We start from the raw sequence: 505,304 nt of genomic DNA on the forward strand, positions 1-505,304 counted from the left end.
TATATGTTCAAGCCCAAAAGGGATGTCCCCAAGCAAAACCTGAAGCCCATGAATTGTCTCATGCATCAGAAGTTAATGAGAAGAGATTTAATTTTCTGGTGGAAGGAGATGAACCAGTGATGAATCCATAGGAAGACAACAAAGAAACAAGAGACTTTTACCATTTAAAAGGTCAAAGGAAAAAGTGAGAAAGAAAATGTATTCATACTATCTGACGTAGCACATCTCTGGATAAGATTCATATGCTATAAAATGGTAAACGCTTATGTCATAAAACAGTAGACATTGAATTTTGATTTATCCTAATTCATTAAATAGTTATATTGGGCAAGGGGAATTATGTTTTTAACATATGTAAGAACTCTTCATGCTGATTTTTTCAGAGAAGAAAGAAACGATAAATAGTCAAAATCTGAAAAATGAAAACACTGTATGAGTAGCTAATTTAGAAATATAGATTTTTCAACCAGAAAATTAAAGAAGTTTTTTTGGAACCAGAGTCAAGAGTGGGGATGGTAGCTTTTCATTATAAGGCTTGGAGTATTATTTGAGAGATGTGCATATACATACACACACACGCACACACACGGGAGCCTGAATTTGTATTCCAAAGGGATCCTCTAACTCTACAAAGAATTTGTAAAAAAGATTCACTTTATAACAGTAGAACATATTTTGAAAACTACAGACTTCAAGCATTAAAAAAGCTGTCATCATCCAGGTGGAAAGATGAATGGGGCATCACTTTCCAACCCACATGATGATAAGCATTTTACATACACTACTCTTGAGTTTTCTCACAGCAACTCATAAGGAAGATGGTATTATCTATCTCCATTTTGCAGATGAGGAAATTGGTGACAGCATATTGCTAAAATTTTCATATAAGTTCTCAATAGATATTGTTTTATGTTAAAATTGTTTATTGAATTTTCTTTTCATTAATAAAATGATATGTGTCACTCTTACAAATAAGCAAAGGCTGTGTAAAAACAATTTAGCAAAACGACAGTTTTCTTTTGATATAATTAAATATAACAATCACTTTATTATTTCTCTGCTCTCTGTCTCACATCTACGAAGATAATTCCTATCCTAAAGGCTTACTAGAAATCTCTACTAAAAATCAAGAATCAGGGAATACCCATATTATGCAAGGTTCCTGAATACATGCAAAAAAGCCATTATAACAAATTTTTGTACAAAAATCTTAGATCATTCATGAACTGATAACAACACAAATCATGATTAGGCAAGGTATTTCTGTAGAATGACAAATATTTAAACTTTAGACATTTAGAAAGGTATGTCATTACAATAACTAATGTGTATAAGAAGAATTTTTTCAAACTCACTAAGTGCCAGGAAATCATTTGACAAAATGCACTGCAATATTATTCACAATAGCCAAGAGATGGAAACTACCTAATTGTGCATCCGTGGGTGAAAGGATGAAGAAAATCTGGGGCATCTATTCAATGGAATATTATTCAGCCTTAAAAAGGAAGGAAATCCTGTATTCAGAATTGCTTGCCTGGATCATTTCAGTAGCCATGTGCTTTCTTCCTTAGTACCCTCTGATCCATTTGCCAACCAGGAACCAGGGTGATCCTCACAATGTAAGCTCCACGACCTCTAATGGATCCCTAAAAGAGATTTTGGAAGTGGACTGCCTGGGTACCAGCTGTGTGACCTTGGTTAATTATATAACCTCTAATATTCCTCATCCATACAATAGAGGTTAATAGTATTGTCTCCATGGCATTATTGTGAGTATTAAATGAGTGAATACATGTCAGATGCCTAGAATGTGCCTGGAATATGATAAGGCATCATGAAAAATTTAACTGTAATTATAACCAAATTAAATATTGTGATGGCCTATTAATTAAGTTGAACCATATGAAATTTCTAATATTCAACCATTTTGACCCATTATTATTGTTGAATAAATGATAAAACTCAGTCTAGGCAGGTTGTGTAGAGTCAAAAAGGATTGGATAAATGAAAATATTATTAGAAAAAATAAGCTGAAGTAGATTGCTTTGCAATTTACAAAGCAGTTTCTCATACTTTGTTTCATTTAATCTCTATAGAATGCTTTTCAGGGTATTATTAGCACTGTCTCTGAAGGAGTAACTGACTTTCCCCAAAACACACTACATTAAATAACACAATTAGAGTGGAAACATCATTTCAAGTATAAATCCCATATGATATTTTGTTTCCCCTTCATAATATCATCGGTCCTCTCAAGAAAGTGATGAAATAATGCTGATTCATAGGAACTTAGTCTTAAAGAGACATACTCTCAGATGATAAACACTATGTCTTTAAAACAGGGGTGTTGCGAGAAGAAACTTGGGACCAATGTTTTCTGGGGTTCCAAGTCCATGATTAGACTTCTGGTAAACAGTCAAAGAAGGGAAAGGGTGAAAAATAGTCCAGAATGAAAAAAGTTTGACATATATGTAACTTTCTTGATCACCTCAAGTTTCTCTTTTTCTTTATGTTCTGTGTCACCCTACTAGAATATAAAAGCTCTTAGGGTAGATGACTGCTATCGTGCAGCAAGTGGTAGGCGCTGAGTAAATATTTATTAAAGGAATGAAAGTGGCCTTGAATACATCTGCTCTTTACTCACCAGAGAACAGCCCCATAGCAGGCAAATGGCATCATTAACAAAATTTTAAAAATCATATCCTTATTAGCTCATAACCATGGATACAAGGCTCCCATTTATTTCATACTTTCCAAGTACTTCAGCATTCTGCTATATTAGGGAGTGTTTCCACAGCCTTGCTGTAAAATAAAGCAAGACTTTTTGGCCCATTGATTGCTGTTTCCAGCAGGGCCCATCTCTATACTTACCTCTAAACAATGAACTATAGATTTGTTATCCCAATGAACAGCGATTTGGTATGGAAACTATTTTATCAGTGTCATGTGAAAGTAAACATTTGATATGTCTTTAAGGGTTGATATGGATAATAATGTTGATGCAGAAGAAGACAAGTGAAAATTCTCTCTGGTCTTTGTCAAGTACATCTGGGTGAAGGGTATCTTTTTGTCACTGGATTTCAGAACTCAAAAAGACTCGTCCAACTCTTCATGTTACTGGTGAAGAAACTGAGGTCTAAAGAGGTTGAGAGATTTGACCAAAACTAATCCCTGGGACTAGAGAAAGATCCTCTGATTCTCAGCTGGCCTCATTGTCATAAGATCTCCAGCTCCAAACAACCAAGAGAAGCAAGTCTGTTGATTTCCAGGCAGAAATGATTCCCCTTCACGTTTTTACTTTTTCTCCCTTAGATGCCTGCTCTGCCCTGACAAGGAATTTATCTGATGTTTACGCTAAACTTAAGAAGAGGAAAATGCTCCTGGCAAACACTTGTGATTCAGTGTGGCACTGGCGAGCACAGTCATGAAAAAGTGAGAATCAAAAAAATAAGAGGTAAATAATATTAGAGAAGAAGAGAAAATCTATTATTTTAGTGGGACATAACTTATAAAGTTTAGAACTGGTAAATAAGTGCAGTAATGTATAAGGAAGCTAGATTCATATATGAAATATCAAAAATACTGTTACATGAGCAAGAATTAGTTTAAACATGTAAATAATTATTCCATTCATAAGAGCAATGAATTATTTAAGATGAGTAGTGAAAATAATTGGAACTACACGTTAGTTATATGAAGAAGATTATAAAGAGATACAAAGCCTGTAAAAACTCTGATTAAATGGAGAGATATACTATACTTGTGATTGAAAACAGTGTTTCAAAGATATAAGTTTTCAAACATTATTCAGCTTCCATATGCTTCAAATCAACTTTAAAATGATGTAGTGTTTGTTTTATAGACTAAAAGATATCCATTTGTAAAATAAAACGCTGGAACTTCAACTAACATTATTCACAAGTAAATCATTCCAAATGGATTATAAGGGCTAAAATTAAAAGTAAAAATCCCCCACGTATAATAGTAGTGGATGACAGTATAGAAGAATATCCATAATCTTTAAATTAGTGAAGATATTCTTAATATATATGCTTAAAGATGTCTGGTTGAAAAGAGGAAGGAGAAAAAGTAAAATGGAACGTGATATGGTCTCTGATTTTCTTTCAGAGACTTAATCTAGAGACAAATATTCCAGTCTACGATATTGGATAAAGAAATAGAAATCTGTGACAATTACACAAATACTGAGATGACATATATAAATGGTAGCATAATGTATCAGTTAGTTTCTGCTGTATAACAAACCATCCTAAAATTTGATGGCTTCAAATAAGAATAGTTGATTTTTTCTCAAGATTCTGTGGGTTAACTGGGCAGTTATTTTGATCTGGACCTATTGGTGGCTCAGCTAGGATTGGCTGTTCTAGGACGGCCTTACTCACATACCTGATTGTTGACTTGAAGTCACCTGGAGTAATGGAGATGTGCAGTCTATCTAGACTCATTTACATATTGATGGCCTCAGGCTTCCCAAGGGCAGCCAGAGAAGGACAAATACCAACAATGAGCAAGTGTTTTTCAAGCCTTTGCTTATGTCATTTGCTAATGTCCCATTGGCCAAAGCAAGTTACAAGGCCAAGTTTACCCAGAGTCAACGTGGGATGCTACGACCAAAGAGACAGTGGGAGAGGGCTAATGTGTGGCCATTTTCACAATCTTTCACACATAATTTTAGAGGAGAATTAGTATGAATGTTTGTGTATTTGTTCATTTGAATGCCCGAGGAAAATTGTACAAAGCCAAAAGTAACGTAAAGCAAAAAATTAAGTGGAGATGTGAGGTAAGTTTTGTTGGTACTTAAAGTGGGTCTGCACAAATGTGGTAGTTTATTTTTCAAGTGTAGGCAAGTTCTTATGACCTATGAAAATAACTTACATTTTGATTATTTTCTCGCTGAGTGTGTTTTACTCGTTAACACATTTGATGTGTTTCTCTCTGGCCTTAGCAAAATAACGTAGCACTTGGGAGCAAATATGCAGCCTAATAGCCCCACACTGGAGGCCAAGATGGAGCAGACATCCACGGCCACCATGACCTTGCCCGTGGTGCTGTGGTAGACGGAGAGGAAGGTGACCCAGACACTGCACAACACCAGCATGCTGAACGTCAGGAACTTGGCTTCATTAAAGGTGTCAGGCAGGTTCCGGGCCAGGAAAGCCACAGTGAAGCTGCCCAGGGCCAAGGAGCCCAGGTATCCCAGGACACAGTAGAGTGCAGTGACCGAGCCCTTGTTGTGCACTACAAAGATGTGGCAGTGTTCAGAGTGTGCATCTGTGTCAATGAAGGGAGGAGAGGTTCCCAGCCAGATTCCACAGAGACTCAGCTGGATAAAGGAGCAGATGGGAATGATGAAGTTAGGTTCCTCTGACACCAACCACTGCCTCATCCTTCTCCTTGGTGCAGTGACCTTGAAGGCCACAGCCACAGTCATAGTTTTGGCCAAGACACTGGAAACAGCCACAGTAAATACAACTTCAAATGTGATTTGTTGAAGAATGCAGGTGGCTGTGTTGGGACGACCAATGAAGAGTAAGGAGCAGAGGAAGCAGAGGGTGAGGGAGATGAGCAGGATGTAGCTGCGAGTCCGATTATTGGCCTTGACTATGGGAGTGTCTTGGTGCTTCACAAAGACCCCCAGGACCACAGCTGTGAGGACAGTAAAGCACAGAGCTGTGCAGGCCAAGGCCATCCCCTAGGGGTCCTCATAAGCCAGAAAGGTCACAGCTTTTTCGAGGCAGCAATCTCACCCTCTGTTGGCATACTGATGATCTGGACACTTCACGCACTGATCCATGTCTGGGGAGAGATGCAAAGTGTCCTCAGCCCAGGTTCAGTCATTCTCTCTCATTCGCATGCCCCCAAAGAACGCATTGGGTAAGTTTAGCCAATTGTATTCCTTTGTTGCTCCAGGCACCAAATAACAGAATACTCTGCAGAGAACCATTCCCAGTTAATACTGCCCATCTTCTTTCTGGTTAAGTAAACAAAGCTATTATCCTTCTCAATATTTATCTTGCATATTCATGAAAGCACTTTTTTCTCAGCAGAAAACCTAATGTCCTCCCTGTCTCTCTGAGCTATACCGCTGTAAGCTATGGCTTAGATTTACTCATTCAATGAGCAAGCAGTTATTGGAAAACCTCCATGAGCCAGATAATATGCTACATTCTAGGGAAACAGAGATGACCAAGTCATAGACCTCACTCCTCGGGAGTTTCAAAATGAGACCATTTCTACCATTTAAAATGTTCTCCAAAACATTTCATCTTGATTTCACTTCCACCACTTCTGTTAAGATTTCAGTCACTTCTCTCCTATGTTATCATAAGATCTTATTACTCTGGTTCCCTGCCCTTGTCCTTTATCACAAGTGATACTTCTACATGTAAGTGGGATCATGTTTATCCTCCATTAAAAAATCCGACAAACTCTTAGGAAGACCAAAAAGACTGTATAACCTTGGTCTTGCCTACCTCTACTACCTCTGCTCTGATTTTTAAGATTCCCAAATCTTCATGTGGTTCTGAAAGTGTTCCGTGCCCACTCATCCCTGCAGGTATCAATATATGCTTTTTCCTTCTACAGGGGCATTGCTCCTTCCTCTTTACGTCCCTTTAAATTCTCTCACTTTTCACGTTTAGAACTACAATCTGCCTCATAACCTTTTCTGTGGATGGTGTGCGTTAGGGTTGGCGAGTCATTGTCTTGTCCATGAAAACAACCAATTTACCCAACATGGTTTATTGAAAAGACTTTCATTTTCCCACTCCTCCTCAGTGTTTCCTTGTAAATCAGACGTCTATACGTGAGTCTTTATATGAACAGCTTGTATCTGAACTTACCATTTGGTTCCGTTGATTTTCTTGTTTATCGTCTTGATGAACCTCCTCTACTGTGATGCTGTAATACTTGATGTCAGGTAGAGTAAGTCCTCCCACTCTATTCTTTGTCTTCAAGATTTTCTTAGCTAAATTTTTCCTTTATCATTTCCATAAGAATTGTATCAATTGTAATTTCCACAGAATGGGTCATCATTTTAGCTGCAATTTTGTGGAAGCTGTAGATTAATTTGGACAGTTTTGATATCTGTAGAATTTTGAGTCTGTTCAGTCACGAATTTGATTTATCCCTCCACTTCTTTCAGTCTTCCTCCATTTTTCTAAATGCTGTTCTATAAATTTATGGACAGAAATCTTTTGAAAATCTCATTAAATTTATTTCTAGGTACTTCATACTTTAAGATGTTGTAAATGTCATTTTTTAAAATTTAAATTTTGAATGCTTATGACGGGTAGCTGGAAGCAAAACTTTCTATATTAACCTTGTATTCAGCCACCAATAAACTCAGTTAATACATTAATTTATATGGTTTTGCATTTATACCATAATATCATCTGAAGATAACATTGAAGGAAGTAAAAATTATATTAAAAATTAAAAAGTTACTACCTTAGAGACAGGCACCTCCACGCCATAAGGATTCCTGGTATAAGGGGGAACGTTTATCGATCCTGACTGACTCTATTCATGAAAGACCCACCCTAAACTGTTCGGGGAAGAATTGAGAACAAGAGAGTGCTCCAGAGGGATAAGTTTGGGAGGGTCGGGGTGGAGGGGGTCCAGATGGGGACGCGTGTGTGTAACCTGATAATCGCTTCGCGCCATAGCAATTCGCGCCATAAAATGTAACTGATTAAATGTTTTAAATTAGCCAATCATGTAAGACTGCGCCAACCTTTTCCCACTTTGTGCTCCCAAACCCTATATAAGAATTTGCCCTTTAAGGTCCGGGGTCGACTCCTCTGTCTCCTGCGAGAGATACGTGTCGACCCGGAGCTCCGCTTAATAAACCTCTTGCGTTTGCATCAAGCTCGGTCTTCTGTGTCTGTGGGTCCGCGCCTTCCTGAGACTGGAGTTGAGGTTTCCTTTTTGGGATCCTACAACATCAATTTTACTTCTTCCTTTGAAGTAAATTATTCCTTTTATTTCTTTTCCTGCCAATATTGTATCAGGCAAGACCTCCAGCATAACGGCTTATAGAGGCAGTGATGTTGAACATTCTTCTCTTATCCTTGCTTTCAACAGTGCACCATAAAGTTCCATTCTGTGAATACTGTGTATGGGAGTAAGAGAGTTTCCTTTTGTTCCTGATTTGGTAAGTGTTGTTTCTGTTGTTGTTGTTTGTTTTAAAATATGAATAGGTGTTTAATTTTACTAGTTTTTCTTACAGTTATTGAGATTATTATTTCTCTTTTTTCAGAGATTAGTGTGCTGAATTACATTGCATGAATCTAATTTGGTCATGATATGTCGTTCTTATAGCTAGATATAGCTAGATTGGGAACCTATATTTGATTTGATTTTTTTTTTTTTAGGATAAATGAATTTAATCCAAGAAAGAGAGTGGCCTGTAATTTCCTTTCCTGCAATGATTTTGTTAGATTTTGGTACCAATGTTAATCTAGTCTCTCAAAGTGAGTCAAAAAGTTTTCAGTTTTTCCTATTCTCTGGAAGAGTTTGAGTAGATGTATATTATTTTTTTCTTGAATATTTGGGCAGATTCATCAGCTTTGTACCAAATAAATAGCTTACAATAAAATTTTGTAGAAATGTTTTAAAGGATGGTCTCAATTTCTGTAATAGGTGTGGCAATATTCAGATTTTTCATTTTTTCTTGAGGCAGTTTGGTAACTTTTATTTGCCTAGAAATTTGTGAATTTCCTCTAAATTTTCATTGTATCAACATGATGTTATTTATGTTTTCTTCATGTTAAAAATTTTCCATATGATCTGCACAGATCACTCCCTTTTCAACCTTGGTATTATTTTGTTGCAATTTTTCTCTTTTTTTGAACACTAGTACTAGGATTTTATTGAGCATATTTGTCATTTATTAGAATCTAATTTAGTTTTATTTATCTTTTTGATGTTTGTCTTTTATTTTGTTAACACTTCCTCTAATATTTATCATTTTGTGTTTTCTCTTTTCCTTGTGCTTACTTTTCTGCTCTTTTTCTAGTTTATGATGAATGCTTAGAACTTAGAAATTCAACCTTTCTTTCTTTAAATATATACAATAATATATAAATATATATAATCTAAGATTATACATTTCTCTTTAAGGATAGATTTAACTCCACCCCATAAGATTTGATGAATAGTATTTTTAATTGGAAATGCATTCTAATTTCCATCATAGTTTACTCATTAATCATCAGTTGTTTACAAGTATATATATTAATCTCCAAGCATATAGGAATTGAAGTTAGTGGACGTAGTGTTCTTTAGATGTGCATATGGAACATATACCCAAACTTACCACACGCCAAATGTGCACGTGGAAGCTTTATCCAAATTGACGATATGCCAGACTATATCATCAATCTCAGTACATTTCAAAAAAAATTGAAATTATACAAAAGATGTTGTGAAATTAAGCTTCATATTAATCACAAAAATAAAATTAGATAATGCCAATATTGAGGGGATTCCAGCATCGCACCATTTAATATCATAAATCTGAGTAATTCCAAGATGTTAATTATTGTATGAAATATCTTCAGTGTTGGTTTTCTGTCCCTCTTCTATTTCATGACCCAACTCCCGAACCCACATTGTCTGTGTTCTAGTCATGTTGAACCTTTTCTCAGCTCCCTAGAATATTAAACGCAGGGCTAATTTGCCAGTTTCTGCCATTTCTAAGAATTCCACCAAGAATTTAATCCGCTTTCATTAGTCTGATATAATACTAATGCTACTGCCTCTGTGAAGAAGTCCATGACGCTTCCCTCCCCACAAACATATATACTATCACTTATTTCATCCCATGGGTCTCTGCATACCTATATTGCAGCCCTATGTCACCACCTTGAATTTGCATCACTGCATGTTGTCTCCCCTACTCACCTGTGAACTCGAGGAGATCAGAAACCAAGCTGTACCATAAGCTCACTGTACACCATGGAAATACTTACTTCTTAAATCAAACACAACCTTTCTGTGCTCCTGCTCTGTGCCAAGAACAGCACCAGACACTGGAAAAATAAGGATTTGTTCAATGTGATCTAAATGTAGCTTTAAAGAAGATGAAAAGTAAGGACTTACAATACCATGTGTTAGATTCCATGAGAGAGATTTAAGTTAGTTACTGTGGAGTGGTCATAAAGGGTTTCCTTGAGATCATAATGCCTGCAATGATGTTAAAATGAGACAAGCAAGCTAGTTCAAGGTAGAGAGAGAGGGTATCATTTTGGGAGGAAATATTATTGGCTATAAAAGTTAAATTACTAAATGGAGGAAGGCAACATTTTGACCCTGCTGTCCTCGTCAGAGCTTTTTCCTTTCTTTGGGAGAACGGTGCATACAAAAGAGAGGTGGAGAGCCAGCCCTGATAGCCTAGTGGTGAAAGTTCAGTGCTCACCACTTCGGTGGCCCATGTTGGTTTCCCGGTCATGGAACCACACCATCTCTCTGTGAATTGCCATGCTGTGGTGGTGGCTCACATAGAAGAACTAGAATGATTTACAACTAGGATATAAAACTATGTACTACGGTTTTGGGGACAATAATAAAAGAGGAAGATTGGCAACAGATGTTAGATAGCTCAGGACAAATGTTTCCCTTCAAAAAAAAAAGTAGAAGTGGAGAATGTCGCTGCAAGGCATATACTCACCTATTCCATTGGAAATCACATTCTCTGGGCTGGGAATGCAAGCAAAACAACAGGCAGCCTTGCTCTCTTGAGGGCTCTTCCTGAATCCCGGACTGCAACTCTCACTGCATACAGAGTGTGGAGTCTGGAGAAAATCAGATAACACTTGGTAACAGCTGTGACTTTTAATTTTCAAGTAACTAGAGTGTTTTAGAGTATTGGGCCTTAACAAACTTAATCTTGAAATATCTAAATCCAATTCATTGGTTGGACACCATGCTTATCATATGATATAAAGCACTGGTACACCACAGAAATACTGTGGGTTTGTTTCCAGAGCACCGCAATAAATCAAATATTGCAATAAAGTGAGTCACACCAATTTTTTGATTTCCTAGTGCATAAAGAAGTTATGTCTGCACTATACTGTAATGTACTAAGTGTGCAATAACATTATCTCTAGAAAACATGTACATAACTTAATTTTTTTAAAAAAATTATTCCTGAAAATTACTAACCACCTTCTGAACCTTCAGCAACTTGCAATCTTTTGCTTATGAAGGTCTTGCTTCCATCTTGGATTGTTGGTAAATGAAAAAATTACTTCAGTTGGAAGTGAATTGTTAAATTCCCATATGTGGTCCTTTATGAAGCTCTGAGGGGACACAAAACCCCAATAAGATTTTGGTTATTCATGTGTGGTTAAGTAATTGTGATTGGGTTCAACCCACCTCAGTAATTCCTGTGTCCTACTTTATCACCTCCTCAGATAAAGACAATTCTTGACCACGTGGAGCATGTTGGGAATATTCTCCTACTTTCACCTTAAGTCCAAGACCTTCGGGAAAATTCCAAAAGTTGAGAATGGTTTACTTTGAATCTGATTTTCCTTCATCAGCCAAATTCACTGAGTCACCAACAGGATTGTTAAATTCTATGTTCCTCAGAAAGGGGTGCAGCTAAAAGAGACACATCATCCTGTGGTGAAGTGGGCCCGGGTGTTAAAGAGAAAAACCCTGAATTGGAGACAGCCTTTCATTGTCTGTAATCCTTGCTTCATAATGTACCTTTATTACAAGTATCCAAAGAAGTAAAGCAAATGATATCATACGGAGAACTAAAATATAATGTTTCTAAAATATTAGTTAGTTTCAAGAGAAAATGCCTAAAGACAAGAATATCAAGATGATCAATGGTGATAGGATTCAGACAAATCTCGAGTACAAAGTCCAATCTAGCCACCCTCATGCACTCTCTGAATTTTCCCAGACCATCAATCTGCAAAATGATGTTAGCAATACCTAAAGTTGTTGCAGAATTAAATAAGATCATTTATGTAAAGTATTCACTATGATGTTCAGCACCAGATAGACACATAAAGGGCAAGTTCTCTTCTTGTCATTGAGGAGCTTCATGGGAGAAGACAGGATATTCCCTATTGAAACGTTAGGCAGGCAAGATGTTGGGATCCTTTGTAAAACAAAGCATTGATATTGACTCATAGCTCACTTCCTCGTTGCCACTAGAACCTTCTTGTAGATGATTTACTACCCAGGACTAGATATACCTCCTAGAGAGTGAAACAAGTACAGAAACTCTTGTGCTTTTCTTGGAGAAAAAATCCTAACTGCTTGGTTTGAGCACCTGTGGAACCATAAGAAAGTCATTTTTACGAGTGTACGTTCTGTTAAGTTGAAGAGACTTTACCTGCCAGGGACAAAACACCAGACCTTCCCACTTCGCATTGACTGCATTTCTGCATGTTGAAGAAGCATCTTGTGAAGGTTCCAGGCCACAGCATACACAGCATTTTACATACTGTAACTCAATTCACTCATGCTTGTGTCAAAAAATCTGCCAAAGCAGCCATCCTAAGGAGGCATTAGGTGGACAATTCTCCAGTGTTTTTCAGTAAGACTCAGAAGTCGTGCAAGGAATAAAGGGAAACCACAACATAGTGAGGTAAATGTCTTCTGGATATTTGGAAGGGTTAACTGTCTGGATAAAATTTTCAAAGCCAGGAACCTCACTACGGTGGTGTGAAAAAATGATAGTCCCATGGAATAAGTCAAGGATGAAATCTCTCTCACTGTGGATAAAATCCCACTCTGATGTCGTGACCCAGACTTTCCATATCACTAAATACTCCCAAGTAGAAAAGCTCAAGGTTATGAGAGAGTTGGCATCACCAGAAATGATAACCACATTCCCTTCTGTTTCCTCTACTTGGAAATTGTATGGCCATGTCCTTGAGTAATATGACTTTTCAGTCACAGGAATCTTTTCCACAAAGGCTGCACAGATTCCATTCCTGTCCATCTCTCCTCTCAAGTCTGAGAGAAACACAACACCTTTCTTGTCTTCTGAGATGACCAGCCCTATCCAACTCCAATTGAAATGAAGCAGCAAAGAGTCCATGCCAATGGTTAGAGATGTGTCCCTGGGGGCCATCTAATAGAGAGATGGACACTGCTCATCATCATTCAGGGTCAGCTCAAAAGGACCATAGGCAAGCTAAAACGAAAAGACAATTGGAAGCAATATGAGGAAGGGGATTGGCAAAAATCACGCTCTCAGTCCTGAAGGCTGTTCAGCAACACCTGGAGTGGTAGAAGGGGACACTTGCTCATTTCATTTTCTAATCATTTTCCACTCCCTGAAAGCTTTCTATAAAATAAGATCAGTCAGAGTTCCAGGAAACTGCTTTATCTCCTTCCCCCTCAAACTTCTCTCTACTCTAAATAAAGGAAATGTCATACTTCATCGAGGTCCTGTACACGGATCCTTTGAGATCATATCCTTTGAGAGATGCACAAACCCAGTCTCCTCCTTTCTTCCTTTTTAGGCCCCTGAGAATGGCACCAAAGGAGACGTGGTTTCATCTCTCCCCATCCCACCCAGTCTTACTTGTGGAAATTTGTACAGTTCCAGCAGTGTTCCAATCTGGGCAGAAATTGCCCAGGTGGTTCCTGTAAGGACCGCTAGAGACTTACTCTCTCTCCTGCAGTCGTAATTAGGGATGTCCTTGCCCAACCCTGAGAGCCAAATCAGGGAACTCTCCAATGTCCTCCTTTCACTGGGCAGGGCATTATAGAGATCAAATCCCAGAGACATGTTGGGCAAGATATGAGGGTTCCTGTTGATTTCCTCAATGGCAAAAACCAAGGACAGAACATACTGGTAGTTCTTGTACTGAAACCTGCATAGACGGATGAGGATCCTTAGGGAAAATACTCAAAATGATTTCCTTCAAATGCAATACAATGACTTTATTAAAATGAATTTGCTATTGACTCGAATGTCTGTGGCAACAGATGACACTCTTGAAGCCTTAGAATTTGTAACTAAAGAAAATAACATGACTCCAGCTGTGGAACGTCCTTACTGAATTCCACACTCATGAAAGAAACTGGTTAAATACACAGAAGAAAGTACAATGAATGGAAAAACAGATCACATTCAGAGTAGACTTGTAAATGGCTCTTTGGCTCAGGATCCAAAATGCTTGCTAATATGAGCACACCATTAAATCCTTCCTAGAAGAGCAACAATATTAGCATGAGATTGGAGAAAGCCCTGAGGAGGAAGAATAATTGTAACTGGAAGATACGTGACAAGCATAGACGCATGACATGTGCATGTTGAGAATGGTGCAACAGAAGGCTATCAATCAAATTGCCTAAACCTCTGTCCCCTCAAACCTGTGCGTCTGCCACCATCAAAACCAGGAAACTAAGGTGAACTTCAGAGATCCAATGAAGGAGGAATCATCAACAGGCAGGAACAATTGAAAGAATCAAGAAGGACTGAAGGGACTAGAAACACTTAGGAATCTAAGAGAGAGAACACTGTCAAGTTTAAAAAGCTTCTCATCCATTTCTTATTTTAAAAATATAAAATTAAAATTAATCATTAACGTCTTTAACAGTACCTATTCCTGATAGCCCATATTGTCTTCATCTTTTCTACAGACATTCTAAACACAAATAACACCTAGGCCAAAGAAAATTCTCTGCATTTCTATTGCCTGGGATTTGTAATAGCATCAAGAATAAAATAGAGCAGTCACTTGTACTTATTTCAAGTGTTCTATTATTTGAGGATTGATTAGTACCCTAGTTCATGCTCACTGCTTGTTAATGCTCCCCATGTCCCTGTGAAGAATAGGTGTTCTTCACTTGTTGGGTATAGGGTTCAATGTGTATCCATTAAATCAAACTTGCTATTTGTTTTTCAAATACTCTATTATTAGATATATGTTATTCTTTGTCTCAGAGGAAAGTTGAAATTCTCCACTATATATATGATGATATATTATGTCTACCTCTCCTCCTCCTCTGCCTCCTTCTCCTGTACTTCCTCCTCCTCCTCCTCCTTCTCCAACTTTTTCTTCTTGTCTTCTTCTTCTTCTCCTTCTCCTCCTCTTCCTTCTCCTCCTTCCTTTCCTAGTTGAGGCTATATTATCTTCACATGACATCATGTGTAGTGTAACGACTATATCTTCATGATAAGTTGAATTTATATACCAGTGGGGATTAACCACTTAATTCCTAATGATGCTTTTTTCCTCATCTGTTTTATCTCATATTATTATAGCTACCCTGGGTTGATTTTTGATTGATATTTTCCTAGCTTATCTTTATATCTTCTATTCTGTTTTGAATTTCTAGTTTTCCATGTTTTTTAGTTTTCATAAGTCTTGTAAACAAGATACAGCTAAATTTATCATTGTCGCATCAAATTTAACAATCTGTATTTAACTGGAGAATTTATTCCATTTACATTTGTTGTGATTATTTATATCCTTCTTTTGCTCCCACTATCTATATGTTTTCCTTCTATTTTTTCCACAAGTTTTATTATGTTATTTCCCTTTAAAATTTATTGATTTATACTTGTTTTCCATATTTTATTGTATCTCCTCTATTTGGGTGACAGTTATATTCTTTACTTCTATTTTACCACCAGCCCACATTGCCTGAAGTGGATATAGCTTCTCATTTCCTGAGAAATTTATAGACCCTCTAACTTTCAGTTTTACTCTCATGACTCACTTGTTTTTGTTGTACAGTACTTTATTTCTCCTTTTTCTTTACTCTCTCTCATCATCTCCATATCTAATTTATCTTTCATGTTTTTTACTTCCTTGTCTTTCTATGCTGCATTCTATTTCCTTCAGAATTCAAATTTGGTTTTATATTCTCTCTTCTGTTGTAGAACCCATCTATGAAGTTTTAAAACTCAACAGTTATGTATTTTTCGTCTCTTAAAGTTCTATAAGGCCCTTTGCCATATATGTCAGATCATTTCTAGAGTCTCCTGTTTGATTTTGTTATTCCATTTTTTGTTGTTCCATTTTTTATACACAGTTATTTTATATCTTGAAGTTGGTAAGTCTAATAGTGAAGGTTTTAGTGTTTAAATCTATTGTTTTATTTTTAATTTTCTTATGTCTTATGACTCTTATCGACAATGGCATGTATTCCTTATTTGTTTGGAGAACTTTGATTATGAGCTCATTTTTGTCTGATTTTAATGTGTACAGAATGTAAGGCTTTAGTTTAGATTCTTTCCTCCAGAGAAGAATGTCACTGGTTTCTGCTCACAGTCATGTGAGATGACCCCAAGTTAAGTGCCTTTTTTGTGTGACTCACAACTAATCTGTGACTCCCAGATTCATTCCCTCAAGTCACTGGTGACTCAAAGACAAATCCTTTCATTAGAGGATCATACTGGCCTTTGACCACTGGGTGAATCCAAATTTGTCTAGTGCTTACAATTTCCTTCTTCTGTCCTTTGAGACTTGGCTTACATCATGTGAACTCAAGAATGCAATAACATTATATTTTATGGAAGATAGTGTCATGTGGAGGGAAACCCCTTTGAGGTATCTAGTCCTCCATACTCCTAGTATTTCATTCTTTTGGATACTTCTTTGCATTTCTTTCTTTTAATAAAAATTCTTTCTTTAACTTGAAAAGAAAATAAATTTTAAAATCACACGTGTGAGCTTGGGGGTATAGAAATAATTTACATGCTATTCAACAAAATAAGTTTAAGATATAGAAAATTTTACAGAAATGTATGTATGGATTAGGTACATTTAACTGAAACTAAGAACCTCTATTTAGAACATATTTAATCAAATTTTAGGAGAAGAATCATTGAGATGCACACTCCAGGAACATTCTGTTTCTGTGAGGTGCACACATACTACACATATACCTGATCGTCATGTGAGAAGCCATGATATGGCCAACTTCAGTTCAACTTAGTTCAGGTGTGATATAATCAATTAAACTTGAAGAAGGGAGAGTGTCCAGAATGTCCAGAAGCCCCATGTGTTTCCAATGTTAGAGCATTAAATACTGAGAACAAAGAAGAATGGTGCAGGTGTTGTATCAGTAAATTGCAATGTCTAAAGAGCAGAGAACAGCATCCACATTAAACTTATTGCAGATGGTGTCACATTTCTGAAAACAAAGCACCCCTTTCAGAGGAAAAATGAAGAACGTTTTTGTGTCAGTTGGGGCCTCCAAATGCTGAGGTAGAGTTAGGAGTACAAGAAGATTATTGTGGCATAACACCTGTGAGGAATCAAAGGATTGGGTAGGGACAGCCCACAGACTCAGATACGGATTTTGCTGCCTCTGAAATGAAAAAAAAAATAAGGAATGTTAGGCAGAGGAGCTTTGAATCACAATGCAGAGATGCTAGTCTCCACCGGAGACCTACTGAATCAGAATGTTTGGGGTGGGGTACAGCAAATCTTCTGTGTTTTAACAAGCCTTCCAGATAATTCAGATCCATAATCAAGTTTGAGGTTGACGGGTTTCAAAAAAAAGCACCGTACCAAAGAAGTGAACACTGAAAAATTAAAACAATTGTCTCGGTACTTTGTGTTAATGTGATTTTTAAAAAATGCAAAACACAAACTACTTTAAAGAATGTGCATAAAATTTAAAACCATCTTGAACCAAGAGCTTAATCTATACCTAGAGACAGTGGATTTGGAGAAAAAGAAAAGAAGTAAAATACTAATTAATTTTTCATCTAACATTGAGGTTGCAGTGAGGCAAGACTTCAGATTCTGGGTTCTTCTTATTTCTCAAATTAAAAATATTGTGAAATAGGGGCCACCCTGGTGGCATATTGGTTAAGTTTGCACGCTCTGCTTTGGTGGTCTAGGGTTCGTGGCTTCGGATCCTGGGTGCGAACCTCTGCACCGCTCATCAACCATGCTGTGGTGGTGTCCCATATAAAGTAGAGGAAGATGGTCATGGATGTTAGCCCAGGGCCAATTTTCCTCAGCAGAAAAAAAAATTCTAAAATAGAATGTGAAAAAGATGTATATATCCAACATGGTGGAGAAAAGGTTAATAAGGAAAATTACTTTAAATGGAGCAAAACAAGGAAAAAAGAAAAAAAGCAAAGTACAAAATTTAAAAATAGAACCACAGAGATAATGCTACATATAGCAGTTATACTATACTGAAGTTACTTAAATCACTTTTTCAATATTGAATGTTACTCTACATTCCACGAAGACAAAGGAAACTAACACTGAACATAGATGCTGAAAGAAAGGAGATTGTCAGTGATATTCCATACACGTGCTCACAAAAGTAAAGCCACAACTAATATGAAACTTTTATATATGAATGTGTATAATGGTACACATATCTGAAGGCAAAATATTTAGGGACTAAAAGGTGGTTAGCAGTCAAAATGTATATGTTCAATTATAGTATCATATATTTTAAAAAGGATTTTAAAAATATGAAGTAAAGTGAACCTAACTGCAACCAAAGTAAGAGTATTCAATTAACTTCTCAGTATTTGTCCAAAAAAAGTCAATATAGGAATCATATATATTGTTAATCTTGATTTATCATTAAATATGTTTGGAGCATACACACACACGTGTCTGCATATAAATATCAAACATCCTACTCCAAAGCAAAGAAAGCATATTATTATAAAATTAGGTCCTATCCTTGTCCAGCAAGCAATTTCGACATAGCAATCAATTCCTGAAGCCGCCAGAAGAGAGATAGATGGCCAACCACAGAAATTCGGACTCAGTAGCGCATCAGAGGAACGGGCAGATTTGAAATCCAGTTCCTTAACCAACTTGAACGCAAAAATGCTCATTAACTGCCAACATATCTTAAACAAATCAGACAATTTATAAGCCAATAAGCACTCTCATGCATAACTGTTTGGTCAAACAGGAAATCAAACCAATGATTAGAAAGGAGTGGTGATGTTTTGTAATTGATATTTGAGTGGTGAACACGATGTAATCTATGCAGAAATAGAAGCATAATGATATACACCTAAAATTTATACAAGGTTATAAACCAATGTTACTGCAATACACAAAAATTAAAAATAAATAAATAAATAAATGAAGGAGTAGCAAGGAGCCCAGGAGACAGAGGAGAGAGAAAGGAAGAAGAGAAGAAAACTGTCTGTTCTGAGAGAAAAAATCTGGGCAAGAGAGGGGGAGAGGGGAATTCCCTCATCCAAACCTGTATGGGGAGAGAGAGGGGGAGGAAGGGGGAGAGAGAATCCCCCACTTACCGTTCCCTGTAGGTTCATAGGGTGGTCAAATCCTTAAAAAGACAGGTTGTCTGGAGAAAATCAGACCCAGCTGAAGAACATGAGTCCATGGAAGAAACCAGGGAAACTGAGTCTCTCACCACAATGGCAGAGAATCTCATCTTGCATCCTCTCCTGCACTAATGACAAAGGTGGATGTCGTGGCTGGGCTTGTGGGATGGGAGAAGGGATGAAGACGATTGTCATGCAGAGACACATGTAAAGGTTGGTCCGACCAGTTAGCAGTAGCCAGCGGTGGAGGAAGCTACTCAGAGGTCAGGGTTCTGTCGCTCTCTCCCTCTCCCTCGGGGACCTGAGGAGAGTAAGGTGGCGCACCCTGCCCAACTCGCCTACCTCTCCCATGTGCCCTTCTTTTTCTGTCCTTTCAGGGAGCCCTGCAGGCTTGGATTCAAACCCCCACAGCCCCTCACAGGCCTAGGGCGCATGCGCGAACGCCAGGGCCTAGGGTTGGCCTCGGGGGTCCTCAGCGAAGGCACTGCCCTCCCCCCAGCCTCTGACCGGCTGGCGCCACCCAGCTGCAGCTGTTCCATCGCCGCCCTTCTGGCCTTGGCTTCAGCTGTTGTCTCCCTCCCCTCCCCCACTCCCACTCAGCTTGAAGCCTGCTTCTCTAACTTGGAAGCATTGATCTGGCCCTGATGGCCACAGGCGTACCGGGCTTGAAGCTCAAGGCTCTGCCCGGGCCAGCTGCTTCGTCCAGGGGCTCATTTCTTCCTGGAAAGACAAAGCCACGGCCTCACCCCACGCCTGCACTTTGCGTCTGCAGCCAGGCCAGGTGTAGGAAAGGCTCTGTAGAGTCAGAAGCGTTGAGACAGGCAGATGGCACTGCAAGGCTAGGTAGCCAGGGCGGAGCTGGGCAAGCCCTTCGGGTGACAGGGCCCAGCCTCCTCCCTGGAGTCGGGAAGTCCTGGCCTTCCTAGTGCCCAGGCCATGGTTCCAGGGAGAAATATGCCATGGAGTGCATGCGTGAGGCACTCAGCGTGAGGTCGCAGGTTCAGGCCCAGGGCCACTGCAAGCAGGGCTCAGCTTGCCTGCTTTCTCCAAAGGAGGCTGGCCAACCAGCCGAAACTGGCACCTGGGCCAGGCCCCTTCCAAGTGGACGAGTTCTGGAGGACATAGCCCTGGGGATGGCTGCCAAGTCTCCTGGGGTGTGTGCTGGCCTCCAGTCAGAGGAGGAAGCAGCCTTTCAAGCGGTGTGCCAGACCTGAGATCTGGAGTCCTCCCACATCCGGGTCTCTGTCCTGCCCAGGCTTCCCGAGGGAGGACGATGGTCGTGGCAGTGGCGAGTGGGGTGGGGCTGGCGCCGAGCCTGCCCTTGGATGCCCCGGGAGAGGGCACCGGGTCATGGGCTGCCCCTGGCCAGGTCTGAGGGACCGACCCAGCTCGGGGCTGTCGGGGCCAGAGAGAGACTCCCTCTCTGCCCTTTCCCTTCAGGTTCTGTTGGCTTGCCAAATCCTTAACAAGACAGGTTGGCTGGAGAAAATCAGACCCAGCTGAAGAACATGTGTCCATGAGAGAAACCTGGGAAAATGAGTCTCTCCACCCAGGGCAGAGATTCTCATCTTGCATCCTCTCCTGAGCTAATGACAAAGGTGGAAGTCTTGGGTGGGCCTGGGGGATGGGAGAGGGGAAGAAGGCCATTGTCATGCAGAGGGACACGTAAAGGCTTGCCGCAACCGTTTCCCATACACTGGGGTCAGTTCCGGAAGTGAGGTCACGGAGCTGACAAGGAACCGACCTCTCTGTGGTGGGGCTGGCCCTGGGGTGTCCTTGAGGTTGGGTGGTGGAAGTGGGATGGCGTGTGAGTTGACACCAGCCAACAGTGGAGACAGCGACTCAGACGTCACGGGTCTCTCTCTGTCTCTCTCTGTCTCTCTCTCTCTGTCTCTCTCTGTCTCTCTCTCTCTCTGTCTCTCTCTCTCTCTCTCCCTCAAGGACCTGAGGAGAGTAACGTGCTGCGCCCTGCCCACCTCGCCTACCTCTTCCATGGGACCTTTCTCTGGCTGCTCCAGGAGCCCTGCGGGCTTGGGTTCAACCCCCCACTCTCCCGCACAGGCCAAGGGCGCATTCGCAACCACTGGGGCCTAGGTCTGGCCTCGGGTGTCCTCAGTGAAGGCCCCGCCCTCCCACCAGGCTCTGACTTGCTGGCGCCACCCAGCTGCATCTGTTGCATCGTCCCCCTTCTGCACTTGGCTTCAGCTGTTGTCTGCCTCTTCTCCCCCACTCCCACTCAGCTTGCAGGCCGCTTCCCTTCCTTGGAACCATTATTTTTGTCCTGATGGCCACCGGCTTACTGGGTTTCAAGGTCAAGACTCTCCCTGTGCCAGCTGCTTCATCCCGGGGCTCATTTCTTCCTGAAAAGACAAAGCCATGTCCTCACCCCTGCCCTTCACTTTGCGACTGCTGCCAGTCCAGGTGTAGGAAACGCTTTGTGGAGTCTGAAGAGCTGTAACCGGCGTATGGCACCCCAGGGTTAGGGATCCTGGGCCAAACTGGGAAAGTCCTTCCCGCAACAGATCCCTGCCTCATCTCTGAAGTCAGTAAGGCCTAGCCTTCCTAATGTCCAGGCCACGGTCTGGCGAGAAATCCGCCATGGAAGACAGGCGTGAAGCCCTCTGCTTGAGGGCACATGTGCCATGCCAGGGCGGCTGGAAGGCTGCCACAGATCGCCTGCTTTTTTCAAAGGAGGCTGGCCTATTCGCTCATCCTCCTGCTCCAGGCCCATTTCGTTCTGGACCAGTTCCGAAGGAACGAGCCTTGGTGCCTGCCGCCAAGTTTTTTTGGGTGTGTTCTTGCCCCTGTCAGAGGAGGAAGCCACTTGGCAACTGCTCTGCCACACCTCGGGTGTTTTAGCCTCCCTCAGCCGGGTCCCTGCCATGCCCATGCCTGCCTCCATGGAGGGACTACTAAGGTCTTGGCAGTTGCCAGTGGAGATAGTCGTTAGACACTTAATTTTGGGTTGTAGTAAAAGAGCATAACATAAGAGCATTGAGCTTGATCTCTGCCATTTATGAGCTGTGTAAATTGGATGAGTTTTCTAGCCACTGTACCCAGTCTCTTCATCTATATAATTGTGAAAAGACCAACATCTACTACGTCGGGATATTTTGAGGATTATGTGTGTTAATATATGTTCAAGCACAGAATTAACATTCAGAGTGTAGTGCCTGGCTCAGTAGAAGTGTTTGCTGCTGTTATTATAATTATCATTATTTCATGTTCTTCACTTCCTCGTGAGTTCCCTGTAAAACCAACCATGGTCCATGGTGTCAAAAGTTTTATTCCAGGTTCCTGCTTAATGGCCTGCAGAGGGAGCCTTGGGCTCATAACCTCCTATTTTTATCCCAGTCCCTAGAGGGATGCATTTACCTCTTTCTTCTTTGCACTGAGGCACTGAATGGGGTCCAACACTTAACTCTGCATGTCCTCCTTTTAATATCCCATGCTATTGAAACACTGTTTAGTGTTTACTTGGTGGAATATACTCCCTGACATGAACAACGCACAGGAGATAGGATTTAGGAAACATTGTTATACTGATAGATAATAAGCAGGTGTACAGATAGTAGAATTATCAATTTCATAGAGAATTCCTTTAACAGTTGTTCATATCTTGTGTTTTACATCATTTATTAGGGTAATATTTTCATCTTTACTTTTCCTTGTGTCTCTATCTTTCTCAATTTTTCCAAGAGATATATTTATATTATCTTCTAAAATTTTAGGGAAAGTTAAGAAAGTTATGATACATTTGAAGTTATTGATTTTGTATATTGGAGGACAACTAGATTGCAAATGAATTCGTGATAATTAGAGTTTTATTTTGGTAAAAGATGGTAGTTGGAATTGACGCCAGGATGTTTGTAACCTAGTTTTTATATCATTATTTGATGTAGTATCTAAAATGCCAGAACTGGTAATTTTAAATATAATAACTTGTCTCATTTTAAAATATGTGTTCTTGGAGAGAGTGACTGAGGTAAGTAGACAATAATTTACTGTAGTGACTTGTTTTTCTCCAATTAATCTGTTATAAACCCAGCAGCCATATAGCATTCTTTTGTCCAAATGACCTGATGGCACTTTCTTGACTTTTCTTGCTGTGACTCTAGCAATCTAGGGTCACACCACCCTCTCGCTCCTAGTCATGCTTTCAGTTGTAAGAGTAACATTGTCAGTAATATGGTGACAAATTTGCACACAGTCTACTATTTACTAAAATATATATATCAATTGCAAACTTTGGTAACGTAATTTTAAGGAATGAACAATTTGCAGTGCACTTAGCTGATTGCTACACATTATTGTGTACTGACATCATGGTTAAAACCATTATTTGCAACATGTGGCCCCATTCAATCATATTTTAAAGGAAAGGGTTCAATGACTTTTTTCTTTTTGAAGAAAGACTGGCATTTCCATCTTAGAAAATTGAGAACTTCTTTTTAGCCCTTTTTCTTGTCTTCAGCTCTTCTTTATCTTGGTTACTAATGCACATGTCCAGTTACTTCAGAATCATGGTGCTATCGCCTCTGCCTTTTTCATGGCTCTAACATTAATTTTTCCATAATCCATTCTGTGAAAAGGGTTTATCTCCACCTTCATATATTGAGGAAGGAACCAACCCTCCTTTATGTGAACTTGGAAAGAAAGGCCAAGGTGATGCCTCGGTGCCCCTCCCCAGCAGTGAGCTGCAGATGGGCTGCAGATTCCTGTGAATCTTTTGCTCACCTCCTGGTTCCCTACATACTTGGCATTGTCTGCACGGAGAAGTCTATAGAAGCTGGATGAAGGATAAGACTGGCTAGAAAGGACATCAGCAAGCAGTGTACTACAAAAGTTGTTGGCAGAAACATTAATAAGGAAAATACCTTTCCATTTATCTTGTTTTCTCTTTATCTTCTCTCTCTTCATTTTCCTTTACTTATATGGTATAATCCCTATCCACCCCCCATAGTGTTTTTTTTTTTCCTCAAAGCCCCAGTACATTGCTATATATCTTAGTTGTAGGTCAACCTATGGTGGTTCTTTTGCCTGGAGTCCCATGGCATTTTATTCATATCTCTTTCAATCAAATTATTTCTATAGAGTAATTTATCTGTTTATACATATCTGTCTTCCTTGCAGACCCCCAATATTTCAAGACCTTTGGGCACATAATATATACTTAAGTATTTGAGTGAATCAATGAAGATCTCTTGTTGAATAAAATCTAAATAAATACAATACCTACTCAGCACATGAATTCAAGCATTTGAGAGAGAGTTTTGTGTCTGCTGAAGCAGGCTGTGGACCAATTTAGGGGTTCAGTGCCAAGGTTACTCAATAGTTTGAGACAAAATGAAAGAGATAATTAACTTTATTTTTAAAATTCATGGAGAACTGGAGCAGGATATCTAGGTATGAATCAGCACTTGATCATTCTTGTTGCATCTTTGGAAAATCCAGTTCTTTATTTTTCTATGAAAATGTGACAGGCTAAGAGGGAGAACAGAGGACTGGTTTTTAGAAAGGCAATTTTGTCACAGAAAATCCTGGAGGAAAATATATGGAAGGAGAGCTGGTAGAAACATGGCAGAAACTTTTTGCGTAGAAACCCTAAAACTTGAGTTTACATGCTGGCTGAAAGATATGTAACCCAACATTTCTCCAATATAGATTAGAGCAGATTTTAAATATCTAGGTATACAAAAGGAATACAAAGGGAACATAGATCAAACTGAAAGGAGTTTAGGATAGAACAAAGAAATGAAGCTAAAGTAAACCAGCACACTAAAATGTGTTTCAGAAGGACCTGCAGTTTTTAAAGGTAGTTGGAAATTTATCACTCAGGTTTAAAGTAGAAAGGGAAAGGGGAACAATTCTCTATCATTTCATGTCCATGAGATTAAAGTTACAGTCTGTCAGAGAAGCAAAACTTGTATGGACTCTAATGTCCAAAAAAGTGTTTTGAATCGTGCCTAATGAAAGAGAGTCTGTGTCATGTAATGCAAATACAGTATCATCAACTCATTTCCAAGTTTATTACAAACACTTTAGCACTAGTTTAATTGAGGTAATGCAGAATTCTATTAGGGGCCAAGGAAGAGGCTGATAGTATTCTCTCTTTCAGCTTCTCACTTGACCAAGGGAGAAAATGTTCTTGAACAGATTGACCACTTCTCCTAAAGACAGTGCTCATTTTCAATTTTTCTTTTTATAAACTCATCCTGCATTTCCCCTTACATATGCAAGCTAAAGCGTGTGTGTAGACATCCTTCATTGGCAATGAGGAGCAGATCCATACTATTAAATAATCAAATAAGCAGAACATACGGTTGGTGCCTTTTAGGAAAATTACAGGCTTAAGCCCACCTTCATTGGTGGGAGGACATGGCATACCCAAATTAAAATATCTCCCATTTATTATGCAGCTAATCATGTCATGCTATTTAAATGAAACTTAATGAATACTTCTTCTATAAAATTGATTATATTTTAGTCAAACTGATGTATAGTTTCATATAAGTGCATTTTTACTTAAAATGTAAAACTCTTTAGAGTCTGCTTCATTCAGTTTTAGAGGCATATTTTGTATATTTTGGTGTGATTTTATTTATTATACTTCATAGCAGAGAGGCACATCCTACTCTTTTTCTTGCTGTCCTCTCTCTACAAGATAAAACTCATCCAAGTTTATTTTGCTTCATAAGGTATAGGCTTACTTTGTGATGAAAAACAGATCATTTCTGAAACATATTTGGAACTGTAGGGAGCCCAGAATTTTAGACTATGCTCAGAATGTTGTGAGGTGACTTCAAAAAAGATGGAACATTTAAAGTTTACCAGGAAAGTTTTCTGCTACTTTGCTTAACAGTAGTTTTTATCTTTTTTAAACAGTTTAGTTTGTTAATTCTTTGGAAGGATGAGTGAAGGAGTTGGCAGGTTTAAATGTACACTTGATAGAGCTCTCTCTGGGTTACTCTTTCAAAACAACCATCCCAGTTGATGAATATTTAATGGGGACTCTGTCAGTCCCAGAGCTGAGAGAGGCAGTTCTCAAAGCTCCAGCAGGTCCTTGGAGAGGAGAGCGTTGGTAACCAGTGCTGTCCGAGTTTAGATGAGGCATTGTCTTTCTCAGGATGTTAGAACTGAGTGGAGTTCTCAGATGCAGCCCAGTGACTCTAGACCTGAGCCCTGCTCAGAAGCCAGTTGACTTGTCATTCGCTCTGAGCCTGGTGTCTTCCCTCTGCTCATGTCCCTTTCTGCCATTTCTCATGCTTCTCCTGACTCTCTCTCTTTCCTATACATTCTTTCTTCTTTTTTCTCTTTTTCTTAGTTTTACTCTCTATTATATTCCTTCTCCTTATTTTTTAATTCAAAAGTAATTAAAGGCATGAGTGTTAGTCACTGTACATATTAAATATATTGAAAAGTATTCATGTTCTCATAACACAGAATTATAACTGGAAGATAAACTAGATGTTTTTGGTACTTATGGTTAAAGATATATTTTATTTAGTTTTGTTTTCCAATTGAGGAAATGAGAAAATTTATTTTTTAATATATTGACTATCTTCTTCCTTTCCAACTTAGAATCTCAATCTGCTATTTTGGAAACTCTGAAAAATATGTTCAGATGCTGTTCAACAGGTAAGAAAATCTTGTTAGGATGTCAAATCCTTTTCTCTCTTATTTATCATAAAATTGTGACAGACTCTCATTTACCTTCCTGTCTGCCCATCTGACTAGGCCACCTTGTTTCTCTAAGCCTGCAGGGGAATCCAGTCAGGTGGAAGGGGATGTTTTCTTCCACTTACACTTTGCAGAGAAAATCAGCCTTGAAGTGGAACTGAGGACATGCTTTTCAGAAGCTGCATCATTCTCTACCCAGCCAGAGCATTGTGCCTGACAACAGCTGGGTCCAGCAGAAAACTGGACACTCTAGGAGATGTCATGTGGAGATGTGCCTGGCTGGACTAATAGTCACATGGACATGAGTTTTAAAAAAATCTCTCAGAGCTTTTCCAAAATCCAATAATATTCTTAAGTTGCTGTAGTAGATGAAACATTAGTTAGTGTCTTTTTAATTTCAACAGAAGCTTTTTTTTTTGTTACTAAAGAAGCCAAATTTCATGTCTTTTTTCTTGTCACCAAAGTGGACTTACTATTAAAAACAAGAAACCTTCAAGAAAGGAAACACTCATATGGAATAGAAATTGTGGGTAGCAATTGCTACTTTTTTATATAAAATCATCTGTTCTATTTATTTACACTTTCTCCCAACTGTGCTTTTGAAAATACCTTAGTATTAGAAATTACCAGTAAGAAGAGGATGTGCTCCCTTGAGTGTGGTCCAGTAGAAGTCAGGTGACTCAGACCTGAGTTCTAGGCCCAGGTCTGTTTCTGGTTAGTGTGTGACAACGTACTTAGGCTCTCTGGAATGTAGTATTCATTTCTGTAAAATTAAAGAATTTGATGATTTTTGAGAACTTTCCCAAATATTAAATGACTTCTCTTTTAAAAAGCAGAAAGATCCTTCTCAAACTTACAAATTATCAAAAATTTTTTGTGACCTTTCACTTACCAAGAACAATTGATGTCCCTTCAATTGTATTGATTGAAAATAAAGATCATAAAAGTATATATTTGGTAATCTAATAAATGAATTAGCATAAAAATGAGCCAGGAATAATTCCTGATCAATCAAGATAGTACATTATGAAAGTATTACTGTTTGTTACAGTATACAAAATTATGACTGTAAAATAGTATCTTTTTGCTGTCTGTAAGTTTATATTGTTACTCATATATCACCATTAACCCTATTATGTTTTACAAGTAATAAAATGTCTTGAAAGGAAAAAACAATAAAGCAACAGCCCTGAATTACACATGAAAGTTGTGCTCCCCCTGGAAGGAAAATGAGGATACAAAATTGGTCGAGTACTTCATTTTGTAATCCACTGGTGACTTTCAAAAATATAGCTATTATTGTAAGAGTAAAGATATTCTTAAGAATAGTACCACAAAACTGTTTTTCCAGCTTCTTTTTGTCAGAGCTGAGACCTACATCAGTCTGGGGCACTTGAAGAGGCATGGGGGACTCAGCTGAGGGTGGTTTAATTACTGTGAGATAATTAGCCAATAACAAATAAGACAGAGAAAGATTAAAAAGAGGTGAAGGGAAATAAAGTTGGAAATAATTAAGAAAAATGGTGCCTTCAAAATATCCTCTTATTATTTTTATAGCTTTTTATTTATTTTACTTTTTTTTTTGAGGCATGACTAGGATAGTATGTTAGATTTTTCTAAACCCTTATCTCCAGGGCATATATTACTGAGTTCTTCGTTATAAATGATAATGCCAAAGAAAACCTGGACAAAAGTATTCTGTACTATCCACAAGGACAAAACATGTACAACATTGCTCTATATATTAAGAGTCGAGCTGTAATAGTCAAGATATATATTCATGTGTGTAAAATTATAATGATTTTCTAATTTTCTCGGGCTGTGAACCGTGGTAAAATATACAGGAATCAGCAGGAAACCTGAAAAACCAGGTGATTTAAAACACCTAATATTACAGCTGGACCATCCAAGAGTGAAATCAATTTAAATTTCACACCTTCTCCTTTCCTCGTAGCCAGTGATTTGTCTGGAAGACAGAAAACACATAAATTTAATTGAGAGTTAACAGTATTTGGAGGCAGTTGAGGTTAAGCACTCAACAATGATGTCCTTTACTTCAGGAGCCATGGACTTTTTGTCATACGTTTACTTTATACACGGGTTCTCTTCTTAGATTATTTCTGTCTGTTTCTTAGAAGAGAGACAGGGCAGGAGAATTAACTATCAATCTACTGTGCGCCAGTTCCTTTACTGTATTCCCTTATGCAATTCTTACAGTAATCCTTTAAAGTAACTGTTATAATTCATAGTTGATAAAGAAAACCATGTTTACAAAATTGATCAAGGGTAAGAGGGAAGATCTGAACATAAGTCTGTTGGGCTTATGCCTCATATTCTCTCCACTGTGATAAAAATGGTGCTTCAACATGGGTACTCACCATCTGGCTATTTAATACCGGATCCTGCAAACAACATTGGATGAGATGAGATGAGAAGTTATTTCCAAAGATATTCTATTATATTTAAACTGTACTATTTATGAGTCAGATGTCAAGACATGCTTTAGAGGCATAGAGAGCAACTGATTAGTTCACCTACACATTATTAGTGTTTACTATAACTTTCGTGTGCCACATCGTGTCAACTTTGTGTCAACTTTACCAACTTTAGTGCTTCACTGTTCTTTTTGAAAAAACTCAGAATGTCACTTTTCGTGTCAAACACCTTGCTGTTTTCTTCTTATTCACTAGATGACAGTTCTGTATCTCTGTAAATTACCACTGCAGCAGGAAACAAGAGGTCTTAAGCCAGTTTGCTCTGCACAAATGATGGACATAGGAGGACTTCTGCTCCATCAAGGCTGCCTGTGTTATTCCATGGCTGTAACGGGGATGTCCAGGACTGCTTAGTCAGAGGCACGAAGCAGAGTCAGAAAGCATCCTCTAAATTCTTCTTCAGATGTGAGTTCAGGCATCTGTCCTCTCACCTGAGCACACTGGAGTTTATTGACTGTGTTCTGACTCTTACTCTCTCCCTGTAGTTAATAAGTCTGTGAGCTCCATACCCCTAGAAAAAACATATGACACATAAAGCCTTTTCTCAACTAAACGGAGTTGAGAGCTATGGTGTTGCCCGAGATTCTGATGCTTAAAGAAAATACAGCTGGTGCTCACGTGGAGGGAAAGAGCGTCAGCCACTCCCGGAGGGCTTTTACTGATGCTCCCATGGAATGAGCAAGTTTAAAGTAAAACCACATTGCTTAAACCTCACTAACTGATTGTTTTATTTTCAAGTAATATGCTCTGAAATCTGCTATGTCTAAAAAACCATTTCAGGCCGGCCCCATGGCTTAGCGGTTAAGTGCACGCGCTCTGCTGCTGGCAGCCCGGGGTTCAGATCCCGGGATCGCACTGACGCACCGCTTCTCCGGCCATGCTGAGGCCGCGTCCCATGTACAGCAACTAGAAGGATGTGCACCTATGACAGACAACTATCTACTGGGGCTTTGGGGGAAAAATAAATAAATATCTTTAAAAAAAATCAATAAAAAAATAAAAAAACATTTCATAAAGCTTAACCTTCTGTTTTTTATTCTCTGGTATTTGAAATTATTATTAAGACTGTAAATCCTTTAACATTCTACAATATACAAATAGGCAAATATCAATTATATTCTCTAAAATGGTTTGCTCCCATGTTAAAGATTAATATGTGGTAGTAAAACTGGTTACCATCCAGTTTTTAACTCATTTTTTGCTTTTGAAATTACATATAAAATTTGTGTTTTGAAGTATTTTCCTAAAACTCAACAACTTTCTGATATAAATCAACTAGATGGAAGGTAACTAAAATGAAATTTGATCTTTAAAACTCGAGCTTTGTGTAAGAATTGATAATATCAGGCAGTTGAAAGTTGGGTCTCTCCACATTATGATATTTATTAATTGTGAATAGCCACATCTATTACAAAGCGCTGAAAAATAAAAAGAAATTGAACAATATCAACACTCTCTTTCCCCACATGTTGTACAGTTTATATGCAAATAAATTCTCAAAGGTCAGAAAAATGTTTATGATTTCAGATAACTGTTAAAATACTATCTCATTCCAGTTTTAACCTCATTTGAAATGGACTGAAAACTCTTCTCTTTGGATTTTGCTCTGATCAGTGCCCCCAGGTCCCCTCAATGCCTCATTTGATTGTAAACTTATCTGAGGAATTGAATATTCTTTTCCATTTGTTCTCTTTAAGGTATCTGTGATAGTGCTTTTTATGCAACGACCACTTGGTACAATTTATTATTAGTTTCAGAAATATGCTTATTTAGGAACAAATCAAGAAAACAAATGTGAGGAATGTGGGGTCACCTAGCTAATGGTGTTCGAGGGATTCCTCATGTGAGTCTTGGCATAGAAACGTTCAAAGGGTAAAGCAGCATTGGTCAGATAAAAAGTGTGGGGTGAACATAATTCTGAAGGAATAATGATGGAGACATAAAAACAAGAAACACCTTGAATTGCGTTGGAAGTTATTAGACACATCAAAGAGCTGGGAAAAAACATTGTTCACTGTAAGTTCTTTCTAAACTCTAAGGCAAAAAGTAACATGAATTTACATGGTAATTATAAACCACAAAACAACAATTCAAAAGACAAGTAAATAACTAAAGTAGAAACCAGAGTGAGAAAAATAGAGGTTAAAGGAGAGATGGAAAGAGATGGTTGGGGTCAGAAAATATGGCTTAGTCATCCTTGAGGTCTCCCTCAGACTCTGATCATTCCTAGTGCTCAGTAAACACTTTGACCCCATGAGCCTGGGGAGGAGCAAAGTGACACGTGGTTGGGAGGGGAGATAATGCAAAGATACCCTTGTGGAGGCACTGACATTGAAAATCAGTTACATTTTGCAAAGGTGTTTACCATAATATATTAAGGATTATTCTGGAAAGATAAGGATTTTTCTGGAATGTACGTTTTCATTTTATGGAAACTCCAACAAGGCCAGTGAAAGATTTAGACATTTCAGCTTTAGAAATAAAGAGAGGGGCCATCCCCGTGGTGCAGCAGTTAAGTGAACACACTCCGGTGTGGTGGCCTCAGGTTCACAGGTTCGGATCCCGGGCACGCACAGACACACCGCTTGTCAAGCCATGTTGTGGTGGCATCCCATATAAAGTAGAGGAAGATGGGCACAGTTGTTAGCCCAGGTCTAATCTTCCTCAGCAAAAAGAGGAGGATTGGCATCAAAAGTTACCTCAGGGCTGATCTTCCTCACACAAAAAAAGAAAGAAACAAAGCCAGAATGGGAAATTTTTTCTGTCAGTTTTACAATGAAAACCAGTTAGCATTTGGAAATCACTTGCATTTTGAGATGAGAATGTGAAGAAAGAATTAGATGTCACATGTTGTTTTTCCTTTTCTCTGAGGCAGTAAGGCTTGCAGGGGGAATGAAATTCCATCTTTGCTCTATTGAGTTTGAGAAGGTGTAAAATTCATTTGTGCTGGGCAACACTGTTGACCTGTGGAGAAAAACAAATGGTTTAAGCAGCTGATCTAAAGGAATAACTGAGCTCATAAAAGTTCTTAGCTTACAAATGTTGTTTCTACTTTGCTCAACTTTACTGGACATCCATTGACCTATATGTGTAAGGTATTTGTGGTAGGTATTGAAGGAAATACAAAGAATTATAGGGTTCCAAGCTCCTCCACATACATGACATGGTTTGCAAGATGTAATTTGATTCTGCCAAGGTATTTAGTGTATGTTGCATTACAGAACCTAAAAAAAATGGCAATGTTATTGAGAAATTGTAATGAAAGACAGCTTTTTAGGAGAGATGGACTAGATCAAGTCCTCAAAGGGACCACTTTTGGGCAGGTGGAGGGAAGAAAGAGTGAGGATTTCAGATGGGGGAAGAGAGGAAAGGTACAGAAGTGGAAAGAAACATGGCATTTGGGCATGGGGATGGGGAGGCCATGACAGGGACAGTCTTCCCGTGACTGAGAGGCAGCTCAGTTTCCTCCTGCAGGAGCCCAGCACTGCTTGCCACCTCCTGGCCTCCTCCACCTGCAGACCCCACGCCTGAGCCAAGGCCTATCTTATCTGGATCACTGCCTAGTCTCCCAACAGGTCCCTTTACTTTCAGTCTTAATTTCTTCTAATCTTTCCTCCACCTTGCCTGCAGAGTTACATTCTAGAATCCAAATTTGCTTAAATCTGATATCTGCTTCGACTCCTTCAATGACTGTTCAGAGTAGCCTAGAGAACATTCAGACTCCTGAGCTGGACACGCAGGCTTTCCCTTGCTGTCCTCATCTTTACCCTCATCACCCACTCTGTCCTACATGTTTGCTTTGTTCCAGCCTTAAAAATACCACCCATTTTCGGAAAGATTTAGCATCCTTTATATCTGTCTTTTTATATGTGCTTCTTCTGTCCTCCTACCCAGTTTTTTAATCAACTTAATTCCTATTTCTTAATCTAAACTCATGTCAAATGCTCCTTTCTCTTGGAGACTTTTCCTGAGAGGTCTCCACCTAGAGACCCATTTTGATGTCCCCACTCTGGGACCATATACTTATCTACTTTTCCATAACTGTTGTTTTATTCATGTCTCATAGACAGCGAGCTCCTTAAAGCTGAGACTATCCTTCTTCTTGATAAATAAATGACCAGCAATAGGATACATTGGAGCATATGAGAAAGCCATTTGGTGTAAAACTAAGTGGGCCTGAAATTGTTTTTTTCCCCCAAAAGGGGCCTGTAGCCTCTGTTCATCCATTGTATATCTGCCCTAAGCAATTAACATGTCCCAAAGACAAAAGCAATGCCCTTAAGTTGTAAATGCAACTTCCCCCACATTGGCATTTCCTTAAGTATAATCATTTCTCCCTAGGCTAGAATTTGATTGCTGCACTCATCCTGTGACCACCCAACTCCAGACAACAGCCACGCCCATGGAGACAGCAGACCTGATACCCACTGTGTCCATCAATGGAGGTGCTGACAGGTCAAGGTTGCGGCTATTGTAAAAGGGACATTGCAATCACATGTGGTACATGCTCTTTGATGGTATATAACCACGCTGTACACCCCACTTCTTTGGAGTGCTCCATTTCTTTGTGAAAGGACTCTCCCGGGCTATATGGTCCTCAAATGTTGGCTCATAGTAAACTCACCCCAAGTTGGTTTTATAGATTTTTTATGGATTATTTGCGTCGACATTCTATTTGTTCCTCCAGTGTCTGAACACAGTACCTGACACCTTGGGGGCACTCAGAAAATGTTTGATGAGTGAATAAGTATGTGGGAGACCACACTGGCTGGAGCAGAAGGGGCATTTTGGGGAGTGGTAGAAAATTCACTCACGTTCCTACCATAGTGGTTGAAGCTGTGGGCTTTGGACCAGTTTGTCTCGGCACTAATCCCAGTTATCCCGCTTTTAACTGGAGAAGCTGTGCAAAGTATTTAGTCTCTGTGCCTTAGTTTCCTCATCTATAAAATGGGGCTTCTGAGAACTCCTGTCTCATAGGGTTTTAGTGAGATTGAAATGCATTAACTTATGTAAAGTGTTTAGAAGAGCTCCTGGTGCATAGTAGGCACTAACATGTTAGCTGTGGGGTTATCATTATTGCTCTTATATCTGAACAATACTCTGGTTTTGAAAAGATGTTTTCATAATATAGTTGATCCTCATTAATTGTGGATTCCGTGTCTGCACACTTGCCTACTAGCTAAAATGTACTGGCAGCCCCCAAATCAACACTCACAGGGTTTCATGTCCATTTGCAGATAAGCGCAAAGTGGTGAAAATTTTGATTCACTCGAAGTGCACGTTCCCAGTTGAGGGGAACAAGGTGACGCTCTGCCCTGTTGTTTCAGCCCATGCTGTAAACAAGTGTCCTTCTTGCAGTCTATTTAGTGCCTCATTTATTATCTTTTTGTGCCTTGTGTTGGTGACTCGGCTGTTTAATATGTCCCCCATGTGTAGTGCTGCAGTGCTGCCTGGTGTTCCTCAGGGCAAGAGGCTGTGACGTGTCTTTACAGAGAAAGTATTTGTGTTTGACAAGCTTCTTTCAGACACGAGGTACAGTGCTGTTAGTCTAAGTTCAATGTTAATATATCAACAATATATATTAAATAAGGTGACTTTAAAGAGAAACACACAGAGAAAAAGGTTATGTATTGATCAGTTGAAGAAAATGTGATTAATGTTTGCAGGAACCTAACCCTGCATTTCCTGTAGGAGCAGTGGGTCATATTCACTGATTCAGTGTTCACAGTGACTTTGTAGAATGTCACACTGTGCATAACGAGAACTGACTGTATCTTATGTAATCTTCACATACTCCTTTATAACAGGCAGGGTAGGGAACAGGGTGTCCACATTCTACGGGCTATTACAGACCTTATGAACCAAGTAGAGAATTTAAAAAGTCTTGTGTTCAGCATAAGAGCCATGAGTTTTTGAGCAAAGAAGATCTATGATAAACTGATGTTTAAGGAAAAATTACCTGGCAAGAGACTGTAGTTTTGAGACTAAGAGGGAGAACTGAGCCAGAAAGAAGGACCAGTTCTTAAACTCTCCAAGTATTCCCATTGCTTGGTGAGGAGATTCGGAACTAAGGTGCTGATGTGATAAAGGAAAAGTAGCAGCCAAGGGATAAAATAATGGATTTGGTAACCATATATAGGGTGTAAGTTAGGCTGTGGTTCTCAAAGTGGGGTCCCTGGACCAGCAGCATCAGCATCACCTGGGAACTGGGAAGAAACGCAAATTGTCAGGTGCTGCTGCAGACCTGCAGAACTGGAAATTCTGGAGTGGGGCCTGGCAATCTGGGTTTCAACAAGGCCTCCAGGTGCTTCTGGTGCCCATCAAGTTTAAGAGCCAATGAAATAGAAAAATGATCCCAACACGTCACCATGCTCAGGTAAGCCACAGGGCAGGGAGGTGGTATTTGTTTGGAGGATAAGACACATTTTAAATTTTAGGAAAAAGTAATTCAGTGTCTGTTTCATCATGAGGATTCCAGAGATGCCATTTTATCTCTCTGCATGTGAAGCTCTTTTTTCCACAATATGTTCTCCTTTAGAGAGCCCTTGGTAAGTTATTTACCAATTACCGCATGTTCTGAGAGTCCCTTATTTCTTGAAATCCCCTTTCAGACGTCAAAATATACTTTATTTTTGTGCACAATCTCCTCTATTTAAAATCTGGAATTCTCTTCCTATAGGATCATGTATCGCACATGCAGCCTTACTGTCAATTTGGAATGCCATTGGTTTCTTCCAAAAGCTTAGAATGTTTTAGAATTTAGAACCTGATGAATAGAGAATTTATATGCTTCTGTGTAGGTTTCATATTTTTCAGATGTCCAGAGGTATCCCAACTTGCCAGTAATGTGGCCTTAAGATTTAGCAGAACTTGAAAATCTGAATATAGTAGAAAATGAATTCCATCTGTAATGTTAACATTTACAAAATAAATGATCACATTGTTAACGTAGCAATAAACACTTTCTATATTCTAGGCTCTGAATGTATCTTGCTTACACAGTAAACCTGATAAAGTTTCAAAGATGATCCAATTAACTTTTCAGCAAAAGCTTTGCTTGAGTGTATCTTGGCTTCCTTTTTGACAGTTTTAGCCTTAAAGTCACAGTAATGTTTTCTTTTTCTGGGAATCAGATAATTTTCTATTTGGTGAACACTTTAATTTTTAATGGTCACCTGTATTTTGTGATATGCACGTGTTCAAATAATCTATAAGAACTAACCATTACCACCCACATATAAGATTATACAGGAATGGAAGAGTTTTGGCTGACTTACTGTATATAATTGTTGAGCCAAAGCAGATGGTAGACTCTACCACATACAATGATTTAGGGGTTTGAAGCAGTATCTTTAAATACAAATAATCTCAAAAATGCTAATATGTAAAGTATATTACTTACAGTGTTAACTAACCAAAATAGTTAAATTTGTTATCTTTCCTCCCTTTATAAGGATGCACCCATTATATGGATTCTGTACAAATCTGCAAAGATCACTTTTTTCCTTTTCAAAATTTATTTATTTTAATTTTTAATAGTGAGAACTTTAGTGTTGGGTAAATTGCTGCACAATTACTGGAAATGCTGAGAGTCTTTTGAAAAAGTGTAGAAGTCTAAAGATAATGAAAAGTACATTTCTCCAATGTCAAGTCCTTTGAGCTTCTGTCTAGTTGTACTTTGAAGAGATGGAAGATTAAGTACCAGCACAAGACACAAGGGAACAGGCTGCCAACTTGAGGGTTTCCCATGGACAACAGAGTGCCTGGCAGACACATGGAGGTTGAATCTGGGCTTCCTCCATGGCTGGGCCCTGAGAGGAGGATTTTGCTTAAATGATCAGAGAATAGACCACCTTTTTTCTTGTTAATAAGTAATACTTACCATGTAAATTTCTTTATAAATCTCTGAATAAAATAAAATTATAACCAGTATAGAAATGAACTCTTACTGACATGCCCCACAGCCTTCTTTAGAGAGCTCAACAGAAAATGTCTGAGCTGACTGTGAATTGGTCTTCTCTGAAAGCCAGCCAGCCCTTCATTGATAGCCCTGGATAAGGAAGGCCAGATACAACTCTTTGAAGATGTTGAGCTGAAATCAGAACCAAAAATCCTACCTCCAGTTGGCTCCTCTGTGAGAATGGATGGCCGGCCTTATTTCACAGGCTGGGCAGTTAAGGTTTCAGATGAGCTTAATTGCTCTGTTACACAGGGATGGAAAAGGAGGAATGTGACATTGATTCAGTGCTCAGATTTTGCAGGTAAAGATAGGGTCAGAGAAGGGAATAAAGATTTCAGCAAATTGGTTTTTTGTTCTCTACAGTGGAAGTAATTTAAGAAACAGATAGTCTCTCACTCCAACTTCTCTTCCCAGTTATCTATCTGTAATATCGCTGTAAAAATTCTTTCTTTAAAGATTTCAGTCTTGGGCCAGTCCCGTGGCTTAGTGGTTAAGTGCGTGCGGTCCGCTATTGACGGCCCGGGTTCGGATCCCAGGTGCACACGGATGCACTGCTTCTCCGGCCATGCTGAGGCCGTGTCCCACATGCAGCAACTAGAAGGATGTGCAAATATGACATACAACTATCTATTGGGGCTTTGAGGAAAAAAAGGAAGAAGATTGGCAATAGATCTTAACTCAGAGCCAGTCTTCCTCAGCAAAAAGAGGAGGATTAGCACAGATGTTAGCTCAAGGCTGATCTTCCTGACACACACACGCACACACAAATTTCAGTCTTTTTTCTTTGCAGTCTGTTTTTTATCATCTTTATGAGTGCTTTGATTTCACCATCTTCTTGGCACCACAACGGTAGCCATTGAGATGTTATTATAGATTCAGTTTTGAAATTTTATCATCTTATCTCTATTTCCTCTGCCATTTCTCAGTTTTAGTTCTTATTGCATCTTATGCTTGAAAATATTTGAAGCTTATAGTGTGTATCAGTTCTTATTTTCTCAACTTTTTATTATCTAAGTGACCTCAACTATCGCTTTCTTAAAAAAAGAAGTGAAATACATAACAGAACAATACACTGTAATAAATTGACCAATTATAAAATTAAGTTCAACCTGAAATCCCTCCCCACTTAACAGAGACCATTTTTCATAATTCATCATGCTTTAGTTTGGGCAGGGTCAGTTTATCAATGATTTTTGGATGTTTTAAACCACACGAGATGAATACAATATGGTAAAATTGTTAATCTTGCAGAAGTTGTAGAATTTCCTGATGGTTAGAGAAGTTGATGGTGGAGAACCTGAATCATATGAAAAGTAGTTGATTAATTAGCACCTGACAGAGTTTGTTAATTTGTTAAAGATGATGATAAGACATACATGTTGAAAAGATAACTTTGCATATCAGAACATTGTCAGAGACCACTGGGAAAATTCATAATGTTCTCAAATACTACAAAAAATGACCATTTTTTCATAAAAGATGTCATACGTGATGGCACCGAATACTTATGTCAGAAAATTTGCAATGAAGAAAATTAACATTTGAGTCATTTTAATTCTAACAATTTGTTCATGCTTACTATTAGGTTAAAAACAATTTTTAGAAATAAAGTGATAAATGATGTACTTGCTTAATTTTTAATTATTTTAGGAAAAGACTTTTCCACATTTAAAAAAATGTTTATTTGTATTTATTTTATGCTGAATTTATTCCTAGGTCCAAAGACTTTTTTTAAATTAACTAACACCAATTCTTTTCAAACTCTTTAAAAAAGTTGAAGAGGATAGAATACTTCTAAAGTCATCCTATGGGGTTAGTACTACCCTGATATCAAAGCCAAAGACACTAAGAGAAAGGAAAACTACAGGTGAATACCTTTCATGAATATTGATACAAAAATCCTCAATAAAATAGTAACAAAGCAAATTCAGCAGCATATTAAAAGGATTATACATCATTTTTAAGTGGGATTTATTCCTGGAATACAAGGATGTTTCAATATATGAAAAGGAATCAATGTAATTAACCACATTAACAGAATGAAGGAAAAAAAGTGATCATCTCAATGGATGCAGAAAAGGCGTTTGACAAAACTAAACATGCTTTCATGTTAAAAACACTAAAAAACCCTCAGAGTAAAGGGAAGCTACTTCAACATAGTAAAAGCCATATACAGAAATCCACAGAGAACATCGTATTCAAGGATGAAAGACTGAAATCTTTTTATCTAAGATCAGGAGAAAGGTAAGAAGGCCCACTTTCACCACTTCTATTCAACATGGTATTAGAAGTTCTAGCCAAAGCAATTAGATAAGAAAAAGAAAGAAATAGCATTCAAATTGGAAAGGAAGAAGTAATATTATATTAGTTTACACATAATATTTTATATGTTGAAACCCCTAAAAATTCCACAAAAAAATTTTAGAACTAATAAATTATGCTAAGTAGTGGGACACAAAATTAACCTGCAAAAATTAGTTGTTCTCCTATACATTAATAACAAGTAATCTGAAAAAGAAATTTAAAAACTTTACATTTTTATTTACAATAGCATCAAAAAGAGTAAAATACTTAAGAATCAACTTACTCATGGAGGTAAAAATTCCAATGATTTTTTTGCAAAAATAGAAAAATCTATCCTAAAATTCCTATGGACTCCCAAGGGACCCTGAATAGCCATAACAATATAGAAAAAGAAGAACAAAGTTAGAGAACACACACTTCCTGATTTCAAAACTTACTACAAAGTAATCAAAACAGTGTGGTACTGGCATAAATACACACAATATACTTATGAAATATTATAGAGAGCCCTGAAATAAACCTTTGCATATATAGTCAAATGATTTTTGACAAGGGTGCAAAGATCATTCATTGGAGAAAGGATAAGTTTTTCAACAAACGGTGCTGGAAAACTGGATACCCACATACAATAGAATGATGTTGGACCCTTACCTTACACCATATACAAAAATTAACTCAAAATGGATCCAAGATATAAATGTTAGAGTTGAAGCTATAAAATCCTTAGAAGAAAACACAAGGTAAAAGCTGCATGTCATTGGGTCCAAATGCCATTGCCAACAATGATTTCTTTACTATGACACCAAAGACATAAGCAACAAAAAAAATAACAAATTGCACTTCATCAAAATGAAACGTTTTCTGTATCACAAGATACTAGCAACAGAGTAAAAAGGCAATGGTTGAAAAGATTTGCAAATCACATATCTGATAAAGGGTTAATATCTAGCATATATAAAGAACTCCTACAACTCAACAATAAAAAAACAACCCAATTTAAAAATGCACAAAGGACTTGAATAGACATTTCTCCAAACAAAATATAAAATGGCCAGTAAACACATGAAAAGATGTTCAACATCACTAACTATCAGGAAAATGCAAAATAAAACCACAATGAGATACATGTTCACACCCATTAGCATAGTTACTATCACAAAATCAGAAAATAACAAGTGTTGGCAAGGATGTTGAGAAATTAGACCGCTTGTGCAATGAAGGTGCGAACATAAAATTGGAAAACAGTATGGCAGTTCCTTCAAAAATTAAAACTAGAATTCACCACATGATCTAGCAATTCCACTTATGGGTTCTGAAATAATAGAAAATACATTTATCAGTCTCTGCCTCCAGTTCCTGGCACAAAGCTCATAAAACTTTGTAATTTCCTAAATGATAAGAACACTAGGAGCAACTCTTATTCTAATATTTGTCTTTGACACCATCCCTGACACAGAGACCCTAAAACCCTTGTAATTTCCTTTTTTTTTTTTTTTAGGAAGATCAGCCCTGAGCTAACATCCGTGATAATCCTCCTCTTTTTGCTGAGGAAGACCGGCTCTGAGCTAACATCTATTGCCAATCCTCCTCCTTTTTTCTCCCCAAAGCCACAGTAGATAGTTGTATGTCATACTTGCAGATCATTCTAGTTGCTGTATGTGGGATGTGGCCTTAGCATGGCCGGAGAAGCGGTGCATCATTGCACGCCCGGGATCCGAACCTGGGCCGCCAGTAGCGGAGCATGTGCACTTAACTGCTAAGCCACGGGGCTGACCTCCTTGTAATTTTCTAATTGATAAGAACACTAGGAGAAGCTTTTGTTCTATTGAGGCAACTCTGGATGGGCTTCTGGATGGCTCCTGGATGGGGGCTGGTCACCAGGAAGACCAAGCCCTGATTAGAAGATTCGAATTTTTAGCCCTACCCCTTATCTTGCAGAGAGGGGAGGGGGGCTGGAAACTGAGTTAATAATTAATCATGCTTACGTGACAGAGTCTCCATTAAAATCCCAATAGAAGGAGGTTCAGAGAGCTTCCAGGTTGGCAATGACAAGGAGTGCTTGGAGAGTGGTGCACTTGGATATGGCATGAAAGCTCTGTGCCCCTTCTCACATACCTTTCCCTATGCACCACTTCCATTGGCTGTTCTTGAGTCATATCCTCTTATAATAAACTGGTGATGTAGTAAATGTTTCTCTGAGTTTTGTGAGCCACTCTAGTAAATTAATCAAACCCAATGAGGAGGTTGTGGGAACCTCTGGTTTATAGCCAGTCAGTCAGAAGTACAGGTAACAGCCTGGGCTTGTAACTGGCATCTGAAGTTGAGGTGAGGTAGGGTGGGTGTGCAGTCTTATAGGACTAAGCCCTCAACCTGTGGAGTCTGATGTATCTCTGGGTTGACAGCATCAAATTGAGTTGAATTATCTGACGACTAGCTGGCATTCCAAGAATTGCTTGTTGGAGGTGTGGGGAACCCTCCCACGTGTGAAAAAATGAATCTCAGAAAACCATTTATGGGCATACACCCAAAGTGATTGAATGCAGAGGTATAAAGACATAAATAAACACCCGTGTTCTTAACAGCATTATTCAAAATAGCCAGAAGCTGGAAGCAAACCAGGTGTCCATCAACAGATGAAATAACAAAAAAAATGTGGTGTATACACAGAGTGGAATACCATTCACCCTTAAAAAGGAAGAAATTCTGACACATTTTATGACAAGGAGGAATCTTGAGGACTTTATGCTAAGTGAAATAAAGCCATCCACAAAAGGAAAAATACTGTATGATTCCACTCATATAAGGTACTTAAAGTACTCAAATTAATAGGAATAGAAAGGAGAATGGTGTTTCCCAAGGGCAAGAGGGAAGGATAACAGGGAGTTGTTGCTTAATGAGCACAGAGTTTCAGTGCAAGGTGAAAATAGTTCTGTGGATGGTTGGAGGTTATGGCTACACAACAATGTGAATGTACTGCATGTCACTGAACTGTACACTTAAAAATGGTTAAAATGGTCAATTTTAGGTTATGCATATTTTATGACCATTTAAAAAAATTAATTATTTTCAACAAATGAACAAACACTAACTACATGCAATAACATAGATGAATATCACAACCAAAATGCTGCATAAAAGAAATTATATTCAAAAGGCTATAGATTTTTTAATTCCATTTATATAAAATCTAAAAAAGAAACAAAACCAAGGTCTGGCTTCCAGTAATGGTGGAGTGGATTGTTGAACTAACACTCTCACATATAACAATGATAAAATCTGAATACATATTATATGTATTTATATAGAATCATGTATTTATATGTAATATACATATAATAAATGTGTATATGTGTGTATGTATAAATGTCTTCCGAAAGCAAGCAGAACTGACAGGGAGCCTTCCCTTAAATGATGGGAATTGTACCAGGAGGTATTTGCAAGCTTGAGTCTTTTGCCTCAAAGCATTCCAAAATCTGTACATGGCCGAGACAGGGGAAAAACTACAGTCTTACTTGTAAAGTTAGAGGATGTATTTTGGGGCTGACAGAGTAGCTGGAAAGTTAAGGGAGAAATTCTGGAAGGGAGGGAGACACACAGAGGAAAATCTCAAAATATGTACGTAAGTCTCCCCCCCACACACACCAAATTGGCAGATCTTTGAACAACACACATGCAGGGTAGACCCCAGAGGGCTTAGTGTAAAAACAGCAATTGGTAGATGAAAGAACTGAATGAGGATTTCAGCTATGCTCACGGTAAAGGAGAGAAGATTGGAGTTTCAGTCCAGCCAAGTTAACTCCCTGCTAGAAAAATAACAACACTCTTCAAAGGAATACAATAGAATCCAGAGTCTCTATAACTATCATTCATGGTTTCCAGTACACAGTTTAATTTTTTTTTTATTTATTTTTCCCCCAAAGCCCCAGTAGATAGTTGTGTGTTATAGCTGCACGTCCTTCTAGTTGCTGTATGTGGGACGTGGCCTCAGCATGGCCGGAGAAGCAGTGACTCGGTGCGCGCCCGGGATCTGAACCCAGGCCGCCAGTAGCAGAGCATGCACACTTAACTGCTAAGCCATGGGGCCGGCCCTCCAGTACACAGTTTAAAAAATCATGAGATTTGAAGAGATGGGAAAATGTAATCCATATATGACCAAAAGCAGGGAGGAGAAACTCTCCCCATGGTGTTGCAATTAGCTGACAAGGATAAGACAGCAGCTATTATAAAGATGATCATGGTGGTATGAAAAATATTCTCATAATGAATGAACATATCTGGAAACTCAGCAGAGAAGTGGAAATTACAAAAAAGAGCCAAATAGGAAGATTAAATAAAAAAATACTTTTGAGTTTACATGTACATTAGAAACAGTAGAAGAGGGCAGGCCTTGGGGCTTAGCAGTTAAGTGTGCGGGCTCCACTGCTGGCGGCCCCAGGTTCGGATCTTGGGCTCGCACGGATGCACTGCTTCTCTGGCCATACTGAGGCTGCGTTCCACATACAGCAACTAGAAGGATGTGCAGCTATGACATAGAACTATCTACTGGGGCTTTGGGGCAAAAAATAAATAAGTAAATAAAATTAAAAATAAAAAGGAACAGTAGAAGAAACATGAAGATAGAGCAATAGAAATTATCCAGTCTGAACAAAAGAATGTAAAAATTTTGAAGAAAAATGAAGAGAGCCTTACCTGTGAGATGATTGAGTCCCCAGCAGAGAGGGGAGAGACAGAAAAATTAAATGAGGCAGAAAGACAAATCAATAAGTAATAGCATAAAACTTCCAAAATTTGGTAGAAAATCTAAAATTTTAGATCCAAGGAAGTCAGCAAACCCAGAAAATAAAATACAAAATAAAACCATACCTGGGCACATGATAGTCAAGCTGCTAAAATCCAAAGATAAAAACAAAATCTTGAAAGCAGTCAGGGAAATACATATATACAGGGGAAGACATTACATACAGGGAGAAATAATGTCATTGATGGATGATATATTATCAAAAACAAAAGAGACAAATCAACAACAAAATGACATCATTCAAGTGCAGAAACAAAACCCAAAAGTCAACACGAGATTCTATATTTAGCAGATCTCACTTTCAAAAAGGAGGCAGAAGCCACAATAATATTCCGCACACCCATTAGGTGGCTGAAATAAAAAATAAAATTGCAAATATCAAGTCCTGGTGAGGACAAGGAGCAACTAGAACTGGGAATGCAACATGATAGTTGCATTCGGATAACGATTTAGCAGGTTCTTATAAAGTTAAACATACACTTATTATATGACTCAGATATCCCACTCCTAGGGATTTACTCAAGCAAATTGAAAACTAATGTTTAAACAAAATCTTTGGGTGAATATCCATAACCATGTTATTCATAATTGCCACAAGCTGAAAATAAACTAAATGTCCTTCATCAGGTGAATGGAGAAAGAAATTGTGGTGAATTGGGACATTAGAATACTACTTGGCAATAAAAAGGATAAACTCTTGATTCACACAACAACATGGATGAATCTTGGCTGCATTTCTCTAAGTGAAGGAAGCCCGATTCAAAAGGCTGTACAGTATGTGGTTTCATTTGTATGACTTTCTAGAAAAGTCAGCATTACAGAGATGAAAAATGATCAGTGGTTGCCAAGGGATGGAATGGGGGAAGGGGTTGATTACACAGGGACAGTATGAGAGAATTTTGGGGAGTGAAAAAAATAGCTCTGTATGCTACTGTGGAGGTGGATACATGACCATAAAGTTGTCAAAACCCACAGAACTGTACACTACAAAGAGTGAATTTTACTCTGCAAATTTTAAAAATCAATCAGGATGCTGGGGAACTCAGATGAAATGCAGTGACAAATGAATCTCACTGTATTACAAGCATGTGACATAGCCACACATAATGGGTGGGGATGAAAGGTCCTGACCTAAGTTACATTGGAAGACAGTGTTTTGATGGGATACTGTAAAACTAAAGTAATGTACACAAACACTCTACTCTAGGTGGTAAGTTTGTTTTTCATAAGGGTATGGATTAGCAATTCTGAAACTAGTTGACACATTAGGAAATATATTGTAGCTAACTGGAGTTAAATTTCTCACTGTTGGTCAAAGAAGTTAAAAATAAACAAAAGGAGAATGCTAGAATAAACTCTGTGGTGCTGGATAGGAGTTGGAAGTATCAGTATGAATCCATGTCACTTCTAATATATCTATCCAGATAGATGGATAGATTGATAGATGAATAGATAGATGTGTATACCTGTGTTTATATTCCTACATACATTTCCAGGCTCTGCTGAGAGGGTCCAGAAGCACTGACACCCTAGTATCAATGAGCACACTTAGCTCCCAGATCTTGGTTTCTAAATATCATTCTCCAATAAAAAGAACCAGGTTTTCTTGGAGAAATGGCTAATTCTAGGGTGGAGATGGAAAATACAATATGAACCTGGACCATCTTGTAGTGTCAGAAGTAGGAAAGTGCTTTAAATAAAACACAGCAAATGATGAGATGTGTCAAAAGGAATCAATCTGAAAGACTTCTCAATGGCTCAAGCTGGAAAACTGTGAGCAACATAATAAATAATGGTAGCATTGGATTATTACACAGAGAATAAAATAAATATCCATGAGTCTATACTGACATAAAATAGATTAAATAAGAAAGGAAGAAAGAAAGAGGAATAAAAAAGAATAAGAGAAAGAAAGGAAGAAGGACGGGAGAAGGAGGGAGGGAACCTTCCTCACAGAATTCCAAATAATAAATGTGGCTGGATAGCATGAAATAGAGAATCACCACTAGAACACCACAGTAATAATTATTGTGGGTAAGGCTGACTGATGAATGCAAAAACTGTGGGTGAAATTAAAAAAAAAGAATACATTTGCAGAGCCTCAAATCATCTGCCTCAAAATATATAACTTTTTAATGTTAATTACTTTAAAAGACCTAGGACTATTGAAAGCAAAAATTATAACACTGTATTGTGGGATTTATAACATGAGAAGATGTACAATTTATGATAACAATAGCACAAAGGACAGACAGAGGTAAATGGAACTGTTCTGTAGCAAGTCTTCCATATTTTACATTGATTAAACTGGTGAACTATTAAGTCTAGGTAGGCTGTGATATGTTAAAGATGCATATTGTAATCTGGACCAACCACTAAAAAATGCAAAGGTGTGTCACTTAAATGCTAATAAAGGAATTAAACAGCATACCAAAAAACGTTTGTACAAGACTGTTCACAGGAGATGACCTGCACGTCCCCAGGAGGAGATGAGCCCACTGCGGCGCATCCACAGAGCAGAACGCCCTCAGCCGTGCCGAGGAGCAAACGCTGACACACACATGCTGGGAGAGACTCATCAACCTCGTGCCGAGGGAAGCAAGCTGGACAGAAAACAATACACGTGGGATGATTTCAGCCAAGATGAACCTATGCTGAAAAAACCAGAACAGCGGTTGCCTCGGGGGAAGGATGAAATTGCCTAGGAAGGAACAGGAAGGGGTTTTCTGGGGGTGATGGAAATATCCTGTTCTTAAAGGGGTGAAGGTTATATGGGCATGTTTATTTGCCAAAAATGTAAGGTTGAGATTTGTGTCTTTCAGTCTGCGTAATTCTTACCCCCCCCGACACACACAAAGGACTAAAAGAAAAATAAAGTGATGTGGGAGTGGGATGGAGTGTGGAAGAAACAAAAATGGCAGATGATTAGTAGTTGTTGAAGCTGGGTGACGAGGCTACTATGCTGTTTTGTTTATTTTGTATGTTGTTTAAATTGTTCTGTAATAAAACACTTGTATAAGAAGACAAACTCGATATATAGTGTTCGCTGGTAAGATGTCAGCTACCTTTGGGGAGGAAGGAGGGAGAAAGGGATTGTCGGGGCCTGAGTGAAGCTGGTGCTAGTTCTTGGTCACACAAGTGTGTTCACTTTGTAATAATTCTTTGAGGTTTACATGGATGACTTCTGCGTATATTTCTATACGCATGTTATACATCAATAAACATTTTAAATCCGGCATATTTGTAAAAAGATCCTAACTCAATATCTCAGAATAACAGCAGTGTTTTGTTTTAAAGTGGAATACGTTCACTCATGATATCATCAGATGGATTTTAATACTCCCAAGTATCTAGTAATGCCCTCACCCTTGAGTGGCCCCCCTGGGTGGTTCCATTTTTGCCTCAATTTGGCAAGTGGCATGGCTTTGAGTTTTTATGATGGGTATGGGCCCTTAAGGTGGGTGGGTTCCAAGGGGAGGATCTCTGCAGCGACCCTGATCACGAGGTCCAGAGGGAGGAACATGGCAGGCTGGATGGATGGAAGGGATGGTAGGACAGATGGCCTTGAAAAGGCAAATTCCAGGATCCCATGCACCTGGTATTTCCATTTTAGATATTGAATTTACATTTCAAATACTGGCCAGGGAGCTTCCACCAGGGCTGCAAGCAACCTCAGCAATAGCCAGGCTGGTGAGCCCCACCCCTACCTGAGTACTGGCCTCAAAGGATGCAGCCCAACCACACTGCACAACTCTGGGGGATTGGCAAGGCATGGAGAGATGACATTGTATAGAGAAGAGGCGGCGTAGAAGGTGGGTTGTAGAAGCAGAGGGGCGTGGGCCAGGGGTGGAGGGACAGGTGGGAGTGGGGTCCCCTTGCTGTGTATGCTTGGTGCTTTTGTCTCTTAACCATTCCCTGCTGGGAGCTTGCAGGACAGCAGGACTACAACTCCCAAGATGCTCTGGGCACGGGGCGGTGTGTAGCCCTGGGGGGAGGAGCAGGGCTGTGAAGGCTTGCCTGAGGGCCAAACCGCCATTGACTCAGGACTCTGGTCCTGCACCCGCTCCAACTGGACTGAGTCCCGGAGGGATGTGACGGGACGAGAGGGACCAGGGAGTTAGGAGGGTGTGGCAGCTGCATGGGCAGCTGCGGGCCTGCAGTGTGCAACTGCTTTTGTCCAAAATTGAAGCTGAACTCATGCCTCTTCCCCACCGCCTCCCTCCGTTGCTTGATTCCTCCTCCCCCCTGTGTGCCTGTGGGTCTTTCCACAGCCTCCTACCTAGTCCAAGGCCAGGTGCTTCTCTAAAGTGCTTATGGGAACTGGTTTGACATCCCAGAAACTTTCCACTTTGCCTGCTGCCCTCTGCCTTCTCCAGCCAAAGTGCCATCATTTCATCAGCTTTTGGGAGACATTCGCCCTTGTGGCCCCTCTTGCAAGCCCAACTGAAGAGTTTGCAGGGTGGTAACATTGGCTGTTGCTTGCCTTTTTCGCAGATGTGGAAGTTGAGGCATCTGTGAGGTTACTCACTGGTTTCCCCACAATCCACTAAGAGCAGAGGAGAACAAATCAATTCCCAGGCAAGTATCTAGTAGACCGTTTTCACCAACCCATTCCAGTGCAGAGGCCTCCGAAACAACATCCTTAAGATGAGAATAGCTTAAGTATTTTGCCCTTTAGATTGATCACCTAATCTCAGCTCAGGCCTGAGTGGCCAGTCTCTCAGGGACATGGGTGGTGATTCTGATCCCTCAGGAAGAGACCGGTGGTCCAGCTTTGCGAGAGGGATGTTCGTGGTAGACAGCACCTGGGCAGCATTTGAAACCCGTCAGCTTTAACATCTCTGTTTTGGATTCAGGCAAGTTTCCCAGATAAACACACCTTGGGATAGTCAGATGTACCGTATTCTTTAAAAATTGATTACATCAGTGAAAAGAACAGAACATAAAATATCCTGCTCATTTGCAAAAGATAAAATGCAAGCAAGACTTTCTTGTTAATTTTTTTCTGCTCATTCTCTTGGCTGTACTGTACGCTTGAATGCAGAAACAAAAAACTTGAATTGCCGTATTCTCTTTTCCTGAGATTAGTAAATTAACTTAAAAGTCTTATTGAAACCTGTGGAGGAATGATCAGCGGTTTTTCTGATTTATGTCATCCTTACAAGTCTGGGCGTTGATTTAAATGAAAACAAGTCCTTGTTTATATCAAACACCCCAATAGGTTACATTTCCGATTCCTGAATGTGTAATATTATCAAAACAACTGGAAAAGCTGGTCATCGAAACTAGACCCTGTCACTTTGTCAAGAATTTGCCTCTTTATGAATTAATGACACATGAATTCTTCAACATTTTTGTAAAGAAAGGATGAGAATCTCTGCAGTGTCTCTGAATGTGGCAAGACGGGGAATTCTCGTTAGACCGCAACCTCGGGTTCTTCTCTCGTGTTCAACAGGCCCGGGTGGTAGTCCGTGTGGTCAGGTGCAGCACCGCTCCCCAGCCCCCAGTGTTCCATCCTACTCTGGCCTGTGACCTCTTCAGGGGGTTCTGATGACACTCGTCCACAAGTGTTGGAAGGAGACATTGTAACATGAGGATATTCCTCATCTTGAAACAAGAATTAATTGAGAGGAAAGTCTCTGGGTCTGTGTGCTCCGATGCACTGCTGTTGGGGTGTGGCTGCAGTGACCACTGTGCTCCCAGCAGTCCCCACAATGGCTGCCTCAGACATTTGATCTTCTGGTGCAACCACAGCAGCTGTTGACAGAGCTGGGCGCTCACCATGGTTAAGTGTCTTCCATCAATTTTGTGGCTCTGACCCTCCTCTGATCAGCCCCTTTCCATTCCTAACTGCTGCATTGATTGCTTTGTAGTTGTTTCCTAGGAGCCACTGTGTGTAACTGGATTTCACAGTGTCTTTAGGGACCCACCTTCACTACACGAGTCACTGTACAACAGCCACTTATCCTGGTGTAGCCCATGTTCGTCCTCTAAAGTGGAGCTGTGAAGAACCTGCTTACTCGGAGCTCCTCTCATTCTCATGCTGCTGGGGCTGCTTATGAAGCTGGGCATCTCGTCTTTGGTCTCATCACATTATTCTTTTCATCGATTATTCTGAAGTCGGATACGACTTTGTTAATAATGTGACACTGGCTGTCACAGGCACTTCTATGTATCTTCCCCAAGAGCTCTGTGAAGTATGCCTGTGATTCCCATTTTACAGGGGGGACACTGAGGCTCAGAGAGGTCGAGTAGCTTCCTTCACACAGTTTCTTGGTGCATTTTGAGTCTCCGCCTGGAACTCCGCCTCTCAGGTGTGTGCACTTAGCTGGTGTTCCACTTTGTCCCTCTCTGCCAGCCTCACCAAAGGCACACGGTCCATCCTGAGTCCATTGTCTGCTAGTTGGCAGTCACCCTGCACAAACAGGCCCTGGATGGGGAGTGGACTAGCAGGGCGTGGTCGTCCGGCCTACCCTGGGCAGATTCTAGGTTTATTGCAAGAGCTGGAGCAGTGGAAAATACTGACCATCACTCACCTGCAAGGTTTCTTATGTAGAAATACTCCACTGACTTTTTAGAGGTGTCATGTCTTTTTGTCTTCATTGCTCCTCTGGGCTTTCTCCTACAGTCCGTGCTGTGCAGTAACATACAGTACAGAGACTGGTGAACATCATACTGTTGCCCTGCACCAAACGGTCACATCATTCATTTTTCTAATTATGAAAGAATTACATAGTTTGTAAAAAAAGGCAAATTACACAGATCTATGTAGAGTAAAGTGAAACCTTCCCCTTCCATCCCCTTCCCTGCACACTCACTCCCCTACTCAGAAGGAACTATTGTTAAGAGGTGGCAGCTTATTCTTCTGGACATTTCCTATGAATTTATAAATACACATAAAGATTTTTTTAACATAAATAAATTACATAACTACATCGTTTTGCAGCTTGCTGTTTCCCAAAACATATATCATAGATGTCTCTCCTTATCAGTGCACGTCCCTCTAACTTAGCTTTTTAGAAGTTTTAGAGCTACTCCAAAGAACAGGAATACCACGATCTGTTTATTTCTTCTTTGATAGAGATGGGGTTATTTCCAGTTTCACTATTATACATAATGCTGCAGTAAGATCCTTGTATGGAATTTATTACACTGCTATTCAACTGCTCATTTTGCTTTGTTCCCTTTTAGTCAGAGACTATGATATATTTTTAACAATTTTATGGGAATTATTTTATATGGAAATTAATTTTATCTCTGAATCAAGACATTTATGGGGAAACTGGACTTCAAGGTCATCCATCTCAGTATTGTGGAGAAAAATCATGAAACTTAGAAGATATTATGCTAGCTGCATCACATTCTAACAAGTCACGTTAACAATTTAAAGTTGAATGTTTGGGCTGGCCCGGTGGCGCAAGCGGTTAAGTGCGCGTGCTCCGCTGCGGCGGCCCGGGGTTCGCGGCGGCCCCAGGTTCGCGGGTTCGGATCCCGGGCACTCACCGACGCACTGCTTGTCAAGCCATGCTGTGGCGACGTCCCATATAAATTGGAGGAAGATGGGCATGGATGTTAGCCCACGGCCAGTCTTCCTCGGCAAAAAGAGGAGGATTGGCAGATGTTAGCTCAGGGCCGATCTTCCTCACAAAGCAAAAATAAAAAACAAAATAAATAAAATTGAATGTTAGTATAGCCTCTACAGTCTTTGTTCAGAAGAAGGATGACATTTTCTTGTCTTGAAAACTTCTGACTCCAGGGGCTCTCAGTTGGGCTTCAGAGAGGATAAGATGTTGGTGTTGTATCTGTTTCTTTTCAGCTGTAGGCTGCATCTTCTAAAGATCATAGAATTGAACATGGTCCAATCTATATATATGATTTGGGTCAAAAATTCAAAGTAATGAACCCAAGATAGGAATCTATAACTTTGGTTCATTTTTAAAGTTTTTTATTTATTTATTTATTTTTTCCCCAAAATCCCCAGTAGATAGTTGTATGTTATAGCTGCACATCCTTCTAGTTGCTGTATGTGGGACGCGACCTCAGCACGGCCGGAGAAGCGGTGCGTCGGTGCGCACCCGGGATCCGAATCCGGGCTGCCAGCAGTGGAGTGCGCGCACTTAACTGCTAAGCCACTGGGCCGGCCCTATAACTTTGGTTCTTAATGAAGAATTTCCTTTGATATCCTCAAGTCTCTGTGATTACTAGTAAAAACTCACCTGTGGATGAAGAGATGTGGTTCTGCTGGCAATGTCTGGCTTGAACATCTATAGTTAAGGCTGCCACATCCCTAGGTAGATTAGACTTGACCTCTCCATGACCTCTGCCCTTGTTCTTTGACGTGGGAAAAATAAGAATTTAAAAAAACTGTTGTTACTAGCACTGAATGCTAGAAATGCCCATTAAAGAGTGAGTTTGATTTGGTAAACCAAAGGGAGTATAAGCAGAAGAAAATCTTTAATATCTATGAAATTTCAAGAAGTTCTAAATTTTTTAAATGTAACTCTATTTTTGCAACAATGCAAAATGTATATATATGAATGAAATATCCCTCTGTCCATTTCTTAACTTGTTTCCATTGATTTGATGGATTTATCCTCTAATCAGGATTCCAAGTGTGAAAGAACATCTTGGTATTTCAAAGAAAAGAAGCCATTGATATTTGATTTGCTTTTAGCTCGGCATCCTACAGCTTTGAGGAATAAATTATCATGTAATGATACAATGATTCTGAAATCTAATTGTTAATTAGAGGAGTGTAAGGGATGATTGAATGGTGGTTCATCCCCATGGTCAGGGGTATTGTACACATGGACATGTAAACACGAATCAGGAAGCTGCTTCAGCCCCGTGACATCGCTGAGAACCACAGTGCAGGAGGATCTAGGGGCACAGCCCTTTGCCTCGATCTCCTGGGTTACATGTAGATCCAGAGGTCTTGACAGTGGCTTCAGAGCAGCTAACTTTTGTCTATTTCTCCCCTTCCTTCTCTCCAGCTTATCTCAAACAGTCCTGACTACCATGTTTTAAAGTAAGGCCAATTATAGTTATTTACATGAGCTTCTTGTTCATTATTGAAGAGTAATAATCAGGCATAACATTAAATATCATTTAATCTACCTAAATAAATTTGTTGTACCTTTTAATTGATTAGAACACTAAAGTTGGTTCAGAGTTTGATATTCACCAAGTGCGTTAATCTGCTTACAACTGCCATGTGCCTCACTCCTCTTAGAAGTGTATCATTGGCCCATCACAAGATTTTAATGACTCAAATCATCGTAAATTAAGATAATGCACTCTCTTTTTGATGACCGGGAAGCACATGGGTCCATTTTGGAAATATGCCCATCTGTCTTTTCTCCCCATGGGAAGTTTCTTGTCACTAGGTCTCCAGGTGGCTTGCACAAGCCCTAGGTCTGTAATAGCTTGGTGCCTCTCCTTCTACTTGGGGTAGAAATAAAAGAGGTCAGAGAGACTTATTAAAGTTTTGGTTGCATGAAGTCTTCTATGAAGACCATCCATACATATTGTTCTGGATAGCTCTCTGTTCCTAAGACTACTAGTTATTTTAAGGGCTTGTCAGAAACCGTGAAAGATCTGATGTTTTACCTTACCTGCAAACCAATAAGTTAGCCTACAATGGTCTTACAGGTGCTGGCAAAAGTCAAGAGACCCATGCGTCAGAGACAAAGGACTTAATGACACAACAATAGCGGTGGCCAGAGTATCAGCATTTGCACCAGTTCAATAAATCTCACTTCCTACAGGGTGATACACAGTGGGCCAGGTGACATGCAGAGAGATGCAAGATCTCAGAGCCTAAGGAACTCAAATCTTTGATAATGGGCAGGATGTCTGCTAACCTTTGCCCTGGGGGCGGGGGGTGTTATTTTTATTATACTGGGCAGTAAGCAAGGCTGCCCTTTGCTCCAGAGGAGGCCACTATTTCTATCTTCCAAGGCTGACAGCTCTACACACATCCTTGAAAAGACAGCCTGGTTTTACTGGCTTTCAAAGATAAGCTTGAATGAGACTTGATCATCATTCAGTTCTTCTGTTTCCTGTATTGAGATTGTGCAAATATGTTCTTTTCTCTGTAAAGTTCACTAACTTTATTCATACATAAGAGATGCTTTTGGTTTTATTTATTAAGTTGAAATTTTCTTATTAGAGAAAATGATGAAACTATTATGGGTTGGATGTGAAAGTATGTTTTTTCAGGAAAAATGTGAAAGTAGATCGGTGCTCGCAGAACTTTGCCACAAGGAGCTGATAACAACTTAAATGATTTTAATTTGAATACTGTTTTGTACAACTTTCTTCCATCTTACATCATCCTCTCAGCTTCCTGTAATTCCCATATTGGAATGGGGCAGTTTCAGGGATTCACTGAACTCATATACAGTATTCAAATGGTTTTGTCTGTCGTGGTTTTTTAATTGAGATAAAGTTGACATACAACATTAAATTAGTTTCAGCGGTACGACATAATGATTCAATGTTTGTATATATGTTGAAATGATCACCACAATAAGTCCAGTTAACATCCGTCCCCATATAGAGTTACAAATTTTTTCTCTTGTGATGAGGACATGGCATATTTCAAGGTGCAGAAGAATCAACGATGATGTCATACTTTTCCATATACAGCTTGATGAATTTGGACTTAAGCATACACCCTTGAGACTGTCACCACCATCAAGGCCACAAACATATCCATCATCTCCCAAAGTTTTCTCTCACCTCCTTTATTACTATTATTCTGTTGTAAGAACTCTTAATATCTACTCTATTAGCAAATGTAACGTATACAATACAGTTTTGTTAGCTGTAGGCACTATGTCGTATCCTAGATTTCCAGAACTTATTTATCTTGATAACTGAAACTTTGTATCTTTGAACATCAGCTCCCCATTTCTCCATCTCCCCAGCCCCTGGCAACCACCATTCTAACCTCTGCTTGTGTGAGTTTGACTATTTTAGCTTCCACAAATAAGGGAATATTTGTCTTTCTCTGTCTGCCTTATTTCACTTAGCACAATGTCTTTTAGGTGCATTCATGTTATCAAATATAGCAACAATTCCTTCTTTTTTCAATGTTGAAGAATATGCCATTTCTTTATCCCTTCATCCATCAGTGACGTTTAGGTTACTTCCGTATCTTGGCTATTGTGAATTTGCTGCAATGAACATTAGAGGGCAGATATCTCTTTGAGACCCTGATTTCAATTCCTGTGGGTGTCTACCAGAAGTGGGATTGCTGGATCATAAGCTAGTTTTCACTTTTGGAGGAAATTCCATACTGTTTTCCATAATGGCTGTACTAGTTTACATTCCCACGAGGGTTCCTTTTCTCCACATCCTCACCAACATTTGTCATCTTTAGTTTTTTTGATAATCGCCATCATAACAGGTGTGAAATGATAGCTCATTGTGGTTTTGATTTGCATTCCCTGATTTGTGATGCTGAACAACTTTTCATACACCTTCTGGCCACCTGTATGTCTTCACTGGAAAAATTTTACTCTGGTCCCTTGCCCATTCTTTAAATTGATTTGTCTTTTTGTTTTTGAGCCAAACAAAAAAAGAGAACAAAATTTCCAGGCATTATGGGTGCTTCCCAGTTGATGCAGATGGCTTTGTATTTACAGTGGTACAAAAAGATCGTGTTTCGTGCTTTTTCTTCAGCTTGTCATAAGACCAGCAGTAGCTGTGGCACGGCAGATAATCGGGATCTTCTGGGTTTGGAGGTTTACAAAATAAATGAGTGGTAAGGAATTTTTTATTTTTCCAAGGAAATGATTGTGATCATAGTCCATGGAATCCAGGATTGATAGGTGTAGGAGGAAATTAAGGTGAGAATCGTTGATCTGGCATTACTACTGATCTTGAGGGACAGGTACCTACTGTATGAATGTTTGAATAAAAATATTAGAGATCAGGCATCTGTGATGGGTGAATATGTTTTCTGAGTTATTTACTTTTGAACATAACCATTTGGATTATGTGAACATCTAGGATATGGGAGTAAGTTGTTAACGGGGTGGTTGATAACGTCACTATTGATTTAACCTCTATGAACACAAAGTGGTCAATGGATTAAGCAAATGAGTAGACAGAAAACACAGAAATGGTAAGATTTGGGATTTAGTAAAGGACTGGGGGCCGACTGTCCTGAGAGGGAATGCCAGGACCTGTGCGGTTGAGAGTGACAAGGAAAAGAAGAGAATAGACTAACACTCAAACAAGGAGGGCGTGTTAACAGGATGGAGGGGGAAATGATCTGGAGGAGCCTTGAGTTTTGACCTTGAGCTTTCTGTTCTTGATGCAAGTCTGCCTGATGACATCCCAGGACACAGGTCAGATCTATCCCGAGTGCGTAGAGGGAGGGTGGAAGTACAAAACAGCCAGGATAATTGTCCTAAAAAGGCAGGCCTCTTTTATCATTTGACCCAGTTTCATGGTTTGTTTTTATAGGGTAAGAGGAAAAGAAGGATGATAAGTCACGTCTTCACAGAAGAAGCAGCGTAACTTGGGAAACAGTCCAAACCAAAGCCTGGTTTAAGCATTTCCATTCTTTTGAGGTTGTCCAGTGACATATTCAAGAGGCCAGTTACTAGAATCCCATCCCATCCTGGCAATTTCTGGTCTCTGAGAGGACAACTTGGACCAGCCCCACCAGATCTGCTGGCCCGAGAGACCGCAAGGACTCCAGGCCTGCAGCAGTGCATGACAACACGTAAGTCCTTTCAATCTTGCCAAAACGTTGTAAAAACGTGCACCTAGTCACACAGGTGAATCCCTGCCAGGTGTGCTCGCAGGTGGTCTGCATTCCAGGTCCCATTCCCACTCCTGCTGGTCTTCAGATTTGGCAGAGATGATTCCAGGAACTGATCTGTGCATTCCACAGCTCCACTGTGGAGGTATCAGGAAGGAGGAAAGGGCAGTGAAGAGCACAGGAGCGAGACTGGTGATAGCACTGATGGCGGACACACTTGCTAGCAAGGCAGAGAAAGTGAGGGTCTAAGAAGGCCATCCTGACAGCAGATGAAATGGAGCAGGCACCTCAGTGAGGTCTCTTGGCAGCGTCCCTAATGTTTCCTTGCTTTGAGCTCTTGAAACTTTAAAATATATTGATACTTTTCTTTTATTAAACTCTGCTTCGAGACATAGAAAATATAGACAACAGTTTCTTTCTGAGGTGAGAGGTTGAGTTTCAGGGGAGGAGAGAAAGATCTTCCTTTTTCATGCTGTTCTCTCATTTTCCTTTACTATGTATATTATTTATTTGTACTTTAAAGTCAGCAGCGAATTATCAATGTCACGGGATGATTCAGTTTTTCCCCTCACAGTCACAGTAAAACCTACTAAAAATGGATTATTCTTTTTGTATAATATTCCAATAGACTCCAAAATATTATTTCAAACGCACTTTTGTGTCTATGTTCTCAAATTAGATATTTACTTCTTGGTCTCCATTTTTCTGTTCTCTGTTGCATGCTAGTTCAGAGTTGCATCTAAGGAAATACCAGATTTCCCTCAGTTTTTTAGATCCATATGTGTTGGAAATTTGATTCATGGAGATGAACATGGCAGTTGGGGGATCGTGCGATTATCAAAAGAGATCTTTCCAGCATCAATAATGCGGAAAGAACCCACTGCTTGTTGGGATTTAATTGTCTATTTGAGGGATCAAGCTTTCACCTTTGGCTCTTCTCTTTCTCTTTGGAGGGAAAGTACAGCCTTCCCAGTCTTTCCGTTACCAAATCACTTTCCTGGGTGGCTGTGCCATGTCAGGAAGGGCTTGGGATGCTGGGAACCAGGATTCATTTTCAGCTTCTGGTTGTCCTGAGAAGGCTTCCCTGGCAGAGTGCAGCCTGTGTGTCTGGGTGACACTTGCAGCCATCAGAAATGAGGGGATAACTCACAAATGCCAAGCGATTCATCTGGTCCTTGTCTTACAGGGTGTTCCCAAGGGATGAGGTTCAAAATGCCACTTGGTAACCATTTGAAAGCTTCTAGTCATGGGGTGGGTTCTCTGTGCGAGCTCAGAGCAGTGTCTGTTCACCACCAGATGGGAAGCATTTCAGTATTTTAATTGGTAAGGCTGTGTTCATGCACGTCCATGGACCATCAGTTCAGTGGCATTCCCTGCTGTAGCCCCCCACACCTCTGTCGTGCGTCATCTTTGAAAGCTCCAAACAGTGTTCACACCCCAGCAGGTGGTGGTAATGTAACCACAGCACAGGACTGGGGACAAAAACACAAAAACCCAGGGGCAACACAGTTTATGGGCTCAGGCCCAATTGCCCCATTTGGACGAGTTGGTAACACCAACACTTAGTGTGTAAACTGGAGGATTGTCCAAGACCATGGACCTCAGAATGACACGGGCTCAGAAGTCACCTTGGACAGCAAGGGACAGTGTGAGGTCACTCACTGACCAGGATTATGGTCCCTTATACTGGCAAAGTAGAGCTCACCCGGGATCCATCGAGGGAGGAGGCTTGGGGCCTTCTGGGGAATTTCTGCCCTAAAGGGAATTGCATAAGGAAGGCAGGGGTGCTGAAAATCCTAGTTCACAGGGAGCAGTCATGTTTATGGAACGAGACCCAGCAGTAGCCTTAAAAGCTGCGTCACAAATCTTTCCGCCTGGATACAAAACAAGCAGGAGAAGGAATTCAGAGTCCTGGACAAGCAGGATTCAAATCCAGGTCAGGGGTGAACAGGGAGCCCCTAGAGGGGCCTCAGGAGCGAGGTCTTGCCTGCCTTTAGTCCATTTGCAAATGAGCTCCCTTGGGCCTTGTCCTCTCAACGTGAAAGTTTTGATCTTTTTACATTGTTTTCATCACTTAGAGCTGATGCAATTCCAGAGATTGAACTAGAAAACTACAAGTTCCTAAAATTTAGTCAAAAGAAATCTCAAAAAGAGAAGCAGAAAACATTCCCTGTTCCTCAAGAATGGAGAAAGGCAGCCCCTGCCTGTGGCACGACGTTGTCCTGGGTAGTGCTGTTTTAAAGACACCCACATTTCAGTGGTTGTTGCTCTGCCTGTGAAAGTACCTTCCACCTTAAAATCCCAAGAGAAAGGGCGGGGGCCATGTCTGCTCCTGGAGGAGCTGAATGATACTGAAATGAACTGATCTTTGGAATTATGGGGACTTGGGAGTGTCCCCACTAACCAGGGAAGGGGCTGGCCCTTCTCCCTTCGCCCACAGACAATAAGCTGACGAGCCAGAAGAGTTCGTGATTCAAGGAGAAATGTGAGATTCAGTGTCTCACTCACATGCCTACAGAAAGTGACAGAACCACACCACAACTCCCAGCTCTAAAGGGAACAGGACTTTAATATAATATTCAAATTGGCATTTATTATTTACAACAAATAACTACTGTCCCTCCCCAATGGGTGAATAGGTGCTGGGGTAGAGACATCAGGGAGCTGGGGTGGGGTCGTCCCCTCTCTCTTGGGTTTCAGGGGACCTCAGAGATCAGCTTACAATGCTCCCCTTCCCGTCAGGTGGGAGGAGCTGGCCCAGTGCATTGAAAGCCTCTCAGCTGTGTCCCCGCTGCTGAAAATGGGGCTGTGATCGGCCACTGGTACAGGGCTCGGTGTTGGGACCTGGGGACTGAGTAGAAGAGTCGGGTTACCCTGGGGGGCCTCCCTCAGAATCATGGCCCCCACCCTGTCCCCACTGCACTGAGTGCTCCAGACTCTGTGCTCAGTGCTGTCAGCCACCAGTACCCCATTTGTCCCTGCCACGCAAGAGATCATTTGGTATCACCTATTTCACAGAGGAGGAAATGGAGTCTCAGGAAGCTGAAGAGAGTCACCCCAGTCACAGGACTGCTCAGTAGTGGAGCTGGGATCCCAGTGCCAGCTGTCCAACTCCCAAAGGGCACGTTTAGCCCGAAGCTTTACTGAACCCCTGGGAGTCAGTCACCACGGCCCAGACACTCACTCACCCCTGACCTTAATGATGGCGGGTTCTTCTTATCCTTGAGTATTCTGCTGGCCAACTAGGTCTGGGGGGTCCAGCTGGCAGGACAGGCTGTAGCTCCAGGACAGAAAGGCACCTGTGAGCCTACCAGGAGACACACCTCAGGTGTCCCCCCACTGCCTGCCCAGCAGCTGGAGTCTAGGAGTCCCAGAGGTCGCCATGCAATAAGACCTGGGGCTGAGTGGGGGGCCACGGAGACAGGCTCTCTGGACTGGCCAACAGGGAGCGTCCACCCCTGCCCTCACCCAACTCCTGCCCGGCCTCACCTATCATTCTCGTTGAGCAGCTCCATGTCCTAGAACCAGGCCCCAAATCGCTCCTCGGGCTCTAGGTTGTAATTCTTTGCGGCCACCTGGAGCAGAAGGATCGCCCTCATGACTGGGTATTCCTGGGACCAGAGGGAAGGAGAGGATGCAGATAGGGCCTGGGTGGGGGATGCTTCATGGACCTTGTGGGTGGTGAGGAGTGGGGCAGGGGACCATCCTGGGAGCCCTCCTTCCCTCCAGTTCCATCCAGGCTCTACCTGTTCACAAAATGGGAATAATCAACCCCTCCTCCAGGAAGTTTTCCTTGATGCCATCCTCCTCTCAACCCACCCGCCAATTGGTTGGGTCTCCCACTTCTCTGTTATCAAACTCTTCCACAAAATGTAAGATACAGGGGGTGGAGCCAGGGACTGTTCTGCCCAGAGGGTCTCTGATTTCCTCCTCCTTCCCCTCCCCTGCAGGGAGTGCGGCAGCTGTTCACTTCAGTCCTCTTCTCAGGTTGATCTCATTCCCCTGGAAGACAGAGAGCCAGAGTCCATCAGACAGAGCCCTCTAGCCTGACTAGAGCCCTAGGCCCACCGCTTCTCATGTTGCACTATTGCCAGGTCCCCAGAGGGGGCCGGGCATGCACAGAAAACAGGACTTGGACCTAGGCCGGGATCTGGGCTCCAGAGAAGCAGGACATGGGGGAGAGGCTAAGGGACCTGGCAGCACAACCCTCTCTGATGACAGACTTGGAGGCTGAGGCCTCAGGCAGAGGGGACTGCTCAGCCACCTATGTGCTGCCTGACTTGGAGGGGTCTGACATCTCTCTCCCTCCATGGGCAGCGTGGGAGGGAGAGGCTGCGTTCAGCTCAGATAAAACCTCAAGCAGCTGTGCCGTCAGGCAGCTCTGAGCTTCCCCAGCCTGAGGAACCGGAATGGGTGTCTCAGGTGGAGCCTCTGTTCACTCATCCCTAAGATGGGCCTGATGCCCCAGCTCCCAGGGGTGGCTGAGAGGCTCTTATGACAGGAGATGTGCCAAGTGCTGAGAGCTCAGAGCTCAGTTCGGGGGCTCCCCATCCCAAGGCTCAGGATCCTGGTCCTCCCTGCCTGGTCCTCAGGTGCGCCCATCTCGAGATTATCACCCATCAACAGGTGCAGCATCAGCAGGTGACCAAGGAAAGTGCCAAGATACGGGACGACACTTTGTGACATCGGGGTGTGGGTGGGATGAGTCCTTGCTCTCAAGTCGGCCCCCTGCAGACCCTCCCCTGAAAAGTCCTCACCCTCAGCCTCCTGGCCCACCTCAGGGTTCCCACGGGAAGCAGCCAAGACCCTTAGCAGCCTCCCCTCAACTCCTCCTCCTTTCACAGCCCAAGAAAACCACACTCCTCCTCCTCACTTCCCAGGGCCGGCTTCTGGCAAATCACAGGGTGTGCGGTCCCTGGTCCTCCCCACAACAAACCCATCCTGCACCAGCTCTTCCAGGCCCTCCTCCCGGTCACTTCTACTGAGGGATTCAGGCAATGTGGCACCAAGAGGAAGGGGCCTCCTCTCTTGATTTGAGGGCCTCCAGCTGGGAGGATAGAGCCCCTCCCCCACAGGCACACTCACCTGCTGCTGCTGCTGCTTCTCCTGCACTCTCTGGGGGCTGATCTGTGGGGGGGCAAACGTGGAGGGCCTCTGCTGCCAGGGTCGATGTGAGTGTCAGTAAGGCCATAGTCCCCTCACCCCATTTCTCTCCAACACCACTGTCCTCTGACCGTGGACATCTGACTCCAGGCATCTGGTACCAATAGCACTCCATCCTCCAAGATGTTGTGATCCTAGAACAAGCCAAGCTCCAACTCTCACTCTGGGTGTGAGCTTGGGCTTTGGGCCAGGCCTCCCCGAGCCTGTTTCCTCATCTGGAAGGTGTGAGAATTCCAGCTACCTCACAGGTTCTCCTGAGGACTCAGTGTCACATGACACTGTTCTCACCCTCACCTTTCCAGGTGGATCAGGCAGAAAGCTCCCACAGTCCTTTCTTCCCTCTTACCTAATCACCCCCCTGTGTGGCCTGCAACTGAGGCTCAACTTGGGGAGGACTGGCCCCCAAGTTCACTCTCAGCTTTCAAGGTTCAGTTTGGACTGAGAGCCTGAGTTTCTTTCTGTCTGTTGGCCTGGGCAATCTCGTGCTTCTCTCCTCTCTAGGAGTCCACATTGGGCAGCCCAAAAACACTGGTATTTGATTCCTCAGTTACAGGGATTCGACAGAGTGAGAGAGAGAGAGAGAGAGGCAGAGATGGAACATGAAAGAGGGAGTAAGAGGAAGTGAGAGACTTTTTTAGTTAAAATTTAGACAAGACATCCCATCACTTTGGCTGTTATTATGTTAAGAAGCCAGTTACTAACTACTTAGTGGTTCCACTGGGATGGCTATACCATGGGTGGGGCTTACTGGGTACCACTGTGGAGATTGCCCACCTCGTAGGCGAAGATGAGACACTTGGGTCACATTCTCCATTAAACAGGGAGCAATTGAATGGTTTTATGCCACAGGATGGCAGTATCTAAATTTCCATTAGTTTCAACCCCCTCATGATGCTGACCTGGAAATGAGGCCAAGTTGGAAGCAACTGTTCCAATATCACATTGCTAGAACCCAGACCTGTTTTGAGTGGTGTTCTGTGCTACCTGTCACCCCTTCTTGTTATTCTTCCATCTCTAAATTTGTGCCTTACGTACATGTGACACCAGCCCACAGGGGTAATAGATATTATGTCATATACACCGGGTGACATCCCTAGGAAGTAGATTCTAGCCTGATCCCCATGGTGCAGGTTTAGAGACTGAGGAGGACCTGAGAGGTACAGGGACTTTCTCAGGATGAAGAACTGGTAAGAAAAAGGAGGTCTGCATTCGTCTCTGTCTCCTCAAAGCTAAGACCCGACTTAGGTTTCCAGGGAGCTGTGGCTAGGGCTGTGTAGGCTCCTTGTGTACAGTTCAGGAGATGACATGGGGGAGGAAGGTTAGCAGCCAGGGCACAGGGGGCAGCTCTGGACAAGTCTGATTGAGGGAAGGGGCCCAGGTAAAGGAATCTTGAAAAATGACCTCACTTCCTTGGTCATAAACCTCAACAGATCTTAGAACTCTGGTAACCAGGCACTCACAGCCCCCCATCCAGCTCACTTGACTGGAGACAGTCAACAGGCAAAAATATTTTGTTGTTGTATCCCAACTTTTGGAGGATCTAGGCTCAAAAAAAACCCAGAAAGAGAAACTTTTTGGTCGTTGCCGACGTTGGCTCAGCCCTCATCCCCGACGCCTCTGGACATCTGGCAGGAGGCAGTGAAGGGTAACACGGGGCAGCCCAGGAAAGGCTAGTGCAGGCCAGGACACAACTGTGATCCCACCTGATCAGCCCCACACCCCTTACACTTCATCGTGTGTGTGTGTGTCTGTGTGTGTTTGTGTGGAGGGGAGAAGGCAGGGTATGAGGAGTAGGCCATTCTTGGGCAGGAGCTGGTTGTTAGGTGTCGGAAGCATGGTGGGCCTGTCATGTTCATAGCCCAGGTCATGGCTGGCAGCATGAGAAGGTGAGCTCCTCTACTCTTAAGTTACTGAGCCATAGAGGTTTCATCTCTTTTCCTGCCTGACCACAGTTCTTTGCAGGGATGTCCCTCTGTGCCTGAACTGAGGAGCAGACTTTCTCTTGGGGGTTGACCCCAGTGGCAGTGTGCAGGCAGCCCCTGATTCCTTCTGGCCCAGCTCCAGAGCAGTCATTGCAGAACTCCAATCAGAAGGTCATCGAGGAGCTGCCCAATGGTTTCAATTTCACCAACTCACTAGGCAAGGGGAAGGTGCCTGAGGCCACAAACACCATCCAGTGCTGCTCTGAGATGAGAGCAGGAGCAGAGGGTCTCCACACTCAGGACCTTGAGATAACCAGGTTGGAGCAGAACTAGGGCATGACCAGACTGGGGCTGTCCCTTTTTCAAGCTAAAGGGGATGTACATGCAGGTAACCTTGCCTGGTTCGGAGCTGAGCTACCATGACCCTCTTACCTTTGCCTGGTGTGAGCTTCTGGAGGTCACTGAGGCAGAGGCAGAGGGTAAGGGGGACTGCAGGCTGCATATTCCTGGAAGGGAAGTGGGATCTTTCCTGTGTTTAGAGGGACACATGGACAGTCAGCTATGTGGGTGAATCTTTCTCTTTATCCCACTGTAGCGCCAGCTGCAGAGCTCTAGCCAGTGGCAGAAGCAGAGCAGTGGGCAGTGGTGGAGGTAGAGCTGGCTACAGCTCCGTTGACATCACCCCTTCTAGCGTTGGAGCCAGCGTCCCCTCCATCAGCAGTGTTGGAGCTGGAGAAAGGGCCAACATCGGCTCCAGCAGGAGTGGGAGCTGCTGAGCTGGAGTCACCTGGACCATCATTTCTAGTGGGAAGTCTGTCTCCACCTGTGGCTGTTAAGGAGCGTGAGAAGAAGCCCAACCTCACGGCCTTCTCTCCTAAGCAGGTGGTAGAGCGGTTGACCGTGATGGATGCGGTGAGCAGCTGGGCTCTCAGGGCGGGGTGGAACAGGCCTTCCCTCTGCCATCGTTGTCCCAGACCTGATCCAGACTCCCATGATCTGGGCCCAAATCCGAGCTCCACCCCTTACCAACCATATGACCTGGGCAAGTTCCGGAACCCCCAAGCCTTTGCTGTCCACCTGCAGATCGTAGATGTGGACACTAACAGGACCTGCTGCACAGAGTGGCTGTGCCAGCTCCATGAGGTAGAAGAGATGGAAAGCTGGACAGGGCCTGGCCCATCAGTGGTGGAGGGGAACTCACTGTGTGCAGCCAGGTCTACGGTGGCCCTGCCGTCTCCTCAGGAGGCTCAACAGCCTCAGGACTTGACACCTGATGTGTGCTTCACTACAAGGGAGACAGACAAGGCCAGTGGTTGTAGCTGCCATGGGGGAATGTGCATCAGAATGGGGAGTGGGATCAGAGAGGAGATCAAGGTGGTGGAAGATGCCTCCTTGACATGAGCAGAGTTGAGCCACCATCTGGAGGTTGGAGTTAGCCAGGATGGGCTGGGTGCAAATGCCCCTCTCCCTTCCCTGCCGGGATTGGGTCCTGGGTCATCCTGTGCTGGGCACCCTCGGTGGACAGAGAAGAAAACCCAGGGACTCTCACAAGGCTCAGGCCACATCCTGAGCTTCCTGAGCTCCAGCTCTAAACTGTGACACCTGTGTCGGACTTTAGGGGCTGTGGACACAAAGGTGGCCTGTGGCAGGGCTGGATGACATTCCCCCTGTTCCCCAGGAGCTCTTCTGGAAGGTGGTGCCCTCTCAGTGCCTGGGATCCACCTGGCACAAGAAGAACAAGCCTGGCAGTGAGCACTAGACACCCACCATCCAGGCCACCATCGACCAGTTCAGAAGGGTGGCCAGCCTCGTCATCACCACCTGCCTCAGGGACGTGAGCATGACAGCCCAGGACAGGGCGAGGGTGGTAGATCACTGGGTCCAGGTGGCCCAGGCGTGCCGTGGGAGGCCCAGTGGAGCCCCTCTCTGGAGATTTGGGAACTGCCTCTCCACCTTTATCAGCTCCCAGGATTGCAGTGTGTGGTCTAAGCTCCTGCAAGTCCCCAGGCCCTTCCTGCCAGGGGCCCACTGACCTTGACTCCAGGTCCCAGTGGGAGGATGCTCACTTCCTACCTGTCTAATTCCCTGGGTTGAGCTAAACTCCTCCTCCTTGTGAGTGTTACTCTCTGAGTCCTAAATGTCCTTCTGGGGCTCCCTGAGCATCTGCCTCATCCAGGAGGGGATATTTAAATAGAAGGGACTGAAACTAGAGCAAGCGGGGCTCCAGTGCCCAACCTCACACCTCATTCTTTTCCCTTCCCCAAGAGTGCGAGATCTGGAAGAACTTCTCCTCGCCCTGCACTGTCATCTCTGCTCTGCAGAAAACTTCCACAAGCCACCTGAAGAACACATCGGGGGAAGTTTCCCCGTGGGTAAGCCTCTCTCCATAGGAGGACCAGGATGGATGGGGGATCTCCTGTATGTCTGCCATTGGCACCTCAGTCAGTTGGGAACTCCTGGGAGGCAGAAAATGCTGGGGACAGGGCCTGGGCATCGGCAGTTGGTCTCTAAGTCTCCTGGTGTCCTTAGTGAACCAGTTCTGCTTCAGGACTCAGTTTCCCTAAATGTCAGGTACTGGGTTGAGCCACATTGGAGATTTTCAAGTGTTTATAGCAACAGAACTCTATGGTCAGTTGAAACTCATAGTGGTCAAAACAGAGCTGCTCTGTAGAGCTGGGGAGTGGAGACCCCAGTGACCAACAGGAGAGTCCCCTCCCAGTCCCATGAGACCTTAGCGCTCAGAGGAGCCCAGTGAGAACACTCCTCCAGGCAGGTTGAATCTCTTGGGTTGTCAAAGAAAAGGGATTTGCACTCAGACTCCTCACATTATCCCTAAATTTATCCTTCCCTCTTTCCCCTCCCCTCGGGTAAAGCTCTGAAAAACTTAAGGAGCTCTATAGCCAAGACGAGTCCTTGAGCAGAGAACTGATGACCAAGATAGAGTGGAGGCTGTGGGTCTGGAAAGAGAGGAGAGGAGTGCGTGGCAGGGGGACTGAGTGGGCTGTGGTTTTGATAGTTTCTCACTTGAACTTTCTCTGAAACATTCCCATCTATCTTGTCCAGGTTGACAAGCAGAGGGATCTGTTCAGCCCATGGGCAGCAGGGTGCCATTTTTGGGCAGGAGGCCCCGGTCATGGGACACAGTGGTGTTGGCTGGGCTGTTCCAGGAGGAGTTGCCGAGCTGGTGCCATCAGCAGGTCTCTGGCTTCCGTGCTCGTCTATCCTGCTGGATGTAGCTTCTTCCAGGCTGTTGCGGTGGGTTTAGCCCTCAGCCTAAACCTGTCCTCAGGAAGCCAGGCCCCTGCTGCTCCTTCTGTGTTCACCACGTCTGCGAAGACGTGACTATCATCCTTCTTATCATCTTTCTTTTCCTCTTACCCTAGATAAACCAATCATGAAAGTGGGTCAAATGATAAAGGAAGCCTGCCTTTTTAGGACAATTATCCTGGCTGTTTTGTACTTCTACCCTCCCTCGATCCCCTGGGGATAGATCTGACCTGTGTCCCAGGATGTCATCAGGCAGATTTGCATCAAGAACAGAAAGCTCAAGGTCAAAACTCAAAGCTGCTCCAGATAATTTCTCCCCCTCCATCCTGTTAACACCCCCTCCTTGTTTGAGTGTGATTCTATTCTCTTCTTGTCCTTGTCACTCTCAACCGCACAAGTCCTGGCACTCCCCCTCAGGACAGTCAGTCCCCAGTCCTTTACTAAATCCCAATTTTTACCATTTCTGTGTTTTCTGTCTACTCATTTGCTTAATCCATTGACCACTTGGTGTTCATAGAGGTTAAATCAATAGTGATATTATCAACCACCCCCTGCTAACAACTTACTCCCATATCCCAGATGTTCACATAATCCAAGTGGTTGTGTTCAAAAGTAAATAATTCAGAAAACATAGTCACGCACCACAAATTCCTGATCTCTAATATTTTTATTCAAACACTCATGCAGTAAATACCTGTCCCTCAAGATCAGAAGTAATGCCAGATCACCATTCCTGACCTTAATTTTCTCCTCCACCTATCTAATCCTGGATTCCATGGACAATGATCACAATAACTTCCTTGGAAAAATAAAAAAATCCTTACCACCCATTTATTTTGTAAACCTCCAAACCCAGAAGATCCCGATTATCTGCCATGCTGCAGCTACTGCGGGTCTTATAACAAGCCGAAGAAAAAACACGAAACATGATCTTTTGGTACCACTGTAAACACAAAACCATCTGCATCAACTGGGAAGCATCCATAATGCCTGGAAATTTTGTTCTCCTTTTTTTGTGTTGGCTCAATAACAAAAAGACAAATCAATTTATAAAATGGGCAAGGGACCACAATAGACTTTTTCCAATGAAGACATACAAGTGGCCAATAGGTCTATGAAAAGGTGTTTGGCATCGCTAATCATCAGGGAATACGAATCAAAACCACAATGAGCTATCACTTCACACCTGTTAAGATGGCGATTATCAGAAAAACTAAAAATGACGAATATTGGTGAAGATGTAAATAAAAGGAACCCTTATGGGAATGTAAACTAGTACAGCCATTATGAAAAACAGTATGGAGGTTCCTCCAAAAAAGAAAACTAGCATATGATCCAGCAATCCCACTTCTGGTATATACACACAGGAATTGAAATCAGGGTCTCAAAAAGATACCTGTACTCTAATGTTCCTTGCAGCTAATTCACAATAGCGAAGATATGGAAGTAACCTAAACGTCGCTGATGATGAATGGATAAAGAAATGGAATATTCTTCAACTTTGAAAAAAGAAGGAATTCCTGCCATTTTTGACAACATGAGGGACCTAGAAGATATTATGCTAAGTGAAATAAGGTAGACAGAGAAAGACAAATACTTATATGTGGAATCTAAAATTGTGAAATTCATACAAGCAGAGGTTAGAATGGTGGTTGACAGGGGCTGGGGAGATGGAGAAATGGGGAGCTGATTGTCAAAGGATACAAAGTTTCAGTTATCAAGATAAATAAGTTCTGGAGATGTAGGATGTGGCGTAGTGCCTTCAGCTAACAAAACTCTATTGCATACGTCACATTTGCTACCAGAGTAGATACTAAGAGTTCTTACCACAGAATGATAGTAATAAATGAGGTGAGAGAAAACTTTGGAAGGTGATGGATATGTTTGTGGCCTTGATGGTGGTGACAGTCTCAAGGGTGTATACTTATGTCCAAATTCATCAAGCTGTATATAGAAAAGTATGACACCATCGTTGAGTCTTCTGCACCTTGAAATATGCCATGTCCTCATCACAAGACAAAAACATTTGTAACTATGTATGGGGACGGATGTTAACTGGACTTATTGTGGTGATCGTTTCAATATATACTCAAACATTGAATCATTACGTTGTACCCCTGAAACTGATATAATATTGTATGTCAACTTTACCTCAATAAAAAAAACACAACAAACAAAACCATTTGAATATTGTAAATGAGTTCAGTGAATCCCTGAAAGTGCCCCATTCCCATATGAGTGTTACAGGAAGCAGAGAGGATGAAGTAAATGGAAGAAAGATGTACAAAACACTATTCAAATTAAAATAATTTAAGTTGCTATCAGCTCCTTGTGGCAAAGTTCTGTGAGCACTGATCTTCTTTCCCATTTTTCCTGGAAAAGCATACTTTCAGATCCAACCCATAACAGTATCATCATTTCCTCTAATAAGACAATTTCAACTTAATAAATAAAACCAAAAACATCCCTTATTTATGAATAAAGTTAATGAACTTTACAGAGAAAAGAGCATATTTGCACAATCTCAATAAAGGAAACAGAAGAACTGAATGATGATCAAGTCTCATTCAAGTTTATCTTTGAAAGCCAGTAAGACCAGGTTATCTTTTCAAGGATGTGTGTAGAGCTGGGAGGCTTGGAAGATAGAAATAGTGGCCTCCTTTGGAGCAATGGGTAGGCTTGCTTACTGCCCAGTATAATAAAAATAACACCCCCCCAGGGCAAAGGTTAGCAGACATCCTGCCCGTTATCAAAGATTTGAATTACTTAGGCTCTGAGATCTTGCAACCCTCTGCATGTCACCTGGCCCACTGTGTATCACCCTGTAGGAAGTGGGATTTAGTGAACCAGTGCCAATGCTGATACTCTGGCCACTGCTGTTGCTGTGTCATTAAGTCCTTTGTCTCTGACCCATGGGTCTCGTGTCTTTTGCCAGCATCTGTAAAACCATTGTAGGCTAACTTATTAGCTTGCAGGAAAGGTAAAATATCAGACCTTTCACAGTTCCCGACAAGCCCTTTAAGTAACTAGTAGTCTTAGCAACAGAGAGCTATCCAGAACAATATGCATGGATGGTCTTCATAGAAGACTTCATGCAACCAAAACTTGAATAAGTCTCTCTGATCTCTTTTATTTCTACCCCAAGTAGAAGGAGAGGCACCAAGCTATTACAGACCTAGGGCTTGTGCAAACCACCTGGAGACCTAGTAACCAGCAACTTCCCATGGGCAGCAAAGACAGATGGGCATATTTCCAAAATGGACCCATATGTCTCCCTATCATCCAAAAGACAGTACATTATCTTAATTTATGATGATTTGAGTCATTAAAATCTTGTGATGGGCCAAAGATACACTTCTACGAGGAGTCAGGCACATAGCAGTTGTAAGCAGATTAACACACTTGGTGAATATCAAACGCTCAACTAAACGTAGTGTTCTAATCAATTATAAGGTACAACAAATTTAATTAGGTCAATTAAATGATATTTGATGGTATCCTTGATTATCACTCTCTAATAATAAACAAGAATCTCACATAGATAACTATAATTGGTCTTACTTTAAAATATGGTAGTCAGGAGTGTTTGAGGTAAACTGGAGATAAGGAAGGGGAGAAATAGATAAAAGTTAGCTTCTCTGAAGCCACTGTCAAGACACCTGGATCTACATGTAACCCAGGAGATCGAGGCAGACGGCTTTGTGCCTAGATCCCCCTGCACTGTGGTTCTCAGTGATGTCACGGTGCTGAAGCAGCTTCCTGAATCGTGTTTACATGTCCATGTGTACAATACCCTTGACCATGGTGATGAACCACCATTCGATCATCTCTTACACCCCTCTAATTAACAATTAGATTTCAAAATCATTGTATCATTACATGATCATTTATTCCTCAAACCTTTGGGATGCCGAACTAAAGGAAAATTAAATCTCAATGGTTTCTTTTTTTTGAAGGACCAAGATGTCCTTTCACACTTGGAATCCGGGTTTGAAGATAAATCCATCAAATCAATGGAAATAACTTAAGAAATGGACAGAGGGATACGTCATTCATATATACACAGTTTGCAGTGTGGCAAAAACAGAGTTATATTTTTAAAAATTAGAATTTTTTGAAATTTTATAGATATTAATGACTTTGTTCTGCTTATACTCCTTTTGGTTTACCAAACCAAACTCACTCTTTAATGGGCGTTTCTAGCATTGAGTGCTAATAACAGCAGCTTTTTTAAATTCTTATTTTTCCCAGGTCAAAGACCAAGGGCAGAGGTCATCAAGAGGTCAAGTCTAACCTACCTACAGATGTGGCAGGCTTAACTATGGATGTTCAAGCCAGACATTGTCAGCAGAACCACATCTCTTCACCCATAGGTGAGTTTTTACTAGTAATCACAGAGACTTAAGGATATTAAAGGAAATTCTTTATTAAGAACAAAAGATACAGAGTCCTATGTTGAGTTCATTACTTTGAATTTTTGAACCAAATCACATATATCGATTGGACCATGATCAATTCTATGATCTTTAGAAGACGCAGCCTACAGCTGAAGAGAAATGGATACAACACCAATATCTTACCCTCTCTGAAACCCAACTGAGAGCTCTTGGAGTCAGAAGTTTTCTAGACAAGAAAAAGTCATCGTTCATCTGAACAGAGAAAGTAGAGGCTATTCAAAGATTCAACTCACATTGTTAACACGACTTGTTAGAATGTGATGGAGCAAGCATAATACCTTCTAAGTTTCATTATTTTTCTCCAGAATACTGAGATGGATGACCTTGAAGTCCAGCTTCCGCATAAATGTCGTTATTCAGTGATAAAATTAATTTCCCTATAAAATAATTCCCGTAAAAGTGTTAAAAATATATCATAGTCTCTGACTAAAAGGAAACAAAGCATATTGAGCAGTTGAAAGCAGTGTAATAAATTCCATACAAGGATCTTATAGCAGCATTATGTATAATAGTGAAACTGGATGTAATCCCTTTGCTATCAAAGAAGATATAAACAGATCATGGTATTCCTATTCTTTGGAATACCTCTAAAACTTCTAAAAAGGTAAGTTAGAGTGATGTGCACTGATAAGGAGAGAGGTCTATGATATATGGTTTAGGAAACAGCAAATTGCAAACGATGTAGTTATGTAATTTATGTTTAAAAAAAATTTTGTGTATTTATAAATTCATAAGAAATTTCCAGAAGAATAAGCCACAACCTCTTAACAATAGTTTCTTCTGAGTAGGAGAGTGAGTTTGCAGGGAAGGGGATGAAAAGGGAATGTTTCACTTTACTCTACATAGATCAGTGCAATTTGACTTTTTTACAGTGTGTATTTGTTTCATAATTAGAAAAATGAGTGATGTGACCATTTGGTGCATGGCAACAGTATTATGTTCACCAGTCTCTGTACTCTATGTTACTGCACAGCCTGGACTGTAGGAGAATGCCCAGAGGAGCAATGAAGACAAAGAAGACATGACACCTGCAAAAAGTCAGTGGAGTATTTCTACATAACAAACCTTCCAGGTGAGTGACGGTCAGTATCTTCCACTGCTCCAGCTCTCGCCATGAACCTAGTACCTGCCCAGAGTAAGCCGGAGGACCACGCCCCGCTAGTCCAATCCCTGCCCGGAGACTGTTTGTGCAGGGTGACTGCCATCAAGCAGACAATGGACTCAGGATGGGGCGTGTGCCTTTGGGGAGACTGGCAGAGAGGCATAAAGTGGAACACCACCTAAGTGCACTCACCTGAGAAGCGGAGCTCCAGGTGGAGACACAAAATATACCGAGAAATTGTGTGACGTGAAGGAAGCTACTCCATCTCTCTGAGCTTCAGTGTCCCCCCCTGTAAAATGGGGATCACAGGACTACTTCACAGAGCTGTTGGGGAAGTTACATAAAAGTTCCTGTGACAGCAAGTGTCCACATTATTAACAAAGTCATATCCGACTTCAAAATAATCGATGAAAAGAATAATGGCAATGAGACCAAAGACGGTATGCTCAACTTCATAAGCAGCCCCAGCAGCATGAGAATGAGAGAGGGTACTAGTAAGCAGGGTTCTTCACAGCTCCACTGGAGATGATGAACACGGGCTACACCAGGATAAGTCACTGTTGTACAGTGACTCGTGTAGTGAAGATGGGTCTCTAAAGACACTGTGAAATCCAGTTACGCACAGTGGCTCCTAGGAAACAACTACAAAGCAATCAACTCAGCAGATAGGAATGGGAAGGGGGTGAGCATAGAAGGGTCAGAGCCACAAAATCTGACGGAAGACACTGAACCACGAGCGCTCAGCTCTGTCAACAGCTGCTGTGGTTGTACCAGGAGATCAAATGTCTGAGACAGCCATTGTGGGGACTGCTGGGAGCACAGTGGTCACTGAAGCCACACCCCAACAGCAGTTGCATCGGAGCACACAGAACCCGAGACTTTCCTCTCCATTAATCCTTGTTTTAAGATGATGAATATCCTCATGTTACAATGTCTCCTTCCAACCCTTGTGGATGAGTGTCATCAGAACCCCCTGAAGAGGTCACAGGCCAGAGTAGGATGGAACACTGGGGGCTGGGGGAGCGGCGCTGCACCTGACCACACGGACTATCACCCGGGTCTATTGAACACGAGAGAAGAACTCGAGGATGTGGTCTAAGGAGAATTCCCCGTCTTGCCACATTCAGAGACACTGCAGAGTTTCTCGTCTGTTCTTTACAAAAATGTTAAAGAATTCGAGTCATTAATTCATAAAGAGGTAAATTCTTCACATAGTGACAGGGTCCAGTTTCCATGACAAGCTTTTTCAGTTGTTTTGATGACATCCCACATTCAGGAATCGGAAATGTAACCTATTGGGGTGTGTAATATAAACAAGGACTTTTTTTCATGTAGATCAACACCCAGGTTTTTAGGGAGGACATGAATCATGAAAGCTGCTAACCATTCCTCCACAGGTTTCAATAAGACTTTTAAGTTAATTTACCAATCTCAGGAAAAGATAACTTGGCAATTCAAATTTTTTGTTTCTGCATTCAAGCGTATAGTACAGCCAAGAGAATGAGGAGAAAAAAATTAACAAGAAGGTCTTGCTTGCATTTCATCTTTTGCAAATAATCAGGATATTTTATGCTCTGTTCCTTTCACTACTCTAATCAATTTTTAAAGAATACGGTACATTTGACTACTCCTGGGCATGTTTATCCTGGAAACTTGCCAGAATCCAAAGCAGAGATGTTAAAGCTGACGGGTTTCAAATGCTGCCCAGGTGCTGTCTACCATGAACACGCCTCTCCCAAAGCTGGACCACCGGTCTCTTCCTGAAGGATCAGAGTCATCACTCATGTCCCTGAGAGACTGGCCACTCAGGCCTGAGCTGAGATTAGGTGATCAATCTAAAGGGCAAAATGCTTAAGCTATTCTCATTTTAAGGATGCTGTTTTGGAGGCCTCTGCACTGGAATGGGTTAGTGAAAACGGCTTACTAGATACTTGCCTGGGAATTGTGTTGTTCCCCTCTGCTCTTAGCAGATCCTGGGGAAACCAATGATTAACCCCGAGGATGCCTCAACTTCCACACCTGTGAAAAAGGCAAGCAACAGCCAATGTTACCACCCTGCAAACTCTTAAGTTGTGCTTGCAAGAGGGGCCACAAGGGCGAATGTCTCCCAAAAGCTGATGAAATGATGGCGCTTTGGCTGGAGATGGCAGAGGGCAGCAGGCAAACTGGAAAATTTCTGGGATGTCAAACCAGTTCCCATAAGCACTTTAGAGAAGCACCTGGCCTTGGACTAGGTAGGAGGCTGTGGAAAGACCCACAGGCATGCAGGTGGGAGGAGGAATCAAGCAACGGAGGGAGGTGGTGGGGAAGAGGCGCCAGTCCAGCTTCAATTTTGGACAAAAGCAGTTGCACGTTGCAGGCCCGCGGCTGCCCATGCAGCCGCCACACCCTCCTAACTCCCTGGTCCCTCTCGTCCCGTCACATTCCCTCCGGGACTCAGTCCAGTTGGAGCGGGTGCAGGGCCAGAGTCCTGATTCAATGGGGGTTTGGCCCTCGGCCAAGCTCACATTGCCCTGTTCCTCCCCCCAGAGCTAGGCACGGCCTCGTGCCCAGAGCCTCCTGGGAGTTCTAGTCCTGCATCCCTACGGGTTGCCAGCTGGGAGCGGTTAAGAGAGAAAAGCTCCCAGCATGCACAGCTCGTGGCCCCAACTCGTGCCTTGTCTCTCGGGCCCTGGGCTCCACGCCTCTGATTCTCCATCCAACCCTCTTCTCTATACCACGCCCATTCTCCATGCCCTGCCCACCTCCCAGAGTATGCGCAGTGTGGTTGGGCTGCATCCCTTGAGGCCGGGACTCAGGTAGGGGTGGGGCTCACCAGCCTGGCTATTGCTGAGGTTGCTTGCAGCCCTGGTGGAAGCCCCCTGGCCAGTATTTGAAATGTGAATTCAATATCTAAAATGGAAATATCGGGTGCCTGGGATCCTGGAATTTGCCTTTTCAAGGCCACTGTCCTACCATCCCCCCATCCCTCCAGGCTGCCATGATCCTCACTCTGGACCCGTGGTCAGGGTCGCTGCAGAGATCCTCCCTTTGGACCCAATCTGCCTGAAGGGCCCATACCTTGGTCAGGAGTCTTAGAAGGACTGCCCTGAGCCATGTCATAAAAAGGAGAAAACATCACATTGGACAGCCCCAATTCCTGCATTATACAGACAGGAAACTCAGGCGCACTGGTAAGTGACCCCTAAGCCACTTCAGGGGACCACACACATGTCCCTTTTCCCACGCTGCACACAGGCTGGTTCACTGGACTTCCTTATCCCAGTGTGGACCTCTTGGCCTCGTTAACATAGGCAACAACACCGAAACTTCCCTTTGGTCCTTCCTACAATGTTAGGCAAGTTTGTGCAGGAAGGTAATATGCAATTTCTGCTCTACTATAGGGCTGGCTCCTTGGGAACTAGTTTCAATATCCTTGTTTAAATATACCCTCAGAATCACAAAATAATTTGTTGCTGTGGGGGGTTATGGTGATAATTCTCTGAAGTCGTTTTTCCATTTAGCTTTTCTGATTGACTCCAAATACTACAGCACCACACACTTCTTAGACTGGTGGATGCACAGCTCCACTTCTTTGCAGGGAGGACGCACAACAGCAGAATATCTGTGGCCTGACTTTCTGGAGCATCGGTATTACTACAAGATTTGGAAGAAGAAATGTTAGGTCATTTCCAAGGTAAGGAATTAAAAACTTAACACTAAGATGAGGTGAGAAAGTCATATGCCATTAATAATTGTCAGTAATCTGTGCCTGAAATGTCAGACTTTCTCTGAGAAAGAACTCTGAGACCCTATTTCCCATTGTTTTAAATAGGAAAAATTAGAAGGCATAGCAAAGCTATCGAAAAACTCTACCAATTTCCTAAGTCACAATATGGCACCTAGACAGAAGTTACGAACCTCATGAGCTCCTCATTTTGTTCCTCATCCAACCCAGTCTCACAGGTCTTCAGTGCATGCTGTGAACACGGCACTGTGCTAGGTGTCGAGGCCTTGGTGAGCATCGTGGTGGGGGTGGACCTTGCTGGAGAAAGATGGCATCATAAAAACTCAAATCCATGCCACTTACAAAACTGAGGCAAAAATGGAAAGACCCAGGAGCCACGCAGGGATGAGGGCATTAATAGATACTTGGGAGTATTAAAATCCATCTAATGGTGTCATGAGTGAATGTGTTCCACTTTAAAACAAAACACTGCTGTTATTCTAAGATATTGACTTAGTATCTTTGTGCAAATATGCAGGATTTAAAATGTTTATTGATGTATAACATGCGTACAGAAATATATGCAGAAGTCATCCACGTAAATCTCAAAGAATTATTACAAAGTGAACACACTTGTGTGACCAAGAACTAGCACCAGCTTTACTCAGGCCCCGACAATCCCTTTCTCCCTATTTCCTCCCCAAAGGTAACTGATATCTTACCAGTGAACACTGTATATCGAGTTTGTCTTCTTATACAAGTGTTTTATTACAGAACAATTTAAACAATATACAAAATAAGCAAAATAGCATAGTAGGCCCATCACCCAGCTTCAACAACTAATAATCATCTGCTATTTTTGTTTCTTCCACACTCCATCCCATTCCCACCTCACTTTATTATTCTTTTAAGCCTTTGTGCGTGTGTGGTGAGTAAGATGTATGCACACTGAAAGGCACAAATCTCAACCGTACAGTTTTGGCAAATAAACATGCCCATATAACTTTCATCCCTTTAAGAATAGGATAGTTCCATCACCCCCAGAAAACTCCTTCCTGTTCCTTCCCAGACAATTTTTTCCTTCCCCCGATGCAACCCCTGTTCTGGTTTTTTCAGCATAGGTTCATCTTGGCTGAAATCATCCCATGTGTGTTGGTTTCTGTCCAGCTTTCCTCCCTCAGCACGACGTTGATGAGTCTCTCTCAGCATGTGTGTGTCAGCGTTTGCTCCTTGGCACGGCTGAGGACGTTCTGCTCTGTGGATGCCCCAAAGTGTGCTCATCTTGCTCCTGGGGACGTGCAGGTCATCTCCTGTGAACAGTCTTGTACAAACGTTTTTTGGTATGGTGTTTAATTCCTTTATTAGCATTTAAGTGACACACCTTTGGATTTTTACTGATTGGTCCAGATTACAATATGCATCTTTAACATATCACAGCCTACCTAGACTTAATAGTTCACCAGTTTAATCAACGTAAAATATGGAAGACTTGCTACAGAACGGTTCCGTCTACCTCTGTCTGTCCTTTGTGCTATTGTTGTCATAAATTTTACATCTACCCATGTTATAAATCCCACAATACAGTGTTATAATTCTTGCTTTAAATAGTCATAGGTATTTTAAAGAAATAAGAGAAATAAGTTAAGTGTTTGGAAGGAAATGCTTTGAGACTCTGCAATTGTACTGTTTCTTCTTTAAGTTTCCTCCACAGTTTTTGCATTCATCAGTCAATCTTTCCAACAGTAATTATTACTGTAGCGTTCTAGTGGCGATTTTCAATTTCATGCTATCTAGCGCATTTATTATTTGGAACTCTGTGAAGAAGATTCCCCACCCTCCCTCTCCTTTCCTTCTTCCTTTCTTTCTCTCTTTCTCTCATTCTTTTTTTTCCCTTTTTTCTTTCTTCCTTCCCTTCCTTTCTTATTTAATCTTTTTTATATCAGTATAGCCTCGTGGATATTTATTTTAGTCTCTGGGTAATAATCCAATGCTACCATTATTTATTTTGTTGCTCACAGTTTTCCAGCTTGAGTCATTGGGAAGTCTTTTAGACTGATTCATTTTGACACGTCCCATCATTTTCTGTGTGTGTGTGTGTGTGTGTGTGTGTGTGTGTTTTAAAGCACTTTCCTACTTTCTGGCACTACAAGATGATCCAGGCTCATTTTGTATTTTCTATCTCCAGCCCTAGAATTAGCCATTTCTCCAAGAAAACCTGGTTCTTTTTATTGGAGAATGATATTTAGAAAACAAGATCTGGGAGCTAGATGTGCTCATTAATATTAGAGTGTCACTGCTTCTAGTCCCTCTCAGCAGAGCTTGGAAATGTATGTATGAATATAAACTCAAGTATATGCATCTGTCTATCGATCTATCAATCTATCTATCTTTTTTGATAGATATATTAAAAGAGACATGGATTCATACTGATACTTCCAACTCCAAGCCAACACCACTGGGTTTATTCTAGCATTCTCCTTTTGTTTATTTGTAACTTCTTTCACCAACAGTGAGAAACCTAACTCCAGTTAGCTACAATATGTTTACTGTGTCAACTAGTTTCAGAATTGCTAATCCATACCCTTATGAAAAACAAATTTACCACCTAGAGTACAGTGTTTATGTCCAGTACTTTAGTTTTACAGTATCCCGTCAAAACACTGTCTTCCAAAGTAACTTAGGTCAGGACGTTTCATCCCCACTCCTTCTGTATGGTTATGTCACATGCTTGTAATACAGTGAGATTCATTTGTCACTGCATTCCATCTGGGTTCCCCAGCATCCTGATTGATTTTTAAAATTTGCAGAGTAAAATTCACTCTTTGCTGTGTACAGTTCTATGGGTTTTGACTTTATGGTCATGCATACATGTTCACAGTACCATACAGAGCTGTGTTTTTCACTCCCAAAGTTCTCTCATGCTATCCCTTTGTATTCAACCCCTTCCCCTACTCCATCCCTTGGCAACCACTGATCATTTTCCATCCCTGTAATTCTGCCTTTTCTAGAAAGTCATATAAATGGAATCATATTCTATACAGCCTTTTGAATCTGGCTTCCTTCACTTAGAGAAATGCAGCCAAGATTCATCCATGTTGTTGTGTGAATCAAGAGTTTATCCTGGGACCGACCCATGGCTTAGCGGTTGAGTGCGTGTGCTCCCCTACTGGCGGCCCAGGTTCAGATCCATGGTGCGCACTGACACATCGCTTCTCAGGCCATGCTGAGGTCGTGTTCCACATACATCAACTAGAAGGGTGTGCAAATATGACATACAACTATCTACTGGGGCTTTGGGGGGAAAAAGGAGGAGGATTGGCACTGGATGTTAGCTCAGGGCTTATCTTCCTCACACACACAAAAAAGAGTTTATCCTTTTTATTGCCAAGTAGTATTATAAAGTACCAATGCAACACAGTTTCTTTCTCCATTCACCTGATGAAGGACATTTAGTTTATTTCCAGCTTTTGGCAATTATGAATAAAATGGCTATAAAGATTCCCACAAAGATTTTTGTTTAAACATTAGTTTTCAATTTTCTTCAGTAAATACCTAGGAGTGGGATATCTGAGTCATATAATAAGTGTATGTTTAGCTTTATAAGAACCTGCTCAACTGTTTTCTGAATGCAACTATCATGTTGCATTCCCAGTTCTAATTGCTCCTAGTCCTCACCAGCACGTCGTATTTGCAATTTTATTTTTTATTTCAGCCATTTAATAGGCGTGCAGTATCTTATTATGGCTTCTACTTCCTTTTTGAAAGTGAGTTCTGCTAAATATAGAATTTTGTGTTGACTTTTGGGTTTTCTTTCTGCACTTGAATGATGTCATTTTGTTGTTGAGTTGTCTCTTTTGTTTTTGATAGTACATCATCCATCATTCACAGTATTTCTCCCTGTATGTAATGTCTTCCATTGTATGTGTGTATTTCCCTGATGCTTTTAAGAATTTCTTTTTATCTTTGGATTTTAGTAGCTTGACTATCGTGTACCTAAGTATGCTTTTCTTTTATATTTTATTTTGTGGGTTTGCTGAATTTCTGGGATCTAAAATTTTAGATTTTCCAACAAATTTTGGAAGTTTTATGCTATTACTTATTGATTTGCCTTTCTGCCTCGTTTAATTTTTCTGTCTCTCTCCTCTCTGCTTGGGACTCAATCATCTCACAGGTCATAAGGCTCTCTTCATTTTTCTTCAAAATTTTTACATTCTTTTCTTCAGACTGGATAATTTCTATTGCTGTATCTCCATGTTTTTTCTACTATTTCTAATCTAACGGTAAACTCAAAAGTATTTTTTTTATTTCATCTTCCTATTTGGTTCTTTTGTGTAATTTCCACTTCTCTGCTGAGTTCCCACATCTGTTCATTCATTATGGGAATATTTTTCTTTACCACCATGATCATCTTTATAATAACTGCTTTCGTATTCTTGACTGCTAATTAGAACACATTGGGGAGAGTTTCTACTGCCTGCTTTTGGTCACATATGGATTACATTTTCCTATTTTGTCAAATCTCGTGCTTCTTTTAAATTGTGTACTGGAAATCATGAAAGATAGGTATAGAGGCTCCGGATTCTATTGTATTCCTTGGAAGAGTTTTGTTATTTTTCTAGCAGGGAATCAACTTGGCTAGACTGAAATTCCAATCCTATCTCATTTACAGTGGGCATAACTGAAATCCTAGTTTAGTTCTTTCATCTTCCAACTGCTGTTTTTACACTAGGCCTTCTGGGGCCTACCCTGCATGTGTGTTGTTCAAAGATCTGCCAATTTGGAGTGTGTGGGGGAGAGACTTACATATATATTTTGCGATTTTCCTCTTTGTGGCTCCCTCCCTTCCAGAATTTCTCCCCTAACTTTCCAGCTACTCTGCCAGCCCAAAAATACATCCTCTAACATGACAAGTAAGACTGTAGTTTTTCCCCTGTCTAGGCCATGTGCAGATTTTGGAATGCTTTGAGGCAAAAGACTCAAGCTTGCAAATATCTCCTGGTGCAATTCCCATCATTTAAAGGAAGATTCCCTCTCAGTTCTGCTTGCTTTTGAAGTGATTTATACATACACACAAATGCACATTTATTTTATGTGTATTACATATAGCCACACGAGTCTGTATAAATATATATAATATTTTGTGCAGATTTTATCATTGTTATCTGTGAGAGTGTTAGTTCAACAGGCTACTCCACCATTATTAGAAGCCAGACCTCGGTTTTGTTTCTTTCTTGGATTTTATATAAATGGAATTATAAAATATATAGTCTTTTGAATATAATTTCTTTTATGCAGCATTATGGTTGTGATATTCATCCATGCTATTGCATGTAGCTAGTGTTTGTTCATTTGTTGATAATAATTAATTTTTTAATGGTCATAAAATATGCATAACATAAAATTTTAACCATTTTTAAGTGTACAGTTCAGTGTCATTCAATACATTCACATAGTTGTGTAGCCATAACCTCCAACCTTCCACAGAACTGTTTTCACCTTGCACTGAAACTTTGTGCCCATTAAGCAACAACTCCCTATTATCCCTCCCTCTTGCCCCTGGGAACCACCATTCTCCTTTCTATTCCTATGAATTTGAGTACTCTAATTACCTTATATGAGTGGAATCATACAGTATTTTTCCTTTTGTGACTGGCTTTATTTCACTTAGCATAAAGTCCTCAAGGTTCATCCATGTCATAGCATGTGTCAGAATTCCTTCCTTTTTAAGGGCGAAGAGTATTCCACTATGTGTATACACCACATTTTTTTGTCAGTTCGTCCATTGATGGACACCTGGCTTGATTCCAGCTTCTGGCTATTTTGAATAATGCTGTTAAGAACACGGGTGTACATATATGTCTTTATACCTCTGCGTTCAGTTCTTTTGCGTGTATACCCATAAATGGTGTTCTCAGATTCACTTTTTCACATGTAGGAGGGTTCCCCACACCTCCAACAAGCAATTCTTGGAATGCCAGCTGGTCGCCAGATAATTCAACTCAATTTGATGCTGACAACCCAGAGATACATCAGATTCCACAGGTTGATGGCTCCGTCCTATAAGTCTGCACACCCACCCAACCTCACCTCAACTTCAGATGCCAGTTACAAGCCCAGGCTGTTACCTATACTTCTGACTTACTGGCTAAAAACCAGAGGTTCCCACAACCTTCTCCTTGGGTTTGATTAATTTGCTAGAGTGGCTCACAAAACTCAGAGAAACATTTACTAGGTCACCAGTTTATTATAAGAGGATATAATTCAAGAACAGCCTGTTGGAAGTGGTGCATAGGGAAAGGTATGGAGACGGTACACAGAGCTTTCATGCCATCTCCAGGTACACCAGTCTCCAAGCAGTCCTTGTCATTGCCAACCTGGAAGCTCTCTGAACCGCCTTCTCTTGGGATTTTTATGGAGGCTCTCTCACATAGGCATGATCAATTATTAACTCAATTTCCAGCTCCTCTCCTCTCTCTGGAGGATAAGGGGTAGGGCTAAAAATTCCAAGCTTCTAATCAGGGCTTGGTCTTTCTGGTGACCAGCCCCCATCCAGGAGCCATCCAGGAGCCCACCCAGAGTTGCCTCAATAGAACAAAAGATTCTCCTAGTGTTCTTATCACTGGGGAAATTACAAAGGTTTTAGGAGCTCTGTGCCAAGAACTGGACACAGAGGCTGATGAATATGATTTTCATTATTTCAGAACCCATAAGTGGAATTTCTAGATCATATAGTAATTCTATTTTTAATTTTTGAAGGAACTGCCACACAGTTTTCCACAGTTTTATATTCTCACACTCAGAGCACAAGGGTTCCAATTTCTCAACATCCTTGCCAACACTTGTTATGTTCTGATTTTGTGATAGTAACTATCCTAATGGGTGTGAAAAGGTATCTCATTGTGGTTTTATTTCACATTTTCCTGATACTTAGTGATGTTGAGCATCTTTTCATGTGTTTCCTGTTCATTTTATATCTTCTTTGGAGAAATGTCTATTCAAGTATTTTGTGCATTTTTAAATTGAGTTTTTTTTTATTGTTGAGTTGTAGATGTTCTTTATTTATTCTAGATATTAATCCCTTATCAGATTTGTGATTTGCAAATATTTTCAACCTTTCCATGGTTTGCCTTTTTACTCTGTTGATAGTATCTTGTGATACAGAAATCTTTTTCATTTTGATGAAGTACAATTTGTTATTTTTTTTGTTACTTATGTCTTTGGTGTCATATTAAAGAAATCATTGTTACAATGGCATTTGGACCCAATGACACACAGCTTTTACCATGTGTTTTCTTCTAAGGGTTTTATAGCTTCAACTCTAACATTTATATCTTTGATCCATTTTGAGTTAATTTTTGTATATGGTGTAAAGTAATGGTCCAACCTCATTCTTTTGCATGTGGGTATCCAGTTTTCCCAACAACATTTGTTGAAAAACTGATCTTTTCTCCTTTGAATGATCTTTGTACCTTTGTCAAAAATCATTGGACCATATACGCAAAGTTTTATTTCTGGGATCTCTGTGCTATTTCATTAGTATAGTGTGTGTATTTACGCCAATACCACACTGTTTTGATTACTTTATAGTAAGTTTTGAAATCAAGAAGTGTGAGTTCTCTAACTTTGTTCTTCTTTTTCTAGATTGTTTTGGTTATTCAGGGTCCCTTGAGAGTCCATATGAATTTTAGGATAGATTTTTCTAATTTTGCAAAACCATCACTGGAATTTTTACCTCTTTGAGTAAGTTGATTCTTAAGTATTTTACTCTTTTTGATGCTATTGTCAATAAAAATGTAAAGTTTTTAAATTTCTTTTTCAGATTACTTATTATTAATGTATAGAAGAACAACTAGTTTTTGCATGTTGATTTTGTGTCCCACTACTCTGCAGAATTTTCTAGTTCTAACAAATTTTTGGTGGAATTTTTAGGGGTTTCAGCATATAAGATACTATTTGTAAACAAATATAATATTACTTCTTCCTTTCCAATTTGGATGCTATTTCTTTCTTTTTCTTGCCTACTTGCCTTGGCTAGATCTTCTAATACCATGTTGAATAGAAGTGGTGAAAATGGGCCTTCTTGCCTTGTTCCTGATTTTAGAGAAAAAGCTTTCATTCCTTCACCCTTGAATATGATGTTCTCTGTGGATTTCTATATATGGCTTTTATTATGTTGAAGTAGTTTCCTTTTACTCTGAGGGGTTTTTTAGTGGTTTTAGCATGAAAGCATATTTAGTTTTGCCAAACGCTTTTTCTGCATCCATTGAGATGATCATGTGTTTTTTTCCTTCATTCTGTTAATATGGTTTATTACATTGATTCATTTTCATATATTGAAACATCCTTTATTCCAGGAATAAATCCCACTGAAAAATGCTATATAATCCTTTTAATATGCTGATTAATTTAGTTTATTACTATTTTATGGAGGATTTTTATATCAATATTCATCAAAGATATTGACCTATAGTTTTCTTTTCTCTGAGTGTCTTTGGCTTTGATATCAGGGTAGTGTTAATCCCATAGGATGACTTTAGGGGTATTCTCTCCTCTTCAACTTTTTGAAAGAGTTTGAAAAGAATTGGTGTTAGTTAATTAAAAAAAAAGTCTTTGGCCCAGGAATAAATTCAGCATAAAATAAATACAAATAAATATTTTTTAAAAATATGAAAAAGTTTTCTTACTAAAAAAAATTAAAAATTAAGCAAGTACATCACTTATCACTTTCTTTCTTTTTTTTTAAGATTTATTTATTTATTTATTTATTTTTCCCCCAAAACCCCAGTAGATAGTTGTATGTCGCAGTTGCACATCCTTCTAGTTGCTGCATGTGGGACGCGGCCCCAGCGTGGCCAGAGAAGCGGTGCGTCGGTTCACGCCCGGGATCCGAACCCGGGCCACCAGCATCGGAGCGCGCGCACTTAACCGCTAAGCCACCGGGCCGGCCCTCACTTTATTTCTAAAAAGTTTTTTAACCTACTAGTAAGCATGAACAAATTGTTAGAATTAAAATGACTGAAGTGTTAATTTTCTTCATTGCAAATTTTCTGACAGAAGTATATGATGCCGTCATGTATCACATCTTTTATGAAAAAATCATCATTTTTTTGTAGTATTTGAAAATATTATGAATTTTCCCAGTGGCCTCTGACAATACTCTGATATGCAAAGTTATCTTTTCAACATGTATGTCTCATCATCATCCTTACCAAATTAACAAACTCAGGTGCTAATTAATCAACTACTTTTCATATGATTCAGGTTCTCCACCACCAACTCCCCTAAGCATCAGGAAATTCTACAACTTCTGCAAGATTAACAATTTTACCTTATATTGTATTCATCTCATGTGGTTTAAAACATCCAAAAATCATTGATAAACTGACCCTGCCCAGACAAAAGCATTGTGAATTATAAAAGATGGTCTCTGTTAAGTGAGGAGGGATTTCAGGTTGAACTTAATATTATGAGTGGTCAATTTATTACAGTGTATTGTTCTGTTATGTATTTCACTTCTTTTCTAAAAAAAAGTGATAGTTGAGGGCACTTAGATAAAAATTTGAGAAAATAAGGAACTGTTACACACTGTAAGCTTCAAATGTTTTCAAGCATAAGATAAAATAAGAACTAAAACTATGAAATGACAGAGGAAATAGAGATAAGGGGATGAAATTGCAAAACTGAATCTATAATAATATCTCAATGGCTAATGTTGTGGTGCCAGAAAGGTGGTGAAGTCAAAGAATTCGTGAAGATGATAATAAACACACTACAAAGAAAAGAGATTGAAATTTTCATAGAGAGAATTTTTACAGTGATATGACAGAGAACAGGGAAGAGAAGTTGGAGTGAGAGACTATCTGCTTCTTAAATTATTTCCACTGTTGAGAACAAAAATCCAATTTGCTGAAATCTTTATTCCCCTCTATGACCCTATCTTTACCTGCAAAGTCTCAGCATTGAATCGATGTCACAGTCCAGCTTTTCCATCCCTAGGGAACAGAGCAATTTATCTCATCTGAAACCTCAATTGCTCAGGCTGTGAAACAAGGCCGGCCATCCATTCTCACAGAGGAGCCAACTGGAGGTAGGATTTTTGGTTCTGAATTCAGCTAAACATCTTCAAAGAATTGTATCTGGCCTTCCTTATCCAGGGCTATCAGTGAAGTGCTGGCTGGCTTTCAGAGAAGAACAATTCACAGTCAGCGGAGATATTTTCTGTTGAGCTCTCTAGAGAAGGCTGTGGGGCTTGTCAGTAAGAGTTAATTTATATGCGGGTTATAAATTTTTATTTTATTCAAAGATTTATAAAGAAATTTACATGGTAAGTATTATTATCAACATAAAACGTTGTCTATTCTCTGGTCATTTAAGTAAAATTTTCCTCTCAGGGTCCACCCATGGACAAAGCCCAGATTTAATCTCCAAGAGTCAGCCAGGCACTCTGTGGTCCATGGGAAGCCCTCAAGTTTGCAGCCTGTTTCCTTGTGTGCTGTGCTGGTGTTTAATCTTCCATCTCTTCCGGGTACAACTAGACAGATGCTTATCAAATCATCAAGGGACTTGACATTCGAAAAATGTACTTTTCATTATCTTTAGACTTCTGCACTTTTCAAAAAGACTCTCAGAATTTCCAGTAATTGTGCAGCAGTTTACCCAACACTAAGGTTCTCACTATTAAAAGTTAAAACAAATAAATTTTGAAAAGGAAAAAGTGATCTTTGCAATTTTGTACAGAATCTATATAATGGGTGCATCCTTATAAATGGAGGTGATGGTGCTCAGGGCAAGCTACCCCAGGAGGCACCACTCTGGTATGCAGGTTATTTCGAGCTGAAGACAATAAGGACTCAGAGAACTCAGGAAGAATATTTGAGTTTCCCCTCCCAAACTGCCTAAAGAATTTAAAACAAAAGATCTGTTTCAGGAAGGAGTTATTATCATGATGGCTGTAAAGATAATGTAGGATAGAGGTTACAACAGGAAAGGCACCAAGCCCCTTTTATCAAAAACTCTATCTCTCCCTGACCACATTATCTATAGATGACCCTGAGAGGAGTTGTCAGGCAAACATTTGCATTTCTATCTCCATGTGAGTTGTCTTCTTGCCCTCTGAGGTCCCAGACCACTACCCATCCCCAACACCTTCATCGTCTTTAGCTACAATACTTAAGCGGGCAGCTTAGACAGAGGGACGAGTTGCTCATTTCTGAGTTTCTCCCATGTATACATGTTATTAAACTTGGTTTTATTTTCTCCTGCTAACCTGTCCTGTTAATTATTTGGCCAGCCATAAGAACCTTAAGAAAAGAGCAGAGGCAGATTCTCTCTCTCCCCCAACAGTTTTTGTGCCCAACGTGGGGCTACACTGGCTGGCAAGTTGCGTTCTCTGGCTGGAAGAACTGCCTTCTCCCTGGATTACTTCAGATGATGAGATACGGGAACGCCTGACGAAAGTCGGCAAAATATAAGACTTCTTACCACGTCAGCCTCCCAGAATCTCTACCTGTGGAGTCCGGTGGAAGGAAGTGGTGAGAATTTTTTTCTCTTTCTAAGTTTAGATTGGCAGGAGAAAATATTTGGGAAACGAGTTTCTTGTGCTTTTAGTGACGCTGGTACATTTGGTAGAGTACTCTTGGTTTTGATCTTGATCCCTTTTCCTCCCAGAGATAGTCTCTGTTTTTCTCTTTTGTCTTTGTCTTTTGTATCGTGTGTCATAAGAAGGAAATAACATAGGGTAGGACGCAGGCATAGACCCTATAAGCCTAATGTCCGGGCCGGCCCCACAGACTGGTGAGTTTGTGGGTCTCACCAGACTGGCGTCTATTTAGACAAACTTTGCTGTGGGTTAATATGCACACGAAGTGAAGGCAATTGCCAAGGGCATCTTGGAAGCCAAAAAGGCCACAAATTTGGTGGGCACGGGTCGAGCGGTTAAGAGCCATTAGGGCAGTCACCACTTTCAGGAAACTCCCGTGACAGGATAAGTTGGTTCACGGAACGGGGTAGATGACACAGGTCCCCCGTCAACTGCAAGAAAATGTCCATGCAATGACGAGGTACTCTGTAAAGCACACAGTCCCCAACCCCGTGACACCTCCCCTCCTAGGTATTATTCTGGCTCCAACAGACCTAAGGCGTGGCTAAAGCTGTCATTGTGCACATAAGAAAAAAACCGGATGAGGTTTTTCCTTCTGTCTTGTTCTGTGTCCTGAGACAACTTGGCTTTGTGCCAAGTGAGAATATCCTCCTTGGTCTCCACCATATGGAAGGTGCATTTACTGCGGTGCCCCTTGGTGGCCAGTCGAGTAGACTGGGGTTCTGAACTGTCTCTTTGCCTGGCTGTGCCAAGCTCTCAGGGGAGTTGGTCATAAAGGGCCCAGTCCATAAGGGCTTTTGTCGTCTTAACCTTCGTTGCTTGTTAGTGCTGGAAAAATCCCATACCAGTATCACCTGCCCGATGTCACAGATTAGTGTAGCGGGTCTGTGACTGGAGGCGTTCCACACTATTGTGGGAGACCGGAGACACCGTTTTCACTACACCATCCTTACCGCCTGTGCAACGAAGGTCTTTACTTTCTCTGAATATCTTTGGGAGTGAATTCTGTGGATCATGGGGGCTACATCATCTGCGCCCTCACCAGGGACGCCTCTTGCGTCCACGGTAAAGATTTATTCTAAGCGTGGAAAGGTACCTCTGGGTCTTTCTTAAAAAGTCTTATTGGATCGAGTCACTATTGGAATAAATATACAAATGAAGATCCTACTGGTCAATGGCCAGATGACGGATTCTTTGAATTGGGAAAACTTCTAAATTGGGGGAAAAAAATATGTTTTGAGAGCTCTCACACAATTGTTTAATTGGTACCTAAAAAAGGGCCAGAAAAAGGAAGGGAAAAATTTAAATAGCCTTAAGAGCTTGACTCAGGTTACAATTGAATTGAGAACATGTAAAAGTGTAAGTGTTGATAAGATTATAAAGGTTGGAATGTTTGAGCTAATTTTATATAAAGAGGTTACATCAACTTTGCCTGAGTATACTTTAAAATGTCTGACTGGGAATTCTTCCCTTGTCCAAAATCAGAAGACCCAGACCTATTAATAAAAATCTTAATGATAACTATGGTTAAAGGTATAAGAGGTGATGAAATTTACATGAAGTTTTGTACAAAAAACTGATGTTATTTCTATTACAGAACTGGTTAACAAAAATAGTAATTTAAATGATGGCTAATTTTATCTAATGTCTTATGAAGTCTTATAGACAATCTAAATAATTATTGGGAACAAGTAACTAAATAGTTGTGAAAAAGATGAATGTTGGGTGAACTTTAAACAATAATTATGTGTTATGGTGGTTACAGCTTCCAAACTCTTTTTGGTGACATAAAACTTTAGAGTTTTGCTAAATTTTGTGATAAAGATTCACTGAGTATTATCATTTCCAAATAAGATAAGATATTAGACATTGATTGCTAAACTTACGTTTGTCTACTTTTGACTTTTCATTACAGGAAAACTAAAAGGGGTTTTGGGTCTATTGGTAAACGTGTGTTTTATTAAAAGATTGTACTATAAAGGAACATATTTCTAGAAGTTATGAAGTCTTTATAAATTTTCCAAGCTACAAGATCCTAATGTAAAAGAAAGTTTATAATTGTTTACTTAGTTTTTACTTACAAATTGGGGTTTCTAAGAGTTAAAATTTCTAATTAGTATATGTGATTGAAGCTACTAAATATTAAGAAAATTATGTCTGTGTACAAGGAAAGTTCGATGTATAAAGAAGGAACAAAGAATGCAGATATTTTATTTGATTGATTAAGAAAGATAAATTTGTCTTCAAGAACTAGGAGGGAAAAGAAAGACATGGGATAAATTCTGAATGTAAAAAGAAAGTTATAGGTTTGTGGAAGAGGAATTCTGGAAAAGCAGTTTTTGTATGGTCAAGTTGGCTAAGACTGAAATGAATTTAATTAAGTAAATGAGTTTTAATATCAGAAGGAAGCTGGTACAAAATTATAATTTGGTCTTCTTTCTCTTAAAAGGATAATTTTCTTGAACTTGATAAAGAGGTTATAAAAGATTTTTCTTTACCTTTGGGTAAGTCTACCTAAAAGACAGAAAAAAAAAAATCTGTTAAAATGATTTCCTGCGTTCAAAAGACTGAGGTCTCTCTATTAAAGTTTTTGGACTGTCAATGCTCTCTTTGCTTTAACGTTTTCTATTTTTGACAAACTCCCCAAAATTCATATAAATAAAGTCTTTTTTTTACTTTTTTTCTTTGAGAATTTTCAAAGGGCCCTGGAACTTCTCAAAGAAATTTGCTTTCTTCCTACAAAGGGAAAGATACTAAATTTATTAGGCTTATTCCGTATGTTAAATTACATGGAAAGCATTGTCAGACAAGTGATGGTAAGTCTGCTTAGGTGCTGTTATGTGGGCAAATGTTATTGACATAGGTGTTTTAAAATTGTATAACATTACTGAAATTCTGATCTGTCCTGATTATCAGTCATAATTCTGGTTATTATTATTTTAAAGTGTTGTATGTCACAAAATTAACCAAATTTCTCTGTCAATTGCCATTTTGAGGTCTTGTTTACAGACTTATTTCTTTGCTCTAATGCTCTTGCAAAATGTTTCAACTTCAGAAAAATTCATGGAAAGGACTCTGACATTTACACTGGAGTACAGGTTTCTGACAAACTTTCTGATAATAAAACTGAACTTGGTAAGAAATTACAGAAAGCTGATGGAAAGACTGATAACTTCATGAAGCTGCTCACAAAAAGATTGGGATCAAGAATGGATTACACAGGACTGAATAAACTGATAAGGATGATTATAATTTTTATTATTTTTCATTTGAAGTATTGCTGAATTTTTAATGTTTTGTTTTTTTAGATTTAAGGAAAACTTTTTCTCTTTTCTCCTGAGCTAGCTATGACTTATAACAATTTGGTAAATAATATTTTTGTAAGTAAAATTGAAATATTTATCTTTCTCTCTATCTGATCCCTCGAATTTGGAAACTCTTAGTGAGTATTGTTGTTTTCATGGCAATATAGTTATTTGCATAAGTTCAATAAGAATCTCTTCTCCTTATAACAGGACACAATTGGAAACACTGGTTCTATTACCAAGGCTGTGACTGGAACATCATATTTGCGATATAACCATACAGCTTTTGAGGAATGAAGATTGGACTTTATGGAATAAAGCCACGTGGAAACATTGCCCTGGTACCTTATGTTCCAAGCAGCACTTACCAGGATAAGTAAAGAATGTCACTTATCTGCCAAGCACAAGGAACCTCGAAATATTTTGGGGGAACCTCGGAAGAGAGGAGTTCACCCAAATCTGTAGGTATTACAGGCAAAGTCTGGTAACAAAATTTTGGCTTGGCTTTCCTGGCCTGGAGAGGCCTTTAAAGTTCAATCTGAGATTCCTTATAAAAAGTTCCAGCAAAGCAGATTTAAAAGAGCCTATGTGATCAATTGCCATTCTTGCTGTACTTATGTAAATAATTGGGCCAACTCTATTGGAACTAGACTTATTTTGCAAACTACTTAGTTTTAATTTGTCTTTCTTTGATAAAAATGAGGGTGATTTTAGAAAGAAAAATTATATTTCTGTAAAAACTATAGTGTAGATTTGCGGATATTAGATCCTGGTTTTGTTAATTGTCTTTTAAGGTTTTTGTTTTATATTGTTGACTTGATTGGATCCTGATTTCTTCTAGTCTCCTAAAATATCTGGCTACAGATGTCCAAACTAACGTTTTTTATTTTTTCCATCATTTTCATTTGGAATCACTGAAAACTGAACCTGCCCTTTTTCCTGAAGCCTTACAAACTGAAGCTGATGGACTTGCTATAAACTTAAGAGATTACCCGATGACATCATCAGAGACATTTTAAACTGCAAAAGCTGCTTTGACGCTGACATCTAAAAATCTTATCTGGCTGTCCTCTAAACTCAGAAACTGCTTTACAACTTGCTCCAACCATTAACCTTGTTTTTCTTTCGTTTACATAGAAATGCTTCCATTAAATACTTGATTGCTTGCTTCCACGATATAGGTGTAACCTTGAGAGCCCACCTGCATCACCACCTTCTAAAATGTACTTAATTGAACTATCTATTATCAGGACTAAGAAATGTGCTCAGTGAGATGAAACAATCTACCAACTCAGCTTCTGGACTATGAAACGTCTTTAATTTTCAAAAGGACTGTGAAACTTCTAGGAAAGTTTCAGAGGAGGGAACTGATGGTGCTCAGGGCAAGTTACCCCAGGAGGCACAACTCTGGTATGCAGATTATTTTGAGCTGAAGACAATAAGGACTCAGAGAGCTCAGGAAGAATATTTGAGTTTCCCCTCCCAGACTACCTAAAGAATTTAAAACAAAAGATCTGTTTCAGGAAGGAGTTATTATCATGATGGCTGTAAAGATAATGTAGGATAGCGGTTACAAAAGGAAAGGCACCAAGCCCCTTATATCAAAAACTTTATCTCTCCCTCCACATTATCTATAGATGACCCTGAGAGGAGTTGTCAGGCAAACATTTGCATTTCTATCTCCATGTGAGTTGCCTCTTGCCCTCTGAGGTCCCAGACCACTACCCACCCCCAACACGTTCCTCGCCTTTAACTGCAATACTTAAGCAGGCAGCTTAGACAGAGGGATGAGTTGCTCATTTCTGAGTTTCTCCCATGTATACATGTTATTAAACTTATTATTTTCTCCTGCTAACTTGTCTTGTTAATTATTTGGCCAGCCATAAGAACCTTAAGGGAAAGGGCAGAGGGAGATTCTCCCTCTTCCCCCAACAACAAGATTATCTGATTCCCAGAAAAAGAAAACATTACTATAATATTAAGGCTACAACTGTCAAAATGAAGCCAATATACACTCAAGTCAAGCTTTTGCTCAAAAGTTAATTGGCTCCTCTTTGAAACTTTATCATGTTTATTATATAAGCATAATATAGAGCCTAAAATATAGAAAGTGCTTATTGGTAAGTTAACATTCTGATCATTTTTTTTGTAAATGTTAGTGTGAGAGATGTAATTCGTTTTCTACTATATTCAGATTTTCAAGTTCTGCAAAACCTAAAGCCACATTACTGGCAAGTTGGGATACCTCTAGACATCTGAAAAATATGAATCCTAAACAGAAGCATATAAATTCTCTATTCATCAGGTTCTAAGTTCTAAAACATTCTAAGGTTTTGGAACAAATCAATGGCATTCCAAATTTACAGTAAGGCTATGTTGGGGAAGAGGGAGAATCTCCCTCTGCCCTTTCCCTTAAGGTTCTTATGGCTGGCCAAATAATCAACAAGACAGGTTAGCAGGAGAAAATGATACCAAGTTTAATAACATGTATACATGGGAGAAGCTCAGAAATGAGCAACTCGTCCCTCTGTCTAAGCTGCTTGCTTAAGTATTGCAGCTAAAGGCGAAGGAACGTGTTGGGGGTGGGTAGTGGCCTGGGACTTCAGAGGGCAGAAGGACAATTCTTTTTAGGGTCATCTATTGATAATTTGGTCAGGGAGAGATAGAGTATTTTGATAAAAGGGGCTTGGTGCCCCTCCCATTGCAACATCTATTTACATTATCTTTATAGCCATCATGATAGAAGATCTGTTCCAGGAAGGAGCCACCATGTCAAATTCTTTAGGCAGTTAGTGGGGGACGTTTTTCAGGGTGGCCAAATCTTGATCTCCCACAGTCCGGCCTTTGAAACTAAAAGTTTCACAGTCCTTTTGAAACTTAAAGAAGTTTCATAGTCCAGATGCTGAGTTGGTAGATTGTTTCATCTCACTGAACACATTTCTTAGTCCTGATAATAGATCAGTTCAATTAAGTTCCTTTTGGAAGGTGGTGATGCAGGTGGGCTCTCAAGGTTACGCCTATATTGTGGAAGCAAGCAATCAAGTATTTAATAGAAGCATTTCTATGTAAACAAAAGAAAAACAAGGTTAATGGTTGGAGCAAGTTGTAAAGCAGTTTTTGAGTTCAGAGGACAGCCAGTGAAGAAGAATTTTAGATGTCAGCGTCAAAGCATCTTTTGCAGTTTAAAATGTCTCTGATGATGTCATCAAGTAATCTCTTAAGTTTGTATCAAGTCCATCAGCTTCAGTTTGTAAGGCTTCAGGAAAAAGGGCAGGTTCAGTTTTCAGTGATTTCAAATGAAAATGATGGAAACAATCAAAAACATTAGTTTGGACGCCTGTAGCCAGATATTTCAGGAGACTAGAAGAAATCAGGATCCAGTCCAGTCAACAGATATAAAACAAAAACCTCAAAAGACAACAAAACTAGGATCTAATATCCGCAAATTTATACTGAAATAGTTTTTACTGAAATATAATTTTTTTCTCTAAAATCACCCTCATTTTTATCAAAGATAGCCAAATTAAAACTAACTAGTTTGTAAAATAAGTCTAGTTCCAATAGAGTTGGCTCAATTATTTACATAAGTACAGCAAGAATAGCAGTTGATCACATAGGCTCTTTTAAATCTGCTTTGCTGGAACTTTTTATAAGGAATCTCACATTGAACTTTAAAGGTCTCTCGAGGCCAGGAAAGCCAAGCCAAGGATTTTGTCATCAGACTTTGCCTGCAATACCTATAGATTTGGGTGAACTCCTCTATTCCGAGGTTTCCCCAAAATATTTTAAGGTTCCTTGTACCTGCCAGATATGTGACATTCTTTACTTATCCTGGTAAGTGCTGCTTGGAACGTAAGGTACCAGGCCAATATTTCCACCTGGCTTTATTCCATAAAGTCCAATCTTCACTCCTCAAAAGCTGTATGGTTATATGGCAAATATGATGTTCCAGTCACAACCTTGGTAATATAACCAGTGTTTCCAATTGTGTCCTGTTATAAGGAGAAGAGATTCTTAGTGAACTTATGCAAATAACTATATTGCCATGAAAACAACAATACTCACTTACTAAGAGTTTCCAAATCCTGGAGGGATCAGGTAGAGAGAAAAAGATAAATATTTCCATTTTACTTACAAAAGTATCATTTACCAAATTGCTATAAGTCATAGCTATCTCGGGAGAAAAGAGAAAAAGTTTTCCTTAAATCTGAAAAAGCAAAACATTAAAAATTCAGCAATACTTCAAATGAAAAATCATAAAAATTATAAGCATCCTTATCAGTTTATTCAGTCCTGTGTAATCCATTCTTGATCCCACTCTTTTTGTTAGTGGCTTTATGAAGTCATCAGTTTCTCCATCGGATTTCTGTAATTTTTTTACCAAGTTCAGTTTTATGATCAGAAAGTTTGTCAGAAACCTGCACTCCAGTGTAAATGTCAGAGTCCTTTCCATGAATTTTTCTGAAGTCGAAACATTTTGCAAAAGCATTAGAGCAAAGAAATAAGTCTGTAAACAACAAGACCTCAAAATGGCAATTGACAAGGAAATTTGGTTAATTTTGTGACATACAACACTTTAAAATAATAATAACCAGAATTATGACTGATAACCAGGACAGATCAGAATTTCAGTAATGTTATACAATTTTAAAACACCTATGTCAATAACATTTGCCCACATAATAGCACCTAAGCAGGCTTATCATCACTGGTCTGACAATGCTTTCCATGTAATTGAACATATTGAATAAGCCTAATAAGTTTAGTATCTTTCCCCTTATAGGAAGAGAGCAAATTTCTTTGAGAAGTTCCAGGGCCCTTTGAAAATTCTCAAAGAAATAAAAGTTAAAAAAAAGACTTTAAGGTATGAATTTTGGGGGAGCTTGTCAAAAATATAAACAATCAAAGTAAACAGAGCATTAACAGTCCAAAAGCCTTAATAGAGAGACCTCAGTCTTTTGAACGTAGGAAATTATTTTAACAGTTTTTTTTTTTCTGTCTTTTAGGTAGACTTACTCAAAGGTAAAGAAAAATCTTTTGTAACCTCTTTATCAAGTTTAAGCAAATTATCCTTTTAAGAGACAGAAGATCAAATTTTAATTTTGCACCAGCTTATTTCTGCTATTAAAACTCATTTACTTAATTAAATTCATTTCAATCTTAGCCAACTTGACCATGCAAATCTCCTTTTCCAGAATTCCTCTTCCACAAACCTTCTATAACTTTCCTTTTACATTCAGAATTTGTCCCATGTCTTTCTTTTCCCTTCTAGTACTTGAGGACAAATTTATCTTTCTTAATCAACCAAACAAAATATTTCCATTCTTTGTACCTTTATACATCTTACTTTCCTTGTACACAGACATATTTTTCTTAATTTTCAATCACATATACTAATTAGAAATTTTAACCTTTAGAAACCTTAATTTGTGAGTAAAAACTAAGTAAACCATTATAAACTTTCTTTTACATTAGTATCTTGTGGCTTGGAAAATTTATAAACACTTCATAACTTCTAGAAATATGTTACTTTATAGTACAATCTTTTAATAAAACACATGTTTATCAATAGACCCAAAACACCTTTTAGTTTTCCTGTAATGGAAAGCCAAAAGTAGACAAATGTACATTTAGCAATCAATGTCTAATATCTTATCTTATTTGGAAATGATGATACTCAGAGAATTTTTATCATAAAATTCAGCAAAACTCTAAAGTTTTAGGTCACCAAAAAGAGTTTGGAAGTTGTAACCACCATAACACATAATTATTGTTTAAAGTTCGTCCAACAATCATCTTTTTCACAACTATTTAGTTACTTATTCCCAATAACTATTTAGATTGCCTATAAGACTTCATAAGACATTAGATAAAATTAGCCATCATTTAAATTACTATTTTTGTTAACCAGTTCTGTAATAGAAATAACATCAGTTTTTTTCTTACAAAATTTCATGTAAATTTCGTCACCTCTTATACCTTTAAACATAATTATCATTAAGATTTTTATCAATAGGTCTTGGTCTTCTAATTTTGGACAAGAGAAGCATTCCCAGTCAGACATTTTAAAACATACTCAGGCAAAGTTGATGTAACCTCTTTATATAAAATTAGCTCAAACATTCTAACCTTTATAATCTTATCAACACTTACACTTTTACATGTTCTCAATTCAATTGTAACCTGAGTCAAGGTCTTAAGACTAGTTAAATTTTTCCCTTCCTTTTTCTGGCCTTAATTCTTAGGTACCAATTAAGCAATTATGTGAGAGCTCTCAAAACATTTTTTTTCCCCAATTTAGAAGTTTTTCTAATTCAAAGGATTCGTCGTCTGGCCATTGACGAGTAGGATCTTCATTTGTATATTTATTCTAATAGTGACTCGAACCAATAAGCCTTTTTAAGGAAAGACCCGGAGGTAACTTTCCACGCTTAGAATAAATCTTTCCCATGGACGCAAGAGGCGTCCCTGGTGAGGGCGCAGATGATGTAGCCCCCATGATCCACATAATTCACTCCCAAAGACATTCAGACTCCCCTGAGAGCTTGGCACAGCCGGACAGAGACAGTTCGGAACCCCAGTCTACTCGACTGGCCACCAAGGTGCACCCCGGTAAATGCACCTTCCGTATGGTGGAGACCAAGGAGCATATTCTCACTGGTCACAAAGCCAAGTATTCTCAGGACACAGAACAAGACAGAAGGAAAAACCTCATCCGGTTTTTTTTCTTTTTTCTTATGTGCACAATGACAGCTTTAGCCACGCCTTAGATCTCTTGGAGCCAGAATAATGCCTAGCGGGGGAGGTGCCGCGGGGTTGGGGACTGTGTGCTTTACAGAGTACCTCGTCGTTGCACGGACATTTTCTTGCAGTTGGCGGGGGACCTGTGTCATCTACCCCGTTCCGTGACCCAACTTATCCTGACACGGGAGTCTTCTGAAAGTGGCGAGCGCCCTAATGGCTCTTAACTGCTCGACCCGCGCCCACTTAAATTTGCGGCCTTTTTGGCTTCCAAGATGCCCTTGGCAATGACCTTCACTTCATGTGCATAATAACCCACAGCAACGTTTGTAGACGCCGGTCTGGTGAGACCCGCAAACTCACCAGTCTGTGGGGCCGGCCCGGACAGCAGGCTTATAGGGCCTATGCCGGCGTCCTACCCTATGGTATTTCCTTCTTATGACAAAAGACACAGACAAAAGAGAAAAACAGAGACTACCTCTGGGAGGAAAAGGGATCAAGATCAAAACCAAGAGTACTCTACCAAATTTAAACCAAGAGTCACTAAAAGCCCAAGAAACTAGTTTCCCAAATATTTTCTCCTGCCAATCTAAATTTAGAAAGAGAAAAAAAATTCTCACCACTTCCTTCCACCGGACTCCGCAGATAGAGATTCCGGGAGGCTGACGTGGTAAGAAGTCTTACCTTTTGCCGGCTTTCGTCAGGCGTTCCCGTATCTCACCATCTGCAGCAGTCCAGGGAGAAGGCAGGTCTTCCAGCCAGAAAAGGCAACTTGCCAGCCAGTGTGGTCTCCTGGCGACTACGCCAAAACTGTTGGGGAAGAGGGAGAATCTCCCTCTGCCCTTTCCCTTAAGGATATTCTGGCTGGCCAAATAATCAACAAGACAGGTTAGCAGGAGAAAATACTACCAAGTTTAATAACATATATACATGGGAGAAGCTCAGAAATGAGCAACTCGTCCCTCTGTCTAAGCTGCTTGCTTAAGTATTGCAGCTAAAGGCGAAGGAACGTGTTGGGGGTGGGTAGTGGCCTGGGACTTCAGAGGGCAGAAGGACAATTCTTTTTAGGGTCATCTATTGATAATTTGGTCAGGGAGAGATAGAGTATTTTGATAAAAGGGGCTTGGTGCCCCTCCCATTGCAACATCTATTTTACATTATCTTCATAGCCATCATGATAGAAGATCTGTTCCAGGAAGGAGCCACCATGTCAAATTCTTTAGGCAGTTAGTGGGGGAGGTCAAAGGTCTTTCAGAGAAAACAATCAAGGTAAAGAGATATATTTCAGGGTGGCCAAATCTTGATCTCCCACAGCTACATGTGCCACACAGGATCCTACAGGAAGAGAAATCCAGATTTTAAATAGAGGAGATTATGCACAAAAATAAAGTACGTTTTCAAGTCCGAAAGGGGATTTCAAGAAAGAAGAGACTCTCAGAACATGTGGGAAGTGGTAAATAACTTATCAAGGGCTCTCTAAAGGAGAACATATTGTGGACAAAAGAGCTTCACACCAGAGAGCTAAAATGGCATCTCTGGAATCCTTACGATGAAATAGATGCTGAACTACTATTTCCTGAAACTTAAAATGCACCTTGGGCCTGCCCCGTGGCTTATCAGTTAAGTGCACATGCTCCGCTACCTGCGGCCCGGGTTCGGATCCCGGGCGCGCACCGACGCACGGCTTCTCCGAGCATGCTGAGGCCGCATCCCACATACAGCAACTAGAAGGATGTGCAACTATGACATACAACTATCTACTGGGGCTTTGGGGGAAAATAAAAGGAGGAGGATTGGCAGTGGATGTTAGCTCAGAGCTGGTCTTCCACAGCAAAATGAGGGGGATTAGCATGGATGTTAGCTCAGGGCTGATCGTCCTCACAAAAAAAAATAAAAATAAAATGCATCTTATCCTCCAAACAAATACCACCTCCTGCCTTGGAGCTTACCTGGACATAGTGATGTGTTGGAATCGTTTTTCTAATTCATTGGTTCTTTTTTTTTTTGAAGATTTTATGTATTTATTTTTCCCCCCAAAGCCCCAGTAGATAGTTGTGTGTCGTAGCTGCACATCCTTCTAGTTGCTGTATGTGGGACTTGGCCACAGCATGGCAGGAGAAGCGGTGCCTTGGTGCGCACCCAGGATCCGAACCTGATCCACCAGCAGCAGAGCGTGCGCACTTAACCGCCAAGCCATGGGGCCGGCCCCTAATTCATTGGTTCTTAAACTTGATGGGCACCAGAAGCACCTGGAGGCCTTGTTGAAACCCAGATTGCCAGGCCCCACCCCAGAATTGCCAGTTCAGCAGGTCTGCAGCAGCACCTGACAATTTGCATTTCAGCCCAGTTCCCAGGTGATGCTGATGCTGCTGGTCCAAGGACTCCACTTTGAGAACCACAGCCTGATTTACACCCTATATATGGTTACCAAATCCATTATTTTATCCTTTGGCTGCTACTTTTCCTTTATCATATCAGCACCTTAGCTCCGAATCTCCTCACCTAGCAATGGGAATACGTGGAGAGTTTAACAGCTGGTTCTCCTTTCCAGATCAGTTCTCCCTCTTCCTCTCAATACTACATTCTCTTGCCAGGTAACTGTTCCTTAAACATCAGTGCATCATAGATCTTCCTCGCTCAAAAACTCATGACTCTTGTGCTGAACACAAGACATTTTAAATTCTCCACTTGGTTCACAAGGTCTTTAATAGCCTTACTTTAATAGTAAAATGTGGACACCCTGTTCCGTACCCTGCCTGCTATAAAGGAGTATGTGAGGATTACATAAGATACAGTCAGTTCTCTTTCTGCACAGTGTGACATTCTATAAGGTCATTGTGTACACTGAATCGGTGAATATGACCCACTGCTCCTACGGGAAATGCAGTGTTAGGTTTCTGTAAGCCTTAGTCACATTTTCTTCAACTCATCACTACATTACCTTGTTCTCTGTGTGTTCTCTTTAAAGTCACCTTATTTAATATATATTGTTGATATATTAACATTGAACTCACACCAACAGCGCTGTAACTCGTGTCTGATAGTAGCTTGTCGAACACACATACTTTCTCAGTAAAGGCACGTCACAGCCTCTTGCCCTGAGGAACACCAGGCAGCATTGCAGCACTACACATGGGGGACATATTAAATGGCAAGGTCACCAACATAATGCACAAAAAGATAAGAAATGAGGCACTAAATAGACTGCAAGAAGGACACTTGTTTACAATGTGGGCTGAAACAAGAGGGCAGAGCAGCACCTTGTTCACCCTCAGCTGGGAACGTGCACGTCGAGCGAATCAAATTTCTCACCACTTTGTGCATATCTGCAAATGGACATGAAAGCCCTGAGAGTGTTCATTTGGGGGCTGCCAGTACATTTTAGCTAGTGGGCAAGTGTGCAAACACGGAATCCACAAATAATGAGGATCAACTATATTATGAAAGCATCTTTTCAAAACCAGAATATTGCTTATATATAAGAGCAATAATGATAACATAACAGCTAACATTTAAGTGCCTACTATGTGCCAGGAGCTCTTCTAAGTACTTTACATAAGTTAATGCATGTAAATCTCACTAAAACGCTACAAGACAGGAGTTTTCAGTAGCCCCTTTTGATAGATGAGGAAACTAAGGTTCAGAGAGTAAATATTTCCACAGGTTCTCCAGTTAAAAGTGGAATAACTGGGATTGATGCCCAGACAAACTAGTCCAAAGCCCACAGCCTCAACCACTATGGTAGGAATGTGAGCGAATTTTCTACCACTCCCTAAAAAGCCCCTTCTGATCCAGCCTGTGTGGTCTCACACATACTTATTCACTCATCAAACATTTTCTGAGTGCACCAAAGGTGTCAGGTATGGTGTTTAGATACTGGAGGGACAAATAGAATATCGTCACAAATAATCCATAACAAACCAATAAATCAAAATTGGGGTGCGTTTATTATGAGCCAAGCTTTGAGGATCATATAGCCCAGGAGAGTCCTTTCACAAAGAAATGGAGCACTGCAAAGATGTGGGGTGTATAGTGTGGTTATATACCATCAAAGAGCATGTACCACATGTGATTGCAATGTCCCTTTTACAATAGCCACGACATTGACCTGATGGCACGTGGATTGATGGACACTGTGGGTATCAGGTGTGCTGTCTCCATGGGCGTGGCTGTTGTCTCAAGTTTGGTGGTCACGGAATGAGCGCAGCAATCAAATCCTAGCCTATGGAGAAATGCTTATCCTTAAGGAAATGCTAATGTGGGGAAAGTTGCATTTACACCTTAAGGGCATTGCTTTTGTCTTTGGGACACGTTAATTGCTTAAAGCGGATATACAATGGATGAACAGAGGCTACAGGCCCCTTTTGGGGAAAAGAAAAAAAAAACAAGGTCAGGCCCAATTAGTTTTACACCAAATGGCTTCCTCATATGCTCCAATGTATCCTGTTGCTGGCCATTTATTCATCAAGAAGAAGGATCGTCTCAGATTTAAGGAGCTCACTGTCTATGAGACAAGAATAAAACAACAGTTATGGAAAAGGAAATAAGTACAGGGTCCCAGAGTGGGGACATCAAAATGGGTCTCTAGATGGAGACCTCTCAGGAAATGTCTCCAAGAGGAAGGAACATTTGATATGAGTTTAGATCAAGAAATAGGAATTAAGTTGATTAATAAAGGGGGTAGGAGTGCAGAAGAAACACATATAAAAAGACAGATATAAAGGACGCTAAAGCTTTCAGAAAATGGGGGTATTTTTAAGGCTGGAACAAAGCGAACATGTAGGACACAGTGGGTGATGAGGCTAAAGATGACGACAGCAAGAGAAAGCCTGCGTGTCCAGCTCAGGAGTCTGAATGTTCTCTCGGATGCTCTGAGCAGTCATTGAAGGAGTCTAAGCAGATATCAGATTTAAGCAAATTTGGATTCTAGAAGGTAACTCTGGAGGCATTGTGAAGGAAAGATTAGAAGAAATTAAGACTGAAGGAAAGGGACCTGTTGGAAGACTAGGCAGCGATCCAGATAAGATAGGTCTTGGCCGGCCCGGTGGCACAAGCTGTTAAGCATGCGTGGTCCAATGCGGTGGCCCGGGCTTCACCGGTTAGGATCTCGGGTGCACACCAAAGCAGCGCTTGGCAGGCCATTCTGTGGCAGCATCCCATACAAAGTGGAGGAAGGTGGGCATGGATGTTAGCCCAGGGCCAGTCTTCCTCAGCAAAAAAAGAGGAGGATTGGCAGATGTTAGCACAGGGCTGATCTCCTCACACACACAAAAAAGATAGGCCTTGGCTCAACCACGGAGTCTGCAGGTGGAGGAGGCCAGGAGGTGGGAAGCAGTGCTGGGTTCCTGCAGGAGGAAACTGAGCTGCCTCTCAGTCACGGGAAGACTGTGCCTGTCATGGCCTCCCCACTCCCATGCCCAAATGCCATGTTCCTTTCTACTTCAGTACCTTTCCTCTCTTCTCCCATCTGAAATCCTCACTCTTTCTTCCCTCCACCTACTCAAAAGTGGTCCCTTTGAGGACTTGATCTAGTCTACCTCTCCTAAGAAGCTGTCCTTAATTACAATTTCTCGATAACATTCTCATTTTTTTTTAAGGTTCTGTAATACAACATACACTAAATACCTTGGCAGAATCAAATTATATCTTGCAAACAATTTCATGTATGTGGAGGAGCTTGGAACCGTATAATTCTTTATATTTCCTTCGATACCTACCACAAATACCTTGCACATAGAGGTGAATGGATGTCCAGTAAAGTTAAATAGAGTGGAAGTACACTTTATAAGCTAAAAACTTTTATGAGTTCAGTTATTCCTTTAGATCAGCTGCTTGAACCATTTGTTTTTCTCCACAGGTCAACAGTGTTGCCCAGCACAAATGAATTTTACACCTTCTCAAACTCAATAGAGCAAAGATGGAACTTCATTCCCCTTGCAAGCCTTACTGCCCCAGAGAAAAGCAACAACATGTGACGTCTAATTCTTTCTTCACATTCTCATCTCAAATTGTAACTGTTTCCCAGTTGCTAATTGGTTTTCAATATTAAAACTGACAAAAAAGTTTCTCATTATTTCTTTCTTTCTTTTTTTTGTGTTATGAGAAAGATCAAACCTGAGCTAACTTACAATGCCAATCCTCCTCTTTTTCCCGAGGAAGATTGGTCCTGGGCTAACAATTGTGCCCATCTTCCTCCACATTATATGGGATGCCGCCACAACACGGCTCGACAAGCGGTGCATTGGTGTGTGCCCGGGATCCAAACCTCTGAACCCGGGGCTGCCGTAGCGGAGCGTGCTCACTTAACTGCTGCACCACCGGGCTGGCCCCTCTCTCTATTTCTAAAGCTAAAATGTCTAAATCTTTCTCTGGGCTAGTTGGAGTTTCCATAAAATGAAAATGTACATTCCAGAAAAATCCTTAACTTTCCAGAATAATCTTGAATATGGTAAACACCTTGGCAAAAATGTCACTGATTTTCAATGTCAGTGCCTCCACAAGGGTATCCTTGCATTGTCTCCCCTCCCAACCACCTCTCACTTTGGCCCTCCCCAGGCTCATGGGGTCAAACTCTGTACTGAGCGCTAGGAATGATCAGAGTCTGAGGGAGACTTCAAGGATGACTAAGCCATGGTTTCTGACCCCAACCATCACTCTCCATCTCTGCTTTAACCTCTATTTTTCTTACTCTGGTTTCTACTTTAGTTGTTTACTTGTCTTGTGAATTGTTGTTTTGTGGTTTATAATTATCATGTAAATTCATATTACTTGTTGCCTTAGAGTTTAGAAAGAACTTACATTAAACAATGTTTTTTCCCAGCCCTTTGTTGTGTCTAACACCTTTCAATGAAATTCAAGTGGCTTCTTGTTTTTACGTCTCCATCATTATTTAGAATTATGTTCACCCCACACTTTTGAACTGACTAATGCTGCTTTATTCTTTAAACTATTCTATGACAAGACTCACGTGAGGAATCCCTGAAGCACCATCAGCTAGGCATCCCCACATTCCTCACATCTGTTTCCTTGATTTGTTCCTAACTAAAGATGTTTCTGAAACTAATACTGAATTGTACCAAGTGGTCATTGCATAAAAAGCACTATCACAGATACCTTAAAGAGAAGAAATGGAAAAGAATATTCAATTCCTCAGATAAGTTTGCAATCAAATGAGGCATTGAGGGGACCAGAGGGCACTGATCAGAGCAGGAATCTAAGAGAAGAGTTTTAAGTCAATTTCAAATGAGGTTAAAACTGGAATGAGATAGTATTTTATCAGTTATCTGAAATCATAGGCATTTTTCTGACCTATGAGAATTTATTTGCATATAAACTGTACGTGTGGGGTAAGAGAGTGCTGATATTGTTTGATTTCTTTTTATTATTCACCACTTTGTAATAGATGTGGATATTCACAATTAATAAATATCATAACGTGGAGAGACCCAATTGCCTCTTGTTATCAATTCTTACACAAAGCTAAAGTTTTAAAGATCAAACTTCATTCTAGGTACCTTGCAACTAGTCTAGGAAAATACTTCAAAACACAAATTTTATATGTAATTTCAAAAGCAAAAAATGAGTTAAAAATTGGGTGGTAACCAGTTTTGCTGCTATATATTAAACTTTAACATGGGAGCAGACATTTTTACAGAATATAATTGATATTTGCCTATTTATATATTGTAGAATGTTAAAGGATTTACAGTTTTAATAGTATTTCAAATACCAGAGAATAAAAAACAGAACTGTTTCAGTTTTATGAAATAGCTTTTTAGACATAGCAGATTTTCAGAGCATATTACTTGAAAATAAAATAATCAGTTAGTGAGGTTTAAGCCATGTGGTTTTATTTTGAAATTGCTCATTCCATAGGAGCATCAGTAAAAGCCCTCCAGGAGTAACTGATGCTCTTTCCTTCCGCCTGAGCACCAGCTGTATTTTCTTTAAGCATCAGACTCTCGGGCAACACCATAGCCCTCAACTCTGTTTAGTTGAGAAAAGTCTTTATGAGTCATATGTTTTTTCTAGGGGTATGGAGCTCCCAGACTTATTAAGTACAGGGAGAGAGTAAGAGTCTGAACACATTCAATAAACTCCAATGTGCTCAGGTGAGAAGACAGGTGCCTGAACTCACATCTGAAGAAGAACTTAAGAGGATGCTTTCTGACTCTGCTTCGTGCCTCTGACTAAGCAGTCCTGGACATCCCCGTTACAGGCACGGAATAACACAGGCAGTCTTGATGGAGCAGAAGTCCTCCTATGTCCATCATTTGTGCAGAGCAAACTGGCTTAAGATCTCTCATTTCCTGCTGCAGTGGTAATTTACAGAGATACAGAACTGCCATCTAGTGACTAAGAGAGCAGCAAAGTGCTTTACATGAAAAGTGAAATTCTGAGTTTTATAAAACAGAACAGTGAAGCACTAAAGTTGGTAAAGTTGATACAATGTGGCACACGAAAGTTATAGTAAACCTGAAAAATGTGTAGGTGAACTAATCAGTTGCTTTCTATGCCTCTAAATCATGTCTTGACATCCTACTCATAAATAGTAGAGTTTAAATATAATAGAATAACTTTGGAAACAAACTTCTCATCTCATCTCATCCAATGCTGTTGGCAGGAGCCGGTATTAAATAGCCAGATGGTGAGAACCCATGTTGAAGCACCATTTTTATCACAGTGGAGAGAATATGAGGCATAACCCAACGGACTGATGTTCACATCTTCCCTCTTACCCTTGATCAGTTTTGTAAACATGGTTTTCTTTATCAGTTAAATATGAATTATAACAGTTACTTTAAAGGATTACTGTAAGAATTGCATAAGGGAATACAGTAAAGGAACTGGCGCACAGTAGATTGATAGTTAATTCTCCTGCCCTGTCTCTCTTCTAAGAAACATACAGAAATAATCTAAGAATAGAACCCATGTATAAAGTAAACTTATGACAAACAGTCAATGGCTCCTGAAGTAAGGGACATCATTGTTGAGTGCTTAACCTCAACTGCCTCCAAATACTGTTAACTCTCAATTAATTTTATGTGTTTTCTGTCTTCCAGACACTTCACTGGCTACAAGGAAAGGAGAAGTGTGAAATTGAAATTAATTTCACCCTTGAATGGCCTAGCTGTAACAACAGGTGTTTTAAATCACCTAGTTCTTCAGGTTTTCTGCTTATTATTATATATTTTAACATGGTTCACAGCCAGAGAAAATAAGAAAATCATTATAATTTTACACACATGAATATATGTCTTGACTATTACAGCTGGACTCTTAATATATAGAGCAATGTTGTACATGTTTTGTGCTTGTTGATAGTACAGAATACTTTTGTCCAGGCTTTCTTTGGCATTATCATAAATAATGAAGATCTCAGTAATATAAGCCCAGGAGAAAAGGGTTTATAAAAATCTAACATACTATCCTAGTCATGCCTCAAAAAAAAAAAAGCTATAAAAATAATGAGAGGATATTTTGAAGGCACTATTTTTCTTAATTATTTCCAACTTTATTTCCCTTTACCTCTTTTTAATCTTTCTCCGTCTTATTCGCTATTGGCTAATCATCTCACAGTAATTAAATCACCCTCAGCTGAGTCCACCATGCCTCTTCAAGTGCCCCAGCCTAATGTCTGTCTCAGCTCTGACAAAAAGTAGCTGGGAAAACCTGTTTTGTGGCACTATTCTTAAGAATATCTTTACTCTTGGGCTGGCCCCGTGGCTTAGTGGTTAAGTGTGCACACTCTGCTGCTGGCGGCCCGGGTTTGGATCCCAGGCATGCACTGACATGCCAGTTCTCTGGCCATGCTGACACCGCGTCCCAAATACAGCAACTAGAAGGATGTGCAACTATGACATACAACTATCTACTGGGGCTTTGCGGGAAAAATAAATAAATAAATAAAATTATTAAAAAAAAAAGAACATCTTTACTCTTACAATAATAGCTATATGTTTGAAAGGCACCAGTGGATTACAAAATGAAGTACTTGACCAATGTTGTATCCTCATTTTCCCTCCAGGGAGAACACAACATTCCTGTGTAATGCAGGGCTGCTGCTTTATTGTTCTCTCCTTTCAAGACATTTTATTACTTGTAAAACATAATAGGATTAATGGTGATATATGAGTAACAATATAAACTTACAGACAGCAAAAAGATACTATTTCAGTGTCATCATTTTATGTACTGTAACAAACAGTAATATTTTCATAGTGTAATATCTTGATTGATCATAAATTTTTTCCTGGCTCATTTTTATGCTAATTCATTTATTAGATTACCAAATTTATACTTTTATGATCTTTATTTTCAATCAATATAATTGAAGGGACATCAGTTGTTCTTGGTAAGTGAAAGTTCAGAAAAAATTTTTGATAATGTATAAGTTTGAGAAGGATCTTTTTGCTTTTTAAAAGAGAAGTCAGGCCTGGCCCTGTGGCTTAGTGGTTAACTGAGCACGCTCCGCTGCTGGAGGCCCGGGTTCGGATCCCGGGCACGCACCGACGCACCACTTCTCCGGCCATGCTGAGGCAGTGTCCCACATACATCAAGGATGTGCAGCTATGACATACAACTATCTACTGGAGCTTTGGGGGGAAAATAAATAAATAAAATTATAAAAAATATAAAAGAGAAGTCATTTAATATTTAGAAAAGTTCTCAAAAATCATCAAACACTTTAATTTTACAGAAAGGAATACTACGTTCCAGAGAGCCTAAGTACGTTGTCACACACTAACCAGAAACAGACATGGGCCTAGAACTCAGGTCTGAGTCACCTGACTTCTACTGGACCACACTCAAGGGAGCACACCCTCTTCTTACTGGTAATTTCTAATACTAAGTTATTTTCAAAAGCACAGTTGAGAGAAATTGTAAATAAATAAAACATGATTTTATATAAAAAAGTAGCAATTGCGACCCACAATTTCTATTCCATATGAGTGTTTCCTTTCTTGTAGGTTTCTTGTTTTTAATACCAAGTCCATTTTGGTAACAAGAAAAAAGACATAATGTTTAGTTTCTTTAGTAACATACAAAAAGCTTCTGTGGAAATTAAAAAGACACTAACTAATGTCTCGTCTACTAAAGCAACTTAAGAATATTATTTGATTTTGGGAAAGCTCTGAGAGATTTTTTTAAAAATCATATCCACGTGACTATTAGTCCAGCCAGGCACATCTCCACATGACATCTCCTAGAGTGCCCAGTTTTCTGCTGGATCCAGCTATTGTCAGGCCCTATGCTCTGGCTGAGTAGAGAATGATGCCGCTTCTGAAAAACATGTACTCAGTTCCACTTCAAGGCTGATTGATGGAGACACTAGGAAAGGAAAAGATGAAAATATTACCCTAATCAATGATGTAAAACACAAGCTATGAGCAACCGTTAAAAGAATTCTCTACGAAATTGATCAATTCTACTATCGCTACACCGGGCTATTTCCTATCAGTAATTTGACACATAAACAAATAGAATAGTGTATTTAATGATATGAATTCTTTTAGTTGTGTGCTTTTCCTTTTAAAACTACATATGCTTATATGTGTTTGCTTTATTTTCAGGTGGTGTCACCGTGTCAAGGCCTCGCGGGCAGGTGGGGCCTTCACTGAGGATCCCCAAGGCCCCCCCTAGGCCCGCTGGCTGTGCACGTGCCCTTGGCCTCATGGGTTAAACCCAAGGCCACAGGGCTCCCATAGCGAGCGGCCAGAGAAAGAAGGGCCCATGAGAGAGGTAGGCGAGGGGCGCGGGCTCTGCCAACTTCCTCTTCTCAGGTCCCTGAGAGAGAGAGACAGAGAGAGAGAGAGAGAATGAGAGAGCGAGAGAGATCCCTGACCTCTGCATTGCTGCCTCCACCGCTGGTGCCATGTCACACACCATCCCCCTTCCCCCAGCATCCCCATGCTACCCCTGGGAAGGCACCACCACTGGGAGGCCTGTTCCTGGTCACCTCCCTGTCATCCCTTCAGGACCAGAGCCCAGTGCAGGGGAGTTGGTTCAGACAAACATTTACATGTCCCTCTCCATGAGAATTGTCTTCTCCAGTCTCACATCCCAAACCCCACCCCCAACATCCTCCTTTGTCTTATCTGAAGATAGTATTTAAGAGGAGCATCTCTGCCATTTTTTTGAGAGACTCCATTTCTCATGTGTCTCCCATGTATATGATGGTGCTCAGGGCAAGCTGCCCCAGGAAGCACCACTCTGGTATGCGGATTATTTCGAGCTGAAGACAATAAGGACTCAGAGAGCTCAGGAAAAATATTTGAGTTTCCCCTCCCAAACTGCCTAAAGAATTTAAAACCAAAAAAAATCTGTTTTAGGAAGGAGTTATTATCATGACTGCTATAAAAGATAATTTAGGATAGAGGTTACAATAGAAAAGGCACCAACAAGCCCATCTTATCCGGAGTCCTGTCTCTCTGGCCACATTCTTTGGATGGCCCTGCAGGAGTTGCCAGACAATCATTTAAATTTATAAGGGAAATCTCCATTTGTAAAGGTATCTCCCTCTCTGTTTGGAGAAGAGAGGGGGGGTGAGCTCATTTCTAGTAACTTATCAATGTGGAAGATGAGGCCTTGGGGCTGTATAATAAACCTTACTCTTGTTTACTGTGCTTTAGTGGTAATCTCCTGTAATTGACTCCCCCACCCCCAAAATCCTCCTTTGTCATTGGCTGAAAATGATATTTAAGACGAGAATTTCTGCTATTGTGTTGAGAAACGCAGTGTCCCTGCTTTCTCCCATGTATACATGTTATTAAACTTGGTATTATTTTCTCCTGCTAACCTGTCTTGTTGATTATTTGGCCAGCCAGAAGAACCTTAAGGGAAAGGGCAGAGGGAGATTCTCCCTCTTCCCCCGACAGTTTTGGCGAGCCAGCCAGGAGAACCTTAAGGGAAAGGGCAGAGGGAGATTCTCCCTCTTCCCCCGACATATACATGTTATGAGCCCAATTTAATCAAGCATGGATTCTTTTACTTGCCTATTTGCATCAGGAACATAATTACTAGCTAGAGAATTAATTAGAGAATATTCATGGTGAATGAAAGATGTCATTTCTAATAACATAATGGAATTCCTTGAGGCTTTATTCTGGGGATATGTGTAGGATTAAGTCAGGACACACTGTGAGAGTGATAAACAAGTTCTATATATTTTTCTTCTTCAAGACCAGGAATTTCAGCCACAGTTCATACCCATCTACTTTGCAACAATGAAAAACAAACAATGACCTTGAATATTTTGCCCTCAGATTCATTAGTCTTTAAAGTATTAATTGAACAATTTAAATCTAGATGAGTGAAAGACTATGGAGACTTCTAGAATGTCACGTTAGGTCCTTTAGAAGTGAAGAATTGTTTTTATAAAACATTTCTATTCCTTCTTATACCTTGACAATAATGTTACTCTGAATCTGTTTTAAAGAGGATAATGGCAGATTTACTTTAATTTGCACCCTTTTTAAAGTACATTTACCTAATATTTCTCAGTCTCTTGAAAACTTTTATCTTTAGCTCAACATTCATTTAAATCACCAGACCTATTTGATGAAGCCGACATGAACATTTACTCGAAAACTCCACAGAAAATTACTAATTTAACCTGTACTCTGGACGATCCATTGTAAAACTCAAACTGGATTTGCCAGGCCCCTCAAAACGGCTCATAACTCTGTACATTTATCTGGGCAGATACTATCTGAAGGTAATTGTTCTTCCCAAATGCTTTCTTAAATTCAATCAGCAATACTTCCAAAGTCTTAATGAAAATGTGGCCAATTTGGTGAAATCCAAGTGACTTTTTTGTTTTTGCATGCCAATGAGATTAAGAAAATACGTGTTTTAATTATTGTTATTGATTTTAAAAATCAGAGATGAAGAAAACAAACTTCTTTGTCCAAAGACATTTCTGCAAATGAAATCGTCTGAAAAACTGACAGCTAGCCCCCTGTTTTAACCACTAAACCATAAGAAATGTAATACCGTGGGCAAACACTTGAGAGTTGTCACCTGCAGGAGTCCCCAGCACTGTTGCCCCATCAGGGCCATGAATCAGGGGAAGGAGCCAGTGGAGGGGAGTCAGCTGGGCCCTCAGCATCCTTCCTTCCTTGGTCAGAACCCGGTCCCAGCTGCTCCCTGTATCATCTTCTGGGGAAGCAGAGAATTCTTCTGGAGACACAACACATTGGGTGTTAAGGATGTCATTGTTCTTTTATAAACAGATGTTAGATCGTGTAACGGGCTTCTCAGCACAGGAGAAGCCACCTCAAGGGAAGGCAGAACTTCTCCGGGAGCTGAAGGTCATCCAGGGAGAGCAGAGTCAAGGGCTGCACAGCGTCAGCCGGCTCCTGCTCTCCATCTCATGGACACCTCGGTCCCCAATCCCCGACACCCCTCCCAGTGCCCCCCACAAGGGTTCCCATTGTATCCTCAGAGTCCCGAGCAAGCGCAGGACCGGTGCTCAGAGTGGCAGAGGGGCCGCCGAGCTGGAGAGCCCCGGGGCGCATGCACTGGGGGCGGAGTCCCTGATGCGGAAGCGGTGGCCACTGGAGTTTGTGTGAGGGGCTCGGGCAGTTTCTGGATCCTTCCTCCAGGATTTTCAGCGCGGGGAGCTCTCCTTTCTGCAGTGTGGAGGAGCGCTGGGCAGGAGCGGCGCTGAGGTAGGCAGTGGGCAGCGGGCTCGGCGTGGAGATCTCCGCCGCGTATGGCGGGAGCGCGGTGTCCGGGGCGGCGGATGGGACCGGGGGCCGGGGCTGCTGGCGGGCTGCTCCAGGCGGGGGAGCCCAACCTCTGTCCCTTGGAGGAGCAGAAGAGCGCCGCTTGGCCAGCCTGTCCCTGTGCCTTGGCGGGGCCCCACCTCAGCGGGGTCACACCCATCCGTGGTGCAGGGGGCGGCAGGGAGTCGCCTGCCCTGTGCGCCCGCCCTTGAGTTCGTGCCCCCCGGGACCCCGTCTAGGCCAGGTCGCGACATCTCTGGGTGAACGCTTTCCTTCGGAAGAGGGCCTGTGGTCAGCGCTCCTCTGCCTGACTCCGCTCAGGCTATTGGGCTCCTCATTGCCTTCATTAAACAAATGAACGGTTTCTACATCCTTGGGACCACCTTTATTGAAAAGCCTGATCGCATTCATGGTTTCTGATAATTGACTCTATATTTGCAAGGGGAACTTTGAAGCCTGTGAATTGTTGTAAACTGCATTTAATGAAAGGAGCTTTAAACAATCTTTGGTGCAAATTGTGTAGCTTCCTAATACTAACTCACCTTCTGTTAACATAGACTGATGACTGATCAATTGATGATTGACATAATGTGTATGGAATTTTGGTTTCAGTTGAAAAGATTTTCTTGGCAGTCGGTGCTAAAATTAAAATCGGATAAAGAGGAGGATTTTGGAAGTTGTATGTAGTGTCTGTTTTGTCTCCGTACTCATTTAGAATTGTAAGAATTTAGATTTGGAAAGCCCATAGAACAAGAAGTTTGAAATTTTGATTTGACTGACAAGGGGAAAGGTCAAAAGGTCAAATACGGTAGGATGTCATTTATATAATATTCTAGAAAAGATAAACCATAGGGAAAGACAACAGATCATTAGTTGTCATTAGTTTTCATATTTAGTTAATCATTTAGTTCAATAGTTTAATCATTAGTTTTAATATTTCTTATTAAAAAATACATTTTAATGATAGCATCCTAATTATGCTTTTGGGTGATACCAGAAGTTGATAACCTATTAAATTCTGCACTAGGAAGAAATGACATGTTGGTTATTGGCGTCTTTGAAGTGTAAGTATTGGCGGTAATGAAACTTTTAAATGAGCTTTTTTGGATTCTGAACTACTGATTTTTTTACTAGATCCTGTTGGACGTGGCATGTTACAAGTTTCAAAAGGCTCTTTAAATTATTGTAGCAGGCTGAAGCTATTAAATTATAATGTAAGCTCTTTATAGATGAAACAGGCAAAAATACAAAAAGCCATTCATCAATTTATCTTTGTTAAAAAATCAAGTAAATCTTACCATACACATGAATGACTTTTGGCTAGACAGACCTGAACTTGACAAGATGGACTCATTGGTATGGGGAACTTCTTTTGGAATGTTAAAATGGGAGAGGATATATAAATTTTACCTGAGGGTGACCCAAGTCGATATGGCAGGTTTAGTTGCTTTTACACTCTTTCTGAGTTATGATCTTGATTAAAAACCTGGTCATAGACATTCCAAGACATTTGGACCATTTTATGTATCAATATAATAAGATGTTTTATTTCTCTGATACTTTCTGATTTCAGGGTGTCTGGGAAAAACAGTTTCTCAACATAGGTACTTTGGAATATAATTTTTGATTGTTGACTTATTGAATCATAGAATTGTTGAGTTGCAAATAATTTTAGTGGTTTAGAGCCTAACCTCTTCAATTTCCAGGAAATGGAACGTGAGGTTTCTTGAGTCCACAGTCAGACTGCTACTTTAGTGGCAGAGTTGGAACTAAATGCTCAGATGCTTGTCTCCAGATTCCTAGTACAGTGCTCTCTGTGCTGCGTACTATTAAGTAGACAAATCAATGAGTTACCTTCTCATATCATATACATAACCAGCAGGGTCGATTATTTCCCATATGCATTTCTTTCCTTTCTTTTTTAAGTAACTACTAACCACAATTAATTTATTCCCCTGCCATGTTTAATGACCATCCTTGTGTGCGTCTCCTCGAGCACACGTGTGAACTCCCTAGAATGGACACCTGCCTGTGATTGGATTGTTGGGCCAGAGGCTGATGTGCATCAGCCTCTTGATGAGCTGCAGCCAAATCATCCTCTGAAGTTTTAACAATTTCCATTCCCTCCAACAGTGTTTGAGTCATCCTTGCCCTGGGAATGGTCAGATTGGCATTGTCAGATTTTTAAATTTTTGCCAATCTGATGGGTGAGGAATGAAGTATTTGTTTTCCTCTTTTGACAAACGCATAGAGCTGTGCAACTACCAAAATTGAGATACAGAACAGTTCCAGCACCCAGAACTCCCTTGAGCTGCTCTTTTCTAGTCAACTCTTCCCCCAACCTTAACCCCTGGTGGCTAATGATCTGTTGTCTTTCTCTATGGTTTGTCTTTTCTGGAATATCATATAAATGGAATCCTACAGTATTTGGCCTTTTGAGTCTGGATTCTTTCATTTAGCATGATACATTTATTTGAGTGTTCATCCATGTTGTTGACTGTATCAGCAGTTCCTTCTGTTTTATTGCTGAATGTAGTATCCATTGTATGAATTTACCACAGTTTATCCATCCACCAGTTGAAGGACATTTGAGTTATTTTCAGTTTTGTCTTTTTTGACTATGAATAAAGCTGCTATAAATCTTTATGATTTGAGAAGGCAAACAAGTTTTTGCATGAACATGTCTTCTTCTCCTGCGTAAGCACATAGAAGTGGAATTGCTGGGTCATATGGTATGTGCATGTTTAACTTTATTTTAAAAACTCTTTGTGGTAGCAAAGTCATGGCCCACAAAGATGTCCTAATCCCTGAACCTGGGAATACATTGGTTTACTTGGCAAAGGTGAATTAAATTTGCAGACGGAATTAAGGTTACTGATCAACTGACTTTAAAATAGGGAGAGGATCCTGGATTATCCAGGTGGGCCCAGTGCATCACAAAGGCCCTTAAAAGGGAAAGAGAAGCAGTAGAGTAGAAAAAGATACAAGGGAAGCAGGGCCAGAGAGATGCCGAGTTCTTGTTTTGAGGGTGGAGGAGGGGGGCATAGGCTAAGGAATGTGGTGGTCTCTAGAAGCTTGAAAAGGCTAGGAAATGGATTAAGCTTTAAAGTCCCCCCAAAAGAACCTAGCTCTGCCAACACCTTGATTATAGCCCAAAGAGACCCGTGTCAGACTGCTAACCTACAGTACTGTAAAACAATAAATCTGAGTTCATTTAAGCCATGAAATTTGTGCTAATTTGTTACAGCAGCATAATAAACTCCACTTTAAAACTGTTTTCCAAAGAGGCTGAACCACTTTGTGTTGCCACCAGCAATGTAAGGGTGTTCCAGTTACTTTCCATCCTCATTAACACTTGGTATGCTCAACCTCTTTAATTCTAGTCATTCCAGTATGTACATAGCAGGATCTCAATGTGGTTTTTATGTGCCTTTTTCTCATGATTAACGACCTTGAGCATCTTTTCATGTGCTTATTTGCCATCTGCGTATCTTCTTTGGTGAAGTGTCCAAATCTGTGACCATTTTAAACTTGAATTTTCTTATTGCCGAGTTTTGAGAGTTCTTTATAGTCCTGTCAGATATGTGATTTGCAAAGGTCTTCTCCCAGTCTGTGGTTTGCCTTCTCCAGCCTCCCACGAGTGTCTTTGTAACGTCCGTGTAACATAACTCGAGAGGTTTCACATGACCTTATCTTCCTTCATTGGGAAACAGAGTGAAGTTGGAGCACTTGAGTCCAATCAGACCTTGATCAGAGTTGGGTCTGGGTCTCAGTTTTAGTAAACCCAGGCCTTCCACTTTCCCCCTGTTCCTGTTTGCGGTGCTCCCCTCCCCCGCACAGGGGTCTGGTCCTAAGTCTGGTAGATCTGTCTCCTCAGGTTTGGGAGCCCACAGAAAACTTAGCTACGCCCGTCAGACATCTCAGCGTAGCTCTCCAGCCTCCTACCTTACATTGTTCACAATATGGCAAATTCCCAAAAGGTCACACTAGCAGTATGTTTGACTTAGGCCACTTCCACCACTTCTGGAGGTTTCGCTTTGCTTTGTGGAAGCTTTTGGCCTATTTCCCCAGATTCCTGTGTGGCACCAAAACTTAACACAGGTGCTGTGAGGAAGAGCAGTTGTGTGTCTGAGAGCCTTCAGGTTTCCTCTGCCACACCAAACTAGAAGTTTGGCTAGTTTCTCTTTTCCCTAGCCGAGGCTCTGACTGAGCAAGCCAGAGTCTCGGCAAGCACCTAGAATCAGAAAATGCCTGCAGGGGAAAGAAAGATAAAAATCCCTGCTCACATAAAAGAGTTTTCTTCTTTCTGGAATTTTAGTTGGTTGGTTCTGAAGTTCTCTGATGCTCTAAAAATATATTTATAATTTATCTGGCTTTGTCCAGTTTTGCAGCAAGAGTGTTTTCCTGTCCTAGTCTCCTCTAAACCAGAAGTTCCCTTGTCATTAGTTTTTAACTCCATCAGTTATACCCTGTCAATATTATTATTGTTTGGTAAAGTCATGTTTCCAATGATTTATTCAGACGTTTACCCTTTTTTATCCTCACGATCCATTTTTACATCTTAGCATTTCTTCTTCTATCAATTTCTTTTTAAAGTACATTCTTTTTCACTTTTTAAATTTTTTCTTTGAGGAAGATTAGCCCTGGGCTAACATCTTTTCCTATCTTCTGCTATTTTGCATGTGGGTCACCACCACGGCATGGCTGATGAGTGCTGTAGGTCCACACCTGAGATCCAAACCCATGAACCCAGGCAACCAAAGCGGTGCGTGGTGAACTTAAACCAATACACCAGGTGGCTGGCTCCCTTAAAGTACATTCCTTCGACGTTCCTTAATGAGCATTTGTTGCTGGTAATACTCTTAGTAAATGTTTGCATGAAAATATCTTTAATTCACCCCAGTTCTTGAGATATGGTTTGATTGGGTATACACTGAAAGTGATCGTCTCTCTGTACCCTGAAGAATTAATCCAACTCTCTCTTGTCTTCCCTTGTTAAGACACGTATCATGGGTCTAAATGTAAGTCTCTATAAGTGTTCTGTCCCTCTGCGGGGCTTTGAATATCTTCTTTTGTATTTGGTGTTCTTTGGTTTCCCTGGATGGATCTGACTCTAGATTTATTTTTTTTAATTCTGCTTGAGATGTATTCAGCTGCCTGAAGCTAGAGTAGAAGAATTTTATCAATTCTGGAAATTTCTGTTATTATGTCTGAATATTCCTTTAAATCATATACATATGTATATTTTTTAATTCAAATATATATGCACATACTTATTTATACACATTCAATATATATTCATTAAATATATATTTATATTATTTAACTCAATGTATTATATTATTCAATATAATGATTTATGTTATTCAAAAAATACATATATTATTCATATATATAGTTTCCTTTACTTGACCAAACTCAAGCCAGGCTCCTTTGAGCCCTCTTCTTCACTAGGCCTTGATCTTGGCCTATAATAACTACAGCCTCTCAGCACAAATGGTTTCACCCCACACACACACACTAAAGAATTAAACACTGACATAGTTTCTAACAGCTCAAATCCACATCCCTACGATGACCCCTGCCCCCTTATAGTGCCTGCCTGAGAAATCTCAAGGCAGCCAAAAGAATTGACTGTTTGTTCTGGCCAACACTCGATCATTGGCCCCTGACATCCCTTTCTTAGAGCATTTACCCAAAAGTGCTTACAACTGTGAATCTTTCCTCTGTCTTTTTGAGTTGTGTATGTGTCTCCTATAACTGCATTTCTCAAGGTTCTGAGAGCCATTCCTTGAGAGGAGGACAGGGTGTCTGTCTCCCAGACTCTGTGAGAGGAGAGAAGTTAAACTTTGATCATTTCCAACTAGCAGACACAACTGGCCAGATCACACTGCACTGACCAACACTCTGTAGCTGTTCCCTCCCTGACTCTACTGAGCCCCTGCTCACCCCTCTGCCTGCTCCCTCATTCTCCCTTTCAAATGCCCCGTCACCTCTGTACAAATCAAATTGAATTCAGCCCTGTTCCCTCTTCCCTACTGCTGTGGTATATTACTGATTAAAATCTGTTTTGATCTTTTTAACTAGATTCTGGCTTTGTGTATACTCTACATTTAACACACATCCTCATAATCTCATGCATATGCATATATATGCATATACCAACACAACCATGGGCCCTCCAGGACCAGTTCAGCTGACCCCATCTTATCAACAGAGTAGTTCCGCATTTTCTTTCAGGAACTGACACCCCTCGTCCAGTTCAGGCCAGTTGAGACCACCAACCCATCAACCGGGCCTGCGCAAATGCTTGGTAAGTGACCTTTTTGACATCGAGCTAAAAGCTCCATCCTCAGATCATGGTAACACTGCCAATTTGTGAACACACATCTGATGAAGAGCCATGAAGCTTGACTTTGCTTGCGCAGATCATCAATTACCTCACTTCTCCTTACTTCCAATCATCTGCCTCCACACATCAGACCACCCTGCCCTTCATCCCATAAATTGTAACCCAAGCCCTGAATCAGGGAGACAGATCTGAGACAGACACGTGCCCCATCTCCTTGCAGATCAATCTCACAAAATAAAGCTACAATTCTTTCCCCAAAAGCTAATGCCAGAATAATTACCTTTTTTAATGTAGATTGGGCAAGAGAACCTCAATATTGTGCGGTAACATCAATACATATATATATACTTAATGGATGTTTTATCTTCTTTTTCTTTTTCTTTGCTGAGGAGGATTCACCCTGAGCTAATATCTGTTGCCAATCTTCTTCTTTTTCAAAGGAAGATTCACCCTGAGCTAACCTCTGTGCCAACCTTCCTCTATTTTGTATGTGGGTTGCCACCACAGCCTGGCCCACTGATGAGTGGTGTAGGTCCATGCCCAGGAACTGAACCTGGGCCGCTGAAGTGGAGTTCTCTGAATTTAACCACTAGGCCATGGGTCTGGCCCATCTCTAACTGTTTTGAAGATGTTACTAGAGATGTAATTGAAGTTTCACTATGATCTCTGGGTTTCCTTGCTGCTCCTTTAGTCCCTCACTTCAGTGTATGTGTTTCTTGCTCCATCTTTCATGCTAGAGGAATTCCTCAAATATCTAGTGGTCCGTGCTTACCCATTCGTATTTCTGTGATGAGGAGGAAACAGCTGAGTATGATCTCTGTGGGCCTGATGGGGCCTGTGTCTGTCTGGACTCAGTGTTTCTTCAGGGGTGTAGAGTGTTGACATAAACAAGCAAACAATGTTGGTACCCACACTGATCTCTAACAACATACTTATTCCACACATTCCCACAATGACAGACATCCTCTGAACACTTGGAAATGCTGACAACACACACACACACACACACACACACACACACACTATTTGCAAATGACCAGCAGCATTCAGCCTGTAAACTGCACCTGATAATGCACACTGATAATCAGAACATACACACAAACTCACACACATACAGACCACTCACTGTCTCAGAGCCCACAGTGACTTGAACTCTAAACACACACAGACATCAACAAAACACACATTCACATAGATGCTATAATAGCCATGCACCCTGTGACCATACAGAATTGCTGAACACACACACATCCACACAACAAGGAACGTGGCCATGCACGTGTGGGCTTGATCAGGGGTTTTTTCACACCTCAGCATCAACATGGACACCCTGGGGCGAGAGGGAGAGGCAGAGGGAACAGGGAGAACATGGGGGGAGCAGACAGGAGGCACTTGCATAAAGCAAATATGATACCTGCAAAGCTGGTTGCTAAATGACATATGACTCAAGGGTATGAGGAGCCAAGAGGGTCTGAAATGGTACAAAGGAGGTGACTGATACAAACCCATCACAAGATATTGAAATGTAAGGGACAGTGATATTTTAAAAGGCACTGAGGAGAGTTCATCAAAGCTTAGGTATAATTCCAGACAATGAGTGACATGGAATTCTGGCCAAAGAACAGCCATTATTGCTGTTAAAATTCCTATTTAAATGTTTCTTATAAAATTATACTCATTGAAAAATGACAAATATTCATTGGTTTAAAACATTTAAAACATTTCAGGATAAAATTACTGCAGGTTCCACTTTTATTGAGTAGCTTTCCTTGGGCAGCTATAAAAGCTGGATAAAGCACACAGAACAGCTGCTTGAAGGGTCAGAGAACATGCCGTGCAGGCAGGACTTGGGGGTCTATAATCTCTGAGATGAGGGAAGCACAAGATTGTGAGCACCAGCTCCATGCAGCTTCTCCCCTAAGGCATTTGCTATTTCAACAGTGAGAGAAGAGAGTCTGAGTAGAAAGAGGAGGAAAAATGAAATGAAATTTGGTTCCAGCAAAGTCCAGTAACTTCTGCTTCCAGTCAGATGTGGTAAAGGCAGAGCAACAATTAAACATTGATTTAATAAATACAGTGTGTTTGAAAACACCAAAGGGATGTGGAAGAAACAGGACTAGATGAAATAAAATTTCAAAAAGTTAAGAGCCTTTTTAGGTGAGATTGCCAGACATACCCTCACCCGGGGGAATTTGCGTAATCTGGACTGTGGTAATCAGACTTGTGTTAGCAGAAGACAATAGTAAGTATAATCTGTCATATTGATCTATGTTAGCTTTTTAATAGCACAAGTTTTGTTTCCCTGTTAAATTTTATTGCCTCCACTAGAGGACTCTGTGAAGGGAAGGACATTGTATCATTTGCCACGTGATCTCCAGAACATTCTTCAGTTGGGGCTGTATGACTACTATAGATATTTGTTAATTGTTGGTTTCATGAATGCTATGGACTGAATGTCTATGTAACCCAATTTCATACGTTAAAATCCTAACCCCTGACGCGATGGTATTTGAAAGTGGAGCCTTTGGGAGTTAATTAGGTTAGGTGAGGCCATGAGTGTGAAGCCCCCATGATGGGATTAGTGCCCTTATAAGGAGATGGAGGGCCAGAACTCTCTCTGCCAGATGAGGGTAGAGCAACAAGCTGTCCTTCTGCAAAACAGGAAAACAGGTCTCACCAAAAACAAATCAGCTGGAACCTAGATCTTGAACATCCCAGTCTTGAGAACTCTAAGGAATGCATTTCTGTTGTTAAAAGTGCCCAGTCTAGGGACAGCCCAGTGGCGCAGTGGCTAAGTGTGTGTGCTCCACTTTGGCGGCCTGAGGGTTTGCAGGATCGGATCCCGGGTGCACACTGACGCACCGCTTGTCAAGCCGTGCTGTGGCAGCGTCCCATATAAAAAGTAGAGGAAGATGGGCACAGATGTTAACCCAGGGCCAATCTTCCTCAGCAAAGATGAGGAGGATTGGCATCAGATCTTAGCTCAGGGCTGATCTTCCTCACACACACACACACACACACACACACACACAAACCCAAAAGTGCCCAGTCTAGGGGCCTGCCCCACCACCTAGTAGTTAAGTTTAGTGAGCTCCTCTCTGGTAGTCTGGGTTCGGTTCCTGGACACAGACCTACGCCACTCATCAGCAGCCATGCTGTGCGGGTGACCCACATACAAAATAGAGGAAGACTGGCATGGATGTTAGCTCATGATGACTCTTCCTCAGCAAAAATATAAATAAAGAACCCAGTCTATGGTATTTCTGTTACAGCATCCCATACTGACTAGGACACTGAGTGTGTGAATAACTTCATCTAGATCGATGATCCTTCTTCCACATGACACATTATGCCAATGATTCCTAATTTGGTGTGAGTCAAATGTCCCTTAAGGATCATAAAGACGTTAGGGACCTTCTCCGTAGTTATGTACATATTGATACGCATGAAAACGTTGCATCAAGTGCTTTATTGACGCCTTAGTCTCACACCTCATCCCATTAGCCTTCAACGAACCTCAGTGTTACAGCCAGTGCTTTGGGAAATAGAGGAAAGTCCCTGGACGGAAGAGGGGCTGGTGTCCATCGTGCAGCTCCTGTCCTCTGCCCAGCCAGCTCCAGCGCAGGGTCAATTTATAAGATGGGCTTTCCTCCAGGCAGCTCTGTCTTTCTCCCAGCCTGTTCTCATATAGGATGATCTCACCAAGAGCAATGAGTGGAAATTGGAAGGGAAGAGCTACAGAAGGCATCTGCCAGGGGAAATTCTTTGTGGTTACATGATCTAGAATATGGATACCCGGCTGCTCTAAGGGATCCTGAAAATGGAACCCTTCCCATGTCTGCAATATCCCTCTATGTCCTCTTTCCCCACCATCTCTCTGTTCTTGGTGGCAAAATTCCCTTGGCAACGACAATATAAAAATGCAAATAGGGAATGGTCCATTTCCAGTCTCAGAATTCTGTGCAATTTTACTGCCTATCTCCAGTCTCCCAGGACTAACGCCCTTTTTACTCTTTTAAGATTAGATCACATTTTAATCTCCTTGAATCAGAGTTTTCTCTCATCCTTGGTATGTATATACATTTTCTAACACAGAATATTGAAAACATTATTTTTGGCCCTACAATTTCCAGATTAATTCATAACTATTTTCTGATGGATGCATGCCTTTGTAATTATGTTTATAACTCCATTAACTATAGAAATTGACTACATGCTGAGTAGTAATGTACTAATACAGGAAAATGGCCCATTTTTATTCATCATAAAGTTTCATGTTTTCATCAAGACAAATACACGAATACTTAATTATTCAGCAAAAACTCTTACTGTGTACATGTAAGCAATAATAAATCTATTGGAGTTGGTTTACCTTGTCGATTATTCCTTGTTTCTGAATTGTCCCTTCAGCATTTCCGTGAACATTTTAGAATCCTGCATCCTTATCCTACCATTTTAAATACTAGGTCATTGACAAAAGTCCACATGACTTATCCAGTTGTGTGCTAGTGTGTCCTTTGTAGGGTGTCTTTCCGGGTACGTTTTCCAATGTGAACTCCAGCTGATGGCCTTGTGACACTGACGTAAATACTGGTGTCTCCACATATCATGGGGCCAGTGGTGTGTGGTCCTTTACGGAGTCATATATAACCTAATACTTTTCATTCAATCAGTGTAAACAATGCTATGGAAAGTAGATTGGGGACAATTAATAAAAGAAGATTGATTATGAACATGCTGTTAGGGAGAAAAATTGAACCTCTGGCTATAAAGGTTTATGTTTATGCAATTAATCAGCCACCCTAACAAACCCCGTTCATAGGAAGGGCTATATACATATATATATTAGATTAAGATTATATCATCCATTAGTTTGAATGTGCTTTTGTAAAGTATGCCTCGTTTCTCTTGCCCTTTCATACTGGGAGAAATACGGAATAGATAGAAAATGACTGGCTTACTCTGGTCCTAACTCAGATCACATAGGGCTTGAATCGTTGAATAAATGAGCCATTAACGGCGGCTACACCACTGGGATTTCCTGATCTAACATCGGTTATACACCCTATTGTGGATATGGACTCTAGAATAGGATTGTGCTGTTATCCTCAGGGTAACTTGTTCTGTTGATCAATATTTTGGATCAATAAGTGATAAAATATTTTGACTAGCTGGTCTAGATTTTAATCACTCGGTGGTTATTTTCTCCCCTGAGGTCACCCCAACCAAAATTCTTAGTCCATTTAAGTTTTGTTATCCCTTGATTTGGCTTACCTTTGCTTTTTTTTAATTAATTGAAGCTCCATAGGGTCTTCTCGCCTTATTTTGTCATTCCCACCTCTTCAGGGAAAGGTCAATTTCACTGTTTAAATGTAAGAGAGAGTAAAACCCTCGAGTGGCCCTTCATACAAGTTCTCATTTAGACAACAAATAATGATGTTGCCTTTGTAAGGTCTGGTCACCGCGGCTTTTACACCGTGTCACTGAGCAAGCAGTGCCTGTAACACCAGAAATGCCAGAGGAGATGTTTTTTCTAAACAGGTGTGGGCTGTGTTTGCCGATTTTCTTTTACTTTTTAAAGCTTTCCTTGAATGCCTACCTGTGTTGGGTTAACAATTAATATGATAAATAATTATTGGGTTGAATTTATTTTATTGCTAACTTTTGGTGATTATGTGTTCTGATATCAGATTATGCAAGGAGAAACAAGTCTTATTCCTCATAGTAACAGTACTACTTTTATGAATTAATAGATTAATGCAGTATTAGATTAGGAGTTAGTTTCTGTGACTGAAATTAAGTATATTGTCAAACCCGAAAGCTTTCTTAATTGGTGGCTGAATTTAGGCCAACGAGGGTATTGTTTGTACTCCCTCTCTAAGGAAGGTTGTATCCTGTATCTAAAAGGCTGTACCTCTTTAGGGCTGGGTCTGGAGGAGGCAGGAGGCTGGACAAGTGTGGAGCTGGCTCTGGCCCAGAGGGATGAGCAAGAGACACAGGGCACCTGCTGCCACACACGGCCGCAGCAGACATCACTCATCAGTCACGACATGCTTGGCTGCAGAGCCAAGAGAGCCCCCAGTCCTCAACAAGGTGCACTCCGAAGCCACTCCCGGGCAGAGCAGGGGACTGTGATGAACCCATTTGCAGTCCCTGCTCCCCTAAGACGTGCTGCAGGCCTCCTCTCCCCACTTACCTCAGCAGCTCCTCACTGTCCTCGGGACTCAGGCCTTCAAGGCCCGCCAGCAGGCTGCTCCAACACTTCTCCTTCCTTATCATCGTCTCCCCTCTCTGCTCCCACTCTAGTTCCAGGGCAAGTTACTTGTGGCTCCTGAGTGCTGCTACTTGGCCTGGAAGGCCCTTCCTTCACCCCATCCACCCTGTGCACTCCTACTTACGCTTCAAGACTCGACTCCAGTGATGCCTCCTCAGGAAGCCCTCCCTGATGCTCCATCTTCCCAGGCATGCTCTGGGCCACCACTCTGCCTCCTGCCCACGTCCATCACTGCCAGGAACCTTGCTGGGCCCTTGTCTGGTCTCCACGTCCAGCCTAGCCCCTAAGGGGGGGAGGAAATGCTTAGGCTCAGGCAGTGGAGCAGACTCCTGGACCGTGGTGACACTCTCCACCCAAGGAGAGGTCATTCATTGACCCACTTCCAGCTTGGGCCCAATGCAGCTCAGGGGGAGCCAGGACACAGGGAGGCTGGCTCTGGGCTCCACAGGTCACAGGGTCAGCCTAGAGAAAGGGCACAAGGGGCCACACAAAGGGCCTCAGGACAGAACTCCAAGTCAACAATACCCTTGCCAAGGGCAGCAGGGGCCAAAGGCAGCTGCACAGGCCGCAGGAGGTTCTGGTGAGCTTTTCATCTGCTCAGAGAGGCCCAGGGCTGGATAGAAGGAACTCAGGAGGCCCGTCTGAGGTGGAGGCCACCTCGGGGGCATGTAAGCAGAAGCTGAGCTTCCCACAGTAAGTGGAATCTGAAGAGGTGACCCTCAGACCCCTGGCAGCTCTAACGTCTCCGAGTTGGAAGTCAGTCCCCTCAGTCACAGCCTCTAGCTGCCCCCTCATAGGGCTGTGCCTCTCAAACACAGCTCCCAAGGTGAGTGGAGGCTGAAGGTGAATCAAACTTCCTACCCGTGAGAACCTCTGTGATCCCGGCCTCCCACAAGGGGCCAAGGATGATGAGCAAGGGACAGAGGGACTGACCCACACGACTTCCCCACGGATTCTGAACATGCTTGTGATTCACGGGGCCAATTAGTATCTGTCCTCATCTCCACTCCTCTTTCCCCAAAAGGACATGTCAGTGTTTACTATGACATCCACAGACACATCAAGGGCATCTGGGAAGAGTCACGTGTACATCTGGAGAGAAAGGAACCGTGAAAACCAGTAATATCTGCATCCATGTGTGCAGATACTGACATCCACATACAGCTGTCACATTCCTCCAGCAGCCCTGGAATACTCCGCAATCACGCTGACAGGTTTTGGCACATGGGAGCCAAACCAACAGGTGCTGTCCCCGAATGCCACCACTGCTGGGGCCTACCTTGAGATTGGGGGGAGCCTGGGTGCCATGCCCCATCTCATAAAATTCTGGCTGTTGTCCAGGAGGGTCTCACAGCCTTTGAGGATCATGCACTCCATGGCTATGTTTTCCTGGATGCTCTCTGTCTCATTTACTTCATTGTTCATTATCCTGTGGGGACAGAAAATAAGCATTCAAGCAAAGCTTTAAAAAAATAAAAGAAACTCGGCAAACCCACACCTGTTTACCTAAAGCATCTCCTCTGGCATTTCTGGTGTTACAGGCACTGCTTGCCCAGTGACACGGTGTAAAGGCTGCGGTGACCAGACCTTGCAAAGGCTGCCAGGCCTTCTTCCTACATCTGGCCAGAGGCCCGGCATTCTTTTCTCCCTGAGAGGTGGGGGCAGCCTGTCTCAGGCTTATTTTCTGTCCCCACAGGATAATGAACAATGAAGTAACTGAGACAGAGAGCATCCAAGAAAACATAGCCATGGAGTGCATGATCCTCAAAGGCTGTGAGACCCTCCTGGACACCAGCCAGAATTTTGTGAGATGGGGCATGACACCCTGCCACCCCCAATCACAAGGTAGGCCCCAGCAGTGGTGGCATTCGGGGACAGCACCTGTTGGTTTGGCTCCCATGTGCCAAAACCTGTCAGCGTGATTGCGGAGTATTCCAGGGCTGCTGGAGGAATGTGACAGCTGTATGTGGATGTCAGTATCTGCACACATGGATGCAGATATTACTGGTTTTCACGGTTCCTTTCTCTCCAGATGTACACGTGACTCTTCCCAGATGCCCTTGATGTGTCTGTGGATATCATAGTAAACACTGACATGTCCTTTTGGGGAGAGAGGAGTGGAGATGAGGACAGATACTTAGTGGCCCCGTGAATCACAAGCATGTTCAGACTCCATGGGGAAGTCGTGTGGGTCAGTCCCTCTGTCCCTTGCTCATCATCCTTGGCCCCTTGTGGGAGGCTGGGATCACAGAGGTTCTCACCGGTAGGAAGTTTGATTCACCCTCAGCCTCCACTTGCCTTGGGAGCTGTGTTTGAGAGGCACAGCCCTGTGAGCGGGCAGCTAGAGGCTGTGACTGAGGGGACTGACTTCCAACTCGGAGACGTTAGAGCTGCCAGGGGTCTGAGGGTCACCTCTTCAGATTCCACTTGCTGTGGGAAGCTCAGCTTCTGCTTACATGCCCCCGAGGTGGCTTACATCTCAGACGGGTCTCCTGAGTTCCTTCTATCCAGCCCTGAGACCCTCTGAGCAGATGAAAAGTTCGCCAGCACCTCCTGCCGGCCTGTGCTGGTGCCTTTAGCCCCTGCTGCCCTTGGCAAGGGTATTGTTGACTTGGGGTCCTCTCCTGAGCCACTTTGTGTGGCCCCTTGTGCCCTTTCTCTAGGCTGACCCTGTGACGTGCTGGGCCCTGAGCCAGCCTCCCTGTGTCCTGGCTCCTCTTGAGCTGCATTGGGCCCAAGCTGGAAGTGGGCCAAAAATGACCTCTTCTTGGGTGGGCAGTGTCACCACGGTCTAGGAGTCTGCTCCATTGCCCTGAGTCTAAGCATTTCCTCCCCTTGAGGGGCTAGGCTGGACGTCGAGACCAGACAAGTGGTCCCAGCAAGGTTCCCGGCAGTGATGGACGTGGGCAGGAGGCAGAGTGGTGGCCCAGAGCATGCCTGGGAAGATGGAGCATCAGGGAGTTCTTCCCGAGGAGGCATCACTGGAGTCGAGTCTTGAAGGGTAAGTAGGAGTGCACAAGGTAGATGGGGTGAAGGAAGGGCCTTCCAGGACAAGTAGCAGCACTCAGGAGCCACAAGTAACTTGCCCTGGAACTAGAGTGGGAGCAGAGAGGGGAGACGATGATAAGGAAGGAGAAGTGCTGGAGCAGCCTGCTGGCGGGCCTTGAAGTCCTGAGTCCCGAGGACAGTGAGGAGCTGCTGAGGTAAGTGGGGAGAGGAGGCCTGCAGCACGTCTTAGGGGAGCAGGGATTGCAAATGGGTTCATCACAGTCCCCTGTTCTGCCGGGGAGTGGCTTCGGAGTGCACCTTGTTGAGGACTGGGGTCTCTCTTGGCTCTGCAGCCAAGCATGTCGTGACTGATGAGTGATGTCTGCTGCGGCCGTGTGTGGCAGCAGGTGCCCTGTGTCTCTTGCTCATCCCTCTGGGCCAGAGCCAGCTCCACACTTGTCCAGCCTCCTGCCTCCTCCAGACCCAGCCCTAAAGAGGTACAGCCTTTTAGATACAGGATACAACCTTCCTTAGAGAGGGAGTACAAACAATACCCTAGTTGGCCTAAATTCAGCCACCAATTAAGAAAGTCTTCAGGTTCGACAGTATACTTATCTTGATTTTAGTCACAGAAACTAACTCCTAATCTAATACTGCATTAATCTATTAATTCATAAAAGTAGTACTGTTACTATGAGGAATAAGACTTGTTTCTCCTTGCATAATCTGATATCAGGACACATAATCACCAAGAGTTAGCAATAAAATAATTTCAACCCAATAATTATTTATTACATTCATTCTTAACCCAACACACGTAGGCATTCAAGCAAAGCTTTAAAAAAATAAAAGAAACTCGGCAAACCCACACCTGTTTACCTAAAGCATCTCCTCTGGCATTTCTGGTGTTACAGGCACTGCTTGCCCAGTGACACGGTGTAAAGGCTGCGGTGACCAGACCTTGCAAAGGCCACATCATCATTTGTTGTCTAAATGAGAACTTGTATGAAGGGCCACTCGAGGGTTTTACTCTCTCTTATATTTAAACTGTGAAATTGACCTTTCCCTGAAGAGGTGGGAATGACAAAATAAGGCGAGAAGACCCTATGGAGCTTCAATGAATTAAAAAAATAAACCAAGGTAAGCCAAATCAAGGGATAACAAAACTTAAATGGACTAACAATTTTGGTTGGGGTGACCTCAGAGAAGACAATAACCTCTGAGTGATTAAAATCTAGACCAGCTAGTCAAAATAGTTTATCACTTATTGATCCAAAATATTGATCAACAGAACATGTTACCCTCGGGGTAACAGCACATCCTATTCTACACTCCGTATCCACAATAGGGTGTATGTCTGTGATGTTGGATCAGGAAATCCCAGTGGTGTAGCTGCCATTAATTGCTCATTTGTTGAACGATTCAAACCCTACATGATCTGAGTTCATACCAGAGTAATCCAGTCAGTTTCTATCTATTCCATATTTCTCCCAGTACGAAAGGGTAAGAGAAACAAGGCATACTTTACAAAAGCACATTCAAACTAATAGATGATATAATCTTAATCTAATATATATATATATATATATAGACCTGCCTGTAAACGGGGTTTGTTAGAGTGGTTGATTAATTGCATAAAAAGTAAACCATTATACCCAGAGGTTAAATTTTTCTCCCTAACACCATGTTCATAATCAATCTTTTATTAATTGTCATCAATCTACTTTCCATAGCATTCCTTACACTAATTGAATGAAAAGTATTAGGTTATATGACTCTGTAAAGGACCTGTCTTGACGTGAGTACAGCCATGTTTGGCCGCTCCATCGACCTATAGCCACCAGCACACAAAGAAATACAAAGCTGCTTTCTGTGTGGTGGGAACTGGCCTTTTCCCGAGAACTGGCCTTTTTCCCACAGAGAGAGTTGAAAGTTGTAACATTTCAAGGCTCTTGGGGCATCGTAGCGCGGGATGGACTGGCCATCTGTGCCGGGCTAAGATGATAACCAAAGAGAACAATGCATGTACACAACTACTGGGCTGGGACATTAGCCAAGGGGCTCAGTGCACATACGCCACTGATAACCATTTTGTGTATGGGAACACTGGATGCTTGCTCTGTAAACTCTGTAACTGCTTATATAAACTGCTGGAAACTGAGACCTGGTAAGAGTTCCACCTGTGGAAGGGACACCTTGCCCAGGACGTGTGATCCTTGCCCAGCCACGTCGATTGACAGGGCTTTCCCGGCAGTGGGGTGTGGATGTTATGAGTAATTGATTTGATGTGAAGTAATAGATTTGATATTAAGTAATTGATTTGATGTCTTCTCTTTTCGGTCAACTTGGTGTTTCTCTTTCCGGTTGATTTGTGTCATTTCTCTTCAGCCGATGTGGATGTTTTCCCTTTCCACTGGGGCTGATGTTTTTTCCCTCTTAATATTTGACCTATTCGGATCTGTTTGCAGACTATCGCCTTTACTATCCTCTATATAATAAAATATACCTTCAGTCCATTTGTTTGGAGTGGAAAGTGTCTTTTACATCTCTGATCGAATCCCCAAACCTCTCATAACAGACCACACATCATTGGCCCCATGATTTGTGGAGACACCAGTATTTATATCAGTGTCACAAGGCCTTCAGCTGGAGTTCACATTGGAAAATGTACCCGGGAAGACACCCTACGGAGGACCCATTAGCACACAACTGAATAAGTAATGTGGACTTTTGTCGATGACCATGTGAAAACGTACCTAGGAAGACACCCTACAAAGGATCCACTAACACACAACTGAACGAGTAATGTGGACTTTTGTCGATGATCTAGTATTTAAAATGGTAGGATAGGGCCGGCCTCGTAGCTGAGCGGTTAAGCGCGCACAATCCGTTGCTGGCGGCCCGGGTTTGGATCCCAGGCGCGCACCGACACACCACTTCTCCGGCCATGCTGAGGCAGCTTCCCACATACAGCAACTAGAAGGATATACAGCTATGACATACAACGATCTACTAGGGCTTTGGGGGAAAAAATAAATTAATAAAAATTATAACATATAGGGCCGGCCCCGTGGCTTAGCGGTTAAGTGCACGCGTTCTGCTGCGGGCGGCCCAGGTTCGGATCCCGGGTGTGCACTGATGCACTGCTTCTCCGGCCTGGCCACGTCCCACATATAGCAACTAGAAGGTTGTGCAGCTATGACATACAACTATCTATTGGGGCTTTGGGGGGGAAAATTTATTAAAAAAAAAAAATTTATAAAAAAAAAACTATAACAAAGAAAATAAAATGGTAGGATAAAGATGCAGAATTCTAAAGTGTTCATGGAAATGCTGAATGCACAATTCAGAAACAAGGAATAATCGACAAGGTAAAACAACTCCAATAGATTTATAATTGCTTACATGTACATAGTAAAAGTTTTTGTTGAACAATTAAGTATTCATGTATTTGTTTTGATGAAAACATGAAACTTTATGTTGAATAAAAATGGGCCATTTTCCTGTATTAGTACATTACTACTCAGCATTTAGTCAATTTCTATAGTTAATGGAGTTATAAACATAATTACAAAGGCATGCATCCATCAGAAAATAACTATGAGTGAATCTGGAGATTGTAGGGCCAAAAATAATGTTTTCAATATTATGTATTAGAACATGTATATACATAACAAGGATGAGAGAAAACTCTGATTAAAGGAGATTAAAATGTAATCTAATCTTAAAAGAATAAAAAGAGTGTCAGTCCTGGGAGACTGGGGATAGGCAGTAAAATTTCACAGAATTCTGAGACTGGAAATGGGCCATTCCCTACTTTCATTCTTTTATTGTCATTGCCAAGGAAATTTGGCCACCAAGAACAGAGAGATGGAGGGGAAAGAGGACATGGAAGGATATTGCAGACATGGGAATGGTTCCATTTTCAGGACACCTTAGAGCAGCCAGGTGTCCATATCCTAGGTCATGTAACCACAAAGAATTTCCCCTGGCAGATGCTTTCTGTAGCTCTTCTCTCCAAATTTCCACTCATTCCTCCTGGTGAGATCATCCTAAATGAGAACATGTTGGCAGAAAGACAGAGCTGCCTGGAGAAAAGCCTATCTTGTAAATTAACACTGCTCTAGAGCTGGCTGGGCAGAGGACAGGAGCTACACGATGGATACTGACCCTTTTCAGTCCAGGGACTTTCCTTTATTGCCCTTTGGGGAATACACTGACTGTAAAACTGAGGTTCACCGAAAGCCAATGGGATCAGGTGTGAGACTAAGGTGTCAATAAAGCACTTGACGCAACATGTTTTCATGTGTATCAATATGTGCATAACTAGGGAGAAGGGCCTTAATCTCTTTATGATCCTTAAGGGAAATTTGACTCACACCGATTTAGGAATCATCGGCAGTAACGTGTCATGTAGAAGAAGGATCGTCAATCTAAATGAACTTATTCACACACTCAGTGTCCTAGTCAGTATGGGATGCTGTAACAAAAATATCATAGACGGGGTACTTTATTTATTTATATTTTTGCTGAGGAAGAGTCACCATGAGCTAACATCCATGCCAGTCTTCCTCTTTTTTGTATATGGGTCACCCCCACAGCATGGCTGCTGATGAGTGGTATAGGTCTGTGTCCATGAACCAAACTCATGCTACCAAAGAGAAGCTCATTGAACTTAAACACTAGGCCATGGGGCAGGCCCCTAGACTGGGCATTTTTGGGTTTTGTGTGTGTGTGTGTGTGAGGAAGATCAGCCCTGAGATAACATCTGATGCCAATCCTCCTCTTTTTTGCTGAGGAAGATTGGCCCTGGGCTAACATCTGTGCCCACCTTCCTCTACTTTTTATATGGGATGCTGCCACAGCATGGTTTGAGAAGCGGTGCATTGGTGCATGCCTGGGATCTGAACCTGTGAACCCTGGAGCCACTGAAGCGGAGCACCCACATTTAGCCACTGCACCAGCGGGCCATGCCTAGACTGGGCACTCTTAACAACAAAAGTGCATTCCTCACAGTTCTGAAGACCGGCTTGTTCAAGATCTAGGTTCAAGCTGATTTGCTTTTGGTGAGAGCTCTCTTCCTGTTTTGCAGAAGGACAGCTTCTTGCTCTACCCTCATTTGGCAGAGAGAGCTCTGGCACTCCATCTCCTTGTAAGGTCACTAATTCCATCATGGGGGCTTCACACTTATGACCTCATCTAAGCTAATTAACACCCAAAGGCCCCAATTCCAAATACCCTCAGGTCGGGGATTAGGATTTTACCGTATGAAATTGGATTACATAGACATTCAGTCTATAGCATTCATGAAATCAACAATTAAATATTTATAGAAGTCATACAGCCCCAACTGAAGAATGTTCTGAAGATCATGTGGCAAATGATACAATGTCTTTCCTTTCATAGAGTCTTCTAGTGGAGGGAGTAAAAATTAACAACAGCCAAACAAAACTTGTGATATTTAAAAGCTAACATAGATCAATTATGACAGACTGTACTTACAATTGTCTTCTGGTAAGACAGGTCTGATTATCAGAGTCCAGATTAAGCAAATTCTCCCGGGTGAGCTCATGTGTGGCAATCTTACCTAAAAAGGCTTTTTCCCTTTTGAAATTTTCTTTCATCTAGTCCTGTTTGCTTCCACATCCCTTTGGTGTTTTCAAACACGCAGTATTTATTAAATCAATGTTTAATTGTTGCTCTGCCTTTACCACACATGACTAGAAGCAGAAGTTACTGGACTTGGCTGGAACCAAATTTCAGTTCATTTTTCCTCCTCATTCTGCTCACTCTCTTCTCTCACTGTTGAAATAGCAAATGCCTTAGAGGAGAAGCCACGTGGAGATGGTGCTCACAATCTTGTGCTTCCCTAGTCTCAGAGATTGTAGACCCTCAAGTCTTGTCTGCACAGGATGTTCTACAACCCTTCAAACAGCTGTTCTGTGTGCTTTGTCCAACTATTCTAGCTGCCCAAGAAAAGCTACTTAGTAAAAGTGGAACCTGAAGTAACTTTATCCTGAAATGTTTTAAATATTTTAAACCAATGAATATTTGTCATTTTTCAAGGAGTATTTCTATAATTTTATAAGAAACATTTAAATAGGAATTTTAACAGCAATAATGGCTGTTCTTTGGCCAGAATTCCATGTCATTCATTGTTTGGAATTATATCTAAGCTTTGATACACTCTCTTCAGTGCTTTTTAAAATATCACTGTTCCTTACTTTTAAATATCTTGTGATAGGTTTGTATCAGTCACCTCCTTTGTACCATTTCAGATCCTCTTGTGTCCTCATACCCTTGAGTCATATGTCATTTAGCAACCAGCTTTACAGGTATCATATTTGCTTTATGCAAGTGTCTCCTGACTGCTCCCCACATGTTCTCTCTGTGCCCTCTGCCTCTCCCTCTCGCCCCGGGGTGTCCATGTTGATGCTGAGGTGTGAAAACCCCCTTGATCAAGCCCAGATGTGCACGGCCACGTCCCTTATTGTGTGGATGTCTGTGTGTTCAGCAATTCTGTATGGTCACAGGGTGCATGGCTATTACGGCTTCTATGTGAAGGTGTGTTTTGTTGACGTGTGTGTGTTTAGAGAGTTCAAGTCACTGTGGGCTCTGAGACAGTGAGTGGTCTGTATGTGTGTGTGTGTTTGTGTGTATGTTCTGAGTATCAGTGTGCATTATCATGTGTAGTTTACAGTCTAAATGCTGCTGGTCATTTGCAAATAGTGTGTATATGTGTGTGGGTGTGTGTTGTCAGCATTTCCATGTGTTCAGAGGATGTCTGTCATTGTGGGAATGTGTAGAATAAGTATGTTGTTAGAGATCAGTGTGGGCACCAACACTGTTTGCCTGTTACTAGTTCAACTCTCAACACCCCTGAAGAAACATTGAGTCCAGACATTCACAGGCCCCATCAGGCCCACAGAGATCTTACTCAGCTGTTTTCTTCCCATCACAGAAATATGAACAGGTAGCCAAGGACCACTTGATATTTGAGGAATTCCTCTAGCATGAAAGATATAGCAAGAAACACATACACTGAAGTGAGGGACTAAAGAAACAGCAAGGAAATCCAGAGATCATAGTGAAACTTCAATTGCATATCTAGTAACATCTTCAAAACAATTAGACATGGGCTGGTCCCATGGCCTATTGGTTAAGTTTAGAAAACTCCACTTCAGTGGTCCAGGTGCAGTTCTTGGGCGTGGAGCTACACCACTCACCAGTGGTCACGCTGTGGTGGCGACCGGCATACAAAATAGAGGAAGGTTGACACAGGTGTTAGCTCAGGGTGAATCTTCCTCAGCAAAAAGATTGGCAACAGATGTTAGCTCAGGGTGACTCCTCTTAAGCAAAGAGGACAAAAAAAAATAAAACAACCAGTAAGTGTATATACATGTATTGATGTTACTGCACAATATTGGGGTCCTCTTGTCCAATGCACATTAAAAAAGCCAATTATTCTGGCATCAGCTTTTGGGAAATGAAGTGTAACTTTATTTTGTGAGATTGATCTGCAAGGAGACGGGGGCATGTGTCTGTCTCAGATCTGTCTCCCTGATCCAGGTCTTGGGGCACAATTTATGGGATGAAGGGCAGGGTGTTCTGACGTGTGGAGGTACATGATTGGAAGTAAGGAGAAGTGAGGTAATTGATGATCTTCGCAAGCAAAGTCAAGCTTTGCAGCTCTTCATCAGATGTGTGTTCAAAAATTGGCAGTGTTACCATGATCGGAGAATGGAGTTTTTAGCTCCTTGATGTCATAAAGGTCACATATAAAGCATTTGTGAACTCCCAGTTGATAAGTTGGTGGTCCCAACTGGTCTGAACTGGAAGAGGGGTCTCAGTTCCTGAAAGAAAACTCTTAACTACTCTGTTCATAAGATGGGGTCAGTTGAACTGGTCCTGGAGGGCCCATGGTTACGTTTGTACATGCGTATCTATGCATATGCATGAGATTATCTGTATGCGTGTTAAATGTGGAGTATACACAAAGCCAGACTCTAGTTAAAGTGGTCAGGACAGATTTTAATCAGGCATATACCACTGCAATAGGGAAGTAGGAACAGGATGAACTGAACTCAATTTGATTTGTACAGATGTGACTGGGCATTTGAAAGGGAGAATGAGGGAGCAGGCAGAGGGGTGAGCAGGGGCTCAGTAGAGTCAGGGAGGGAACAGCTACAGAGTGTTGGTCAGTGCAGTGTGATCTGGCCAGTTGTGTCTGCTAGTTGGAAATAATCAAAGTTTCACTTCTCTCCTCTCACAGCATCTGGGAGACAGGCACCCTGTCCTCATCTCAAGGAATGGCTCTCAGGACCTTGAGAAATGCACTCCTGAGTTATGGCAGACACACCTACAACTCTAAAGGACAGAGGAAAGATTCACAGTTCTAAGCACTTTTGGGTAAATGCTCTAAGAAAGGGATGTCAGGGGACAATGATCAAGTGTTGGCCAGAACAAATAGTCAATTCTTTTGGCTGCCTTGAGCTTTCTCAGGCAGGCACTTTAAGGGGACAGGGGTCATCCTAAGGATGTTGATTTGAGCTGTTAGAAACTGTGGAAGTGTTTAAGTCTTATAATATGTGTGGAGGTGTGAAACCATTTGTGCTGAGAGACTGTAGTTATTATAGGCCAAGTTATTATAGGCTCAAAGGAGACTGGTTTGAGTTTGGTCAAGTACAGGAAACTATATATATAAATAATACTCGTATATTTTTTCAATAATAAAAATCACTATATTGAATAATATATATTGAATTAAATAATATAAATATATATTTAATGAATATATATTGAATGTGTATATGTATATATATTTGAATTAAATAATATAAATATATATATATATGATTTAAAGGAATATTCAGATATAATAACAGAAATTTCCAAAATTGGTAAAAGACTTCTACTCTAGATTCAGGCAGCTGTATACATCTCAAGCAATATTAAAAAAAAAAAATCTAGAGCCAGATCCATTCAGAGAAACCAAAGAGCACTAAATACAAAAGAAGATATTCAAAGCCCCTCAGAGGAACAGAACACTTACAGAGACTTACATTTAGACCTATGATACATTACTTAACAATGGAAGGCAAGAGAGAGTTGGATTAAATCTTCAAGGTACAGAGAGAAAATAACTTGCAGTGTATACCCAATCAAACCATATCTCAATAACTAGGGTGACTTAAAGACATTTTTATGCAAACATTTACTAAGGGTATTACCACGAACAAATGCTCATTAAGGAATTCCTAAAGAATGTACTTTAAAGGGGGTCAGCCACCTGGCGTAGTGGTTTAAGTTCAGCACACTCCACTTCCAAGGCCTGGGTTCGTGGGTTTGGATCCCAGGAGGGGATCTGCACCATTCATCAGCCATGCTATGGTGATGACCCACGTACAAAATAGAGGAAGATTGGCATAGATCTTAGCCCAGGGCTAATCTTCCTCAAGGAAAAGACTTAAAAAGTAAAAAAGAATGTACTTTAAAAAGAAAGAAACTGGGCGGGCCCCGTGGCTAAGAAGTTAAGTGTGCGCGCTCGGTTACTGGTGGCCCGGGTTGAGATCCTGGGTGCGGAATGATGCACTGCTTCTCCGGCCATGCTGAGGCCGTGTCCCACATACAGCAACTATAAGACTGTGTTAACTATAACATACAACTATCTACTGGGGCTTTGGGGGTAAAAAAAAAAAAGGAGGAGGAGGGGCCGGCCCGGTGGCGCAAGCGGTTAAGTGCGCGCGCTCCGCTGCGGCGGCCCGGGGTTCGCTGGTTCGGATCCCGGGCGCGCACCGACGCACTGCTTGGCAAGCCATGCTGTGGCGGCGTCCCATATAAAGTGGAGGAAGATGGGCACAGATGTTAGCCCAGGGCCGTCTTCCTCAGCAAAAAAAAGAGGAGGATTGGCGGATGTTAACACAGGGCTGATCTCCTCACAAAGAAAGAAAAAAAAAAGGAGGAGGATTGGCAATAGATGTTAGCTCAGAGCTGGTCTTCCTCAGCAAAAAGAGGAGGATTAGCATGGATGTTACCTCAGGGCAGATCTTCACCACAAAAAAAAAAAAAAAGAAACAAACTGATAGAAGAAGAAATGGTAAGAGGTAAAAATGGATCTTGAGGATAAAAGAGGGTAAACGTCTGAATAAATCATTGAAAGCATGATTTTTCCAAACAATCATAATATTGACAATGTATAACTGATGGACTTAAAAACTAATGACAAGGAAACTTCTGTTTTAGAGTAGACCAGGACAGGAAAGCACTCGCTGCAAAACTGGACAAAGCCAGATAAATTATAAATATATTTTTAGAGCATTGGAGAACTTCAGAATCAACCAACTAAAATTCCAGAAAGAATAAAAAGATTTTTATGTGAGCCCTGCAGGCGTTTTCTGATTCTGGGTGGTTGCCGAGGATCTGTTTTGCTCAGTCAGATCCTCGGCTAAGGAAAAGAGAAGTTAGCCAAACTTGTAGTGATTCTGCAGGACTGGTGTGGCAGATGAAACCTGAGAGCTTTCAGACACACAACTGCTCTTTCTCACAGCACCTGTGTTAAGTTTTGGTGCCACACAGAAATCTGGGGAACTAGGCCAAAAGCTTCCACAAAACAAAATGAAACCTCCAGAAGTGGTGGAAGTGGCCTAAGTCCAACATACCGTTAGTCTGATCTTCAGGGAATTTCCCATATTGTGAAGCAATATCAGGTAGGAGGCTGGAGAGCTGTGCTGAGATGTCTGAAGCATGTAGCTGAATTGTCTATGGGTTCCTAAACTTGAGGAGACAGAAATCTACCAGACTTAGAACCAGATGCCTGTGCAGGGGAGGGGAGCACAGCAAACAGGAACAGGGAAAGTGGAAGGGCTGGGTTTACTAAAAGTGAGACCCAGCCCCAACTCTGATCAAGGTCTGATTGGACTCAGGTGCTCCAACCTCACTCTGTTTCTCAATGAAGGAAAATAAAGTCATGTGAAACCTCTTGAGTTATGTTACACAGACCTTCCAAAGACACTGGTGAGAGGATGGAGAAGGCAAGCCACAGACTGGGAGAAGACCTTTGCAAATCACATATCTGACAGGACTATAAAGAACTCTAAAAACTCGGCAATAAGAAAATCCAAGTTTAAAATGGTAACAGATTTGGACACTTCACCAAAGAAGATACGCAGATGACAAATAAGCACATGAAAAGATGCTCAACGTCATTAATCGTGAGAAAGGTGCACATAAAAACCACATTGAGATCCTGCTATGTACATACTGGAATGACTAGAATTAAAGAGGTTGAGCATACCAAGTGTTAATGAGGATGGAAAGTAACTAGAACACTCCTACATTGCTGGTGGGAACACAAAATGGTTCAGCATCTTTGGAAAACAGTTTTGTTTATTTACTTTTTTGTGAGGAAGATCAGCCCTGAGCTAACATCCATGCTAATCCTCCTCTTTTTGCTGAGGAAGACCAGCTCTGAGCTAACATCTATTGCCAATCCTCCTCCATTTTTTTCTCTCCAAAGCCCCAGTACATAGTTGTATGTCATAGTTGCACATTCTTCTAGTTGCTGTATGTGGGACCCGGCCTCAGTATGGCTGGAGAAGCGGTGCGTCAGTGTGCACCCTCGATCCGAACCCGGGTGGCCAACAGCGGAGCAGATGCACTTAACCACTAAGCCACGGGGCCAGCCCCTGGAAAAACAGTTTTAAAGTGGAGTTTGTTATGCTGCTGTAACAAATTAGCACAAATTTCATGGCTTAAAACAACTCAGATTTATAGTTTTACAGTTCTGTAGGTTAGCAGTCTGACATGGGTCTCCTTGGGCTAAAATCAAGGTGTTGGCAGAACTAGGTTCTTTTGGGGGGACTATAAAGGTTAATCCATTTCCAGCCCTTTCAAGCTTCTAGAGAACACCACATTCCTTAGCCTATGGCGCCCCTCCTCCACCCTCAAAACCAAGAACTCGGCATCTCTCTGGCCCTGCTTCCCTTGTTGCATCTTTTTTCTACTCTACTGTTTCTCTTTCCCTTTTAAGGGCCTTTGTGATGCGCTGGGCCCACCTGGATAATCCAGGGTAATCTCCCTATTTTAAAGGCAGTTGATCAGCAACCTTAATTCCAACTGCAAATTTAATTCACCTTTGCCAAGTAAACTAAAGTATTCCCAGGTTCAGGGATTAGGACATCTTTGTGGGCCATGACTTTGTTACCACAAAGAGTTTTTAAAATAAAGTTAAACATACACATACCATGTGACCCAGCAATTTCACTTCTAGGTGCTTACCCAAGAGAAGAAGACTAATGTTCACACAAAAACATGTTTGCAAAGATTTAGAGTAGTTTTATTCAGTCAAAAAAGACAAAACCGAAAATAACTGAAACGTCCTTCAACTGGTGGGTGGATAACCTGTGGTAAATTCATACAATGGATACCACATTCAGCAATAAAACAGAAGGAATTGCTGATACAGTTATCAACATGGATGAACACTCAAATATACGTATTGCGCTAAATGAAAGAAACTACTCAAAATGCTGAATACTGTAGGATTCCATTTATATGATATTCTAGAAAAGACAAACCATAGGGGAAGACAACAGATCATTAGCCACCAGGGGTTAAGGGTGGGGGAAGAGTTGACTACAAAAGAGCAGCTCAAGGGAGTTCTGGGTGCTGGAACTGTTCTGTGTCTTGATTTTGGTAGTTGCATAGCTCTATGCATTTGTCAAAACTAACGAACAAAGAGAAAAACAAATACATCATTTCTCACCCATCAGATTGGCAAAAATGTAAAAATCTGACAATGCCCATCTGACAATTCCCAGAGCAAGGATGACTCAGACACTGTTGGCGGGATGGAAATTGTTAAAAATTCAGAGGGTGATTTGGCTGCAACTCATCAAGTTGCAGATTCACATCAGCCTCTGGCCCAGCAATCCACTCACAGGCAGGTGTCCATTCTAAGGAGTCCACGTGTGCTCGAGGAGAGACACATACAAGTATATTCATTAAACATGGTAGGGGAATGAATTAATTGTGGTTAGTAGTTATTTAAAAGAGAAAGGAAAAAATGCATATGGGAAAGAATCAACGCTGCTGGCTACATATATGATCTGGGAAAGTAACTCATTGGTTTGTCTACTTAATAGTACATAGCACAGACAGCACTGTACTAGGAATCTGAAGACAAGCATGTGAGCATTTAGTTCCAACTCTGCCACTAAGTAGCAGTCAGACTATGGATGACTTAACTTGAGAAACCTCACTTTCCATTTCCTGGAAAATGAAGAGATTAGTCTCTACAACCACTAAAATTATTTCCAATTCCACAATTCTATGATTCAATAAGTCAACAATCAAAAATTATATTCCAATTTACCTATGTTGAGAAACTGTTTTTCCCAGACACCCTGAAATCAGAAACTATCAGGGAAATAGGACATCTTAAAATATTGATACATAAAATGGTCCAAATTTATTGGTACATCTATGACTAGCTGTTTATAATCAAGATTGTAACTCAGAAAGAGCATATAAACAGCAAAACCCACCATATTGACTTGGGTCACCCTCAGGTAACACATATGTCCTTTCCCATTTTAACATTCCAAAACAAATTCACCATACTAATGTGGGAGATCAAGATTTGGCCATCCTAAAATATATCTCTTTACCTTGATTGTTTTCTCTGAGGGACATTTGACCTCCCTCACTAACTGCCTAAAAAATTTGACATGGTGGCTCCTTCCTGGAACAGATCTATCATGATGGCTATAAAGATAATGTAAGATAGAGGTTACAATAGAAAAGGCACCAGCAAACCCCTCTTATCAGAAGTTCTATCTCTCTGGCCACATTCTCTAGATGGCCCTGCGAGGAGTTGCAGGATAATCATTTACCTTTATAAGGGAAATCTCCATTTATAAAGGTATCTCCCTCTGTTTTGGAAAGAAGGGGGGATGGCCTCATTTCTAGAGACTTATCAATGTAGAAGGAGAGGCCTTAAATCTGCATAATAACCTTACTCTTGTTTACTGTGCTTTAGTGGTAATCTCCTATAACTGAGGCCCCCCACCCCCAACATCCTCCTTTGTCATTGGCTGAACATGGTATTTAAGACGAAAATTTCTGCTAGCGTGTTAAAAAACGCAATGTCCCTGCTTTCTCCCATGTATACATGTTATTAAACTTGATATTATTTTCTCCTGCTAACCTGTCTTGCTAATTATTTGCCCAGCCATAAGAACCTTAAAGAAAAGGGCAGACGGAGATTCTCCCTCTTCCCCCGACAGTTTTCGAGTAGTCGCCAGGAGCCACACTGGCTGGCAAGTTGCCTTCTCTGGCTGGAAGACCTGCCTTCTCCCTGGACTACTGCCGATGATGAGATACGGGAACGCCTGAAGAAAGCCGGCAAAAGGTGAGACTTCTTACCACGTCAGCCTCCCAGAATCTCTCTCTGTAGAGTCCAGTGGAGGGAAGTGGTGAGAATTTTTTCTCTTTCTAAATTTAGATTGGCAGGAGAAAATATTTGGGAAACTAGGTTCTTGTGCTTTTAGTGACTCTTGATTTAAATTTGGTACAGTACTCTTGGTTTTGATCTGATCCCTTTTCCTGCCAGAGATAGTCTCTGTTTTTCTCTTTTGTCTGTGTCTTTTGTCATAAGAAGGAAATACCATAGGGTAGGACGCAGGCATAGGCCCTATAAGCCTGCTGTCCAGGCCGGCCCCACAGACTGGTGAGTTTGCGGGTCTCACCAGACTGGCATCTACAAACTTTGCTGTGGGTTAATATGCACATGAAGTGAAAGTCACTGCCAAGGGCATCTTGGAAGCCAAAAAGGCCGCAAATTTGGTGGGCATGGGTCGAGCAGTTAAGAGCCATTAGGGCGCTCGCCACTTTCAGAAGACTCCCGAGACAGGATAAGTTGGGTCACGGAACGGGGTAGATGACACAGGTCCCCCGCGAACTGCAAGAAAATGTCCGTGCAACGACGAGGTACTCTGTAAAGCACACAGTCCCCAACCCCGTGGCACCTCCCCCCCAGGTATTATTCTGGCTCCAAGAGACCGAAGACTTGGCTAAAGCTGTCATTGTGCACATAAGAACAAAACCGGATGAGGTTTTTCCTTCTGTCTTGTTCTGTGTCCTGAGAAAACTTGGCTTTGTGACCAGTGAGAATATTCTCCTTGGTCTCCACCATATGGAAGGTGCACTTACCGGGATGCCCCTTGGTGGCCAGTCGAGTAGACTGCGGTTCCGAACTCTCTCTTTGTCCATCTGTGCCAAGCTCTCAGGGGAGTTTGTCATAAAGGGCCCAGTCCATAAGGGCTTTTGTCGTCTTCACCTTCGTTGCTTGTTAGTGCTGGAAAAATCACATCCTAGTATCGCCTGCCCGGTGTCACAGATTAGTGGGTCTGTGACTGGAGGCGTCCCACACTATTGTGGGAGACCGGAGACACCGTTTTCACTACACCATCCTTACCGCCTGTGCAACGAAGGTCTTTACTTTCTCTGAACATCTTTGGGAGTGAATTCTGTGGATCATAGGGGCTACATCATCTGCGCCCTCACCAGGGACGCCTCTTGCGTCCATGATAAAGATTTATTCTAAGCGTGTAAAGTTACCTCCGGGTCTTTCCTTAAAAAGTCTTATTGGATCGAGTCACTATTGGAATAAATATACAAATGAAGATCCTACTCGTCAATGGCCAGACGACGGATCCTTTAAATTGGAATAACTTCTAAATTGGAGAAAAAAAAAGAAATGTTTTGAGAGCTCTCACATAATTATTTATTTGGTACCTAAGAAAAGGTGAAAAAAAAAGAAAGGAAAAATTTAACTAGCCTTAAGACCTTGACTCAGATTACAATTAAATTGAGAACATGTAAAAGTATAAGTGTTGATAAGATTATAAAGGTTAAAATGTTTGAGTTAATTTTATATAAAGAGGTTACATCAACTTTGCATGTGTATGTTTTAAAATGTCAGACTGGGAATGCTTCCCTTGTCCAAAATTAGAAGACCAAGACCTATTGATAAAAATCTTAATGATAACTATGTTTCAAGGTATAAGAGGTGATGAAATTTACATGAACTTTTGTACAAAAAACTGATGTTATTTCTATTACAGAACTGGTTAACAAAAATAATAATTTAAATGACGGCTAATTTTACCTGAAGTCTTATAAAGTCTCGCAGGCAATCTAAAAAATTATTGGGAATAAGTAACTAAATAGTTGTAAAAAGGATGAATGTTTGATAAACTTTAAACAATTATGTGTTATGGTGGTTACAACTTCCAAACTATTTTTGATGACTTAAAACTTTAGAGTTTTGCTAAAATTTATGATAAAAATTCTCTGAGTATCATCATTTCCAAATAAGATAAGATATTAGACATTGATTGCTAAACTTACATTTGTCCACTTTTGGCTATTCATTACAAGAAAACTAAAAGGTGTTTTGGGTCTATTGGTAAACATGTGTTTTATTAAAAGATTATACTATAAAATAACATATTTCTAGAAGTTATAATGTGTTTATAAATTTTCCAAGCCACAAGATACTAATGTAAAAAAAAGTTTATAATGGTTTACTTAGTTTTTACTTACAAATTAAGGTTTCTAAAGGTTAAAATTTCTAATAAATATATGTGATTGAAGCTACTAAAAAATTAAAAAAATATGTCTGTATACAAAAAAAATAAGATGTATAAACGTACAAAAAATGGAAATGTTTTGTTTGGTTGATTAAGAAAAATAAATTTGTCCTCAAGTACTAAGAAGAAAAAAAAACACATGGGACAAATTCTGAATGTAAAAAGAAAGTTATAAAAAGTGTGGAAGAGAAATTCTAAAAAAGGAGTTTTTGCATGGTCAAGTTGGCTAACATTAAAATAAATTTAATTAAGTAAATGAGTTTTAATAGCAGAAGTAAGCTGGTACAAAATTAAAATTTGGTCTTCTGTCTCTTAAATAGATAATTTGCTTAAACTTGATAAAGAGGTTACAAAAGATTTTTCTTTACCTTTGGGTAAGTCTACCTAAAAGACAGAAAGAAAAAATAAAACTATTAATTTCCTGCGTTCAAAAGACTGAGGTCTCTCTATTCAGGCTTTTCGGACTGTTAATGCTCTGTTTGCTTTGATTTTTTATATTTTTGACAAGCTGTCCAAAATTCACATCTTAAATAAAGTCTTTTTTTTCCTTTTTTTGTTTGGAAATTTTCAAAGGGCCCTAAAACTTCTCAAAAAAATTTGCTCTCTTCCTACAAGGAAGAAGACAAAAAAATTTGCCTCTACCTATAAAGAAAAAGATACTAAACTTATTAGGCTTATTCAGCATGTTAAATTACATGAAAAGCATTGTCAGACAAGTGATGATAAGCCTGCTTAGGTGGTGTTATGTGGGTAAATGTTATTGATATAGGTGTTTCAAAATTGGATAACATTACTAAAATTCTAATCTGTCCTGGTTACCAGTCATAATTTTGGTTATTATTATTTTAAAGTGTTATATGTCACAAAATTAACCAAATTTCTCTGTCAATTGCCATTTTGAGGTCTTGTTGTTTGCAGACATTTCTTTGCTCTAATGCTTTTGCAAAATGTTTCAACTTCAAAAAAATTCATAAAAAAGACTGACATTTACACTGGAGTACAGGTTTCTGATAAACTTTCTGATCATAAAACTGAACTGGGTAAGAAATTACAGAAATCTGTTAGAGAGACTGATAACTTCATAAAGCTGCTAACAAAAAGATTGAGATCAAGAATAGATTACACAAGACTAAATAAACTGATAAAGATGATTATAATTTTTATGTTTTCATTTAAAATATTGTTAAATTTTTAATGTATTTTTTTCTCAGATTTAAAGAAAACTTTCTCTTTTCTCCAGAGCCATCTATGACATAACAATTTAATAAATGATACTTTTATAAGCAAAATTAAAATATTTCTCTTTTTCTCTCTACCTGATCCCTCCAAAATTTAAAAACTCTTAGTGAGTAAATATTGTTTTTTTCATGGCAATATAGTTATTTACATAAGTTCAATAAAAAATCTGTTCTCCTTATAACAAGACACAATTAAAAACACTAGTTATATTACCAAGGCTGTGACTGAAACATCATATTTATGATATAACCATACAGCTTTTGAAAAATAAAGATTAGACTTTATAAAATAAAGCCACATAAAAATATTGGCCTAGTACCTTATGTTCCAAACAACACTTACCAAGATAAATAAAAAATGTCACTTATCTGACAAGTACAAAAAACCTCAAAATATTTTAGAAAAACCTCAAAAAAAAATTCACCCAAATCTATAGATATTATAGACAAAGTCTGATGACAAAATCCTTGGCTTGGCTTTCCTGGTCTAGAGAGGCCTTTAAAGTTAAATCTGAAATTCCTTATAAAAAGTTCCAACAAAGCAGATTTAAAAGAGCCTATGTGATCAATTACTATTCTTACTATACTTATATAAATAATTGGGCCAACTCTACTAGAACTAGACTTATTTTACAAACTAGTTAGTTTTAATTTGACTATCTTTGATAAAAATGAGGGTGATTTTTAAAAAGAATTATATCTCAATAAAAACTATACTATTGTCAGGTGAATAGGGAGAATCTCCTTCGGCCCTTTTCCTTACGGTTCTTATGGCTGGCCAAATAATTAGCAAGACAGGTTAGCCGGAGAAAATAATACCAAGTTTAATAACATGTATACATGGGAGAAAGCAAGGACACTGCTGTTTCTCAACACAATAGCAGAAATTCTCGTCTGAAATACCATGTTCAGCCAATGACAAAGGAGGATTTTGGGGGTAGGGGGAGTCAGTTACAGGAGATTACCACTAAAGCACAGTAAACAAGAGTAAGGTTATTATGCAGATTTAAGGCCTCAGCTTCCACATTGATAAGCCTCTAGAAATGAGGCCATCTCCCCCTCTTCCCAAAATAGAGAGGGAGATACCTTTACAAATGGAGATTTCCCTTATAAATATAAATGATTGTCTGGCAACTCCTCACAGGGCCATCCAGAGAATGTGGCCAGAGAGACAGAACTTCTGATAAGAGGGGCTTGTTGGTGCCTTTCCTATTGTAACCTCCAGCTTACATTATCTTTACAGCCATCATGATAGATCTGTTCCAGGAAGGAGCCACCATGTCAAATTCTTTAGGCAGTTAGTGGGGGAGGTCAAATGTCCCTAGAGAAAACAACCAAGGTAAAGAGATAGATTTCAGGGTGGCCAAATCTTGATATCCCACAGTCCCGCCTTTGAAACTACAAGTTTCACAGTCTTTTTGAAACTTAAAGAAGTTTCATAGTACAGAATCTGAGTTGGTAGATTGTTTCATCTCACTGAACACATTTCTTAGTCCTGATAATAGATCAGTTCAATTAAGTTCATTTTGGAAGGTAGTGATGCAGGTGGGCTCTGAAGGTTACGTCTATATTATGGAAGCAAGCAATCAAGTATTTAATAGAAGCATTTCTATGTAAACAAAAGAAAAACAAGATTAATGGTTGGAGTAAATTGTAAACCAGTTTCTGAGATCAGAGGACAGCCAGTTAAGATGATTTTTAGATGTCAGCATCAAAGTATCTTTTGCAGTTTAAAATGTCTCTGATGGTGTAGTCAGGTCATCTCTTAAGTTTATATCAAGTCCATCAGCTTCAGTTTGTAAGGCTTCAGGAAAAAGGGCAGGTTCAGTTTTCAGTGATTTCAAATGAAAATGATGGAAAAAATCAAAAACGTTAGTTTGGACATCTGTAGCCAGATATTTCAGGAGACTGGAAGATATCAGGATCCAGTCTAGGCAACAGATATAAAACAACAACCTCAAAAGACAATTAACAAAACTAGGATCTAATATCCTCAAATTTATAATGAAATAGTTTTTACTGAAATATAATTTTTCTCTCTAAAATAACCCTCATTTTCATTAAGATAGCCAAATTAAAACTAACTAGTTTGCAAAATAAGTTTAGTTCCAATAGAGTTGGCCCAATTATTTACATAAGTACAGCAAGAATAGCAGTTGATCACATAGGCTCTTTTAAATCTGCTTTGCTGGAACTTTTTATAAGGAATCTCAGATTGAACTTCAAAGGCCTTGAGTGGAGGAAAGCCTAGCCAAGGATTTTGTCATCAGACTTTGCCTGCAATACCGACAGATTTGGGTGAATTCCTCTCCTCAGAGGTTCCCCCCAAATATTTCGAGGTTCATTGTACCTGCCAGATAAATGACATTCTTTACTTATCCTGGTAAATGCTGCTTGGAACATAAGGTACCAGGCCAATACTTCCACGTGGCTTTATTCCATAAAGTCCAATCTTCATTCCTCAATAGCTGTATGGTTATATTATATTGCAAATATGATATTCCAGTCACAGCCTTGGTAATATAACCAGTGTTTCCAATTGTGTCCTGTTATAAGGAGAACAGATTCTTATTGAACTTATGCAAATAACTATATTGCCATGAAAACAACAATACTCACTTACTAAGAGTTTCTAAATTCGAGGGATCAGGTAGAGAGGAAAAGAAAAATATTTCAATTTTATTTACAAAAGTATCATTTACCAAATTGCTATAAATCATAGCTAGCTCAGGAGAAAAGAGAAAAAGTTTTCCTTAAATCTGAAAAAACAAAACATTAAAAATTCAGCAATACTTCAAATGAAAAATCATAAAAATTATAATTATCCTTATCAGTTCATTCAGTCCTGTGTAATCCATTCTTGATCCCAATCTTTCTGTTAGCAGCTTCATGAAGTTATCAGTCTTTCCATCAGATTTCTGTAATTTCTTACCCAGTTCAGTTTTATGATCAGAAAGTTTATCAGAAACCTGTACTCCAGTGTAAATGTCAGAGTCCTTTCCATGAATTTTTCTGAAGTTGAAATATTTCGCAAAAGCATTAGAGCAAAGAAATAAGTCTGTAAACAACAAGACCTCAAAATGGCAATTTACAGAGAAATTTGGTTAATTTTGTGACATACAACACTTTAAAATAACCAGAATTATGATTGATAACCAGGACAGATCAGAATTTCAGTAATGTTATACAATTTTAAAACACCTATGTCAATAACATTTGCCCACATATTACCACCTATGCAGACTTATCATCATTTGTCTGCAATGCTTTCCATGTATTTTAACATACTGAATAAGCCTAATAAGTTTAGTATCTTCCTCCTTATAGGTAGAGAGCAAATTTCTTTGTCTTCCTCCTTATAGGAAGAGATCAAATTTCTTTGAGAAGTTTCAGGGCCCTTTGAAAATTCTCAAAGAAAAACAGTAAAAAAAGACTTTATTTAAGATATGAATTTTGGGGAAGCTTGTCAAAAATATAAATAGTCAAAGCAAACAGAGCATTAACAGTCCAAAAAGCCTGAATAGAGAAACCTCAGTCTTTTGAACACAGGAAATTAACAGTTTTTTTTTTCTTTCTGTCTTTTAGGTAGACTTACCCAAACGTAAAGAAAAATGTTTTGTAACCTCTTTATCAAGTTTAAGCAAATTATCCTTTTGAGAGACAGAAGACCAAATTTTAATTTTGTACCAGCTTACTTCTGCTATTAAAACTCATTTACTTAATTAAATTTATTTTAATGTTAACCAACTTGACCATGCATATAACTTTTCTTCCAGAATTCCTCTTTCACAAACCTATAACTTTCTTTTACATTCAGAATTTGTCCCATGTCTTTCTTTTCCCTCCTAGTACTTGAGGACAAATTTATCTTTCTTAATCAATCAAACAAAATATTTCCATTCTTTGTACCTTCTTTATGCATCTTACTTTCCTTGTACACAGACATATTTTTCTTAATTTTTTAGTAGCTTCAATCACATATATTAATTAGAAATTTTAACCTTTAGAAACCTTAATTTGTAAGTAAAAACTAAGTAAACCATTATAAACTTTCTTTTACATTAGTATCTTGTGTCTTGGAAAATTTATGAACACTTACTTCATCATTTCTGGAAACATGTTACTTTATAGTACAATCTTTTAATAAAACACATGTTTACCAATAGACCCAAAACACCTTTTAGTTTTCCTGTGATGAAAAGCCAAAAGTAGACAAACGTAAGTTTAGCAATCAATGTCTAATATCTTATCTTATTTGGAAATGATGATGCTCAGTTAATTTTTTTCATAAAATTTAGCAAAACTCTAAAGTTTGAAGTCACCAAAAAGAGTTTGGAAGCTGTAACCACCATAACACATAATTATTGTTTAAAGTTCATCCAACATTCATCTTTTTCACAACTATTTAGTTACTTATTCCCAATAATTATTTAGATTGCCTATAAGACTACATAAGACATTAGATAAAATTAGCCATCATTTAAATTACTATTTTTGTTAACCAGTTATGTAATAGAAATAACATCAGTTTTTTTTCTACAAAATTTCGTGTAAATTTCATCATCTCTTATACCTCTAAACATAGTTATCATTAAGATTTTTATCAATAGGTCTTGGTCTTCTAATTTTGGACAAGGGAAGCATTCTCAGTCAGAAATTTTAAAACCTCTTTATATAAAATTAGCTTAAACATTTTAACCTTTATAATCTTATCAACACTTACACTTTTACATGTTCTCAATTCAACTGTAACCTGAGTCAAGGTCTTAAGGCTAGTCATATTTTTCCCTATCTTTTTCTGGGCTTTTCTTAGGTATCAAATAAATAATTATGTGAGAGCTCTCAAAACATATTTTTTCCCCCAATTTAGAAGTTTTTCCAATTCAAAGGATCTGTCGTCTGGCCATTGAAGAGTAGGATCTTCATTTGTATATTTATTCCAATAGTGACTCGATCCAATAAGCCTTTTTAGGGAAAGACCCGGAGGTAACTTTCCACACTTAGAATAAATCTTTATCATGGACGCAAGAGGCGTCCCTGGTGAGGGCGCAGATGATGTAGCCCCTATGATCCACAGAATTCACTCCCAAAGATGTTCAGAGAAAGTCAAGACCTTCGTTGCACAGGCGGTAAGGATGGTGTAGTGAAAACGGTGTCTCCGGTCTCCACAAAAGTGTGGGACGCCTCCAGTCACAGACCCACTAATCTGTGACACCAGGCAGGCGATACTGGAATGGGATTTTTCCAGCACTAACAAGCAACAAAGGTAAAGATGACAAATCCCTTATGGACTGGGCCCTTTATGACACACTCCCCTGAGAACTTGGTACAGCCGGACAAAAGCAGCTCGGAACCCCAGTCTACTTGACTGCCCACCAAGGTGCACTCTGGTAAATGCACCTTCTGTATGGTGGAGACCAAGGAGAATATTCTCACTGGTCACAAAGCCAGGTTTTCTCAGGACACAGAACAAGACAGAAGGAAAAACCTCATCCGATTTTTTTTTTTCTTATGTGCACAATGACGGCTTTAGCCACGCCTTAGGTCTCTTGGAGCCAGAATACTACCTAGCGGGGGAGGTGCCGCGGGGTTGGGGACTGTGTGCTTTACAGAGTACCTCGTCGTTGCACGGACATTTTCTTGCAGTTGGTGGGGGACCTGTGTCATCTACCCTGTTCCGTGACCCAACTTATCCTGTCACGGGAGTCTTCTGAAAGTGGCGTGCGCCCTATTGGCTCTTAACTTCTCGACCCGTGCCCACCAAATTTGCGGCCTTTTAGGCTACCAAGATGCCCTTGGCAATGACCTTCACTTCATGTGCATATTAACCCACAGCAAAGTTTGTCTAAATAGACGCCAGTCTGGTGAGATCCGCAAACTCACCAGTCTGTGGGGCCGGCCGGGACAGTAGGCTTATAGGGCCTATGCCTGCGTCCTACCCTATGGTATTTCCTTCTTATGACAAAAGACACAGACAAAAGAGAAAAACAGACTATCTCTGGGAGGAAAAGGGATCAAGATCAAAACCAAGAGTACTCTACCAAATTTAAACCAAGAGTAACTAAAAGCACAAGAAACTAGTTTCTCAAATATATTCTCCTGCCAACCTAAATTTAGAAAGTGAAAAAATTCTCACCATTTACTTCTGCAGATAGAGATTCCGGGAGGCTGAAGTGGTAAGAGGTCTTACCTTTTGCAGGCTTTCATCAGGCGTTCCCGTATCACACCATCTGCAGTAATCCAGGGAGAAGGCAGGTCTTCCAGCCAGAGAAGGCAACTTGCCAACCAGTGTGGCTCCTGGCAACTACGCCAAAACTGTCGGGGGAAGAGGGGGAATCTCCCTCTGCCCTTTTCCTTAAGGTTCTTATGGCTGGCCAAATAATTAACAAGACAGGTTAGCCAGAGAAAATAATACCAAGTTTAATAACATGTATACATGGGAGAAAGCAAGGACACTGCGTTTCTCAACACAATAACAGAAATTCTCGTCTTAAATACCACGTTCAGCCAATGACAAAGCAGGATGTTGGGGGTGGGGGGAGTCAGTTATAGGAGATTACCACTAAAGCACAGTAAACAAGAGTAAGGTTATTATGCAGATTTAAGGCCTCAGCTTCCACATTGATAAGCCTCTAGAAATGAGGCCATCTCCCCCTCTTCCCAAAATAGAGAGGGAGATACCTTTACAAATGGAGATTTCCCTTATAAATGTAAATGATTTTCTGGCAACTCCTGGCAGGGCCATCTAGAGAATGTAGCCAGAGAGACAGAACTTCTGATAAGAGGGGCTTGTTGGTGCCTTTCCTATTGTAACCTCCATCCTACACTATCTTTACAGCCATCATGATAGATCTGTTCCAGGAAGGAGTCACCATGTCAAATTTTTTAGGCAGTTAGTGGGGGAGGTCAAATGTCCCTAGAGAAAACAACCAAGGTAAAGAGATAGATTTCAGAGTGGCCAAATCTTGATCTCCCACAATATACATTTACACATATTAGATCCTAGTTTTGTTAATTGTCTTTTAAGGTTTTTGTTTTATATCTATTGACTAGACTAGATCCTGATTTCTTCTAGTCTCCTAAAATATCTGGTTACAGATGTCCAAACTAACGTTTTTGATTTTTTCCATCATTTTCATTTAAAATCACTAAAAACTAAACCTGTCCTTTTTCCTAAAGCCTTACAAACTAAAGCTGATAAACTTGATATAAACTTAAGAAATGACCTAACGACACCATCAGAGACATTTTAAACTACAAAAGATACTTTGACGCTGACATCTACAAATCATCTTACCTGACTGTCCTCAGACCTCAAAAACTGGTTTACAATTTACTCCAACCATTAACCTTGTTTTTCTTTGTTTACATAAAAATACTTCTATTAAATACTTGATTGCTTGCTTCCATAATATAGGCATAACCTTGAGAGCTCACCTACATCACCACCTTCTAAAATAAACTTAATTAAACTGATCTATTATCAAGACTAAAAAATGTGTTCGGTGAGATAAAACAATCTACCAACTCAGCTTCTAGACTATAAAACTTCTTTAAGTTTCAAAAAGACTGTGAAACTTTTAGTTTCAAAGGCGGGACTGTGGGAGATCAAGATTTGGCCATCCTAAAATATATCTCTTTACCTTGATTGTTTTCTCTGGGGGACATTTGACCTCCCTCACTAACTGCCTAAAGAATTTGACATGGTGGCTCCTTCCTGGAACAGATCTATCATGATGGCTGTAAAGATAATGTAAGATAGAGGTTACAATAAAAAAGGCACCAACAAGCCCCTCTTATCAGAAGTTCTGTCTCTCTGGCCACATTCTCTAGATGGCCCTGCCAGGAGTTGCCAGACAATCATTTACATTTATAAGGAAAATCTCCATTTATAAAGGTATATACCTCTTTCTTTTAGAAAGAGGGGGGGATGGCCTCATTTCTAGAGGCTTATCAATGTAGAAGGTGAGGCCTTAAATCTACATAATAACCTTACTCTTGTTTACTGTGCTTTAGTGGTAATCTCCTATAACTTACTCCCCCCACCCCCAACATCCTCCTTTGTCATTGGCTGAACATGGTATTTAAGACGAAAATTTCTGCTATTGTGTTAAAAAACGCAGTGTCCCTGCTTTCTCCCATGTATACATGTTATTAAATTTGATATTATTTTCTCCTGCTAACCTGTCTTGTTAATTATTTGCCCATCCATAAGAACCTTAAAAAAAAGGGCCGAGGGAGATTCTCCCTCTTCCCCCGACACTAATGAGTCCATCTTGTCAAGTTCAGGTCTATCTAGCCAAAAGTCATTCATGTATATGGTAAGATTTACTTTATTTTTTTAACAAAGATAAAATGATGAATGGCTTTTTGTATTTTTGCCTGTTTCATCTATAAAGATCTTACATTACAATTTAATAGCTTCAGCTTGGTACAATAATTTAAAGAGCCTTTTGAAGCTTGTAATATGCCATGTCCAACAGGATGTAGTAAAAAAATCAGTAGTTCACAATCCGAAAATCTCATTTATATTCATTACCAACAATACTTACACTTCAAAGACACTAATAACCAACATATCATTTGTTCCTACTGCAGAATTTAATAGGTTGTTAAATTCTTTATCATCCAAAAGCATAATTAGGATGCTATCATTAAAATGTATTTTTTTAATCAGAAATATTAAAACTAATGATTAAACTAAATGATTAACTAAATATTAAAACTAATGGCAACTAACGACCTGTTTTCTTTCCCTATGGTTTACCTTTTCTAGAATATCATATAAATGAAATCCTACCGTATTTGGCCTTTTGACTTTTCACCCTATCAGTCAAATCAAAAGTTGAAAATTCCTGTTCTATGAGCTTTCCAAATCTAAATTCTTACAATTGTAAATGAATATGGAGACAAAACACACACTACATACTACTTCTAAAAACCTCCTCCTTATCCGATTTTAATTCTATCACCAACTGCCAAGAAAAATCTTTCCACTGATACCAAAATTCCCTACACAGTATGTCAATCATCAATTGATCAGTCATCAGTCTATGTTAACAGAATGTGAGTTATTATTAGGAAGCTACATAATTTGCATCAAAGATTGTTTAAAGCTCCTTTCATTAAATGCAGTTTACAATAATTCACAGGCTTCAAAGTTCGCCTTGCAAATATACAGTCAATTATCAGAAACTATTAATGGGATTAGGCTTTTCTATAAAAGTGGTCCCAAGGAAGTAGGAATATTTATTTGTTTAAAGAACGCAATGAGAAGCCCAATAGCCTGAACAGAGTCAGACAGAGGAGCGCTGACCACAGGCCATCTTATGAAGGGCCTTGTTCACCGGGAGATATCCCGACCTGGCCTAGACGGAGTCCCGGGTGGCACGAACTCAAGGGCTCATGCAGAGAGCAGGCGACTCCCTGCCGCCTCCTGCACCTCCGCTGGGTGGGCAGGAGGCCCCCTGTGGTGGGGCCCCGCCAAGACAGAGGGACCGGCCTGCCAGGCAGCACTCCTCTGCTCCTCCAAGGGACAAAGTTGGGCTCCTCCGCCTGGAGCAGCCCACCAACAGCCCCGGTCCCCGCCCCTGACACTGTGCTCCCGCCATCTGCAGCGGAGATCTCCACGCCAAGCCCGCTGCCCACTGCCTACCTCGGCGCCGCTCCTGCCCAGCGCTCCTCCACACTACAGAAAGGAGAGCTCCCCAGTGCTGAAAATCCTGGAGGAAGGATCCAGAAATCGCCAATCCCCCCACACAAACCTCCGAGGCAGCCACGTCCACACCAGGGACCCCACCTCCAGTGCACACGCTCCGGGGCTCTCCAGCTCGCCGGCCCCTCTGCTGCTTTGAGCGCCCGTCCTGCGCATGCTCGGGCGTCTCCGAGGATACAATGGGAACCGCTGGGGTGCGCGCGGGAGGGGTTGGGGACTGAGATGTTCCTGAGAGGGAGAGCGGGAGCTGGCTGTCCCTCTGCAGCTCTTGACTCTGCTCTCCCTGGATGACCGTCAGCTCCTGGAGAAGATCTGCCTTCCCTTGAGGCGGCTCCTCCTGTCCTGAGAAGTGCATCACATGAACTAACATTTGTTTCAAAAAGAACGATGACATCCTTAACACCTGATGTGTCGTGTCCCCAGAAGAATTCTCTGCTTCCCCAGAAAACTAGACAGTGAGCAGCTGGGACCGTGTTCTGACCCAGGAAGGAAGGATGCTGAGGGCACAGCTGTCTCCCCTCTTCCGGTTCCTTCCCCTGATTTGTGGCCCTGATGGGACTATACCGTTGGGGACTCGTGCAGGTGACAACGTTCAAGTGTTTGCCCCTGGTATTACATTTCTTATGATTTAGTGGTTAAAACGGGAAGCTAGCTGTCAGTTTTTCCGACGATTTCACTCGCAGAAATGTCTTTGGACAAAGAAGCTTGCTTAATTTTTGATTTTTATAATCAATAACAATAATTAAATTACTTATTTTCTTAATCTCATTGGCATGCTAAAACAAACAAGTCACTTGGTTTTCACCAAATTGGCCACATTTTCATTAAAACTTTGGGAATATCGCTGTTTGAGGTAAAGAAAGCATTTGGGAAGAACAATTACCCTTAGATAATATCTTCCCAGATAAATGTACAAACACATAGTTATGAGCCATTTTGAGGGGCCTGGGAAATCCAGTTTGAGTTCTACAATGGATCATCTGAAGGTTAAATTAGTAATTTTCTGAGGAGTTTGCAAGTAAATGTTCATGTCGCCTTCATCAAATAGGTCTGATGATTTAAATGAAGGTTTAGCTTAATGATAAAAGTTTTCAAAAGACTGAGAAATATTAAGTAAATGTACTAAAAACAAAAGGGTGCAAATCAAAGTAAAGCCTGCCATTATCCTCTTTAAAAGAGAGTCACAGTAGCACTATTGTCAAGGTATGAGAAGGTATAGAAATGCTTTATAAAGTCAATTCTTCACTTCCAAAGGACCTAACGTGACATTCTAGAAGTCTCCATAGTCTTTCACTCATCTAGATTAAAATTGCTCAATTTATATTTTAAAGACTAATGAATCTGAGGGCAAAATATTCAAGGTCAGTGTTTAATTGTTTTTCATTGTTGCAAAGTACATGGGTATAAAGTGTGGCTGAAATTCATGGTCTTGGAGAATAAAAATATATAGAACTTATTTATCACTCTCACAGCATGTCCTGACTTAATCCTACAAATGTCCCAAGAGTAAAACCTCAGTAAATTCCGTTCTGTTCTTAGATATGACATCTTTCATTCGTAATGAATATTCTCAAATTAGGCTCTAGCTAGTAATTATGTTCCTGATGCAAATATGCAATAAAGAAGAATCCATGCGTGATTAAATTTGGCTCAAGAGGACTACTTAGAACCCAAATTTGTTCTTTGCTTTGTTTTTCTTTATCGATTTCTTTCTTTCTCCTCAGCGGAGTCAGCAGATAGATGACACAGAAAGCTGAGAGACTGAAGGGCAGAGTCTTGAAGAATGTGGGATTTCCTAATCTTCCAGATCTTTTTTATCTTTAAAATTCTACCATTTTTCTATTTACATAGTGGTTCATTTTTTTCATTATTTCTAATAGTGATCATAATAGTGAGACTAACAAAACTTAGCACTTGTGGAACATTTTTCATCATAAAAATTTACGTTATTCTGACAATTGTTAATATATTAAAAAGCCACTAAGAGCTAATCTGATGCTCAGAGGATTTTTAGGGTAGTGAGACTGTTCTGTGCATAATGGTGGCTACATGTCACTATATGTGTGTCAAAACCCATGGAACTGTACAACACAAAGTGTGACCCTTAAACTAGAGACTGTAGTTCATAACAACGTTTCAATATTGTTCATTCATTATAACAAACGTATCACACTAATGCAAGGTGTTAATAATAGGGGAAACGGGGCTTGGGAGAGAGGAGAGAGGCAGTGTAGTGGATGTATGGAGCTCTATGTACTATCTGTTCAATTATCTGTAAATCTAAAACTGTACTTTTAAGAATAAAGTGTTTTAAAGTTTTTTTGAAAGGCACCAAAAGGTAAGCTAACACTGTAGGGCATCTATTTTGTGCAGAAGGGCAAGGAAGAAGTTGAAATGATTTAAAAAGTTCACCTTGTGAAGGTTTGAATTGTGGTGTGTTTCTGAAGCCTTAGACAAGGGCAGGACATAGAATTTGAGACATGGATGAAATAAAGGAGAAGGAAGACATCAGAGAGATCAGACCTGATCAATTAAATTTAGGACAAATTACTAAATTGGTTAGATTTGTTTTTATTTTCTTTGCTTTTTAGAAACCTTACACCTTTCTATGAAAGCCACACGTGCACAGTGTCCACAGGTATGTTTCCTACCGAGCGGCACCTGCTTCTCTCCCTCTGCATCTTCTATTCCTTTCCCCTCCTCTCACTACCTCTGACTGATGGTCCCTGTTTCTATCTGCCTTCCTCACTCTCCCTCTCTCCTGTTTGTTTGTTTGTTTTCTTTATCTTTGTGTTTTCTTTCTCCTCTTACACATCAGACTAACCATAACCTTCCTAGTCATTGTTTAGTTTCACTGAAAGATCTCAGTAGTTTCCATGAAGAAATGACAGATCAGTGTTCTGGGAAAAATTTCTCTATTTCAGCTACTTCACCCTCAATCTGAAGCAGGAAAATTTCTTGAATGTTGAATCAATTTTTTATATGTTTTTCTTTTTTGAATTCAAATTTCAGAGCTCCTGGTCATATTGGAAAAATTCCTGAGGACGGCTGCCTGGAGTTGAGCCATAGGAGTTCTTCTTATGGCCATAATGGGGAATCCTTATTTTGGCCATAGGGCCTCAGGAGAAGCCCTCGTGAGGGAGGAATCTTTGCTAACCCTATGTTGTACCTAGGACTGGCTTCTCCTAAGAGAGTGGTTCCTGAACTCCAGTGTGCATTAGAACCGTGTGGAGGTCCCCTACAACACAGAGTGCTGAGCCCATCCCAGAGTTTGTGATCCAGCAGGATGGGGGGACACGAGAATTTACGTCTCTGACCGTTTCCCAGGTGATGCTGCTGACCAGCCACACATTGAGAACCACCGGCTTAGAAACCCTAGGTTTCAAAGGATACTTTGCTTGAGCAGACAGCCAAAAGTATCAAAATCGTAACCAAGATTCACCAACAACTTGAATGTGTTGGCATTTGGATATAGAGGCTCCTGAATTTTCAGGGGCTAAAGCAAACATTACTCTGAGTTCAGGGTTTGTGACTCTCCTAAGTGTCACTCAATTCCTTTGCTTGCTTCCCTTGAGCCCTACCTGGCTAGGAAAGAATATTAAAAACAAAGCCAGCTTTGATTATTTAATCCTCAGTCAACTAAGTTTTGAATGAGGTTTTTTAGACAGAATAGCCAACTTTATCTACACTATTGGAAACGAATTATTACTGATAACAATGGTTATTTACTAAGGTCCCAATATGTCTCAAGCCCTTTACATACTTTTATTTCTCAGCTTCTCAGAACCCTACGGGATCCCAGGTGTGTTTACTCTTTCTCCACAACTCCTCTAAGGAACCCCCCCAGAGCACACTCATAATTGACCTCACCATGCCTTCTCTCATTTAATTTAGCAGTAGATTAAAATTACAGAAGAAACTTGAAGGGATCTTGAGCCCCAGCAGGAGAAGGTCTAAAGTCTATCCAGGACAAATGGCTTAATGTTTGTTTCTGAGAAGTTTCCAGGGACAAAGACTCCACAACCTCCAGAAACCAGTTCTGTTGATTATTAATATCTCTAATCAATGATATACATTAATTGTTTTTTATTTATTGGTTGATTGTCTGCTATATTACTTTGCCATATAATAAAATTTTTCTTTGTGTTATTTAAATAATTTTCACTTTATATCCACTTTTTAAATTTAGCCTTCTCTGGACTTTCTCATACATTGAAGATGGTAATTGTCACCTATTAGCATTTTCCTCTTCAATTTAGATAACCTCAGTTTCTTTACTGTGTTAAAAATATTTAATAAGTGTAGTTCTTTTTTTCTCCAGTTCTTCTCTAGGTTCAACTTATTGGGTAGTATAGTGGAAAGATGACTTCAGAGGTCCTGTGTGGTAAAGAATCTTCTTTGTATTGTATTCAATGTGAATAAAATCTCTATTAGTTTTGTGTTCAATCTAATCTGGAATCTGAACCTTTCCTTCCTTCCTCCCTCTATTGTCTGCAATAGTTAATAGTCCCAGACTTAGAGTTTTGCTTGTGGAAAGTGTTTGTGGTTTTTGTTGGTTAGTTGGCTTGACGTTTTAACAATTCAATTTATTTAGTAGATATGTGAGTTTTCCTATTTTATGTTATTTTTTGTGTCAGTTTCAGTATATTGTTTTTTCATAAAGTGAATTTTGATGTTTGTTGTCTAATTCGCAGTCCTAAGTATTTCACAAAATGGTGTATCGTGTTAAGATCTAAGCACTCTCTAGAGAATACTTCTTATTTGATTTCTTTTTTTTTTTAAACAGGAGAAAATAATACCAAGTTTAATAACAGGTATACTTGGGAGAAACTCAGAAATGAGCAACTCTTCCCTCTGTCTAAGCTGTCCCCTAAAGTATTGCAGTTAAAGGCGAGGAAGGTGTTGGGGGTGGGTAGTGGTCTTGGACCTCAGAGGGCAAGAGGCAACTCCCATGGAGATAGAAATGCAAATGTTTGCATGGCAACTCTTCTCAGGGTCATCAATAGATAATGTGGCCAGGGAGAGAGAAAGTTTTTGATAAAAGGTGCTTGGTGCCTTTCCTGTTGTAACCGTTATCCTACATTATCTTTACAGCCATCATGATAATAACTCGTTCCTGAAACAGATCTTTTGTTTTAAATTCTTTAGGCAGTTTGGAAGGGGAAACTCAAATATTCTTCATGAGTTCTCTGAGTCCTTATTGTCTTCAGCTCGAAATAATCTGCATACCAGAGTGGTGCCTCCTGGGGTAGCTTGCCCTGAGCACCATTAGTTCCCTCCTCTGAAACTTCCCTAGAAGTTTCACAGTCCTTTTGAAAATTAAAGTAGTTTCATAGTCCAGAAGCTGAGTTGGTAGATTGTTTCATCTCACTGAACAGATTTCTTAGTCCTGATAATAGATCAGTTCAATTAAGTTCATTTTAGAAGGTGGTGATGCAGGTGGGCTCTCAAGGTTACGCCTATATTGTGGAAGCAAGCAATCAAGTATTTAATGGAAGCATTTCTATGTAAACGAAAGAAAAACAAGGTTAATGGTTGGAGCAAGTTGTAAAGCAGTTTCTGAGTATAGGGGACAGCTAGTTAAGAAGATTTTTAGATGTCAGCTTCAAAGCATCTTTTGCAGTTTAAAATGTCTCTGATGATGTCATCGGGTAATCTCTTAAGTTTATATCAAGTCCGTCAGCTTCAGTTTGTAAGGCTTCAGGAAAAAGGGCAGGTTCAGTTTTTAGTGATTCCAAATGAAAATGATGGAAAAAATGAAAAACGTTAGTTTGGAGATCTGTAGCCAGATATTTTAGGAGACTAGAAGAAATCAGGATCCAGTCCAGTCAACAGATATAGAACAAAAAACTTAAGAGACAATTAACAAAACTAGGATCTAATATCCGCAAATGTACACTATAGTTTTTACTGAAATATAATTTTTCTTTCTAAGATCACCCTCATTTTTATCAAAGATAGACAAATTAAAGCTAACTAGTTTGCAAAATTAGTCTAGTTCCAATAGTGTTGGCCCAATTATTTACATAAGTACGGCAAGAATAGGAATTGATCACATAGGTCCTTTTAAGTCTGCTGTGCTGGAACTTTTTATAAGGAATCTCAGATTGAACTTTAAAGGCCTCTCCAGGCCAGGAAAGCCAAGCCAAGGATTTTGTCATCACTTTGCCTGCAATACCTACAGATTTGGGTGAATTCCTCTCCTCCGAGGTTCCCCCGAAATATTTCGAGGTTCCTTGTGTTTGCCAGATAAGTGACATTCTTTACTTATCTTGGTAAGTGCTGCTTGGAACATAAGGTACCAGGCCAATATTTCCACTTGGCTTTATTCCATAAAGTCCAATCTTCATTCCTCAAAAGCTGTATGGTTATATCGCAAATATGATGTTCCAGTCACAGCCTTCGTAATATAACCAGTGTTTCCAATTGTGTCCTGTTATAAGGAGAACAGATTCTTATTGAACTTATGCAAATAACTATATTGCCATGAAAACAACAATACTCACTTACTAAGGGTTTCCAAATTCGAGGGATCAGATAGAGAGAAAAAGAGAAATATTTCAATTTTACTTACAAAAATATCATTTACCAAATTGTTATAAGTCATAGCTAGCTCAGGAGAAAAGAGAAAAAGTTTTCCTTAACTCTGAAAAGACAAAACATTAAAAACTCAGCAATACATCAAATGAAAAATCATAAAAGTTATAATTATTCTTATCAGTTCATTCAGTCCTGTGTAATCCATTCTTGATCCCAATCTTTCTGTTAGCAGCTTCATGAAGTTATCAGTCTTTCCATCAGATTTCTGTAATTTCTTACCAAGTTCAGTTTTATGATCAGAAAGTTTGTCAGAAACCTGTACTCCAGTGTAAATGTCAGAGTCCTTTCCATGAATTTTTCTGAAGTTGAAATATTTTGCAAAAGCATTAGAGCAAAGAAATAAGTCTGTAAACAACAAGACCTCAAAATGGCAATTGACAGAGAAATTTGGTTAATGTTGTGACATACAACACTTTAATAATAACCAGAATTATGCTGATAATCAGGACAGATCAGAATTTCAGTAATGTTATACAATTTTAAAACGCCTATGTCAATAACATTTGCCCACATAATAACACCTAAGCAGACTTATCATCACTTGTCTGACAATGCTTTCCATGTAATTTAACATACTGAATAAGCCTAATAAGTTTAGTATCTTCCTCCTTATAGGTAGAGAGCAAATTTCTTTGTCTTCCTCCTTATAGGAAGAGAGCAAATTTCTTTGAGAAGTTCCAGGGCCCTTCGAAAATTCTCAAAGTAAAAAAGTAAAAAAAAAGACTTTATTTAAGATATGAATTTTGGGGAGCTTGTCAAAAATAGAAAACGTTAAGGCAAAAAGAGCTTTAACAGTCCGAAAACCTTAATAGAGAGACTTCAGTCTTTTAAACACAGGAAATTATTTTAACAGTTTTTTTTTTTCTGTCTTTTAGGTAGACTTACCCAAAGGTAAAGAAAAATCTTTTATAACCTCTTTATAAAGTTCAAGAAAATTATCCTTTTAAGAGAAAGAAACCAAATCATAATTTTGTACCAGCTTCCTTCTGATATTAAAATTCATTTACTTAATTAAATTCATTTCAATCTTAGCCAACTTGAGCATACAAAAACTCCTTTTCCAGAATTCCTCTTCCACAAACCTATAACTTTCTTTTTACATTCAGATTTGTCCCATGTCTTTCTTTTCCCTCCTAGTACTTGAAGACAAATTTATCTTTCTTAATCAATCAAATAAAATATTTCAATTCTTTGTTCCTTCTTTATACATCTTACTTTCCTTGTACACAGACATATTTTTTCTTAATATTTAGTAGTTTCAATCACATATACTAATTAGAAATTTTAACTCTTAGAAACCACAATTTGTAAGTAAAAACTAAGTAAACCAATATAAACTTTCTTTTACATTAGTATATCGTGGCTTGGAAAATTTATAAAGACTTCATAACTTCTAGAAATATGTTCCTTTATAGTACAATCTTTAAATAAAACACGTTTAACAATAGACCCAAAACACCTTTTAGTTTTCCTGTAACCAAAAGACAAAAGTAGACAATCGTACATTTAGCAATCAATGTCTAATATCTTATCTTATTTGGAAATGATGATACTCAGTGAATTTTTATCACAAAATTTAACAAAACTCTAAAGTTTTAAGTCACCAAAAAGAGTTTGGAAGCTGTAACCACCATAACACATAATTATTATTTAAAGTTCACCCAGCATTCATCTTTTTCACAACTATTTATTTACTTGTTCCCAATAATTATTTAGATTGCCTATGTCGGGGGAGAGGGAGAATCTTTCTCTGCCCTTTCTCTTAAGGTTCTTCTGGCTGGCCAAATAATCAACAAGACAGGTTAGCAGGAGAAAATAATACCAAGTTTAATAACATGTATACATGGGAGAAAGCAGGGACACTGTGTTTTTCAACACAATAGCAGAAATTCTCATCTTAAATATCATTTTCAGCCAATGACAAAGGAGGATTTTGGGGGTGGGGGGAGTCAGTTACAGGAGATTACCACTAAAGCACAGTAAACAAGAGTAAGGTTTATTATGTAGCTCAAGGCCTCACCTTCCACACTGACAAGTCACTAGAAATGAGCTCATCTCCCTCTTTTCTCCAAACAGAGAGGGAGATACTTTTACAAATGGAGATTTTCCTTATAAATGTAAATGATTGTCTGGCAACTCTTTACAGGGTCATCCAGAGAATGTGGCCAGAGAGACAGAACTTCTGATAAGAGGGGCTTGTTGGTGCCTTTCCTATTGTAACATTTACCCTACGTTATCTTTACAGCCATGATGATAGATCTGTTTCAGGAAGGAGCTACCATGTCAAATTTTTTAGGCAGTTAGTGGGGGAGGTCAAATGTCCCTAGAGAAAACAACCAAGGTAAAGAGATAGATTTCAGAGTGGCCAAATCTTGATCTCCCACAGTCCCACCTTTGAAACTCAAAGTTTCACAGTCTTTTTGAAACTTAAAGAAGTTTTATAGTCCAGAAGCTGAGTTGGTAGATTGTTTTATCTCACTGAACCCATTTTTTAGTCCTGATAATAGATCAGTTTAATTAAGTTTTTTTGGAAGGTGGTGATGTAGGTGGACTCTCAAGGTTATGCCTATATTGTGGAAGCAAGCAATCAAGTATTTAATAAGAAGCATTTTTGTGTAAACGAAAGAAAAACAAGGTTAATGGTTAGAGCAAGTTGTAAAGCATTTTTTGAGTTTAGAGGACAGCCAGTGAAGAAGAATTTTAGATGTCAGCGTCAAAGCATCTTTTGCAGTTTAAAATGTCTTGGATGGTGTCGTCAGGTCATCTCAAGTTTATATCAAGTATATCAGCTTCAGTTTGTAAGGCTTCAGGAAAAAGGGCAGGTTCAGTTTTTAGTGATTTCAAATGAAAATGATGGAAAGAAATCAAAAACGTTAGTTTGGATATCTGTAGCCAGATATTTTAGGAGACTAGAAGAAATCAGGATCTAGTCTAGTCAACAGATATAAAACAAAAATCTTAAAAGACAATTAACAAAACTAGGATCTAATATCCACAAATGTATACTATAGTTTTTACTGAAATATAATTTCTTTTTCTAAAATCACCCTCATTTTTATCAAAGATAGCCAAATTAAAACTAACTAGTTTGCAAAATAAGTCTAGTTCCAATCGAGTTGGCCCAATTATTTACATAAGTACAGCAAGAATAGCAATTGATCACATAGGCTCTTTTAAATCTGCTTTGCTGGAACTTTTTATAAGGAATCTCAGATTGAACTTTAAAGGCCTCTCGAGGCCAGGAAAGCCAAGCCAAGGATTTTGTCATCAGACTTTGCCTGTAATATCTACAGATTTGGGTGAATTTTTTTCTTTCGAGGTTTTCTCAAAATATTTCGAGGTTTTTTGTACCTGTCAGATAAGTGACATTCTTTACTTATCTTGTTAAGTGCTGCTTGGAACATAAGGTACCAGGCCAATATTTTCACGTGGCTTTATTTTATAAAGTCTAATCTTTATTTTTCTAAAGCTGTATGGTTATATCGCAAATATGATGTTCCAGTCACAACCTTGGTAATATAACTAGTGTTTTTAATTGTGTCTTGTTATAAGAAGAACAGATTTTTATTGAACTTATGTAAATAACTATATTGTCATGAAAACAACAATATTTATTCACTAAGAGTTTCTAAATTCGAGGGATAAGATAGAGAGAAAAAGATAAATATTTTAATTTTACTTATAAAAATATCATTTATTAAATTGCTGTAAGTCATAGCTATCTCGGGAGAAAAGAGAAAAAGTTTTTTTTTTAATCTGAAAAAACAAAACATTAAAAATTCAGCAATATTTTAAATGAAAAATCATAAAAATTATAATCATCTTTATCAGTTCCTTCAGTCCTGTGTAATCCATTTTCGATCCCAGTCTTTTTGTTAGCAGCTTCATGAAGTCAATTTCTCTATCAGATTTCTGTAATTTTTTACCAAGTTCAGTTTTATGATCAGAAAGTTTGTCAGAAACCTGTATTCTAGTGTAAATATCAGAGTCTTTTTTATGAATTTTTCTGAAGTTGAAACATATTTTGCAAAAACATTAGAGCAAAGAAATGAGTCTGTAAACAACAAGACCTCAAAATGGCAACTGACAGAGAAATTTGGTTAATTTTGTGACGTACAACATTTTAAAATAATAATAACCAGAAATATGACTGATAACCAGGACAGATCAGAATTTTAGTAATGTTATACAATTTTAAAACGCCTATATCATTAACATTAACCCACAAAATACCACTTAAGCAGGCTTATCATCACTTGTCTGACAATGTTTTCTATGTAATTTAACATACTGAATAAGTCTAATAAGTTTAGTATCTTTTCTCTTATAGGAAGAGAGCAAATTTTTTTGAGAAGTTCCAGGGCCCTTTGAAAATTTTTAAAGAAAAAAAGACTTATTTTAAGATATGAATTTTGGAGAGCTTGTCAAAAATATAAAAAGTCAAAGCAAACATAGCATTAACAGTCTAAAAAGCCTTAATAGAGAGACCTCAGTCTTTTGAACACAGGAAATTATTTTAACAGCTTTTTTTTTTTTTAGGTAGACTTACTCAAAGGTAAAGAAAAATCTTTTATAACCTCTTTATCAAGTGTAAGCAAATTATCTTTTTACGAGAAATTTTAATTTTGCACCAGCTTACTTCTGCTATTAAAACTCATTTACTTAATTAAATTTATTTTAATCTTAGCCAACTTGACCATGCAAAAACTCTTTTTCCAGAATTTTTCTTTTACAAACTTTTTATAACTTTTTTTTTATATTTAGAATTTGTCTCATGTCATTTTTTTTTCTAGTGTTTGAGGACAAATTTATCCTTTTTAATCAAACAAACAAAATATTTCTATTCTTTGTTCTTTTTTTATATATCTTATTTTCCTTGTACACAGACATATTCTTCTTAATTTTTAATCACATATACTAATTAGAAATTTTAACCTTTAGAAACTTCAATTTGTAAGTAAAAACTAAACAATTATAAACTTTTTTTTACATTAGTATCTTGTGGATTGGAAAATTTATAAACACTTTATAACTTCTAGAAACATGTTACTTTATAGTATAATCTTTAATAAAACACATGTTTACCAATAGACCCAAAACACCTTTTAGTTTTCCTGTAATGAAAAGCCAAAGGTAGACAAACGTACATTTAGCAATGTCTAATATGTTATTTGGAAATGATGATACTCAGTGAAATTTTTTTTATAAAATTTAGCAAAACTCTAAAGCTTTAAGTCACTAAAAAGAGTTTGGAAGCAGTAACTACCATAACACATAATTATTGTTTAAAGTTTATCTAACATTTATTTTTTTCACAACTATTTATTTGTTTTCAATAATTATTTAGATTGTCTATAAGACTTTATAAGACTTCAGATAAAATTAGCCATCATTTAAATTACTATTTTTGTTAACCAGTTCTGTAATAGAAATAACATCAGTTTTTTCTACAAAATTTTATGTCAATTTTATCACTTCTTGTACCTTTAAACATAGTTATTATTAAGATTTTTATCAATAGGTCTTGTTTTTTTAATTTTGGACAAGGGAAGCATTTTCAGTCAGACATTTTAAAACATATTCAGGCAAAGTTGATGTAACTTTTTTATATAAAAATAGCTCAAACATTCTAACCTTTATAATCTTATCAACACTTACACTTTTACATGTTTTCAATTTATTTGTAACCTGAGTCAAGGTCTTAAGGCTAGTCAAATTTTTCTCTTCCTTTTTTTTGGCCTTTTCTTAGGTACCAAATAAATAATTATGTGAGAGCTCTCACATTTTTGAGAGCTCTCAAAACATTTTTTTTTTCTCAATTTAGAAGTTTTTCTAATTTAAAGGATCCGTCGTCTGGCCATTGACGAGTAGGATCTTCATTTGTATATTTATTCTAATAGTGACTCGAACTAGTAAGCATTTTTAAGGAAAGACCCGGAGGTAACTTTTCACGCTTAGAATAAATTTATCATGGACGCAAGAGGCGTCCCTGGTGAGGGCGTAGATGATGTAGCCCCCATGATCCACAGAATTTATTCTCAAAGATATTCAGAAAAAGTAAAGACCTTCGTTGCACAGGCGGTAAGGATGGTGTAGTGAAAACGGTGTCTCTGGTCTCCCACAATAGTGTGGGACGCCTCCAGTCACAGACCCGCTAATCTGTGACACCGGGCAGGCGATACTGAAATGGGATTTTTTCAGCACTAACAAGCAACGGTGGTTAAGACGACAAAAGCCCTTATGGACTGGGTCCTTTATGACAAACTCCCCTGAGAGCTTGGCACAGCCGACAAAGAGACAGTTCAGAACCCCAGTCTACTCGACTGGCCTCCAAGGGTCACCCCGGTAAATGCACCTTCCGTATGGTGGAGACCAAGGAGAATATTCTCACTGGTCACAAAGCCAAGTTGTCTCAGGACACAGAACAAGACAGAAGGAAAAACCTCATCCGGTTTTGTTCTTATGTGCACAATGACAACTTTAGCCACGCCTTAGGTCTCTTGGAGTCAGAATAATACCTGGGGGGGGAGTGCCACGGGGTTGGGGACTGTGTGCTTTACAGAGTACCTCGTCGTTGCACGGACATTTTCTTGCAGTTGACAGGGAACCTGTGTCATCTACCCAGTTCAGTGACCAACTTATCGTGTCACAGGAGTCTCCTGAAAGTGGCGAGCGCCCTAATGGCTCTTAACTGCTCGACCCGTGCCCACAAAATCTGCGGCCTTTTTGGCTTCCAAGATGCCCTTGGCAATGGCCTTCACTTCATGTGCATATTAACCCACAGCAAAGTTTTTCTAAATAGACACCAGTCTGGTGAGACCCGCAAACTCACCAGTCTGTGGGGCCGGCCTGGACAGCAGGCTTATAGGTTCTATGCCTGCTTCCTACCCTATGGTATTTCCTTCTTATGACAAAAGACACAGACAAAAGAGAAAAACAGAGACTACCTCTGGGAGGAAAAGGGATCAAGATCAAAACCAAGAGTACTCTATCAAATTTACCAGAGTCACTAAAAGCACAAGAAACTAGTTTCCCAAATATTTTCTCCTGCCAATCTAAATTTAGAAAGAGAAAAAATTTCTCACCACTTCCTTCCACCGGACTCCACAGGTAGAGATTCCGGGAGGCTAACGTGGTAAGAAGTCTTACGTTTTGCCGGCTTTCGTCAGGGGTTCACGAATTTCATCCGCTGCAGTAATCCAGGGAGAAGGCAGTTCTTCCACACAGAGAACGCAACTTGCCAGCCAGTGTAGCCCCACCTTGGGCGCAAAAACTCCTATTTGATTTCTGATACTGGTGATTTGTGTTTCATTTCTTTTTTTTTTCTTAATCAGTTTTGTTAGTGGTTTATTAACTTTATTAATATTTTTAAAAATAACTTTTAGCTTGATTTGTTTCTTTAGTATTTTTCTATTTCATTGATTCTTATCTTTATTATTGTTTCCATTCTGTACTTTTTCCAGTGTGATTCTCTTTTAATTCTTAAGACAGAAGCTGAGATTATGGATTTCCTGTCTTTCTTCCATATTCATACATTCATTTAAGGCTACACACCTTTGCCTTCTAAGCACAGATGTAGCTGGTATCTCTTGTCTTCTCTAGTGTATTTCTAAACTCTGTGCTGCAACCCATGTCTGTCCCATAGGATCTCCAGCCCATGAGCCTGCAACAATTCCAGCCTTCGTGTGTCTCCATCCCTCTACCTGAAGCTGATATCTTCTGTCCAGTGTCACCATCTCATATGATTGCAGCCTACGTCTGACCTTTTGTGTTGTCAAGGTTTTCTCTCCCCTCTGTCCATACCACCTCTCAAAAGTCTCCATTCCTTGTTCCTGTAGCCCATGTCAACTCATGTAAGTCTCCATTCCATCTCTCTAAAACCCATGTCAGACACCTAATTTCATTCTCTCACGTACTTGCAGCAGGTATCTTTCCTCGAGTGTCTCTATCTCCTGTGCCCACATTTGATATCAGACCTCACATGTGTCTCTCACTCCATGTGTCTGCATCCCTTTCCATCCCTGAGTGTGCCTGTCAGCTGTGCTCCGGCCCATGCCAGCTCGTGTTTGTCTACGTTCTCTATGCCTCCAGCCCATCTAGACAACCAGTGTTTTCATCTACTGTTCCTCTAGGCCTTGTCTGAACTCGTGTGTTTCCTTACCCTGTGCCTGTAGCCCAAGTGTTCCTCAAGTATCTTCACCCAGTGTCCCACACTTGGGTGTCATTCACCTGTTAAAGGATATCATGGTTCCTTCTAGGTTTTGGTCATTGTGAATAAAGTTGCTTTTTAGATGTTCTTAGGAGTCTGTGTGTGGATGTATATTTTCACGGTAGTTGGAGAAATACACTGGTGCACAATTGGTGCATCATAGAGTAACACTATACTTAGCTTCACAAGAATTAGCAAGATGTCTTCTTAAGAGGTTATAATATGTGTATTCCCATCAGCAATGAATGAGATTTCCTATTGTCCCACATCCTCACCAGTAATTGGTATTGTCAGTTTTTGGTTTTTAGCTATTCTACTAGAAGAGTAGAGTATCTCATTGGTGTTTTAATTTGCTTTTTCTTAATGCACAATGGATTTTATTTTCCAATAATTTCTTGTTGTTGAGCAATTTATATTTGCTTATTTCCCATGTGTATATATATATTTTTGGTAACTTGTCTATTCATATTTTGGTCTATTTATTTTAATTTGGGGAGTTTGTTTTCTTGTTGCTGCGTTTGACTGGTTCTTTGAATAATTTGCATACAAGTCTTTCTGCAGATATGTGTTTTACAAATGTATTATCTTAGTCAGGAGTTTGTATTTCCAATCTGTGAATGCTGTCTTTCCCAGATTGGAGAATTTAAATTTAACCAAGTCCACATGATCAATTCTTTTCTTCATGGATTGTGCTTTTTGTGTTGTATATGAAAACAAATCATCAAACTATAAATCATGAAGATTTTCTCTTATTTCCCAGTATGATTTTTACAGTTTTGTATTTTATATTTTAGTTGATGTGTGATTTTGAGTACATTTATTTCTAAGGTGCAAAATTTGTGTCTTTGTTCATTTATTTCCATAGGGTCGTCCTTTTGTATCATCACCATGGTTGATGATGACTAGAGACTAAAAATCTATTATGTTTTATGTTGGAGTGCATTTATTGTCATGATCAAGATCAAGTTGTCTGTACTTGCAGAGGTCTATGTGTGGACTTTCCATGTTTTTTCATTTACCTCTGTGTCTATTCATTTTAAAATATCACGGTCTCTTGATTATTGTAGTATTGTAAAATATCACAGTCTCTTGACTTTGTAATTAATCTTGAAATTGAGAAGTATGAGTTCATCAATTAGTTCTTCATCAGGATTGTCTATCTGACAAAGAAAGTCTGTATGTCTGTGTTATATCCAATGTTGAAAACTAACAAGCTTAAATAAGCTTTTATTTACCAAATATTATTTCATATCATGTTAACTGGAAAAACATTTGGATTTAGAAATAACTTTTCTAAGCACTTACTTCAAGTTAATTGAATAGAGCTCTTAATTTTGACCATACCCTCCAAAGGTAAAATACCGTGCACGTATAACATACATGTAGACAGACACATATAAAGAAGACGCAGATGTTGGGGCTGACCCTGTGGCTTAGTGGGTAAGTGCGCAAGCTCCGCTACTGGCAGCCCGGGTTCATATCTCGGGCGGACACTGACGCACCGCTTCTCTGGACATGCTGAAGCCGCGTCCCACATACAGCAACTAGAAGCATGTGCAATTATGACATACAACTATCTACTGGGAGCTTTGGGGAAGAAAAAAAGGAGGAGGAATGGCAATAGATGTTAGCTCAGAGCTGGTCTTCCTCAGCAAAAAGAGGAGGATTAGCACGGATGTTAGCTCAGGGCTGATCTCCCTCACAAAAAAAAAAAGAAAAAGAAAACCGGTACTCAAATCGGCCTGCCAGTGGCAGTTTGGTGAGAAACTGAATAGCCAGATTGTATGTATAACTGAGCTCAAGTGGTATTTGTCTTTCTCTGTCTCAGTAATTTCACTTAGCATAATGACCTCAAGGTCCATACATGACATTGCAAATGGCAAGATTTTTTCTTTCTTATTGCTGAATAATATTCCTTTGTAAATATGTACCACATTCTCTTTCCTTTGTTTGTAAGGAAGATCAGCCCTGTGCTAACATGTGCCAATCCTCCTCTTTTTGCTGAGGAAGACTGGCCCTGGGCTAACATCCGTGCCCATCTTCCTCCACTTTATATGGGACTCCATCACAACATGGTCTGACAAGTGGTGAGGCAGTGCGCTCCCAGGATCTGAACCCCAGGCTACCACAGCAGAACACATGCACTTAACCACTACGCCACCAGGCCGGCCCATACTACATTTTCTTTATCCACTCATCTATTGATGGACATTTAGGTTGTTTCCATATCTTAGCTATATAAATAATGCTGTAATAATCACAGGAGTGCATATATCTTTTCAAGTTAGTGTTTTCATTTTCTTCGGATAAATACACTGAAGTGTATCTATTTTTAATTTTTTCAGGAACCTCCACTGTCTTTTCCATCGTGGCTGCACCAATTTAAATTCCCATGAACAGCACACAAGGGTTCCCTTTTCTTCACATCCTTGCCAACACTTAGTATCTCTTGTCTCTTTGATGATCACCATCCTTACACGTGTGAGATGATAGCTCTTTGTGGTCTTGATTTGCATTTCCCTGATGATTAGTGACATTGATCTTCTTCTCATGTGTGTGTTGGCCATTTGGATGTCTTCTTTGGACTAATGTCTACTTAGTCTTTTGCCCATTTTTCGATTGGATTGCTTTTTTCTTATTGGGTTGTATGAGTTCTTTATAAATTTTCTTATGGGTTGTAAAAGTTTTTTATAAATTTTGGGTATTTAACCCTTTATCTGATACGTGGTTTGTAAAACTTTTCTCCCAGCCTTTTGATTTTGTTCGTTGTTTCTTTTGCTGGGCAGAAGCTTCTAAGTTTGATGTAGTCCCATTTGTTGATTTTTTCTTTTGTTGTTTGCGGTTTTGGTAGGATATCCACAAAATCATTCCCAAGACCAATGTCGAGGAGCCTCTTCCCTATGTTTTCTTCTAGAAGTTTTACAACTTCATGTCTGAGAATGCACAAAAGGCCGGGAGGAGCAATGTCCCTTTTTTTTGCAGCTGAACAGATTCAGTCTCTCATTTTTCTATCAAGCAGTTTTGTTCAGAACTTATAAACACAATTCTTTCCAATTTTAAGCCAAATTAAAAACGTCAGCCCGCCCCATTCACTCCAAAAGTGCTCTCTTGGCTCCTCTGGTCTAGGAAATACCCCCTGGGTTTCTCTTTCCTAGGAATGCTCCCCTAGGTTCCTCTGACCTAGGGTATGTACCGGTACACCCTTAAGACACCTAGCCTTAAGACTTGAAAACAGCTCAAATAAACTCTGAACTGTTGACTTACAATAAGGAGATCCGGGTTTCAGGAGAACTCACCGGGATCACCTGAAGAATGCAGTGATCTGGGGGGCACAATGGGCCCCTATTGGTACCCAATGCCAGTTCAGTGTAGATTCCAGGTGGTCTCTGGTGGGTTTCTCTGAAATCCTGCCATGACTACACCAACAAATGTCTACGTCAATAATCCATAATCAATCTATAAATCAAAATTGGAGTGAGTTTATTATGAGCCAACTTTTGAGGACTGTGCCCCTGGGCTTTCCTTCCCTAAGGAAGGAAGGGCACCAAAGAAGTGGGGTGTACAGAGCGGTTATATACCGTCAAAGAGCATGTATCACATAGGCTTGTTATGTCTCTTTTACTATAGCGACAAGATCACCCTGTCAGATTACCTGGCTAGACTAGCTATTGATGGACACAGCAGGGAGCAGGTCTGCTATCTCGATGAGCTTGGCTGGGTCAGGTCTGTTGTCTCGAATTGGGTGGTCACAGGATGACTGCAGCAACCAAATCCTAGCTTAGGGAGAAATACTCATCCTTAAGGTAATGTCAATGAGGGGGAAGTTGCATCCTTATCTTAAGGGCATTTACTCTTCTCTTTGGGACACGGGAAAGCAGATATGCAGGAGACAGGCCATTTTGGAAAAACAAACTCTGGCCAAATTAGTTTTACCCCAAATGGCTTCCTCATGTGTTCCAATATATCCTATTGCTTGCCATTTATTTATCAGTTCCTTAGTACTCATTGTGTGTCTGTTATGTATATAGAATATGTAATATCCTGGGGAAAACAGAGGTAATACCAATGGTGCCTGGAGGCAGGGAGCATATAACCCTACTTGAAAAATAACTACATTTCTGAAATGCTAAACAGAAATACAGCAGAGAAAAAGACATGCCTCGATGGTCGAGGAAATACCACAGCAAAGTTATTAATTGAATGCAAAACAGCGACAATCAGCACAAATGCCAAGAAAGCTCTGGAGACTCAAGTTTGCTCAACTAGCATCTCATAATAAAGCAAAGATTCAGCACTGGTTCTGGAGAGACCTTTATGTGGACACATGGTGATGACGTTGAATTCTTCTGAAAAGGATTTAAAAAATTTTTTTTTTTTTTGTGAGGAAGATCAGCCCTGAGCTAATATCCATGCTAGTCCTCCTCTTTTTGCTGAGGAAGACCAGCTCTGAGCTAACATCTATTGCCAATCCTCCTCCTTTTTTTCCCCCAAAACCCCAATAGATAGTTGTATGTCATAGTTGCACATCCTTCTAGATGCTGTATGTGGGACGTGGCCTCAGCATGGCCGGAGAAGCGGTGCGTCAGTGCCCGCCCGGGATCCGAACCCGGGCCGCCAGTAGTGGAGTGCGTGCACTTAATCGCTAAGCCACGGGGCCGGCCCTGAAGAGGATTTTTTAAACACAGGAAATAATGTGTGATTATTCTAACTAAACATAGATTTTTAAAATCTCAAAACAAGTGGTACTCCTGGTAGGTTATTTCTGAATAACAGCTGTCATTGTCTTAGCTCTTTCCGCATAGTAGTTGCTCCTGCGTCACACCTGCCCTATGAACAGGGCCAAGGCGGGTATCATTCCTGATTTCCTGGTGAGAACACTGAGGACTTGTAAAGTTAGGACATCTGTCTGGGCCCCAGTATTGATGATATCCTAGGATTTTTGTCTACTCCCTATTTTTATTTATCTTCTGTAATTGCCACTAGGTTTCGATATAACTGATAACTTGTTACCTTGGCATTTCAAATGAAACCCACAAAGTTTGTCGGTGTCTTTTGGTACCTTTTAAGCAAATGAGGAAAATGGTATTACCAACTACAGCTGCTGCTCGTATTGACCATTTCAATTATTTTTCTACCTGACAAGCGTGTTCATTCAATAGACATTAAGTGGCTGTTATGCAGTCATCATGACATTGTTAAGAGTGGGTGGATTGACAGGGCAAGTGTGCACACTTCTTGTGCTGAAATACATTTGAGGGAAAATGAAATACACTCAGGAAAGTGTTAGGCCGCCACCCTTCCAGACAGCACAACATTATTGTCAAAACGAGGGGTGCAGGTGTGCCGTGTCTGTGTGCTGATTCCGGAGTGGTCCACGTGAGCTGGGGCTTCAAATTGACTTTAGTGATTGATGAGACTCCGTGAGGGGAGGACCAGGGAGGGCCTTCTAGTGGAGTGGAGCTTGACTCAGGAAACAGGGAGAGACGAATTTGGGGGGTGGACGAGAGGCATATAGAAAAATTTAAGTGATAGTCTGGTTGAAGAGATGACATGTGTAGACACTAAAAAGCCATGAAAGATAATGTGTTTTCCTTATTTTCTGCTACTGGATCCATGAGGTGAAGGAAAGGTTTTGAGATTACATCACAGCACTGCAATATGTGAGAGTCCTGGGGTGTGTCTGAAAGCCTGGAGGACCAACTGAACTTTCCATATATATATAGTTTATATGGGGTTGTATAGAGTGCTTATAGCATACATTGCATTGGGGTGAACATGGAATCCTAAGTGAAACCATTTATCCCTTTGGCTGTTGGTGTTGCCTGTTTTATATGGAGCCAGTGAAGTCCAAGACTGAGTGGCATTGTGTTAGGATGATGAAGCGGTCTAGGCAAGAGTCCCTTCATCGGGGGATGTGCAGCTCGCTACCTGGATAGATGCCCGGCTACACCTTCCACGAAAGTTTCACATGATACAGATGTGAAGGAGGCAGGATCCTGTGCCTAAAGGCTGGCAACAGGCAAGGAGACATTTTCCTAAACCAGCAGCTGGTGCAGCACTGTCAGGACATCACCCCTGACATCCTTTCTTGCTCGACTCTTACCTTCTTCCTCTAAGTATGAGGATATTCTCTGATGTTTCGGCCAATCCACATATATGGAATCCCTGCAGTTTCACCAATGAGAGCTCCTTTCTAAATTCATGCTAATTAAACGAACCACTCATTTCACCAGTGAAAAGTTATTTCTGATATTCAGTAAGCTAAGTAGCAAAGCCTGTGGTGCTTATCGAGATATGACTAGCTTAAAGAGACGTGAATAGCTGAAACGCACAGCCAGGTCTGAAATGTGACACTTTCTGATGCAAGACTAGCTGACTCCTGGAAACTGAATTCTCTATTATGGTCAATGACTCTCCCTGAAGGTAAAGCTTGAACTAACTGATCTATGCATTGTATATTACCGTCAATGCTGAAGAATATTTTATGAATTTTTTAATTTGTTAAAAAAATTTCAGAAAGAGCATCTCCTGTCCATCAGTTAATTCAGTTTACTTTACAGTCTCAACACGGTGACTACAGTATGTTTTTTGTTTTTAATTTGCTCTTTACCTCTGCCGCACAGTTATTCTCTTCGCTTTGCTTTATAATCAACAAAGGTTTAGGGAAATATACATATAAGTAAGGAAAATATCATGAGGAGAACCCGGGACATGCATATATTGAACACACACATCCTAAACATGTTGTTGTTCTGAAATCCTAATGAGTAGTTTTGCAAGGTGTTTATAGGCCTCAAAGTGGCCTCCCTTGTGAGATTTCCACTTTACTTCCTGGTGCCAGGTGTAGTTATGAGCCTTCTCATTCTGTCCAGATTCTATTGGTCTGTAGCTGGGAAAAGTATTCTTTGCCATCAGATCCCTGTCTAATTCTTTTATTCTTGTCTGGTTTATTTACTTTTTCACTCTATTTCTCCCAAATAGTTCCCAACTTGGACCCAAGATAAGTCAGTTTCCTGGACCTTTTGTTGTTGAAGGCAGGGAAGCTATTATCATCCTGTGGTGCCTAGTATAGGCTGTCCTTTGACTTTGCCACACGTATTCAAACAGATGTTAAAAGTACAGCATATTCGAACGTATTAAAGATGCTAAAAAGTTGCTTAAAAGATGCTTAAATTTCAGAGATTTCTCTGATTGAGTGTCTGGATTTTCTGATCTTATAATCTCTGCCCATATGCCATCTCTACCTCTAAAGAAAGAGACTTATCTTCTCAAAGAAACAGCTCTTAGTTTCATTGAACATTTCTATTCTTTTTCTAGCCTCTCTTTCATCTATTTCTGCTCTGATTTTTGTTATTTCTGTCCTTCTACTGACTTTAGGCTTTGTTTATTCTTCTTTTTCTAGTTCTTTTAGGTACCGTGTTAGATTGTTTATTTGGGATTTTTCTCGTTCCTTGACGTAGGCTTCTATTGCTATAAATTTCACTCTTAGTACTATTTTTGCTGCATCTCATAGGTTTTCATATGTTGTTTTTTATTTTCATTTTTCTCTAGTAATATTTTGTTTTCTCCTTTGCTTTATTCATTGATCCAATAGTTGTTCAGTAGCATGTTGTTTAGTGTCCAAATATTTGTGACTTTTCCAACCGTTTCTTGTAGTTGATTTCTAGTTTCACACAATTGTTGTCAGAAAAATGCGTGATATGATTTCAGTCTTCTTAGAATTATTGTCTTGCTTTGTTTCCCAACATATGTCTATCTTTGAGAATGTTCCATGCGAACTTGAGAAGAATGTGTATTCTGCTGTTTTGGGATGAAATGTTCTCTATATATCTATTAAGACCATCTTGTCTGATGTTTCATTTAACGCCACTGTTTCCTTGTTGGCTTTCTGTCTGGATGATCAATCCATTGATGTGGGTGGGGTGTTGAAATCCCCTAAAATTATTGCGTTGCTGTCAATTTCTTCCTTTAAGTCTGTTAATAGTTGCTTTATATAGTTTGTTGCTCCTGTGTTAGGTGCATGTATATTAATGTGTTATGTCTTCTTGGTGGAATGTCCCTTTTATCTTTATATAATGTCTGTCTTTGTATCTTGTCCGGCAAGGGAAACAAAAGAAAAAATAAGCAAGTAGGACTACATCAGACTAGAAAGTTTCTGCACAGCAAAGGAAACTGTCAACAAAATGAAAAGACAACCTACCAACTGGGAGAAAATATTTGCAAATCATATGTCTGACAAGGGGCTAATTTCCAAAATATATAAAGAACTCATACAACTCCACAACAAAAAAATGAACGACCTGATCAAAACATGGGCAGAGGATATGAAAAGATATTTTTCCAAAGAAGTTATACAGAGGGCCAACAGGCACATGAAAGATGTTTAACATCACTAATTATTAAGTAAATGCAAATCAAAACTATAATGAGATATCACCTCACACCCATCAGAATGGCTATTATTAAAAAGGCAAGAAATAATAAGTGTTGGAGAGGATGTGGAGAAAAGGGAACCCTCATACATTGCTGGTGGGAACGCAAACTGGTGCAGCCACTAGGGGAAAATGATGGAGATTTCTCAAAAAATTAAAAATAAAAATACCATAAGATTCAGCTATTCTACCTCTGCATATTTATCCAAAGAATATGAAGTCAGTAATTCAAAAAAATGTATGCACCCCTATGTTCTTCACAGCATTATTCACAATAGCCAACACTGAGTAGCAACTCAAGTACTTATCAATGGATGAAAGAATAAAGATGTGATATATATACATATATACCATGAAATACTACTCAGCCATAAAGAAGACAACCTCATGCCATTTGTGACAGTATGGATGGACATTGACGGTATTATACTAAGCGAAACAAGTCAGATAGAGAAAGAAAAATACTGATTGATTTCACTCATATGTGGAAAATAAACAAACACATAGATAGGGAGTACAGGTTGTGGTTACCAGAGGGAAAGAGAGAAAGGTGTAAAGGGGCACATATGTATGGTGATAGATGAAAACAAGACTATTGGTGGTGAACATGATCCAGTCTATACAGAACTGAAATATAGTAATGTAGACCTGAAATTTACAGTTATAAGCTATATGACCTCAATAAAATTAAAAAGAAATTTATTTTTAAATGTAGCAAGACCCACTTTACATCTGGGCTGCAGGCAGCCCACACACTCACTGAATTACACAGAGGGGCAGTTTCCCAGGTGAGTCCTGTCTGTTTTGCCACCATCGGAACCTCCTGATGAAGAACACAGGCCCAAGGATGCTGAGGCATGTGGGACCCCTGGACCAGGGAATGGTCTGAGAGTGTGTGACACAAAGTATCTGTGAAGTGCATACTGGGTAGTGAGTTTGTGCTTCTCTTCAAGGTATGCCTTTGATCATAATCTGCAGATAACTCAAGGAAAATCACTGGTAGGCTTGTTAAATGGAAAATTCTCATGTCCCAACTTCAAACTTGCTGAGTTAGAATTCCAGGGAAGGGGACACTGGACTTGTCCAGTTATTACCGTGTAGACTGAAGTCTGAGAATCACTGCTGCTGGCGTCCAGGTGTAGCCACTGCCCGAGGTCAAAGCTCCACATCTTGTGAGGCCTGAGACAACTCCCAGGGAAGATTTCTGCCTGTCGTCTGCAGAGGGGCGGCCACCTTACCTCTTCCCGCTGACTCGCTTCCCTAACTGGCTTCCTTGTGCCTTTCTTAGTCCTTTTCTTTACCTTCAGAGATAACTGGGAGAGGCAAGATAGAGATACAAATTTTACTAAATCTAACTTTTAAGTAATCTTTAAAAAATTGTACAGCGTTCAGATGTAATATTTAATTTTCTTTGTGGTTGTTTTTTGTCTTTGTGCCTTTTGTTGTTTTAAAGTATTTTGTGTTATTGGCTGGGAAGATAGCATGAGATTAACATCAGCTTTATATGGAGCTGTAAACCAGGAAAACACTTTATATTTGTCACACGGAATTAAGAATCACATTTGTGTAATGATGTATAAAGGAATTTGGTTGTTTTATTATTTGTTTTTTCTTCTTTTTGGCATAATAAAGTCCCAGTTTCTTCTTGGTGGACTGAGCAGGACTATTGATGTCTGATCTATAAGTGAAGAGTTAATAGAAGGGCATTGTTGCTATTCAGAAATCCCTCCCTCACCGACTTTTCCTAAATGGTAGCATGGATGTTAGAGTTAAGAATTTTGATTTTTCCCCCATTAGATTATAGAGAGAAATATAGTCATTAGAAACTTAACTTGGAGTTGTAGTCCAAGAGCATCACAGAAGAGCACTGAGCTTGGGCTCGGCCATTTATCCGCTTTGTAACCTGGCTGAGTTTTCTAGCCACTCTACCCAGTCTCTTCATCTGTAAAATGGTGAGAAGAACAACATCTACTACATCAGAATATTTTGAGGGATATAGGACTTCATGTATGTTCAAGCACAGAATTAACATTCAGATTGCCGTGCCTGGTTCAGTAGAAGTGTTTGCTGCTGTTATTATAATTATCATTATTTCATCTCCTTATCTTCCTCATGAGTTCCCTGTCAAACCAACAATGATCCACAGTGTCAACTGTTTTATTCTAGGTCCCTGCTTAAAGGCCTGCAAAGGGAGCCTCGTGCTTATAACCTCCTGTTTTATCCCAGTCTCTGGAGGGATGCATTGACCTCTTTCTTCTTTGCACTAGGCACTGAATGGGGGCCCACACCCAACCCTGCATGTCCTCCTTTTAGTATCCGATGCTTTTGAAACACTGCTTAGTGTTTACTTGGTGGACTATACTCCCTGACATGAGCAACTCATGGGAGATAAGATGTAGGAAACATTGTTCTATGTAGGTCTCTGAGTTTATCATAACGCAGAGTCCAGTTGATCAAGGGCCAAGGTAGAGTTCCTTAATGCAAAGATCTTCAGAGATGAGGGTGTTCTAATGTGACATCACCTGAAAATAAAGGAAGAACATAAAAGCATATGTAGTTTTACAAGGAAAAGCACACAACTAAAAGGATTGATCCCATTAAATACACTATTCTATTTGTTTATGCATCAAATTACTGATAGGAAATAGCCACGTGTAGAGATAGTAGAATTGATCGATTTCATAGAGAATTCTTTTTAACAGTTGTTCATATCTTGTGTTTTACATCATCGATTAGGGTAATATTTTCATCTTTTCCTGTCCTAGTGTCTTTATCTTTCTCAATTTTTCCAAGAGATATATTTATATTATCCTCTAAAATTCTAGGGTAATTTAAAAAAAGTTATGAAACATTTTAAGTTGTTGATATTGTATATTGGAGGAGCACTAGATTGCAAGTGAATTAGTGATAATTAGAATTTTAGTTTGGTGAAAGATGGTAGTTGGAATTGATACCAGGATGGTTGTAACCCAGTTTTTTCTTCATTTTTTGATGTAGTTTTCAAAATGATAAAGCAAGTAATTTTTAATATAATAACTTGTCTCATTTTAAAATATGTGTTCTTGGAGAGGTTGATGGAGGTAGGTAGAAAATAGTTTAATGTAGTGACTTGTTTTTCTCCAGTTGATCTGTTATAAACCCAACAGCCATATAGCATCCTTTTGTCCAAATGACCTGATGGCACTTTTTTGACTTTTCTTACTGTGACTCTAGCAATCTGAGGTCACACTATCTTCTCCCTCCTAGTCATGTTTTCAGTAGTAAGAGTGACATTGTCAATAATATAGTGACAACTTTGCACACAGTCTACTATTTACTAAAATATATATATCAATTGCAAACTTTGATAACATAATTGTTAAGTTTGAACTATTTGCAGTGCACTTAACAACTGATTGCTACACATTATTGTGTAGTGACATCGTGGTTAAAATCATTATTTGCAACATGTGACCACTTTCAATTTTATTTTTCTTTTTGAAGAAGAAAGACTTGCATTTCCATCTTAGAAAATTGAGAACTGGTTTTTTGCCTTTATTTTTTTGTCTTCAGCTCTTCTTCCTACTGGTTACTAATTCACATGTCCGGTTACTTCAGATTCATGGTGCTACCTCCTCTGCCTTTTTCATGGCTCTCACATTAATTTTTCCATAATCCCTTCTGTGAAGGATGTTTCTCTCCACGCTCATCTAGCGAGGAAGGAACCGACCCTCCTTTATGTGAACTTGGAGACAGAGGCCAAGGTGAAGCCTTGGTGCCCCTCCCCACCAGTGAATTGCAGAAGGGCTGCAGATTCCCGTGAATCTTTTGCTCCCCTACTGGCTCCCTACATAGTTGGCATTGTCTCCAGGGAGGAGCTCAGCTTGGTACAATCAAATTTTTGAAGTCTATAGAAGCCCGCTGAAAGATAAGACTGGCTAGAAAGGACATCTGCAAGCAGTGTACTGCAAAAGTTGGTGGCAGAAACATTAAGAAGAAGAAAACCTTTCCGTTTATCTCGTTTTCTCTTTATCTTCTCTCCCTTCCTTTTCCTTTACCTAGATGTTACAAAACCTGTCCACCCCCCATGGTGGTTGTTTTTTTCCTCAAAGCCCCAGTACATTGTTATATATCTTAGTTGTATGTCAACCCATGGTGGCTCTTTCCCTGGCGTCCCATGGCATTTTATTCATATCTCTTTCATTCAAATTATTTCTGTAGTGTAATTTATCTGTTTATACATATCTGTCTTACTTGCAGACTGCCAACATTTCAAGACCTTTGGGCACATAGTATATACTTAAGTATTTGAGTAAATAAATGAAGCTCTTTTTTTGAATAAGATCTAAATAAATAAAATACCTACTCAGCACATGAATGCAAGCATTTGAGAGAGAGTTTTGTGGCTGCTAAAGCAGACTGTGGATCAGTTTAGGGACTCAGTGCCAAAGTTACTCAATAGATTTAGATAAAATGAAAGAGATAATTAACTTTAGTTTTAAAATTCATGGACAACAGGAGCAGGATATCTAGGTGTGAATCAGGACTTGATCATTCTTGTTGCATCTTTGGAAAATCCAGTCCTTTTGTGTTTCTATGAAAATGTCACTGGCCAAGAGAATGAACAGAGGACTGGCTTTTAGAAAGGCAATTTGGTCACAGGAAGTCCTGGAGGAAAATATATGGAAGGAGAGTTGGTAGAAACATGGCAGAAACGTTTTGTGTATAAACCCTAAAAATTGGGTTTACATGCTGTCTGAAAGTACTGTAACCCAACTTTTCTCCAATATAGATTTGAGCAGCTTTTAAATATCTAGGTATACAAAAGGATTACAAAGGAAAATAGATCAAACTGAAAGGCGTTTAGGATGGAACAATGAAATGAAGCTGAAGTAAGCCAGAGCACTGAAAGGTGTTTCGGAAGGACCTGCAGTTTTCTTTCTTTTTTTATCCTTCTTTTTATTTATTTTTTTCCCCCAACACCCCAGTAGATAATTGTATGTCATAGATGCACATCCTTCTAGTTGCTGTACATGGGACGCGACCCCAGCATGGCCGGAGAAGCGGTGCATCGGTGCGCGCCCGGGATCCGAACCCGGGCCGCAAGTAGCAGAGCGCATGCACTTAACCACAAAGTCACGGGGCCGGCTCGGAAGAACCTGCAGTTTTTAAAGGTAGTCGGAAATGTATCACTCAGGTTTAAAGTAAAAAGGGTAATGGGAACAATTCTCTATCATCTCATGTCCATGAGATTAAAAGCAACAGTCTCTCAGAGAAGCAAAACTTTTCTGGTCTCTAACGTCCCAAAAAGTGTTTTGAATGGTGCCTAATGAAAGAGATTCTGTGTGACATAATGCAAATGCGGTATCATCAACTCATTTCCAAGTTTAGTTCAAACATTTTAGGACACGTTCAATTGAGGTAATGCACACATTCTATAAGGGGCCAAGGAAGAGGCCGACAGCATTCTCTCTCAGCTTTTCACTTGACCAAGTGAGAAAATGTTCTTGAACAGATTGACCACGTCTCCTCAAGGCAATGCTCCATTTTCAATTTTTCTTTTTGTAAACTCAGCCTGCGTTTCCCATTACATATACAAGATAAAGCCTGTTTGTAGACATCCTTCGTTGGCAATGAGGAGCAGATCCATACTATTAAGTAATCAAATAAGCAGAACATCTGGTTGGCCCTTTTTAGGAAAATGACAGATTTAAGCCCACCTTCATTGGTGGAAGGACATGGTATACCAGAATTAAAATATCTACCATTTATTATGCAGCTAATCATAAGTCATGCTATTTAAATGAAACTGAATGAATTCTTCTTCTATTAAGTTGACCAGATTTTAGTCAAACTGATGTGTAATTTTATATAGGTGCATTTTTACTTAAAATGTAAAACTCTTTAGAGACATCTTCATTCAGTTTTAGAGGCATATTTTGTATATTTTGGTGATTTTATTTATTTTCCTTCATAGCAGAGAGGCACATCCTACTCTTTTTCTTGCTGCCCTCTCTCTCCAAGATAAAACTCATCCAAGTTTATTTTGTTTCATAAGGCATAGGCTTACATTGTGATGATAAAGAGATCATTTCTGAAACATATTTGGAACTGTAGGGAGCCCAGAATTTTAGATTATGCACAGAATTTTGTGAGATAACTTCAAAAATGATGGAACATTTAAAGTTTTGCCAAGAAAGTTTTTTCCTACTTTTCTTCACAGTAATTAAAAAAAAAAAGTTTAGTTTCTTAATTCTTCAGATGGGTGAGTGTAGGAGTTGGCAGGATTATATGTACCCTTGAGAGATCTCTCTCTGAGTTACTCTTTCAAAACAACCATCCTGGGCAGGCCCTATGGCTTAGCGGTTAGGTGATCGCACTCCACTATTAGTGGCCCTGGTTCGGATCCCGGGCGCGAACCGACGGACTGGCTTCTCCGGCCATGCTGAGGCCGCATCCTACATACAGCAACTAGAAGGATGTTCAGCTATGGCATACAACTATCTACTGGACTTTTGGGGAAAACAAATAAATAAATAAAATTAAAAAAAGTAATTAAAAAAAAATCCTACTTCATGAATATTTAATGGGGACTCTGTCAGTCCCAAAGCTGCTGAGAGAAGCAGTTCCCAAAGCTCCAGCAGGTCCTGGGAGAGGACAGTGATGGTAATCAGTGTCATCAGAGTTTGGATGAGCAGTAGTCATTCTCTGGATGTTAGAACTGAGTGGAGTTTTCAAGAGCAGCCCAGTGACTCTAGACCTGAGCCCTGCTCAGAAGCCAGTTGACTTGTCATCCGCTCTGAGCATGGTGTCTTCCCTCTTCTCGTGCCCCTTTTTGTCATTTTTCATGCTTCTCCTGCCTCTTTCTCTTTCCTACACCTACTTTCTTCTTTTTCTCTCTTTCTTACTTTTACTCTATTATATTCCTTCTCCTTAGCATTTTTTCTTCCTTTCTTATTGTTCTCATTCATTTTCTTTTTATTTTGTAGTACAGTTACTCTGTACATCACTTTCATCTTAAAATCTTGACCCTCTACAATTCTTATAGTTCAGTTAGCCATTTTGAAGAGAGTATTTTGATAAATTTCTCTTAGATGTTATAACATGATGATTCAAGGAGATAAAAACTATCATGAAAGGGATGGGGGTGGAGAATGAATTCAGTTCAGGTAGCCATGGAATTAGACAGAGGGAAACTGAGAGCTTAGGTGTGGGTGTTCAAAATATTTCCTGATACATCTTTGTAGTTCATTGTTGTGGTAAACTGCACAGAGTCTTATTTACTGTTGGAGCCCAGAAGTTTGCTCCTCTGATCAGGTCAGCAGGTCTCGGCCTATAGAAAAGAATCTAGGAAACACTGCATGCATTTCTAATGTGAAGAACTGTTAGTGTTCTTCCAGGAGACACCTTGGGCTCTTCCCTGCACTATCTGAATAGAAAAAGAGGAAGAGAAGCTTTTGTCCATCTGCACAAAACCAGGACTTTATCTTGAGTTTGAGAGAGTTTGCATGTGACTGAAAACAAAAGTTTTCCCGAGTTTGGATTTGCTTTAATAGGATCTATTGGCTGGCTTTGATGTCTTTATTCAAAATTGGCTACCTCTAGTGCTAAGTTCAGAGTGGAGATTTGTCAGTATAAGAGAGAAGAATCCCTTTTGGATTAACTCAGTGAAATATAGTATTTGGGAAAAAGGTTATATTTGAAAGCCACTTGTTAATATTCTGTCGCCACAGTGACATCTGTTGGTAAGTGACTACTTCATGCTATTCTCGATGATTTCTGTTTGAAAGACACACCCTGAGCTTGATAAATAAATGGCAAACAATAGGATATATTGGAGCATATGAGGAAGTCATTTGGGGTAAATCTAATTCGGACTGCGTTTGTTTTTCCAAAAGGGCCTGTCGCCTGCATTGTGTATCTGCTTTGCCGTGTCTCAAAGAGAAGAGTAAATGCCCTTAACATAAGGATGCAACTTCCCCCTCATTGACATTGCCTTAAGGATAAGCATTTCTCCCTAGGCTTGGATTTTACTGCTGGACTCATCCTGTGACCACCCAGCTCCAGACAACAGACCTGACACCAGCCATGACCAATGAGATGACAGACCTGCTCCACGCTGTTTCCATCTATAGCTATTCTGGCAGGGCAACCTAGCAGGGCGATCTTGTGGCTATTGTAAAAGGGACATTACAATCCTATGTGATACTTGCTCTTTGACGGTATATAACCGCTCTGTACACCCCACTCCTTCGGTGCCCTTCCTTCCTTATGAAAGGAAGGCCCAGGGCCATGGTCCTCAAAAGTTAGCTCATAATAAATTCACCCTAATTTTCATTTATACATTGGTTATGGATTATTTATGTGGACATTTGTTGGTGTAGTCGTGGCAAGATTTCAGAGAAACCCACCAGAGACCACCTGGAATCTACACTGAACTGGCATTTGGTACCAATAGGAGCCCATTGTGCTCCCCAGATCACTGCATTCTTCAGGTGACCCGAGTGAGTTCTCCTGAAACCTGGACCTTTTTATTTTAAGTCGATGGTCCAGAGTTTATTTGAGCTGTTTTCAAGGCTTAAGGCCAGGTGTCTTATGGGGGTACTGATACATTCCCCAGGTCAGAGGAACCTAGGGAGGAATTCCTAGGAAAGAGAAATGTAGAGAGAATTTCCTAGGCCAGAGGAGCCTAGGCGGAAATTTTGGAGTGAATGGAGCAGGGCGACTTTTTAATATGGCTTAAAATTGCGAAGAATTATGTTTATAAAGTATGAAAAAAACTGCTTGATAGAGAAATGAGAGACTGAATCTGTTCAGCTCCAAAGAAAAGGGACATTGCTCCTCCCGACCTTTCGGGAATTCTCAAGCAACTGAGAATCTCATCGGGGGTGTCAGAGGGGAACCCTACGACTTGTAACCCTCCTTCCTATAGCGAGCTCCACTATCATTCATGTTAATTTATCACAGGTTAGTCCGGGAACGTGCACAGGAGGGTTAGTCACCCGCACTCCAAACCCCCACTGCAGTACCTAGACTGCGAGCGGGAGAAACCAAGGCATGTAAGAGAGTGATTACGACCTTTCTTTAGGGAGTAACACTCACAAGCAGCACACTCCTGACCCACTACACAGTCCCTAGAAATTGTTCAGACTTTGTAGCAAAATAAAAGAAAAGGAAAGTGGGAAATTGAGTTTGCTTGATCATTCCCGGCTGGGCTGACTGGCCTCTGAACTCAGGAGACTTGCGCAAGTGCTAAGACAGCAGGGGGCCTAAGACTGAAAGAAAAAAGAAATTAGAAGGAAGCTTTCTGCAGATGGAAACTGCTAAATTTTCTAAAACAGCGGCTATAAAATCTTTGTTGCATCTGTCTGTTCTTTATGTGTCTGTCTCTACATGTATGTTATATGTGCGCGGTATTTTACCTCCAGAGTTTATGGTCAAAATCAAGAGGTCTATTCAATTAACTTGAAATAAGCACTCACAAAAGTTAGTTCTAAATCCAAATGTTTTTCCAGTTAACGTGATATGAAATAATCTTTGGTAAATAAAAGCTTATTTAAGCTTGTTAGTTTTCAGCATTGGATATAATGCAGATATGCAGCTTTTATTCGTCAAATAAACTGATGTTATTTCTACTACAAAACTGGTCTCAAAAAAAATAAATGATGGCTAATATTATTTAATGTCTCATAAAGTCTTGTAGGCAATCTAAATAATTATTGAGGGGCCGGCCCCATGGCTTGGTGGTTAAGTGCAAGAGCTCCGCTGCTGGTGGCCCAGGTTCAGATCCAGGGCGCGCACCGAGGCACCACCTCTCCGGCCATCCTGAGGCCGAGTCCCACATATAGCAACTAGAAGGGTGTGCAGCTATGACATACAACTATCTACTGGGGCTTTGGGGGCAAAAAATAAATAAATAAAATCTTTAAAACATAATAAATAAATAATTATTGAGAACAGGTAAATAAATAGGTGAGTATTAAGTGAACTTTAAACAATAATCGTATGTTATAATGTATATAGCTTCTAAACTCTTTTTGGTAACTTAAAAATTTAGGATTTTGCTAAATTTTATGATAAAAATTCATTGAGTATCTAAATCATTTCCAAATAAGATAAGATATTAGACATTGCTAAATATAGGTTTATCTACTTTTGGCTTATTACAGAAAAACTACAAGGTGTTTTGGGTCTATTGGTAAACATGTCTTGTGTTTTATTTAAAAGATTGTACTATAAAGTAACATGTTTCCAAAATTAAAAAAAGTGTCCATATAAATTTGTCAAGCCATGAAATGCTAATGTAAAAGAAATTTTATAATTGCTTACTTAGTTTTTTACTTAAAAATTAAGGTTTCTAAGGGTTAAAAATTTCTAATATGTGATTAAGCTACTAAAAACTTAAAAAAATATGTTTGTATTCAAGGAGAGTAAGATGTGTGTTTTCATTAAGAAGATATAAAAAATGGAAATATTTTTGTTTGGGTAGGAAAGATAAATTTGCCCTGAAAAGTACTAGAAGGAAAAAAAAGGAGCACATGGCACAAATTCTGAATGTAAACAAAAAGTTATAGAAGGTTTGTGGAAGAGAAACCCTGAGGAGTTTTATACATGGTTGAGTTGGCTAAGATTAAACTAAATCCAACTAAGTAAATGATTTTTAATATCAAAAGTAAGCTAGTACAAAATTCAAATTTGGTCTTCTTCCTTTTAAAAGGATAATTTTATTCTACTCTTTTTTTTTCCCCAAAGCCCCAGTAGATAGTTGTACATCATAGTTGCACATCCTTCTAGTTGCTGTATGTGGGAAGTGGCATCAGCATGGCCAGAGAAGCAGTGTGGTGCGTCGGTGCACACCTGGGATCGGAACCCAGGGCCGCCAGCAGCAGAAGGCACCCGTCCAACCGCTAAGCCACGGGGCCGGCCCTATTCTACTCTTAATCTTCTCTTGATAGAGGTTATTACGTAAAAAGATTTTTCTTTACATTTGAGTTAAGTTTATCTAAAGAACAGAGATCTGTTTTGTTAAGGTAATTCCCTATGTTCAAAAGACTGAGGTTTCTCTATTAAGCTCTTTTTGACTGTTTAAATGTTGTTTGTTAATTAAGCATGGTTTCACTGCGACAAGAACAGGAACTCCTTGATCTTGTCTGACCAAGTGTTTAAAACCTCTCTGTATTTTTGACAATCTCCCCAAAATTATATCCTAAATAAAGTCTTTCTTATAACTTTTTTGTTTGATAATTTTCAAAGATCCCTGGCAATTCTCAAGTAAATTTGATCTCTTCCTATAAAGAGGGAGATACTAAACTAATTAGGCTTGTTAAGTATGCTAAATTGCATGGGAAGCATTATCAAGTAAATGATAAAACTTCTTAGGTTACAATGCGTAGGTAAATATTACCCACTATTTTAACCCTGCTATCTTGCTTCCAACATTACAAGAGGAAGGACCACAACTGCATTCTATTTAATTTGGTTTACAGGTGGGTCTTACTTAAATGATAAGCAAGATATTACCAAGCTGGCTATGCTGTCCAGCCTCGAGAATCCCTGTGTGGGGGAAGAAGGAGAATCCTCCTCTGCCCTTTCCCTTAAGGTTCTTATGGCTGGCCAAATAATTAACAAGACAGGTTAGCAGGAGAAAATAATACCAAGTATAATAACGTGTATACATGGGAGAAACCAGGGACGCTGCATTTCTCAACACAATAGCAGAAATTCTCATCTTAAATACCGACTTTACGTAAAGACAGAGGAGGATGTTGGGGGTGGGGGGTGTCAGTACAGGAGATCACCACTAAAGCACTGTAAACAAGAGTAAGGCTATTATGCAGATTTAAGGCCTCACCTTCCACATTGATAAGTTTCTAGAAATGAGGTCATCCCCCCTCTTCCCAATACAGAGAAAGAGATACCTTTACAAATGGAGATTTCGCTTATAAATATAAATGTTTGTCTGATAACTCCTCACAGGGCCATCCAGAGAATGTGGTCAGAGAGACAGAACTTCTGATAAGATGGGCTTGTTGGTGCCTTTCTTATTGTAACATCTATTTTACATTATATTACAGCCATCAGATAGAAGATTTGTTGCAGGAAGGAGTTACTATGTCAAATTCTTTAGGCAGTTAGTGGGGGAGGTCAAATGTCCATCAGAGAAAACAATCGAGGTAAAGAGATATATTTCAAGGTGGCCAAATCCTGATCTCACACACCTGCTAATTCCTATAACTCTGCTAACCCAATAAAAGACATTGCCACGGAAGAAGAGAAACAGATATAGCAGTCAAAAGGGGGAATTTTTATCACCCCCTCACAGCTGTGGCTTGCACCCAGTAAAAAAACCCATAGTACTGTGGGGAGACAGGGAAAATCCCCCTCTGCCCTTTCCCTTAAGTTTCTTATGGCTGGCCAAATAATTACCAAGACAGGTTAGCAGGAGAAAATAATACCAAGTTTAATAACATGTATACATGGGAGAAACTCAGAAATGAGCAACTTGTCCCTCTGTCTAAGCTGCTTGCTTAAGTATTGTAGCTAAAGGTGAGGAAGGTGTTGGAGGTGGGTAGTAGTCTGGGACTTCAGAACGCAAGAAGACAATTCTTTTCAAGGTCATCTATAGATAATGTGGTCAGGGAGAGATAGAGATTTTTGATAAAAGGGCTTGGTGCTCCTCCCATTGTAAGATCTATTTTACATTATCATTACAGCCATCTTGATAGAAGATCTGTTCCTGGAAGGAGCCACCATGTCAAATTCTTTAGGCAATTAGTGGGGGAGGTCAAATGTCCCTCAGAGAAAACAATCAAGGTAAAGAGATGTATTTCAGGGTGGCCAAATCTTGATCTCCCACAGTCCCACCTTTGAAACTAAAATTTTCACAGTCCTTTTGAAACTTAATGAAGTTTCATAGTCCAGAAGCTGAGTTAGTAGATTGTTTCATCTCACTGAACATATTTCATAGTCTTGATAATAGATCAGTTCAATTAAGTTCATTTTAGAAGGTGATGATGCAGGTGGGCTCTCAAGGTTACGCCTATATTGTGGAAGAAAACAATCAAGTATTTAATAGAAGCATTTCTATGTAAACAAAAGAAAACCAAGGTTAATGGTTGGAGCAAGTTGTAAAGCAGTTTCTGAGTTTACAGGACAGCTAGTTAAGAAAATTTTTAGATGTCAGCATTAAAGCATCTTTAGTAGTTTAAAATGTCTCTGATGATGTCGTCAGGTCATCTCTCAAGTTTATATCAAGTCCACTGGCTTCAGTTTGTAAGGCTTCATGAAAAAGGGCAGGTTTAATTCTCAGTGATTCCAAATGAAAATGATGGAAAAAATGAAAAACGTTAGTTTGGAGATCTGTAGCCAGATATTTTAGGAGACTAGAAGAAATCAGGATCCAGTCCAGTAAATAGATATAAAACAAAAACCTCAGAAGACAATTAACAAAACTTGAATCTAATATCCGCAAATATACACTGTAGTTTTTACTGAAATATAATTTTTCTTTCTAAAATCACCCTCATTTTTATCAAAGATAGCCAAATTTAGACTAACTAGTTTGTAAAATAAGTCTAGTTCCAATAAAGTTGGCCCAATTATTTACATAAGTACATCAATAATAGCAATTGATCATACAAGCTCTTTTAAATCTGCTTTGCTGGAACTTTTTATAAGGAATCTCAGATTGAACTTTAAAGGCCTCTCTAGGCCAGGAAAGCCAAGCCAAGGATTTTGTCATCTGACTTCGCCTGCAATACCTACAGATTTGGGTGAATTCCTCTCTTCTGAGGTTCCCCCAAAATATTTCAAGGTTCCTTGTACCTTCTAGATAAGTGACATTCTTTACTTATCCAGTAAATGCTGCTTGGAACATTGAACATAAGGTACCAGGCCAATATTTCTACATGGCTTTATTCCATAAAGTCCAATTTTCATTCCTCAAATCTTTATGGCTATATCGCAAATATGATGTTCCAGTCACAACCTTGGTAATATAACCAGTGTTTCCAATTGTATCCTGTTATAAGGAGAACAGATTCTTATTGAACTTATGCAAATAACTATTGCCATGAAAACAACAATACTCACTAAGAGTTTTTAAATTCTGGAGGGATCAGGTAGAGAGAAAAAGAGAAATATTTTAATATTGCTTACAAAAGTATCATTTACCAAATTTCTGTAAGTTATGGCTAGCTCAGGAGAAAAGAGAAAAAGTTTTCCTTAAATCTGAAAAAACAAAATATTAAAAATTCAGCAATACTTCAAATGAAAAATCATAAAAATTATAATCATCCTTATCAGTTCATTCAGTCCTGTGTAATCCATTTTTGATCCCAATCTTTTTGTTAGTGGCTCCATGAAGTCATCAGTTTCTCCATCAGATTTCTGTAATTTCTTACCCAGTTCAGTTTTATGATCATCAAGTTTATCAGAAGCCTGTACTCCAGTGTAACTGTCACAGTCCTTTCCATAAATATTTCTGAAGTTGAAACATTTTGCAAAAGCATTAGAACAAAGAAATAAGTCTGTAAACAAGACCTCAAAATGGTAATTGACTAAGAAATTTGGTTAATTTTGTGACTTACAACACTTTAAAATAATAATAACCAGAATTATGATTGATAACCAGGACAGATCAGAATTTCAGTAATGTTATACAATTTTAAAATGCCTATATCAATAACATTTACACACAAAATACCACTTAAGCAGGTTTATCATCACTTGTCTGACAATGCTTCCCATGTAGTTTAACATACTGAGTAAGCCTAATAAGTTTAGTATCTTCCTCCTTATAGGAAGAGAACAAATATCTACACACTATGATGAGAACAAGACAACATCAGTTGTGGACAGCTGCCCCAAGACTTCGGACCAGGCCAGTATTCTCAACCTTAAATCCACTCATTTAAACCTTTGTTATGCTTAAACTGTATACCTATTTTATAATTTGATGGTGCTCAGGGCAAGCTGCCCCAGGAGGCACCACTCTGGTATGCGGATTCTTTCAAGCTGAAGACAATAAGGACTCAGAGAACTCAGGAAGAATATTTGAGTTTCCCCTCCCAAACTGCCTAAAGAATTTAAAACAAAAGATCTGTTTCAAGAAAGAGTTGTTATGATGGCTGTAATGATAATGTAGGATAGAGGTTACAATAGGAAAGGCACCAAGCCTCTTTTATCAAAAACTCTGTCTCTCCCTGACCACATTATCTATAGCTGACCCTGAAAAGAATTGTCTTCCTGCCCTCTGAAGTCCCAGGCCACTACCCACCCCCAACACGCTCCTCGCCTTTAGCTGCAATACTTAAGCAAGCAGCTTAGACAGTGGGGCGAGATGCTCATTTCTGAGTTTCTCCCATGTATACATGTTATTAAACTTGGTATTATTTTCTCCTGCTAACCTGTCTTGTTAATTATTTGACCAGCCATAAGAACCTTAAGGAAAAAGGGCAGAGGGAGATTCTCCCTCTTCCCCCAACAAATTGTTACAGTTAAGATTTTCAGAATACTATCATACTTAAGGAAAGCGATTGATTTGGAACAGACTGGTTTTAAAGTCCAGGCATTTATCGGGAGGCTCCTAATATAACTTAATGGTTATATAGAACAAATCTCTGGCCTTGACTACTGGCCTGATGGCTAAAACACTGCACCCAATCTTCCCTTAAATGCAGGGAAGGATTCACAGTGACAACTGCTGCCAACATTCCTCTGCTTAAGGCCAGATGGGCTCATTCAGTGTTCCCCTGGTATCACCACCGAGCAGCTAGCTATATTTGTTCCTTTTTTAGGGCTAAATGATGTCACATCACATACAGAAGCCCTTAATGACAGTCAAGCAGGAATTGCCTTATTAAATACTAAGTTGTCTTTAATAAAAAGACTGTCCTTCAAAATAGAATGGCCTTAGATATTTTAACTACATCCCAAGGTGGTACACATACAATCATTCAAACTGAATGTTGTGTTTTCATACCTGCCGAGTCTTCCAGTGTGTCATCTCTGCTAAAGCACATGAAAAAGCAGGTGAATGCCATAAGAGATCCTGCATTCAGTCTTGAGTTTTTTGGTTTGCTCCCTTCTGGTATTGGTTCCCTTTTTCGATCTGGATTGTAATTCCTATTTCTATTACTTCTTGGAATTCTTGTATAATCATAATATTTAAACTAATTGCTGTTTTCTTTACTCAGTGCTGTAAGACTGTCATGTAAGCTGGAGTAATGAAAGCTGAGGTGGTCGATTGATCTTATAACCTTGGACAAACCTCCTTTTTGATAAGGACTAGGCCTAAGAACTCATTTTAAACTAATCTTTTCAAAGAAGTTAAATTATTATCATTGTTACTGTACTTGTTCTATAATTGTGAATAGCATAAATACCAGGAGTCATAAAAAGCACATATGCAATGTTTGTGCAACAACCTAAAACTAATCCAAAACCCATGAAATGCTTCCTCTATTAGTATATATATATACCTCTTTGCTTGTCCACTATATCCAATTAATTCCCCCCAAGGTGGACAACTGGGCAAATAAATGAGACAAAAGCCTGGCACCGAGGGACATGAGGGACCCAGGGCAGGCAGCAACCACTCTGGGCCAAAAGACAATATTTTGATCATCAATGTTTTTTATCAAAAGATTATAGATCAAAAGGGAGAAAATGATAAATAAATGGCAAGCAATAGGATATATTGGAGCATATGAGGAAGCCATTTGGGGTAAAACTAATTCGGCCTGGGTTTGTTTTTCCAGAAGGGCCTGTCACCTGCATCGTGTATCTGCTTTGCCATGTCCCAAAGAGAAGAATAAATTCCCTTAAGATAAGGATGCAACTTCCACCTCCTTGGCATTTCCTTAAGGATAAGCATTTCTCCCTAGGCTGGGATTTGACTGCTGCACTGATCCTGTGACCACCCAGCTCTAGACAACAGACCTGACACCAGCCACACCCTCCCCACTCTGTCCATCAATAGCTATTCTGGCAGAGCAATCTGGCAGGGCGATCTTGTGGCTATTGTGAAAGGGACATTGCAATCTGATGTGATACATGGTACTTGATGGTATATAACCACTCTGTACACTCCACTTCTTTGGTGCCCTTCCTTCTTTAGGGAAAGAAGGCCCTGGGCCATGGTCCTCAAAAGTTGGCTCATAATAAACTCACCCCAATTTTGATTTATAGATTGATTATAGATTATTTACGTCGACATGTTTTACAAGTAATATCTTGAAAGGAAAAAACAATAAAGTAGCAGCCCTGCATTACACATGAAAGTTGTGCTCCCCCTGGAGGGAAAAGGAGGATACAACATTGGTCGAGTACTTTATTTTATAATCCACTGGTGCCTTTCAAAAATATAGCTATTATTGTAAGAGTAAAGATATCCTTAAGAATACTGTCACAAAACAGGTTTTCCCAGCTTCTTTTTGTCAGAGATGAGACCTACATCAGGCTGGGGCACTTGAAGAGGCATGGGGGACTCAGCTGAGGGTTATTTAATTACAGTGAGTTAATTAGCCAGTAGCGAATAAGATGCAGAATGATTAAAATGAGGTAAAGGGACATAAAGTTGGAAATATTTAAGAAAAATAGTGCCTTCAAAATATCCTCTTATTATTTTTATAGCTTTTGTTTTGAGGCATGACTAGGATATTATGTTAGATTTTTCTAAATCCTTATCTCCAGGGCATATATTACTGAGTTTTTCATTAAATATGATAATGCCAAAGAAAACCTTGACAAAAGTATTCTGTGCTATCAACAAGGACAAAACATGTACAACATTGCTCTATATATTAAGATTCCAGCTGTAATAGTCAAAATATATATTCATGTGTGTAAAATTATAATGATTTTCTATTTTTCTCGGGCTGTGAACCATGGTAAAATATATAGTAATAAGCAGAAAACCTGATGAACTAGGTGATTTAAAACACCTGATGTTACAGCTAGGCCATTCAAGGGTGAAATAGATCAATTTAAATTTCACACCTTCTCCTTTCCTTGTAGCCAGTGAAGTGTCTGGAAGACCGAAAACACATAAAATTAATTGAGAGTTAACAGTATTTGGAAGCAATTGAGGTTAAGCCCTCAACAATGGTGGCCCTTACTTCTGGAGCCATTGACTCTTTGTCATAAGTTTATTGTATAGACGAGTTCTATTCTTAGATGATTTGTGTATGTTTCATAGAAGAGAGACAGGGCAGGAGAATTAATTATCACTCTACACCGGTTCCTTTACTGTATTACCTCATGCAATTCTTACAGTAATCCTTTAAAGTAACTATTATAATTCATATTTAACTGATAAAGAAAACCATTTTTAGGGGCCTGCCTGGTGGGAGAAGCAGTTAAGTGCGCTCATTCCACTGCACCAGCCCGGGGTTCACCGGTTCTGATCCTGGGCACGTGCCAATGCACCGCTTGGCAAGCCATGCTGTGGTGGTGTCCCGTATAAAGTGGAGGAAGATGGGCATGGATGTTAGCCCAGGGTCAGTCTCCCTCAGCAAAAAAAGAAGAGGATTGGCAGATGTTAGCACAGGGCTGATCTTCCTCACAAAAAAAAATTAAAAAAAGACCATGTTTACAAAATTGATCAAGGGTAAAAGGGAAGATCTGAACATCAGTCTGTTGGGTTTTATGCCTCATATTCTCTCCACTGTGATAAAAATGGTGCTTCCACATGGGTACTCACCATCTTGCTATTTAATACCGGCTCCTGCCAACAACATTGGATGAGATGAGATGAGAAGTTTATTTCCAAAGTTATTCTATTATATTTAAATTATACTATTTATGAGTCAAATGTCAAGTCATATTTTAGAGGCATAGAGAACAACTGGTTACTTCACCTACACATTTTCCAGTTTTACTATAACATTCGTGTGCCACATTCTGTCAACTTTGTGTCAACTTTACCAACTTTAGTGCTTCACTGTTCTTTTTTTAAAAACTTACAATTTCATTTTCCATGTAAAGCACCTTGCTGTTTTCTTCTGAGTCACTAGATGGCAGTTCTGTATCTCTGTAAATTACCACTGCAGCAGGAAATGAGAGGTCTTAAGCCAGTTTGTTCTGTACAAATGATGGACATAGGAGGACTTCTGGTCCATCAAGGCTGCCTGTGTTATTCTGTGGCCATAACGGGGATGTCCAGGACTGCTTAGTCAGGCATGAAGCAGAGTCAGAAAGCATCCTCTAAGTTCTTCTTCAGATGTGAGTTCAGGCACTTACCATCTCACCTGAGCACACTAGAGTTTATTGAATGTGTTCTGACTCTTCCTCTCTCTGTGTAGTTAATAAGTCTGGGAGCTCCATACCCCTAGAAAAAACACATGACACATAAAGCCTTTTCTCAACTAAACGGAATTGAGGGCTATGGTGTTGTCCGAGAGTCTGATGCTTAAAGCAAACGCAGCTGGTGCTCATATAGAGGGAAAGAGAGTCAGCTACTCCTGGAGGGCTTTTAGTGATGCTCCTATGGAATGAGCAAGTTTAAAATAAAACCACATGGCTTAAACTTCACTGATTATTTTATTTTCAAGTAATATGCTGTGAAAATCTGCTATGTCTAAAAAACTATTTCATAAAACTGAAACAATTCTCTTTTTTATTCTCTGGTATTTGAAATACTATTAAAACTGTAAATCCTTTAACATTCTACAATATATAAATAGGCAAATATCAATTATATTCTCAAAAAAAGTTTGTTCCCATGTTAAAGATTAATATATGATATCAAAATGGGTTACCATCCAGTTTTTAACTAAATTTTTGCTTTTGAAATTACATATAAAATTTGTGTTTTGAAGTATTTTCCTAAAACTCAGCATCTTTCTGATATAAATGGACTAGTTGAAAGGTAACTAGAATGAAATTTGATCTTTAAAACTCTAGCTTTGTGTAAGAATTGATAATATCAGGCAGTTGAAAGTTGGGTCTCTCCACGTTATGATCTTTATTAATTGTGAATAGCCACATCTATTACAAAGTGCTGAATAATAAAAAGAAATTAAACAATATCAGCACTCTCCTACCACACACATACAGTTTATATGCAAATAAACTCTCAAAGGTCAGAAAAATGCTTATGATATCGGATAACTGGTAAAATACTATCTCATTCCAGTTTCAACCTCATTTGAAATTGACTTAAAACTCTTCTCTTAGGATCCCGCTCTGATCAGTGCCCCCTGGTCCCCTCAATGCCTCATTTGATTGCAAACCTATCTGAGGAATTGAATATTCTTTTCTATTTGTTCTCTTTAAGATATCTGTGATAGTGTTTTTTATACAATGACCACTTGGTACAATTTATTATTCGTTTCAGAAACATCTTGGGCCCGCCTCGTGGCTTAGCAGTTAAGTGTGCGCGTGGCGCTACTGGCAGCCTGAGTTCGGATCTCGGGCGCGCACTGACGTACCGCTTCTCTGGCCATGCTGAGGCTGCATCCCACGTATAGCACCTAGAAGTATGTGCAACTATGACATACAACTATCTAGTGGGGCTGTGGGGAAAAAAAAGGAGGAGGATTGGCAATAGATGTTAGCTCAGAGCTGGTCTTCCTCAGCAAAGAAAAAGAGGAGGATTAGCATGGATGTTAGCTCAGGGCTGATCTTCCTCACACACACAAAAAAGAAACATCTTTATTTAGGAACAAATCAAGGAAACAGATGTGAGGAATGTAGGGTCACCTAGTTGATGGTGCCTTTTTTTTTTAAATGTTTTGTTTATTGCAGTAACATTGGTTTATAACATTGTATAAATTTCAGGTGTACATCATTATACTTCTATTTCTGCATAGATTACATCATGTTCACCATAGTGGTTGCACCAGTTTGCACTCCCACCAACAGTGTATGAGACTTCCCTTCTCTCCACATCCTCTCCAACACATGTTGTTTCCTGTCTTGTTAATTATAGCCATTCTGACGGGCGTGAGGAGATATCTCATTGTAGTTTTAATTTGCACTTCCCTGATAGTTAATGATTTTGAACATCTTTTCATGTGTCTGTTGGCCATCTGTATATCTTCTTTGGAGAAATGTCTGTTCAGGTCTTTTGCTCATTTTTTAATTGGGTTGGTAGTTTTTTCGTTGTTGAGATGCATGAGTTCTTTATATATTTTGGAGATTAAGCCCTTATCACATGTATGGTTTGCAAATATATTCTCCCAATTGTTAGGTTGTCTTTTCATTTTGTTGATGGTTTCCTTTGTTGTGCAGAAGCTTTTTAGTTTGATGTAGTCCCATTTTTTAATTTTTTCTATTGTTCCTCTTGCCAGGTCAGACATGGTGCTTGAAAATATGTTGCTAAGACCAATGTCGAAGAGTGTACTGCCTATATTTTCTTCTAGAAGTTTCATAGTTTCATGTCTTACATTCAAGTCTTTAACGCATTTGGAGTTAATTTTTATGTATGGTGTACGGTAAGGGTCTACATTCATTTTTTTGCATGTGGCTATCCAGTTTTCCCAACACCATTTGTTGAACAGACTTTCTTTTCTCCATTGTATGTTCTTGGTTCCTTTGTCAAAGATTAGCTGTCCATAGATGTGTAGGTTTATTTCTGGGCTTTCGATTCTATTCCATTGATCTGTGTGTCTGTTTTTGTGCCAGTACCATGCTGTTTTGGTTACTATAGCTTTGTAGTATATTTTGAAATCAGGGAGTGTGATACCTCTAGCTTTGCTCTTTTTTCTCAGGATTCCTTTAGCTATTTGGGGTCTTTTGTTGTTCCATATAAATTTTAGGATTCTTTGTTCTATTTCTGTGAAAAGTGTTGTTGGAACTTTGATAAGGATTGCATTGAATCTATAGATTGCTTTAGGAAGTACGGACATCTTAACTATGCTAATTCTTCCAATCCAAGAGGACGGAATATCTTTCCATTTCTTTGTGTCTTCTTCAATTTCTTTCAGCAATGTTTTACAGTTTTCCGTGTACAGCTCTTTCACCTCTTTGGTTAAGTTTATTCCTAGGTATTCTACTCTTTTTGTTGCAATTGTAAAAGATATTCTATTCTTTTTGTTGCATTTGTAAATGGGGTTGTATTCTTTTTTTTTTTTTGAGGAGATCAGCCCTGTGCTAACATCTGCCAATCCTCCCCCCCTTTTTTTTTTGCTGAGGAAAACTGGCCCTAGGCTAACATCCGTGCCCATCTTGCTCCGCTTTATATGGGATGCCGCCACAGCATGGCTTTACAAGTGGTGCATCGTTGCACACCTGGGATCTGAACTGGCGAACTCCGGGCTGCCGCAGCAGAGTGTCTGCACTTAACCACTTGCACCACCAGGCCAGCCCTGGGGTTGTATTCTTAATTTCTCTTTCTGCTACTTCGTTGTTAGTATATAGAAATGCAACTGATTATTGTAGGTTGATGTTGTATCTTGCAACTTTATCATATTTGTTTATTAGTTCTAAAAGTTTTCTGGTGGATTCTTTAGGTTTTTCTATATATAAAATCATGTCATCTGCAAGTAGTGACAGTTTCACTTCTTCCTTTCCAATTTGGATTCCTTTTATTTCTTTTTCTTGCCTGATTGCTCTGGCTAGGACTTTCAGTACTATGTTAAATAGGAGTGGTGAGAGTGGGCATCTTTGTCTGGTTCCTGTTCTTAGAGGGATAGCTTTCAGTTTTTCACCATTAAGGATGATATTAGCTGTGGGTTTGTCATATACGGTCTTTATTATGTTGAGGTACTTTCCTTCTATACCCATTTTATTCAAAGTTTTTATCATAAATGGATGCTGTATCTTGTCAAATGCTTTCTCTGCAACAATTGAGATGATCATGTGATTTTTATTCTTCATTATATTAATTTGGTGTATTACATTGATTGATTTGCAAATGTTAAACTATCCCTGCATACCTGGAATAAATCCCACTTGATCATGGTGTATAATCTTTTTAACGTATTGTTGTACGCGATTTGCTAGTATTTTGTTGAGGATTTTTGCATCGATGTTCATCAGTGATATTGGCTTGTAATTTTCTTTTTTTTGTGTTGTCCTCCTCTGGTTTTGGTATCAGGGTAATGTCGGCTTTGTAGAATGAGTTAGGGAGCTTCTCCCCCTCATCAAATTTTTGGAAGAGTTTGAGAAGGATAGGTATTAAGTCTTCTTTGAATGTTTGGTAGAATTCACCAGGGAAGCCATCTGGTCCTGGACTTTTATTTTTGGGGAGGTTTTTGATTACTGTTTCGATCTCCTTACTGGTGATAGGTCTATTCAAATTCTCTACTTCTTTTTGATTCAGTTTTGGAAGGTTGTATGATTCTAAGAATTTATCCATTTCTTCCAGATTGTCGAATTGGTTGGCATATAACTTTTCATAGTATTCTCTTATAATCTTTGGTATTTCTGAGGTGTCTGTTGTAATTTCTCCTCTTTCATTTCTTTTTTTTTTTTTTTTTTGTGAGGAGATCAGCCCTGAGCTAACATCCGCCAATCCTCCTCTTTTTTTCTGCTGAGGAAGACGGCCCTGGGCTAACATCGGTGCCCATCTTCCTCCACTTTATATGGGACGCCGCCACAGCATGGCTTACCAAGCAGTGCATCGGTGCACGCCCGGGATCCAAACCAGCGAACCCCGGGCCGCCGCAGCGGAGCGCGCGCACTTAACCGCTTGCGCCACCGGGCCGGCCCCTCCTCTTTCATTTCTGATTTTACTTATTTGTGCCTTCTCTCCTTTTTTCTTGATGAGTCTAGCTAAAGATTTGTCAATTTTGTTGATCTTTTCAAAGAACCAACTCTTGGTTTTATTGATTTTTTCTATTGATTTTTTGGGTCTCTATTTCATTTATTTCTGCTCTGATTTTTATTATTTCCTTCCTTCTACTGATTTTGGGCTGTGTTTTTTCCTCTTTTTCCAGTTCCTTTAGGTGCATTGTTATATTGTTTATTTGAGATTTTTCTTGTTTGTTGAGATAGGCCTGTATTACTATAAACATCCATCTCAGAACTGCTTTTGCTCTATACCATAAATTCTGGTATGTCGTATTTTCATTTTCATTTGTCTCCAGGTATTTTTTTATTTCTTCTTTGATTTCTTCATTGACCCAGTCGTTGTTCAGTAGCATTTTCTTTAATCTCCACGTATTTGTGGCTTTTCTGAGTTTCTTCCTATAGTTGATTTCTAGTTTCATACCGTTGTGGTCAGAAAAGATGCTTGGTATTATTTCAATCTTCTTAAATTTATGGAGACTTGTTTTGTGGCCTAATATGTGATCAATCCTGGAGAATGTTCCATGTGCATTTGAAAAGAACGTGTATTCTTCGGTTTTTGGATGGAATGCTCTGTGTATATCTACTAGGTCCATCTGTTCTAGTGTATCATTTAAGGCCAATGTTTCCTTATTGATCTTCTGTTTGGATGATCTATCCGTTGGTGTAAGTGGAGTGTTAAAGTCCCCTAGAATTATTGTGTTAATGTCTATTTCTCCTTTTATGTCTGTTAATAATTGCTTTATATATTTAGGTGCACCTACATTGGGTGCGTAGATATTTACAAGTGTTATATCCTCTTGTTGGATTGTTCCCTTGATCATTATGTAATGCCCTTCTTTGTCTCTTTTTACAGTTTTTGTTTTAAAGTCTATTTTGTCTGATATGAGTACTGCTACCCCAGCTTTCTTTTCATTGCCATTTGCATGGAGTATCTTTTTCCATCCCTTCACTTTCAGTTTGTGAGTGTCTTTAGGTCTGAAGTGTGTCTCTTGTATGCAGTATATATATGGGTTTTGTTTTTTTATCCAGTCAGCCACCCTGTGCCTTTTAATTGGAGCATTTAGTCCATTGACGTTTAAAGTAGCTATTGATAAGTATGTACTTACTGCCATTTTTTAACTTTTTTTCTCAGTGTTTTAGTAGTCCTTCTCTGTTCCTTTCTTCTTCTGTACAGAATTGATGGTCTCTTTAGTTTGACCTCTGTCTGAAAGCTCTACTCTTTAACTCCCCTCCTCCCTCCTTTTATGTTTTTGATATCATATCTAACTTCTTTTTTCTGCATTTGTATCCATTACCCTCTTATCATGGAAATAAATAATTTTTCCTATTTGTTTTCTTCTCTTTTCCCCTTAAATCAGTCCTTTTAACTTTTCATGTAACACTGGTTTGTTGGTGATAAACTCCTTTAATTTTTGCTTGTCTGGGAAATTTTTGATCTCGCCTTCCATTTTGAATGATAACCTTGCTGGGTGGGGTATTCTTGGCTGTAAGTTTTTTCCTTTTTAGCACTTTAAATATCATGCCATTCTCTTCTAGCCTGTAAGGTTTTTGCTGAGAATTCAGCTGATAGCCTTATGGGGTTTCCTTTGTATGTAACTTGTCTTTCTCTTGCAGCTTTTAGAATTCTCTCTTTATCTTTAATTCTGGACATTTTGATTATGATGTGTCTTGGTGTGGGTCTCTTTGGGTTTATCGTGTTTGGAGCTCTCTGTGATTCCTGTACTTGGATGTCTGTTTTGTCCCTTAGGTTAGGGAAGTTTTCATCTATTATTTCTTGAAATAGATTCTCTGCCCCTTTTTCTCGCTCTTCTCCTTCCAAGACACCTATCACACAGACGTTAGTGTGCTTGATGGTATCGCAGAGGTCCCTTAGACTGTCTTCACTCTTCTTAACTCTTTTCTCTTTTACCTGTTCAGCTTGGGTAATGTCTTCTAGTCTTTTGTCTATCTCACAGATTCATTCTTCTGTATCCTCTACTCTGCTTTTGAGTTCCTCTAGTGAATTTTTCATTTCCAGTATTGTATTCTTCATTTCTGGTTGGTTCTTTTTATAGCCTCCATTTCTTAGCTGGCATTCTCACTGAGTTCATCTATTCTTCTCCCCAGATCAGTGAGCATCCTTAACACTCTTTGTTTGACCTCTCTGTCAGGTAGGTTGCTCATTTCCATTTCACTTAGTACCTTTTCTGGAGTTTTGTCCTGTTCCCCTACTTGGAATGTATTCCTTTGCCTCCTCATTTTGCCTCTTTCCCTGTGTTTGTGTCTACATATTAGGTAGGTCAGCTACGTCTCCTGCTCTTGGATAGCTGACCTTATGTAAGTGATGGCTTAGGAGGCCTGCAGTGTGCTTCCCTCAGTTCTCAATGTTCCAGCGGTGACTACTATGTGGGCTATGCATGGCCTTCTGTTGTGGCCTGTTTGCTCTCCCTGTAGGCACCCAGGGAGGCCGAGTTATGCTCCTGGCCAGCTGTTGTAATGCTCAGCTGCTTGTAGTTGTTGTGGGTCCTTCAGTCTCTTTATGAGGTGTGGGGAGCCCCAGCACAGTTGGCTGCAAGTTCTAACACCACATTTGTGTTGCAGTATTTCTTTTAAGTGAGTAGGCCCCCAGTGTGGCAGGTTGTTAGGCTCAGGGCCTTACAATTGCTATAAGCCTACAGCCTTTGGGTCTCTTGTCAGCTCTCTGAGGATTGCAGCTGGGTGGGGCTGGCCTCAGGTATGGGAGCACTCAATTGTTTCAGGCTTTGGAAGGTGGGGCAAACCCCCTTTGTGGGTCTTTGAGAAACACAAGTCTTCTGCAGCTGACAAGCCTTGCCGCCCACAGGTCCACACACACCGTCAACACAGTCCTGCCCCGTGTGTGTGCCCCAACCTCCCAAAGCGGACCCAGTCTCTCCACAGTGGGAACCCCACACACTCCACCACTGCCCCACACTCTCCACCTGCTCCTTGTGCACGCCCTGCCCCAATGAAATTGTCTCAGTTGATAGGCTGCAGAGATTATAGTCACCAATCTATGCAGGCCCACAAGTTGCCTGAGGGCTTGTTGTTGGGTGGGGCCAGTCTCTAGGGTGGGCTGCCTGCCCTGGCTGAGCTGCATTAAATTGGTGCTCTAGAGGGTGGGACAGACCCTGGGCTAGCAGACCTCAGGGAGAACTCCAATGGCGTCTATGTCAGCACGCCCACACCAGGCCACAACAATATTCGCCACAAATGTCCCAGTCCCTGGAGAGGTCTCACCTCTCACCGAGATGCACACAGGGCCTATTAGGTGAATCTCTTTTCACCAAAGCACTGTACACCTTTCTTTCTGGTGATTTTTGGTTGCTTTCTAAAACGAGTGAGTTTGTGCATGGGCCCTTTAAGAGCCGGTTTCTAATTTGTTTGTGAACCAGCTTTTCTGGGGGTACTCCCTAATGTTTTAGTAACAGACAAAGTCAGTTATTCTGCCACTCGTCTCGATGGTACTGGGTCCACAACATGCCCACAGTGGGGGTGCTTCCCGGCTCAGGGCCCCGCTCCTCCAGGGAGGGCTGCGTAACTTTGGGTGACTCCTGGATGGCCATGAGGCACTGCGGCTTGTGAAGGTGGCATTTTTCCTCTCCAGAAGGGAGTTTCTTCCTCGTCTACCTCAGTTAGGATTGTCCGTTGTTGCAGGGGTTCCTCTTATCCTGTTTTCAGTTCTGTCTCAGTGGTAATTTTTCCACGAGTAGTTGTAAATTGGCTGTGTCTGCGGGAGGAGGTGAGTTCAGAGTCTGCCTGTGCTGCCTTGTCTTCCTCCTCCTGATGGTTCTTGAGGGATTTCTCACGTGAGTCTTGGCATAGAAAAGTTTAAAGAGTAAAGCAGCATTTGTCAGATCAAAAGTGTTGGGTGAACATAATTCTGAAGGAATAATGATGGAGAAGTAAAAACAAGAAGCCACTTGAATTGCATTGGAAGGTATTAGAGACATCAAAGGCCTGGGAAAAACACCTTGTTTAATGTAAGTTCTTTCTAAACTCTAAGGCAAAAAATAATATGAATTTACATGGTAATTATAAACCACTAAACAACAATTCACAAGACAAGTAAACAACTAAAATAGAAACCAGAATAAGAAAAATAGAAGTTAAAGGAGAGATGGAGAGTGATGGTTGGGGTCAGAAAACATGGCTTAGTCATCCTTGAAGTCTCCTTCAGACTCTGATCATTCTTACTGCTCAGTAAACACTTTGAGCCCATCAGCCTGGGGAGGGGCAAAGTGAGAGGTGGTTGGAGGGAAGACAATGCAAGGATACCCTTGTGGAGGCACTGACATTGAAAATCAGTGACATTTTGCAAAGGTGTTTACCATACTATATTAAGGATTATTCTGGAAAGTTAAGGATTTTCCTGGAATTTACATTTTCATTTTATGGAAACTCCAACTAGCCCAGAGAATGATTTAGATATTTCAGCTTTAGAAATAAAGAGAGGGGCCACCCCTGTGGCACAGCGGTTAAGTGCGCACGCTCCACTGCGGCGGCCCCGGGTTGACAGGTTTGGATCCTGGTGCGCACCGACATACCATTTGTCAAACCATGCTGTGGTAGCATCCCATATAAAGTAGAGGAAGATGGGCACAGATTTTAATCCAAGGCCAATCTTCCTCAGCAAAACGAGGAAGATTGGCATCAGAAGTTAGCTCAGGGCTGATCTTCCTCACACACAAAAAAAATAATAAAAAAAAAAAATAAGTTGATGGTTCAGGAGTTTATATGAGCTGTTTTAAGGTCTTGAGACTAGAGGCTTTGAAGGGTACTGGTACATTTCCTAGGTGGAGAAAAACCATGGGGGAATTTCCTAGGCCAAGGGACCTTAGGGGAAGCTTGGAGCAAACTGAGTTGGTTGTCCTTTTAATTTGGCTTTAAAATTGGAAAGAATTATGTTTATAAGGTCTGAACAAAACTGCTTGATAAAGAAATGTGAGTCTGAACTTGTTCACCTATGAAGAAAAGAGACATGGCTCCTGCCGATTGAAAAGGCGTTTTACAAGTGACAGAAAATCCTCAGTAGGAGTGTCAGAGGTGAACTTCACAATGTATAGCGGTCCTATAGGGCGTTCCATTATCATTCACGTTAATTAATTATAGCTTCGTCCGGGGACTGGCACATGAGGGTTTGTCACCCGCACTCTGAACCCCCTCGGTGGTCCTAGACTGCCAGCAGGAGAAATCGAGACATGTAAGAGAGTGATTACGACATTCCTTTAGAGAATAACACTCAAAGCAGCACACTTGTGACCCACTACACAGTTCCTAGAAGTTGTTCAGACTTTATAAAAAAACAAACAAAAAAACAGAACAAAAATGGGAAACCATGCTTCAAAAGCCTGCTGGCTTCCAGATGGACCACCCCCCACGGGGACTTCCGCTGGTTTCACGTATACTGCATACGGAAACAATCCTTGCAAGTATTTAACTAAATGGGAAAGGTTAACTAAGGATGACTTAGGTCGTAAATGGCCAAAATTGGGAACGTTTGACTTCTGAAAACTACTGTATTTGCACACACAGGTTGAAAAAGCCTGCAATAAAACCAAAACAAAAGAAGGGGAAGCTTATTACGATTGGCATTTAGAGGCTTCAAAGAGTAATAATGATAAAATGACTTCTTTAAAGGAGACTAACCATAAACTGACTGAGACCATTTCTGAATTAAAGAGAGAGAAGTCAGAAGCTGTCCACCCCCTTCACCTCCTCTACCTCCTCCACCGCCGCCGCTTTCAGCACCTCAGAGCTCATCTTCTCCCTCAGCACCCGTGTATCCTTTCCTTTCTGAGCTTCCGTACCCTGATCTATCCACTTTAACTCATCCTCTCTCAACTCTTCCTCCCTCACCTCCTCCTCCTCCTTCACCTCCTCCTCCTCCTTAACCTTCCCCTCCTCCTCCACCCCTAGAGAAAACAAGGAGTAACTCTCAGGGAGCAGATACTGAAAGTCCTAAAGTTATAGTGGTTCCATCTAAGGAGAAACCTGTTACTGGGTGAGGTGAGCCTGCTCTTGTGTATACTCCTTGGACTAGAAGTGAATTTAAGAATTTGATGAAGGACTTCCCAGACCCTTTGCAATATCCTTTAGGGTTTGCTCAAGAATTTAATTTTATTGTTAGAACATATGCACAGGACATTCAGATTTATATCAGCTTGTGCATTTGTTGGTGTCTGACAACAAAGCAAATGAATGGATAAAAGAGGCAGATTGGAGACCCCCTGGAGGATTTCCATAGGCATGAGCCTCATGGCCTTAAAGAGTGTAGGGATATCGCTCAAAACTTACACAAAGCCATTCCAGTAGTTTTTCCCAGGAAGATAGATTGGCCTAAAGTCCATCAATGTAAGCATAGACCCGAGGAATCTATCTTTGATTATTTTGAAAGGCTTGAGAAAACCTTCAAACAGCATTCTGGGATGGCTCCTGAATGTTTTGAGGATCAATAAAATGATTCAGTTTTCAATTCAATTTCCTTCGAAGGATTAGATGAGGAATTAGCAATGTTAGTTAAGAGACATGAACTGGATTGGACTTTAATAGGCTCTTGTCACTATTACACATAAACTATCTAAAACCTTCCAGAAAAAAAAAGGCCACTAAGTTTATGAGTATACAGCTACAACAGCTTCGTGGCCCAACAAACGCCATCCTTGAGGGTATTATGCAAAGTGAAATAAGTCAGAGGGAGAAGGTCAAATACCGTATGATTTCCTTCATTAAGTAGTAGATAATAACAACAATAAACAAACACATAGGGACAGAGATTGGAGTGGTGGTTACCAGAGGGGAAGGGGGGAGGGAGGAGGGTGAAAGGGATAATTTGGTACATGTGTGTGGTGATGGGTTGTAATTAGTATTTTGGTGGTGAACATGATGTAATCTATGCAGAAATAGAAGTACAATGATGTACACCTGAAATTTTTACAATGTCATAAACCAATGTTACTGCAATAAACAAAAAATTAAAAAAAAAAATCTAACCAGAAACGAAATCACCGTTTCTGTTACTATTGCAAAAAACCTGGTCATTTCAAACAAGACTGCCATAAACTCAAATGGGATTTAGGGGGTGACAAAAATAAACAGGACTAGGGCTGCTCAGAAGATTACGAGAGGGTATTTCCCCTCCTCCTCACAAATGCCATAGGGGAAATTGAGATAACTATTGGAGGGGAAACTTTAAAGGTCCTTGTAGATGCCGGGGCTACCTTATCTGTCCTCAACCCTACCCTTATTCGTTGTCCTCTCCCTCGGAGTAAACAGATAGTTCAATTGGTAAGGGTTTCGAATTTTCCAATGCAGGTTTTTAAATCAGAACCAGTAATTTTTCAATTAAGAACCATCACAGGAAAAAATGTGTTTCTCCTGGTTAAATGTGCTCCAATTCATTTGATTGGACGAGATCTTCTAGAAGCATACAACGTCCTTTTCACAAAAGGGTGAAATGCTTCTAGATTCAGAAAATCGGGGTGCTGACCAGACTGTAATTGCTGAAATGTTGATGATTGTGAAATCAATGACTCAAATAGAAGAGAAAACTGATGACCTGTTATTACAAGTGCCTAGAGAATTATGGTCATCATCCTCTTCAGATATTGGGAAAATTAAATCAGCCACTCCTATTAAGGTGACTTCGACAACTCTAAGCCTTTATCTAATATTCGGCAATATCCACTTAGACCAGAGGCATTAAATGGGATAAGCCCTATCGTTCAGGAATTTCTTGAAAAGAGACATAATTCCTTGTACTAGTCCCTGTAATACACCTATCTTACCTGTAAAAAAGTCGAATGGGAAAGGCGGGAGATTTTTTCAAGATCCGAGACCTATAAAGAACATCGTGATTCCCCAACATCCTGTGGTTCCTAACCCACACACTTTGCTCTCGGCCATTCCAAATAACAGCTGCTATTTCTCAGTCACTGATTTGGGCAGTGCCTTCTTCAGCATTCCCGTGGAAAAGAATAGTCAATATCTTTTTGCCTTCACGTGAGAAGATCGCCAGTATACCTGGACAGTGATGCCACAGGGCTATACTGAGACGCCCACTTATTTTTCCCAGATACTCAAGGCTGACTTAGTGAATATAGAATTCCCTAATGACTCCACTTTAATTCAATATGTGGATGATTTCTCTTGCATTCAAACACTAAGTTGGATTCTCAGAAGGACACAATTTATCTGTTGCAACAGCTAGCATCTAAGGGGCATAAATTGTCCAAGGACAAATTACATTTTTTGCCTGCCTGTTGTAAAATATCTAGGACACTTGATATCTAAGGATGGACTGTTGATTGATTCTGAAATGATTAAAGGAATCCTGGTTTTTTCTCTCCCTAAGACAAAGTTAAGAGGATTCCTAGGACTAACTGGATATTGCAGGAACTGGGTACCTAACTTTTCACTTATTGCCCAGCCCTTATATACATTACTAAAGTCTGACCAGCCTGATTTAATTGTATGGACACCAGAAGGAGAGAAGGCAGCAACTACCTTAAAGTCTGTTTTGGCCCAAGTACCAGCTTTAGGAAATCCTAATTACAGCTTGCCATTTTTCCTCTTCATACATGAAGATAGAGGAAATCCCTTAGGTATCTTAAGTCAAAAACATGAAGGTCGACATCGACCTATAGGTTATTATAGTCAGCAGTTAGACTCAGTGGCAAAAGGGCTTCCGCCTTGTATGAGAGCCATTTCAGTAGCAGCGTTCTTATGCAAGACCAGTGAAGAAATGCTGATGGGGGTCTCCTTTGACTATCTATGTTCCTCACTCAGTCAAATCTCTCCTAAATTCTCATCACACTCAGCATTACTCTGTCAGCCGACTAGCCTCCTGTGAAGTTCTGTTGCTCTCTGCTCCTAATATTACCTTAGCCCTGTGTAATAATCTTATCCCTGCAACTTTACTTCTAGCATCACAAGAAGAAGATGCCCACGACTACATTTATTAACTAATTACCTACTTACTCCTAGGAATGATTTGCAAGAAACTCCCATTGATAATGCTGATCTAATTTGGTTTACAGATGGATCTTACTCAAAGGATGAACAAGGATGTTATCGAAGCTGGATATGCAGTAATGTCCTCAATAGACGTAATCGAGAGTTTTTACTTACCAGAGATAAAGTCAGCACAGCAAGCCGAGTTAATTGCTTTAACTTGAGCTTGTCAATTGGCCAGAGAACAGGTAGCAAATATCGACACTGACAGTCGTTATCCTTTCGGAGCAGCACATGACTTTGGAATGCTGTGGAAACAACGAGGGTTTTTAACCTCTTCAGATCAGCCTATAAAGAAGGGGAAACAGGTTGCAGAATTATTATGTTCTATACAGCTACCGAGACAACTAGCGATTATTAAAATGCCAGGGCATTCAAAATCTGATACTTTGGAAGCTAAAGGAAACCAGCTTGCTGATGCAGCTGCTAAACAAACAGCCTTGAAGGCTTTCCCTACCCAGGCTCGAGAATGCCTGCTGCTTCCTATTAACTCTGCTAACCCAGTAAAAGACTTCCTTCTATAGGCCCAAGTAGTGGCCATGGAAGAAGAAAAACACATATGGCAGTCAAAAGGGGGAATTTTTGACACCCCCTCACAGATGTGGTTTGGACCCAATAGGAAACCCATGGTACTTGTTGGAGCACAATTGCCCCTGCTCCAGCATATACACCAACTAACCCACTGGGCACCTGAAAAGGTGATTTTATGGGAAAAACAATACTTTTGGAAATTTTTTCCCACAGTGGCCTATAAAACTTATACTCGTTGTGTTATATGCCCAAAGTATAATCTAGGGAAACCACTTCATGGGTCACAAGGCCACTTTCCCCCTCCTAAGTGACCCTTTGAGGAATGGCAATTGAACTTGGTCTAAATGCCACCATCTCAAGGATATAAATATATCTAGGTAATAATCTGTATGTCCTCACATTGGGTTGAGGCCCTTCCTTGCAGAAGAGCAACGGCTCTAACAGTAGGTAAATTACTATTAGAGAGAATAATCCCTGCTTGGGGAATTCCTACCGAGTTACATAGTGACCGGGGAACTCATTTCACCAGACAAATAATTAAATCTATATGTAGTATTTGGCCAATAATGCAGCATTTCCACTGTGCTTACCATCCCCAATCCTCAGGATCGGTGGAAAGAACTAATAGCTCGATCAAAATTCAGTTGGCAAAGCTTTCAGAAGCATTTAACCCCTCATGGCCAAAAGCTCTTCCACTAGTGCACCTCAGTCTTAGATCTACATCCTTTGGTAAACATCGACCGTCTCCTTTCGAAATAATAACTGGACGATCTATACAATTAGAAGAAGAAATGTAGGAACCAACTTTACTTAAAGGAGATATTTTACATTATTGTCAAGGTCTCATTGAGGCTCTTAAGAGAAATGAGAAATTGGTAGCTAATTCTTTTCACAGTAAGCTCCCAGGAGACAAAGACCTTAAGGATCATGGATTACAACCTGGAGATTTTGTTTATTGGAAAAGATACCTGATAAAGGACTCTTTGCAGCCCCGTTGGAAGGGACCATATCAGGCGCTTTTAACCAATCCATGTGCTGCAAAATTAAAAGGCGTAAACTCATGAATTCACATTTCTCATTTAAAAAAGACTTCTCCACCTGAATAGACTTCAACTCCAGTCTCTGACACCCAACTTTGACAGACCAAGACGAATATCTCCAAATCAGGATGAGAAGAAGACGACATCTGTTGTAGGCAGCTGTCCTGAAACTCTGGACCAGGCCTGTATTCCTAACCTTATATCTCCTCATTTAAACCCTTGTAGTGTTTAAGCTTTATGTAATTGCTAAAATAATCAATTTCTAGATTGCCTTACCATTTTCCTACACCAATGCTTTACACTTCAACTTTATAAGATAGATTAGAACCTAATTACAAAACCATTTGTTGATTACAAAAAAAAAATGCCATTTAAGGTTTCCCTAATGCTATGTTTGTTTTTCCAATCTACATCTGAATGGACCTCTGATGGCAATGTTTTTCTGCAATGAGCACATTCCTTTGCTACACATGAAAATCAGTCTACTTGTTGGTTATGTGGCCAACTTCCACTTTCTAAGACCCTTGGTGGGTCTTTCCCTTTCGAGGTACAGATTGGAAAGCTCTAAAGCAATTTATTGTGATACAAAGATCTAGTTCTAATGTTCACAGTTCGTCTGATATTACTAATTATGATCCTGAAACATGGTCAATAGCCCATACTATTAGTAATACAGGACACGATTATTCTTTTCTATTACTCAAACCATCCAATTATCCCAAAAAATTGCAGATAAACAAAAGAAACCAGACATTACAGTAAAAACCATGGAAGGTTTCACACAAATTTGGGATGGATATGTTTGGCTTACTCCTAGCCATGGATCTTTAAACATACCAGCACCTTTATGTTGGTTACAGAGAAATCATTCCAAACAAAATCTACCAAATTACACTCTAAAGATAGGCTGGATACCCACTGAGTCATGTCAGAATACTATTATACATAAAAAAGTGATTGGTTTGGAACAGACTGGTCTCGAAGACCAGGCGTCTATTGGATGGCTCCTAATGGAACTCACTGGTTATGTGGAACAAACCTCTGACCTTGGCTGCCACCAGGATGGCTAGGGCGCTGCACTCTGGGCTTCTCTTGCATACAGGGAAAGATTCGTCCAGAGCTAACATCTGTTGCCAATCTGCCTCTCCTTAAGGCCAGATGGGCTCATTCAGTTTTACACTTGTATGACCACCTAGTAGCTATATTTGCTCCTTCCTTGGGGCTGGAAGATGTCATATCACATATAGAGGCTCTGACAAAATTTACTCAACAAGCCCTTAACGATAGTCAGGAGAGAATAGCTTTCTTAAATACTGAAATGTCTTTAATGAGAAAAGCTGTCCTTCAAAATAGAATGGCCTTAGATATTCTTACAGCAACCTAAGGTGGTACATGTGTGGTCATTCAAACTGAATGCTGTGTGTTTATACCTGACGAGTCTTCCAATGTGTCACCTCTACTAAAGCACATGGAAAAACAGGTGAATGCCTTAAGTGATCCTACACCCAGCCTTGATTTGTTTGGTTGGCTCCCTTCTGGTATTGGTTCCCTTTTTAGATCTGGATTGCAATTCCTATTTCTATTACTTCTTGGAATTCTTGTACTAATGATTATATTCAAACTGTTGTTTTCTTTACCTAGTGTTGTAAGACTGGCATGCAAACTAGAGTAATGGTGGCTCGGTGACTTGAGATGGCAGATCAATCTTATAACCCTGGACAAATTTACTTTTCTGATAAGGACTATGCCCAAAAACTCATTTTAAACTAATCTTTTAAAAAAATGTTTAATTATTATCATTGTTACCGTACTTGTTCTATAATTGTGCACAATGTAGCATAAGGGGCTATATATATTAAAAAAAAAGCACATACACAATGTTTGTTCAACAACCTAAAATTAATCCAAAACCCATGAAATGCTTCCTCTATTTATATATATATACCTCTTTGCTTGTCCACAATATCCGACTAATTCCACCCAACGTGAATAACTGGGCAAATAGATGAGATAAAATCCTGGCACCGAGGGACGTGATAGACCCAGGGCATGCAGCAACCACCCTGACTCTGAGGGACAATATTTTGATCATCAATGTTTTCTATCAAAAGATTATACATCAAAAGGGGGAAAATGATAAATAAATGGCAAGCAATAGGATATATTGGAGCACATGAGGAAGCCATTTGGTGTAAAACTAGTTGGCCTTGACCTAGATTTTTTTTCCCAAAAGGGCCCTGTAGCCTCTGTTCATCCATTATATATCTATTTTAGGCAATTAACATGTCCCAAAGACAAGAACAATACCCTTAAGATGTAAATGCAACTTCCCCCACATTGGCATTTCCTTAAGGATAAGCATTTCTCCCTAGGCTAGGATTTGATTGCTGTGCCCATCCTGTGACCACCCAACTCAAGACAACCACCATGCCCATGGAAACAGCAGAGCTGATACCCACCGTGTCCAACAATTGATGTGCTGACAGGTCAATGTCGTGGCTATTGTAAAAAGGACATTGCAATCACATGTGGTACATGCTCTTTGATGGTATATAACCACTCTGTACACCCCACTTCTTTTTTTTTAATAATTTTATTTATTTATTTATTTTTCCCCCAAAGCCACAGTAGATAGTTGCATGTCATAGCTGCACATCCTTCCAGTTGCTGCATGTGGGACGCAGCCTCAGCATGGCCAGAGAAGCTGTGCATCGGTGCGTGCCCGGGATCCAAACCTGAGCCACCAGCAGCGGAGCATGCGCACTTAACCGCTAAGTCATGGGGCTGACCCTGTACACCTCACTTCGTTGGAGTGCTCCATTTCTTCATGAAAGGACTCTCCCGGGCTATATGATCCTCAAAGGTTGATTCATAATAAACTCACCCCAATTTTGATTTATAGATTGGTTATGGATTATTTGCGTCGACATTCTATTTGTCCTTCCAGTATCTAAACACAGTACTTGACACCTTTGGTGCACTCAGAAAATGTTTGAAGAGTGAATAAGTATGTGGGAGACCACACTGACTGGAGCAGAAGGGGCTTTTCGGGGAGTGGTAGAAAATTCGCTGACATTCCTACCATAGTAGTTGAAGCTCTGGGCTATGGACCAGTTTGTCTGGGCACCAATCCCAGGTATTCCACTATTTTTATTTATTTTTATTTTTTATTGATGTTTTAATGGTTTCTAACATTGTGAAATTTTGGGTTGTACATTTTTGTTTGTCCTTCACCCCATATATGACTCCCTTCACCCCTTGTGCCCACCCCCCACCCCCACTGCCCGGGTAACCACAGTCCAGTTTTCTCTGTCCATGTGTTGGTTTATATTCCACATATGAGTGAGATCATACAGTGTTTGTCTTTCTCTTTCTGGCTTATTTCACTTAACATAATACGCTCCAGGCCCATCCATGTTGTTGCAAATGGGACGATTTTGTCTTTTTTTATGGCTGAGTAGTATTCCATTGTATATATATACCACATTTTCTTAATCCAATCGTCAGTCGAGGGACACTTAGGTTGCTTCCACTTCTTGGCTATGGTGAATAATGCTGCAATGAACATAGGGGTGCATAAGCCTCTTTGGATTCTTGATTTCAGGTGTGTTGGATAGATTCCCAGTAGTGGGATGGCTGGATCATAGGGCATCTCTATTTTTAATTCTTTGAGGAATCTCCATACCGTTTTCCATAGAGGCTGCACCAATTTGCATTCCCACCAGCTGTGTATGAGGGTTCCTGTTTCTCCACATCCTCTCCAACATTTGTTGTTCTTTGTCTTGGTGATTATAGCCATTCTAACGGGCGTGAGGTGGTATCTTAGTGTTGTTTTGATTTGCATTTCCCTGATGATTAGTGATGTTGAGCATCTTTTCATGTGCCTATTGGCCATCTGTATATCTTCCTTGGAGAAGTGTCTGTTCATTTCCTCTGCCCATTTTTTGATCGGGTTGTTTGTTTTTTTGTTGTTCAATTGTGTGAGTTCTTTATATATTATGGAGATCAACCCCTTGTCAGATGTATGTTTTGCAAATATTCTCTCCCAGCTGGTTGGTTGTTTGTTCATCTTGATTCTGGTTTCATTTGTCTTATAAAAGCTCTTCAATCTGATAAAGTCCCACTTGTTTATTTGTTCTTTAGTTTCCCTAGTCTGGGTAGGCATGTCATCCGAAAAGATTCCTTTAAACCCAATGTCAAATAGTGTGTTGCCTATATTTTCTTCTATGAGTTTTATAGTTTCAGGTCTCACCTTCAGGTCTTTGATCCATTTTGAGTTAATTTTTGTGAATGGCGATAGCACATGGTCCACTTTCATTCTTTTGCATGTGGCTGTCCAGTTTTCCCAACACCATTTATTGAAGAGACTTTCCTTTCTCCATTGCATGTTCTTAGCACCTTTGTCGAAAATTAGCTGTCCGTATATGTGTGGTTTTATTTCTGGGCTTTCAGTTCTGTTCCATTGATCTGTGTGTCTGTTTTTGTACCAGTACCATGCTGTTTTGATTACTATTGCTTTGTAGTATGTTTTGAAGTCAGAAATTGTGATGCCTCCTGCTTTGTTCTTTTTCTTTAGGATTTCTTTAGCTATTCGGGGTCTTTTGTTGCCCCATATAAATTTTAGTATTCTTTTTTCTATTTCTGTGAAGAATGTCATTGGGATTCTGATTGGGATTGCATTGAATCTGTAGATTGCTTTAGGTAATATAGACATTTTAACTATGTTTATTCTTCCAATCCACGTGCATGGGATATCTTTCCATTTCTTTATGTCATCGTGGATTTCCCTCAATAATGTCTTGTAGTTCTCATTGTATGGGTCCTTCACCTCCTTGGTAAGATTTATTCCTAGGTATTTTATTCTTTTTGATGCAATTGTAAATGGTATTATCTTTTTGAGCTCTCTTTCTGTTAGTTCATTATTAGCATATAGAAATGCAACTGATTTTTGTAGATTGATTTTGTACCCTGCAACTTTGCTGTAGTTGTTGATTGTTTCTAACAGTTTTCCAACAGATTCTTTAGGGTTTTCTATATATACAATCATGTCATCTGCAAATAGTGAGAGTTTCACTTCTTCGTTACCTATTTGGATTCCTTTTATTCCTTTTTCTTGCCTAATTGCTCTGGCCAAAACCTCCAGTACTATGCTGAACAGGAGTGGTGAGAGAGGGCAGCCCTGCCTCGTTCCTGTTCTCAGAGGAATGGCTTTCAGTCTTTCCCCGTTGAGTATGATGTTAGCTGTGGGTTTGTCATATATGGCCTTTATTATGTTGAGGTACTTTCCTTCTATTCTCATTTTATTGAGAGTTTTTATCATAAATGGATGTTGTATCTTGTCAAATGCCTTCTCTGCGTCTATTGAGATGATCATGTGGTTTTTATTCTTTGTTTTGTTGATGTGATGTATCACGTTGATTGATTTGCGGATGTTGAACCATCCCTGCGTCTCTGGTATAAATCCCACTTGATCATGGTGTATGATCTTTTTAATATATTGTTGTATTCGGTTTGCCAATATTTTGTTGAGGATTTTTGCATCAATGTTCATCAGCGATATTGGCCTGTAATTTTCTTTCTTTGTATTGTCTTTGTCTGGTTTTGGTATCAGGGTGATGTTGGCCTCATAGAATGATTCAGGAAGTGTTCCATCTTCCTCTATTTTTTGGAATAGTTTGAGGAGGATGGGTATTAAATCTTCTTTGAATGTTTGGTAAAATTCACTGGAGAAGCCATCTGGTCCTGGACTTTTATTTTTTGGGAGGTTTTTGATTACTATTTCAATCTCTTTACTTGTGATTGGTCTATTCAGATTCTCCATTTCTTCTTGGTTCAATTTTGGGAGGTTGTATAAGTCTAAGAATTTATCCATTTCTTCTAGATTGTTCAATTTGTTGGCATATAATTTCTCATAGTATTCTCTTATAATCCTCTGTATTTCCATGGTATCTGTTGTAATTTCTCCTTTTTCATTTCTAATTTTATTTACTTGAGCCTTTTCTCTTTTTTTCTTAGTAAGCCTGGCTAAGGGTTTGTCTATTTTGTTTATCTTCTAGAAGAACCAACTCTTTGTTTCATTAATCCTTTCTACTGTTTTTTGGTCTCAATATCATTTATTTCTGCTCTGATTTTTATTATTTCTCTCCTTCTGCTGGCTTTGGGCTTTGTTTGTTTGTTTGTTGTTTAATCTCCACATTTTTGTCACTTTCCCAGTTTTTTTTTCCTGGTTCATTTCCAGTTTCATAGCCTTATGGTCTGAAAAGATGCTTGTTATGATTTCAATCTTCTTAAATTTATTGAGGCTTGCTTTGTTTCCCAACATATGGTCTATCCTAGAGAATGTTCCATGCGCGCTTGAGAAGAATGTGTAGTCAGCTGTTTTGGGGTGGAGTGCTCTGTATATATCTACTAGGTCCATCTCGTCCAGTTTTTCATTTAAGTCTAATATTTCTTTATTAACATTTTGTCTGGATGATCTATCCATTGCTGTAAGTGGGGTGTTAAGATCCCCTACTATTATTGTGTTGTTGTTGATTTCTCCTTTTAGGTTTGTTAATAGTTGTTTTATGTACATTGGTGCTCCTATGTTGGGTGCATATATATTTATAAGTGATATGTCTTCTTGATGGAGTGTCCCTTTTATCATTATATATTTCCCTTCTTTGTCTTTCTTAACCTGTTTTATCTTGAAGTCTACTTTGTCTGATATGAGTATGGCAACACCTGCTTTCTTTTGTTTGCCATTAGCTTGGAGTATTGTCTTCCATCCTTTCACTCTGAGCCTGTGCTTGTCTTTAGTGCTAAGATGTGTTTCCTGAAGGCAGCATATTGTTGGGTCTTGCTTTTTAATCCATCCTGCCACTCTGTATCTTTTGATTGGAGAGTTCAATCCATTTACATTTAGGGTAATTATTGAAATATGAGGGTTGAATGTTGCTGTTTTGTCACTTATTTTCTGGTTCTTTTGCATTTCCTTTGTTTCTTGTCCCATTTGTTTTGGACTGCCAATTCAGTTTGGTTGTTCTGTCTTATGATTCTTCTAGTTTTCTCTTTGTTTATCATATGTGGTTTTAATTTGATTATTTGTTTAGTGGTTACCTTGAGGTTTGGGTAAAAAATCTTGTGTATGAGATAGTCCATTATCTGATAGCCTCCTATTTCCTTATACTAAGTCAATTCAGTCACTTTCCTCTTCCCCTTCTAAGTTGCTCTTGTTGTACCTTATTCTATCTTGTGTTGTGGCTGTGTTTACAGTGATGAGGTTAAATTTATTTTTGGTGAATTTCTTCCTTTGATCTTTGAGTTTAGTATTTAAGTGGTTGCTAACCTATTCCGGTAAAGATCTACTATTTTTATGAGTTTATCTACCTATTTTTCTCCTTGCTCCGAGCTTTGTGTTCCCTTTCTCTTCTTTTTTCCAGGCCTGAGGGCCTTCTTGAGTATTTCTTGTAGTTGGGATCTCTTGGCCATGAACTCCCTTAGCTTTTGTTTATCTGGGAGAGTTACTATTTCTCCATCATATTTGAAGGATATTTTTGCCGGATAGAGTATTCTTGGCTGAAAGTTTTTGTCTTTTAGTATTTTGAATATATCATTCCAGTCTCTTCTAGCCTGAAAAGTTTCTGTTGAGAAATCCGCTGAGAGCCTGATGGGAGTTCCTTTGTACGTTATTTTTTGTTTTTGTCTAGCTGCCCTTAATATTGTTTCTTTGTCGTTGACCCTGGCTAGCCTTACCACTAGGTGTCGTGGTGAAGGCCTTTGTCTGTTAATACATATAGGCGTCCTGTTGGCTTTGCTTACTGGTATTTCCTGCTCCTTCCCCAGATTTGGGAAATTTTCAGCTATTATTTCCTTGAATAGGCTCTCTGTTCCTCTTTCCCTCTCCTCTCCCTCAGGAATACCTATAATTCTTATGTTACATTTTCTAATAGAGTCCGATATTTCTCGGAGTCTTTCTTCATTTCTTTTTAGTCTTAGTTCTCTCTCTTCTTCCATCTGGAGTATATCTGTATTCCTATCCTCTAAAGTACTAATTCTTTCCTCCATATTGTCAGCTCTGTTCTTTAAAGATTCCAGGTTCTCCTTTATCTCCTCCATTGTGTTCTTCATCTCCATCAGCACTGATAGGTTTGTCTTTATGATTTCAATCTCTTTTGTGAAGAAACTCCTAATCTCATTGAATTGTTTGTCTGTGTTGTCTCGTATTTCGTTGAGTGTTTTTATGATAGCTATTTTGAAATCTCTGTCATTTAGTTTATGGATTTCTGTGTCGTCGGGGTTGATTTCTGGGTGCTTGTCATTTTGTTTCTGGTCTGGTGATTTCATATATTTTGGCATTGTGGTTCCTGTGTTGGTTTTGATTTTCCTCATCCTGGAAGTCTCTGGTTGAAATTTCCACCTGCCGCCACTGTCTGGTGGTAAAGGGCTGTGTAGTCTAAGCCCTCTGCGCTCTGCCCCAGTTTTTCTGCTGCGATCCGCAGTTTTTTTTTTTTTTTCCCCACTGCGTTCCACAGGTCCAGTCCAGTTTGTTCAGGTCTGCCTCGGATCGCTAGGTCTGGTCGAGCTGCAGACTCCGGGTTGCGGGGAAGGGGGAGCTCTCTCTTTTGCCCTCTGGGTCCCTGACGTGGGAGGCTTCTCGTTTGCCCCTCTTTATCCGCTCTCTGGGGTGCTCAGATGTTGATGGTAGCCCTGTGGCTCCTCTGAGCTCTCTGTGCGGGAGTTTCCCACTGGCTTAGAGAGCCCGAAGAGCTACAGTTTCCCGCCGAGGGCCGCCCCTCCCCCCTCTCTGGGAGCCGCACGGACCGGGATCGCTGCTCTGATGGGGAGGGAGCGGAGTTCTCCTTACCTCTCCCCACTTCCTCCGGGGGCCCAGAACGTTCCGCTCTCAGATGTGCGGCAGTGTGGATCCCTCCACTCTAGGTTTTCACTGTCTGGGATTCCGTTGTTGGTCTGTGGCTGTCACTTTTGTTGTATCTTGTGGGGGAAGAATTCACGGGAAAGCTCACTCCGCCGTGATGCTCCAGTTATTCCACTTTTAACTGGGGAATCTGTGCAAATTATTTACTCTCTGAGCCTTAGTTTCTACATCTTTAAAATGGGGCTACTGAGAACTCCTGTCTCATAGGGTTTTAGTGAGATTTAAATGCATTAACTAATGTAAAGTGCTTAAAAGAGCTCCTGGCACATAGTAGGCACTAAAATGTTAGCTGTTGTGTTATCATTATTGCTCTTATTTCTGAGCAACACTCTGGTTTTGAAAAGATGCTTTCATAATATAGTTGATCCTCATTATTTGTGGACTCCATGTTTGCACACTTGCCCACTAGCTAAAATGTACTGGCAGCCCCCAAATGAACACTCTCAGGGCTTTCATGTCCATTTTCAGATAAGCACAAAGTGGTGAGAAATTTGATTCACTCGACGTGCACGTTCCCAACTGAGGGGGAACCAGGTGATGCTCTGCCCTCTTGTTGAGCCTATACTGTAAACAAGTGTCCTTCTTGCAGTCTATTTAGTGCCCCATTTCTCATCTTTTTGTGCCTTGTGTTGGTGACTTTTCTGTTTATTATGTCCCCCATGTGTAGTGCTGCAATGCTTCCTGGTGTTCCTCAGGGCAAGAGGCTGTGACGTGCCTTTACAAAGAAAGTATGCGTGTTCGACAAGCTTCTTTCAGACACGAGTTACAGCGCTGTTGGTGTGAGTTCAATGTTAATATATCAACAACATATATTAAATAAGGTGACTTTAAAGAGAAACACAGAGAACAAGGTTATGTATTGATCAATTGAAGAAAATGTGACTAAGGCTTGCAGGAACCTAACACTGCATTTCCCGTAGGAGCAGTGGGTCATATTCACTGATTCAGTGTTCACAGTGACTTTATAGAATGTCACACTGTGCATAATTAGAACTGGCTGTATCTTATATAATCCTCACATACTCCTTTATAGTAGGTAGGGTAAGGAACAGGGTGTCCATATTTTGCTATTAAAGTAAGGCTATTACAGACGTTATTAACCAAGTTGAGAATTTAAAATATCTTGTGCTCAGCATAAGAGCCATGATTTTTTTTTTTTTTTTAGTGAGGAAGATCAGCCCTGAACTAACATCTATGGCCAATCCTCCTCTTTTTGCTGAGGAAGACTGTCCCTGGGCTAACATCTGTGCCTATCTTCCTCCATTTTATATGGGACACCGCCACAGCATGGCCTGACAAGCGGTGCATTGGTGCGCCCCTGGGATCCGAACCTGGGCTACCAGCAGCAGAGAGTGAGCACTTAACTGGTACGCCACGGGGCTGGCCCCTAGCCATGAGTTTTTGAGCAAGGAAGATCTATGATGAACTGATGTTAAAGGAACAATTACCTGACAAGAGAATGTGGTATTGAGAGGAAGAGGGAGAACTGAACCAGAAATGAGGACCAGCTGTGAAACTCTCTAAGAATTCTCATTGCTAGTTGAGGAGATTCAGAGCTAAGGTGCTGATGTGATAAAGGAAAAGTAGCAGCCAAAGGATGAAATAATGGGTTTTGTAATCATATATAGGGTATAAATCAGGCTGTGGTTCTCAAAGTGGGGTCCCTGGACCAGCAACATCAGCAACACCTGGGAACTGGGTAGAAATGTAAATTCTCTGGTGCTGTTGCAGACCTGCTGAACTGGAAACTCTGTGGTGGGGCCTGGCAATCTGGGTTTCAACAAGGCCCCCAGGTGCTTCTGGTGCTTCTAGTGCCCATCAAGTTTAAGAGCCAATGAATTAGAAAAATGATTCCAACACCTCACCATGCCCAGGTAAGCCACAAGGCAGGGAGGTGGTATTTGTTTGGAGGATAAGATGCATTTTAAATTTTAGGAAAAAGTAGTTCAGCATCTGTTTCATCGTAAGGTTTCCAGAGATGCCATTTTAGCTCTCTACCTGTGAAGCTCTTTTTTCCACAATATGTTCTCCTCTAGAGAGCCCTTGGTAATTTATTTATCACTTACCACATGTTCTGAGAATCCCTTCTTTCTTGAAATCCCCTTTCAGACTTGAATACGTATTCTTGTGCATAATCTCCTCTATTTAAAATCTGGATTTCTCTTCCTATAGGATCTGTATGGCACATGCAACCTTACTGTCAATTTGGAATGCCATTGGTTTGTTCCAAAACTTTAGAAAGTTTTAGAATTTAGAACCTGATGAATAGAGAATGTATAAGCTTTTGTGTAGGACTCATATTTTTCATATGTCTAGAGATATTCCCAACTTGCCAGTAATGTGGTCCTAGATTTAGCAGAACTTGAAAATCTGAATATAGTAGAAAATGACTTATATATCTCATATTAACATTTACAAAATAAATGATCAGAATGTTAACTTACCAATAAGCACTTTCCATATTCTAGGCTCTGAAAGTATCTTGCTTACATAATAAACATGATAAAGTTTCAAAGATGAGCCAATTAACTTTTGAACAAAAGCTTGACTTGAGTGTATCTTGGCTTCCTTTTTGACAGTTGTAGCCTTAATGTTACATTAACCTTTTCTTTTTCTGGGAATCAGATGATCTTGTATTTGGTGAATATTTTAATTTTTAATGGCCACTTGTATTTTGTGATATGCACGTCTTCAAACAATCTATAAGAACTAACCATTACCACTCACATATAAGATTATACAGGAATGGAAGAATTTTGGCTGACTTGTATTTAATTGTTCAGTCAAAGCAGACGGCAGACTCTACCACATACAATGATTTAAGGGTTTGAAGCAGTATTTTTAAATACAAATAATCTCAAAATTGATAATATATACAATATATTACTTACTGTGTTAACTAACCAAAACAGTTAAATTTGCTATCTTTCCTCCATTTTTTAAGGATGCACCAATTATATAGATTCTGTACAAAATTGCAAAGATCACTTTTTCCATTTTCAAAATTTATTTATTTTAATTTTTAATAGTGAGAACCTTAGTGTTGGGTAAATTGCTGCACAATTACTGGAAATGCTGAGAGTCTTTTGGAAAAGTGTAGAAGTCTAAAGATAATGAAAAGTACATTTCTCCAATGTCAAGTCCTTTGAGCTTCTGTCTAGTTGTACTCTGAAGAGATGGAAGATTAAGTACCAGCACAAGACACAAGGGAACAGGCTGCCAACTTGAGGGTTTCCCACAGACCACAGAGTGCCTGGCAGACTCTTGGAGATTAAATCTGGGCTTTGTCCATTGGTGGGCCCTGAGAGGAGAATTTTGCTTAAATGACCAGAGAATAGACAACCTTTTTTCTTGATAATAAGTAATATTTATCATGTAAATTTCTTTATAAATCTCTGAATAAAATTAAAAAATGTAACCCGTATAGCAATCAACTCTTACTGACAAGCCCCACAGCCTTCTCTAGAGAGCTCAACAGAAAATGTCTCCGCTGACTGTGAATTGCTCTTCTCTGAAAGCCAGGCAGCCCTTCACTGATAGCCCTGGATAAAGAAGGTCAGATACATTCTTTGAAGATGTTTAGCTGAATTCAGAACCAAAAATCCTACCTCCAGTTGGCTCCTTTGTGAGAATGGATGGCCGGCCTTATTTCACAGGCTGGGCAGTTGAGGTTTCAGATGAGCTTAATTGCTCTCTTCCCCAAGTATGGAAAATGTGGCTTAGGGACGAGATTTTGCAGGTAAAGATAGGGTCATAGAGGGGAATAAATATTTCAGCAAATAGTCTCTTTCTTCAACTTCTCTTCCCTTTTCTCTATTTGTAATATCACTGTAAAAATTCTCTCTATAAAAATTTCAGTATTTTTTCTTTGCAGTCTATTTATTATCATCTTTATGAATTCTTTGACTTCACCACCTTCTTGGCACCACAACGCTAGCCACTGAGATATTACTATAGATTCAGTTTTGCAATTTCATCCTCTTATCTCTATTTTCTCTGCCATTTCTTAGTTTTAGTTCATTTTTTTTAAATTTTTTGTTTATTGCAGTAACATTGGTTTATAACATTGTGTAAATTTCAGTTGTACATCATTATACATTTATTTCTGCATAGATTGCATCATGTTCACCACCCAAATACTAATTACAATCCATCACCACACACATGTGCTGAATTATCCTTTTCGCCCTCCTCCCTCCCCCCTTCCCAACTGTTACTTTTAGTTCTTATTGTATCTTATGCTTCAAAACATTTGAAGCTTACAGAGTATATCAGTTCCTTATTTTCTCAACTTTTTATTATCTAAGTGCCCTCAATTATCACTTTTTTAAAAAAGAAGTGAAATACATAACAGAACAATACACTGTAATAAATTGACCACTTATAAAATTAAGTTCAACCTGAAATCCCTCCCCACTTAACAGAGACAATCTTTTATAATTCACCATGATTTAGTTCAGGCAGGACCAGTTTATCAATGATTTTTGGATGCTTTAAACCACATGAGATAAGTACAGTGTAAAGTAAAATGGTTAATCTTGCAGAATTTGTAGAATTTCTTGATGGTTAAGGAAGTTGATGGTGGAGAGCCTCAATTATATGAAAAGTAGTTGATTAATTAGCACCTGACAGAGTTTGTTAATTTGGTAAAGACATATATGTTGAAAAGATAACTTTGCATATCAGAGTATTGTCAGATGCCACTGGGAAAATTCATAATGTTCTCAAATACTACAAAAAATGACCATTTTTTCATAAAAGATGTCATACATGATGGCATCATATACCTCTGTCAGAAAATTTGCAATGAAGAAAATTAACACTTGAGTCATTTTAATTCTAAAAATTTGTTTATGCTTACTATTAGGTTAAAAAAATTTTCTAGAAATAAAGTGATAAGTGATATACTTGCTTAATTTTTAATTTTTTTAGGAAATAACATTTTCACATTTAAAAAAAATATTTATTTGTATTTATTTTATTCTGAATTTATTCCTGGGCCCAAAGACTTTTTTTTAATTAACAAACACCAATTCTTTTCAAACGCTTTCCAAAAGTTGAAGAGGAGAGAATACTTCTAAAGTCATCCTGTGAGGTTATCACTACCCTGATATCAAAGCCAAATTGATTAAAAGAAAAGAAAACTACAGGTCAATATCTTTGATGAAGAGTGATACAAAAATCCTCAATAAAATAATAACAAACCAAATTAAGCAGCATATTAAAAGGATTATGCATTATTTTTCTAAAATAATTTTATTTATTTACTTAATTTTTCCCCCCAAAACCCCAGTAGATAGTTGTATGTCATAGCTGCACATTCTTCTAGTTGTTGTATGTGGGACGTGGCCTCAGCATGGCTGGAGAAGCGGTGCGTCGGTGCGCACCCAGGATCCAAACCTGGGCCGTTAGCACTGGAGTACGTGCACTTAACCACTAAGCCATGGAGCCGGCCCGTTTTAAGTGGGATTTATTCCTGGAATTCAACGTGTTTCAATATATGAAAATGAATCAATGTAATAAACCACATTAACAGGATGAAGGAAAAAAACACATGATCATCTCAATGGATGCAGAAAAAGTGATTGACAAAAGTAAACATGCTTTCATGTTAAAAACACCAAAAAACCCTCATAGTAAAAGGAAACTACTTCAACATAATAAAAGCCATATACAGAAATCCACAGAGAACAATGTATTCAAGTGTGAAAGTGAAAGTATTTCCTCTAAGATCAGGAACAAGGCAAGAAGATCCACTTTCACCACTTCTATTCAACATGGTATTAGAAGATCTAGCCAAAGCAATTAGGCAAGAAAAAGAAAGAAATAGCATCCAAATTGGAAAGGAAGAAATAACATTGTATTTTTTCACACATAATATCTTATATGTTGAAACCCTTAAAAATTCCACAAAGAAATTGTTAGAACTAATAAATTCTGCAGAGTAGTGGGACACAAAATAAATATGCAAAAATTAGTTGTTCTTCCATACATTAATAATAAGTAATCTGAAAAAGAAATTTAAAAACTTTATATTTTTATTTACAGTAGCATCAAAAAGAGTAAAATACTTAAGAACCAACTTACTCAAGGAGCTAAAAAGTCCAATGATGTTTTTTGCAAAAATAGAAAAATATATCCTTAAATTCATATGACCTCTCAAGGGACTCTGAATAGCCAAAACAATCTAGAAAAAGAAGAAGAAAGTTGGAGAACTCACACTTTCTGATTTCAAAACATACTACAAAGTAAACAAAACAGTGCAGTGCTGGCATAAATACACACAATATACTAATGAAATAGCATAGAAAGCCCTGAAATAAACCTTTGCATATATGGTCAAATGAATTATGACAAGGGTGCAAAGACAATTCGTTGGATAAAGGATAAGTTTTTCCAAATATGGTGCTGGGAAAACTGGATACCCACGTGCAAAAGAATGAGGTTGGACTCTTACCCTACACCACATACAAAAATTAACTCAAAATGGATCAAAGATCTAAATGTTAGAGTTGAAGCTATAAATCATTAGAAGAAAACACAGGGTATAAGCTGCATGTCATTGGGTCCAAAAGACATTGCCAACAATGATTTCTTTCATCTGACACCAAAGCCATAAGCAACAACAACAACAAAATAACAAATTGGACTTCATCAAAATACAAAAGTTTTCTGTATCACAAGATACTATCAACAGAGTAAAAAGGTCACCCACAGAACAGTTGAAAATATTTGCAAATCACATATCTGATAAGGGATTAATAGCTAGAATATATAAAGAACTCCTACAACCCAACAATTAAAAAAAACACAATTTAAAAATGCAAAAAGGACATGAATAGCCATTTCTCCAAAGAAGATATAAAATGGCCAGTACACACATGAAAAGATGCTCAACATCACTAAGTATCAGGAAAATGCAAAATAAAACCACAATGAGATACCTCTTCACATCCATTAGGATAGTTACTATCACAAAATCAGAAAATAACAAGGATTGGCAAGGATGTTGAGAAATTCGTACGCTTGTGCTCTGATGGTGAGAACATAAAACTGTGGAAAACAGTATGACAGTTTCTTCAAAAATTAAAAATAGAATTACCATATGATATAGCAATTCCACTTATGGGTTCTGAAATAATAGAAAATATATTTATTGGTCTCTGCCTCCAATTCCTGGCATAGAGCTACTAAAACCCTTGTACTTTCCTAAACGATAAGGAACTAGGAGCATCTCTTGTTCTAATGTTTGTCTTTGACTCCATCCCTGACACAGAGCTCCTAAAACCCTTGTAATTTCCTAAGTGATAAGAACACTAGGAGAATCATTTGTTCTATTGAGGCAACTCTGGGTGGGCTCCTGGATGGCTCCTGGATGGGGGCTGGTAACCAGAAAGACCAAGCCCTGATTAAAAGGTTGAAATTTTTAGCCCTACCCCTTATCCATCACAGAGGGGAGAGGGGCTAGAAACTGAGTTAATAATTGATCATGCCTATGTGAGGGAGCCTTCATAAAAATCCCAATAGAAGGAAGTTCACAGAGCTTCCAGGTTGGCCATGACAGGGAGTACTTGGAGAGTGGTGAACCTGGAGATGGCATGAATGCTCTGTGCCCCTTCTCACATATCTTTCCCTATGCACCACTTCCATCAGGCTGTTCTTGAGTTATATCCTTTTATAATAAACTGGTGATGTAGTAAATGTTTCTCTGAGTTTTGTGTGCCACTCTAGCAGATTAATCAAGCCCAAGGAGGAGGTTGTGGGAACCTCTGGTTTATAGCCAGTCAGTCAGAAGTACAGGTAACAGCCTGGGCTTGTAACTGGCACCTGAAGTTGAGGTGAGTTTGGGGTGGGTGTGCAGTCTTATGGGACTGAGCCCTCAACTTGTGGAATCAGATGTATCTCTGGGTTGACAACATCAAATTGAGTTGAATTATCTGATGACCAGCTGGCATTCCAAGAATTGCTTGTTGGAGGTGTGAAGAACTCTCCCACATGTGAAAAAATGAATCTCAGAACACCATCTATGGGTATAAACCTAAAAGAATTGAAGAAAGAGGTAGAAAGACATATGTACACCCGTGTTGTTAACAGCATTATTCAAAATAACCAAAAGCTGGAAGCAAGCCAAGTGTCCATCAATAGATGAATTGACAAAAAAAAAAAATGTGGTGTATACAGACAGTGCAATACCATTCACCCTTAAAAAGGAAGGAATTCTGACACATGCTATGACATGGATGAACCTTGAGGACTATATGCTAAGTGAAATAAAGCCAGTCACAAAAGTAAAAATATTTTGATTCCACTCATATAAGGTACTTAGAGTAGTCAAATTTATAGGAACAGAAAGGAGACTGGTGCAAGAGGGAGGGACACCAGGGAGTTGTTGCATAATGGGCACAGAGTTTCAGTACAAGGTGAAAATAGTTCTGTGGATGGTTGGAGGTTATGGTTACACAATAATGTGAATGTACTGAATGTCACTGAACTGCACACTTAAAAATGGTTAAAATGGTCAATTTTATATTATGAATATTTTATGACCATTAAAACTATTATTTTCAACAAATGAACAAACACTAGCTACATGCAACAGTATCGATGAATATCACAACCATAATGCTGCATAAAAGAAATTATATTCAAAAAGCTATATATTTTATAATTCCATTTGTATAAAATCCAAAAAAGAAACAATACTGAGATCTGGCTTCCAGTAATGGTTGAGTAGGTTGTTGAAGTAACACTCTCACAGATAACAATGATAAAATCTGCACAAAGTATTATATATATTTACATAGAATCATGTATCTATATGTAATACAGATACAATAAATGTGTATACGTGTGTATGTACAAATCTCTTCCAAAAGCAAGCAGAACTGAGAGGGAGTCTTCCCTTGAAGGATGAGAATTGCACCAGGAGATATTTGCAAGCTTGAGTCTTTTTCCTCAAAACATTGCAAAATCTGTACGTGGCCCAGATAGGGGAAAAACTACAGTCTTACTTGTAATGTTAGAGGATGTATTTTGGGGCTGGAAGAGTAGCTGGAAAGTTAGGAGAGAAATTCTGGAAGGGAGGGAACCACAAAGAGGAAAAATCTCAAAATATGTGTGTAAGTCTCCCGCACATAGACATCAAATTTGCAGATCTTTGAACAACACACATGCAGGGTAGGCCCCAGAGGGCCTAGTGTAAAATCAGCAGTTGGAAGATGAAAGAAGTGAATGAGGATTTCAGCTATGACCACTGTAAAGGAGAGAAGATTGGAATTTCACTCCAGCCAAGTTAACTCCCTGCTAGAAAAATAACAACACTCTTCAAAGGAATACAATAGAATCCAGAGTCTCTATAACTATGACTCATGGTTTCCAGTAGACAATTTAAAAAATCATGAGATTTGAAGAAATAGGAAAATGTAATCCATATATGACCAAAAGCAGGCACTAGAAACTATCCCAAACGTGTTGCAATTAGCAGACAAGGATAAGAAATCAGCGATTATAAAGATGATCATGGTGGTAAAGAAAAATATTCTCATAATGAATGAACAGATGTTGAAACTCAGCAGAGAAATTGAAATTACAAAAAAGAACCAAATAGGAAGATGAAATAAAAAAATACTTTTGAGTTTACCAGTAGATTAGAAATAGTAGAAGAAACATGAAGATAGAGCAATAGAAATTATCCAACCTGAAGAAAAGAATGTAAAAATTTTGAAGAAAAATGAAAAGAGCCTTACCTGTGAGATGATTGAGTCCCCGGCAGAGAGGGGAGAGACAGAAAAATTAAATGAGGCAGAAAGGCAAATCAACAAGTAATAGCATAAAACTTCCAAAATTTGGTGGAAAATCTAAAATTTTAGATCGAAGAAAGTCAGCAACCTCACAAAATAAAATACAAAATAAAAGCATACATAGGCACATGATAGTCTAGCTGCTAAAATCCAAAGATAAAAAGAAAAACTTGAAAGCAGTCAAGGAAGTACTGGGGAAGACATTACATACAGGGAGAAATAATGTGAATGATGAATGATATATTATCAAAAACAAAAGAGACAAATCAACAACAAAATGACATCTTTCAAGTGCAGAAAGAAAACCCAAAAGTCAACACAGGATTCTATATTTAGCAGAACTCATTTTCAAAAAGGAAGCAGAAGCCACAATAAGATACCGGGCACCTATTAGTTGGCTAAAATAAAAAATAAAATTGCAAATACCAATAAAATTGCAAATACCAAGTGCTGGTGAGGACTAGAAACAACTAGGACTGGGAATGCAACATGATAGTTGCATTTGGAAAACAATTTAGCAGGTTCTTATAAAGTTAAACCTACACTTATTATGTGACTCAGATATCCCACTCCTAGGGATTTACTGAAGCAAATTGAAAACTAATATTTAAACAAAAATCTTTGTGTGAATATTGATAGCCATTTTATTCATAATTGTCAAAAGCTGGAAATAAACTAAATGTCCTTCATTAGGTGAATGGAGAAAGAAACTGTGTTGCACTGGCACATTAGAATACTACTTGGCAATAAAAAGGATAAACTCTTGATTCACACAACAAGATGGATGAATCTTGGATGCATTTCTCTAAGTGAAGGAGGCCAGATTCAAAAGGCTATGTACTATGATTCCATTTACATGACTTTCTAGAAAAGTCAGAATTAAAGGGATGGAAAATGATCAGTGGTTGCCAAGAGATGGAGTGGGGGAAGGGGTTGACTACAAAGAGACAGTATGAAAGAATTTTGGGGGTGAAAAAAACAGCTCGGTATGGTACTGTGGAGGTGGATACACGACCATAAATTTGTCAAAACCCGTAAAACTGTACACCACAAAGAGTGAATTTTACTCTGCAAATTTTACAAATCAATCAGGATGCTGAGGAACTCAGATGGAATGCAGTGACAAATGAATCTCACTGTATTACAAGTATGTGACATAACCACACTGAAGGGCTGGGGATGGAAGGTCCTAACCTAAGTAACTTTGGAAGACAGTGTTTTGATGGGATACTGTAGAATTAAAGTACTGGACACAAACACTGTACTCTAGGTGGTAAATTTGTTTTTCATAAGGGTTTGGATTAGTAATTCTGAAACTAATTGACACATTAGTAAATATTGCAAATATCTGGAGTTAAGTTTCTCACTGTTGGTGAAAGAAGTGACGAATAAACAAAAGGAAAAGGCTAGAATAAATTCTGTGGTGCTGGATTGGAGTTGGAAGTATCAGTATGAATCCATGTCTCTTTTAATATATTTACCCAAATAGAAAGATAGATTGGTAGATAGATTGAAAGATCTATAGATAGATGTGTATACCTGATTTTATATTCATACATACATTTCCAAGCACTGCTGAGAGAGTCTAGAAGCAATGACACTCTAGTATCAATGAGCATACCTAGCTCCCTGATCTTGGTTTCTAAATATCATTCTCCAATAAAAAGAACCAGGTTTTCTTGGAGAAATGGCTGATTCTAGGGCTGGAGATGGAAAATACAAGGTGAGCCTGGAGCATCATGTAGTGCCAGAAAGTAAAAAAATGCTTTAAAAAAACACAGAAAATGATGAGATGTGTCAAAAGGAATCAATCTGAAAGACATCCCAGTGGCTCAAGCTAGAAAACTGTGAGCAACAAAATAAATAACAGTAGCATTGGATTATTACCCAGAGAATAAAATAAATATCCATGAGTCTATACTGATATAAAAAAGATTAAATAAGAAAGGAAGAAAGAAAGAATAAAAGGGGGAAAAAAGATTGAGAGAAAGAGAAAGAAAGGAAGAAGGAAGGGGGGGGAATCTTCCTCCCAGAATTCCAAATAATAAATGCGGCTGGATAGCATGAAATAGAAAATCGCCACTAGAACGCTACAGTAATAATTACTGTGGGCATGACTGACTGATGAATGCAAAAACTGTGGGTGAAACTTAAAGAAGAAACAGTACCTTTGCAGAGCCTCAAAGCATCTCCCTCCAAATACTTAACTTTTTTCTCTTAAATTCTTAAAAGACTTATGACTATTTAAAGCAAAAATTATAACACTGTATTGTGGGATTTATAACATGGGTAGATGTAAATTTTATGACAACAATAGCACAAAGGACAGACAGAGATAAATGCAACTGTCCTGTAGCAAGACTTCCATATTTTACATTGAATAAATTGGTGCACTATTAAGTCCAGGTAGACTGTGATATGTTAAAGATGCATATTGTAATCTGGACCAACCACTAAAAACTGCAAAGGTGTGACACTTAAATGCTAATAAAGGAATTAAATGGCATACAAAAAGCGTTTATACAAGAATTTTCGCAGGAGATAAGCTGCACCTCCCCAGGAGGAAGATGAGATTACTGCGGGGCATCCACAGAACAGAATGCCCTCAGCTGTGCTGAGGAGCAAATGCTGACACACACATGCTGTGTGAGTCTCACCAACCTCGTGCCGAGGGAGGCAAGGTGGACAGAAAACAATACACGTGGGATGATTTCAGCCAAGATGAACCTATGGTGAAAAAACCAGAACAGTGGTTGCTTCAGAGGAACGAAAAAATTGCCTGGGAAGGAACAGGAAGGAGTTTTCTGGGGGTGATGGAATTCTCCTATTCTTAAAGGGGTGAAGGTTATATGGGCATGTTTATTTGCCAAAACTATACGGTTCTTATTTCTGCCTTTCAGTGTGCATACATCTTACCCCACCCCCACACACAAAAGACTAAAAGAATAATAAAGTGAGGTGGGAATGGGATGGAGCATGGATGAAACAAAAATGGCAGATAATTAGCAGTTGTTGAAGCTGGGTGATGGGCCTACTATGCTATTTTGTTTATTTTGTATATTGTTTAAATTGTTCTGTAATAAAACACTTGTGTAAGAAGACAAACCTGATATACAGTGTTCACTGGTAAGATACTGGTTATCTTTGGGGAGGAAGGAAGGAGAAAGGGATTGTTGGGGCCTGAGTGAAGCTGGTGCTAGTTCTTAGTCACACAAGTGTGTTCACTTTGTAATAATTCTTTGAGGTTTACATAGATGACTTCTGCGTATATTTCTGTACACATGGTATACATCAATAAACATTTTAAATCCTGCATATATGCACAAAGATACTAACTCATTATCTCAGACTAACAGCAGTGTTTTGTTTTAAAGTGGAACACATTCACTCATGACACCATTAGATGGATTTTCATACTCCCAAGTATCTATTAATGCCCTCACCCTTGTGCGTCCCTTAGGGTCTTTCCATTATTGCCTCAATTTGGCAAGTGGCATGGCTTTGAGTTTTTATGATGCAATCTTTTTCCAGCAAGGCCCACCCCCATGATGATACTCACCAAGGCCTTGACACCTAGCACAGTGCCGTGTTCACAGCATGAAGTCAAGACTTGTGGGACTGGGTTGAATGAGGAAGAAAACGAGGAGCAATGATGTTCCTAACTTATGTCTAGGTGCCATAAGGTGACTTAGGAAATTGGTAGGGTTTTTCAATAGATTTGCTATGACTTCTAATTTTTCCTATTTAAAACAATGGGAAATAGGATCTCAGGGTTCTTTCTCAGAGGAAGTCTGACATTTCAGGCACAGGTTACTGACAATTATTAATGGCATATGACTTTCCCACCTCATCTTAGTGTTAAGTTTTTAATTCCTTACCTTGGAAATGACCTAACTTTGCTTCTTCCAAATCTTGTAGTAATACTGAAGGTCCAGAAAGTCGGGCCACGTATATTCTGCTGTTGTGCGTCCTCCCTGCAAAGAAGTGGAGCTGTGCATCCACCAGTCTGAGAAGCATGTGGTGCTGTAGTATTTGGAGTCTTTGTATTTGTAGTGCTGTAGTATTTGTAGTCTTTGGAGAGAAGCTAAATGGAAAAATGACTTCAGAGAGTTATCACCATAAGCCCCCACAGCAACAAATTATTTTGCTTCATTATTTTGTGATTCTGAGGGTATATTTAAAAAGGGATATTAAAACTGGTTCCCAGGAGCCAGCCCTATAGTAGGCCAGAAATTGCATATTACATTCCTCGACGAACTTGCCTAACATTGTGGGAAGGACGAAGGGGAAGTTTCAGTGCTGTTGCCTGTGTCAATGTGGCCAAGAGGTCCAGACTGGGATAAGGAAGTCCAGTGAATAAGCCTGTGTGCAGCCTCAGAGAAGGGGCGTGCGTGTGGGCCCCAAAGTGGCTTAGGGGTCACTTACCAGTGCACGTGGTTTTCCTGTCTGTATAATGCAGGAATGGGGCCGCCCACTGTGATGTTTTCTCCTTTTAATGACATGGCTCAAGGCAGTCCTTCTAAGACGCCTGACCAAGGTATGGGGCCTTCAGGTGGGCGGGGTACAAAGGGAGGGTCTCTGCAGCGACCCTGACCACGGGGTCCAGAGGGAGGATCATGGCAGCCTAGAAGGATGGAGGGGATGGTAGGACAGGTGGCCTTGAAAAGGCAAATTCCAGGATCCCAGGCACCCGGTATTTCTATTTGAGATATGGAAGCAGAGGGGCGGGGCCCAGGGGCAGAGGGACAAGGCGGGAGTTGGGGCCCCTAGCTGTGCATGTTGGGAGCTTTTGTCTCTTAACCGCTCCCAGCCGGCAGCCTGCATGGCTGCAGGACTACAACTCAAAGGATGCTCTGGGCACGGGATGATGCCTAGCCCTGGGGGGAGGAGCAGGGCGGTGTGAGCTTGGCCGAGGGCCAAACCGCTGTTGACTCAGGACTCTAGTCCTGCACCCGCTCCGTGTGGACTGAGTCCCAGAGGGATGTGATGGGACGAGAGGGACCACGGCGTTACGAAGGTGTGGTGGCTGCATGGGCAGCTGCGGGCCTGCAGTGTGCAACTACTTTTGTCCAAAATTGAAGCCGGACTCGTACCTCTTCCCCACCGCCTCCCTCCGTTGCTTGATTCCTCCTCCCCCCTGTGTGCCTGTGGGTCTTTCCACAGCCTCCTACCTAGTCCAGGGCCAGGTGTTTCTCTAAACTGCTTATGGGAACTGGTTTGACATCCCAGAAACTTTCCACTTTGCCTGCTGCCCTCTGCCTTCTCCAGCCAAAGTACCATCATTTCATCAGCTTTTGGGAGACATTCGCCCTTGTGGTCCCTCTTGCAAGCACAACTTAGGAGCTTTGCAGGGTGGTAACATTGGCTGTTGCTTGCCTTTTTTGCAGATGTGGAAGTTGAGGTATCTGTGAAGTTAATCATTGGTTTCCCCCGGATCCGCTAAGAGTGGAGGATAAAAACCCAATTCCCAGGCAAGTATCTAGTAGGCCATTTTCACCAACCCATTCCAGTGCAGAGGCCTCCGAAACAGCAACCTTAAGATTAGAATAGCTTAAGCATTTTGCCCTTTAGGTTGATCACCTAATCTCACCTCAGGCCTGAGTGGCCGACCAGTCTCTTAGGGACACGGGTGGCAACTCAGATCCCTCAGGAAGAGAACGGTGGTTCAGCTTTGGGAGAGGGATGTTCAAGGTAGAGAGCACTTGGGCAGCATTTGAAACCCGTCAGCTTTAACATCTCTGCTTTGGATTCCGGCAAGTTTCCCAGATAAACACGCCTATGGATAGTCAGATGTATAGTATTCTTTAAAAATTGATTAGAGCAGTGAAAAGAACAGAGCATACAATATCCTGCTTATTTGCAGAAGATAAAATGCAAGCAAGACCTGCCTGTTAACTTTTTTCTGGTCATTCTCTTGCCTGTACCATACACTTGAATGCAGAAACAAAAAACTTGAAATGCCAAATTCTCTTTTCCTGAGATTAGTAAATTAAATTAAAAGTCTTATTGAAACCTGTGGAGGAATGGTTAGCAGCTTTCATGATTTATGTCATCCCTAAAAATCTGGGCTTCGATCTACATGAAGAAAAGTCCTTGATTATAGTACACATCCCGATAGGTTATCTTTCCGATTCCTCAATGTGGGATATTATCAAAACAAGTGAAAAACCTGGTCATGGAAACTGGACCCTGTCACTTTGTCAAGAATTTGCTTCTTTATGAATTAATGACACATGAATTCTTTAACATTTTTGTAGAGAAAGAATGAGAAACTGTAGTGTCACTGAATGTGACAAGACAGGGAATTCTCATTAGACCACATCCTCGGGTTCTTCTCTCGTGTTCAATAGGCCCAGGTGATAGTCCGTGTAGTCAGGTGCAGCGCCGCCACCCCAGCCCCCAGTGTTCCATACTACTCTGGCCTGTGCCCTCCTCAGGGTGTTCTGATGACCCTCATCCACAAAGGTTGGAAAAAGACATTGTAACATGACAATATTCATCATCTTGAAACCGGGATTAATGGAGAGGAAAGTATCGGGGTCTGTATGCTCTGATGCACTGCTGTTGGGGTGTGGCCGCAGTGACCACTGTGCTCCCAGGAGTCCCCACAATGGCTGCCTCAGAAGTTTGATCCCCTGGCGCAACCACAGCAGCTGTTGACTGAGCTGGGCGCCTGTGCTTCAATGTCTTCTGTCAGATTTTGTGGCTCTGACCATCTTCTGCTTGGCCCCTTCCCATTCCTATCTGTTGCATTGGTTGCTTTGTAGTTATCTCCTAGGAGCCACTGTATGTAACTGTATTTCAGTGTCTTTAGGGACCCACGATCTCTAAACGAGTCACTACACAACACCCACTTATCCTGGTCAGATGTATAGTGTTCATCGTCTCCAGTGGATCTGTGAAGAGCCCTGCTTACTTGGAGCTCCTCTTATTCTCATGCTACTGGGGCTGTTACGAAGCTGGGCATCTTGTCTTTGGTCTCATTAACATTATTCTTTTCATCGATTATTTTGAAGTCGGATATGACTCTGTTAATAATGTGGACACTGGCTGTCACAAGCACTTTTATGTATCTTCCCCAACAGCTCTGTGAAGTAGGCCTGTGATCCCTATTTTCCCGGGGGGACACTGAGGCTCAGAGAGGTCGAGTAGCTTCGTTCACTTCACACAGTTTCTTGGTACATTCTGAGCCTCCACCTGGATCTCCGCCTCTCAGGTGTGTGCACTTAGCTGGTGTTTCACTTTGTTCCTCTCTGCCAGGATTCCCAAAGGCACATGCCCCATCCTGAGTCCATTGTCTGCTTGATGCAAGTCACCCTGCACAAACAGGCCCTGGGCGGGGAGTGGACTAGCAGGGCGTGGTCCTCAGGCTTACCCTGGGCAGGTTCTAGGTTTATTCTGAGAGCTGGAACAGTGGAAGATACTGACCGTCACTCACCTGGAAGGTTTGTTATGGAGAAATATTCCACTGACTTTTTGCAGGTGTCATGTATTCTTTGTCTTCATTGCTCCTCTGGGCTTTCTCTTACAGTCCATGCTGTGCAGTAACATACAGTACAGAGACTGGTGAACATAATACTGTTGCCCTGCACCAAATGCTCACATCACTCATTTTTCTAAATATGAAAGAAATACATACTATTAAAAAGGTCAAATTACACAGATCTATGTAGAGAAAAGTGAAACCTTCCCCTTCCATCCCCTTCCCTAAAACTCACTCTGCTAGTCGGAAGGAACTATTGTAAAGAGGTTGTGGCTTATTCTTCTGGACATTTCCTATGAATTTATAAATACACAAAGTTATTTTAAAATAAATTACATAACTATATCGTTTTGCAATTTGCTGTTTCTCACACCATATATCATAAATGTCTCTCCTTATCAGTGCATGTCACTCTAACTTAGCTTTTTATATGTTTTAGAGGTATTGCAAAGAACAGGAATACGATGATCTGTTTATTTCTTCTTTGATAGAGTTGGGATTACATCCAGTTTCACTATTATACATAATGCTGCAGTAAGATCCTTGTATGGAATTTATTACACTGCTATTCAACTGCTCAATTTGTTTTGTTTCCATTTAGTCAGAGACTATGATATTTTCAACATTTTTATGGGAATTAATTTATAGGGAAATTAATTTTATCACTGAATAAAGACATTTATGGGTAAACTGGCATTCAAGGTAATTCATCTCAGTATTCTGGAGAAAAATCATGAAACTTAGAATGTATTATGCTTCCTCCGTCACATTCTAACAAGTCATGTTAACAATTTATTTATTTATTTATTTATTATTTTTTTAGGAAGATCAGCACTGAGTTAACATCCATGATAATCCTCCTCTTTTTGCTAAGGAAGACCGGCTTTGAGTTAACATCTATTGCCAATCCTCCTCCTTTTATTTCCCCAAAGCCCCAGTAGATAGTTGTATGTCATAGTTGCACATCCTTCTAGTTGCTGTATGTGGGACACGGCCTCAGCATGGCTGGAGTATCGGTGCGTCAGGTCACGCCCAGGATCTGAACCCAGGCCGCCAGTAGCAGAGCGTGCACACTTAACCGCTAAGCCACGGGGCCGGCCCCCATGTTAACAATTTAAAGTTGAATGTTTGACTAGCCTCTACTCTCTCTGTTCATAAGAAGGATGACTTTTTCTTGTCTTGAAAACTTTTGAATCCAGGGACTCTCCGTTGGACTTCAGAGAGGATAAGATATTGCTGTTGTATCTATTTCTCTTCAGCTGTAGGCTGCATCTTCTAAAGATCATAGAATTTAACATGGTCTAATCGATGTATGTGATTTGGGTCAAAAAATCAAAGTAATGAACCCAAGATAGGAATCTATAAGTTTGGTTCTTAATAAAGAATTTCCTTTTATATCCTCAAGTATCTGTGATTACTAGTAAAAAATCACCTGTGGGTGATGAGATGTGGCTCTGCTGGCAATGTCTGACTTGAACATCCATAGTTAAGGCTGCCAAATCCGTAGGTAGATTAGACTTGACCTCTCAATGACCTCTGCCCTTCTTCATTGACATGGGAAAAATAAGAATTTAAAAAAGCTGCTGTTATTGACACTCAATGCTAGAAATGCCCATTAAAGAGTGAGTTTGATTTGGTAAACCAAAGACAGTACAAACAGAACAAAGACTTTAATATCTATAAAATTTAAAAAACTTCTAATTTTTAAAAATATAACTCTATTTTTGCCACAGTGCAAACTGTGTATATATGAATGAAATATCCCTCTGTCCATTTCTTAACTTGTTTCCATTGATTTGATGGATTTTTCCTCTAATCCGTATTCCAAGTGTGAAAGAACATCTTGGTCCTTCAAAGAAAATAAGCCATTGAAATTTGATTTTCTTTTAGCTTGGAATCCTAGAGGTTTGAGGAATAAATTATCATGTAATGATACAACGATTTTGAAATCTAATTGTTAATTAGAGGTGTGTAAGGGATGATTGAATAGTGGTTCACCCCCATGGTCAGGGGTATTGTACACATGGACGTGTAAACATGATTCAGGAAGCTGCTTCAGCCCTGTGACATCCCTGAGAACCACAGTGCAGGAGGATCTAGGCACACAGCCGTCTGCCTCTATCTCCTGGGTTACATGTAGATCCAGGGGTCTTAAGAGTGGCTTCAGAGCAGCTAACTTTTATCTATTTCTCCCCTTCCTTCTCTCCAGAAATAAACCCACACATCTATGGACAGCTAATCCTTGACAAAGGAGCCAAGAACATACAATGGAGAAAAGAAAATCTCTTCAACAAACGGTGTTGGGAAAACTGGACAGCCACATGAAAAAAAATTATAGTAGACCCTTACCTTACACCATACACAAAAATTAACTCCAAATGCGTTAAAGACTTGAATGTAAGACTTGAAACTGTGAAAATTCTAGAAGAAAACATAGACAGTACGCTCTTCGACATTGTTCTTAGCAACATATTTTCAAACACCATGTCTGACCGGGCAAGAGAAACAATAGAAAAATTAAACAAATGGGACTACATCAAACTAAAAGCTTCTGCACAACAAAGAAAACCATCAACAAGACGAAAAGACAACCTAACAATTGGGAGAAGATATTTGCAAACCATACATCTGATAAGGGGTTAATCTCCAAAATATATAAAGAACACATGCATCTCAACAACAAAACTACCAACCCAATTAAAAAATGGGCAAAAGACCTGAACAGACATTTCTCCAAAGAAGATATACAGATGGCCAACAGACACATTAACTATCAGGGAAATGCAAATCAAAACTAACATGAGATATCACCTCATGCCCGTCAAGGGACGAATGGATAAAGAAGATGTGGTATATATACACAATGGAATACTACTCAGCCATAAGAAACGATGAAATCCAGCCATCTGTGACAACATGGATGGACATTGAGGGAATTATGCAAAGTGAAATAAGTCAGAGGGAGAAGGTCAAATACCACATGAATTCTTTCATTAAGTAGTAGATAAAACAACAGTAAACAAACACATGGAGACAGAGATTGCATTGGTGGTTACCAGAGGGGATGGAGGGAGGGAGGAGGGTGAAAGAGATAATTCGGCACATGTGTGTGGTGATGGGTTGTAATTGGTATTTGAGTGGTGAACATGATGTAATCTATGCAGAAATAGAAGTATAAACGATGTACACTTGAAATTTATACAATGTTATAAACCAATGTTACTGCAATAAACAAAAATTAAAAAAAAAGAAGTGTCTATTTGGCCCAACACAAGATTTTAATTAATCAAATCATCATAAATTAAGATAATGTACTGTCTTTTTGATGACCGGGAGGCACATGGGTCCATTTTGAAAATATGCCCGTCTGTCTTTGTTCCCCACGGAAAGCTTCTGGTCACTAGGTCTCCAGTGGCTTGCACAAGCCCTAGGTCTATAATAGCTTGGTGCCTCTCCTTCTACTTGGGGTAGAAATAAAAGAGGTCAGAGAGACTTACTGTAGTTTTGGAGACTTGTAACGTCTTCTATGGAGACCATCCATGCATATTGTTCTGGATAGCTCTCTGTGCCTAAGACTACTAGTTACTTTAAGGGTTTGTCGGGAACTGTGAAAGGTCTGATATTTTACCTTACCTGCAAACCAATAAGTTAGCCTACCATGGTCTTACAGATGCTGGCAAAAAACACGAGACCCATGCGTAAGAGACAAAGGACTTAATGACACAACAATAGCAGTGACCAGAGTATCAGCATTTGCACCGGTTCACTAAATCCCACTTCCTACAGGGTGATACACAGTGGGCCAGGTGAGACACAGAGAGTTGCAAGAGCTCAGAGCTTAAGAAACTCAAATCTTTGATAACGGGCAGGAAGTCTGCTGACGTTTGCCTCGGGGGTGTGTGTTATTTTTATTATACTGGGCAGTAAGCAAGCCTGCCCTTTGCTCCAGAGGAGGCCACTATTTCTATTTTCCAAGGCTGACAGTTCTACACACATCCTTGAAAAGATAACCTGGTTTTACTGGGTTTCAAAGATAAACTTGAATGAATCATCATTCAGTTCTTCTGTTTCCTTTATTGAGATTGTGCAAATATGCTCTTTTCTCTGTAAAGTTCACTAACTTTATTCATACATAAGGGATGCTTTTGGTTTTATTTATTAAGTTGAAATTTTCTTATTAGAGAAAATGAGGAAACAATTATGGGTTGGATCTGAGGGTATGCTTTTCCAAGAAAAATGTGAAAGATCAGTGCTCATAGAAATTTGCCACAAGGAACTGATAGCAACTTAAATGATTTTAATTTGAATACTGTTTTGTACAAATTTCTTCCATCTTACTTCATCCTCTCTGCTTCCTGTAACTCTCATATGGGAATGGGGCAGTTTCAGGGATTCACTGAACTCATTTACAACATTAAAATGGTTTTGTCTGTTGTGTTTTTTTAATTGAGGTAAAGTTGACATACAATGTATGTCAGGGGTACAATGTAATGATTCAATATTTGCATATATGTTGAAATGATCACAATACGTCCAGTTAACATCCCTCCCCGTACATAGTTACAAATATTTTTCTCTTGTGACGAGGACATGGCGTGTTTCAAGGTGCAGAAGAATCAATGATGATGTCATACTTTTCCATATACAGCTTGATGAATTTGGACATAAGTATACACCCTTGAGACTGTCACAACCATCAGGGCCACAAACATATCCATCACGTCCCAAAGTTTTCGCTCATCTCCTTTTGTACTATTATTCTGTGGTAAGAACACAACATAATATCTACTCTATTAGCAAATGTGACATATGCAATATAGTCTTGTCAGCTGTGGGCACTATGCCATATCCTAGATCTCCAGAACTTATTTATCTTGATAACTGAAACTTTGTATCCTTTGACCATCAGCTCCCCATTTCTCCATGCCCCCAGCCCTTGGCAACCACCATTCTAACCTCTGCTTATATGAGTTTGACTATTTTAGATTCCACATATAAGCGAGTATTTGTCTTTCTCTGTCTTCTAGGTCCATCCATGTTGTCAAAAATAGCAGCAATTCCTTCTTTTTTCAAGGTTGACTAATATTCCATTTCTTTATCTATTCATCCATCAGTGATGTTTAGGTTACTTCCGTATCTTGGCTATTGTGAATTAGCTGCAATGAACATTAGAGTGCAGGTACTCTCTTTGAGACCCAGATTTCAATTCCTGTGGGTAGATACCAGTAGTGGGATTGCTGGATCATATGCTAGTTTTCATTTTTGGAGGAACATCTATACTGTTTTCCATAATGGCTGTACTAGTTTACATTCCCACAAGGGTTCCTTTTCTCCACATCCTCACCAACATTTGCCATCTTTAGGTTTTTTTGATAATCGCCATCTTAACAGGTGTGAAGTGGTAGCTCACAGTGGTTTTGATTTGCATTCCCTGATGACCAGTGATGCCGAACACCTTTTTGTACACCTGTTGGCCACTTGTATGCCTTCATTGGATAAAGTCTTTTCTGGTCCCTTGCCCATTTTTAAAATTGATTTGTCTTTTTCCTATTGAGTAAACACAAAAAAAGAGAACAAAATTTCCAGGAATTATGGGTTCTTCCCAGTTGATGCAGATGGTTTTGTATTTACAGTGGTACCAAAAGGTCATGTTTCGTGCTTTTTCTTCAGCTTGTTATAAGACCAGCAGTAGCTGCGGCATGGCAGATAATCAGAATCATCTGGGTTTGGAGGTTTATAACATAAATGAGTGGTAAGGAATTTTTTATTATTCCAAGGAAATTATTGAGATCATAGTCCATGGAATCTAGTGTTGATAGATGTAGGAGGAAATTAAGGTGAGGATTGGTGATCTGTCATTACTTCTGATCTTGAGGGACAGGTATCTACTGTATGAGTATTTGAATAAAAATATTAGAGATCAGGAATTTGTGTGGGTGAATGTTTACTGAATTATTTACTTTTGAACATCACCATTTGGATTATGTGAACATCTGGGATATGGGAGAAAGTCACTAACAGGGGGTGGTTGATAATGTCACTATTGATTTAACTTCTACAGGAGCTATAAACACCAAATGGTCAATGGATTAAGCAAATGAGTAGTCAGAAAACACAGAAATGGTAGGATTTGGGATTTAGTAAATGACTAGGGACCGACTGTCCTGAGAGGGAATGCCAGGACTTGTGCGGTTGAGAGTGACAAGGACAAGAAGAGAATAGAAACACACTCAAAGAAGGAGTTAACAGGATGGAGGAGGAGAAATGATCTGGAGAAGCCTTGAGCTTTGACCTTGAGCTTTCTGTTCTTGATGCAAATCTGCCTGATGACATCCCAGGACATAGGTCAGATCTATCCCCAGAGGATAGAGGGAGGGTGGAAGTACAAAACAGCCAGGATAATTGTCCTAAAATGGCAGGCTTCCTTTATCATTTGACCCAATTTCATGATTTATTTTTGTAGAGTAAGAGGAAAAGAAGGATGACAGTCACGTTTTCACAGAGGAAGCAGCGTGACTGTGGGAACCAGTCCAAACCAAAGCCTGGTTTAAGCATCTTCATCCCTTTGAGGATGTCCAGTGACATATTCAAGAGGCTGGTTACTAGAATCCCATCCCATCCTGGGAATGACGGATCTCTGGGAGGACACCTTGGACCAGTCCCACCAGGTCTGCTGGCACGAGAGACCACAAGGACTCCAGGTCTGCAGCAGTGCAGGACAACTGGTAAGTCCTTTCAATCTTGCCACAGCGTTGCAAAAACTTGCACCTAGTCACACAGGTGAATCCCTGCCAGGTGTGCTCGCAGGTGGTCTGCACTCCAGGTCTCATGCCCACTCCTGCCGGTCTTCAGATTTGGCAAGGATGATTCCAGGAGCTGACCTGGGAATTCCACAGCTCCACTGCCAACAATTTCTGGTGACTGAGGAAGGCATCAGGAAGGAGGACAGGGCAGTGAAGAGCACAGGAGAGACATTGGTGATAGCACTGATGGCGGACAGACTTGCTAGCGAGGCAGAGAAAGTAAGGGGTCAAGAAGGACGTAATGATAGCAGATGAAACGGAGCAGTCATCTCAGTTAGGTGTTTTAGCAGCGTCCCTAATGTTTTCTTGCTTTGAGCTCTTGAAATTTTAAAACATATGAATACTTTTCTTTTATTAAACTCCACTGTATGACATAGAAAATATAGACATCAGTTTCCTTCTGAGGTGAGAGGTTGGGTTTCAGGTGAAGAGAACAAGGAGATCTTCCTTTTTCATGCCATTCGCTCATTTTCCTTTACTATGTACATTATTTATTTGTACTTTAAAATCAGCAGCGAGTTATCAAAGTCACGGGGTGATTCAGTTTTTCCCCTCACAGTCACAGTAAAACCTACTTAAAGTGGATTATTCTTTTTGTGTAATATTCCAAAATATTATTTCAAAAGCACTTTTATGTCTATGTTCTCAAATTAGATATTTACTTCTAGGTCTCCATTTTTATGTTCTTTGTTGCATGCTAATTCAAAGTTGCACCTAAGGAAATATCAGATTTCCCTCAGTTTTTGGGATCCATATGTGTTGCTAATTTGATCCATGAAGATGGACATGGCAGTTGGGGGATTGTGCAATTATCTTTTTATTTTTTTAATTTTTTGTTTATTACAGTAACATTGGTTTATAACATTGTATAAATTTCAAGTGTACATCATTATACTTCTATTTCTGCATAGATTACATCATGTTCACGACCCAAATACTAATTACAACCCATCACCACACACATGTGCCGGATTATCCCTTTCGCCCTCCTCCCTCCCCCATTCCCCTCTGCTAACCACCAATCCAGTCTCTGTCTCTATGTGTTTGTTTATTGTTGTTATTATCTACTACTTAGTGAAGGAAATCATACGGTATTTGACCTTCTGCTGCTGACTTATTTCGGATCGTGCTATTATCAAAAGACATCTTTTCAGCATCAGGAATCTGACAACAACCCACTGCTTGTTGGGATTTAATTGACTATTTGAGGCATCAAGCTTTCACTGTTGGCACTTCTCTTTCTCTTTGGAGGGAAAGTACCGCCTTCCCAGTCTTTCCATTACCAAATCACTTTCCTGGGTGGCTGTGCCATGTCAGGAAGGGCTTGGGATGCCGGGAACCAGGATTCATCCTCAGCTTCTGGCTGTCCTGACAAGGCTTCCCTGGCAGAGTCCAGCCTGTGTGTCTAGGTGACACTTGCACCCATCAGAAAGGAGGTGATAACTCACAAGTGCCAAGTGGTCCATCCGGCCCTTGTCTTACAGGGCGTTCCCAAGGGATGAGGTTCAAAATGCCACTTGGTTACCATTGGAAAGCTAATAGTCATGAGGTGGGTTCTCGGTTTGAGCTCAGAGCAATGACTGTTCACCGCCAGAGGTGAAGTATTTCAGTATTTTAATTGGAAAGGCTGTGCTCATGCACGTCTAAGGATCATCAGTTCCGTGGCATTCCCTGCTGGAACCACCCACACCCCTGTCACGTCTCATCTTTCAAAGCTCCAAACAGGGTTCACACCCCAGCAAGTGGTGGTAATGTAACCACAGCACAGGACTGGGGAAAAAAAGACAACCACCAGGGGTGACACAGTTTCAGGGCTCGGGCCCATTTGCCCCATTTGGATGAGTTGGTAACACCAACACTTAGTGTGTAAACTGGAGGATTGTCCAAGACCATGGACCTCAGAACGACACAGGCTCAGAAGTCACCTTGGACAACAAAGGACAGTGTGGGGTCATTCACTGGACAGGATTATGGTCCCTTATCCTGGAAAAGTAGAGCTCACCAGGGGTCCATCAGGCCAAGCCAGGGAGGAGCCTGGGGGCCATCTAGGGAATTTCTGCCCTAAAGGGAATTGCATAAGGAAGGCAGGGGTGCTGAAAATCCTAGTCCACAGGGAGCAGTCATGTTTATGGAACGAGGCCCAGCAGTAGCCTTAAAAGCTGCGTCACAAATCTTTCCTCCTGGATACAGAACAAGCAGGAAAAGGAATTCAGAGTCCTGGACAAGGATCATAGTAGGATTCAAATCCAGTTCAAGGGTGAACATGGAGCCCCTAGAGGGGCCTCAGGAGGGAAAGTCCTGCCTGCCTTTAGTCCATTTGCAAATGAGCTTCCTTGGGCCTTGTCCTCTCCACGTGTACGTTTTGATCTTTTTACATTGTTTTCCCCAATTAGAGCTGATGCAATTCCAGAGATTGAACTAGAAAACTACAAGTTCCTAAAATTTGCTCAAAAGAAATCTCAACAAGAGAAGCAGAAAACGTTCCCTGTTCCTCCAGAATGTAGAAAGGCAGCCCCTGCCCATGGGACGACATGGTCCTGGGTAGTGCTGTTTTAAAGACACCCACATTTCAGTGGTTGTTGCTCTGCCTGTGAAAGTACCTTCAACATTTAAATCCCAAGAGAAAGGGCGGGGGCCGTGTCTGTTCCTGGAGGAGCTGAATGATACTGAAATGAACTGGTCTTCGGAGTTAGGGGGACTTGGGAATGTCCCCATTAGCCAGGGAAGGGGCTGGCTATTCTCCCTTCTCCCACATACAATAAGCTGACGACCCAGAAGAGTTCTTGATTCAAGGAGAAATGTGAGATTCTGTGTCTCACTTACATGCCTACAGAAAGAGACAGAACCACACCACAACTCCCAGGCTGTGAAGGGAACAGGATTTTAATATAATATTCATATATGGCATTTATTATTTACAACAAATAATTATTGTCCCTTCCCAATGGGTGAATAGGTGCTGGGGTAGAGATATCAGGGAGCTGGGGTGGGGTCATCTCCTCTCTCTTGGGCTTCAAGGGACCCCAGGGATCAGATTACAATGCTCCCCTTCCCATCATGTGTGAGGAGCTAGCCTGGTGCATCACAAGCCTCCCAGCTGTGTCCCTGCTGCTGAAGATGGGGTTGTGATTGGCCACTGGTATGGGGCTCGGTGTTGGGGCCTGGGGACTTAGTAGAAGAGTAGGGTTATCTTGGGGACCCTCCCTCAGAATCATGGCCTCCACCCTGTCCCCACTGCCCTAGGTGCTCCAGAGTCTGTGCTCAGTGCTGTCAGCCACCAGTACCCCATTTATCCCTGTCACGTGAGCGATCATTTAGTATCACCTATTTCACAGAGGAGGAAACAGTCTCAGGAAGCTGAAGAGAGTCACCCTAGTCACAGGACTGCTCAGTAGTGGAGCTGGGATCCCAGTGCCAGCTGTCCAACTCCCAAAGGCCACGCTTAACCCAAAGCTTTACAGAACCCCTAGGAGTCAGTCACCCCGGCCCAGACACTCACTCACACCTGAACTTGATGATGGCCGGAACTTCTTGGCCTTGAGTATTCTGCTGGCTAACTAGGTCTGGAGCTCCAGCTGGCAGGACAGGCTGTAGCTACAGGACAGAGAGTCACCTGTGAGCCTACCAGGACCTACACGTCAGGTGTCCCCCTGGTGCCTGCCCAGCAGAAGGAGTCTGGGTGTCCCAGAGGTCAACATGCAATAAGGCCTGGGGCTCACCGGAGGACCACGGAGACAGGCTCTGTGGACTGGCCAACAGGGAGAGTCCACCCCTGCCCTCACCCAACTCCTGCCCGGCCTCACCTATCATTCTCGTTGAGCAGCTCCATGTCCCGGAACCAGGCCCCAAATCGCTCCTCAGGCTCTAGGTTGTAATTCTTTGCAGCCACCTGGAGCAGCAGGATCTCCCTCATGACTGGGTATTCCTGGGACCAGAGGGAAGGAGAAGATGCAGACAGGGCCTGAGTAGGGGATATTGCATGGGCCTTGTGGGGTGTGAGGAGTGGGGCAGGGGATCAGTCCTGGGAACCCTCCTTCCCTCCAGTTCCATCCAGGTTCTACCTGTTCGCAGAATGGGAATAATCAGCGCCTCCTCCAGGAATATTTCCATGATGCCATCCTCCCCTCAACTCACCTGCCAATTGGATGGGTCTCCCACTTCTCTGTTATCAAACACTTCCTCTCAATGTAAGATACAGGGGCTGGAGCCAGGGACAGTTCTGCCCAGAGGGTCTCTGAATTCCTCCTCCTTCCCCTCCCCTGCAGGGGATGCTGCAACTGTTGACTTCAGTCCTCTTCTCAAGGTTGATGTCCTTCCCCTGGAAGGCAGACAGCCAGAGTCCATCAGACAGAGCCCCCTAGCCTGACTAGACCCCTAGGCCCACCCCTTCTCATGTTGCACTACTGCCAGGTCCCCAGAGGGGGCCGCGCATGCAGAGAAAACAGGACTTGGACCTAGGCCAGGCTCTGGGCTCCAGAGAAGGAGGACATGGGGGTGAGGTTGAGGGACGTGGCAGCACAAAGCACTCTGATGACAGACTTGGAGGGTGAGGCCTCAGGCAGACGGGACTGCTCAGCCACTTATGTGCTGCCTGACTTGGAGGGGCCCGACTTCTCTCTCCCTCCATGGGCAGCATGAGAGGGAGAGGCTGAGTCCAGCTCAGATAAAACCTCATGCAGCTGTGTCATCAGGCAGCTCTGAGCTTCCCCAGCCTGGGGAACTGGAATGGGTGTCTCAGGTGGAGCCTCTGTTCACTCATCCCTAAGATGGGCCTGATGCCCCAGCTCTCAGGGGCGGCTGCGAGTCTCTCATGAGAGATGTGTAAAGTGTTGAGAGCTCAGAGCTCAGTTCCAGGGTCCCGCATCCCAAGGCTCAGGATTCTGGTCCTCCCTGTCTGGTCCTCAGGATCACCCACCTCGAGATTATCACCCATCAGCAGGTGCAGCATCAGCAGGTCACCGAGGAAATTGCGAAGATTGGGGATGACAGCCTGTGACACCAGGGTGCGGGTGGGATTAGTCCTTTATCTCAAGTCTGCCCCCGGCAGACCTTCTTCTGAAAAGTCCTCACCCTCAGCCTCCTGGCCCACCCCAAGGTTCCCACGGGGAGCAGCCTAGGACCCTTAGCAGCCTCCCCTCAATTCCTCCTCCCTTCACACCCAAGAACACCACACTCCTCCTCCTCACCTCCCAGGGCCGGCTTCTGGCAAATCACAAGGTGTGCGGTCCCTGGCCCTTCCCACAACAAACCCATCCTGCACCAGCTCTTCAAGGCCCTTCTCCTGATCACTTCTATTTTGGGATTCAGGCACTGCGGCAGCAAGAGGAAGGGCCCTCCTCTCTTGATGTGAGGCCTCCAGCTGGGAGGACAGAGCCCCTACCCCTCAGGCACACTCACCTGCTGCTGCTGCTTCTGCTGTACTCTCTGAGGGATGATCTCCGGGGGAGCAAACGTGGAGGCCCCCTACTGCCAGGGTCAAGGACAGCGTCAGCAGGCCATACTCCCTTCACCCCATTTCTCTCCAGCACCACTGGCCTCCAACCCTGGACATCTGACTCTAAGCAACTGGTACCAATGCCACTACATCCTCCAAGGTTTTGTGACTCTAGAACAAGTCTAACTCCAACTCTCACTGTGGGTGTGAGCTTGGGTTTGTGGCCGGACCTCCCCAAGCCTGTTTCCTCATCTGGAAGGTGTGAGAACTCCAGCTACTTCACAGGTTCTCCTGAGGACTCAGTGTCACATGACTGTCATCATTGTGCTCACCCTCACCCCTCCAGGTGGAGCAGGCAGAAAGCTCCCACATTCCTTTCCTCCCCCTTATCTCATCACCACCCTGTGAAGCCTGCACCACACAGTCACCATCCCTCCCTTTTCTGATGAGGAGACAGAGGCCCAAACAGGTACAGTGAGTTGCTCAGGGACCCATAGAAGAGAGGCTGCTTACCCCTCCCAGCCAGAGGGTCTGTTCCAACACCCTCCCCTAACCCCCAGCCCCACCACAGACAAGAGTCCTGTCCTCTGAGCTCTCAAAGCTTGGCCCTGGGCCGAGCCGTGGATGGAGAGGACGGGGTGTCTTTGGAGTCTTGTTGAGTGGTTCCTGCCTGCCTCAGTCCCATGGAGTTTCTGGACCCAGGCTGGGACAGAGGCCGTGCCAAAGCCTTCTCCTCCCCAAGGAACCCCCCACGACATTCCCCTGCACTGAACTCTTTCTTTATCCACTCAGGAACTGAACACCCAAGGTGCCACCTCTGATCCACAGGGAAGCGGGTGACAGCACTCTTTGCTTCCTCGTTTACATGAAGCTCCTAACGTCCTTTCAGCAGCATCCACTAAGAATCCATCAGTTGCCTAGATGCTTCTCATAAACCACCGGGGGCATATGTCATTGACAACCAGGCACTCAGGTGAGACTCCTGTGGTTGACTCTAGTGACTGCTTTATGGGTTCGGGGGTGAGTCCCAGAATGCACACACATTTGTCTCTGGTCCAGCCATTCAGACCCAAAGATGAGCAGCCTGTTTGTCCACCTGGGCCATGAGAATCCTCTGCCATGCCCGTCCCTGTGGCAGGCAGGGTTACCTCCCCTTGGAGACATGGTGAAGACAGAAGGAACAGCAGGGGCCTCCCTTCCCGAGGAGAGGTTTAGGCTGAGGGCTAAATGCACCCCAATCACCCAACATCCTGGAAGAAGCTACATCCAGCAAGATGGACATGCATGGAAGCCAGAGACCTGCTGATGGCACCAGCTCAGCATCTCCTCCTGGAACAGCCCAGCCAACACCACTGTGTCCCATGACCAGGGCTTCCTGTCCAAAAATGTCACCCCACTGGCCAATGGGCCTAACAAATCCCCCTGCTTGTTAACCTGGACAAGATAGACGGGAATGTTTCCGAGAAAGTTAAAGTGAGAAACTGTCAAACTCACAGCCTGCCCAGGCCCCCTGACACTCTCCCCCCTCCTCTCTTTCCAGACCCCCAGCCTCCACTCTACCTTGGTCATCAGTTCTCTGCTCAAGGACTCGTCTTGGTTATAGAGCTCCTTCAGTTTTTCAGAGCTCTCCCTGAGAGGAAGGGAAAGAGGGAAGGATAAATTTAGGGAAAATGTGACGGGTCTGAGTGCAAATCCCTTTTCTTTGACAACCCAAGAGATTCAACCTGCCTGGAGGAGTGTTCTCACTGGGCTCCTCTGAGTGCTAAGGTCTGATGGGACTTGGAGGCGGCTCTCCTGTTGGTCAGTGGGGTCTCCACTCCCCAGCTCTACAGAGCAGCTCTGTTTTGACCACTTTGAGTTTCAGCTGGGCATAGACTTCTGTTGCTATAAACACTTGGAAATCTCCAATGTGGCTCAACCCAGTACCTAACATTTAGGGAAACTGAGTCCTGAAGCAGATCTGGTGCACTAAGGACACCAGAAGTCTTAGAGACAACACACCGAGATCCAGATCATGTCCCCAGCATTTGCTGCCTCCCAGGAGATCCCAGCTGACTGAGGTGCCAATGGCAGACATACAGGAGATCCCACATCCATCTTGGTCCTCCTATGGAGAGGGGCCTACCCACCAGGAAACCTCCCCCATGTGTTCTTCAGGTGGCTTGTGGAGGTTTTCTGCAGAACAGAGATGACAGTGCGGGTTGAGGAGAAGTTCTTCAGGAGCTCACACTCTTGGGGAAGGGAAGAGAGTGAGGTGTGACATGGGGTTCTGGAGCCCCACTTGATCTAGCTTCAGTCCCCTTCTATTTAAATCTCCCCTCCTGGATGAGACTGATGTTCAGGGAGCCCCAGAAGGACACATTTAGGACCCAAAGAGTAACACTCACAGGGAGGAGGATTTTAGCTCAACCCAGGGAAGGAGCCAGGTAGGAAGTGAGCATCCTCCCACTGGGACCTGGAGTCAAGGTCAGCGGGCCCCTGGTAGGAAGGGCCTAGGGACTTGCAGGGGCTTAGACCACACACTTCAATGCTGGGAGCTGATAAAGGTGGAGAGGCAGTTCCCAAATCTCCAGAGAGGTGCTCCACAGGGCCTCCCACAGCACACCTGGGCCACCTGGATCCAGTGCTCCACCACCCTCGCCCTGTCCTGGGCCGTCATGCTCAGATCCCCGAGGCAGGCGGTGATGACGAGGCTGGCCACCCTTCTGGAGTGCTCGACAGTGGCCTGGATGGTGGGTACCAGGTGCTCATTGTCGGGCTTGTTCTTCATGCCCCAGGTGGAGCCCAGGCACTGAGAGGGAACAACCTTCCAGAAGAGTTCCTGGGGAACAGTGGGAGTGTCACTTGGCTCTGCCACACCCCAGTTCTGTGTCCATAGCACCCAAAGCCCCACACAAGAATCACAGTTTAGAGCTGGAGCTCAGGAAGCTTAGGATGTGGTCTGAGCCTTATGAGAGTCCCTGGGTTTTCTTCTCTGTCCACCGAGGGTACCCAGCACAGGATGACCCAGGACCCAATACTGGCAGGGAAGGGAGAGGGGCATTTGCACCCAGCCTGTCCTGGCTAACTCCAAGCTCCAGACGGTGGCTCAACTCGGCTCATGCCAAGGGGGCATCTTCCACCACCCTGATCAGCCCTCTGGTTTCACTGCCCATTCTGATGTACATTCCCCCATGGCAGTTACAACCACGGGCCTTTTCTGTCTCCCATGTAGGAAATATACATCAGGTGTCTAACAATTCCTGAGGCTGTTGAGCCTCTTGAGCAGAGGGTTGGGCCAGCGTGGACCTGACTGCACACAGTGAGTTCCCCTCCGCCACTGATGGGCTAGACCCTGTCCAGCTTTCCATCTCTTCTACCTTATGGATCCGGCACAGCCACTCTGTGAAGGTCCTCTTAATGTCCACTGCTATGATCTGGAGGTGGACAGTAGAGGCTTGGGGGTTCAGAAAGTTGCCCAGGCCGTATGGTTGACAAGGCGTGGAGCCGGGATTTGGGCCCAGATCATAGGAGTCCAGATCAGGTCTGGGGCAACGATGGCAGAAGGAAGGCCTGCTCCACTCCGCCCTGAGATCCCAGCTGCTCATCGCATCCATCACGGTCAACTGTTCCATGACCAGCTTAGAAGGGAAGGCCGTGAGGTTGGGCTTCTTCTCACAGCTCCTTAACAGCCACAGGTGGAGATGGACTTCCCACTAGAAATGATGGTCCAGGTGACTCCAGCTCAGCAGCTCCCACTCCTGCTGGAGCCGATGTTGGCCCTTGCTCCAGCTCCAACACTGCTGATGGAGGGGACGCTGGCTCCAATGCTAGAAGGGGTGATGTCAACAGAGCTGTAGCCAGCTCTACCTCCACCACTGCCCACTGCTCTACTTCTGCCACTGGCTGGAGCTGTGCAGCTGGTGCTGCAGAGGAATAAAGAGAAAGATTCACCCACATAGCTGACTTTCCATGTGTCCTTCTAAACACAGGAAATATCCCACTTCCCTTCCATGGAGCCAGCCTGCAGTCTCCTTTACACTCTTGCTCTGCCTCAGTGGCCTCCGGAAGCTCACACCGGGCAAGAGTAAGAGGGTCACGGCAGCTCAGCTCCAAACCAGGCAAGGAGACTTGCGTGTACATCCACTTTAGCTTGAAAAGGGGACAGCCCCAGTCTGATCCTGCCCTACTTCTGGTCCAACCTCGTCATCTCAAGGTCCTGAGTGTGGAGACCCTCTGCTCCTTCTCTCATCTCGGAGCAGCACTGGATGGTCTTTTGTGGCCTGGTGCACCTGTCTCTTCTCTAGTGAGTTGGTGGAGTTGAAACCATTGGGCAGCTCCTCAACGACTTCCTGACTGGAGTTCTGCAAAGACTGCTCGGAAGATGGGCCAGAAGGAATCAGGGGCTGCCTGCACACTGCCACTGGGGTCGACCACCAAGAGAAAATCTGCTCCTCAGTTCAGGCACAGAGGGACATCCCTGCAAAGAACTGTGGTCAGAGAGGGAAGGAGATGAAACCTCTATGGCTCGGTAGCATAAGAGTAGAGGAGCTCACCTTCTCATGCTGCCAGCCATGACCTGCGCTATGAACATGACAGACCCACCATGCTTCTGACACCTAACAACAAGCTTCTGCCTGGGAATGACCTGTCCCTCATGCCCTGCCTTCTTCCCTCCACACAAACACACACAGACACACACACGACGAGGGGCAAGGGGTGTGCGGCTGATCAGGTGAGATCACAGTTGTGTTGTGGCCTGCACTAGCCTTTCCTGGGCTGCCCTGTGTTACTCTTCACTGCCTTCTGCCAGACGCCCAGAGGTGTCTGGGATGAGGGCTGAGCCAACGTCGGCAAAAACCAAAAAGATTCCCTTTCTGGGCTTTTTTGAACCCAGATCCTCCAAAAGTTGGGATACAACGACAAAACATTTTTGCCTGTTGACTGTCTCCAGTCAAGTGAGCTGGATGGGGGGCTGTGGGTGCCTGGTTACTAGAGTTCTAAGATCTGTTGAAGTCTATGACCAAGGAAGTGAGGTCATTTTTCAAGATTCTTTTACCTGGGCCCCTTCCCTCAATCAGACTTGTCCAGAACTGCCCCCTGCGCCTGGGCTGCTCACCCTCCTCCCACATGTCATCTCCTGAACTGTACACAAGGAGCCTACACAGCCCTAGCCACAGCTCCCTGGAAACCTAAGTCGGGTCCTAGCTTTGAGGAGAGAGAGGTGAATGCAGACCTCCTTTTTCTTACCAGTTCTGCATCCTGAGAAAGTCCCTGTGCCTCTCAGATCCTCCCCAGTCTCCAAACCTGCACCATGAGGATCAGGCTAGAATCTACATCCTAGGGATGTCACCCGGTGTATATGACATAATATCTATTACCCTTGTGGGCTGGTGTCACATGTACCTAAGGCACAAACTTAGAGATGGAAGAACAACAAGAAGGGGTGACAGGTAACACAGAACACCACTCAAAGCAGGCCTGGGTTCTAGCAATGTGATATTGGAACTGTCGCTTCCAACTTGGCCTCATTTTCAGGTCAGCATCATGAGGGGGTTGAAACTAATGGAAATTTGGATACTGCCATCCTGTGGCATAAAACCATTCAATTGTTTCCTGTTTAATGGAAAATGAGACCCAAGTGCCTTGTCTTGGCCTATGAGGTGGGCAACCTCCACAGTGGTACTCAGTAAGCCCTACCCATGGTATAGCCATCCCAGTGGAACCACTAAGTAGTTCGTAACTGGCTTCTTAACATAATAACAGCCAGAGTGATGGGATGTCTTGTCTAAATTTTAACTAAAAATGTCTCTCACTTCCTCTTAATACCTCTTTCATGTTCCATCTCTCTCTCTCTCTCACTCTGTCGAATACCTGTAACTGAGGAATCAAATACCAGTGTGTGGGGCTGCCCAATGTGGAGCCCTATAGAGGAGAGAAGCACGGGAGTACTCAGGCCAACAAGATAAAGAAACTCAGGCTCTCAGTCCAAACTGAACCCTGAAGGCTGAGAGAGAACTTGTAGGCCAGTCCTCCCCCAGTTGAGCCTCAGTTGCAGGCCTCACAAGGTGGTGATGAGGTAAGAGGGAGGAAAGGAATGTGGGAGATTTCTGCCTGCTCCACCTGGAGGGGTGAGGGCGAGCACAATGATGACAGTCATGTGACACTGAGTCCTCAGGGGAACCTGTGAGGTAGCTGGAGTTCTAACACCTTCCAGATGAGGAAACAGGCTTGGGGAGGCCAGACCGAAAGCCCAAGCTCACACTCAGAGTGAGAGTTGGAGTTAAGCTTGTTCTAGAATCACACCTTGGAGGATGGAGTGGCATTGGAACCAGTTGACTCGAGTCAGACGTCCAGGGTCGGAGGCCAGTGGTGCAGAGAGAAATGGGGTGAGGGGAGGATGGCGCGCTGACATTGTCCTTGACCCTGGCAGGAGGGGTCCTCGACGTTTGCCCCCCCGCAAATCATCTCCCAGAGAGTGCAGGAGAAGCAGCAGCAGCAGCAGGTGAGTGTGCCTGAGGGGTAAGGGCTCTGTCCTCCCAGCTGGAGGCCTCAAATCAAGACAGGAGGGCCCTTCCTCTTGCTGCCACAGTGCCTGAATCCCCCAGTAGAAGTGACCAGGAGGAAAGCCTGTGAGATCTGGTGTAGGATGGGTGTGTTGTGGGGAGGGCCAGGGACCGCATACACTGCGATTTGCCAGAAGCCGGCTCTGGGAGGTGAGGAGGAGGAGTGTGGTGTTCTTGGGGTGTGAAGGAAGGAGGAATTGAAGGGAGGCTGCTAAGGGTCCTAGGCTGCTCCCTGTGGGAACCCTGGGGTGCGCCAGGAGGCTGAGGGTGAGGACTTTTCAGGGGAGGGTCTGCAGGGGGCAGACTTGAGAGCAAGGGCTCATCCCACCCACACCCCGATGTCACAGAGTGTCATCCCCTATTTGGCACTTTCCTCGGTGACCTGCTGATGGTCTACTTGGTGATGGGTGATTATCTCGAGGTGAGTGATCCTGAGGACCAGGCAGGAAGGACCAGAATCCTGAGCCTTGGGAATCGGGAGCCCCCGAAGTGAGCTCTGAGCTCCCAGCACTTGGGACATCTCTCCTGAGAGCCTCGCAGCCACCCCTGGGAGCTGGGGCATCAGGCCTATCTTAGAGATGAGTGAACAGAGGCTCCACCTGAGACACCCATTCCAGTTCCCCAGGCTGGGGAATCTCAGAGCTGCCTGATGGCACAGCTGCATGAGGTTTTATCTGAGCTGGACTCAGCCTCTCCCTCTCATGCTGCCCATGGAGGGAGAGAGAAGTCGGGCCCCTCCAAGTCAGGCAGCACATAAGTGGCTGAGCAGTCCCTTCTGCCTGAGGCCTCAGCCTCCAAGTCTGTCATCAGAGAGGGTTGTGCTGCCAGGTCCCTCAGCCTCACCACCATGTCCTCCTTCTCTGGAACCCAGATCCCGCCCTAGGTCCAAGTCCTGTTTTCTCTGCATGTGCGGCCCCCTCTGGGGACCTGGCAGTAGTGCAACATGAGAAGGGGTGGGCCTAGGGGTCTAGTCAGGCTAGGGGGCTCTGTCTGATGGACTCTGCCTGTCTGCCTCCCAGGGGAAGGAGATCAACCTTGAGAAGAGGACTGAGGTGAGCAGCTGTGGCACTCCCTGCAGGGGAGGGGAAGGAGGAGGAATTCAGAGACCCTCTGGGCAGAACTGTCCCTGGCTCCAGCCCCTGTATCTTACATTGAGAGGAAGTGTTTGATAACAGAGAAGTGGGAGACCCATCCAATTGGCAGGTGAGTTGAGGGGAGGATGGCATCAAGGAAAACTTCCTGGAGGAGGCGCTGATTATTCCCATTCTGAGAACAGGTAGAACCTGGATGGAACTGGAGGGAAGGAGGGTTCCCAGGACTGGTCCCCTGCCCCACTCTTCACATTCCACAAGGCCCCTGCAGCATCCCCCACACAGACCCTGTCTGCATCCTCTGCTTCTCTCTGGTCCCAGGAATACCCAGTCATGAGCGAGATCCTGCTGCTTCAGGTGGCTGCAAAGAATTACAACCTAGAGACTGAGGAGTGATATGGGGCCTGGTTCCAGGACATGGAGCTGCTCAATGAGAATGACAGGTGAGGCCGGGCAGGAGTTGGGTGAGGGCAGGGGTGGACTCTCGCTGTTGACCAGTCCAGAAAACCTGTCTCCATGGACCCCCACTCAGCCCCAGGCTTTATCGTGTGGCCACATCTGGGACACTCAGACTCCAGCTGCTGGGCAGGCAGTCGGAGGACACCTGAGGTGTAGGTCCTGGTAGGCTCACAAGTGCCTCTCTCTCCTGGAGCTACAGCCTGTCCTGCCAGCCAGAGCCCTAGACCCATATGGACTGCAGAATACTCAAGGTCTAGAAGAACCCGCCATCATCAAATTCAGGTGTGAGTGAGTGTCTGGGCCGGGGTGACTCACTCATAGGTGTTCAGTAAAGCTTCGGGCTAAGCGTGCCCTTGGGGAGTCAGACAGCTGGCACTGGGATCCCAACTCCACTACTGAGCTGTCCTGTGACTGGGGTGACTCTCTTCAGCTTCCTGAGACTCCGTTTCCTCCTCTGTGAAGTAGGTGATACTAAATGATCGCTCACGTGGCAGGGACAAATGGGGTATTGGTGGCTGACAGCACTGAGCACAGGGTCTGGAATACCCAGGGCAGTGGGGACAGGGTGGGGGGCCATGATTCTGAGGCAGACCCCCAAAGATAACCCAACTCTTCTACTCAACCCCCAGGCCCCAACACCGAGCCCCGTACCAGTGGCTGATCACAGCACCATCCTCAGCAGTGGGGACACAGCTGGGATGCTTGCAAGGCACTGGGCCATCTCCTCCCACCTGAAGGGAAGGGGAGAATTGTAAGCTGATCCCTGGGGTCCCCTGAAGCCCAAGAGAGAAGGAACGACCCCACCCCAGCTCCCTGACATCTCTACCCCAGCACCTATTCACCCATTGGGGAGGGACAGTAGTTATTAGTTGTCAATAATAAATGCCATATTTGAATATTACATTAAAGTCCTGTGCCCTTTACAGCCTGGGATTTGTGGTGTGGTTTTGTCGCTTTTTGTAGGCATGTAAGTGAGACACAGTGTCTCATATTTCTCCTTGAATCAAAAACTCTTCTGGGTCGTCAGCTTATTGTATGTGGGAGAAAGGAGAACGGCCAGCCCCTTCCCTGGCTAGTGGGGACACTCTCAAGTCCCCCTAATGCCGAAGACCATTTCATTTCAGTATTATTCAGCTCCTCCAGGAGCAGACGCGTCGCCCCCGTCGTTCTCTCGGGATTTAAAGGTTGAAGGTACTTTCACAGGCAAAGCAACAACCACTGAAATGTGAGTGTTTTTAAAACAGCACTACCCAGGACCAATTCGTGCCACAGGCAGGGGCTGCCTTTCTACATTCTGGAGGAACAGAGAACGTTTTCTGCTTCTCTTGTTGAGGTTTCTTTTGAGAGAATTTTAGGAACTTGTAGTTTTCTAGTTAAATCTCTGGAATTGCATCAGCTCTAAGTGGAGAAAACAATGTAAAAAGATCAAAACGTGCACGTGGAGAGGACAAGGCCCGAGGAAGCTCACTTGCAAATGGACTAAAAGCAGGAAGGACCTCCCTCCTGAGGCCCCTCTAGGGGCTCCGTGTTCACCCCTGACCTAGCTTTGAATCCTCCTGGGAGCCTTGTCCAGGACTCTGAATTCCTTTTCCTGCTTGTTTTGTATCCATGAGGAAAGATTTGTGACGCAGCTTTTAAGGCTACTGCTGGGCCTCGTTCCATAAACATGACTGCTCCCTGTGGACTAGGATTTTCAGCACCCCTGCCTTCCTTAAGCAATTCTCTTTAGGGCAGAAATTCCCTAGAAGGCCCCCAGCCTCCTCCTTGGCTTGGTCTGATGGACCCCGGATGAGCTCTACTTTGCCAGTATAAGGGACCATAATCCTGGCCAGTGAGTGACCCTACACTGTCCCTTGCTGTCCAAGGTGACTTCTGAGCCCGTGTCATTCTGAGGTCCATGGTCTTGGACAATCCTCCAGTTTACACACTAAGCGTTAGTGTTACCAACTCGTCCAAACGGGGCAATTGGGCCCGAACCCTTAAAGTATGTCTCCCCTGGGTGGTTGTGTTTTTTTTCCCCAGTCCTGTGCTGTGGTTACATTACCACCACTTGCTGGGGTATGAACCCTGTTTGGAGCTTTGAAAGATGAGGCATGACAGGGGTGTGGGGGGCTACAGTAGGGAATACCACAGAAGTGATCATCCATGGACATGCATGAGTACAGCCTTACCAATTAAAATACTGAAATGCTTGCCATCTGGTGGTGAACAGACATTGCTCTGAGCTCGCACTGAAAACCCACCCCATGACTAGGAGCTTTCAAAGGGTTACCAAGTGGCATTTTGAACCTCATCCCTTGGGAACACCCTGTAAGACAAGGGCCAGATGAATCGCTTGACACTTGTGAGTTATCCCCTCCTTTCTGATGGATGCAAGTGTCACCCAGACACACAGGCTGCACTCTGCCAGGGAAACCTTGTCAGGACAGCCAGAAGCTGAGGATGAATCCTGGTTCCCGGCATCCCAAGCCCTTCCTGACATGGCACAGCCACCCAGGAAAGTGATTTGGTAATGGAAAGACTGGGAAGGCCGTACTTTCCCTCCAAAGAGAAAGAGAAGTGCCAACAGTGAAAGCTTGATGCCTCAAATAGTCAATTAAATCCCAACAAGCAGTGGGTTCTAGTCAGATTCCTGATGCTGAAAAGATCTCTTTTGATAATAGCACGATCCCCCAACTGCCATGTCCATCTTCATGAATCACATTTCCAACACATGGATCTAAAAAACTGAGGGAAATCTGGTATTTCCTTAGATGCAACTATGAATTAGCATGCAGAAAGGAACATAAAAATGGAGACCTAGAAGTAAATATCTAATTTGAGAACATAGACACAAAAGTGCTTTTGAAATAATATTTTGGAATCTATTGGAATATTATACAAAAAGAATAATCTACTTTATATTTGCAAACCATACATCTGATAAGGGCTTAATCTCCAAAATATATAAAGAACTCATGCATCTCAACAACACAAAACTACCAACCCAATTAATAAATGGGCAAAAGACCTAAACAGACATTTCTCCAAAGAAGATATACAGATGGCCAACAGACACATGAAAAGATGTTCAAAATCAATAACTATCAGGGAAATGCAAATCAAAACTACAATGAGAGAACACCTCATGCCCGTCAGAATGGCTATAATTAAGAAGACAAGAAACATGTGTTGTAAAGGATGTGGCGAGAAGGGAACTCTCATACACTGCTCGTGGGAGTGCAAACTGGTGCAGCCACTATGGAAAACAGTATGGAGATTCCTCAAAAAATCAAGGATAGAACTACCATATGATCCAACTATTCCACTGCTGGGTATTTATCCAAAGATCTTGAAAACACCAATGCGTAAAGATACATGCACCCCTGTGTTCATTGCAGCGTTATTCACAATAGCCAAGACTTGGAAGCAACTTAAGTGCCCATCAAGGGACGAATGGATAAAGAAGATGTGGTATATATACACAATGGAATACTACTCAGCCATAAGAAACGATGAAATCCAGCCATTTGTGACAACATGGATGGACATTGAGGGTATTATGTAAAGTGAAATAAGTCAGAGGGAGAAGGTCAAATACTGTATGATTTCCTTCATTAAGTAATAGATAGTAACAACAATAAGCAAACATATAGAGACGGAGATCAGATTGGTGGTTGCTGAGGGGGTGAGGGAGGAGGATGAGGGTGATGGTTCGGCACATGTGTGTGGTGATGGGTTCTAATTGGTATTTGGGTGGTGAACTTGATGTAATCTGTGCAGAAATAGAAGTATAATGATGTACACCTGAAATTTATACAATGATACTGCAATAAACAAAAAAATTAAAAAAAAAAATCCACTTTTAGTAGGTTTTACTGTGACTGTGAGGGGAAAAACTGAATCATCCCATGACATTGATAACTCGCTGCTGACTTTAAAGTATAAATAAATAATGTACATAGTAAAGGAAAAGGAGAGAACAGCATGAAAAAGGAAGATCTTTCTCTCCTCACCTGAAACTCAACATCTCACCTCAGAAAGAAACTGTTGTCTATATTTTCTATGTCTCGAAGCAGAGTTTAAAAAAAGAAAAGTATTGGTATATTTTAAAATTTCAAGATCTCAAAGCAAGGAAACATTAGGGACGCTGCCAAGAGACCTCACTGAAGTGCGTGCTCCATTTCATCTGCTGTCAGGACGGACTTCTTGGCCCCTCACTTTCTCTGCCTCACTAGCAAGTCTGTCCGCCATCATTGCTATCACCAGTCTCGCTCCTGTGCTCTTCACTGCCCTTTCCTCCTTCCTGATACCTCCACAGTGGAGCTGTGGAATGCACAGATCAGTTCCTGGAATCATCTCTGCCAAATCTGAAGACCAGCAGGAGTGGGAATGGGACCTGGAATGCAGACCACCTGCGAGCACAGCTGGCAGGGATACACCTGTGTGACTAGGTGCATGTTTTTGCAACATTTTCCCAAGATTGAAAGGACTTACGAGTCGTCCTGCACTGCTGCAGGCCTGGAGTCCTTGCTGTCTCTTGGGCCAGCAGATCTGGTGGGGCTGGTCCAAGTTGTCTTCTCAGAGACCATTCATTGCCAGGATGGGATGGGATTCTAGTAACTGGCCTCTTGAATATGTCACTGAACATCCTCAAAAGAATGGAGATGGTTAAACCAGGGTTTGGTTTGGACTGGTTCCCACAGTTACACTGCTTCCTCTATGAAGACATGCCTATCATCCTTCTTTTCCTCTTACCCTATAAAAACAAATCATGAAATTGGGTCAAATGATAAAGGAAGCCTACCTTTTTAGGACAATTATCCTGGCTGTTTTGTACTTCCACCTTCCCCCTACCCACTGGGGCTAGATCTGACCTGTGTCCCGGGATGTCATCAGGCAGATTTGCATCAAAAACAGAAAGCTCAAGGTCAAAACTCAAGGCTCCTCCAGATCATTTCCGCCCCTCCATCCTGTTAACACGCCCTCCTTGTTTGAGTGTGTTTCTATTCTCTTCTTGTCCTTGTCACTCTCAACCTCACAAATCCTGGCACTCTCTTTCAGGAGACTCAGTCCTCAGTTCTTTACTAAATCCCAAATCCTACGATTTCTGTGTTTTCTGACTACTCATTTGCTTAATCGATTGATCACTTAGTGTTCATAGAAGTTAAATCAATAGTGATATTATCAACCACCCCTTTTTAGTGACTTACTCCCATATCCCAGACGTTCACATAATCCAAATGGTTATTTTCAAAAGTAAATAATTCAGAAGACATATTCACCCACCACAAATTCCTGGTCTCTAATATTTTTATTCAAACACTCATTCAGTAGATACCTGTCCATCAAGATCAGTAGAAATGCCAGATCACCAATCCTCACCTTAATCTCCTCCTACACCTATCAATCCTGGATTCCATGGACTATGATCACAATAATTTCCTTGGAATAATAAAAAATTCCATACCACTCATTTATTTTGTAAACCTCCAAACCCAGGTGATCCCGATTATCTGCCATGCCGCAACTACTGCTGGTCTTATAACAAGCTGAAGAAAAAACACGAAACATGATCTTTTGGTACCACTGTAAATACAAAGCCATCTGCATTAACTGGGAAGCACCCATAATGCCTGGAAATTTTGTTCTTTTTTTGTGTTGGCTCAAAAACAAAAAGACAAATCAATTTAAAAAATGGGCAAGGGACCAGAGTAAACTTTTTCCAGTGAAGACATACAGGTGGCAAATAGGTGTATGAAAGGTGTTCGGCATCACTAATCAGGGAATACAAATCAAAACCACAATGACCTATCACTTCACACCTGTTAAGATGGCGATTATCAAAAAATACTAAAGATGGTAAATGTTGGTGAGGATGTGGAGAAAAGGAACCCTTGTGTGAATGTAAACTAGTGCAGCCATTATGGAAAACAGTATGGAGGTTCCTCCAAAAATGAAAACTAGCATATGATCCAGCAATCCCACTTCTGGTATACACCCACAGGAGTTGAAGTCAGGATCTCAAAGAGATACCTGCCCTCTAATATTCATTGCAGCTAATTCACAATAGCCAAGATATGGAAGTAACCTAAACGTCACTGATGGAGGAATGAATAAAGAAATGGAATATTCAGGGCCGACCCCGTGGCTCAGCAGTGAAGTGTGCACGCTCCGCTGCTGGCGGCCCAGGTTCTGATCCCAGGAGCACCCGGACGTACTGCTTCTCCGGCCATGCTGAGGCCACATCCCACATACAGCAACTAGAATGTGCAGCTATAACATACAACTATCTACTGAGGCTTTGGGGGGAAAAATAAATAAATAAAAGTCTTTAGAAATGGAATACTCGTCAACCTTGAAAAAAGAAGGAATTGCTGCTATTTTTGACAACATCAATGCACCTAGAAAACATTGTGCTAAGTGAAATAAGGCAGACAGAGAAAGACAAATATTCACTTATTTGTGGAATCTAAAATAGTCTAACTCAAACAAGCAGAGGTTAGAATGGTGGTTGCCAGGGGCTTGGGGGATGGAGAAATGGGGAGTTGATGTTCAAAGATACAAAGTTTCAGTTATCAAGATAAATAAGTTCTGGAGATCTAGGATACAGCAGAGTGCCTACAGCTAACAAGACTGTATTGCATACATTACATTTGCTATCAGAGTAGATATTAAGAGTTCTTACCAGAGAATAATAGTAATAAAGGAGGTGAGAGAAAACTTTGGGTGGTGATGGATATGTCTGTGGCCTTGATGGTGGTGACAGTCTCAAGGGTGTATACATATGTCCAAATTCATCAAGCTGTATATGGAAAAGTATGACATCATCGTTGATTCTTCTGCACCTTGAAATATGTCATGTCCCCATCACAAAAGAAAATATTTGTAACTCTATATGGGGACGGATGTTAACTGGACTTATTGTGGTGATCATTTCAACATATATACAAACATTGAATCATCATGTTGTACCGCTGAAATTAATTTAATGTTGTATGTCAACTTTATCTCAATAAAAAAACCACAACAGACAAAACCATTTGAATATTGTAAATGAGTTCCGTTAATCTCTGAAACTGCCCCATTCCCATATGGGAATTACAGGAAGCAGAGAGGATGAAGTAAGATGGAAAAAAGTTGTACAAAACAGTATTCAAATTAAAATCATTTAAGTTGTTATCAGCTCCTTGTGGCAAAGTTCTGTGAGTACCGATCTTCTTTCACATTTTTCCTGGAAAAACATACTTTCACATCCAACCCATAATAGTTTCATCATTTTCTCTAATAAGAAAATTTCAACTTAATAAAACCAAAAGCATTCCTTATATGTGAATAAAGTTAGTGAACTTTACAGAGAAAAGAGCATATTTGCACAACCTCAATAAAGGAAACAGAAGAACTGAATGATGATCAAGTCTCATTTAAGCTTATCTTTGAAAGCCAGTAAAACCAGGTTATCTTGTCAAGGATGTGTGTAAGGAGCTGTCAGCCTTGGAAGATAGAAATATTGGCCTCCTCTGAGGCCATTATTTCTTACTGCCCAGTATAATAAAAATAACACCCCTCCCCGGGGCAAAGGTCAGTAGACTTCCTGCCTGTTATCAAAGATTTGAGTTCCTTAAGCTCTGAGTTCTTGCAACCCTCTGCATGTCACCTGGTCCACTGTGTATCACCCTGTAGGAAGTGGGGTTTCGTGAACCGCTGCAAATGCTGATACTCTGGCCACTGCTATTGCTGTGTCATTAAGTCCTTTGTCTCTGACGCATGGGTCTTGTGACTTTTGCCAGCATCTGTAAGACCATGGTAGGCTAACTTATTGGTTTGCAGGTAAGGTAAAACATCGGGTCTTTCACAGTTCCTGACAAGCCCTTAAAATAACTAGTAGTCTTAGGAACAGAGAGCTATCCAGAACAATATGCATGGATGGTCTTCATAGAAGACTTCACGCAACCAAAACTTTAATAAGTCTCTCTGACCTCTTTTATTTCTACCTCAAGTAGAAGGAGAGGCACCAAGCTATTACAGACCTAGGGTTTGTGCAAGACACTGGAGACCTAGTGACCAGAAACTTCCCATGGGGAGCAAAGACAGAGAAGCATATTTCCAAAATGGACCCATGTTCCTCCCGGTCATCAAAAAGACAGTACATTATCTTAATTTATGATGATTTTATTCATTAAAATCTTGTGATGGGCCAAAGATACACTAATAAGAGGAGTGAGGCACATGGCAGTTCTAAGCAGATTAACACACTTGGTGAATATCAAACTCTGAACTAACTTTAGTGTTCTAATCCATTAAAAGGTACAACAAATTTAATTAGATGGATTAAATTGATATTTAATGGTATGCCTGATTATCACTCTAAAATAATGTACAAGAAGCTCATGTAAATAACTATAATTGGTCTTACTTTAAAACATGATACTCAAGACTGTTTGAGATAAGCTGGAGAGGAGGAAGGGGAAAAATAGATAAAAGTTACCTGCTCTGAAGCCACTATCAAGACCTCTGGATCTACATGTAACCCAGGAGATCGAGGAAGATGGCTGTGTCCCTAGATCCTCCTGCACTGTGGTTCTCAGGGATGTCACGGGGCTGAAGCAGCTTCCTGAATCGTGTTTACACGTCCATGTGTACAATATCCCTGACCATGGGGATGAACTATCATTCAATCATCCCTTACACCCCTCTAATGAACAATTAGATTTCAAAATCATTGTATTATTACATGATAATTTGTTCCTCAAACCTGTAGGATGCCGAGCTAAAAGAAAATTAAATTTCAATGGCTTCTTTTCTTTGAAGGACCAAGATGTTCTTTCACACTTGGAATCCAGATTAGAGGATAAATCCATCAAATCAATGGAAACAACGTAAGAAATGGACAGAAGGATATTTCATTAATATAGTTTGCATGTGGCAAAAATAGAGTTATATTTGAAAAAATTAGAATGTTTTGAAATTTTATAGATATTAAAGACTTTGTTCTGCTTATACTCCCTTGGTTTACCAAATCACACTCAATCTTTAATGGGCATTTCTAGCATTCAGTGCTAGTAACAACAGCTTTTTGTTTGTTTGTTTTTTTATTTTTTAATAATTTCATTTATTTACTTTTACCCCCAAAGCCTCAGTAGATTGTTGTATGTCATAGCTGCACATCCTTCTAGTTGCTGTATGTGCGACACGGCCTCAGCATGGCCAGAGAAGCGGTGCGTCGGTGCGCGCCCGGGATCCGAACCTGGGCCGCCAGCAGCGGAGCGAACGCACTTAACCGATAAGCCACAGGGCCACCCCAACAACAGCTTTTTTAAATTCTTATTTTTCCCAGGTCAAAGACCAAGGGCAGAGGTCGTAAGAGAGATCAAGTCTAATCTACCTACGTATGTGGCAGCTTTAACTACGGATGTTCAAGCCAGACATTGCCAGCAGAACCACGTCTCTTCATCCATAGGTGGTTTTTACTAGTAATCACAGAGACTTGAAGATATCAAAGGAAATTCTTTGTTAAGAACCAAACTTATAGATTCCTATCTTGGGTTCATTACTTTGAATTTTTCACCCAAATCACATATATCGGTTGGACCATGTTCAACATCTTTAGAAGATGCAGCCTACAGCTGAAGAGAAACAGATACAACACCAATATCTTATCCTCTCTGAAGCCCAACTGAGAGCCCCTGGAGTCAGAAGTTTTCAAGACAAGAAAAAGTCATCCTTCTTCTGAACAAAGAGAGTAGAGGCTATTAAAACATTCAACTTTAAATTGTTAACATGAATTGTTAGAATGTGATGGAGCAAGCATAATACCTTGAAGTTTCATGATTTTTCTCCAGATTACAGAGATGGATGACCTTGAAATCCAGTTTCCCCATAAATGTCTTGATTCAGAGATAAAACTAATTTCCCTATAAAATAATTCTCATAAAATTGTTAAAAATATATCATAGTCTCTGACTAAAAGGAAACAAAGCAAATCGAGCAGTTGAATAGCAGTGTAATAAATTCCATACGAGGATCTTACTGCCGCATTATGTATAATAGTGAAACTGGAAATAACCCCATCTCTACCAAAGAAGAAATAATCAGATCATGGTATCCTGTTCTTTGGAGTAGCTTTAAAACTTCTTAAGAGCTAAGTTAGAGTGACGTACACTGATAAGGAGAGACGTCTATGATATATGGTTTGGGAAACAGCAAATTGCAAAACGATGCAGTTATGTAATTTATTTATGTTAAAAAAAACTTTATGTGTATTTATAAATTCATAGAAAATGTCCAGAAGAATAAGCTGCAACCTCTGAATAGTTCCTTCCGAGTAGAGGAGTGAGTTTGCAGGGAAGGGGATGGAAGGGGAAAGTTTCACTTTACTCTACATAGATCTGTGTAATTTGACTTTTTTTTACAGTATGTATTTCTTTCATAATTAGAAAAATGAGTGATGTGACCGTTTGGTGCAGGCCAACAGTATTATGTTCACCAGTCTCTGTACTATATGTTACTGCACAGCATGGACTGTAGGAGAAAGCCCAGAGGAACAATGAAGACAAAGAAGACATAACACCTGCAAAAAGTCAGTGGAATATTTCTACATGACAAAACTTCCAAGTGAGTGATGGTCAGTATCTTCCACTGCTCCAGCTCTCACAATAAACCTAGAATCTGCCCAGGGTAGGACGGACGAACACGCCATGCTAGTCCACTCCCCGCCCAGGGCCTGTTTGTGCAGGGTGACTGCCATCAAGCAGACAATGGACTCAGGATGGGGCATGTGCCTTTGGGGAGGCTGGCAGAGAGGGACAAAGTGGAACACCAGCTAAGTGCACACACCTGAGAGGCGTAGTTCCAGGTGGAGACTCAAAATGCACCAAGAAACTATGTGAAGGAAGCTACTCGACCTCTCTGATCCTCAGTGTCCCCCCTGTAAAATGGGGATCACAGGCCTACTTCACAGAGCTGTTGGGGAAATTAGATAAAAGTGCCTGTGACAGCGAGTGTCCACGTTATTAACAAAGTCATATCTGATTTAAGAATAATCGATGAAAAGAATAATGTTGATGAGACCAAAGACAAGATGCCCAGCTTCGTAAGCAGCCCCAGCAGCATGAGAATGAGAGAAGCTCCGAGTAAGCAGGGTTCTTCACAGCTCCACTGGCGAGGACGAACATGGGTTACAACAGGATATGTGGCTGTTGTACAGTGACTCGTGTAGGGAGGGTGGGTCCCTAAAGACACTGTGAAATCCAGTTACACACAGTGACTCCTAGCAAACAACTACAAAGCAATCAACGCAGCAGTTAGGAATGAGAAGGGGGTGAGCAGAGGAGGGTCAGAGCCACAAAATCTGATGGAAGACACTAAACAACGACTACAGCCCAGCTCTCTCAACAGCTGCTGTGGTTGCGCCAGGAGATCAAATGTCTGAGACAGCCATTGTGGGGACTGCTGGGAGCACAGTGGTCACTGCAGCCACACCCCAATAGCAGTGCATCGGAGCACAAAGACCCCTAGACTTTCCTCTCCATTAATTCTTGTTTCAAGATGAGGAATATCCTCATGTTACAATGTCTCCTTCCAACACTTGTGGACGAGTGTCATCAGAACCCCCTGAAGAGGTCACAGGCCAGAGTAGGATGGAACACTGGGGGCTGGGGGATTGGCGCTGGACCTGACCACCCCGACTATCACCTGAGCCTATTGAACACTAGAGAAGTACCTGAGGATGTGGTCTAGCAAGACTTCCCCGTCAAGCCACATTCAGAGACACTACAGAGTTTCTCATTCACTCTTTATAAAAATGTTAAAGAATTCATGTGTCATTAATTAATAAAGAGGCAAAATCTTGACAAAGTGACAGGGTCCAGTTTCCATGACCAGATTTTCCAGTTGTTTGATAATATCCCACATTCAGGTATCAGAAATGTAACCTATTGGGATGTGTAATATAAACAAGGACTTTTTTTCATTTAGATCAACGACCAGATTTTTAAGGACGACATAAGAATCATGAGAGCTGCTAATCATTCCTCCACAGGTTTCAATAAGACTTTTAAGTTAATTTACCAATCTCAGGAAAAGAGAATATGGCAATTCAAGTTTTTTTTTCTGCATTCAAGCTTACAGTGCAGCCAAGAGAATGAGCAGAAAAAAATTAAGAGGAAGGTCTTGCTTGCATTTCATCTTTTGCAAATAAGCAGGATACTTTATGCTCTGTTCCTTTCACTACTCTAAACAATTTTTAAAGAATACGGTACATCTGACTATCCCTGGGCGTGTTTATCCAGGAACATTGCCGGAATCCAAAGCAGAGATGTTAAAGCTGACGGGTTTCAAATGCTGCCCAAGTGCTGTCTACCATGAACATGCCTCTCCCAAAGCTGGACCACCGATCTCTTCCTGAGGGATCAGAGTCACCACCCAGGTCCCTAAGAGACTGGCCACTCAGGCCTGAGCTGACATTAGGCTATCAATCTAAAGGGCAAAATGCTTAAGCTATTCTCATCTTAAGGATGCTGTTTCGGAGGCCTCTGCACTGGAATGGGTTAGTGAAAATGGCCTACTAGATACTTGCCTGGGAATTGGGTTCTTCTCCTCTGCTTTTAGCGGATCCTGGGGAAACCACTGATTAGCCTCATAGATGCCTCAACTTCCACATCTGCGAAAAAGGCAAGCAACAACCAATGTTACCACCCTGCAAAGCTCTTAAGTTGTGCTTCCAAGAGGGGCCACAAGGGCGAATGTCTCCCAAAAGCTGATGAAATGATGGCACTTTGGCTAGAGAAGGCAGAGGGCAGCAGGCAAAGTGGAAAGTTTCTGGGATGTCAAACCAGTTCCTTCCCATAAGCAGTTTGGAGAAGCACCTGGCCCTGGACTAGGTAGGAGGCTGTGGAACGACCCACAGGCATGCAGGTGGGAGGAGGAATCAAGCAACGGAGGGAGGCGGTGGGGAAGAGGCGAGAGTCTGGCTTCAGTTTTGGACAAAAGCAGTTGCACGCTGCAGGCCCTCGGCTGCCCATGAAGCCGCCACACCCTCCTAACTCCCTGATACCTCTCGTCCCGTCACATCCCTCTGCTACTCAGTCCACGTGGAGCGGGTGCAGGACCAGAGTCCTGAGTCAATGGCGGTTTGGCCCTCGGCAGAGCCTTCACCGCCCTGCTCCTCCTCCCAGGGCTAGGCACCACCCCGTGCCCCGAGCATCCTGGGAGTTGTAGTCCTGCAGTCCTGCAAGTTCCCAGCCAGGAATGGTTAAGAGACAAATGCTCCCAGCATGCACAGCTAGGGGACCCAACTCCCTACTGTCCCTCCACCCATGGCCCACGCCCCTCTGCTTCTACACCCCACCTTCTACTCTGCCTCTTCTCTATACCACGCCAACTGTCCATGCCCTGCGCATCCCCCAGAGTATGTGCAGTGTGGTTGGGCTGCATCTTTGAGGCCAGTACTCAGGTGGGAGTGGGGCTCACCAGCCTGGTTGTTGCTGAGGATGCTTGCAGCCCTGGTGGAAGCTCCCTGGCCAGTATTTGAAATGTAAATTCAATATCTAAAATGGAAATACTGGGTGCATGGGATCCTGGATTTTGCCTTTTAAGGCCCCCTGTCCTACCATCCCCTCCATTCCTCCAGCCTGCCATGATCCTCCCTCAGGACCCCGTGGTCAGGGTCGCTGCAGAGAGCCTCCCCTTGGAACCCACCCACCAGAAGGGCCCATACTCATCATAAAAACTCAAAGCCATGCCACTTGCCAAATTGAGGCATAAATGGAACAACCCAGGCAGGCCACGCAAGGGTGAGGGCATTAATAGATAATTGGGAGTATTAAAATCCATCTGATGATGTCATGAGTGAACGTGTTCCACTTTCAAACAAAACATTGCTGTTATTCTGAGATATTGAGTTAGTACCTTTGTACAAATATGCAGGATTTAAAATATTTATTGATGTATAACGCATACAGAAATATATGCAGAAGTCATCCATATAAACCTCAAAGAATTATTACAAAGTGAACACACTTGTGTGACCAAGAACTAGCACCAGCTGCACTCAGGCCCCAACAATCCCTTTCTCCCTCCTTCCTCCCCAAAGGTAACTGACATCTTACCAGCGAACACTGTTTATTGAGTTTGTCTTCTTATACAAGTGTTTTATTACAGAACAATTTAAACAATATACAAAATAAACAAAATAGCACAGAAGGCCAGTCACCCAGCTTCAACAACTACTAATCGTTTGCCATTTTTGTTTCATCCACACTCCATCCCATTCCACCTCATTTTATTATTCTTTTAGTCCTTTGTGTGTGGCAGTGGGGTAAGAGGTACACACACTGAAAGGCACAAATCTCAACCGTACAGTTTTGGCAAATAAACATGCCCATATAACCTTCACCCCTTTAAGAATAGGATAGTTCCATCACCCCCAGAAAACCCCTTCCTGTTCCTTCCTAGGAAATTTTTCCTTCCCCCGAGGCAACTCCTGTTCTGGTTTTTTCACCTTAGGTTCATCTTGGCTGAAATCATGCCACGTGTATTGTTTTCTGTTCAGCTTGCTTCCCTTGGTATGAGGTTGATGAGACTCACCCAGCATGTGTGTGTCAGCGTTTGCTCCTCGGCACGGCTGTGGGCGTTCTGCTCTGTGGATGCCCGGCAGTGCACTCATCTTCCTCCTGGGGATGTGCAGGTCATCTCCTGTGAACATTCTTGTACAAATCCTTTTCGTATGCTATTTAATTCTTTTATTAGCATTTAAGAGGCACACCTTTGCATTTTTTAGTGGTTGGTCCAGATTACAATATGCATCTTTAACAGATCACAACTACCTAGACTTAATAATGCACCAGTTTAATCAATGTAAAATATGGAAGACTTGCTACAGAACGGGTCAATTTACCTCTGTCTGCCCTTTGTGCTATTGTTGTCATAAATTTTACATCTTCCCATGTTATAAATCCCACAATACAGTGTTATAATTTTTGTTTTAAATAGTCATAGGTCTTTTAAAGAAATTAACAGAAAAAAGTAAAGTATTTGGAGGCAGATGATTTGAGGCTCTGCAAATGTACTGTTTCTTCTTTAAGTTTCACCCACAGTTTTTGCATTCATCAGCCTTACCCACAATAATTATTACTGTGGTGTTCTAGTGGCGATTTTCTATTTCATGCTATCCAGCCGCATTTATTATTTGGAATTCTGGGAGGAAGTTTCCCTCTCTCCCTCTCTCTTCCTTCTTCCTTTCTTTCTCTCTTTCTTTCTTCCTTTCTTATTTAATCTATTTTATGTCAGTATATACTCATGGATATTTATTTTATTCTCTGTGTAATGATCCAATGCTACCATTATTTATTATGTTGCTCACAGTTTTCCAGCTTGAGCCATTGGGAAGTCTTTCTGATTGATTCCTTTTGACACACCTCATCATTTTCTGTGTTTTATTTAAATCACTTTCCTACTTTCTGGCACTACAAGATGATCCAGGCTCATCTTTTATTTTCCATGTCCAGCCCTGGAATTAGCCATTTCTCCAAGAAAACCTGGTTCTTTTTATTGGAGAATGATATTTAGAAACCAAGATCTGGGAGCTATGTGTGCTCATTGATACTAGGATGTCACTGCTTCTAGACCCTCTCAGCAGAGTTTGGAAATGTATGTATGAATATAAACTCAGGTATACACATCTATCTATCAATCTACCAACCTATCAATCTATCCATCTATCTGGATAGATATATTAGAAGAGACATGGTTTCATACTGATACTTCCAACTCCTATCCAGCACCACAGAGTTTATTCTAGCATTCTCCTTTTGTTTATTTTTAACATCTTTCACCAACAGTGAGAAACTTAACTCCAGTTAGCTACAATATATTTACTAATGTGTCAACTCGTTTCAGAATTGCTAACCCATACCCTTATGAAAAAAAATTTACCACCTAGATTACAGTGTGTCCAGTACTTTTGTTTTACAGTATCCCATCAACATACTGTTTTCCAAAGTAACTTAGGTCAGGACCTTTCATCCCTACGCCTTCTGTGTGGTTATGTCACATTCTTGTAATACAGTGAGATTCATTTGTCACTGCATTCCATATGTGTTCCCCAGCATCCTGATTGATTTTTAAAATGTGCAGAGTAAAATTCACTCCTTGTGGTGTACACTTCTATGGGTTTTGACAACTTTATGGTCGTGTATCCACCTCCACAGTACCATACAGAGCTGTTTTTTTCACCCCCCCAAAATTCTCTCATACTGTCCGTTTGTAGTCAACCCCTTCCCCCATTCCATCCCTTGGCAACCACTGATCATTTTCCATCTCTGTAATTCTGACTTTTCTAGAACGTCATATAAATGAAATCATATACTGCATAGCCTTTTGAATTGGGCTTCCTTCACTTAGAGAAATGCAACCAAGATTCATCCATGTTGTTGTGTAAATCAAGAGTTTATCCTTTTTATTGCCAAGTAGTATTCTAATGTCCCAATGCACCACAGTTTCTTTCCCCATTCACCTGATGAAGGACATTTAGTTTATTTCTAGCTTGTGGCAATTGTGAATAAAATGGCTATGATGATTCACACAAAGATTTTTGTTTAAACATTAGTTTTCAATTTTCTTCAGTAAATCCCTAGGAGTGGGATATCTGAGTCATATAATAAGTGTATGTTTAACTTTATAAGAACCTGTTAAACCGTTTTCCTAATGCAACTATCATGTTGCTTTCCCAGTTCTAGTTGCTCCTTGTCCTCACCAGCATTTGGTATTTGCAATTTTATTTTTTATTTTAGCCATCTACTAGGTGTGTGGAATACTATTGTGGCTTCAGCCTCCTCTTTGAAAGTGAGATCTGCTAAATATAGAATCCTGTATTGACTTTTGGGTTTTCTTTCTGCACTTGAAAGATGTCGTTTTGTTGTTGAGTTGTCTCTTTTGTTTTTGATAATATATCATCCATCATTCACATTATTTCTCCCTGTATGTAGTCTTCCCCTGTATATATGGATTTCCCTGACTGCTTTCAAGATTTTTGTTTTATCTTTGGATTTTAGTAGCTTAACGATCATGTGCCCAGGTGTGGTTTAATTTGTATTTTATTTTGTGGGTTTCCTGACTTTCTTGGATCTAAAATTTTAGATTTTCAACCAAATTTTGGAAATTTTATGCTATTACTTATTGATTTGCCTTTCTGCCTCATTTAATTTTTCTGTCTCTCTCCTCTCTGCTGGGAACTCCATCATCTCACAGGTAAGGTTCTCTTCATTTTTCTTCAAAATTTTTACATTCTTTTGTTCAGACTGGAAAATTTATATTGCTCTATCTTCATGTTTCTTCTACTGTCTCTAATGTACATGTAAACTCAAAAGTATTTTTTTTATTTCATCTTCCTATTTGGTTCTTTTTTGTAATTTCCACTTCTCTGCTGAGTTTCCACATCTGTTCATTCATTATGAGAATATTTTTCTTTACCACCATGATCATCTTTATAATAGCTACTTTCTTATCCTTGTCTGCTAATTGCAACACCTTGGGGAGAGTTTCTACTGCCGGCTTTTGGTCATACATGGATTACATTTTCCTATCTCTTCAAATATCATGATTTTTTAAACTGTCTACTGGAAACCATGAATGATAGTTATAGAGACTCTGGATTCTATTGCATTCCTTTGAAGAGTGCTGTTATTTTTCTAACAGGGAGTTAACATGACTAGACTGAAACTTCAATCTTCTCTCCTTTACAGTGGGCATAGCTGAAATCCTCGATCAGTTCTTTCATCTACCAATTGCTGTTTTTACACTAGGCTCTCTGTGGCCTACACTGCATGTGTGTTGTTCAAAGATCTGCCCATTGGGTGTGTGTGTGGGGGAGACTTACATATATATTTTGAGATTTTCCTCTTTGTGTCTCCCTCCCTTCCAGATTTTCTCCCCTAACTTTCCAGCTACTCTGTCTGTCCCAAAATATATCCTCTAACATTACAAGTAAGACTGTAGTTTTTCCCCTATGTGGGCCATGTACAGATTTTGGAATGCTTTGAGGCAAAAGAATCAAGCTTGCAAATATCTCCTGGTGCAATTCTCATCATTTAAGGGAAGACCCCCTCACATTTCTGGTTGCTTTTGTAAGAGATTTATACATACACACATATACACATTTATTGTATGTGTACTACATATAAATACGTGATTCTATATAAATATATATAATACTTTATGCAGATTTTATCATTGTTATCTGTTAGAGCATTAGTTCAACAAGCTACTCCACCATTCCTGGAAGCCATACCTCGGTTTTGTTTCTTTTTTGTATTTTATATAAATGGAATTAAAAAATGTATAGCCTTTTGAATATAATTTCTTTTATGCAGCCTTATGGTTAGGATATTTATCCATGCTATTGCATGTAGCTACTGTTTGTTCATTTGTTGAAAATAATTAATTTTTTTAAATGGTCATAAAATATGCATAACATAAAACTGACCATTTTAACCATTTTTAAGTGTACAGTTCAGTGACATTCAGTGCATTCACATTATTGTGTAGCCATAACTTCCAACCATCCACAGAACTATTTTCACATTTCACTGAAACTCTGTGCCCATTAAGCAACAACTCCCTGTTATCTCTCCCTCTTGCCCCTGGGAACCACCATTCTCCTTTCTATTCCTATGAATTTGAGTACTCTAAGTACCTTATATGAGTGGAATCATACAGTATTTTTCCTTTTGTGGATGGCTTTATTTCACTTAGCATAAAGTCCTCAAGGTTCATCCATGTCATAGCATGTGTTAGAATTTCTTCCTTTTTAAGGGTGAATGGTATTCCACTGTCTGTACACACCACTTTTTTTTTGTCAATTCATCCGTTGATGGACACCTGGCTTTCTTCCAGCTTCTGGTTATTTTGAATAATGCTGTTAAGAACATGGGTGTAGATATATGTCTATACCTCTGCATTCAATTCTTTTGGGTGTATGTCCACAAATGGTGTTCTGAGATTCATTTTTTCACACGTGGGAGGGTTCCCCACACCTCCAAAAAGCAATTCTTGGAATGCCAGCTGGTCGTCAGATAATTCAACTCAATTTGATGCTGTCAACCCAGAGATACATCAGATTCCCCAGGTTGAGGACTCACTCCTATAAGACTGCACTCCCACTCAACCTCACCTCAACTTCAGATGCCAGTTAGAAGCCCAGGCTGTTACTTGTACTTCTGACTGACTGGCTATAAACCAGAGGTTCCCACAACCTCCTCATTGGGTTTGATTAATTTGCTAGAGTGGCTCATAAAACTCAGAGAAACGCTTACTAGGTCACCAGTTTAATATAAAAGGATATAACTCAAGAACAGCCGGTGGAAGTGGTGCACAGGGAAAGGTATGTGAGAAGGGGCACAGAGCTTTCATGCCATCTCCAGGTTCACCACTGTCCAGGCACTCCTTGTCATTGCCAACCTGGAAGCTCTCTGAATCTCCTTCTATTGGGATTTTTATGGAAGCTCCCTCATATAGGCATGATCAATTACTAACTCAGTTTCCGGCCCCTCTCCCCCCTCTGGAGGATAAGGGGTAGGGCTAAAAATATCAAGCTTCTAATCAGGGCTTGGTCTTTCTGGTGACCATCCAGGAGCCATCCAGGAGCCTAACCAGAGTTGCCTCAATAAAACAAAAGATTCTCCTAGTGTTCATATCACTTAGGAAATTACAAGGGGTCTTTCTCTGTGGCTTAGCAGTAAAGTGCGCATGCTCCGCTGCTGCCAGCCCAGGTTCGGATCCCGGGCGCGCACCGACGCACCGCTTGTCTGGCCATGCTGAGGCCACATCCCACATACAGCCACTAGAAGGATGTGCAACTATGACATACAACTATCTACTGGGACTTTGGGGGAAAAAATGGAGGAGGCTTGGCAATAGATGTTAGCTCAGAGCCGGTCTTCCTCAGCAAAAAGAGGAGGAATAGCACGGATGTTATCTCAGGGCTGATCTTCCTCAAAAAAAAAAAGGCAATTACAAGGGTTTTAGGGGCTCTGTGTAAGGGATGGTGTCAAAGACATATATTAGAATAAGAGATGCTCCTATTGTTCTTATCATTTAAGAAATTACAAAGGTTTTAGCAGCTCATTGCCAGGAACTGGAGGCAGAGACTGATAAATGTATTTTCTATTATTTCAGAACCCATAAGTGTAATTGCTAGATAATATCGTAATTCTATTTTTAATTTTTTTTTTGATTTTTATTGATATTTTAATGGTTTCTAACATTGTGAAATTTTGGGTTGTACATTTTTGTTTGTCCATCACCCCATATATGACTCCCTTCACCCCTTGTGCCCACCCCCCACCCCCACTTCCCGGGTAACCACAGTCCAGTTTTCTCTGTCCATGTGTTGGTTTATATTCCACATATGAGTGAGATCATACAGTGTTTGTCTTTCTCTTTCTGGCTTCTTTCACTTAACATAATACGCTCCAGGCCCATCCATGTTGTTGCAAATGGGACGATTTTGTCTTTTTTTATGGCTGAGTAGTATTCCATTGTATATATATACCACATTTTCTTAATCCAATCGTCAGTCGAGGGACACTTAGGTTGCTTCCACTTCTGGGCTATGGTGAATAATGCTGCAATGAACATAGGGGTGCATAAGCCTCTTTGGATTGTTGATTTCAGGTGTGTTGGATAGATTCCCAGTAGTGGGATGGCTGGATCATAGGGCATCTCTATTTTTAATTCTTTGAGGAATCTCCATACCGTTTTCCATAGAGGCTGCACCAATTTGCATACCCACCAGCTGTGTATGAGGGTTCCTGTTTCTCCACATCCTCTCCGACATTTGTTGTTTTTTGTCTTGGTGATTATAGCCATTCTAACGGGCGTGAGGTGGTATCTTAGTGTTGTTTTGATTTGCATTTCCCTGATGATTAGTGATGTTGAGCATCTTTTCATGTGCCTATTGGCCATCTGTATATCTTCCTTGGAGAAGTGTCTGTTCATTTCCTCTGCCCATTTTTTGATCGGGTTGTTTGTTTTTTTGTTGTTCAATTGTGTGAGTTCTTTATATATTATGGAGATCAACCGCTTGTCAGATGTATGTTTTGCAAATATTCTCTCCCAGCTGGTTGGTTGTTTGTTCATCTTGATTCTGATTTCATTTGTCTTATAAAAGCTCTTTAGTCTGATAAAGTCCCACTTGTTTATTTTTTCTTTAGTTTCCCTAGTCTGGGTAGGTATGTCATCTGAAAAGATTCCTTTAAACCCAATGTCAAATAGTGTGTTGCCTATATTTTCTTCTATGAGTTTTATAGTTTCAGGTCTCACCTTCAGGTCTTTGATCCATTTTGAGTTAATTTTTGTGAATGGCGATAGCACATGGTCCACTTTCATTCTTTTGCTTGTGGCTGTCCAGTTTTCCCAACACCATTTATTGAAGAGACTTTCCTTTCTCCATTGCATGTCCTTAGCACCTTTGTCGAAAATTAGCTGTCCGTATATGTGTGGTTTTATTTCTGGGCTTTCAATTCTGTTCCATTGATCTGTGTGTCTGTTTTTGTACCAGTACCATGCTGTTTTGATTACTATTGCTTTGTAGTATGTTTTGAAGTCAGGAATTGTGATGCCTCCTGCTTTGTTCTTTTTCTTTAGGATTTCTTTAGCTATTCGCGGTCTTTTGTTGCCCCATATAAATTTTAGTATTCTTTTTTCTATTTCTGTGAAGAATGTCATTGGGATTCTGATTGGGATTGCATTGAATCTGTAGATTGCTTTAGGTAATATAGACATTTTAACTATGTTTATTCTTCCAATCCACGTGCATGGGATATCTTTCCATTTCTTTATGTCATCGTAGATTTCCCTCAATAATGTCTTGTAGTTCTCATTGTATAGGTCCTTCACCTCCTTGGTAAGATTTATTCCTAGGTATTTTATTCTTTTTGATACAATTGTAAATGGTATTATCTTTTTGAGCTCTCTGTCTGTTAGTTCATTATTAGCATATAGAAATGCAACTGATTTTTGTAGATTGATTTTGTACCCTGCAACTTTGCTGTAGTTGTTGATTGTTTCTAACAGTTTTCCAACAGATTCCTTAGGGTTTTCTATATATACAATCATGTCATCTGCAAATAGTGAGAGTTTCACTTCTTCGTTACCTATTTGGATTCCTTTTATTCCTTTTTCTTGCCTAATTGCTCTGGCCAAAACCTCCAGTACTATGTTGAACAGGAGTGGTGGTAGTGGGCAGCCCTGCCTCGTTCCTGTTCTCAGAGGAATGGCTTTCAGTCTTTCCCCGTTGAGTATGATGTTAGCTGTGGGTTTGTCATATATGGCCTTTATTATGTTGAGGTACTTTCCTTCTATTCCCATTTTATTGAGAGTTTTTATGATAAATGGATGTTGTATCTTGTCAAATGCCTTCTCTGCGTCTATTGAGATGATCATGTGGTTTTTATTCTTTGTTTTGTTGATGTGATGTATCACGTTGATTGATTTGCGGATGTTGAACCATCCCTGCGTCTCTGGTATAAATCCCACTTGATCATGGTGTATGATCTTTTTAATATATTGTTGTATTCGGTTTGCCAATATTTTGTTGAGGATTTTTGCATCAATGTTCATCAGCGATATTGGCCTGTAATTTTCTTTCTTTGTATTGTCTTTGTCTGGTTTTGGTATCAGGGTGATGTTGGCCTCATAGAATGATTCAGGAAGTGTTCCATCTTCCTCTATTTTTTGGAATAGTTTGAGGAAGATGGGTATTAAATCTTCTTTGAATGTTTGGTAAAATTCACTGGAGAAGCCATCTGGTCCTGGACTTTTATTTTTTGGGAGGTTTTTGATTACTATTTCAATCTCTTTACTTGTGATTGGTCTATTCAGATTCTCCATTTCTTCTTGGTTCAATTTTGGGAGGTTGTATAAGTCTAAGAATTTATCCATTTCTTCTAGATTGTCCAATTTGTTGGCATATAATTTCTCATAGTATTCTCTTATAATCCTCTGTATTTCCATGGTATCCGTTGTAATTTCTCCTCTTTCATTTCTAATTTTATTTACTTGAGCCTTTTCTCTTTTTTTCTTAGTTAGCCTGGCTAAGGGTTTGTCTATTTTGTTTATCTTCTCGAAGAACCAACTCTTTGTTTCATTAATCCTTTCTACTGTTTTTTTGGTCTCAATATCATTTATTTCTGCTCTGATTTTTATTATTTCTCTCCTTCTGCTGGCTTTGGGCTTTGTTTGTTCTTCTTTTTCTAGTTCTGTTAGGTGTAATTTAAGGTTGCCTATTAGGGCTTTTTCTTGTTTGTTAAGGTGGGCTTGTATCGCTATGAGTTTCCCTCTCAGGACCTCTTTTGCTGCGTCCCATATGGTTTGATATGGCATGTTATCATTTTCGTTTGTTTCCAGATAGTTTTTGATTTCTCCTTTAATTTCATCAATGATCCATTGGTTGTTCAGTAGCATGTTGTTTAATCTCCACATTTTTGTCACTTTCCCAGTTTTTTTTTCCTGGTTCATTTCCAGTTTCATAGCCTTATGGTCTGAAAAGATGCTTGTTATGATTTCAATCTTCTTAAATTTATTGAGGCTTGCTTTGTTTCCCAACATATGGTCTATCCTAGAGAATGTTCCATGCGCGCTTGAGAAGAATGTGTAGTCAGCTGTTTTTGGGTGGAGTGCTCTGTATATGTCTACTAGGTCCATCTCGTCCAGTTTTTCATTTAAGTCTAATATTTCTTTATTAACTTTTTGTCTGGATGATCTATCCATTGCTGTAAGTGGGGTGTTAAGATCCCCTACTATTATTGTGTTGTTGTTGATTTCTCCTTTTAGGTTTGTTAATAGTTGTTTTATGTACATTGGTGCTCCTATGTTGGGTGCATATATATTTATAAGTGATATGTCTTCTTGATGGAGTGTCCCTTTTATCATTATATATTTCCCTTCTTTGTCTTTCTTAACCTGTTTTATCTTGAAGTCTACTTTGTCTGATATGAGTATGGCAACACCTGCTTTCTTTTGTTTGCCATTAGCTTGGAGTATTGTCTTCCATCCTTTCACTCTGAGCCTGTGCTTGTCTTTAGTGCTAAGATGTGTTTCCTGAAGGTAGCATATTGTTGGGTCTTGCTTTTTAATCCATCCTGCTACTCTGTATCTTTTGATTGGAGAGTTCGATCCATTTACATTTAGGGTAATTATTGAAATATGAGGGTTGAATGTTGCTGTTTTGTCACTTATTTTCTGGTTCTTTTGCATTTCCTTTGTTTCTTGTCCCATTTGTTTTGGACTGCCAATTCAGTTTGGTTGTTCTGTCTTATGATTCTTCTAGTTTTCTCTTTGTTTATCATATGTGGTTTTAATTTGATTATTTGTTTAGTGGTTACCTTGAGGTTTGGGCGAAAAATCTTCTGTATGAGATAGTCCATTATCTGATAGCCTCCTATTTCCTTATACTAAGTCAATTCAGTCACTTTCCTCTTCCCCTTCTACGTTGCTCTTGTTATACCTTATTCTGTCTTGTGTTGTGGCTGTGTGTTTACAGTGATGAGGTTAAATTTATTTTTGGTGAATTTCTTCCTTTGATCTTTGAGTTTAGTATTTAAGTGGTTGCTAACCTATTCCGGTAAAGATCTACTATTTCTCTGATTTTGTCTACCTACTTTTCTCCTTACTCCAAGCTTTGTGTTCCCTTTCTCTTCTTGTTTTCAGGCCTGAGGGCCTTCTTGAGTATTTCTTGTAGTGGCGGTCTCGTGGCCATGAACTCCCTTAGCTTTTGTTTATCTGGGAGAGTTACTATTTCTCCATCATATTTGAAGGATATTTTTGCTGGATAGAGTATTCTTGGCTGAAAGTTTTTGTCTTTTAGTATTTTGAATATATCATTCCAGTCTCTTCTAGCCTGAAAAGTTTCTGTTGAGAAATCCGCTGAGAGCCTGATGGGAGTTCCTTTGTACGTTATTTTTTGTTTTTGTCTAGCTGCCCTTAATATTGTTTCTTTGTCGTTGACCCTGGCTAGCCTTACCACTAGGTGTCGTGGTGAAGGCCTTTGTCTGTTAATATATATAGGAGTCCTGTTGGCTTCGCTTACTGGTATTTCCTGCTCCTTCCCCAGATTTGGGAAATTTTCAGCTATTATTTCCTTGAATAGGCTCTCTGTTCCTCTTTCCCTCTCCTCTCCCTCAGGAATACCTATAATTCTTATGTTACATTTTCTAATAGAGTCCGATATTTCTCGGAGTCTTTCTTCATTTCTTTTTAGTCTTAGTTCTCTCTCTTCTTCCATCTGGAGTATATCTGTATTCCTATCCTCTAAAGTACTAATTCTTTCCTCCATATTGTCAGCTCTGTTTTTTAAAGATTCCAGATTCTCCTTTATCTCCTCCATTGTGTTCTTCATCTCCATCAGCCCTGATAGGTTTTTCTTTATGATTTCAATCTCTTTTGTGAAGAAACTCCTAATCTCATTTAATTGTTTGTCTGTGTTGTCTCGTATTTCGTTGAGTGTTTTTATGATAGCTATTTTGAAATCTCTGTCGTTTAGTTTATGGATTTCTGTGTCTTCGGGGTTGATTTCTGGGTGCTTGTCATTTTGTTTCTGGTCTGGTGATTTCATATATTTTTGCATTGTGGTTCCTGTGTTGGTTTTGATTTTCCTCATCCTGGAAGTCTCTGGTAGCAATTTCCACCTGCCGCCACTGTGTGGTGGTAAAGGGCTGTGTAGTCTAAGCCCCCTGCGCTCTGCCCCAGTTTTTCTGCTGCGATCCGCAGTTTTGTTTTGTTTTGTTTTGTTTTGTTTCTTTTCCCCACTGCGATCCACGGGTCCAGTCCAGTTTATTCAGGTCTGCCTCGGACCGCTAGATCTGGTCGAGCTGCAGACTCCGGGTTGCGGGGAGGGGGGAGCTCTCTCTTTTGCCCTCTGGGTCCCTGACGTGGGAGGCTTCTCGTTTGCCCCTCTTTATCCGCTCTCTGGGTTGCTCAGATGTTGATGGTAGCCCTGTGGCTCCTCTGAGCCCTCTGTGCGGGAGTTTCCCACTGGCTGAGAGAGCCCGAAGAGCTGCAGTTTCCCGCCGAGGGCCGCCCCTCCCCCCTCTCTGGGAGCCGCGCGGACCGGATCGCTGATCTGATGGGGAGGGAGCGGAGTTCTCCTTACCTCTCCCCACTTCCTCCGGGGGCCCAGCACGTTCTGCTCTCAGATGTGCGGCAGTGTGGATCCCTCCGCTCCAGCTTTTGACTGTCTGGGATTCCGTTGTTGGTCTGTGGCTGTTACTTTTGTTGTATTTTGTGGGGGAAGAATTCACGGGAAAGCTCACTCCGCCATGATGCTGACGTCACTCTATCTATTTTTAATTTTTTGAAGGAACTGCGATACTGTTTTCCACAGTTTTATATTCTCACCCTCATTGCACAAAGGTCGCAATTTCTCAACATCCTTGCCAACACTTGTTATTTTTTGATTTTGTGATAATAACTATGCTAATGGGTGTGAAGATGTATCTCATTTTGGTTTGATTTTGCATTTTCCTGATATTTAGTGATGTGGAGCATCTTTTCATGTGTTTACTGACCATTTTATATCTTCTTTGGAGAGAAGTCTATTCAAGTCCTCTGTGCACTTTTAAATTGTGTTTTTTTTTATTGCTGGGTTGTAGGAGTTCTTTATATATTCTAGATATCAATCCCTTATCAGATATGTGATTTGCAAATATTTTCAACCATTCTGTGTGTTGCCGTTTTACTCTGTTGATAGTATCTTGTGATACAGAAAACTTTTACATTTTGATGAAGTCCAATTTGTTATTTTTTTGTTGTTGTTTCTTATGTCTTTGGTGTCATATTAAAGAAAGCATTATTGGCAATGGCATTTGAACCCAATGACATGTAGCTTTTACCCTGTGTTTTCTTCTAAGGATTTTATAGCTTCAACTCTATCATTTAGATCTTTGATCCATTTTGAGTTAATTTTTGTATATGATGTAAGGTAAGTGTCCAACTTCATTCTTTTGCATGTGGGTATCCAGTTTTCCAGCACCATTTGTTGAAAAACTTATCCTTTCTCCAATGAATGGTCTTTGCACCCTTGTCAAAAATCATTTGACCATATATGTAAAGATTTATTTCAGGGATCTCTATACTATTTCATTAGTATATTGTGTGTATTTATGCCAGTACTGTGCTGTTTTGATTACTTTGTAGTAAGATTTGAAATCAGGAAGTGTGAGTTCTCTAACTTTGTTCTTCATTTTCTAGATTGTTTTGGCTATTCAGGGTCCCTTGAGAGTCCATATGAATTTTAGTATAGACTTTTCTATTATTGCAAAAATTTCATTTGAATTTTTACCTCCGTGAGTAAGTTGACTCTTAAGTATTCTACTCTTTTTGATGCCATTTTAAATAAAAATGTAAGGTTTTAAAATTTCTTTTTCAGATTATTTATTATTAATGTATAGAAGAACAACTGATTTTTGCATGTTGACTTTGTGTCCCACTACTGTGCAGAATTTATTAGTTCTAACAATTTTTTGAGCAATTTTTAGGGGTTTCAGCATATAAGATATTATATGTTGAAACCCCTAAACAAATATAATATTAGTTCTTCCTTTCCAATTTGGATGCTATTTCTTTCTTTTTCTTGTCTAATTGCTTTGGCTAGAACTTCTAACGTCATGTTGAATAGAAATTGTGAAGTGGGCCTTCTTGCCTTGTTCCTGATCTTAGAGAAAAAGCTTTCAGTCTTTCACCCTTGAATATGATGTTCTCTGTGGATTTCTCTATATGGCTTTTATTATGTTGAAATAGCTTCCTTTTACTCTGAGGGTTTTTTATTGTTTTTAACATGAAAGCATGTTTAGTTTTGTCAAACACTTTTTCTGCATCCATCGAGATGATCATTTTTTTTCCTTCATTCTGTTAATGTGGTTAATTACATTGATTCATTTTCATATATTGAAACTTCCTTGTATTCCAGAAATAAATCCCACATAAAAGTTATGTATAATCCTTTTAATATGCTGCTGAATTTTGTTTGTTACTATTTTATTGAGCATTTTCGTATCAATATTCATGATAGCTATTGACCTGTAGTTTTCTTTTCTCTTAGTGTCTTTGGCTTTGATATCAGTGTAGTGTTAACTCCATAGGATGACTTTAGAAGTATTCTCTCCTCTTCAACTTTTTGAAAGAGTTTGAAAAGAATTGGTGTTAGTTAATTAAAAAAAGTCTTTGGGCCCAGGAATAAATTCAGCATAAAATAAATATTTTTTTAAATGTGAAAAAGTTTTTCCTAAAAAACATTAAAAATTATGCGAGTACATCATTTATCACTTTATTTCTAAAAAGTGTTTTTAACCTAATAGTAAGCATGAACACATTGTTAGAATTAAAATGACTCAAGTGTTAATTTTCTTCATTGCAAATTTTCTGACAAAAGTATATGATGCCATCATGTATGACATCTTTTATGAAAAAATGGTCATTATTTTGTAGTATTTGAGAACATTAAGAATTTTCCCAGTGGCCTCTGACAATACTCTGATATGCAAAGTTATCTTTTCAACATGTATGTCTTATTATCATCTTTAACAAATTAACAACCTCTGTCAGGTGTTAATTAATCAACTACTTTGCATATGATTCAGGTTCTCCACCATCAACTTCTCTACCCATCACGAAATTCTACAACTTCTGCAAGACTAACAATTTTACCTTACACTGTATTTATCTCATGTGGTTTAAAACATCCAAAATCATTGATAAACTGACCCTGCCCAAACTAAAGCATGGTGAATTATAAAAGATGGTCTCTGTTAAATGGGGAGGTATTTCATGTTGAACTTAATTTTATAAGTAGTCAATTTATTACAGTGTATTTTTCTGTTATGTATTTCACTTCTTTTTTAAAAGAAATGATAATTGAGGGCACTTGGATAATAAAAATTTTAGAAAATAAGGAACTGATACACACTGTAACCTTCAAATGTTTTCAAGCATAAGATACAATAAGAACTAATACCAAGAAATGGCAGAGGAAATAGAGATAAGAGGATGAAATTGCAAAACTGAATCTACAATTATATCTCAATGGCTACCGTTGTGGTGCCAAGAAGGTGGTGAAGTCAAAGAATTTGTAAAGATGATAAACAGAATGCAAAGAAAAGACTGAAATTTGTGTGTGTGTGTGTGAGGAAGATCAACCCTGAGCTAACACCCACGCTAATCCTCCTCCTTTTGCTGAGGAAGACTGGCTCTGAGTTAACATCTATTGCCAATCTTCCTCCTTGTTTTCCCCAAAGCCCCAATAGATAGTTGTATGTCGTAGTTGCACATCCTTCTAGTTGCTGTATGTGGGTCATGGCCTCAGCATGGCTGGAGAAGCAGTGCGTCGGTGTGCGCCCAGGATCCAAATCCGGGCTGTCAGTAGCAGATCGCGCACACTTAACCACTAAGCCACGGGGCCGGCCCAAGACTGAAATTTTTATACAGAGAATTTTTACAGCGATATTACAGATAGAGAACAAGGAAGAGAAGTTGGAGTGAGAGACTATCTGTTCTCTTGAACAAAAAACCAATTTGCTGAAATCTTTATTCCCCTCTAAGACTCTATCTTTATCTGCAAAATCTGAGCACTGAATCAATGTCACAATCTTCCTTTTCCATCCCTGGGGAACAGAGCAATTAAGCTCATCTGAAACCTCAACTGCCCATCCTGTGAAATAAAGCCGGCCATCCATTCTCACAGGGGAGCCAACTGGAGGTAGGATTTTTCGTTCTGAATTCAGCTCAACATCTTCAAAGAATTGTATCTGGCCTTCCTTATCCAGGGCTATCAATGAAGGGCTGGCTGGCTTTCAGAGAAGAGCAATTTACAGTCAGCTGAGACATTTTCTGTTGAGCTCTCTAGAGAAGGATGTGGGGCTTGTCAGTAAGAGTTGATTTCTATACGGGTTATAATTTTATTTTATTCAGAGATTTATAAAGAAATATACATGGTAAATATTACTTAATATCAAGAAAAGAGGTTGTCTATTCTCTGATCATTTAAGCAAAATCCTCCTCTCAGGACCCACCCGTGGACAAAGCCCAGATTCAATCTCCAAGAGTCTGCCAGGCACTCTGTGGTTCATGGGAAGCCCTCAAGTTGGCAGCCTGTTCCCTTGTGTCCTGTGCTGGTACTTAATCTTCCATCTCTTCAGGGCACAACTAGACAGAGGCCTATCAGATCCTAAAGGGACTTGACATTGGAGAAATAAACTTTTCATTATCTTTAGATTTTTACACTTTTCAAAAATTCTGTCAGGGCCGGCCCCATGGCTTAGCGGATAAGTGCATGCAGTCCGCTGCTGGCGGCCTGAGTTCGGATCCTGGGTGCGCAATGACACACCACTTCTCCGGCCACGTTGAGGCCCAGATACAGCAACTAGAAGGATGAACAGCTATGGCATAAAACTATCTACTGGGGCTTTGGGGGGAAAAATATCTCTCAACATTTCCAGTAATTGTGCAGCAGTTTACCCAACACTAAGGTTCTCACTACTAAAAATTAAAATAAATAAATTTTGAAAAGGAAAAAAGTGATCTTTGCAACTTTGTACAGAATCTATACAATGGGTGCATTTGTAGAAAGGGAGGAAAGATAACAAATTTAATTATTTTGGTTAGTTAACACAGTAAGTAATATATTTTATGTATTAGCAATTTTGAGATTATTTGTATTTAAAGATACTGCATCAAACTCCTAAATCATTGTATGTGGTAGAGTCTGCCATCTTCTTTGGCTGAACAATTATATACAGTAAGTCAGCCTAAATTCTTCCATTCCTGTATAATATTATACGTGGGTGGTAACGGTTAGTTCTTATAGGTTATTTGAACACGTGCATATCACAAAATACAAGTGACCATTAAAAATTAAAGTATTCAACAAATAGAAGATTAGTTGATTCCCAGAAAAAGAAAACACTACTGTGACATTAAAGCTAAAATTGTCATAAAGGAAGCCAAAATACACTCAAGTCAAGCTTTTGCTGAAAAGTTAAATGACTCATCTTTGAAACTTTATCAGGTTTATTATGTAAGCAAGATACTTTCAGAGCCTAGAATACAGAAAGTGCTTATTGATACGTTAGCATTGTGATCATTTATTTTGTAAATGTTAATATTACAGATATAATTAATTTTCTACTATATTCAGATTTTCAAGTTCTGCTAAATTTTAAGGCCACATTACTGGCAAGTTGGGATACCTCTAGACATCTGAAAAATATGAATCCTACACAGAAGCATATAAATTCTCTATTCATCAGGTTCTAAATTCTAAAACTTTCAAAGCTTTTGGAACAATCCAATGACATTCCAAATTGACAGTAAGGCTGCATGTGCCACACATGATCCTATAGGAAGAGAATTCTAGATTTTAAATAGAGGAGATTGTGCACAAAAATAAAGTACATTTTCACGTCTGAAAGGGGATTTCAAGAAATAAGGGACTCTGAGAACATGTGGTAAGCGGTAAATAACTTACCAAGGTCTCTCTAAAGGAGAACATATTGTGGAAAAAAAAGCTTCACATGCAGAGAGCTAAAATGGCATCTCTGGAATCCTCACGATGAAACAGACACTCAAATACTTTTTCCTAAAATTTAAAATGTGTCTTATCCTCCAAACAAATACCACCTCCCTGCCTTTCAGCTTACCTGGGCATGGTGACATGTTGGAATCATTTTTCTATTTCATTGGCTCTTAAACTTGATGGGTACCAGAAGCACCTGGAGGCCTTGTTGAAACCCAGGTTGCCAGGCCCCACCCTAGAATTTCCAGTTCAGCAATTCTGCAGCAGCATGAGAGAATTTGCACTTCTGCCCAGTTCCCAGGTGATGCTGATGCTGCTGGTTCAGGGACCCTACTTTGAGAACCACAGACTAATTTATACCCTATATATGGTTACCAAATCCATTATTTTATCCCTTGGGTGCTACTTTTCCTTTATCACATCAGCACCTTAGCTGTGAATCTCCTCACCTAGCAATGGGAATACTTGGAGAGTTTAACAGCTGGTCCTTCTTTCTGGCTCACTTCTCCCTCTTCCTCTCAAAACTATAGTCTCTTGCCAGGTAATTTTTCCTTAAACATCAGTTCATCATAGATCTTCTTTGCTCAAAAACTCATGGCTCTTATGCTGAACACAAGACTTTTTAAATTCTCTACTTGGCTCATAAGGTCTGTAATAGCCCGTAGAATGTGGACACCCTGTTCCCTACCCTGCCTGTTATAAGGGAGTATGTGAGGATTACATAAGATACAGTCAGTTCTCGTTATGCACAGTGTGACATTCTATAAAGTCACTGTGAACACTGAATCAGTGAATATGACCCACTGCTCCTACAGGAAATGCAGGGTTAGGTTCCTGCAAGCTTTAGTCACATTTTCTTCAACTGATCAATACGTAACCTTTTTCTCTGTCTGTTTCTCTTTAAAGTCACCTTATTTAATATATATTGTTGATATATTAACATTGAACTTAGACTAACAGCACTGTACCTCGTGTCTAAAAGAAGGTTGTCGAACACACATACTTTCTCCGTAAAGGCATGTCACAGCCTCTTGCCCTGAGGAACACCAGGCAGCATTGCAGCACTACACATGGGGGACATATTAAACAGCCGAGTCACCAACACAAGGCACAAAAAGATAACAAATGAGGCACTAACTGGACTGCAGGAAGGACACTTGTTTACAGTATGGGCTGAAACAACAAGGCAGAGCGTCACCATGTTTCCCTCAGCTGGGAACGTGCACTTCAAGTGAATCAAATTTTTCACCCACTTTGTGCTTATCTGCAAATGGACATGAAAGCCCTGTGAGTGTTGATTTGGGGGCTGCCAGTACATTTTAGCTAGTAGGCAAGTGTACAGACAGGGAATCCACAAATAATGAGGATCAACTATTTTATGAAAGCATCTTTTCAAAACCAGAGTATTGTTCAGATATAAGAGCAATAATGATAACACAACAGCTAACATGTTAATGCCTACTATGCGCCAGGAGCTCTTCTAAACACTTTACATAAGTTAATGCATTTAAATCTCACTAAAACCCTATGAGACAGGAGTTCTCAGTAGCCCCATTTTATAGATGAGGAAACTAAGGCTCAGAGAGTAAATACTTTGCACAGGTTCCCCAGTTAAAAGTGGGATAACTGGGATTGGTGCCGAGACAAACTGGTCCAAAGCCCACAGCCTCAACCACTATGGTAGGAACGTGAGCGAATTTTCTACCACTCCTCAAAAAGCACCTTCTGCTCCAGCCAGTGTGGTCTCCCACATACTTATTCACTCATCAAATATTTTCTGAATGCCTCCAAGGTGTCAGGTACTGTGTTTAGATACTGCAAGGACAAATAGAATGTCGACGCAAATATTGCATAAAAAATCTATAAAACCAAATTGGGATGAGTTTATTATGAGCCAAACTTTGATGACCATATAGCCCAGAAGAATCCTTTCACGAAGAAATGGAGCACTCCAAAGAAGTGGGGTGTACAGAGTGGTTATATACCATCAAAGAGCATGTACCACATGTGATTGCAATGTCCCTTTTACAATAGCCTCGACATTGACCTGTTGGCACGTGGATTGATGGACACTGTGGGTATCAGGTCTGCTGTCTCCATGGGCGTGGCTGTTGTGTTAAGTTGGGTTGTCACAGGATGAGCACAGCAGTCAAATCCTAGCCTAGGGAGAAATGCTTATCCTTAAGGAAATGTCAATGTGGGGGTGTTGTATTTACATTTTAAGGGCATTGCTTTTGTCTTTGGGAAACGTTAATTGTTTAAAGCGGATATACAATGGATGAACAGAAGCTACAGGCCCCTTTTGGAAACAAAAAACAAGATCAGGCCCAATTAGTTTTACACCAAATGGCTTCCTCATATGCTCCAATATATCCTATTGCTTGCCATTTATTTATGGTTTTCCCCCTTTTGATCTATAATCGTTCCATAGAAAGCATTGATTATCAAAATATTGTCCCTTGGCACCAGGGTGCTTGCTGTCTGCCCTGGGATTATCATGTCCCTTGGTACCAGGCTTTTTTTATCTCATCTATTTGCCCAGTTGTCCACCTTGTGGGGAATTAGTGGGATATTGTGGACAAACAAAGAGGTATATATATATATAAACAGAGGAAGCATTTCATGGGTTTTGGATAATTTTAGGTTGTTGCACAAAGATTGTATATGCGCCTTTTTTTTTTAAATATATATATCCCCTTATGTACATTGTGCACAATTATAGAACAAGTACGGTAACAATGATAATAATTTAACATTTTTTTTGAAAGATTAGTTTAAAATCAGATTTTAGGCATAGTCCTTATCAGAAAAGGAAATTTGTCCAAAGTTATAAGATTGATCGGCCCTCTCAAGTCGCTGAGCGATCATTACTCTATTTTGCATGACAGTCTTACAGCACTGAGTAAAGAAAACAACAATCAGTTTGAATATTATGATTAGTACAAGAATTTCAAGAATTAATAGAAATAGGACATGCAATCCAGATCGAAAAAAGGAACCAATACCAGAAGGGAGCTCATGGTGTTCAGGGCAAGCTACCCCAGGAGGCACCACTCTGGTATGTGGATTATTTTGAACTGAAGACAATAAGGACTCAGAGAACTCAGGAAGAATATTTGAGTTTCCCCTCCCAAACTGCCTAAAGAATTTAAAACAAAAGATCTGTTTCAGGAAGGAGTTATTATCATGATGGCTGTAAAGATAATGTAGGATAGAGGTTACAACAGGAAAGGTACCAAGCCCCTTTTATCAAAAACTTTATCTCTCCCTGACCACATTATCTATAGATGACTCTGAGAAGAGTTGTCAGGCAAACATTTGCATTTCTATCTCCATGTTATTTGTCTTCTTGCCCTCTGAGGTCCCAGACCACTACCCACCCCCAACACCTTCCTCGCCTTTAGCTGCAATACTTAAGCGGGCAGCTTAGACAGAAGGACGAGTTGCTCATTTCTGAGTTTCTCCCATGTATGTATGTTATTAAACTTGGTATTACTTTCTCAGGCTAACCTGTCTTGTTAATTATTTGGCCAGCCATAAGAACCTTAAGGAAAAGGGCAGAGGGAGATTCTCCCTCTCTCCTGACAGAGCCAACCAAACAAATCAAGGCTGGGTGGAGGATCACTTATGGCATTCACCTGTTTTTTCATCTGCTTTAGTAGAGATGACACATTGGAAGACTGGTCAGGTATAAAAACACAGCATTCGGTTTGAATGATCGCACACGTACCACCTTGGGATGCTGTAAGAATATCTAAGGCCATTCTCTTTTGAAGCACAGCTATTCTCATTAAAGACATTTCAGTATTTAATAAAACTATTGTTGCCTGACTATCGTTAAGGGCTTTTTGAGTAAATTTTGTCAGAGCCTCTATATGTGATATGACATCTTCTAGCCCCAAGGAAGGAGCAAATATAGCTGCTAGGTGGTCATACTAGTGAAATACTGAACGAGCCCATCTGGCCTTAAGGAGAGGCAGATTGTCAACAGATATTAGCTCTGGGCAAATCTTTCCCTGTATCCAAAAGAAGCCCAGAGTGCAGCACCCTAGCCATCCTGGTGGCAGCCAAGGCCAGAGGTTTGTTCCACATAACCACTGAGTTCAATTAGGAGTCGTCCAATACAAGCTTGGTCTTCGAGACCAGTCTGTTCTAAATCAATCACGTTTTTTAAGTATAATAGTATTCTGACATGACTTCAGGAGGGTATCCAGCCCATCTTTTGAGTGTAATTTGGTAGATTTTGTTTGGAATGATTTCTCTGTTCCCAACATAAAGGTGCCGGTATGTTTAAAGATCCAAGGCTAGAAGTAAGCCAAACATATCCATCCCAAATTTGTGTGAAACCTTCCATAGTTTTTATTGTAATGTCTTGTTTCTTTTGTTTATCTGCAATTTGTTGGGATGACCGGATGGTTTGAGTAACAGAAAAAGAATAACCATAACCTGTATTATTAATGATATGCGTTATTGGTCATGTTTCAGGATCATAATTAGTAAAATCAGATGAACTGCAAACATTAGAACTAGATCTTTGTATCACAATAAATTGCTTTAGAGCTTTCCAATCTGTGCCTCGAAAGGGAAAGACCCACCAAGGGTCTTAGAAAGTGGAAGTTGGCCACATAACCAACAAGTAGACTGATTTTCATGTGTAGCAAAGGAATGTGCCCATTGCAGAAAAACATTGTCATCAGAGGTCCATTGAGATGTAGATTGGAAAAACAAACATAGCTTTAGGAAAACCTTACATGGCATTTTCTTTTTGGTGATTAACAAAAGGTTGTGTAATTAAGTTCTAATCTATCTTATAAAGTTGAAGGGTAAAGTATTGGTGTAGGAAAATGGTAAGGCAATATAGATATTGATTATTTTAGCAATTACATAAAGCTTAAACATTACAAGGGTTTACATGAAGAGATATAAAGTTAGGAATACAGGCCTGGTCCGGAGTCTTGGGACAGCTGTCTACAACAGATGTTGTCTTCTTCTCATCCTGGTTTGGAAATGTTCATCTTGGTCAGTTGAAGTCAGGTGTCAGAGACTACAGCTGAAGTCCATTCAGGTGGAGAAGACTTTTATGAATGAGAAATGTGAGTCCATGAGTCTATGCCTTTAAATTTTGCAGCACATGGCTTGGTTAAAAGCACCTGATATGGTTCTTTCCAACGGGGCTGCAAAGAGTCATTTCTCAGATATCTTTTCCAATAAACAAAATCTCCAGGTTGTACTCCATGATCCTTAAGGTTTTCTTCACTCGGGAGCTTAGTGTGAAATGAATTAGCCACCAATTTCTCATTTCTTTTAGGAGCCACAATGAGACCTTGACAATAATGTAAAATATCTCCTTTAAGTAAAGTTGGTTCACACATTTCTTTGTCAAATTGCATGGGTCGTTCAGTTGTTATTTCCAAAGGAGACAGTCGATGTTTACCAAAGGGCGTAGATCTAAGACTGAGAAGCAGAAGAGCATTTGGCCATGAGGGATTAAATGCTTCTGAAAGCTTTGCCAATTGAATTTTGATGGTGCCATTAGTTCTTTCCATCAATCCTGAGGGTTGGGGATGGTAAGCGCAGTGGAAATGCTGCATTATTGGTCAACTATTACAAATAGATTTAATTATTTGTCCAGTGAAATGAGTTCCCCGGTCACTATGTAACTCGGTAGGAATTCCCCAAACAGGAATTATTCTAATAGTAATTTTCCTATTGTTAGAGCCATTGCTCTTCTGCAATGAAAGGCCTCAACCCAATGTGACACCATACAGATCATTACCAAGATGTATTTATATCATTGAGATGGTGGCATTTGGACAAAGTCCAGTTACCATACCTCAAAGGGTCTCTTAGGAAGGTGAAACTGGCCTTGTGACACATGAAGTGGTTTCCCTGGATTATATTTTGGGCATATAGCACATGGAGTATAAGCTTTATGGGCCACTGTGGGAAAAAGTTTCTTAAAGTATTTTTTTCACCATAAAATCATCTTTTCAAGTGTCCAGTGGGTTAGTTGGTGTATATGCTGGAGCAGTGGAAATTGTGCTCCAACAGATACTGTGGATTTCCTATTGGGCCCAAACCATATCTATGATGTGGTGTGAAAAATTCCCCCTTTTGACTACCATATCACTTTTTCTTCTCTCGTGGCCACTTCTTGGGCGTGTAGAAGGAAGTCTTTTACTGGGTTAGCAGAATTAATAGGAAGCAGCAGGCACTCTCGAGGCTGGGTAGGGCAAGCCTTCAAGGCTGCTTGTTTAGCAGCTGCATCAGCAAGCTGGTTTGCTGTAGCTTCCAAAGTATCAGATTGGGAATGCCCTGGCATTTTAATAGTCATTAGTTGTCTCGGTAGCTGTATGGAATTTAATAATTCTGCAACCTGTTTCCCATTTTTTATAGGCTTACCTGAAGAGGTTAAAAGTCCTCGTTGTTTCCACAGCATTCCCAAATCACGTGTTACTCTGAAAGCATGACGGCTGTCAGTGTAGATACTTGCTACCTGGTCTCTGGCCAATTGACCAGCTCGAGTTAAAGCAATTAACTCAGCTTGCTGTGCTGACTTTAACTCTGGCAAATAAGAACTCTCGATTACGTCTACTGAGGACGTTACTGCCTATCCAGCCTGATAATGTCCTTGTTCATCCTTTGAGTAAGATCCATCTGTAAACCAAATTAGATCAGCATTATCAATGGGAGTTTCTTGCAAATCATTCCTAAGAGTAATTAGATAATTAATTAATAAAACACACTCGTAGGCATCTTCTTGTGATGCTGGAAGTAAAGTTGCAGGGTTAAGATAATTACACCGAGCTAAGGCAATATTAGGAGCAGAGACCAACAGAACTTCATAGGAGGCTAGCCGGCTGACAGAGTAATGCTGAGTGTGATGAGAATTTAGGAGAGATTTGACTGAGTGAAGAAGATAGATAGCCAAAGGAATCCCCATCACTATTTCTTCAGTGGTCTTGCATAAGAACGCTGTTGCTGAAATGGCTCTAATGCAAGGTGGAAGCCCTTTTGCCACTGAATCTAACTGCTGACTATAATACTCTATAGGTCGCTGTCGACCTCCGTGTTTTTGAGTTAAGATACCTAAGGCATTTCCTTTATCTTCATGTAGGAAGAGGAATAATGGCAAGCTGTAATTAGGGTGTCCTAAGGCTGGTACTTGGGCCAAAACAGACTTGAAGGTAGTTACTGCCTTCTCTCCTTCTGGTGTCCATTCAATTAAATCAGGCTGGTCAGACTTAGTATCATATGTAAGGGCTGGGTAATAAGTGAAATGTTAGGTACCCAGTTCCTGCAATATCCAGTTAGTCCTAGGAATCCTCTTAACTGTTTCTTTGTCTTAGGGAGAGTAAAAGCCAGGATTCTTTTAATCCTTTCAGAATCAATCAACAGGCCATCTTTAGATATCAAGTGTATTAGATATTTTACAATAGGCAGGCAAAAATGTAATTTGTCCTTGGACACTTTATGCCCCTTAGATGTTAGCTGTTGCAATAGATAAATTGTGCCCTTCTGAGAACCCAACTTAGTGTTTGAACACAAGAACAAATCATCCACATATTGAATTAAAGTGGAGTCATTAGGGAATTCTGTATTCACTAAGTCAGCCTTGAGTATCCGGGAAAAATAAGTGGGGCTTTCAGTCTAGCCCTGTGGCAACACTGTCCTGGTATCCTGGCGATCTTCCCACGTGAAGGCAAAAAGATATTGACTATCCTTTTCCATGGGAATGCTAAAGAAGGCACTGCATAAATCAATGACTGAGCAATAGCAGCTGTTAGTTAGAATGGTTGAGAGCAAAGTGTGTGGGTTAGGATCCACAGGATGTCGGGGAATCACGATATTATTTATAGCTCTGAGATCTTGAACAAATCTCCCGCCTTTCCCATTCGGCTTTTTTACGGGCAAGATAGGTATATTACAGGGACTAGCACAAGGAAATATAAGTCTCTTTTCAAGAAATTCCTGAATGATAAGCCTCATCCCATTTAATGTTTCTGGTTTAAGTGGATATTGCCGAATATTAGGTAGAGGTTTAGAGTTGTCAACAGTCACCTTAATAGGAGTGGCTGATTTAATTTTCCCAATATCTGAAGAGGATGATGACCATAATTATCTAGACACTTGTAATAACAGGTCATCAGTTTTCTCTTCTTCTATTTGAGTCATTGATTTCACAGTCATCAACCTTTCAGCAATTACATTCTGGTCAGCATCCCGATTTTCTGAATCCAGAAGCATTTTGCCCTTTTGTGAAAAGGCAATATGGGCGTTGTATGCTTCTAAAAGATCTCGTCCAATCAAATGAATTGGAGCACATTTAACCAGAAGAAATGCATTTTTTCCTGTGATGGTTCTTAATTGAAAAATGATTGGTTCTGATTTAAAAACCTGCATTGGAAAATTCGAAACACTTACCATTTGAACTGTCTGTTTACTCCGAGGGAGAGGGCAATGAATAAGGGTAGGGCTGAGGACAGATAAGGTAGCCCCGGTATCTACTAGGGCCTTTAAAGTTTCCCCTCTAATAGTTATCTCAATTTTCCCTAAGGCATTCGTGAGGGGAGAGGAGGAGGGGAAATGCCCTCTAGTGATCCTCTGAGCAGCCTAATTCCTGTTTATTGCTGTCACGCCCTAAGTCCCATTTGAGTTTACGGCAGTGTCGTTTGAAATGACCAGGTTTTTTGCAATAGTAACAAACAAGGTCATTTCGTTTCTGGTCAGATTTGAAAAGGTTGGCTTTTGTTGGGTCACTAAGCTGTTGTAGCTGTATACTCATAAGCTTAGTGGCCTTTTTGTTTTCTGGAAGATTTTAGATAGTTTATCTGTAATAGTGACAAGAACACTAGTGTGCATTAAAGTGAAATCCAGTTCATGTCTCTTAACTAACTTTGCTAATTCCTCATCTAATCCTTCTAAAAAAATTGAATTGAAAATTGAATCATTTTGATGATCCTCAAAACTTTCAGGAGCCATCCCAGAGTGCTGTTTGAATGTTTTCTCACTGTTTTCAAATTGTTTTCTCACATGTTTTCTCCTATTTTTTTCAAAATAATCAAAGATAGATTCCTCCGGTCTATGCTTACATTACTGGAATTTAGCACCATCTATCTTCCTGGAAAAAATTACTGGAATGGCTTTGTGTAAGTTTTGAGCGATATCCCTACACTCCTTAAGGCCATGAGGCTCATGCCTATGGAAATCCTCCAGGGGGTCTCCAATCTGCCTCTTTTATCCATTCATTTGTTTTGTTCTCAGACACCAGCAAATGCACAAGCTGATGTAAATCTGAACATCCTGATGCATATGTTCTAACAATTAAGTCAAAATCTCAAGCAAACCCTAAAGGATCTTGCAAAGGGTCTGGGAAGCCCTTTGCCAAATTCTTAAGTTCAGTTCTAGTCCAGAGAGTATACACAAGAGCAGGCTCACCTCTCCCAGTAACAGGTTTCTCCTTAAAGGGAGCCACTATAACTTTAGGTCTTTCAGTATCTGCCCCTGAGTGTTACTCCTTGTTTTCTCTAGGGGTGGAGGAGGAGGGAAAGGTGCAGGAGGAGGAGGAGATGAGCTCTGAGGTGCCGAAAGCGGTGGCGGTGGAGGAGGTAGAGGAGGTGAGGGGGGTGGACAGCTTCTGACTTCTTATCTCTCTTTAATTCAGAAAGAGTCTCTGTCAATTTACAGTTAGTCTCCTGTAAGGAAGTCATTTTACCATTATTACGCTTTGAAGCCTCTAAATGCCAAGCACATAAACTTCCCCTTCTTTTGTTTTGGTTTTATTGCCAGCTTTTTCAACCTGTGCACGCAAATTCAGTAGTTTTCAGAAGTCAAACTTTCCCCATTTTGGCCATTTACGACCTAAGTCATCCTTGGTTAATCTTTCCCATTTAGTTAAATATTTGCAAGCATTGTTGCGGTATGTATTATACATGAAACCCACTGCAGTCCCAGTGGGGGGGTTGTCCTTCCGGGAGCCAGCTGGCTTTTGAAGCACGGCTTCCCATTTTCTTTTAGTTCTGTTTGTTTGTTTGTTTTTTATAAAGTCTGAACAACTTCTAGGAACTGTGTAGTGGGTCACAAGTGTGCTGCTTTGAGTGTTACTCCCCAAAGGAATGTCAGAATCACTCTCTTATGTGTCTCAGTTTCTCCCGCCGGCAGTCTTAAGACCACTGTCGGGGTTGGGAGTGTGGGTGACCAACACTTAGGTGCACGTCCCGGGACGAAGCTATAATTAATTAAGGTGAATGATAGTGGAACGCCCTATAGGACCACTACACGTCGTGAGGTTCACCTCTGACACTCCTACTGAGGCTTTTCAGTCACACAAAAAATGCCTTTTCAGTCGGAAGGAACAATGTCCCTTTTCTTCAGAGCTGAACATGTTCAGACTCTCATTTCTCTATCAAGCAGATTTGTTCAGACCTTATAAACATAATTCTTTCCAATTTTAAATCCAAATTAAAAGGGCAACCAACCCAGTTTACTCCAAGCTTCCCCTAAGCTCCCCTGGCCTAGGAAATTCCCCCTAGGTTTTTTTTTTACCTAGGAAATGTACCGGTACCCTTCAAAGCCTTTAGTCTTAAGACCTTAAAACAGCTCAAATAAACTCTTGGACCGTCAACTTAAAATAAGGAGGTCCAGGTTTCATGAGAACTCACCAGGTTCACCTGAAGAATGCAATGATCCGGATGGTGTTCAAAGGGCCCCTGCGGTACCAAGAACCAGTTCAGTGTAGATTGCAGGTTGTCTCCAGTGGGTTTCTCTGAAATCCTGCCGCAACTATGCCAAGAAAGGTCGACACAAATAATCCATAACCAATCTATAAATCAAAACTGAGGTGAGTTTATTATGAGCCAACCTTTGAGGACCATATAACCTGGGAGAGTCCTTTCACGAAGAAATGGAGCACTCCAAAGAAGTGGGGTGTACAGAGTGGTTATATACTATCAAAGAGCATGTACCACATGTGATTGCAATGTCCCTTTTAAAATAGCCACGAGATCAGCCCTGCCAGATTGCCCTGCCAGAACAGCTATTGATGAATACAGCGGGGGAGCAGATCTGCTGTCTTGATGGACGTGGCTGGTGTCAGGTCTGTTGTCTGGAGCTGGGTGGTCAAAGGATGACTGCAGCAATCAAATCGTAGCCTAGGGAGAAATGTTTATCCTTAAGGAAATGCCAATGAGGGGTAAGTTACATTCTTATCTTAAGGGCATTTACACTTCGCTTTGGGACACGGCAAAGCAGATACATAATGCGGGCGACAGGCCCTTTTGGAAAAACAAATTCAGGCCGAATTAACTTTACCCCAAATGGCTTCTTCATATGTTCCAATATATCCTATTGCTTGCCATTTATTTATCAAGCTCAATATGTCTTTCAAACAGAAATCGAGAATAGCATGAAGTAGTCACTTACCAACAGATGTCACTGTGGCAACAGAATATTAACAAGTGGCCTTCAAACATAACCATTCTCCCAAATACTGTATTTCACTGACTTCATCAAAAAGGAATTTTTCTCTCTTATACTGACAAATCTCCATTCTGAACTTAGTACTAGATGTAGCCAATTTTGAATAAAGACTTTTAACATCAAAGCCAGCAAATAGTTCTTGTTAAAGCAAATCCAAACTCGGGAACACATTTGTTTTCAGTCACCTCCAAATCCTCTCAAACTTAAGATAAGGTCCCGGTTTTGTGCAGATGGAACAAAGCTTCTCTTCCTCTTTTTCTATTCAGATAGTGCAGGGAAGAGCCCAAAGTGTCTTCTGGTGGAACACTAACAGTTCTCTACATTAGAAATGCATGCAGTGTTCCTAGCTTCTTTTCCATAGGCTGAGACTCCCTGACCTGCTCAGAGGAGTAAACTTCTGGGCTCCAACAGTAAATAAGACTGTGTGCAGTTTACCACAACAATGAACTACAAAGATGTATCAGGAAATATTTTGAACACCCACACTTAAGCTTTCAGTTTCCCTCTGTCTAATTCCACAGCTACCTGAAGTGAATTCATTCTCCATCCCCATCCCTTTCATGATAGTTTTTATTTCCTTGAATCAGTATGTTATAACATCTAAGAGAAATTTATCAAAATACTCTCTTCAAAATAGCTAGCTGAAGTATAGGAGTTGTAGAGAGTCAAGATTTTAAGATGAAAGTGATGTACAGAGTAACTGTACTACAAAATAAAAAGAAAATGAATGAGAATAATAAGAGACAGAGGAAAAATGATAAGGAGAAAGAATATAATAGAGAGTAAAAGTCAGAAAGAGAGAAAAAAGATGAAAGAACGTGTAGGAAAGAAAAAGAGTCAGGAGAACCATGAGAAATGGCAGAAAGGGGCATGAGCAGAGGGAAGACACCATGCTCAGAGTGAATGACATGTCAACTGGCTTCTGAGCAGGTCTCAGGTCTAGAGTCACTGGGCTACATTTGAGAACTCCACTCAGTTCTAACATCCTGAGAATGACCACGCCTCATTCAAACTCGGACGGCACCGGTTACCAGGGCTCTCCTCTCCCAGGACCTGCTGGAGCTTTGGGAACTGCCTCTCTCAACTCTGGGACTGACAGAATCTCCACTAAATATTCATCAACTGGGATGGTTGTTTTGAAAGAATAACCCAGAGAAAGCTCTCTCAAGGATACATTTAAACCTGAGAACTTCATCACTCACACTTCTGAAGAATTAAGAAACTACTTTTTTTTTGTTTTTGTTTTTTAATTACTATGAAGCAAAGTAGGAGAAAACTTTCCTGGCAAAATTTTAAATGTTCCATCTTTTTAGAAGTTACATCACAAAAATTCTGAGCATAATCTAAAATTCTGGGCTCCCCACAATTCCAAATGTGTTTCAGAAATGATCTCTTTATCATTACAAAGTAAGCCTATGCCTTATAAAACAAAATAAACTTGGATGAGTTTTATCTTGTAGAGAGAGGACAGCAAGAAAAAGACTACGATGTGCCTCTCTGCTATGAAGGAAAATAAATAAAGTCACACCAAAATATACAAAATATGCTTCTAAAAATGAATGAAGTGGCCTCTAAAGAGTTTTACATTTTAAGTAATAATGCACTTATATAAAATTATACATCAGTTTGACTAAAATCTAGTCAACTTAATAGAGGAAGAACTCATTAAATTTCATTTAAATAGCATGACTTATGATTAGCTGCAAAACAAATGGTAGATATTTTAATTCTAGCATACTATGTCCTTCCAAAAATGAAGGTGGGCTTAAACTGTCATTTTCCTAAAAGCAGCCAAACGTATGGTCTTCTTATTTGATTATTTAATAGTATGGATCTTCTCCTCATTGCCAACGAAGGATGTCTACACACAGTCTTTAGCTTGCATAGGTAAGGGGAAATGCAGGCTGAGTTTACAAAAAGAAAAGTTAAAAATAGGGCATTATCTTTAGGAGACGTGGTCAATGTGTTCAAGAATATTTTCTCCCTTGGTCAAGTGAGCAGCTGAGAGAGAATGCTGTCAACCTCTTCCGTGGCCCCTTATAGAATGTGTGCATTACCTCAATTCAACGTGTCCTAAAATGTTTGAACTAAACTTGGAAATGAGTTGATGATACTGTATTTGCATTACATCACACAGAATCTCTTTCATTAGGCACCATTCAAAACACATTTTTGGGACATTAGAGGCCAGAAAACTTTTGCTTCTCTGAGAGACTGTTGCTTTTCATCTCCTGGACATGAGATGATCGAGAATTGTTCCCATTTCCCTTTCTACTTTAAACCTGAGGGATACATTTCCGACTACCTTTAAATACTGCAGGTTCATCTGAAACACATTTCAGTGAACTGGCTTACTTCAGCTTCATTGCATTCTTCCATCCTAAACTCCTTTCAGTTTGATCTATTTTCCTTTGTAATCCTTTTTTATACCTAGATATTTAAAAGGTGCTCAAATCTGTGTTGGAGAAATGTTGAGTTACAATTCTTTCAACCAGCATGTAAACTCAATTTTTGGGTGTCTACACAAAAAGTTTCTGCCATGTTTCTACCAGATCTCCTTCCATATGTTTTCCTCCAGGATTTCCTGTGACAAAATTGCCTTTCTAAAAGCCAATTCTCTGTTCACTCTCTTGGCCAGTCACATTTCCATAGAAAGATAAAGGACTGGATTTTCCAAAGATGCAACAAGAATGATCAAGTCCCGATTCTCACCTAGACAGACAACTCCTGTTATCCATGAGTTTTAAAACTCAAGTTAATTATCTCTTTGATTTTGTTTCAATCTCTTGAGTAACCTTGACACTGAGCTCCTAAACTGCACCACAGCCTGCTTCAGCAGACACAAAACTCTCTCTCTAATGCTTGCATTCACGTGCTGAGTAGCTACTGTATTTATTTAGACCTTTTCAACAAAGGATCTTCATTGATTCACTCAAATACTGAAGTATATACTATGTGCCCAATGGTCTTGAAATGTTGGGGGCCTACAAGGAAGACAGATATGTATAAACAGATAAATTACACTACAGAGATAATGTGAATGAAAGAGATATGAATAAACTGCTGTGGGACTGCAGGAAAAGAACCACCATGAGTTGACCAAAAACTAAGATATATAGCTATGTACTGGAGCTTTGAGGAAAAAAACAACCACGATGGCCAATGGACAGGCTTTGTACCATCTAGATAATGGAAAATGAAAGGAGAGAAGATAAAGAGAAAACAAGATAAACGGAAAGGTTTTCTTCTTCTTCATGTTTCTGCCACCAACTTTTGGAGCACACTGCTTGCTGATGTCCTTTCTAGCCAGACTTATCCTTCAGCCGGCTTCTATAGACTTCAAAAATTCGATTGTAACACGCTGGGCTCCTCCTTGCAGACAATGCCAGGTATGTAGGGAGCCAGGAGGGGAGGAAAAGATTCACAGGAATCTGCAGCCCTTCTGCAGCTCACTGGTGGGGCTGGGCACAGAGGCTTCACCTTGGCCTCTGTCTCCAAGTTCACAGAAAGGAGAGTCGGTTCCTTCCTTGATATATGAACATGGAGAGAAACCTATTTCACAGAAGGGGTAATGGAAAAATTAAAGTGAGAGCCATGAAAAAAGCAGAGGAGGTAGCACCATGAGTCTGAAGTAACTGCACTTGTGAATTAGCAACCAGTATAAAGAAGAGTTGAATACAAAAGAAAGGCAAAAAACAAGTTCTCAATGTTCTAAGATGGAAATGCAAGGCTTTCTTCTTCCAAAAGAAAAAAGTCATTGATCCTGTTCCTTTAAAATAAAATTGAAAGGGGCCACATGTTGCAAATAATGGTTTTACCATGATGTCACTACACAATAATGTGTAGCAATCAGTTGTTAAGTTCACTGCAAATAATTCTTTCCTTAACAATTATGTTATCAAAGTTTGCAATTGATATATATACACTTTAGAAAATAGAAGACTCTGTGCAAATTGGTCATTATTATTGACAATGTCACTCTTACAACTGAAAGCTTGATTAGGAGTGAGCAGGTGGCTTGAGCCTAGATTACTAGAGTCACAGCAAGAACAGTTAAGAGAGTGCCATCAGGACATTTGGACAAAAGAATATTATATGGCTGTTCGGTTTATAACAGATCAATTGGAGAAAAACAAGTCACTACATTAAATTATTTTCCACTTACCTTCATCACCCTTTCCAAGAATACATATTTAAAATGAGACAAGTTATGATATTAAAAATTACTGGCTCTGGCATTTTGAAAACTATATTCAATAATGAAGTAAAAACTGGGTTACAAACATCCTGGTATCAATTCCAACTACCATAATTTCCCAAACTAAAACTCTCATTATCACTAATTCACTTGCAATCTAGTGCTCCTCCAATATACAAAATCAACAACTTAAAATGTGTCCTAACTTTTTTTAAATTTCCCTAAAATTTTAGGGGATAATATAAATATGTCTCTTGGAGAAGTTGAGAACGATGGAGACACTAGGAAAGTAAAAGATGAAAATATTACCCTAATCAATGATGTAAAACACAAGGTATGAACAACTGTTAAAAGAATTCTCTATGACATTGATCAATTCTACTAGCTCTACACCTGGCTATTTCCTATCAGTAATTAGATATATAAACAAATAGAATAGTGTATTTAACGAGATCACTACTTTACTTCTGTGCTTTCCCTTTTAAAACTACATATACTTTTATGTATTTTCTTTATTTTCAGGTGGAGTCACATTAGAACACCCTCATCTCTGAAGATCTTTGCATTAAGGAACTCTACCTTGGCCCTTGATCACTGTACTCTGTGTTATGGTCAACTCAGAGCCCTACATGCACCAATGTTTCCTACATGATCTCTCCCGTGTGTTGTTCATGTCAGGGAGCATAGTCCACCAAGTGAACACTAAGCAGTGTTTCAAAAGCATCAGATATTAAAAGGAGGACATGCAGGGTTTGGTATGGGCCCCCAATCAGTGCCTCAGTGCAAAGAAGAAATAGATCAATGCATCCCCCCAGAGACTGGGATTAAAACAGGAGGTTATGAGCACGAGGCTACCTCTGCAGGCCTTTAAGCAGGGACCTGGAATAAAACTGCTGACACCATGGACCATGGTTGGTTTTACAGGGAACTCACGAGGAAGATAAGGACATGAAATAATGATAATTATAATAACAGCAACAAACACTTCTACTGAGCCAAGGACTGAACTCTGAATGTAAAATTTGTGCTTGAACATACATGAACTCACATGATCCTAAAAATATCCTGATGTAGTAAATGTTGACCTTTTCACCATTATATAGGTGAAGAGACTGCATACTGTGGCAAGAACACTCACCTAGGTTACAAAGCTGATAAACGGCAGAACCCAATCTCAGTGCTCTTATGTTATGCTCCTTAACTACAACACCAAGTTAAGTCTCTAATGAATAACTCCACTTGCAACTGCCAACAGCATCGTCCTCCATCGATGCAGGTAGGTGTGGGCAAGGCAGGGACCCGGGTGTGGGAGGCCGCCTGATCTCACATCTGGTACACTGGTTGCCAGGCTGCTTCCTCCTCTGACGGGGCCCAGCACACGCCCCAGGAGACTTGGCGGCCGTCCCCAGGGCTATTTCCTCTAGAAATTGTCCCCTTGGAAGAGGCCTGTCCCAGGTGGCAGGTTGGGCTGGTTGGCCAGGCTCCTTTGGAGAAAGCAGGCGAGCCCTGCCAGCCTTGCAGTCGCCCTGGGTGTGACACCTCTGCCCTCAGGCAGAGTGCCTCACATATGCACTCCATTGCGGATTTCTCCCCAGAGCCTTGGCCTGGTCACTAGGAAGGCCAGGCCCTCCCGACTCCAGAAAGGAGGCTGGGACCTGTTGCCGGAAGGGCTTGCCCAGTGTGACCTCAGCTCCCTAGGCCTGCGGGCTCCTGGGGCCGCACTCACTGCTGTGTCATATGTCTGTCTTGGCCATTCTGAGTCCACAGAGCCTTTCCTCCACCTGGCTGCAGTCGAAAAGTGCAGGCAGGGGGTAAGGCCATGGCTTTGTCTTTCCAGGTATAAATGAGCCCCTGGACAAAGCAGCTGGCCCAGGCAGAGCCTTGAGCTCGAACCCCAGTCCGCCTGGGGTGACCAGGGCCAGACCAAGGCTTCCAAGGCAGTGAAGCTGCCTGCGAGCTGAGAGGAACTGGGCGAGGGGAGGGAGACAACAGCTGAAGCCAAGTCAAGAAGGGCAGTGTTTTTCAACTGCAGCTGGTAGTCGCCCTAGGGACGACCCAGCTGGTCAGAGCCTGGCAGGAGGGTGGGACCTTCCCTGAGGACCCCTGAGGCCCACCCTAATCCCCGGCAGCCACGCATGCTTCCTTGGCCTGAGGGTGTTGAACCCAAGCTCGCAGGGCTCCTGTAGCGGCCAGAGAAAGAAGGGCCCATGGTAGAGGTAGGCGAGGTGGGCAGGGCACCCCACCTTCCTCTCCTCAGTTCCCTGAGGGAGAGAGAGAGAGAGAGACAGAGAGAGAGAGAGAGACAGAGAGAGAGATTCCTGAATTCTGAGTCGCTGCCTCCACAGCTGGTACCAACTCACACGCCATGCCACTTCCACCTGCCGCCCCCACGCCTGCCCCAGGGCCAGCCCCACCACACAGAGGCGGGTTCCTGGTCACCTCCTTGCTGTCCCTTCCAGACCTGATCCCAGTGCAGGGGAAATGGTTCAGACAAGACTTTACATGTCCCTCTCCATGGGAATTGTCTTCTTCCCCTCTCACATCCCACATGCCCACCCTCCAACATCCTCCTTTTTCATTAGCTCACGAGAGGATGCAAGATGAGAATCTCTGCCATTGTGTGGAGAGACTCAAGTTCCCAGGTTCCCCCCATGGACACACGTTCTTCATCTCAGTATGAGATGAAGTTAAGGATTTGGCCAGCCATAAGAACCTGAAGGGAAAGGGCGGAGGGGGATTCTATCTCTGCCCATGACAGCCCCGAGCTGGGTCGGTCCCTCAGACCTGGCCAGGGGAAGCCCATCCCCTGGCGCCCTCTCCCAGACCATCCCAGAGCAAGCCTGATGCCAGCCCCACCCCACTCGCCACTGCCACGACCATCGTCCTCCCTCAGAAGGCCTGGGTAGGACAGGGACCCGAGTGTGGGAGGCTGCCACATTTCAGGTCTGGCACACCGCTTGCCAGGCTGCTTCTTTCTCTGATGGGGCCCAGCACACGCCCCAGGAGACTTGGCAGCTGTCCCTAGGGCTATGTCTTCCGGAACTTGTCCCCTTGGAAGGGGCCTGTGCCAGGTGGCATGTTCGGCTGGTTGGCCAACCTCCTTTGGAGAAAGCAGGTGATCCGAGCCAGCCATCCTGTTGCCCTCTGCATGGCTCCTCTGCACTCAGGAAGAAGGCCTCACACGTGCCCTCCTTGAAGCTTTTCTCCCCAGAGCCATTTCCTGGGCTACTGTTAGCCTTACTGTTAGTGTTATGGTTGGTTTCCAGTCACTGTCAGTTTTATGGTTAGGTTTAGTTTTCGGGTTACTGTTAGGTTTATATTTAGGTATATGTTTAGGGTTAGGGTTAGGTTTATGGTTCTGGTTAGGGATAGGCTATGATTCGCGTTAATGGTATGTTTGAGTTTAGGTTAGGGTTAGGGTTAGGATTGAGGTTAGGATTAGGGTTGATTGCCATGTTTGGGTTAGATTTCAGGTTAGGGTTAGGTTTCAGTTAGCATAGGGTGATCATCTGGTTTGTGTAAGGATTACGGTTTCTGTTACTGTTGGGGTTAGGGATACGGTTAGCATTAGGGTCATGGTTCTGGTTAGGGTTGGGGTTTGGGTTTGGTAAAGGTTTGTTTTACGTGTTAGAGTTTAGGGTTAGGTGGTTAGGGTCAGTGGTCAGGTTCAGTTTAGTGTTGGGATCAGTGTTAGGGTTCCAGTTAGATTTAGGTTTAGGGTTAGGTGTAGTGTTAGTGTTAGTTTTCGGGTTAGTGTCAGGGTTAGTGCTTGGTTTTCATATCGGTTTAGGCTTAGGGTTGTGGTTGGGTTAGGAATTGGGTTAGTCTTAGGGTTCGGGTTCAGGTTAGGGTTCTTGTTAGGGTTTGGATTCAGGTTAGCGTTTGTGTTAGTGTTAAGCTTAGGGTTAGGCTGAGGTTTAGGGTTAGTATTCGGATTAAGGTTATGATTAGGTTTCGGGTTCGAAAAAGGCTTAGCTTTAGCGTTAGGTTTCTTTTTAGGGTTAGGGTTAGGGCTAGGGTTCAGGTTAGGGTTAGGGTTGGGTTCTGGTTATTGTTAGGGTTAGGTTTACCTTTTGATTTCTGATTAGGGTTAGGGTTTGATTGAGGTCTAGGGTTAGGGCTAGGGTTAGGGTTAGCATTGGGTTTGGATTAGGGTTAGGATTAGCATTAGGGTTAGAAATATGGTTAGACTTCAGGTTAAGGTTAGGGTTAGCAATAGGGTTTGGTTTCGGGTAATGTTTAGTTTTAGTGTTAGGGCTAGTGTTCGAGTTAGGGTTAGGCTTAGGGTTTGAGTCAGGCTACGATTAGGTTTAGAGTTAGTGTTACAGTTCGGGCTAGGATTCCTGATAGGGTTAGGGTTAATGTTCATGTTAAGTTTAGGTTTATGTTTAAGGTCAGGGTTGTTTTCGGGTTAGGGTTACGGCTAGGGTTCGACTTCATTTTCCAGTTAGGGTAAGGGTTATGTTTTGCTTTATTGGGGCGGTTAGGGTTAGGTTTACTGTTAGGGTTTTGTTAAGGTTAAGGGTGAGGTTAGTGTTTGGATTAGTGTTAGGGTTAGGGTTTGGGTTCTCCATGGGGTTAGTGTTAGGGTCGGATTAGGCTTTGAGTTTGTGTTAGTTTTAGGGTTAGGGTTATGGTTAGGTTTAGAGTCAGAGTTAGGGTTGGGGTTCACGTTAGGTTTTGGCTTAGGGTTAGGGCTAGGTTTGGGGTTAGTTTTGGATAAGGGATAGGGCTGGGCTCAGGTTGGGCTTGGGTTCGAGTTAAGGTTAGGTTTAGTATTCGGTTTCGGGTTATGGTTAGGGTTATTTTTCATGTTAGAGGTAGCGTTATGGTTACAGTTAGGGTTTGGATTAGAGTTAATGTTAAGGTTAGGGTTATGTTTTGGCTTATGGTTCAAGTTATGGTTATGGTTAGAGTTAGTGTTAGAGTTAGGATTAGAGTTAGGTTTAGGTTAGGGTTGGGTTCGGGTTCAGGTTAGGGTTAGCATTAAGTTTAGTGTTAGGGTTAGTGTTTGGTAGGGTTATGGTTAGTGTTTGGTGTCTGTATCAGGTTAGGTTTACTGTTAGGGTTCGGGTTAGTGTTTGAGTTAAGGTTAGGGTTAGGGTTCGGGTTCGTGTTCGGGTTCGGGTTAGTGTTCACCTTAGGGTTAGGGTTAGTTTTTGGCGTAGGGTTGGGTTCTGGTTCAGTTTAAGGCTAAGTGTTGGTTTAGAGTTAGGGTTCCGATTCGTGTTCATGTTAGGGTTAGGATTAGGGTTACTCTGAGGTTTAGGCTTAGGTTTATTTTAAGGTTTGCCTTCGGATTAGGGTAAGGTTTAGGTTTCTGGTAGGGATAAGATTAGGTTTAGGTTTAGCATCAGATTAGGTTTCGGGTTAAGGTTAAGTTTGGAGCCCGGTTTAGGGTTTGGGTTAAGTTTCGGCTTATGCTTAGGGCCAGGTTTAAGGTTAGGGTTGGGTTGGGTTAGGGTTACTGTTAGTGTTGATGTTAGGGTTAGGGTTATGTTTAGTCTTAGAGTTAATGTTCAGATTAGGGTTAGGGTTAGGTTTCAGGTTCGGGTTAGGGTTAGGACTAGGGTTCGTGTTAGGGTTGGGTTCGAGTTAGGGTTAGGGTTAGGGTTTGGGTGAAGATTAGGATTAGAGTTAGTGTTAGTGTTAGGGTTAGGGTTGGGATTATGCTTCGGATTAGGGTTAGGATACGGTTTCGGGCTCAAGATCAGATTAAAGTTAGGTTTAGGATCGGGTTAAGGTTAGGGTTAGTGTTCGGGTTCGGGTTAGGTTTAGGGTTAGGGCTAGGGTTAGAATTAGTGTTGAGATTAGGGTTAGGATTAGGTTTCAGGTTCAGGTTAGGGTTAGGATTAGTGGTAGGGTTCATGTTAGATTTATGGCTAGGTTTCAAGTTAGAGTTGGTTTCAGGTTAGGATTAGTGTTAGGGTTATTGTTAGGGTTAGGTTTAGGGTCAGGATTAGGTTTAGGATTCGGGTTAGGTTTAGGTTTAGGGTTAGGGTTCAGTTTAGGGTTAAGGTTAGGGTTTGGGTTAGTGTTAGGGTTAGGTTTAGGGTTAGAATTAGCATTTGGGTTCGGGTTCGCATTCTGCTTATGTTTAGGTTTAAGGTCAGGGTTAAATTTAAGGTTCAGGTTATGCTTAGTGCTAGTTTTTGGGAAAGGGTCGGGTTAGGGTAACTGTTAGAGTTAGGGTTCAGGTTAGGCATAATGTCAAAGCTAGGGTTAAGGTTATGGTTCAGAATAGAGTTAAGGTTCACATTAGAGTTAGGGTTCGGGTTAGGGTTAGGGTTATGGTTAGAGTAACAGTTATTGTTAGGGCTCTGGTTAGGATTCAAATTAGGCTTAATGTTAGGGTTCAAGTAAGGGTTCATTTTATGGTTAGTCTTAGGTTTTGGGGTAGGGTTAGGGTTAGAGTTAAGGTTACTGTTAGAGTTAGGGCAAGTGTGAGGGTTCGATTTTGGATTAGGGTTATGGTTAAGTGTAGGATTAGATTTAGTGTTAAGATTGGGTTTATGGTTCCAGTTAGGTTTTGGGAGTCGGGTTAAGTTTAGGGTACGGTTAGGCTTTGGGTTAGGGTTAGGGTTAGTGTTCGTTTCAGGATTAGGGTTAGTGTTAGGCTTAGCTTTACGATTCGGGTTCGGGTTCAGGTTAGGTTTAGCGTTAGGGTGGGGTTATGCTTTCGGTTATGGTTTCGATTTGATTCAGGTTAGGGTTTGGGTTAGGGTTAGGCTTAAGTTTAGAGTTCATGTTAGGGTTAAGGCTAGTGTTTGGGCTAGTCGTTGGTTGTGTTAAGGCTACAGTTTGGTTTAAGTTTAGGGTTAGTTTTAGGGTTAGGGTAAGAGTTTGGGTTAGGGTAAGGTTAAGGCTAGGGTTAGGTTTAGTATTTGGGTTCGGGTTCGGTTTAAGTTTGGAGTTCAGGTTAGGGTTAGGGTTAGGGTTAGGGTTAAGGTTATGGTGTGGGTTAGTGTTGTTCGGGTTCGGGTTAGGGTAAGTGTTCAGGTTCAGGTTAGAGTTAGGGTGCCTGTTCGGGTCAGAGATACAGTTCTGGTTAGGGTTTGGGTTAGGATTAAGGTGCAATTAGTGTTAGGGTTGGGGTTTGGTTTAGGGTTAGTGATAGTTTTAGTGTTATGAGTAGGTTTAAGGCCATTGCTAGTGTTAGTGCTAAGGTTCGCGTTAGGTCTAGGGCTTGGTGAAGGTTTACAATTCGTTCTAGAGCCAGAGTTAGGGTCAGGTCTAGGACTGGTTTAGGGTTAGGTCCAGGTCAAGGAGTAGGCTTGGTGTTAGTTAGGATTAGGGTTATTGTTGGTTAGGGCTAAGGTTAGGGTTGGGGTTAGTGTAAGGGTTAGGGCCATTGCCAGGGTTAATGTTAGGGTTAGGGTTATGTCTAAGGCTTTGTCAAGTGTTAAGATTTGGGCTAGGGCTAGTGTTAGCCTCAGGTCTAGGACTAGGTGAGGGTTAGGGTCAGGGTTAAGATTGGGGTTAGGATGAAAGTTACCATTGGTGTTAAGGTTAGTGTTGCTTATGGCTAGGGTTAGGGTTAGTGTTAGGGCTAGGGCTGGGTTATGTTTGGGGTAGTGTTAGGATTAGTGTTATGGTTATTCTTAGAGTTAGGGGAGGTGGTTTGAGTTTCGGTTAATGTTAGGTTTAGCGGTAGGGGTAGGATTAGGAATAGAGCTAGGGTTTGTGTTAGGACTGGTTTAGGGCTACAGCAAGGCCTAGTGTTAGGGTTAGGGTTGCATTACATGTAGGGTTAGGGTGAGGGTTAGGGGTGGGGGTAGTGTTAGGCGTATTGTTATGGCAAGAGTTATCATTAGGGCTGGGCTTAACGCTAAGTTTAGTTATTACATTTAGGGTTAGGTTTCCTTTTAAGTTTATAACTAGATTTATTTTTATGGTTAGAGACGAGGCTGGTTTTGAGGTTAGGGCTAGGGGTATGATTAGGGTTATGTCTGACGTTAGTGTTGGGTGTGCCTTAGGGTTGGGACAACGGAAAATGTAAGAGTAGGCGTAGGGTTTTGGTTTGGGTTAAGACTAGGGTTAGATTTAGGGTTATGCTAGTGTTAGGGTTACTGTTAGGGCTAGGGCTAGGACCAGGTTTAACGTTAGGGTTAGAGTTAGCATAGGGTTACAATTACAGTGAGTGTTGGGGTAGGCATATGATTAGGGTTAGGGCTAGGGCTAGTTTTAGGATTTGGGGTAGGTTTAGGGTTAGAACTAAAGTTGGGTTAAGGTTCATGATACAAACCCCAACCCTAGCCCTAAAACTAATGCTAACATTAATCCGAACGTGAAGCCTAATTCTCACCATAGCCCTAAAACTTACCCTAAACCTAACCATAGCCCTAGACATAACCTTATGCTTTACCCTAACCTAAAGCTAAGCCAACACTTACCCAGACACTATTCCTACGCCTACAACTAACCCTATACCTGACCATTACCACAACACAACTCCAACCCAAACACTAACATTAACCCTAACAATAATCCAAGAATTAACACTAAGCCTAAGCCTATCCCTATCCCTAACACTAACCTTAGTCCTAGCCTTAACCCTAACCCTGGCAGTAACTCTAGCCCTAACCCTAACCCTACTGTAACCCTACCCCTACCCCTTACCCTAGATCTAGCCATAACCCAACCTACCCCTGAAACTAATCCTAGCCCTAGCCATAAAACCCAGACCTTACACTAGCCATAATCTTAACTCTATGTCTAAACCTAGCCCTTGCCCAAATCTTAACCGTAACACTAACACTATGCTAATTCTAGTACACTAACTCTAAGCACTAAGACTAACACTCATCTTAACTCTAACCTTAACAATAACCCTAACACTAATACAACCCTAGCCTTAACCCTAACCCTAACTCTAACCCAAACCCTATCCCTATCCCTAATCTTAAATCCAAGTATAACACAACCTTAACCCCAATCCTACCCCTCCTTCTCTCCATAAAACTAACTCTAACCATAAGCAAAACTAACCCTAACCCTATCCTTAACCCTGGGAACAGGTTTGTATAGGACAGGGAATCCACAGTAGAGCTGAGTCAAATCACGTCTAGCACACATTCCTGGAAATAACATCATACCCCATCTCCCTTCCTTCCAGCTGGTAAAGATCACATAATACTTAAACAACATTTGGCACAAATTGCTGTTTGGAATCCTAAACCAAACCAGTACAAAAACCCTAATCCGAACCCTAAACCTAACCTTAACCCTAACACTAACCCGTACCCGAACCCTAATCCTAACCCTAAACCGAATGCAAACTTAACCCCAACCCTACCCCCATTCTCTCCATAAACTAAATCTAATCCTAACCAAAACCTAACCCTAAGCCTATCCTTAACCCTAACACTAATCCTAGCACTACCTCTACACCTCTACACCTACCCAAACCCTAATCCTAACCATAATCCAATCCGAAGCCTAAGCCTACCCCTACCCCTACACTAATCATATGCAGAACCCTAACGCTAGCACAAACACTAACATTAAACATAACACTAAAACTAAACATCCCCCACCCCCTAACTTTACCTCTAACTTTAACCTTAAACCTAACTTTAACTGTGCCCTTATCCCTACCCCTACCCTTAACCCAAACACTTAGCCTACCCCTAACCCTAATCCTAACCCTAATCCTACCCTAATGTTAGCCATGGCCTTAAAATAACGCTTACCCTAGACTTAATGTTAGCTCTAATCCTAATCCTGGCTCTAGCACTAGACCTAACACTAACCCTAACCCTAACTCTAACCCTAACACTAACCCTAACCCTACCCTAGCCCAAACCCTAACCCTAGCCCTAAGCCAACACTTACTACTACCCCAGACCCTATTCATAGCCCTAAACCTAACCGTAACACTAACCTTTACTCTAACCCAACCGTAACTCTAACCCTAAGCCTAACCCTAATCCTAGACAAAGTCCTAACACAAACACTTGCCCTAAAGCTAACCCTTTTCCTAATCCTAAGCCAAACCCAAACCCTAAACATAATGATAACCCTAACACTAAACCTACTCTTAAACATAAACCTCACCCTAATATCAGCCCTAACCCTAACACAATTGTTAAACCTAACACTAGGCTAAACCGAATGCTAGCCCTACACATAACACTAACTCTAAAGCTAGCAGTAACCATAACCTAAACCCTAGTACTAGACCTAACCTTACACCTTACCATAACACTCCACACAAGCCCTAACACTAACACAAATCCAAGCCCCAGACCTGACCCTAAACTTAACCCCAGACTTGATCATATCCATAAGCCTAACCCTAGCTCTAGCCCTAACCATAACTATAGACCTAGCCCTAGCCCTAATGATAACCCTTGCCCTTTCCATAGCCCTGGCACTAACGCTAACTCTAACACTAGCACTATCCCTAAACTTAGTACTAACATTAAGGCTAACCTTAACCATAACCCTAAACCCAACCCTAGCCCTAGTCCTAACCCTAATCCTAAGCATAGACATAAGCCTAGACCTAACCCTAACCCTAGCCCTAAAACAAACACTAAGCTTAACTATAACTCTAACGTAACAATAACCTTAACCGTAGATACAAAACTACCCCTAACCTAAACACTTATACTAACCCACCCTAACCCAAGTCCTAAACCTATCCATAAATCTAGGCCTATTATTAGCCCTAAACCTAACACTTGCCCTAACCTGAACTCTAGCCCTAACGCTAACTCTAACACTAAAACTACCCCTAACTCTCACCGTAACCCTAACCATAACCCAACACAAGACCTAAGCCTACACTTAGCCCTAGGCATAACTCTAACCCTAACCTTAACTCTAACTCTAACCCCAACCCTAACCGTACCCCTCCCCCTTCCCCACTCCTAAGCCAAACACTAACAGAACACCTACTCCTACTACTACCATACCCAGACCTAACCAAACACTAACCCTACCCCTACCCCTAACCCTAATCCAAACCTAACTCTAACTCTAACCTTAACCTTAACCTGAACCTTAATTCTCACTCTAGCTCTAGGCTTAACCTTATCTTTAAGCCTAAACCTAAGGCAACCCTAACCCTAACACTACCCCTACCGCTCCCCACCCCTAAACCTAAACCTAACCAAACGCTTACCCCTACCCCTAACCCTAACATCAAACATAACCCCACCCTAATCCTAAACTGAACACTAATATTAGCCCGAGTTCTAATCATAAAACTAGCCTTAGTTCTAACAATAACCATAACATTAGTCATAACCCTAAACCTAGTCCTGTCCCTAGCCCTAACCTTAAACATTACAAGAACCCTAACCCTAACCCAAAACCTAACGCTAACCATAACCTTAGTCCAACCCCACCCCTATCCATATGCCTACCTCTAAGCTTAAAACTTATGCTAAGTGTAACTGTACACTTATACGTAACCCTAAACCTAACCCTAACCCTACCGCTGTGACTAAACCTAAACAAATGCCTAGCCCTAAACCTAACCATAGCCCTAAACCTAAAACTAACACTAAACCTAGCCTTAACCCTCGCCATAGCCATAAACCTAACCGTAGCACTAACCCTAACCCTACCCCTAACCATAGCCCTAACCTTAAACTTAAATCTACTTCTAACCATAACCCTAACTCTAACCTTGACCCAAGCCTTGAACTAACCCTAACCCATAACCCAGCCCCAACCCTAACCCTAATCCATTTCCTCACCTGACCCCTAACACTATCCCTAACCTTAACACTAACACTAATGTTAGCCATAATCCTAACACGAGCCCCAGCCCTAGACCTAACCCTAACTGTAACCCTAACTCTAAAACTGGACCTAACACTTAGCCCAACCCAGAACACTAACACTAAACGCAGCCCTATGTCTAGCCCTAAATCTGACACTAATCCTAACAGTAAAACTGAACCTAACCCTAATCCAAGCACTAGACCAAGCCCTAGCCATAAACTTAACCCTAGCCCTAACTCTAGCCCTGGCCCTAATGTTAACCCTAATGCAATTCCCACAGCTAACCGTATCACAACCCTTAACCTTAACTGTAACCCTACCCCTATCCCTAAAACACTCTTTACCCAGACCCTAAGACTTAAGGTAACACAAACCCAACCCTAAACCCAACCCTAACCGAAACCCTAAACCTAAACTTAAGCCTAACCATAGCCCAATCCCTAGTGATAATACTAACACTAATCTTAAGCATAATCATAACCCTAAACCTACCCCTACACCTAACCCTAACCCTATGCCTAACTGTAACCATAACCGTAATCGTAGCCAACTCCTACCCCTAAGTCTAACCCTAACTCTAACTCTAATGCTAACCCTAACCCTAACCCTACGTCTACCTCTAATACTACCCTGAACCCTAACATTAACATTTTAATGCAACCACAAACCTAAGCCCAACACTAATCCTAACCTTAACCCTTACCCAAACCCTTGCCCTAACCCTAGCACTAACCCTAACCCTAACCCTAGGCCTAACCCTAAAATCAGCCCTAGACCCAGCAGTAACCCTAACCCTAAACCTAAGACAAACCCAAAACCTAACCCTAATTGTACCCCAGACCTAACCCTAACCATAAACCTACCCTTAACCCTAACCGTGGCTCTAGACCCTAATGTCAACTCTAACACTAGCCGTAAACCTAAATCTAACCCTAACCCTAAAACTAACTCTAACCCAATCCATACAACTACCACTGACCTTAACCCTAACACTAACCCTAAACCTATCCCTACACCTACTCCTCCCCTAACCATAACCCTAACCGAAACCCTACCCCCTCCATAACCTTAGGCCAATCTCGAATGCAACTCTAACCCCAACCCTACCACTAACCATAAAACTAACCCTAACCCAAACTTAACTCCAACTCCATCCCTAATACTAACAGTATTCCTAGCACTAGCCATAATCATAACCTTAGCCCTACCCCTAACACTAACCCTAGCCCTAGCCCTAACCTTATCCCTAACCCTAATGCTAACACTAACCCTAACACTATCCCTACACATAACGCTCTGCAAAGCCTAACCTTAAGCCAACCCTAACACTAACCCTTACCCCAGTCCTAGCACTAACACAAACCCTAACCCTAAGCCTAACTCTACCCCTACACCTACTCCTCCCCTAATCCTAATCCAAACCCTACCCCATCCCTAAGCTTAAACCTAACCCTAACACAAGATTAACCCCAAACCTAACACTACTGTTAACCATAAAACTAACATTAACCCTGTACCAAACCTAACCTTAACCATAAACCTTACTCTAACACTAATCCAAATCCTGAACATAACCTACCATTAACTCTAAACCTAACCCTAAGGCAAACCGACCACTAACCCCACCCCTACCCCATCCCTACTCCTAAACCAAATGCTAACACTAACCCAGCTCTACCCCTAACCCTACTCCTAACGCTAACCCTAACCTAATCGTACCCCAACCTTAATCCTACCCATAGCCCTAAACATAAAACCAACAACACACTTAGCCCTAACCCTGACCTAGCGCTAACCCTAGCCCTAAACATAACACTAACCATAGTCCTACACTAACCATTGCACTAACAGTCCATCGCCACCCTGAGCCCTAACTCTCACCCTAACTCAACTCCAACCCAAACTCAAACCTAACCCTAACCCTAACCCTAACTCTAACTCTAACCCTAATATTAATTCTAGCCCTAGACCTAACCTTAACACAAGCACTATCACTCACACTAACCATAAACCTAGCCATAACCCTGACCCTAGCACTAACCCCATCTGTAAGCTTAAGGGTAACCATTGCCATAGACCTAACACTAACCCAGCCCTATTCATAAAATTAATCATAGTCCTAGCCTTAACTGTAAACCCAAGCCTAGACTTAGCGCTAAATCTAGACCTATCCCTAACCCTAGCCCTGGCCCTAACCTTAACCCTAACATTAACACTATCCATAATCCTAGCACAAACACTAATGCTAACCCTGAACCCAACCATAACACTAAAAAGCCGTCCTCATTCCCCACTTTAAAACCATCCCCATACCCCTAACACTAACCCTACCTTTAACCTTAAACCTAGCCCTAACCGTGACCCTACACTACACCTAACACTACACCAAACCCTTACCCTAACATAACTCCTAATCGTACCTTAATTCTAACCCTAGCTCTACCCTGACGCTAGTGCTAGACCTAACACTAGCCCTAATTCTATCCCTCGCCCTAGCCTAACTTTAATCCTAACACTAGTCTAAACCCTAGGACAAACCCTAACATTATCCTATGCCAAAATCTGCCATTACACCTGACTCTAACCCTAACCATTACCCTATCCCTAACCCTCAACGCTAGCCCTAACCCAACACAAATCCTAGCCGTAGATCTGACTCTAAACTTAGCCCTAGCCCTAGCCGTAGATCTGACTCTAAACTTAGCCCTAGCCCTAGCCATAATTCTAACCCTAACACTAACACTAGCTCTAACCCTACTCCTCCCCTAATCCTAATCCTAACCCTAACCCTAACCCTAATCATAAATCTAGACCTAGTCCTAGCACTAAGGCTAACCCTAACCCTGTCCATAGCCCTGGTTCTAACCGTAACCCTAACACTAGCCCTATCACTAACCCTAACTCTAACCCTAAAACTACCCCTAAACTTAACCCTAAACCATCTCTAACCCCAACACTACCCATTCCCCTAAGCCTAACATTAATCCTAACTCTAACTCGGCCCTACGCTAACCCTGACCCTAACACTTATCCCAGTCTGAGCCACAACCCTAACCCTAGTTTGATCCTTAACACTAACTGTAACTCTATCCCTAACAAAAACCGAGCCCCAGCAATTGCCCTAGCCCTACCCCTAAACTAAACTTACATCTAACAATAACTCTACCACTAAAAGTAAACCTAACCCTAGCTCTAGGACTAACCCAAAACTTATCCTAACTCTAACTCTAGCTCTAGGCCTAACCCCAACCCTAGCCTAGAGGTGAACCTAACGCTAATGATAACCCTAATGTTAACACTGTCCTAATCCTAGACCTAAACCCTATGTCAACACTAGCCGATGTCCAAACCCTAACACTAACCCTAGTCCTAATCATGAAACTAGCCCTAAACCTCACATTAACCCTAGGCCTATACCTAACCCAAACCCTAACCCTAAACGTAACTTTAAGATCCCACTAACCCTAGGTGTAGCCCTAAAATTGTACCAACCCATAATTCTAACCATAACACTAATCCTAGACCTACTCTTAACCCTACTCCTAATGCTAGGCTCAACCCTAGCCCTGAGCATAATCCTAGCCCTAACCCTAACTCTAGCCCTAAGGTTAACTCTCATGCTATCACCAGCCCTAACACTCACCGTAACGCTAACTCTAACCCAACCCTCACCCTACCCCTAAGTCTACCACTCCTCTAACCCAAACCCTAACCCAACTCTTACCACTATACTAGCCCTAATCCTAGCCTAACCCTTACCCTACTCCAACCCCTACCCCTAACCTTGACTGAAAACCTAAACAATCCCTAACCATAACCATAACACTAATCCTAACCCTAACTTTTATTCTAAGCATAGCCTTAGCCCTAACGCTATCCCTAACTTAGCTGTAACCCAACGATAGCCCTAGCTCTAGCTCTAGTCTTAACCCTAGCCCAAAACTAACCTTAACCCTACCATAATCTGAACCCTAGCCCTAACCCTAAACCGAAGACCAGCCCTAGCCCTAACCCTAGCTGTAGCACCAACTCTAGACCTAACTTTAACTGTAGTTATAAACCTAACCCAAATCCAAAGCATAAACCTAACATTAATCCTAGGCCTAAACCTAGACCTAACCCTAAACCTTGTCCTAACACTAACCCTAACGCTAGACCTCCCCGTAAATCTAGCACTAAATCTAAACCTAACACAACCATACCCTTAACCATAACCATAGACCTAACCCTAACCCTAGCCGTAACCCTAACCCTACCCTAACCCTAGCTGTAACTCTAACCCTACCCCTAAACGTAAACCTCAACCTAGTTCTAGCACTAACAGTAAACCTAAACTTGACCCTAAACTTAGCCATAGACCTAGGCCTAACCCAAACGCTAGACAGAGACCTGAGCCTAACCCGAGACCTACCACTAACCATAACTGTAACGGTAAACATAAACCTAACCATAACCCTAAACATAGGCTTAACTTCTATCCTAGCCGTAGACCTGACCCTAACCAAAACCGTAACCCTAACCCTAACCCAACAGTAGCCCTAACCCTAATGCTGACCATGACCTAATCCTAACCCTAGCCCTAACCCCAAGATAAGCCCTCTTCCTAACCCTAACCCTAACCACGGGCATAAATCTAGTGCTAAACCTAAGCCTAACCCTAAACATAGCCTTAACCCTAACCCTTACCCTAGCCCTAACCCATACTCTAACCCTAACAGTAACCCTAGACCTGGTCCTAGAACTAACACTAACCCTAGCCGTATCCTTAGCCCTGGTGCTAAGCCTGACCCTATGTCTAACACTAGCCCTAACACTAATGCTAACCCTAACCCTAAGCCTAACTCTAGCCCTAACCATAGCCCTAACCCTAGCCATAGCCCTAACCTTAATGCTAACACTAACAGTAGCCCTAACCCAAACACTAACCCTAGCCCAACCATAACCCTATCTCAAACCCAACTCTAACCTTACCCCTAACTCTACTGCTACTCCTACCTGTCACCTTAAGGCTCACGCTAATTTTTTTTCCCACAAAACCAGAGTAGATAGTTGTATGTCATATCTGCACATCCTTCCAGTTGCTGTATGTGGGACGCGGCCTCAGCATGGCCGGAGAAGCGGTGCGTTGTTGTGCACCCAGGAGCCAAACCTGGGCCACCAGCAGTGGAGCCCACGCACTTAACCCCTAAGCCACAAGGCCGGCCCCACAATTACCCTAAATATAAAGCTAATCTTACACATAATCCTAAAGTTAACCCTGACCCTACCCATAACCCAAACTCTAACGCACGCAACATTAAACCTAACACTAACCCTAATCCTAGACATAGCCATAAGCCTAAAGCCAGCCCCAGCCCTAGCCCTAACCAGCATCCTAGCACTAACCCTAGCCCTAAGACTAACCATAGCCATAAACCTAACTGAACTCTAACCCTAAATCTAACCTTAGCTCTAACCCTAGACCTCAACCTAAGCCTTTCCCAAAACTTAATCCTAATGCTAACCATACCCCTGACCCTCACCCAAACACTAAACCTACCCCAAGCATAACCCTAAAACTAACCCTAACCCTAGCCTTTAGTCTAGCCCTAAGACTCACCAGAAATCTGTTCTTAACCCAGCCCCAAGCCCTAACAGTGACCCTAACCACAACCACAACCAAAATCACTACCCATACCCCAAACCTAAGCCTAACCCAACCTTAAGCCTAAACCTAGCCCTATGCCAAAACCTAACCTTAAGCACAATGTTAACCTTAACACTTGCCCTAGAGCTAATCCTAACCCAGCCCTAGACCGGACCCTTACACTAGCCCTAACCCTAACCCTAACCTTAACCACAGACCTATCCCTAGCCTTAAGTGTAACCCTAGTCCTAACCCGAGCCCTGGCCCTAAACCTAACTCTAACACTAATCTTATCCCTAACCATAGCCACAACACTAATGCTAATCCTAACCCTAACTATGACCCTAAACCGATCTCTCCCATTCCTAACCCATAGCTCAACCCTTAACACTAAACCTAACAGTACCCCTGCCACTAAGTCTAACACAAACCATGACCCTAAACCAAACTATAATCTTAGCCATAGCCCTAACCATAATGCTAGACCTAGACCTAACTCTAACCCTAACCCTAGCACTAACCTTAACCATGGCACTAACCCTAATGCTCAATCTAGCCCTAGCCATAACATTAACACTAAACCGAACTGTAGCCCAAAGCCAACACCTACCACTATGTGTAACCCTAACCCTAAACGGGGTATTAATCCTAACGCTAACTCAAATCCTATCCATAAACCTAACCCTAACCCTAGCCCTAGGGCTATCACTAACATAACCTTAAAGCTAACACTAATCCTTACCCTAATCTGTAACCTATCCCTAACCATAGCACAGACTTAATCCTAATCATAACCTTAACCCTCACTCTAACCCTAAAACTGACTCTCACCCCTAAGCCTCACCCTAAACCTCACCAAACCAGAACCCAAACACGAACTCAAACCCTTACCCGAACACAAACCTGAACCTGAAGCTAACAAGAACCCTAACCTTGACACCAACACTAGGACTAAGCCTAAACATAAAGTTAACCTTAACCATAGCCCTAACCATAGCCCTAACCCTAGCCCTAATGCTAGCCCTAGACCTAGACTTAGACCTAGCCCTAACCATAACTGTAACCCTAAGGCTACGCTAGCCATAACACTAGGCCTAACCTTAGCTCTAGACCTAACACTAGCCCTAGACTAGCCCTAACTCTAAGTCTAGAGCTAACAGTAGCCCTAGCCCTAAACCTAGCACTAAACCTAATCCTAATCCTAGCCCTAGATATAACCCCGACCATAACACTAACCCCAAGCCTAACACTAACCCTAACCATAACACTAAATATAGCCATAAGCCTAGCCCTAGCAGTAATCATAACCCTAACCCTAACCCTCACAATAACCCTAGCCCTAACCCTAATACTAACACTGGCCCTAAACCCAATGCTAAACCTAACCCTAATCATAGCCCTAACGCACACCCTAGCCCTATCCATAACCCTGGCAATAACCCTAAACCTAGCCCTAACCCTAGCCTTAGCGGTAAACCTAACATAGCCCTAGTCCTAACCCTACCTGCAAGCCTAACTCTAGCCCTAACCCTAAACCTAGCCCTAGCCATAAGCCTAACACTAAACCTAACCTTAGCCTTAGCCCCAGCCCTAGCCCTAACCCTAAACCCTGGCCCTATCCCTAACCATAACCCTAACCAAAACTCTAAACCTAATGCTAACACTAACCCTAACCCACACACAATTTGTTTGATTTCAACATGTGAAATTTGTCACACACAATAGGTGCGATGTCATACATAAAAATGTGAATTGTGTCACAAAAAAGGTGAATGGTGTCACAGATATCAATGGGTGTGTTTTCACACATAAATGTGAGCCTTGTCACACCTACAACATTGGTGTGATGTCACACACACATTGAGTGATGTCAGACACACAATGTGTGTGAAGGCACACACCAACCTGGTGAAGTCACAGACAATGGGGATGGTTTCTCTCATGAAAATGAATGTGAATTCACATATAATGAGAGTTACACAATACACACATGTGGGATTTAAGTCAGAGTAAAATGTGAGAGATTTCACAGACACCTAAGTGTTATTTCGTACATAAGAGCAGAGGTCACATCACACTGAATAATATGACTGCCGTCACACACAATGGGAGTGATATCACACAATATGTGAGATGTGACTGCCTATCCTCGTGTTATCACAATCAAGCTTTGTGATGTCCAAAAAAGGGTGCAATGTCACACATAACGATTGCAGTGATGTCGCACACAAAATGTGAATGATGTCGCAAGCACGACGTTGGAGTGATGCCACACTCAATTGGTGTGATGTCATACATAATAATGGCAGTGACACCAACATAACAACAGTTGGGATATCATATGCTAATTAAGTTTGACATCACACACAATTGATGTGATGTGACACAAGGTGAGGATGTTGTCACACACAAGTGGTGTGATGTCACCGATAACCGTGTGTGTCATGTCACTCATAATGATGGGAGTGATATCACATGCACACAATGGGAGTGATGTCACACTATAAAATGTGAGTTGTGTCAAAAGGGACACGACGATGTCACACATAGTAGTGAGAGTGTTGTCACACAATTCATATGTCACACAATGTGAGTGATGTCACACAGAAACAGGTGAGTAATACAGCAGAGGACTCGCGACTGATGTCACACGTGTGTCAGTGATGTCACACTATTGGTGTGATGTCATAAACACAACAGGAATGTTGTCTCAAATAACAGAGAGATGTCACTCGAAATATATGAGTGAAGTCACAGAAACACCATGAGAGTCATGTCACAACAGTAGTAGAGTGATGTCCTCAAGAATTAGTGTGACGTCACACAGAATATTGGGAGTAACATCACAGGTAACAATAGCGATTTCATATGCTAAATTGCATTCATGTCACACACAATTGGTGTGATATCAACATCTGTGAATGTTTTCACGCTCATAATATATGTGATGTCATACATGAAAATGTGTCTTGTCTTATGTCACAAAAAAGAGAATGGTGTCACACATATCATTGGGTATATTTTCAATCACAAATATGAGCCCTTTCACAAGTACACCATTGGTGTGATGTCAGACACACAATGTGTGTGAAGGCTCACACTAACCTGGTGATGTCACGGAAAATGGGATTGGTGTTCTAAGGAAAATGAGTGAATATTCACACATAGCAATGAGAGTTACACAAAACACACCAGTGCGATATGTCAGAGTAAAATGTGAGTGATTTCACAGAAACCTGGAAGTGACTTCATACATAACAGTGGGTGTCACAACACAGTTAAGAATATGACTGCCACCACACACAATGGGAGTGATATTACACAGCTTGAGAGATGTGACCGTCTATCGTAGTGTTAGCATACTCATGTTGTGTGATGTCACAAAATGGGTGTGATGTCCCACATAACGATTGGAGTGATGTCAGACACAAAATGTAAACCACGTCACACTCTGTTGGAGTGATGTCAAATACTACCAGAGTGATTGCACACTCAATTGGTGTGATGTCATACATAATACTGGGAGTGACACCACACATAATAATGGTTGGTATATCATACGGGAATTAAGGTTGATGTCACGCACAAGTGTTGTGGTGTGACACACAATGAGGATGTTGTCACTCTCAAACAATTGATGTGATGTCACCAAGAAGCATGTGGTCACGCCACGCAAAACAGTGGGAGTGATATCACATGCACACAATGAGAGTGATGTCACACTTCATAATGTGAATTATGTCACTAGGGACATGTCACTGATGTCACACATAGTGGGAGTAATGTCACACTATTGATGTGATGTCACACATAATGAGACTGAGGTCACACATAAACATGTGAGTAATATCACAAAGGACATGTGACTGGTGTCACACATATGTGGGAGTGAGGTCACACTATTGGACTGATGTCATACAACACAACAGGCGTGATATCACACATAACAGAAAGATGTGACCCAAAATATATGAGTGAAGTCAAAGAAACACCATGGGAGTGATGTCACAACAGTAGGTGAGTGATGTCCTAGAGAATTAATGTGACATCACACAGAATATTGGGAGTGACATGACACTTAACAATAGCCATTTCATATGGTAAATTCGAGTGATGTCACACACAATCTGTGTGATGTCAACATATGTGAATGTTGTCACACACACACTAGGTGTGATGTCATACATAAAAATGTGAATTATGTCACAAAAATGTGAATGGTGTCAGACATATCAATGGGTGTGTTTTCACACACAAATGTGAGCACTATCACACATAATACACCATTGGTGTGATGTCATACAGACATTGAGTGAGGTCAGACACACAAAGTGTGTGAAAGCACACACCAATCTGGTGATGTCATGGACATTTGGAGTGGTATCTCTAAGGAAAATGAGTGTGAATTCACACATAACAATGAGAGTTACATAAAACACAAATAGGGATATAAGTCAGAGTAAAATGTGAGAGACTTCACAGAAAGCTGGGAATGATTTCATACAAAACTGTGGATGTCATCTCAAAGTTAACAAAATGACTGCCCTCACACAACGGGAGTGATATCACACAATTTGAGAGAGGTGACAGGCTAACCTAGTTTTATCCTGCTCAAAGTGTGTGATGTACCAAAATGGGTGTGATGTCACACAGAAGGATTGGAGTGATGTCAGACACAAAATATGAGCCATGTCACACACCAGTGGAGTGATGTCAAACACTATGAGAGTGATGCCACACTCAATTGGTGTGATGTCATACATAATACTGGGAGTGACACCACACATACTAATGGTTTGATATCATATGACAAGGTTGATGTCATTCACAATTGATGAGATGTGACACGCAAGGAGGATGTTGTTACACACACACAAGGGGTGTGATGTTACCCATAGCCAAGTGTGTCACATCACGCATAACATAGGGTATGATATCACATGAACACAATGGGTGTGATGTTACAAGTTACATGTCACTCATGTCACAGATAGCAATGGGAGTGATGTCACACTATTGGTGCGATGTCACTCATAACAATGGGAGTGATGTCACACATAAATATATGAGGTAATCTCACTAAGGACACATGACTGATATCACAAATAAGCTGTTAATAGTCTACACTCAGGTTTCTATCCAATGTATTGAAAGAGCACTTCTGCTGAACTCTGCTTGCCAGTAGCTCTAGGGAACATACTCTAATGAGACCTTTTATACTTTTCACTACAACTGGTACAGATTATCTGTAAGATCCATTGAACGAAAGTACAGTGTGAAGAAAGACTCCTTTTTTAAATCTGTTTATGATCGTCTTGAAAAGTCCCTTTTCAAAAGTTGCAGTTCGCGTCTTTCATTCAGGCTTTCTCTTACATGGAACGAAAGAATGTGCTCATTGATCTCAGTTTGCCAGTAGCTGTTGGGAGCATCTTCCTATGAGAGGGTTTAAATTTTTCACTACACAAGGAAGAGAATATATCTAATATCCATTTATGAAAAGCACAGTGTGGAGAAAAACCCTTGCTTGTACCTGTTTAGCATCCGCACTGAAAAGTACTTTTTCAAACATTGCAGCTCATGACATTTACTCAGGCTCTCTCTCACAGTATATGAGAGAATGTTCTTACTGAGCAAAGGTTGCCATTAGTTGTAAGTAAGATCTTCCGAAGACAGCTTTGATCCTTTTCACTACTGCTGGGAGAAAGTATCTATAACATCCATTGAAATAACATACACGGTGGAATAAAACTCTTCCTAGTTGTTGAGGATCATCTTGATGAGTGAATTTTTCAATCATCGATCTTCATGGCCTGCACTCAGGCTTTCCCTCAAATATAATGGAACAACACCCGTTCTGAACTCAACAGCCCTGTAGCTGTAAGTCAGTTCTTCCTTGGAGGGCTTTTAAACTTGTCACTACAGCTGGGAGAGAGGATCTGTAACATTCATAAAATGAAAGTCAAGTGTGCAGTAAATCTCCGCCTGGTATGTGTATAGGATCCTCCCGCAAGTTGCCTTTTCCATCATTGTAGATAACGACCGTCACTCTGGCTCTCTCTCCTATGTAATGCAAGAAACTACTTGCTGAACTCAGCTGGCAAGGAGCTTTAAGCAGCATCCTCCTTTGAGAGCTTGTAAACTTGCACTGCAGCTGCAAGAGAATATCTGTAACATCCATTCCATGTAAGTTCTCTGTGGAGGAAAGCACTTCCTTTTAGCTTTTTAGGATCATATCGTAAAGTGCCTTTTCATCTTTGCAGCTGATTGCATGCACTCAGGCTTCCTTCCTGATATAAAAGAAAACACCCCTGCCAAAACTACTTTGCCAGTGGCTGTTAGGAACACCTTACTAGGAGAGTTTCCACTTTTCACCACAGCTCGAAAAGAAGCTGTATCACATCCATTCAATGAAAGTACACCGTGAAGAAAACCTCCTCTGTAAGTGTTTATGATCATGTTCTTAAGTGGATTTAAATACACTGCAGTTCAATCTGTATTCAGGGTCTCACTAGCATATCATGATGACCATTATTGCTTAACACAGCTTGCCAGTATCTGTTAGTAACAGCTTCATATGAGAGGATTTAAAATTTCATTACCACTGGGAGAGTGTATCTATAACATCCATAAAACGAAAGTCCAGTATGTATAAAATTTCTTGCTTCTATCTGTATACGACTATTCTGATAATTGCCTTTAACAACATTGCCGTTAACTACCTTCAATCAGGAATTCTTTCCCATGTAAAGCAAGAAAGTTCTTGCTGACCTCTGCTTCCAAGTACTTTACAGGAGGATCTGCCTCTGAGAGCTTTTAAACTTTCCACTGCAGTGGGGCGAGTATTTCGCTAACATTCATTCCATGAACCTACTCTGTGGTGAGAAACTCTTAAGGTTAACATGTTAGGATATGTTCAAGTGCCTTTTCCTCTTTGTCGCTCATTGCCTGCACTGAGGCTCCCTTGCCAACCGAAAGACCAATCACCACTGCTCAAACAAGTTTGAAAGTAGCTGTTAGGAACAATGTCCTGTGACAGCTTTCCAGCTATCACTACAGGTGGTGCAGACTATCATTACCATCCATTCAATAAAAGTTGACTGTTCAGAGCAACTCTTGCTTGTAGGTGTTTAGGATCATCTTGAGAAGAGTCTTTTAATTACTGCAGTTCAATCTGCATTCGGGGTCTGAGTAGCACACTATGATGAACGCTATTGATTAACACAGGTGGTCAATATCATAGGTTACATCTTCATATGAGAAGTTTAACAGTTTCATTTCAGCTAGGGTGGAGTATCTATAACATCCATAAAATGAAGGTCAAGTGTGGGGAAAATCTCTGCCTTGTATCTATATAGGATCTTCTTGCAAATTGCCTTTTCCCTCTTTGCGGTTAACGACCTTCACTCAGGCTCTCTCTCCCAAGACATGCAAGAAAATGTTTGCTGAACTCAGCATGCAAGTATCTCTGAGGAGGATTTTCCTCTGAGATCTATTAAACATTTCACTGCAGCTGGGAGAGTATATCTCCAACATCCATTCCGTGAACATACTCTGTGCAGAAAAACTCCTCCTTTTAGGTATTAGGATCATATAGTAAATTGCCTTTTCCTCTTTGCTGTTCATTGCCTGCAATGATGTTTCCTTCACTAATATAGAGACAAAACACCACTGCTCAACCAATTTTGCCAGTAGCTGTAAGGAACATCTTCGTATGAGAGCTTTCAAAGTATTATTACAGGTTTTGCTGATTATATTTAACATCCATTCCATTCAAGTTGAATCGTCAGAGAAACTCCTGCTAGTAGCTCTTTAGGATCATCTTGAGAAGAGACATTTAATACACTACAGTTCAATCCACTTTCAGGCTCTCATGAACATATCATGACAAACATTATAGCTTAACACATGTGGCCTATATCTGTAAGTAACATCTTCATCTGAGATGTTTTAAAACTTCAGTACAGCTAGGAGAGTGTATCTAGAACATCCATAAAATGAAAGTGAAATATGGAGAAAATCTGTGGCTTGTCTCTTTATGGGATCAGCCTGCATATTGCCTTTAGATCACTGCAGTTAACGACCTTCGCTCAGGCTCTCTATCCCATGTAACGCAAGAAAGTGTTTCTTAACTCGCCTTGCAGGAATCTTTAAGGATGATCTTCCTCTGAGAGCTTGTAAACTTTTCACTGCAGCTAGGAAAACCTATTCATTACATCCATTCCATGTAAGTACTCTGTGGAGGAAATCACTGCTTTTAGCTTCTTTCGATCATATTGTCAATTGCATGCTCACCTTTGAATTTCATTGCCTGCCCTCAGGCTTCCTCCCTGATGTAAAGAAAAAACACCACTGTTAAACTTACTCTGCCAGTAGCGATTAGGAACACCTTCCCATGAGAGTTGACACTTTTCACCACAGCTCAGGAAAAAGCTCTATCACATCCATTTAATGAAAGTATACCGTGAAGATAACTTCTGCTTATAACTGTTTAGGGTCATTTTCATAAGTGACTTCAAATACACTGCAGTTCAATCTGCGTTCAGGGTCTCACTAGCATATCATGAGGAACACTATTGCTTAACACAGGTGAAGAATATCTGTTAGTAACATTCTCATTGGAGAGGTTTTAAAATTTCAGTACGGCTGGGAGACAGTATATGTAACATCCATAAAATGAAATTCCAGTTTGGAGACAAACTCTTGTTTATATCTGTATAGGATTATCCTGAAAATTGCCTTTTACATCATTGCCGTTAACGACCTACACATAGGAATTCTCTCCTTGTAATGCCAGAAAGTTCTTGCTCAACTTGCTTGCAAGTATCTTTAAGGAGCACCTTCCTCTGAGAGCTTTTAAACTTTCCATTGCAGCTGGGAGAGACTATCTATAAGATCCATTCCATGAACATACTGTGTGGTGGAAAAGTCTTCCTTTTAGTTTTTTGGATCACATAGTAAAGTGCCTTTTCCTCTTTGTAGTTCATGTCCTGCACTGTGGCTTCCTTCCCACAGGCAAGACAAAATACCGCTGCTCAACGAAGTTTACCAGTAACTCTTTGAAACACTCCTAGGAGAGCTTTCAAACTATCACTACATGTGGTGCAGATTATCATTACCCCACATTCCAGGAAAGTGGACTCTTCAGAGAAACTCTGCTTGTAGCTGTTTGGGATTATCTTGAGAAGAGACTTGACTACACTGCAGTTCAATCTGCATTCAGGTTCTCAGTAACGTATCATGATGAACACCATTGCTTATCACAGTTGGCCAATATCTGTAAGTAACATCTTCATATGAGTGGTTTTCAAATGTCAATACAGCTGGCAAAGGGTATCTATAACATCCATAAATTGAAATTCAGGTATGGAGAAAATCTTTTGCGTGTATCTCTATAGGACTATTCTGAAAATTGCCTTTTCCAACATTGCAGTAAATAAACTTCACCCGTGCTCTTTCTCCCAAGTCAGGTAAAAAATGTTTGCTGAACTCAGCTTGGAAGTATCTTCAAGGAGGCTCTCCCTCTGAGAGCTTTTAAACTTTTCACTGCAGCGGGGAGCGAATATCTATAACATCTATTTCAGGAATGTACCCAGTGGAGAAAAAGTCTTCCTTTTAGCTTTTTAGGATCATATTGTAAAGTGAGTTTTCCTCTTTGTCGTTCATTGCCTGCACTGAGCCTCCCTTCCCATTGGAAATACAAAACATTCCTGCTCAATGACCTTTGTCAGTAGCCATCAGGAGTATCTTCTTAGGAGAGCTTTTGAACGATCACTACAGGTGGTGCAGATTGTTGTTATGATCAACTCAATGAAAGTTGACGCTTCAGAGAAACTCCAGCTTGTGGCTGTTAAGGGTCATCTTGAGAAGAGACTTTTAATAGACTGCAGTTCAAACTCTATTCAGGGTCCCACTAGCATATCATGATGAACTATATTGCTCAAGACAGGTGGCCAATATCTGAAAGGAACATCTTCATCTTAGAGGTTTTAAAATTTCAGTACTGCTGGGAGAGAGTATCTATAATATCCATAATATGAAAGACAAGTTTGGTGAAAATCTCGTTCGTGTGTCTGTGTAGGTTCATCATGCAAATTGCCTTTTCCCTCATTGCATTCAATGGCCTTCACTCAGCTATCTCTCCAAAGTAAAGCAAGAAAGCATTTGTTGAACACAGCTTGCAGGGTCCTTTAAGAATGGTCTTCCTCTGAGAGCTTTTAAAATTTTCGCTGCAGCTGGGAGAACTTATATATAATATATATTCCATGTAATTACCGTGTGGAGGAAAACACTTGCTTTTAGCTTCTTCAGATCATATTGTCAGTTGCATTTTCATCTTTGCATTTCATTGCCTGCACTCACGTTTCCTCCCTGATTTAAAGAGAAAACACTACTGCTAAACCTACTCTGCCAGTAGCTGTTAGGAACACCTTCCTAGGAGAGTTTCAACTTTTCAACACACCTCGGAAAGAAGCTCTATCAAATCCATTCAATGAAAGTATACCATGAAGAAGACCTCTTCTTGTACCTGCTTAGGATTATCTTCATGAATGACTTTAAAGGCACTGCAGTTCAGCCTGCATTTAGGGTATCATTAGCATATCATGATAAACACTATTGCTTAACACAGGTTGCCAATATCTGTTAATAACTTCTTCATATGAGAGGTTTTAAATTTTCAGGACAGCTGGAGAGAGTATCTATAACATCCATAAAATGAGAGTTCAGTGGGGACAAAATCTCTTGGTTGTATCTGTATAGGAGTATCCTGAAAATTGCCTTTTCCACCATTGCGGTTAAGGACCTTCCCTTAGGAATTCACTCCCAGGTAAGGCAAGAAAGATCTTGATGAACTCAGATGGCAAGTAGCTTTCAGCAGATCTGCCTCTGCAAGCTTTTAAACTTTCCACTGCAGCTGGGACAGAATATCTATACCATACATTCCATGTAAGTACTCTGTGGAGGAACATACATCATTTTAGCTTTTTAAGATCATCTTGCAAAGTGCCTCTTCATCTCTGCAGTTCACTGCCTGCACTCAGGCCTCCTCCCCAACATAAAGACAAAACACCACTGTAAACCTATTTTGCCAGTTGCTGCTAGGAGCACATTCCTATGAGATGTTAGAGTTGTCACCACAACCGGGGAGGAAACTGTATCACATCCATTCAAGGAAAGTACCGTGTGAAGAATATCTTGTCGCTGTTTAGAATCATATTCATGAGTGACATTAAAAACATTGTAGTACAGTCTACCTTCAGGGTCTCACTAGCATATCATTATCAACACTATTGCTTAACACAGGTTGCAAATATCTGTTAGGAATACCTTCATATGAGAGGTTTTAAAATTTCAGTACAGATGGGAGTATCTATAACATCCATAAAATGAAAGTTCATTGTAGAGAATATTTCTTGCTAATATCTGTATAGGACTATCCTGAAATTTTTCTTTCCATCCTTGCAGTTAACAACATTCACTTAGTAATTCTCTCCCTATTTAATGAAAGAAAGACCTTGCTGAATTCAGATTGCAAGTGGCTTTCCGCAGGATCTGCCTCTGAGAGTTTTTAAACTTTCCACTGCAGCTGGGACAGAATATCTATAACATCCAGTACATGAACGTACCCTGTACAGAAAAACTCTTCCCTGTAGATTTTTGGATGATGTGGTTCAGTGACTTTTCCTCTTTGCCGTTCATTGCCTGCACTGAGGCCGTCTTCCCAATGGAATGACAAAACACCACTAATCAACCAAGTTTGCCAGTAGTTTTCAGGATCATCTTACTAGGAGAGCTATCACTACAGGTGGTGCAGATTATCCTTACCATCCATTCAATGACAGTTGACTTTTCAGAGAAACTCCTCCTTGTACCTGTTTAGCATCATCTTGAGAATTTGAATACACTGCAGTTCAAACTACATTCAGGGTCTCACTAGCATATCATGACAAACACTTTTTCTTAACACAGGTACCCAATAAGTGTAAGTAACATCTTCATATGAGAGCTTTTAAAATTTCAGTACACCTGGGAGATAGTATCTATAGCATCTGTAAAAGGAAAGGCCAGTATGGAGCAAAATTCTTACTTGCATCTGCAGAGGACTCTCCTGAAAATTGCCTCTCTCAACATTGCTGTTAACGACATTTACTTAAGAATTTTCTCCCTGGGGCCTGCCCGGTGTCACAAACAGTTTCGTGTGCACGCTCCACTTTGGTGGCCTTGGGTTTTCAGTTTCCCAACCCTGGGCACGCACCAATGCACTGCTTGCCAGGACATGCTGTGGTGGTGTCCCATATAAAGTAGAGGAAGATGGGCACTCATGTTAGCTCAGGGCCAAACTTCCTCAGCAAAATAGAGGAGGATCAGCATCGGATGTTACCTCAGGGTTGATCTTCCTCACACATGCTAAAAATAATGTCTCTCCTATGTAATGCCAGAAAGTTCTTGCTTAACTCTGCTTGCAAGTAGGTTTAAGGAGCATCTACCCCTGAGAACTTTTAAATTTTCCACTACAGCTGAGAGCGAATATCTATAGTATCCATCTAATGAACGTACTCTGTGGAGAAAAACATTTCCATTTAGTTTTTGAGGATCATAATGGAAAGTGCCTTTTCTTCCTTTTGGTTCGTTGCCTGCACTGAGGCTGCCTTCTCAATGGAAAGACAAAATACTACTGCTCAAGCACTTTTGCCAGTAACAAGTAAGGAAATAACTTCGTGCCCTGTCTCTCTTCCTTCCGGCAAATGAAGTCAACCTACCTTACCCAGGTTGGGGACATATTGCCATTTCAGGCCTTGAGAAGGAATATCACATTCCTTTGAGAAGGCAATTTCTGATCCCGGGTTCTAAGTAGAGCTCTAGCAACAAGTTAGTAAATGAGTTTCAAAGATTACTGGAACTTAGCTGAACTATGTATAACACCCATTGTTGGAAATAACTTCATGCCCACTATCTCTTCCTTCCATCTCGTAAGGATCAGAAACCTAAAACAGGTATATAACAGAATGCAGTTTCAGGCCTTGAGATTGAATCTCATATTCCTTTGAGAGGGCACTTTCTGATCCAGGCTTGTAAGTAAATGTCTAGAAACGACTTTGTATGTGAGTGGCAATCATTAATACAGCTGAGCTAATCTATGGTTAACACCCATTTCTGGAAATATCTTCATGCCCAATCTCTCTTCCTTCCAGCTCTGAAGGTTTACATTCCTAAAACAGGTTTTGAATATATTGCTGTTTCGAGCCTTAGGAGGGAATATCACATTCCTTTGAGAAGGCATTTCTCGTCCCAGCATGTAAGTAGATGTCCAGGAACAAGTTAGTATATGAGTGGCAATCATCACTACAGCTGAGCTCATCTGTATAAAATACCCATCCCTGGAAGTATCTTTGTGCTCACTCACTCTTCCTTTCAGCTCGTGAGAATCACCTTCCTAAACCAGGTTTAGAACATAATGCTATTTTGGTCGTTGAGAGCAAATCTCACATTCCTCTGTGAAGACACTTACTGATAACTTCTTGTAAGTAGATGTCTAGGAACAAGTTTATATTGGAGCATCAATCAGTACTACAGCTGAGTAAAATGATTTATAATACCCATTCCGTGAAATAACTTCATGTAAAAACTCTCTTCCTTCTAGCACTAAGATTCACTAAACTAAACCAGTTTTGGACCATATTGCCTTGTTGGACCTTGAGAAGGAATCTCGCATTCCTTTGAGAAGGCACTTTCTGATCCCAGAGTGGAAGTAGATGTCTAGGAACAAGTTTGTATATGAGTGGCAAGCGTTACTACAGCTGAGCTAAGCTGTGTATAATACCCATTCCTGAAAATAACTTTGTGCCTCATCTCTCTTCCTTCCAACTCATAAGGATCACAAAGCTAAACCAGGTTTGGAACATATTGCCATGTCACTCCTTGAGATGGAATCTCATATTCCTTTGAGAAGACACATTCTGATCCTGTCCAGAATGTTGAAGTCTAGGAATAAGTATGTATATGAGTGTTAATCCTTACTAGATCTGAGCTCAACTGTCTATAACAACCATTCCTGGTAATACTTTTTGCCTCATCTCTCCTCCTTCAATCTCATAAGGATCACAAATATAAACCAAGTTTCATGTATCATGCCATTTCAGGCCTTGAGAATGAATCTCACACTACTTGGAAGGCACTTTCTGATCTCTGCTTCTAAGGAAATGTCCAGGACAAGATTCTATATAAGTGGCAATCGTTACTACAACTGAACTATTCTTTGAGTAACACCCGATCCTGAAAATAACTTCATGCCCAATCTATCTTCCTTCCAGCTCGTAATGAAGACCTTCCTCAACCGAGTTGGGAACATATTGCCATTTCAGACCTTGAGAAGAAATCTCACAATTCTTTCAGACAGCAGTTTCTGATCGCAGCCTGTATGTAGACGTCTAGGATCAAGTTTGCATGTGAGTGGCAATCACTAATAGAGCTGTGCTTCTCTCTTCCTTCCATCTCGTAAGGATCACAAACCTAAATCAGGTTTGGAACATAATGCCATTTCAGGCCCTTGAGAACAAATCTCACATTCCTTTGAGAAAGCACTTTCTGATCTCGGCTTGTAAGTAAACGTCTAGTAACGAGTTTCTAAATGAGTGGCAACCATTACTACAGCTGAGCTAAACGGTGTATAAGAACCATTCCTCAAAATAACTTCCTACCCCATCTCTCTTCCTTCCAGCTCTAAAGGATTACATTCCTAAGCAAGGTTTTGAATGTAATACCATGTCGGGCCTTGAGAAGGAATCTCACATTACCTTGAGATGAAACTTTCTGATCCCAGCTTCTAAGTAGATCCCTAGAAACAAGTTTGTATATGAGTGGGAATCATCACTACAACTTAGATGAACTATGAATAACACCTATTCCTGAAAATAACTTCGTGCCGGTCTCTCTTCCTTCCAGATCATAAGGCCCACCTTCCTCAACCACGTTTGGAACATATTGCCATTTCCGGCCTTGAGAAGGAATCTCATATTCCTTTAAGAAGGCACTTTCTGATCACTGCTTCTAAGTATATGTCCAGGAACAAGATTCTATATAAGTGGCAATCGTTAGTACAACTGAGCTATTCTATGAGTAGCATCAATTCCTGGAAAAAGACTTCATGCTCAATCTCTCTTACTTCCAGCTCGTAAGTACCACCTTCGTCGACCAAGTTTGGAACATATTGCTGTTTCAGGCCTTGACAAGGAATATCACATTCTTTTGAGAAGTCACTTTCTGATCCCGGGGTTATGTAGATGTCTAGGAACAAGTTTGTATATGAGTGGCAATCATTACTACACCTGAGTTAATCTATGTGTAAAACTCATTCATGAATATGTCATTGTGCCCAGTCTCTCTTCCTTCCATCCAGTAAGGGTCACAAACCTAAGCCAGGTTTGGACAATATTGGGATTTTGGGCCCTGAGAAGGAATGTCACATTCCTTTGCGAAGGCCCTTTGTGTTCCTGACCTGTATGTAGATTTCTATGAGCAAGTTTGCATATGAGTGGCAATCATGACTACGGGAGCTAAAGTATGTATAACAGCCATTCCTGGAAATCACTTTTTGCCTAATCGCTCTTCCTTTACCTCATCAGAATCAGCTTGCTCAACCATTTTTGGAACATCATGCTATTTCTGGCCTTGAGAAGGAACCTCATAGGGTCCAGCCCCATGGTGTAGTGGTTAAGTACACCCTCTGTTGCTGGTGGCCCAGGTTCGGATACTGGACACACACCGACACACCGCTTGTCAGGCCATGCTGTGGTGGCACCCCACATAAAGTGGAGGAAGATCAGGACGGATGTTAGGTCTGGGCCAGCGTTGCTCAGCAATTAGAGGAGGATTGGCATGGCCGTTAGCTCAGGGCTGATCTTACTCACAAAGAGAAAAGAGAAGGAACCACATATTCCTTTCAGAAGGAAGCTTCTTATCCCAGCTTCTAAGTAGAAGTCCAGGAACAAGTTTGTATATGTTTGGCATTCATTACTACAGCTGAGCTAAACTGTGACTAACAGCCATTCCTGGAAATAACTTCATGCCCAAACTCTCTTCATTCCGGCTCGTAAGGACCATCTTCATCAACCAGGTTTGGAACATAGTGTCCTCTCAGGCCTTTAGAAGGAGTTTCACATTCTTTTGAGAACACATTCTCTGATACCAGCTTCTAAGTAGATATCTAGGAACAAGTTTGTTTAGGCGTGACTGTCATCACTGGGGCTGACAAACTTGGTATAACACCCATTCCTGGAAATCACTTCGTGCCTAATCTCTCTTCCTTTCGTCACGTAAGGATCACAAACCTAAACCAGATTTGGACCATAGTGCCATGTCGGTCCTTAAGAAGGAGTCTCACATTGCTTTCAGAAGGAATGTTCTGATCCTGGCTTTTACGTAGATGTCTAGGAACAAGTTTGTATATGATTGGCAATCATTACTACAGTTGAGGTAAACTTCACATAACACCCATTCCTGGAAGTAACTTTGTGCCTAAACTCTCTTCCTTCCATCTCATAAAGATCACAAACCTAAACCAGATTTCGAACATACTGTCATTTCGCACCTGGACAACAAATCTCACATTCCCTTGAGAAGGCTCTTTTAAAAAGTGTATAACACCTAATCCCTGAAATAACTTTGTGCATAACCTCTCTTCCTCTCATGTTGTAAAGATCACTTTCCTCACCCAGGTTTGGAACATAATGCCATTTCTGGACCTGAGAATTAATCTCACTTTCCTTTGAGAAGGAAATTTCTGATGCAGGCTTCTAAGTAGAAGTCCATGAACAAGTTTCTATATGAGTGGCAATCATTCCTAGAGCTTAGCCGAAGTATGTGTAACGCCCATTCCTGGAAATAAATTTGTGCCTAACCTCTCTTCTTTCCATCTTGTAATGGTGAAAAACCTGAACCCGGTTTGGAGCATAATGTTATTTTGTGCCCTGAGAACGAATCTCATACTCCTTTGCTAAGGCACTTTCTCAACCCCCTTGTAAGTAACAGTCTAGGAACAAGTAGCTATGTGAGTGGTAATCATTACTACAACTGAGCTAACCTATGTATATCACCAGTTTCTGGACATGACTTCGTGCCCAATCTCCCTTCCTTCCAGCTGCTACAGATCTCCTTCCAAACGCAGGTTTATAAACAGGGCCATGTAGGGCCTTGAGGCAGGATCACTCTCAAATGCCTTGGAGAACACAATTTCTTTTCCCGGTTTGAATGTAGATGGTATGAAACACCTTGGTATCTGAGAGGCATTCATTACTACAGCTGAGTTGAACTATGTATTACAACCATTCCTGATAGTAACTTCATGCCCAATGTGTCTTCCTTCCAGCTCCTAAGGATCGCCTTCCCAAAATAGGTTTTGCACAGGGCCATGTAGGGCCTTGAGAGAGAATCTCACGCACATGTCTTAGAGAAGGAACTTTCTTATCCCGGTTTGTAAGTAGATGGTAAGGAACATCTTTCTGAGTGGCATCACTACTACAGCTGAGTTAAACCATGGATAACACCAGTTCCTGGAACGAAGTTCAGGCCCAATATCCCTTCCTTCCAGTACATGAGGATCGCCTTCCTAAGGACGGTATGGAACGAGGACCATGTACTGCCTTGAGACAATCTCACTCACAAGCCATAGAGAGCACACTTACTGATAGCGGATTCTAAATAGATGGTTAGGATCATGTTTATATCTGAATGGCAAGAATTGCCACAGCTGAGCTAAACTAAGTATGACACCCATTCCTGGAAATGACTTAGTGCCCAATCTCCCTTCCTTCTAGCTCCTAAGGATCGCCTTCTCAAAGCAGATTTGGAAACAGGACTGTGTGGTGTCTTGCGACAGCATCCCACTCATAATCCATTGAGAGCACGTTTTCTCATACTACATTCTAAGTCGATGGCTAGAAACATGTTTGTATCTGAGTGGCAGGCATTATTACAGCTGAGCTAAACTAAGTATAACTCCCATTCCTGGAAATTACTATGTGCCCAATCTCCCTTCCTTCCAGCTCCAAAGGATCACTTTCCCAAAGCAGGTACGAAAACAGGGCTGTGTAGGGCCTTGACACAGGATCACTCTCAAATGCCTTAGAGAATGGAATTTCTTATCCTGGGTTGGAAGTAGATGGTTAGAAACATCTTTGTTTGTGAGTGGCAGTCATTACTACAGCTGAGTTAAACTATGTATAAGACCCATTCCTGGAAACAACTTGGTGCCCAGTCTCCCTTTCTCCCAGCTCCTGAAGATCGCCATCCAAAACCAGGTTGTGCACAGGGACATGGAGGGCCTTGAGAGAGGATTTCACACACATGCCTTAGGGAAGGCACTTTCTTATCTCGGCTTGTAAGTAGATGGAAAGAAACATCTTTCTATCTGAGTGGCAGTCACTACTAAATCTGAGTTAAACTATGTATAACATCCATTCCTGGAAAAAACTTCTTGCCAGATCTCCCTTCCTTCCAGCGCATAAGGATCGCCTTGCCAAAGCAGGTTTACACAGGCCCATGAAGGGCCTTGAGAGACAATCTCACTCACATGATTTAGAGAAGGCACTTTCTTATCCCCGCTTGTATTTAGATGGTAAGAGACATCCGTGTATCTGAGTGGCAATCACCACTACAACTCGGACAAACTATGTATAGTACCCATTCCTGGAAGTAACTTCATGCCCCATCTCTCTTCCTTCCCACTCCTAAAGATTGCCTTCCCAAAAAGGTTTTCCACAGGCCCACAGAGGGCCTTCAGAGAGACTCTCACTCACATGCCTTAGAGAGGGCACTTTCTTCTCCTGGAAAGTAAGTAGCTGTTATGAAACATCTTTCTATCTTTGTGGCAATCGCTACTAGAGCTGAGTGAAACGATGGATACCAGCGATTCCTGGAAGTAACATCATGCTCATCTCCTTTCCTTCCAGCTCCTAAGGATTGCCTTCCCAGAGAAAGTTGTGCATAGCACCATGTAGGGCCTTGAGACAGAATCTCAGTCTAATTCCTTAGAGAAGGCACTTTCTTATCCTGGCTTGTGAGAAGATGGTAAGAAACATCTTGGTATCTGAGGGGCATTCACTACTACAGCTGAGTTAAACTATGGATAACATCCATTCCTGGAAGTACCTTCATGCCCCCTCTTCCTTCCTTCTACTTGCTAATGATCACCTTCTGAAAGGTGGTTTGGAAACAGGGCCGTGGAGTTCCTAGAGACAGGAACACTCTCAAATTCCTTAGAGAACACACTTTCTTCTCTCGGTTTGTAAATTGACAGAAAGAAACATCTTTGTATCCAAGTGTGAATCATTACTAGCTTTCGGGTTAAGGTTCGTGTTAGAGTTTGAGTTAGGGATTGGGTTAGGTTTAGGGTTAGGATTAGGGTTCGGGTTGGGTTGCTGTTAGGGTTAAGGTTTGGCTTAGGTTTCAGGTTAGGGTTTGTGTACTGGTTTGGTTTAGGTTTATGGTTAGGTTTAGGGTTAGGGCTAGGGTTAGGGTCAGGCTTAGGTCTAGGGTTATCTATCGGGTTCGGGTTAGGGTTCGGGTTACTGTTAGGGTTAGTGTCAGGGTTATGGTTGGGTTCCACTTAGGGTTAGGATCAGGGTGCGGGTTAGAGTTCAGGCTGGTTTATGGTTAGGGTTACATTTAGGATTTGGGTTAATGTTAGACTTAGGATTCTAGTTAGTGTTAGGGTCGGGTTAGAGTTAGGGTTCAGGTTTGAGTTAGGGTTAGGCTTAGGGTAAGTGTTACTGCTTGCTTAGAATTAGGGTTATCTTTGCCTTCCCATTAGGGTTAAGGTTCGGGTTACTGTTAGGGTTCAGGTTAGGGTTAGGGTTATGGTTCAGTTTAGGGTTTAATTTAGGGTTAGTATTAGGGTTAGAGTTGGGGTTAGGGTTAGGGTTAGGGTTCTGGTTAGGGTTACAGTTAGGGTTCGTGTACTGTTTTGGTTTAGGTTTATGGTTAGATTTAGCCTTCAGGTCAGTGGTTGTGTTAGCTTTAGTTTAAGGTTAGTGTTAGGGTTCAAGTTGGGGTAAGGGTTAGGTTTAGTGGTCTGGTAATTGTTAGAGTTAGAGTTAGGTTTAGGGTTAGGGTTAGGTAGGGTCAGTCTTCAGGTTAGGGTTAGGCTTAGGGATCGGTTTAGGGCTTGTTTTAGGGTTAGGGTTAGGTTTAGGGGTATGGTTGGGTTCGTGTTCGGGTTAGGGATAGGGTTCGGGTTATGGTTAGTGGTCGGGTTCCAGTTCGGATTACATTTAGAGTTATTGTTCGGGTTAGGGCTAGGGTTCGGGTTCGGGTTAGTGTTAGCATTAGGGTTAGGTTCCAGGTTAAGGTTAGGGTTAGGGTTAGGGTTAATGTTAAGTTTAGGGTTAGTTTTAGTATTATGGTTCGATTTCGGGTTAGAGTTAGGTTTAGGTATCATGTTAGGGTAACGGCTATGGTTTGGGTTAGCGTTAGGTTTAGTTTTATTGTTAGTGTTTGGATTAGGGTTATGGTTAGGTTTTCGGTTTGGTTTAGGGTTAGCTTTAGAGTTAGGGTTCACGTTAGGGTTAGGATTACGGTTGGCTTCAGTTTAGGGTTAGGAGTTGGGTTATGTATAGGGTTATGTTTAGTGTTCGGATTAATGTTACGATTAGGTTTCAGTTTCGGTTTAGGATTAGACTTAGTTTTAGGGTTCGGGTTAGGGTTAGGGTTAGTGCCATGGTTAGGGTTAGGGTTGGGTTCGGGTTCGGGTTAGGGTTAGAATTAGGGCTGGATTTAGGGTTATGGTTCGGTGTAGTGTTAGGGTTAAGGTTAGTATAAGGGTTAGAGTTAGGGGTAGGATTGGGTTTAGTGTTAGGGTTAGCGTTCATGTTAGTGTTATTGTTAGGGTTGAGCTTCAAGATCACGTTAGGGTTAGGGTTAGTGTCAGGCTAGGAGTCGGGTTAGGGTTAGGGTTACAGTTCAGGTTAGGGTTTCTGATATTGTTGGGCTTAATATTCATCTTTAGGATAATGTTTAGCTATAGGGTTAGGGTTGTGTTCGGGTTAGGGTTATGGTTCAGGTTAGGGTTTCTGATAGTGTTGGGCTTAATATTCATGTTAGGATAAAGTTTAGCTATAGGGTTAGGGTTGGGTTCGGGTTAGGGTTAGATCTGGGCTTCAGGTTATGTTTAGGGTTCAAGTTCTTGTTCGGGTTAGTGTTAGTGTTATGTTTCGGGTTATGTTTAGGGTTAAGATGGGGGTTACAGTTATTGTTAATGTTACACTTAGGGAGAGGTTAGTGTTCGGATTAGGGTTAGGGTTAGGGTTCGGGTTCTGGATCGTGTTAGGTTTTCGGTTATTGTCGGGCTCTGCTTAGTGTCAGGGTTAGGTTTAGGGTTTGGTTTAGTGTAACGGTTAGGGTTAGAGTTAAGTTTCGTGTTACTATTAGGGTTGGGGTTAGGATTAGGCTTCGGTTTAGTGCTATGGTTAGGGTTAGAGTTGGGTTGTGTTAGGGTTAGAGTTTGTGTTAGGGTTAGGGGTAGGGCTGGGTTAGGATTAATGTTCGGGTTTGGGTTAGGGTTAAGGCTAGTGTTAGGGTTAGGCTTTGGGTTAGCGCTAGGGTTAGGGTTAGCGTTAGGTTATGGAGAGCATTAGGGTTCAAGTTTCGGTTAGGTTCAGGATTCATGTTAGGGTTATAGTTAGGGTTATGGCTCAGTTTAGGGTTAAGGTTGCTGTTAGAGTTCGAGTTATGGTTAGGCTTAGGGTTAGGGCTAGGTTTACTCTTCGGGTTTCGTTGGGTTAGGGTTAGGGTTTGTGTTAGTGTTTGTGTCATGGTTAGATTTCAGTTTCTGGTTAGGGTTAGGGATAGCGATAGTGTTCAGGTTAGTGTTAAGGTTAGAGTTTGGTTTAGGTTTGGTTTTGGGTTAAGGTTAGGGATTGGATTAGGTTTATGTTTAGCGTTAAGGTTAGGTTTCAGGTTAGGATTAAGGTTAGGGTTAAGTTTACAGTTAGAGTTAGTGTTAGGGTTAGGGTACAAGTTAGGTTTAGAGTTAGAGTAAGAATTAGAGTAAGAGTTAGGGTTAGTGTTATGATTCAACTTCACGTTATGGTTTGGATTAGGTTTCTTGTTAGGGTAAGCGTTACGGTTAGGGTTAGGGTTAGGGTTAGGTTTAAGGTTCAGTTTTGTTTTAGGGTTAGTGTTTGGATTAGGGTGAGGCTTAGGTTTCAGGTTACGGATTGGTCATTGTTAGGGTTAGGGTCGAGTTAGGCTTCAGGTTAGGTTTAGTGTTAGGGTTCGTGTTCTGGTATGAGTTAGTGTTAGGGTTAGGCCTAGGGTTAGTGTTAGAGTTGGGTGCAGGTTCGGGTTAGGGTTAGGGATTGCGTTACTGTTAGGGTTAGGTTTATGGTTATGGTTGCGTTCCGGTTAGGTTTAGGGTTAGGGTTCAGGTTAGAGTTAGGGTTAAGGTTAGGGTTAGTATTTGTGTTAGGTTTCAGGACAGTGTTATGGTTAGGGTTACTGTTAGAGTTAGGCTTAGGATCTGTTTGGGTTACAGTTAGGTTTAAGATTAGGATGCAGCTTAGGGGTCTGGTTAATGTTAGGGTCAGTGTTCCAGCACCTGTTTTCTTTAGGCTTAAAGTTAGTGTTAGGGTTTAGGGTTAGGGTTAGTATTCATGTTAAGTTTAAGGTTAGTGTTTGGGTTAGGGTTAGGGTTAGGGTTAGGTTTATGATTAGTGTTAGGGTTAGCGTTTGCATTAGGGTTGGGGTTAGGCTTTGTTTTTGGGATCTGGGAAGTTTTAGGGTTAGGGTTGGGGTTCGGATTAGTGATAGGGTTACTGCTATGGTTTGGGTTATGGTTAGGCTAAGATTTAGGGCTAGGTTTAGTGTTGGGTTAGGTTAGGGTTAGCATTCTAGTTTGGGTTAGTGTTAGTGTTAGTTTTCAGGCTCAGGTTAGGGTTAAGATTAGGTTTAGGGTTAGGGTTACAGTTAAGGTTAGGGTTAGGGTTAGTGCAAGGGTTAGGGTTCGGATTTGGCTTAGGGTTATGGTTAGGTGTAAGACTAGAGTTAGTTGTCTGATTGGGTTCTGGTTCCAGTTTGGGTTCGGGATTCGGGTTAGGGTTAGAGTTAGGGTAGGATTAGGCTTCGGGTTCGGGTTAGGTTTTGTGTTAGCATTAGGGTTAGAATTACGGTCAGAGTTTGGGTTAGGGTTAGGGTTAACAATAGGGTTCAAGTTAGGGTAAGGTTTAGTTTTAGTGTTAAGGCTAGTGTTCAAGTTAGGGTTAGGGTTAGGGTTCGGTTTCAGGATCTACTTAGAGCTTAGGGTTAGAGGCGGGCTGGGATTAGGGTTATAGTTAGGATTATGGTTCGGATTAGGGCTGATGTTAGGGTTAGGTTTAATGTTTGTGTTATGTTTAGGGTTAGGTAACGTCAGGGTTGTTTTCTGGTTAGAGTTAGGGCAGGGTTTCGGGTTCATTTTCCAGATAGGGTTAGGATTATGTTTTGCTTTTTTGTCATAGTTAGGATTAAGGTTACTGTTAGAGTTATGTTAACGTTTAGAGTGAGGTTAGTGTTTGGCTTAGGGTAAGGGTTAGGGTGTGGGTTATCGATGGGGTTAGCGTTACCGTCGGATTAGGCTTTGGGTTTGTGTTTGTTAGTTTTAGGGAAAGGGTTAAGGTTGGGATTAGCGTCAAGGTTAGGGTTGGGGTTCGGGTTAGGGTTATTGTTAGAGTTTGGGTTATGTTTAAGCTTAGGGTTAGGGCTAGGTTTAGGGTTAGTTTTGGATTAGGGATAGGGCTGGGTTCAGGTTGGGTTTAGGTTCGAGTTATGGTTAGGTTTAAGAGTCAAGTTTGCGTTAGGGTTAAGGTTAGTTTTCACGTTAGAGTTAGTGTTATGGTTACAGTTAGGGTTCAGTTTGGGGTTAACGTTAGGGTTAGGGTTAGGTTTAGGCTAGGGTTCAGGTTAGGGTTATGGTTAGAGTTAGTGTTCGGGTTAGGATCAGAGTTAGATTGAAGGTTAGGGTTGGGTTTGGGTTTGGGTTAGGGTTATCGTTAAGGTTTGTGTTAGGGTTAGGATTGGTTGGCTTATGGTTAGGGTTAGGGTTTATGTTAGCATTAGTGTTAGGGCTAGGTTTAGGTTTAGAATTAGTGTTCAGATTAGGGTTAGGGTTAGGGTTAGGGTTAGGTTTCGGGTTCAGGTTAGCGTTAGGATTAGCGGTAGGGTTGGTGTTATGGTAATGGCTAGGTTTCAAGTTAGGGTTGGGTTTGGGTTAGGGTTAGGGTTCGGTTAAGCATTAGAGTTAGTGTTAGGGTTAGGTTTAGGGTTGGGATTATGCTTAGGTTTAGGTTTAGGATTCGGTTTAGGGCTAGGGTTAGGGTTCAGCTTAGGGTTAAGGTTAGAGTGCGGCTTAGTTTTAGGCCTAGTGTTCTGGGTAGTTTTAGGGTTAGGATCATGGTGAGGGTTCTGGTGCGGGTTGTGGTTACCGTTAGGTTTCATGTTAGTGTAAAGTTTAGGGTTAGAATTAGGGTTAGGTTTAAGGTTAGGGTTAGAATTGGGTTTGCTTAGGGTTAGCGTTATGGTTAGGGTTAGGTTTAGGGTTTGGGTTCGGGTTAGGCTGACGGTTACTGTTAGGGTTTGGGTTATGGTTATTGTTAGGGTTAGGGTTACGGTTGGGTTGGGTTAGGGTAAGGGTTAAGGATCTGGTTAGGCTTATGGTTAGGATTAGTGTTAGGTTTCTGGCTAGTGTTAGGGTGAGGGTTACTGTTAAGGTTATGGTTAGGCTTATGTTTGGATTCCGGTTAGGTTTAAGGTTTGTGTTCGGGTTAGGGTTCATTTTAGGGTTAGTGTTAGTGTTAGGGTTAGAGATCAGTTTACAGTTAGGTTTAGGTTTCAGGTTAGAGTTAGGGTTGGGGTTGGGGTTAGGGCTAGGGTTATGGGTATGGTTAGTGTTAGGGTTAGGGTACGGGCACCGGTTTTATCTAGGGTTAGTGTTAGAGTTAGGGTTTAGGGTTAGGGTTAGTGTTAAGTTAGGGTTAGGGTTAGGGTTCGCGTTAAGATTAGGGTTAGGGTTAAGTTTAGGTTTACGGTTCGGGCTTGGGTTAGGTTTAGCGTTAGGGTGGGGTTATGCTTTTGGTTATGGTTACAATTTGATTCAAGTTAGAGTTAGGCCTAAGGATAGGGTTCATGTTAGGGTTAAGGCTAGTGCTCGGGTTCGCCGTTGGTTGGGTTAGGGCTAAGGTTTGTTTTAGGTTTAGTGTTAGTTCTAGGGTTAGAGTAAGTGTTCAAGTTAGGGTTAGATTAGGATTAGAGTTCTGGTTAGTCTTAGTATTTGGGTTTGGGTTCAGTTTAGGGTTAGCATTCAGGTTAGTGTTCGGGTTAGGGTTAAGATACGTGTTAGGCTTAGGGTTATGATGTGGGCTAGCTTGTGGTTCGGGTTAGGGTTAGAGTTCAGGTTCGGATTAGAGTTAAGGTTCATGTTTGTGTCAGGGATACAGTTCTAGTTAGGGTTTGGGTTAAGGGTGGGTATGGGTTTTGGGTTAGGTTTAGGGTGCGTGTTAGTGTTAGTTTTAGGTTTTGTGTTAGGGTTAGGGATAGATTTAGTGTTATGTTTAGGGTTAGGGCCATTGCTAGTGTTAGTGCTAAGATTAGGATTAGTTCTAGGGTTTGATGAATGTTTGCGGTTCATTCTAGAGCCAGTGTTTGTGTCAGGTCTAGGAATGGTTTAGGGTTAGGTGAAGGAAAAGAGTAGGCTTGGTGTTACAATTAGGGTTAGGGTTATTGTTGGTTAGGGCTAAGGTTAAGGTTAGGGTTAGTGTAAGGGTTAGGGCCATTGTTAGGGTTAATGCTAAGGTTAGGGTTATGTCTAAGGTTTGGTCGAGTATTAAGATTTGGGCTAGGGCTAGTGTTAGCGTCAGGTCTAGCTCAATGTGAGGGTTAAGAATAGGGTTAAGGTTAGGTTTAGGGTGAGGTTTACCATTTGGGTTAGCATTAGTGTTGCTTAGGGCTAGGGTAGGGTTACTCTTAGGGCTGGGTTATGATTAGCTAGGGCTGGTTTATGATTAGATAGAGCTAGGATTAGTGTCAGGGTTATTATTAGTGTTAGGGGAGGTGGTTTGTGTTTCGGTTAAGGTTAGGTTTAGCAGTAGGGGTAGGATTAGGAATAGGGCTAGGTTTTGTGTTAGGACTGGTTTAGGGCTACAGCAATGGCTAGGGTTAGGGTTACGGTTGGGTTACGTGTAGGGTCATGGTGAAGAATAGTGGTTGGGGTAGTATTAGGGTTAGTGTTATGGCAAGAGTTATCATTAGGGCTGGGCTTAAGACTAAGTTTAGTTATTATATTTGGGGTTAGGTTTCTCTTTAAGTTTATGGCTAAATTTATTTTTATGGTTAGGGATGGGGCTGCTTTTGAAGTTATGGTTAGGGGTAGGATTAGGATTAGGTCTGACGTTAGTGTTGGGTGTGCCTTAAGGTTGGGACAATGGAAAGGGTAAGAGTAGGCATAGGACTTTGGTTTGGATTAGAACAATGTTTAGAGTTAGCGTTATACTAGTGTTAGGGTTACTGTTATGGCTAGGGCTAGGACTAAGTTTAAAATTAGTGTTATAGTTGGCTTAGGGTTAGAGCTACAGTGAGTGCTAGGGGTAGGCATGCGATTAGGGTTAGTGCTAGGTCTAGTTTTAGGGTTTTGGATAAGCTTATGCTTTGAGCTAAAGTTGGGTTAGGGTTCGTGATGCAAACCTCAACCCTAGTCCTACAACTAATGCTAACATTAATCCGAATGTGAAGCCTAATTCTCACCATAGACCTAGCCTTAACCTTAACCCTAACCATAGCCGTAGACCTAACCTTATCTCTAACCCTAAACCTAAAGCTAACCCTAAACTTACCCCACCTAACCTACGCCTACCACTAACCCTATAACTGACCCATACTGCAACCTAACACCAACCCAAACACTAACCCTAACCCTAACAATAATCCAAGATGTAACACTAAGCCTAAGCCTAGCCCTATCCCTAACATTAAACCTAGTCCAAGCCTTAACCTTAACCCTGGCATTAACCTTATCTCTAACCCAAACTGTAACATTACCCCTAACCCTTGCCCTAGATCTAGCCCTAACCCAACCGTACACCTGAAAGTAATCCTAGCCCTAGCCCTAAACCCAGACTTGTCACTAACCATAACCCTAACCCTATTTCTAAGACTAGCCTTGGCCTAAACCTTAACCCTAATGCTAACCTTATACTAACTCTAGCACAAACACTAAGGCTAACACTAACCTTAACTCTAACCCTAACAATAACGCTAACACTAACACTAATACCACCCTAACCCTAACCCTAACTGTAACCAAACCCTATCCCTAACACTAACCTTAAACCTAAGCCTAATGCAACCCAAACCCCAACCCTACCCGTGCTTCTCTCCATAAATTAACTCTAACCCTAACCAAAAACCTAACCCTAACACTATCCTTAACCTTAACACTAATCCTAGTCCTACCCCTACACCTACCCAGACACTAACCCTAACCTTAATCCAATCGGAAGCCTAAACTTACCCCTACCCCTAACACTAATCATATGCGGAACCCTAACAGTAGCACAAACACTAATATTAACAATAACACTACAAGAAGACCTCCCCCACCCCTAACTTTAATCCTAAACCTAACCCTAACTGTGCCCTTATCCCTACAGATACCCTTAACCCAAACACTTAGCATAACTCTAACCCTAACCTTAAGCCTAACACTAATCCTAGACAGAGTCCTAACACAAACCCTTGCCCTAGCTCTACCACTAACCCTAACCGTATTCCTAACCCTAAGCCAAACCCAAACCCTAAACATAATGGTAACCCTAACATTAAAGTTACTTTTAAACCTAAAACTAACCCTAACATCAGCCCTCACCCTAACCCAATCGCTAAACCTAACGTTAGGCATAACCAAAATGCTAGCCTTACACATAACACTAACCCTAAAGCTAGAACTAACCATAACCCTAACCCTAGCACTAGACCTAACCCTACACCTAACCATAACACTCCACACAAGCCCTAACCCTAAGCCTAACTCTACTCCTACACCTACTTCTCCCCTAATCCTAATCCGAACACTACCCAATCCTTAAATTTAACCTGAACCCTAACCCTACCGCTAACCATATAACTAACATTAACCCTGTCCCAAACATAACCTTAACCCTAACTTTACCCTAACACTAATCCGAATCCTGCACCTACACCTACCACTAACTCTAAACCTAACCCTAATCCAAACCGACCTCTAACGCCATCCCTACCCTTACCCCTAAATTTAATGTTAACTCTAACTGAGCTCTACAGCTAACCCTACCCCTAACGTTAAACGTAACCGATCATTAACCCTAACTCTAACTGATCCCTATGCTAACCCTGACCCTAACCCTTATCCTAGTCTGAGCCACAGCCCTAACCCTAGTTTGATCCCTAACACTAACCGTAACTCTATCCCTAACAAAAACTAGCCCGAGCCATTGCCCTAGCCCTATACCTAACCTAAACTTACCTCTAACCCTAACACTACCACTAAAAATAAACCTAACCCAAGCTCTAGGACTAACCCTATAACTAAACCTTATCTTAACTCTAACCCTAGCTGTAGTCCTAACCGCAACCCTAGCCCTAGAGATGACCCTAAATCTAACCCTAACCGTAACCCAACACTAACCCTAACCCTAATGTTAACACTGCCCTAAACCTAGCCCTAGCCCTAGCCCTAGCCCTAATGCAAACACTAGCCCATGTCCAACCCTAAGCCTAACCCTAGTCCTAATCCTACTCCTAACCATGACACTAGCCCTAAACCTGACACTAACCTTAAACCTATACCTAACCCAAACCCTAACCCTAAATGTAACCCTAACCTACCAGTAACCCTAGCTGTAGCCCTAAAACTGCCCTTACAAATAATGCAAAACATAACCCTCACCCTAGCCCTACACTTAAACCTACCCCTAATGCTAGGTGTAACCCAGCCCTCAGCATAACTCTAGCCCAAACTCTAACTCTAGCCTTAACGTTAACTCTCATGCTACCACCAGCCGTAATGCTCACCGTAACTATAACCCTAACCCAACCCTCACCCTACCCCTAAACCTACCACTCCTCTAAACCTAACCCTAACCCTAACCCAACTCCTACCACTATCACTAACCCTAACCCTAACCTAACCCTTACCCTAACCCTACCCCTATCCCTAACCTTAACCGAAAACCTAAACAATCCCTAACCATAACCATAACACTAATCCTAAACCTAGCCTTAATCCTAAGCATAGCCTTAGCCATAACACTATCCTTAACTTAGTCGTAACCCTAACAATAGCCTTAGCTCTAGCTCTAACCCTAGCCCTAGCCTAGCCCTAACCTTAACCCTATCTTAAACCTAATTCTAGCCCTAACCCTAAACCGAAGACCAGCCCTACCCCTAACACTAACTATAGCACTAACTCTAGCCCTAACCCTAACTGTAGCTATTAACCTAACCCAAACTCTAAGCCTAAACCTAACACTAATCCTAGGCCTAAACCTGGCCCTAACCCTAATCCTTGCCCTAACCCTAACCCTAAGCCTAGCCCTAACCCATACTCTAACCCTAACAGTAATACTAGACCTAGCCCTAGAATTAGCACTAACCCTTGCCCTATCCCTAGCCCTAGTGCTAACCATAACCGTACCCCTAACCCTTTGCCTAACGCTAGCCCTAACACTAACGCTAAACCTAACACTAACCCTAGCCCTAACCATAGCACTAGCCATAGCCCTAGCACTAACCTTAATGCTAACACTAACAGTCGCCCGAACCCAAACCCTAACCCTATGCCAACCATGACTCTAACCCAACTCTAACATTACCCCTAACTCTACTGATACTCTTACCCATCACCCTAACACTTACCCTAAACATAAGCCTAATCTTACATCTAACCCTAAAGCTAACCCTAACCCTACCCATATCGCTACCTGTAACGCTAACCCAACAGTAACCCTAACACTAACCCTAATCCTAGCCTTAGCAATAAGCCTAAAGCAAGCCCCAGCCCTAACCAGCATCCTAGCGCTAACAATAGCCCTAACACTAACCATAGCCATAAACCTAACTGAACTCTAACACTAAACCTAACCCTAGCTTTAACCCTAGACCTAAACCTAAGCCTTTCCCAAAACCTAATCCTAACGCTAACCATACCCCTGACACTCCCCAAACGCTAAACCTACCCCAAGCACAACCTTAACCCTAACCTTAGCCCTAGCCATAAACCTAGCCCTAAGACTAACCAGAACTCTCTTCCTAACCCAACCCCAAGCCCTAACAGTAACCGTAACCCCAACCCCAACCAAAATCGCTACCCATACCCCAAACCTAAGCCTAACCCAACCCTAAGCCTAAACCTAGCCCTATGCCAAACCCTAACCTTAGGTGTAACGCTACCCTTAACATTTGCTCTAGACGTAACCCTAACCCAGCCCTAGACCAGACCCTTACCCTAGCCATAACCCTAACCCTAAACACAGATCTATCCCTAGCCCTAAGCCTAGACCTGGCCCTAACCCTAACTCTAACACTAAACTTATCCCTAACCATAGCCACAAAACTAATGCTAGTCCTAACCCTAACCATGACCCTAAACCTACCTCTCCCCTTCCCAATAAATAGCCCAAGCCTTAACCTTGAACCTAACAGTACCCCTGCCACTAAGTCTAACACCAACCATGACCCTAAACCGAACTATAATCCTAGCCATATCCCTAACCATAACGCTAGACCTAGACCTAACTCTAACCCTGACCCTAGCCCTAAGCTGAACCCTAGCACTAATCCTAAAACTCAATCTAGCCCTAGACATAACACCAACACTAACCCGAACCGTAGCCCAAAGCCAACAAGTACCACTATCTGTAACCTTAACCCTAAATGGAGGATTAATCCTAACCCTAAGTCAAATCCTATCCATAAACCTAACCCTAACCCTAGCCCTAGCGCTATCACTAACAGACCCCTAAAGGTAACCCTAATCCTAACCCTAATCTATAACCTAAGGTTAACCATTAGCCCAAGCCTAATCCTAATCCTAAATTTAACCCTAACTCTCACCCTAAAAATGACCCTAACCCCTAACCCTAAACTTAACCCTAACCGAACCAGAACCTGAACACTTACCCGAACACAAACCCGAACCTGAACACTAACACGAACCCTAATCCTGAACCCAACACTAGGACTAACCCTAAACATAAACCTAACCCTAACCATAGCCCTAACCCTAACTCTAACCCTAGCCATAGACCTAGACCTAGACCTAGACCTAACAATAACTGTAAGCATAAGGCTAATCCTAGCCAGAACGCTAGGCCTAGCCTTAGCTCTAGACATAACACTAGCCCTAAACTAGCCCTAACCCTAACTCTAGAGCTAACAGTAGCCCTCGCCCTAACACTAATCCTAGCCCTAGCCCTAGCCCTAGCCCTAATCCTAGCACTAAACCTAAGCCTAACCCTATCACTAGCCATAACCTCAACCATAACCTTAAAACTAAACCATAACAGTAACCCTGACCATAACACTAACCTTAGGCCTAAGCCTAGCCCTAGCAGTAACCCTAACCCTAAACCTAACACTAACCCTAACCCTAGCCATAACACTAGGCCTGCATGTCTTGGGAGAGAGAGCCTGAGTGAAGGTCATTAACTGCAAAGAGGGATAAGGCAATTTGCAAGATGATCCTATATAGATACAAGGAAGAGATTTTCTCCACACTTGGCTTTCATTTTATGGATGTTAGAGATACTCTCCTCTAGCTGCAATGAAACTGAAAAACCTCTCATATGAAGATGTAATCTATAGATATGGAACATCTGTGTTAATCAATCGCGTTCATCATGATATGCTACTCAGACCCCGAATGCAGATTGAACTGCAGTAATTAAAAAACTCTTCTCAATATGATCCTAAACACCTACAAGCAGGAGTTGCTCTGAACAGTCAACTTTTATTGAATGGATGGTAATGATCATCTGCACCACCTGCAGTGATAGTTGGAAAGCTGTCACAGGACGTTGTTCCTAACAGCTACTTTCAAACTTGTTTGAGCTGTGGTCACTTGTCTTTCCGTTGGCAAGGGAGCCTCAGTGCAAGCAATGAGCAGCAAAGAGGAAAAGTCACTTTAGATATCCTAAAATACTAACCTTAAGTGTTTCCCACCACAGAGTAGGTTCATAGAAGGGATGTTAACGAAATACTTGCACCACTGCAGTGGAAAGTTTAAAAGATCTCAGAAGCAGATCCAACTGTAAAGTGCTTGCAAGCAGAGGTCAGCAAATCTTTCTTGCTTTATATGGGAAAGAATTCCTGATTGAAGGTAGTTAACTGCAATGTTGGTAAAGGTAATTATCAGGATAGTCGTATACAGATAGAAGCAAGAAATTTTATACATACTAGACTTGCCTTTTAGGGATGTTATAGATACACTCTCCCAGTGGTACTGAAATTTTAAATCTTATATGAAGATGTTACTAACAGATATTGGCAAGCTGTCTTAAGAAATAATGGTCATCATGATATTTTAGTGACACCCTGAATACAGACTGAACTTCAGTGTATTTAAAACCACTTAAGAAGATGATCATAAACACTTCAAGTGTAGGTTTTCTTCACGGTGTACTTTCATTGAATGGATGTGATACAGCTTCTTTCTGAGATGTGATGGTTAGTGGAAACTCTCCTAGGAAGTTGTTCCTTACAGCTACTTGTAAAGTAGGTTTAGCAGGGGTGTTTTCTTTTATATCAGGAAGGAAACCTGAGTGCATGTAATCAACTGCAAAGATGAAAAGGCACTTTACACTATGATCCTAAGAAGCTAAAAGGAAGTATTTTCCTCCACAGAGAACTTACATGTAATGGATGTTACAGATATTCTCTTGCAGCTGCAGTGCAAGTTTACAAGCTCTCAAAGGAGGATCCTGCTTAAAGCTCCCTGCCAGCTGAGTTCAGCAAGTAGTTTCTTGCATTACATAGGAGAGAGAGTCAGAGTGACGGTCGTTAACTACAATGACGGAAAAGGCAATTTGCAGGAGGATACTATACACATACCAGCGGAGATTTTCTCCATGTTTGACATTCATTTTATGGATATTACAGATACTCTCTCCCAGCTGTAGTGACAAGTTTAAAAGCCCTCCAAGGAAGAACTGACTTACAGCTACAGGGCTGTTGAGTTCAGAACTGGTGTTCTTTCATTATATTTGAGGGAAAGCCTGAGTGCAGGCCATGAAGATCAATGATTGAAAAGTTCACTCATCAAGATGATCCTTAACAACTAAAATGAGTTTTTTTCCACCGTGTATGTTATTTCAATGGATGTTATAGATACTTTCTCCCAGCAGTAGTGAAAAGAATCAAAGCTCTCTTCGGAAGATCTTACAGCTAATGGCAACCTTTGCTCAGTAAGAATATTCTCTCTTATAATGTGAGAGAGAGCCTGAGTAAAATGTCGTGAGCTTCAATGTTTGAAAAAGTACTTTTCAGTGCAGATGCTAAACAGATACAAGCAAGAGTTTTTCTCCACGATGTGTTTTTCATAAATGGATATTATAGATATTCTCTTCCTTGTGTAGTGAAAAGTTTAAGCCCTTTCATAGGAAGATGTTCCCTAACAGCTACTGGCAAAGCAAGCACAACAAGCACATTCTTTCATTCTTTGTAAGAATAAGCCTGAATGAAAGACGCGAACTGCAACTTTTGAAAAGGGACTTTTCAAGACGATCATAAACAGATTTAAAAAAGGAGTTTTTCTTCACACTGTACTTTCATTGAATGAATGTTACAGATAATTTGTACCAGTTGTAGTGAAAAGTATAAAAGGTCTCATTAGAATATGTTCCCTAGAGCTACTGGCAAGCTGAGTTCAGCAGAAGTGCTCTTTCAATACATTGGATAGAAACCTGAGTGTAGGCTATTAACAGCATATTTGTGATACCAGTCTTGTGTCTTTAGTGAGATTACTCATATATTTATGTGTGACATCACTCCCATTGTTATGAGTGACATCATATCAATAGTGTGACATCAACCCCACTGCTATCTGTGACATGTAAATTGTAACATAACACCCATTGTGTTCATGCGATATCACACCCTATGATATGCGTGATGTGAAAACTTGGTTATGGGTGACATCACACCCCTTGTGTGTGTGTGACAACACCCTCTTTGAGTGTCACATCTCATCAATTGTGAATGACATCAACCTTGTCATATGATATCAAACCATTAGTATGTGTGGTGTCACTCCCAGTATTATGTATGACATCACACCAATTGAGTGTGGCATCACTCTGATAGTGTTTGACATCACTCCAATGGTGTGTGACATGGCTCATATTTTGTGTCTGACATCACTCCAATCGTTCTGTGTGACATCAACCCCTTTTGGTACGTTACACACCTTGAGTGTGATAACACTGGGATCGACGGTCACACCTCTCAAATTGTGTGATATCACTCCCATTGTGTGTGGTGGCAGTCATATTCTTAACTGTGATGTGACACCCACTGTTATGTATGAAGTTACTTCCAGGTTTCTGTGAAGTTTCTCACATTTTACTCTGACATATCGCACTGGTGTGTTTTGTGTAACTCTCATTGCTATGTGTGAATATACACTCATTTTCCTTAGACGCCACTCCTGTTGTCTGTGACATCACCAGGTTGGTGTGAGCTTTCTCACACACTGTGTGTTTGACATCACTCAATGTGTGTGTGTCACATCACACCAATGGTGTACTTGTGACAGGGCTCACATTTGTGTCTAAAAACACACCCATTGATGTGTGTGACACAATTCCCTTTTTGGTTACATAAGACACATTTTTATGTATGACATCACACCTATTATGAGCATGACAATATGCACAGATATTGACATCACACCAATTGCGTGTGACATGAATGCAATTTAGCATATGAAATCGCTATTGTTAAGTGTGATGTTACTGCCAATAGTCTGTGAGACGTCACACTGATTCTCTAGGACATCACTCTACTAGTGTTGTGACACCACTTCCATGGCGTTTCTGTGACTTCACTCATATATTTGAAGCGACATCTCTCTGTTATTTGTGATAACGTGCCTGTTGTGTTTATGACATCACAGCAATAGTGTGACATCACTGACATGTGTGTGACATCAGTCACGAGTCCTCTGCTATATTACTCACATGTTTCTGTGTGACATCACTCACATTATGTGTGACATCATACGAATTTTATGACAACACTCCCACGGCTGTGTGTGACATCGTTGTGTCCCTTTGACATAAATCACATTTTATACTGTGACATCACTCCCATTGTGTGCATGTGATATCACTCCTATCATTATGCATGATGTGACACACACGGTTAATGTTGACATCACACCACTTGTGTGTGTGACAACATCCTCATTGTGTGTCACATCACATCAATTGTGTGTGACATCAAACAATTAGCATATGATATCCCAACCGTTATTATGTTGGTGTCACTCTCAGTATTATGTATGACATCACACCAATTGAGTGTGACATCACTGTGATACTGTGTTTGACATGACTCCAACGTTGTGCTTGTGACATCATTCACATTTTATGTGCGACATCACTGCAATCATTATGTGTGACTTCACACCCTTTTTTGGACATCACATACCGTGATTGCGATAACACGAGGATAGCCAGTCACATCGCACAAATTGTGTGATACCACTCCCATTGTGTGTGACGGCAGTCATATTATTCACTGTGATGTGACATCCGCTCTTATGTATGAAATAACACCCAGGTTTCTGTGAAATCTCTCACATTTTACTCTGACTTAAATCCCACGTGTGTGTATTGTATAACTCTCAATTTGTGTGAATTCACACTCATTATCGTGTGAGACGCCACACCCATTGTCTGTGACTTCACCAAGTTGGTGTGTGCCTTCACAGACATTGTGTCTGACGTCACTCAATGTGTGTGTGACATGACACCAATGGTGTATGTGTGACAAGGCTCACACTTGTGTGTGAAAACACACCCACTGATATGTGTGACACCATTCACTTTTTTTGTGACAGATTTTTATGTATGACATCACACCTATTGTGTGTGACAACATTCACATATATTGAAATCAAACCAATGGTGTGTGTTAGGGTTAGTGTTAGCGTTAGTTTTAGGGTTTTGGTTAGGGTTAAGGTTAGTGATAGAGCTAGGCTTAGGGTGAGGTGTGGGGTTAGGTCTAAGGCTGGGTTAGCGTTTGGGTTAGGGTATGGCTAGCAATAGGTTTAGAGTTAGGCTTGTGGCTAGGTTTATGTCTAGGGCTAGGTTTAGGGTTAAGGCTAAGTCTAGGGCTAAGGCTATGTTTAGAGTTATTGCCAGGGTTAGTGTTAGGGCCAGGGGTTAGGGTTATGGTTAAGTTTAGGGTTAGGGTTAGAGTTAGGGTAAGGGTTAGGCTTATGGTTATTGCAAGGGCTAGGCTTAGGGCTAAGTTTAGTGTTATGGTTAAAATTAGTGCTAGGGTTAGGCTTAGGGTTATTGTTGGTTTTATGGCGAGGACTAGGCTTAGGCTGAGGTTTAGTGCAAGGGTTAGGACTAGGGCTAGGGCTACGATTAGTGTTAGGGCTAGGTCTACTGTTAGCTCTAGAGTCAGGTTTAGGGCTAGGCTAGGGCTAATGTTATGTTTAGAGCTAGGGCTAGACCTAGCGTTTTGGCTAGGGTTAGCCTTAGGTTTACAGTTAGGGTTGGATTAGGGTTATGGTTAGAGCTAGGGTATAGGGTAAGGGCTAGGCTTAGGGTTAGGGTTAGGACTAGGGTTATGGTTGGCTTTATGGCTATCGTTAAGTTTAGCCTTATTGTTAGTGCTAAGTTTAGGAATAGTGCTAGTGTTAGAGTTAGCGTTAGGGCCGGGCTATGGAAAGGGCTAGGGTTATCATTAGGGCTATGCCTAGGTCTATAGTTATGGTCAGGGTTACAGTTAGGGCTAGAGATATGGTTAGGGTTAGGGATATGGTCATGTCTGGGGTTAAGTTTAGGGTCAGGTCTGGGGCTTGGATTTGTGTTAGGGTTAGGGCTTGTGTGGAGTGTTATGATTAGGTGTAGGGTTAGGTCTAGTGCTAGGGTTAGGGTTATGGTTAGTGCTAGCTTTAGGGTTAGTGTTGTGTGTAAGGCTAGCATTTTTGTTATGCCTAACTTTAGGCTTAGCAATTGGGTTAGGGTGAGGGCTAATGTTAGGGTTAGGGTTAGGTTTAAAAGTAGGTTTAGTGTTAGGGTTACTATTATGTTTAGGGTTTGGGTTTGGCTTAATGTTAGGAATAAAGTTAGAGTTAGTGTTAGAGCTAAGGCAAGGCTTTGTGTTAGGACTCTGTCTAGGATTAGTGTTAGGCTTAGGGTTAGGGTTAGGGGTATGCTAAGTGTTTGGGTTAAGGGTAGCTGTAGGGATAAGGGCACAGTTAGGGTTAGGTTTAGGGTTAAAGTCAGAGGTAAAGTTAGAGGTGGGGGAGGTCTTGTTTTAGTGTTATGGTTAATATAAATGTTTGTGCTAGTGTTAGGGTTCCGCATAAGATTAGTCTTAGGGGTAGGGGTAGGTTTAGGCTTCCTATTGGATTAAGGCTAGGGGTAGTGTTTGGGTAGGTGTAGGGGTAGGGCTTGGATTAGTGTTAGGGTTAAGGATAGGGCTAGGGTTAGGTTTTTGGTTAGGGTTAGAGTTAGTTTATAGAGAGAAGCAGGGTTAGGGTTGGGGTTTGGGTTGCGTTAGGCTTAAGTTTAAGTTTAGGGTTAGAGATAGGGTGTGGGTTATGGTTATGGTTAGGGTTAGGGTAGTATTAGTGTTAGTGTTAGGGTTATTGTTTGGGTTAGAGTTAAGGTTAGTGTTAGCCTTAGTATTTGTACTAGAGTTAGTATCGGGTTAGTGTTAGGGTTAAGGTTAGGGTCAGAAGCTAGGCTTAGAGATAGGGCTAGGGTTATGGCTAGTGACAGGTCTGGGTTTTAGGTCTAGGGCTAGGGCTAGGATTAGTTTCATTTGTAGGGTTAGGTTAGGGCTAGCTCTAGGGCAAGGGTTAGGTGTACCGTTACAGTTAGAGTTAGGGTTAGAGCTAGGGCTAGTGCCAGGGTTAGGGTTAAGGCTTGGACTCTAATGTTAGGGATAGGGCTAGGCTTAGGTTTAGTGCTAGATCTTGGATCATTGTTAGGGTTAGGGTTAGTGTTTGTATTGGAGTTGGGTTGCAATAAGGGTCAGGCATAGAGTTAGTGGTAGGCGTAGGTTTAGTGTAGGTGTAAGTGTAGAGTTAGCCTTAGGGTTGGGTTAGGGATAAGGTTAGTTCTAGGGCTATGGTTAGGGTTAGGATTAAGGTTAGGGCTATGGTGATAATTAGGCTTCACATTTGGATTAATATTAGCATTACTTTTAGGGCTAGAGTTGAGCTTTGTATTACGAACCCTAACCCAACTTTAGCTCTAAGCATAAGCTTATCCCAAACCATAAAACTAGCCCGAGCACTAACCCTAATCATATGCCTAACCCTAACACTCACTGTAACTGTAACCCTAAGCCAACTTGAAACCTAACTTTAAACCTAGTCCTAGCCCTAACCCTAACAGTAAACCTAACACTAGAATAACACTAACTATAACCCTCGTCCTAATCCAAACCAAAGCCCTATGCTTACTCCTACCCTTTCCATTGTCCCAACCCTAAGGCACACCCAACACTAATGTCAGACCTAAATCTAATCCTACCCCTAGCCATAACCTCAAAACCTGCCCCATACCTAACCATAAAAATAAATCTAGGCATAAACTTAAAGAGAAACCTAACACTAAATATAATAAATAAACCTAGCCTTTAGCCCAGCCCTACTGATAACTCTTGCCATAAAACTAACCCTAACACTACACCCACCCCTTACCTTCACTCTAATCCTACACGTAACCCAACCGTAACCCTAACCCTAGCCATTGCTGTAGCCCTAAACCAGTCCTAACACAAAACTTAGCCTTATTCCTAATCCTACACCTACCGCTAAACCTAACCTTAACCGAAACTCAAACCACCTCCCCTAACACTAATAATAACCATAACACTAATCCTAGCCCTATCAAATCATAACCCAGCACTAGCTAATCATAACCCAGCCCTAACCCTAACAGTAACCCTTCCCTACCCCTAAGCAACACTAACTCTAACCCAAACGGTAAACCTCACCCTAAAGCTAACCTTAACCCTAATCCTAACCCTCACATTGTGCTAGACCTGAGGCTAACACTAGCCCTAGCCCACAACTTAATGCTTGACCAAGCCTTAGACATAACCCTAACCTTAGCCTTAACCCTAGCAATGACCCTAAACCTTACACTAACCCTAACCCTAACCTTAGCCTTAACCAACAATAACCCTAACCCTAATTTTAACACCAAGCCTACCCTTTGCCTTGGACCTAACCCTAAACCAGTCTTAGACCTGACACTAACCCTGGCTCTAGAACGAACCATAAACATTCACCAAGTCCTAGAACTAGTCCTAATCTTAGCACTAACACTAGCAATGGCCCTAACCCTAAACATAACACTAAACCTATCCCTAACCCTAACAGAAACCCTAAAACTAACACTGCCCGAAACCTAAACCAAACAAAAAATCCAATTCTAAACCTAACCCAAACCCTAACCAGAACTGTATTCCTGACCCAAACACTAAACTTAACCCTAACCCGAACCACAACACTAACCCACACCATAATCCTAAGAATAACATGTACCCTAACCCTAACCCGAACACTAACATGAATGCTAACCCTAAACTGAACCCAAACCCAAATACTAACACTAACCAGAACTCTAATCCTAATCTAACCCTAACCCAAACACTTACTCTAACACTAGAACTAACCCTAAACCTAAAACAAACCCTAGCCCTACCTAACCCAACCAACCCCTAACCCGAGCACTAGCCCTAACCCTAATACGAACCATAACCCTAAGCCTAACCCTAACACAAACCCTAACCCGAACCAAATCGTAACCATAACCGAAAGCATAACCCCACCCTAAAGCTAAACTAACCCGAACCCGAACTGTAAACCTAAACTTAACCCTAACCCTAATCTTAACGCAAACCCTAACCCTAACCGAACACTAACCCTAATCCTAACCCTAACCTTAAACCCTAACACTAACATTAACCCTAAATAAAACCGGTGCCCGTACCTTAAGCCTAAAACTAACCATACACATAACCTTAGCCCTAACTCCAACCCCAACCCTAACACTAACTTGAAACCTAACCCTGACTGTAACCCGAACTCTAACCCTAACACTAACCCTAAAACGAACCCTAACCTGAACGCAAACCTTAAATCTAACTGAAATGCAAACATAAGCCTAACCTTAACCCAAACAGTAACCCTCACCCTAACACTATCATGAAACCTAACACTAATCTTAACCATAAGCCTAACCAAAACACTAACCAAACCCAACTATAATCCTAAACTTAGCCTTAACTCTAAGCCTAACCATAACCCAAACCCTACCAGTAACCCTAACCCTAACCTGAACCCGAACCCTAACTCTAAACCTAACCCAAACCCTAAACATAACACTAAACCTAACCCTAACCATAATGCTAACACTAACCCAACCCAATCCTAACCCTAACCTTAGCCCTAACTCTAATTTTCACCATAAACTTTACACTAACATGAAACCTAACGTTAACCGTAACCCGTGCCTGAACCCTAACCATGAGCCTAACCCTAAACCTAACCAGAACACTAGCCCTAACACTAAGCTGCACTCTAAACTTAACCCTAAGCTGAGCCCTAACCCTAGCACTAACCCTAAGCCTAACCATAACCCAAATCCGAAACCTAATCCTAAGCATATTCCCAACCCTAACCCTAACGCTCAACCGAACCCTAACCCTAACCCAAACCCAACCCTAACTTGAAACCTAGCCATTACCATAACACCAACCCTACCGCTAATACTAACCCTAAACTGAACCCGAAACCTAACCCTAACCCTAATCTGAACACTAATTCTAAACCTAAACCTAACCCTAACATGAACCTAACACTAACCATAAGCCAAACCAATCCCAACCCTAACCCAAACCTTAACGATAACCATAACCCTAACCCAAATCCGAACCCTAACCTTAACACTACCCCTAAACCTATCCTTAACCCAAATCCGAACCCTAAAATTAACCCGACCCTAACCATAACTTTAATCCAATCTTAAACCTTAATCCTAACCTTAACCTTAATCCTAACCCTAACCCTAACACTAACACTAATCTTCACCCAAAGCCTAACCCTAACCCTAACCTGAAACCAACTCTAACCTGAACCCTGGTCCTAACCTTAACCCAAACCCTACGGCTAATCCTAACCCTAACCAGAACCTGAAAGCTAACCCTAACCCTAATCTGAACACTAACCCTAAGACTAAACATAACCCTAACCCTAACATGAACCCTAACAGTAACCCTAACCCAACCCAACCCTAACCCTAAACCTAGCCCTAAGCATAAGCCTAACCCTAACCCAAACCCTAAACCGGACCACAAAAGTAACTCTAACCCGAAGCCTAATCCGAAGCTAAGCTTGAACCTAAATTATCCCGACACAAAACCAAAACCTAACCTTAATCCGAAGGCAAACCTCACAATAAACCTAAGCCTAAATCTCAAAGTAACCCTAATCCTAACCTTAATTCTAACATGAATATGAACCGGAAAGCTAACCCTAAACCGAACCCTAGCCCTTAACCGAACCAGAACCCAACCCTACCCCTAAAACTAACCCTAACCCTAATGTGAACACTAACCCTAACCCTAATCCTAACCATAACCCTAACCTAACCTTAAACTTGACTCTAACCCCACTCTTAACCCTTTCCCTAAAACTAACACAAACCCAAAGTCTAATGCGACCGTAACCCTAACTCCATCGAGAACCCAAAGCCTAACCCTAACCCTAAACCAAACACTAATCTCACCCTAAGCGTTAACATAACCCTAACAGTAACCCTAATCCTAACCATAAAAAAAAAAAAAAACATAACCCTAACCCTATCTGGAACATGAACCCGAAACCTAGTCCTAACTCTAACCCAAAAACAACCCTAACTTTACCTAACTCTAAACATAGCAGGAAAATTAACCCTAACCCTACCAGCAGCCCTAACCCGAACCGTAACCCTAAATATAACCCTAATCCTAGCCCGACTCTAACCCTAACTCTCACCTGATCCTGAAACCGAACCCTAACCCTAACCCTAACTCGAACACTAGCCCTAACACTAAAAATAACATTAACCTAACTTGAACCCTATTGCTAACCCTAACCCTAACCCGAACTCTAACAATAATTCTAACCCTAATGTTAACATTAACCCTAACAGAAACACTAATCCAAACCCAGTAATAACCCTAACCCTAACTCTAACCCTCAGTTGAACCCTAATGTTAACCCTAACCCTAATCCGAAACTAAAACCTAACACTAATCCTAACCATAATCTGAACTCAACCCTAAACCTAAACCTAGCCCTAACTCTAAACCTAACCCTAACAAGAAACCTAATGCTAAAGCTAAGACTTTCCCGAACCCGAAACCTAATCATAACCCTAATCCTAATACTAACCCTAAACTTAAACCTAACCCGAACCCTAACCTGAATCCTAACCATAACAAGAACCCTAACACTAACCTAAAGCCTAACCCGACCATAACCCTGAGCCTAAACCGATACTGAAACCAAACAATAACCCTGACCCTAACTCGAAAACTAACACTAACACTAACTCTAACTCTAACTCGAAACCTAATACTAACTCTAACACTAAACTGAACCCGACCACTGACCCTAATCCTAACCCTAACAGTAACCCTAAATTCTAAACCAAACCCTACATGTAAAACAAACCCGTACCAAGCCCAAACCCTAACCCTACCCAGAACCCTAATCCTAACGCTAACCCTAACCCTAACCCCAACGGTAATACTAACCCTAACAATAACCTGATCATACCCCAAAGCTAAACGGAACCATAACTCTAACCTGAAATCTAGAGAGGTCAGGGATCTCTCTCTCTCTCCATCTCTCTGGTTGTCACTGTGTCTCCCTTTCTCGGGGCCCTCAGGCGAGGAGGGGAGGCGCACCCTGCCCACCTCGCCTACCTCTCCCGTGGACCATTCTTTGGCCTCTCCCGGAGCCCTGCGCCTTGAGTTCAACCACTCAGGCCAAGGGCGCATGCACAGAAGTTGGGCCTCAGGGGTCCACAGTGAAGGCCCTGTCAGCCAGTGAGGCTCAGACGAGGTGGGGCGCTCTCTTGCGCCGGCCAGTTGAAGGTGAAGAAGGAACACCACCCTTCTTGACTTAACTTCAGCTGTTGTCTCCCTCCCATCCGACCACTTTCACTCAGCTCGCTGCATGCTTCCCTTCTTTGGAAGTGGTGGTCTGGCCCTGGTAGCCAAAGGCGGACTGAGGTGCGAGGTCAAGGCTCTGCCTGGGCCAGCTGCTTCATGCCAAGCCTTATTTCTTCCTGGAAAGACAAAACCATGGCCTCACTCCACGCCTGCACTTGTAGACTCCAGCCAGGTGCAGGAGAGGCTCTGTGGAGTCAGAAGGAGTGAAACAGGCATATGGCAAAGCAGTGAGTGTGGCCCCAGCAGGCTGCAGGCCCAGGGAGCCGGGGCCACACTGGGAAAGCCCTTCTGGCAACAGGTCCTAGCCTCTTCTCTGGAGTCAGGAGGGCCTGGACTTCCTAGTGCCCAGGCCATGGCTCTGGGGAGAAATCCACCATGAAGGGCACCAGTGAGGCCCTCTCCCTGAGGTGGCCAGTGCCAAGCCCAGGGCAACTGGAAGGATGGCTCGGCTCACCTCCTTTGTCCCAAGTCGACCGGCTGGCTGGCCAGCCCATACTCCTCGGCCAGGCCCCTTCCAAGGGGACAAGTTCTGGAGGAAAGAGCCCTGGGGCCTGCTGCCAAGTTTTCTGGGGTGTGTGCTAGACACTGTCAGCGATGGAAGCGGCCTTGCAACTGGTGTGCCAGACCTGGGAATTGGCTGCCTCCCACACCCGGGTCCCTGAACTGCCTGGGCCTCCCAAGGGAGGATGATGGACTTGGCAGTGGCGAGAGTGTGGGGGCTGGCAGTAAGCATTTCCTGGGATGCCTTGGCAGATGGCCTCTGGGTAAGGGCTGTCCATGGCCAGGTCTGAGGGAGGGACCCAGCTCAGGGATTTCAGTGGCAGAGAGAGAACTTCCTTCCGCCCTTTCCGTTATATTTCTTATGGTTGGCCTAATCATTAACAGGACAGGTTAGCTGGAGAAAATAATCTCAAGCTTAATAACATGTGTAGATGGGAGAAACAAGGGAAACTGAGTCTCTCAACACAATGGCAGAGTTCTCCTCTTCAATACTATCTTCAGTTCAAGACAAAGGAGGATGTTGGGGGTGAGGTTTTCAGATTTGAGAGGGGAAGAAGACCATTCTCATGGATAGGGACATGGAAACCTTTGAAAGTTTTCCCCTGCCCTGGCATCAGGTCCTGAAGGGACAGCATGGAAGTGACAAGGAACCAACTTCTCTGTGGTGGGGCTGGCCCAGGGGCAGACATGGGGGTGGCGGGGGGAAGTGGGATGGTGTGTGAGTTGACACCAGTGGTGGAGGCAGTGACTCATAGTTCAGAGATCTCTCTCTCTCTCTCTCTGTTTCTCTGTGTCTCTCTCTTTCTCCTTCAGGGACCTGAGGAGAGATGTGGACTCAACCTGCCCACCTTGCCTACCTCTCTCATGGGCCCATCTTTCTCTGGCTGCTCAGGGACCCCTGCGGGCTTGGGTTCAATGTGTCAGGCCAAAGGCGCAAGCACGGCCACCAGGCGTCGGGGGTCCTCATTGAACGCTTCACCAGCCTGCTGGTCTCTGACCAACTGGGGCGCTCTCTCGCACCTGCCACGTGCAGGTGAAGAAGGAACGCTGCCTTTCTTGACTTGGCTTCAGCTGTTGTCTCCCTCCTATCCCCCCACACCCACTCAGCTCGCCAGCCACTTCCCTTCTTTGGAAGTGGTAGTTTGGCCCTTGCTGCCAAGGTGGACTGGGGTGCGAGGTCAAGGCTTTGCCTCAGCCAGCTTCTTCGTCCTGGGCCTCATTTCTTCCTGGAATGACCAAACTAATGGCCTCACCCCACGTCTGTACTTTTCAACTCCAGCCAGGTAGAAGAAAGCCAATGTAGAGTCACAAGTGCGGAGGGAGTTATATGGCAAGGCAGTGAGTTTGGCCACAGCAGGAAGGAGACCTAAGGATCTGGGGCCACCCTTGGTGTGCCCTTCAGGCGACAGATCCCAGCCTCTTCTCTGGAGTAGTGAAGCCCTGGTCCTCCAAGTGCCCAAAGTTGGGTTAACCCTAACCTTAACCATAACCGAACTCCAAACCCAAACCCTATCCATAACTCAAACCCTAACCTTAACTCTAAACCTAACACTAACACTAACCTGCATGCTAATACTAAGCCTAAACTGAACCCTAACCCTAACTACAACCCTAACTGAAACAAAACCCTAAATCTAAACTGAACCTGAAACCTAACCCTAACACTAAAGAAGCCCAAATCATAGCCTAAACCTAACACTGACCTGAACTACCCATAACTCCAAACTGAACCGAACTCTAACGATAACCCTAACCCTTACCAGAACCCCCACCATTAGTGTAAACAGAACAGTAACACTAACCCATGTCTGCATGCTAATTCCAAATGGTACCGAAAACCTAACCCTAAGCATAACTAGAGCCTGAATGCTAACTCTAAACTGAAACAGAACCCTAACCCAAACCATAAAGCTAATCTGAACAATAAGTCTGTCCCTAATACCTAACCCGAATGCAATCCTAACTGTAAACTGAAACTGAATCCTAACCCTAACAGTAACACTAACACGAATACTATGCTTTGCCCTAAACAGAACCCTAATGCTAACTCTAACCCCAACAGTAACACTAACCCTAACCCTAAACAGATCATATCACTAAACTTAAACTGAATTCGAACACTAACCTAAAATGTAGCTGAATCCTAACCCTAACCCTAACCAGAACCCTGACACCAACAATAAACCTAACCTTAATACCAATCCTAACCCTAACACTAACCCTAACCATAACATTAACGCGAATCATTAACCTATCCATAACCTGAGCTGTAAACCTAACCATAAGTCTAACCCTAAACCTGACCATAATGCTAAACCTAAACTGAATCCTAGTTCTAACCCTAACAAGAAGCCTAACCCTAACCCTAAACCTAACCAGATCCCGAACCCGAACCCTAACCCTAACCCTAACCCTAACCCTAATCTGCACACTAACTATAACACTAAACCTACACCTAACCCAAACCATAAGCTTAACCAGAACCCTAATGCAAACCCAACCCTAGCCCTAACCCTGAACCCAAACCCAGAATCTAACACTAAACGTAACCTGAGACCAAACCCTAACCTTAACCCTAACCCTATCCTTAAACCTAACCTAAACCACAACAGGAACTCTAACCCTAAACCACCTGAACACTAACAATAAAGATAACCCTAACCCAAACCCTAAATGGAACCCTAACCCTAACACTAACCCACACCATAAACCTAACCATAACCGGTAACCTAAATCTAACCCACACCCTAACACAACATAACCCTAAACTGCATTCGAGCACAATTACTAACCAGAACCCGAACACTAACCCTAACATAACTCTAACCTGAACCCTAGCTTAACCCTAAACCTAACCATAAACATAAAGCAAACACTAGCTCTAACGCAACTAAACTCTAACCAGAACACTAACCCTAATCTAACCAGAATACTAACCCTAAGCATAATGCTAACCCAAACCCTAACCTGAACCAAATGATAACCTTAACCCAAAGCATGAACCCAACCCAACACTAACCCTAAACCTAGCCCTAAGCATAAGTCTAACCCTAACCCAAACCCTAACCCGGACCCCAAAAGTAACCCTAACCCAAAGCCTAATCCGACGCTAACCTTAAACCTATTCTTATCCCCACCCAAAACCTAAACCTAACCCCAATCCGAAGGCAAACCTTACAATAAACTTAAGCCTAAACCTCACAGTAACCCTAATCCTAACTCTAACATGAACATGAACTGGAACCCTAACCCTAAACTGAACCCTAGCCCTAAACCGAACCAGAACCCAACCCTAACCCCTAGAACTAACCCTAAACCTAAGGTGAACACTAACCCTAACCCTAACCCTAACGTTAACACCAACCTGAATCCTAAATGTAACCATAACGCTAACTCTAACGCGAAAACTAACCTTAACTCTAAGCCCAACCTGAATCCTAAACCTAACCCTAACTCGAACCCAAACCCAACCTAAACCCAGCCCTACCCCTAATCCAAAACTAACCCTAAACCTAGCCCTAACCCTAAGCTTAAACCTAACCCAAACCCTAACAATAACTCTAAGCTTAACACGAACCCCAACCCTAACCTTGACTCTAACCCCAACCTTAACACTTGCCCTAAAATTAACAGAAACACAAAGCCTAATGTGACGGTAACGTTAACCCCATGGAGAACCTAAACCCTAATCCTAACCCAGCCAAACACTAATCTCACCCTAAACGTTAACATAACACTAACAGTAAGCTTAATCCTAACCATGACAAAAAAGCAAAACATAACCCTAACCCTACCTAGAACATGAACCCGAAACCTAGCCCTAACTCTAACCTGAAAACAACCCTAACTTTACCTAACCCTAAACATAACAGGAATATTAACCCTAACCCTACCAGCAGCCCTAACCCGAACCGTAACCCTAACTATAACCCTAATCCTAGCCTGACTCCAACCCTAACTGTAACCAGATCCTGAAACCGAACCCTAACCTTAACCCTAACTCGAACACTAGCCCTAACACTAAAAATAACCTTACCCTAACCTGAACCCTACTGCTAACCCTAACCCTAACCCGAACTCTAACCGTAATTCTAACCCAAATGCTAACACTAACCCTAACCTGAACCCTAATCCAAACCCAACCATAACCCTAACCCTAGCCCTAATTCTAAGCCTAAATTGAACCCTAACTTTAACCCTAACCCTAAACCGAAACTAAAACCTAACCATAACCATAACCATAATCTGAACCCAACCTTAACCCTAAACCTAAACCTAGCCCTAACTCTAACCCTAACCCTAACAAGAAACCTAATGCTAAAGGTAAGACTTTCCTGAACCTAAAACTTAATCATAACCCTAATCCTAACACTAACCCTAAACCTAAACCTAACCAGAACTCTAATCTAAATCCTAATCCTAACAAGAACCCTAACCCGAGCCCAAAACCTAACCCTAATCTGAAGCCTAACCCGACCATAACACTGAGCCTAAACCGATACCGAAAGCAAACCCTAACCCTGACCCTAACCCGAAAACTAACACTAACACTAAACCTAACCCTAACCTTAACTCTAACTCTAACTCGAAACCTAATACTAACTCTAACACTAAACTGAACCAGACCACTTACCCTAATCCTAACCCTAACTGTAACCCTAAATTTTAAACCTAAGCCTACATGTAAAACAAAACTGTACCAAGCCCAAACCCTAACCCTACCCAGAATCCTAACCCTAACGCTAACCCTAACCCTAACCCCAATGGTAACACTAACCCTAACAATAACCTGATCATACCCCGAAGCTAAACTAAACCCTAACTCTAACCTGAAATCTAGAGAGGTCAGGGATCTCTCTCTCTCTACGTCTCTCTGGCTCTCTCTGTGTCTCCCCCTCTCGGGGCCCTGAGGAGAGGAGGGGAGGCGCACCCTGCTCACCTCTCCTACCTCTCCCATGGGCCATTCTTTTTCTGGCCACCCTGGGAGACCTGCGGCTTGAGTTCAACAACTCAGGCAAAGGGCGCATGCACAGCAGTTGGGCCTCAAGGGTCCACAGTGAAGACCCTGCCCTCCCAAGAGGCTGAGACCAGGTGGGGCGCTCTTTTGTGCCTGCCAGTTGAAGGTGAAGAAGGAGAACCACCCTTCTTGACTTGGCTTCAGCTGTTGTCTCCCTCCTATTCGACCACTTTCACTCAGCTCGCCAGATGCTTCCCTTCTTTGGAAGTGCTGGTCTGGCCCTGGTAGCCAAAGGCCGACTGGGGTGCGAGGTCAAGGCTCTGCTTTGGCCAGCTGCTTCATGCCGGGCCTCATTTCTTCCTGGAAAGACAAAACCATGGCCTCACCCCACGCCTGTACTTGTCAACTCCAGCCAGGTGGAGGAGAGGCTCTGTGGAGTCAGAAGGACCGGAACAAGCATATGGCAAAGCAGTGAGTGTGGTCCCAGCAGGCCGCAGGCCCAGGGAGCTGGGGCCACACTGGAAAAGCCCTTCTGGCAACAGGTCCCAGCCTCTTCTCTGGAGTCGGGAGGGCCTGGCCTTCGTAGTGCCCAGGACACGACTCTGGGGAGAAATCCATGATGAAGGGCACCAGTGAGGCCCTCTTCCTGAGGTCGCCAGTGTCAAGCCCAGGGCAACTGGAAGGATGGTTCGGCTCTCCTGCTTTGTCCCAAGATGGCTGGCTGGCCGGCTGGCCCACACTTCTCGGCCAGGCCCCTTCCAAGGGGACATGTTCCGAAGTAAAGAGCCCTGGGGCCTACCACCAAGCTTTCTGGGGCGTGTGTTGGACACCATCAGAGGTGGAAGCTGCCTTGAAACCGGTGTGCCAGACCTCGGATCTAGCTGCCTCATACACCCAGGTCTCTGACCTGCCCAGGCATCCCGAGGGAGGACGATGGACTTGACAGTGGTGAGAGGATGGGTGCTGGCAGTGAGCTATTCCTGGGATGCCCTGGGAGATGGCCTCTGGGTATGGGCTGTCCCTGGCCAAGTCTGAGGGAGGGACCCAGCTGAGGGCTCTCGGGGGCAGAGTGAGAACCCTCTTCCGCCCTTTCCCTTAAATTTCTTATGGCTGGACAAATCATTAACAGTACAGGTTAGCTGGAGAAAATAATCTCAAGATTAACAACATGTGTAGATGGGAGAAACAAGGGAAACTGAGTCTCTCAACACAATGGCAGAGATTCTCCTCTTCAATACTATCTTCAGATTAAGACAAAGGAGGATGTTGGGGGTGGGGTTGTCAGATTTGAGAGGGAAAGAAGACCATTGTCATGGATAGTGACATGGAAAACTTTGTCTGAACATTTTCCCCTGCTCTGGCATCAGGTCCCAAAGGGACAGCATGGAAGTGACAAGGAACCAACCTCTCTGTGGTGGGGCTGGCCCAGGGGCGGGTATGGGGGTGGTGGGGGGAAGTGTGATGGTGTGTGAGTTGGTACCAGTGGTGGAGGCAGCGACTCATAGTTCAGGGATCTCTCTCTCTCTCAGTTTCTCTGTGTCTCTCTCTTTCTCTCTCAGGGACCTGAGGAGAGATGCGGGCTCAACCTGCCCACCTTGCCTACCTCTCCCTTGGGCCCATCTTTCTCTTGTCTCTCCAGGAGCCCTGAGGGCTTGGGTTCAATGTGTCAGGCCCAGGGCACATGCACAGCCACCGGGCCTCGGGGGTCCTCACTGAACGCCTCGCCTGCCCACTGGTCTCTGACCAAGTGGGGCGCTCTCTGACACTTGCCACGTGCAGGTGAAGAAGGAATGCTGCCCTTGTTGACTTGGCTTCAGCTATTGTCTCCCTCCTATTCCCCCACACCCACTCAGGTCACCAGCCACTTCTCTTCTTTGGAAGTGGTAGTCTGGCCCTGGCTGCCAAGGCGGACTGTGGTGCGAGGTCAAGGCTCTGCCGGGGCCAGCTGCTTTGTCCTGGGCCTCATTTCTTCCTGGAATAACTAAACCATGGCCTCACCCCACGCCCACACTTTTCGTCTCCAGCCAGGTAGAGGAAAGCCTCTGTAGAGTCACAAGTGTGGAGACAGGCATATGGCATTGCAGTGAGTTTGGCCTCAGCAGGTCGGAGTCCTAAGGGTCTGGGGCCACCCTTGGTGTGCCCTTCAGGCGACAGGTCCCAGCCTCTTCTCTGGATTAGTGAAACCCTGGTCCTCTAAGTGCCCAAGGTTAGGGTTAACCTTAACCTTAACCCTAACCCAACCAGGAACCCAAACCTTATCCGTAACTGAAACCCTAACCCTAACTCTAAACCTAACACTAACACTAACCCACATGCTAATACTAAGCCTAAACTGAACCCTAACCCTAAATACAGCCCTAACTGAAACAAAACCCTAAATCTAAACTGAACCTGAAACCTAACCCTAACTCTAAACAGAACCCAAACCATAGCCTAAACCTAACACTGACCCAAACTACCTGTAACCCCAAACTGAACCGAACTCTAACGATAACCCTAACCTTTACCAGAACCCTCACCCTTAGCATAAACAGAATATTAACGCTAACACGTGCCTGAATGCTAAGTCTAAACGGTACCGAACACCTAACCCTAACCATAACTAGAGCCTGAATGCTAACTCTAAACTGAAACAGAACCCTAACCCAATCCATAAAGCTAACCCGAACACTAAGCCTGTCCCTATTACCTAATCCGAATGCAATCCTAACTGTAAACTGAAACTGAATCCTAACTCTAACACTAACACTAACCCGAATAGTATACCTTGCCCTAAACTGAACCATAACGCTAACCCTAACACCAAAAGTAACACTAACCCTAACCTGATCATAACCCTAACCGTAAACTGAATCTGAAGACTAACCTAACATGTAGCTGAATCCTAACCCTAACCCTAACCAGAAACCTAACACCAACAACAAACCTAACCTTAATCCCAACCCTATGCCTAACACTAACCTTAACCCTAACCCTAACATTAACGCGAATCATTAACCTATCCACAACCTGAGCCGTAAAGCTAACCATAACCCTAACTCTAAACCTAACCATAACGCTAAACCCTCCTGAACCCTAGTGCTAACCCTAAAAAGAAGCCTAACCCTAATCCTAACCCTAAGCAGATCCAAAACTCGAACTCTAACCCTAACCCTAATCTGAACACTAACTATAACACTAAACCTAAACCTAATCCAAACCATAAGCCTAACCAGAACCCTAACGCGAACCCAACCCTAGCCCTAACCTGAACCCACCCCTGAATCTAACACTAAACGTAACCTGAAACCGAACCCTAATGTTAACCCTCACACTATCCCTAAACCTAACGTTAACCATACCCTAATCCTAACCCTAAATCTAACACAACCCTAATACTAACCTGAAACCTAACCCTAATCCAAACAGTAAACTTAACATGAACACTAACCCTAACCCCAAACCTAATCCTAAACATCTACCTACCAATAACCCTAACAAGAACCCTAACCCTAACCCACCCGAACCCTAACACAAAAGCTAACCTTAAATCAAAGCCTAAACCGAACTCTAACCCTAACACTAACTCGCACTATAACCCTAACCCTAGCCGGAACCCTAAATCTAACCCAAACCCTAACACAAAACCTAACACTAAACCATATTTGAACCCAATTACTAACCCGAACTCAAACCCTAACCCTAAAATAACTCTAACCTGAACCCTTACCCTAACCCTAAAACTAATCCTAGCCCTAAAGCAAACACTAGCTCTAATCCAACTAAACCCTATCCCAAACACTAACCCTGAACATAAGCAGAACCCTAACCCTAAGCATAAACCTAACCCAAACCGTAACTTGAACCAAATGATAACCGTAACCCAAAGCATCATCCCATCCTACCGTTAAACGTAACTCAAACCCGAACCCGAACACTAACCCTAAGACTAATCCTAATCCTAACGTGAACCCTAACCCTAACCCGAAGCCTAATCCTACCCTAACTCTAACCCTAACCCGAATCCCGAAACCGAACTGGAACCAGACCTCCAATCAGACTACTAACTCTAATCCTACACCTAACCATAACCCTAAGCCAAAACCAAACCCTAACCCTTGCAATAACCCTAACCCTAACCTTAACAGTAACCCTAACCCTAACCCTAAACCTAACCCTAACCCTAACCCTAGCCTGAAAATTAACACTAACCCTAACCCGAACTATAACCATAACCCTAACCTAACCCAACTCTAAACCTAGCCCTAAACCTTTGCCTAAGCATAACCCAAACCATAGCAGTAACCCTATCACTAATCCGAAACCCAACCCTAAACCTAAAACTTCCCGGATCCCAAAAACAAAGCGTAAGACCAACCCTAATGCAAACACTAACCCTAACGCTAATCCTAACCCTAACCCTAACCCTAACCCTAACCCTAACACAAACCCTAACCCTAAACTTAACACGAACACGAGCCTTAACCCTAAACACAGACACTAACTTTAAGCCTAAGGAAAACAGGTGTTGGAACCCTGAACCTAACACTAACCAGACCCCTAACCAGAACCCTAACCTTAAACCTAACTGTAACCCAAACAAAGCCTAAACCTAAACCTAACAGTAACCCTACCCCTAACCCTGTCCTGAACCCTAACACTAATCCTAACCCTAACACTAAATCTAACCCTAACCTGAAACCCTAATCCTAAACCTAACCGTAACCCAACCATAACCATAAACCTAACCCTAACAGTAACCCTATCACTAACCTTAACCCGAACCTGCACTCAACTCTAACACTAACCATAGGCCTAACCCTAACACTAACTCATACCAGAACACGAACCCTAACCCTAAACCTAACACGTACCCTAAACCTAACACGTACCCTAAACCTAACCCTAACCTGAAGCCTAACCCTAACCATAACCAATCCCTAACCTGAAACCTAACCCTCACCCAAATCCAAACACTAACCATAAAACTGAACTTAACCTTAAACCTACACCTAACCCAAACTGTAACGCTTACCCTAACACAAAATCTAATAAAAACCCTAACCTGAAGTCGAATCATAACACTAACCCTACCTCTTACTCTAACTCTTACTCTAACTCTAAACGTAACCTGTACCCTAACCCTAAACTAACCCTAACTGTAACCTTAAACCTATCCTTAATCCTAACCCAAAACCTAACCTTAATGCTAACCATAAACCTAATCCGAATCCTAACCTTAATCCAAAACCAAACCTAAACCGAACTCTAGCCCTAACACTAACCTGAACACTATCACTATCCCTAATCCTAACCAGAAACTGAAACCTAACCATGACACAAACACAAACCCAAACACTAACCCTAACCCTAACCCTAACCCTAACCCAATGAAACCCTAAGAGTAAACCTAGACCTAACCTTAAGCCTAACCTAACTAGAACTCTAACAACAACCCTAACCCTAAAATGAACCATAACCCTAACTCTAAACCTAACACGAACCCTGAACCTAAACCTAACTTGAACCCTAATGCAATCCGCAACCCAACCCAACCCTAACCCTAAGCCTAGCACTAACCCAAAGCCTAACCCTAACACTAACCCTAATCCTAACCCAAACCTGAACCCTAACCCTAACCCAGCCCTACACTTAACCCTAACACAAACTCTAACCCTAACCCAACCCAACCCTAACCCTAACCAAGAACTAAACTGAGGCCTAATCATAACCCCAACCCTAACAGTAACCCGAAACCGAACTCTAACCCTAACCCTCACCCTAACCGTTACACTAAACCGAAGTCTAAATCTAACCCTGATACGAAGCTAAACCCAACAATAACCGAAACCCTAAGCCGATCCAGAACCCGAACCCTAACCCTAACCCTAATCCAAACACTAACCTCTCCCTAAATGTGACACTAACAACAACTGTAACCCTAATCCTAACCCTAAACATAACCCGAAACATAACACAAACACTAACCCGAAAAAGGACTTCAATCCTAAACGTAACCTGAACCTCAGATCTAACCCTAACCTGCACCCAACCCTAACCCTAAAGCTAACAATTATCTTAACATGAATATTAACTGTACACAATCAGAAACCCTAACATGAACCGTACCCAAACCCTAACGTGACTCCCAGCCCGACACTAACCCTAACCTTAAGGTGATATTGAGCTGAACCCTAACCCTAACACTAACCTGAACACTAAGCTAATACTAAACCCAATCCTAACCCTAACCCTAACCCTTAACCTAACATTAACCCTAACACTACACTGAACCATAACCCTAAATCCAGCCCTAATTCTAACCCGAACCCAAACTGGAACCCAACCCTAACCCTAACCGTAGCACTAACCCTAACCCTAACCCGAACCCTGAAGCTAAGGCTAACCTTAAAGCGAAACTGAAAACTAATCTTAACATTAATCCGAACACTAAACATAACCCTATACACAATACAACTCTTAACCCTAAACTGAAGCCAACGGCAATCCTAACCCTAACGCGAACCCTAACGCTAAAGCTAACCATAAACCAACCCCGAAAACTAACCAAAACCCTAATCCAAACACTAGCACTAAAACTAAACCTAACGCTAACCCAAACCATAGCCCTTACCCTAACATGAATCTTAACCCTAACTCTAACCCAAAATCGAACCATAATACTAACCCTAACCGTAAACTTAACATTAACCCTAAATCTAACCCTAATCCTAACATGAAACCCAAACCTAATGCTAACACTAACCCGAACCCGAACCCTAACCCTAACCCGAACTCTATCTCTAATCCGAACATGAACCCAACCATGCCCCTAAACCTAACCCTAACCCTAACTCGAACCCTAACCCTAACTCGTACCCTAAACCGATTCCTAACACTAACACTAACGTGAAGATTGACCCGCCCCTAATCCTAACCCTAACCATAATCCTAACTCTAACTCCAACAATAATCAGACCACTAAACCTAACCCTAACTCTAACCTGAACACTAACACTAACCTTAAACTAAAGCTAACCCGACCACTGACCTGAAGACTAACCCTAACCCTAACCCTAAACCAAAGTAGTACACGAACCCTAACTCTAATCCTAACCAGAACCCTAACCCTAACCCTAACCTCAACCCTAACACCAACACTAACATTAAACTAAACCCTACCAGAACCATAACCCTAACCATAACCTGAATCGTAACAATAACCCAAACCTTAACCCTAATGGGAAGGCAACGATAACCCTAATTCTAAGCAAGCAGTAACACTTACCCTAAGCCTAACCCTAACTCAAACCTGAACCCTAACTCTAACCCGACCCTAACACTAACTAGAATCCTAAGTCTAACATTAACCCAAATCCTAAATGTAACCCTAACCATAAACCAGCCTGAACTCTAACCCGCACCCTGATCCTAACCCTAAGTGGAACCCAACCATAACCCTGACACTAACCCTAACAGTAACCCGAACCCTAACCCGAACCCGAAAGATAACCCTAGACCTAAGCCTGACCCTAACCCTAGCCCTAACCCTAACCCTAACCCTAAACCTAAACCAAACCAGTACACAAACCCTAACCTGAAACCTAAGCCAAACCTTAACCCCAACAGCAACCCAACCCGAACCCTAATCCTAACCCTAAACCTAACCCAATCCCTAACTCAAACTCTAACACGAACCTTAACCCGAAAGCTAGTAATGATTCACACTTGGATACAAAGATGTTTCTTTCTGTCAATTTACAAACCGAGAGAAGAAAGTGTGTTCTCTAAGGAATTTGAGAGTGTTCCTGTCTCTAGGAACTCCACGGCCCTGTTTCCAAACCACCTTTCAGAAGGTGATCATTAGCAAGTGGAAGGAAGGAAGACGGGGCATGAAGGTACTTCCAGGAATGGATGTTATGCATAGTTTAACTCAGCTGTAGTAGTGAATGCCCCTCAGATACCAAGATGTTTCTTACCATCTTCTCACAAGCCAGGATAAGAAAGTGCCTTCTCTAAGGAATTAGACTGAGATTCTGTCTCAAGGCCCTACATGGTGCTATGCACAACTTTCTCTGGGAAGGCAATCCTTAGGAGCTGGAAGGAAAGGAGATGGGCATGAAGTTACTTCCAGGAATCGCTGGTATCCATCGTTTCACTCAGCTCTAGTAGCGATTGCCACAAAGATAGAAAGATGTTTCATAACAGCTACTTACTTTCCAGGAGAAGAAAGTGCCCTCTCTAAGGCATGTGAGTGAGAGTCTCTCTGAAGGCCCTCTGTGGGCCTGTGGAAAACCTTTTTGGGAAGGCAATCTTTAGGAGTGGGAAGGAAGAGAGATGGGGCATGAAGTTACTTCCAGGAATGGGTACTATACATAGTTTGTCCGAGTTGTAGTGGTGATTGCCACTCAGATACACGGATGTCTCTTACCATCTAAATACAAGCGGGGATAAGAAAGTGCCTTCTCTAAATCATGTGAGTGAGATTGTCTCTCAAGGCCCTTCATGGACCTGTGTAAACCTGCTTTGGAAGGCGATCCTTATGCGCTGGAAGGAAGGGAGATCTGGCAAGAAGTTTTTTCCAGGAATGGATGTTATACATAGTTTAACTCAGATTTAGTAGTGATTGCCACTCAGATAGAAAGATGTTTCTTTCCATCTACTTACAAGCCGAGATAAGAAAGTGCCTTCCCTAAGGCATGTGTGTGAAATCCTCTCTCAAGGCCCTCCATGTCCCTGTGCACAACCTGGTTTTGGATGGCGATCTTCAGGAGCTGGGAGAAAGGGAGATTGGGCACCAAGTTGTTTCCAGGAATGGGTCTTATACATAGTTTAACTCAGCTGTAGTAATGACTGCCACTCACAAACAAAGATACTTCTAACCATCTACTTCCAACCCAGGATAAGAAATTCCATTCTCTAAGGCATTTGAGAGTGATCCTGTGTCAAGGCCCTACACAGCCCTGTTTTCGTACCTGCTTTGGGAAAGTGATCCTTTGGAGCTGGAAGGAAGGGAGATTGGGCACATAGTAATTTCCAGGAATGGGAGTTATACTTAGTTTAGCTCAGCTGTAGTAATGCCTGCCACTCAGATACAAACATGTTTCTAGCCATCGACTTAGAATGTAGTATGAGAAAACGTGCTCTCAATGGATTATGAGTGGGATGCTGTCACAAGACACCACACAGTCCTGTTTCCAAATCCGCTTTGAGAAGGCGATCCTTAGGAGCTGGAAGGAAGGGAGATTGGGCACTAAGTCATTTCCAGGAATGGGTGTCATACTTAGTTTAGCTCAGCTGTGGCAATTCTTGCCACTCAGATATAAACATGATCCTAACCATCTATTTAGAATCCGCTATCAGTAAGTGTGCTCTCTATGGCTTGTGAGTGAGATTGTCTCAAGGCAGTACATGGTCCTCGTTCCATACCGTCCTTAGGAAGGCGATCCTCATGTACCGGAAGGAAGGGATATTGGGCCTGAACTTCGTTCCAGGAACTGGTGTTATCCATGGTTTAACTCAGCTGTAGTAGTGATGCCACTCAGAAAGATGTTCCTTACCATCTACTTACAAACCGGGATAAGAAAGTTCCTTCTCTAAGACATGTGCGTGAGATTCTCTCTCAAGGCCCTACATGGCCCTGTGCAAAACCTGTTTTGGGAAGGCGATCCTTAGGAGCTGGAAGGAAGACACATTGGGCATGAAGTTACTATCAGGAATGGTTGTAATACATAGTTCAACTCAGCTGTAGTAATGAATGCCTCTCAGATACCAAGGTGTTTCATACCATCTACATTCAAACCGGGAAAAGAAATTGTGTTCTCCAAGGCATTTGAGAGTGATCCTGCCTCAAGACCCTACATGGCCCTGTTTATAAACCTGCTTTTGGAAGGAGATCTGTAGCAGCTGGAAGGAAGGGAGATTGGGCACGAAGTCATGTCCAGAAACTGGTGATATACATAGGTTAGCTCAGTTGTAGTAATGATTACCACTCACATAGCTACTTGTTCCTAGACTGTTACTTACAAGGGGGTTGAGAAAGTGCCTTAGCAAAGGAGTATGAGATTCGTTCTCAGGGCACAAAATGGCATTATGCTCCAAACCGGGTTCAGGTTTTTCACCATTACAAGATGGAAAGAAGAGAGGTTAGGCACAAATTTATTTCCAGGAATGGGCGTTACACATACTTCGGCTAAGCTCTAGGAATGATTGCCACTCATATAGAAACTTGTTCATGGACTTCTACTTAGAAGCCTGCATCAGAAATTTCCTTCTCAAAGGAAAGTGAGATTAATTCTCAGGTCCAGAAATGGCATTATGTTCCAAACCTGGGTGAGGAAAGTGATCTTTACAACATGAGAGGAAGAAATGTTATGCACAAAGTTATTTCAGGGATTAGGTGTTATACACTTTTTAAAAGAGCCTTCTCAAGGGAATGTGAGATTTGTTGTCCAGGTGCGAAATGACAGTATGTTCGAAATCTGGTTTAGGTTTGTGATCTTTATGAGATGGAAGGAAGAGAGTTTAGGCACAAAGTTACTTCCAGGAATGGGTGTTATGTGAAGTTTACCTCAACTGTAGTAATGATTGCCAATCATATACAAACTTGTTCCTAGACATCTACGTAAAAGCCAGGATCAGAACATTCCTTCTGAAAGCAATGTGAGACTCCTTCTTAAGGACCGACATGGCACTATGGTCCAAATCTGGTTTAGGTTTGTGATCCTTACGTGATGAAAGGAAGAGAGATTAGGCACGAAGTGATTTCCAGGAATGGGTGTTATACCAAGTTTGTCAGCCCCAGTAATGACAGTCACGCCTAAACAAACTTGTTCCTAGATATCTACTTAGAAGCTGGTATCAGAGAATGTGTTCTCAAAAGAATGTGAAACTCCTTCTAAAGGCCTGAGAGGACACTATGTTCCAAACCTGGTTGATGAAGATGGTCCTTATGAGCCGGAATGAAGAGAGTTTGGGCATGAAGTTATTTCCAGGAATGGCTGTTAGTCACAGTTTAGCTCAGCTGTAGTAATGATTGCCAAACATATACAAACTTGTTCCTGGACTTCTACTTAGAAGCTGGGATAAGAAGCTTCCTTCTGAAAGGAATATGTGGTTCCTTCTCTTTTCTCTTTGTGAGTAAGATCAGCCCTGAGCTAACGGCCATGCCAATCCTCCTCTAATTGCTGAGCAACGCTGGCCCAGACCTAACATCCGTCCTGATCTTCCTCCACTTTATGTGGGGTGCCACCACAGCATGGCCTGACAAGCGGTGTGTCGGTGTGTGTCCAGTATCCGAACCTGGGCCACCAGCAACAGAGGGTGTACTTAACCACTACACCATGGGGCTGGACCCTATGAGGTTCCTTCTCAAGGCCAGAAATAGCATGATGTTCCAAAAATGGTTGAGCAAGCTGATTCTGATGAGGTAAAGGAAGAGCGATTAGGCAAAAAGTGATTTCCAGGAATGGCTGTTATACATACTTTAGCTCCCGTAGTCATGATTGCCACTCATATGCAAACTTGCTCATAGAAATCTACATACAGGTCAGGAACACAAAGGGCCTTCGCAAAGGAATGTGACATTCCTTCTCAGGGCCCAAAATCCCAATATTGTCCAAACCTGGCTTAGGTTTGTGACCCTTACTGGATGGAAGGAAGAGAGATTGGGCACAATGACATATTCATGAATGAGTTTTACACATAGATTAACTCAGGTGTAGTAATGATTGCCACTCATATACAAACTTGTTCCTAGACATCTACATAACCCCGGGATCAGAAAGTGACTTCTCAAAAGAATGTGATATTCCTTGTCAAGACCTGAAACAGCAATATGTTCCAAACTTGGTCGACGAAGGTGGTACTTACGAGCTGGAAGTAAGAGAGATTGAGCATGAAGTCTTTTTCCAGGAATTGATGCTACTCATAGAATAGCTCAGTTGTACTAACGATTGCCACTTATATAGAATCTTGTTCCTGGACATATACTTAGAAGCAGTGATCAGAAAGTGCCTTCTTAAAGGAATATGAGATTCCTTCTCAAGGCCGGAAATGGCAATATGTTCCAAACGTGGTTGAGGAAGGTGGGCCTTATGATCTGGAAGGAAGAGAGACCGGCACGAAGTTATTTTCAGGAATAGGTGTTATTCATAGTTCATCTAAGTTGTAGTGATGATTCCCACTCATATACAAACTTGTTTCTAGGGATCTACTTAGAAGCTGGGATCAGAAAGTTTCATCTCAAGGTAATGTGAGATTCCTTCTCAAGGCCCGACATGGTATTACATTCAAAACCTTGCTTAGGAATGTAATCCTTTAGAGCTGGAAGGAAGAGAGATGGGGTAGGAAGTTATTTTGAGGAATGGTTCTTATACACCGTTTAGCTCAGCTGTAGTAATGGTTGCCACTCATTTAGAAACTCGTTACTAGACGTTTACTTACAAGCCGAGATCAGAAAGTGCTTTCTCAAAGGAATGTGAGATTTGTTCTCAAGGGCCTGAAATGGCATTATGTTCCAAACCTGATTTAGGTTTGTGATCCTTACGAGATGGAAGGAAGAGAGAAGCACAGCTCTATTAGTGATTGCCACTCACATGCAAACTTGATCCTAGACGTCTACATACAGGCTGCGATCAGAAACTGCTGTCTGAAAGAATTGTGAGATTTCTTCTCAAGGTCTGAAATGGCAATATGTTCCCAACTCGGTTGAGGAAGGTCTTCATTACGAGCTGGAAGGAAGATAGATTGGGCATGAAGTTATTTTCAGGATCGGGTGTTACTCAAAGAATAGTTCAGTTGTAGTAACGATTGCCACTTATATAGAATCTTGTCCTGGACATTTCCTTAGAAGCAGAGATCAGAAAGTGCCTTCCAAGTAGTGTGAGATTCATTCTCAAGGCCTGAAATGGCATGATACATGAAACTTGGTTTATATTTGTGATCCTTATGAGATTGAAGGAGGAGAGATGAGGCAAAAAGTATTACCAGGAATGGTTGTTATAGACAGTTGAGCTCAGATCTAGTAAGGATTAACACTCATATACATACTTATTCCTAGACTTCAACATTCTGGACAGGATCAGAATGTGTCTTCTCAAAGGAATATGAGATTCCATCTCAAGGAGTGACATGGCAATATGTTCCAAACCTGGTTTAGCTTTGTGATCCTTATGAGTTGGAAGGAAGAGAGATGAGGCACAAAGTTATTTTCAGGAATGGGTATTATACACAGCTTAGCTCAGCTGTAGTAACGCTTGCCACTCATATACAAACTTGTTCCTAGACATCTACTTCCACTCTGGGATCAGAAAGTGCCTTCTCAAAGGAATGCGAGATTCCTTCTCAAGGTCCAACAAGGCAATATGGTCCAAAACTGGTTTAGTTTAGTGAATCTTAGTGCTAGAAGGAAGAGAGTTTTTACATGAAGTTATTTCACGGAATGGGTATTATAAATCATTTTACTCAGCTGTAGTACTGATTGATGCTCCAATATAAACTTGTTCCTAGACATCTACTTACAAGAAGTTATCAGTAAGTGTCTTCACAGAGGAATGTGAGATTTGCTCTCAACGACCAAAATAGCATTATGTTCTAAACCTGGTTTAGGAAGGTGATTCTCACGAGCTGAAAGGAAGAGTGAGTGAGCACAAAGATACTTCCAGGGATGGGTATTTTATACAGATGAGCTCAGCTGTAGTGATGATTGCCACTCATATACTAACTTGTTCCTGGACATCTACTTACATGCTGGGACGAGAAATGCCTTCTCAAAGGAATGTGATATTCCCTCCTAAGGCTCGAAACAGCAATATATTCAAAACCTGTTTTAGGAATGTAAACCTTCAGAGCTGGAAGGAAGAGAGATTGGGCATGAAGATATTTCCAGAAATGGGTGTTAACCATAGATTAGCTCAGCTGTATTAATGATTGCCACTCACATACAAAGTCGTTTCTAGACATTTACTTACAAGCCTGGATCAGAAAGTGCCCTCTCAAAGGAATATGAGATTCAATCTCAAGGCCTGAAACTGCATTCTGTTATATACCTGTTTTAGGTTTCTGATCCTTACGAGATGGAAGGAAGAGATAGTGGGCATGAAGTTATTTCCAACAATGGGTGTTATACATAGTTCAGCTAAGTTCCAGTAATCTTTGAAACTCATTTACTAACTTGTTGCTAGAGCTCTACTTAGAACCCGGGATCAGAAATTGCCTTCTCAAAGGAATGTGATATTCCTTCTCAAGGCCTGAAATGGCAATATGTCCCCAACCTGGGTAAGGTAGGTTGACTTCATTTGCCGGAAGGAAGAGAGACAGGGCACGAAGTTATTTCCTTACTTGTTACTGGCAAAAGTGCTTGAGCAGTAGTATTTTGTCTTTCCATTGAGAAGGCAGCCTCAGTGCAGGCAACGAACCAAAAGGAAGAAAAGGCACTTTCCATTATGATCCTCAAAAACTAAATGGAAATGTTTTTCTCCACAGAGTACGTTCATTAGATGGATACTATAGATATTCGCTCTCAGCTGTAGTGGAAAATTTAAAAGTTCTCAGGGGTAGATGCTCCTTAAACCTACTTGCAAGCAGAGTTAAGCAAGAACTTTCTGGCATTACATAGGAGAGACATTATTTTTAGCATGTGTGAGGAAGATCAACCCTGAGGTAACATCCGATGCTGATCCTCCTCTATTTTGCTGAGGAAGTTTGGCCCTGAGCTAACATGAGTGCCCATCTTCCTCTACTTTATATGGGACACCACCACAGCATGTCCTGGCAAGCAGTGCATTGGTGCGTGCCCAGGGTTGGGAAACTGAAAACCCAAGGCCACCAAAGTGGAGCGTGCACACGAAACTGTTTGTGACACCGGGCAGGCCCCAGGGAGAAAATTCTTAAGTAAATGTCGTTAACAGCAATGTTGAGAGAGGCAATTTTCAGGAGAGTCCTCTGCAGATGCAAGTAAGAATTTTGCTCCATACTGGCCTTTCCTTTTACAGATGCTATAGATACTATCTCCCAGGTGTACTGAAATTTTAAAAGCTCTCATATGAAGATGTTACTTACACTTATTGGGTACCTGTGTTAAGAAAAAGTGTTTGTCATGATATGCTAGTGAGACCCTGAATGTAGTTTGAACTGCAGTGTATTCAAATTCTCAAGATGATGCTAAACAGGTACAAGGAGGAGTTTCTCTGAAAAGTCAACTGTCATTGAATGGATGGTAAGGATAATCTGCACCACCTGTAGTGATAGCTCTCCTAGTAAGATGATCCTGAAAACTACTGGCAAACTTGGTTGATTAGTGGTGTTTTGTCATTCCATTGGGAAGACGGCCTCAGTGCAGGCAATGAACGGCAAAGAGGAAAAGTCACTGAACCACATCATCCAAAAATCTACAGGGAAGAGTTTTTCTGCACAGGGTACGTTCATGTACTGGATGTTATAGATATTCTGTCCCAGCTGCAGTGGAAAGTTTAAAAACTCTCAGAGGCAGATCCTGCGGAAAGCCACTTGCAATCTGAATTCAGCAAGGTCTTTCTTTCATTAAATAGGGAGAGAATTACTAAGTGAATGTTGTTAACTGCAAGGATGGGAAGAAAAATTTCAGGATAGTCCTATACAGATATTAGCAAGAAATATTCTCTACAATGAACTTTCATTTTATGGATGTTATAGATACTCCCATCTGTACTGAAATTTTAAAACCTCTCATATGAAGGTATTCCTAACAGATATTTGCAACCTGTGTTAAGCAATAGTGTTGATAATGATATGCTAGTGAGACCCTGAAGGTAGACTGTACTACAATGTTTTTAATGTCACTCATGAATATGATTCTAAACAGCGACAAGATATTCTTCACACGGTACTTTCCTTGAATGGATGTGATACAGTTTCCTCCCCGGTTGTGGTGACAACTCTAACATCTCATAGGAATGTGCTCCTAGCAGCAACTGGCAAAATAGGTTTACAGTGGTGTTTTGTCTTTATGTTGGGGAGGAGGCCTGAGTGCAGGCAGTGAACTGCAGAGATGAAGAGGCACTTTGCAAGATGATCTTAAAAAGCTAAAATGATGTATGTTCCTCCACAGAGTACTTACATGGAATGTATGGTATAGATATTCTGTCCCAGCTGCAGTGGAAAGTTTAAAAGCTTGCAGAGGCAGATCTGCTGAAAGCTACTTGCCATCTGAGTTCATCAAGATCTTTCTTGCCTTACCTGGGAGTGAATTCCTAAGGGAAGGTCCTTAACCGCAATGGTGGAAAAGGCAATTTTCAGGATACTCCTATACAGATACAACCAAGAGATTTTGTCCCCACTGAACTCTCATTTTATGGATGTTATAGATACTCTCTCCAGCTGTCCTGAAAATTTAAAACCTCTCATATGAAGAAGTTATTAACAGATATTGGCAACCTGTGTTAAGCAATAGTGTTTATCATGATATGCTAATGATACCCTAAATGCAGGCTGAACTGCAGTGCCTTTAAAGTCATTCATGAAGATAATCCTAAGCAGGTACAAGAAGAGGTCTTCTTCATGGTATACTTTCATTGAATGGATTTGATAGAGCTTCTTTCCGAGGTGTGTTGAAAAGTTGAAACTCTCCTAGGAAGGTGTTCCTAACAGCTACTGGCAGAGTAGGTTTAGCAGTAGTGTTTTCTCTTTAAATCAGGGAGGAAACGTGAGTGCAGGCAATGAAATGCAAAGATGAAAATGCAACTGACAATATGATCTGAAGAAGCTAAAAGCAAGTGTTTTCCTCCACACGGTAATTACATGGAATATATATTATATATAAGTTCTCCCAGCTGCAGCGAAAATTTTAAAAGCTCTCAGAGGAAGACCATTCTTAAAGGACCCTGCAAGCTGTGTTCAACAAATGCTTTCTTGCTTTACTTTGGAGAGATAGCTGAGTGAAGGCCATTGAATGCAATGAGGGAAAAGGCAATTTGCATGATGAACCTACACAGACACACGAACGAGATTTTCACCAAACTTGTCTTTCATATTATGGATATTATAGATACTCTCTCCCAGCAGTACTGAAATTTTAAAACCTCTAAGATGAAGATGTTCCTTTCAGATATTGGCCACCTGTCTTGAGCAATATAGTTCATCATGATATGCTAGTGGGACCCTGAATAGAGTTTGAACTGCAGTCTATTAAAAGTCTCTTCTCAAGATGACCCTTAACAGCCACAAGCTGGAGTTTCTCTGAAGCGTCAACTTTCATTGAGTTGATCATAACAACAATCTGCACCACCTGTAGTGATCGTTCAAAAGCTCTCCTAAGAAGATACTCCTGATGGCTACTGACAAAGGTCATTGAGCAGGAATGTTTTGTATTTCCAATGGGAAGGGAGGCTCAGTGCAGGCAATGAACGACAAAGAGGAAAACTCACTTTACAATATGATCCTAAAAAGCTAAAAGGAAGACTTTTTCTCCACTGGGTACATTCCTGAAATAGATGTTATAGATATTCGCTCCCCGCTGCAGTGAAAAGTTTAAAAGCTCTCAGAGGGAGAGCCTCCTTGAAGATACTTCCAAGCTGAGTTCAGCAAACATTTTTTACCTGACTTGGGAGAAAGAGCACGGGTGAAGTTTATTTACTGCAATGTTGGAAAAGGCAATTTTCAGAATAGTCCTATAGAGATACACGCAAAAGATTTTCTCCATACCTGAATTTCAATTTATGGATGTTATAGATACCCTTTGCCAGCTGTATTGACATTTGAAAACCACTCATATGAAGATGTTACTTACAGATATTGGCCAACTGTGATAAGCAATGGTGTTCATCATGATACGTTACTGAGAACCTGAATGCAGATTGAACTGCAGTGTAGTCAAGTCTCTTCTCAAGATAATCCCAAACAGCTACAAGCAGAGTTTCTCTGAAGAGTCCACTTTCCTGGAATGTGGGGTAATGATAATCTGCACCACATGTAGTGATAGTTTGAAAGCTCTCCTAGGAGTGTTTCAAAGAGTTACTGGTAAACTTCGTTGAGCAGCGGTATTTTGTCTTGCCTGTGGGAAGGAAGCCACAGTGCAGGACATGAACTACAAAGAGGAAAAGGCACTTTACTATGTGATCCAAAAAACTAAAAGGAAGACTTTTCCACCACACAGTATGTTCATGGAATGGATCTTATAGATAGTCTCTCCCAGCTGCAATGGAAAGTTTAAAAGCTCTCAGAGGAAGGTGCTCCTTAAAGATACTTGCAAGCAAGTTGAGCAAGAACTTTCTGGCATTACAAGGAGAGAATTCCTATGTGTAGGTCGTTAACGGCAATGATGTAAAAGGCAATTTTCAGGATAATCCTATACAGATATAAACAAGAGTTTGTCTCCAAACTGGAATTTCATTTTATGGATGTTACATATACTGTCTCCCAGCCGTACTGAAATTTTAAAACCTCTCCAATGAGAATGTTACTAACAGATATTCTTCACCTGTGTTAAGCAATAGTGTTCCTCATGATATGCTAGTGAGACCCTGAACGCAGATTGAACTGCAGTGTATTTGAAGTCACTTATGAAAATGACCCTAAACAGTTATAAGCAGAAGTTATCTTCACGGTATACTTTCATTAAATGGATGTGATAGAGCTTTTTCCTGAGCTGTGGTGAAAAGTGTCAACTCTCATGGGAAGGTGTTCCTAATCGCTACTGGCAGAGTAAGTTTAACAGTGGTGTTTTTTCTTTACATCAGGGAGGAAGCCTGAGGGCAGGCAATGAAATTCAAAGGTGAGCATGCAATTGACAATATGATCGAAAGAAGCTAAAAGCAGTGATTTCCTCCACAGAGTACTTACATGGAATGGATGTAATGAATAGGTTTTCCTAGCTGCAGTGAAAAGTTTACAAGCTCTCAGAGGAAGATCATCCTTAAAGATTCCTGCAAGGCGAGTTAAGAAACACTTTCTTGCGTTACATGGGATAGAGAGCCTGAGCGAAGGTCGTTAACTGCAGTGATCTAAAGGCAATATGCAGGCTGATCCCATAAAGAGACAAGCCACAGATTTTCTCCATATTTCACTTTCATTTTATGGATGTTCTAGATACACTCTCCTAGCTGTACTGAAGTTTTAAAACATCTCAGATGAAGATGTTACTTACAGATATAGGCCACATGTGTTAAGCTATAATGTTTGTCATGATATGTTCATGAGAGCCTGAAAGTGGATTGAACTGTAGTGTATTAAATGTCTCTTCTCAAGATGATCCTAAAGAGCTACTAGCAGGAGTTTCTCTGACGATTCAACTTGAATGGAATGGATGTTAAATATAATCAGCAAAACCTGTAATAATACTTTGAAAGCTCTCATACGAAGATGTTCCTTACAGCTACTGGCAAAATTGGTTGAGCAGTGGTGTTTTGTCTCTATATTAGTGAAGGAAACATCATTGCAGGCAATGAACAGCAAAGAGGAAAAGGCAATTTACTATATGATCCTAATACCTAAAAGGAGGAGTTTTTCTGCACAGAGTATGTTCACGGAATGGATGTTGGAGATATACTCTCCCAGCTGCAGTGAAATGTTTAATAGATCTCAGAGGAAAATCCTCCTCAGAGATACTTGCATGCTGAGTTCAGCAAACATTTTCTTGCATGTCTTGGGAGAGAGAGCCTGGGTGAAGGTCGTTAACCGCAAAGAGGGAAAAGGCAATTTGCAAGAAGATCCTATATAGATACAAGGCAGAGATTTTCCCCACACTTGACCTTCATTTTATGGATGTTATAGATACTCCACCCTAGCTGAAATGAAACTGTTAAACTTCTCATATGAAGATGTAACCTATGATATTGACCACCTGTGTTAATCAATAGCGTTCATCATAGTGTGCTACTCAGACCCCGAATGCAGATTGAACTGCAGTAATTAAAAGACTCTTCTCAAGATGATCCTAAACACCTACAAGCAAGAGTTGCTCTGAACAGTCAACTTTTATTGAATGGATGGTAATGATAGTCTGCACCACCTGTAGTGATAGCTGGAAAGCTGTCACAGGACATTGTTCCTAACAGCTACTTTCAAACTTGTTTGAGCAGTGGTGATTGGTCTTTCGGTTGGCAAGGGAGCCTCAGTGCAGGCAATGAGCGACAAAGAGGAAAAGGCACTTGAACATATCCTAACATGTTAACCTTAAGAGTTTCTCACCACAGAGTAGGTTCATGGAATGAATGTTAGCGAAATACTCGCCCCACTGCAGTGGAAAGTTTAAAAGCTCTCAGAGGCAGATCCTCCTGTAAAGTACTTGGAAGCAGAGGTCAGCAAGAACTTTCTTGCTTTACATGGGAAAGAATTCCTGATTGAAGGTAGTTAACGGCAATGTTGTTAAAGGCAATTATCAGAATAGTCGTATACAGATAGAAGCAAGAAATTTTATACATACTGGACTTTCGTTTTATGGATGTTATAGATACACTCTCCCAGTGGTAATGAAATTTTAAATCCTCTCATATGAAGCTGTTACTAACAGATACTGGCAAGCTGTGTTAAGCAATAATGGTCATCATGATATGCTAGTGAGACCCTGAATACAGATTGAACTGCAGTGTATTTAAATCCACTTAAGAACATGATCATAAACACTTACAGAGGAGGTTTTCTTCACGGTGTACTTTCATTGAATGGATGTGATACAGCTTCTTTTCGAGCTGTGGTGAAAAGTGGAAACTCTCCTAGTAAGGTGTTCCTAACAGCCACTGGCAAAGTAGTTTTGGCAGGGGTGTTTTCTTTTATATCAGGAAGGAAGCCTGAGTGCATGCAATCAGCTGCAAAGATGAAAAGGCACTTTACGATATGATCCTAAAAAGCTAAAAGGAAGTGCTTTCCTCCACAGAGAACTTACATGGAATGGATGTTACAGATATTCTCTTGCAGCTGCAGTGCAAGTTTACAAGCTCTCAAAGGAGGATGCTGCTTAAAGCTCCTTGCCAGCTGAGTTCAGCAAGTAGTTTCTTGCATTACATAGGAGAGAGAGCCAGAGTGACGGTCGTTATCTACAATGATGGAAAAGGCAACTTGCGGGAGGATCCTATACACATACCAGGCGGAGATTTACTGCACACTTGACTTTCATTTTATGAATGTTACAGATCCTCTCTCCCAGCTGTAGTGACAAGTTTAAAAGCCCTCCAAGGAAGAACTGACTTACAGCTACAGGGCTGTTGAGTTCAGAACGGGTGTTGTTCCATTATATTTGAGGGAAAGCCTGAGTGCAGGCCATGAAGATCGATGATTGAAAAATTCACTCATCAAGATGATCCTCAACAACTAGGAAGAGTTTTATTCCACCGTGTATGTTATTTCAATGGATGTTATAGATACTTTCTCCCAGCAGTAGTGAAAAGGATCAAAGCTGTCTTCGGAAGATCTTACTTACAACTAATGGCAACCTTTGCTCAGTAAGAACATTCTCTCATATACTGTGAGAGAGAGCCTGAGTAAATGTCATGAGCTGCAATGTTTGAAAAAGTACTTTTCAGTGCGGATGCTAAACAGGTACAAGCAAGGGTTTTTCTCCACACTGTGCTTTTCATAAATGGATATTAGATATATTCTCTTCCTTGTGTAGTGAAAAATTTAAACCCTCTCATAGGAAGATGCTCCCAACAGCTACTGGCAAACTGAGATCAATGAGCACATTCTTTCGTTCCATGTAAGAGAAAGCCTGAATGAAAGACGCGAACTGCAACTTTTGAAAAGGGACTTTTCAAGACGATCATAAACAGATTTAAAAAAGGAGTCTTTCTTCACACTGTACTTTCGTTCAATGGATCTTACAGATAATCTGTACCAGTTGTAGTGAAAAGTATAAAAGGTCTCATTAGAGTATGTTCCCTAGAGCTACTGGCAAGCAGAGTTCAGCAGAAGTGCTCTTTCAATACATTGGATAGAAACCTGAGTGTAGACTATTAACAGCTTATTTGTGATATCAGTCATGTGTCCTTAGTGAGATTACCTCATATATTTATGTGTGACATCACTCCCATTGTTATGAGTGACATCGCACCAATAGTGTGACATCACTCCCATTGCTATCTGTGACATGAGTGACATGTAACTTGTAACATCACACCCATTGTGTTCATGTGATATCATACCCTATGTTATGCGTGATGTGACACACTTGGCTATGGGTAACATCACACCCCTTGTGTGTGTGTAACAACATCCTCCTTGCGTGTCACATCTCATCAATTGTGAATGACATCAACCTTGTCATATGATATCAAACCATTAGTATGTGTGGTGTCACTCCCAGTATTATGTATGACATCACACCAATTGAGTGTGGCATCACTCTCATAGTGTTTGACATCACTCCACTGGTGTGTGACATGGCTCATATTTTGTGTCTGACATCACTCCAATCCTTCTGTGTGACATCACACCCATTTTGGTACATCACACACTTTGAGCAGGATAAAACTAGGTTAGCCTGTCACCTCTCTCAAATTGTGTGATATCACTCCCGTTGTGTGAGGGCAGTCATTTTGTTAACTTTGAGATGACATCCACAGTTTTGTATGAAATCATTCCCAGCTTTCTGTGAAGTCTCTCACATTTTACTCTGACTTATATCCCTATTTGTGTTTTATGTAACTCTCATTGTTATGTGTGAATTCACACTCATTTTCCTTAGAGATACCACTCCAAATGTCCGTGACATCACCAGATTGGTGTGTGCTTTCACACACTTTGTGTGTCTGACCTCACTCAATTTGTGTGTCACATCACACCAGTGTTGTACTTGTGATAGGGCTCACATTTGTGTGTGAAAACACACCCATTGATATGTCTGACACCATTCACTTTTTGGTTACATAAGACACATTTTTATGTATGACATCACACGTATTATGAGCGTGACAATATGTACAGATATTGACATCATACCAATTACGTGTGACATGAATGCAATTTAGCATATGAAATCGCTATTGTTACGTGTGATGTCACTCCCAATATTCTGTGTGACGTCACACTAATTCTCGAGGACATCACTCTACTAGTGTTCTGATATCACTCTCATGGTGTTTCTGTGACTTCACTCATATATTTCGAGTGATATCTGTCTTTTATTTGAGACTACATGCCTCTTGTGTTTACGACATCACACCAATAGTGTGACATCACTGACACATGTGTGTGACATTAGTCACGAGTCATCTGCTATATTACTCACATGTTTCTGTGTGACATCACTCACATTATGTGTGACATCATATGAATTGTGTGACAACACTCCCACTGCTATGTGTAGCATCATTGTGTCCCTTTTGACATAAATCACATTTTATAGTGTGACATCACTCCCATTGTGTGCATGTGATATCACTCCCATCATTATGCGTGACGTGACACACACGGTTATGAGTGACATCACCCCACTTGTGTGTGTAACAACATCCTCATCTTGTGTCACATCATATCAATTGTGTGCGACATCAACCTTAATTAGCATATGATATCCCAACCGTTATGTTGGTGTCACTCCCAGTATTATGTATAACATCACACCAGTTGAGTATGACATCACTGTGATACTGTGTTTGACATGACTCCAATGTTGCGCTTGTGACATCGTTCACTTTTTGTGCGTGACATCACTGCAATCGTTATGTGCGACATCACACCCTTTTTTGGACATCACATAACTTGATTGTGATAACACGAGGATAGCCAGTCACATCTCACAAATTGTGTGATATCACTCCCATTGTGTGTGACGGCAGTCATATTACTCAGTGTGATGTGACTTCCGCTCTTATGTATGAAATAACATCCAGTTTTCTGTGAAATCTCTCACATTTTACTCTGACTTAAATCCCACCTTTGTGTATTGTGTAACTCTCAATTTGTGTGAATTCACACTCATTATCGTGAGAGACACCACCTGCATTGTCTGTGACTTCACCAGGTTGGTGTCTGCCTTCACAGACATTGTGTGTCTGACATCACTCAATGTATGTGTGACATCACACCAATGTTGTAGGTGTGACAAGGCTCACGCTTGTGTATGAAAACACACCCACTGATATGTGTGACACCATTCACCTTTTTTGTGACATAATTCACATTTTTATGTATGACATCATACCCATTGTGTGTGACAATATTCACATATGTTGAAATCAAACCAATTGTGTGTGAGTTAGGGTTAGTGTTAGCATTAGTTTTAGGGTTTTTGTTAGGGTTAAGGTTAGGGATAGAGCTAGGCTTAGGGTTAGGAGTGGGGCTAGGGCTAAGCTTGGGTTAGCATTAGTGTTAGGGTTATGGCTAGCAATAGGTTTAGGGTTAGGGTTAGAGTTAAGCTTGTGGCTAAGGTTATGTCTAAGGATAGGTTTAGGATTAGGGCTAAGGCTAGGGCTAAGGCTAGGTTTAGGGTTATTGGCAGGGTTAGCGTTAAAACCAGGAGTTGGGTTAGGGCTACAGTTAGGGTTAGGGCTAGGCTTAGGGCCCGTGTTAGGGTTCCGGTTCTGGTTAGGATTAGAGTTAGGGTTAGGGTTACGGTTAGGTTTAGTGTTAGGGCTAGGGCTAAGCTTAGAGTTAGGATTAGGGTTAGGGTTATTGTTATGGTTACTGCAAGGGCTAGGGTTAGGGCTAAGGTTAGTGTTATTATTAGGGTTAGTGCTAGGGTTAGTCTTAGGGTTATTGTTGGGTTTATGGCTAAGACTAGGCTTAGGCTTAGGTTTAGTGCTAGGGTTAGGGTTAGGGCTAGTGTTAATTCTAGGGTTATTGTTAGGACTATTATAAGCCTAGTGTTAGGTGTAGAGCTAGGGTTATTCCTAGGGTTAGGGTTAGGGCTAGGGTTAGGGGTATTGTTATGGTTAGGATTAGTGTTACTGCTAGGGCTAGGCTTATGGCTAAGGTTAGTGTTATGGTCAGGGTTACTGCTAGGGTTAACGTTAGAGTTATGGTTGGGGTTATAGCTAGGGCTAGGGTTCAGATCCCAGGCGTGCACTGATGACCACTTCTCTGGCTATGCTGAGGGTGCGTCCCACATACAGCACCTAGAAGGATGTGTAACTATGGCATACAACTATCTACTGGGGCTTTGGGGGAAAAAAGGAGGGGGATTGGCAATAAATTTTAGCTCAGAGCCAGTCTTCCTCAGCAAAAAGAGGAGAATTAGCACAGATGTTAGCTCAGGGCTGATCTTCCTCACACACACACACAAAAAGTCTTGGGTCAAGGTTTGGGCTAGGGTTACAGTTAGAAGTAGATTTAGGTTTAGGGTAAGGGCTACGGTTAGGGTTAGGGTTAGTGCTAGGGTTAGTTTTAGGGTTAGGTTTATGGCTATGGCTAGGGTTAGGGTTAAGTTTAGTGTTAGTTTTAGGTTTATAGCTATGGTTAGGGTTAGGGCTAGGCATTTGTTTAGGGTTAGTCTCAGTGGTAGTGTTAGGGCTAGGTTTAAGGTTACATATAGTGGTATGGTTACAGTTAGCATAAGTTTTAAGATTAGAGTTAGTCGTAGGGATAGAGGTGGGGTTGGAATCAGTTTAGGGTTAGGGTTAGATTTGGGGTTAGTGTTAGGGTTAGTGTAATGGTTAAGGTTAGGGCTAGGGACAAGGCTAAGTTTAGGGTTATGACTAGTGTTGTAGTTAGTGTTAGAACTAGGCCTAGGGTTAGGATGAGAACTAAGACTAGGATTAGTGTAAAGGTTAGGATTAGGGTTGGGTTATGCTTGGTGTTAGGAGTAAGATAAGCGTTTGGTTAGGTTTAGGTTTAGGGGAGGGGTTGGTGTAGGGGTAGTGTTAGGGTTAGTGTTGCGTTAGGGTTAGGGTTAAAGATAAGGTTATGGCTAAGGATATGGTGAGAATTAAGGTTCAGTTAAGGGTTAGGGTTAAGTTTGGTTTAGGTGTAGGGGCAGGGGTAGAGGTACGGATAGTGTTGGGTTAGATTTAAAGGTATGGGTAGTAGTAGGGGTAGGTATTAGGCTAGTGTTTGGGTTAGGGGAGGGGTAGAGGTAGGGTTGGGGTTAGGGTTTGTGTTAGACTTATGCCTAGGGCTAAGTTTAGGGTTAGGTCTCATGTTGGGTTATGGTTATGGTTATGGTGAGAGTTAGGGGTAGGTTTAGCATTAGAGTTGGGGTTAGGACTAGAGTTCAGGTTAGGGCAATGGTTAGAGTTAGGGCTAATGTTAGGCCTACATTTATGCATAGTGTTAGGACCAGAGTTAGGGTGGGTTAGTATAAGAGTTTGGGTTAGGGGTAGTTTTAGGTCTTCGGTTAAATTTAGTGCTACGTTAGAGTTACAGTTAAGCTTAGTGTTTGGTTTAGGGCTAGGGTTAGGGTTAGGGCTAGGCTTATGTCTAGGCTTAGAATTAGGGTTAGGACTAGGGCTAGAGTTGAGTTTAAGGCTATGGTTAATGTTAACCTTAGTGTTAGTGCTAAGTTTAGAAATAGTGCTAGTGTTAGAGTTAGCGTTATGGCCAGGGCTATGGAAAGGGCTAGGGGTATCATTCGGGCTAGGCCTAAGTCCATAGTTATGGTTAGGGTTAGAGTTAGGGCTAGAGCTAGGGTTAGGGTTAGGGATATGGTCATGTCTGGGGCTAAGTTTAGGGTCAGGTCTAGGGCTGGGATTTGTGTTAGGGTTAGGGCTTGTGTAGAGTGTTACAGTTAGGTGTAGCTTTAGGGTTATCGCTAGTGGTAGCTTTAGGGTTAGTGTTATATGTAAGCGCTAGCATTTTGGTTTAGCCTAGCGTTAGGCTTAGCAATTGGGTTAGGGTTAGGGCTGATGTTAGTGTTAGGGTTAGGTTTAAGAGTAGGTTTAGTGTTAGGGTTATCATTATGTTTAGGGTTTGGATGTGGCTGAGGGTTAGGAATAGGGTTAGAGTTAGGGCAAGGGTTTGATTTAGGACTCTGTCTAGGATTAGGGTTAGGCTTAGGGTTAGGGTTATGGTTGGGTTAGAGTAAGGGTTGGTGTTAGGGTTAGGTTTAGGGCTATGACTAAGGTCTGGGGTAGTGGTATGTGTTGGCTTAGGGCTAGGATTAGGGTTTGGGTTAGGGTAGGGCTAGGGTCAGTGTTAGATTTAGGGTTAGGTTTAGGGTTATGTTTAGGGCTAGGGCTAGAGCCAGGGTTAGGGTTGAGGATAGCATTAGGTCTACAGTAAGCGTTATTTTAAGGCTATGGCTAGGATTATGATAGGGATAAGGTCACAGTTAAGGTTAAGTTTACGGTTAAAGATGGGGTAAAGTTCGGTGTGGGGGAGGTCTAGTGATAGTGTTATGGTTAATATTGGTGTTTGTGCTAGCGTTAGGGTTCTGCAAATGACTAGTGTTGGGGTAGGGTTAGGCTTAGGCTTCGGATTGGCTTAGGGTTTGGGTAGATGTAGAGGTGTAGAGGTAGGGCTAGGATTAGTGTTAGGGTTAAGGATAGGGTTAGGGTTAGGTTTTGGTTTTGGTTAGAGTTAGTTTATGGAGAGAAGGATGAGTAGGGTTGGGGTTAAGTTTGCGTTAAGTTTAGGGTTCTGATTAGGGTTTTGGTTCGGATTAGAGTTAGGGTTAAGGTTAGGCTTAAGGTTCGGATTAGGGTTTGTGTACTGGTTTGGTTTAGGATTCCAAATAGCAATTTGTACCAAATGTTGTTTAGGTATTATGTGATCCTTACTAGCTGGAAGGAAGGGAGATGGGGCATGAAGTTATTTCCAGGAATGGGTGCTAGACATGATTTGGCTCAGTTCTACTCTGGATTCCCTGTTCTATACAAATCAGTTCCCAAGGTTAAGTATAGGGTTAGGGTTAGGTTTTGGTTAAGGTTAGAGTTAGTTTTATGGAGAGAAGCAGGGTTAGGGTTGGGGTTAGTGTTGCGTTAGGCTTGGATTTAAGATTAGGGTTAGGGCTAGGTTTGTATTAGTGTTAGGGGTATTGTTAGGATTAGAGTTAAGGTTAGTGTTAGCCTTAGTGTTTAGAGTTAGCGTACTAGAGTTAACATAGGGCTAGTGTTAAGGTTAAAGTTTGGGCCAGTGCTAGGTTTAGACGTAGGCTTATGGTTATGGCTAGTGTAAGGTCTGGGTTTTAGGGCTAGGGTTAGGGCTAGGATTAGTTTCAGTTGTAGGTTGTGTTAGGGTTAGATATAGGGCAAGGGGTAGGGGTAGGGTTACAGTTAGGGTGAGTGCTAAGGCTAGGACTAGGTTTAGTGTTAGGGATAGGGCTAGTGCCAGGGTTAGGGTTAAGACTAGGACTATGGTCAGTGATGGGGATAGGCTTAGGCTTAGTGCTAGTTCTTGGATTATTTTTAGGGTTAATGTTAATGTTTGGATTGAGGTTGAGTTGCGGTAAGGGTCAGGTATAGGGTTAGTGGTAGGCATAGGTTTAGTATAGGGGTAAGTTTAGGCTAAGATTTAGGGTTAAGGTAAAGGATAAGGTTATGTCTACGGCTACGGTTAGGGTTAGGTTTAGAGTTAGGGCTATGGTGAGAATTAGGCTTCACGGTCGGATTAATCTTAGCATTAGTTTTAGGGCTAGGGTTGGGGTTTGTATCATGAACACAAATCCAACTTTAGCTCTAACGATAAACCTATCCCAAACCCTAAAACTAGCCCTAGCCCTAACCCTAATCATATGCCTACCCCTAAAACTCACTGTAATGGTAACCCTAACCCACTGTAACTCTAACCCTAACTTTAAACCTAGTCCTAGCACTAGCCCTAACAGTAACCCTAACACTAGCATAACCTTAACGCTAACCCAAACCAAAACCCTACGCCTACTCCTACACTTTACATTGTCCCAACCCTAAGGCACACCTAACACTAACGTCAGACATAACCCTAATCATACCCCTAGCCCTAACCTCAAAACCAACCCCATCCCTAACCATAAAAATAAATCTACTTATAAACCTAAAAGGAAACCTAACACTAAATGTAATAACTAAACATAGCCCTAAGCCCAGCCCTAATGATAATCTTGCCATAACACTACGCCTAACACTACTCCCACCCCTAACCTTCACCCTAACCCTACATGTAATGCAACCTTAACCCTAACACTAGCCCTTGCTGTAGCCCTAAACCAGTCCTAACACAAACAGTAGCCCTATTCCTAATCCAACCCCTACGGCTAAACCTAACCTTAACTGAATCTCAAACCACCTCCCCTAACTCTAAGAATAACCATAACACTAATCCTAGCCCTAGCCCTGAACATAACCCAGCCCTAGCCCTAACTCTAACCCTAGCCCTAAGCAACACTAATCCTAACCCCAAGGGTAACCCTCACCCTAACCCTAAGATTAACCTTGACCCTAACCTTCACCTAGTCCTAGACCTGATGCTAACACTAGCCCTAGCCCAAACCTTAATGCTTGACCAAGCCTTAGACATAACCCGAACCTTAGCATTAACCCTAGCTGTGGCCCTAACCCTTACATTAACCCTAACCCTTACCTTAGTCCTAACCAACAATAATCCTAATCCTAATTGGAACACCAAGCCTACTCCTTGCCCTGGACCTAACCCTAAAACAGTCCTAAACCTGACCCTAACCCTGGCTCTAGAACAAACCGTAAACTTTCACCAAGCTGTAGACCTAACCCTAACCTTAACACTAACACTAGCAATGGCCCTAACCCTGACCATAAAACTAAACCTATCCCTTACCCTAACCCAAAGCCTAACCCTAATACTAACCCGCACCCTAACCCTAACCCAAACCGTAACAAGAACTGTATCTCTGACCCGAACACGAGCCCTAACTCTAACCTGAACCCTAAGCCTAACCCTAACCTGAACTCTAACCTTAAATCAAACCCGAACCCAAATACTAACCCTAACCCGAACCCTAACCCTAACCTCACCCTAACCCGAACTCTTACCCTAACCCTAAAACTAACCGTAAACCTAAACCAAACCTTAGCCTTAACACAAGCAACGACTAACCCGAGCACTAGCCCTAACCCTAACACGAACCCTATCCCTAAGCCTAACTCTAAACCAAATCCTAACCCGAACCAAATTGTAACCGTAACCGAAAGCATAACCCCAACCTAATGCTAAACCTAACCTGAACCGTAAAGCTAAGCCTAATGTTAACCCTAATCCTAACACGAACCCTAACCCTAACCCTAACCCAAAGCCTAAACCTACCCTAACCCCAACCCGAATCCCGAAACCGAACTGGAACCATAAACCTAATCTGAACACTAACTCTAATCCTACACTTAACCATAACCCTAATCCGAAATCAAACCCTCACACTTGCCCTAACCCTAACCCTAACAGTAACCTTAGCCCTAACCCTAACCCCAAACCTAACACTAACCATAAACTGAATCCTAATACGAACCCTAACATTAAGCCTAATTTGAACCCTAACCAGAACCCTAGCAATAACCGTTACTGTAACCATAACTTTAACCCTAAACTGAACCCGAACCCTAATTTTAATGTGAACCTTAACTCTAATCTGAACCCTAACCCTAACCCCAGCCCTGACATTAGCCTAACCTGAAGCCTAACTCTAACAGTTACCCTAACCAGAATCCTTTCCCGAAAGCTAACACTAAGCATAACCTGAACCTTAAATTTAACCCTAATCTTAACCCTAAACATAAGCAGAATGCGAACCCGAACCCAAATGCTAATTCTAACCCTAAACCTAATCCTAACACTGATCCAAGCCCTAACGTTAACACTACCGCAATCCTAACCCGAACCCTAACACTAACCATAACCCTAACCCTACCACTAGCACTAACATGAACCCTAAACCTAAAACTAATGCTAACTTTAAGCCTACCCAGAACCCAAACCCCAACAATAACCTATCCTCAACTTAACCTTAACCTAACTCGAATACACACCTCAACAATACTCCTAAACCTAACCCGACCCCTAAACCAAACCCTAACTTGAACTCAAACCAAACCCTAACCTGAAACATAACCTGAACTCGTACTGTAACCCTAACCTAAAACCCAACTCAAACTCAAACTCGAACCCTAAACCTAACCCTGACCCTAAATTTAACCTAAGCTTAAAACTAACCTAGCCCACAAAACATAACACTAACTCAAACCCTAACACAAACCATAACCCGAAACTAACCCTAACCCGAACCCGAACCCTAACACTAACCCAATCAAGGACCCTATCAGGAACCCTAACTCTAAACGAACACTAAGTCTAATCCTAACCCTAAACTAAACACTAACCCTAAACCCTAACACTAACCCTAACCCTAAATAAAACAGGCGCCCGTACCCTAACCCTAACACTAACAGACCCATAACCCTAGCCCTAACACCAACCCGAACTCTAACACTAACCTGAAACCTAAACGTAACTGTAAACTGAACCCTAACCCTAACCCTAATCCTAACACTAACCATAAACGAATCCTAACCCGAACACAAAACTTAAACCTAACTGGAACCCAAACATAAGCCTAACCCAACCCTAACAGTAACCCCAACCCTAACACTAGCCTGAAACCTCATACTAATACTAACTATAACCATAACCTGAACCCTAACCCTAACCTAAACCCAACCCAACCATAACCATAAACCTAGCCCTAACCCAGAGCCTAACCATAACCCAATCACTAACAGTAACCCTAACCCAAAGCAGAACCCAAATTCTAACTTTAAACCTAACCCGAACCCTAAACCTAACCCTAACCCTAATGCTAACGCTAACCCAACACAATCCTAACCCTAACCCTAACCTTAATTCTAACCCTCGACTTTACCCTAATATGAAACCTAACGTTAAGCATAACCCGTACCGGAACCCTAACCCGGACCCTAAGCCTAATGCTAACCAGAACACTAGCTCTAACACTAAGCTGCACCCTAACCTTAACCTTAAACTGAACCCTAAGCCTAGCCCTAACCCTAACCCTAACCCGAATCCTAAACCTAATCCTAAACATAATCCCGACCCTAACCCTAACCCTAACAATAACCCTAACGCTCAACCGAACCCTAACCCTAACCCTAACTCGAAACCAACCCTAACTTGAAACCTAGCCATAAACCTAACATGAACCCTACCGCTAATCCTAACCCTAACCTGAACCTGAAACCTAATCCTAATCATAATCTGAACACTAATTCTAACACTAACCCTAACCCTAAACCTAACTCAACCCAATAATATCTCTAAGCCTAAGCCTAACACAAAATTTAACGTTAACCATAACCCTAACCAAAATCCAAACTCTAAGCCTAATACTAACCCTAAACCTAACCATACCCCGAACCTTAGCCGTACCTTAACCCGACCCTAACACTAACTTCAATCCCATCTTGAGCCTGAAACAGTGCCCTAACCCTAATCCGAATCGTAATCCCAAACCTAACACTAACCCTCACCCTAATCTTCATCCGAACCCTAACCCTAACCCTAACCCGAACCCAAACCTAACCCGAACCCTAGTCCTAACCCTAACCCGAAACCTACTGCTAATCCTAACCCTAACACGAACCTGAAATCTAACCCTAACCCTAATCTGAACACTAACTCTAAGACTAAACATAACCCTAAACCTAACATGAACCCTAATAGTAAACCTAACCCGAACCCAACCCTAACCTTAACCTAACTCTAATCCTAACCCTAACACTAACTCTAACCATAACCCTAAGCCAAAACCTAACCCTAACGATAAACTTAACCTAAACCCTGACCGTAACGATAATGCTAACTTGAACACGAAAAATAACCCGAATCCGAACCCAAATGCTAAACCTAACCCTAACTCAAACCCAAACCCAACCTGAACCCAGCCCTATCCCTTATCCAAAACTAACCCCAACCCTAAGCCTAAAGCTAACTCGAACCCTAACCCTAACCCGAACCCCAACCCAAACCCTGACTCTTACCCTAAACTTAACCCTCACCCTAAAACTAACACAAACTCAAAGCCTAAGCCGACACTAACACTAACCCCAATGAGAACCCAAACCCTAACCCTAATCCTAATACAAACACTAACATCACCCTAAACCTTAACATAACCCTAACAGTAACTCTAATCCTAACCGTCCCAATAAGCAAAACATAACCGTAACCCTAACCGGAAATTGAACTTGAACCCTAGCTGTAACCCTAACCCGAAAACAACTCTGACCTTAAACCTAACCCTAAACTTAACATGAACATTAACCCTAACCCTATCAGAAATCCTAGCACTAACTGTAACCCTAAACATAACCATAATCTTAGCCCGAGGCTAACCCTAACCCTAACCCGATCCCGAACCTGAATCCTAACACTAACCCTCATTCGAACACTAGACTTAACACTAAAACTAAACATTTCCCTAACCCTAACCCTATTGCTAACCCTAACCTTAACCTGAGCCCTAAACATATTTCTAACCCTAAATCTAACCCTAACCCTACTCCAAAACCAAGGCTAACCCTAACCCTAGCCCTAAATCGGACCCTAACACTAACCATAACCCTAATTCGAAACCAAAACCTAAACCTAACCTTAACCATAACCCGAACCCAACCCTAACCCTAAGCCTAACCCTAGTCTTACCCTAACCCTAACCCTAAAAAGAAACCTAACGCGAAAGCTAAGCCTTTTTCGAACTCAAAACTTAATCATAACACTAATCCGAATATTAACCCTAAACCTCAACCTAACCCTAAGCCTAACCCTAACCCGAACCCTAACCTGAATCTTAACCCTAACAAGAACCCTAACTCGAACCTGAACCCTAACACTAACCTGAAGACTAACCCAACCCTAACTCTAAGCCTAAACCAATACCGAAACCAAGCTCTAACCCTGACACTAACCCGAAAACTAACACAAACACTGAACCTAACCCTAACCCTAATGCTAACTCGAACCCAAACACTAACCCCAACACTAAACTGAACCTGACCACTGATCCTAACCATAAGCCTGACCCTAAACTCAAACCCTAACTGTACACGTAAAACAAACATGTACCAAACCCAAACCCTAACCCTACCCAGAATGATAAACCGAATGCTAAACCTAACCCTAACCCCAACAGTAACAGAAACGCTAACCCTAACACTAACTTGATCATAACCCTACGCTAACTGAACCCTAACCCTAACCTGAAATCTAACCCGAACCTGGCAATCAACCTTAACCCTAACCCCAACCCGAACCTAAACTCAACCATACCATTAACATGAATCATAACACTATCCCTAACCAGAACCATAAACCTAACCTTAACCCTAAACATATACCTAAACATAAACCTAACACTACCTCGAAAACTAAACCTAGCCCTAAAACTGACATTAACCGGAAACCAAACATAACACTAACGTAAGACTAACAGTAGCCCAGGCCATGGCTCTGGGGAGAGAAGCATGATGGAGGGCATGAGTGAGGCCTTCTGCCTGAGTGCAGAGGAGCCACGCAGAGGGCGACGGGAAGGCCAGCTCAGTTCGCCTACTTTGTCCAGAGGTGTTTGGCCGGCCAGCCGGCCCAGTCTCCTGGGACAGGCCACTTTCAGAGGGAGAAGTTCCGCACGAAAGAAACTTGAGGCCCGCAGCCAAGTTTTCTGGGGCGAGTGCTAGGCCTCGACAGAAGAGGAAGCAGCCTGGCAACCGGTGTGCCAGACCTGAGATCAGCCGGCCTCCCACACCCTGGTCCATGCCCTGCCCAAGCCTACCTCCATCGATGGAGGAGGATGGTGTTGGCACCTGTGATTGGAGATAGTCATTAAAGACTTAACTTGGAGTTGTAGTCAAAGAGCATAACATAAGAGCACTGAGCTTGGGCTGAGCCATATATCAGCTTCTTAACCTGGGTGAGTATTCTATCCACTGTACCCAGTCTCTTCATCTATAAAATGGTTAAAACATCAACATTTACTACGTCGGGATATTTTCAGGGTCCTGTGAGTTAATGTATGTTCAAGCACAGAATTTACATTCAAAGTGCAGTCCTTGGTTCAGTAGAAGTGTTTGTTGCTGTTATTATAATTATCATTATTTCATGTCCTTATCTTCTTCCTGAGTTTCCTGTAAAACCAACCATGATCCACGGTGACAGCACTTTTATTCCAGGTCCCTGCTTAAAGGCCTGCAGAGGGAGCCTCCTGCTCATAACCTCCTGTTTTTATCCCAGTCTCTGGAGGGATGCATTTACCTCTTTCTTCTTTGCACTGAGGCACTGACTGGGGGCCCACACCCAAACCTGCATGTCCTCCTTTTAATATCTGATGCTTTTGAAACACTGCTTAGTGTTCACTTGGTGGACTATACTCCCTGACATGAACAACGCACGGGAAAGAGCATGTAGAAAACATTGATGCATGTAGGGCTCTGAGTTTACCATAACACAGAGTACAGTTGATCAAGGGCCAAGGTAGAGTTCCTTAACGCAAAGATCTTCAGAGATGAGGGTGTTCTAATGTGACACCACCTAAACATAGAGCAAACACATACAAGCATATGTAGTTTTAAAAGGGAAAGCACACAAGTAAAAGAATTGATCCCGTTAAATAGACTATTCTATTTGTTTCTGTATCTAATTACTGATAGGAAATAGCCAGGTATAGAGACAGTAGCATTGATCAATTTCATAGAGAATTCTTTTAACAGTTGTTCATAACTTGTGTTTGACATCATTGATTAGGGTAATATTTTCATCTTTTCCTTTCCTAGTGTCTCCATCGTTCTCAACTTGTCCAAGAGATATATTCCTATTATCCTCTAAAATTTTAGGGAAATTTTAAAAAATTATGACACATTTTAAGTTGTTGATTTTGTATATTGGAGGAGCACTAGATTGCAAGTGAATTAGTGATAATGAGAGTTTTAGTTTGGTAAAAGATGGTAGTTGGAATTGATACCAGGATGTTTATAAACCAGTTTTTGCTTCATTATTGGATGTAGTCTTCAAAATGCCAGAGCCAGTAATTTTTAATATAATAACTTGTCTCATTTTAAAATATGTGTTCTTGGAGAGGGTGATGGAAGTAAGTAGAAAATAATTTAATGTAGTGACTTGTTTTTCTCCAATTGATCTGTTATAAACCCAAAAGCCATATAGCATTCTTCTGTCCAAATGTCCTGATGGCACTTTCTTAACTTTTCTTGCTGTGACTCTAGTAATCTAGGGTCATGCCACCTGCTCTCTCCTAGTCAAGATATCAGTTCTAAGAGTGACATTGTCAATAATATAATGACGAATTTGCACACAGTCTACTATTTTCTAAAGTGCATATATATCAATTGCAAACTTTGATAACATAATTGTTAAGGAATGAAGTATTTGCAATGAACTTAACTGATTGCTACACATTATTGGGTAGTGACATCATGGTTAAAAGCATTATTTGCAACATGTGGCCCCTTTCAATTTTATTTTAAAGGAAAGGGTTCAATGACTTTTTTCTTTTTGAAGAAGAAAGACTTGCATTTCCATTTTAGGAAATTGAGAACTTGTTTTTTGCCTTTCCTTTGTCTTCAGCTCTTCTTTATACTGGTTACTAATTCACATGTCCAGTTACTTCAGATTCATGGTGCTACTTCCTCTGCCTTTTTCATGGATCTCACTTTAATTTTTCCATAACCCCTTCTGTGAAACAGGTTTCTCTCCATGTTCATATATCAAGAAAGGAACTGACTCTCCTTTATGTGAACTTGGAGACAGAGGCCAAGGTGAAGCCTCAGTGACCCTCCCCACCAGTGAGCTGCAGAAGGGCTGCAGATTCCTGTGAATCTTTTGCTTCCCTCCTGGCTCCCTACATAGTTGGCATTTTCTGCAGGGAGGAGCCCAGCTTGTTACAATTGAATTGTTGAAGTCTCTAGAAGCCGGCTGAAGGATAAGACTGGCTAGAAAGGACATCAGCAAGCAATGTGCTCCAAAATCTGGTGGCAAAAAACATGAAGAAGAAGAAAACCTTTCCGTTTATCTCATTTTCTCTTTATCTTCTCTCCCTTCCTTTTCCTTTCCTTAGATGGTACAAAGCCTGTCCACCCCCCATGATGGTTATTTTTTTCCTCAAATCCCCAGTACATAGCTATATATCTTAGTTGTAGGTCAACCCATGGTGGTTCTTTCCCTGGAGTCCGACGGCCGTTTATTCATATCTCTTTCATTCATATTATCTCTGTAGTCTAATTTATCTGTTTACACATATCTGTCTTCCTTGTGGACCCCCAACATTTCAAGACCATTGGGCACATAGTATATACTTAAGTATTTGAGTGAATCAATGAAGATCTTTTGTTCAATAAGATCTAAATAAATACAATACATAGTCAGCACATGAATGCAAGCAATTGAGAGAGAGTTTTGTGTCTGCTGAAGCAGGCTGTGTTGCAGTTTAGGGGCTCATTGCCAAGATTACTCAAGAGATTGAGACAAAATCAAAGAGATAATTAACTTGAGTTTTAAAATTCATGGAGAACAGGAGCAGGCTGTCTAGGTGTGAATCGGGACTTGATCATTCTTGTTGCATCTTTTGAAAATCCAGTCGTGTATCTTTCTATGGAAATGTGACTGGCCAAGAGAGTGAACAGAAGACTGGCTTTTAGAAAGGCAATTTTGTCACAGGAAGTCCTGGAGAAAAATATATGAAAGGAGAGCTGGTAGAAACATGGCAGTAACGTTTTGTGTAGAAACCCTAAAAATTGGGTTTACATGCTGGCTGAAAGAATTGTAACCCAACTTTCCTACAATATAGATTTGAGCAGCTTTTAAATATCTAGGAATACAAAAGGATTACAAAGGGAAATAGATCAAACTGAAAGGAATTTAGGACTGAACAATGCAATGAAGCTGAATTAAGCCAGCACACTGAAATGTGTTTCAGAAGGACCTGTAGTATTTAAAGGTAGTCGGAAATGTATCTCTCAGGTTTAAAGTAGAAAGAGAAATGGGAAGAATTCTCGATCATCTCATGTCCATGAGATGAAAAGCAGCAGTCTCTCAGAGAAGCAAAAGTTTTCTGGCCTCTAATATCGCAAAAAATTGTTTTGAATGGTGCCTAATGAAGGAGATTCTGTGTGATGTAATGCAAATACAGTATCATCAACTCATTCCCAAGTTTAGTTCAAACACTTTAGGACACGTTCAATTGAGGTAGTGCACACATTCTATAAGGGACCAAGGAAGAGGTTGACAGCATTCTCTCTCAGCTAGTCACTTGACCAAGGGAGAATATATTCTTGAACACATTGACCACATCTCCTAAAGATAATGCCCTATTTTGAATTTTTCTTTTTGTAAACTCAGCCTGCATTTCCCCTTACATATGCAAGCTAAAGGCTGCGTGTAGACATCCTTTGTTGGCAATGAGGAGCAGATCCATACTATTAAATAATCAAATAAGCAGACCACACGGTTGGCCCCTTTTAGGAAAATGACAGGTTTAAGCCCACCTTCATTTTTGGAAGGACATAGTATACCAGAATTAAAATATCAACCATTTATTATGCAGCTAATCATAAGTCATGTTATTTAAATGAAATATAATGAATTCTTCCTCTCTTAAGTTGACTAGATTTTAGTCAAACTAATGTATAATTCTATATAAGTGCATTTTTACTTAAAATGTAAAATTCTTTAGAGGCCACTTCATTCAGTATTAGAGGCATATTTTGTATATTTTGGTGTGATTTTATTTATTTTCCTTCATAGCAGAGAGGCACATCCTAGTCTTTTTCTTGCTGACCTCTCTCTACAAGATAAAATTCATCCAAGTTTATTTTGTTTTATAAGGCATAGGCTTACTTTGTGATGATAAAAAGATCATTTCTGAAACACATTTGGAACTGTGGGCAGCCCAGAATTTTAGATTATGCTCAGAATTTTTGTGATGTAACTTCAAAAAAGATGGAACATTTAAAGTTTTGCCAGGAAAATTTTCTCCTACTTTGCTTCACAGTAATTAAAAAAAAAAAAAAAAGATTGGTTTCTTAATTCTTCAGAAGGATGAGTGAAGGAGTTGGCAGGTTTAAATGTATCCTTGAGAGAGCTCTCTCTGGGTTACTCTTTTAAAACAACCATCCCAGTTGATGAATATTTAGTGGGGACTCCGTCAGTGCCAGAGCTGAGAGAGGCAGTTCCCAAAGCTCCAGCAGGTGCTGGGAGAGGAGAGCACTGGTAACCAGTGCCGTCCGAGTTTGGATGAAACCTGGTCAATCTCAGGATGTTAGAACTGAGTGGAGTTCTCAAATGTAGTCCAGTGACTATAGAACTGAGCCCTGCTCAGAAGCCAGTTGACCTGTCATTGGCTCTGAGCATGGTGTCTTCCCTCTGCTCGTGCCACTTTCTGCTATTTCTCGTTACTCCTGACTCTTTCTCTTTCCTACACCTTCTTTCTTTTTTCTCTCTTTCTTACTTTTACTCTCTATTATATTCCTTCTCCTTAGCATTTTTTCCTCTGTCTCTTATTGTTCTCATTCATTTTCTTTTTATTTTATAGTACAGTTTGATGTAGTACAGTTTTATTTTGATGTACAGTTACTCTGTACATCACTTTCATCTTAAAATCATGACCCTCTACAACTCCTATACTTCAGCTAGCTATTTTGAAGAGAGCATTTTGAGAAATTTCTCTTAGATGTTATAACATACTGATTCAAAGAAATAAAAACTATCACGAAAGGGATGGGGATGGAGAAGGAATTCACTTCAGGTAGCCATGGAATTAGACAGAGGGAAACTGGGAGCTTAGGTGTGGGTGTTCAAAATATTTCCTGATACATCTTTGTAGTTCATTGTTGTGGTAAACTGCACACAGTCTTATTTACTGTTGGAGCCTACAAGTTTGCTCCTCTGGGCAGATCAGCAGGTCTCGGCCTATGGAAAAGAAACTAGGAACACTGCATGCATTTCTAATGTAAAGAACTGTTAGTGTACCACCAGGAGACACTTTGGGCTCTTCCCTGCACTATCTGAATAGAAAAAGAGGAAGAGAACCTTTGCTCTATCTGCACAAAGCCAGGACATTATCTTGAGTTTGAGAGGATTTGGAGGTGACTGAAAACAAAAGTGTTCCCAAGTTTGGATTTGCTTTAACAAGAACTATTGGCTGGCTTTGATGTTAAAAGTCTTTATTCAAAATTGGCTACCTCTAGTCCTAAGTTCAGAGTGGAGATTTGTCAGTATAAGAGAGAAGAATCCCTTTTTGATTAAGTCAGAGAAATACAGTATTTGGGAGAATGGTTATATTTGAAGGCCACTTGTTAATATTCTGTTGCCACAGTGAAATCTGTTGGTAAGTGACTACTTCATGCTATTCTCAATGATTTCTGTTTGAAAGACATACTGAGCTTGATAAATAAATGGCAAGCAATAGGATATATTGGAAGATATGAAGAAGCAAATTTGGGCCGGCCCCATGGCTTAGCAGTTAAGTGCATGCGCTCTGCTACTGGTGGCCTGGGTTTGGATACCGGGCACGCACTGATGCACCGTTTCTCCAGCCATGCTGAAGCCGCGTCCCACATACAGCAACTAGAAGGATGTGAAGCTATGATATACAACTCTCTAGCAGGGCTTTGGGGGAAAAAAAATAAAAATAATTTGAAGAAGCCATTTGGGGTAAAGCTAATTCAGCCTGAATTTGTTTTTCCAAAATGGCTTGTCACCTGCATTGTGTATCTGCTTTGCCATGTCCCAAAGAGAAGAGTAAATGCCCTTAAGATAAGACTGTAACTTCCCCCTCATTGGCATTTCCTTAAGGATAAGCATTTCTCCCTAGGCTAGGATTTGATTGCTGCAATCATCCTGTGACCACCCAGCTCCAGACAACAGATCTGACACCAGCCACGCCCATCGAGACAGCAGATCTGCTCCCCCGCTGTGTCCATCAATAGCTGTTCTGGTAGGGCTGATCTCGTGGCTATTGTAAAAAGGACAATGCAATCACATGTGATACATGCTCTTTGACGGTATATAACTGCTCTGTACACCCCACTTCTTTGGTGCCCTTCTTTCCTTAGGGAAGGAAGATCACAGACTGTCGTCCTCAAAAGTTGGCTCTTAATAAACGCCCAACAATTTTGATTTATAGATTGATTATGGATTATTTACGTCGACAAGCTGATGTGCAGGAAATAGTAAAGGCACAGTGGTATCCGTGTTGCCTGACATAAAATCTTTCCTCCCTCTTACCCTTCCCAGGATACACACTCTTCATGGTGGCACCTACTTCCTTGGTGTGATCATTCTTCTGATCACTCCTTTCCTTCCCTTTTACAATTACTCAACAAATATTTAAACACCTACTGTATGCCAGTCTTGGGATACACTAAGTAAAAAAATTTCTACAAAATCTCTGTCTTCACAGAGTTTGTTTTTGTTGGGTAAGAGAAATAATGGATAAGTAGGCAGACAAGTGAATTACATAGTCTATTGTGTGATGACCTGTGTCAAGAAGAAGGTAAGTCACAGGCAATGGGGAGAGCTAGAGAGCGAGTAGGTTGCTACTTTAATTAGAGAGCCCAGGGAGGCTGAAGCAAGGCCCAGAGGGAAGGGACAGAGCAGGAGGACATGCAGATATCCCAGCGCTGCAGAGATGCTGTGGAGGAACTGTGACTCGGATGTTGTTGGGCAGCAAGAAGCCAGTGTGGCTGGAAGACAGTGAGCAAGAGGGGAAAGACAGAGAAGTTTTGAGACTCGAGGGAGGGTGAGCAGATGAAAGAAGGCCCCTGGGCCCATCCAAACTGTGCTGTAAGTGAAATGAAAACTTTCAATGTCATTTAACTATACGTTATACAATTTAAGTAGTAAATACCTTTTGTTTTTCTATAGCCTTGTCACTTACATCAACTAAAATGCTGCTAAATTGGGAATGTCTAAATTATTCCCAGGAGTTTCTGCTGTATCTTGTCAGGCATCTGCTATGCACAACAATCAGGGGTGGGACTGATGTGACAGTCAGGAGACAAACTCTAGTCTTCAGGTTGCCACCAACTGCTTGTGTTATGTCTCATCTGTAAAACGTGCAGGACGGAAAAGATGAGTGGTTTTCAGACTCCCATCAATGGATCACTGGGGATTCCTGAAGGCTCTTGTTATTTTTTGTTTGTTTGTTTGTTTTTGTGAAGAAGGTCTGCCCTGAGCTAACATCTGCCACTCCTCCTCTTTTTGCTGAGGAAGACTGGCACTGGGCTAACATCCATGCCCATCTTCCTCCACTTTATATAGGATGTCGTCACAGCATGGCTTGACAAGCGGTGCATTGGCGTGCTCCCAGGATGCGAACCAGTGAACCCTGGGCCCCCGAAGAGGAGCGCGTGCACTTAACCACTGGTGCCACCGGGCTGGCCCCCAAGACTCGTTGGTTTTTTTCTTATGTTTACAAACTTTGATGCAAGCTTCACTTAGAAGAAAGTGTCCCCTAGCTTTAAAAGGATTCCTGGACTTGGTTATCTCTTAAGTTTTCCAGTATGAAGAATTTGCAGTCTCACAGACTCCCAAAGGACAGACAAAAGGAGCAAGATCCCTTTTTCCCGAGTGTCTACTGTGACAGGGCTGGTTGTCTCTCATTCAAACCAGAAGGTGATTTGCCAATAGTGAGATATAGCATTTGAGAGCCCGTGCTTCAAGATGGCTGAGTTGTCGCCCATCATTGTACAGACTTCCACTAAGTGAATAATATAAAAACTGAATGTCTTAGCAGGTACTTTCTGGCACAAAATAGAAACTAGCAATTGAGAAAATTAATTATGATTGATGTCTGTCAATAAGGGCATAGGGCTATTCTAATTTCAAAAGTCATTAATGGCATGAGTGTTAGTCACTGTACATATTAAATATATTGAAAAGCAGTCATGTTCTCATAACACAGAATTATAATGGGAAGATAAACTGGATGTTTTAGGTACTTATGGTTAAAGATATATTTTGTTTAGTTTGGTTTTCTGATTGAGGAAATGAGAAAATTTATTTTTTAATATATTGACTATCTTCTTCCTTTCCAACCTAGTATCTCAATGTGCTATTTTGGAAACTCTGAAAAAAAATGTTCAGATGCTGTTCAACCGGTAAGAAGATCTTGTTAGGATGTCGAATCCTTTTCTCTCTTATTTGTCATAAAATTGTGACAGACTCTCATTTATCTTCCTGTCTGCCCAGGTGGCTAGGCCACCTTGTTTCTCTAGGCCTGCAGGGGAATCCAGTCAGGTGGAAGGGGATGTTTTCCTCCACTTAGACTTTGCAGAGAAAATCAGCCTTGAAGTGGAACTGAGTACATGCTTTTCAGAAGCTGCATCATTCTCTACGCAACCAGAGCATTGGGCCTGACAACAGCTGGATCCAGCAGAAAACTGGACACTTTAGGAGATGTCATGTGGAGATGTGCCTGGCTGGACTAATAGTCACATGGATATGATTTTTAAAAAAATCTCTCAGAGCTTTTCTAAAATCAAATAATATTCTTAAGTTGCTTTAGTAGATTAAACATTAGTTAGTGTCTTTTTAATTTCCACAGAAGCTTTTTTTGCTGTTACTAAAGAAGCAAAATATTATGTCTTTTTTCTTGTTTCCAAAATGGACTTGCTATTAAAAAAAAGAAACCTGCAAGAAAGGAAACACTCATATGGAATAGAAATTGTGGGTAGCAATTGCTCCTTTTTTATATAAAATCATCTGTTTTATTTATTTACACTTTCTCCTAACTGTGCTTTTGAAAATAACTTAGTATTAGAAATTACCAGTAAGAAGAGAGTGTGCTCTCTTGAGTGTTTTCCAGTAGAAGTCAGGCGACTCAGACCTAAGTTCTAGGCCCAGGTCTGTTTCTGGTTAGTGTGTGACAACGTACTTAGGCTCTCTGGAACGTAGTATTCCTCTCTGTGAAATTAAAGAATTTGATGATTTTTGAGATCTTTTTGAAATATTAAATGACTTCTCTTTTTAAAAGCAGAAAGATCCTTCTCAAACTTATAAATTATCAAAAAATTTTTGTGACCTTTCACTTACCAAGAACAATTGATGTCCCTTCAATTATACTGATTGAAAATAAAGATCATAAAAGTATAAATTTGGTAATCTAATAAATGATTTAGCATAAAAATGAGCCAGAAAAAACTTTATGATCAATCAAGATATTACATTATGAAAGTATTACTGTTTGTTACAGTATATAAAATTATGACACTAAAATAGTATCTTTTTGCTGTTTGTACGTTTATATTGTTACTCATGTATCACTATTAACCCTATTAAGTTTTACAAGTAATAAAATGTCTTGAAAGGAAAAAACAATAAAGCAGCAGCCCTGCATTACACATGAAAGTTGTGCTCTCTTCCTCTGGAGGGAAAATGAGGATACAACATTGGTCGAGTATTTCATTTTGTAATCCACTGGTGCCTTTCAAAAATATAGCTATTATTGTAAGAGTAAAGACATTCTTAAGAATAGTGCCATAAAACTGGTTTTCCAGCTTCTTTTTGTCAGAGCTGAGACCAATATCAGACTGGGGCACTTGAAGAGGCATGCTCGACTCAGCTGAGGGTGATTTAATTACTATGAGATGATTAGCCAATAGTGAAAAAGATGGAGAAAGATTAAAAATAGGTAAAAGGAAATAAAGTTGGAAATAATTGAGAAGAATATCTTAATGCCTTCAAAATATCCTTTCAATTTTATAGCAGTTTTTTTTTTTTGAGGCACGACTCCGATAGTATGATAGATTTTTCTAAATCCTTATCTCCAAGGCATATATTGCTGAATTCTTCATTATATATAATAATGCCAAAGTAAACCTGGACAAAAGTATTCTGTACTATCGATAAGGACAAAACATGTACAAAATTGCTCTATATATTAAGATTCCAGCTGTAATAGTCAAGATATATATTCATGTGTGTAAAATTATAATAATTTTCTATTTGTCTCGGGCTGTGAACCCTGGTAAAATATATAGTAATAAGCAGAATACCTGGAGAACTAGGTGATTTAAAACACCTGATGTTACAGCTTGGCCATTCAAGGGTGAAATAGATCAATTTAAATTTCATACCTTCTCCTTTCCTTGTAGCCAGTGAAGTGTCTGGAAGACAGAAAACATATAAAATTAACTGACAGTTAACAGTATTTGGAGTCAGTTGAGGTTAAGCACTCAACAATGATGTCCATTACTTCAGGAGCCATTGACTCTTTGTGATAAGTTTATTTTATACACGGGTTCTCTTCTTAGATGAAGTGTGTATGTTTCATAGAAGAAAGCGAAGGAGAATTAACTATCAATCTACTGTGCACCGGTTCCTTTACTGTATTACCTTATGCAATTCTTACAGTAATCCTTTAAAGTAACTGTTATAATTCATATTTAACTGATAAAGAAAACCATGTTTACAAAATTGATCAAGGGTAAGAGGGAAGATCTCAACATCAGTCTGTTGGGTTTATGCCTCATATTCTCTCCACTGTGATAAAAATAGTGCTTCACCATGGGTACTCACCATCTGGCTATTTAATACCGGCTCCTGCCAACAGCATTGGATGAGATGAGATGAGAAGTTTATTTCCAAAGTTATTCAATTATATTTAAACTGTACTATTTATGAGTCAGATGTCAAGACATGTTTTAAAGACATAGAGAACTGATTAATTCACATACACATTTTTCAGGTTTACTATAACTTTCGTATGCCACAACGTGTCAACTTTGCGTCAACTTTACCAACTTTAGTGCTTCACTGTTTTTTTGAAAACTCAGAATCTCACTTTTCATGTAAAGCACCTTGCTGTTCTCTTCTTAGTCGCTAGATGGCAGTGCTGTATCTCTGTAAATTACCACTGCAGCAGGAAACGAGAGGCCTTAAACCAGTTTGCTCTGTACAAATGATGGACATAGGAGGACTTCTGGTCCATCAAGGCTGCCTGTGTTATTGGGTGGACGTAATGGTGATGTCCAGGACTGCTTTGTCAGAGGCAGGAAACAGAGTCAGAAAACATCCTCCAAGTTCTTCTTCAGATGTGAGTTCAGGCACCTGTCCTCTCACATGAGCACACCGGAGTTTATTGAATGTGTTCTGACTCTTACTCTCTCCCTGTACTTAATAAGTCTGGGAACTCCATACTCCTAGAAAAAACACAAGACTCATAAAACCTTTTCTCAACTAAACGGAGTTGAGGGCTATGGTGTTACCTGAGAGTCTGATGCTTAAAGAAAATACAGCTGGTGCTCAGGCAGAAGGCAAGAGTGTCAGCCACTCCTGGAGGGCTTTTATTGATGCTCCCATGGAGTGAGCAAGTTTAAAATAAAACCACATTACTTAAACCTCACTAACTCATTGTTTTATTTTCAAGAAATATGCTCTGATAATCTGCTATGTCTAAAAAACCATTTCATAAAACTGAAACAATTCTGTTTATTATTCTCTGGCATTTGAAATACTATTAAAACTGTAAATTCTCTAACATTCTACAATATACAAATTGGCAAATATCAATTATATTCTCTAAAAATCTTTGCTCCCATGTTGAAGATTAATATATGGTAGATTAACATATGGTTACCACTCAGTTTTTAAGTCATTTTTTGTTTTTGAAATTACGTATAAAATTTGTGTTTTGAAGTATTTTCCTAAAACTCAACAACTTTCTGATATAAATGGACTAAATGAAAGGTAACTAAAATGAATTTTGACCTTTAAAACTTTAGCTTTGGGGAGTCTGCCCCGTGGCTTAGCGGTTAAGTGCTTGTGCTCCGCTGCTGGCGACCCGGGTTCGGATCCTGGGTGCACCCTGACGCATTGATTCTCGAGCCATGCTGAGGCTGCATCCCACGTACAGCAAGTGGAAGGATGTGCAGCATGACATACAACTATCTACTGGGGCTTTGGGGGTAAAAATAAATAAATAAAATTATAAAACTCTAGCTTTGTGTAAGAATTGATAATATCAGGCAGCTGAAAGTTGGGTCTCTCCACATTATGATATTTATTAATTGTGAATAGCCACATCTATTGCAAAGTGCTGAAAAATAAAAAGAAATTAAACAATATCAGCACTCTCTTATTCCACATGTTGTACAGTTTATAAGCAAGTAAATTCTCAAAGGTCAGAAAAATGCTTATGATTTCAGATAACTGTTAAAATACTATCTCATTCCAGTTTTAGCCTCATTTGAAATTGACTTAAAACTCTTCCCTTAGGATCCTGCTCTGATCAGTGCCCCCAGGTCCCCTCAGCCTCATTTGATTGCAAACTTATCTGAGGAATTGAATATTCTTTTCCATTTCTTCTCTTTAATATATCTGTGATACTGCCTTTTATACAGTGACCACTTGGTACAATTTATTATTAGATTCAGAAACATGTTTGTTTAGGAACAAATCAAGGAAACAGATGTGAGGAATGTGGGGTCACCTAGCTGATGGTGTTCGAGGGATTCCTCATGTGAGTCTTGGCATAGAAAAGTTTAAAGAGTAAAGCAGCGTTGGTCAGATCAAAAGTGTGGGGTGAACATAATTCTGAAGGAATAATGATGGAGAGGTAAATACAAAAAGCCACTTGAATTACATTGGAATGTATTAGACACATCAAAGGGCTGGGAAAAAACATTGTTTAATGTAAGTTATTTTTAAATTCTAAGTCAAACAGTAACATGAATTTACATGGTAATTATAAACCACAAAATAACAATTCACAAGACAAGTAAACAACTAAAGTAGAAACCAGAGTAAGAAAAACAGAGGCTAAAGGAGAGAAAGAGAGAGATGATTGTGGTCAGAAAACATGGCTTTGTCATCCTTGAAGTCTCCCTCAGACTCTGCTCATTCTTAGTGTTCAGTAAACACTTTGACCCCATGAGACTGGGTAGGGGCAAAATGAGAGGCGGTTGGGAGGGGAGACAATGCAAGGATAACCTTGCGGAGGCACTGACATTGAAAATCAGTGACATTTTGCAAAGGAGTTTACCATAATATATTAAGGATTATTCTGGAAAGTGAAAATAAAGCGAAGGGCCAGCCCCGCGGTGCAGCGGTTAAGTACGCGCACTCCACTGCGGTGGTCTCAGGTTCATAGGTTTGGATCCCGGGTGCCCACTTACACACCGCTTGTTCAAGCCATGTTGTGGCAGCATCCCATATAAAGTAGAGGAAGATGGGCACAGTTGTCAGCCTAGGGTTAATCTTCCTCAGAAAAAAGTGGAGGATTGGCATTGGAAGTTAGCTCAGGGCTGATCTTCCTCACAAAAAAAGAGAAAGAAACAAAGAAATAATGGGAAATTTTTTTCTGTCTGTTTTAACAATGAAACCAAGTTAGCATCTGGAAACCAGTTGCAATTTGAGATGAGAATGTAAAGAAAGAATTAGATGTCACATGTTGTTTTTGCTTCTCTGAGGCAGTAAGGTTTGCAGGGGGAATGAATTTCTATCTTTGCTCTATTGAGTTTGAGAAGGTGTAAAATTCATTTGTGCTGGGCAACACTGTTGACCTGTGGAGAAAAACAAATGGTTTAAGCAGCTGATCTAAAGGAATAACTGAGTTTATAAAAGTTCTTAGCTTATAAAGGGGTGCTTCTTCTTTACTGAACTTTACTGGACATCCATTCACCTATATGTGCAAGGTATTTGTGGTAGGTATTGAAGGAAACACAAAGAATTATAAGGTTCCAAGCTCCTCCACATACATGACATGGTTTGCAAGATGTAATTTGATTCTGCCAAGGTATTTAGTGTATGTTACATTACAGAACCTAAAAAACATTGGCAATGCTATGGAGAAATTGTAATTAAAGACAGCTTCTTAGGAGAGATGGACTAGATCAGGTCCTCAAATGAATCACTTTTGGGCAGGTGGAGGGAAGAAAGAGTGAGGATTTCAGAAGGGGGAAGAGAGGAAAGGTACAGACGTAGAAAAGAACATGGCATTTGTGCATGGGGGTGGGGAGGCCATGACAGGCACAGTCTTCCCGTGACTAGAGGCAGCTCAGTTTCCTCCTGCAGGAGCCCAGCACTGCTTACCACCTCCTGGCCTCCTCCACCTGCAGACCCCATTTCTGAGCCAAGGACTATCTTATCTGGATTGCTGCCTAGTCTCCCAACAGTTCCATTTACTTCCAGTCTTAATTTCTTCTAATCTTTCCTCCACCATGCCTCCAGACTTACCTTCTAGAATCCAAATTTGCTTAAATCTGATATCTGCTTAGACTCCTTCAATGACTATTCAGAGCAGCCTAGAGAGCATTCAGACTCCTGAGCTGGACACGCAGGCTTTCCCTTGCTGTCCTCATCTTTACCCCCATCACCCACTCTGTCCTACATGTTTGCTTTGTTCCAGCCTTAAAAATACCACCCATTTTCTGAAAGATTTAGAATCCTTTATATCTGTCTTTTTATATCTGTTTCTTCTGTCCTCCTATCCCCTTTTTTAATCAACTTAATTCCTATTTCTTAATCTAAACTCATGTTAAATATTCCTTTCTCTTGGAGACTTTTCCTGAGAGGTCTCCATCTAGAGACCCCATTTGATGTACCCACTCTGGGACCCTGTACTTACCTACTTTTCCATAACTGTTGTCTTAGTCATGTCTCATAGACAGTGAGCTCCTTAAAGCTGAGACTATCCTTCTTCTTGATAAATAAATGGCAAGCAGTAGGATACACTGGAGTATATGAGGAAGCCATTTGGTGTAAAACTAATTGGGCCTGACCTAGTTTTTTTTTTGTTCCAAAAGGGGCCTGTAGCCTCTGTTCATCAGTTGTATATCCGCTTTAAGCAATTAACATGTCCCAAAAACAAAAGCAATGGCCTTAAGATGTAAATGCAACTTCCCCCACAATAACATTTCCTTAAGGATAAGCATTTCTCCCTAGGCTAGGATTTGATTGCTGCGCTCATCCTGTGACCACCCAACTCAAGACAACAGCCACGCACATGGAGACAGCAGACCTGATACCCACTGTGTCCGTCAATCGAGGTGCCGACAGGTCAATGTCGTGGCTATTGTAAAAGGGACATTGCAATCACATGTGGTACATGCTCTTTGATGGTATATAACCACTCTGTACACCCCACTACTTTGGAGTGCTCCATTTCCTCGTGAAAGGACTCTCCTGGGCTATATGGTCCTCATAGATTGGCTCATAATAAGCTCACCCCAGTTTTGATTTATAGATTGGTTATGGATTATTTGTGTCGACCTTTATGGCATAGTTGTGGCAGGATTTCAGAGAAACCCACTGGAGACCACCTGGAATCTAAACTGAACCGGTTCTTGGTACCGCAGGGACCCTTTGAGCCCCATCCGGATCACTGCATTCCTCAGGTCAACTTGGTGAGTTCTCCTGAAACCTGGACCTCCTTATTTTAAGTTGATGGTCCAAGAGTTTATTTGAACTGTTTCAAGGTCTTAAGACTAAAGGCTTTGAAATGTACTGGTACATTTCCTAGGTAGAGAAAAACCTAGGGAGAATTTCCTATGCCAGGGGAGCTTAGGGGAAACTTGGAGTAAACTGGGTTGGTTGTCCTTTTAATTTGGATTTAAAATTGGAAAGAATTATGTTTATAAGGTCTGAACAAATCTGCTTGATAGAGAAATGAGAGTCTGAACTTGTTCAGCTCTGAAGAAAAGGGACATTGTTCCTTCCGACCAAAAAGGCATTATTTGTGTGACTGAAAAACCTCAGTGGGAGTGTCAGAGGTGAACCTCACAATGTGTAGTGGTCCTATAGGGCATTCCACTATCATTCACCTTAATTAATTATAGCTTCAGCCGGGGACATGCACCTGAGGGTTGGTCACCCACACTCCCAACCCTGACAGTGGTCTTAAGACTGCCGGCGGGAGAAACTGAGACACATAAGAGAGTGATTCTGACATTCCTTTGGGGAGTAACACTCAAAGCAGCACACTTGTGACCCACTACACAGTTCCTAGAAGTTGTTCAGACTTTATAAAAAACAAACAAACAGAACTAAAAGAAAATGGGAAGCCGTGCTTCAAAAGCCAGCTGGCTCCCGGAAGGACAACCCCCCATGGAACTGCAGCGGGTTTCATGTATAATGCATACTGCAACAATGCTTGCAAATATTTAACTAAATGGGAGAGATTAACCAAGGATGACTTAGGTCATAAATGGCCAAAATGGGGAAAGTTTGACTTCTGAAAACTACTGTATTTGCGTGCATAGGTTGAAAAAGCCGGCAATAAAACCAAAACAAAAGAAGGGGAAGCTTATGTGCTTGGCATTTAGAGGCTTCAAAGCGTAATAATGGTAAAATGACTTCTTTACAGGAGACTAACTGTAAATTGACAGAGACTCTTTCTGAATTAAAAAGAGATAAGAAGTCAGAAGCTGTCCACCCCCCTCACCTCCTCTACCTCTTCCACAGCCACCGCTTTCGGCACCTCAGAGCTCATCTCCTCCTCCTCCTGAACCTTTCCCTCCTCCTCCACCCCTAGAGAAAACAAGGAGTAACACTCAGGGGCAGATACTGAAAGACCTAAAGTTATAGTGGCTCCCTTTAAGGAGAAACCTGTTACTGGGAGAGGTGAGCCTGCTCTTGTGTATACTCTCTGGACTAGAACTGAACTTAAGAATTTGACAAAGGGCTTCCCAGACCCTTTGCAAGATCCTTTAGGGTTTGCTCGAGAATTTGACTTAATTGTTAGAACATATGCACCAGGATGTTCAGATTTACATCAGCTTGTGCATTTGCTGGTGTCTGAGAACAAAACAAATGAATGGATAAAAGAGGCAGATTGGAGACCCCCTGGAGGATTTCCATAGGCATGAGCCTCATGGCCTTAAGGAGTGTAGGGATATCGCTCAAAACTTACACAAAGCCATTCCAGTAATTTTTTCCAGGAAGATAGATGGTGCTAAATTCCAGTAATGTAAGCATAGACCCGAGGAATCTATCTTTGATTATTTTGAAAGGCTTGAGAAAACATTCAAACAGCACTCTGGGATGGCTCCTGAAAGTTTTGAGGATCACCAGAATGATTGAATTTTCAATTCAATTTTTTTAGAAGGATTAGATGAGGAATTAGCAAAGTTAGTTAAGAGACATGAACTGGATTGCACTTTAATGCACACTAGTGCTCTTGTCACTATTACAGATAAACTATCTAAAATCTTCCAGAAAACAAAAAGGCCACTAAGCTTATGAGTATACAGCTACAACAGCTTAGTGCCCCCAACAAAAGCAAACCTTTTCAAATCTAACGAGAAACGAAATGACCTTGTCTGTTACTATTGCAAAAAGCCTGGTCATTTCAAACAACACTGCCGTAAACTCAAATGGGACTTAGGGCGTGACAGCAATAAACAGGAATTAGGCTGCTCAGAGGATTACGAGAGGGCATTTCCCCTCCTCCTCACAAATGCCTTAGGGAAAATTGAAATAACTATTAGAGGGGAAACTTTAAAGGCCCTAGTAGATACCGGGGCTACCTTATCTGTCCTCAGCCCTACCCTTATTCATTGCCCTCTCCCTCGGAGTAAACAGACAGTTCAAATGGTAAGTGTTTCGAATTTTCCAATGCAGGTTTTTAAATCAGAACCAATCATTTTTCAATTAAGAACCATCACAGGAAAAAATGCATTTCTTCTGGTTAAATGTGCTCCAATTCATTTGATTGGACGAGATCTTTTAGAAGCATACAACGCCCATATTGCCTTTTAACAAAAGGGCAAAATGCTTCTGGATTCAGAAAATCGGGATGCTGACCAGAATGTAATTGCTGAAAGGTTGATGACTGTGAAATCAATGACTCAAATAGAAGAAGAGAAAACTGATGACCTGTTATTACAAGTGTCTAGATAATTATGGTCATCATCCTCTTCAGATATTGGGAAAATTAAATCAGCCACTCCTATTAAGGTGACTGTTGACAACTCTAAACCTCTACCTAATATTCGGCAATATCCACTTAAACCAGAAACATTAAATGGGATGAGGCTTATCATTCAGGAATTTCTTGAAAAGAGACTTATATTTCCTTGTGCTAGTCCCTGTAATATACCTATCTTGCCCGTAAAAAAGCCGAATGGGAAAGGCGGGAGATTTGTTCAAGATCTCAGAGCTATAAATAATATCGTGATTCCCCGACATCCTGTGGATCCTAACCCACACACTTTGCTCTCAACCATTCTAACTAACAGCTGCTATTGCTCAGTCATTGATTTATGCAGTGCCTTCTTTAGCATTCCCATGGAAAAGGATAGTCAATATCTTTTTGCCTTCACGTAGGAAGATCGCCAGGATACCAGGACAGTGTTGCCACAGGGCTAGACTGAAAGCCCCACTTATTTTTCCCGGATACTCAAGGCTGACTTAGTGAATACAGAATTCCCTAATGACTCCACTTTAATTCAATATGTGGATGATTTGTTCTTGTGTTCAAACACTAAGTTGGGTTCTCAGAAGGGCACAATTTATCTATTGCAACAGCTAGCATCTAAAGGGCATAAAGTGTCCAAGGACAAATTACATTTTTGCCTGCCTATTGTAAAATATCTAATACACTTGATATCTAAAGATGGCCTGTTGATTGATTCTGAAAGGATTAAAAGAATCCTGGCTTTTACTCTCCCTAAGACAAAGAAACAGTTAAGAGGATTCCTAGGACTAACTGGATATTGCAGGAACTGGGTACCTAACATTTCACTTATTACCCAGCCCTTACATATGATACTAAGTCTGACCAGCCTGATTTAATTGAATGGACACCAGAAGGAGAGAAGGCAGTAACTACCTTCAAGTCTGTTTTGGCCCAAGTACCAGCCTTAGGACACCCTAATTACAGCTTGCCATTATTCCTCTTCCTACATGAAGATAAAGGAAATGCCTTAGGTATCTTAACTCAAAAACACGGAGGTCGACAGCGACCTATAGGGTATTATAGTCAGCAGTTAGATTCAGTGGCAAAAGGGCTTCCACCTTGTATTAGAGCCATTTCAGCAACAGCGTTCTTATGCAAGACCACTGAAGAAATAGTGATGGGGATTCCTTTGGCTATCTATCTTCTTCACTCAGTCAAATCTCTCCTAAATTCTCATAACACTCAGCATTACTCTGTCAGCCGGCTAGCCTCCTATGAAGTTCTGTTGGTCTCTGCTCCTAATATTACCTTAGCTCGGTGTAATTATCTTAACCCTGCAACTTTACTTCCAGCATCACAAGAAGTTGCCCACGAGTGTGTTTTATTAATTAATTATCTACTTACTCCTAGGAATGATTTGCAAGAAACTCCCATTGATAATGCTGATCTAATTTGGTTTATAGATGGATCTTACTCAAAGGATGAACAAGGACATTATCAGGCTGGATAGGCAGTAACGTCCTCAGTAGACATAATCAAGAGTTCTTATTTACCAGAGTTAAAGTCAGCACAGCAAGCTGAGTTAATTGCTTTAACTCGAGTTTGTCAATTGGCCAGAGACCAGGTAGCAAGTATCTACACTGAGAGCCGTCATGCTTTGAGAGTAACACGTGATTTGGGAATGCTGTGGAAACAACGAGGACTTTTAACCTCTTCAGGTCAGCCTATGAAGAATAGGAAACAGGTTGCAAAATTATTAAATTCCATACAGCTACCGAGACAACTAGCGATTATTAAAATGCCAGGGCATTCCAAATCTGATACTTTAGAAGCTACAGTAAACTAGCTTGCTGATGCAGCTCCTAAACAAGCAGCCTTGAAGGCTTGCCCTACCCAGCCTCGAGAATGCCTGCTGCTTCCTATTAACTCTGCTAACTCAGTAAAAGACTTCCTTCTACAGGCCAAAGAAGTGGCTATGGAAGAAGAAAAACAGATATGGCAGTCAAAAGGGCGAATTTTTGACACCCCCTCACAGATGTGGTTTGGGCCCAATAGGAAACCCACAGTACCTGTTGGAGCACAATTGCCCCTGCTCCAGCATAAACACCAACTAACCCACTGGGCACTTGAAAAGATGATTTTATGGGCAAAACAATACTTTAGGAAACTCTTTCCCACAGTGGCCCATAAAGCTTATACTCCTTGTGTTATATGCCCAAAATATAATCCAAGGAAACCACTTCATGGGTCACAAGGCCACTTTCACCTTCTTAAGGGACCCTTTGAGGTATGGTAAGTGGACTTTGTCCAAATGCCACCATCTCAAGGATATAAATACATCTTGGTAATTATCTGTATGTACTCACATTGGCTTAAGGCCTTTCCTTGCAGAAGAGCAACGGCTCTAACAGTAGGAAAATTACTATTAGAATAATTCCTGTTTGGGGAATGCCTACCGAGTTACATAGTGACCAGGGAACTTATTTCACTGGACAAATAATTAAATCTGTTTGTAATATTTGCCCAATAATGCAGCATTTTCACTGCACTTACCATCCCCAATCCTCAGGATTGATGGAAAGAACTAATGGCACCATCAAAATTCAATTGGCAAAGCTTTCAGAAAGCTTTTTAGTCTCTCATGGCCAAATGCTCTTCTGCTAGTGCTCCTCAATCTTAGATCTACGCTCTTTGGTAAACATCGACTGTCTCCTTTTGAAATAATAACTGGACGACCTATGCAATTAGACGACGTAATGTATGAACCAACTTTACTTAAAGGAGATATTTTACATTATTGTCAAGGTCTCATTGTGGCTCCTAAAAGAAACGAGAAATTGGTAGCTAATTCATTTCACATTAAGCTCCCAGGAGAATAAGACCTTAAGGATCATGGAGTACAACCTGGAGATTTTGTTTATTGGAAAAGACATCTGATAAATGACTCTTTGCAGCCCCGTTGGAAAGGACCATATCAGGTGTTTTTAACCAAGCCACGTGCTGCAAAATTTAAAGGTGTAGATTCATGGCCTCACATTTCTCATTTATAAAAGGCTTCTCCACCTGAATGGACTTCAACTGTAGTCTCTGACACCTGACTTCGACTGACCAAGATGAATATTTCCAAACCAGGATGAGAAGAAGACAACATCTGTTGTAGACAGCTGTCCCAAGACTCCGGACCAGGCCTGTATTCCTAACTTTATATCTCCTCATGTAAACCCTCGTAAAGTTTAAGCTTTATGTAATTGCTAAAATAATCAATATCTATATTGCCTTACCGTTTTCCTACACCAATACTTTACCCTTCAACTTTATAAGATAGATTAGAACCTAATTACAAAACCTTTTGTTAATTACCAAAAAAAAAATGCCATGTAAAGTTTTTCTAATGCTATGTTTGTTTTCCAAACTACATCTCAATGGACCTCTGATGGCAATATTTTTCTGCAATGGGCTCATTCCTTTGCTATATACAAAAATCCGTCCACTTGTTGGATATGTAGCCAACTTCCACTTTCTAACACCTCTGGGTTGCCTTGGCGGGTCTCTCTCTTTCAAGGCACGGATTGGAAAGCTCTAAATCAATTTATTGTGATAGAAAGAGCTAGTTCTAATGTTTGCACTTTGTCTGATATTAGTAATTATGATCCTGAAATGGATATGGTATGGGCCAATGGTATGGGCCAATAGCCCGTACCATTAATAATACAGGTTACGGTTATTCTTTTTCTGTTACTCAAACCACCCAGTTATCCCAACAAATTGCAGATAAACAAAAGAAACCAGACATTACAGTAAAAACTACGGAAAGTTTCACACAAATTTGGGATGGATATGTTTGGCTTACTTCTAGCCTTGGAACTTTAAACATACCAGCACCTTTATGTTGGGAGCAGAGAAATCATTCCAAACAAAATCTACCAAATTACACTTGAAAGATAGGCTGGATACCCCCCTGAGTCATGTCAGAATACTATTATACTTAAAAAAAGTGATTGGTTTGGTACAGACTGGTCTCGAAGACCAAGCTTGTATTGGACGGCTCCTAATTGAACTCAGTGGTTATGTGGAACAAACCTCTGGCTTTGGCTGTCACCAGGATGGTTAGGGTGCTGCACTCTGGTCTTCTTTTGGATACAGGGAAAGATTCGCCCAGATCTAATATCTGTTGCCAATCTGCTTCTCCTTAAGGACAGAGGGGCTGGTTCAGTATTCCACTAGTATGACCACCTAGCAGCTATATTTGCTCCTTCCTTGGGGCTAGAAGATGTCATATCTCATAGACAGGCTCTGACAAAATTTACTCTACAAGCCCTTAATGATAGTCAGGTAACAAGAGTTTTATTAAACACTGAAATGTCTTTAATGAGAATAGCTGTCCTTCAAAATAGAATGGCCTTAGATATTCTTACAGCATCCCAAGGTGGTACATGTGCGATAATTCAAACCGAATGCTGTGTTTTTATACCTGACCAGTCTTCCAATGTGTCATCTCTACTAAAGCACATGAAAAAAACAAGTGAATGCCCTAAGCGATCCTACACCCAGCCTTGATTTATTTGGTCAGCTCTGTCGGGAGAATCTCCCTCTGCCCTTTTCCTTAAGGTTCTTATGGCTGGCCAAATAATTAACCAGACAGGTTAGCAGGAGAAAATAATACCAAGTTTAATAATAACATGTATACATGGGAGAAACTCAGAAATGAGCAACTCGTCCCTCTGTCTAAGCTGTCCGCTTAAGTATTGTAGCTAAAGGTGAGGAAGGTGTCAGGGATGGGTAGTGGTCTGGGACCTCAGAGGGCAAGAAGACAACTCACATGGAGATAGAAATGCAAATGTTTGCATGGCAACTCTTCTCAGGGTCATCTATAGATAATGTGGTCAGGGAGAGATAGAGTTTTTGATAAAAGAGGCTTGGTGCCTTTTCTATTGTAACCTCTATCCTACATTATCTTTACAGCCATCATGATAATAACTCCTTCTTGAAACAGATCTTTTGTTTTAAATTCTTCAGGCAGTTTGGGAGGGGAAACTCAAATATTCTTCCTGAGTTCTCTGAGTCCTTATTGTCTTCAGCTCGAAATAATCTGCATACCAGAGTGGTGCCTCCCGGGGTAGCTTGCCCTGGGCACCATCAGTTCCCTCATCTGAAACTTCCCTAGAGGTTTCACAGTCCTTTTGAAACTTAAAGAAGTTTCATAGTCCAGACGCTGAGTTGGTAGATTGTTTCATCTCACTGAACACATTTCTTAGTCCTGATAATAGATCAGTTCAATTAAATTCATTTTAGAAGGTGGTGATGCAGGTGGGCTCTCAAGATTATGCCTATATTGTGGAAGCAAGCAATCAAGTATTTAATAGAAGCATTTCTATGTAAACGAAAGAAAAACAAGGTTAATGGTTGGAGCAAGTTGTAAAGCAGTTTCTGAGTTTAGGGGAGGGCCAGTTAAGAAGATTTTTAGATGTCAGCATCAAAGCATCTTTTGCAGTTTAAAATGTCTCTGATGATGTCATCGGGTCATCTCTTAAGTTTATATCAAGTCCATCAGCTTCAGTTTGTAAGGCTTCAGGAAAAAGGGTAGGTTCAGTTTTCAGTGATTCCAAATGAAAACAATGGGAAAAAAATGAAAAACATTAGTTTGGAGATCTGTAGCCAGATATTTCAGGAGACTAGAAGAAATCAGGATCCAATCCAGTCAACAGATATAAAATAAAAACCTCAAAAGACAATTAAAAAAACTAGGATCTAATATCCGCAAATGTATACTATAGTTTTACTGAAATATAATTTTCCCCTCTAAAATCACCCTCATTTTTATTAAGATAGCCAAATTAAAGCTAACTAGTTTGCAAAATAAGTCTAGTTCCAATAGAGTTGGCACAATTATTTACATAAGTACAGCAAGAATAGCAATTGATCACATAGGCTCTTTTAAATCTGCTTTGCTGGAACTTTTTATAAGGAATCTCACATTGAACTTCAAAGGCCTCTCGAGGCCAAGAAAGCCAAGCCAAGGACTTTGTCATCACTTTGCCTGCAATACCTACAGATTTGGGTGAATTCCCCTCTTCCAAGGTTCCCCCAAAATATTTCGAGGTTCCTTGTACCTGCCAGATAAGTGACATTCTTTACTTATCCTGGTAAGTGCTGCTTGGAACATAAGGTACAAAGCCAATATTTCCACGTGGCTTTACTCTATAAAATCCAATCTTCATTCCTCAAAAGCTGTATGGTTATATCACAAATATGATGTTCCAGTCACCACCTTGGTAATATAACCAGTGTTTCCAACTGTGTCCCGTTATAAGGAGAACAGAGTCTTATTGAACTTATGCAAATAACTATATTGCCATGAAAACAACAATACTAACTTACTTAGAGTTTCCAAATCCTGGAGGGATCAGGTAGAGAGAAAAAGATAAATATTTCCATTTTACTTGCAAAAGTATCATTTACCAAATTGCTATAAGTCATAGCTAGCTCAGGAGAAAAGAGAAAAAGTTTTCCTTAAATCTGAAAAAACAAAATATTAAAAATTCAGCAATACTTCAAATGAAAAATCATAAAAATTATAATCATCCTTATCAGTTCATTCAGTCCTGTGTAATCCATTCTTGATCCCACTCTTTTTGTTAGCAGCTTCATGAAGTTATCAGTCTCTCCATCGGATTTCTGTAATTTTTTTACCAAGTTAAGCTTTATGATCAAAGTTTTTATGATTAAAGTTTGTTAGAAACCTGTGTTACAGTATAAATGTCAGAGTCCTTTCTATGAATTTTTTTGAAGTTGAAACATATTTTGCAAAAGCATTAGAGCCAAGAAATGTCTGTAAACAAGACCTCAAAAATGACAATTGACAGAGAAATTTGGTTAATTCTGTGACATACAACACTTTAAAATAATAATAACCAGAATTATGACTGATAACCAGGACAGATCAGAATTTCAGTAATGTTATACAATTTTAAAACACCTTTGTCAATAACATTTACCCACATAATACCACCTAAGCAGACTTATCATCACTTGTCTGACAATGCTTTTCACATAGTTTAACATACTGAATAAACCCCATAAGTTTAGTATCTTCCTCCTTATAGGAAGAGAGCAAATATCTTTGAGAAATTCCAGGGCACTTTGAAAATTCTCAAAGAAAAAAAAGTAAAAAAAAAGACTTTATTTATGATATGAATTTTGGGGATCTTGTCAAAAATATAAAAAGTTAAAGCAAACAGAGCATTAACAGTCCAAAAAGCCTCAATAGAGAGACCTCAGTCTTTTGAACACAGGAAATTATTTTAACAAAACATAGATTTTCTGTCTTTTAGGTAGACTTACTCAGAGGTAAAGAAAAATCTTTTGTATCCTCTTTATCATGTTTAAGCAAATTATCCTTTTAAGAGACAGAAGACCAAATTTTAATTTTGCACCAGCTTACTTCTGCTATTAAAACTCATTTACTTAATTAAATTCCTTTTAATCTTAGCCAACTTGACCATGCATAAAACTCTTTTTCCAGAATTCCTCTTCCATAAACTTTCTATAACTTCCTTTTTACCTTCAGAATTTGTCTTATATCTTTCTTTTCCCTCCTAGTACTTGAGGACAAATTTACCTTTCTTAATCAATCAAAGTATTTTCATTCTTTGTACCTTTTTTATATATCTTATTTTCCCTGTACACAGATATATTTTTCTTAATTTTTAGTAGCCTCAATCACATATATTAATTAGAAATTTTAACCTTTAGAAACCTTAATTTGTAAGTAAAAACTAAGTAAACAATTATAAACATTCTTTTACATTGGTATCTTGTGGCTTGGAAAATTTATAAACACTTCATAACTTCTAGAAATATGTTACTTTATAGTACAACTTTTAATAAAACACATGTTTACCAATAGACCCAAAACACCTTTTAGTTTTCCTGTAATGAAAAGCCAAAAGTAGACAAATGTACATTTAGCAATCAATGTCTAACATATTATGTTGTTTGGAAATGATGACACAGAGTATTTTTATCATAAAATTTAGCAAAACTCTAAAGTTTTAAGTCACCAAAAAGAGTTTGGAAGCTGTAACCACCATAAGACAAAATTATTGTTTAAAGTTCATCCAACATTCATCTTTTTCACAATTATTTACTTATTCCCAATAATTATTTAGATTGCCTACAAGACTTCATAAGACTTCAGATAAAATTAGCCATCATTTAAATTACTATTTTTGTTAACCAGTTCTGTAATAGAAATAACATCGGTTTTTTCTACAAAATTTCATCAACTCTTATACCTTTAAACATAGTTATCATTAAGATTTTTATCAATAGGTCTTGGTCTTATAATTTTGGACAAGGGAAGCATTCCCAGTCAGACATTTTATTTTATTTATTTTATTTTATTTTATTATTTTATTTTATTTATTCTATTTTATTTTATTTTATTTTATATTTTATTTATTTATTTTTCTGAGGAAGATCAGCCTTGAGCTAACATCCATGCTAATCCGCCTTTTTTTCCTGAGGAAGACCGGCTCTGAGCTAACATCTATTGCCAGTCCTCCTTCTTTTTTTCCCCAAAGCCCCAGCAGACAGTTGTATGTCATAGTTGCACATCCTTCTAGTTGCTGTATGTGGGACGCTGCGTCAGCATGGGCAGAGAAGCGGTGCCTCGGTGTGCACCCGGGAACCGAACCCCGGCTGCCGGAAGCGGAGAGTGCGCAATTAACCGCTGAGCCACGGGGCCGGCCCCCCAGCCACACATTTTAAAACATACTCAGGCAAAGTTGATGTAACCTCTTTATATAAAATTAGCTCAAACTTTCCAACCTTTATAATCTTATCAATATTTACACTTTTACATGTTCTTAATTCAATTGTAGCCTGAGTCGAGGTCTTAAGGCTATTCAAATTTTTCCCTTCCTTTTTCTGGCCCATTTTTGTGTACCAATTAAACAATTGTGTGAGAGCTCTGAAAACATTCTTTTGTCCCCCAATTTAGAAATTTTCCTAACTCAAAGGATCTGTGTCTGGCCATTGATGAGTAGGATCTTCATTTGTATATTTATTCTAATAGTGACTCAATCCAATAAGCCTTTTTAAGGAAAGATCTAGAAGTAACTTTCCACGCTTAGAGTAAATCTTTACCTTGGACGCAAGAGGCATCCCTGGTGAGGGCGCAGATGATGTAGCCCCCATGATCCACAGAATTCACTCCCAAAGATATTCAGAGAAAATAAAGACCTTCATTGCACAGGCGGTAAGGATGGTGTAGTGAAAACGGTGTCTCAGGTCTCCCACAATAGTGTGGGACGCCTCCAGTCACAGACCCGCTAATCTGTGACACGGGGCAGGTGATATTGGGATGTGATTTTTCCAGCACTAACAAGCAACGAAGGTTAAGACAACAAAAGCCCTTATGGACTGGGCCCTTTATGACAAACTCCCCAGAAAGGTTGGCACAGCCAGACAAAGAGACAGTTCAGAACCCCAGCCTACTCGACTGGCCACCAAGGGGCACGCTGGTAAATGCACCTTCTGTATGGTGGAGACCAAGGAGAAGATTCTCACTGGTCACAAAGCCAAGTTTTCTCAGGACACAGAACAAGACAGAAGAGAAAACCTCATCCGGTTTTTTTCTTATGTGCACAATGACAGCTTTAGCCACTCCTTAGGTCTCTTGGAGCCAGAATAATACCTGGGGGGGAAGTGCCATGGGGTTAGGGACTGTGTGCTTTACAGAGTACCTTGCCATTGCACGGACATTTTCTTGGAGTTGGCGAGGGACCTGAGTCATCTACCCCATTCCGTGACCCAACTTATCCTGTCATGGGAGTCTTCTGAAAGTGGCAAGTGCCCTAATGGTTCTTAACTGCTCGACTCGTGCCCACCAAATTTGCGGCCATTTTGGCTTCCAAGATGTCCTTGGCAATGGCCTTCACTTCATGTGCATATTAACCCACAGCAAAGTTTGTCTTAATAGACGCCAGTCTGGTGAGACTTGCAAACTCACCAGTCTGTGGGGACGGCCCAGAGAGCAGGCTTATAGAGCCTATGCCTGCGTTCTACCCTAAGGTATTTCCTTCTTATCACACATGATACAAAAGACAGACACAAAAGAGAAAAACAGAGACTATCTCTGGGAGGAAAAGTGATCAAGATCAAAACCAAGAGTACTCTACCAAATTTACCAACGTCATTAAAAGCACAAGAAACTAGTTTCCCAAATATTTTCTCCTGCCAATCTAAATTTAGAAAGAGAAAAAAATTCTCACCGCTTCCTTCCACCAGACTCCACAGATAGAGATTCCTGGTGGCTGACGTGGTAAGAAGTCTTACCTTCCGCCGGCTTTCATCAGGCATTCCTGTATCTCATCATCTGCAATAGTCCAGGGAGAAGGCAGTTCTTCCAGCCAGAGAAGGCAATTTGCCAGCCAGTGTGGCCCCACATTGGGCGCCAAAACTGTCGGGAGAGAGAGAGAATCTCCCTCTGCCATTTTCTTTAAGGTTCTTATGGCTGGCCAAATAATTAACCAGACAGGTTAGCAGGAGAAAATAAAACCAAGTTTAATAACATGTATACATGGGAGAAACTCAGAAATGAGCAACTCGTCCCTCTGTCTAAGCTGTCCGCTTAAGTATTGCAGCTAAAGGTGAGGAAGGTGTTGGGGATGGGTAGTGGTCTGGGACCTCAGAGGGTAAGAAGACAACTCACATGGAGATAGAAATGCAAATGTTTGCATGGCAACTCTTCTCAGGGTCATCTATAGATAATGTGGTCAGGGACAGATAGAGTTTTTGATAAAAGAGACTTGGTGCCTTTCCTATTGTAACCTCTATCCTACATTATCTTTACAGCCATCATGATAATAACTCCTTCTTGAAACAGATCTTTTGTTTTAAATTCTTTAGGCAGTTTGGGAGGGGAAATTCAAATATTCTTCCTGAGTTCTCTGAGTCCTTATTGTCTTCAGTTCGAAATAATCCACATACCAGAGTGGTGCCTCCTGGGGTAGCTTGCCCTGAGCACCATGAGCTCCCTTCTGGTATTGGTTCCCTTTTTCGATCTGGATTGCAAGTCCTATTTCTATTACATCTTGGAATTCTTGTACTAATCATAATATTCAAACTGATTGTTGTTTTCTTTACTCAGTGCTGTAAGACTGTCATGCAAAATAGAGTAATGATGGCTCGGCGACTTGAGATGGCCAATCAATCTTATAACCTTGGACAAATATCCTTCTCTGATAAGGACTATGCCTAAAATCTCATTGTAAACTAATCTTTTAAAAAAATGTTAAATTATTATCATTGTTACCGTACTTGTTCTATAATTGTGCACAATGTACATAAGGGGCTATAGTATTTTTAAAAAGGCGCATATGCAATGTTTGTGCAACAACCTAAAATTATCCAAAACCCATGAAATACTTTCTCTATTTTTATATATATATATATACCTCTTTGCTTGTCCACAATATCCGACTAATTCCCCACAACGTGGACAACTAGACAAATAGATGAGATAAAAAAAAAGCCTGGCACCCAGGGACATGATAAACCCAGGGAAGAAGGCAAGCACCCTGGCACCAAGGGACAATATTTTGATCATCAATGTTTTCTATCAAAAGATTATAGATCAAAAGGGGGAAAACGATAAATAAATGGCAAGCAATAGGATATATTGGAGCATATGAGGAAGTCATTTGGTGTAAAACTAATTGGGCCTGACCTTGTTTTTTTTTTTCCCCAAAAGGGGCCTGTAGCTTCTGTTCATCCAGATATCCGCTTTAAGCAATTAACGTGTCCCAAAGACAAAAGCAATGCCCTTAAGATGTAAATGCCACTTCACCACATTGACATTTCCTTAAGGATAAACATTTCTCCCTAGGCTAGGATTTGATTGCTGTGCTCATCCTGTGACAACCCAACTTGAGACAACAGCCACGCCCATGGAGACAGCACATCTGATATCCACAGTGTTCATCAATCCAGGTGCCAACAGGTCAATGTCGTGGCTATTGTAAAAGAGACATTGCAATCACATGTGGTACATGCTCTTTGGTGGCATATAACCACTCTGTACACCCCACTTATTTGGAGTGCTCCATTTCTTTGTGAAAAGATTCTCCCGGGCTATATGGTCATCAAAGGTTGACTCATAATAAACTCACCCCAATTAGGTTTTATAGATTTTTTATGGATTATTTGCGTTGACATTCTATTTGTCCCTCCAGTATCTAAACACAGTACCTGATACCTTGGGGGCACTCAGAAAATGTTTCATGAGTGAATAAGTATGTGGGAGACAACTCTGGCTGGAGCAGAAGGGGTTTTTTGGGGAGTGGTAGAAAATTCGCTCACGTTCCTACCATAGTGGTTGAGGCTGTGAGATTTGGACCAGTTTGTCTCGGCACCAATCCCAGTTATCCCGCTTTTAACTGGGGAACCTGTGCAAAGTGTTTACTCTCTGAGCCTTAGTTTCCTCATCTATAAAATGGGGCTACTGAGAGCTCCTGTCTCATAGGGTTTTAGTGAGATGTAAATGCATTAACTTATGTTAAGTATTTAGAAGAGCTCCTGGAACATAGTAGGCATTAACATGTTAGCTGTGGGGTTATCATTATTGCTCTTATATCTGAACGATACTCTGGTTTTGAAAACGTGTTTTCATAATATATTTGATCCTCATTATTTGTGGATTCTGTGTCTGCACAATTGCCTACTAGCTAAAATGTACTGGCAGCCCCCAAATCAATACTCACAGGGCTTTCATGTCCATTTGCAGATAAGCACAAAGTGGTGAAATATTTGATTCACTCGAAGTACACGTTCCCAGCTGAGGGGAACAAGGTGACGCTCTGCCCTGTTGTTTCAGCCCATACTGTAAACAAGTGTCCTTCTTGCAGTCCGTTTAGTGCCTCATTTGCTATCTTTTTGTGCCTGTGTTGGTGACTTGGCTGTTTAATATGTCCCCCGTGTGTAGTGCTGCAATGCTCCCTGGTGTTCCTCAGGGCAAGAGGCTGTGACATGCCTTTATGGAGAAAGTATGTGTGTTCAACAAGCTTGTTTGAGACACGAGGTACAGTGCTGTTAGTCTAAGTTCAATGTTAATATATCAACTATATATTAAATAAGGTGACTTTAAAGAGAAACACACAGAGAACAAGGCTATGTATTGATCAGTTGAAGAAAATGTGACTAAGGCTTGCAGGAACCTAACACTGCATTTCCCGTAGGAGCAGTGGGTCATATTCACTGATTCAGTGTTCCCAGTGACTTTATAGAATGTCACACTGTGCATAACAAGAACTGACTGTATCTTATGTAATCCTCACATACTCCTTTATAGCAGGCAGAGTAGGGAACAGGGTGTCTGCATTTTGCTATTAAAGTAAGGCTATTAAAGACCTTATGAGCCAAATAGAGAATTTAAAATGTCTTGTGCTCAGCATAAGAGACATGAGTTTTTGAGCAAGGAAGATCTATGATGCACTGATGTTTAAGAAACAATTACCTGGCAAGAGAATGTAGTATTGAGAGGAAGAGGGAGAACTGAGCCGGAAGAGAGGACCAGCTGTTAAACTCTCCAAGTATACCCATTGCTAGATGAGGAGATTCGGAGCTAAGGTTTTGATATGATAAAGGAAAAATGGCAGCCAAAGGATGAAATAATTGATTTGGTAACCATATATAGGGTCTAAATTAGGCTGTGGTTCTCAAAGTGGGGTCCCTGGACCAGCAGCATCAGCATCACCTGGGAACTGGGTAGAAATGCAAATTCTCAGGTGCTGCTGCAGACCTGCTAAACTGGAAACTCTGAGGGCCCAACAGTCTGGGTTTCAACAAGGCCTCCAGGTGCTTCTGGAGCCCATCTAGTTTAAGAGCCAATGAATTAGAAAAATGATTCCAACACGTCACCATGCCCAGGTAAGCCACAAGGCAGGGAGGTGGTATTTGTTTGGAGGATAAGATGCATTTTAAATTTTAGGAAAAAGTAGTTCTGCATCTGTTTCAGTGTTAGGATTCCAGAGATGCCATTTTAGCTCTCTGCATGTGAAGCTCTTTTGTCCACAATATGTTTTCCTTTAGAGAGCCCTTGCTAAGTTATTTACCACTTCCCACATGTTCTGAGAATCCCTTCTTTCTTGAAATCCCCTTTCAGACTTGAAAAGGTACTTTATTTTTGTGCACAATCTCCTCTATTTAAAATCTGGATTTCTCTTCCTATAGGATCTTGTATGGCACATGCAGCCTTACTGTAAATTTGGAATACGATTGGTTTCTTCCAAAAGCTTAGAATGTTTTAGAATTTAGATCCTGATGAATAGAGAGTTTATATGCTTCCGTGTAGGATTCATGTTTTTCATATGACTAGAGGTATCCCAACTTGCCAGTAATGTGGCCTTAGATTTAGCAGAACTTGAAAATCTGAATATAGTAGAAAATGAATTACATCTCTCATATTAACATTTACAAAATAAATGATCACAATGTTAACTTACCAATAAGCACTTTCTATATTCTAGTCTCTGAAAGTATCTTGCTTACATAATAAACATGATAAAGTTTCAAAGAGGAGCCAATTAACTTTTGAACAAAAGCTTGACTTGAGTGTATCTTGGCTTCCTTTTTCACAGTTGTAGCCTTAATGTTACAGTAATGTTTTCTTTTTTTGGGTATCAGATAATCTTGTATTTGGTGAACATTTTAATTTTTAATGGCCACTTGTATTTTGTGATATGCATGTGTTCAAACAATCTATAAGAACTAACAATTACCACCCACATATAAGATTATATTGGAATAGAGGAATTATGGCTGACATTGTATACAATGGTTCAGCCAAAGCAGATATCAGACTCTACCACTTACAATGATTTAAGGTTTTGAAGCAGTATTTTTAAATACAAATAATCTCAAAATTGGTAATATATAAAGTATATTACTTACAGTGTTAATCTGTACAAAATTGCAAAGATCACTTTTTCCTTTTCAAAATTTGTTTCAACTTTCAATGGTGAGAACCTTACTGTTGGGTATACTGCTGCACAATTACTGGACATGCTGAGAGTTTTTTGAAAAGTGTAGAAGTATAAAGATAATGAAAAGTACATTTCTCAAATGTCAAGTCCCTTGAGGATCTGATAGGCCTCTGTCTAGTGGTACCCTGAAGAGATGGAAGATTGAACACCAGCACAGGACACAAGGGAACAGGCTGCCAACTTGAGGGATTCCCATGGACCACAGAGTGCCTGGCAGACTCTTGCAGATTAAATCTTGGCTTTGTCTATGGGTAGGCTCTGAGAGGAAGATTTTGCTTAAATGACCAAGGAATACACAACCATTTTTCTTGATAATAATACTTATCATGTAAATTTCTTTATAAACCTCTGAATAAAATAAAAAAAATATAACTCTTATAGAAATCATCTCTTACTGACAAACCCCACAGCCTTCTCTAGAGAGCTCAACAGAAAATGTCCCAGCTGACTGTGAATTGCTCTTCTCTGAAAGCCAGCCAGCACTTCACTGATAGCCCTGGATAAGGAAGACCAGGTACAATTCTTTGAAGATGTTTAGCTGAATTCAGAACCAAAAATCCTACCTCCAGTTGGCTCCTCTGTGAGAATGGATGGTCGGCCATATTTCACAGGTTGGGCACTTGAGGTTTCAGATGAGCTTAATTGCTCTGTTCCCCAGAGATGGAAAATCTCGACTCTGACATCGATTCAGGGCTGAGATTTTGCAGGTGAAGATAGGGTCATAGAGGGGAATAAAGATTTCAGCAAATTGGTTTTTTGTTCTCTACAGTGGAAATAATTTAAGAAGCAGATAGTCTCTCACTCCAACTTCTCTTCCCTGTTCTCTATCTGTCATATCATTGTAAAAATCCTCTCTATAAAAATTTCAGTTTCTTTCCTTTGTAGTGTGTTTATTATCATCTTTATGAATTCTTTGACTTCACCACTTTCTTGGCACTACAACGGTAGCCATTGAGATATTATTATAGATTCAGTTTTGCAATTTCATCCCCTTATCTCTATTTCCTCTGCCATTTCTTACTTTTAGTTCTTATTGTATCTTATGCTTGAAAACATTTGAAGCTTACAGAGTATATGAGTTCCTTATTTTCTCAACTTCTTATTATCTAAGTGCCCTCAACTATCATTTCTTTAAAAAAGAAATAAAATACATAACAGGACAATACACCGTAATAAATTGACCATTTATAAAATTAAGTTCAACCTGAAATCCCTCTCCACTTAACAGTGACCATCTTTTATAATTCACCATGGTTTAGTTTGGGCAGGGTCAGTTTATCAATGATTTTTGGATGTTTTAAACCACATGAGATAAATAGAGTGTAAGGTAAAATTGTTAATTTTGCAGAAGTTGTAGAATTTCCTGATGGTTAAGGAAGTTGGTGATGGAGAACCTGAATCATATGAAAAGTAGTTGATTAATTAGCACCTGACAGAGTTTGTTAATTTGGTAAAGACATATATGTTGAAAAGATAACTTTGCATATCAGAGTTTTGTCAGAGACCACTGGGAAAATTCATAATATTCTCAAATACTACAAAAAATGACCATTTTTTTCATAAAAGATGTCATACATGACGGCATCATATAATTATGTCAGAAAATTTACAATGAAGAAAATTAACACGAGTCATTTTAATTCTAACAATTTGTTCATGCTTACTAGTAGGTTAAAAAAACTTTTTAGAAATAAAGTGATAAGTGATGTACTTGCTTCATTTTTAATTTTTTTAGTAAGAAAACTTTTTCACATTTTTAAAAAATATTTATTTGTATTTATTTTATGCTGAATTTATTCCTGGGCCCAAAGACTTTTTTTCAATTAACTAACACCAATTATTTTCAAACTCGCTCAAAAGTTGAAGAGGAGCGAATACTTCTAAAGTCATCCTATGTGGTTAGCACTACCCTGATATCAAAGCCAAAGACACTAAGAGAAAAGAAAACTACAGGTCAATATCTTTGACAAATATTGATACAAAAATCCTCAATAATAAATATTATAAATAGTATCATTATAAATAATAAATACTAACAAACCAAATCCAGAAGAATATTAAAAGGATATACATCATTTTTAAGTTGGATTAATTTCTGGAATGCAAGGATGTTTCAATATATGAAAATGAATCCATGTAATAAACCACATTAACAGAATGAAGGAAAAAAACACATGATCGTCTCGATGGATGCAGAAAAAGCGTTTGACGAAACTAAACATGCTTTCATGTTAAAAACACTAGAAAACCCTCAGAGTAAAAGGAAGCTACTTCAACAAAATAAAAGCCATATATAGAAATCCACAGAGAACATCATATTCAATGGTGAAAGACTGAAAGCTTTTCCTCTAACATCAGGAAAAAGGCAAGAAGGCCCACTTTCACCACCACTTTTCAACACGGTATTAGACGTTCTAGCCAAAGCAATTAGGCAATAAAAAGAAAGAGCATCCAAATTGGAAAGGAAGAAGAAATATTATATTTGTTTACACATAATATCTTATATGTTGAAATCCCTAAAAATTCCACAAAAACATTGTAAAAACTAATAAATTCTGCAGAGTAATGAGACACAAAATCCACATACAAAAATTACTTGTTCTTCTATACATTAATAATAAATAATCTGAAAAGGAAATTTACAAACTTTACATTTTTATTTACAATAACATCAAAAAGAATAAAATACTTCAGAATCGACTTACTCAAGGAGGTAAAAATTCCAATGATTTTTTGCAAAAATAGAAAAATCTATCCTAAAATTCATATGGACTCTCAAGGGACCCTAAATCGCTAAAACAATCTAGAAAAAGAAGAACAAAGTTAGAGAACTCACACTTCCTGATTTCAAAACTTACTACAAAGTAATCAAAACAGTGTGGTACTGGCATAACTACACACAATATACTAAGGAAATAGTATAGAGAGCCCTGAAATAAACCTTTGCATATATGGTCAAATGATTTTTGACAAGGGTGCAAAGACCATTCATTGGAGAAAGGATAAGTTTGTACCAAATGGTGCTGGATAATTGGACACCCACATGCAAAAGAATGAGTTGGACCCTTATCTTACACCATATACAAAAATTAACTCAAAATGGATCAAAGATATAAATGTTAGACTTGAAGTTATAAAATCCTTAGAAGAAAACACAGGGTAAAACCTGTGTTTTCGGTTCCAAAATTTGGGTCCAAATGACATTGCCGACAATGATTCCTTTAATAAGACACCAAAGACATAAGTAACAAAAAAAATAACAAATTGAACTTCATCAAAATGCAAAAGTTTTCTGTATCAGAAGATACTATCAACAGAGTAAAAAGGGAAACCATGGAATGGTTGAAAATATTTGCGAATCACATATCTGATAAGGAATTAATATCTAGAATAAATAACTCCTACAACTCAAAAATAAAAAAGCAACCCAATTTAAAAATGCAAATTGAAATTGAATGGACATTTCTCCAAGAAGATATAAAATGACCAGGAAACACAAGAAAAGATGCTCAACATCACTAAGTATCAGGAAAATGCAAAATAAAACCACAATGAGATACCTCTTCACACCCATTAAGATAATTACCATCACAAAATCAGAAAATAACAAGTGTTGGCAAGGATGTTGAGAAATTGGAACCCTTGTGCTCTGATGGTGAGAATATAAAACTGTGGAAAACAGTATGGCAGTTCATTCAAAAATTAAAAATAGAATTACTATATGATCTAGAAATTCCACTTATGGGTTCTGAAATAATAAAAAACATATTTATTGGCCTCTGCCTCCAGTTCTTGGCACAGAGTTCCTAAAACCCTTGTAATTTACCCAGTGATAAGAATACTAGGAGAATCTTTTGTTCTATTGAGGCAACTCTGGGTGAGTTCCTAAATGGCTCCTGGATGGGGGTTGGTCACCAGAAAGACCAAACCCTGATTAGAAGCTTGGAATTTTTAGCACTACCCCTTATCCTCCAGAGAGAGGAGAGTGGCTGGAAACTGAGTTAATAATTGATCATGCCTATGTGAGGGAGCCTCCATAAAAATCCCAGTAGAAGGTGGTTCAGAGAGCTTCCAGGTTGGCAATGACAAGGAGTGCTTGGAGAGTGGTGCATCTGGATATGACATGAAAGATCTGTGCCCCTTCTCACAATTATATCGTTTTATAATAAACTGGTGATCTAGTAAATGTTTTTCTGAGTTTTGTGAGCCACTCTAGCAAATTAATCAAACCCAAGGAGGAGGTTGTGGGAACCTCTGGTTTATAGCCAGTCAGTCAGAAGTACAGGTAAAACTTGGGCTTGTAACTGGCATCTGAAGTTGAGGTGAGGTTAGGTGGGTGTGCAGACTTATGGGACTGAGCCCTCAACCTGTGGAATCTGATGTATCTCTGGGTTGACAGCATCAAGTTGAGTTGAATTATCTAGCGACCAGATGACATTCCAAGAATTGCTTGTTGGAGGTGTGCAGAACCCTCCTACATGTGAGAAAATGAATCTGAAAGCACCATTTATGGGAATACACCCAAAAGAACTGAACGCAGAAGTATAAAGACGTATACATACTCCTGTGTTATTCATAGCATTATTCAAAATAACCAGAAGCTGGAAGCAAGCCAGGTGTCCATCAACGGATGAATTCACAAAAAAAGTGTGGTGTATACACATCGTGGAATACTATTCACCCTTAAAAGGAAGGAATTCTGACACATGTTATGACATGGATGAACCTTGTGGACTTTATGCTAAGTGAAATAAAGCCAGTCACAAAAGGAAAAATACTATATGATTCCACACATATAAGGTACTTAAAGTAGTCAAATTTATAGGGATGGAAAAGAGAATGGTGGGCAAGAGGGAGGGATAACAGGGAGTTGTTGCTTAATGGGCACAAAGTTTCAATGCAAGGTGAAAATAGTTCTGTGGATGGTTGGAGGTAATGGCTACACAATTATGTGAATGTATTGAATGTCGCTGAACTGTACACTTAAAAATGGTTAAAATTTTATGTTATGATATTTTATGACGATTAAAAATTAATTATTTTCAACAAATGAACAAACACTAGCTACATGCAATAGCATGGATGAATATCACAACCATAATGCTGTATAAAAGAGATTATATTCAAAAGGCTATATATTTTATAATTCCATTTATATAAAATCCAAGAAAGGAACAAAACAGAGGTCTGGCTTCCAGTAATGGTGGAGTAGCTTGTTGAACTAACACTCTCACAGATAACAATGATAAAATCTGCGTAAATCATTATATATACTTATACAGACTCATGTATTTATATGTAATACAGATACAATAAATGTGTATATGTGTGTAGGTATAAATCACTTCCAAAAGCAAGCAGAACTGAGAGGGAGTCTTCCCTTAAATGATGGGAATTGCACCAGGAGCTATTTGCAAGCTTGAGTCTTTTGCCTCAAAGCATTCCGAAATCTGTACTTGGCCCAGACTGTGGAAAAACTACAGTCTTACTTGTAATGTTAGAGGATATATTTTGGGGCTGACAGAGTAGCTGGAAAGTTCGGGGAGAAATTCTGGAATGGAGGGAGCCACAAAGAGGAAAATCTCAAAATATGCATGTAAGTCTCCCCCCCACACACACCAAATTGGCAGATCTTTGAACAACACACATGCAGTGTAGGCCACCGAGGGCCTAGTGTAAAAACAGCAGTTGGAAGATGAAAGAACTGAATGAGGATTTCAGCTATGCCCACTGTAAATGAGATAGGATTGGAGTTTCAGTCCAGCCAAGTTAACTCCCTGCTAGAAAAATAACAACACTCTTCAAAGGAATACAATAGAATCCAGAGTCTCTATAACTATCTTTCATGATTTCCAGTACATAATTTAAAAGACTCATGAGATTTGAAGAGATAGGAAAATATAATCCATATATGACCAAAAGCAGGCAGTAGAAACTATCCCCAAGGTGTTGCAATTAGCAGACAAGGATAAGAAAGCAGGTATTCTAAAGATGATCATGGTGGTAAAGAAAAATATTCCCATAATGAATGAACAGAAGTGGAAACTCAGCAGAGAAGTGGAAATTACAAAAAAGAACCAAATAAGAAGATGAAATAAAAAAAATACTTTTGAGTTTACCAATAGATTAGAAACAGTAGAAGAAACATGAAGATAGAGCAATAGAAATTATCCAGTCTGAAGAAAAGAATGTAAAAATCTTGAAGAAAAGTGAAGAGAGCCTTATGACCTGTGAGATGATTGAGTCCCAAGCAGAGAGGAGAGAGACAGAAAAATTAAATGAGGCAGAAATGCAAATCAATAAGTAATAGCATAAAATTTCAAAAATTTGGTGGAAAATCTAAAATTTTAGATCCAAGAAAGTCAGCAAACCCACAAAATAAAATATAAAATAAAACCCTACTTAGGTACATGATAGTCAAGCTACTAAATTCCAAAGATAAAAAGAAAATCTTGAAAGCAGTCAGGGAAATATAGATATACAGGGGAAGACATTACATACAGGGAGAAATAATGTGAATGATGGATGATATATTATCAAAAACAAAAGAGACAACTCAACAACAAAATTACATCTTTCAAATGCAGAAAGAAAACCCAAAAGTCAACACAGGATTCTATATTTAGCAGAACTCACTTTCAAAATGGAAACAGAAGCCACAATAAAATACCACACAACTATTTGCTGGCTGAAATAAAAAATAAAATTGCAAATACCACATGCTGGTGAGGAGTAGGAGCAATTAGAACTGGGAATGCAACATGATAGTTGCATTCAGAAAACAGATGAGCAGGTTCTTATAAAGTTAAACATACACTTATTATATGACTCAGATATCCCACTCCTAGGTATTTACTGACGCAAATTGAAAACTAATGTTTAAACAAAAATCTTTGTGTGAATATTGATAGCCATTTTATTCATAATTGCCACAAGCTGGAAATAAACTAAATGTCCTTCATCAGGTGAATGGGGAAAGAAACTGTGGACACTGGGACATTAGAATACTACTTGGCAATAAAAAGGATAAACTCTTTTTATTTTTTGTGAGGAAAATAAGCCCTGAGCTAACATCCATGCCAATCCTCCTCTTTTTGCTGAGGAAGACCGGCTCTGAGTTAACATCCATTGCCAATCGTCCTCCTTTTCCCCCCAAAACCCCAGTAGATAGTTGTATGTCATAGTTGCACACCCATCTAGTTGTTGTATGTGGGACGTGGCCTCAGCATGGCAGGAGAAACAGTGCATTGGTGTGTGCCCTGAATCTGAACCTGGCCTGCCAGTAGCAAAGCGCACGCACTCAACCACTAAGCCATGGGGCCAGCCCCAGGATAAACACTTGATTCACACAACAACATAGATGGATCTTGGATACATTTCTCTAAGTGAAGGAAGCCCGATTCAAAAGGCTGTACAGTATATGATTCCATTTATATGACTTTCTAGAAAGGTTGAATTACAAGGATGGAAAATGATCAGTGGTTGCCAAGGGATGGAGTAGGGGAAGGGGTTGAATACAAAGGGATAGCATGAGAGAATTTTGGAGGTGAAAAAAACAACTCTGTATAGTACTGTGGACATGGATACATTACCATGAAGTCAAAACCCATAGAACTGTACACCGAAAAGAGTGAATTTTACTCTGCAAATTTTAAAAATCAATCAGGATGCTGGGGAACCCAGATAGAATGCAGTGAAAAATGAATCCCACTGTATTACAAGCATGTGACAAAACCACACTGAAGGGGTGGGGATGAAATGTCCCGACCTAAGTAACTTTGGAAGACAGTGTTTTGATGGGATGCTGTAAAACTAAAGTACTGGACCCAAACACTGTACTCTACGTGGTGAATTTGTTTTTCATAAGGGTATGGATTAGCAATTCTGAAAGTAGTTGACACATTAGTAAATATATTATAGGTAATTGGAGTTAAGTTTCTCACTGTTGGTGAAAGAAATTACAAATAAACAAAAGGAGAATGCTAGAATAAACTCTGTGGTGCTGGATTGGAGTTGGAAGTATCAGTATGAATCCATGTCACTTTTAATATGTCTACCAAATAGATAGATTGATAGATAGATTGATAGATTGATAGATAGATGTGTATACCTGAGTTTATATTCATACATACATTTCCAAACTCTGCTGAGAGGGTCTAGAAGCAGTGACACTCTAGTATTAATAAGCACACCTCGCTCCCAGATCTTGTTTTCTAAATATCATTCTCAAATAAAAAGAACCAGGTTTTCTTGGAGAAATGGCTAATTCTAGGGCTGGAGATGGAAAATACAAGATGAGCCTGGATCATCTTGTAGTGCCAGAAAGTAAGAAAGTCAATTAAAAAAACACACAGAAAATGATGGGACGTGTTAAAAGGAATCAATCTGAAAGACTTCCCAATGGCTCAAGCTGGAAAACTGTGAGCAACAAAATAAATAATGGTAGCATTGGATTATTACCCAGAGAACAAAATAAATATCCACGAGGCTATACTGATATAAAAAAGATTAAATAAGAAAGGAAGGAAAGGAATAAAGGAAAAAGGGGAAAAAAAGAATGAGAAAAAGAGAGAAAGAAAGGAGGAAGAAAGGGAGAGGGAGGGCAGGGAATCTTCCTCCCAGAATTCCAAATAATAAATGCGGCTGGATAGCATGAAATAGAAAATCGCCACTAGAACACCACAGTAATAATTACTGTGGAAAAGACTGACTGGTGAATGCAAAAACTGTGGATGAAACTTAAAGAAGAGACAGTACATTTGCAGAGTTTCAAAGCATTTCCTTCCAAATACTTAACTTTTTTATCTTAATTTCTCTAAAAGACCTATGACTATTTAAAGCAAAAATTATAACACTGTATTGTGGGATTTATAACATGGGTAGTTGTAAAATTTATGACAGTAATAGCACAAAGGACAGACAGAGGTAGATGGAACTGTTCTGTAGCAAGGCTTCCATATTTACATTGATTAAATTGGTGAACTATTAAGCTAGGTAGGCTGTGATATGTTAAAGATGCATATTGTAATCTGGACCAACCACTAAAAAATGCAAAGGTGTGTAACTTAAATGCTAATAAAGGAATTAAACAGCATACCAAAAAAGTTTGTACAAGACTGTTCACAGGAGATGACCTGCACGTCCCCAGGAGGAAGATGAGCGCACTGCAGGGGATCCACACAGCAGATCGCCCTCAGCCGTGCTGAAGAGCAAACGCTGACACACACATGCTGAAAGACACTTATCAACCTCGTGCAGAGGGAGACAAGCTGGACAGAAAACAATACACGTGGGATGATTTCAGCCAAGATGAATCTATGCTGAAAAAACCAGAACAAGAGTTGCCTCGGGGGAACGAAAAAATTGCCTGGGAAGGAACAGGAAGGAGTTTTCTGGGGGTGATGGAAATATTCTATTCTTAAAGGGATGAAAGCTACATGGGCATGTTTATTTGTCAAAACTGTACGGTTGAGATTTGTGCCTTTCACTGTTGTACGTCTTACTCCCCCCCACACACACAAAGTACTAAAAAAATAATAAAGTGAGGTGGAAATGGGATGGAGTGTGGATGAAACCAAAATGGCAGATGATTAGCAGTTGTTGAAGCTGGGTGACAGGCCTACCATGCTATTTTGTTTATTTTGTATATTGTTTAAATTGTTCTGTGATAAAACACTTGTATAAGAAGACAAACTCGATATACAGTGTTTGCTGGTAAGATATCAGTTACCTTTGGGGAGGAAGGAAGGAGAAAGGGATTGCTGGGACCTGAGTGAAGCTGGTGCTAGTTGTTGGTCACACAAGTGTGTTCACTTTGTAATAATTCTTTGAGATTTACGTGGATGACTTCTGCATATATTTCTGTACACATGTTATAAATCAATAACCATTTTAAATCCTGCATATTTGCACAAAGATACTAACTCAATATCTAAGAATAACAGCAGTGTTTTGTTTTAAAGTGGAACACATTCACTTATGACACCATTAGATGGATTTTAATACTTCCAAGTGTCTATTAATGCCCTCATCCTTGCGTTGGCCCCTAGGTCTTTCCATTTTTGCCTCAATTTGGTAAGTGGCATGGCTTTGAGGTTTTATGATGCTTTTTCCAGCAAGGTCCACCCCCACCACAATGCTTACCAAGGCCTTGACACCTAGCACAATGCCGTGTTCACAGCATGCACTCAAGACCTGTGGGACTGGGTTGAATGAGGAAAAAAATGAGGAACACCTGATGTTCGGAACTTATGTCTAGGTGCCATAATGTGAGTGAGGAAATTGCTAGAGTTTTTCGATAGATTTACTATGCTTTCTAATTTTTCCTATTTAAAACAATGGGAAACATGGTCTCCAAGTTCTTTCTCAGAGAAAGTCTGACATTTCAGGCACAGATTACTGACAATTATTAATGGCATGTGATTTTCCCACCTCATCTTAGTTTTAAGTTTTTAATTCTTTACCTTGGAAATGACCTAACTTTGGTTTTTCCAAATCTTGTAGTAATACTGATGCTCCAGAAAGTCAGGCCACGGGTATTCTGCTGTTGTTCGTCCTCCCTGCAAAGAAGTGGAGATGTGCATCCACGCAACTGAGAAGCGTGTGGTGCTGTAGTATTTGGAGTCAATCAGAAAAGCTAAATGGAAAAACGACTTCAGAGAATTACCACCATAACCCCCCACAACAACAAATTATTTTGCTTAATTATTTTGTGATTCTGAGGGTATATTTAAACAGGGATATTAAAACTAGTTCCCAAGAAGCCAGCCCTATAGTAGAGCAGAAATTGTATATTACCTTCCTGCACAAACTTGCCTAACATTGTGGGGAGGACCAATGGGAAGTTTCAGTGTTGTTGCCTGTGTTAATGAGGCCAAGAGGTCCACACTGGGATAAGGAAATCCAGTGAACAAGCCTGTGTGCAGTATGGGAGAAGGGGCATGCGTGTGGTCCCATGAAGTGGCTTAAGGGTCACTTACAAGTGCACCTGAGTTTCCTGTCTGTATAATGCAGGAATTGGGGTTGTCAAATATGATGTTTTCTCCTTTTTATGACATGGCTAAGGGCAGTCGTTCTAAGACGTCTGATCAAGGTATGGGCCCTTCAGGCAGGCAGGGTCCAAAGGGAGGATCTCTGCAGCGACACTGACCATGGGGTTCAGAGGGAGGATCATGGCAGCCTGGAGGGATGGAGGGGATGATAGGACAGGTGGCCTTGAAAAGGCAAATTCCAGGATGCCTGGCACCCGGTATTTCCATTTTAGATATTGAATTTACATTTCAAATACTGGCCAGGGTGCTTCCACCAGGGCTGCAAGCATCCTCAGCAATAACCAGGCTGGTGAGCCCCACCCCTACCTGAGTACCAGCCTTAATGGATGCAGCCCAACCACACTATGAAAACTCTGGTGGGTGGGCAGGGCATGGAGAGTAGGCGTGGTATAGAGAAGAGGTGAGGTAGAGGGTGGGGTGGAGAAGCAGAGGGGTGGGGCCCAGGGCCGGAGGAACAAGGCGAGAGTGGGGGCCACAAACTGTGCATGCTAGGAGCTTTCGTCTCTTAACTGCTCCTAGCTGGCAACCTGTAGGGCTGCAGGACTACAACTCTCAGGATGCTCTGGGCATGGGGCGGTGCCTAGGCCTGGGGGTAGGAGCAGGGCGGTGTGAGCTTTGTCGAGGGCCAAACCGCCGTTGGCTGTGGACTCTGGTCCTGCACCCGCTCCACGTTGACTGAGTCTTGGAGGGATGTGACGAGACGAGGGGGACCAGAGAGTTAGGAAGGCATGGCAGCTGCATGGCAACTGCTGGCCTGCAGCATGCAACTGGTTTTGTCCAAAATTGAAACCTGACTCGCATCTCTTCCCCACGGCCTCCCCCTATTGCTTGAATCCTCCTCCCACCTGTGTGCCTGTGGGTCTTTTCATAGCCTCCTACCTAGTCCAGGTTCAAGTGCTTCTCTAAACTGCTTATAGGAACTGGTTTGACATCCCAGAAACTTTCCACTTTGCCTGCTGCCCTCTGTCTTCTCCAGCCAAAGTGCCATCATTTCATCAGCTTTTGGGAGACATTTGCCCTTGTGGTCCCTCTTGCAAGCACAACTTAAGAGCTTTTCAGCTTGGTAACATTGGCTGTTTCTTGCCTTTTTCACAGATGTGGAAGTTGAGACATCTGTGAGGTTAATCACTGGTTTCCCCAGGATCCATTAAGAGCAGAGGGGAACAACCTCATTCCCAGGCAAGTATCTATTAGGTCATTTTCACCAACACATTCCAGTGCAGAGGACTCCGAAACAACATCCTTAAGATGATAATAGCTTAACAATTTTTCCCTTTAGATTGATCACCTAATCTCAGCTGAGGCCTGAGTGACCAGTCTCTCAGGGACACGGCTGGAGACTCTGATCCCTCAGGAAGAGAACAGTGGTCCAGCTTTGGGTAAGGGATGTTCAAGGTAGACAGCACTTGTGCAGCATTTGAAACTCATCAGCATTAACAATTCCGTTTTGGATTCTGGCAAGGTTCCTGGATAAACACGCCTAGGGATAGTCAGATGTACCGTATTCTTTAAAAATTGATTAGAGTAGTGAAAGGAACAGAACATAAAATATCCTGCTTATTTGAAAAAGATGAAATGCAAGCAAGAACTTCTTGTTAATTTTTTTTATGCTCATTCTGTTGGCTGTACTGTACGCTTGAATGCAGAAACAAAAAATTTGAATTGCCAAGTTCTCTTTTCCTGAGATTGGTAAATTAACTTAAAAGTCTTATTGAAACCTGTAGAGGAATGATTAGCAGCTTTCACGATTTATGTCCTCTCTAAAAATCTGGGTGTTGATCTACATGAAAAAAAGTCCTTGTTTATATTACACACCCCAATAGGTTACATTTCTGATTCCTGAATGTGGGATATTATCAAAACAACTGAAAAATCTGCTCCTGGAAACTGGACTCTGTAATTATGTCAAGAATTTGCCTCTTTATGATTAACGACACGAATTCTTTAACATTTTTGTAAAGAACGGGTGAGAAACTCTGCAGTGTCTCTGAATGTGGCAAGATGGGGAATTCTCTTTAGACCACATCCTCGGGTTCTTCTCTTGTGTTCAATAGACCCGGGTGATAGTCCGTGTGGTCAAGTGCAGCGCAGCTCCCCCAGCCCCCAGTGTTCCATCCTACTCTGGCCTGTCCCCTCTTCAGGGGGTTCTGATGACACTCGTCCACAAGTGTTGGAAGGAGACATTGTAACATGAGGATATTCATCATCTTAAAACAAGGATTAATGGAGAGGAAAGTCTCTGGGTCTGTGTGCTCCGATGCAACTGCTGTTGGGGTGTGGCTGCAGTGACCACTGTGCTCCCAGCAGTCCCCACAATGGCTGTCTCAGACGTTCGATCTCCTGGTGCAACTACTGCAGCCGTTGACAGAGCTGGGAGCTCGTGGTTCAGTGTTTTCTGTCAGATTTTGTGGCTCTGACCCTCCTCTGCTCGCCTATTGCCCATTCCTAACTGCTGCGTTGATTGCTTTGTAATTGTTTCCTAGGAGCCACTGTGTGTAACTGTATTTCACAGTGTCTTTAGGGACCCACCCTCACTACACGAGTCACTGTACAACAGTGTACCTGGTGTACCCCGTGTTCGTCCTCTCCAGTGGAGCTGTGAAGAACCCTGCTTTCTTGGAGTTCCTCTCATTCTCATGCTGCTGGTGCTGCTTCTGAAGCTGGGTAGCTCGTCTTTGGTTTCATTAACATTATACTTTTCATCAATTATTTGGAAGTCGAATATGACTTTGTTAATAATGTGGACACTGCCTGTCACAGGAACTTTTATGTATCTTCCCCAACAGCTCTATGAAGTAGGCCTGTGATCCCCATTTTACAGGAGGGGACACTGAGGATCAGAGAGGTCGAGTAGCTTCCTTCACTTCACACAGTTTCTTAGTACATTTTGAGTCTCCACCTGGAATTCCGCCTCTCAGGTGTGTGCACTTAGCTGGTGTTCCACTTTGTGCCTCTCTGCCAGCCTCCCCAAAGGCACACACTGCACCCTGAGTCCATTGTCTGCTTGATGGCAGTCACCCTGCACAAACCGGCTCCGGGCAGGGAGTGGACTAGCGGGGTGTGGTCTTCCGGCTTACCCTGGGCAGGTTCTAGGTTCATTGCGAGAGCTGGAGCAGTGGAAGATACTGACTGTAACTCACCTGGAATGTTTCTTATGTAGAAATACTCCACTGACTTTTTGCAGGTGTCATGTCTTCTTTGTCTTCATTGCTCCTCTGGGCTTTCTCCTACAGTCCATGCTGTGCAGTAACATAGAGAACAGAGACTGGTGAACATAATACTGTTGCCCTGCACCAAACGGTCACATCACTCATTTTTCTAATTATGAAACAAATACACACTGTAATAAAAGTCAAATTATACTGATCTATGTAGAGTAAAGTGAAACCTTCCTTCTCTGCAAACTCACTCCCCTACTCAGAATGAACTATTGTTAAGAGGTTGCGGCTTATTCTTCTGGAAATTTCCTATGAATTTATATATACACAAAGTTTTTTTTTAAACACAAATTACATAACGACATCGTTTTGCAATTTGCTGTTTCCCAAACCATATATCATAGACCTCTCTCCTTATCAGTACACATCACTCTAACTTACTTTTTTAGAAGTTTTAGAGGTATTCCAAAGAATAGGTATACCATGATCTGTTTATATCTTCTTTGATAGAAACAGGATTACATCCAGTTTCACTATTATACATAATGCTGCAATAAGATCCTTGTATGGAATTTATTAAACTGGTATTCAATTGCTCAATTTGCTTCCTTTCCTTTTAGTCAGAGACTATGATACATTTTTAACATTTTTATGGGAATTATTTTATAGGGAAATTAATTTTATCACTGAATAATGACATTTATGGGGAAACTGGACTTCAAGCTCATCCATCTCAGTATTCTGGAGAAAAATTATGAAACTTAGAACATATTATGCTCGCTCCATCACATTCTAACAAGTCATGTTAAAAATTTAAAGTTTTATCTTTGAATAGCCTCTACTCTTTCTGTTCAGGAGGATGAATTTTTCTTGTCTTGAAAACTTCTGACTCCAGGGGCTCTCAGTTGGCCTTCAGAGAGGATAAGATATTGATGTTGTATCTATTTCTCTTCAGCTGTAGGTTGCATCTTCTAAAGATCATAGAATTGAACATGGTCCAATCTATATATATGATTTGCTTCAAAAATTCAAAGTAATGAACCCAAGATAGGAATCTATAACTTTAGTTCTTAATAAAGAATTTCCTTTGATATCATTAAGTCTCTGTGATTACTAGTAAAAACTCACCTATGGGTGAAGAGATCTGGTTCTCCTGGCAATGTCTGGCTTGAACATCCATAGCTAAGCCTGCCACATCTGTAGGTAGATTAGACTTGACCTTTTGATGACCTCTGCTCTTGTTCTTTGACCTGGAAAATATAAGAATTTTAAAAAGCTGGTGTTACTAGCACTGAATGCTAGAAATGCCCATTAAAGAATGAGTTTCATTTGGTAAACCAAAGGGAGTATAAGCAGAACAAAGTATTTAATATCTATAAAATTTCAAAAATTTCTAATTTTTTAAAATATAACTCTATTTTTGCCAAAGTGCAAACTGTGTATATATGTATGAAATATCCCTCTGTCTATTTCTTAAGTTTTTTTCCATTGATTTGATGGATTTATCTTCTAATCCCGATTCCAAGTGTGAAAGAACATCCGAGTCCTTCAAAGAAAAGAAGCCATTGAAATTTGATGCTCTTTTAGCTCCGCATCCCACCGGTTTGAGGAATAAATGATAATGTAATGATACAGTGATTTTGAAATCTAATTGTTAATTAGAGGGGTGTAAGGGATGATTGAATGGTGGTTCATCCCCATGGTCAGAGGTATTGTACACATGGACGTGTAAACACGATTCAGGAAGCTGTTTCAGCCCTGTGACATCCCTGAGAACCACAGTGCAGGAGGATCTAGGTACACAGCCGTCTGCCTCGATCTCCTGGGGTACATGTAGATCCAGGAGTCTTGAGAGTGGCTTCAGAGCAGCTAACTTTTATCTATTTCTACCCTTCCTTCTCTCCAGCTTATCTCAAATAGTCCTGACTATCATGTTTCAAAGTAAGACCAATTATAGTTATCTACCTGAGTTTCTTGTTCATTATTGCAGAGTAATAATTAAGGATACCATTAAATATCATTTAATTGACCTAATTAAATTTGTTGTAGCTTATAATTGATTAGAACACTAAGTTTAGTTCAGCGTATGATTTTCACCAAATGTATTACTCTGCTTACAACTGCCATGTGCCTCACTCCTCTTAGAAATCTATCTTTGGCCCATCACAAGATTTTAATGACTCAAATCATCATAAATTAAGATAATGTACTGTCTTTTGGATGATAGGGAGGCATATGGGTCCATTTTGGAAATATGCCCATCTGTCTTTGCTCCCCATGGGAAGTTTCTGGTCACTAGGTCTCCAGGTGGCTTTCATAATCCCTAGTTCTGTAATAGCTTGGTGCCTTTCCTTCTAATTGGGGTAGAAATAAAAGAGATCAGAGAGACTTATTAGTTTTGGTTGCATGAAGTCTTCTATGAAGACCATCCATGCATATTGTTCTGGATAGCTCTCTGTTCCTAAGACTACTAGTTACTTTAAGGGCTTGACGGGAACTGTGAAAGGTCTGATATTTTACCTTACCTGCTAGCTAATGTCAGCCTACCATGGTCTTATAGATGATGGCAAAAGACACGATACCCATGGGTCAGAGACAAAGAACTTAATGACACAGCAATAGCAGTGGCCAGAGTATCAGCATTTGCACCGGTTCACTGAATCTCACTTCCTACAGTGTGATACAGTGTGGGGCAGGTGACATGCAGAGGGTTGCAAGATCTCAGAGCCTAAGGAACTCAAATCTTTGATAACGGGCAGGATGTCTGCTAAACATTGCCTTGGGGGTGTGTTATTTGTATTATACTGGGTAGTAAGCAAGCCTGCCCTTTGCTCCAGAGGAGGCCACTATTTCTATCTTTCAAGGCTGACAGCTCTACACACATCCTTGAAAAGACAGCCTGGTCTTACTGGCTTTCAAAGATAAGCTTGAATGAGACTTTACCATCATTCAGTTCTTCTGTTTCCATTATGGAGATTGTGCAAATATGCTCTTTTCTCTGTAGAGTTCACTAATTTTATTCATACATAAGGGATACCTTTGGTTTTATTTATTAAGTTGAAATTGTCTTATTAGAGGAAATGATGAAACTATTATGGGTTGGATCTGAAAATATGCTTTTCCCGGAAAAATGTGAAAGAAGATCAGTGCTCATAGAACTTTGCCACAAGGAGCTGATAGCAACTTAAACGATTTTAATTTGAATACTGTTTTATACAACTTTCTTCCATTTACTTCATCCTCTCTGCTTCTTGTAACTTCCATATGGGAATGGGGCACTTTCAGGGATTCACTGAACTCATTTATAATATTAAAATTGTTTTGTCTGTTGTGTTTTTTTTTTATTGAGGTAAAGTTGACATACAAAATTATATTAGTTTCAGGGGTACAATGTAATGATTCAATGTTTGAGTGTATATTGAAATGATCACCACACCACCACCAGATGGGAAGCATTTCAGTATTTTAATTGGTAAGACTGTGCTCATGCACCTCCATGGATCATCAGTTCCATGGCATTCCTTGCTGGAGCCCCCCACACCCCTGTCCTGCCTCATCTTTCAAAGCTCCAAACAGTGTTCCCACCCCAGCAGGTGGTGGTAATGTAACCACAGCACACGATTGAGGAAAAAATCACAACCACCCAAGGCCAACACACTTTAAGGTCTCGGGCCCAGTTGCCCCATTTGGACGAGTTGGTAACACCAACACTTAGTGTGTAAACTGGAAGATTGTCCAAGACCATGGACCACAGAATGACATGGGCTCAGAAGTCACCTTGGACAGCAAGGGACAGTGTGAGGTCACTCACTGACCAAGATTATGGTCCCTTATCCTGGCAAAGTAGAGCTCACCCGGGATCCATCAGGCCAAGCCAGGGAGGAGGCTGTGGGCCTTCTAGGGAATATCTGCCCTAAAGGGAATTGCATAAGAAAGGCAGGGGTGCTGAAAATCCTACTCCACAGGAAACAGTCATGTTTATGGAACGAGGCCCAGCAGTAGCCTTAAAAGCTGCATCACAAATCTTTCCTCCTGGATACAAAACAAGCAGGAAAAGGAATTCAGAGTCCTGATCAAGGATCAAAGGCGGATTCAAAGCTAGGTCAGGGGTGAACACAGAGCCCCTAGAGGGGCCTCAAGAGGGAAAGTCATGCCTGCCTTTAGTCCATTTGCAAATGACCTTCCTCAGTCCTTGTCGTCTCCACGTGCACGTTTTGATCTTTTACATGGTTTTCCCCACTTAGAGCTGATGCAATCCCAGAGATTGAACTAGAAAACTACAAGTTCCTAAAATTTGGTTAAAAGACACCTCAAGAAGAGAAGCATAATATGTTCCCTGTTCCTCCAGAATGTAGAAAGGCAGCCCCTGCCTGTGGCACGAAATGATCCTGGGTAGTGCTGTTTTAAAGACACCCACATTTCAGTGGTTGTTGCTCTGCCTGTGAAAGTACCTTCAACCTTTAAATCCCAAGAGAACAGGCGGGGGGCTGTGTCCTCTCCTGGAGGAGCTGAATGATACTGAAATGAACCGGTCCTCGGTGTTAGGGGGACTTGGGACTGTCCCCACTAGTCAGGGAAGGGGCTGGCCCTTCTCCATTCTCCCACATACAATAAGCTGATGACCCAGAAGAGTTCTGGATTCAAGGAAAAATGTGAGATTCAGTGTCTCACTTACATGCCTACAGAAAGCGACAGAACCACTCCACAACTCCCAGGCTCTAAAGGGAAGAGGACTTTAATATAATATTCAAATATGGCTATTATTATTTACAACAAATAACTACTGTCCCTCTCCAGTGGGTGAATAGGTGTTGGGGTAGAGATGTCAGGGAGCTGGGGTGGGGTCGTCCCCTCTCTCTTGGGGTTCAGGGGCCCCAGGAATCAGCTTACAATGTTCCCCTTCCCATCAGGTGGGAGGAGCTGGCCCGGTGCATCGCAAGCCTCCAAGCTGTGTCCGCGCTGCTGAGGATGGGGCTATGATCAGCCACTGGTACTGGGCTCGGAGTTGGGGCCTGGGGGCTGAGTAGAATTGTCGGGTTCTCTTGAGGGGCCTCCAATAATCATGGCCCCCACCCTGTCCCCACTGCACTGGGTGATCCAGACCTTGTGCTCAGTGTTGTCAGCCACCAGTACCCCATTTGTCTCTGCCACGTGAGCGATCATTTAGTATCAACTATTTCACAGAGGGGGAAACAGAGTCTCAGGAAGCTGAAGAGAGTCACCCGAGTAACAGGAGTGTTCAGTAGTGGAGCTGGGATCCCAGTGCCAGCTGTCTGACTCCCCAATGCCACGCTTAGCCCGAGCTTTACTGAACCCCTAGGAGTCAGTCACCCCGGCCCAGACACTCACTCACCCTTGAAATTGACGATGGCCAGTTCTTGGCCTTGAGTATTCTGTTGGCCAACTAGGTCTGGGACTCCAGCTGGCAGGACAGGCTGTAGCTCCAGGACAAAGAGGCACCTGTGAGCCTACCAGGAGCCACACCTCAGGTGTCCCCCCACAGCCTGCCCAGCAGCTGGAGTCTGGGTGTCCCAGAGGTCACCATGCAATAAGTCCTGGGCCTGAGTTGGGGGTCACAGAGACAGGCTCTCTGGACTGGCCAACAGGGAGAGTCCACCCCTGCCCTCACCCAACTCCTGTCCGGCCTCACCTACCGTTCTCGTTGAGCAACACCATGTCCTGGAACCAGGCCCCAAATCGCTCCTCGGGGTCCAGGTTGTAATTCTTTGCAGCCACCTGGAGCAGCAGGATCTCCCTCATGACTCAGTATTCCTGGGACCAGAGGGAAGGAGAGGATTCAGACAGGGCCTGGTGGGGGATGCTGCATGGGTCTTGTGGGTTGTGAGGTAAGGGGCAGGGGACCGGTCCTGGGAACCATCCTTCTCTCCAGTTCCATCCAGGCTCTACCTGTTTGCAGAATGGGAATAATCAGCCCCTCCTCCAGAAAGTTTTACTTGATGCCATCCTCCCCTCAAGCCACCCGCCAATTGGATGGGTCTCCCACTTCTCTGTTATCAAACTCTTCCACTCAATGTAAGATACAGGGGGTGGAGCCAGGGAATTTTCTCCCCAGAAGCTCTCTGATTTCCACCTCTTTCCCCTCCCCCGCAGGGAGTGCCACAGCTGCTCACCTCAGTCCTTTACTCAAGATTAATCTTGTTCTCCTGGAAGGCAGAGAGCCAGAGTCCATTAGATAGAGGCCCCTAGCCTGACTAGCCCCCTATGCCCACCCTTTCTCATGTTGCACTACAGCCAGATCCCCAGAGGGGCTGGGGCATGCAGAGAAAACAGGACTTGGACCCAGGCCAGGCTCTGGGATCCAGAGAAGCAGGACATGGGGGTCAGGCTGAGGGACGTGGCATCACAACCCTCTCTGATGACAGACTTGGAGGGTGAGGTCTCAGGCAGACGGGACTGCTCAGCCACATATGTGCTGCCTGACTTGGAGAGGCCCAAAGTCTCTCTCCCTCCATGGGCAGCATAGGAGGGAGAGGCTGAGTCCAACTCAGATAAAACCTCATGCAGCTGTGCCATCAGGCAGCTCTGAGCTTCCCTAGCCTGGGGAACCAGAATGGGTGTCTCAGGTGGAGCCTCTGTTCACTTATCCCTAAGATTGGCCTGATGCCCCAGCTCCCAGGGGCGGCTGCGAGGCTCTCAGGAGAGATGTGCCAAGTGCTGAGAGCTCAGAGCTCAGTTTGGAGTCTCCTGCATCCCAAGGCTCAGGATCCTGGTTCTCCCTACCTGCTCCTCATGTCCACCCACCTCGAGATTATCACCCATCAGCAGGTGCAGCATCAGCAGGTCACCGAGGAAAGTACCAAGATATGCGATGACACTCTGTGACATCGGGGTGTGTGTGGGATGAGCCCTTGCTCTCAAGTCTGCCCCCTGGAGACCCTCCCCTGAAAAGTCCTCACCCTCATACTCTCTGCCCACCCCAGTGTTCCCACAGGCAGCAGCCTAAGACCCTCAGAAGCCTCCCCTCAATTCCTCCTCCCTTCACACCCCAAGAACACCACACTCCTCCTCCTCACCTCCCAGGGCCGGCTTCTGGCAAATCACAGGGTATGCGGTCCCTGGCCCTCCCCACAACAAACCCATTCTGCACCAGATCTCCCAGGCCCTCCTCCTGGTCACTTCTACTGAGGGATTCAGGCACTGTGGCAGCAAGAGGAAGGGCCCTCCTCTGTTTATTTGAGGCCTCCAGCAGAGACCCTCCCCCACAGGCATATTCTCCTGCTGCTGCTGCTTCTCGTGCACTCTCTGGGGGCTGATCTCCGGGGAGGCAAACGTGGAGGACCCCTCCTGCCAGGATCGAGGACAGTGTCAGTGGGCCATACTCCCCTCACCTCATTTCTCTCCAGCACCACTGGCCTCCGACCCTGAACATCTGACTCTAGTCAACTGGTAACAATGTCACGCCACCCTCCAAGGTTTTCTGATTCTAGAACAAGCCCGTCTCCAACTCTCACTCTGGGTGTGAGCTTGGGCTTGTGGCCTGGACTCTCTCTGCCTGTTTACTCATCTGGAAGGTGTGAGAACTCCAGCTACTTCACAGGTTCTCCTGAGGACTCAGAGTCACATGACTGTCATCATTGTGTTCGCCTTCACCCCTCCAGGTGGAACAGGCAGAAAGCTCCCACATTCCTTTCCTCCCTCTTACCTCATCACAGCCCTGTGAGGCCTGCACCACAGAACCACCATCCCTCCCTTCCCTGATGAGGATACAGAAGCCCAAAGAGGGGCAGTGAGTTGCTCAGGGGCCCAAAGAGGAGAGGCCCCTTGACCCTCCCAGCCATAGGCTCTGTTCCAACATCCTCCCCTAACCACCAGCCCCACCACTGACAAGAGTCCTGTCCCCGAGCTCTCAAAGCTTGGTCCTGGGCCGAGCCGTGGATGGAGAGGACTGGGTGTCTTGGCAGTCTGGTTGAGTGGCTCCTGCCTGCCCCAGTCCCGTGGAGTGTTTGGCCCCCAAGCTGGGACAGTGGCCATGCCAAAGCCTTCTCCTCCCCAAGGAACCCCTCAGGACATTCCCCTGCATTGAACTCTTTCTTTATCCACTAAGGAACTGGACCTCCAAGTTGCCACCTCTGATCCACAGGGAAAGGGGTGACAGAACACTTTCCTTCCCTGTTTACATGAAGTTCCTAACATCCTTTCAGCAGGATCCACTAAGAATCCATCAGTTGCCTAGACGCTGCTGATAAGCCACCAGGGGCATATGTCATTGCCAACCAGGCACTCAGGTTAAACTCGTGGTTGACTCGAGTGATTGCTCTAGGGGTCCAGTGGGGGGTCCCAGAATGCACACACATCTGTCTCTGGTCCAGCAGTTCAGACCCAAGGATGAGCAGCCTATTTGTCCACCTGGTCCATGGGAATCCCCAGCTATACATGTCCCTGGGGCAGGCAGGGTTCCCTTCCTTTGGAGATGTGGTGAAGAGAGAAGGAGCAGCAGGGGCCTGGCTTGCTGAGGACAGGTTTAGGTTGAGGGCTAAACCCACCTCAACAACCCAACATCCTGGAAGGCGCTACTTCCAGCAGGATGGACATGCATAGAAGCCAGAGACCTGCTGATGGCACCAGCTCAGCAACTCCTCCTGGAACAGCCCAGCCAACACCACTGTGTCCCATGACCAGGGCCTCCTGCCCAAAAATCGAACCCCACCGGCCAAGGGGCCTAACAGATCCTTCTGCTTGTTAACCTGGACAGGATAGACAGGAATGTTTCAGAGAAAGTTCAAGTGAGAAACTATCAAACCCACAGCCTGCCCAGTCCCCCTCCCCCTCTCTCCCCTCCTCTCTTTCCAGAGGCCCAGCCTTTACTCTACCTTGGTCATCAGTTATCTTCTCAAGGACTCGTCTTGGCTATAGAGCTCCTTCAGTTTTTCAGAGCTGTCCCTGAGAGGAGGGGAAAGAGGGAAGGATAAATTTAGGGATAATGTGAGGGGTCTGAGTGCAAATCCCTTTTCTTTGACAACCCAAGAGATTCAACCTTCCTGGGAGAGTGTTCTCACTGGGCTCCTCTGAGTGCTAAGGTCCCATGGGACTAGGAGGGTGCTCTCCTGTTGGTCACTGGGGTGTCCACTCCCAAGATCCACAGAGCAGCTCTGTTTCGACCACTTTGAGTTTCAACTGGTCGTAGAGTTCTGTTGCTATAAACACTTGAATATCTCCAATGTGGTTCAACCCAGCACCTGACATTTAGGGAAACTGAGTCTTGAAGCAGAACTGGTTCACTAAGGACACCAGGAGACTTAGAGACAACACACCGAGGCCCAGGCCCTGTCCCCAGCATTTGCTGCCTCCCAGGAATTCCCAGCTGACTGAGGAGACAATGGCAGACATACAGGAGATCCCCCATCCACCCTGGTCCTCCTATGGAAAGAGGCCTACCCACAGGGAAACTTCCTCCCATGTGTTCTTCAAGTGGTTTGTGGAGGTTTTCTGCAGAACAGAGATGACAGTGCGGGTTGAGAAGTTCTTCCGGATCACGCACTCCTGGGGAAGGGAAGAGAGTGAGGTGTGAGGTGGGGTGCTGGAACCCCTCTTGATCTAGCTTCAATCCCCTTCTATTTAAATCACCCCTCCTGGATGAGACAGACGCTCAGGGAGCCCCAGAAGGGCACATTTAAGACCCAAAGAGTAACACTCACAGGGAGGAGGATTTTAGCTCAACCCAGGGAAGGAGCCAGGTAGGAAGTGAGCATCCTACCACTGGGACCTGGAGTTAAGGTCAGCGTGCCCCTGGCAGGAAGGGCCTAGGGACTTGCAGGGGCTTAGACCACACACTTCAATCCTGGGAGCTGATAAAGGTGGAGAGACAATTCCCAAGGCTCCAGTGAGGGGCTCCACTGGGCCTCCCACAACACACCTGGGCCACCTGGATCCAGTGCTCCCCTACCCTCGCCCTGTCCTGGGTCATCATGCTCGCGTTCCCGAGGCAGGTGATGATGACGAGGCTGGCCACCCTTCTGAAGTGGTCGACGGTGGCCTGGACAGTGGGTGTCAGGTGCTCATTGCCGGGCTTGTTCCTCTTGCCCCAGGTGAAGCCCAGGCACTGAGAGGGCACCACCTTCTGGAAGAGCTCCTGGGGAACAGGGAGAGTGTCACCCAGCCCTGCCACACCCCAGCTCTGTGTCCACAGCCCCCAAAGTCCCAAGCAGGGGTCACAATTTAGAGCTGGAGCTCAGGAACCTCAAGATGTGGCCTGAGTCTTGTGAGAGTCTCTGGGTATTCTTCTCTGTCCACCAAGGGTACCCAGCACAGGATGACCCAGGACCCAATACGGGTAGGGAAGGGAGAGGGGCATTTGCACCCAGCCCGTCCTGGCTAACCCCAAGCTCCAGACGGTGGCTCAACTCAGCTCATGCCGAGGGAGCATCTTCCACCACCATGATCCGCCCTCTGGTCCCACTCCCCATTCTGATGCACATTCCCCCGTGGCAGCTACAACCACGGGCCTTGTTTGTCTCCCTTGTAGTGAAGTACACGTCAGGTGTCTAATAAGTCTTGAGGTTGTTGAGCCTCCTGAGCAGACGGTTGGGCTACTGTGGACCTGACGGCACACAGTGAGTTCCCCTCCACCATTGATTGGCCACGCCCTGCCCAGCTTTCCATTTCTTCTACCTCATGGAGCTGGCAAAGCCATTCTGTGCAGCACGTACTCTTAATGTCCACCTCTATGGCCTGCAGGTGGACAGCAAAGGCTTGGGGTTCAGAAAGTTGCCCAGGACATACAGTTGGTAAGGGGCAGAGCCAGGAATTGGGTCCAGATCATAGAAGTCCAGATCAGGTCTGGCGCAACGATGGCAGAGGGAAGGCCTGCTCCACCTCACCCTGAGAGCCCAGCTGCTTACCGCATCCATCATGGTCAACTGCTCCACCATCAGCTGAGGAGGGAAGGCCGTGAGGTTGGGCTTCTTCTCACACTCCTTAAGAGCCGCAAGTGGAGATGGACTTCCCACTAGATATGATGGTCCAGCTCAACAGCTACCTCTCCTGCTGGAGCCAATGTTGGCCCTTGCTCCAGCTCCAACACTGCTGATGGAGGTGAGGCCCACTCCAGCACTAGAAGAGGTGATGTCAACGGAGCTGGAGCCAGTTCTACCTCCACCACTGCCCATTGGTCTACTTCTGTCACTGTCTGGAGTTCTGCAGCTGCCGCTGTAGTGGAATAAAGAGAAAAGTTCACTCACATAGCTGGCTTTCCATGTGTCCTAAACACAGGAAATATCCCACTTCCCTTCCATGTAGCCAGCCTGCAGTCCCCCTTACCCTCTGGCTCTGCCTTAGTGGCCTCCAGAAGCTCACACTGGGCAAGAGTAAGAGGGTCAAGGCAGCTCAGCTCCGAACCAGGCAGGAGACTTGCGTGTACATCCCCTTTAGCTTGAAAAAGGGACAGCACAAGTCTGGTCCCACCCTAGTTCTGGTTCAACTTCGTCATCTCAATGTCCTGAGTGTGGCTCCTGATCTCATCTCAGAGCAGCACTGGATGGCGTCTGTGGCCTCATGCACCTGACCCTTGTCTAGTGAGTTGGTGGAGTTGAAACCATTGGGCAGCTCCTCAATGACCTCCTGAGCGGAGTTCTGCAAAGACTGCTCGGGAGCTGGGCCAGAAGGAATCAGGGGCTGCCTGCAGACTGCCACTGGGGTCAACCCCTAAGAGAAAGTCTGCTCCTCGGTTCAGGCACAGAGGGACATCCTTGCAAAGAAGTGTGGTCAGGGAGGGAAGGAGATGAAACCTCTATGGCTCGGTAGCACAAGAGTAGAGGAGTTCACTTTCTCATGCTGCCAGCCATGATCTGAGCTATGAACATGACAGACTCCCCATGCTTCTGACACCTAACAACCAGCTCCTGCCCAGGAATGACCTGACCCCATGCCCTGCCTTCCCCCCTCCTCACAAACACACACAGACACAAACACACACACACACACACACACACACACACACACACGATGAGGGCCAAGGGGTGAGGGGCTGATCAGGTGGGATCACAGTTGTGTCCTGGCCTGCACTAGCCTTTCCTGGGCTGCCCCGTGTTAGCCTTCACTGCCTCCTGCCAGACACCCAGAGGCATCAGGGATGAGGGCTGAGACAACGTCGGCAACAACCAAAAATATTCTCTTTCTGGGATTTTTTGAGCCCAGATCCTCCAAAAGTTGGGATACAATAACAAAACATTTTTGCCTGTTGACTGTCTCCAGTCAAGTGAGCTGGATGGGGGGCTGTGGGTGCCTGGTTACCAGAGTTCTAAGATCTGTTGTGGTCTATGACAAAGGAAGTGAGGTCACTTTTCAAGTTTCCTTTACCTGGGCACCTTCCCTCAATCAAACATGTCCAGAGCTGCACCTTGCACCCGGGCTGCTCACCCTCCTCCCCATGTCATCTCTTGAACTGTACACAAGGAGCCTACACAGCCCTAGCCACAGCTCCCTGGGAACCTAAGTCGGGTCCTAGCTTTGAGGAGACAGAGATGAATGCAGACCTCCTTTTTCTTACCAGTTCTTCACCCTGGGAAAATCCCTGTGCCTCTCAGGTCCTCCCCAGTCTCCAAACCTGCACCATGGGGATCAGGCTAGAATCTACTTCCTAGGGATGTCACCCGGTTTATATGTCATAATATCTATTACCCCTGTGGGCTGGTGTCACAGGTACCTAAGGCACAAACTTAGAGATGGAAGAATAACAAGAAGGGGTGACAGGTAACACAGAACACCACTCAAAACAGGCCTGGGTTCTAGCAATGTGATATTGGAACAGTCACTTCCAACTTGGCCTCATTTTCAGGTCAGCATCATCGGGGGGTTGAAACTAATGGAAATTTAGATACTGCCATCCTGCAGCATAAAACCATTAGATTTGTTCCTGTTTAATGGAGAATGAGACCCAAGTGCCTCATCTTGGCCTGTGAGGTGGGCAGCCCCCTCAGTGGTACCCAGTAAGCCCCACCCATGGAATAGCCATTCCCGTGGAACCAAGTGGTAGTAACTGTCTTCTTAACATAATAACAGCCAAAGTGATGGGATGTCTTGTCTAAATTTTGACTAAAAATATCTCTCACTTCCTCTTAATCCCTCTCTCATATTCCATCTCTCTCTCTCTCTCACTGTCGAATCCCTGTAACTGAGGAATCAAATACCAGTGTGTGGGGCTGCCCAATGTGGTGGCCTATAGAGGAGAGAAGCACCGGACTGCCCAGGCCAACAGACAGAAAGAAACTCAGGCTCTCAGTCCAAACTGAACCCTGAAGGCTGACAGTGAACTTGGGGGCCAGTCCTCCTCCAGTCGAGTCTCATGTGTAGCCACAGCCCCAACCTGTCAAACTCACTGAGGCAGAGGCACCCAGCTAAAACGTGCCTGATTGCTGATCCACACAAATTGTCAGATAGTCATCATTTGTAGTTTTGAAGTGCAAAGTTACAGGCAATGAAGTCAGAGAGGGAAACGTAACTGACACAGCCTACCAGGCCCTGGCCCTACATTCCACCCCAGCTCCTGTTCTCTCCTCCTAGCCTCCCTCCAGCTGCACTGGCCACCTTTCTAACCCCCTCTGGCCAAAGTCACTTCTGCCTGTGAGACTCAGGACCAGTGGTGCCATCTCCCTGACACACTGCTCCTAGACTAATGCAGGGCTGGCACCCTCTTGTCATTCTGCTCCCAGCAAATGTCACCCTAGTGAGGCCTTTCAGACCCTCCTACTCAGTGATGCCCAGCCCTCCCTCACAGCCCCCTGCTGTGTTTCTCTACAGCACTTTCTCTTTTCTTTTTCATGTCTTTGCTTTTGTCCATTTCCCCTCTAGAGTGTGAGCTCCTGGCAGGCAGGGACAACTTGGTCATTTTCATCCTGCACTTTGGCCCACCAGGGCACCTGGCACAGGATGAGTGTTCATTGCACAGCTGCTGAATGAGTACATGGGAAGATCTTGCACTCCGCCCCGTGCTTCTGACCAACTTTGATTGTGGAGATGAACACTAGTAATAGGAGGTACAAGTTGTTTCTGAGGCAGGGGGTCAGCCAGAAAGACCTCTACTTGATTCTTTGCTGCTCCAGGAGGTCAAGTAAAGTTCAGTGGACACTGAGTAAATTCCAGGTTTACAGCAGAAGGAAAGGACTTGATGTGTATATATATTATATAACAGTTACCAAAATAAATTTAGTTAACATCAATCACCAAAGAGAAATAAAAGGTTTTTTCCTGGTGATGAGAGGTTTTAGGATCTACTCTCTTAGCAACTTTCAAATATACCACACAACAATATTAACTTGCAAAGTGCTGTATATCAAGTATATCTCAATACAACTGAAAAAAATAAAAACAAAAACTCACTGGCCACCACTGACACAAGAGGCTGCCCACACCTTGGTGGCCATCACTAGAACTGCAGCCCTTACCAAATCTCCGCCAAACAGAAAGGAACCGTTCTTTGGGTGTCCTCAAGACCGGAGGCTCTCTAGGGTAAAGGAGCAGGAACTGTCACTTTCGCGGGAGTAGGAGGAATCTCGGGAGCCTACCTTTTCCTTCATCTTGCTGTCCCCCACCAGGTGTCCTCCACTCCTGTGGCATCCAACCTCAACCAGGACAATGACTCCCCCCTGCCTCCAGATGAGGACCCCGAGGGTCCAACAGGGACTGGTCTTCTCTCTCATCTCTAGACTTGGTGTCCAGTGCTCTGGCATCTTTCTCCTTATCCCCAGTTCTCATCCACCCAAACCCCCAAGCATCCTCAGTTCTAAACGATCTCAAGTGGGTGGAAAGCATTTTCTCAGCATTGCAGAGCACAGTAGGTCATCAACAGAGAACCTAGTCCAACAGACTCGTTGTGAGTTCATGGAACCCTTGGTGTCACCCGCTGGATGCACGCCACTTTATACAGGACAACACTCACTGAGGTCTTCTCTTCTGTTCCCAATGCCTACACAAGGGGAGGGTGGGCTGATCATAGTTCTGGGAGCACACAGAGGTGGACTGCAGGGACCCAGTCTTGTGCTTTCTAAGCTGGGCCAGGGATGGGTCTGGAACAGGTGGAAACCTAGGATCCTTAGGGATTCCTCTCCCCATCACTGGGCCCCTGGGCACGTATCTAGGAGAACGGATGCTATGGCCCTGTGGGAGAGCTGCCTCCACCCTCTCTCCTTCCTGCCTCTTGTCAATTCTCCGGAGTCGGGTCTTTCTTGACTGCACCTCCATGGCCCCTACATGAGAAGTCAGTGTGAGTGGGTGTGCCTGTGCACATGTGATGATGAGGAGAGGAAAATGACCCCATATGGAGAGGCGTGGCCATCAACCCCCTAGGATCTTAATGTCTCTCATTGCCAAAGGGCCCCTGAGGGAAGGGTTGGAGGCTTGGTCAAGGAAGCCAGAGCTCTGTCTAGTCTTCGAGACCCTGACTACCTCCTGTGGTCTGGGCCAGTACTTGCCTCTTTCTGGGCCAGTTTCCCAACTGTACAGTGAGGGGTAAGATGTGCAACAGCACAAGCATGTGCTCGGCCAGGCCAAGTCATCGGGCTACATCGATATATTTAAGTACACTTTAAGTGCATTGAATACATTAATATTGTTGTGCAATCATCACCACGATCCATCATCAGAACACTTTTCATCCTGCAAAACTGAAACTTTATACTTATTCATGAATAACTTCACATTCCTCCTCCTCCCAGCCACTGGCAAACACCGTTCTATTTTCTGTCTCTCTGAATCTGGCGATTTCAGGAACCTCATAGAAGGGAAATCACACAATGTTGTATTTTTGTGACTGGCTTATTTCATTTAGAGTCATATCCTGAAGGTTCACCCATGGTGTGCCATATCTTAGAATTTCCCTCCTTTCTTAAGGATGAATAATATGCCATTGTATGTATATACCACATTTTGCATATCCATACATCCCTGGACAGATACCATAGCCCGGCCCAAAACCAAGCCCAAAATAAAATGGGGCCACAACCAGATTTTTATCAATGGTCCCCTGGAGACTACTTTCTTAAGCCACGTTCCATATGATATTTACTAAGGTTCTAGTCTTGGGCCATGAGTTGCTTTTCAGAAACTCTTGTTTTTCCTCCTTGAGCAATTTTCAACTGGTTTGAGCCAATGAGACCATAAGATGGCTGGCAAGATTCAAACCGTGACTGCACAAGTGACGGAGGATGACCTGGGGGACCAAGAACTCCCCTGCCGATCATGTTAAGGACACCGCCTTTTGAACGTGGGATGTAGGACAGAACGTGAAAATCTTCTTGAGCAAAATGCCTAGGACTGACCCCAACCTTCCCGCACCCACTCCTTTGCCCTTAAAAAGCCCTTTTCAACTGCATATTGGGGAGAAGGAATTAAACTTTGTCTCCTGTCTCCCTGCTGGCCAACCTTGTAATAAAGCTTTTTCCCTTCTACAAGAGCGGGCATCTCATGGTTGGCCTAAGGGGTGCATTGGGCAGCAAGCCCTTCCTTGGTTACAATACTTGGGTGGCTTCCATGTTTTAGCTATTATGAATAATGATGCTATGAATATGGGTGTTGAAATATGTTTTGGAGAACATGTTTTCAACTCTTTGGGGGAGTATATACCCAGAAGTGGAATTGCTGGGTCCTATGTAATTATATTTTTAAATTTTTTTAGGAATTGTAATACTGATTTTTACAGCAACCATATATTTTATATTCCCAAGACAGTGCACAAGGGTTCCAAATTCTCCACATCTTGGCCAACACTGGTTCTATTCTTTTTCTTCTTCTTCTTTTTATTTTTTGATAGATGCCATCCTAATGAATGTGAGATGGTCTCCCACTGTGTTTCTGATTTGCATTTCCCTAATGATTACTGATGTTGAGCATCTTTTCATATGCTTATGGGTCATTTGCAGATCTTCTTTGAGGATATGTCTACTCATGTACTTTGTTCAATTTTGATTTGGGTTGTTTGATTTTGTTGTTGAATTTAGGAGTTCTCTATCTATTCTGGATATTAAGGCCTTGTCAGATACATGGTTTGCAAATATGGTCTCTCCCATCCTGTGGACTGTGCTTTTACTCTATTGATAATGTCTTTTGAGGCACAAAACTTTTTAATATACATGCAGTCCAGTATGTGTATTTTCTTATTTTATTGCCTGCTCCTTGAGTGTCATATCCATGAAATCATTACCAAATTCTCTCTTGTAAAATTTTGTCTTATGTTTTCTTCTAAGGGTATTATAGTTTTAGCTCTTACATTTAGGTCTTTGATCTACTGGAAATTAGGCTTTGTGTATGGTGTTATGTAAGGGTCCAAATTGATTCTTTTGCATGTAGATATCCACTCTTTCCAGCACAACTTGTTGAAAAGACTTTTCCCCATTGAATAATCTTGGCACCCTTGTCAAACATCATTTGATGATATGGGTGAGGGTTAATCTCTGGGTTCTCAATTCTGTTTCCATTGGTCAATATGTCTGTCTTTATGCCATGACAATGCTGTTTTGATACTGCAGATTTGTAGTTAGTTTTCAATCAGGAAGAATCAGTCCTTCAACTTAGCACCTCCTTTCAAGATTATTTTTGGTATCTGGGCTTACTTGAGATTCCATAAGAATTTTAGGATGGTTTTTTTTCCATTTCAGCACAAAACATCCTTGAGATTTTGATTAGGAGTGCACTGGATTTATTGATCTCTTTGGATAATGTTGACATTGTCACAATAAGGAGTCTTCCAATCCACGATGAGGGGATGTCTTTCATTTCCAGTAGTGCCGGGTGGCTGTTCAGGTTGAGGGGGCAGCACTCCTCGAGTTAGTCATGCAGAAACCCACAATTCCTCCACACTGTACCTTCACCATTTCCTTAAAACTCATCGACCATCAACAGAGGGGAAAATGCATGTAAAATGCACGTGGGAAGTTTTCAAGGACTGGGTGTGCATGGAACACACATTTCTTCCACTCCTCTCCATTAGCAAAAACTATGGACTGAACCACTAGACCCTAACACATGGCGACTACAGACTCAACCAGCAGACCCCAACAAATGAGTACTGTGGACTAACCAAGGGCCAGGGACTCAGGTTCCTGGTAGAATCCTTCGCCAGTTCAAGCTGACTCACTAAGCCTTTGTCTGGCACTGCTGACTAGCCAAGGGGTAAGACTGATGCTCTGATAGAGCATCCTGTCAATCTAGACTGACCCATTGGCCCTGGACTGGGAAGCCAGTTAGATCGGGAGCTCAATGAAAAGACAGTGGATCTCAGATCTGAGAGGAACTTACCAACAAGACTCAGAAACAGCAAAAAAAGATGGAGAACTCAAAGGTTTTGCAGGTACCAATGCCTGTGTTTCTCATCCCCAAAGCTATGAGATATCTCCTTTGGATCCCACTGCTGCCACCAAACTAGTACAAAACAAAACAAAATTGAGTAAATTTTAAATATCTTATTGGCTTTATTCAACAGTTCATGAATCAGGCAGCATCCAGTCTAGCAGAGAGAAAGGAGTTCCAAGGAGCTGTACGAAATGAAAGACTTTTATAGGCAGAAGGGAGCAGGAACAATTAAGTTACACTAGACAGCAAAGCGGGTTGGTTACTGCAAGGTTACCTTCCTTTAGGGGATGGCAGGGCTCTATCAGGAAGATGACCTACTCGTGTTGCTCATCAGGTGCTTCCTGATTGACTGGTTTAAGATTCCATCACTGGGAGGGCCAAAAGTCTAATTAAGTCTCCGCTTGTTGACATGGGGCGTAACCTAAGTGGCTCCATTTAGGCCTGATGTCTTGTTTTAAACACATGACTTCTGCTGGTCCCTGATTTCCCTAGTTACACCTCGGCTGTCCCTTCACTGACCGTTGTTGGTCATACACGCACTGCACCTGCCTCCAGTCCTTCCCTTTCAACACCGTAATCTCACACACAGTCCCTCCCAACACTATCAGGACGTGTCCCACCACACGTCCCCTATACCTTCCACACTACCAGCAAGATGATTCACAAACACCACCACCATTTATGGGCTGAGAGGGCTGCCCATGCACTGGGAATCAGGAGTCACAGGGTCTGTCACTTGGCCTCCAATCACCTATTGTACCGCAGCTGAAGGGCTTACACTGCGGAGAGACTCAGTTGTAGCCAAATCCATCAAACAACATCATCTTTGCTCCAGGCTTCCTTCAAAATGCTCCACCCACTTTCTGCCCCAACAGCTCCTTGAGGGGTCACTTTGAGGTAGACTTTGAGGCCACCTTGGTGATTTTGTGCCCAGGCCCAAACAGCTCTTGACCAACAAACACTTTAACCATATCCCTTGAAATCATACAGCACAGGGAACCAGTGAATGGGTGCAAATTACTGGTTTTACCTCCAAGACCCCTAATGAATATTTTACACCAGGAACATCCACTTTTGGATTTTACTGTGGGCTGATATCACAAGGCTCTCACCCAGTGAGCTTCTGTCTTCCCCAGCCATCTGAGCAACTTACTCCAGGCTATAGTCTGCAATGCATCTTTGTCTCTCTCTCAGCCTGCTTCCCTCAGGTCTCAGGTCCCCTGAGTTTCCTGCCCTGACTGGCTACCACCAACTCATAGAAACACTGTCAATCCTATAGCACTGAGTGTTTCGGTTCTACTAGGATTGACTGACTGGACTGGACATAGGTGCGGTGGCACTACCCACACAAAATCAGGAAACTGAGGCAACCAAGAAGTATCGAAAACCTTAACACCACATGGACAACAACTCCATGAGGACCTATACTAGCCCTTGTACAACAGTCTCATGAGTCTCTTGCCTAAATGGTTTTAGAAAATGTCCTGACCCTAGACTGTCTATACCGGCCAAGGAAAGAGGGGCTTGTGCCTTTCCTAGAACCACTTGCTGAATGTACCTCAACACACAAATTCAAACCTACCTCCATCAGATGGCCCAAGAGGTTAAAATATTGTATAACATTACCCAAATCTTTGAACAGATACCCAAGACCCCTAAGATCACTGACCTATTTACATGGCCAGTCTCTCCAAGTTGGGAACAAAGGAAACGGACTGGATTTTAGACTGTTGCTTGTGTAATCATAGGATTTGCTACTATAGCCCTCATCAGATGTTTACTCTCTTGACTACAACCTGCTCTACCCATAAGAACTTCATTAATTACCATTATTAAATATCCCAACCAACCTAAAATTAACCAATACCCTGATTAATTTAAAAAATTCAAAATTTTTATGGGAGAAAATCTGCTTAACATAGACTACACCGTTTTAAGCATTTCAAAATATACAGTTCAGTGGCTTTTAGTACAATGATTATGTTGTGTGGCTATCACCACTATCTAATTCCAGAACATTTTCAACACCCCCAAACAAACCCATACTCATTCACATTCTATTTTCTTCTAACCTAAGCCCATGGAAACAACTCATCTGAATTCTCCCCCATCTATTTGCCTATTCTGGACATTTCATTCAATGGCATCATGCTATCTGTTGCCTTTGTGGATGGCTTGAGTGAGCACACATGTCTCAAGGTTAACCCATGGCCTAGCAGGTAGCAGTACCTTATTCCGTTTTATGGCTCTATAAAATCCTATATTATGAATAGACCACATTTGGTTTATGCAGTCATAACTGGATAGATATTTTGGTTTGTTCCACTTTTGGACCATTGTGAACAATGTCACTTTGAATGTCCATGGACAAGCTTGCTCTTGTGGACATATTTACCATGGGCCTCTCCAGGTCAATTGTAATTCTAGGTTTAAGATATTAAAAAATGCGAACCTGTTTTCTGCAGTGGCTGCATCATTTTACTTTCCCATCCGTAATGTATGACGGTTTCCCTTTCTCCATATCTTTACCAACACTTGTTATTTTCCATTATGTTGAATATAGCCTTCATTTTGAGTGTGAAATAGTATCACACTGTGCTTTGAATTTGAATTTTCCTAATAATTAATGATACTGAGCATCTATCTTGTGCTTATTGGTCATCTATGTATTTCCTGGAGACATGTCTATTCCAATTGTTTACCCCTTTTCATTGACTTGTCTTTTATAACTGAGTTCTAAGAGATCTTTATATATTCTCAAAATTAGAGTCTTCTCACTTTTATAAGTTGCAAATAGTAGGAGACTTCAATACCCCACTTTTAACAATGGCTAGAATATCCAGACAGAAAATCAGGAAAGAGCAGACATGAAAACATGAAATACTAAATTGACCTATCAGACACACACAGAACATTTTACTGGACAGCAACAAAATGTACACTCTTCTCAAGGTCACACACACTATTTTCCAGAACACATCATGTGTTAGGTCACAAAACAAGTCTTAACAAGATTAAGAAGACTGAAATCATACCAAGTATCTTTTCCCAACACAATGGCATGAAACCAGAAGTCAATAACAGAAGGAAAACTGGAACATTAATAATATGTAGAAGTTCAACAAAAAACTCTTATACTTAAAAGTAGATCAGGGGTTCATCCCTGTGCTGTAGCGGTTAAGTGTGTGCGCTCCACTGCTGGCAGCCCAGGTTCAGATCCTGGGCACACACTGATGCACCACTTATCAGGCCATGCTGTGGTGGCGTCCCACATAAAGTGGAGGAAGATGGGCAAGGATGTTAGCTCAGGGCCAGTTTTCCTCAGCCAAAAGAGGAGGATTACCATGGATGTTAGCTCAGGGTTGATCTTCCTCACAAAAAAAAAGGTAGATCAAAGAAGAAATCAAAAAGGAAATTAGAAAATAGCTCAGGACATACAAAAAGAGACAATAAACACACCAAAACTTATAGGATGCAGCAAAAGTAATACTAAGAGGAAAGTTTATAGTGATAAACTTGTACATTATAAGAGAAGAAAGATGTCAAAGAAACAACCTGACTTACAACACACAGCATTAGAAAAAGAAAAAATGAAACCCAAAGTTAGTAGAAGGATGGAAGTCATCAAGAGGAGAGTAGAAAAAAATGAAAGACAGTGTGAAAGATTAATAAAAGTAAAAGTTGATCTTTTGAAAAAATAAAAGTGACAAACCCTTAGATAATATATCTAGAAAAAAAGAGAGATGACTCAAATAAACTAAATTGGAAATGAAAGAGGAGGTATTACAACTGATGCTTCAGAAAGAAAAAGATCAGAAGAGACTATTCTGAACTAGTGTATGCTCATAAATTGGATAACCTAGACAAAATAGATAAATTCCTAGAAACGGCCTACGAAAGCTAAATCATGAAGAAATAGAAATCTTGAACAGACCAGTAACAAATAAGCAGACTGAATCAGTAATCAAATACCTCCCAACCAGAAAGGACTTCTCCACTCTGCCTGACTTCACCACAGAGTCCTGAGCCAGCCTGCCCCAGCCCCAGGCTGACTCCTGTGGACCTAGGAGGCTCCCCGTAGGCTTCTGCAAATCCAGGACCCTGGCTCACCCTGGAGCATGCCAGCTCTGATGGCTCCAAGCAGCATCCTTGAAACTAGGCTTCCACCAGGCTCCTTGGAACCCAGGCCCACATCTCAGCCTAGGGGCTGCCATCTTCAACAGCCCAAGGCGGCTCGTGTGACCCGAAGTGGTGTCCTTGGCACCAGGCTCCTGGTGGGCTTTGGTGAATCCAGACCCTGGCTCACCCAAGTTCCTGCCTATTCCAGGCAGCCACAGGCAGCACCCACAGCCACAGGCAGCTTCTGTAACAGGACACTCAATGGGCTCCCACAAACACAGGACCACAGCTAACTCCACCTATGGCTGGCTCCAGCAATCCCAGGTAGATTCCATGGTACCAGGCTCCCCAGTGGCTGCTGGGAACTCAGGCCCATGGCTCACCACACCACCTGCAACTTACAGCAGCTGTAGACAGCTCTCATGGAACCAGGCTCCAGGCAGGCTCCCACAAAACCAGGCCCCCAGCTCACCCAGGTGTTTGCTGACTCAGGCAGCCCCAGGCAGCTCGCATGGCACCAGGCACTGTCAGGTTCCCATGAACACAGTCTTCCATCTTGACCCAGTGCCTGCTGCCTTCTGCAGCCTCAGGCAGCTCCTGTGGCCCCAGGCTCCCAGCAGGCTCCCAGGAATCCAGAGTTCTGGCCTACCCCAGCACAAGCTGTCTCTCATGGCACAAGTCTCCTGGCAGTGTCCCGTGAACCAAGGCTCTCAGCTCATCCCAGCACTGGCCAACTCCCATGGCCCTGGATGACTCCAGTGGCTGCAGGCTCTCAATGAGGACCTGCCAAATCAGGCTCCAGTGGGGCTACTCATGAACTCAGGGTTCCAGCTGTGCCCAAGGCCAGACAAAATACCGTGGACCCAAGCTTTCCACTCACTCCAGCACCAGGCTGCCCAAGGACTCCAGCATCAAGCCTGCCCTGGACACCACCAGATGGCTTACCTAGGACTCCTAGATGGGCTGACTGTGAAGGCTTTGTTTTGCTAAATCCAGTCTGTAAAAAGTGGAAAAGATACCTACTTCCTCAAATTTGCAGACACCAATGGAAGGCCACAAGGATCATGAATAATCAAAGACCCATGACACCACCAAAGAAAAAGAATAAAACTCCAACGACCAACCAAGAAATGGAGATATAGGAAATATGTGACAGACTTCAGAACAACTTTCTTTGAGAAATTCATAAAACTCTAAGGAAACACAGATAGACTACTAAATGAAATAAGGAAACAGTGCATGAACAAGTGAGAAGTTCATCATAGAAACAGAAATCATTAAGGAAAAACAAATAGAAATCCTAGAGTTGAAGGACACAAGGACTGAACTGAAGAATTCAATAGAGAGCTTCGAAATCAGATTCAACCATGTACAAGAAATAATTAGTGAACTAGAAGATGTGTCATTTGAAATCATCCAGTCAAAGAAGCAAAAAGAAAAAAAGAAATGGATAGGAATGACAAAAGTGTGAATTATGGGATACCATGAAAAGAAATAGACAAGCATTATTAAGGTACCAGAGGAGAAGACAGGGAGAAAGGAAAAGAAAGCTGACTTAAAAAAAATAGCAGCTGACACCTTCCCAAATGTAGGGAGAGTTTTAGACATCCAAGGTCCTGAAGCTGATCTGTCACCCTAAAATTTCATACTAAAACATTCTTCTCCAGGACACATTATAACAAAACTATCTAAACTCAAAAAAAGGATCAATCAACAGGGACAAGTTCAACATGACGTAAATCAATGAATGTGATACACCACGTTAATAGAATGAAAGATAAAAATCATCAAATAATGTCAATCAATGCATAAAAAGCAGTTTGACAAAATTCAACACCACTTCATGATAAAAACTCTCAAGAAAGGTTATAGAAGGAAGATACCTGAATATAATAAAAGGTTTACATGACAAAACCCACAGCTAATATCATATTGAACACTGAAAGGATGAAAGCTTTCTTGCTAAGACAAAGAACAAGGCCAGCGTGCCCAGTCTCAACAGCACTCTTCAACATGCTTCTACAAGTCTTAACCAGAGACATTTGGCAAGAAAAAGAAATAAAATGCATCTAAATTGGAAATGAAGAAACAAAGTGGTCTCTGTTTGCAGATGATATGATTTTATATAGAGAAATACCTAAGGACTCCCCTTTAAACTATTAGGACTAATAAGCCAATTCACTCAAGCTGCAGGAGACAAAATCAACGTATAGAAATCTGTTGCCTTTCTGTACACTAACAATGAACTATCTAAAAAAGATATAAAGAAAAAAATCCTATTTACAATAACATCAAAAACAGTAAAATACTCATAAATAAATTTAAGCAAGAAAGTGAAAGATCTAGACACTGACAACTATAAGACATTGATGAAAGAAATCAAAGACACAAAGAAATGAAAATATATCTTATGTTCATGGATCAGAAGAATTAATATTGTTAAAATGTCCATGCTACCCAATGCCATCTCAAGATTCCATGCAATTCCTATTAAAATTCCCGTGACATTTTTCACAGAAATAGAACAATCTTAATATTCATATGGATCCACAAAGACCTCCAATAACCAAAGCAACCCAGAGAAAGAAAAAGATGAATTCATCACAATTCCTGATTTCAAACTTTATTACAAACCTATAGTAAGAAAAATGATATGATACTGGTATAAAAAGAGACACATAGACCAATAGAACAGAATCAAGGGCCCAGAAATAAAACCACACACATACACTTTGCTAACAGTTGACTAGTCAGCTAAGAAGACTCCATGGGGAACGGATAGCTTCTACAATACATGGTCTTGGGAAAACTGGATAAGCACATGCATAAAACTGAAATTGGACCCCTATGTTACACCACTCTAAAAATGAGACCATATTGAATTAAAGACATAAATGTAAGACACCAAATATAAAACAACTGTAAGAAAATATAAAGAAAAAATCCCCATGAAACTGGGCTTGACAATGATTTTTTTGGATATAACATCAAAAGTGCAAGCAATGAATGCAAACCTTAACAAGTGGGATGACATCAATCTAAAAAGCTTCTGCACAGCAAATGAAACAATAGGTAAACTAAAGGGGCTCATATCCACAATATATAAGAAACTCTTACAACTCGACAGCAAAGAAACCAACAAAACAGTATGAAAATTGTCAAAGGACCTGATTAGATGCTTTTCCAAAGAAGACATAAAAATTGTCAACAGGTACATGCGAAGATGCTCGTAATCACTCATCATCAAGGAAATGAAATCAAAACCATAATGAGATATCACCTCACACTTGCTAGAATGGTTATTTTCAAAGAGACAACAGACAACAAGTGTTGGCTAGACTGTGTAGAAAAGAGAACGCTGTGCACTGTTGGTATGAGTGCAAATTGCTACAGTCACTATGGATAAAATATGGAATTTTCTCAAAAAAATAGAAATAGAAATACTATATAAATGAACAATTCCACTTCTGGTTGTATATCCAAAGGAATTGAAATCACTATTCTGAAGAGATATCTGCACCTCCATGTTCATTTCAGCATTATTCACAAACTGAGGATGTGGACACAATCTATGTGTCCATCAATGGATAAATAGATAAAATGTGAGGTATATGTATATATACATGAAATATACAATGGAATATTATTTAGCCATGCAAGAGAATGCAATCCTGCATTTTGTAACAACATGGATGGACCGTAAGGCATTACACTAAGTGATATAAGTCAGAGAGAGAGAAACAAATACTATATATTCTCACTCATATGTGAAATCTAAAAAAGCCGAACTCAAAGGAATGGAGACTAGAATGGTGTTTGCCAGGGCCTCGGGGGTGGGGGAAAAGGGGAGATGTGAGTCAAAGTGTGCAAATTTCTAGCTGTAAAATGAATAAGTTCTGGGGATCTATTGTACAGCATGGTGACCATAATTAACAATACTATATTATATACTTGAAAGTTAAGAGAGTAGATCTTAAAATTGATAGCTAGAAAAAACAAGTTAATTATGTGAGGGAATGGAGGTGCTAACTCACCGTATTGTGGTAATCCTTTCACAAATCATCATCTTGATTATCTGAAACTTACATATGTTATATGTCATTAATATTTCAAGAAATCTAAAAAAAAAATCTCTCAAGAAAGTAAAACCCAGGACCAGATGAATACACTGGTGAATTCTACCAAACATAAAAAGAAGTATTGAAAACAAGCCTTCTTACATTCTGTCAAATATTGAAAAAGAGAGAACACTTCCAAACTCATTTTATGAGGCCAGCATTACCCTGATACCAACACTAGACGAGGACACTAAAAGAAAATAAAATTACAGACCATTACCGCTGATGAACATAGATGCAAAAATCCTCAACAAAATACTAGCAAACCGAATTCAAGAGCGTATTAAAAGAATTATACACTACGACCAAGTGAAATTTATTCCTGATATACAATGGGAGTTCAACATTCAAAAATCGATCAATGTAGGAGTGACGTCAGCATCATGGCGGAGTGAGCTTTCCCGTGAATTCTTCCCCCACAAGATACAACAAAAGCAACAGCCACAGACCAACAACGGAATCCCAGACAGTGAAAAGCTAGAGCGGAGGGATCCACACTGCCGCACGTCTGAGAGCGGAACGTGCTGGGCCCCCGGAGGAAGTGGGGAGAGGTAAGGAGAACTCCGCTCCCTCCCCATCAGATCAGCGATCCGGTCCGCGCGGCTCCCAGAGAGGGGGGAGGGGCGGCCCTCGGCGGGAAACTGTAGCTCTTCGGGCTCTCTAAGCCAGTGGGAAACTCCCGCACAGAGGGCTCAGAGGAGCCACAGGGCTACCATCAACATCTGAGCAACCCAGAGAGCGGATAAAGAGGGGCAAACGAGAAGCCTCCCACGTCAGGGACCCAGAGGGCAAAAGAGAGAGCTCCCCCCTCCCCGCAACCCGGACTCTGCAGCTCGACCAGATCTAGCGGTCCGAGGCAGACCTGAATAAACTGGATTGGACCCGTGGATCGCAGTGGGGAAAAAAAACAAAACAAAACAAAACAAAACTGCGGATCGCAGCAGAAAAACTGGGGCAGAGCGCAGAGGGCTTAGACTACACAGCCCTTTACCACCAGACAGTGGCGGCAGGTGGAAATTGCAACCAGAGACTTCCAGGATGAGGAAAATCAAAACCAACACAGGAACCACAATGCAAAAATATATGAAATCACCAGACCAGAAACAAAATGACAAGCACCCAGAAATCAACCCCGACGACACAGAAATCCATAAACTAAATGACAGAGATTTCAAAATAGCTATCATAAAAACACTCAACGAAATACGAGACAACACAGACAAACAATTCAATGAGATTAGGAGTTTCTTCACAAAAGAGATTGAAATCATAAAGAAAAACCTATCAGTGCTGATGGAGATGAAGAACACAATGGAGGAGATAAAGGAGAACCTGGAATCTTTAAAGAACAGAGCTGACAATATGGAGGAAAGAATTAGTACTTTAGAGGATAGGAATACAGATATACTCCAGATGGAAGAAGAGAGAGAACTAAGACTAAAAAGAAATGAAGAAAGACTCCGAGAAATATCGGACTCTATTAGAAAATGTAACATAAGAATTATAGGTATTCCTGAGGGAGAGGAGAGGGAAAGAGGAACAGAGAGCCTATTCAAGGAAATAATAGCTGAAAATTTCCCAAATCTGGGGAAGGAGCAGGAAATACCAGCAAGCGAAGCCAACAGGACACCTATATATATTAACAGACAAAGGCCTTCACCACGACACCTAGTGGTAAGGCTAGCCAGGGTCAACGACAAAGAAACAATATTAAGGGCAGCTAGACAAAAACAAAAAATAACGTACAAAGGAACTCCCATCAGGCTCTCAGCGGATTTCTCAACAGAAACTTTTCAGGCTAGAAGAGACTGGAATGATATATTCAAAATACTAAAAGACAAAAACTTTCAGCCAAGAATACTCTATCCAGCAAAAATATCCTTCAAATATGATGGAGAAATAGTAACTCTCCCAGATAAACAAAAGCTAAGGGAGTTCATGGCCACGAGACCGCCACTACAAGAAATACTCAAGAAGGCCCTCAGGCCTGAAAACAAGAAGAGAAAAGGAACACAAAGCTTGGAGTAAGGAGAAAAGTAGGTAGACAAAATCAGAGAAATAGTAGATCTTTACCGGAATAGGTTAGCAACCACTTAAATACTAAACTCAAAGATCAAAGGAAGAAATTCACCAAAAATAAATTTAACCTCATCACTGTAAACACACAGCCACAACACAAGATAGAATAAGGTATAACAAGAGCAACTTAGAAGGGGAAGAGGAAAGTGACTGAATTGACTTAGTATAAGGAAATAGGAGGCTATCAGATAATGGACTATCTCATACAGAAGATTTTTCGCCCAAACCTCAAGGTAACCACTAAACAAATAATCAAATTAAAACCACATATGATAAACAACGAGAAAACTAGAAGAATCATAAGACAGAACAACCAAACTGAATTGGCAGTCCAAAACAAATGGGACAAGAAACAAAGGAAATGCAAAAGAACCAGAAAATAAGTGACAAAACAGCAACATTCAACCCTCATATTTCAATAATTACCCTAAATGTAAATGGATTGAACTCTCCAATCAAAAGATACAGAGTGGCAGGATGGATTAAAAAGCAAGACCCAACAATATGCTGCCTTCAGGAAACACATCTTAGCACTAAAGACAAGCACAGGCTCAGAGTGAAAGGATGGAAGACAATACTCCAAGCTAATGGCAAACAAAAGAAAGCAGGTGTTGCCATACTCATATCAGACAAAGTAGACTTCAAGATAAAACAGGTTAAGAAAGACAGAGAAGGGAAATATATAATGATAAAAGGGACACTCCATCAAGAAGACATATCACTTATAAATATATATGCACCCAACATAGGAGCACCAATGTACATAAAACAACTATTAACAAACCTAAAAGGAGAAATCAACAACAACACAATAATAGTAGGGGATCTTAACACCCCACTTACAGCAATGGATAGATCATCCAGACAAAAAGTTAATAAAGAAATATTAGACTTAAATGAAAAACTGGACGAGATGGACCTAGTAGACATATACAGAGCACTCCACCCAAAAACAGCTGACTACACATTCTTCTCAAGCGCGCATGGAACATTCTCTAGGATAGACCATATGTTGGGAAACAAAGCAAGCCTCAATAAATTTAAGAAGATTGAAATCATAACAAGCATCTTTTCAGACCATAAGGCTATGAAACTGGAAATGAACCAGGAAAAAAAAACTGGGAAAGTGACAAAAATGTGGAGATTAAACAACATGCTACTGAACAACCAATGGATCGTTGATGAAATTAAAGGAGAAATCAAAAACTATCTGGAAACAAACGAAAATGATAACATGCCATATCAAACCATATGGGACGCAGCAAAAGCGGTCCTGAGAGGGAAACTCATAGCGATACAAGCCCACCTTAACAAACAAGAAAAAGCCCTAATAGGCAACCTTAAATTACACCTAACAGAACTAGAAAAAGAAGAACAAACAAAGCCCAAAGCCAGCAGAAGGAGAGAAATAATAAAAATCAGAGCAGAAATAAATGATATTGAGACCAAAAAAACAGTAGAAAGGATTAATGAAACAAAGAGTTGGTTCTTCGAGAAGATAAACAAAATAGACAAACCCTTAGCCAGGCTAACTAAGAAAAAAAGAGAAAAGGCTCAAGTAAATAAAATTAGAAATGAAAGAGGAGAAATTACAACGGATACCATGGAAATACAGAGGATTATAAGAGAATACTATGAGAAATTATATGCCAACAAATTGGACAATCTAGAAGAAATGGATAAATTCTTAGACTTATACAACCTCCCAAAATTGAACCAAGAAGAAATGGAGAATCTGAATAGACCAATCACAAGTAAAGAGATTGAAATAGTAATCAAAAACCTCCCAAAAAATAAAAGTCCAGGACCAGATGGCTTCTCCAGTGAATTTTACCAAACATTCAAAGAAGATTTAATACCCATCCTCCTCAAACTATTCCAAAAAATAGAGGAAGATGGAACACTTCCTGAATCATTCTATGAGGCCAACATCACCCTGATACCAAAACCAGACAAAGACAATACAAAGAAAGAAAATTACAGGCCAATATCGCTGATGAACATTGATGCAAAAATCCTCAACAAAATATTGGCAAACCGAATACAACAATATATTAAAAAGATCATACACCATGATCAAGTGGGATTTATACCAGAGACGCAGGGATGGTTCAACATCCGCAAATCAATCAACGTGATACATCACATCAACAAAACAAAGAATAAAAACCACATGATCATCTCAATAGACGCAGAGAAGGCATTTGACAAGATACAACATCCATTTATGATAAAAACTCTCAATAAAATGGGAATAGAAGGAAAGTACCTCAACATAATAAAGGCCATATATGACAAACCCACAGCTAACATCATACTCAACGGGGAAAGACTGAAAGCCATTCCTCTGAGAACAGGAACGAGGCAGGGCTGCCCACTCTCACCACTCCTGTTCAACATAGTACTGGAGGTTTTGGCCAGAGCAATTAGGCAAGAAAAAGGAATAAAAGGAATCCAAATAGGTAACGAAGAAGTGAAACTCTCACTATTTGCAGATGACATGATTGTATATATAGAAAACCCTAAAGAATCTGTTGGAAAACTGTTAGAAACAATCAACAACTACAGCAAAGTTGCAGGGTACAAAATCAATCTACAAAAATCAGTTGCATTTCTATATGCTAATAATGAACTAACAGAAAGAGAGCTCAAAAAGATAATACCATTTACAATTGCATCAAAAAGAATAAAATACCTAGGAATAAATCTTACCAAGGAGGTGAAGGACCTATACAATGAGAACTACAAGACATTATTGAGGGAAATCTACGATGACATAAAGAAATGGAAAGATATCCCATGCACGTGGATTGGAAGAATAAACATAGTTAAAATGTCTATATTACCTAAAGCAATCTACAGATTCAATGCAATCCCAATCAGAATCCCAATGACATTCTTCACAGAAATAGAAAAAAGAATACTAAAATTTATATGGGGCAACAAAAGACCCCGAATAGCTAAAGAAATCCTAAAGAAAAAGAACAAAGCAGGAGGCATCACAATTCCTGACTTCAAAACATACTACAAAGCAATAGTAATCAAAACAGCATGGTACTGGTACAAAAACAGACACACAGATCAATGGAACAGAATTGAAAGCCCAGAAATAAAACCACACATATACGGACAGCTAATTTTCGACAAAGGTGCTAAGGACATGCAATGGAGAAAGGAAAGTCTCTTCAATAAATGGTGTTGGGAAAACTGGACAGCCACATGCAAAAGAATGAAAGTGGACCATGTGCTATCGCCATTCACAAAAATTAACTCAAAATGGATCAAAGACCTGAAGGTGAGACCTGAAACTATAAAACTCATAGAAGAAAATATAGGCAACACACTATTTGACATTGGTTTTAAAGGAATCTTTTTGGATGACATGCCTACCCAGACTAGGGAAACTAAAGAAAAAATAAACAAGTGGGACTTTATCAGACTAAATAGCTTTTATAAGACAAATGAAACCAGAATCAAGATGAACAAACAACCAACCAGCTGGGAGAGAATATTTGCAAAACATACATCTGACAAGGGGTTGATCTCCATAATATATAAAGAACTCACACAATTGAACAACAAAAAAACAAACAACCCGATCAAAAAATGGGCAGAGGAAATGAAGAGACACTTCTCCAAGGAAGATATACAGATGGCCAATAGGCACATGAAAAGATGCTCAACATCACTAATCATCAGGGAAATGCAAATCAAAACAACACTAAGATACCACCTCACGCCCGTTAGAATGGCTATAATCACCAAGACAAAAAACAACAAATGTTGGAGAGGATGTGGAGAAACAGGAACCCTCATACACAGCTGGTGGGAATGCAAATTGGTGCAGCCTCTAGGGAAAACGGTATGGAGATTCCTCAAAGAATTAAAAATAGAGATGCCCTATGATCCAGCCATCCCACTACTGGGAATCTATCCAACGCACCTGAAATCAACAATCCAAAGAGGCTTATGCACCCCTATGTTCATTGCAGCATTATTCACCATAGCCCAGAAGTGGAAGCAACCTAAGTGTCCCTCGACTGACGATTTGATTAAGAAAATGTGGTATATATATACAATGGAATACTACTCAGCCATAAAAAAAGACAAAATCGTCCCATTTGCAACAACATGGATGGGCCTGGAGCGTATTATGTTAAGTGAAATAAGCCAGAAAGAGAAAGACAAACACTGTATGATCTCACTCATTTGTGGAATATAAACCAACACATGGACAGAGAAAACTGGACTGTGGTTACCCGGGAAGTGGGGGTGGGGGGTGGGCACAAGGGGTGAAGGGAGTCATATATGGGGTGATGGACAAACAAAAATGTACAACCCAAAATTTCACAATGTTAGAAACCATTAAAACATCAATAAAAAAAAATCGATCAATGTAATACGCCACATTAAGAAAATGAAGGGGAAAAAAACATGACCATCTCAATTGATGCAGAAAACCATTTGACATAATTCAACACACTTTCATGATAAAACACTCAATAAACAAGGAATAGGAGGAAAGTGCCTGAACATAACAAAAGCCATATATGAAAAACACACAGCAAACATAATACTCAGTGATGGAAGACTGAAAGATCTTCCTCTAAGGTCAGGAACAAGGAAAGGATGCCCACCTTCACCACTTCTATTCAACACAGTACTGAAAGTTCAAACCAGAACCATGAGGGAATAAAAATAAATAAATAAAAGGCATCCAAATTGGAAAGAAAGAAGTAAAATGGTCTCTGTTTGAAGAGGATATCATCTCACATGTAGAAAATCCAAAAGACTCCACAAAAAAAGCCATTTGATCTAACAGATGAATTCAGGAAAGTAGCAGGATACAAAGTCAATACACAAAAATCAGTTGCATTTCTATACACAAACCGTGAGATCTCTGAAAAGGAAATTACAAAAGCAATTCATTTATAACAGTATCAGAAAGAATAACATGTTTAGGAATTAACTTAACCAAGGAGGTGAAAGGCTTGCACCATAAAAACTACAAAACATTTCAGAAAGAAATTAAAGAAGACATACATAAATAACACACATCCCATGTTCATGGGTTGGAATGCTTACTATTGTTAGTGTCAATATTACCCAAAGCAGTCTACAGATCCAATGTAATCCTTATCCAAACCCTAATGATGTTTTTTGCAGAAATAGAAAAACCCGTCCTAAAATTCACATGGAATCCCAAGGGATTCAGAATAGCCAAAACAATCCTGAAAAAGAAGAACAAAACTAGAGGAGTCACACTTCTTGATTTCAAAACTTACTACAAAGCTACAGTAATCAACAGTATGGTATTGGCATAAAGACAGACATAGAGATCAATGCCATGGAATAGCGAGCCCAGAAACAAACCCTCATATATGGTCAAGTGATTTTTGACAAAGGTGCTAAAACCATGCAATGGAGAAAGGTTTCTTTTCAACAAATGGTGCTGGGAAAACTGGATATCTGCATGCAAAAGAATGAAGTCGGGCCCTCATCCAACACCAGATACAAAATTTAACTTAAGGATGTAAATGTAAGACCTAAAATAAAAGAAATCTTAGAAGAAAACATAGGACAAAATCTTCACGACACCGGACTTGGCAATGATTTCTTGGATATGACACACGTAACGAAAGAGAAACAATGGACAAATTGGACTCCATGGAAATTTTATAAGTTGGTACATCAAGAGGCACTATTCAGAGTAACAAGGCAACCCAAGAGTGGGAGAAAATATTCGCAAATCATATTTCTGACAAGAGACTGATATCCAGAATATACAGAGAAGTCCTAAAACTAAACAACTAAAAAACAAGCCAATTCAAATATGGGCAAAGGACTTGAAGAGACAGTTCTCCAAAGAAGAATGGCATACAAGCACATGAAAAGACGCTCAACAGCACTAATCATTAGTGAAATGCAAATTAAAACCACAATGAGACACCATGTCACACCCACTAAGATGAGTGCTATGGAAAAGACAGAAAACAACAAGTGTTGGCCAGGATGCGGAGAAATTGGAACACTTGTAAACTGTTGATAGGAATGTAAAATGGTGCAGCTGCTATGGAAAACAATATGGATGTTCCTCAAAAAATTGAACCTAAAATTATCATGTGAACCAGCAATTCCACTTCTGGATATACACCCAAGAGACCTGAAAGCAGAGTCTTGAAGAGATATTTGTACACCCATGTTCATAGGAGTATTAGTCACAGTAGATAAAAAGTGGAAGCAACCCCAGTGTCCATTGACGCATGATTGGATACACAAAATATAGTATATCCATGCAATGGAATATTATTTTGCACTAAAAAGAAAGCAAATTCTGCAATATGCTACACATGGATTAACGTTGGGGACATTATGCTAACAGAAATAAGCCAGTCACAAAAAGATAAATACTGTATGATTCCACTAACACGAGGTACTGAGAGTAGTCAAAATCATAGAGATGGAAAGTGAAATGGTGGCTGCCAAGGGCTGGGGGGCGGGGTGAAGGAAGAGTTATTGTTTAATAGGTATAGAATTTCAGATTTACAAGAGTTATGGGGATGAATGATGGTGATGACTATACAACAGTGCAAATGTATTTAACGCCACTGAAGTGTACACTTAAAAATGGTTAAGATGGCAGACTTTTTGTTATGTATATTTTAACTCAATATACAAAAAGAGAAAGAAAAGAAGAAATGAGCTATCAAGCCACTAAAAGACATAGTGGATGCTTAAATACATATTGCTAAGTGAAAGAAGCCAACTGGAAAAGGCTATATACTCTGTTCCATAGTTTTCATATATTCCAGTTACATGACATTCTAGAAGAGGCGAAACTATAGAAACAGTACAAAGATCTGTGTTTCCAGGAGTTGGGGGGCAAGGGATGAAGAGGCAGAGCACAGGGACTTTTAGGACAATCCAACACTTCTGTAGGCTCTGTCATGGTGGATACATGAGATTATGCATTTGTCAAAATCCAAGTACATGACAGCGAGACAGAGAACCTTAATGTAAACCACGGACTTGGTTACAAACACTGTATCAACATCAGCTCCTCACTTGTAAGGAATGAGCTGCACTAACACAGGTGGTCATGCAAGATGTTAACAGTAGGGGAAACTGGGGGGGAGGAGGGAGAAATGCTCTGCACTACCTGCTGAATTTCTCTGTCCATCTGAAACTTTCCTAAAAAACAATCTATTAATTAAAAAATAATCAATGGAAGGTAGGGAGTTGGTAGAAATATGGACAAAAGAAGATTATCAGAATATTGATAAATGTTGAAGCTGGGTAATAGGGACATGGGGGGCTGTCACACTTTTCTGTTTAATTTGTGTATGTTCAAGGTTTTCTACAATAAATCATTTTTAAAGCTCCAGATTAAATCTAGATTATATGTACAAAGAATCAAAGAATGTGAAGAAAACAGATATTTTTAAAGCAAGTCCTCAAGGGGCACACTGAGGGAAGGTGCAATCACACTGGATAGAGAGTGAACAGCCTGGTTCCATCAGGAAGGTTCGGAGCTCAGTGAGCAAGGCAGACGACAGCACAGTTAGGGAAGTGACAGATAATGATCATGGAAAAATGTTCGCCCTCACAGGTCACAGAAATGCTATCGATGGGCCCTGACAGGACTGCCCTAGGATTTACAACGTCGTGACACCCAGAGGTTTAGTGGGCTCAGGGACAGAACACCACGTCCTGTGAGAATGCCAATCAGCAGCGGCTTTCTGGAGGGCAAACCTCCTGAAACCTGGAACCTGCAGGCCACTGGACCAGCAGCTCTGTTGTACGGAATCTGTCCAAAAACAAAGGGATTGGGTAAAGATGATGGACTGAATAAACAGATGTAGAGACTCTTGATATAAAATCCCTAAAAAGTGACCCAAAGATTCCTTCAGTGATGAACAAATTCATAATAGCCCTGGGAACCATCAACAGAGCCGACATTTTGAGGAAGACATCAAAGACAGACAGCAGCTGTCTGTCATACACAAATTAAGACCGGGGACCCCAGCGGGAAGCTCCGTGTGGGCCATGGAGACCAAGCCGGAGCGCTCTCTCTCCCTCCCCTCCTCCCCCTGCTACTCACCTAACACCTCCTGCATCGCCCTTCCACTCCCAGCCACTGCCCACCTCATGCTCCAGGAATACAGGAGCAGAGGCACAGGACGCTCTTTCCACCAGCACATCTGTCCTCATGTTCTCTGCAAGTCCCAAGGCAGCAGAGCTCAGCCTTGCACCCCTTCAGGGTCCAGCACGCTCCTCCCAGGCTCTCAGGTTCCTCCTTTCCATCCAGTCCTCCCTGCAGCAAGACACCTCCTAGCTCACCTCCACGTTACAAACAAAACTCTCCTTTGGACCCATGCTCCCTTTTGGCTACTGTCCACTTTCACAACTCCCCTTCACGGCTAAACCTCTTAAGTAAATTGCCTCATCCCTACTGCCCTCCCACGGCCCCCATTCACCAACTCTAGACCCAGCTTCATTCCCACCCTCTCAAGGAGACTGAGGTGACCAGTGATCCCACGTGGCCGAGTCGAGCCATCTTTTCTCCATTCTGATCAGAGCTGTATCCGACCCAGTTGATTGCCACTCCTTTCTCCAATACACTTTTCCCCTCATGGCTCCTGTGACTCCATGCTCCACTGTTTCAGTCCCCTTTCCTGGACCCTCTTCAGCTGCACCTCTGCAAACACTGCCTGATCCTAGGCTGGGCCGTGGTCCCTTCTATGGCTACAGTGTCTCCAGGAAACCTCATTCAATTCCATGGTTTTAAACATCTCTGACCTCATCCTGACTCTGCAGACACACCGATGCAACTTTAAGAGGTTAGGTGCTAGCTCCCCAGCATCAGCACCTAAGGAGTATCTCAGACTCGATTCCTCTCAAAATTTTACTGTCACATGAGTTCCAAAATAGCATCAAATATTTCCAAAAAGGAGGAAAAATTTGATACCATAAATAGTGGTGAACAAAGTAACCAATAAAATGTATACTTACATCCAATCATGGCTACTTGACGGGGAAAATAAGAACACAGAACTAAGATCAGACAGTCTCAAGCTGGGGAGTGGAAGGTGAGGAGCTGGGAGTGTAGAACACAGGATCTGATCAACTCTAAGAATTGACAGAAAGACAGACAGAAATGGTTGTTCCTAAAAGCTGAAAGACACCTACTAGACGAATAGAAAAATCATGAGAAAGCCTAACAAATTAAAAATTAAATTAAATGGTAGACTCAAATTCCAATTTATCAATAATCACAATTTTAAATGGATTAAATTGCGCTATAAAAAGAGGAAGGCTCTCAAGTTGAGTTAAAGTATAGTTATAAAATAAAGGGATATAATGTGGTTGAAAATAAGGAGATAAAGAAATAAGACTTTAAATGGGACAAAAAGAGGTTTTCTGTGTTGACAAGTGTCAAGAACACTTATGCACCTAACAATATGGTCTTGAAACATAAAGCAAAACTGGACAAACATGAAGACACAGGCACCTCCAGAATCACAGGGAAACCTACCTTACCTCTCTTAGAAATCCACAGGTCAAGTGATACAGTAAGTTAGGAAATAGATCTGCTGACAAACACAAAAAAGCTAGATCTAGCCTCAGCCCGAGGGACAACAATGTAAGCAACTAGTGGAGAGGATACATTCTCCTCAAACCACAATGAAACAATCACCACAAATGACTGTGTGCTAAGCCACAGTGAAATTTCTAAAGAGTCCAAAAAGCAGAAATCTATAAGTGACCATATTACTGGGCCTTAAAGCAATAAAAGTAAAAAATAATCACAAAATATTGGCTCCTCTCCCCCAACCTATCCACTTGAAAATCTGTCAACGCCCTTCTAAGTCTCTCAGGTTAAAGAGGGAATCCAGACTGACAGGACAAACTCTTTAGAAGTGAACTGCAATGAGAGCAGCATGGGGCAAATCTATGGCGTGGGGACAAAGGGACAGAAGAAGGGACACAGCCTCCACTGCAGGTATCAGGGAATATCAACTGTACACGAAGAAGCTGACCACTTCCCTCCAGGAGCCAGAACAACACCACAATAAAACCAAAGACTGGAGAATGAAGAGAGGATTCACGAGGCAGGAACAACAACGTAGACATGAGCAATGGAGTCAAGGGCTGGCTGTCTGGAAAGACCTGTAACAGTGAGAAACCTTGTGCAGTCTGACCAAGAGGAACAGACAAAGGCACCAAACTGTACCATCAGGTACTACAAACTACAGAAACAGCTTTAACGTGATAAGAAAACATAGTGGATGGCTCTGACCAGGACATCAGCGGCCCTCAACTGGAGCTATCCTTCCTCCAGAATGCATCTGGAAACACACAGGATGGGTTTTGTTTCTTGCTTTGTGTTGTCCTAATGGCTGTTGCCCTGGGGGTCCAGGAGGTCCTGAACAGCCTGTCACATAGTGCCGTTTCCCACCTGAAGTGTTACTGACATCTGGGAAGACAAGCACTGATCCAGATTAAATGAACAACGTGGTAGGGAAATGTTTTCCATGGATCTATAACTGGGAAAAGATGGTACCTTCAATATGTAAAGAATATCGAAAAACCAATGTTTACAAGTACTAAACTGTAAAAGAACAGGAAAATCAGAAACATAGCCAATAAACACACCAAAAATATATCCAAACTATTTGTACAGGTAGAGAAATATGTATGTAAAGCACAGGAAACAGTCTAGGAGATTACACACCAAATTTTACTACCAACAAGGAATAAAAGTTGGGAGGTAAGTGAGAAATAGGTGTTTTTACCACTTCTTAGCTTATGTATTTCTTTAGTGTTTTAATTTTTACAGAAGAGAACGTATTCTACTCAAACAGATGTTTAAAATTTTAAAGAAATTATTAAAATGTTCAAAATGACTTCAGTTCAAGGGTATTCATTAAAACATGAATGGAAAGAACCTCCCCATGACTTTAAGAGTCTCCCATAACTTTTCTAATAGTTTACTATGTCGATTTTGTTTCACATTTAGATCCTAACTCACTGGAATTTACATTTGTGTGTGGGATGCAACAGAAGCTGATTTTCTCCTGTTCAAGTGGAAAACCAACCATCCAGGCACTGTTCATTGGGTAGGTCTGGCTTTCCCAGCTGACCTGCAATGTTTCCTTTCACGCCGGCTAAACCCCAACAGCTATCGCTGCCTCTCGAGTGCCCTAGAGTGAGCAGGGTGAGCTCTGCAACCTGGGCTCCCTGTCTGCGAGGGACGGCTACCAGCAGAGCCTTCTCCCAAGACAGCAGCAGGCATGCTACACACAGAACTATTCAGGGGTCGTCTGCTGTGCAGCAGGAAACCCCTCATGATGAGCAGGCAGTGGGGGAGCCCTGAGCCCCGGGACTGACCTCGGCTGGGGGCCACAGGCTGCTCAGGCAGGGAGCCGCCTCCCTTCAGCTCGTCCAGCTCCTCCTGCTGCGGGTGAACCTAGCTGTCGGCGGCTGCCCCGCTTCAGCTCGCCACTCTATCCACCTGCTCCTGCAGGTGGCACACATGTTCCTGTTCCCCTGGGAGCAGAAGCAGTAGGAGTGCAGCAAGTTGAAGAGTTCTTGGGCCCCCAGCACTGACAGGATGACCCCGCTGAGGGAAGTGGGGCCAGTGTTGCCGTGCTCGCCCTACACAGCTTCTGTGGCTGGCTTCGGGCTGACGTCTGTTGGAGGGTGGAGGTGCTCTGGGAGGGTTTCTGAGCCATCATTGTGAATGATGAACTTGGGGGCTCTGGGCCAAACCCTCATCAGGCCCCAGGCTGGTCCCGCTGCAGCTGGTCCCCACATCTCTCTTCAGCCTCCTTTGCTCGACTGGCTCTTGAGGGACAGATGGCCTCTCTTGAGTGAGTGTTGAGGAGAAACTGTAAGAAGGAAGCCAGCCAATGAATCTACTTGCCCCAGATCCTGGGGGGTAAAGTCACCCACAGAAATGTCACTCTTACTTAGCAGGCCCTGGCAGGGAAGAGGGGTTCTCATCGCCAGCATCTACAGCAGAAGTGTTTGCATCTCACTGGCTGTCTGACCCTGTGGAGGCCACACTTTCTCCTGGAGTTCCTTCCAGAGACTCTGTGCTCAATCCTGACTGGTGGCTTCCTGGGCAGCCCTGGGTGGATGTTCACCCTGAAGAGTGGCTCACTTCAACTTGCGGGAGCCCGGCTGAGCACTCAGGTTTTCCCTCGAGGACCACGATGAACCTGAAGCTCCTTCCCCATCTGCTTCACCCTTATGTTCCTCAGGCCCCCAGCGGGCTTCCTGGTGTCCTTTCTCCTGGGACGGCCATGTCCTTCAGAGCCCCCTTCTCCCTCAAGTGGAAGATGGAGGGCATGGCCGTGGGCTTGAGCACATAGTACTGAACCTCCAGCATTTCCGAGAGCTTTTTTGGTGAACATTGGTGAAATGTTCACTACAGACAAAAGAATGCTTAGTGGGGTCCCTTCATCCCTGTGAACAGCTTTTAACGACTGGACCAGACGTTTTGAGCCCTTTATGGGGAGACTGAAAGGATAAATGAAAAAGCAATTAGAAAGAAAGAGTTAAATGTCTCCCCCTAAAATGATCAATTATAAAACAAAACAAGTGTTTTTGCGAACACCCAAACCTGTAACGACTATGCCCATTTCAACCCTTAGTAAAGATTTAAGGAACACCTTCTGCTTGCAAGTTATTACTGGAATAGAAAGATGAAAGACCCACTGTCTACCTTAAGGAGTTGACTGACTGTAGGGCAGAGAAGGAAGGAAGGTGAGGACCTCCTCCCAGGCTGTGGTAAGTGTCCTGTAGGGACACAGACGCTCAGGCAGATAGCACAGGATGGTATCAAGACAACAGGAAAGGCTTCAGGAAGCCTCGGAAATAGTTCCTAGAAGGTCATGGCTGCCCAACCCTCCTGCTGTCCCTGGGATGCAAGACTTTGGGTGTTAAAACGGGGAAGGTTGGTCCCCCTATTTCATAGCCAGGCCAGGTGTCGGCCAGCAGAGACTCCCAGGCACTCAGCAGGGCGACTGGCCCAGCTCTGCTCAAGCAGCTGAGGATGCGGGACCACCACCAAGAGGAGGTCAGCACCAAGAGCTGTGGTTTTGTGTTCCTCCTGTCCTTCCACTACCAGAAGGAAAGCTGCTCCCTGTACAAAGCAACCTGCCCCTGCAAGGTACTGACCAAGATACTTCATAATCTTTTCTCCTCATTAAGGTAAAATCTCTATTTAGACCATAATTGTGCACATGGGGGGTGGGGTGGTCTCTCCCGAGGGCTTTCTGCTCCACTTGAGGTCATCTAAACCCCCTGAGGCCACTGTGGACCAGATCAGGTGGGTACTAGCTCCTCAGGGAGTTCCAAGCAACACGACATTCTAACCTTTCTCAATGCTTTGTGACTAGTTTCCCAAAGACCTCCACCTCCTTTGCCCCTAGAACAGGTTTGACCATGACACATGCCATAAGCAACTTTCTCTGCAGTGTTTTGCCTCATTCTCAAAAACAGTAACAAAACTTTTGGGACACGGGCTCTGAAGGAAACTGTCAAGAAAGCAGGGTGGCTGACCTCTAAAACAAGCTCATGTTACTAGTTCTTTGGATAGATTGTAACAATTTTCAAATTAGAACAAATCACTGTAAACTTTCAATAAGACTATAGACAACAGTGGCATTCAGGTCTTTCAAACTTCAATAACAACCTGCAACATGAAACAAAAGGATCTGCCAGCAGGTTTTCAATGTAGAATGTCTTCAGTGCACTGTTCTGGCACCTCCAGCGTGGAGTCCGCAGGAAAGGACTCGCTGAACTAGCTGAATTCCAGAAGCTCTCATGAAGGGAACCAAGCCAGGGGGAAGGCAAACCCCTCACCAGACTGTGAGAGCCCAAGGAAGACGTGGAGAGAGGAGCCCCTTCCCCGAGTCCCCAGGGTAAGCCTCCCTGTGAAGATTAGGCTGTGTCCTGTTCCACCCAGGATGCTGTCAGTTGCAGAGTCCCAGTCTGCATGGTCAGCCTCCCTATGAGAATGGGACTGTACCCTGTTCCCCCAGATGCTGTCAGATGCCCAGTCTGCAGGGACAGCCTCCCCGTGAGGAGTGGACCTAGCTCTGCTCTGCCCAAGATGCTGTCAGGCACCTCTCCAGGACTCACCTCCACACGCAGAGCCACCTTTCCCTGCCCTGCCAGGACCCTTCTAGCAACAGAGCAATTGGGAGATGTATCCATTCAGCAGATACAAGCTGCATTTGCTCAGCTACATTCCTGATCGCAGAGATCAAGGCAGGTTCCCTTGCCGTCAAAAGAGAAGAAAAGTCACAGCAAATGCAAGAAGATAGTGACCTAAGGAAGAGCATTTACGGAATATACTGTTTCTTGACATTTTTGGCCCCAGCCCGAATCAATGGAGAGTAGGGTGGCCACAGGGTGGGGGTGAGAGGGTGATGGAGGCCATAAGGTTGGCGCTGGTGGCTGTGTGGTGGCTGTGGTGGCCTGAGGCGCTCCGAGCAGAGACGGTGGCGCAGACCAAGGCAACGCAGTGCCCAACGCTGACTCACCAGCTGGACCAGCCCTGAGGCCCCTAGCACAAAGTGCCGCCCACCTTGGGCTGGAACTCATGGGGGGCTGACGGGGCAGCGGTGGCTGGTTACCTGTGGAAGAAGATGGAAGTTTCTCCTCATTGCCCTGCCAGTGGGAGCAGTTCACGGCCACGCAGCAATCACCATCCCAAGCCTCAGGCTGTCGAACCGCCAGGCTCCTGCCCCCTCCTCACCACCCCCGAGCGGGACCGCCACGTGACGAGTGGCGTAGAGCTCTGGGCAATACTTTGGTATATGCAGCTGGTCCCCAAGGCCCGAAGGACAGCAAGATGGCTGCGCGCTCGCCCTCGTCCTCCGTAAAGCAAGTTGGCTGTGCCCGCGGGCCTAGGCAAAATGCCTGCTGCCGCGCCCATCCCGGGGTCACGCTGCCCCAACACTTCTGTTCCACTGCCCCATGGGTCACTGTTGCAGTGACCTTTCCAGAGAAGTGAACAAGACACAAAACCATGCCCTGGGTGACATTCTGGGTGTGACACCAATGGTGTGGCTCATGTGGGAGAGTGATGTGTGCTAGGATGGAGGTGGGTGGAATTGTAGCCAGGAGGGCCAGGAAAGGTCTCACCGCAGAGTTAGATTTTGAACAAGGCCCAAAAGCAGTGCAGGAGGAAGGCAAGTGGCCTGCTCTGGGAGCAGCAAGGAAGCCACTTTGGCCAGGGCACAGCCGGTGAGGGCAGCAGGAGCTGAAAGCAGAGTGGTGACTTGGGCCCAATTGTGGGGCCTTGCTGGTCGTAGTGACGACTTGGGCTTTTATTTATTCTGAATGAGATGGTGACCATTGGAATGTTTTGAGAGGAAGAGTAACATGGCTGGGCATATGTTTAGCAGCCTTGATCTGGCTGCTCTGTTGAGAATATACCACAGAGGAGCCAGGGGAGAAACAAGGAGACCAGTTAGGAGGCTGTTGAAATAAGCCAGGCAAGAGATCTTGGAGGCTTAGGTCAGGGTGGGGAGAGGAGGTTGAATTCTGGGTGTGTTGTCGAGACACTAGGACCATGTACAGATGGGAAGTGGTGAGGGGTGGGGCTGGGGAGGTAGGAGCTGAAGTCAGTGCTGAGTTTATATCCTGAGCTAAGAAATAAGAGCCTCAGCTGGGGAGACTTGGGGAGGTCCTGCTTGGTGGGGAGCTGTTGGGAGTTTTGTTTTGGCTGAGTTGACTGTGAGATTTATATTTTGTCTGTAACTCTTCCACGAGAGGAGAGGAGAGAAGGACCACCTGGAATCCATCATATGAAGTCCCTGTGCCCCTCCCAGGCTGTCTCCTGGCACAGACATCCTATGGGTAGGCCTTGGAGTGGAGGTTCCTCTGTGCAAACTTGCTTGGGTGTTCTGGCCTGTCAGCACTGCTCCTCCCTGGGTTTGTCACCTTGAAAAGATTTATTCAATTAGTTGACCCTTAGGTTTTCAAAAGTTAAAGTTTATGTAATCTGTGGGCTTGTAAAGCAATATAAAATATTTCCAAAGAGGCAAGAAAGAGGTAAATTTCAGAAAAAAATAAAAGTTTCTAGTATTACATGGAATGTGTTAAAAACTCTTGTTTCCCTTTCTGCCTTCCCTGAGTGTGTGTAGTCATACTGTGAGATCTGTTCTTTTCTTTGGGATGGGGGGTTTTCAAATGGAATTCCAGGGCTTATACTTGAACAGCAAAAGCGTTAAGTATGATTACTTGTTCATAAAACAGTGTCTTGCCATGGAAATAGCAATTAATTAACATTATTTTCTGAAAGTAATAAATACATGTGGCTTTTCTCGTTGAACTAGAAAAATGCTTTACAACTTTCTTCCCTCCTTTCCATGTAAACTGTAGGTTGGTGTGAGTTTGCTGGATTCTTCAAACACTGGGTTGTGCCATTTACAAGATCACTGTGGTCCAAAGCAACGTGACTGAGAGCAGAGGCCTGGGGTCAGGGTCTCTAAGCTAAGCACCCCTTGAGTCTGCACAGGGAAGTACTTGAGGGCCCACACGTTCTTCCTGGGTGTCGTCCCTGCTCATACCCACCGCAAAAGGAGCCTGTCTGCTGAGAGAAGCTACAGAGCCCTGGAAAGATGTGAAGACACCTGCACAGGGGCTGGGGGTTGCTGTCCTCCCTGAGGTCGTCCCTGTGATCCCCTTGGGCCTGTGTTGACACGTAGGGCGATGTTTTGCACCCACAGTGCAGGTCCCGCAGAGTGTAATTTGTGCACATTGAGAAAGTCTGTGAAAGTCAGGAGTTCTGAGTCTGGATTAGGGTTTATCAATTTAGGGTTCATTTGAGTCACAACGTTAAACAGCATCCTGCCGACAGTCTCCTCACTTGTGAGAGTGGAAGCTGAGAGAGGGAGCCCTTCTCTTCCTCCACAGGCAGAGGAGGGTGTTTGAGCTCCCGGAGTCCATTCCTGTGGCTGCTCAGGTGTCCCCACCCTTCTGCACCAGGGACTGACCCACTCCAAGGCTTCTGTCTCTACCAGGGGAGTTTAGAATGTGTTTAAATTTCTGAATGTGGCTTTCCTTCTGTCCCTGGGAAGCAGGCTGCTTATCTGTGCTGATGCCAATATTTGTGTTTCTTTCCTTTGGATTCCTGTGTCGCTTGAACAGTGCAGACTTGTGCCTCTGGTTTCCCTTGGCTCTTGGTAATTTTATTTCCTGTATGAGAAATAACATTTTGAGTTTCTTTGGCTTAAAAATGTGAATTGATGGAGAGAGATAATGTCAGCAAGGCAAGAGAATTGTGGAAATAAATAGAATTTTTGTTCTTTTTAGGCTAGAGAATCTCAAGATGTGAAATGAATGTGTTGAAGTTTCCAGGTGCATTTATAATTTTTACATCAGTGTTTACATGTGCATGTCCCTGGAGATCACTGAGATTTAAAAAGCGAAAGCAATGGAATTTCTAATTTCAATTGATGTGAGGAAAACTAGTCAAACTAATTCTACTATGTTCAAGGACCTAAACCAAACCCCTATTGCATTATAATATGCCACTGATTCCAGAAAATACTGCCTGTGTGAGATACAGTGGAAAGACAAACTAGGATGCAGCTTGTCCTTTTAGTTAGCAAGAGATACGAAAATTTCATTTCATATGGTTACTCTTTTGTAACTGTTAGTGTGCTAAAGGAATCAAATCTTAGAATGATTTCTTATGTACAAAAGTTAAAATTAAAGAAAAACTAATAAATGGGAAAGCATGGTATATGTAAATTTCTCTGTTTATATTAGATAAATCTGTAACATAGAAAAGTCTAACCTCAGAACAGTTACTGCCAACATTTCTGGGTCCCCTCCAGCGCTGTTACTCCAGCCACCCCCAGTACACAGGTTTTTTTGTTTTTTTTAAAGCTTTTTATTTAATTTTTCCCCCAAAGCTCCAGTAGATAGTTGTATGTCATAGTTGCACATCCTTCTAGTTGCTGTATGTGGGACGCGGCCTCAGCATGGCCGGAGAAGCGGTGCGTCGGTTGCCGCCCGGGATCTGAACCCAGGCCGCCAGTAGCAGAGTGGGCGCACTTAATAGCTAAGCCATGGGGCCGGCCCCCGTACACAGTTTTCATCATTCTTGAGCTTCCTGTTGGCATTTCTTTATATAAAAACAAGGCATTGAGAATGCATATTCTTGTACACATGTTGGTCTTTGTAATGAGCGGTCAGACTCTGCACTTTATGATGTGTGCTGACAGCTTACGCCTCTTCTCTCCTACTTCCCCTCGTGTCCACACCTGGACAAGCTGAGGAGAAAGTCCAGAGGCTCCCTTCTTGGGCATTGGCTTTGGATCGAACCACAGAAGCCCCTGTCTGTGTGCAGAACTCTTGCCCTAGTCTCATCCCTGGCAAAGATTTCTTGCTTTGACCAAACTTTAGTCAGGCTCCTGAACCTTCTCCTAGGCCTCTGTGTGCACTTCCTCGTAAAATCTAGTTTTAGCAAGAACCTTGCTAAGTCAGTTTAACCAGAACCCCCACCCGTATGTCTGATCACCCTCGAGATCGGCTCAGGTTCCTCCTCCTCCTCCACCATCCCTCAGGTGGTGTCTGATCACTTTGGCCTGTCTTTGGTAAGAATCCTGTTAGGTCAGGTTAGCCAGAGACCCCAACACTTGCTTTTTCTCTTAGTAATTTTTCATCCCCTGACCCCCACCATGCAGCCTCGCCTTGAATTCCCACTTGCCCTTGCTGCTTTCAGAGTCGAGCCCAATCTCATTTCTCCTCTGCTTTGAATCCCATCACGGTGGTCTCTAAGTATCACAGTGGTTCTGAATAAAATATGCTTTACCATCTTTCACAAGTGTTATTGAATATTTTTTCTTTAAAACCTCCCACCACAATAAAAACCCAGGCCAGGCTCCTTTCCTTGCTTTCTCAAGCCATTTCAGAGCTGCTTGAGATTCCGGTCCTGCTCTCCTAGGAGACTTCTATTATGTGAGTCATAAGACTTTTCCTAACTTCTGTGTGTGTGTGGAGGGGGGCACACACCAGCATCAGTCTCTACGTGGGAACCACAGCACTTGCCAGTGAGCAGTCATATTTTGAAAGGAATCTCTTTCTCTGAGCGGTAGGTCTCAAGAGTGGGCTCAAAATATTCAGTGAACCATGTTGCAATCAGATGTGCTGTCATCCAGGCTTTGTTGTTCCATTTGAGTGTTGACTTTAACTTAAAGTCACCAGATGCTTTACCCCTAACAAGAGAGTGAGCCTGTACAAAGGCCCGGAGGTGGACTGGAGGGCAAGAGGAGAGAATAGGATCAGGTAGAGGAACCAGAGTTCAGAGTATGAGACAGCAGCTGGAGAAGGGGTCAGAACAGTCAGTAACAGCACAGCAGCCAGGTCAAGGCCCCGCACACCACGTCTGGGTGTCAGGTCCTTCTCTGAATTGCAATCAATGGGGGACCCCCACTTCTGGTTGGATGCCTGGCGGACCAGAAGGTAGTGTTTTACCACATCTTTCTGTCCACAGCTACCAGACCCTGGCCAGAGAGTGTGAAGCGCTGATGCAGAAGTACTTGCACCTGCTGCAGATCATGGAGACGGAGAAGACAGTGGCCAATCAGCGACGGCAGCAGATCGAGGATGGGGAGATCAATATTGAGCAGCTGAAGGCAGAGGTCACTGCTGGTTAGGGGTGCAGAGGCTGGCCGGGGGACCCAAAACACAGGCCCAACACCCCACATCCTGGGCTCCTGAAGGATCAGAGGGGCACATGACTGGCAGGGGGACCAGCTTCCAGCCACAGCGAGGCCAGCCTCCAAACTTAAATTTAGTGATGCTGGCAGAGTGGGAAGTGCCTTAGTCAGATCTGAGTTCAGATCCTACCTCTGCCACTTGACAGTTGCAACCTGGAGTACGGCCTCCCATCCTCTGTGCCTCCATTTCTTCATCTATAAAACGTCCTTTTTATACTTGCCTGACAAGGTTGTTAGGATTGAGTGAGGTTATTTATGGGCGAGTTTTTATTTACTCTGCTGATGACCACATTGACTAAAGCATTCCCACATTATCAGCTGAAGAGTCCGGGGACACAGAGTTCCTAGTAGGTCGTCATAGTGTGTGCTCCTGGCTCAGTTCCAAGCAGTTGTTCCCTCTACATGTCATAAGAGTTCCTACAGGGGCTCACCGGACATCAGTCTGGAGGCCACACTGTTGTTAGGTTAAGCTTTCTAGAACTTTACTACTCAAAATGTGGTCCATGAAGCAAGAGCATGTTAGAAATGCAGAATCTCAGGCCCTGCCCAGACCTCCGGAATCAGAATCTGCACTTTCACAACATCCCAGTTGATTGCCATTTACATTAAAGCTTGGGAGACGCTGGCTCTCTGTCCCTTAGACGCCCCACACCAGCTGTCTACCCCAGCGCCGAATGATCTGATTTTCTCTCCCCCCACATCTCACCAGTGCTCACCAGATGCTCCGAGACATTTGGCCACGTCACACGAGGACCGTGGACTCCTAGCTGAGGAAGGGAAAATGGAAACATAGATTCTAACCAGGGTCGGCTATATGATTTGCAGGGCCTGAGGCAAGCAAAAAATGCAAGGCCCTGGGTGGAGTCAGGGAAGTCAATCTCCCCTTCTCGCAGACCACCAACCCACCTGTGACAGACAGGCA

The 505,304-nt window shown here is 41.4% G+C and overlaps 1 protein-coding gene and 1 long non-coding RNA gene across 3 annotated transcripts; both read right to left on the reverse strand.

The window, feature by feature from the left end:
• Nucleotides 1-198,545: 198,545 nt before the first annotated feature.
• LOC131402292 (uncharacterized) lies at nt 198,546-453,244 on the reverse strand. 2 transcript variants are annotated; one of them, XR_009218505.1, is made up of 3 exons: nt 452,789-453,244; nt 452,273-452,417; nt 198,546-199,063 (listed from the first exon to the last, which is right to left on the reverse strand). It is a non-coding gene; the product is annotated as an uncharacterized LOC131402292 (long non-coding RNA). The 2 variants fall into 2 exon arrangements; XR_009218506.1 differs by lacking the exon at nt 198,546-199,063 and adding an exon at nt 441,892-442,067.
• Nucleotides 453,245-461,696: 8,452 nt separating this feature from the next.
• On the reverse strand, nt 461,697-471,213 carry LOC131402293 (ral guanine nucleotide dissociation stimulator-like). Its single transcript, XM_058537130.1, has 7 exons — nt 470,943-471,213; nt 467,129-467,184; nt 466,878-466,952; nt 465,923-466,108; nt 465,419-465,519; nt 464,850-464,919; nt 461,697-461,790 (listed from the first exon to the last, which is right to left on the reverse strand). Exons 1-6 carry the CDS (start codon nt 471,211-471,213, stop codon nt 464,862-464,864), a joined length of 747 nt encoding a protein of 248 aa, XP_058393113.1. The 3' UTR covers nt 461,697-461,790; nt 464,850-464,861.
• Between the last annotated feature and the right edge of the window lie 34,091 nt (nt 471,214-505,304).

The sequence above is a fragment of the Diceros bicornis genome (genome assembly GCF_020826845.1).
Source record: "Diceros bicornis minor isolate mBicDic1 chromosome 39 unlocalized genomic scaffold, mDicBic1.mat.cur SUPER_39_unloc_2, whole genome shotgun sequence".
Lineage (NCBI taxonomy): Eukaryota > Metazoa > Chordata > Mammalia > Perissodactyla > Rhinocerotidae > Diceros > Diceros bicornis.

What these genes read in the sequence shown, in the direction of transcription:
- LOC131402293 (XM_058537130.1), bottom strand. Translation starts at nt 471,213, where the DNA reads ATGGAGGTGCAGTCAAGAAAGACCCGACTCCGGAGAATTGACAAGAGG. An exon ending in ACCAATGGGCAGTGGTGGAG is followed by an intron (nt 466,953 to 467,128) that starts GTAGAACTGGCT and finishes GCGGCTCTTAAG; the next exon opens with GAGTGTGAGAAGAAGCCCAA. An exon ending in TGACCCAGGACAGGGCGAGG is followed by an intron (nt 465,520 to 465,922) that starts GTAGGGGAGCAC and finishes TCCCTTCCCCAG; the next exon opens with GAGTGCGTGATCCGGAAGAA.